General features: G+C 35.1%; 42 protein-coding genes and 3 long non-coding RNA genes across 101 annotated transcripts; 25 read left to right on the forward strand and 20 right to left on the reverse strand.

The window, feature by feature from the left end:
- Positions 1 to 15029: 15029 nt before the first annotated feature.
- LOC105214916 (gamma-glutamyl hydrolase) lies at positions 15030 to 20802 on the reverse strand. 2 transcript variants are annotated; one of them, XM_054228658.1, is made up of 7 exons: positions 17237 to 18913; positions 16597 to 16747; positions 16440 to 16490; positions 15928 to 16199; positions 15768 to 15874; positions 15542 to 15633; positions 15030 to 15457 (listed from the first exon to the last, which is right to left on the reverse strand). In XM_054228658.1, the coding sequence occupies exons 2-7, from the start codon at positions 16725 to 16727 to the stop codon at positions 15229 to 15231; spliced, it is 882 nt and encodes a 293-aa protein (XP_054084633.1). In that variant the 5' UTR covers positions 16728 to 16747; positions 17237 to 18913; the 3' UTR covers positions 15030 to 15228. The 2 variants fall into 2 exon arrangements, with proteins under 2 accessions (XP_054084633.1, XP_011186924.1); XM_011188622.3 differs by lacking the exon at positions 17237 to 18913 and adding an exon at positions 19470 to 20802 and having other exon boundaries at positions 15031 to 15457.
- Positions 20803 to 23036: 2234 nt separating this feature from the next.
- Ggh_1 (gamma-glutamyl hydrolase) lies at positions 23037 to 39014 on the reverse strand. The gene is made up of 6 exons (XM_011188623.3): positions 38730 to 39014; positions 35196 to 35859; positions 26761 to 26811; positions 26313 to 26649; positions 24880 to 24977; positions 23037 to 24044 (listed from the first exon to the last, which is right to left on the reverse strand). The coding sequence occupies exons 2-6, from the start codon at positions 35522 to 35524 to the stop codon at positions 23690 to 23692; spliced, it is 1170 nt and encodes a 389-aa protein (XP_011186925.1). The 5' UTR covers positions 35525 to 35859; positions 38730 to 39014; the 3' UTR covers positions 23037 to 23689.
- LOC128921347 (uncharacterized) lies at positions 34640 to 35301 on the forward strand. Its single transcript, XR_008470792.1, has 3 exons — positions 34640 to 34723; positions 34782 to 35097; positions 35164 to 35301. It is a non-coding gene; the product is annotated as an uncharacterized LOC128921347 (long non-coding RNA).
- On the forward strand, positions 35892 to 44062 carry Zcchc11_1 (terminal uridylyltransferase Tailor). 2 transcript variants are annotated; one of them, XM_054228657.1, is made up of 4 exons: positions 35892 to 36065; positions 41730 to 42180; positions 42245 to 42948; positions 43033 to 44062. In XM_054228657.1, exons 2-4 carry the CDS (start codon positions 41730 to 41732, stop codon positions 43879 to 43881), a joined length of 2004 nt encoding a protein of 667 aa, XP_054084632.1. In that variant the 5' UTR covers positions 35892 to 36065; the 3' UTR covers positions 43882 to 44062. The 2 variants fall into 2 exon arrangements, with proteins under 2 accessions (XP_054084632.1, XP_011186923.1); XM_011188621.3 differs by lacking the exon at positions 35892 to 36065 and adding an exon at positions 40762 to 40950.
- Positions 39299 to 40495, reverse strand: LOC105214913 (iron-sulfur cluster co-chaperone protein HscB). Its single transcript, XM_011188618.3, has 3 exons — positions 40025 to 40495; positions 39852 to 39964; positions 39299 to 39788 (listed from the first exon to the last, which is right to left on the reverse strand). Exons 1-3 carry the CDS (start codon positions 40340 to 40342, stop codon positions 39401 to 39403), a joined length of 819 nt encoding a protein of 272 aa, XP_011186920.1. The 5' UTR covers positions 40343 to 40495; the 3' UTR covers positions 39299 to 39400.
- Positions 40944 to 41841, forward strand: LOC105214914 (tRNA 2'-phosphotransferase 1). Its single transcript, XM_011188619.3, has one exon. The coding sequence runs from the start codon at positions 40989 to 40991 to the stop codon at positions 41619 to 41621; it is 633 nt and encodes a 210-aa protein (XP_011186921.1). The 5' UTR covers positions 40944 to 40988; the 3' UTR covers positions 41622 to 41841.
- Positions 44063 to 49548: 5486 nt separating the features above from the next.
- LOC105214934 (terminal uridylyltransferase Tailor-like) lies at positions 49549 to 51654 on the forward strand. Its single transcript, XM_054229794.1, has 4 exons — positions 49549 to 49938; positions 50051 to 50462; positions 50529 to 51208; positions 51281 to 51654. The coding sequence occupies exons 1-4, from the start codon at positions 49549 to 49551 to the stop codon at positions 51485 to 51487; spliced, it is 1689 nt and encodes a 562-aa protein (XP_054085769.1). The 3' UTR covers positions 51488 to 51654.
- A 9926-nt stretch (positions 51655 to 61580) lies between these two features.
- On the reverse strand, positions 61581 to 92919 carry LOC105214910 (uncharacterized). Of its 8 annotated transcripts, XR_008470831.1 has the most exons (7): positions 75606 to 76039; positions 71027 to 71214; positions 70652 to 70972; positions 66557 to 67070; positions 63385 to 63697; positions 61703 to 63021; positions 61581 to 61636 (listed from the first exon to the last, which is right to left on the reverse strand). XR_008470831.1 is itself a non-coding variant. In XM_029042071.2 (6 exons), the coding sequence occupies exons 2-6, from the start codon at positions 71151 to 71153 to the stop codon at positions 61786 to 61788; spliced, it is 2511 nt and encodes an 836-aa protein (XP_028897904.1). In that variant the 5' UTR covers positions 71154 to 71214; positions 92690 to 92919; the 3' UTR covers positions 61581 to 61785. The 8 variants fall into 8 exon arrangements, 7 of the variants coding, with proteins under 7 accessions (XP_028897904.1, XP_028897903.1, XP_011186918.1 ...); XM_029042071.2 differs by lacking the exon at positions 75606 to 76039 and adding an exon at positions 92690 to 92919 and having other exon boundaries at positions 61581 to 63021; XM_029042070.2 differs by lacking the exon at positions 75606 to 76039 and adding an exon at positions 91787 to 92006 and having other exon boundaries at positions 61581 to 63021.
- Positions 92920 to 97280: 4361 nt separating this feature from the next.
- On the reverse strand, positions 97281 to 140199 carry LOC105214909 (putative mediator of RNA polymerase II transcription subunit 26). The gene is made up of 8 exons (XM_054229221.1): positions 139801 to 140199; positions 129124 to 129576; positions 116152 to 116344; positions 113841 to 113972; positions 99545 to 104302; positions 99287 to 99483; positions 98679 to 99210; positions 97281 to 98607 (listed from the first exon to the last, which is right to left on the reverse strand). Exons 2-8 carry the CDS (start codon positions 129181 to 129183, stop codon positions 98537 to 98539), a joined length of 5943 nt encoding a protein of 1980 aa, XP_054085196.1. The 5' UTR covers positions 129184 to 129576; positions 139801 to 140199; the 3' UTR covers positions 97281 to 98536.
- A 30506-nt stretch (positions 140200 to 170705) lies between these two features.
- LOC105214908 (isocitrate dehydrogenase [NADP] cytoplasmic) lies at positions 170706 to 197828 on the forward strand. Of its 3 annotated transcripts, none has more exons than XM_029042049.2 (2): positions 170706 to 170818; positions 196403 to 197828. In XM_029042049.2, the coding sequence occupies exons 1-2, from the start codon at positions 170792 to 170794 to the stop codon at positions 197633 to 197635; spliced, it is 1260 nt and encodes a 419-aa protein (XP_028897882.2). In that variant the 5' UTR covers positions 170706 to 170791; the 3' UTR covers positions 197636 to 197828. The 3 variants fall into 3 exon arrangements, with proteins under 3 accessions (XP_028897882.2, XP_011186913.1, XP_011186912.1); XM_011188611.3 differs by lacking the exon at positions 170706 to 170818 and adding an exon at positions 191182 to 191452; XM_011188610.3 differs by lacking the exon at positions 170706 to 170818 and adding an exon at positions 194778 to 195034.
- A 153-nt stretch (positions 197829 to 197981) lies between these two features.
- Positions 197982 to 203965, forward strand: LOC105214907 (uncharacterized). Of its 2 annotated transcripts, XM_011188608.3 has the most exons (10): positions 197982 to 198675; positions 198748 to 199105; positions 199198 to 199599; positions 200999 to 201367; positions 201433 to 201786; positions 201850 to 202176; positions 202314 to 202461; positions 202545 to 202657; positions 202792 to 202996; positions 203063 to 203965. In XM_011188608.3, exons 1-10 carry the CDS (start codon positions 198460 to 198462, stop codon positions 203616 to 203618), a joined length of 3048 nt encoding a protein of 1015 aa, XP_011186910.1. In that variant the 5' UTR covers positions 197982 to 198459; the 3' UTR covers positions 203619 to 203965. The 2 variants fall into 2 exon arrangements, with proteins under 2 accessions (XP_011186910.1, XP_011186911.1); XM_011188609.3 differs by lacking the exon at positions 203063 to 203965 and having other exon boundaries at positions 202300 to 202461; positions 202792 to 202958.
- A 1838-nt stretch (positions 203966 to 205803) lies between these two features.
- On the reverse strand, positions 205804 to 213671 carry LOC105214905 (rab GTPase-activating protein 1-like). 9 transcript variants are annotated; one of them, XM_011188602.3, is made up of 11 exons: positions 213523 to 213671; positions 212546 to 213219; positions 211377 to 211709; positions 211001 to 211184; positions 210728 to 210915; positions 209514 to 210655; positions 209367 to 209451; positions 209202 to 209305; positions 208410 to 209129; positions 207879 to 208346; positions 205804 to 207267 (listed from the first exon to the last, which is right to left on the reverse strand). In XM_011188602.3, the coding sequence occupies exons 2-11, from the start codon at positions 212802 to 212804 to the stop codon at positions 207046 to 207048; spliced, it is 3705 nt and encodes a 1234-aa protein (XP_011186904.1). In that variant the 5' UTR covers positions 212805 to 213219; positions 213523 to 213671; the 3' UTR covers positions 205804 to 207045. The 9 variants fall into 9 exon arrangements, with proteins under 9 accessions (XP_011186904.1, XP_011186906.1, XP_011186905.1 ...); XM_011188604.3 differs by having other exon boundaries at positions 213511 to 213659; XM_011188603.3 differs by having other exon boundaries at positions 213494 to 213628.
- On the forward strand, positions 206795 to 207869 carry LOC128921392 (uncharacterized). Its single transcript, XR_008470853.1, has 2 exons — positions 206795 to 206913; positions 207073 to 207869. It is a non-coding gene; the product is annotated as an uncharacterized LOC128921392 (long non-coding RNA).
- A 365-nt stretch (positions 213672 to 214036) lies between the features above and the next one.
- Positions 214037 to 215845, forward strand: LOC105214904 (heat shock 70 kDa protein 14). The gene has a single exon (XM_011188599.3). The coding sequence runs from the start codon at positions 214197 to 214199 to the stop codon at positions 215736 to 215738; it is 1542 nt and encodes a 513-aa protein (XP_011186901.1). The 5' UTR covers positions 214037 to 214196; the 3' UTR covers positions 215739 to 215845.
- A 121-nt stretch (positions 215846 to 215966) lies between these two features.
- LOC105214903 (DNA primase small subunit) lies at positions 215967 to 221361 on the reverse strand. Of its 2 annotated transcripts, none has more exons than XM_011188598.3 (4): positions 221206 to 221361; positions 217351 to 217513; positions 217133 to 217289; positions 215967 to 217061 (listed from the first exon to the last, which is right to left on the reverse strand). In XM_011188598.3, the coding sequence occupies exons 2-4, from the start codon at positions 217481 to 217483 to the stop codon at positions 216041 to 216043; spliced, it is 1311 nt and encodes a 436-aa protein (XP_011186900.1). In that variant the 5' UTR covers positions 217484 to 217513; positions 221206 to 221361; the 3' UTR covers positions 215967 to 216040. The 2 variants fall into 2 exon arrangements, with proteins under 2 accessions (XP_011186900.1, XP_054084956.1); XM_054228981.1 differs by lacking the exon at positions 221206 to 221361 and adding an exon at positions 217602 to 218098.
- Positions 218315 to 221348, reverse strand: LOC105214902 (PHAF1 protein CG7083). 2 transcript variants are annotated; one of them, XM_011188597.3, is made up of 2 exons: positions 221206 to 221348; positions 218315 to 220153 (listed from the first exon to the last, which is right to left on the reverse strand). In XM_011188597.3, exon 2 carries the CDS (start codon positions 219892 to 219894, stop codon positions 218593 to 218595), a length of 1302 nt encoding a protein of 433 aa, XP_011186899.1. In that variant the 5' UTR covers positions 219895 to 220153; positions 221206 to 221348; the 3' UTR covers positions 218315 to 218592. The 2 variants fall into 2 exon arrangements, with proteins under 2 accessions (XP_011186899.1, XP_011186898.1); XM_011188596.3 differs by lacking the exon at positions 221206 to 221348 and adding an exon at positions 220227 to 220388.
- Positions 221362 to 221636: 275 nt separating the features above from the next.
- Positions 221637 to 224040, forward strand: LOC105214901 (trafficking protein particle complex subunit 3). Of its 2 annotated transcripts, XM_011188595.3 has the most exons (3): positions 221637 to 221824; positions 223144 to 223554; positions 223794 to 224040. In XM_011188595.3, exons 1-3 carry the CDS (start codon positions 221786 to 221788, stop codon positions 223878 to 223880), a joined length of 537 nt encoding a protein of 178 aa, XP_011186897.1. In that variant the 5' UTR covers positions 221637 to 221785; the 3' UTR covers positions 223881 to 224040. The 2 variants fall into 2 exon arrangements, with proteins under 2 accessions (XP_011186897.1, XP_011186896.1); XM_011188594.3 differs by lacking the exons at positions 223144 to 223554; positions 223794 to 224040 and adding an exon at positions 221912 to 223137 and having other exon boundaries at positions 221669 to 221824.
- Positions 224041 to 224315: 275 nt separating this feature from the next.
- LOC105214900 (metal regulatory transcription factor 1) lies at positions 224316 to 233555 on the reverse strand. 2 transcript variants are annotated; one of them, XM_011188591.3, is made up of 5 exons: positions 232135 to 233555; positions 229304 to 229412; positions 228658 to 228760; positions 228329 to 228479; positions 224316 to 227293 (listed from the first exon to the last, which is right to left on the reverse strand). In XM_011188591.3, the coding sequence occupies exons 1-5, from the start codon at positions 233364 to 233366 to the stop codon at positions 225250 to 225252; spliced, it is 3639 nt and encodes a 1212-aa protein (XP_011186893.2). In that variant the 5' UTR covers positions 233367 to 233555; the 3' UTR covers positions 224316 to 225249. The 2 variants fall into 2 exon arrangements, with proteins under 2 accessions (XP_011186893.2, XP_011186894.1); XM_011188592.3 differs by lacking the exon at positions 229304 to 229412 and having other exon boundaries at positions 233025 to 233546.
- On the forward strand, positions 228758 to 229661 carry LOC128921391 (uncharacterized). The gene is made up of 2 exons (XR_008470852.1): positions 228758 to 229486; positions 229553 to 229661. It is a non-coding gene; the product is annotated as an uncharacterized LOC128921391 (long non-coding RNA).
- A 254-nt stretch (positions 233556 to 233809) lies between the features above and the next one.
- LOC105214899 (thioredoxin-like protein 1) lies at positions 233810 to 235274 on the forward strand. The gene is made up of 5 exons (XM_011188590.3): positions 233810 to 234016; positions 234223 to 234379; positions 234439 to 234552; positions 234612 to 234895; positions 234959 to 235274. The coding sequence occupies exons 1-5, from the start codon at positions 233922 to 233924 to the stop codon at positions 235170 to 235172; spliced, it is 864 nt and encodes a 287-aa protein (XP_011186892.1). The 5' UTR covers positions 233810 to 233921; the 3' UTR covers positions 235173 to 235274.
- A 58-nt stretch (positions 235275 to 235332) lies between these two features.
- LOC105214897 (bifunctional coenzyme A synthase) lies at positions 235333 to 237456 on the reverse strand. The gene is made up of 3 exons (XM_011188589.3): positions 236645 to 237456; positions 236232 to 236581; positions 235333 to 236176 (listed from the first exon to the last, which is right to left on the reverse strand). The coding sequence occupies exons 1-3, from the start codon at positions 237183 to 237185 to the stop codon at positions 235493 to 235495; spliced, it is 1575 nt and encodes a 524-aa protein (XP_011186891.1). The 5' UTR covers positions 237186 to 237456; the 3' UTR covers positions 235333 to 235492.
- Positions 237457 to 238155: 699 nt separating this feature from the next.
- On the forward strand, positions 238156 to 239267 carry LOC105214895 (probable Golgi SNAP receptor complex member 2). The gene is made up of 2 exons (XM_011188587.3): positions 238156 to 238604; positions 238671 to 239267. The coding sequence occupies exons 1-2, from the start codon at positions 238468 to 238470 to the stop codon at positions 239182 to 239184; spliced, it is 651 nt and encodes a 216-aa protein (XP_011186889.1). The 5' UTR covers positions 238156 to 238467; the 3' UTR covers positions 239185 to 239267.
- Positions 239122 to 240350, reverse strand: LOC105214896 (chromatin modification-related protein MEAF6). Its single transcript, XM_011188588.3, has 4 exons — positions 240116 to 240350; positions 239829 to 240042; positions 239629 to 239763; positions 239122 to 239566 (listed from the first exon to the last, which is right to left on the reverse strand). Exons 1-4 carry the CDS (start codon positions 240260 to 240262, stop codon positions 239412 to 239414), a joined length of 651 nt encoding a protein of 216 aa, XP_011186890.1. The 5' UTR covers positions 240263 to 240350; the 3' UTR covers positions 239122 to 239411.
- A 443-nt stretch (positions 240351 to 240793) lies between these two features.
- On the forward strand, positions 240794 to 242159 carry Pex2_1 (peroxisome biogenesis factor 2). Its single transcript, XM_011188586.3, has 4 exons — positions 240794 to 240953; positions 241008 to 241085; positions 241160 to 241591; positions 241667 to 242159. Exons 1-4 carry the CDS (start codon positions 240906 to 240908, stop codon positions 241967 to 241969), a joined length of 861 nt encoding a protein of 286 aa, XP_011186888.1. The 5' UTR covers positions 240794 to 240905; the 3' UTR covers positions 241970 to 242159.
- Positions 242160 to 242281: 122 nt separating this feature from the next.
- Positions 242282 to 243540, reverse strand: LOC105214893 (uncharacterized). The gene is made up of 2 exons (XM_011188585.3): positions 243207 to 243540; positions 242282 to 243143 (listed from the first exon to the last, which is right to left on the reverse strand). Exons 1-2 carry the CDS (start codon positions 243363 to 243365, stop codon positions 242628 to 242630), a joined length of 675 nt encoding a protein of 224 aa, XP_011186887.1. The 5' UTR covers positions 243366 to 243540; the 3' UTR covers positions 242282 to 242627.
- A 266-nt stretch (positions 243541 to 243806) lies between these two features.
- Positions 243807 to 265266, forward strand: LOC105214892 (ribosomal protein S6 kinase beta-2). Of its 4 annotated transcripts, none has more exons than XM_011188584.3 (11): positions 243807 to 243955; positions 244955 to 245550; positions 246543 to 246586; positions 247986 to 248112; positions 248169 to 248300; positions 248377 to 248510; positions 248579 to 248770; positions 248845 to 248935; positions 249003 to 249251; positions 249814 to 249921; positions 260458 to 265266. In XM_011188584.3, the coding sequence occupies exons 2-11, from the start codon at positions 245452 to 245454 to the stop codon at positions 260689 to 260691; spliced, it is 1410 nt and encodes a 469-aa protein (XP_011186886.1). In that variant the 5' UTR covers positions 243807 to 243955; positions 244955 to 245451; the 3' UTR covers positions 260692 to 265266. The 4 variants fall into 4 exon arrangements, with proteins under 4 accessions (XP_011186886.1, XP_011186884.1, XP_028897916.1 ...); XM_011188582.3 differs by having other exon boundaries at positions 243814 to 244009; XM_029042083.2 differs by having other exon boundaries at positions 243814 to 244005.
- Positions 250686 to 256199, reverse strand: LOC105214891 (uncharacterized). Of its 3 annotated transcripts, none has more exons than XM_011188578.3 (7): positions 256014 to 256199; positions 253901 to 254750; positions 252633 to 252818; positions 251634 to 252403; positions 251252 to 251575; positions 251051 to 251189; positions 250686 to 250987 (listed from the first exon to the last, which is right to left on the reverse strand). In XM_011188578.3, the coding sequence occupies exons 2-7, from the start codon at positions 254313 to 254315 to the stop codon at positions 250824 to 250826; spliced, it is 1998 nt and encodes a 665-aa protein (XP_011186880.1). In that variant the 5' UTR covers positions 254316 to 254750; positions 256014 to 256199; the 3' UTR covers positions 250686 to 250823. The 3 variants fall into 3 exon arrangements, with proteins under 3 accessions (XP_011186880.1, XP_054084955.1, XP_011186882.1); XM_054228980.1 differs by lacking the exon at positions 256014 to 256199 and adding an exon at positions 255937 to 255961; XM_011188580.3 differs by lacking the exon at positions 256014 to 256199 and having other exon boundaries at positions 253905 to 254045.
- Positions 265267 to 268797: 3531 nt separating the features above from the next.
- LOC105214889 (tektin-1) lies at positions 268798 to 270698 on the forward strand. Its single transcript, XM_011188577.3, has 3 exons — positions 268798 to 269171; positions 269233 to 269745; positions 269993 to 270698. Exons 1-3 carry the CDS (start codon positions 268999 to 269001, stop codon positions 270570 to 270572), a joined length of 1266 nt encoding a protein of 421 aa, XP_011186879.1. The 5' UTR covers positions 268798 to 268998; the 3' UTR covers positions 270573 to 270698.
- Positions 270699 to 271170: 472 nt separating this feature from the next.
- On the forward strand, positions 271171 to 275268 carry Bre1 (E3 ubiquitin-protein ligase Bre1). Its single transcript, XM_011188563.3, has 6 exons — positions 271171 to 271330; positions 271520 to 272624; positions 272695 to 273126; positions 273277 to 273475; positions 273531 to 273798; positions 273959 to 275268. Exons 2-6 carry the CDS (start codon positions 271524 to 271526, stop codon positions 275049 to 275051), a joined length of 3093 nt encoding a protein of 1030 aa, XP_011186865.1. The 5' UTR covers positions 271171 to 271330; positions 271520 to 271523; the 3' UTR covers positions 275052 to 275268.
- A 2124-nt stretch (positions 275269 to 277392) lies between these two features.
- On the forward strand, positions 277393 to 314289 carry LOC105214888 (uncharacterized). Of its 14 annotated transcripts, none has more exons than XM_054228536.1 (11): positions 277393 to 277482; positions 278549 to 279023; positions 302431 to 303320; positions 303382 to 304894; positions 304948 to 305131; positions 306891 to 307266; positions 307336 to 307615; positions 307682 to 307882; positions 307951 to 308122; positions 312388 to 312666; positions 312724 to 314289. In XM_054228536.1, the coding sequence occupies exons 3-11, from the start codon at positions 302498 to 302500 to the stop codon at positions 313009 to 313011; spliced, it is 4116 nt and encodes a 1371-aa protein (XP_054084511.1). In that variant the 5' UTR covers positions 277393 to 277482; positions 278549 to 279023; positions 302431 to 302497; the 3' UTR covers positions 313012 to 314289. The 14 variants fall into 14 exon arrangements, with proteins under 14 accessions (XP_054084511.1, XP_011186875.1, XP_011186868.1 ...); XM_011188573.3 differs by having other exon boundaries at positions 278848 to 279023; XM_011188566.3 differs by having other exon boundaries at positions 277398 to 277585.
- A 2232-nt stretch (positions 314290 to 316521) lies between these two features.
- LOC105214933 (uncharacterized) lies at positions 316522 to 321848 on the reverse strand. The gene is made up of 7 exons (XM_029042074.2): positions 321613 to 321848; positions 321300 to 321532; positions 320600 to 321242; positions 319883 to 320110; positions 319151 to 319307; positions 318777 to 318916; positions 316522 to 316842 (listed from the first exon to the last, which is right to left on the reverse strand). The coding sequence occupies exons 1-7, from the start codon at positions 321715 to 321717 to the stop codon at positions 316597 to 316599; spliced, it is 1752 nt and encodes a 583-aa protein (XP_028897907.1). The 5' UTR covers positions 321718 to 321848; the 3' UTR covers positions 316522 to 316596.
- A 3572-nt stretch (positions 321849 to 325420) lies between these two features.
- LOC105214883 (uncharacterized) lies at positions 325421 to 334242 on the forward strand. Of its 3 annotated transcripts, XM_011188560.3 has the most exons (8): positions 325421 to 325941; positions 326009 to 326952; positions 327011 to 327216; positions 329211 to 329383; positions 329458 to 329520; positions 330577 to 330760; positions 330843 to 330990; positions 331056 to 334242. In XM_011188560.3, the coding sequence occupies exons 2-8, from the start codon at positions 326033 to 326035 to the stop codon at positions 333277 to 333279; spliced, it is 3918 nt and encodes a 1305-aa protein (XP_011186862.1). In that variant the 5' UTR covers positions 325421 to 325941; positions 326009 to 326032; the 3' UTR covers positions 333280 to 334242. The 3 variants fall into 3 exon arrangements, with proteins under 3 accessions (XP_011186862.1, XP_011186861.1, XP_011186863.1); XM_011188559.3 differs by having other exon boundaries at positions 325421 to 326952; XM_011188561.3 differs by having other exon boundaries at positions 325421 to 326952; positions 330846 to 330990.
- A 3056-nt stretch (positions 334243 to 337298) lies between these two features.
- Positions 337299 to 345934, reverse strand: Cht2 (probable chitinase 2). 2 transcript variants are annotated; one of them, XM_011188562.3, is made up of 5 exons: positions 345768 to 345934; positions 338981 to 339068; positions 338670 to 338834; positions 338095 to 338600; positions 337299 to 338021 (listed from the first exon to the last, which is right to left on the reverse strand). In XM_011188562.3, exons 2-5 carry the CDS (start codon positions 339066 to 339068, stop codon positions 337332 to 337334), a joined length of 1449 nt encoding a protein of 482 aa, XP_011186864.1. In that variant the 5' UTR covers positions 345768 to 345934; the 3' UTR covers positions 337299 to 337331. The 2 variants fall into 2 exon arrangements, with proteins under 2 accessions (XP_011186864.1, XP_054084904.1); XM_054228929.1 differs by lacking the exon at positions 345768 to 345934 and adding an exon at positions 339307 to 339357.
- Positions 345935 to 348298: 2364 nt separating this feature from the next.
- On the forward strand, positions 348299 to 351999 carry LOC105214881 (DDB1- and CUL4-associated factor 8). Its single transcript, XM_011188557.3, has 9 exons — positions 348299 to 348574; positions 348639 to 348816; positions 349143 to 349584; positions 349644 to 349730; positions 349792 to 350751; positions 350818 to 350960; positions 351028 to 351172; positions 351331 to 351423; positions 351492 to 351999. The coding sequence occupies exons 2-9, from the start codon at positions 348647 to 348649 to the stop codon at positions 351741 to 351743; spliced, it is 2292 nt and encodes a 763-aa protein (XP_011186859.3). The 5' UTR covers positions 348299 to 348574; positions 348639 to 348646; the 3' UTR covers positions 351744 to 351999.
- A 97-nt stretch (positions 352000 to 352096) lies between these two features.
- Positions 352097 to 366093, reverse strand: LOC105214882 (dynein axonemal heavy chain 12). The gene is made up of 14 exons (XM_011188558.3): positions 363927 to 366093; positions 363609 to 363789; positions 360880 to 363546; positions 360507 to 360821; positions 360191 to 360433; positions 359837 to 360061; positions 359367 to 359531; positions 354395 to 358871; positions 354176 to 354337; positions 353964 to 354121; positions 353146 to 353891; positions 352907 to 353056; positions 352710 to 352848; positions 352097 to 352291 (listed from the first exon to the last, which is right to left on the reverse strand). The coding sequence occupies exons 1-14, from the start codon at positions 365984 to 365986 to the stop codon at positions 352097 to 352099; spliced, it is 11883 nt and encodes a 3960-aa protein (XP_011186860.1). The 5' UTR covers positions 365987 to 366093.
- A 751-nt stretch (positions 366094 to 366844) lies between these two features.
- LOC105214880 (ankyrin-3) lies at positions 366845 to 370249 on the reverse strand. Its single transcript, XM_011188556.3, has 7 exons — positions 370090 to 370249; positions 369598 to 369954; positions 369103 to 369522; positions 368815 to 369049; positions 368555 to 368708; positions 368209 to 368491; positions 366845 to 368152 (listed from the first exon to the last, which is right to left on the reverse strand). The coding sequence occupies exons 2-7, from the start codon at positions 369760 to 369762 to the stop codon at positions 367310 to 367312; spliced, it is 2100 nt and encodes a 699-aa protein (XP_011186858.1). The 5' UTR covers positions 369763 to 369954; positions 370090 to 370249; the 3' UTR covers positions 366845 to 367309.
- A 239-nt stretch (positions 370250 to 370488) lies between these two features.
- Positions 370489 to 373006, reverse strand: LOC105214879 (uncharacterized). 3 transcript variants are annotated; one of them, XM_011188554.3, is made up of 7 exons: positions 372623 to 373006; positions 372438 to 372562; positions 372250 to 372381; positions 372042 to 372196; positions 371571 to 371930; positions 371427 to 371516; positions 370489 to 371358 (listed from the first exon to the last, which is right to left on the reverse strand). In XM_011188554.3, the coding sequence occupies exons 1-7, from the start codon at positions 372700 to 372702 to the stop codon at positions 370591 to 370593; spliced, it is 1710 nt and encodes a 569-aa protein (XP_011186856.1). In that variant the 5' UTR covers positions 372703 to 373006; the 3' UTR covers positions 370489 to 370590. The 3 variants fall into 3 exon arrangements, with proteins under 3 accessions (XP_011186856.1, XP_011186855.1, XP_054084483.1); XM_011188553.3 differs by having other exon boundaries at positions 370489 to 371361; XM_054228508.1 differs by having other exon boundaries at positions 371218 to 371371; positions 372623 to 373003.
- A 497-nt stretch (positions 373007 to 373503) lies between these two features.
- LOC105214878 (probable malonyl-CoA-acyl carrier protein transacylase, mitochondrial) lies at positions 373504 to 375691 on the forward strand. The gene is made up of 2 exons (XM_011188552.3): positions 373504 to 374653; positions 374715 to 375691. Exons 1-2 carry the CDS (start codon positions 373640 to 373642, stop codon positions 374880 to 374882), a joined length of 1182 nt encoding a protein of 393 aa, XP_011186854.1. The 5' UTR covers positions 373504 to 373639; the 3' UTR covers positions 374883 to 375691.
- Positions 375285 to 380950, reverse strand: LOC105214876 (calcium homeostasis endoplasmic reticulum protein). 2 transcript variants are annotated; one of them, XM_011188551.3, is made up of 13 exons: positions 380783 to 380950; positions 380465 to 380635; positions 380027 to 380373; positions 378942 to 379104; positions 378683 to 378755; positions 378156 to 378230; positions 377757 to 377833; positions 377488 to 377686; positions 376325 to 377398; positions 376074 to 376241; positions 375769 to 376002; positions 375520 to 375691; positions 375285 to 375463 (listed from the first exon to the last, which is right to left on the reverse strand). In XM_011188551.3, the coding sequence occupies exons 1-13, from the start codon at positions 380808 to 380810 to the stop codon at positions 375365 to 375367; spliced, it is 2880 nt and encodes a 959-aa protein (XP_011186853.1). In that variant the 5' UTR covers positions 380811 to 380950; the 3' UTR covers positions 375285 to 375364. The 2 variants fall into 2 exon arrangements, with proteins under 2 accessions (XP_011186853.1, XP_054084481.1); XM_054228506.1 differs by lacking the exon at positions 380465 to 380635.
- A 230-nt stretch (positions 380951 to 381180) lies between these two features.
- Positions 381181 to 393340, forward strand: LOC105214875 (glycerol kinase). Of its 4 annotated transcripts, none has more exons than XM_054228507.1 (3): positions 381181 to 381299; positions 391460 to 392152; positions 392224 to 393340. In XM_054228507.1, the coding sequence occupies exons 2-3, from the start codon at positions 391537 to 391539 to the stop codon at positions 393321 to 393323; spliced, it is 1716 nt and encodes a 571-aa protein (XP_054084482.1). In that variant the 5' UTR covers positions 381181 to 381299; positions 391460 to 391536; the 3' UTR covers positions 393324 to 393340. The 4 variants fall into 4 exon arrangements, with proteins under 4 accessions (XP_054084482.1, XP_011186852.1, XP_011186851.1 ...); XM_011188550.3 differs by lacking the exon at positions 381181 to 381299 and adding an exon at positions 381320 to 381445; XM_011188549.3 differs by lacking the exon at positions 381181 to 381299 and adding an exon at positions 381480 to 381766.
- Positions 393341 to 393868: 528 nt separating this feature from the next.
- Positions 393869 to 397859, forward strand: LOC105214932 (glycerol kinase-like). Its single transcript, XM_029042089.2, has 2 exons — positions 393869 to 395459; positions 395515 to 397859. Exons 1-2 carry the CDS (start codon positions 394814 to 394816, stop codon positions 396615 to 396617), a joined length of 1749 nt encoding a protein of 582 aa, XP_028897922.2. The 5' UTR covers positions 393869 to 394813; the 3' UTR covers positions 396618 to 397859.
- Positions 397860 to 403124: 5265 nt separating this feature from the next.
- LOC105214873 (kelch-like protein diablo) lies at positions 403125 to 406260 on the forward strand. Of its 2 annotated transcripts, XM_011188545.3 has the most exons (6): positions 403133 to 403236; positions 404081 to 404156; positions 405138 to 405451; positions 405512 to 405716; positions 405776 to 405877; positions 405940 to 406260. In XM_011188545.3, the coding sequence occupies exons 2-6, from the start codon at positions 404106 to 404108 to the stop codon at positions 406156 to 406158; spliced, it is 891 nt and encodes a 296-aa protein (XP_011186847.1). In that variant the 5' UTR covers positions 403133 to 403236; positions 404081 to 404105; the 3' UTR covers positions 406159 to 406260. The 2 variants fall into 2 exon arrangements, with proteins under 2 accessions (XP_054085518.1, XP_011186847.1); XM_054229543.1 differs by lacking the exon at positions 404081 to 404156 and having other exon boundaries at positions 403125 to 403236; positions 405940 to 406259.
- A 992-nt stretch (positions 406261 to 407252) lies between these two features.
- LOC128919734 (kelch-like protein 5) lies at positions 407253 to 408968 on the forward strand. Its single transcript, XM_011188546.3, has 6 exons — positions 407253 to 407340; positions 407614 to 407688; positions 407887 to 408200; positions 408259 to 408463; positions 408520 to 408621; positions 408692 to 408968. Exons 2-6 carry the CDS (start codon positions 407638 to 407640, stop codon positions 408914 to 408916), a joined length of 897 nt encoding a protein of 298 aa, XP_011186848.1. The 5' UTR covers positions 407253 to 407340; positions 407614 to 407637; the 3' UTR covers positions 408917 to 408968.
- A 495-nt stretch (positions 408969 to 409463) lies between these two features.
- On the forward strand, positions 409464 to 411589 carry LOC105214874 (kelch-like protein diablo). The gene is made up of 6 exons (XM_011188547.3): positions 409464 to 409606; positions 410030 to 410104; positions 410471 to 410784; positions 410849 to 411053; positions 411111 to 411212; positions 411283 to 411589. The coding sequence occupies exons 2-6, from the start codon at positions 410054 to 410056 to the stop codon at positions 411499 to 411501; spliced, it is 891 nt and encodes a 296-aa protein (XP_011186849.1). The 5' UTR covers positions 409464 to 409606; positions 410030 to 410053; the 3' UTR covers positions 411502 to 411589.
- Positions 411590 to 411822: 233 nt separating this feature from the next.
- On the reverse strand, positions 411823 to 429347 carry LOC105214871 (protein melted). 5 transcript variants are annotated; one of them, XM_011188544.3, is made up of 15 exons: positions 429186 to 429347; positions 418490 to 418888; positions 418143 to 418394; positions 417828 to 418002; positions 417588 to 417751; positions 417287 to 417496; positions 417053 to 417216; positions 416627 to 416991; positions 415940 to 416566; positions 415471 to 415583; positions 415129 to 415381; positions 414489 to 414640; positions 413007 to 413135; positions 412658 to 412939; positions 411823 to 412584 (listed from the first exon to the last, which is right to left on the reverse strand). In XM_011188544.3, exons 2-15 carry the CDS (start codon positions 418592 to 418594, stop codon positions 412327 to 412329), a joined length of 3249 nt encoding a protein of 1082 aa, XP_011186846.1. In that variant the 5' UTR covers positions 418595 to 418888; positions 429186 to 429347; the 3' UTR covers positions 411823 to 412326. The 5 variants fall into 5 exon arrangements, with proteins under 5 accessions (XP_011186846.1, XP_011186844.1, XP_028897899.1 ...); XM_011188542.3 differs by having other exon boundaries at positions 414489 to 414658; XM_029042066.2 differs by having other exon boundaries at positions 414489 to 414658; positions 428987 to 429330.
- Positions 429348 to 435872: the final 6525 nt, after the last annotated feature.

The raw sequence follows: 435872 nt of genomic DNA on the forward strand, positions 1-435872 counted from the left end.
ACTGTAGCAGTACTTCCATGCAGCCGCGTCGCCAGCCGGTAGAAATGGGATTATCCCGAATAGAAGAAGAGTGGCAGCCACTGTTTCAGCATTCCCGACCGAACTGACCGTATATTTCATGCTCAATAATTGTAATCATTTTCGGTTGCCGACATGTAAGAATCATAAATATACCAGGTGTACCGGTATGAAGTGACTTATATACACATGTATGTACTTATGGTATATAAACTCTACGTCATGGAAAGCAAGGAAAAAATTTCAATTTACTCGAATGACCTAAAAAGCCATTCCATTGGTTGTGCTCACATACATATATACTCTCTGCCACTATCACTGGCCTAATTGCACAAGTACTACTCACATATGCATATTTACGCATAACAGTGTATTTGGCACAAGTCCTTGCGGCCATTAACGTTGCACTTGGCGAGTTCAACGATCCCACACAACAAAAATTTGCAGAAACGAGAGCAGAAGCAAAAGTTTTGGTGCAAACGGGAGCAAGAGCTCGTATCTCTCTCGTTGCATTACAGAAATTGTTGGCTGTACAGTACACTTCTCTCCCGAATGCAAGTGCAATGCAATTTACTATACATATATGTATGTATATGTACAAGGCTTTCTAAGTATTTATACTCATACTGTGAGCTGAATGTGCTGTGTAAGTGTATGAGCACTTATAGGCATTGTCGAAAAGTTCGTCGAACGCTAACTGGGTCAACAGCGCTAGAGGTATTTAAAATTCAGCTGCAAACCATTATGACGTTTTTAACCTACACACACACACACAAATATAAGTTTATATAGGATTTTCAATGAGTATGTATTTTTAAGGCGTGTTCTAACTATTGACATGAATTCCTAACAAAGGCTCATAATAGTTTTCTAATTCTACTATATTGTGTATAGATGACTTTTTAATTATGTTCACTTATGCATATCAGATAAACCACTTGTAATACGCTTTGAAATAGAAATTGTTTAAATTCAGAAAATTAAGATGAAATCCGATAAATACAGTATAAACGGAAGGACAGTTGCAATATGGTGCATATAGGAACGCAGAACATAAAGGTCGCGACAAGTCTAAAAAAGGCCAAATTGTACACGATTTCAAGTTTTGTAGTTTCGTGGTATGATTCAACAACATGCCAAAATACTTACATATATACATATGTATATTAGACCTAAGCATAAATGAACTTAGTTTAACATTTAGACATACAGATATACGGAACTCAATTCGCCTCTTTAGCATCTTTAGCATCTTTTGCTTTTGCTTTAACTTTAGCTTTTGATACCTACCAATCTATTAATAAAACCGTCATCGATCACTTCACTACTTTCTTTCTCAAAGATATCATTAAAGTGCGGAAAAGTGAAAATGATCGTCCAACGTGGCGTATGAGTAACTGAAAATGGATTTGCTAAAATGTAAATCAATCTGTAAGGAATTTTCAAACTATATGCTCACATATGTACATATATTACAATTATGGCAAATATAAACGTGTTGCTAAGACCGTTGTACTCTCCAACCAAATGTAATTCGGCCTTTGTTTGACCAAACTTCGCATTATGTTCAACCCATTTCGCCATCTTTTTGATTCATGAAGTGAAAATGTGAAAATAGATCGCAGATTTGTCGCTGCTGCTTGCTGAAAAGCCACAAACACTTTTGCTTACACATTTCATTCATGCCAGTCATGCTCAAGCTTCTAATACACGCGCTACACTTTCCATGTGACTGGCATTTGCATACACATCGCCTTCAGTGACGTCATACGTTCATCAAAGCGAGCGTACGCATTTCCCATATGCAGTTGAATTTATTTTTAACTTCTATTTTTATGCGCTTTTCGCCGCGCTAGATTGTGGGAAAATGAGTACAAGGGCGTTAAAATGAATTGTGCTATGCGCAAATCTCACAAACTGCACGTGTGTGTGAGTATAGCGAGAGGAAAGGCTGACTGGCTGGTGCGCGTGAAATAGCGCATTTAAGCCCACATTGTTTAAACCGCATTTTAGTCGCGGCTAATCCGCCATTAAAGTAAATTTAGCGTATAGGAAGATAAAAGAGGTTTGAGATTAGCCAGTCTAGGTGGCAATGTGGCTTAATATCCTTATTATTTTCATTAGCAAATGAAATGTGATGCGGAATGATGTGAGCATATCACATCAGTCTTGAGAGATTTGAGTGGATTCTAAATTTAGACAACATAAGTATATGGCTTACGTAAAAACGGAAGTTATTAATTTACCGCATTTTAAGGTAATATTTAATTTATTTACTTGTGATTGAAATAAATGTGCACCCAATTTTTATTATCATGAGTCAAAATCCCCGACACTGTAAGCTCGTAACATAGGGAGTGGATGCGAACATCCGGCAAAGCTTTTTGATTAAATATTATACTCCAAATTTCATTCTTATTAAATTATATTATAGCTTCTTTATTCAATATCCCTTATTTTTGACAGATCTCAGGTAAATCGTGTCAAGCTGTCTTGCTATTTTTGTTCAGTGTTGTGTATTGTGTACGTTTACAAATTGTTCAACTATATTACGAAAATTCATGTTTCCGCACGCTTCGCTCAACTTATGGTCAACATTCACAACACCGTCACCCATTTCGAGAACCAGCATTCATTATTGGCATTCAGGTTTTCGAGTCAAATTCTATTCAGCGATGAGGCCCATTTCTGAATCAATTTGGGACGAAGAGCAATCTGAAGAGATTCATGAAAAACAACGGTTTGGTGTGGTTTGTGGGTCGGTGGAATTATCGGTCCATATTTCATCAAAAATGATGCCGGTGAAAACGTAACCGTTAATGTCGACAATATCGCGCCATGATAACCGACTATTTTATGACTGAAATTGAAGCTCGTGCATTGTTTTCAACAAGACGGCGCCACTTCCCACACATGAATTTATTGAGAGAACACTTCGGTGAGCGGATAAGTAAAGTCTAAAGTCTATGCGGGCAATCCCACTTCGATCAGGCCTTGGAGCAAAACATCGCGGGTGTCATTCGTTAGTTACCAGTCGAAATGCTCGAACGAGTAATCGAAAATTGGACACAACGGAGGGACTATCTAAGACGTTGCCGCGGCCAATTTGAAAGAGAAAATCTTTAAAAAATAAATGCCAAAGAATGTTCTTTCGAATGATAAAAAACATCCCTTTCCTATTAAACTTAAATGATTTGAATTCATATGGTTATTTCGGGAAACACGTAAGAATAAAAATATCTTTAATTGGAATAGCATTGTATACAAGTAACCTCCTTATTTCCTTAAAAAATCTAATAAAATTAACGAAAATCAAATATAAATGATAATATTACTAAACACTCATATAAAACAGCTAAAGGCGTGCACTCTTGATCCATGAAGGTTCCGGCCAATGTCATAAACGATGTTGGTAACTGTCTTTCATGTCTTAATGAAAATCGCAACTGTCAGGTGCTGGTTGTTGTCCAGCGTTTAGCGAGCTCACTCGCAGCTACACTACAATTTAAGTTATTTGCATTAGGATAGATTTATTCTATAAAAAATTATGATTAGGTGGCAACCCTTTTCAGAAAATTTTTCAATATATAATGTAATATAACGCTTACCGAAATATTTTTGAAATTTATAGCACTAACTCCGATATTTTCTGTAAAAACCACTGGCTCGTACCTCCTCATATTCGGCGTCGAAGTTCAAGCTCCTCAACCCCAATTTCGGACTTCGTCAAATTATAAGATAATAATTTCTAGATAAAGTTGTTCGTAAAATTTTATGCAAAATGGTCGTGTAGTTGCTGAGTTTCAATAAGTTTAATGGTTAATAATTTCAATATACATAAATTTATATAATTTAATATCATATGGTGGTTTCAAAAGGCTTAATTGATGCGTTAATGAAATTTTACAAGTTCATAGGAACCACAAAAAGGAAACATTTGCCAACTCGTGCTACTTACCAAAACGATTATCAGTTGTTTCATTCCTTTGCCGCATGATTTGAAGTGGAATTGTAAACACGCGTTAAACGCACACAAACCTACTAATTTACATAGAAAAACAAATGTCAATATCGAGAAGCTGTTTTTTCAGAAGCTCGCCGACACTTGCTACTTCGGTGTGGCACGTGCAACACAATTACTCGTTGCACATACTGATACCATTTACAAACACACCAAAGATGCTCAAACAAAAATCGGTACGAAATGCTCAAGTGGCAATAAAAGCGATTAAATTCTCTACGCACAATTACGAGAGTGCAGATTTGCCGCTCATTGATATTTATGGGCATGCCATTGAAAAAATTAGGCGCACAAATGCTTTGCAGCATTTGAGTGAGGTTGTGTCGTAATGCTTTTGTTCAAGGTATCGATAGGCATTACACCTTACGAATCTTCAGCTTAAGCTTCTGCACGCTTCACGTGCCACACGTGTGCGAACTACCGGCTCGAATGTTTGCCAGAGTTTTAGTTTTATATAATTCCTTAATGTGCATACTTTTCCGGTATTTTGTGCGACCTGATGTTTGAATGTATGTTGGTTCATGTATTTTCAAATCAATTGAGTGAATTGAGTGATGTGCTTTTGAACTTTCACCCTAATGGCCCAAAGATCGGCCGCATGATAACACATATCGTACATATGTAAATGTCATTGGCATGGAATATCGTCTCAACTGTTTCATTAGAGCCTAAATGTAACCCACATGTCTATATATATGTCTTCGGTTACACACCTCTTTTGACCGCTGTTATCCGTTCAGCATCTAGTGGCTTTTATTTATATTTCATTGAATGTGCACATGTGTGCCAAAGTGTCTACAAAGGAGTTCCTCATCCTATCACTTGTTGCAGGCTTAAATAAACTAAATGTTATCCCTTGATTTACTACTTATATAAATGCCCGAAATTAGGGCAACAACAATGTAATGCTGAATATTTATTGCTATCAGTGACTAAGGTTGGATAAGGCAACGGCACGAACAATGTGAAACAGTAATGATGGATATAAAAGCATGTGCAGAAGTGGCATGATTTGCCAAATATAATTTGCTCGAAGTCAAAGAAATTTCGACTTAGTACACCCGCAAAGGCACCGAACCAAAAGAAGTTTTCATTTTCCTAGAATGTATTTCCAGACGCTGAAAACCTCTCAAACGGATTGTCAATGACTCGAGAATATATCGCTGGAACTTTTAGGAAGAGTGGCGGAAACATAGTAAATCGTATGATTGTTTTTGTATAGCCAATTATTCTTCTAAAGATATAACCCATGAGCGAATATAAAGCTAGGATTTTAAGCTATATTACGTAGCGAGCTCAACAGAAAGCATTGTTTATAAAAAGAAAATAAAAGTCAAAGAACATTAGAAGAACTTGAGAATTATTTTAATTGTAGTAACCAGAAATAACGATAGTAGCAGAGAATTCCTAAACAATGTGAACCTCAGCCAACTATTACAAATAAAATATACTCAGAGGACAAATAATTTCTGTCATCGGTCATACTGAAGTTCACACAGAATGGAATATAATAAATACTTTGTAGGTCAGTGCAGAGAGCTTTCAAGTTTGTTAAAAACAATCGTAGTTCACAAACGGACTCCTCAAGTCGTATTACAAACAAATATAGCTAAAACTCATCATACTTTCATTTGTATATGTACCTCAACCTAAACAGCTGGTAAATTTATTCGGTTATTGTTACAATAATTTGTCACCTTCTATCTATTTATTTCTGTTTATGCGAGATATGTTTGACGGCAACGAATCCATATTAGTGTGACCTCTCGCATGACGATTTGTATGTACCAAAATATATGAGAACACATGTTGCTTCACACATGGATATGCCTAAGGTCCTTAACCAGACGCGCCGTTATTGTGTAGGCGCAGTAAAACATTTCACACCTTTTATTAGGTTTCTTAATTGACTGCTTGGTGTGATATTTCAAGAAGGGCGCTTGATATGATTATCCCAGCATACCATTCTATTCGAGTTAAATTTATTCCACACACACAGACATATTTATTATTTCGAAAATTAGTAACAAACACTTTGTTACTAAGAAAGCAGAAGCGCATACATAGGGTAAGGCGGGGTACATTTGACTTTTTCTTTTTTTCTGTGAAAACGGCCCTAAATTAAAAAAAAAGTTTTAATGGTGAACAGAACCTCATATGAGATAGCGAAACGTCATGTAGTTTGGCATTTGTATCATTACGCGCTATAAAGTAAGACTAAATTTGTACCGCTTATACCTGGCACATTTGACAATATGGAAAAAACTTTAACAAAAAAGTGTTATCTTCATTTTTCTAAGCTTAGCTTTTTATAAGTTAATCTTGAATATACATTTTATCAAAGTAATGCATTGTTTTAAAAAAATACATACATTTCTCTAATAAAATCGGGCTTTGAAAATTAAGTGTCAAATGTACCTTACCTTACCCTACTCATATTTCACATTGATGAATATCTGACTTTTAGTTTATTAAATACGATTAGTAAAACGAATACTTTACAAAAATCGACAAAAAGCTTCATACACGTATACGAATTTGATAAATGAAATCGTGACACATAAACACGCCACCGTTCTCAACTCGCCTGTAGTATTCTTTATCAAAAGTATAATTTCGTATGACCACACATATGGTACACTTGCGCTTTATCGCTCAATGACTAATATTTTAGTCTTTGTCGAAACAGCAATGAAATAATATCAGACACAAAATTCTTTGTTTCTTGAATGAGCTGTCGAACTTCACATTTTTTTTATAACGTTTGCCAATGCTATCGCTGGCAAAATATTTCACAAGCATTTCTTATACCCGAGACACACATCTAGTAACAATACTATTGTTCGTACCAATACCAGATGTGTGTCACCAAATACCAGCACTTTACCATGTGAGCAATGTAGTATTTTGCTGGTAACAATATCAGCATTTTTTTTGTGGTATTTCACTAAACACAGCTGAAAATAGGTAAGAAACCTAATTGAGAGCTTATATACAAAAGCTTTTTAAAATATTTTGTCAAAATGACTTTTCAAAAATAAATAAATAAAATGGAAAATAAAAAAAATGTTCAAAAGTTTTTTTTTTCAAAACGCCAGGGTCATGCATCGCCTTATTTTGATGTAAGCGACGGGCTTTTAAGATACATTTAAACTACTTCTGTTTTTTGTGCAGAAAATACATATTTTTGCCATTTTTTGTAATTCTAAAAATTGCTTTCTCCATTACACATATGTAAATATTTATTGTTTACATTTTTTTCAAATATCTGTTGTCTGTGACACAAAGTTGGTATTTCAGTTTATTACAAATCAATGTGTGTCAATGTACGTACGTTTAACTTGGTATTGTTACTACATGTGTGTCTCGGGTATTGAGCGGTTTGAAAATTTCAAAATCTTAAATTTTTTTGTCCTATTAAATATTCAACCCGAGAAAAAAATATAGAGATGTACCCTTTGGAAGTTCCGCCCATCAGGCCAAAACTTGAAAAAACCTTTATCTCAAAATTTATTTTCGAAATAACATTATCTAGTTAATGAACGAAAGATTTATTTTTATTTTTATTAAAACTATTTTTTTCGAGCCAATATACAGAGGTAGTCAAAATTATTTACACATCGGACGTTTTTTTACAAGTTTCACACAAAAAGCTATCGCTTGTTGTTGTTGTTGTCGCAGTTTAAAAAAAATGCTATGTTGTTGGAATCCTTGATCTATTCCTGAGAGAATGAAGTTAGTTTGGCAAGAATAGCTAGAAATATGGCTGAGATATAAGCAAATGAACTCAAGACTCGCAGAAGTCAAAAGTATTTACACACAACATAAACTCTATTATCCTGTTCTTATTTAATGATAACTTTAAAATTTTAATGTTCAGTATAAATTCCTATTCATTAAATTAAATTATTAAATTCATAATCGGTTACATTACCAGTGGCATCAATACCAGCCTGCTTTATGGTCCGAATTGATTTAACTCTATTGTGCGCTAAGTTAACTGTTAATTTAGACCAAATGTCAGTAATTTCGGCGTTTTCGGTTATTATATCAATTGTCCTCTGATATTTAACGAAAGACCAAACATTTTCACTAAAGTTTTGGTGAGGGCTGTGCGGAGGTCAATTTGAGTTGCTTCATTTAAAACTTTTGTAGGTCAAGATCCTTTATGAAATGGAGCATCATCCTGTTGTAAAATGTAGTCAATAGTTGGAAAAGGCCGACGGACCACTACAATGGCATGGTCATGTGAATTCTGATATATCCGAATGATTTAGGGTCCCTAAATTAGTACCAAATCTCCAAAACAGAAGTAAGTTTCCCCAAAAAATCATAATGTCACTCCCGACTCTATTTAGCGTCTAAGCTGCATTATTCTTCTTTTCACGTGGTAAATGCATAAAGCGTTTACTAAAGAAGTCCTGGAACAAAAAATCAGCCTTATCTGTCCACGACAGGCTTTAGGATGCATTTTAAGGCAAATGAGAGGCATATCGCTTTTTTGGTTTCGAAAGTGGTCTACTTTATGCACAACGTATGTATTTATGTTACTATTTTTAAATGTCCTTAGCAGTGTAGTATCATTGGCTGTTCATACAATATGCTGATTCGATGATGCTGCAATATTAAGAGGACTAATTGTGGGACTTTGTATGACAGTTCCTACTAATCTTCTGCATTCTCTTTGAGTTATCACAGGTTTCCGCCCAATTATCTTTAAATTGTCCTTGCAATACTTCGTTTCCTTCTTTTTAATAACATTATAAACAGTATTCCATCAAATTCTATAAATTTTAACTAACTCCGAAGCCTAAACCCGAGTCTTAAACTTAGTAACAGTCTCCAATCTAGTTATAATCGATAATTCCTTTGTTATCGACATTTTATTTACCAATTTTTATATTTTAAGGCTGAGTTAGGTTGTTATGAATGCAATATAATCCAATTAGCGTCATTTTGTATGTAACCTTATTTAAATAGTAACAAGCTCGACGTTTTCTTTTTCTGCTGACTTGTGTTTTCGCCTTTATCGAAGAAAAACTGTGAAATAAAGCATATTTTATCTTTACTGGTCTCCATCCAGCTCGAACAATACTGAGACAAGCAATCACAAAACTGTCTGAAAAGTACGAAATCCTTGCAACGCCATATGGCCTAAACTAATAGCACTTATCCAACGCAAGTTAGAGGTTACTAAAGATATCTATTTGAACAAGTAAGGAAGGGCTAAGTTCGGGTGTAACCGAACATTATATACTCTCGCAATTTATTTATTTAATTTTATTAATATAATACACAATTTGACCCACACATTCGGCATTAAAGTCCATTAAGAAACAAAAATCAGTATATATAGTATATGGGGCTGGGTAATTCATGGACAGATTCCAACTATTTTTGCCACCTAGCTACTTTCTATCCACTGCTCACTAAATTTATCTCACATATTAACCAATATATATGGTAAAAAGTCCAATGAAATTTTGAAACCCCAAATATTAGGTATATGGGAGTTAGGGAAGTTATGACCCAATTTCAATCATTTTGGCACGGAGACATATTATTAGAAGAAATATATTCACTCTCAATTTCTTCAACATATAGAAGCACTAAAGTCCTCATCTTCGATACATGGAGCCTTGAAAACGTTTGGTCCGATTTCAACGATTTTTAGAAGACCGTGGCGCACTGTTCCGATATCTTCACTAGTGCGCACTTTATGTAAAGTAAACCAATCAGATCGACTTAAAAGTTCTGGTATATGGAAAGTAGGCGAAGTTGAAAACCAATTTAGCAAATTTTCAAAACATATCATTGGGATGCCAGGAAAATGGTATGAACGGAATTTCATTTGTCAAATAATTCGAGACATTGTTTTTTGACCCATAAGTGGGCGGAACCACGCCCATTTAAAATTTTGTATACCCAATTGAGTGCAGCTCTTCTGTACCATCTTTACCATGAAATCTAAGGTTTCTGGTGTTTTTCTTTAATAGTTTTCAGAATAACTTCAGTATGGGAGGTGGGCGTGCTTTTAATCCGATTTCTTCCATTTTTGGACTGTATAAGAAAGTGGCCAAAAGACACGACTCTAGAGTTTGGTTGATATAGCTTTAGTAGTTTACGTGATATGAAACTTAAAAAAAATTTAATAGGTGGCGGGATCACGCCCACTTTCCCTTTACACTTTAACTTTATATTTATAACTTTATTTATAACTTAGTTATGACACTTTATAAGTTTTTGGTTTTCGTGGGCGTGGCAATTGTACGATTTCGCCCATCTTCAATACCAACCTTCTCAAGGTGTCAAGGAATATATACGTACCATATACCATACATTAAGATATTTCTATTTTTACTCAAGTTATCGCTTACACGGACGGACAGACATCCGTATTTCAACTCCGCTCACCATCCTTATCAGTTATGTATATACATATGTATATATGGGTTATATATCTATTTTTTATTTCTGGGCACAAACAACCTTTGAACAAAACTATTTTACTCTCTTAGCAACTTTGTTGCGAGAGTATAAAAATAGATTAAAACTTATATATATAATTATTTCTGATATCAGCTACTAAAATACATTTCTTTTAATAATAATAAATTTAAAAAAATTAGAAAGCGCAAAAGAACTTAATTCAGAATTTCAGAATGATAAACTTTCATCAAAATTTTAGTGTGCACTATACTTTGCTTTCGTGCTCACCTACACAGTTACAATTCCTCTCACGCGATCTCGGCGACTTCAAGAGACTTTCTGGATTCGTGATAAACACACAATTTTTAGACGTTTCTCCAACGTTGTTCGCTCATAACAGTATTTCACATGCTACGTTATAAAAGAGAGAATGGAAAGAGTCTGCCTTTAATTCAGCATTATTTTGATGAAATAACTATGCCGAGAAGTTTAAGAAAACAAAAGCAAATATGTATCTGCCAAAGAAGGCACCACTTTAAGCTCAACCAAGTTTATTTTAAAGTACTTAGCAGCGTCGGCAACAGTCTCAGCAGAGCAGCAAAAAATCAATTTCCACTCATGCCGACATCGTTGCCATGTGAATATCCGAGCTGGAAAAGTGGTGTGAGTGCAATGTCAAATTATACAAATGTATACTGTTATAAAGCATTTTTCATGCCAACAAGTTCGCACAATCTGAAAGACAAAAGACAATTTTTCGCACACACACACCCACTTTTGCTCTCAGTAATACGACATCTGTACTAACATGTAGACGTCAATATTTTGTAGCAACGTGCGTCGGTTTCTTGAACGTGAAAATTTCAACAAAACTCCTGCCTCATCGTCTTGATTTCCTTTGCCTTTGTGCTGTTGCCAACTTCTGACCTGTTGCCTTGCCGCATCCGCACCCTTCGCTTGAATTCCGGTTGCGGAGCTGCGTCTCGCATTACGTGCGGTATATTTACATTTTATTACAGCCATGTACGTACATACGTACGTATTTTTGGGTTTCCATTTAACGAGAGTCTGCATATGCGTGTGTGTATTTCACAAATTAATATCTACGGTTTCGTGCGAGCATGTTTAAATAGGTGTAACAGAGTAATTTAAATAAAGTACTTGCCATCATTATTAATGCATAAGTATGTGCTCATATAGAGTTACACAATTTATACCAAGTTACATAAGATAACAGTATAACGGTAAATAATTATGTAATTTAACGGTAAAATAATAACACAGTTATTTAGGAAATTTTGTAATTTAATTTATAATTTTTCGAACTTCGATTATACTAAGTATTTACATCCGCCACACTTGAGAAATAAAACACTTTACAGCCATTAAGCAAAGGAAATTTAATTAGATAAGAAAGTTCACAGAAGAAAGTGTAAATCAGCAAAAGCAACGGACGAAATCTATTAAAAGTAACACAAACCTCCGGACAAACGGCATACAGAAACACCTCTCCTAACGGACAGCTCTATTAGACGGACACCTTCCTTGAGCGGATATTTTTGCATATCCCAAGTTTTAAGTTAAATTTTGAGAAGAAATTACTCTCTCTTTAGCGGAGGCGGACAATTATTTTCTATGAAGTTGAACAAAGAACCTCCACTGACACCACTCGACGGACAAATGGATATTTTTTTTCATAACAAATCCAAAACAATGTCAGCCTGGAAATCCAACTTCGAATCACTTTTGCCAACAGGTGCTACTATGGACTGAGTAGGCAATTGAAAAGTAAAATCCTCTCTCGACGAACAAAAACTAAACTCTACAAGTCCCTCATCATTCCCGTCCTACTTTATGGTGCGGAATCGTGGACGATGAGACGGCACTAGGAGTTTTCGAAAGAAAGGTTTTGCGCAATATTTATGGTCCTCAAAACATTGGCAACGGCGAATACCGCAGATGATGGAATGATGAGCTGTATGTGTTATTCGACGACATAGACATAGTCCAGCGAAAAAAAAGAAAGCGGCTACGCTGGCCAGGTCATGTTGTTCGAATGGATGAAAATACTCCAGCTGTGAAAGTGTTCGATGCAGTACCCGCTGGTGGAAGCCGAGGAAGCCTTCACTCCGATGGAAGGACCAGGTGGAGAAGGAACTGTATTCACTTGGTATTACCAATTGGCGCCAAACTGCCAAAAGGAGAGATGAGTGGCGCGCTGTTGTGGACTCGGCTATAACATTGGCTCTAAAAAACGAGGTTTGTCGTAGCAGCACGCTTTTGAAACCAAGTCCTAAGATGATTTGCCGTTCGCAACATTGGTAACATTTTTTTTTTTCAAAAACCCTCGAAGAGCCTAGTTTGGATGACTTTATCGTAATAGATAATAACATATGTACATATATGCACCGAAAACGTAGACTTCGAATTGGATGTTGAATTCGAAAAAAAAAATTAGAAACTATTGATGAAGAAGATATTCAACAAAATGGTAATGAAATTTCCTCAACGAAACTGCTTTGATGGATGTTTCAATTTTTAAAAGATTTTGCAGCGAGTTAACGACATTACCTCACTCCAGGTCACACACACGAATTCACATACATCGTATCTGTTAATATACATCTTAAACATAGAGTAAAAACGTAAACAACATCAAAAGGATAGAACTTGTTTTGACATACACTATCATTACAACAAACAATTCGCAACGGACAAAAATTCGAACAATAGAAATGTACTAGTTCTACAATAACAACCCAAAATGTAAACAGTAAAAAAGTAAACAACCTGCATCTCAATAGATACTGCAAAAACAACCGATGCATCTTAATAGTATAAACAGCATTAAGATCCAAGTAATAAGTTAGTCTAAAATTAATATTATTATAATAAAAACCACGCACTTAGCGTGGCGAAATAAAAATATTTATTTTTTTACTAATATCGTGAAAACGATCTTATTGCGATCTGTTGCAAAAGTTGGAAATGCATTTGCAAAACGGATTCCTTAAAAAAGCGATTCTTTATTATTATTTGAAGTGGAATAATTATTTTCTCTTTTCGTTATTGTATAATATATATACATATGTATAAATGTACATACGTATATGCATTTAAATGGACCTTTGAAGAAATACATATTAATCATTATTTGAGCAGCATAATATGAATTTAATTTAAATGAGTATTAAAATAATTAGAATAATGTAATTCTAAAATAAGCTACATACTGCCTTAAGCGGACACCTCTCTTGGGCGGACGAAAATCGCTCGACGGTGAGTGTCCGTCCATAAACATTTTAGTCGATAATGCTACAAAAAAAACCACGAAAAACAAGTAAGGAAAGGCTAAGTTCAGGTGCAACCGAACATTTTATACTCTCGCAATTTATTTAGAGATTTACCTATATTTTCGGTGAAAAATTACTCTTAGGCACTGAGTTCTTCATGTTTGATATCAGGGGCCTTGAAAAGCCATGGTTCGATTTTGACAATTTTTCCACAAGTGATGTCACAGCTCAAATACAGTATTTGTAAATTTTATTTCGCTACCTTTATCGGTTCCTTATGTATACATTATAAAGTGAACGAATCAGAAGGATTCAAAATTGAGTTATATGGGAAGTAGGCGTAGTTGTGAACCGATTTTGCCCATATTCCACCAGTGTCACCAGGGTGTAAAGAAAATATTATATACCGAATTTCATTCAAATCTGTCGAGTAGTTCTTGAGATATGGTTTTAGACCCATAAGTGGGCGACGCCACGCCCATTTTCCATTTTGTAAAAAAAAATCAGTGCAGCTTCCTTCTGCCATTTCTTATGCAAAATTTGGTGTTTCTGACGTTCCTCGTTAGTGAGTTAACGCACTTTTAATCATTTTCAACCTAACCTTTGTATAGGAGGTGGGCGTGGTTATTATCCGATTTTTTCATTTTTGGACTGTATAAGGAAACGCCTAAAATAAACGGCTGCAGAGAGTTTGGTTTATATAGCTTTATTGCTTTGCAAAATATATACAAAAAACCTATTTGGGGGCGGGGTCACGCCCACTTTTCCAAAAAAATTACATCCAAATGTGCCCCTTCCTAAAGCGATCCTATGTTCCAAATTTAATTTTCATAACATTATTTATGGCTTAGTTATAGCTCTTTATGTGTTTTTGGTTATCGCCATTTTGTGGGCGTGGCAGTGGTCCGATTCCGCCCATCTTCGAACTTAGCCTTCTTATGGTGCCAAGGAACACGTGTTCCAAGTTTCATTAAGATATCTCAATTTTTACTCAAGTTACAGCTTGCACGGACGGACAGACGGACGGACGGACAGACAGACATCCGGATTTGAACTTTACTCGTCACCCTGATCACTTTGGTATATATAACCCTATATCTAACTCGTTTAGTTTTAGGACTTACAAACAACCGTTATGTGGACAAAACTATAATACTCTCTTTAGCAACTTTTGTTGCGAGAGTATAAAAAGTATCACAATTTCCTCCTACTGATCAACGGTTATGCTGTAGACCTTATAGTGGATATCTTAAAAATAAAAAGCAAGAATTCTTTATGTTTTATATCCTGTTTATGTTCAGTTTCTCTGTATATGAACTAACTTAATAAATTTAAGTAATTAATTTTTCATATTTTAAACTATTTCCAATAATTATTAATTCGAGTAATTTTTGAAAACGAGTCTTTTTAGTAGAAAATCACATACATATATTTAATATCACATGAACAAATGAAGCTCACTATAGTCTATACTTTTCGTGGATAATCTGCTGATTCGTCAAATAGTCGTAAACTGCCATTCACGGTAACAGGAAAATTTTGTATCAAATGGCGCTTCTGCTCTTCATCACTTTGAAATCGATTGCTATTTCGCCGACACTGATCCACAAAAAACTTGGATAAATACTCGATGATTTTACTGCATTCCTGCGAGCACTGCGATTCTGGATGAAATTGCGTTCCGAAAAATGGATATCTGTGAATTGCAAAGTTTTATATATGTAAGTCAATGAGTCGAGATGGATATGCATTGTAAAATTGCTAAATTATGGATATTCACTTGCGATGTTCGATAATGGAAGCAAATTCCAAGCCCTTCGCATCCTTGTTTTTCGCCAATATATGCCACACGTCAACGAAACTTTCTGCTGTCTTTATTTAAAAGTTTTAAATATACTATTAGTGGGAAAAAACTTATTCACTTGAGACTACTTTGAAAATTCGATAAATTATCATAAATTGAAATAAGTAGCCGAGAAACGCAGTTTATCTGCGTCTTTAATTACCTTAAGGCTCACACAATACTTATGGCGATGGTGACCGAACGGTTCCTGTTCCATACTTATTTTCACTTCATCAGGCAAATCGGCAAAAAATCGGGATTTTCGAAAATCTATAATATGTGATTAAGTTAGTATTGATACCGAAATTAATTTATGAAATTACCCGGTAAAAATTCCACTGGTAAATTGCAATCCATACTCTCGCATTTATCGCGTATATCAGTGCCGAAAGTTGCCTCCGCCATCTTGGTTGTGTAGACTACTAAAAGCTGAAAGCCCAGACATGTTCCCCAAATAGGTAGCTCAATATCTTTCTTATGCAATTTCTCGGCTACCCGTATAATATTCCTCGTGGCATTAACACAATAATTTGTTAAATCCAAGCGACCAGGATCGTGCTCATTCACATAGACAGCACCACCAGGCAATAAAACTCTGGGGAAGAAATTATTTTTATATATATTTACATCAACAGAGTTACTCTTTTACTGTCATATGGGTAATCTTGAAAATTACCACAAATGGTGTTGTCTAAGAATCGGTCTTCTGATTAAAAAGCATCAATAATATTCCTCGTGATATATAATTTTAAGACTACTCTTTTTTATATTTGTGCGGATAAATAGTTTAGCCGACAATGATATATGGATCTAGTTCCGTGGATTAGTAACTTACCCATTTACTTTGCTTAATATGTACTCATAATATTCAGGGTTTCTATTGATCCTTTATTTTAGTTCGAAAATGTGTATGTCAATTCATGCAAAGAGTAAAATGATAAACTAAACTATATAAACGGTTCATTCATCAAATAGTTTTAAATATAACATACCAAATAGGGACAACACCAGCTCCTGCATTCTCCAAATACTTGACGTATTTGTCATCAATATAACTGCAAACGTCCGGACTCATTCTATCCTTACGATCCATACACATCAGCCCAATAAGGGGTTTCTCCATAAAGATATTCTTATTTTTTCCTATAGAAAAATTAAGACATTTTATGACTCTACTTAATTTTTTCTGAAGTCAATATATGTACATATGTAGATATTTTCTTCAAAAGTAAAAAAAAGGCGGAAATAAATTTTGAGGAATTTTTTTTCCAAAAATTTGTTAGAATCAATTGTTAGCTTAAATATTACTATTGATCCATGAAGAGGTACTTTCTTCAGTAGCCTTTTTTTTGAGAAATCACGAATGGATCGTATCAAGCTGTCATGATATTTTTGTTCAGTATTGTTTGGCATTTCATCATAGAAAGACTTACACGCCTGAACAACGTTTACAAATTGTTCAACTTTAGTACGAAAATTCGCGTCCTGTTAAGAATATGAAAAAAATATAGCAGCCGTAGCTGAGAGAGTACACGAGGACCGTGGAGAGGCGATCCGAGCCGTTTGCTATTCGGACTGACGTATGGAACAACTTGGCGCATTTTACGTCGATATCTTAAATTGAAAGCGTACAAACACAACTTGTGCAAGAACTGAAGCCGCTCAACCTTCTCATGCGCCATCGCTTCGCTCTATGGGCTCTTGTTCCAAGAAGATCCGACGTTTTCGAGCCTAATCCTATTCAGCGATGAACTCCATTTCTGGATCAATGGATATGTAAACAATAAAAACTGCCGCATTTGGAACGAAGAACATCCTGAAAGAGATTCAAGAGCTGCCATTTCATCCATAAAAAACAACAGTTTGGTGTGGTTCCGCTTCGATTCAGGACTTGGAGTAAAACATCACGTGTGTCATTCGCCAGTTAACAGTTGAAATCTGAGACGTTGCCGCGGCCAACATTTGAAAGAGATAATCTTTAAAAAATTAATTTAAAATAATGTTCTTTTGAATTATAATAAACATTCCCCATTAAATTTCAATATTCTGTGTTTTTTCTATAAAAAGTAGGGTATCTCGAAATGGATCACCTATTATTATACTTAGCTATATTACGTTATATATATTCTATATTCTACAAGTCGCTTATCATTCCCGTCCTGCTTTATGGTGCAGAAGCTTGGACGATGTCAACATCAAATGAGACGACACTAGGAGTTTTAGAGAGGAAAATTTTGCACAAGATTTATGGTCCTCAGAACATTGGAAACGGCAATTGGAATACCGCAGACGATGGAACGATGAGCTGTACGAGTTATACGACGACATAGACATAGTTCAGCGAATAAGAAGACAGCAGCTACGCTGGATAGGTCATGTTGTCCGAATGGACGAAAAAACTCCAGCTCTGAAAGTGTTCGATGTGTTCCCGCCGGAGGAAGCCGAGGAAGGGAAGGCCTTCATTTCGTTGGAGGGACCAGGTCGAGAGCGACCTGGTTACCCTTGGAATCTCCAACTTGCGCCGAACTGCGAAGGAAAGGGAGTAGTGGCGCGCTCTCATCGATTCGGCTATAACCGGCTTAACGGTTCAACGCCAATCCCATACATTCATATACATATTACGTTATATAATGTGGATTGAGCCTGGCAACGCCAACTTTTCGAAGAATGCTTGACCAATTGCAAACACGTCTACTACGAACATATTATTTTTTCCATCAACGCTGTGCGGTTGTTAGAACAGACCTTTACTTTGTATGCCGTTAATATATCAACAAAAGTCAAATCTCGTTGCGCATATTCCAACAAAAAGATTGGGTATTTGACCAAACAATTTTGTCTGTGAAATTAAATCAAAAGTAAAAAACTTACAATATATTTTCTTATTTTCGAAATTAGTTTTCAAAATCGAAATATGTATCCACGAAGTTCGCATAAAACCATATTAAACAAAATATTATTAATTGCAGGTTATAGTTACAAAAAAATTCAAAATACTCTCAGGGGTCCAGAATTTTTCGAAATATAAAATTTTTATTTTTTTTTTTTGAACATCCAACTTTATCCAACATGCCTTTATAGCAGTGGTCGGCAAACTCATACACCCAAATAATTAATTTTGTGAGAATGTATGAGTGTTGAGTGGTACTCAATCGTTATTACTGCGTTGAAAAATGTATGCAAACGTTATATGTATATTGTGTAATTTATATTTTTTATATCAAACAAATTCGATAGTTCCTCTTCTAATTAAATTCTAACATTTAAAAAATTAAATGAAGTTGGAAAATTAATAGTTGCGTTTTTTTATGAACTGACTGACTAAAAACAATAATAAAATATATCAAAATGAAAATAAATAATATATATATATATATATATATATAATATATATATATATGCATTGTATTTTGTTTTGCGTATAATATTACCACACATCTTGCTCGCTGTGAAGTCAGTCAGCAACTGACCTGGCTTCGATTCCATGGTGTAATAACGATGGCAAGTGCGGTTCACACGTACACTGAGTGCACGCTTCACTACTTTATAGCATTGGAAGTATTAAGCTCTTCAAATCTCTAATCTCTGGGGAAAAATAGTTTGGTCCAATACCGAAAAAAATGTCTCTTTTACTATTTTTATTTTTTTATTGTATTTTCTCTACCGTTTCAGAATGAAAACCACAAAATTTGTGTAAAAGCAAAAAAAGTCAAGATAATAAAACCACATGTGTATACTATATGGATTAATTAAAAGAAAAAATGCGTTGAACCACCGCAAAGAACTTTCTCGAAGGTCAAGAATATGTAAACAAACAATTCGGTTTGCCAAAACATAAGCGAAGAATTTTCACGTCTACACCTACCGTTCATTAATTATATATGTATGTATAGATGAGTCAGCGACCTTAAAACACTGCAGTCGAATGTTGATCTTATTCACTTGTTCTTCGACACAATACTGGCAACGTGCAATGCTTTATGAACAGCTATAAGCTATATATAATGGGAAGAAATTCGCGCCAAATTTTAGTAAGTGCATATGCATGTGTATTTTTCGATAAACGTCTTAACGACAAAAGCAAGCGAAAAACTGTAGAAATGCAATCAATTTCATATTACGGTCACGCAACTAAGTTTTACGAAGTTTGACGATGCAATGCTATCGTTACGATTACGTTGACATTCGGCAAATCACCATAATACCGTTGAACATTCTCGACCATGTGCTTTTCCCCAACAGGAAACAGTGCTTTATAAAATCGAGAAATTCATTTTTTTTTTCAAACAAATAGCGAAGGTTTGGATGAAATGTGTCGGCCACAAGTTGACATTTCAAAATTGTAACATTATTTTGAGCATTATATTGAAAACAGAGTACGAGTACATGATGAGCGCCACATCAATTCGATCGACATTTAATTTCCGCTACATGATTGTAATAGCCGCAATCAATACGCCATTGCATGTGAAAACAACAACAAAGTTAGCTTTCTGCAGTGCTACCAAGTTTCTTTTGAACAATCGCTGCTATTGTGAATAGCTCAAATGCAATAACTGTCAAAAATGACAACGCGATACTTTTTAATGTAACAGTTACACTTGAATTAGAATTTATTTACTTTTCTTAGAAAATGTAAGGCCGGACTTTGCCCGAAGTCAAAGAGATAAGTAAAGTAGCGGGAAAATATGAATTTACACACCAAATGTCGAATATGCTCATGTGTTAGTACACATGTTACCGTTAACACGCTAACACTTAACGAATCGAAGACAACTAATAACTGCAATACATTTGACAAATATGTGTAAAGTTTGTATGGACATATTAAAGAATTAAAACTATAAGATAATAATACTAGCTAAATTTAAATGGCTTTATTAAAATATCATTTTCATTAATACACATTCAGTCGTAGATATCAATTGTAAAGTTACCCAGAAGTCAGTAAGAACCAATTTCTAGCACTTTTGAAAATTCTTTAAATTAAATTCAAGGGAATTTCTGCTTAATTTATTTTCAGCTTCTTTGATTACACTGGACAAAACTCGGCTTGGTATTGGACCAAACTAAACTTTCCCGAAAGAGGAAGAGTCATAAGTAAAAACATTGCGATGTTCGAAGTTAGCCTTCAAAATTGAAATGTTTGGATTTGAAGTTCGAAAAAATGACTTTTTAAAAAATATGAATATAATGCAAATTTTTAATTTTTTTCGAAGATCAAACTTCGACTCTTATAATTTAGTGATTTTGAAGAGACCTCTTTCGTAATAATATTATAAGATATACAATGGACCTAATCATTAAATCCGTTTCGATTGAAAAATGGTTCGATAGAATCGAAAAATTTTACGTTGAAATCATTGAAACCGTATCGAAAATAAATTGTTTGATGGAAGTGAACTCACTTACCGACTTGATAAAATATATTCCGCGGGTAATAGATGTCGCTACTTTCGCTAATTTAAAATAAATGTACTATTTGTAAGTTTTTATACTCTCGCAACAAAACTTGCTAAAGAGAGTATTATAGTTTTGTCCACATAACACATTTGTTGTTTGTAAGTCCTAAAAATAAACGAGTTAGATATAGGGTTATATATACCAAAGTGATCAGGGTGACGAGTAAAGTTCAAATCCGGATGTCTGACTGTCCGTCCGTCTGTCCGTCCGTGCAAGCTGTAACTTGATTAAAAATTGAGATATCTTAATGAATCTTGGAACACGTGTTCCTTGGCACCATAAGAAGGTTAAGTTCGAAGATGGAATCGGACCACTGCCACGGCCACAAAATGGCGATAACCAAAAATACATAAAGAGCTATAACTAAGCCATAAATAAAGTTATGAAAATAAAATTTGAAACATAGGATCGCATTAGGGAAGGGCACATTTGAATGTAATTTTTTTGGAAAAGTGGGCGTGACCCCGCCCCCAAATAGGTTTTTTGTATATATCTTGCTAACCAATAAAGCTATATAAACCAAACTTTCTGCAGTCGTTTCTTTTAGGCGTTTCCTTATACAGTCCAAAAATTAAAAAAATCGGATAATAACCACGCCCACCTCCCATACAAAGGTTAGGTTGAAAATGACTAAAAGTGCGTTCACTCACTAACGAGAATCGTCAGAAACACCAAATTTTACATAAGAAATGGCAGAAGGAAGCTGCACTGAGATTTTTTTACAAAATGGAAAATGGGCGTGGCGTCGCCCATTTATGGGTCAAAAACCATATCTCAAGAAATACTACACAGACTTCAAAGAAATTCGGTATATAATATTTTCTTGACATACTGATGACACTGGTGGAATATGGGCGAAATCGGTTCACAACTACGCCTACTTCCCATATAACTCATTTTTGAATCCTTCTGATTCGTTCACTTTATAATGTATACGTAAGGAACCGATAAAGGTAGCGAAATAAAACTTTACACAAATACTGTATTTGAGCTGTGACATCACTTGTGGAAAAATTGTCAAAATCGGACCATGACTTTTCAAGGCCCCTGATATCAAACATGAAGAACTCAGTGCCTAAGGGAAATTTTTCACCGAAAATATAGGTAAATATCTAAATAAATTGCGAGAGTATAAAATGTTCGGTTGCACCCGAACTTAGCCTTTCCTTACTTGTTATATAAACAATTACTGATGACGGACTAAATTGTGTAAATGGGTATATTAGAGACAAAAGCAGACTAACAAAAATTAATTTGAGGTGTTTAAAAAATATTATAAAGTTGATAAAGCATCAATGATAGCATGAAAATTTTCGAACGAAAATCCTTATCGTAACGAAATCGAATTCGCTGCAGAATATATTCTATATTCCCGTTACCAACCATACTTTTTCATGCTTAAACAGATACAGATTTATTATTGTTTGTAGTTGAATCCAAGCTAGACTTGTTTAATTGTCATAATTGCAAACCATTTCAGATTTTCTATGGTAACACTGAATCTGACAAGATTTTCGTCAACTAGGCCACTATTTAGTTATGATCCATCCCAATATTTAATAAAAACGAAAACTAAAGTTAAAAGCAGCTGTTATTCCGGCTTTTCTCTGGTTGAAGGAAGAAGTTACGGTTCAAGGGAAATATTAAGTGTTAATTTACTTTAAATTAAAATTTTAAATATTTAATAATCACATCTGACTTAATACGTTACAATATTTCCATTTTTTCTCTTACATTAATAATTATCTGTTTTGATCCTAATAATAGTTATCAAAGTGCTTTAATGGCAAATTTAAATATATTGAAACTCAATATTTCAAATATATCAGTCCTGAGTCACTTGTTAGATAGCAAAACCGATAAAAATTGTGAATCGAACATTAGATCAATAATTTTAGAATCCAGAACGTTTACTACAACCTTTGATCGATTTTGTTTTGTGGGCATGACAATGCTCCGATTACGGTCATTCACATGGTTATTCAATTATAAACTTTATTCATAACACTTCAACAAAGAGATATTATTTGATTATCTTTTCTGCTGCACAGTTTTTATTTTATATTTATGTATTTATTTTTTATTTTTTGTGCTCATAATATGGTATTGATTATTTCGCACTGAACATAGAAATCACAGAAGCCTCGTTTACAATAAATATTATTGAAATAAAGTTATTGTTGTGGAGTGCTTGAAGAGACCTTTTTGTTTGAAGGCAATTACTAGAGCAAGCATAGAACAATACTTTAAGCCTACATAATATGCATACTTATAGACGTTAAAATAAGAATCTATTAATATTTTCCGCTTATTTTTAGAAGTTGTGAAAATTAAAAATTAAATAATAAAATATTATTAAATTATTAAATTATCCCAGCAGTGAATTTGAGTCCATTAATGCCTCTTAGCTTTCATTGTTGTATTATTTGTTGTATGATCACACACACACACACTTGAAGCTGCTTTTATTGTTGTAGCTGTATTTATGTAGGAACTTTACGACACGTTTGACAGTAAAAATATTGAAGCTATAAAGTGAAAGAACGAGTAATATCCATAATAGCATCACGAATGTAGGCATGCATGGCCGAATAGCCTAAAAGCGCGATAGATGTAATGACGTCATACACGCCTCCAAGCGCCCAAAATAAATAACGTAATTAGCGCCAGCAAGCAATGTAGTTGTATCGCACCGGCCGTAGAAGCTGTGCCGGCATTGCGTGCCTCAAACAAATACTGCTGCACGAAAGCGGAGCCTTTAGCGCCCGTATACACCGGTTGGTAATTATAGATGAGTTCATTGGTTTCCTCCGTGCGATTGGCGAAGTGATTGCGATTCCTGCGCGCCTCATTCACAAAGAAGTCTGCGAAATACTGCGAAGCGATAACAGCTTGGGAGGTGTGCGTAATATTTCGATTCGGAATGAATTCGTAAAGAACTTTCTCAGGATGGAATTGCACGCCATAAAATGGATATCTGGAATAAATTAGATGATAAGAGTATGTCGGCGAATCACTGGACTATTTTATTAGCTTATTCAAATAGATGTTTTTGGTTCAGGCAGAAAATTACAGCATGGACTGAAAAGTCTTGAACCCTAGAACTACTAAGGTATAGAACTACTAACAAAAATGTATTCATTTCGACTGAGAACTAATCTTACAGTATCATGTCAAATTCTCGTGGCATTGCCTTCAAGTGTTCTGAATGTCTTTAAGATTCACATTATCGAAGCGGTATCGAAATGTTGGAGGACCGTTATAATGATTACATTGCTCTAGAAGGGGATTATGTTGAGTAATAAAGCCCTATTTTCATTTGAAAAACTTTCTTTCTTTATTAGATGGAAGACTTTTCTGTATATAGTAGTTCATAGTAGGTTTACCTAGGGCTCTTAAAATTATTCGAATAACATGAAAATCGTTTATTCGAATATCCGGTTTGTAGCCTTTCGTATGAATATTAATCGATTAATACTATACGGCTGCGAGTATATAAATAAATGAAAAGTATCTGAAATCCAAGCAGCCTTTGATTTTTGTTGTTTTAAATTTATGATGTGCGTATATCAAAATATGAAAATTAATGAACTCGTACTATTTGAATAGTCGACAACGGTTATCCGGAAAGTCGAAAATTAGTGATTACAAACCGAATATTGTTATACGAATAATGCCCCATCCGGTTAATTCGGTTACACGTCTACTCAACATGAACTAAATTTTGTAAAATATGTTCAAATTTTTGTAGATATGAGCCCATAATCTAAATAATAACAAACTTGTATTCAAAAAACCCATTCTGCCCTTACTTGACATGTTCCACTGTCGATATGAATTCCTCACCATACCAGTCATGATTTACGCTCAGCACATTCCAAGAGTTATTTAGACCGTAGTCCGCAAATGTCTAAAAATAAAGCGAATGAAATTTTACATAAGCATACATATACATTTAGCTAAAAATACATTTTCATATAGGCTTACAATTAAATTAGTCTAAGTATAAAATAGCAAATGATGCCCAAAAATATACGAAAATTTTGTATAAAATCCCTATGCTTACAGCCAATCGCACGTGTTACTGCACCATTCATTGACTAAATTTAAAAGATACTCAAATATAAAAAACTGGCTTTTGAAATTTCGAATGTATGTATGCTTGTATTTGAAGGTTAACGAGATGTTTGCCGTTAGGTTTCTCAGCTTTAGATGTATGAGAAATAATATAAGTTTTAGTAAAAAGACCGAAGCACATATTGTACGTTATAATTTAGTCGTATGATGTTCACGTTTCAAATTAGTCTAAGCAATAAAACGACAACAGTGCGTATACGTAATATTCAAAAATGTTTCGCTCGAAGCCATTGAAAATGTTATTAATTAACTACAATATGTGTAATTTGTAACCAACCTCCATTACAAGATCATTTCCAATAACAACAAAATGTACAAATATATTTATATATACATACTAGTAAACCCGGGCACGCTTTGCTGTGAATAATTTATATACATATATACATATATTTATATATATATTTTTTATTTTTTAATATATTTAAATTATTACCTAGGAATATAGTTATAAAATGTATAGTTTGTATTAAAATTCATATATTTATATGATATTCGTCCTGTCCTTGTCAAAATATTAGAGGATATTGAAGTGTGTCAAATGAGCGATGTAGATCTGAAATAATGCTGAGAGTATTGTCCTGCTGTGTGATTTTTATTGATCGATTTTCAACAGGATCGCCAACCATAATAACGAAACAAATTACGTCCAACCAACAAATGAGAAAATATACATACAATCGTAAATATATTCAAACACTTGCGGTAATGTAAAAATATACAAAGCCAACTACAGAAAAAGTATACACGTACTGACAAATTTTATCTACACACACAATCGAACATATATTGAAAATGAAATATTTTTATGAAAAAAGCACACATATGTACACACACGTATAAATGAATATACAAATGCATAAATATGTATCCAAAAGCGCTAAAAAACTAAGACAAACCACAAACTAACGTACAAATATTCAAATGAATGTACTTACATCCAAATCATATAAACTTCAAACAACGCATTTTCATTTAATGTTTTTAGCAAGTGACCACTTAGTTTGCTATATAATGATCAACGACACTAATTATGAGCCGTTAGTTAACACCAACATCTTTGGATCATACTTACAAGTATAAGTTGCGGACAAAATACAATACATACCTTCTGGGTAAAGCAAAATATGTGAAAATTCGCCGTGACATTGTATGTGCTGAATATGTGCACCACTTCATCGCTCGCTTTGGCGAAGAGTTTGCTGTCCTTGTAGCCCTTCTCAAACTCCAATGGCAGTGCCTGTGCGGACGACGAGCAATCGGTGCGTAAATCTGTGCCGTTGGCCGTCAAATAGACGAGCAACTCATATCCCAAGCAAGTTCCCCAAATTGGCATGTATGTGCCACGCTCGTTCATTTCGATGGCGATGTCGTATATGTGTTGGCCAGCATCGGCATAGCCGTGCGACTGGTTGAAGAATGTGGCACCGCCTGGCATAAGTACACTAAGCGCCAAAGGTGCACAACAGAAAGGGTTGGGTTAGCAAACGTACGTACATATATAACATTAACGAACTAATAGAAAAATTAGAGTATGAAAAACTGAATACACTTACCCATTTATTTTAGACATTATATCCTCGTAATATTCTCTTTCACGATCAATCCTGCGATGATAAAATAGAATTCAAATTCAATTTTCAACGAAATAAAATAATAAATTTCTATAATGGTATAAGGACAATCTCATAAGAGTGGATTACTGATTACAAAATGTAATTTTTGCCGAGGTGTAATAATAATTAGAGCAATTTTTCTTTGACCAAACCAAAACTTTTGGAATTGCCCGTTTAGATTAGTGAGTGGCCCCGTGTATGGCATGGAACCCTAAGTCTTCAATATCCATTTGTCTCTACAATTCCTTATACAAAACTTCTTTCCTTATTTTTAGATTTATCTGTGTTTAGTCAGAAAGTTGAGAAATCAGTGGTGTAAACTGACGTTGAGCAACACTGAAAGAACCGTCTGGATCGGGAAGGACCTCTCCGAGCCGTTCAATACCAAGCAAGGCTTCAGACAGGGTGACGACTCTCTATCGTGCGTTTTCTTCAACCTATTGCTGAAAAAAATAATACGAGCTGCAGAGCTAAATAGAGAAGGTACATTATTCTATAAGAGTGTACAGAGTACGCCGATGATATTGATACAACCGAGCCGTTAGTTCTGTTTTTTCCAGTTTGGATAAGGAAGCGAAGCGAATGGGACTGGTGGTGAATGTAGCCAAGAGCACTCACGACACTGTTGACAGTCATAACTTTGAAGTCGTAGATAATTACGTATACCGATAATTTCATCCGACACTAGAAGTTTTCAAGAGAAAGCTTTTGCACAAGATTTATGGTCCTCAAAACATTGGCAACGACGAATACCACAGACGATAGAACGATGAACTGTACGAGTTCTACGAAGACATACCAATAGTTCAGCGAATGAAAAGACAGCGGCTATGTTGCCTAGATCATGTTGTTCGAATGGACAAAAGCACTCCAGCTTTAAAAGTGTTCAATGCAGTACCCGCTGGTGGAAGCAGAGGATGAGGAAGAGCTCCACTCCATTGGAAAACCAGGTGGAAAACGACCTGGTTTCTCATGGTATTTTCAAATGGCGTCGAATAGCAAAAAGGAAGAGTGATTGGCGCGCTCTAGTAGATTCGGCTTTATCGCGAAATAGGTGCCGACGTCAAATATATACATATATGTTCATATACATATATATAAGATATGAAGTAATATTACTCATTTTAGAAAAAACCTGCACTGAGTTAGGACTAGTGCTGATAGAAGTAAAAAATCTTACAAACAGTTTATGGCTACGCTTGGACCGTGGTATTTTTTTGTTTTTGCAAAACGTTTTGGTTCAAGGTTAAAAGATTTTGATATTGTTATAGTTCGGGTAATATTTGTATTTTTAAGAGTAACAGAACAAAAATTATGCATATTTTTTACATGTATGTATATATTTCTGAAATCATCAAGGCATTTTCGAGCAATTCACTAGTGTCGATGTGAGTTTATTTTTAGCCTAAACACTTGACATTGATTAAATACTACGCCGCCGCCGTACAGACGGCGGTCATTAGTGAATTACAAAAAATTTGCCAACGCTGCTTTTGTTTTTGTAATGTTTAAAGTTGCATGCTAGAGAAAATTTTAATCATTTTGGCTTTATGCTAACGAAAACAGAGATAAAGTTGTATTGTAATAAAGTTGTTATGCGAAATTTTTATTTGGTGCGGAATATATTAAACAGATGCCAACTGCTTATGCATTTCTCTGCTCTTTGTACATTCGTTACAATACACATTTAATCAAAAGAGATAGCCGCTTAGTAATTTATGTAAATACAATAAATTAGCGCAACACCTTCTGTTTTGCGGTTCGAAAAATGCAAATGATGAATAATGAGTTAGGAAGCACTAGCTCTTATTTGCATATATTTGCATTTGTATGCACTTTTATACTCGTCGTAATATACAAGTCGTCTTCTTCATTAAACACAGGAATTTAAAATCAATTAGAAAGGGAATTTATGAATTGGCGTTTTGCTTTTTAAAAACAAACACTTTTTTGTGTATAAACACATGCGCATTCATACACTGGTACGCTAGTGCGGAAATAAAAAAAATATTCGTAAATAATTAGAATTCTTCAAACATTTTCTTTCGGCTAAAAATAACAACCACACTTCTACTGTTGGCATATCAAAATGCAATTTGTTTAATTCACACGTAATTAGTGCGGTAATAACCGCATTGTTCCAGTAAAATATTTACACATACGCCATACGCCCATATATTTGCCAAATTACTGGCATTTTTCATTCATTTAATTTGTACTGTTTGATTTTATAAACAATTGCTGGCACGTATGTACGTACTATAATTTAGAAGAGCCTCAGGTTACTTCATACATAGTATCCGGAGTAACACACTTATCGATAACTACTTATCGATTAACTACATTTTATGGTCACACAAAATATTTCGAGTTTTTTTCATAATTCTTTCCATAAAGGTCAGTTTTTTTCTCGTCAATTTTTTTTTCGAATATGAAAAGCCATCTGACGAGCTTACGATTTGATTCTTTATTCATCCGATGATGGTTTAGAATTGAGATCATGTGAGAAATGTCTTGCAATTTGGATTATTATATGTAAATGGCAGCACCTACGAATTTTAACATCCAAAGCTATTTTCTAAAATTGGTAATTGAAGATTTTAGATTTCATCACTTTAATAACCCTGCATTTTATTATATGTACATATTCGAATTTCGTGAAAGATATAAGGAACAAATATTTCAATCACAAAGAGTCTCTTGAGTGTGGGCTCACAATTGGATCGGTTGTAAGATGAAATACTCGTATAACTGAATCCATATCTATTTTTAAGCTGCTGACGAGCAAATCAAATATTTTTTTTATAATATCTGATAAAGCTGCATTTCCATAGCTGTACAACACTCCGCTGGGTATTGAAAAAACTTACTTTTTCAAGGAGATTGAGTCATAAGTAAAAATTCTTCGATTATCGAAGTTAGCCTCTAAATTTCAATAGAATAGAATAGAATAGGAATAGCTACAATTTTCAAATTTTATATTCGGCAAGATAAACGATAGCGATTTTGAATCCATCTTAAATTTTTGTTTAAAAAACATTTATAAAAATGTACGTATTTATAAAAAAAATAAAAATAATATCGTTATATAATACTAAGCATATATTAACAAATAGTTAAGCATGTGTTGCCAAGATTTGTGAAATTTTCCGCTGTCGTTGAGGGCATTTAAGATTTTATAAGTTAGTGAATCGGAAAAAGAACGTCCCAAGACAGGCAGCGAAGCTGTGGTTGGTGTTGTTGTTTTCGAAACTCAAGAAGGTGTTTAGAAACAAAATAAGAAATAGCATCGTGCATTTATGCTGAAAAAAAAACATTTTCTGTTAAAACAAGATGTTTGTTTACAAATCATTTCACCGTAGTTACATGAGTACCATGCATCCTATAAATCCTGGTATTCCAAAATTTTGGCCAAAACGACGTTGGCGTTGCGCTTTTTTGAAATCGACTTCAGACATTTGAAGCCTAATCTGTTTCGGAAAAAAAATATTTTCTTAAACATTAATCACTTCGGATAAAATTTTGGAAATTGTGCTTCAACCTATAGCAATATCAGTATACTTTCTAAGTGAACGGTGATATTAACCTTCAGCGAAAAACCAAAGACTTGCCACCAATTTCATTAAATTAACTATGGAGATTTTCTTCCCAAATGCATACTGGTAATGCTGTCACAAAGAAATCAGCTGTTTCGAATTGAAATTCGAAAATCAAATGAAATCGTACGATTTGCAGAACACCTAAAACAAACGTACGAATGTAATTTCGGATCCGAATCGAAATCGCGCGATTTCCAGAACATGCCTGTATGAAGGCAAATATTTCGATTTAGAAAGTTAACTTCGAAAAACGCAGAAGATATGTACTTCTTGTAATTATGGCTCAATCTCCCGCAAAATTTATATTTGGTCTCATACCCAGAAAAAAAGTCGATTTTGTGGTATGTTGTTAGAAATAAGAAAAACATTCTCATTGGCAAATATTATGTAAAATATCAACATCAGGTCAATGACATAAATATTGTTAGAAATCACATATATTCAATAAATATACATATGTATGTACATTAGGGTGGCCCTTATTTTCCAAAGTATTCCGATTCTCGATCGCACCCCCTAGAAATATGCGAATAGCCCAAAAGGGCCATTTTTATTTCTCAGACTTCCATATTTCAAAGCCACACTATCCCTTACTGGTTTTCCATACCGTAATAAGATAATAAGAATAACATTAGAACCGTTATAACGGTATATCACGAGCATGCGACGCTTGAGAATGCACGTGCAACACATTTAATTTACTTTCATATTTGTATTTCTGTAACTCTATCATCAATCGACCGATTTTTAAGATTGTGGTAATTTTGGAAAGGTAATAAAATGCAGATCTTATTCCGGTATGGAAACCAGATAGTGTGGCTTTGAAATTTGGAAGTCTGAGACATAAAAATGGCAAAAATTCTTAATTTTTCAGGATTTCAAGCTTCTTGCGCAACCTCTAAACCTTTTTTGATTGACCCAAAACTTTGTATATACTAGTTTTTGGGCTATTCGCATATTTCTAGGTGGTGCGATCGAGAATCCAGAAACTTTTCTTATCCTCCATACAACTAAGGGCCACCCTAATGCACATATATAAGCTATATATAGCAGATACATATACATATGTATAATTACACGTGTATGATTTTGTTCCAAAGACTTCCCCGAACATATTCAGTTTTTGTTTACATTTTATAATTAAATATGGTAATTATTATGTCTGTTTTAGAGAGTAAAAATGATTAATTAAAAATCATGATCAGAGAAATTTAATGGAACTCTGTTTTTACTACAACAGATGTTTTCATGCATTTGTATATATACATACATACATACAGGTTATAAAGGGGTATGCAATTTTCGCTCATTAACAATATAGTAAATATTGGAATTACAGTTACTTCGAGGAAAGTAACTTCACAAGCTGAGAAATCATGTCCAAATCTAAGGGCTCTTATAAGGTTTATATGTATCTATGTACGTACAAAGAAGAAAGACATTTCCCTATCCTATTCCGGGAGAGATTTCCTTAGTCGGTTTCTATTGGAGCGACTCAATATTTGATATGCTAGCACTAATAAATATCAGTTCACTTGAAACACCCTGTGTTTAACCAAAAGCACTTGTTTATTACAAATTTTTCAGCGGATGTAAACACATTTGCGGTACTTTTCTACTGAAAACGAGTCATATCGAACCAGGAACTAAATTATCATTTTAATTGAAGTCATATGGTTGAATGGAATTATATCACATTTATATTTGGAGCTCTTATAATCTTGATATGACGTAATATTGGTCAATGGATATGTTTAAAATCACACTCAGGTTCAAATGAAATTAGTAATTTTATACATACGCGCGCAGCAAGTTGCACTATGCTCAGAATGACGAAACTAATTGACTCCGATTGAAATACAATACTGGCATACTGTAGTCCGATATATGTACATAGATGCCAAATAAAAATGAAATAACTCTAGTCCTCAATATATTAATTTTCGATCATTATGTTGACTTCATATACACGGTATCCACCAATATGTGTAACATTTTAATGAAATTAAGTGAAATCATTCCAGAGCTTGGTCTATACCGATTTTAAAATTTCCCCCTATTAGGGTCGTCATTATCTGATCAGAACCAAAGAAATGTTTTGTTTATATCGGAGATTGTCAATACACAGCTAAAGGCAATAATAAGCATCATCCAATCAAGTCGGCGTAAAACTTCATATAGCCGAAGAAGCCTTAGTAACGCAGTAAATATACATCACTTGAAATGAGTTTTGTAAAAAAAACCTTTAAATATGCGAATACTTTTTCTATGACCGTCATCTGATAACGGGAGCTCACATATATATGTACGTATATACAGCTGTTGTCAGCTAATTAGCAACGACACTCAGAATAATATAAATAATCTTTTTATACTAAAACCCGTTTTTTTGTTAATTTTATTTAAACTTATGGACAATTGAAACACAATTCGAAAATAAATTATTCAAATTCTTGTTTCAATATTTATTTTTTACAAAAACCTATAAAGTCTACGATTTCAGTGGGACTTCTTATTAGAAACGAAGATATATTCTCAGTTAAAGTTAACGATAATGGAATAATGCATTTACTTTTGGTTAGCATTTGGTTGGATAACCTTTATGCCTAATGATTTGTTCCCTTTTGTTCTAGTCTGTTCAAGTAAGAAGCAAATGATGCCCAAGACTAAACAATGATGGAATTTCCATTGAAACATACCTTCGGCTATCAGGGCCTTTGTGGTTAATTGCACCAAATTATACGCTTCCATTGATTTGTAGTACAAGACCAATGGGACTTTGCAAAGAGTAAGCATCGTTTTTGGTGAATCATATATACAAGGGGTGACCTGCGTGTTTCTCTATCAAGAATTTGTACTAAGTAACGTTTGTACTATGTTCGAAAATATTAACAGTATTTCAATAGCTGACGTTGAGCAACACCAAAAGCTCCGTCAGAATCGGGAAGGACCTCTCCGAGCCGTTCGATACCAAACGAGGCTTCAGACAGGGTGACTCACTATTGTGTGACTTCTTCAATCTATTGCTGGAAAAAATAATACGAGCTGCAGAACTAAATAGAGAGGGTACAATCTTCTACAAGAGTGTACAGCTCCTGGCGTATGCCGATGATATTGATATCATCGGAAGCAACAACCGCGCCGTTTGTTCTGCGTTTTCCAGACTAGATAAAGAAGCGAAGCGTATGGGTCTGGTGGTGAATGAGGACAAGACGAAATATCTCCTGTCATCAAACAAACAGTCAGCGCACTCGCGTCTTGCCTCCCACGTCACTGTTGACAGTCATACCTTTGAAGTAGTAGATAGCTTCGTCTACTTGGGAACCAGCGTTAACAACACCAACAATGTCAGCCTTGAAATCCAACTTGCAATTGCAAAGTAAAGTCCTCTCTCGACGAACCAAAATCAAACTCTATAAGTCGCTCATTATTCCCGTCCTGATGTATGGCGCTGAAGCGTGGACGATGACAACATCCGATGAGACGACTCTTGGGGTTTTCGAGAGAAAGGTTTTGCGCAAGATTTATGGTTCCCTAAACATTGGCAATGGCGAATACCGCAGACGATGGAACGATTGCTGTACGATTTATACGACGACATTGACATAGTTCAGCGAATAAAAAGACAGCGGCTACGCTGGCTAGGTCATGTTGTACGGATGGAAGAAAACACTCCAGCTCTGAAAGTATTCGATGCAGTACCCGCTGGAGGAAGCCGCGGAAGAGGACGACCTCCCCTCCGGAGGAAATACCAAGTGCAAAGTGACCTGGCTTCACTTGGTGTTTCCAGTTGGCGCCAAAAAGCAAAAAGGAGGAATGAGTGGCGCGCTCTGGTGGATTCGGCTATAATCGCTTAAAGCGGTTCCTACGCCAAATATATATGTATATATATATATATATATTCAATTGCACAGCTACCAAATTGTCACACTAACTAGTAAATTTAGTAAGAGACTTAATGCAACAATTTAAGCAAAGAAAATAACGGTAAATGTAAGAATTATAATAGCTGCCATCGATTGGTCACTTTCTCTGCTCGCTATTTTTGGGCGCTGCTTGCCTGTCAAAAATTTTACATGTGAAAGCAACAACAAAGTTATCTAGTTGAATTCGTGCAGGAGAGTATGCGAATACCTCATTAAAAATTCTGTCGCCGCTTGCTGAGTGCTACCAAGTTTTGTTTTACACATTTTAGAACCATTTTACTAATGTGAACGGCTGAAAGGGCAAATTTCTGTCAAAATAAAAAAAAAATTGTTATACACAAATTTGAAATTGAAAATGGCAGGCGAAGATAAATCATAGTATTTTTGTATTGAATTTATTGAATAAAAACTTTAATAAAAATTAAATTTGTTGCAGAAAATGTAAGACATGGACGGTGGTGGTTCGATTTCAGTGCTGCCAGTTCTTATGCAAATTTGGAGAGTTTGTTCGATTGGCTTGTCTATAGCAGTTAGCCAATCGATGACAGCTATTATTATTCTCATCAAGCGGCTTTCAAAATTAAGTGTTGCTAATTACCTGACAACAGCTGTATATGTATGTATGTATATGTACACGTCTGTAAATAAGCATGCACTCGAAAACTAAATGCACCGTCATAAAGCGCAAACAGAGGAATTAAAACAAATAACACGCGCACAAATGATTATCAAAAAAACACCGTTACAATGTGGTAAATCACACAATTATCATTCCAGCATTATCAGTTGTCAATAAATATGAATTTTAATTTAAATAGTACTAATAAATTAACAGCGCTTATGTACTCACCAAATCGGCACCACACGCCCGCCGGCGCCCTCGACAAATTTCACATATGACGCGGCTATGTAGCTGGTGTAGTCCCTATCGGGGTAATGACGTAGCACAAAGTTGGACACTTCCTGCGTGAGGATACCGATGATCGGGCGCGTATACTCCGCATTGACATTAACCGTTATGTCATCGTTAACGTCGAAGTACCTGTTGACGAACTGACGACCGCCACTGCGTGCCGCCGAGCCATTAATCGTAGCTAAAATCGAAAGTGTGACCAAAACTGTTGCCGCCACGACGCTGGGCGACGAATTGGCGTCGCTAATGAGCGCACTTAAACGCATTGCTGAGCCGCCAAGTTAATTGCGCGGGCGTAAAATGGTGAATAGTGAGCGTTGGCTGTGTCGCACCTATGTTTGTGTGTACGGATGTATGGCGTGAAATTTTTAATTTCTAATCACTTTTCTGCACTTGCGAAAACGGCTTCTGTGGGAGCACACCTTCAGCGTACGACTGTGACAGCGAATAGCGGATTTTTGAATATTTACAGGTAAGCAGCGTTGACTAGCGCGCGATAGCGTATGTACATATGTATGTATGTACGTGTGTTGGTTGAAGTGGAGGTGCAGCGACGGAGCGGCTGGGCTAAGCACTTGAATTCATACACACTTCCAGCGCGCTGTGCCATACATGCCAATCAAGTTTTAATTTTTAATTGGGCGCAATGTTTTGATTAACGAATTGTGTGCGTTGTGTGCAAAGTGTGCATGTGTGTGTGTGTGGGCATATGGAGAAGAGCAAAAAATATTAAACTGATATAAACAATCAAAATCAAAATCAAATCAGAGAAATAATATCGATGGTGTTGAATGAAGTGTTTGTGTAGTACGCAAATATTTACGTACATATGTATGTGTATGTACATTTGTAAATAGCAGATAGCAAAAAAGGAGGGAAATATGAAACATAAATTACGGTTATAATAAACACATTACTGGATGTTTATTTGCCATCAGAAAATTTCACGCCGTTTAACTTTTGTGCACATACATACATATTTACGTTTTCTGTATACTTGTATTTAACTACTTATTGGCACATTGATTTGTTTTAGAAAATTTATGAAAATAATAAATCTATATTTCATAACTTAATTAATTAATTCGTATGTATGTATTTATTTGACACTATTCAAATACTAAGACTCATAATAATAAAGCTGATATAATTAATAAAACAAACTTAGCGCAGCCAGCTACAGTGTAGTGTGTTAAAGAACAAGTTATTAAATTATGCTTAGTTCACCTTTTCAGCAAACGGGGAAGTACGCGTCGCTGAAACGTTCTTTACACATTTTTATTTTAATAGCATAACTAAAGGTAACTTGTGAAGGAAAGTACAGTGAAACCTCTCTTTGACGGAAACTCACCGTCGAGCGGTGTTTGTCCGCCTGAGAGAGGAAAAAATGTTCACTCATGAGAGGTGTCCATTAGAAGAGGTTTCCGTGTATATCATTTGTGCGTTGTGAAGCTCGTTTCATATGCATGGATTCAAGTTACAACTTTGCTGAATACCGAACACCGACGTTCTGCTGTTTCTTTCTTCGGCTTTGAAATCATAATAATCACAAGAGCTTATTCACTGAAATTTTATTTTTATTGTAAATATTATTTACGAACGTTTTTATTTTTAATTTATGTTCTCTAATAACAAACAATAAATTTTTTTTTCTGTTTCTGCTATACAAAATCTTCTGATAACATCTGTCAGCCGTTCCGAACCGACTTAGAAACTTCTTCAATCTTTTATTTACACCAAAACGCCTAGGAAAAGTAGTTATATATGTATGTATGCAAAATTTCTTCGGAATAATTTCTGAAATGTCTTCCGTATTGTTGAACAAAATATTCGTAAATCTTACTGCACTTGCAAGATAATATAAGATTGATTTATAGAAGTATTTGGTCTGAGAAAGATATAATTATATACATACAGTATGTCAACTAATTGATCACACCTGGGTAACAGAAAAATATATTTGATTGCAACATTTTTATTTATAATGAGAATCCAATAATATTTCATATACAAAACTATTAAAGTTAATGAATTAAAACTGACACATTTTTTTCAAGCACTTGTTTCAATTCGAAGAATTGTTGAAAATGTCTCCGCTGGACATTTGATCACTTGGTTGGCATTAACGATTTGTTTACTAAATATTTACTATGACTCCCTTTTGGTTTGATTACTACCTCAATTCGTTTAGGTATAGACTCGACCACATTTATGAATAAATCTCCACTAATTTTTTCTAGGAATTTGGAGTCTTTTGCCATAAATCGTTAAGATTCTGACACTCACCCGGCTTATCAAAAATCGCACGCTTGACCTCAACCCAAACATCTTCAATTGGGGCGAGGTCTGGCTATTGACGGCGAGGTCTGGCTATACTCATACTAATACGTCTTTCTAATGTCACATACAAAATTGGCTTTCGTCCAGGAGTGTTTTTGTGCATAAAGTTCTCATTGATTGTCCTATTGAAATCACGCCCTCAGGAACACCAACGAGTCTTATAATTTCTCTATGCATTGTGTTTAAATCAATAAACCTTTAAATATTTTTCATTATTGTTGTATTTTGTTTTTTCATCTATAGTAAAGCCAAATTTAAGGAAATAACAAAGAACAAGAATAGAAAATACTCACATTTTACTAAAAACTTGAATCTTCCCATTCCGATTCAAAAGTTTATTTTAACAAAGAAAAAACAAAATATATTGAATTTTGAAAAGTATGTGATCAAATATATTTTTTTAGCTCATCTATTATATCATCATATTTATATAAAAAAAATTTACTGACTTAGAACCTCTTCCGGTGGTAGACGCTCAATAAGAAAAAACTTAAACGTATTATGGTAACTTCCTAAAAATTATTTAATCATAAGGTCTATATTCGTACACCCTTTAAATTAATATAGTAAACTCGAATCCAATTAAATTCTACATTCACGATTTTACACAACATACAACGTAGGTATGTACATATTCACATACATTAAAAAATGCACTAAACATCATTCACTTAAAATCGAATCCATATGGGTTTCTCTCCTCGTTCTTCACTAAATGTATAACGTTAAAGGTTCCCTAGAACCTACAACCTACAAGACCATCCGCCTTTTTAAACAAACTGTTTTCTGAAAATATTGTTAGATGACATGTAAAATTTCTTCGCTTTCTTACCAATAAAGAAAGTAGACTAGCCGCAGCAATAGTAACCAAGTTATGCTTCTTTTTAACACATCAAAAAACAGCTTTTCTATGAAAAATCTATTTCATACAGGAAGTATATCAGAAATTTAAAACGCCGGAAACAACATTTATACCCAACATTGTCTAAGTGCATATAATGTACACACTAAACGTAGGCACATATTATACATATATTAATCTATTCACGGCCAATTAAATAGTTTTACTACTAGTACTCATTATGAAGACCAAATAATAGTTAATTAATATAATTTAGTTTAGTTAAATACCGTTTTCTATAAATCTGCAAAATATGTTTTCCACACTTGATGGCAACTCTAATGGTATTATAGTAAATTCAATAACAAGTATGAATTTTCAAGTTTTATAAAACAATACACTTGTTTGAGAGCAGTATCTTTATTGTCCCTCCACTTTATTGGAAACGCGTTAGTTATCAGATTTTCCGATATTAAATTTAAAATAATAAAACACAAGATTATGCATTTATTTTCACCGAGTATGAAACACTTTCAAGCAATACGAATTCAGTCACGTCAATGCCTCTGTTGTTTTGCCAACTGATTTGAACAGCTGATGACAGCCATATAATTGTTTTTGTACATTATACTTTACGCTTTCTATCTTCACAGTTTGTGTTTACCTAATGCACATGTATTTAAATACAATAGCTGCCGACATCACAACTCAAAATATTTACAAGCAGATTTATTGATAACAATAAATGACAGCAGTTTAAATTAACACAACATCCCAGATAAGACAATGAATTCTGAAACAGAAGCACAGTACATGTCCATTACTGTTCCTTTTTTTTTGAATTAAAAACACTTTACCCTTTATAATATATAACGTGTATTTATTATTTGCGAATTAACGAAGAAAACAGCCAATAAGAATATTTAAAAGAACACCGGTTGATTAGTAAAACGCAAACGGCTTAACCACCCATCATTTTCTGGAGTTTATTCTTGATACTCCTCTGAACACTAAGCAAATACTTCATTTTGACTAGCAAAGACTTGGCTTCAGACAGCACATTTGACTCAAATTTAATGCTTAACTCTTTCACAGCTTCGTTTAGTTGTTGCACAATGCCTTCATTTAGACGCTGCAAATCTTCACTGGACTTCGCGTCAACTACTTCCTCGTTGATCTCCATCATTTCCATCAGAAATTCCTTATTTAATGCACTGTTATCCTGCGGCATTTGCTCGCCTTGCAACTTCAATAAATATTGACCGCGCTCTATTGGAGCAGACAGTGTTTTATAGGCTTTATTTATTAGAGCACTCCAGTCCGCGGAGTTATTCTGCTCTCTCGATGTTCTATATCAGACAAAGCAATTGTTAATATAATAAGAATATCAGGTTTATAGTCAATATATTCACCTGTTGCTGAATTTATCCGGATGCACCAGTGTTTGAAGTTGCCGGAATCGTCGCGTTAATTCTTGCTGTTCCAAGGAAAATTGGTTTGGCAAATTCAGCAAATGAAAGTAGTTCTGAAAAATTACAAATATAAAATTAGCAACGAAGGTTGCATAAAATAGATTTGTTATTACAATTTCCATGTCTACGTCTTGTAAAAAGCCACATGACAAGCACAACATATGATTTTTACGTCCTTTTCCTTTGCAGTTCCAGCAGACCTCTTCAGCCAATGTGCTAGATGTCGGGACATATTTACGGACTTGCTGTGTGCCAACGTACTTCGAAGTATTAAATGTGATAGATTTAGTAGATCTAATCAGAGCTTCCTTATTTTCCTCTATAGACTTTGGGACCACGCAAAAACTAGCTAAACTTGGAAAACGTGCGCCATCCACATTATTGTTCAGCTCCAAACGAATTGTATGCAAACATCTCGATAAACGCCGCATTTTTATTACCGGGCAGTTGCTCTTAAATATGAATATTGTATTTCCTTTTCAAAAGTGATCCGCAACTCATTTCTATTTACAATCCATACAAAAACTTCTTATCTAATTCACGTAATTAGCGCCACTATCGGGAAATAAAGAACTAGGAATCAAAACAAACCAAAATTAAATGACATTTCATCATTTAAACAACGCACGTTGCCACAGAGAAATAAATTCTTAATATACCTTTTCCCGACCCATTAGGACATTTAAAAGGCAACACCTTATTTCTCACCACACTGTAAGCTATGAATAAAATAAAAAAACAGATAAAAATTATTAACCAAACATAATCATTTTAAGACGTTTTGATGAACTCATACCAATTTCTGATGTAATTTTATATAAAAAATATCTATGAAGATACTTTGATTGTTTAGTAATAATAATATAATATCTTCATCTGGTTCCTCTATCGTGCATTTACAAACAGAAAAAATTATTCGTATGGTAACACAGATTGTCACGTTTTCGTTTATATTTTGCATAAACACAAACAAATCCTGTTATTTGCAAACAGTCGGGAAAAGTCTAACAAAGTTAAAAATATTGCATTGTTAATAATAGTAAGTGAAAATTTAATGCAAGTATTTCCAGTTTATATATGGCAAACGAAGTGCAATTAAGCAAACGACTATCATGGCTGTTGCGTCACGGAGCTGTACAGGAAGGAATTCCCATATGTTCTGATGGCTTTGTGCCTGTGAACTCCATAATCGAAAACCCAAAATATGCGTGCGATTATGATTTAAGAACTCTGCAAGAGATTGTAAGGAAAGATAAGAAGCAACGCTATACACTGAGACAAAATATGCATGGCTTGTGGGAAATACGTGCTAATCAAGGACACTCAATGGTCAATGTATTAGCATCGCACTGTCTTCAACGCATTTACAGTTCCGAAGAAGTTAATATAGCTGTCCACGGCACATACTACCGTCATTGGGAACGCATACTATTGGAAGGGCTTCGTACTATGGGACGTACACATGTACACTTTGCCATGTACGACGATAACCGTATATTTAACCAAAAAAATAACGCAATAAGTGGTTTTCGTAGTGATTGCGAGTTGCTCATCTACTTAGATGTACGAAAAGCTATGGAACTGGGCGAAATGGAAATATATCGCTCCACAAATAATGTTATACTGTGTGCCGGAATCAATGGTTGCATATCTAAAGACTACTTCAAACTAGTTGTAGACCGACGCACTATGAAAGCATTGTCGTTCTAGTTTCCGGCTTAATATTGGTTTTGTAGATACTTAATTTTAATTATGTATTACAATTTTCCCACAAAAAATTAACATCCAACATCGATATTATTTCATTCAACTTTACAGATGAGTCATTCACCGACTAAAACTAGTCCCGAATCCGTGAATATAAATTCTAATGACAACAAAGTCTCCACTAAAAAAACAGATTTTAAATGTACCATATGTTCTCAAAAATTCAGTAATATTCAAGAATGTTTGAAACATGAGCTTTTACAGCATGATATTAAACGAGCAAAGAGACCTCAAAAGACAATACGCACAAAAGTAAACGCTATCCTATCACATATAAAGACGGACGAACAACAAGCATTTCAAAAGGAATTACTGAATGCTCTTCATAAAAGTGAACCAGGTCAAGAGCTTTGCAGTATTTTTAAACATCACAGAATGAATAACGAAAACTTAGGTTTGGTTTACGAACGCATCGAAGCTTGTCTGTATAAAGAACTACAGCAGTTAAGAGGTCTACGGCTACATCCTTTCGGGTCAATTGCGAGTGGCTTAGCTTTACGAGGTGAGTGTGCACAACATTAATTCAGGTTTGTTTATATTAATATTATTATTTTAACTATTCGCAGATAGTGACATTGATTTATATATTGAGCATGTCGACACAAACTTGTCAACAGGAAATTACACTCATCGGACATTTAATCGTATCAACAACATTTTACAACGTAGTAAATGTTTCAGTGAAGTTATACCGATACGGCAAGCCCGGGTCCCCATCATTAAATGCAAGCACAATCCCACTGGGTTCAGTTTGGATATCAATTTATCTTGTCCCAGCAGTGTGAATAATACAAAATTCGTCCGAGATCTTCTGCAGTTTGATAACAGGATTCGTGAATTGATAACGTTCCTAAAAATTTGGGCTAAACAGCTACAATTAATTGGTCGAGGGAATATGACCAGCTATTGCCTAATTACACTGGTATTATTTTATTTACAACAACCCCAATCAAATCAACCGGCTGTGCTGCCATCGATAAAAGAACTGCAAGATAATGTTCCTGATAATTTGATAGTGGGTGTTAATTATGCATATCAACTGCAAGAAAAAATATCCCCGTTACCACGAGAACTGACAACTTCCAAGCTAATTGAGGGGTTTTTCAAGTTTTATCGCTGCTTTGAGTTCGAGAGTTTTCTAATATCTCCATATTTGGGAGAAGCGGTTCCGCTTGATGAGTTTAAAAAAGGTGAAATCAGTTTTCCAGCTTATAATAATCAGTTGCGTGCTGTAGCCATTGTGAATAACGAGCCCGAGCAACCACTTCAGGTTAGTGAGAAAATATTTAACGGTAATATTCAATTATCCGTCCGTTGGTAGAAATATAGATTTATATGATGCTTTCCTTTTTAGGTCGATCGTTGTGTTTGTGTACAAGATGCATTTGCGCTTAGCCATAATGTTGGCAAATCGATATCTCAACTCAATTTGGAATACTTTCGAAACTGTCTAAACCTTGCTTGTGATGTATATGATGATGTAAACATTTCCACAGAGGCTCAACGATATGAGACACTTCTTTACGGTATTATTGAACGGATGGCCCAAGCTGTGAATATAAATTTCGCTTTCACAAGCCAAAAAGCAGACAAAAATTCGACGCAAGATATTTCCAATAATAGTACCAGCAACGTACGCACTAACAATGTTCCCTACAAAATGAATTATAGTCTCACTCCCTCGCGTTCGGAACTACGAGCAATTGCAGCGCATATTAAAGATAATAATTCTAAGAGCATATACAAATTGTGGGCTGAGTATTACTTAGAAGCCATCTCCGAAATCATTACAGACATCTTCTGTTTGGATATGCAGTCTGCCACACCCACGCAGAGTGACAAGCAACAGCGGTTGGAAGAATGTAGCGGCACACACACATGGATATTGAGCGGCTCAGTTGACCAATGGTCTGGTCGTCTACATCAGCGATACCACAATAAAACCTTTATGGAACTTCAGCTGGAGCAAACCAAAAAATTTATTTCGGAACGACGACAAAATGCTGCATACGCTGTACATATAAACGCCATATTAACTCTAAACATATTAAACAATTCCACTGCCATTGAGTTGATAGTTACACCGCGTAACACAAAAAGCGTGGATCTAATAAAGAATGATCCTTTAAGGAAGTTCTTCGCCAGTTTTAAAGCGACCATGCAAAATTTCAATCTGAAGGAAAAACTCAAAACGAACGCATGAATTAAATTTTAGTAAATGATTTGGATGATTTATTTGTTTTGACGCCAATGAAATATAATATTTAAGTATTTATTTGTGAAACTGACATTAGCATTGTACATGGAATATGTATATTTTGGTTAAATAAAGTTGTATTTTATATTTAGTCGGACATAAGCAAAAATGAAAGTAAATTTTATATATGTCTATTGCTGGTCGCTGCTGAGCGGAAGGCACGAGAAGTATAATTGACTAGAAATCATACAAGAAGAAGTAGTGTGCAAGGTTCTTAACTAGAATTTAATTATATTTCCAAAGTTTTCTACTCGAGATATTTGTGTTTAACTTCTAAAACGAAATTACATTAGGAATGTTTCCAAGATACATATTGTATAAGAATCGCTATGGCAGAAACCGACCGGTTATAGCACAATCTTAGTAGAATAGGACGTTTCAAAAGCTTTCGACACGGTTATACCCTTGGCAGACGACGATGTTAATCGATTAACTGCTTTAATCAGGATTAGTTCGGGAGTTTTGTCATTTAAATCCGATCGTAAACTCACAACGTTACTAGATACTCCGCGATTCACTTGAATAGGTACATATTTTATTTTAAGCTACAAGCCTATATCTCTTCATCGCATCGCAAAAGCTTCATTTAAGCTTTGTTTTAAAGATCGGTCTATTTTGAACAAACCTTTTGGGGTAGATGTCCCGCAGTTGGATGTCAGGTAGTAAATTAGATTATCGAGAGTCCCTTATAGCAGCATTTTTCTCAACATTTATTCAAAATAGACCGATCTTTAAAACAGAGCTGGCGATGCATAAATGAAGAGATATAGGATCGTAATTTGAAAGTAAAATATGTACCTATTCAACTGAATCGGGGTGTATTTTTGAAAAACTCTTCATCCTTACCTATGAATTAAAACTTCAAAGTTAAAGCCTAATCATTGAATACGAAAACAATTGTATCAATTTCAATTATTTTCAGAAACGAAGAAAAAGCGCAGACAATTTAATTTATCAATGGGCCTAATCATTGAATCCGTTTCGATCGAAAAATTTTACGTCGGAATCATTGAATCCGTATCGAAAATAAAATTTACGTTCACATTGAACTCACTTAGCGACTCGAAAATTTGCTTTCCGCGGCTAATAGATGTCGCTAATTACGAAATCATTGAATCCGCAAAATCGAAAATTTTGGTCGCCATCTATCCGTTGGTGAATGAGTTGCGGAAATGTAAAAGAAATAAACAATTTGGAAGTTTTTATCTAAATAATTACTGATGACGGACTAAATCATGTTTTAAATGGGTATTTTAGAGACTAGAGACAAAAACGGACTAACAAAAATAAATTAAAGACGTTTAAAAGCGATATAAAGTTGCCCACTCGAAATAGCGAAAGAATTTTCTCAAAGAGCCTCAGGCGAATTAAATATTTTTATGGAAGAGATTTCACAATAGTTAATTGTCAGTTTTAATTTTTTTTAACAAAACAAATAGCACAGACACTTTCAAATTTGTCGCATTTGTCGATAAAGGTCGATAAAACAGTTTTATGCTCTCACTTTGTGGTAAAGCAGTTTATCGACGGATTCAATGATTGCATGTACATTTTCGATCGAAAATCTGTATCGAAATTAATCGAATTCGCTGCGGATTCAATGATTAGGCCCAAAATGATAAATGTCGATAAAACAGTTTTACAGTGGTAAAGCATATTGCGGTGGCGTAGAACCGAATGTTGTGGGAATTGTCTACGCCACGCCAGTATGATCATCAGAATGCAGCAGATGAAGATACAGACAAGGGCTCTTAAAATTATTCGAATAACCTGAAAATCGATTTTTCGAATATCCGGTTTGTAACCGTTCGTATGAATATCAACCGATTAATATTATTCGAATAGTTTTGCGGCTGCGAGTATATGAATAAATGAAATTTACTCGAAATATAAAGCCTTTTGATTTTTGTTGTTTTAAATTTATGAAAATGCATGTTTTGCTCTTTTATCAATATTATACCATTTGGTATTGTTCTTTGTATAATAAGCAACTTGTATTTCAGTCAGATTCTAAAAATTCTCAGAGGTCGGAAGATTCTAATAGACTTTGCTGCATAAATATAACACTTTCTTGTGGATTTAGTTTAAGTTGCCTTCTTGCCATCATTAAATATCTGTTCAAAGATAGATTTGTTCTCATGCTATTTAACTTTCATTTCATTCATTACCTGTAAGGGAACAGAGAATTTCTTCAAGTTCTTGGGTGGGTAAAATTTTTTGTGTATTTGTGTTTCTAATAATTTCATACCGCTTTTCTGCATTTTCTTGCACGTGTTGAAGAATTCATGATATCTCTCAGGTGTGTCACCATAACAGACCACAAGGTAGTTTTCTAGATAATATAGTTCTTCATCCAAATTAGGCAAATCATTTCATTGAATTTTATTATAAAGACAACGTGGTGTCACTATTTTTACGTCAGAGATTCATAAAACCAAGAAAATGCAATTTATAAAATTTTAAATAAAATTTTATTTTAATTTTTTATAACTTCCAATCTTCACAGATCCCACACAGTTTTTCCGATTGAAGCGCTCCACGGATTTCGCCACATTGAAAAGATGCGATTCATTACGATCAAATTAACACATTGTTTGATTTGCTTTGAAACCGATTAGACGGATTTTCGATTATCCGAAATACCCCAGGTTTTTTATATAATCCGGATGATCGGGATTCTACTGTACTTGAGTCCATCACAATCCTTGCAGAATATCAAGTAGAAACACATCAAAATAAAAATTTCGTCAACTGAGATCACTAAAAGCATTAACATGCCATTAGCGTGAAGACATAGTTTCAAACCGCCACCGCAAGCATACGGTACATGTTTGGTAGGTGGAAAGGGGAAATTCTGGTTACTAGTGTATTTCTCTTTATATTTTAGCTCTATTACTATTACTTGATGACCTTTTTTCCGTTCTCCTATGTCTGACCTCGCCAAACAGCTTACTTCATTAGTCTCCCGTCAGATGACATCAATTGCAAATATTGTACTCTTTTCCACCAACCATGAATCAGTTTATGGATCAAGAGTTAGTAAGGCGCAAGATATGGAGTAATTGGGGAAACATTCACCGATATTATAAAGGTAAAATCGAAATGCGACATTTGATAGACCATTCTAATCCCCTGTCTGCACCGGATTCCACGTAGGTTTTGCTAAAACGTTTCTACTTGTCGACTTGAGATGATTTATTTTTGTTTCCAGATGTCGTTTAAGTAGGCATGCATTTTCCGAAATACTTACCTTTGGGAAGAGAAACGTCCACACCTAATTTAATAAAATTGGTGACAAGTCTTAGGTTTTTCGCTGAAAATTCATATCAACGTTTAGTTGGAAATGATACGACATTGCTAGGGGTATCCGAATTGATTAATGTTTTAGAAAATATTTTGTGTCCGATGTGGATTCAGCTTCAAATGTCAGAAGTGGATTAAAAAAGATATAGAGGGTCTTGAAAACTTATGGACCGATTTCGACGATTTTTAGAAGGGACACTCTTAAAATACGGTATTTTTGCAAAGATCTGTTCTGATATATTCACTAGTACTAACTTTATCTTTATCTAACTTTAGAACTGGTCGAGTAGTTTCGGAGATATGGTTTTTGACCCATAAATTTTGTATACCACTTTGAGTGCAGCTCTTCTGTACCTTCTTTATAATGAAATTTAAGGTTTCTGTTGGTTTTCCTTACTGAATTAAAGCATTTTTAGTAGTTTTCCACATAATCTTTACATGGGAGGTGGGCGTGGACTGTATAAGGTAGTACCTAAAAGAAACGAATCTAGAAAGTTTCCTTGATATAGCTTTAGTAGTTTGCATTGCATTTAAAAAAATTAACTTTTAATTGAAGACCTGCAGATTTCCCACACGTTCGCACAATTTTGTTGTACTACCTGAATTTAAGCCACAGGTATTCTAGCAGCCTAATTTCCAAAAACTCTTTATTATCCTGATTCCCAGTAATTTCTTACATTTAATTTTAAATTACTTAAATAATACAACATCACATCTATGTTTTCAAAGCTTACCGTGAAATAATTTTACGGAAGGGTAGATAAACATTGATTGAAGAAAGGTGCAAACTAAAAGGAAGAACAGGTAAGGCACTTAAGGTGACCTTCGCGATATTATTTTCCCTTGACTATGACTATGTAAGGTCAATCTTAATTTATTCATAAAAGAACCATAACTATTATTGAATACTAAAGGGATAAAGGCTCCTTCAATTAACAAATGTTTCAGTCCCCATAATATGACCTCCCAGAACAAAAAGAACAAAAGTTGAATTTAAACACAAGCGCTATGTTGCGGTATTGCTCTCACTAATTGATCTCAGTTTACTATTTTTATAAAGTTTTAAGTAACAAATAACAAATCAAACCATTAAACATACTATATTACTAGATACATATATGTCTCTTAATATCTCCGATATGAATTAAAAAGTTAGAAAGAACTGAGTATATATATTATAGTAGTGAATGAAAATTTTGTTTTATATTAATTAAAGCAAAAATTATCTTAATTGATCCATCAGATGGCGCAGATGAATTCAATTTTAGTCAATGGATTATAATTATATTTGCTATCGAAATGATCACAGCGAAAGTCAATTGTTTGAATTTTTTTAATTAAAAAAATATTTCCCAATATATACGGTAAAAAATCAATCGAAAGTTTGCAATATCTTATATATGAATGATAAGGGAAGTATTGAACGGATTTAACCTTACATTTTTGGATTTCTCTTAAAAGTGAACAGTATCATACGTATTATTATAAAATTTTTAAATTGAGTCACATGCAAATGGAAATATATTGATTCTGACGTTTTGCTTTAGAGAGTTATTACAAAAAGTAGTTTTGAATATAACTTTTTATTAAGCATTGGGTGTGGTTGTTATCCTGTTTAACAAATTCGTACAGTGTATTATGATATTATGTGGATATTGAATTTATACTTTTCACAACATGCTTCTGTTGATGCTTCTCTCCACCATGATTCTCTGACCAAAATTAATTTTTTTTTTGGTTTGCGTCTAAATGTTATCCATCCGTTGTCATTTGACCAATGGCTTTCTTGTAACAGATATTATCTCTAATTTTACTAACTTGAAACAAGACTCTCACTCTTCTCTTTTAGAAAAATATGATACTTCTTCACGAAGCTTTCTATGCAATGTGAATATGTAATAATAATATTAGTTAAGACGGCTTATTCCACCGATAATATGGATAGCCTCAGTCCTTGGATTGTAGCGCAGCGTTACCTCAACCATTCTGTCTGATAATTAATTAATGTGAAGTTTGCCTCTTTCGGTCTGAATGCCTCATACGAGCGGTGTACACTAATGACACTGATGAACTGCAGAGTGCGGTTGAACTGCATTCAGGCACGAAGAAGATATTCCGAAACCTAAGGAACTTTCCGAAACGAATAAACTCAGGTAGTTAACTTTAGATTTGCCCAGTTTCGTTTGATTTTTGTATAAATACGAACAAATTCTGTTACTTGCCACCAGTCGTCAAGAGCAGCGCTTTAGAGAAAGTCAAAATCTGTTGCATTTGAAAAACCAGTACAAAGTGTAAAGTGGTTATTTAGTTATGTCGGACGAAGTGCAACTAAGTAAACGGCTCACATGGCTGTTGCGTCATGGAGCTGTACAGGAAAGAATACCTATAAGTTTCGAGGGATTTGTGCCAGTGAACTCCATAATTAATCATCCAAAATTTGCGAGAGACTTCAATTTTAAAAAACTGCAAGATATTGTAAAGAAAGATAAAAAGCAGCTGTATACCATGAGGCAAAATGGCTGCTGGGAGATACGTGCTAACAAAGGTCACACAATAGTTAATGTAGGATCGAATTGTTTTCGGCCTGACCTATACTATCATCATTTTGAGCAAATGTTTATGCAAGAACTTCGTGCTATAGAAAATTCACGCTTTGTCACATACAACCACAACAATAAATATAACCAAAGGAACAAATCGGTGAGTAGCAATTGCAATTCAATTAATTCAATTGAAGATAATAATTTAGCATTTCAATTGTCCCACAAAAAATTAACGTCCAACATCGATATAATTTTATTCAACTTTACAGATGAGTCATTCACCGACAAAAACTAGTCACGTATCCGCGAACGGTAACAAATGTATCGTATGTTCTCAGAAATTCAGTAATATTCAAGAATGTTTGAAACATGAGCTTTCACAACATGATATTAAAAGAACTAAGAGACCTCAAAGTGGATTACGCAGCAAAGTTAAAGCGATCCTAACAGATATAAAGACGGACGAACAACAAACATTGCAAAAAGAATTACTGAATGCTCTTCACAAAAGTGAACCAGGTCAAGAGCTTTGCTGTATTTTTAAACATCACAGAATGAATGACGAGAAATTAGATTCAGAATACGAACGCATCGAAACTTGTCTGTACAAAGAACTACCACCGTTAAGAGGATTAAGACTACATCCTTTCGGCTCATTTGCGAGTGGTTTAGCTTTACGAGGTGAGTGTGCTCAACATTAATTCAGGTATGTTTATATTAATTTATTATTATTCTAACCATTTCCAGGCAGTGACATCGACATATATATTGAGTTTGAGGATACAACCCGATTAAGAGAGAATTACAATCCACTGGCATTTAATCGTATTAACTGCTGTTTACACCGTAGTAAATGTTTCAGTGAAATTATACCGGTACGACAAGCCCGTGTGCCCATCATTAAATGCAAGCACATTCCCACTGGGTTCAGTTTGGACATAAATATATCTTGTCCCAGCAGTGTGAATAATACCAAATTCGTCCGAGATCTTCTGCAGTTTGATAACAGGATTCGTGAATTGATAACGTTCCTAAAAATTTGGGCTAAACAGCTACAATTAATTGGTCGAGGGAATATGACCAGCTATTGCCTAATTACACTGGTATTATTTTATTTACAACAGCCCCAATCAAATCAACCGGCTGTGCTGCCATCGATAAAAGAACTGCAAGATAATGTTCCTGATAATTTGATAGTGGGTGTTAATTATGCATATCAACTTCAAGAAAAAATATCCCCGTTACCACGAGAATTGACTACTTCCAAACTAATTGAGGGCTTTTTCAAGTTTTATCGCTGCTTTGAGTTCGAGAGTTTTCTTATATCGCCATATATGGGCGAGGCGATTCCCCTTGATAAGTTTAAAAGAGGTGAAATCAGTTTTCCAGGTTATATTGCCAACAACAAGACCAAGCAACCATTTCAGGTAATATTCGATTATTCGCTCGTTGTTAGAAAAGTATCCGAACATAAATTTGTATGCTGTTTTCTTTTTTAGGTCGATTGTTGTGTTTGTGTACAAGATCCGTTTGCCCTAAGCCATAATGTTGGCAAATCGATATCTCAACTCAATTTGGAATACTTTGTAACATGTATTAACCATGCTTGTGATGTTTTCGAAGATGTAAACATTTCAACAGATGCTCAACGATATGAGGCACTTCTTTACGGTATTATTGAACGGATGGCTGAAGAATTAATATAGAGGAATCGGGCGCATCAAATAGATTTGAGAAAATATCTTTATCTTTTATAAGTGACCCTATTGAAATATTTATTTCATTTTATTTTTGAAATCGACATTAACATACGTATTAAATATAATTTTAGGTATACATATATCATGTAAAGTTTTATTTAAATAAAGTTGTATTTATATACATTAGTCGGTAAAAGCTAAAGTATTTTTTATCTACTTTTATTGGAGGTCATTATTGGGTGAAAGGTCTGAGAAGCATAATGGTTGCTATAACCTTGGCGACGGAATTAATTATTTGGGTGTAGAGGGCCTTACACATTTTCTTATTTCTGGAACAAATGCAATAAACAGAGAATTTATTACTCTAAACTTGTTACCTTTTGTGTATTTAAATATAATATATAGTATAAAGTCTAAAGCTTTTGAAAATGTAGTAATTGAATTGACTTGGAAACAATGTTTTAATATAGAGTTAAAATCGTATACTCCCGCAGAATTATACTAATATAATCTCTTACATTTACACCTAAATAATTTAACACAAATATCATTCACATCTCTTGTGTCTTCTAAAGATCAACACGTATGTGAATATAGCTTAAACAATTCTGTATTAAGGGTTAAAAATAAACAGCGTTAAGAAAAGGGCTTGGGTTTCCAAATTATGCGAGATAATTAACATTGCATTTGGGGCACTATTCTGATTACGCAATTTTCGTTGGCAAATTTTTGTGGTATTGTGTCCTTTTATAGCTTATTTTGAGGCAAATTGTTTAAAGTATGTTAGAAAAAAGTTTTGTAACTCTAACCCAAATACTGTGTAAAATATTTGGTATATAAGTTAACACCAGAAATATTGCAAGTAAACCAATAACTGCCGACGTCAACTATCACCCAATAGGAAATATTCGAGACGTTTAGTCAGCAGAATCAAACAATTGGGAACAACATCCGCCATGCGCCGCATAAGCGAAAGTAACCAGAAACCAACATCCGCCATAACGTTAACCAAAATTGCTGCCGCAGGTAGATTTAGGCAATATTAAGAATATGTTTAATTGTAATTAGAGTTAGTTGTTAAGTTGATTTCAATCAATAAAGGTCACTCTTGACCATAAAATATTTATTTTTTTGACTTTGTAATTAATAAGTCATTAACTGGCGCCCGAGCCTAAAATATACGGCACGAGAAGTTTCGGTAAAAAAGCACCATATGCAGTGCTAAACGGGAAGCAACTCGAAATAGTTATCCGGTACGGGAAGTTTCGGTACCATAAGTAGTGCCAAAGAGAAAGCAGCTGAATTTAAATTCCTTACCCACGCTTGAGGAAGGAAGGTGAGCAACTTGGAGCAAGACGGTGATCCAGTAGTATCCAGAAGGAAAAAAGGACCAAATCATCATTGCCAGCCGCCATGAAGCTGATCATAATGTAAGAAATAGGTTAAGATTGTGAAAATTTGTAGAAACCAAAATATATTAAAAGAAATCAAAAGTTTAAAAGAGTGAATATATGTACATATATGTATTTCCATTTAATATCCTTCAAAACAAAAATTGTTTTAAAATTGTGAAAGTTTTTAAAAGAATCAAGTGAATTGTTATACAAGGAGGAAACATATTTTTCTCTTCCTCTCACGTAAATTAGTAAAAGTTAAATCTATATTAAGCAAATTTAACAATATACAAAATCGTTCATAATATAAACAAATCAAATAAAATGTCTAACCCAAATAATTTAATAAGACCACCAGTGCTAGGGAATACAACTCCCGTTGCACCAACAGGACCTTCCGGTTCTGGCACCCAAATTTCGCCAGAATTGGCACATTTAGTTAAAAACGCTGTAACTCAGATGTTACAGACGGACGGACAAAGCATAATACAAAGTATTTTGAATAATGGTACGAACCAAAACATTAGGGATCAAACTATAGACGAAAGATACAGAGACAACATGAACGAAATGAACAAAATTCCCGACGTAGTGCGAGCACTACGAGAATTTTCAGGAAACGCTTCGGAGTTTACCTCCTGGAAAAAGAGTGTCGAGCGGATTTTGAGGATATACGAACCCTCAAAAGGCACTCCACGCTATTTCGGTATTCTAAATGTAATTAGAAACAAAATTATAGGGTAAGCAGATATAGCACTGGAGTCGTATAACACGCCTTTAGATTGGACGGCAATATCTCGTTGTCTAACTACCCATTATGCAGACAAAAGAGACATTGGTACTTTAGAGTATCAAATGACTTGTCTCATACAGGGAAGACTAACGATTAATGAATTTTACCAAAAAGTGTATTCGCACCTATCATTAATCCTCAACAAAATTGGTTGTATGGAAGTAGGAGAGGAAGCAATACATCTTCTTACGGAAAACTACCGTGCTAAAGCCCTTGACACGTTTGTCAGAGGACTTTCGGGTGACCTTCCTAGGCTTCTCGGCATCAGAGAACCAAAAAGCCTACCAGAAGCTCTTCACCTTTGCCTGAAGTTAGAAAATCAAAACTTTAGAGCAAATCACGCTAACAATCAATTTCCTAGACAACAATTCCAACAACAGAATTTTTTTCCAAATCCTAATCGACAACCTCCTCAAACCAAATTCCATCCCGAGTTAGCTTTTATACCAAAACCAAATCAAATATTTAATCCTTATGGTCAACAACGGTATCCCCAAAATCCAGTAAACCAACAACATGGTTTTCATAATCAAAATCCATTTAATCAACCACCAAATAATCCCCCTCCAAGACCACCAAAACCACCTCAACCAATGGATGTAGACGTTAGCTTAAGAACAAATGCTATCAATTACGCCAATAGACCAAATCCCAAATTCACTGTCAAACGACCATCAAATTTTTCAAACAAAAATGATCTGCAACCAAAAGTTCAAAGGAATTTTCATGTAAACTCAAACTTTGAACCTTACAGCGAACAAAATTATCAATACAACAATGACTACCAAAACAACGAATACAACTATGACTTTTCCGATACAACACAAACCGACGAAAACGAACAATCACTAGACCTGACAGATGTACATTTTTTAGATTAAACAGCTCTTCGTTACCTTATTTCAACTGCAAAACGAAGAGTGGAGAAATTTTAAAAATCCTAGTCGATACAGGCTCCAATAAAAACTATATTCAATCAAATTTAGTACCAAATCCCAAAGAAAACAATAACCCTTTTTACGCAAATTCAATCGGTGGAAAAATACACATTACCCATCACACTTTTCTAAATCTTTTTAATATTGAAGAATGCAAATTAAAATTTTTTTTGTTACCCACTCTTACAACTTTTCACGCAATTCTTGGAAATGATAGTTTAAAGGAACTATCAGCAATTATCCATACTAAAGAAAATTTCATGATCGTAGCAAACAAACGTAAAATTCAACTCCATCAATATAGAGCCCAAGATGTTCATCCCATCCAAATCCTTGACGAACATATGAATATTTCAGAAAAAAATGAAATTAAACAACTTGTACAAAAACACCGAAACTTATTTTCAGAACCTAATGAAAAACTACCGTACACAACTAAAGTAGTAGCGGAAATTAGAACAAATTCAGATACACCTATCTACTCAAAATCATACCCATATCCTGCCAGTTTAAAACAAGAAGTAGAAAAACAAATAAATAAACTATTAGAGGACGGTATTATCAGAAAATCAAGGTCGCCATACAATTCACCAATATGGGTTGTACCCAAAAAGGACGATGCATCAGGCGAAAAAAAATTCAGATTAGTTATTGATTACAGGAAACTAAACACAGTTACAACTGCTGACAGATACCCAATACCAGAGAAAAATGAAGTACTATCACAATTAGGAGAAAATCGAATATTTTCAGTAATCGACTTAAAAAGCGGTTTCCATCAAATTCCTCTTAAGGAATCTGACGTGGAGAAAACAGCCTTTTCAGTGAACAACGGAAAGTATGAGTTCACAAGATTACCTTTTGGACTGAAGAACGCCCCATCCATATTCCAACGTACATTAGACGATATTTTGAGACAATATATAGGAAAAATATGTTATGTCTATATAGACGACATAATAATATTTAGCAAAGATGAAAAATCTCATTCAGAGCATATTGACAAAATTTTTGATACACTCCGCAAAGCTAATATGAAAGTACAAGCAGACAAATGCGAATTCTATAAAAACCAAGTAGAATTTTTAGGATTCATAATTTCTTCTGCTGGTATTTCCACAAATCCATCTAAAGTAAAAAGTATTGTAGATTTTCCATACCCCAAAACACTTAAAGACATCATTTCTAGGACTTTCAGGATACTATAGACGTTTCATAAAAGATTATGCAAAGTTAGTCAAACCCCTCACAACTCTACTTCGTGGTGAAGAAGGTAGAATGTCAAAAAATGTTTCCAAAAAAATCCAAATCCAATTAAACAATGACGCTAAAGCAGCATTTAATAAAATAAAATCCACATTGACATCGAAAGACGTCATTTTACATTATCCCGATTACAAAAAAGAGTTCGATTTAACAACAGATGCTTCCAAATATGCCATAGGCGCTGTCTTAGAACAGAATGGAAAACCCATAACCTTTATATATAGGACATTAAGTAAAACCGAAGAAAATTATGCAGTAAACGAAAAGGAAATGCTTGCCATAATTTGGGCACTAAATTCCTTTAGAAATTATCTGTATGGCACGGCAAAAGTCAACCTCTCACATACGCCTTAAGCAATAAAAACACTAATTCTAAATTAAAACGGTGGAAAGCCATACTCGAAGAATATAATTACGAATTAAGATATAAACCTGGTAAAGCCAACATAGTAGCAGATACACTTTCAAGACCATTCGAAATAAATTCTTTATCAGTAGCCACACATTCAGATGACAGCTCATCTCACAATCTAATTCCAGCCGTAGAAGTACCCATAAATGTTTTCAAAAACCAACTTTGGATCTCTTTAGGAGACGAAGATAGTTACCAATTTAAAATACCATTCCCTACATACCATAGACATGTAATAATTAAACAAACATTTTCCTCAGAAAACCTAATTTCACTTTTAAAACGTAAACCCTTCGGTGATAAATGGCATATTTACTTCCGAAGAAATAATGGGAATAATTCAGAAAATCCATTTTTCCAATTATAAAATTCGATATACTCAGATGAAAGTTGAGGACATTACGAACGAGGACATTCAAAACGAAACAATATTAAAAGAACATAAGCGCGCACACAGAAACCGAGACGAAAATTCAAAACAACTAATACAAAAATATTATTTTCCAAAAATGAAAGCAAAGATAGAAGCAATAATAAAGCAATGCAAAATTTGTAAAGAGAACAAATACGACCGCCATCCTAATAAACCACAACTACACGAAACCCCAATTCCCGAATATCCTGGTGAAATAGTCCATATAGATATATACAATACAGAAAAAAAACTGATACTCACTGCAGTGGATAAATTCTCGAAATATGCTCAAGTTAGGATAATAGAATCAAAAGCAATAGAAGATATCAGGGAACCATTGCGACAAATACTTTTCGCTTTCGGTGTACCCAAAACAATAGTCATAGACAACGAGAAATCTCTAAATTCATCTTCAATACAATTTATGGTCGAAGATCAACTTGGTATTAGAATTTTTAAAACACCCCCTTACGCGAGCAAAGTTAACGGACAGGTAGAAAGATTTCATTCTACCCTATCTGAAATTATGCGTTGTCTTCAAACTGAACATACCCATCGCTCCTTTCAGGAACTCCTAGACCGTTGCACATACGAGTATAACTATTCCATACACTCTGCTACAGGGAAACGACCAATAGAAACATTTTTTGGTAGACGCATTTCAATAGACCCAGAGCAATACGAGAAAGCAAGACAAGAAAATATCATAACTCTTCAGAATAGACAAGCAAAAGTTTTAGAATTTCACAATAAAACACGAAAGCCAACGAAAACCTACTCTCCTGGAGAAATAATATATGTTAGAATAAACAAACGATTAGGATCTAAGCTCACAGCTAGATATAAAAAAGAAGTTGTGAAAGAGGATAAATCCAGTGTAGTAATCACAGAGAAAGGACGAACGGTGCACAAAAGCAACATTAAAACCTAGTTTTATTACCCCTTCTTTTTTCTTCTCTTCCTCTTACAGATTTTTCGTAAATCTGGTGTACGCAGACTTTCAAATAATAGACTACACCAACTCGCAGTTAGCAACATTTAATACAGGACTAACTAAAATTCAAACAGGAACGTACAGAATAATTCATAAAGTCGACCTGGATGCATGCCAGAACACATTGAATGAAATAAGCAGGATCATTAAGATAAAGATCACTGAAGAAAATCCCCTCCTTCCCATTCTCATTAACGAAATAAACTTGACACAGACTTATTTAAACAGACTTAAACCAAGGCGATTTAAAAAATCAATAGATGCACTAGGGACAGTCTGGAAATGGATCGCTGGAAATCCCGACCATGACGACCTAGTAATTCTAGAAAATCAACTTAATAACATAATAGAAAATAACAATAAACAAGTAATAATTAACAAAGTAATTTTTGACAGAATTAACAATATCACCACAATATCAAATAAAATAATAAAAACCTTACAAACGAACGAAGAAATACAACACCATTTGGCTGTTGAAATAAAATATAAATTAAAAATTATTAAAGAGGAAATAATTAATATAGATTACGCAATGCATTGGGCAAAGGCCGGCATCGTAAATTCATATATTTTGTCAAATGACGAACTTAGATTAATAAAATCTGTATTTGAAAAAAATAATTTTACATTAAACAATATGGAAGACTCACTAGAACTAGCAAATGTAAAAGTCGCGTCAAACAATACAATGTTGCTTTATATAGTCGGAATACCCTTAACAAATGAGGATATTTGCGACTCAATTTTAATAAAACCAATAAAAATGAAGAAAAATATTAATAAAATCCCCTATGAGGATATAGTTACTTGTAATAATAACAAAATTTTTGGCGTTAAGAATAAATGTAAGGAATATAATAATATAAGAATTTGTAACCGTAAGAACTTAATAGATATTAGTAACACTACTTGCGTCCCTCGACTACTTCGAAGCGAACCAGCGGAATGCACTATTATAAACAATCAACACATCCCATCAGTAGAGAACATCTCACCTGGTATCATACTACTAAATCAGTACAATGGCACAATAGAGATCGACAACCAAAAGATAAATCTTACTGGATCGTACGCAGTACAATATCACAATTCTACAGTTAACATTGACGAACAAAAATATACCTTTAGCGAAACGTTAAGCACAAAACCACTACCCGCAATCCTGCAACCAAATCTTCCTTCAAATAGAGAAGAAGAAATCCTAAGTTTGGAAATGTTGAAAGAACTCCACATGAACAACATCAAACACCTAAAAGCACTACATATAACCCACAGAGCAGCTTCAATCACGAATTTATCGCTTTCAATCATCAGTCTGATATTCGTAGCGGTAATAGTCATCGCATTAGTTCTAAGGGAACTTTTCAAAAGCAAACTGGTAGAACGTTCAAGTTATAACGTAAACGTAAACGTGAGTGACCCTAAAGAGTTCACAACATCCGAAACACCACAGTTAACAGAGTCAATAACGCTAGTAAGCCAAATGCAGTAACCCAGTAGAACAAACGGGGACGTTTGTTTTTGGGGGTGGAGGAGTTAACACCAGAAATATTGCAAGTAAACCAATAACTGCCGACGTCAACTATCACCCAATAGGAAATATTCGAGACGTTTAGTCAGCAGAATCAAACAATTGGGAACAACATCCGCCATGCGCCGCATAAGCGAAAGTAACCAGAAACCAACATCCGCCATAACGTTAACCAAAGATTTAGGCAATATTAAGAATATGTTTAATTGTAAATTAGAGTTAGTTGTTAAGTTGATTTCAATCAATAAAGGTCACTCTTGACCATAAAATATTTATTTTTTTGACTTTGTAATTAATAAGTCATTAACTTATATCCTGATGACGCGCAGTGTATATAGCCATCAATTGCTCAGACTCGATAATTACTAAAAACAAAGGTAGTCCATAACAACTTAGGTAAGACCACTAGAACATGACTTTGATTATATATTGATAATGTCTTAATAAATTGATAAAATAGCAATATAAATATTGGAGGCTACAGGAATACAGGCTCTCTTTCAATTCCTTTAAGTAGTTGTGCTAAGCTTTCATAGTAACTTTTTAGTATGATAAATCAGATTTAGTATAATTCTCGAGTAAAACATATTGCATAGGGGCTCCTAGTTTTGCGATGTTTTTAAAAGATTCATACGTAGAAATCTATATAGAAGGTATGTATGATTGTTGCCTCAAGAGTTCTTCAAATGATCAGTTACACTTGCTTACGTGTTCGTATGTAATCGAACATAATTTGCAATGTTCAAAGGTGTGGAAACAGATTCAGGTATCTGTCAGGGTATGGGAACTAGACCAAGGTATAGACCGATACCATCTCTATATTGTATGTATTGAGGATCGTGGAAGGTCTATACATAAAAACCCGCTAACAAGAAATAGTATTACACACAATTTAACATAAAGTTCATTAGCATAACGAAAATCACTATACATATGTAATGCACTCATATGAGAACATTACTCCTGTCCCTGAATTGTTTTCGGTCATTTTAGCCACCAAGTTATACTTTATCTAAGATTATACGCTCTCTAAATTTTGCCAATATATCTCAAAAAGTAATATTTTGACCATGAAAATTGTTAGCCTAAAAAAACTAATTTTGAACATTGTTGTGGCTGTAAGAAAACGATGCAATGCAGATGTTTTCCCGAACGTAGGAGGATGTCCACGACTGTTTACAAGCGCAGATGCTAGGTAAATAGTGAGAAAACTCCCTAAAACGGATAATAAAACAACGAAGGAGACTTCAATCGATATAAAAACCATGTCAGTGAATGATAACGGCAAACAACCCGGAGAAGACTAGTGCAAAATAAGAAACCGCGTTCAGGACATATACTTTATGAAGAAATTCATAATATTTGCTGGTTAAGGAGTAGAAATGCAAAAATAGAAATGTAGATAACACCTCGCTAAGACCTAAAATAAATAAATCGATTTCGAGTAACACTTGGTCGATTATAGAAAATATGTACATATGTATTTATTCAGTATCACCTTACTATAAAGTATTGACTACAAATCACAGTATATTAGCATTTGTAAAAAGTTATACTTATTTAAGGATACTTAAGTGTAATCTTGTTGTATGCATAACGCTAAAGCCTTTCGATTAATATTTAATACTACTTAGTATATACTAAAATTATTTATTGTATATTGTTTCATTTAAAACATGTAGTTACATTTAGTTTTGGCAAGCGTATGCAATTATTGTTAAATTTTGTGTTTTAGCACTTATTTACACGCATTCATATATGTGCGGTCCATATGTACATGTATTTTTATCTGTATAAACTGATCAATAAGTCGGGCAATTTGTGGTGTGATCCGATCGTTGGATCAAATAGTTAATGAAAATAAACTCTGTCTCTAATTTTGATCGCTTCTTCCAAAAGATTTGACTTACCGTTAGATTTCTTGGTTAGAAAATTAATAGAATTCTATCAAACTGGTTTACTTTCAAACAATACAACACCACCACAAATTTCCAACGACTTATTGATGCATTATGCATAATTAAAAAATATAGAATAATTACAAAGATTCAGATTTATATTTATAACCTCTGATTTTGTTTGATGTACTAAAAATTATTTACAAATGGGAAAACATTGAGCCTATAGACATATTTTTTGAAACTTATAGCCTTTTCGCACAGCCAAATTAATTGATCAATTAAATATTAATTGAGAAACCAGTTTTCGCATTGCCGGCTACTCGATAATCCATCAGCTGTTGTAAATTTTTTTTTGGTTTTCATAAGAAGTTGATAAGTTTATACAGAGTTGCATTTCATTTTCAACTCGATTAAAAATTAGTGTAGAAATATGAGATTTTTATTTTATATGGTAAATCGATCTAAATCAGCGCTTTTATCGAGCAAAAGTTAATTGATCAATTAGCTCCTGTGCGAAAATGTTATATTCTTAATTAATGTACAAAATAAATTACATATTAAACGAGATATTTACCCTCCACGCTGGAAGGCGGTCCACATTGATCAGTGCGCTTTGTTCGTTGTGCTGTTTTTTGCCGTCGACGACGTCGTTTTGCGCTAGACACAGGAGCAATACTTCTTCACGAAGCTGTCCAATATGCAATGCGAATCTTTGTAATATGAGTCTAGGCGGCTTATTTCACCTGTGATGTGGATAGCTTCAGTATCTGGATTGTAGCGCAGCGTCACCTCAAAATCGGCACTATTCGGTTTTGTAACAAAGTGAAGACGATACACGTCCAATGCAGTGCCGTTGGCATCTTTCGGTCTAAAAGCGTCATAAGAGCGGTGTGCACTAACGACACTGCTGAGCTGCAGAGTGCGGCATTGAGATGCGAATGTGCCATTTCGAAAGTTACGAACTAGTTCGTTTATGTAATTAACCGTAGAATTGGCTAGTTTTTGTATGATGTTCAAGTTTTTATACACCTTATTATAGGGTATACAAGTGCACCAGTGTTCGGCGATCTCTGCATCGTTACACGAACGATCCAAAGGCACTGGTTCTAAAAGCGTTTGGCAATTCTGGCAGCCTTCTGCCAAAGTTAGAAACTTGGATTTATCTTCAACACGTTCAGACATGCTCAGCAAATGCTTGAGGGTCATATGCAAATCATACGGTGTGGTTAGACGATTCTTATTCGCACTTAAGGCATTTACAAAACTGGGGTACTTTTGTTTCAGATATTGTGGCAACCAAATAAAGATAAATGGCAGTCGTTCCTCCATATGTCCGGATGCGGTTGTGCGTGCAGGCCCGAAGCGCAGGCCGTGGTCACTAAAGAATACAACAACCATGCGTTCCAGTATGCCTAACTTCGTTAAGCGTTCCAAATAGTCGAGTATTACGACATCCATTGACGAGCAGTCACTTAAGTTGTTGTGACTGAAAGAATTGGCCCAAAATAAAGCGAATAGTGGGTCGTCTTTGAAACGTGTGGCAAATTCAATGGCGTAATCCAAAGTGAATTGTGCCGACTGCTGATAGCCAAGGCAAAAGGTGAGGCCAGATTTGTAGGTTTTATGCAAATGATGTTCCGCAGCCAGTTGGAATGGACGTAAGTAATAGTCTGCGGGCGGTTTCGTAAATCCCACTTTATAGTAGTTGAATGTACTAATTTCTGCTGCATCTTCGCCATAACCTGTCACATAGCCGTGTTCGCGAAATGTATTCCAGATCAAGCTGCAGTTATCTAAGGCACCCAAAACAGTTGGAGGGCATTTCGTAATGGTATTGTTTTTATTGTAACCAGCAAGTACAGCCATAAAATTCGGGAATGTATTGTCGTCTATCTAATGAGAGAGATAGATGGCAAATACACACCTTAATAACTTTTAATAAGCAAATTTTTGTTTTAATTAAAATTTCAAGATTCCAATTAAACGTTCCTAATAATTTTAATCGCCACGTTTCGTCCCTATTTGAAACAACGGCAAAAGTATTTGTGAGTGCAGAAAGAAATACGAAATTTCGTCTGAAAGACTTAGCATCAACCGGCCTCAAAGTGAAGAGGAAATTTATTAATTTATCACATATCTTTCTCTCAACATGACTGACACTAATATTCGGAAATATTTATTTTAGATCTCTTAACAATTCTTCAAATATTTAGATTATTATTGCTTATTAAACATATCTAAATTACATTTGTTTACCTTATTGTAGCCACTTAATTCGAACCAATCGTTGTCGTATAGGTGTTGGGCTGTCTTCGGCATGGCTCTTATTAAATTTACACGAGATATACTATCGATGCCGATCATTAGAATGCTGGGCGGTTTTTGTCGACCATGTTCAGCATCTTTCGTTTTCCAAGCTTTTAAACGCTCCCGCACTTTGGGCTTGTCGTTTATCAATGGATGCCCATTCTTATACACATTTCGCTTATTAGAATCACATTGTACTAAAATGCTTTCGATAGAAGGCGATAAAGAAACACTTTTCTTAAAAGGAACACATTTACTAAGTCTGAAAAATAACAACAAGTGATATAGGTTACACTTAAATTGGCGAGAGAAAATATTGGTTAAATAAAACAGTGCTTAACCTAGGTATGCTTATGTGTATTAGGTGTGTTAAAGAAATAACGGAATTTTTCCAATTGCTCAAAAGGCCAATTTTCATTTTTTTTTTATTTTTTATTTTTATTTTTATTATATAACTTATAAATGGTAACGATGACGTAAAAGATAGTCGAACCGTTTGGAAGATGTTCTTCCTTAACCTATAGAAACAGGATTCTTGTTGTTGTAAAAATATTCTGTTATTCGTCCAAGAACTAATATTATAACAGAAACTAAACTAAAAACCTGATTCTGATTTATTTCGCATGCTTCATAGTTTGACTGACTTAAGATATTTTCCACACAAAGGATGCTTTAGGATCTTTAAAGTTATGAACATATGTTTAAAACAATAATTCGGATGATCGCTGAAACAAGCGGATAAGCTAAGGAATAGAGTTTGAAAACAAAGTTCTAACAAGTAAGGAAGGGATAAGTTCCGTAGTGACCCAACATTTTATACTCTCGCAATTTAATTATTTAATTTTATTAATATAACACACAATTTGACCCATATATTCGTCATATATATGGTATAAAACCCATTGAAAGTTGGAAACACTAATATTAGGTATATGGGAGCGAGGTGAAGTTATGACCTGATTTCACCCATTTTTGGCAGGAAGACATATTATTAAAAGAAAAATATTCCCTACAAATTCCTTCAAAATATCTGAGAGACTTACCTATATTTTCGGTAAAAAAAATGATTAGAAACACTGAGGTCCTCATGTTCGATATATGGGGCCTTGAAAACCTATGGTCCGATTTCGGCGATTTTTAGAAAGGGGATGCCACACTATAAATGCAGTATTTATGCAAAGTTCTGTTCCGATATCTTCACTAGTGCTTAGTTTACATGTTGTAAAGTAAGCTATTCAGCTCGACTTCAAAGTTCTGGTATATAGGAAGTAGACGTGGTTGTGAACCGATTTGGCCTATTTTCACAACATATCATTGGGATCCAAGGAAAATATCACAAACCAAATTCCATTGATATATATTCGGAGATAGGGTTTCTTCCTTCTTTAAAGTGAAATTTAAGGTTCCTGGTGTTTTCCCTTACTGAATTAAAGCATTTTTAGTAGTTTTCAACATAACCTTTGTATGGGAGGTGAGCGTGGTTATAATTCGATTTCCTCCATTTTTGGACTGTATAAGGGACTGGAAAAACAACTCCTGAAAGTTTCGTTGATTTAACTTTAGTAGTTTACGAGATATGTGCAAAAAACTTAGTAGGGGGCGGGGCCACGCCTATTTTCCCAAAACAATTACATCCAAATACGCCCCTGCATAGTGCGATCCTTTGCTAGCTTTATTTATGGCTTAGTTATGGCACTTTATGTGTTTTCGGTTTTCGCCATTTTGTGGGCGTGGCAGTCATATTTTGTCCAATATAAATAAAAATTTGTTACAATATAAAATATAGGATAGTTTCTATTTAAAATTTTATTCACAATGTCCAATCGTCTGTCTATTCGGTCAAGCGACAATATGAAATTGAGACATTTGAAACAGATATTCGCATTACAGAAGGACATTAGGGTGAACACATTTTTAGCTACGTGGACGTGGTCACAGCTCAAAATTGACGTGTTGCATAGATGTACATACATATGTATATAGCAAATATATAAACATAAAGGAAAACATTAAAAATAAATATATTTATAGAAAGGATGGTAAAGAAGGGCTGAAAGCAGTATACAAATGATATAATTACGGATATAGACGGTTATCCAATGTATCGTCGTAGAAGTGTTGAGAATTGTGTCCACACATTTACAAGGCGACTGTTAAATTATAAAAAAGGAGAATTGGTTCTGTTACAGTCAGAAGCTACCATACCTTTCAGAAGGCTACAGATAAAGTAAATAAATAAGTGCCCAAGACAAACACTGTCCGCTTGCGGTTTGGATTTAGAGAAACCATGTTTTGTAGTGGAAAGAACACAAGTTAAAAAAAAATAATATTAATAACTTATGTGCGAGAACTAAAATCAGAAGGTGCAGAAAACTGCGTGCAGTAAGTAAAAACTGGCGAGCTAAATAGTTAACACGATCTAGAAGCAGTTCCCATACAAATAACTTATCCACTGAGCCTAGTACTATCGCTATAATATCTACCATCGAAGATGATGCGGCATGCATATGAAACCCCATCAGAGATTCCGGTATTTCAATCTTAAAAAGGAAGAGTTACGCAATTAAATTCTAAAATAATAGCTGCTGCTTTAGAAAACTCCACAAACATGTTGCAATCAGTTCCGGTAGAAAGCAATAATAAAAGAAAAAGTGAGGTTTTAAAAGAATCCTGTTAAAGAGGATGATGATTATCATTTCGTAATCAGTATCTTGCCGCATTTCTCATGATCTAAAACTGAAAACACGTGAAAATGATAAAGGTCGTAATTGTCGCGGCGCAAAGCGATAAAAACCAATTAGGATACATAATATTTATTACTCATAGTACTATTATTATTAAATACGTCTAGAAAGATAGATATTCAAATAAAATTCGCTGATTAAAAGTAATAGCAATTAAACTGATTTGAAGAGTTTTAAGTTATCGGAAATTAAATATATATAAATATTATTCCATCGGGACTTTTGTTTCAGACTTTAAAGTAAATATTTCGAATATTATGCAAGACAACGTGACAATTTTAAACTGGATTCAACCATGAAGTAATATACGAGTATGACCGTATGACGCATTTTGAAACTACAGAATATTAATGGATAAACGCTTTAAAAGTACTCACTTATAGTCTACATCCGCTTTGATGCCGGTTCCATTGCGCATTATGGACTGATAACAGCAATGGATGCGTCCAGATTTACTAAATGATTTGATTTCACTCTCTTCAATCTGCAGCACGTACTCCCGTGATGTTGCGTTGTAAACAACTGTCGTGAGCGGCTTTTTATTTGAACAGGGCTTGTATTTCTCACGTTTGAAATGTTGCATCATGTCCGGCGCATGCACATCCACGTCCGGTATTCGACAGGATTCACTCCAGACAAGATAACCTGTGGGTGGTCGCATTATTTTATATGTGTCATTAGTGAAAGGATTTTCAGAATTCGAATCGTTAAAAGATTCTGCGGTATGTGTTGTTTGGTCAAAGGTTGATGCCTCAATAAGTTCGGGAGTCGGTGTTGGGGTCGCTGGCAATGGTAGCTCAGTATCGGTCGGTGGTGTCTGCAAAGGCTTTGCATCAACACTTTTGTTAGACCGCAGCGTGCTGGCTGGATACAGTGTCGAGTTGGTGGAGACTATTTACGCGGATTTTTGTTTCACAGACATGTGGTGCATATACATTCATGGACGGTGGACGGTGAACATATCACAGTACATTACAGCAAGCATTATCACAACAAATCGATACAAGCAATTTTGCAAAAAGTTTAAATGTGCGAGCATCCAGAATTTTGTAGTTTTAGAGTTTTTTATAACAATAGCGCCACAAACATACAAAATAAGAAAGAACATAACACGTACATAACTAATGACGAACAAACAAAGGAGTAAAACGACACAAAATAAATGGCACAAATAAATGAGTATGCAAAATACTACTACAACAATAATACAAAATTATAAAATAATACAAAAGTATTGGCAATAGTTGGAATAATAAATTAATATAGCTTATTTATATATCTGATACTGTGAAATGTAAAAGCATTCAAAGCTATTATTGCAATTATAACGCGGAATCACAAGTAGTTTATGTATTCTGCGCAACATGTTGAGGGCATGTAGAGATTAAACTGGATATTTCATTACATAGAACAAAACTCACTTCATTCTTCCTTTAATTCTGGTTTAGGACCAAAGAACAATATGTCCCAAGATATTGTATATGAACGAAAACATCCTCTCCCTTAACCCCAACTGAACATTTTATACTCTCGCAATTTATTGATGCAATTTAACACACAATTTGCCCCCCGAATATATATTCGACATAAAGTCCAAATAGTAACGAAAATCATCATATATAGTATATAAGGGCTGAGGTAATTTCTGAACCAATTTCACTCATTTGCACCACCACAGTACATTATATACAAGACTGTACGCTCACTTAATTTTGCTAAGATATCTCACATATTAACCGTTAAATACGGAATAAAGCCCACTGTATTTTTGAAAAGCCTATAATTAGAGATATGGGAGGAAGGGGAAGTTATGACCCGAGTTTAACCATTTTTGGTACAGAGACACATTATTAGAAGAAAAATATTTCCCCTGAATTACATTAAAATATCTCAGAGATTTACTGATATTTTCGGTGAAAAATTACCCTTAGGCACTCAGTTCATCATGTTCGATATCCGCCTTTGAAAGTTATAGTCCGATTTCGACATCTTTTCTACAAGTGATGCCACATCTCAAATACCTTATGTGTATATTATAAAACTAGCTGGTCGCGCAGTCGTTGCCCTGTGTGAAATTATTTGTTTTTAAAAGAATATTAAGTTGAATATATATTGTATTGAAAAGCATTTATTTGCGATTTTTCTACATTCTTTCAATGTAACGCAGCTTGATAAACAACTTTTTGGTTTTTTTTCTACCGGTGCGTAAATGTGAAATGGTTTTCCAACTCGTGAACACTCCACGTATAGCAGGCCGTGTGCAAAATATTACATTTCCAGATTTATACCACACACTTCCAGCGACTGTCTTTGTCATCGCAAATGCAAGTCTCACTGGAAACTGAATACGTTTGAACTGAAATGGCAAATCGTTGAAATTCAAAGGAATTCGTGGAATCAAGCATTCTGTCCCTTTCAAAATTCTTGCAACTATTACATTATTCGATAACTGCGTCACAATCAGTAGGATTCAATTACACGGTTTCGGCACATTATAATGACAGATCCAACTTTAAGACGCAAAGGATGCGGTGACTTGTCAGGCAAATTCAGAGAATTTAGAAATTCCACTGAATTATTCACGGCTTCGTCTTCATTTTCAACACTTCATTTTCGATCGATTTGTACGAACACAAATCTCCCGGAATTTGACTTGTATAATTTAAGTCATCATTGAATCGTACAATTTAAGTCATTGACATCGGTATTTTTGGCAGCTAAAATTGCGCGTGCACTCAACCAATAGTAGTTACGATAATTTTGGCCAATGTTCGGATTGATATCAAATCATTAGAAGTATCCACAGGAATTTGCCCATTTCCAATTCCTTGAATATCTTCTGCGGTGCTATCTTGTTGCAGGAACACTCGCATATTCATGGTCAATCGTATGGTTTTCACGAGTCGCCACAAATACGATGAATTGAGAGATGCGTTCAATTCGTCCGCCACTGTTGATTTCGAAATAACAGGAAGTGTTTGTCAAAATTCGCCTGATAACAGGAGCACTATGCCACCAAAGCGACAGTTATTATCTGATCTGTCATAACTGATTGCTTCGAAATGACAAACAGGTTTTTCATTGATTTGCATGTTTGACGGAAGCTTCAGTACCGAATGTGCCTTTTTCCAACTTCTAGTAGCGTTGCAGCAAATCCAGTAGATGCGAGAGCCAACACAATTCCATTTTGAGATCGTATTTTTGCCAGTTCCGCCGAGCGCATCAAATAGTCCACTGTTTCCATCATTGACAGTCTTCATCAATTCATCATAGGCACTTTTTTGCTGCTCATTCAATTAAGGAAAATTTCTTGAAGTTGTTGTTCCAAAGTTATTCTGTCGTATGCACGCTCACATTCTAATGTACGATTCAGTACATTTCTGATTTGACGAATTGGCGCTGGCATATGAATTTCAGTCAAAAGTTTGCCACTCATAAGCAAACACAAATCTTCAATCAACACCAATGTTTCATTGTAGATGTCATCGTCCATTTGCAATTCTGAATTCTCTGTTACCACTTTCCCGAGTTTTCCAATTTTTTTGGATAGATAGATTAGAAAAATAAAAAAAAAATAAAAAAATTATTGAAATTTTAGAAATTTTAGAAATGATTAGTTATCTCAAAAACGGTACTCACGGATATATAGCCTATAGCCTTCCTCGATAAATGGACTATCCAATACAAAAAGAATTATAAAGGGACCACGCCCTTTTTAGTGCGATTCTTTATTCCAATTTTACTTTATTTATGGCTTAGTTATGACACTTTATAAGTTTTCGGTTTTGCGTCATTTTGTGGGCGTGGCTATGGTCCGATTTCGCACATTTTCAATAGCAACTCTACATTGGTCCCAAGGATCATATGTACCAAGTTTCGTCAAGTTTTAATTTTTACTCAAATTATCTGCTGCAGGGACGAATGGACGGACGGACAGACAGACATCCGGATTTCAACTCGACTCGTCACCCTGATCATTTTGATATGCATATATAACACTACATCTAACTCCTTTAGTTGTATGACTTACAAACAACCATTATGTGAACAAAACTTAGCAACTTTGTTGCGAGAGTATAAAAATAATTCCCTTTGATTAAGTTAGTTTAACCATTGTACGCCCTCAACTGATATTATTATTGAACATTGACTTTTCTTTATCGATCTCGAAACTTTTGCAATGACTTCAAATTAGCTCATAATTTTCAAAATTAGTAAATATATATGTGCAATTAATATTAGATATGAGAAGTTTATTTTACAAGTAATTTTAACTTGTTTTAAAATAAGTAAATGCAAAAATGTGTTAAGCATGCACTATAAAAAAAAAAAAAAAAAAACAAAATTGTATAAAAATACACACTTGCTTTTTTCTAACATATTACATATATTTGCTAAAAATACCTACGGGACAGCGTGTATATCTATTCAAATAATCAATAATTGCAAGAACCACCTCGGCGTATACGTACCCTTCATCCCAGGCACGTGAGAATAGTGCAGGACGGGAATGCGTTCATCGGCATAATCATTATTGCTCATCGAGCTACTCAAATAAACAATGAAGATCAACAGAGCGAGTAACAACAACAGTTGCTTTCGGCGTAGCATCCGATACGACCAATTGCAGTAATTGGCCGGCGGACTGCCTGCTTTGTTGGTGTTTGTGAGACGTTGCATTGACTTTTGCCAACAAGATGTTACCGCAGTTTTCAATATCTGCTGCCCCGCACATGATTGTGATTCTGTCTGTTTGTTTATCTTATGGTTCCCCAGTGATCTGATGATATCAGCTGTGAGAAATTATAAACTCAGTTTCAAGAGTTCTTAAATGTTCATAAATGTACCTTTTTGTGAAGTTTTCGATTGTGTTGTATCCATATTTGTGTTGCCCCAGGTTTTCGTACCATTTCCAAGTAAACATTCCGTTTCCTCAGCCGTTGACTCTGTTGAGCTCACTGATATCGTCGTCATAGTTCTTAATTTGCTTTGGCGCCCAGAGGAGGTAGCGCATATTAATTAATATTGAAATTACCTAAATGAAGAATTAATTCCTGATTAGTTAATTTACAAAAATATTAGAATTAATAAGGATAACTTCCACTATATTTACACTGGAGCTACTTTTACACGCTTCAAACAACCACAAGACATTTCTAAACCATTGTTGACATTTAGAAGAGATCAATGTCATATGTCATTTTTGTCGTAGAGAGAGAAATGACGATAACTGAAAGCCTAAAAAGTGCTTTAACTAAGCCATAAAAAAGTAATGAGAGCAAAATTTAGACAAAAGATCACACTAGGGATGGACATAGGAAGGTAGAGTGGATGTCGTACGACGCACTTAGGCCTTTAGGAGGCCCAGTGTGACTCCACCGGGGCCAGAATCAACTCACCATATCCTCTCTGAACCATCCTGTGGTTTTATAATGTTATTTTATAAGTTTCGATTTTCAGTTACAGATTATGATTTTCCAGAAAGTTGAGATTCTTGCAAAAATATAGCCTTGTTACTTGGGGTGAATGTATTTTTGTGAAAGGAATTTTTGAAATAGGCACAATAGTTTTTGAGTTTATTCATTACAAACATACATACTAATCTTTTCTCTTTATAATAGTAGTATAGATAAATTAAGCAACAGTAAAGATATCCAAACAAAACTTTGACAAATGTTATATTTCTAGTATGACACTGACATTATTAGACGAATCTCCGAAATCCGGTTATAAATTTTCAAGGCCCCAGATATCTAACATGAGGACCTCAGTGCTTTTGCCTAATTTTTGAACGAAAATATCGGTATATCTCTCAGATATACTAAAGGGATTTAAAGGAGAAGTGTTTCTTATAGTGGGCACACCATTCTCTGTGCCAAAATTGAGTAAACTCAATCTATAGCTCCTCTTGCACCCATATACCTCATATACGCATTTTCAAACTTCCGATAGACTTTATATCGTATACACATATAGGTTAATGGTGAGGGCTATGAGAATTATATTCCTACGAGTAGTAATTTGCCTTTGTTACTAATCATAAGCACACCCAGTACCAAATATATGGTTATCACGTTTTGATGCTATCGTACTCATCTTCATACAAAATTTAATGACTTGAAATTATTAAATCTGAAAATAATCTGTTGACCCTGAAGTTTTTCTCCTCAATTTATGTTTTTCAATTTTTAATAATGATATTTTTATGATTTTTTGTACGAAACTTATGCTTAATGACTAACGATTGTTAAATTGTGTGTTGGTTTTAGCTTACATACATATGTACGAGTATGTTGTGAGAATTGTGTTCATGTTGTGGCAGGCACAACAGTTAGATACGGGTTTTTTTGCGCAATAAAAAATTTGATTCAGGTAAGACAATGAATTGTTGAGTATAGTTTCCATCACGCTAACTGCTAATTACTATTAAAATTATTTATTTGGTAAATTCAACTGTATATAAATAGCGATGTGCAATCGATAACTCTTCATAAATATCCAAATGCATGTGAATAATTTGTTTAAATTCAGTTAAATCAATAAATAAAGTAGATAATGTTTATAATGGCTATGCCATTACGAATGTCTTTTTTAGGATGTCAATCATTTTTATTAAGAATGAACCAATGAAGGAAATCGTGACGTGACAAATGACTATGGAAAATTCTGAGTTATGTAATTATTCGTTTTCCATGTATGTATGTATGTATATGTATTCATAATTGGCTCAACATTTTAAGTTTGTTGTGAAATTAGATTTAATTCAGTACAACTCCTTATTTATAAAAAAATTAATAACATTTCGCCATAAACTGTATTAAGGCTCTAATATAGAGACAAAAAAAGAGAAAATTTAACTATTAAATGTGATGTGCTAGAATTATTCAAATAGTGCTTAGAGGACCATGATTTTATTATTAATACACTAAAGCTTGTCCAGGCATTTGAAGAAGTTAAACACCGGGGTCTTACATTTCATAAAGTATCAAATAACTATTTCATTAATAGCCACATTCAGTGGATTTTATATTACAATGTTTTATTATTTTTATATTCATAAGTTAGAAATCTCATCCGCAACAACAATAATATACTATACATATACGTATGTAGTTATCGTTCCGTATTTAGGTGAATAGCTGTGCAACGAAATTGATTAAAACTGCATAAAAACAAATATAATTGATATGATATGCACGAACACATTTAGCCCGCGAGTATGTATGTATTTACAATACGGCGCTGAAGAATTGCCTGCACACAGATCATAATTGCACACAATGGCTTTACAATAGCAAAAGGCACGATTGGACGTGACGCTCCTCAATGAGATTTAAAATAGCATGAAAAATTTACATAGCACATACATATATATATATATATATGTATATGTACAGAGACGGGCAGCTCGACATGATTTCTGAGTACCCGCCGCACAGACACTTTATGATAAATGTAAACAAAATGTATATTTTGGATTCCCACAGAGTTACTGCTTGATCAATAGAATACTTTAGTTAATAAGAACCTTCAATACCTTCTAGGTTTTGATAAGTAAGAAAATTCAATATTCCATTATTTGTTTTGATAATAAGAATAATTGGATATTCATTGCTATGACATTCGATCACTTAACGTAATGCGAAAGCATTCTCAATAATTAGCTTTCACATCCCGCGCAAGGGAAGTTAATTTGCATACCTTCGTAACATGTGTATGTGAACTTATGATATGTACTGTCTGACTCACAAGAGCGCGTCATTTCAAATACTTACATATGTACATTGTCTATTCTTTACTAATCAAATTCATTGCATTTTATTTAAATACTTTACTCACTATATGTACTTGTTATGTCAAGTCACATTTCTGTAATTATAATAACATTGACAGTTTTAAAAGAACTGTGAAATATTAATCTCGTCTTGAGTATATTAATCTTAAACTCTATTTAACCTCTTATAGTTTAGAAATGTTTATCAAAGCCCAAATATGATAAGAAATGGAATAACTCTCTCTTCGGAAACTAGGTTTCCTATGCTAAGGTTACGATCTGTTCTAAATTATTAATTACATACCATAATATTTATAAATTTTTTTATATTAATCGTAATGATTTTTACTACGTATCACTTTTCCCGATTCTTTTCTTATTCCAACAATCGATTTCACAAATACTAGTAAAGTGGAAAAATCTGTCGAATATTGTAATTTTACCTAAACGAGATATCTTGATGAAACTTGGTACTTGTGTTCATTGGCTCTATAAGAAGGTTGCTTTCGTAAATGGACGAAATCGAATCATTGCCACTAAGCTATAAACAAAGTTTTGAAAGTAAAATTTGGTACAAATGATTGTACTAGGAATAGGCATATTTGGATGTAAGTTTTTTGGAAAGTGGGCGTGGCCATGACCGTTAAAGTTCATGGTAAAGATGGTACAGAAGGGCTGCAATCGAATTGGTTTAATAGGCGTGGCTCCGCCCACTTATAGGTCAAAGACCATATCTCAGAAAATTCACTTTCATTGAAATTCGATTCATCACATTTTCCTGGCATTCCAGTGATATAAATTGAAAATGGCGCCAAATCGGTTCACAACCTACTTCGCATATACCACAACTTTGAAGACGATTTGAAGACGTTTCCTCTACAATATATAAAGTTAGCGCTAATGAAGATATCTGAAGAGAACTTTGCACAAATACTGCATTTATATTGTTGTACCGCCCTTCTAAAAATCGTCGAAATCGGACCATAAATTTTCAAACTTTCAATGGACCCATATATTTTAAAGAAATTCAGAGGGAATCTTTTTCTTCTAATAATATGTCTCCGTGCCAAAAATTAGTAAAGCGAGGAAATATAATTATTAAATAGGCGATATATTTTATTTCGGATTCAAATTACTTTACGAGAGTTAGGGTAAAGTATAATTCGAATTCGACAATTTTTTAAACGAAATTGCCTCATGTTAGGAGAGTTGTCCTTGCTAAATTCCCTTTTTATATACGAACTAGTTAATGTCCATAGCAGCAATTTTCAAAATTGCATATCTCAGTAGTATGGGGAGTGGAAATGTATGTAAAATATATAATTTTCATTTTCAAAACAACAACATATGTACATATATGGCGAGGCAACAAATATTTTTAATTTAGAAAACTCTTAAATGTAAAAATTTCATTTTCAATGTCCTCTTTTATATCACTCATTAATAGTACAACAACACATTAGTGTTTGTTGCCTATACCCACCCATAGAATGATTTATTTATTGCTTTGTATACTCAATATCTTTCCCTCAATTATTTCTGTTTGATATGTTTCTTATGTCTCTTAGTTGTCCACTTATTTATGCAAGTTTCTCAGCCACCGTATCATTTGAATTCATGCTGTTGTTTACTTTTATTTGCTTTTATTTTACCTTCACTTTGTTATTGTGATTTGCAATTACACGTGCAGTGGGCAGCGAAATTCATTGCGTTTTGCTTTTATTTATACTCTGTTAATTGTTAGGTTTTCACTTTGCTTAATTCTCACACGGCGTTCTAACAGAATATGCATTGGCGACGTGCCCTTCGTAGAATTATTTAAGCGCACAAATTGCAGTTTATTAGGAAATATTACAACGCTTATGATCTTATGCGTGAACACTTTATTTATAAATTGTCCGGTTACTTTTTAAACACAGCAGCGTTCATTTCTTAAAAACCATTTGAATTAACTTTGTCATTGTTTTTTAAATTTATAATTTTTATTATTTATATATATGTACATATGTGTATTTGTAGGCACCTACTGTCAGGCCACGAACACTTTGAACGCCACCCGCGGCCGCATCACAGACGAGACTGAATGTCGCAAAGTGGTAATCGCCATCGAATAGCTATGACGGCGGCTGCAGTCGCCAGTGGTACAGTGTCTTGCATAATTGCCAAATAATATTTTACAGAGAAAATTAATTATAATTATATTATAATAGATGCGTTGCTATTGAGCTAATTTCGAAAAAGTTCGAACTACGGGATATTACAAAATTGGCGTCAAAAGAGAGAATTCACCTCAAAATATAGAAAAGAACATTCAAAGCGGATTATGATCAGTACGATAATTTCTTATTCGAGTGTGATGCTGCTAATCTGTAGAATTCTGCCAAATGATAACTTCAAAACACATAAGATGACAAACCGATCGGTGTGCGACTAACATTGTGGTATACATATGCGACAAACAATTAAAATGTTTCGTTACGAAAAGAGAGGGCACACTAAAACACACATATGCAATATTTTTTGCGGGGTTTCATATATATGTATTTTATTTACCGCTCTTAAGCCTTGAAATATATCTAAACCTCTCTCTACAAAAACACGAATAATTAAAAAAGGAATAAAATCTCTTTGTCCAAATTGCAAAATTGCTCTACTGTACGTTTTCCGTATACAATTACACCAACTAAATTGTTGTTTCTACAGCCTCTGTTAAAAAATTTGTTTATACTCATTTATAAGTAACAACTGTATACATTGCAAGGAAAACTACAATTTCAAAAATAAAATAAAATGCAAAAAGTATTTGAAACTCCCATCAGATGCATCGCTTCTGCTTACGTATAAAATTACTTCGACCAATTTCGAGGCCTCAAGTGGCATAAAGGTGCTGTATGCACCTGTAGCAGTCTGGCATGGATAGCCAGTAGTTAAAAGAGTTAGATAAAGGTGTATATTTAATTACACATTTTGTAATTTTATAATTATTCCTACAATTTATAAGTCTTCTGTTAGTATTACATAATTGGCTACATAAATATATATACATATAAATATAGATAGATAGAAATATACATACATATATATATGCCTAAACATAATATGAATTTTGAGCTTAGACCTTGGGTTTGTTTATGGACGAATTTTAAATTACTACTTGTTTATCTTTTAAACCCTTTGAATAGAGAGCAACTAGTTTTTCTAGTTAAAAAATGGGTTTTCATTTTGAAGTTTTAATTTCATTCGCCGAGGGACAAGCAAACGTTTTTCATAATCTACCGATACAAGTCATGTTTGCGTTTGAGAACATATATTTTTTAGAATTAATCTATTTTATAGAGCAAAGGTTATAAAGAGATTATCATATTTAGTTCCTTTCAATAATAGTTATTGCTTAGAGTATAGTAGTTATAGATTATATATAGTTACTTTTTGTATTTAAAATCCGGTTCATTAAGACCAGAGTGATACAGTTCGGTATCCCCTTTTGATATAAAATGACTTCATTGGATAACACAGGTAAAGTTTTTGAAAATACTGCAGCGCTGATTATAATTATTGGAGACTTAACGCAACCTCAGATCCTCCATTCGTTAACTGTAATTAATCTTAGCAACTCTTATGGGAATGATTATTCTGGAATCTGGAACTACACGAAAAGGCACTCCACCGGAGAAACATACATACCTACCTATGCAACGCGTGTAGAGTTATAGATAAGCGTTAGCATAAGCATATATAAATAATTTATGTATGTATGTATGAGCATATCCGAGTGTACTATATTCATATAATGTCTACGCAGTCTATCAGTGGAATGTATTTTTGTGGCATTTAAATCAGCAACGTACTATATTCGCCGCTCGTTATCTCAACATAACATCCGGTACGGCGATAGTAACTAAGCGAATATTAATATGTATAAAATAGGCATTTTTAATTTGCTTCACAGCGAGCAATAAACCATAGCTCTTCAAAGAAAGGAAGCTAAAAGCTAAATATTATATGAGAATGTGATTACTACAGTATTGTTAGGAAAATACCTGTAGGAAAAAAATATTCCAGAGACCGATAGTTAAAAGTCGTAAATATCACATTTCCAGATGAAACTTATCCACATAAGTTCTGTTTCGAGAGATCACTGAAGCTTGATTTATCTATTGTAATGTAAAATAATCGGATGAAATATTGTCTTATGGGATGTGAACGCAATTGTAGTCTAATTTTCAAATTGCGACATAAGAATTTGAAGAGAAAGGTATGTTTAAAAAGGAAATGGTTGGTTCAATTTGGTCAAACTTGAAATCCAAATATACAGGATGTTAATCTTCTGCCACGGTATCAGTAAACCGCGTTTCCTGCAGGGGTTTTGTATTTTATCGCATGTACAAATATGAATGTATTTCAAAGAGCTTCAAACAAGCTGCTAACACCCCTTAATAATCACTAACTCTGATTACTGCATTGACTGGAGTGTCGATAATTTGTTTGATTGCCGTCATTGTTACTCTGTCTTTGTTAATGTGAATAAATACAGTGTATACAAAATACATATACATTCGGGTGAGTTCATGTTTGTATTTTTGTGTTTTTATTAGTTCATGAAAAATAAAAAACTTTGGTAGACCTTTGGAGACCCGCGGGGGGAGAGGTGTAGTTTTTCAAACAAAATTTTGCAATTAGGATTTATAACGACAAAAATTACGATTAACAACCGTTTTCCCATTTTCCTTATAACACAATTACATCTGAATCGTTTATTTTACAATCTGTAAATTATGCAGTTCATAGCAAAACTTTGCACAAATACATCATTATTAGTGTGACAATGCTCCCCCAAAAACCGAAATCGGACTATAACTTTTCAAGGTCCCAGATATCAACATGAGGACCTCGTGTTCGTGGCTAATTTTTTACTGAAAATATCGGTATATCTCTGAGATATTCAAAATAAATTCAAAAAATAAGTGTTTTTTTATGATATTGAGCATCCGTGCCAAATTTGTCAAGATCAGGTCAATATTTCCCCTAGCCCCCATATATTTATGAACCTCATATACGGATTTTCAGACTTCCGCTGGACTTTATACCGTATATATCGATTAATAAGTGAAAACAGGTGTTATCTCAGCCCTCATATACTATATACAATAATTTTCCTTATTCTAGTGGGCTTTATGCCGTATATGTGGAACAAATTCTGTGTTTTCTTAATAACATTAAATGCGCCCGAACTTAGCCCTTCCTTTCTTGCATACTTTGTTTCGTACACATGTAAAGTATAAAATGTTTTCTTGTTTGTTTGATGGTACTTCCTCCCACTTTTTTGTGGATAATTAATTAAATGGTTGGCCATTTTTTATTGTTCTTCCGTTGAGTATATTTTCATAGTGCAGTGTTCAGGGTATAAGTGGAGATGAGTACGTAATGAAAATATATTATGAATCAGAAGTGTTTCCATCCAACTGTACATTTTAGCTATATTGTATCGAGTATCGTATCTTGTTTGGAATTCTTATGTTTTTATCGGCATATTTTTAGAATGTGCATTTATATTTCAATAAGTGTGGTCGTTGTTTACAATATAATATTTAGATTATTACGATACAATTTTTTCTAATATTTTTGCCGAATTTGAAAAATTAAAAACTGAAAAATTCACAGAACATGCCATTTGAAAACGGAAATTCAGAAAATGATACCCGAAAACGATTTACGTACATAAAATTTCGAAATGCACTTCATTTCGTATCGATATCCACAAATTTTGATTTTAATCTATCAATTTACTTGAGAATCATTGCAAATAATTCTTCTTTTTCAAAGGGAGGGAATATTTTCAATAATATTTCCAACAAGCAGTTTCATAAATAGTTGTCAGCCGAACAAGAAAATGCTAACTAATCAGCATAAATTACAAGTATTGTCAGTCTAGGAAGTATTTAGCTCTAAAATTCTTAGAATTTACAATATTGGGACGGAAACCGAACTATTTTTATATTACATTACTCAGACTCAGATTAGATTACATGAAAAAGCATTTTGTATTTATTGATTTCATTACTAGTGAATATAGTTTTTATCAGCTTTATTTATTGCTCACCGCGTTTTATGATTTATATCTACCAGGTGACACCTGAAATTGCATTTCCCTATCACACGCTTTGCTATAACAAATGTAAGTGTAGTTCCACGACCACGAATACAATAAATGCGATTGTCATCTACATGGTTAAATATGCAAGCCTCCGATTTTAATTACAAGCACACAAATAACGCATTACACGAAGGTCGCAAACCGCGAAGTTGTAAAATTTTAAATTTCAAATGTCATGCTTCCCTAAACAAATTAAGCCAGGAAACACGCATTATACCGAAGGACATATGTTTGTGGACTTTTGAAAATTTTATTTGAAATATCAATAAAAATCAATTTATCGATCGAATAATTACTTATACATATGTAGTTTATATTTTTGATCGATATTCGTGATTGATAAGACCTTCGCGTTCCTTTGATATGTTGATACTGAATATTACTACTACTACTAGAATATTAGATACTTTGCATCAACTCGGATTTCCACCAAAAAACAAAGAAAACAGAATACCAAAGTAATTTTTTCTACGTAAACTAATAGAGGATGGAAAGCGTCACATTGAGACTAATTATTTGAGAATGATTGGATGAAATTATATGAAACTCTGAGTAGTATTCTAGTTAATTTTAGTACTCTCAAGAAAGGATAGGTATTTTGTGTTTGAGGTGTGATCTCTCGCTCAGGTTAAAAACTTCATTGTATTGGAAGTAATTTTGTAAGCAGAATGACGTGAGTGACTTTTATTTGGATAACACTTAGGATAAATTTCATATATTTTACCAATTTGAGCGATTATATTATCTATATTACTATTATAAAGAGAAAATATTTGTAAGTATGTTTGTAATGAATAAACTCAAAAACTACTGTGCCGATTTCAAAAATTCTTTTACCATTGGAAAGCAACATTCACCCTGAGTAACATAGACTACATTTATTGCTAGAATCTCAACTTTCTGGAAATAGTTCCCAGCTGTGGGTATCAAAAAGACTCCTTGATGGAGAATCTTAATCTGAAACTGAAAATCGCATTGCAATCGCGTGTCAGAGAGTCGAACGCTCGCAGCTGCTTGCTGAAAAAATTTCAAAACCTTCTAAGTACGCGCTTGAGAGTCGAGTACGTAGAGTATGCAACGGCTTAAAGAAAAAAAATTATAAATATACGAATACCAAACACCAAAACTAGATCAAGTTTTAGCTCATTGCAAATAAAAATAATTTAAGTGTGTAAAAACTTATAACTTTTGATATGTGTACTCGTGCGAAGCCGGAGCGGTCTGCTAGTATTATATAACTTGAAACAATTTGAATTTGAATATTTCGTTAATCGAATTTAACCTAAAACCTTATTTGATCGATTTTAGCTTCCCTTGATAATCCTAAAGCAATAAGTAAAGTAATCTTTTAAAATCACTTGGCAAAAGATAATCTGCTGTCAAATATACCGCAATTCCTTCATAATATTGAACACTGATTCTAAGTCCGCGAATTACGGGAGTATAATACATAACGTTTATTTTACTTTAGCATTTTTTCGAGTTTTTAGTACGCTCATTTGTAGGTGGTGATGGTTTTAAATTTGGTTGCCACTGAGTATATGTATGTATTGTATGTATATATATACTTATTTCACATTTAGTACTTGTTTATTATTTTGTATGATTTTCTACTTCTTTTATTTCGCGCTTTTACCCACAATTATTAATTTACTAATTGCAATATTATATGCGTAATACAATACATTATGTTTTTAGTATTTTTGCTAATATCCGCCAACATTACACCTGTAGAGTTAATTAATTATCTACTGCGGACAACGTGCTTGTTTTAACAAAGACAATATAAAAGCATTCACATGCATACATACATACTTATATCCGCGGGGAACAATACGATGGCATTAATTAGTTAAAATATGAAAACAAAACATGGTCACAATGTAAGTATATAATATACTTTGCGTGTAGGAGTGATATTGGATATAAATAAATATCAAATATTATTAGTAGTTTAAAAATGTTTCCACTCCCCAAACTAGAGAGAGTAGTGAATAGAACAAGGAACTCGCTTAGATTTAACAGAGGCTGTAGTATTATGTTACATACACCTACTGTGAACAGAATTACCAACTCCATACTGAAATACTAAACACTTGTACTCACACAATTAAGCCACTTCAACTATATAATATAAAAAATCATACATGTCGAATTTTAAAGCTAAATCAAAATAAAAAGTTTAACAATGGTAAAATAATATACTTAAATTTAATGCACTTAAAACAAAAATCTCCATTCTTCTTCATTGGTATGTGTTTTTCATCTATAATATAAAAATGAATCGCAAAATGTGTTGCTAAGCGCATAACTCGAGAACCGCTGAACCGATTTCGCAAATTCTTTGTTTAGAATGTTTTTAGAGGTACCGGGATGGTTAAAAAAATTGCTTGAAAAAGTCTTAAATATGTCGTTAGTCTCGAAAAAAGTCGAGAAGAGCCAAACCGATCTGGCTAATTTTAGTTTTGAAATATTTACGGAAGGCCAGGGAAGGATTAGAAAGTAAGTATATATCGAAAAATTGTGAGGAAGATAGGTTAGGTTAGGTTAGGTTATACTGGTAGGCCAATACGCCTCACATAGACCTATTTAGGTCCTTTGCGATACCAGATGGAGTGCCTCGTTGTCCACGAGGAGTAGTCATCCTTTAGGATGCCTGCGCTTGACGCGAATTTTAAAAGTTTTTGTGGCTTCACTTTTGATACCTCTTCCAGACTCTCATATTGAGAGGCCCCCAAGTAGCGAAGTCGTTGTCTTGACAATGCAGGCCAGGAGCACAGAAGATGCTTCATTGTTTCTATTGCACCTTGCTCTTGACATTTCCTGCAGTCTTCCCGATCCGTAAGTCCCATTTTGTAGGCATGTGCCGCCACCAGACAGTGTGAGTATTCCCACCAAGCTCCTGCAGTCCCTTCTATCGAGTGACAGAATGAGTTTGGTGTATTTCTGGTCTACGGCTTTACACATGGCTTTAGCGGTTTTACACCCCGGTATATTTGTCCACCGTGTTAGGATTCTCCTTTTCATGCCCCTGTCCAGATCATCGTACAGACAGTGCATGGGTTTGCCAATGTCGGTCGCGTTTCCGGACAGTTTTACGCCACTCTTGGCAATTTCGTCTACGATCTCGTTGCCTTCAATGCCTTTATACCCTGGCACCCAGTAGAAGTGAAGACACGTGTTCCTAGCAGCCCTCTCCACTGCCACCCTGGTATCCAAAACACTTTTGGCCGAAATGCAAACCGAGGTTGTTGCCTTGACTGTCTACGTAGATATTGACTTTGGAGTAGCCGGCTTCTGTGTTGAGGGCTAGCTCTGCGGCTTTCCAAATAGCAAACACCTCCGCCTGAAAGATACTGCAGTGGTTCGGAAGTTTTAAAGGCTGCCTTACACCTAACTCCTGACAGTATATTCCCGCACCTACTCCGTCCTCCATTTTCGAACCATCCGTGTAGATATTCAATGTGCTACGCGAGGTTATCATTCCCTTACGCCAGCCGTCTTTCTCCAGGTTCACTCGGAATCTTCTTTCCCAGTTCATGAGTGGGGTTAAGTAGTCGGTACTTGCCAAAACTCCCCTACCCACTGAGCTGTGCCCATAAGTTCTATACGTAAATTCTCCTGCCGCCAGTAGTCGTCCCGCAGATTTTGCCGCATAGGTTTCGGCAAAGAGATCTATCGGCGGCAGGTTAAGTATCCATTCAAGAGCTGCCGTAGGGGTGGTTCTTAGAGCTACCGTTATGCAGAGCGCTGCGAGTCGCTGAACCCTTTCCGTTGGCTTCCGGTAGGTTGATTTCTTTATGCCTGTCCACCACACAATAGCACCATAGAGCAGTATTTCTTACCCTTTCTTCCACATTGTGCTTCCATAGCAACTTACTGTCCAAGACGACTCCTAGGTACTTAGTGCGGTCCTTCGGTGATATTTCTGTTCCGTTTAGCGAGGGGAACCTCCATTGAGGGATTTTGTATTTCCTTGTAAAAACAAGCAGATCGGTTTTTTCCGCATTTAACCCTAGGCCTGCTTGTGTTGCCCAAGTTTGGACAGTATTGAGTGCGTTGGTCATAATGCTGCTAATAGTATGCAGACACTTTCCTGTTATTACTATGGCTATGTCGTCTGCATATGCTACTATCTTGGGGGCTTTACCTTCCAAGTTTTTCAATAGATTATTCACGACCAGTGTCCAAAGGAGCGGAGAGAGTACCCCGCCCAGCGGTGTGCCCCTACCAACTTCCTTGGTCGTTCTGGCATCGTTCCATTCCGCTGTTATCCTTCTAGACGTCAGGAGGCTTTTTACCCACCGTCGTATGACAGGTTCAACCCCTATAGACTCGATACCATTCAAAATGGATTCTATTGAAACGTTATTGAATGCACCGGAAATGTCCAGAAAAGCTCCTTATATTCCAGGGCTTTTTCGATGTTAAAAACTAGTGAATGGAGTGCAGTTTCTACAGATCTGCCTTTAGTATACGCACGTTGTGCTATGGACAGGCTGCCAGGGGGCGCCGTGTCCCTAATATGCACATCTATGATTTTGTGAGGAAGATAACAAGAAGATGATTTTATTTGAATTGACAACAAAATTATAAAAAAAAAAAATAATATTTTGAAAGTTGTCATTGTTGCTTTGTTCAAATATCTTTATCATTATTCAATTGTATAAGGCTGTGTCGATAGCCCAAAACAATTTGTAACAAGTAGGGAAAGGCAACCGACCATTTTATACTCTCGCAATTTATTGATGGAATTTTATTACACACAATTTGAAATAAAGTCCAATAGAATAACGAAAATCAGCATATATAGTACATGAGGGTTGAGGTAATTCCTGAACCGTTTTCACTCATTTTCAACGCCCAGTTATAATGGGAATAGGTGCAACTTGGCACCTGTTAGTAGGCAGACAAACGGTAATTCGGCCTTAAAATTACTCATAAATTGCAAATCAACGAAACACCAGTCTGCAAAATCGCCAAAAAATAGCTATAAAGAAGATTTTCCAGATATTCAAGTCGCTGGAGGTACTGCACAGGACTTTAAAAGATTTACGCGACAACGAAAATATTTTTGATGAAGCCATGATTTTGTTGACAGGTGATTTTCGACAGACTATTCCTGAATCAAGTGTTGCTGACAAACTAATCACATGCCTAAAATCATTTAATTTGTGGCGACACATAAAGAATCGCCAATTAACAAATAACATACGAGCGTTTTTCCACACAATATCATACTGCGATTGTAGAAATAGTTTAAAATGGTAGCGACGCAGTTGACACCTCGATGGATTAATAAAATTTTTAACGGGTTTCTGCCACTTCATGGCCTCGAAAAAGGAGCTTATTCATCGTGTTTTTCCTGACATGAAACCATAATATAATAAACATAAATGACTGATTGAATGACCTATTTTGGTGGTAAAAAACAAGGATCACTTTGATCTTAATGCAACAATTTAGAATTTCGTTAAAGGAGAGTTGACACAGCTACAAACCAGGATGACGTATTCAATTATCCCACAGACTATTTTAAATTGCTGGACTATCCCCACTCACTTTCAATTAAAAGTAGTATGAGTTGTCATCATGCTGCGTAACATCGACCTCGAGTAATCAATATCGTCGCCGAAGCCAAGATTGGACCAACTTAATTTTATGTATACCTTAGCCACAACAACGAGTGGCCGGGTCTGCTAGTACTCATATAAAAAGATAGGTGCAACAAAAAAATGTGAGATAAAAGAAATCGATGTTTTGTTTAAAAAACTTGCTTTATTAACTCTGGTATTTTGTTGTGGACATTTTTTGATGTAGTACATATGTGATTGGGTCTGTTCTTTGTACCTACCCGTGTGTTACATTGATCCGGAATAATTGCTCTATTAGACCTTTATAATATGCCATAATGTAGCTTTATTCGACGGGTTTTCTCGTCGAAACTGTTGCAGACAAGATACCAATTCCAACGAAATTCGGTTCATCCACTACTACAGTTTGTTAATTGGAGAAATCGGTTTACAACATTTACACCACAATTTTGAAGTCTATCTGATACAAATACTACATTTAGTGTGTGTAACCTTTCAAGGCCCCAGATATAGAACATGAGGGTCTCAGTGTTTTTGGCTAATTCGGTAATAGGAACCTTCCCTACTTGTTTCTAATTTTTTGTTAAATATCTGATTATAATGTCATATTAAGAATCTGTATATGTATATATGTAAAGAAGTGGGCGGGAGGGAATCACATCCTTTTTTCCCTCCATATATCTCTGTTATTACAATAAAATTAAAAAAGTTTAAAACCGAAAATAACAAAATTATTATATTTTTTCCCGATCGTTCCTAAGGGAGCTATAGGATATAGTAATATATTTAAACTATTTTTCTAGATTTTTGATGAAAATTTCATAACGATATCTCAATGGAAAGTATATATGGCCGCAGCTTCATACAAGCGGAACCACTGTGAAGTGGACCGTATAAGGTGTCGCCTGACATAGGGTCTACCATCATTGCCAGAGTCGTTAAACATGGATTCATCACTGTTTTACTGGAACACAATTGCAAACGTGTATTCTGGTTTATGACTTGATTCAGTTCAATTGAAGTTAAAGCAAAAGTTAAACGGAAAACGTCTTGTTGCAATCTTCTCTTTTGTCGTACTAGCACAGTGAAGTATAATAATACTGGATTGAGTTATTATTGATAAAACCGCATTTTAAAATTTAAACTGAAATGGAACTGAATTGTAAAACGTAGTCAACCGTCTTATCAATTATCTTACGATTCTTTAAATTCTTCGGATACTGACGAAACGATTGGAGTCAGTATACTAGATTATACTAGGCAAGAGATACTGAACTCACAATTTTGTATCAGACAAAATGATTTTTAAAACTTACAAAAGTATACATTTTCTGATTAACTATCCGTTCTTCCCGCTTTCGACATGTGGAATATTATGACATTAATAAATTCTAGTAAATTAACCCGACTTTTTTGGCATCTGATAAATGTAGGAAACCTTGACACGTCAAGCTAAATCGAGCAGAAATTATGCGTAATGGACATGGAGAGAGTTCTCACTTGTGTTAAGGCTGTAAATTAATCATCACTTTTATAAACATGTGCGTATTTAAGTGTAATAATAATATACATACTACTACTGTTGATTGTCAGGCAATGTAGGATAGTAATTACAAGCACATGTGGTTAGTCGATTTAAATAGTTTAAACTGTGGCATTGAGTTGTTTAAATGTATTTATGTACTTTCGTATATGTATATGTAGTACGCTTACATCGAGGCCAGTGGGACAATCGCGCCAAGAACAGCAACAGTAACACCAACAAAAACTCTCAATACTCATTTACTACGTCAGCCTTTTTACACACAAACAAACACACTAGCACTCACAACCCTTTTACTATGACTATTTTAGGAAAGCATGCACCGAAGTTAATGGCACATGCTTACTCATACTAGATACATTTAAAGGGTGTTTTTATGAGAAGAATAAAATAAATTTAGTTCATGATTCACTTTAAAAATATGCATCAACACTTCGGCGTGCAAACTACACCAGAAAACTATTTTGAGTGCAAGTTAGCCTAAAGAGTCTCTTCAGTATTACTCAAGCTTCAAGTACGAAAATTTATGTGTATTTAAATATCACTCAATATTATACACAAAACGCGAACTTTCCATAAAAAAGATTTATTTTTATTAAACCTTGTCCATAATCAATAACAACAACATATGTGTTTACTTTATCAGCTGGTTTGACATATATCCCTAGAAGCATTTCTTTAAAAAATACACCCTCTATATTCACAACCCTAACTGCATACCGCAGCTATATGGATCTCTTTATGGTGAATACTCTCAACACTCTCATCCGCCGCGTATGTATTTGTGCTTCCGCAATACGTCATTTACTTCCCTATAGTAAAAACCTTTGTCAAAGGACTACAAACAGGGTATGTATTTTTAGGAAAACAGTTATCACAAAAATTAGTAATAAAGCTGATACACCCTGTATCTATCAATGGTATTATTATCACATTTATTCTTCTTCTTCTTAACTGGCGAAGAAACCGCTTACGCGGTTATAGCCGAGTCCACAACAGTGCGCCACGCATCTCTCCTTTTGGCGGTTTGGCGCCAATTGGTAATACCAAGTGAAGACAGGTCCTTCTCCACCTGGTCCTTCCACCGGAGTGGAGGTCTCCCTCTTCCTCGGCTTCCACCAGCGGGTACTGCATCGAAAACTTTCAGAGCTGGGGCACTTTCATCCATTCGAACAACATGACCCAGCCAGCGTAGCCGCTGTCTTTTTATTCGCTGGACTATGTCTATGTCGTCGAACAACACATACAGCTCATCATTCCATCTTCTGCGGTATTCGCCGTTGCCAATGTTTAAGGGACCGTAAATCTTCCGCAAAACCTTTCTCTCGAAAACTCCTAGTGCCGTCTCATCGGATGTTGACACCGTCCACGCTTCTGCACCATAAAGTAGGACGGGAATAATGAGGGACTTGTAGAGTTTAGTTTTTGTTCGTCGAGAGAGGACTTTACTTTTCAATTGCCTACTCAGTCCATAGTAGCACCTGTTGGCAAGAGTGATTCTGCGTTGGATTTCAAGGCTGACATTATTATCGGTGTTAATGTTGGTTCCTAGGTATACGAAATTATCTACAACTTCAAAGTTATGACTGTCAACAGTGACGTGGGAGCCAAGACGCGAATGCGCTGACTGTTTGTTTGATGACAGGAGATATTTCGTCTTGTCCTCGTTCACCACCAGACCCATTCGCTTCGCTTCCTTATCCAGGCGGGAAAAAGCAGAACTAACGGCGCGGGTGTTGTTTCCGATGATATCAATATCATCGGCGTACGCCAGGAGCTGTACACTCTTGTAGAAGATTGTACCTTCTCTATTTAGCTCTGCAGCTCTTATAATTTTCTCCAGCATCAAGTTAAAGAAGTCGCACGATAGCGAGTCTTGTCTGAAACCTCGTTTGGTATCGAACGGCTCGGAGAGGTCCTTCCCGATCCTGACGGAGCTTTTGGTGTTGCTCAACGTCAACTTACACAGCCGTATTAGTTTTGCGGGGATACCAAATTCAGACATCGCGGCATAAAGGCAGCTCCTTTTCGTGCTGTCGAAAGCAGCTTTAAAGTCGACAAATAGATGGTGTGTGTCGATCCTTTTTTCACGGGTCTTCTCCAAGATTTGGCGCATGGTGAATATCTGGTCAGTTGTTGATTTTCCAGGTCTAAAGCCACACTGATAAGGTCCAATCAGTTTGTTGACGGTGGGCTTTAGTCTTTCACACAGTACGCTCGATAGAACCTTATAAGCGATGTTAAGGAGGCTTATCCCACGATAGTTGGCGCAGATTGTGGGGTCTCCCTTTTTGTGGATTGGGCAGAGTACACTGAGATTCCAATCGTCGGGCATGCTTTCTTCCGACCATATTTCGCAAAGAAGCTGATGCATGCACCTTATCAGCTCTTCGCCGCCGTATTTGAATAGCTCGGCCGGCAATCCATCGGCCCCCGCCGCCTTGTTGTTCTTCAAGCGGGTAATTGCTATTCTAATTTCTTCACGGTCGGGCAATGGAACATCTGTTCCATCGTCGTCGATTGGGGAATCGGGTTCGCCATCTCCTGGTGTTGTACTTTCACTGCCATTCAGCAGGCTGGAGAAATGTTCCCTCCACAAACACAGTATACTCTGGTCATCAACCACTAAATCACCGCTGGGGGTCCTACAGGAGTGTGCTCCGGTCTTGAAACCTTCAGTTAGTCGCCGGATCTTTTCGTAAAATTTTCGAGCATTACCCCTGTCGGCCAGCTTGTCAAGCTCTTCATACTCACGCATTTCTGCCTCTTTCTTTCTTTTTCTGCAAATGCGTCTCGCTTCCCTATTCAGCTCTCGGTATCTTTCCCATCCCGCTCGTGTTGCGGTCGATCGCAACATTGCGAGGTAGGCAGTCTGTTTTCTCTCCACTGCGAGACGACAATCCTCATCATACCAGCTGTTTTTTTGGCTTTTCCGAAAGCCAATGGTTTCGGTTGCAGCTGTACGTAAGGAGTTTGATATGCCGTCCCACAGCTCCCTTATACCGAGATGCTGATGAGTGCTCTCAGAGAGCAGGAGTGCAAGTCGAGTAGAAAATCGTTCGGCTGTCGGTTGTGATTGCAGCTTCTCGATGTCGAACCTTCCTTGTGTTTGTTGACGTGTGCGCTTTTCTACACAGAGGCGGGTGCGTATCTTAGCTGCTACAAGATAGTGGTCTGAGTCGATGTTGGGACCACGAAGCGAACGCACATCAAAAACACTGGAGACATGTCGTCCATCTATCACAACATGATCGATCTGGTTGCGAGTGATTCGATCCGGGGACAGCCAAGTAGCTTGATGGATTTTCTTATGCTGAAATCTAGTGCTACAGATGACCATATTTCGGGCTCCGGCGAAGTCGATCAGCCTCAGACCGTTTGGTGATGTTTCGTCATGGAACTGAATTTTCCGACTGTTGTGCCAAAGACACCTTCTTTACCCACCCTAGCGTTGAAATCGCCAAGCACGATTTTGACATCGTGGCGGGGGCAGCGCTCATAGGTACGTTCTAGGCGCTCATAGAAGGTATCTTTGGTCACTTCGTCCTTCTCTTCCGTCGGGGCGTGGGCGCAAATCAGCGATATGTTGAAGAACCTCGCTTTGATGCGGATTGTGGCTAGACGTTCATCCACCGGGGTGAATGCCAGGACTCGACGACGGAGTCTCTCTCCCACCACGAATCCCACACCGAATTTGCGCTCCTTTATATGGCCGCTGTAGTAGATGTCACAAGGACCCACCTTCTTCCGTCCTTGTCCCGTCCATCGCATTTCTTGGATTGCGGTGATGTCAGCCTTTACTCTTACGAGGACATCAACCAGCTGGGCAGAGGCACCTTCCCAATTAAGGGTCCGGACATTCCAGGTGCATGCCCTTAAATCATAGTCCTTTATACGTTTGCCGTGGTCGTCATCAAAAGGGGGGTTTCTCATCCGAGGCCTGTGTTTCTTATTCACTGGTTATTCGTTTTTATGTGGTGGGTCCCAAGCCCTACGCACAACCGCATAAGCGGGATTCGCCTTCTCACTTTAGCTCGCTTCCAGACGGATGTCTGTTGGCTACCCAGAGGATACTTGGTCTAAGACCGGAAGTTGTGAGCTGCTTGAGCCACATGTAAAAGAATCGTTCCTGGCCACTCCCAAGTGAATGGCAGTCAGAAACTTTCCTCACTTACGTGAACTTCTACATATGACTCCATCCTCCATCCTCACATTTATTGGTCACTTAAAAAGTCAAGGCCGAGCAAACCGGCTTTTCATTTACCTTTATCTATAGTAAAGAGATTGCACTTTTGCATTTTCATTTTCAGTCAGCTCAATTTTTCTCACAACAGGGTTGTCACCAATTCATTAGCACAAGGCAATAGCTGTGAATACGATGACGGTAACTGCAGTGACGGCCGCAACGATGACGACACATTTTGTACATATATACTATATAGTATGTAAATATACACACAAACCACTATCCACACCAACACCGATGCAATAACTTAATTTGAGCAATGATTTTCACGAGAGCACAGCAGCTTGACAACTTACCCACTTCTCGCTTTACCACCGCATCGGTTTATCCACTTTCCGACAAAATTTTGCAACAACTGAAATTTAATTTACTAATTTCAACACATTCGCCATTCATTTGCAATCACTTAGTTTTATTCACACATTATTTATGGGAATTTACCAAAAATTTACCAAGTATTTGATTCCGAACACACCGCGAGCAGTTGGCAGCCAAGCCTGTAAACCGTGAAATGTGTCAGCGTTAGTGAAAATTCGCGTTTACAACCGCCTGGTGCAGTGCGATTTTTCTAAATATTTGCTCATATCGCACAATCGTATCCTTGTTGTCCTCGCGGATGTCCGGTGTAGTGTGCTCAGAGCGTTTGCCACCCTGCACACAAGCTCAGTGTGTTGACAAGCAGAGCATAACGGTGAGTAATGTGAGTACTTGTTGGTGTGGTGAAACATTATGCGAAGGAAAGACCCCGTAAGACATTGAAAGTGTATTGCTAACTGCATAGGAATAGTTTTGATTTCATTTGATTGAAACTAAATCATCATTAGTAGGATAGGCGATTAGCTATAACACGATTTTAATCACAAAATTTAATTCTTCAAATCACAATGGAAGCGACTCATTTGTCAAGTTTTAAGGAAATGTAAATAACAATAAAATATTTTAAAATCAGTTCATTCTTAGTTAGGAAAACCATGTCAACTTCCTGCATATTCTTTAAATTATATTAAGTGACAACTCGAGTTGTTATAAAACTATCATTATTAGTTTAGTTTTAGTATTTTAAAGAACAATGAGACTAAGTTTCTGCCTGTATAAGAACTTTTATCATATTTGATATTTGAGAGTGATCATATGGGTCAATATAATTTTTTTTCACGAATACTTTTTCAAAACTTTAAAATCCCATGAAAAATGTTTACCTTCGTACTACCAGTGCAATTTGTTGCATACAATTCACTATCGCTCTTTTTATACATTATTATATTCACACTATAACACTCTGCTATTCTAATACACATCAACGTTGCTTTCACAGTTTTCAACAGATGAATATAGTATCACTAAAAGTAGCGCTTAATTCATAAAAGAATTTACCCAGATTTACAACTAATTATCAAAAGCATTTTTTTTTTGTGAATTTTAGTTCAACTTCTACGAAATCTACTCTTTAGTGCAGCCTGCCGATGAATGAATGACAGATTAACCACCCAAGGCAAAGCAACATGCTAAAAAGTCACTCTCCGTACTATGGACTCTCCAACTCAACAGGCTGTGGTGAGTTTGCGCTATATCGTGTTAATTGCGAAAATTGCAAAGCGCGCGGAATACGAAATGCATTCGCACTTGTTTGTTTTGGTTTGGCAATTGTTGTATTTTCTTTTAATTATTGCAGTAAACAAATATGCTACTGCTTGCTTTCTCTATTGCGCACGCAATAATCGAAATTCGTAATTTTCTCCTTTATACTTGTACATATGTATATAAACATTAAACTATACCGTTGATATAGTAATTATAGTTTATCTTTAACTGCCAAGAATACGATAAGTACCATGGCAAACACTTGTGTTTGATAATTTGAAAATGTAATCTGTAATCTGTAAATTATTTTACTTTTCTTTTCTAAGATTTATAAAATAACCATTATTGTCATAAAATTTTAATTATTTTTAATTTTAGTTGAACAAATTAAATAACACATTTGGGAAAGAAGTGCTCGAAAAATTTATTCTACAAATGTATGTAGATATGTATGTTGAAAGTTGGTTGATTAGCAAGAAAATATTATGTCGCAAATTTCATAGAAATTTGTCGAGTAGTTCTTGAGATTATGTTTTTGACCCAAAAGTGGGCGACGATTTCGATCAAATTCTGAGGGCCGCTGTGTTTAGAAGTTTTCAAAATAAACTTTTTTATGGGGGTTACTAACCCATTTCCATGGTGTACAATAGGATGCTAAAGGAAAATGTATCGAGTAAGGTTTGGTTTATATGTAGTTGGGGAGATATATACAAAAAACCAATTTCATTTTGAACTGTGTTGATTACTAACGTTAACAAGAATAAGTTTTCATTAACTTGAAATTTTTTACAATATTTAGTTCTTTATGTAGTACATGTCGCTCATTTACATATAATAAGAATACGTCGTTCTTTTCGAATGTAACTTTATTAATTATCGTAAATTACAATTCTTAAAACTAAGAGTATATGACAATGAGCTTAAAACTAGTGTGAGAGCAAAAATGTGTATTGTTGTTATTTACAGAGAAAGTTCTTATTGGAAAGATCAGTTTGCAAGTGAGTAAATAACGAAGTGGAATGAATATTCAGGAGAAGTGGAATGAATATATGTGAGAGGCTAAATATTAGATGTAAATAAAGACTGCAATTATAAATGTATGTTGTTAGTAGTGGGAGCATTGGTATATGACTATATATAGTAAAACTAAACAACTCTTAAAAGTCGATTATTCAGGAGAACGGTTTAAAGTTATTTAGCAAATATAGAAAACGCCATAAGTTTATTGAATAAACTATAATCATGCAATATATTAAATAAAAGTCTGAGCGAAAGTGGACTAAATAGGGTGTACTAAAGGCATAAACGAGACCCACATTGAAGTATGTCGTTATTTATGAAAAATATAAATCAACTTCGGTATCATAATAATGCAACATAACAAGTGGAACTTCGACAGTTTATTTTTCTTCCTTTCTTACTCAACTCAAAAATTTTGAATTTTGAGTTATGACACTATTCATGTAAATGAGCGATATGTATGCATTTTAATATTGTTTGTCATAGTTATCCGAATGTATAAGCAGTAGTAGATGTACAGTTGTCCACAAAATAATAGAAGTGCCAATATGAAAAATGTATTTGGGTTCAGAACTCTTTAGGATCTCAAAAAATTGATGGGATAAAAAACGGTTTATATAACGGGATACTGGCTTTATAATACCAATAATACCAATTTTTCATCTATTAACCGTTATTTTAATACAGTTTTGCAAGTTCTCAGAAGTACTTGGTTTTGCATTCCACAAAAAATAGGAGTGTTAGACATTTCCTTTAAAAAATGAACTATAACATAAAAAATATTAACAAAATTGGAAAAGTAAGTAGAGTTCCATAATTTAGAAGAAATTTTAATTAATTAAGGTTAATTTAATCAATGCGTTTTTCTTATCAGGGTATAGGATAGTACTAGACCGAAAAAATTCGAGAAGTTATCAAAAAAATTACGAAAATTACTGAAAACGTGTAAGGAGCTCTAGAAAATCTAAGAATAATCTGCTCAAATAGTAGCAAATACATTAAGTACAGTAATAATTATGAAATACGTGAACAAAATTGCTAAAAATGCAATACAGGTGATCACACTATAGGATATTACCGCGAAATGTATCCCTTGGCATTAGCTAGGAGCATCCAGGTCGAACCAAATTTGCCAATTATTACTTAAATTGTTCGTATTCTGTTGCCACGGAACAAAAAATCCGAGAAAAGCATCACTACTATATATAATAAACACACAGAAGCCCGTAAACAATTTTCAAAAAAACGACTCCCAGCCAGTGAGTAAATGGCGACACATTTTATATTAAAATGAATAAAAAAATGAATTATTTGTGCTGTAACCTGTACTAAGGTTCAAGAAACATTGTTAGAGGTCCATATAACACGAAATAACATGGTGGCCTCAAAATCATTAGTTTGTTTAATTCTCTTGATGGAGGCCATCATGGATCGCATGGAATATATCAAAATATTAGCAAAAATATTGCTACCATGTCCCTCATGGAATATACCATTGATGTGGGTACACCAACATTATTAATTAGCCTAAACATACCAGAGAGTGGGCAGATAAGTGGTTAGGTGGCCACGCAGTTCAGTTTACGGAAACCAATCAATTTGAGAGATTTGTCGCTGGTAGTGAAGGAGGTTTGGGAAGGAAGATCATTCAAACGTTGGCAGGATCTTATAGACTATATGCCCCAGAGGGGTTGACCTCTATTAAAAAATTTAAGCTATTCAATGAAATATTAATTATTTTATTATTCTATAAAGATATGAAAGTGTTTTACCTTAAAATTTCAAAATTATCTCGTATTAGTATGGAATACTCCTATTTTTTGTGGAACTAGTTTTTGAGTTTATTTAACAAAAGTCGCGATACAAATATTTTATTACGTTTAATTGCAACAAATGGATTGTGGAAATATTAGTACATCATTAGTGGTTATATTGTGTAAAAAATTTTAAACAAAAATCATTTTTATTATGGAAAATATAAAGATTTGAATTGTCCATGAGCGCACTCCTATTTTTTTGTGGACAACTGTATGTCCTTAAAATATGTAAGTGCTGCTTAACTTTTTTCTGGGTATTGAATCAAACTTAGAAACTGAAACTTCTTCAAAAATTAGCCTATTATTTTTCGAAATGTATAGAACGAACATCCAACTTTGACTACTTATAAAATCTCCCATATAAACTTCGAAAATCGATTAATATACGTTTCTTACTTAAGATTATTGTTATTGGACGATTTTAACTATTAAAACTTATCGGGTAATGTATAGGTTAGGTTAGTTTAGGTCAAGAGGTATATCCCCACAACTGAAGAGAAACTCACTTAGACTGTCCTTTATGACACACAAAATGAATAAAATTTATGAATAAAACTGTTATTTGTGGTACTTAAGAACATTTTGGAACGTTTGAAACGATATCAGGTAGTTTTAGTGAATATGAGACTTTGAGATGCACTTTTTGAAGTCGAAAATACCAAATTTGTATAATTTCCGGATTAAGGCCTCTATGCACGAGTTAGTGCTTCCAAAATTAATAGAAGTGCAAATGTCGACTTCAATTTTTTACAGCATCTGACGTCATATGAAAAAAATGATGAAACGAAGACGAAAAGGGCGACCGCGGAAATAAAATGCAGTATATATTAAAAAAAAAAAAAAACTTCCACTGTAAGAAGAGTAATAAAAAATGCATTTAAATGCTAAACGGAAGGACTCAAGGCTACAGTTTTGCTAGAATCACATGTATTGGAAAAGTAAACGGAAATAGATAATGTGTTCAGTGAAATTTTCGACGGTCCCGGCAACAATAAATATTAATTCCATTACCTTAGGTCAGAGGAACGATTTCTAGCCCGTCACCATAATCGCGGAGGGGCTCTGATGGTTTAGGCTGCGGTTGATTGGTATGTCATTATGAAACAATTATGCTACAGTTTCAAATATCAAAAATTATTGCATCTTGACACAAACAAAGGAAGGAAACAAAGGGGGAAGATGTCCCACAAGGTTTATGAGTCAGGCAGTCAATTTGATGATCGGAAGTCCCTTATAGCAGCGATAAATATAGCAAGGAGTGAAATATTCTTGGACTACTTAAAAATTGGTGTACTCCTGACATACTGTGAAGATATGAGCATGTGTATATACTGTAACATTAACGATGTGTAAAAATAATTAAACGAAGGAATTAAACTTTTTGAAGTTTTAATTTTTATTTAATTTTAATTATTAATAAATGCAATTCGTATTTATTATCTAACTTTCCATGTGTAACACTCTCCATTTTAAATACATAACTACATAAATTAATTTCACCAGTTTTGGCCGCTGCTTGGCAACTGTAAAATAACTCAGTTTACTAAATGCACGTTTCAAAAATTAAATATATTGTTTTTTTCATACTTAGATGTAACTATTACATGCGGCTACACATACATATGTATGTTAGTATATGCATGTATGTCTTCGTGTGTGTATTGTCAGCACTTTAACAGTTTTTTAGTGAATTTATATTTTTTACTTACAAGTGTATTTACAAATTAAGATTTTTATTTTAATAAGGGATTTTTAAACGTAAACAAGCTTCAAATGTAGTTAGAAGAGAATCGATAATATTGTGATTTAAAATGGTACATTAACCGTTATATTGTTGCGTTTGTTATTTTAGATGATGGCAATCCCTATTATATAAAAAAAAAATTATTTATACATGGTCGATATGAATTTGTTCAATTGGCGATATAAGGAGCTGTCTTACTAATACAATAATTCGTCTGGTTTTAATATTTTTAATTTCTAATAATTCCATTTAGTTTCATATTAATAAATTTAAAGTGATTACTTTGAATTTTTTATAATTGTTAAAATCTTCGAACTGCTTTATCATGATTTAACTTAATACTACATACTAAACATTATGCGGCCAATGAAAAAATTAAACAAATTAAATTATAGATGAGAATAAATAGTTTTAAATAAATAAAAGTGTCGTGAATGGTTATTCTTGTTGGGGTGGTGTTTGTTTGTGTGAGCAATTGCCAACATCACTGGGTCAAAGAATTTGCACGCGTGCTCATAATCATTTGCTTTCCTGTCATAAATAAAATATTACGTGCGAAATTACAAATCTATGGCTTGCCACTTTATAATCGTTGTCCCTCGCCAGCAAGGCGGCAATTGCTTCGAAGTATTTAGTTATAATGATAAGACATAGTTTTATGCATAGAATAAATAAACTTATCAACTAATTTCAGGCGCATGGAATATCAAAATAGCCTTTGATACATATGGATACATGCTTGTGGTAAAAGCGAAGGTAAAATTTGATGCCAAGCTCCATGCGGGTCAGCTCATACAATGAAAATGTGTCACATTTTCCCCAAACTAATTTAGGTTTCCAGTCACACATGCTATGGTAGAAGGCATGTCGATGGTGGCGCTAGCCTACCACAATGGCATTGGGCGATGTCGGGCAAGGTAGTTAGGCAAACTGTTGCTATTGGGCGCAGGACATCCTAAAAAAAAATATTTTTTTTTAATATTTTCATTATATCAGTTTTTTATAGAAAAAAACTTTTCAACTTACTGCAAACGGAGCAAGTCTGCTCATCGGTGCCATCACCACAACCATCGCGACCCGAACAAACGATCGCAGTCGAGCGGCAACGTCCATTGCTGCAACGATGCGGACAGTAGGCATCTTCGTTCTCCAGCAGACCACCGGCATTCATCAGACGCAGGAAGAAAGTCGGCATCGAACGCGAGCCACATAAATGAGGTGGCTCATCACTGCCATCGCGACAGGAGATAATCGCATTACAGTACTCATATTCGGGCAAACATTCACCGCTCTTGCAACGGAAGGTATGTGGCGGACATGCGCCAGCTTTCACAGCATTGCAACCCAACTCATCCTCGCCATGTGGGCATTGTTTGCGTCCATCACAGCGCGCGGCACGCGAAATGCAACGGCCACTACGCTCGCATTGGAACGCTTCCTGTGGGCAGGTTTGATTCAGACGCGCATTGAATGTGCACTCCTCATCCGAGTCGTCGTTGCAGTCTGGACGGCCGTCGCATACAAAGAACCATGAGATACAAACGCCGCTGGAACGGCACTGCGCAGTTGTGAAGAAAAGAGATCATTTAAGTCACTACTCTAAACGGTGGTTTGACATTTTTATTAATTGTTACCTGGAAGGTACCTGGGGCGCAACCAGTACGCTGTGCGCTGCATTGCGTTTCCGCTGTTGTTTCGCTCAATGCGCAGTCGCATACGCCACGCGTGTTACAAACCGTGTTGGGGTCAGCCAGTTGACATTGTCTGTCGTTCATGCAGCTCAGACCGAGCGAAACGGCTTCGGTGCCCAGTTCAACACGCTTACGAATTTCTGTGAAAGGAAATATTTTTGGTTAATAGTCCAAAATAAAGTACACATTCAACGCGCTAACCTGTATTTGGTTTAACACTCAAGATATTCTCTGTGCCTGGTAGTTCTTTTACTGGCTCTGGTGTTGCCTCACTCTCAGGTGTTACTTCTGCCATCAGTGGTTTGAGTGTTGTCACGATTGGCGCAGCTGGTTCCATTAGCGTTACCCGACTGGCCAAGCCCAACATAGTCTGTGTGGTAATTTCGACGATATCACCAGGTGTCGCGGTTGCTTCCTCATTGCGGATTTCTTGTGCACCGTCACCAGATGCTTCTTCTTCTTCCACGTTGGAAATCACTTTTGGAGCAATAGTAGTTTCCAATATTAAACTATCGGACTCCAATTCTTGCGGTTGTAAATCGTCAATGGAGGTTAAGTCGAATGGCAACTCTTCAGGTGATAATGTGTGGTCGATTTCCTCGATATTTTGTGCATTGGTGCTGCTTTCGGCGGGCAATTCAGTCAAATGTGTTGCGGATGCTGATTCTTGTGGCGCTTCAATATCATTGCTTGCTTGCACACTCAGGTCTTGCGCTTCGGGGTAGAATGCTATTAATTTTTCGTCTTGTGCCTCATGTGTCTCCGTCGTCTCAGTCTGAGGCGGCATTGCTGGCTTTTCTCCAACAATATTCGTGTCAGCTGCACTTACGTCGGATCCATGTACTACATTTCCGTCCGGCAGTGCGTTGGGGCTTTCGTTTGCATTACCGTTGGTATCTTCCTGAGATATTACACCTTCTACTTCTGTTACGGCTTCTAATGGCGTCGCTGTAGTTATGTCCTCTGCCATAAGATCACTTAGTATATCAGCAATCGATTCGTGTTCCTCAAATGATTCATTATAAACATCAGTATGTGTAATCGTTTGTGGTAGCGATTCATCTTGTTCATTAAAGTCGATCAAATTCGTTTCAGTTTGTTCATCAATGTGTTCCAACAGTTCACCAGTGTGCTCATTTTGGGCATTATTCAGCATTTCGAAGCTGTCAATTTGTGCATAGTCAACTTCGGGTAACGAAGTCACGATTTCCTTTTCAGCATTTTCATTCAGCGCTAATTCTAATGAGGTTTCTGAGAGATTTGCCGCTTCTTCAATTGAACCAATAGAATTGTCTGCTTCTATCGGGTTGATATGCTCAAAGGAAGTATGGCTGAGTTGTTCCAGTGGTATAGTTTCATCAGCATTTGTAATTTGATCAAATTTATTTGGTTCTTCAACAGCCTTATTGTCCTCAAAAGTGCTTTCTTGCATTACAGTAGCAGTGCTCTCTGGTGTCGTTTGCTCTGTGAATTGGGTTTGCTCAGTCAAATCTGCATTTTCTACAACACTTAAATGTTCATGTACATTATCAGCTTCTAAAGGAGCCTCGGGTACGTTTGCTGTGACTGTATTCTCTAAGTCTTGCTCAGCAGGCTTTACTTCAACTTTATTTATTCCTAATTCATTAGCATCTTCCAAAACGTAACGCTCCGTGTGAGTTTCGCTCTCAGCCATTTCGTTGTCTATGTTGAGTTCAGCGGACGGAACAATTTCATTATGTTCTTCAGCTTCAACAACGTTCTCTTGAATCAGCGGTAGTTGGGTCGTCGCTACAGCGTCATCTACATCTCCAATAATGTCCGCTTCCTCTATAATCAGCTTATCATTTTGATCATTAGCATTTGCCTCATTTTCGTTTTGCGCAACTGTCTCCTCTGCCGCAAGCGGTAAACTCGAAATTTCTTCATTGCCCGAAGTAAGTTGCTCGTCGGATAGTGGCGTTACAGCAGTTTGATGAGGGTAATATTTATGAGCATTAGTAATTTCCACATCGTCGGCAACTTGTTGGACTAATTCACTAGCAGCTCCTTCATGATCGAGTGAAATAATTTCCTCAGTTACAACACCATTTGAACCGATAACGTTCTCGTCATCTTCGTCCTCTTCTTGGTTCTTATTAGTTTGTTCTAAATTTTCTTCTGCAATAACATCACTTGATGGCAGTTGTGGTACCTTTACAATTTCCTCATCAGTGCTGGGTTCAGCTAATAAATCTTCCGGTATAAGTAGGTTCTCCGCTTGAATTTCTGGTGCAATTTGTTCCGTTATTGCGGCTGGTTGTTCCTCCAACTCATCATGATCAACGTTAGCGCTAAGCTCAGCATTGTTGTTGTTGTTATGTTCTTCTGCTGCAAGTGTCGACTCAGCGTCTATATTGATTGCGTTTAAGTCATTAGCGGCAGTAAAACTTTCAATTTCCACATTTTCGTTTTCCTCTGCTTCTATAGGTGAAGTAACGGCATCTGCCTGTGGTGGCTGTTGTGCTTCACTTTCAGTTTCATGTGCTTCGACAACTTTGTTTTCTTCTAAATGCTGTTGGCTGAATTCCTCTGTTTCGTGTTGGTTTTCATGCTCAGCAAGCAATGGCGCTTGAGGCTGCAAATCGAATTCCGATGTCATGGACGAAGCAGCAGGGGCTTTGTCAGATTCTTGAGCGCCATTTGGATAGTCAGTAGCTGCATAGGCTTCATCTACATTGCTAGCTTCAGTATTTTCCTGATTGAATTCATCCTGTGCTGTCTCATAATCGAATTTCATCGTATCGTCAGCAATATCTGCGGCATGCTCTTCTTCGTGCTCCACATCTTCGTACATCTCCATTTCAGGATGAAAATCAACATACTGCTGTTCCGATGACATTGAATTTGGCGCATCGGTGGCATCATGAGGCACAATTGTGGCGGGTGACAACTCATCAGCATAATATTGATTTTGTTGTTGTGCCTCAACGGAAGTTGTACTTTCCTCTTCGGCTTGCGGTACTAAGTTTGACTCTAGTTTTTGCTGATTTTTATTTTCTTCGGCGTCATTAGATGCTTCATTCTGTTGAAGTTCTTGTGGAAGGCTTTGCGGTTCTTCCTCAGCAACGTGTTCCGTTTCAATCAGATTGGTTGATTCAATATTTTGGTTTTCTTGTGGAATGCTATCTGGCACTTCGTCGGCATGGTGTGCCGTTTCAGCAACAGTATTATCAAGTTCCTGTGGAAGATTTGCTGTCACTTCCACAGGTTGGAGTTCCACCTCAGCGACATTAGATGCTTCATTGTTTTGGTGTTCCTGTGGAACATTTTCTGCGACTTCCTCGGCAAGCTGTTCTGCCTCAGCGATATTAGATGCTTCATTGTTTTTATGATCCTGTGGAACATATTCTGCGACTTCCTCGGCAAGCTGTTCCGGCTCTACAACATTAGACGATTCATTGTTTTGCTGGTCTTGTTGAGTACTTTCTGGTACTTCCTCGGCAATATGTTCCGTTTCATCCAAGTGGGTTTCTCCGGCAGCTTGTTCTATTTCTTGATCTTGCACCACAGGTATTGTATCAATGCTTGGCTGCTCTGTCTTTACATTCTGTACCGATTCGTCGTTGCTCTCTTCTGGTATGGCAGTTGTATGCTGTTCTATATCATATTCATGTTCGTTGAGGAATTGTGGAGTTTCGTTATTTTGTTTATTGTCTTCTACGACTTGTTCAGCTACATTCTCTTCTTCTTCTTCAATAATATGTTCCGTTTCCATATCTTGTTGTTGTTCATCTCTTGCAGGTTCTGTTTCCAACTGAAGTTCATTTGAAGGATGAGAAGTAATACCCACATTGTCAAAGGAAGTCTCAGCAACATATGGTTCTTCAGCAATATTAGTATCATCAGCAGCATTTGGAACTTCAGCCGCAGCATTCATTTCGTGTTGTTCCACATGTGGGGTTTCTTTAATTGGCTCTTCCTCTACGTATTCTGATTGTTTGTGATCTTCTTGTATGTGGTCTAACTGCTCTTCTTTTTCCAAGGTAGGCACTGTTTTGATTGGCTCAATTTCCACATAGTTTGATTCCTTATGATCTTCGCTCTCTAGTTGATCTTGTTCTTCAACAGGCGCAGCTTCTTCTAACTCATGCTCTTTATGGTCTTCTGCTACTTGATCCAGCAGCTCTTGCTCTGCAACTTGGGATGCTTCATCTACTGGCATTGTTTCTACGAAATCGGCTTCGATATGGGGTTCCGTTATATGATGATGCTGCTCTTGTTGTGTGGCTTGTGATGTTTCTTTAACAGTCTCTCCATCAATTTGTTCCATCACATGATCTGGGTGTTGTAAGTCCTCTTCCACATGTGCTTCGTCTACGGTGGGCTCATGATTAATTGGGAAATGCTCTTCTTGTTCTTCCTCAAGTTGGGGCTGTTGTTCGTTAGCTTCAACTTGTTGCAGCTGCTGTTCTGGATTTGCTACATCCTCACCATCATACTCATCATCGATCTTATAGGGATAATCATCTACGATCGGTGTGGTTTCTTGTGGCAATACTTCATCAGCCGCTATTCCATGTGATTGCTCTTCAGCTGCAGCAGGTGTTAATAACTGTTGTGCTGTAGTTGTGGCCAAATCCATATCGGCATCAGAATTAGCTGGAGATTCCGCAATATCATCGAAAGTTGATTGTTCCTCCACACTGTCGTACCGCACTGGTTCAGCCGCTGGCGCTGCAGTTGTTGTGGTTACTGGTGCAGCTGTGGTTGTTGTTGTGGTGGTAGTTGTAGTTGTGGTACTTGTTGACGTTGGAATAGGTGCTGCCGCTTCGGTTGGTACTGCAGCATTACCGTCCACACAAAATCCGCCAACAAGCTTGGCAGGTGAAGTGCATTGGCAACGACCGAAGAGATTTGGTATGAGGAAATCGCAATGGGAGCGAGAGTCGAACATTTGACAGTGGGCATGGCTGTAGCACACGGAACCGGGAAGAGCCGCTGAAAACAAAGGATACATTATATATTACGTTATCAAAAAATGGAACTAGTTATGGTCATTAAAATACAATGGGTTCTCTTATCAAAAACTATATTATATATTATTTCCAATTTTCGTGAAAAACTTGATATGTACATTAAAAACAGCAGAGCATAGTGAGAACTCAGCCAAAGGCAAGTCAGAAACAATGGTGGGTGTACCGAGCAATCTCGAGAAAATTGTATGTTATAAGGGACTTCTGTTGTAAAATAATTCTGATTACTAGTACGCAAAACTTACTTCAAACCAATATCTTACATCTTCACTCACGTTGTTAATAGACCTACAAAGGCGAAAATTTGAGAACCGAACTCTGTTATAGTTATATACTCAAATGTCGATCGGTAGAATTCTTTTACCTATTTTCTGAGTTGTTTCAAATGCTATGGAATTTTATAAAACTATATCTATGACCCGGAAGTAAGTTGTCTACATTTCTTATATCAGGCTGTGAGCTGTGCTGAGAGGAGGGTTATGATTTCGGAAATACCAAAACAGCTTTTCCTGGCACCTTATAAATAAGTGCCTATGTGTTACTTTTTGTGGCAAAAGAATTTGAAACCTACAAATGCGTGTTGCACCTGCATAGCAATTGCTATAATGCACTTACTGACGCAGAGTTGCATTACACATTCACATAGGCAGTATTGGTGTTTGTGGTTGGCGATGTGGTTTCTTATGGATGCTGCGTGAATGCAACAATGAGGCATCGCGGAATGCAGCACGGCATCACACCGTGGCAACAATATAAAAAGCGAAGAAAAACACACTTGCCATATGTGGCAAGTCGCCATATAAACTCGCTACAAAACCTATAAGCGTTTACATGTAGATGTACGTGATTGTGGTGACCCACTTTGCACCCGTACAACAAACCGCTCCAACGCCACGGACAGTCAACGACGAACAACCTGTTTTCACCGGCACCTCAAGTGCGTCGTTCAATAAATTTCCGCTTGTTGCTTTATTCTCTATTTCAATCGCTATTTTTTCTTGCAGTTTTGTTGCTGATTTTTATTAATATTATTATTGTTGTGGTTAATGTTATTGGTTCATTGTGGCAAGTTCAATTGCGGCGAGACAACGACAACCGCGGGCAGCAGCAACAACAACTGGCAAGACGGCGACAAAAGCGATTCAAGTGCAAAGTCAGAGACTAGGGCAAGCTGACTATTCGACTGACAGTTCGCATTTGAGCAACGAATGGCGAATAGCGAATGGCAAATGCTGCAGAGCTCGTCACACTTTTGTTTCAGCGACTTTATTTTGCTTTTGTTTTGTTGCTTTCGTGTCTGCTATTGTAGTCGCCTGCTGCCAATCTGTTGCCGTTTTTTACGTCAACCAACTTTACAGCGTCAACGACGCGTCGGCCGAAGCTAAACGAAGCCGAAATACAGACGTGCATCATTGGCACGTCCCAGCCGTTGGCTGCGTGTCTGATTGCTAGTTGTACGTATGGGGCATCGATTGCCATGGCATATTATCGGTGTCTTTAGCGCCATTTCGTATTGGCAAACTATTCAACATTAACGATGACTTAATGGGGGTAGTGGAAATGGTTGATTGCTTTTCTTCATGTTTTTGAAGGGATTAAAAAATAATGTAGGGATTACTGTATTAGTCGAATTATTGTAAAAAACAACAAGTCATTGTTCCTTATAGTTTAACTCTTTTGACGGCACGGCCTTTAAGTACAAGTACTAAAGGAAGTGTCTTAAATCGGTCGGAAATGAAATTAATATTTATGTACTCAGTCTGCACAATACCACTAGGCAAGACCTAGGTTCAACAGCTGATTAAATTAAAATTTAAAGGTTTCTACATAACATACATACATAACGAACGCCCTAGGGGAGGTAAAATTGAATTTCCAACAGAATTCATACTTTAAACAGTTATCATAAATTACAGTAGTCATTGCGAGGGGGTTTAAGGTAGTGATGAGCGATATTGCTATTTTTGAATCACTGTGATTTTATATTGCTATTGCGATCACAACAAAAAAAAAAAAAAAACAAATTTATGAGAATTTGTACCCCGACTTTTTTTTAATTTTTTTACATTCATATTTTTATTAATTTTAACAATATCCAAATTTTACCTGCTTTTGTAATCTGAATAATTAATAAATTTTGGGTACATTTAACTGCTTTTGTAATCACCGTACCCAAAATTATCGGAATCGCAACTAAAATTGCTACAGTGATCACTGAACAGTGATTGCTACTTTCGAACTGATAGTGGTACTGAACAGTGATTGCTCCTTTCGAACTGATATTGGTACTGAACAGTGATTGCTTCTTTTCGAACTGCTATTGCTACAATGATCGAATTAGAATTACTGAACTCCTATATGTACTGTGATCGAACAAAAGCACTTAACTTCTCTATAGCTACTGTGAGCGAACTCAATTTACTGAACTGCAATTGCGATTGTAAATCACTGATATTTACAAAAATTGATCACAGTTGCTATATGTGATTTTTCAATCACAGTGAAAAAATCACCGGTAGTGAAATATCGCTCATCACTAGTTTAAGGAGTAGAAGGATAGCTTCTTCCGACATCTAAAAGATTAATATAAAGAAAATAAACCCATTCACTATTTATATCATAAAAATTGCTGAGCTGACAACTATCTATGTTCAGTATATAATTAGTGTGAGTGATTTTAACAGAAGCGGCTGTAATCACTGTCTGCCGCAATATTTGCCATTTACTTTTAATGTCAAATAATAAAAAAACACAAGTATTCTCTTCCCGATCCAATCTTATCCAAGTTAATCTTAGAAGGTAAGACTAGTTTACCCATATATTCACAGCTCCCATCACACACACCTAGCTTCAATTTTGCACTCACAACAAATGCAATACTGATTACCATCGCCATTACGGCTTTTATTGCGTTCGCGATTATGATTGTGATTGCAGGCAATTCATGCAAATATGTTGCAACAATTTCCATTGTTGCGTTGGTATATGTACACAGTATAAGTGTGTAATGTAGCTGTTAAGCGAGTTACCGTCGAATATGGAGGTGAGCGTTTATCTGGTGGCTGATTAGGCAAACCTGTAGGAAAAATTTTAAATGAAAGTTGAAAGAGAGCAATGTTAGCTAATACATATATAATATATCCTACATCAAGAATCGTGAAAATCGCAGTATACATACATAATGAACCCGTCAAAACTTTCAGAGACCCAGGAATTATATTTGATATAGCACCGTGCAGGAATGCATACATAATATACCCTACATCAAGGGTAGTTTTATTCATATGGAGACTTAAAATTTGAGTTTTTGTATTGGTCTGAGCTATTTTATTCTCAAAGCTGGTAAAGTGATAATCGTTCTAAAATTTTTCCAATACTTTAGAGTCATAAATTGCAATATACATAATTAACCCTGCAAAATTTTTAGAGACTCAAGAATTATATTCGATATATTTACTCAAAAGTCGAACCACATGAGCCAAGCATCGTTGTCATCGTTTACTTCGCATCGAACCAATTGTGCCAGGAATCATCTATTAGCACCGATGTAGCTCGCCACTAACGAGTTTTCCTGCAGGGTGCTTACTCACATAAGCACTTAAAAGCACACACGTACCGCAATGAATGCATGCATTTGAACATAACTGCGCTGCTGCACGCACTCACGCACGCGCTACTTCTGACACAGATTCAATTTCGTTTTCCGGTCGCGTGCGCATGCGAGATCAATGTTAACCGAAATGTAAGATTTTTTTTTAATTTAAGCGATCAAAGAAAAAGCATAATGCAACAGCACAAAAAGAGTAAAATTGAAAAGCAACCACTTGCATTCACATACGATACCTATAATTTATTGCCAACCATTTTGGTGAGTATGAGTGGCTCTGCCACGCTGCCACATTAGGCGGCCGGAAAGGCTGGCGGTAAGTAATTCACACGCAATGTCGATAAGCGACAACACACAGCTGATCGACAAACATATGTATATAAAGATGCAGCCGAATGGGGACAGCGCTGACAACGGGCGCAACAACAAATAAATACAACACGCAGTGGTAGTAGCAGTAATATGGCTAGCTGTTAATGCAGATCAACTACAATTTACACAAGTGTCTATGCAGCTGTGGCAAGTGGCAAGTGGCATAGCATACATTTCCTAACTTGGCGTGGCGTCGCCGACCGTGCTGCACAAGAGCATGGCAATAAATGCAACAACTTGTTGCCGTCTGTGCGTGCCGCAATGCGGTCTTTGAAATGACAATGTGTTGCATGTTCGCGCTTCGGATTTTCAATGCCGCACTAACCGGCAGCAATGACGCTCAATAGCTGGGTATTAGTTCGATGCAATTGGATTGCCGTCAAGTTTGTCATTAAATGCATTTGCACGTGTTCATATGAGCGTTTGTATGTGTGTCGCTACGCCTCGAGTTAAGCGATTCCATTTCTGTGCATCTACGTTAAGCATTTTACACACTTTACAGTTGGAAGTCATTCCAAGTGCAAATATGTCATAGTGAATACATGCACACAGTGGAATCCAGGTGAACTGGTTCAAGTTCACTTTGCTACGTATTTCTTACTTGCCTGTAGTCGAGCTTAATGTAGATATAAGTACCAAGTGTATTACATTTATAGATATAATATATGTACTTATGAGTATATAGCTAGAGTTAAATTATTTTTATGCTTACTTGTCCTAACTACATTAACAACTTTATATATGAAATTCTTCCGCTTGTGTGTATGTCACTGAATTCCTCCTAAACGGCTGAACCGATTTGAAGGAACATTTTCGTGTGTCTTCAGTTGGATTTGAGAATGTTAATATATAGAATGTTGATATATAGAAACCCCCTAAAGGTATATAAAATGTTTTCAATGTTTCAATGTTTCAAATTTGTTTAATAAAAGGTTCACTAAAGGGTTTTTATTATCGATTAATCGACTATGAGAATCGATTTCAAGAATAAGAAATAATATATACTTATATATATGTTTATATTCGACACTTCGCTTTAATAAACTGATCTCCAGACCCAGTCATTCAGGGTTTCTAAACCGGCGAAAACTATATTGTTTTAGTAGCAGGACTATCAATTGTTCGAACTCAGTTTCAGTGTTTTTTCCTACATATAAAAGATAAAAATAAACTCTAGATTTTTCAATATTATGTATAAAATTTTTTTCACAAAGTATTTCATTACGCGCATAAAAAATAATCAATGATAATTTCTATTTCATCCGCAATACAAATCAAATGAATAAATCAGTCAGTAGTCACATCATTCACTGAGTTAATTAGTGGGAATTAAAAGCTCAAAAGCAGCAAGAGCAATTGTTACCACGAGTAACTGAGTAGCAACAACAGCGGCATCAACGACAGCAGCACAGCAACGGTAGAAAATGAAGAGAAAATGCAAAAACCGTAATTGCCACAAATAGAAAGTGGAAGTTGGTACGATTTGAGCCGTTGACTGTCATCCGATTGCAGCAACAATTGGCGTAGAAGAAATTACACGCTAAATTGAGATTGGAAAAGCAGGTACACACATATATACATATGTACACGGGAAAGCAGACATGAAATTCACACACGTGCATATTGTATGCGATATATATGTATTTTATATAAAATTATATATACTATAAGTTGCGAAATGGCAGACGGCGCATTAATGTAGTGTTGAAATCGCATTTAATGGAAACATTCAAACATTCTTTTTAGTGTAAGTCAACATGTGTCTATCTGTAGGAGTGGCACTTAAGTAAAATCTGCTGCAGCGAATGTCAGTATTTACAGTTGCAGTCAAATGACCAATATTAGAATGGTAAAATATACAGACATACATACAAGTATGTATATTTGCGATCAGTTGTCGCCAGTTCGGCCAAATTCTATAATTTCGCTTGAAACGAAATTTACAGGCTTTAATGCTGTCTTAGGTACATGAACATCCTAGAAATGAGCCAGCATTACCTTCGCGAATTGTTTTATTATCGATTGTCCGTTGTAAGACTCACAATGAAATATACATATGTATGTACATGCTGCTGCTGCACATGACAGCTAATGTTGTATTAAACTTTACTTCTTGGAGTTATGCATTTCTCTTTTTTAATTTGATAAACTTTCTCCATTTTGCAAGTGACAGCAGCAACCGCAACTGGTATGTATGGTATATAAACGCTATGTTAGCTGATATGGAATAGTGGCGCTTACGGTCAGCATCTTTCATGTCAAATGACGGTCGATAGTGTTTCAGTACAACCGCATAGATAACATATTAAATAATGTATACAAAAGGTGTTTCCGTTAAACCTAGTGACTTATGCATATATAGCATTTCCTTTTATGCTCTGACAAGCCATATGTTCATAATTATAACTTAACACTTAATCATTTACTTATCTTCAATGAAACTAACCCTTTACTTGAAGACAGTTTAGTTGTAGTAGTGGTCATTATCTCTAGATTCATATAAGAGTGTACACAAATGATTTAAACATCACACATTATCTCAGGTTCCTTGTCATCCCTGTACTGAAGTCTCAAATTGTCCAGACAGTTTCACAATTTTCAAACAGAAGTTTTAGTCTGATCTCCAACTTGATAGAAACACATCAGAATAATACCTATTATAGAAATAGTTTCTATTGGGCAATTGTATTACAACAAATTCGTAGTTCACCAACACAAAAAAATATCAGTTACCGTCCTTACATCGGTCATAACAATGACACTCAAGAATACTGAATTTAAACACTCATGATTTTTCAACATTTTGAAAATGAGTAGAATCTGAGACTTTATTTATATTAAGTTAATCTTATTTATTTAATATTATCAATATCTAGAGAATGAAAAATTTATTTTGATCAACGAAAATCTAAGATGTTATGAATGAAATTACTATTATTTTACTTCTGCCCACAACCTGTATTACGATTTGAGCTTTGAGATTGCAATCTTAGGACAACAACGTTAATGTATATAATGTAATTTAATTACGTTTAGCAGTCTCTGGCTGCTTCCAGAAGATGTAATCATTGAGAAATGAAAGCATTCGAATAAACGTGTGAAATTTGCTGATTTACGTGTAAGATATTGGCTTCACCTGACTTTCAAGAAACCGTTATTATCAAGATTTGTAATCCGATTAGTTCGTTGGGAGCAGTTGGTTGGCGCCGTGATCCACAAGTAGCTAGAGCGCTTGTGAAGATAGTAAAGTACATTGGCACGTAAGTGTCTACTGACACAGTAGGAAACGTTGTATTAGTGAAGATATATGTAAATATATATTTCTTAATATTACAAAAATAACTCATTAAATCAGTTATAAATATGGAAATTTACGTCTAAAAACTCTTTCAGGTGCATTGTCTAAACTAGAGCTCTTAATGTTCGATTAATTGACTAACTGAATTAACCGAATAGGGCATTATTCGAATAATAATATTCGGTTTGCACTATTTGGATAGTCGTCAGTCATCGACTATTCGATTAACCGCTCATTTCCGACTAACCGGTTAACCGTTCGTTGTCGACTATTCGAATAGTGTAACTTCATTAAATTTCTACTTTTATTGAAAAATGTGAAGCACAGGAAAAATGCGCACAATTGACATTTTCACAAGTAAAAATAAATAAATATCAAAGGCTGCTTGGATTTCAAACATTTTCATTTATTCGAATAGTGACAGTATAACTATTCGAAAAACCGCAGTAGAACGATGTACTAACCGGTTAATATTCGTAAGAGCGGTTACAAACCGGATGTTCGAATAGTCGGTTTTCAGGTTAATCGAATAATTTTAAGAGCCCTAGTCTAAACAGTTTAATAGCTGACGATTCGGTTGAAACGTGAATGAGAAGAATAATTAACTTTGGCATTTCAATAACCTTTAAATATACTCTGGAAATACATCATGTAGATCTACACCAACCAAAACTTAATTTATTTGAAACTAACCTAATAATGTCAAATAATTGAAATAAGAAAATTTCCTAGAGGGTTCTTATAATATTCTAGCCGAAACTGCTCATGCGCTAACAGCTTCTACTCTGTGTAGGCTGAGTATAAGTCAAACACCTCACAGTCCAGTTACTATTTTCTATAATTAAATCGCATTAGAATGACAAAGAAGAAGCCCCTGCTGACACTTACATTTCGTTAAGAAGAAAAAGAATGCATGCGTGCTCTCGGATCGTCACTATGAATAGCGATCTGTATTCATTTGAGAGTTAACACCTACTTCAGGTGAACGAATGTGTTACAGAGCATACATAGGCTTGTCGACTTAAGCCAATGTTAAGAAACAGTCCAAATATTTACATAAGTTGCAGTGTACTTTTAGATGATCTTGTCTGCGGTAACATTCGTGACTGGTATGTTAAAAATCAATGGTATACTAAGCGTGCTTCTATACTTCACACCAATTCTTGTAATACCCAGAGAATTTATCTGGAAACTAATTAACCTATTATTTAAATAATTACTGTAAATAAATCCTGTGTGAGTGTTTTATCTTTCGCTACCCAATCTACGGAAGGTTCGGCTCGTTCGTGAATGTACTTTATTAGCTCTGCCGAGACGCATGCGTGTGACACGCAACGAGTTTCCCTCTCCCCTTTTGATCGCACCTCGCAACACCAGCGAGATAATGCGTTTGTGTATGTGATTGAGACAGTTACAGAAATGTCGGAAATAGCTTTAAGCGTCTGCTATGCGATTTGTTGCCTTTCTAATTAAGAGATTCGCACTTATTAGTCATTCAATGCATGAAACTTTGGATTTTCTTACTTTTAGCATATTTCATAGATCAGGTATTTTTGTCTGTATATAATACTAATTTACTTTATTATATATAACAGTTAAATAAAGCCTAGTCTCATTGAAATCGGAGAGATACATTTAATAAAGATCAGTGACCGCACTTGAGCCTATTGTGACACTCTTCAAGAACTTAGAAGAGCAGTTCAGTTTTCTTTCAAAATATTTTGGAGAATGAGAAAATAGACCCGCTATCTTTCTACTATTCAACAAACAGGTATCGGTAATTGAAAAAGCGTCTCATAGCGTACACTGCTGGTAAATTTTTCTATACTGTTTAAAGGTCTGAACGGTACCTAGATTCAACCCCTTGTCCATTTCGTCGCTAACTAAGTACTTCAGTAGAACACATGAGATGACTCATACATATACATACGTAAATTTATATATAACGGTGTATTCTTAGTTTTCAACATGTTATTTATTGAAAATAAAAATTTCTAACAAAAAATATGTGAACAAGTCAAGTGAAATAGTTCGAAAACAACAAAGTTTAAAAATAAAATTTCTTCCAAACAAACACCCAATTGGGTGGTTTTAGTAAATAAATACAATAATCCATGTTAAGAAGTTCAGAGCAGTCAATATGCATGATTGCAAGTGCTGCATGAGTTCTATACTAGTGATACTGGTTGGATTTGGTATGATGCTTAGCAATTTCAGCGTACTTACGTCCAAGGCAGGTATGTTTGCGGAACTGCAGGAAACCCTCGACGCAACGACAAGCGCCATCCAAACAACTGCTGTTGGCCACCTTCATCGTGCACTGATCATTCAGCACGCAGTCACCACCCAGAAGTTGCGCTGCAAAGAAGAAGAAGAAAAATCACATATAATATATATATATATATTGTCGATATGTTTATACAAGTACAGCTAATGATGAATGAATGTTCTGTGTTACTTAGAAATGCAAATAACATAGAAGAGTAAATTAAATCAAAACGACAATGTGCGGAGAGTGCAGGGATGCAGGCCGACTTGACAGGTGAGGCAATTAAGAAGAATCACACAAATGCTAACACGCCGTCAAATAAACAAATATTTGGTATGACCATACTTACATACATACATACATATGTAAATATATTTAAATTCTCTTGTTGTATGTAAGCGCTACGTTTAAGTGTGTTGGAAGACATTTCGAATGCAAATAGAAAATTTGGTAGTGCATACAAAGGTGTGTTGTTGGACAAGCTTTTTGCTAAACGGTATAAGTATAATGTTCGTGTGTACGGCATGTGTTGTGGCATGTTGCACGCAAACTCAAGAATGCACACTCTTGGAGTGTTAAGAAAACGGCATCGGCTGTGCTGCAGCGAGCGGTCAGTCAGAAAGTCATATATGTACCGACGACAAATAGGGAAAGAATGCTGCATACCGAGGGCAGCGCTGTTGGAATAACCGAGCAAATAATAATAAAGCTCAACTACCGCTATTCCAACAATACGAGCAAATATTTGTACATTCTATACGCGGTGCAATACTTTATTTTAATGATTTTGTAGCTGAGAATTATGACATTATCATGCAAAAATTAGAAAAGTAACTGTGAATATTATTGACAGTTTAAGTGGTGTTACTTGCATGCAATGCTAATGCTTCCTACATACATTGTATATTCTAATAAATGTAAGTTAATTTGCTAAAAGCCAGAAGAGGGAATAAATTGTTGAGAAATAGACGGATTTTGCTTGGATAATACAAAATGAACTTCTAACTATAGCGTTGCAGTTTTGTATTTAGCAGGCATCTCAGAGTAAAATCTTTGGTTAATTCGTAAAGAGTCGCTGTAAGAGTCGTTTATGCCACTAACAGTCTCAAAAATAGTGGGTCTACCCATTTCTTATACAGAAAATTTTAAGGTACTATATTATATTTAATAAGCCAGGTATGCCACTCAATACAAAGGAGAAGCAGCTAGAGAATGCTTCACATTTTTATTGGCTTCCTCTTTTATTGCAATGACAACACTCCATTTCTCTAGCAGGCCACTATACCAATGTCATTGCTTAGTTTCCTACAAGGTGGCACCATCAATATCGAGTAGATAATGAATCCGAACATCGTTAGGCTCGCTGACAATCATCATTCATCGCAGCTGGCCGTGCAAAAAAGCGGGTCAAATATCCATGTTCAGACAAACAAAATACACCTTTTCTGGCATGCAGACAACAAAACAAACCGCATACAACCAGCAGATAACCAAAGCCACTCGAACGCCAGCAGATCAGGAATGTACCGACTGCCAAAGAGGCAACAATAAAGGACAACGAACAAACGAGTGAGTGCTGCAACACAATAATCGCAACACCGGCAATTGCAACGATCGACAACTGCAAATGCATAGCAATGTTAATGTAAACGATGTTGCTGCAACATATCAACATTGTTGCATGAAAATCGGGGACACACGCCATGTGTACATTGTATGCTCTTTGGATGTTTGTTTTAAGTAGACAAACATATGTGAACCTGGTATTGTATGAATGGAGAAAAGTGCCGAGCAAGCTCTTAAGTGTACACTATGTATGTATATGTTCAGAGATATCTGTATGATTTACGACGAATTCTCAATGATATGAGTAATAAATGTGCTGAATTAGACTTGGCAACAGCGGCTGCGCCTATGCATACAAAGCGACATAGCAGTATTGCAAGAGTACTTATATATGTTTGTATATGCATTTATGTTTGAAGTTGTACATTAGTTGGCTGATTGACTGTTCGTTGTCGGCTGTAAGTGCATCGGCTGCCGTATACACGGATAAAGTGCATGTTTGTAGTTGTGTGTGTTGTCGTTTGCTATTGGATGTTCAGCGATTTGTGTGTCTGTCTTTGATTGTGATTGACTGCTTGACTGATTTTTCAGTTACCTAGAGGTCAACTGTTGTTGGTCACTTTAAGTACTCGCGCCTATGTTAATATGCACACTCAAATGCAATACTTGTTTGAATAGTGAACCTGTTAACCTAATACTTACACGACAGACAGCTGGTGCCGTTGTATTGTACATAATATGGTGCGCACTCGCAATAGCCGTTCGCTGAGCAGGCACTGCCCTTGATGAAGTCCGTGCAATCCATGTCATGTTGACACTTGGAGCCCAAACGGGGTTCACGATGTTGTTGTGCTTCGGCGAGCAGCGCGCCATTTAGCGCCACACACAAGAATATCTGGAAATAAGCAAATAATAGAAACAATTATTAAATGAGTTATTACTAGAGAGTAGGACTTGGATTTTGAAATTTCTGAATGTGGGACTAATAACAGTTAACTCAACTAATAAAATATGAAGATATAAAATGTAAATGAAATTCATTTCTGTAGCATTAAAGTGGTATACTCTGGGAATATAAGGAAGTGCAGCCAATAAGATAGTCTGATAATATGTTAGTGAAATGATTGCTGAAACTGTGTTCTTCAGTAATATTATACCAAATTAATTTATACATAGATATTAGTCTATAAAATAAATGCAATATCCCCACAAATGAATACATTTTTGTGGTACAAGATGAACAATGATAAAACCATGTGAGTAAAAATTCACCACCAAGCGTTGAGCCGCTTAATTTGCTTCAGATTTGTTGCTTTCATTTATGTATCTTCATATCATTTCACTCCGAACATAAGTATCTTACTCTTTTGCCCATAGGCAAAAACTCACATATGTACATTTTTATATTTTCTGATCCCATCTCAGTTTTTCTCACGAAATACTTTTATCACTGTATAATTAAAATATGCCGTAATTAATTTTTGGGCGTTACAACTAACTGTATTATAGTTAATTATGTATATTGCACAGTTATTTCATGCTAGAATGAATATAATGATCGAGAACAGCAAAGTTCACTAACATTTAGTTCCCATACGGTTATGAAATCTTAGTCAGTTAAAGATGGGTGTGTTCATATGTATTATACTATGTACATCGGTATTTAAATGTTTTTTTTTAACAAATTGAGTAATTTTAATAAAATAATTTATGAAATACATATGAACATATATACATACGAACAAGTAAGCATGATATTTATATTGCAACTGTTGAGAAGCGCATAAGGTACATCTTCAGTCAAAAGATGAAGAAAGAACTTTGATCTACGTATAAATACATGTATTGCTATACAATAATATAAAGCCGTACCTACAGGCTTCTGACTGGATCATAATAGGACCTTATCAGCAGTTCTAAGTTCAACATTTGTCTCCCACGAATTGGTAGTGATTGTACTGTTGTTGTTGTTGTAGCGATTACCCAGACCTCCCTGAAACGACAAGCCCAGCCTAATTGTCATCGAAGTAATCTAACGGGATGCCCAGGAAACGAGCTGTTTCGATGGGTTCAGACCAAAGTTAGATGAGTGGGTTTTAGAGCGCATTCAAAGAGGTGGTTAGGGTCATGCGGGGACTCTTTACATGCAGGACATATGCTTAGTATGTCAGGGTCTAGTCTGGATAGGTAGGAGTTTAGTCTGCTACAATATCCAGAACGAAGTGATTGTACTCTTTGAGCTCGCCTGCGGAGTAACTCAATGCCGAGGCTCAGCCGAATTCAAAATAACGAACCTAAGATTACTCCTTGAGATATTTCGTAAATACTATATTAACCGTTGTGAAACAAAACATTGTAGACCCAAAAAACATCCACCGACTGCGGAAGAAGCCTTGAATGCAACTACCAGAACTTATTAATTTTATTTTTAAGACACATACATACATACATATCAATATAAGTATTTGGCCTGCGGCCAATATACTCGTATCTACGCTTACTTGTTGTTATTTCTCTCGCTGAGTTACTACACTTCGCCAGCCAGACGCTGGTTTGTGCCGCTCATTATATATGCATTGGCTTTCGATTTTATGAATGAAACGTTTTTTGCCTTGCGCTGTTTTAAAAAGCAAATTGCCATGTGTAAGCACACGATACGTGTGTATAAAGCACAATAACAGCGCAAATTAACGGTAATTGGACACGCCCGAAAGCGGCAATGGCCTCAACAATAACAATAAATTTTAAGAATAAAGTCTAGAATAAACTTAGCATCGCTGTGAGATTGGCGGCAACAACTGTGACGAAAATAACAGTCACGCTGCTGTTCTCTTCCGCTGTAGCTATATTCGTAACATACATACATACATATATATGAGTGAGTTTGTTATATGTGGTACCTCCTTGTGTGTCTCGATCGTTACTTCTTTTAGTTGCTGTTCTATATACATACATATGAATTTATTTATGTATGTATGTGTTACGCTATAATTACGTAAATTCAATCAACCCACCGACCGACCACTCAGTTAGTCAGACAAATACATAGTTTGCACGGCAACATGAAATCTTTAAATGTAGCAGTAATGAAACGAAAATCTCAAAGCTTGCGAAAAACGCCATCGGCCAATGAACTCTGCGGGGTATTACGAGTACTCATGCACTTGTGTGTCCATGCGTGCGTATTTACATACGGCTGTGTGCATGTGGTAGTCGGAACTCTATGCACGTACGGGAATTTTAATTTACTAATTCTAAGTCGTTTGTTCGCCCCATTCAAATTACCGCACCAAACTATTACAAAGTGGCAGCTAACCGGCCGCCACTTAGCCACACAAGCTGGTTTATTTCTGTGTATGTATGTACGTGCCGCGCATGTGCAACACCTTAAATCGCCCGGCGGCTGACCGTCGTAATATGCATATGTATGTATGTATGTGAATTGTGAACATAGTAAATATGTAAATGTTCATCTAGTTTAGTGTATACACGTACTGCCTGTATGCTTGTATCGCGGTTTCCCAGCGGCAAAAATCAGTTCGCTTCATAAATTCTCACGCTGTTCGCCGTCGCCCCGATTTTGTTGCTTGACCAGCAACCGGCGCAGTCAGTCAATCTGTTCAAGCTGTGTTCAAATTGCGTAACATTTTACCGTTTGCTTGCTATTAGCAACCTGATAATCTAATTAAAATCGGCTTAAAATGTTTGCCCACTAATTAAATTTGATTGATATAGTATCCGGTGCGAATTAGGCGTTATGCGATTTTTGAACTATTTTAATAATAAATATTTTGTAGTGGAAACAACTTATTTTATTTTATTTTCTAATCTTAGCCTAGATTTAGTAGTTGTTGTGAGTCTTTCGTGCATACATTTACACGTTAGATCATTGATTGATAAGAAAAGATAAGAACACTCAACAAAAATATGTAATCTTGAAACCAAAAATGTTATATGTAAATACATAACTAAGTTTATATGGTAATACCTGCCACTACATAATACAGGGTGACTCATGGAGTACGTGTGGATTACAGCCTTACTAATAACGCATATTTTGCTTATTAACGAAGCCATTCAGCCAGAAATGAGCCTCATCGATACGTAGGACATAGCGCTCTTGAAGTTGAGACGGTTGACTCCGAATTTGGGTAGTAAATTTTAATAATTTCGACTTGTTGTTGGATCGTATATCTTTCCATGATGAAACCAAACCAAACCTTACTGAAGAGAAATGTCAAAAGAGCGGGATAAAATATGGCGTCGTTTGGTGTCCCTATCGGTCTACTTTTGTAGCTACCCTATTGAAAACCCCTTTATTTAATAGTTTCCAAAATAAATGAATTATGACAATAACAATCCCCATAGCGGCATACTATTTCAACTCGATTTGTATTCGATTAAAAATTAGTGTAGTAAAATAAAGTCTTTCTTTTATATGGTAAATCGATCTAAATCAAAGCTTTGCCCGAACAAAGGTCTGTTGATTGATCAATTAACTCCTGTGTGAAAAGGCTATTACGGCCTATATAAAACGGAAACGGAAAGTTATTTCTTGCTCTCCTAATCACATTGCGAGTATCAACAAGTTCAAATTTACATATTTTTATGCTCCCACACTCCAAACTCAAGAACTTGTTAAGATCACACGATATTTCATATATTATGGCAACACAGTTATCATCATCATTATGTTCTTATGATGAATCTTTAACCAAATCGTTCTCTGTATTAATATGTGACTTTATTTCTCCTTAATATATGTAATAATAATAATTATTGAACAGTTTTGCAATTCTAGAATCAAAAAATCTGACAGCAATTTCACCAAGCTATATTATAACCGAAATTTACCAACAAATCACTCAGTAAAGTTAACTCTTTTGAAATGCGAAGAAAGTTTCGAACTCTAGTCCAATAACTCAAGTATATTTAAAGAGCTCTCTTTTTCAGCAAACACGTTGAGATCTTTTTGAATATCTAGTGAAGAAACAACTAAAAGGTGTTTTTTGAGACATGTGGTTTTCAAGAAGAAATGAAACGCATATAATTTAATATTATAGCTAAAAATTTAGATTTGCTATAAAGATAAGGGTTTGTCTTTATGTTTAAATAATAATTAATTATGCAATTGGGCCGTATGTCAACAACAAACGTTGTTCCGGAGTATGTCTGTCCATTATGAAGTGTCAAACCTAACAAATTTATACTCAAATCACGTAACAACTGTCAAAAAGACCAACTTCGACAAATTGAAAACCACACGTCTAAAAAACTCCCTTTAGTTCAAATAAAAATTAATCTACCTGTTCTCTATTTGGCAACTGAATCTTGAAGCATTCATGGAACTCACTAAATTAAAAGCTTGTTGTTAGTAATTTGGAATTCTAATTTATTCATCTTATATGCTACTTCACTTCGATCGCATCTTGCTTAAGCACCAACTATCGATTTCAACTAGCTACCGTTGAAAGCTTGGAGCGATCGTCTTATCTAACAAAGTTTGAAATAAATTAAAAACCAATGATTTGACAGGTTTGAATGGCTTTGTTGTTTCTAATTAGTCCACTTTTCAGCACATTTTATGGCGCTATTTTCTTGTCTAAATCGCTTAATCACCTTTCCTCTTTATGAGTATTTATGCCTAAGACACCGTGTATGTATGTATTAATGTGCTTATTCAGCAGAAAAAAACGAATGTGTGTGTGTGTTTCTTTCTTATGTGAATCATTCGTTTTTAATTAGGCTGTAAATGCTCTTGAAATTGGTTTCTAATTTATTTTATTTCTTTTTGAATGAAATAAACAAATTAGAAATAGGCAACACAAATTGTCTCTCCGTAAGAATGTCTGTGTGCAGCAATACTGTTAAAACGAACACCTCTCTGCAACAACTGAGGAAAGTAAAGTAACCGCATGCAACGTAATCTTGAAACGATGAAATTCTGTAGATATTTTGGAGTAGCTCGTACGTGTCGGCCATACCAATTGTTGCATTACTCTTTCGTGTATAATTTTGTTTGTATGTATGTAAACACAAATCCACTTGCACCTACCGAATTCTTGTCATTATTATTCATTTATTCCAACACATTTGAAAGCGGTCTACAGTGGACAGTTTGACCCAATAAAGTCTGTGGTGATGAGGTATTTTGTTTAGCCGCTCATTGGTGGCTTCTTTGTATTTCCCTTTTTTATTTCTTCTTATTTCAATTTTATTACACTTAGAAATTTCAATATCCCACCGATTCGTGGTTCTATTTAGACACTTAACTGTTAAAATAATTTACATTTCTTTTTTCAAAGTCGCGGTCGACGTCGTCAGCGTCGCTGGCGCCAAACTTGTTGGCGTTTTTGACGCGATCAAATTGTTTTGGTTTTCACTCTCTCATACGGCTCTCATGGAGCTGCGGAGTTTTTTTTAGAGAAATGGTAAAGTGTTTGGTTGGTAAAAAGGCGGTCGGATGTGTAGGTAGACGCAATATTTATGATCTAAGACAATAATAGCAGAATATACGAACTGTGAAGAAAGCTTTTGAGCTTGTAAGATCTTGTGTAGAGTGTTGGATACTTTTTAATTGTTTATTGAAATATTAAGTTTTTTAATCAATATTATATTCAGATAAGATTCAGATAAGCACAATATAACTGCTTTAAAAAGTATATTTACACACTATCTCTCCTAAAACCGCAATCGTTATTGATATCCGGCTTACAATCCGATACTCGCATAAAAACCTAAATGCATTAGAATAGTCATAAAGTTTAGAAATAAAATTGTTTACCACCCAAACGAGGCAAATAAAAATATAATTCAATTTACTTCTAGTCCCCGTAGGCACCTTTTAGCATACAGCGTAATGTAAAGAATAGTTGTTGTAGTATTTTAAATACAGCAAAGCAAACTGCAATCATGAGTACTCATATGTCGTAACTAAACATTCTTCCACAACAACATAAATATAAAGCAATCTGTCTGTCTAGTCGCCCATTAGTCGGCGCTTTCTGCGAGCTGTCCGCCCCCGTTACATGCATTTGACTGTAGAAAAAGTCTCGTTTCGTTTCGTCAAGTGCGGCCTTTAGCCAACTCCTAACAGGCGGTCGCGGCATTTCTACTGTCTACAGCGACGAGTCTTCGCACAGACATCACTCAACAAACAGAGTTTTTGCGCCATGCGGATTGAGGCTGCGGCAAATGCGAGCGAACACAGATTGGAATATGCAGATCAGTGGCTGCCATTGTTGCTGCTGTCTTCTAAGGTGTTGCAATTCTTTTTATAGGCAGCAATAAAAAATCAACTGGAAGGTACGATGCAGCTAAAAGAGTCAATGCAAATTGCCACAAACATTCAATAAAACCACTCAGCAGCGCACTAACAAGCGGCGCACATGATATTATGGGTCTGTGTGTGTGTGAGTATTTACCACTGGAAATGCTTTCGCATGCATGAAAAAAACGGAGAGATTCTAATAAAAAATGTATGTACGAGTATGCTGCGTTGCTGGGAACGTGCATATGCAGGAAATGCAAAAGCGAGTCTCACGATCGGCAGTAGAACAATAAAAGCCAGCCAACAAGGCGCAGCTAACTCACTTAAGTTTTTTACTTAGTTAGTTAGTTGGTTAGACAGTAAGCCAGCCTTCCAGCCTGACAGGCAGGTAGGGTGGTGCAGCAGACACAGCCGCTTTAGGTGGCTATTGGGAAGCTGGTGCGCTGTCAGCTAGTTAGCCATTGAGCTACATATGCAGCACACTTACACACACGCACCCATCCATCCAGTCAGACATAATTAAGGCACATAAAACATTTTTAAATTACATTCGTGTTTTATGGCGCTCTTGCCCCTGCTAACGGCTAACATATCACCAGCTTCCTATGGTGTTTTTGATCTTAACAACAACGGTTGTTGTTGTGTGTGTGCGTTTGAGTTTATGTTTGTTTATCATCCCAAAACATAGGCCACTAAATTGTTGCATTCAGCAGAATTGCAGAAACGCAAATTGAAAACAAATGCCACATACACACACACATACATATAGGCAGGAACTTAATATTGCTACCAAAAAAAAACACAAAAAAACGTTGTCTTGCATGTCTGCGTTCTAAATGACTTATAACGACTCTGGCTTGCATGCCATTTGCAGGCTGTGGCCAAATCACCAGTAACAATTCCATGTATTGTTGCAGCAACAACATCAACGCCATCGCAATCATCCGCCGAGACCGAGCAGGCCTTCTAATGCATTCTGTGCATGCAAGCTACCGCAATTTGTCGGAGGTTTAGCAATCTGCTCGCCATATCCGATTGCCTATCCTCATTGCTGATTACTCGCCATTGAGATTGCTCTTGCCTATGTTGTTGCCATTGCGCGTTGCCATTCGCATTCCAAATGGTACTTTGCTCATTACTGAAATCGTTTGCCACACGCGTACTTTCATATACTCGTACATACCAATAGGAGAGTGTAGTCCTTAAAGGTAGGGAATAAATGTTTTGAATAATTTTTCAAAATCTCAAACGACACGATAATTATTAACATAATTTTTTTAAAGATAATCCTAAAGTAAATATATCCCTTCAACGGGCTATCGACAACTCCTTTGTAACAGAGTTCTGTGTTAATGTATTTATGGAGAATTGCGCAATTCGCTAATGGGGTTAGACGTGTTTCAAAATTTTGGAAAAAATGGAAATGTATTCAGACCAGCTTGATATTATATGATATGAAGTTACTTCATTTCATTTCTATTTCCAATTACAAACTTTTCACACTACTGAAATATAGTATATTCACATTTAGGATCTTTAACGAAATATCAAATAACGAATTACCAAATTAACCGCTGAATACCTCTAATATATTTAAACTATTATCCAGAAAGATCAAATCAAAGTTGCTAAAGAGAGTATTATAGTTTTGTCTACATAACGGTTGTTTGTAACTCCTAAAACTAAAAGAGTTAGAAATAGGGTTATGTATATCAAAATCATCAGGGTGACGAGTAAAGTTCAAATCCGGATGTCTGTCTGTCCGTCCGTCCGTCTGTCCGTCCGTGCAAGCTGTAACTTGAGTAAAAATTGAGATATCTTAATGAAACTTGGAACACGTGTTCCTTGGCACCATAAGAAGTTTAAGTTCGAAGATGGGCGGAATCGGACCACTGGCACGCCCACAAAATGGCGTTAACCAAAAACACATAAAGAGCTATGACTAAGCCATAAATAAAGTTATGAAAATAAAATTTGGAACATGGGATCGCATTAGGGAGGGGCACATTTGAATATAATTTTTTATGGAAAAATGGGCGTGACCCCGCCCCCAAATATGTTTTTTGTATATATCTTGCAAACCAATAAAGCTATATAAACCAAACTTTCTGCAGTCGTTTCATTTAGCCGTTTCCTTATACAGTCCAAAAATGAAAAAAATCGAATAATAACCACGCCCACCTCCCATACAAAGGTTAGGTTGAAAATGACTAAAAGTACGTTAACTTACTAACGAGAAACGTCAGAATCACGAAATTTCACAGAAATGATAGCAGAAGGAAGCTGCACTCAGATCTTTTTACAAAATGGAAAATGGGCGTGGCATCGCCCACTTATGGGTCAAAAACCATATCTCAGGAACTAATCGACAGATTTCAATGAAATTCGATATATAATACTTTATTGACACCCTGATGACATGTGTGGAAAATGGATGAAATCGGTTCACAACCACGACTACTTTCCTTATAACTCAATTTTGAATTCCATCTTATTCCTTCACTTTATAATATATACATTAGGAACCAATGATGATAGCGAAATAAAACTTTACACAAATACAGTATATGATCTGTGGTATCACTTGTGAAAAAATTGTCGAAAACGGACTATAACTTTTCAATGCCCCAGATATGGAACATGTTGAACTCAGCGCCCAAGGTTAAATTTTAACCGAAAATATGGGTAAATCTCTCAGCTAATTTAATGTTATTCATAGGAAATTGTTTTCTTTCAATAGTGTGTCTCTGTTCCAAAAATTATTAAAATCGCGTCACAACATCTCCTAGCTCATATATACCTAATTATAGGTTTTTCAAAAATTCGTTGGGCTTTATTACGCATATATGTATTGGTTAATATGTGATATATCTTAGCAAAATTAAGTGAGCGTATAGGCTTGGATATAGTGTACCTTGCTGGTGAAATTGAATGAAATCGGTTCAGGAATTACCTCAGACCTCATATCTATATATGACGATTTTCGTTATTCTATTAAACTGTATGCTCTCTTCAATAAATTGCGAGAGTATAAAATGTTCGGTTACAACCGAACTTAGCCTTTCCTTACTTGTTTTGTTTTAGATTTATCCATGCACTATCAAAATATTTTTAGTTTATTGATTTTAGATCGATCAATAATGAGTTATGCTGTCCACGTCGAGAGCTTTTTTTGGACACATCATGGGAGATGAGGTACCAATGGCTGAGCTTTCAGAACTTGTCAATAAAAATTTTACAAAATACTATTTAAATAAGTAGCTTTGATACGCTGAATTGTTTATATGAAAAATATGGTCGTATATATTTAAAAAATGTACAAATACCTTTGTTTTCAACCTCTGAACACCACCTAGCCCTTTAAATGATATTCGGGAAACACGATCCAGAAAATTATGAAGTATTTTCTAGTAATAAAACCTATTTCTATATTCTTCAATAATTTCTAGGACCCGTAAACTATAACACCTGTATATAGTGGTAAGAAAAGCAGCCTTTTCAAAACCTTCTCTGTGCTTTGGCATTTTGACCATTTACAAGTTATTCAGACCGCCAAGGAAAAACGTAAAGTCGACGTATTGAAATATTTGAACCCACTAATAGTTACTAATACGACGACATTGGCATAGTTCAGCGAATAAAAAGACAGCGGCTACGCTGGCTAGGTCATGTTGTCCGAATGGACGAAAACACTCCAGCTCTGAAAGTGTTCGATGCAGTACACGCCGGAGGGAGCCGAGGCCTCCACTCCGTTGGAGGGACCAGGTGGAGAGCGACCTGGTTACACTTGGAATCTCCAACTGGCGCCGAACAGCGAAGGAAAGAGAGGAGTGGCGCGCTCTCATCAATTCAGCTATAACCGGCTAAACAGTTGAACGCCAATCACATACATACAATAGTTACTAATAGTTACTAAAAGGTTTTTTTTTTCAACGATACTGTTTATTTAAATAAATTGCTGATATTTAATTTAGTTTATCACTATCATTGTGAAAATGATTAAAATAATATAAATTCTCTGCAAGCATTGCTTTAACTATAGCAAAGGGCTTAACCTATAAACCCACCCAGCATTGTCGATCACAATTATTTCTAAAGTTTTAACCTACAAACTCTTCGCATTTGAGGTAAATCCGCTCGATACGCCAAATTAATTGGCTAATGAATTTTTAATTTTTGTTTGCTCTAAAAATTTGGTTCAATTGAAAAAGTTTTCGTCACAGTTTAAAGTGATTGGTCGCGGCACATTATAGACATAGCACACTATGCGAAAGTCAAATTGTTTTTTTTTTCGAGTATTGTTTGCGAAAATGTGCGTGAAATTTGGTGAATGTAGAATGTATAAGTTGGAAACTATAAACCATATATCAAATTCAAAATGTTACTAAAATGCTGAAATATTATATCACAAATATTGAGTGCTTATCGAATTACTAATTCACAAATTTATTCCATATACATGGATATTTCTGTAGTAAATATACCAAATTCTCAAAGCAAATTTTATTTATTATTTATTTATTTTCATTCCACATTTTTCGTTGTAATACTTTTTGAGGTCAACTATTTAGATTCCACTTTGATGCTTAAACGGATGATTTTCAACAATAAATTTATGTGAAAGAAAGCAAAGAATTGTTATTGTACCTACACACATTTATAATAGTATCTTTACGCGCAATCAGAGTAGGAAAAGTACACATGAATGGCTAATGTTGCGCAGTGAACAGCGTGTACTAGGAATTCTGCGTATTGAGAACGCTTGCTTGAATAGAAATTATGTCGGCATGTTGAATGAATGGGGGTTTGCCGGCCGGCAAATGAATGGCAGAAGCCAAATTGCGGCTAAGAGGTGTGCTCATGCAGTGAACTTTGCGCAAATCCATTTGCTACGCTTAAGTGGATTTAAAAGCGCGTTGGAAAACCACACAAAACAAAACAAAAGTTTGAATATGTGTAAGAGAGATTAAGAAAAGCGCGCGGAGAGAAAGATGCGCGAAAATAGGCGAAGAATCGGTAAATTACAACCGTGTAGAAATTTTAACAAACTAATGAGTCAAGTTAGCGTTAACATGCAATAAAAGCGCAATCAAATTTTGAGCACAAACCAGTGACAAAAGAACTAATGACAACACGAGCTTTTGGCAGTAGGTTAAACTTATTAAACATACACTTATCTGGTACAAAGTTTCGCAGAAATTCCACAAGTTCGAAATGTTTATATACACACGAGTATGTTTGTATGTCAAGATTTATTTGCGAACAAGAAGGGAATGTACGTTTGTGTTCATGTGTTCAAATATTGGTAGATATCTTCGCTGTTAAAAGTTTTTAAACCTGGATTGTTTATAATTTTTTTTTGAAATTAAATGGATTGGGGTAAATGTAGTCAATTAGAAATTAGTTTTAAATAATTTAGTTACAAAGGATTACAGCAAGGCCAGCAAAAGTAAGCTTATTTAGTTCTGATTAAGTTAAAAATTATGACTCTAAAGACCGCTAAATATAATGGCGGAAATATTATAAATTGGAGATCGTTTGCATACAACTCTCTAAGGGCGCTTATAAAGGATACCGATTATGTTGCGTTGATATGTATGTTGATATGTATATTATGTTGATATGATTCCCATATATTTGGATACAGTACTCTGAAGATGATATGGCACTTAGGTGGATATTTCATTAAGACACACGGCTACGTGTCTGAAAGAGTGGTTTGGGGTCAACCACTTCAATATACAAGTAGAGTGTCCCTTGCAATCTCCAGATCTAAGTTCCGCAGAAAAGGTACAATAAGCGGAAAGTGCTCAAGAAGCAATGATGAGCTTTGACAACTTTTCAAAATTCATGGAACGCATTTCCGGTTTCTGTCTGCCAAATTCTGGTTTATTCTATACCGAAGCTATATTGAACCAATTTAAACAAGCATGGATTTTGCAAAAACATATGGTGCAGCTAGAGAAGGTATAGGGTAATGATTCTTAGACTGGAGTTGTCGCATATAAGAGGCGATATGCTTGTTACATCTATTGAGCTGAAGAGTTCTACTGCTTATCTAAATTTCTATAGACATTATCTACTTTAATACAATTAAATTTTCTATACTCAACACAGCTTTGTTACATAAACACTTCAGTTTTAATTGTCTGAAATTTAACAGTTTTTCCGACTTTCTGCGTATTCCCGGAAAATTCGTTTTCCCAAAATAAATTTAAAGAACAACTTAAATTAACTTAACAAATAAGCAGCCAAAGAACGCACACATACACACGCACATCGAGTGCATTGCATGAGTGAGTATACATATTGGCTGCATACACAATATTAACCGGTAAACAAACTACATACATACATACATAAAAGTTTAATAGCAAGCAATAAAGCTGGAAAAATTCACTTACCACTAAGGCTCGCTTAACCGTAAAAGCATTTCGAGCAGGTTGTCGTCGTGTGTACGCCATATCGAGATGCGCACACTGCCACTACGGCCACGGTTGCTGCTTCTACTGCACCAAAGTAATGTCGCTTCGTGTGTGTTGTTTTTATTGTTTCACAAATCTTTGCACCTAGCGGTAATGCTACTTTGACTATTTCGGTGTTTCTTTTGGATTGTATGTCTTTAAAGCAGTCGGTTTGTTTGCGGTGATGTATGAGCTATCACTTCACACACACACATACACACACACGCTCACTCGCAGCACAGCTGTATGAGCACTGAGTGGTAGGACGCAGGGAGGTAGGGGCGTTTGGACGCGCACGTAAACCTCACTTTAGCACGTTATGTTGCGATCCGTATGCTTTACGGCGGCGTTGACAGCACACATAGGGGCGCGTCGCTGTGTTTGTCTCAGTATCTGTGCGAGTGTGAAAAGAATGAAAATAAGAAAATAAGACATTTTTGAGTATGAACAAATATGTGTTTAGCTTTTATAATACAGATGTACATAGATATTATTTAGTCAAACATCTGCACACTTTAGTGAATGAATGCGCATGTGTTAAAGCTGTATGCTGTGCATATGCATGCAGGTGTGTTTGCGTTCCAGCGTTGAGCACATGTAGACTTGTGTATCTTTATAAAAGAGACAATCGAGACAATCATATATGCAGCTGAGTGCTTTCACATGAACTTCACCTGAACTGAACTCAGCTGAACCGTAGCGGTACGTCGCCATTGTTGTTGTTTTATTTTTTAGCAAGTAAATAAAATAATTCACAAGAATAAACGATGTTAAATGCACTGAAGAGGCTGAGAAAAATATATACATCTGTATGTAACTACAAAAGTGCCGCGGCCATGTGCTCACCGCGTCAAGAAATTAGTTTTGTATTTAGGACAAAAGCAGCCAGTGCAAGTTGGAGAGCAATGCAAAAAACGCCAAATTGAAAATATAAATGAACTTTTTTTTTGCTTAATAGCCTAAAAACAGAAAGAGCACAAAGGCAAACTTTTGCATGAAAAAAGTTGTATGTCAAATGGCACACCCTTTGTATTGCCAATTATTTGCAGCCTTCATGAAGTCAATGAATCATCAATAAAGATCTAGAAGTCAAACAAGTTAATTAAATGTCATTCCAAATGCTTTTCCCGCTGTGCGATTTTAAAATAACTCCCAGAAGGTTACAATCGTGGCATACACTCGTATAGATGTACATATTGGACACTTTTATAGAGAATTATCAATTATGAAAGAAGTATTTAGAAGCTAAAGGCCATGAAAGTCAAAAAGTGTAAGCAACTTTCTTTTTGCATAGTTTAAAAAAATTAAAAATTATGGTTTCATCAAATACTGAATTTTGTTAATTTTAATTACAAGACTTGATCCTTTAGCAGCTTTCAATAGAACACTCAGTGACCTCAGTAAAAAAGTAATACTCAAATATATTCCCTACTGTTAGAAGCTAATTTTTGCGAACTATTATTTTAATAATTTGACACAGCATGCCTGTTCTCTCATTCATTTAGTCTGAGTGGAATGCACTAATAAAATTTTTGAACAAAAGACTTAAGAAACGAACTCGACCTGAGATTAAAATTACTATTCCAAGATTAAGAAATATGACAAAAGAGAAATATATGATTGATAAAAAATAATAAAAAAATTCTTATTTTCAGCCACTGAAACCCACCTACCCCCTTTATAACAAATATACGAACACCGCAAACAATTTTTTAGTTTCACTTATTCTATTATTTGCGATATTTACTACAAACCATATTGTAGGTTTATATATGTATTTATATGTATATGTTGTTGTCTACTTAAGAGCTTAGTCATCCCACCAAAGGATTTGAATATGTGAGGAGTCATCACTTATATTTCTCTATATACATAGGTATATGTTCGGTTATGTGTTTATGGGTGTTTAACCAACAGCTCACCTGACAACTCGTCTCGCTAGTATTTAATGTTATTATTATTCTCCGTTGACTTTCTCAACTCCTTTCCCATTTGTTCAACTTTTTTATGAATTACGGTTTTGTTTTCTATTTAAAAAATCATTTTACTTTTTACTTTTGTTTGTAGACCCATTGTTTAAGTCGCATAAAAACAACGACATTCAAACTTCTACTTCAACTTCAACTTCAAGCAAGATTTGATGGTGTCTTGTGACCATAACTTTTTATAGTTGCTGCGGTATTTGGAGCACACTAGTTTCGGTCAGAGTAATAAACTGAAATTGCGACTTTTATTACCCGCCCAAAGGTGAGAACAACAACCAAAGGCTAACATGTGCATGGCGAAGCATATACGTAAATACATATATATTTAGATACGGGTCCGAAAGTTATTAGACAAGTGACCGTATGCCCTGTACCAGCTAAGCAACCGCCACAGGCAACTACTTTATGGCTTAATTAAGTTTCGAGTAAATGTACTGGAAATTGCATTTTGCCACTAATATTCGAGATTTATTTACGCTACTCGCTTTTACATACCGTTACAGCGAGCTCTTATCATCTCAACTAACTAGTTGACACATTTCTTTCGATTAGCCCAACCCACGCCAGGTCAAAGCGATCACATAGCTGCACAGCTGCCATAGTCTTGCCACCAACTCACAGACATAAATGTTGGCGCATGCATACGAGTACATATGTAGTTCGGAATATAGTCAGTCGGTCAGTCAGTGCACAAAGCAATCAGCCAGTGCTGTGCTGCAGCTGGTTGTTAGTTACTCAATTAGGCAGTTAAACTGTAATAGTCACCCGAGCGAATGCGCCTGCGCTTGGTGGGCAATGTGGCACAGTGCTGGTCTGCATGTGAAAATTTCCACTTTCAAGTGAAAGGCGTACCGTATCGAAGTGCAGTGAGTGAAATGTCGGCTGCGCGCTCGCCGACTCTTTCAGCCATGCACTCTTATTTGCACTCCCAACTGCTGGCTGTGAACTTTGTGGAAACACAATTTGTGGAAGACAAGAGATAAAAGACTTTTTGTAAACAAATTTTTACAATATTCCTACACAACATGCATGCACATGTTTATCGGTGTGCCTGCAGTTATATTTGGCCGAAAGCTTTTAAATAATGTTTTATAGTTACAAGCCGTTCGATTTTAATTTGTTTCGTGCAGTGAAAATAAGTAAAAGAAGAAAAAAAAACATGTTTTAATTTAATTTGATTCTCTTTCTTTACTTTCTTGTTTTCTTTTGCTTTTCAACAACGAATTTAGTACTTCTTAGGCAATTTATTGGAAAACAAAAACATAAATTTTGTGATGGATTACACGACGTTACATACATACGTACACTTCATTTGATATTTACGTGTATATGTTTGTATGTATATTACCTATGTATGTGTATGTACATGTTGATGATACGTTTTGGCACACATTCTTTGCTTTTTATTACCCTTTAGCTTATAGGTTTCTCTGTGCAATTAAATGCGTGTTAAATTTGTAGTTAATCGAAAACATAAACAATTAGAAAATTATGAATTGCTTTTTATGTCATCTATGTATGTATATATATATATATGTATGTCTTACACCTTGAAGATTTTCTAGTGGCGCTTCTTACTTTACAGGCCTTTTTACATCACTCTTTAATTGCCCTCCCTTATTTGCTTTTTCGGATATTTTAGCTTTAGAAATTTTTCTCTCTCGTTTTTACATTCTTTATAGTTTACAACATTAAATTCTAAATAAATAAGAGAATGTACCAAAATAAGATTTAGGCATTTTAGAGTCTAATTATGGTATTTGCCTTCAATTGCAATTCTCGCTATTGATTTATTCAAAAAATACACTCCCAGGAATTAGACAAAACAGAAGACTAAAGCTAAGAAGCTGAAACGATTATTTTATTTTAGTTATTTTATTATTTTATTTTATTTTAATTTTTTATTTTTTTATTTTATTTCATTTTACATATGTATTTTATTTTATTTTATTTTATTTTATTTTATTTTATTTTATTTTATTTTATTTTATTTTATTTTATTTTATTTTATTTTATTTTATTTTATGTCTAAAATATATTTTTATAAAATAAAGATTAAATCAATGGACACCGTTAAATCGATATATAGTTATTCGTTAGTATATTAACACCACTCTAACGCTCCTTTGGGTGTCTTATAATAGCATATAATTTGGAAAGTACTCAATCTACAGCAATTTGTGACACTTATATAAACACAACTTTTAATGTTTAAAAATATATGTACATATGTATACTATTGGCAACAGCTGAACTAATTGAAGTCCAAAATAGCAGTGGCAAGAAAACGAAGTGCCACTAAAAAGTGAAAAAGTACTATTTTAATTATTTGCTTAAAATGTGTTGCAAGTTAGTCAATGAATCGCTGCAAGTCACTGACAAACTATTTTATTTTTTTTTAGTTTTTTGGTTCGGTAGAAAGAAAGCAGACGAAAATGCTGCGCTTGCGGTAACAGTAACAATAGCAGCAACAGTAGAAAGTTGGAAAGTGTATGCAGCTAATTTTTACCGAAAAAATACAATTAATAAATTATTGAAAATTGTTGTTGTTGTGTTCTACTTCAATAGTCAGCATCGTAGTGTTTACTTGCTATTAAGTTAAGCCCTTTGTCCATTTAGATGAATGTACAATAAGTATGCATATGAAGAACGGACAAGATACAACAACTGTACGATATGCTTTTGTAATATGTCATGTGTTGGCAGCTTAAATAAAATGTAAATAACGATAGATACATAATGATAACTTCGAAAATATTTTATATATATGTACATATAAGTGTATGCATATGTATATATTATATAAGTATTTATGTATTTATCATAAAAATTAGTCCAATTTATGTTTTTTCTTGTAATTTTTTATCAATCATTTTACTATAAATGAAATTATTATACAGTATGTCAAGAAACAGTTTACACATTGAAAATAAATACACTTTTTCACTTTCCGCAGCAAAATTTTTTACTTTTTACTTCAGTTCAACAAATTTTTTGAATCAGGGATGGTTACTTACAGTATGTCAAGAGATGTGATGCAAAAAAAGCTGCGAAAGCAATGAAAAAACCAACCAAGAACAACGAAAAACAAAAATCATTCAATTTTGTTAGTGTCAAGAAAAACTTTACACACTTCGATTATTTTACTTGTTAAGCACGTGTTATACAGTTAACCGTACTTCACCGTTAGATATTCTTCGCAAAGGCATTTACAATGAATTTGTCAATTAGTTGGTGATTAATTTTTGATTTTTTTCATACCTGAAGTACCTATTATTGTCTTTTTAATAATCCATGCAAAGGGTTTAGTTTGAAGAGGTCCAACTATTGCCCCATAATCCCCAATGCTGTAAAAACGTTTGAGATCTAACAGCAATGTCTTCTTTTACCCTCTAAATAGTGTATAATGGCTAAAATTGATCGGAAAATATGGAAATACAAGAACCAAAGCCAGAAAAAGGCCCTAAATTATAAATAAGTGGACATGTACAGTGCTTAATGTCTCGAAAACTTGAGCAAATTTCAAAAATTTCGATCAGTGTTCTTGCGAAAGAGTTCTAGGAAGAGTGCAATATTCAGATTTCTCATGAAATTGCGCGACAAAACATGCCACGTGCTTAACAAGTAAAATAATCGAAGTGTGTAAAGTTTTTCTTGACACTAACAAAATTGAATGATTTTTGTTTTTTGTTGTTCTTGGCTGGTTTTTTCATTGCTTTCGCAGCTTTTTTGCATCACATCTCTTGAAATACTGTAAGTAACCATCCCTGATTCAAAAAATATGTTGAACTGAAGTAAAAAGTAAAAAAATTTTGCTGCGGAAAGTGAAAAAGTGTATTTATTTTCAATGTGTAAACTATTTCTTGACATACTGTACATATTTGACAAAATTGCTGGTCGTTACCGTTACACCGTAGCATGCATTCCCAAGCCATTTTTGTTAAAGAATTTTAAAAATGTTGTTCTGATAATATTGTTCACGATTCAAGAAAGTAACGGTTTTAATTCCATTACTTAGTATGCTTCATACCAAAAACAAAAAAAATTATGCTGAAGCTTTATAAACAGTTTTGAAGAGCTTTCAGATGTACATCACAGTAATGTCGTTTTCGATAAATAGACGTTGTTCAAGTTATACCCAAAAGCTTTTAAGCAAGAATTTAATTTAAAAAATGAAAAAGTTTGTTAAAAGCTTTTTTGCAAAAAGCTCTCAAAAATTATTAACTACCCTTTAGGTCGTCAAATTGATGCTTTTTTGAGAAATAACCGTTGGTAGGGTAATACCTAGAAGCTTTCAAGTCTCGTGAATTCTTTCAGGTTAAAATGTTAACTGCCTTTTTAAAACGTTGATATAAAAAGTTCTCAGAAATTACTAAGATCAATAATAACACAACTGTGACAGGGAATTAATATTGGACGCATTCTCCACTCAAAAACGTTAATCAAGCTTCGTTGTTATCTAAGCTATTAGAAGTTATAAAGCGCGCTTAAAATCACTTATGTAGAAGTGACCTTAACTCAACCTCTGTCAAAAAACATATATTCAATTGCGAAATAATTTAAAAGAACTTTAAGAACTAAGATAATAGAAAAATATTATAAGTCAATTTCGCTGAAATTTTATTAGTGATATAAGCTAACTGTATTTATTAGAGTATTGCCACAAAGCTTCTTCTTTTTTCAAAAACTTTTATCCAACAGTATTCGAAACAAGTACGGGAAGGCAACATGTCATTGCCATTAAGGCATAAATATGAAGCGTTTAAATATTTCTTTTTTTTGCGTTTTCTTTTTCAAGCAGTGTCTTTTGTCTACAGGAAAACCACAGACAGCACAGACGCACAATCATTTGGTGGTTATTTTCTGGTTGTCGTGTTGCTGCTCGTGAGTCGGCTACAGAATATATTTTTAATGGAAGCTGTCAAAAAGCACAACTGCTGCCACAACGGCCTGGCTACACAAGTACCACAAATGCAAATCAACGGCGTAGAATGCGAGGAATGCCTTATGACCAAAGTAATGACCAGACGAACTGACAGATCGATGAATTGCAATGCAATGTAGCCACACATAGACACTCCAATCTATACATACGTAAACGTGCTAAAATGGACGCTGTACGACGCTGGAGTGGCAGTACGAGAGTGCGCTTTGCGCATGCGTGATCGGTGGCAGGAAGGGTGCCTTGGCCACAAATTGTAGAACAGCTAAGCAAACGAATATCCATACTGAGTAGGTAGGTGGACAGATCGAATGGAGTGCTGCCGTGTGTTATCGACTCACAAGCGGGATACGCTCACAGTTTAGCACTTAAACCGCATTTCGAATGTAAGGCAATTGCAGACGAAGACAAAGGTGAGCCAGCGAACCAATCTATGTTTGTGTGTATGTAAATGTGTGCTTGCATTTTGGCTGGCGAGTCCCCAGCAAGCAAAATGGCAAAGAGACAGACAAATCGTCGAGTGCAAAAGGTGTGTTGCACAAATAAGCTGATAGAAAAGGTGGATCTTAACTTGAGTTGATGGCCAGCGTGTAACTGGTTGGCGAAATGCTTATGTAGTCGATCGGCCGCTCGATTCCTTATATGATTGCTCGCTGCTTAGGAAACTCACTATTTGTTGAATTTAATGAATTGCCAGCATGTTCACCAGTCAGCCAGCCAGCCAACGATCCACACATACACCCGTGCATTCGAAGAGCTGGTGCATGGCTGACTAACTGACTGACCCGTCTGTCTTTACGGCTGACTAAATAAACAGCACAACATTAGAGCTGAATTTTCTAACTTACTCGCATGTGTTGCCAGCCGGTATTTTTAGTGTGGTATATGTGATTTGCCGACACCGTTAGGTGGCCAATATGGCAATGACGCTGGCTATGTGCAACATCCCAAGCGGTTACCTTGGCTTTGGCTTGCAGTGTGGTTAGTTATGGCATTCTCTCGCTGCTGGTGGCAATGTAATATATTTTTGATGCGTCTAAATTTGCTGCATAGAAGTGGCATTCCAGAGAGTTAGTATGTACAGAATGCCGTAAATATAGCACTTTAGATATAAAGCCAATATAGTTGGCTGTCAGTTTTCTAACTAATTTCTATAACAATAAAATAATCCACTAATTCTAGCGGTAAATTTATACCAAAAAATAAAAACAAAAACAAATTGTGGAAATATAAAATTACCGGACAGTCATTCAACAAGTCAGTCAACCAGTTGGCCAAGCATAGCCACCAGCACTTTCAACGAAACCTCAAGCGACACACATATTAGCGCTTTATTGGCGATAGTGGTGGTTGTGGCATCTGACCCTTAGCAAAGAACCGCAATACTCGAAAAACCAACTGACAAACATAGTGACAGGCGCACTGGCAGTTGCTTAGGCATGTATACACACACACTCATATATGTACGGATATATATATGAGTGTAGCTGGTCTAACCACTTTCCAAAAGTAGCTGTGGATTTTACTCAAACTACTCAAACATACTATTACCACAGCAACTACATATTTCAGCTGCACTATACATAAAGCTTTTACTAAATACAGTTTTGCATGTCTTGCATTGGCGCTGCGATGCAAGCAGCATTTTGCTTCGCCACAATGCCAACTCCACCGCTCCATTCGCATGCCATTCTAAGGAAATGTGCATATTTAGCTGGTAAGACACGAAAATTAAAACCGAAATCTGCGCATCGCAGTTATGGACCAAAACGTGTAAGGTGAAATGACGAGTGTGAACGATTCTTGAACTACGCCTATGTCTGCAGTCAAAGGTGCGCATGCGTACATACCAATTTTTGACTTGAAAAATATATATGCAAATTTATAAATATATGTGAGATAAACTTTTAATTAGCTGCATTTTACAGGAAGATCTAGAATAATATATACATATATACAGATACAAAAATATTTACTTCTATCCTGCGTCACAGTGAGATGCTGCAAATCTACTACCTGAGCTGTCAATATTACACCTTTTCCTAAGGGAACGCTCAAAAAATGCAGTTTTAGATAAAAATATCAAAAATGCCGTAAAATAATTTTGGCTGACAATCTAGAGATTTCTAATGAATATTTTGAGCATATTCATCATGAATATTTGGGTATGCGTAAGCTCTGTTAAATGAGGTTAGACTCGCGTGCAATCCACCGATTGGCAAATCAATGAACACGACCTTTGAATTGTTTCCGCATCCATCGCAATCTCCCTAAATGGTCTCAATGAGTTTTTCCTGCCCTGAAATTTCATAAAGATCTAACCGAGCCTAGGACCCATTTTAGGGCAATCAACAAACTGTAAAAATAGTTTCGAAAAGTTCAATTGACGGGCGGCAATATATAATTGATGAGTTTGCGGAGATGGCATTTTTTGGTTTTGCGTGTTCAGAAACAAACTCTTGGGATTTACAGGGTTTTTACATAAATTAAGAATTTCATATATTGAAATAATTAAATTAACGCTATTTTTTATAAGAAAATAAACTTTTTAAATCTTAATTCAAAAACATTTTATTTACTACATCAACTACTTATTACTTATTTTCCATTGAAGACAATTTGTTTCATGTAATAAATAGTTCATTTAATTTTTTCCTCATTTAAATAATTGGAATCAACTTTCAAAACCCTCTCAATGTAGAATTCAATCTTTATTTGTTATTTTGTTCTGTACTATATAAGTTAGTGTTACTAATGATAATATATATTATATTTTCAATTTCAGAATTAAAAAAATGGAGTTGATTAATTACATTATACGGCAAAATCGACATTTTCTAAGTAAAAAATTGCATTCTCCGATTTTCGAAATTAGCCTCCAAAAATGAAATATTGGGTTTCAAAGTTCGAAAAGGGGGGGAAAATATACATATTCTTCTTAATTCAATGGTGTATAATTTTTTCCGCCAAACTTATATGACAGATGCTAAGAGGTGTCCAGAATTTTTCAATACATACAATATTTATTTTTTTTCGAAAATCTAAGTTTTACCCTATATATATAAGTTTATATGTTATATAAGCTTGACCGAAAGTTTATACTCCATAAATTAAGAGGAAAATGGAGAATATATACCTATTTCGGATTTTTTATTGACTGCATCTTATATTTAATAATAATTATTTTAAAAAAGTATTCTTTCGAAGTTCGAAACCAAATATTTCGAGGTTTGGAACTAACTTCGGAAATTCGAGAAATCAATTTATACTGATGTCTCAATCTCCCGGTAAAATTAATTTGGTCCAATAATCAGAAAAAAGAGTAAATGTTTCCGTATGCATTTCAATTACTTTAATCCGTATTTATTACAATCGCCAACAATATTTTCCTCGTTTATGGGCGACAAAAAATTAGTCCTGTGATTTCAAAATTGCTGATGAACTCAAAACGTTTTCGAGTTTACATATATATGTATATATATTTGGTTTTCATTGTCCTTTATGTTTCTTTAAAATGGTTTTATAATAACTAAATAATGAAGGCTTTGAAAACGATTGAGACTTCTTTTTGAGCGGAATACACACAGTATTAGAGTCTGTTACTTTTTATGGTTCTGTGCTGATTCCATCATTATTTTTACTGAACACAGTTACTAAACACAATGATCCACAAAAATGCTAGAAACTTACGGCACGCAAAACTGCAATCGGTCTTTCTGCACACGAATTTCGTTAGCGTTTTCGTTGTAACTTTTTATATTGCGAATATCACTAACAAATTTCAAAACCGCGTTATCTCCATTCGCACCGAAAAATTCGCACTAAATTCACTGATCCAAGAAGTTTACTTTCAAACACAAATATATTTTTTTTTACTTTCGCAAGTGTACACGATCTTGCACCAAGGAAATATAAAGCTTCGATTGAGTCAAAATTTTTCCAAACGAAATTATTGCGAAATTTCAATAGAAATATTTGATTTTCTTATTTGTTTTTCAAATCATCTAGATGTGCGTGCACGTTACAACAAACATACTTGTAATGTATGTGAAAATGTCCCAATGCGTTAACACGTCCGATCGATATGATGGTCAGCAGCAAACTGAAGAAGAGCCAACCATCAACGGATTTAAGAACGGCTTTGTTGGAGCTGGAGACTGTCGGCTGGCTGGCTAGCTGGGTGGATGGCTATTTGGCTGAAGAAGATGCCACACCAAGGCAACGGCAAAGCAGCAGTCCACTAAGCCGTGCCGGTAGCGGCAGCGGCAGCGACAACAACAACAGCAAAACGAAATTCGACAAACCATTGAGCAAATAAAAGAAAACAAAACACAGGCGCTGAGTAACAATGAAGGGGGCAACAACAGCAACGCTGAGTACTGTAAAAGCCGCCTAGCGAACGGTGGCGCCAATCGACTTCAAATTCACAGTCACAGTCAAGAGACACAGCCGCAGCCAGAGTCAGATTCAGAGTCAGAGTCAAAGTCATGGTCGTAGCGGCCGTCAGCGCTGCACTCACCACTCACTCATGAGCGCGCGGCCAGCTAAAGTTCAAAGCGACGACGGCAGCGCCGCAAGCAGCAAAACAAAAGCGACGACCACAGCTGCGGCAGCAACAAGTCGATAGCACAGAAAGCGAAGAAAGAGGTGGAAGCGTGCGCAAAAAAGTAAGTCAAAAGCGAAGAGAAAGAAAGAAAAGCGGAGTGGGTACAAAGAAATACCAGCACTCACAGGTGCATACATACAAACACACACACATGCAAGAATACTGTTGTGAGATCCGAATGAGGTAGTGAAGGAAGCGGAATATCGATCAGCAAACGCTGTTGAGGATGAGGAAACAGCAGCGAGCCAACAGAGAGTGTTTTGAGTCGAATAGCAAGAAATATTCAGTTGTTGCCGCCGTTGTTGGTTTTGCTGTTAATAGTTGGTGCCGTCGTTTATGCTGTTGTTGCTGCTGGTGGCGCTGCTGCTGCTTTGGCCGTTGGTTAGTTGCTGGCTGTTAGCTGTTTGCGGTTGGCTTAGTTTGGTCGTCTTCGTTGGCTCGGAGCGTTGTGATGGCGGTTTGCTGCGCGTATGCTTAATTTGCCAAGCAAGTGCAGACGAACTGAGCAATGCACACAAGCGCGTGCATCTGCACATATGTTGGTTTGTATGAATATGGCAACTTACCTTTTGACGTACGTACACACACACGTATCATTTACATATGTGCGCATGCCGTTTTTAATGCATATGAACTCTCCACATACCGCTATGTTTTGCTTCTGCTGATCTAGACTTTATTGAAAGACGCTTTAAAATCAACAGCCGCGAAGATAAACAACTAATAGGTATGTCTGTTTGTGTGTATGTATGTATGTAAGTATGCTGGTAAATATGCAAAACATGTTTGAAATGTATTTTCGTTGCATCTTTAGCATCGCAGATTTGAAGTAATGAAAATTGCATGCTACAACAACAAATTGTGCACGGGCATATTCAAGTGGACATGCTGCATTCAGCACACATGATTGAGATTCGTAATTTCACGTCTTATACATATATAAGTACTACTATAAATATATAGGGCCGCCTTACATACACGTAATCGCGCATATACATACGTAGTATGTATGTACATATGTATAAAAGTGCGACTCCAGTTACTCTTTCGGCGGCAGCACTTCTCCACATCTTTAACTTCCTATTCTTTAACGCGACGCCGCCACTCAAGCAAATAAATCTCAAGTAGTTTTAAATCAAATCATATTAAGTTTGCCGAGTGTGGCACATAATTACATATATTTTGCGATTTGCATTTACAATCTACACACATACTTTAATGACAATATTCCCGGGAGCATCTATGTGAACATTCTTGAAAGAGCTCTAGCGAAGAAAATATTTTTTAAAAAGATTAAATTTTTTTTGTTTCAAATTTATATATGTATGTAACAGCAGACCTCTCCGGCTTCTCACGGGTTTAAACAAACTTTTCAAAAGTTATAAGTTTTTACACACTTATACACACTCTCCCATACATACATATGTATGTACTTTACCGTTTCTTGTGTGGGGTCATTAAATAAGAGCAAAATGAACAAAATTCAAACATGAAATTATATTTTTTAAATGAGCTAAAACTTGATTCTTGACTCTAGTCTTTGATGTCCGTTGTCCTCTTCCTCTGATTATGAAAGCGTTGGGAACGCTCAGAGTTCGACTTCCTAGTGCGAGCATGTATATTTCTAAGATTTTGTTCTTCAAGCACGTCCTTGGGAGGTTTTGAAATTTTGTTCAACAAGCAGCTGCGAGCGCTAGTTACTCGACTTTCTCGCACACGATTACGATTCGAAGAGAATGACTTGCAAGACGATTTTCGGTTCCAGATTAAGATTCTCCATCACGGAGTCTTTTTGATGCCCTCACCTGGGAACTATTTCCAGAAAGATGAAATTTTAGCTATAAATATAGCCTATGTTAGTCGGGGTGAATGTAGCTTTCCAATGGTGAAAGAATTTTTGAAATCGGCAAAGTAGTTTTTGACTTTATTCATTAAAAACATTCATACAAATATAACAGTAGTATAGATAACAATGAAGCGTTTTCCAGATTCTCCCGGGAACTATACAATAATATATGAATGAAAAAAAAAATAAAAATAAAAAATCCCTTATTCGTTAAGGAAATGTACTGAGGCAACCACTCGCCTTGTTTCTCTCACAGCAGTCGCCGTATTTGTGAACCTACAAATTCAGATCTTAAGATACTCCATCGTACTGATGAGAACCGGAGTAGAATCCTAATTTTTTTGATCGATTTTGAGGCTTTGGTACATAACGTTCGGCACTATGTAAAATGGGTTCGTTGGTCGAAGACAACTTTGAATACAAGTTAGTCAAAAAAAGCGATCACTTACATAATCCAAATCATTGGAATAGCAAATGGCATATGTCTTCGTTTTGGTTTAGCCCAATCTTATAGTAGTCTCACACACGTTACACAACATTTATGTGGAACCCACGATGTATCTTGATTCTTCACAGTAAATCCAAAATAGTCTAAATGGCACTGTTCAATTATTGACGTGAAATTTCGACGATGAGATTTAAGAGTTAATTCTCAACACACTTAACAAATTCTACCGGGGTCGTTAGAACATTTTCGTGGCATGTTTACGATGTAACCATCGTATGATGATGATAATTATACAGTCGATTATAGTTATCTTCTAATTTGTCGACGTAATTTTTGTAGTACGATTTGCCTTTTGTTCAAATTACGGACATATAAAGAAGTAAATATGCCTGAGGGCCATAATTAGAGAATATATTGGATGTAAAAGCAATTGAAGTGGGCTTCATGCAAAATTGCCATCGTTTTCATAGACCTGTATCAGTGTGAATCGGTGCCAAGATGTGTATTTTGTGGATTACTTTTAAAAACGAAACTTATGTATGAATTAAATTTTAATTTTTTAACTCAACTGAACAAAAAAGGAAAATCATACGGATTCTAATAGATTTTCACAAGAAATGAAATACGAAGTGTTTTCTTCTATTTTATTAAATATCCTATTAAAAAATGGGTATTTAAAATTATGTGATCCAAATTAAATTAATCGATTTCCAAACAAAAGAACAAACAAACTGAACAGCTATTTTTGAAGTACGTAAATTTCAAGATTGGTGAAGTTATAAGGGGGCTAATGGTGGCGGATGGGATCATATGTAGAAGAACCCCACCACACACCATGGAAATAGTTGAAATCAGATAATAACTACGCCCACCTCCCATTCAAGGGTTAGGTTGAAAGTTACTAAAAGTAGGTTAACTCACTAACGAAAAACATCAGAAACACTAACATTTTACAGAAGAAGTTGCAGAAAGAAGCTGCATTCAGATTGATTCAGGAAAATGGGCCTGGCATCGCCCACTTATGGGTCAAAATCCATATCTCAGGAACTACTCGACCGATTCAAATGAAATTCGGTATATAATATTTTCTTGATACCCTGATGACACGTGTGGATGAAATCGGTTCACAACCACGACAACTTCCCATATAACTCAATTTTGAACTCCATCTTATTCCTTCACTTTATAATATATACATAAGGAACCAATGAAGATAGCTAAATAAAACTTTACACAAATATTGTATATGATCTGTGGCATCACTTGTAAAAAAAATGTAGAAATCGGACTACAACTTTTCAAAGCCCCGAATATCGAATATGAAGAATTCAGTGGCCCATGGTAATTTTTCCACGAAAATATCGGTAAATCGCTCAGATATCATAATTTAATTCAGGGGAAATTTCTGTACCAGAAATGGTTAAAATCGGGCCATAACTTCCCCTAGCTCTCATATACCTAATTATAGGATTTTCAAATTGGGTCAAATTGTGTGTTATCTTTATAAGAATATATCAATAAATTGCGAGAGTATAAAATGTTCGGTTCCACCCGAACTTAGTCTTTCCTTACTTGTTCTAAATTATGTTTTCGATGTGTTAAATTTTGGTGAGTAGCGAATAGAACAAACAAATGGCATTAATAAAATACACGGAAACATTCAAATATTTATAAATATAATATCTAGCGATTATATAATTTTGAAGGTGGCTAAGATTTATCCATTGTAAAATTTGCAATAAATTGGTAATTCCTATCTATGTATTTAACGATCGCATTTCTCAGTTCTATAAGAAAACATAACTGGCACATTTCCACCACGACTATTGCTACCGCGTAATTGTTTATAAATCTTTCTTTGGAATGGAATGCAACAAATAATTTACAACTGCAGCAAGTAATTTTTAATAGCCAAAATCAACACGCGCACCAATACAAAGAAAACATGCGACAACGCGAAGGTTTATTGGAAACCACGGCCAATGTTTCCGCGGCGCATGAAAAAGAACACAAAAATTATTAAATTAAAGCAGAAAGTAAAACGCATCGACCCAAAAAGCCGCGAGCAAGCGAAGAAGGCACAGAAACACAGTAGGAGTACAGCTTCTAGACACTGTGAGGCGAAAGTGTGAAAAATCACAAAATAAAAGAAACCGTAATTTGAAATTTTTACTTTCAAACCTATGCTTTTTGTGCATGTGCGCATAGTTTCTACACACATACCCGTAGAATGTGGGAATAACATTGGTTTTGATAAAACAAAATTTTTAAATTATTTCAATTGATTAAAGATAAAAATATTTCATGATTTGATTTGATTCTGCATTCTTCAGAATTCAAAAAACTTAGTTTTTCTTTAATGTAAAAAAAAATAATGTAAAAACGTATGTCTAATTAATCACGATTTCTCATACCCGGACTATACAATATAGGCTCACAGAAATTTTCTGTTTATTCTAATGCAATTACTGATATTTTTTTAGACTTATATACGTATGTATATAGCCGACCAAGCAGCAGAAGATGCTACTTAATAAAGAACACAAACTTTAAAAGACTTCTAAGAAGGTCCTTTCATTTTTATAGAACCCATCATTTAGTCACTGTCGTGGGACACGGAGCTTATAACCCGTTTTCGAAAAACATTTTGTTTATCTTTTGGGGTTTTTGGCAAAATGTATATTAGCAGCAACGCTAAAACAAGCCACGAAACAATTACCAAGAATTGTACTTATGTATGTATGCTGTTGCCTTTGATGCTGCTCCCTTTTCCTATCGCATGCTGGCGCATGTGTACTCTCTTTTAAAATAACGGTAAATACTTAAAGATCCACTTGTTCGCTTTCGCATTCGCATTCACATTTACTTGATTAACATCGGCGTACCGTTCTCCACCCGTTCAAGCACTGTTCCAACTTTCCTTTTGCACCGACGAACGATCGCGCCGACCCGCAATGCCTTCAATGTCCCATCGCATAAAGTGCAGCTTTCTTCGCTGCGTTTGTACGAGTGTACAAGGTATGCTCACAGCCGCTCGGTGGCAAGTGGGCGTTCAACCACATGCCACGTTTGCTTTATTGTTTGCTCTTAGCAGAGGCTTTTTAATGTTCAAATATTCTCGTACAAGCATGCATATGGTTGCTTGTGAATTCGTGTGTACATATGCGCCTGCGTCAAATCGTATGACTCTGCAAGTAAACCGTCCTGTGTCCACTCAATTCAGCCCTTTCGCTTGGAGGTTGATTGCTTGCTGCTCCTCGCTTTGTAAAAAACGTTGTCTTTCATGTTTCAGATCCCAGGGAATCGCACAAAATGCATCAACATCATTAGCAAACAAGTAAGTACCGCAATTTTCTCATTAATGTTGTCTGCGTTGTAAGCACAGGCTGAAAAAAAAACAATAAAATGATAAATGCGACAGAGTATGAGCCTGCTCATGCAAGGTATGAATAAAAATATAATTTTGATTTTCGCTTAAAAAATTACTCCAAAACTCAAAATGGTGAGAATTACTATTTGCGATCTTTACGAAATATCTGCTTCACTTCAAAAGTTTGTAACTTGTATTCGAATCCGTTCTTAATACAGTAAACTTAGTACTCCTTACTTGTTTTGTATCCACAATATTTATTTACACCACTTACTGAATGTTCCGCTTAGTACTTCATTACACAAGGAATGTCAACCTTGTTCTCCTCCTCTGATACACATACTGATGCTTAAAGACGGACACTTTTTACACAATAATTGTCGGAAATAAGATTTGCGCATTAAAGTAGTACAATCAGTCAATTGATGGGCTGCAACAATGACTGCAATACAACTTAAATTTATAATCTGTCTGCAAAGTCCACACACACACGCAAAATATATTCAAACAAAATTATAAAATCCGTGAATTGTTCAATGTTGACACAAATGGTACTTAGGGTCAATGCACAACACTGTTATTGATATTCATGGAATGACCGAATTTTATAAATAGTGGTATCCCCTCTACTCAAAGTATACTTCAACTAAAGCATATAGAATTTTGATCTGTGAATTTGAATCGTTTTCGATATAAATTTTGTAAAATTTGTCATCCATTGAATTTCTTTTATTCTGGAAATATAGATATATACTCAACATATCAAACTGACGAGAAATTGGTTTGCCTGTCCATGAAATTACTCAAAGGGTAATATATAATTGTTTAAAGAATAACATCGGAGGGAAAGCATTTCCTGTTCAAAAGCAGTCTATGCTATCGGTCTGCTATATCGTATATGAGGATATTCACATGGAGGAAACATATATCTACTAAAATAATGTGAATTAAGCTACAAATTTAATTCGCTTTTAAATAAAAATTCCAAACTTAGTCTAGACAAGAAAGTTCTGTTATATAACGCGGTCATAAAGCCGAATTGGTATTCATTCATAATGAAAATATCAATAAAGATCTTGGTATCGCTATGGTAAAGAAATAAGTGGAAGACAGCAGCAAGAAATATGCATACGTATATCAAAAATCCGTTATCACCCAAACCCATTAGCTGCCTGTTTATGTCGATTAGCATAATATCGGTCCAGTTTTGGCGAGTTTTCTGAAGTGGCAACTTATTCTTCTATAAACATCAGGATTCCTCGTAATGGCCGATGTCCTGAACGCAGTGAAAAAAATATGTGATAAATTTGTGGTACGATATGGCCGACTATGGCTGGAAGCAAGAATATTTTATTTTTTTTATGTATACAATCATGTATTTAATTTAAACAATCAGTGTACCAAAGGTACATGTTTCAACAGTATTTTATGAAATTTTAATTTAAAAATTCCGAAAAGTCAGCCTCTGGCACCTCATCTCCCATGACGTTTAAAAAAAACTCCTGCCGTGGACCGCATAACTCATTATTGATTCATCTAAAATCAATAAACGAAAAATACTTCGATAGTACATGGTTAAATCTTGTTAATGAATGAAGGAAAAAAGAAAATATTAAAATTGGAATTTTCAACAGAATTTTAAGTGAAAAACTACGTGTTTGGTAAAATTTTTGGCAAAAAAAAATTGTTTTAATAAATATGAAAAAAATTTTTGATCGTTAACTAGATAATGCTATTTCAAGGGCGTGTGCAAAATTTCTACAAAATCGCTGCATATTTTCTAGATATCGTGTCTACCGACATGGCCTCATGGGCGGAACTTACAAAGGGTAACCCTCTTAGAATTTTACTCGCATTGAGTTGATAATTTTGGATAATATATATAAACATATTGTATTAATTAAATAAGATAAAATAATTTTTATACTCTCCCAACAAAGTTGCTAAAAAGAGTATTATATATGGGGTTATATATATATAAATGATCAGGATGACGAGTGGAGTTGAAATCCGGATGTCTGTCCGTCCATCCAAGCGATAAGTTGAGTAAAAATTGAGATATCTTAATGAAACTTGGAACACATATTCCTTGGCATCCTGAGGAGGTCCGAAAATGGGCGAAATCGAACTATTGCCACGCCAACAAAATGACGAAAACTGAAAACTTATAAAGTGCCATAATTAAGTCATAAATAAAGTTATAAAAGTAAAATTTGATACAAAAGTTCGCACTTGGAAGGGGCATATTTGGTTGTAATTTTTTTAAGGAAGTGGAAGTGGCCACGCTCCCTGCTAAGGTTTTTGTACATGTCTCGTAAACTGCTAAAGCTATATCAACTAAACTTTCTAGAGTCGTTTCTTTTAGGCTCTTCCTTATACAGTCAAAAAATTGATGAAATTGGACTATAACCACGCCCACTTCCCATACAAAGGTTATGTTTAAAACTACTAAAAATGTTTTAATTCAGTAAGGGAAAACACCAGAAACCTTAAATTTCATCACAAAGAAGGTACGGAAGAGCTGCATTCAAATTGGTATACAAAATTTTAAATGGGTCACAAACCATATCTCCGAAACTACTCGACCAATTTCAATGAAATTCGGTTCGTAATATTTTGCTGGAATCCAAATGATATGTTTTGAAAATAGGGCAAATCAGTTCATAACCACGCCCACTTCCTCTATACCAGAAGAAGTCAATCTAGAATCGTTTACTTTACAAAATATAAATAATATAGTAAATACTAGTGAAGATATTTTGAAGAAATTCAGAGGGAATATTTTTCTTCTAATAACATTTCTCCGTGCCAAAAATGGGCGAAATCGGGTTATAACTTCACCTAGATCCCATATACCTAATATTAGATTTCCAACTTCAATGGACATTATACCATCTGTATGACGAATATGTAGCTCAAATTGTGTGTTATATTAATAAAATTAAATAATTAAATAGCGAGAGTATAAAATGTTCGGTTACACTCGAACTTAGCCTTTCCTTTCTTGTTTTTTATACTCTTACAAAGTTGCTAAAGAGAGTATTATAGTTTTGTTCACATAACGGTTGTTTGTGACCGTGAGAGGTTTGCTTCGAAAATGGGCAAAATCGGACCATTGCCACACCCACAAAATGGCGAAAACCAAAGACATATAAAGTGTCATAACTAAGCCATAAATAAAGTTGTAACAGTAAAATTTGTAACAAAGCATCGCACTAGGAAGGGGCATATTTGAATGTAATTTGTTAAAGGTTAGGTTGAAAATTACTAAAAGTGCATTAACTCACTAACGAAAAACGTCAGAAACACTAAATTTTACAGAAGAAATAGCAGAAGGAAGCTGCACTCAGATCTTTTTACAAAATGGAAAATGGGAGTGGCCTCGGCCACTTATGGGTCAAAATCCATATCTCAGGAACTACTCGACAGATTTCTATGAAATTCGATATATAATATTTCCCTGACATCCTGATAACACGGAAAAAAATGGGAGAAATCTGTTCACAACCACGACTACTGTCCTTATAACTTAATTTTGAATTCCACCTTATTCCTTCACTTTATAATATATACATTAGGAACCAATGAAGATAGCGGAATACACAAATACTGCATATCATCGCTGGCTTCATTTGTGAAAAAAATTGTCGAAAACGGACTATAACTTTTCAAGGCCGCAGATATCGAACATGTTGAACTCATCGTCTAAGAGTAAATTTTAACCGAAAATTTGGGCAAATCTCTTAGATAATTTAATGTAATTCAGAGGAAATTGTTTTCTTCTAATAGTGTTCTGTTCCAAAAATTATTAAAATCGGATAATAACATCTCCTAGCTCCCATATACCTAATTATAGGTTTTTCAAAAATACGGTGGGCTTTATTCTGCATATACATATGTATTGGTTAATATGTGAGATATCTTAGCAAAATTGAGTGAGCGTATACATAGTTTTGGATATAGTGCACCTTGCTGGTGAAAATGAACGAAATCGGTTCAGGAATTACCTCAGCCCTCATATACTATATATGCTGATTTTCGTGTGTTATGTAAATAAAATTTCTTCAATAAATTGCGAGAGTATAAAATGTTCGGTTACATCCGAACTTAGCCCTTCCTTACTTCTTTTTTTCAAAATTTTGAAACCCACTTAGAGAATGAATCGTTTTAGTTAGGTCGTTTGAATTGTTTCGAATTAAATAACGCAATTATTCTTCCTGCTTGTAAATATTTACTTAAATTCGAATTGTATATATGTATATAGTTTAGCAGATAAGATAATGCTGCAATTGGAAATTTATATATGCGTACTACTTACATAGGTGTGTGTGTGTGGGTGAACATATTTACACGCATTTAACTTAGTCAGTCAAACAAAAGTTAGTAAGCACTTTGCATAGTAAATACAGTAGGAGACGCTACTCAAATATTTGAGCACCAAACAGAGCACCGAATACACTAAATAAGTGTTTTTTGATATTTTCTTTTGAAGCACCACTAAATAACGCTTTATTGTAGTAAGACATGTACATTTGTATATACACACTTACCTTATATATATATTTATGCATATGTGTGTGTGTTTGTTTTGTGTGTCAAAGAAATAAAAGTGTATCATTTAACGGATTTAATTGAACCACTGCTGAAATGTTCAATGAAAACGTCAACATGAATACCATACAGAAAAGAGAAAAAAGCACGAATGCTACAACAATAAATGCAATATACATAAGCTAATAACAACAATGAGTAACAGAAAGCTGAAATGAATGAAAACCGACCGAAATGAAATTAAATTGAAAAAATCAAAGTGTAATTGTAATTTGTTTTCTTATATGCTATAAATAAACAGACAACAGTCGCCGCCAACAATTGCAACAGCAAAAGCAACTACAATTGAAGCAACTAAAACTGACAACAGCAATTTGCAATTGCTGCCGTTAACGTGTCGAATGTAACACACAAAAAATGCCACATCTATGCAGACATACATACATACATTCTTTCATAGATGCATCTATACATACATACGTATATATATATCCGAATATACATTTGCTGCTATGAAGATGTAATGATCTTGCACTAGCATGTTTGTTGTTATTGTTTGTTAAAGTGAAAAGCAAAAGTAGGTATCAGAAGGTAATCAAAGCGTGCTACCAAAACACACATGTATGTATTTACTATAGATATGTGTGTGGGTATGTCTTCCAATCATACCGCCGACAGGGGGTACACGTGCCGCACTCACTCATCTATTGCGGTGGCTGCTGATGCTGCGCGTTCAATTGCTGATCTATTGTTGGTGGACGAAGAAGATCAACAACAGCGCGCAATTGCAACTGTTGCAATGATCATAGCGGCGGACCATACCTGTGTAGGCATTTACGCATTGGAAAAAGCACACACATGAACACACATGAACACCTGCAGCGATGTACGCATGCGCGGTCAGCATCACAGCGTTTCTGTTGAAAAATGAAAGAATTTTGAATACTTTCGTTCATTAGTTCGCTGGTTCAGTAGTTCATGCACAAACCTTTTCAATGGCATGTCTCCCACATCGCTCTGCACCTTGTCGAAGTAGACGACTACGTTTCAACTTCATTGGCGTATCGGTATTGGCTGGAAATGAAAGTGGAAGAAAATGCATTTTCTTTGGATATTAAATAATTTTACTTCGTTTTTGTGTGTTTTCGTTGCTTTTCGCATATTCATCTTAGCCCAACTTAACAGTAAATTTCAGTTTCCATTTTGGAGCGTCTTTTAACCATTTTTACCGTTTTTCTTCTTATCTCGGAATCGATAAAGTTCTATGTATTATACAGTTAAATGCGATTAATTAATTGATGTTATTATACAGTGGCATAAAAAGTATATACATATATGACCTCAATTTTTTTTCAAATGTATGCATGGTTGCAGTCTCAAATTAAATGTAAATTTATTGATGGAAACGGTAAATTTGTTTTAATCGAAAAAAGGAACACGATAATTTTTGAGAAAAGCTATTAAAAATTGATATTGTTTTGGAAGTCTTTAAATCAGACAAACTCAAATATACTTAGTTACCACTTGTACGTTCTTATTAAATATAAACCCTGTTAAAAAGATAAGTTACGAATATTGACACTAATGCAATTTTAACCAATATTGCTTTGCACGTTATCTTGTAAAATACTCAGGATATAACTGTCATTCTCATAAAGACCTTGGAGAGAATGTCATGCTATAGGTTATGTTAAGTTAGGTTGTCTGGTCCTGCAGGCCACGCATAGACCAGTTATGGTACTTAGCGATAACAGGTCGACTGCCATCACATATTCCCTCAGTAGTAGTCATCGTTTAGGATGCCTGCGCTGGTCGTGAATTTTAAGAGTTTATGAGGTCTCACTAAGGCTATCTCCTCCAACGTATCGTATTTTGAGCGCCTAAATACCTGAAAGGTTGTCTCGTTAACGCAGGACAAACGTACAAAAGACCCACCACTGTTGCCTTGGTGTCCAGCTCATCACACTTCCTGACAGCCCCATCTAATAGGCTGTGACCAGTAATAATGCAAACAATGATACTACACCTCTTTCTATCGAGTGCCAGTAGGAACCTTGAATATTTCTGATCTACCGCTTTGCACATGACCTTTGCGGTTTTACAACCCGACATATCCTTCCAGCACGCTTCGATACTTCTTATCATGCACCTGTCTATGTCTTCTTACAGACAGTGCAAGTTAATACCGCCAACAATATATTGTAGTTTTAACTAATATACAAATGTGTCCAATATGTCATTGCAACACTGACTATTAAGTCACATGTGTGGTCCGTTAAGTGGACACGATGAACATATTACACTTGGCACATATGGTCCACTTTAAATGGACACATGTTACACATTGTTGGTTTTTGCCTTTTGAATTTCGCGGCTATGTATAAAGCGCTACAGCGCTCATATCTGGCAATACTATAAAAGGTATAAAAGGTCATGATTAGTTTTGATATTGCGTTCAACAGTTATGTACGTGTAAACATGGAGTTTACTAACGCTGAAATTCGCGCTATTTTAAAGTTTTCGTTCGTTAAAGGCAAATCCGCTAGAGAAACGTTCCGTGAGATTAATGTTGTTTTGGGGGATGGTATTCCATCACTTCGAACTGTGGAGGAATGGTTTCGCCGATTCAGAACGGGTGAAAACGACACCATGGATAAGACAGCCGGCGGAAGACCTGTGATGACGCATACCGATCAAATCATGGAAAACATCGAGTTAGACCGGCATGTGGCATCTCGTGACATCGCCCAGGAGATGGGAGTTAGTCACCAAACCATTTTAAACCATCTCCAGAAGGCTGGATACACAAAAAAGCTGGATGTTTGGGTGCCGCATGATTATACGCAAAAAAAAACTTTCTGGACCAAATCAACGCCTGCGATATACTGCTGAGACGGAACGAACTCGACCCATTTTTGAAGCGGATGGTGACTGGCGACGAAAAATGGATCACATACGACAATATCAAGCAAAAACGGTCGCGTTCGAAGGCCGGTGAATCGTCCCAAACAGTGGTCAAGCCGGGATTGACGGACAGGAAAGTTTTGCTGCATGTTTGGTGGGAAGGGAATCATCCACTACGAGCTGCTCCCATATGGCCAGACGCTTTATTCTACCATCTACTGCGAACACCTGGACCGCATGAAGCAGGCGATCGACTATGCGAGCTCGGATGGGAGGTTTTATCGCATCCATCCTATAACCCAGAATTAGCGCCAAGTGATTACCACCTGTTCCTGCGAACGCCCTTGGTGGTGTAAAGTTGGCTTGTGAAAAGTGGCTGTCCGAATTCTTCGAAAATAAGGAGGGGGGGCTTCTACGAGGGGGTATTATAAAGTTATGTAAACAATATAGTTATACATAACAACATTCCGCGAAACGTCGGGAAGTTAATTTGGTATCCTGCACGCAGACTTCCCCCAGCAACGCAGAAATATTTAATTTACATGGGTTTACCAATGTCGATCACGTTTTCAGGTGACAGCTGCACACCACTATTGGCAATCCCATCTACGATTTCGTTACCCTCGATGCCTTTATGACCTGGCACCCATTAGAAGCCTAGACGCATTTACTGGCGAAACCTCGTTTCGCCTATACCAAAATTTTTTTATTTCACAAATGTTATACGAACAATCATCTCATGTTAGCCCAGTAAATTTAAGCTAACATTTACCAGTCGAGAGCTTTGAGATAAATGCAGCAAAGATTGATTATCATTCTTTATTTTCATTTAACAAAGTAAGTATGCTATAGTTAATACGTTTACCACGACATATTCCGTATTGGCATCACTTCTTCTTATACTTCGTTCTCTTTCCAAAACTACAACTCATGTTATTTGCCCGGTATCTTTGCTGCTGATGTTCGTGCTCGTTTTCGCAAAAAAGGAAAGATATTACGACAAATTAGTCCGTTATAATTCCACTTTCACGCGTTATTTGTGGTTGTTCCTTATACTTTGTACAAACTTGTAAAAAATATCAAAACAGAAGAAGGAAATTGTGAAGATTCGACAATAAAATCAGTCTCTACAGTTTCCACAACCTCGCCGCCATGTTACAATTGGATCACGAATCAAATCAGTAATGAAATTAAAACAAACAATTAATAATATAACAAGTAAGGAAAAACTAAGTTCGGTTGTGACCGATCATTTTATACTCTCGCAATTTATTTATTTAATATTATATAATAGACAATTTGACCCACATATTCGTCATATATATGGTATAAAGTCCATATATATGGTATGAAAGTTGGAAACCCTAATATTAGGTTAGAAGCACCGAGGTCCTCGTGTTCGATATATGGGGCCTTAAAAACCTATGGTCCGATTTCGGCAATTTTTAGAATGGGGCTGCCCACCATTAACATAGTATTTGTGCAAAGTTCTGCACCGTTATCTTCACTAGTACTTACTTTATATATTGTAAAGTAAACGATTCAGATCGACTTCAAAGTTCTGGTATATGGGAAGTAGGCGTGGTTGTGATCCGATTTGGCCTATTTTCACAACATATCATTGAGATGCAAGGAAAATATTACAAACCAAATTTCATTTATATGGGCGGAGCCACACCCACTTAAAATTTTGTATACCAAGTTGGGTGGATCCCTTCTGTACCTTCTTTATAATGAAATTTAAGGTTTCTGGTGTTTTCCCTTACTGAATTAAAGCATTTTTAGTCGTTTTCAAAATAACCTTTGTATGGGAGGTGGGCGTGGTTATATTCCGATATCCTCCATCTTTGGACTATATAAGGAAATGTCTATAAAAAACGACTCCTGAGAATTTCGTTAATATAGCTTTAGTCGTTTACGAGATATGTACAAAAAACTTAGTATGGGCGGGCCATGCCAATTACATCCAAATATGGCCCTTTCTAGAACAGTCCTTTGTAACAAATTTTATTTCCATAGCTTTATTTATGGCTTAGTTATGGCACTTTATGTGTTTTCGGTTTTCGCCATTTTGTGGGCGTGGTCTGATTTTGCTCATCTTCGAAAGCAACCTTCCTATTGTGCCAAGAAACAAGTGTTCCAAGTTTCATCAAGATATTTTAATTTTTACTCAAGTTAAGACAGATAGACATCCGGATTTGAACTCCACTCTTCACGCTGATCACTTTGGTATATATAACCCTATATCTAACTCGTTTAGTTTTGGGTGTTAGAAACAACCGTTATGTGAACAAAACTATAATACTCTCTTTATCAACTTTGTTGCGAGAGTATAAAAACACATGTATTATATTCTATAAAATGAGTGAAACTAACTCTTAAGAAACGAAAGATAAGATCGAAGAATATAAATCAAAAGATTTTCATAATTTTTCCCAAGTAAACGAATTATACTCTAACCAAAAAGAAGCGATCAAAATTAGTTCTGTCCTACGAAAAATTGCTTAATTACAGATTACTGTTAAAAATTAAAGTACTTCCCTAACTCAAATCACTATAATCCCTAAAAAAAACTTGGAGTCAGAGATACTTCCGAGTTATGGAAGGTAATCTGTATGAAATTTGACTTCTATTGCCAATTCAAGACTTCGAGTTTTAGAAGTTCGAGTTATGAAAGTTCAACTCTATATAGGAATACTAAAAGTTTTTTTTTGGAAAACAAATTTCTCCTCCAAAGGAAGAAGCACAACACAATAGCACTTTCGTCAGGAGATATATTAGCGCAAAGTTTCACCAAAACTAATATAGTTGGCACCTCACGAATCGACGATGACAAATGTATTTTCGAACCACCTGTTTTTTGGACTGACTCGGTTCTCAACGAAAAAAATTAAAAAGTTTAAATGCTTTAATCTTAAACGTTCTTCTTTCAATACTCATTAAGGAAGAACACTTAATGAGGGACCGTCCTCATAAGGTGACTAAGATATATATGTACATAAGTATATATGTATGTATATAAGTATAAAAACTGTTCAATGTTTACATGCCTGCCTAAGGGCTTTTAATTTGACTCGATGTTTTAACGTCAACTACTCGGAAAGTCAATTATATTTAATGAGCCAAGTTTTTAGCGAATTTTATTTTGCTGCGAACAAATTGGATCACACTTTTCCTACGAACTTTCTGCAGCAGAGATTGTATAACCTCTGACCATAAATTAATTGCAGATTTGCAGGTATTTACATATACCGGACTGTATGTGTAGATGTGTGTGCATATAATTACGGTACACGGTAGAAAGCAGTTCAGTTCATTGTTGTTAATAAAAAAAAAAAAACAAATTAAAGTGTGAAGTTGTTATTTAATTGTTATGAAACATAAATCAATTATATTCTTTGACCAGTTGTTGATAGATAACGAGCATGTGTGAGCGTATGTGTGCGCTTATGAAAGTGTGTGTATATGTGCGAGTATTAGTGGCGTGAAAACTAACTCATATTAAATGGGTAAAATTCGCCGAACAGGGCATTGACTTGTTCAACTCGTTGGGTTGAATGGAATTAAGCTGATTTTGTTGGTTGGAAATTTCGCACAACCTTTTGGCAAACTTATTCATCTGCTCTTTCAATTATAGCACGCCGTTTCCGTTGGCATTTCTCGTAGCCCAATAACAATGTAGCGCGGTTTCTTTTCGAACTGTTTCTCTTATTTATTGGCGGTGATTGAAGGTGGTTGCTGACGAAACAAAAAAATGTTTCGGTGCATTATAATGATGCGCACATGTTTCTAATTTATTTCCAATAAATATCCATAGCGTTGTAACGACTAAAATTTTAAAGTAGACAGGTGTTTGATGTTTAATGCAATTCAAAATGGTAACAGTATAGCAGAGAGTGTTTGCCCACATTTCTGCTGAATTTGTAAAAAGGAAGAGGTTATTTATGTTTGGCAGAGGTCTACTTAAACTCTAATGTCGAATACAAAGACCAAAGTTAAAATTAATTTAGTAATTTTTGTATAGGCTAGATACCGTTAGACTGAGTATTATTACTTTAACAAAACAAAATATTATTGTACGAGACTTATTTTTCCTTAGAAAATGTACATATTGACCGACATGATATGCGACATGAAGCCAACTGGAAATTTTTATAATAGTTACTTATGTATATGGTATCCAGGGGAAGTATTGACCCGTATCCATTTTGAGGTAGTGGCATATTAGTGCAATACTAAACAAGTATTATGTGAATCAAACATCGCTTCCTAATTTTCTTAATTCCTTTGTGATAAAGCCATAATTTTTTAAATATGTATCACTAAAATTCTCAAAAAATTTTATAAAATATTGTTTGAGTTCACTTTCGTATGTGAAAATCCAATCAAAGCACTGGTGGGAAAAGACAACATTATTAAACGATCCAATAATAGCCGTAAATAATCAACGAACTAAGACAAACCTTTGTTTACAGCGACAAGCGAATGTCAATAGCAGCTTTATGGAAAAAATAATATTCACAACAACATTCGTTTGAGATACTGTGCTGGCTCTAAAAGCATATACATATGTGTATACATATATCCAATTTATGATATATAGAATTAACTTAATAATAATGTATAGAGTATAAATAAAAGCAGCGATCGTTAAGATGTACACAAATTTTAAGGATTTATTTTATTTTATTTTATTAAATAAATATCGCTTTCAACAATTAAAACACAATCTTAAACATGCCCATACATACATGCATACATGCATATATGAAACTAATCACCTGTTGAACGAAATAAAATTCACTTTTCTACACTTCGATTTTCAACGTTCACAAAATCCATTTACTTTGTGGCACACCACTACAAACAAACACACGCACACACACATATGCTCATACCTATATTTTTGTGTCCAAATCGCGAACCACAAAAATTCATTAGCATTACAAGCAAGACGAGCAACACTTTCATCATCATTACAGTTATTTTTCAATATTGCTTCGAAATGGCTAAACAAAATGTTAAAAAATGCCAAATGAAAGTGCAAGTATTGTGTATTTTCCCTTTTTGGAGTTAATAGTTGCATTTTATGTTTTGTATTGTTATTGTTACTCCCATTTGTATGCCATTTACATGTGTCGATTTGTTGTATGCACACAAAAAATTGTAAGCTTGTTGATGCTATTGGTATTGGCTACGTATCTTATGGATACAAAATGACTAGCATAATGATAGTACGTGCCAAGAGATGCCTAACAACGCTAAGCCAAACTCACACACACACCCCATACATACCTACACCCCATACATACCAAGTAATGCAGGAATGGCGCTTTGCATACCAAAATCCCAATACTCTCATTACAAATAAACAACAGAAATTGCACTACAATGTTTGTTCGAAGATCATTAAAAATGCCACAAATCCAACAGACAACCATTAATTCTTTATGAACGATAGCAAAATTGTCAAATGACAGCGAACAGCGGCTGGTGTTTCGCCGCTGGCATTGAACCCAACTCAATGTGGCAGCAGCACACGGCAGCGGACGGTTGCTGGACACACACATACGTACGTGTATTTGTGCAAGCAGCAATGAGATAAAGGCCGCTTTCACATTGCCGTCAATGGATAATGTTTCGCGACCGCGCTGACATTCCTATGTACCTTATGCGCCGCCCCGCCAACGTTCACCGATATTGTACAGGTTGCTATGCGTGCTCGCAGCAGCAACAACGGCAGTAGAAGCAGCAGCAGCGGTAGTAATAGATCTTTGTTCGATTACCAACTTCTTTAGTTTCGGCAAATATGTATATAGGTATGCATGTATTTGAAATGTCTACAGCTAACACCGTCGCCTACGCCCATTCAATATTTATCTATGTAAATGTATTTAGCGCATGTCGCTGCCACTCCTACAAGCTACTGATGAATGAATGAGTTTGTTTGGGTCCTAACCACCTGCGTGTTCGGTACACACAATTGGCAGCGAGAGCGTTAGCAGCGCCTCTGGCATTTCCATTACATATTCCTTTTGAATTCGTCGCCAATGTGAGTAGAAAGCCTTATAGCCACGTAGATTTCCACACCAACATGCATGTGCGATATGTATAGCTATATAGCTAGCCACGCTAAAGGGAAATTTCCTTTAATCATCCGGCGACTGAAACGTTAGCAAATGCATGGTCGCCATGACCCATTTCTCTCGACACCAATATTAAGGTACAGAGTATCGCAGGCGATTTGAAACGATTGACTATATTAATTTTACACATATATATTCATAATAAAATAATTACTTTGTGTTTGGAAAAAGGAATTGGCGCCTAAACTCATGAACCGACTTTAATGAAATTTTGCACACGTCTGCAGTTTGTTCCAATTTAAGGATAGGATAGTTATTATTTGAATCGCAATGTCCATCCGTCTGTCCATTCCGCTATTCGGCCAAGCGATAATTTGAATTGAAATATAGATATCTTAACAAAAATTCATACACGTTACAATTAGCAATATGATATTGTATTTTGGATAGTCAAAATCGGACAAATGCCAAAAAAAAAGGTGTTAAGAAAAAAATAAGGATTTTGCAACAGTTGTCCACAGCACGGAAGGACATTAGGATTTAGACATTTTTAGGTAAGTGGACGTGGTCACAGCTCAACAACCGTCTGTCCGGTCGGCCATTTGGTCAAGCAATAATTTTACCTGGATATCCTAATATAACTTAGCACACAATTTGGAGGATGGGACCATGTGTAGAAGTTCACGCAAATGAGGAAAGTTTTTGATTGTCATTCACTTGGGAGTGGCCAGAAACGATTCTTCTCCACATGGTTCAAGCAGCTCACGACTTCCGGTTTTAGACCAAGTATCCTCTGGGTAGCCAACAGACATCCGTTTGAAGGCGAGCTAAAGTGAGAAGGCGAAGCCCGCTTATGCGGTTGTGCGTAGGGTTTGGGTCCCACCACATAAAAACACACCCCAATGAAAAATCTACGAAAGCCTCGGATGAGACACCCCCCTTTTGATGACGACCCCTGCAAACGTTTTAAGGATAATGATATAAGGGCATGCACCTGGAATGTCCGGACCCTTAATTGGGAAGGTGCCTCTGCCCAGCTGGTTGATGTCCTCATACGACTCAAGGCTGACATCACCGCCATCCAAGAAGTGCGATGGACGGGACAAGGACGGAAGAAGGTGGGTCCTTGTGACATCTACTACAGCGGCCATATAAAGGAGCGCAAATTTGGTGTTGGATTTGTGGTGGGAGAGAGACTCCGTCGCAGAGTCCTGGCATTCACCCCGGTGGATGAACGTCTTGCCACAATCCGCATCAAGGCGAGGTTCTTCAACATTTCGCTGATTTGCGCCCACGCCCCAACGGAAGAGAAGGACGATGTAAAAGTCGTGCTTGGCGATTTTAACGCCAGGGTGGGTAAAGAAGGTGTCTTTGGCACAACTGTCGGAAAATTCAGCCTCCATGACGAAACATCGCCAAACGGCCTGAGGCTGATCGACTTCGCTGGGGCCCGAAATATGGTCGTCTGTAGTACCAGATTCCAGCGTAAGAAAATACATCAAGCTACTTGGCTGTCTCCTGATCGAAACACGCGGAACCAAATCGATCACGTTGTGATAGACGGAAGACATGTCTCCTGTGTTTTAGACGTGCGTACGCTCCGAGGACCAAATATAGACTCGGACCATTATCTGGTCGCAGCGAAGATACGCACCGGCCTCTGTGCAGCAAAGAATGCCCGTCAACAAACACAAGGAAGGTTCGACGTCGAAAAGCTGCAATCGCAACAGACAGCCACGAAATACTCTATTCGACTTGCACTCCTGCTCTCTGAGAGCACTCATCAGCATCTCGGTATAAGGGAACTGTGGAACGGCATCTCAAACTCACTGCGTACCGCTGCAGCCGAAACAATTGGTTTTCGGCAACGACAAAAAACAAGCTGGTACGATGAGGAGTGCCGTCTCGCAGCGGAGAGAAAACAGACTGCCTACCTCGCAACGTTGCAAACGACCACAACACGTGCGGGATGGGATAGATACCGAGAGCTGAAGAGGGAAGCGAGACGCATCTGCAGACAAAAAAAGAAAGAGGCCGAAATGCGTGAGTACGAAGAGCTTGAGAAGCTGGCAGACAGAGGGAATGCTCGAAAATTTTATGAAAAAATGAAGCGACTTAACGAAGGTTTCAAGACCGGAGCATCCGCATGTAGAGACCAAGGTGGTAATCTGGTAACCGATGTCCAGGGCATACTGGGATTATGGAGGGAACACTTCTCCGACCTGCTGAATGGCAGTGAGAGTACAACACCAGGAGATGACGAACCCGATCCCCCAATCGATGACGATGGAACAGTTGTTCCATTACCCGACCATGAAGAAATTCGAATAGCAATTACCCGCTTGAAGAACAACAAAGCAGCGGGGGCCGATAGATTACCGGCAGAACTATTCAAATACGGCGGCGAAGAACTGATAAGGTGCATGCATCAGCTTCTTTGCAGAATATGGTTGGAAGAAAGCATGCCTGACGATTGGAATCTCAGTGTGCTCTGCCCAATCCATAAAAAGGGAGATCCCACAATCTGCGCCAATTACCGTGGGATCAGCCTCCTAAATATCGCATACAAGGTTCTATCGAGCGTATTGTGTGAAAGACTAAAGCCCACCGTCAACGAACTGATTGGACCTTATCAGTGTGGCTTTAGACCTGGAAAATCGACAACTGACCAGATATTCACCATGCGCCAAATCTTGGAGAAGACCCGTGGAAAGAGGATCGACACACACCACCTTTTTGTCGATTTTAAAGCTGCTTTCGACAGCACGAAAAGGAGTTGCCTTTACGCCGCGATGTCTGAATTTGGTATCCCCGCAAAACTAATACGGCTGTGTAAATTGACGTTGAGCAACACCAAAAGCTCCGTCATGATTGGGAAGGACCTCTCCGAGCCGTTCGATACCAAACGAGGTTTCAGACAAGGTGACTCACTATCGTGCGACTTCTTTAACCTGATGCTGGAAAAAATTATAAGAGCTGCAGAGCTAAACCAAGAAGGTACAATCTTCTACAAGAGTGTACAGCTCCTGGCGTACGCCGATGATATTGATATCATCGGAAGCAACAACCGCGCCGTTTGTTCTGCTTTTTCCCGCATGGATAAGGAGGCGAAGCGAATGAGTCTGGAGGTGAATGAGGACAAGACGAAATATCTCCTGTCATCAAACAAACAGTCGGCGCATTCGCGTCTTGGCTCCCACGTCACTGACAGTCATAACTTCGAGGTCGTAGATAATTTCGTATACCTGGGAACCAGCATCAACAATACGAACAATGTCAGCCTCGAAATCCAGCGCAGAATAACTTTTGCCAACAGGTGCTACTTTGGACTGAGTAGGCAATTGAACAGTAAAGTCCTCTCTCGACGAACCAAAATCAAGCTCTACAAGTCGCTTATCATTCCCGTCCTGCTCTACGGTGCAGAAGCTTGGACGATGTCAACATCAGATGAGACGACACTAGGAGTTTTCGAGAGGAAAATTTTGCGCAAGATTTATGGTCCAAAGAAGCAACGGCGAATACCGCAGACGATGGAACGATGAGCTGTACGAGTTATACGACGACATTGACATAGTTCAGCGAATAAAAAGACAGCGGCTACGCTGGCTAGGTCATGTTGTCCGAATGGACGAAAACACTCCAGCTCTGAAAGTGTTCGATGCAGTCCGCCGGAGGAAGCCGAGGAAGGGGAAGGCCTCCACTCCGTTGGAGGGACCAGGTGGAGAGCGACCTGGTTACACTTGGGATCTCCAACTGGCGCCGAACTGCGAAGGAGAGAGAGAGATGGCGCACTATCGTCGATTCGGCTATAACCGGCTAAACGGTTGCAACGCCAATCACATACATACACAATTAAACCTTGATACTATGAGATAATGAGATAATTGGTATTCTTGATGACTAAAATCGGAATTCTGACATACAAATTAAACTATAAAATTCGGAACACATGATCTAGGTACGGAAGGGCACCTCATGCGCTTAACAATATTCATCTCATAAATTTCATCTTTTTCGGTACTTCTAGCTCACATGAAAGACTTTAAAAATCTTGCGGATAACAGTTCTCTCGAATTCCCCAAGTACCTTCTCATCTAGGATTGTCATCGTACATGTTCCTGCGACGTATAATAGGACGGGAATGAGGCGAAACTTATAGAGCATAATTTTTGTTCGTCAACAGAGAGATCTGCTTTTAATTGCCTACCGATCCCAAAATAGCACCCGTCTACGCTTGATCTCTAGGTTTAGATTCTAGGTGGCATTTATTCTGGCCTTCACTTTTTCAAATGTATAGCTGCCAACAGAGCTGTAGTTTCTAAGGCCGCACAATGGGACAGAGTGCGTTTTTTTTGGCATAAACTGTAAAAACTTACTCAGTGCCTTGAAATTCGGTACAGATACTAAACAACGCATATAAATATGAAAAATAAAAAATAAACCCGATGTGGACCGGACGAATATTTGTGTGTGACCGCCACATATTATACTTTTCCTTGCCCTCGTCAAGCACAAAAGCAACCTTTATCGCTTATCTTTCTAGGCTGGAACGAAGTCGCACTCATAAGATCCAATCAGTTTATTTCCAATGTGAGTAAAACTTCCGAGAAGTGTTCCCTCCAAATTTCGAGTGTACTCTGGATGTCTGTTACGAGATTTCCATTCCTATCTTTGTAAAAGCCGACCAGGGGTTTGAAACCATTTGTTTTTTGTCCCAATTTCTGATAAAATTTTGGGGCAAAGCTACTGCTAGCCAACATCCTAAACTCTTTGTACTCACGTCTTTTTGTCTTGCTTTTTTTTCTTGAAGATACGTCTCTCTTCCCTCCTTACTCGCAGTATCGTTTTTTCACAGCCCGTGTCGCAATCGACTGCAGGTCGGGACGTTATTCATCATCATACCAGGTATTTCTGCGTGGGAGATAGGAGATTATCCTTGATACAACCATTTAAAGTATAAACGAACTGCCCTGCCTATATATAGAAAATAGAATTCTCTTATCAAAGTTTTTTAAGACACTGCAATTATTAAAGCGTTTCCTCTACTAGCTTATCTTCTATAACGAATTGATTTTATGATTTTATAAAATATAAACATTATAAAAATAACTGAAACGCTTATAGAAGGAACGGTTTGACGTGCTCACAGTGTCTCAAAATAATGAAAATTATGAAAAATTATTTCCCCAGATAGCACTTATAATCTATAATATATTCGAAGTTTTTTTCGCCGTAAGATTAACTAAAGTATCTGTAAGCTACCTTACTACTAGCACGATGTTATGATCATATGTAAGAACTAATTTATTAATAAATCGCTGTATAACTGATTTAAAACTGGTTCAAGTCTAGTCTTTTTCACACTAGTCATTTTCAATACACAAGGCGATATTACCATAAACAAAATTTGTAACCCCATTTCATATTTTTCGTCATCATGCCGCATCGTTTGCATATTCTTAAGTCATTTTGTTATTTTTGCAATATACAAGTGAATTGAGTTCAGTTTCTTAATTTCGTTACACTTTATTCGTAGTATTTGCCGAGAGAGAATAAGTAAAAAGCGTAGGCTAAATAACAGACTTGCAATGTTTACTCTACTGATTTGTGTGTGCGTGAGCGTTTGCTTTGCACATTAATAATAACAGTAATGAATATCAATTGTGAATTTGCGAAAACAATTGAATTTAAGACTTAATGATCAGTGGTATTAGCGAGGTGCGCACAGCACTGGGGGACTTGGTGGCTTGGTAACATTCCGCTATCTTTCTGATGTTATGCCTGCTGTTGAGTCTGTCCGATGCTGTGTATGAGTTATGTATTTGCACATGGATTTGTGTGCTTGTATATGCGGAGAAATTCAACGTGTTCCGCAATACTGTAATCAAGGAAATTTTTCTGCGAATAAAGGAAATTTTCACAATAGAAATTTCACATAAAAATTTCCAATTATGAACTTCAGACATAAACAGAATTATACACAAAATACATGCATATGTTCATGCACATATGAGTATTTACATATGAATATAGCATGGGGGATTTGGTACCGAACGGAAGAGAAAATTAAACTGAATTGTACTTTTCACATAAAAATTAAGCACAACAATACGTATGCATGTTAAGTCTCTTTGACCTAATTGAGCCGTAATTGACTATTTGTTTGCTGTAAATAGGCGCCATATCGATGGAAGGTCTTATACATATATCCTGCATTTGCTACCAGTGAGTACCCAAGCCAGTAATTAATTGTTTGCTTGAAAGGAGAAATCAATTCCCATCCGCCTAGCTTTGAACATTGATTGGGAGACATCCCATTGAACCGGCTAAAATTTTAGTATTCTCTGAGGTGTGAAATCTCAGGAGTATGTGACCTGATACCCTATCTTATTAATCAATTAATTGTTAAACGGTATTTATACTTTTCATGCTCAAATATGACTTTAAACAAGTAAGGAAGGGCTAAGTTCGGGTGTAACCGAACATTTTATACTCTCGCAATATAGCTATTTAAATTTATTAATATTATATAATACACAATTTGACCCACATATTCGTCATATATATTGTATAAAGTCCATTGAAAGTTGGAAACCGCAATATTAAAAAACCTATTCTTCAAAAAAATTACATCCAAATGTGCTCCTCCATAATGCGATCCTGTGTTCCAAATTTTCTTTTAATAACTTTATTTATGGCTTAGTTATGACACTATATAGGTTTTCAGTTTCCGCCATTTTGTGGGCGTGGCAGTGGACCGATTTTGCCCATTTTCGAAAGCAACCTCCTCAGGGTACCAAGGAATGTATGTTGCAAGTTTCATTAAGATATCTTAATTTTTACTCAAGTTATCGCTTGCACGGACAGACGGACGGACAGACATCCGGATTTCAAATCCACTCGTCAACCTGACCATTTATATATATATAACCCCTTATCTAACTCTTTTATTTCTTGGTGACACAAACAACCGTTATGTGAACAAAACTATGACACTCTGTGCAACATGTTGCGAGAGTATAAAAATGATCTGGAAATGAATTAAATAATAATTTTTTGATGTATTGTTGCGCCCAAAAATGTTTCAACCTATGCAAAATCGGTTTTTCTGGTTATTGGACCAAACTGATTTTTTCCGCGAGATTGAGACATAAGTAAAAAATTGCTCTTTTGGATTTTTTAGTTAGTTACTAATCCTGTGATGAATACAGTGGAACTTCCATAACTCGAACTTCTGAACCAAATATTTCGATTTTGGAGGCTAACTTCGAAAATAGGAGAATGTAATTTTTTTACTTATAATATTTTAAGAAGTTCCACTGTAGTTTTGTAGCCCACGAATTATAAATATTTTACCTCCCTTCTGTCTCCTCTAACAATGATTCATATAATTAATATAACAATCTAAGCAAGGTAAGCAATTCGAATCAATTCCGGCAACGAAGAACTGACTGGCATGGGAAGTGTATTCTCTATTACAACAATAAACATAACCCAATAACCCTATGTCCCAACACTACGAAACAACTAATGAAGCTTTGAAGATGTAGTGACAATTTAGATATAGTTTAGTAAAAACAAACTTCAAACCAAAGGATATTTAGTCTTCAACAACGTGTTCAACTAAATTAGGTAAAGGCTTTACTTACAATTATTATGAATGTTTGACAGTTCATTTCGTTTATGACATAGCGTGTCGCACTCTTGTCTATATCATTCATCATGGTGACGAACTGGCTAAGCCTCGATTTATTTCCTTCACTGAAAGTATTTCAACTTGTTACTTTTGATATGTGGCTATCGCTACCGACCCACTTTAGTCTATACATTAATATAATTAAAGCTTTAGAAATATGCAAGGTTTTTCAACAGAAGCGCTATCATTTTGTCTTGCACTTGCTATAGATATTCATGAAGCGCTTTATTTTATGAAGGAGCATTTATAGGATTAGTTATGCTGGTTTAATTCGATTCTCCACATTCTTTGGTATGGTGCCAATTTCAAATAGACTAAGATTTTTACCAAGAAGTCATCAAACAGTATTCGGAGACACATTTAAAGCACCAATTTGTTACCGGTATGTTTCTAATGAAAACCCCATTATGCTCAAGTGGTTCGTTCATTGTTGGTACAGTTTTATTGCAATTCGCCGACAAAACCAAATGGAATTTTTAATTTATACTTTGCCAGCTACATTATCAGAAGAAAGAAATTGAAATCTAGAAGAGAAGATGCGGTTATGGCAAAATATATGAAGTCAAGTGAAAGTTTTTATAAAACACAAGACAAATAGCCGTCAAACAAACATACATATACGAGTATACGTATGTATGTACATATGTGTGTGTTGGTATGTAATACAATGTTATGTGTTAGTCTCACGCTACGCATATTTCGCATGCGGATGTTGCATTGTTGGCGGCATATAAAGCCGCTGAAATAGAAGTCATTGTTGATGTGTGTCATTAGTTGTGAGTCGGTATGTTCAATGGTAAACACTTTCAATTAATTGAAAGTTTTCAATAAAACCGGCGCGCGGGCAAATACTAATTATTATGATTATTACCATTATTTATGTACCGAACATGTGGTCGGCATAGTTGCGACTTGACATACACAAATAGATATGTATGTGTGTATGTATGTACGTACATTGTGCGGCGGCATCTTGCCATCAGCACCGCATCATCATTAACATTCGCATCTTTGAAGAAATGTAGTGTGTGAATGTGACCGATGTTGGTGTGTTGGTGTTTAATGTGCGATTTTTCAAAAGCAAATAATGGATTTTTGCATAAAAGCCGTTGCGCGGCCACACATTTTTGCCACCTGTTGAGTGTTGAGATACATACATATGTGGTACACGCATGTGCATACCCATATAATTATATACATACGAGTATAGCGATACACATTGATATGCGTGTGCGTACAAAAGTTAAATTAAAGCTTTCGAGTTCACCAGCTTCGTATATATGGTATGTGCTTAGGCTTTAGGCCATTTCGTTGAATTTGTTATGCTTTCATCAAATAAATGTTTCTCAAATTTGAACTTCATGGACTGGTCGGTATTAATCAAAGAATTATGTACATTAAACAAAGAAGTATAGGATGAATAATTAACGTACATTTCACCATGGCTAAAAAAGTGTATGAAATCCCAAAAACTTAATGAGACCCATATTAGTTTAAAAGGACCAAACTCACGAAAACTTCACCCTTTAAATGGAAATTTATACTTTTACTTTTTATATTATATTTTTTTTTATATTTTTTATATTATCCAATGCAATACCTTTTGCCATCCTTCGGGTAAGATATTCATTCACCGTTCATAAAATTGTTTATTCTTGCTGGCAAAAAACTGGTCCAAGTTGTTTTTTTGCTATCGAATCCAAAAAATTTTGCAGAGACCGGAACAAGTAATAGTCCGTAGGTGCCATGTCTGGATAATATGATGGATGTGGTAGCATATTCCATTCAAGCTACAAAAGTTTTTGATGAGCCATAAAACTAGTATGAAGTCTATGGTGGAACACTAAACCTTCTGGCCTCTTCTTTTTGAGTGTAGCACTCAATTTGTACAGCTGATCACAATACACTTCGGAATTTTTCGATGATTTGGATGGCCAAACGACTTTATTTTATCCATATCGTCTTCAAGAGTCCTTCCAGGACGATGTGCATCTTCAGGATCGAATTTGCCGGAACGAAATTTTAAAAGTCAATGTTATAATTGGCGTTTGGTGAACACATCTTTTCCGTACACATCACATCATTTTCGTCTTGCATGAACTGCATTTTTACCCTTGTGATAGTAAATTGGTTAAATATGTCGAAAATGCTGTTTACGGTTTTCTATTTTCGATTTTCTATTTTCGATAGGGTACCAAACAGGAACTATTTCAAACAAGTAAGGAAGGTCTAAGTTCGGGTGTAATCGCAGATTTTATACTCTCGCAATTTATTTATTTAACTTTATTATTATTATATAATACACAATTTGACTGACATATTCGACATATATATGGACTTTATGAAAGTTTGAAAACGCTAATATTAGTATATGGGATTAGGTGAAGTTATGACCCGATTTCACGTATTTTAGGCACGGAGACATATTATTAAAAGAAAGATATTTACTCTAAATTTCTTCGAAATATCTGAGAGACTTACCTATATTTTCGGGTCCATGCCCTGATCACCCTGATCACCCTGATCACTTTGGTATATATAACTCGTTTAGTTTTGGGTGTTACAAATAACCGTTATGTTATTCTACTCTATTATACTGCTATTATACTCTCTTAGCAACTTTGTTGCGAGAGTATAAAAACATACGATAATCCAATTTTCAAAGAGAAATGCATTTGTTATTAATTTTGTACAATTTTTGAAATAGTCCATTGCATAAATCGTAGAATTGAAACCAGACCACCGCTATAGGTGCTCGTCTAATCTTTATTATAGATATACCTACCAATTTTTTTTACAGTTTCACATGAGCGATTGCTTGACAGAAACAATGACAAAAGCGACTTCTAAGACGAGAGAATCAATACCGTCTGTGCGAGGTCAAATTATCTAATTTTTGATCATACTATCGGTCAAATGGTCACCATTTCAACACAGAACATATGTAAACACTGCCAAGTGCAAAACCCTCTTACACAAACTAATTTATTTCAATTGCAATGACAATTCTACGTCCACTACATTACTTTACAATTATAACTTTTTTTGTTAGCAACTTCCTTATTTTATGTCAAAGTTTTTGATTTCTAATAAAATAATAATCTTTGAATTATGTGTTGTTGTGTTTGATACATTTTAAATATAAAACAATTGAAAAAGTAAATACAAATTTCAATGGATTATAGTGAATACCGGAATAATGTGAGCACACATTCACAAAATATACATAGAAGTTATAATACCTACAGCTCAAGACTCCATAGTGGATTTATTTAGAACTCTCTGATAGTGTGGAAATTTTCGCAAATTTTGTCATCAGAAAAACCTACTGACGACAACGGAAAAGGCCATTAATTTATAAACTATATTTATATAGAAATTACGGAAATAAGTTAGAATATCCGCAGTCACCCATCCAGATAGTTCATAAGTTAAAATATTGGATGAAAGAATAGCGCATATTAACTATATTATCCCAACGGATAGGACAATCTTTGCCTTCTTTAGAACCGAGTGAACACCATTATATCGACAGTTTTTTTTGCCTCAAGTGTATTCCACTGGAACCATATATCGTCGTAGGTCGCGAAATGACGCAGAAACTTCTACGAATAGTGCTTGCTGCACCAGAATGACTAAAACCGCCATCCACCGCAGCCACAGTGTTTTCATTCTCAATATTTCAATACATTTTTCTATAATGGTCGCTTCCACTTGTGTTAAAACTTCACGAATACGAAAATATACTACAATAAAATAAATGTCTCTTCCGATACCGGGGCCATGTATTAGTAAGTACTGAGACTAACAGCCCTATTCTGCGCACTTGACAAAATAACAAAAAAATTGAAATTTTTTTCAAATTTTTATCAAGTAAGAAATTTTTTGGTATTCTGTGACAATTTTGATAAAATAAAAAGCTTGAGTACGCATAGCTTTTCCCCATGATTCAATTATAAAAGATTTGGTAAGTAAACAGCTTTCTCACTCTTTTTTGACAACCCTTCCGCGTTAGCTAAACAATAATGTTTTTTTCGAAATTTATCCAGAAAATTGTTCAAAAAGATGAAAATAGTAGCAGATATTTATCAACGCAAGGGGTAGACAATATTGTTTCATTTTATATGTTTTTCTCGATTTTTTTATTGACATTTGAATTTTATATTATCAAAATTCAAAGAAATTGTTCGATTCAATTTTATTTTGAATATAAAAACTATCATAACCGTTTCGTTTATATACATATGTAGTTATGTATATCGAGAAGATAATTAATCGCGTTTTTTATTGTATCTGGGTATTGCGATTAAGACGATTAAAGAAAAACCAAAACAGTCGATTGCCAAAAAGGCGCAGATTGGTTTCGGGATTGGATACCGATATTTCGTCTCAAAAGAGAGTTCAAAACAGAAAGTAACAAGTAGAGATATAAGAAGATTAACTTGACTGCCACGATTGGAAGAACAAAAGAGTTAAAAGAAGTCCAGTTATCTTCAATTTTTGTTACGTAACAACTGTTTAATTCTAATTTTAAATAAAAAGCGTTCAGTGTACTTCGCTGTTTTGCTTGTTTCTCGCATAAAGAAATCAGGAATATTTTTCGAACTCTAGTTCTTCCATTGTCTTTTGCAATTCTCCCAATAAAAAGTTATGTAATCAATCACCCTTATAGTATTTTACTGATCATAATGTTCCTTCTCCTTGAAGCGGAACTGTAATATTTAGACATATGTACATGTGAGAACCAAGCGATTTTCAGGTGTCTAAGGATTTATTTCATAGGTTTCGTATACATTCCCGAAATTAACACTGTCAAGTCTAGTAGAAATATTCATACTAAATATTTGATCAAAGATAAAAGTATTGGATAAATATATAACATCTGAATAATACATTTTGAGATTTTTCTTAGAATTCTTCAGAGCAGTCGCACAATGAATCTAGAGTACTTCTATGTTTTTACCATTGTTTTATTTTCCACAGAAGGAATTTGAGACTACATCTTCAACTCTCTTTTTGTAACTCTCTCGTTGAATGATCATGTAATCAATCAACGTTATGTATCCATTGTTAGAATCTTTCTAGCGCTTCACTTGAAACGCAATCAAAATGTGTGGGTCAAATTCTGCCAGACTAATTTGTTAGTAGGTGTCTGATCAATTATTATATAATTTTAATACCAATTTCCGAAAATAAAATTAAATGTTTGTTTCATGGAGAAAAACTTTAAATATTCTATTCTTTATGACTACTAATATTAAATAGATATTAACTCTCTGCACTAGACAGCACTCACCTACATAAAAATTAAAAATTCAAACCATTATTAGAGAAAACAGGGCACATTTTCATGCTAATTATTAATTTTGGTTCGAGAATAGTAGTATATTTAATACTACTTGGAATATATTTTTTACTACGTTCACAAAAAAAGCTAATTAATTTTTCCCTTTTTTTAATTCCTTCGCAAATACAACCTTTTGTAACGCAGTGTCAAATCTTAGCTGTCACTACTTACCAAACCTTTTATAATTGAATCATGGCTTTTCCCCACACGTGTGGGAAACAAAATAATATAAACAGAAACAGCTGATTTCTGTCCAATTATATGGAATTGAATTGAAAAATTTATTTGAATTATTCTATAAAGTACGTTTTCACATTCATTTCAATTTTTGTTGCAAAATAGTTAGTAATTTAACTTCAATTTCAGAATAAATCATTTGCTCTTGATATAGACGTGAAGTCTCTGAGAGTGCGCGAATATTCCATGCTCCGAATCTGGCCCTATTTTTCATGCATAAAGTCATTATTTGTATGAGTGTTTGTTTTAACCGAGCCTTCTTCATTGTAGCTTCATTTATAAGTTTGGTTTACGATTGACCGGTTATCAGCCTATCTATCCGGTTCTGATGTCGAGATATCGACTGAAGCGTCCCGGACCTGATGCAAAGTATTTGGTTTGGTTTTACAACCCCATTTACTCTATATAGATGATAAGGTTATACCGCCTTTACTCGGTCGCCAGAGCCTCGTTAGCCTCACTAACCAAACAGGGAGTGTCACGCGTAAATGAGGTTAATAATAATCGGATGACAGAGGCTATTCGCTTTTCCATCCCATATCCCCCCTAATCTTTTGCTCCCCCGCAAAGCCACAGAATACTATATAATATAATACATATACATATGTACATATGTCCTTTATAATATACTAGCAGGCTAAGGTATACATTAAATTAAGTTGGTCCAATCTTGGCTTCGGCGACGATAAGGATTACTCGAGGTTGATTTACTTTACCCAGCATGATGACAACTCACACTACTTTTAATTGCAAAGTGAATGCTGATAGTACAGGCAATTTTATATAGTTTGGGATAATTGACTACGTCATCCTGGTTTGTAGCTGTGTCAACTCTCTTGGACCGAAATTCTAAATTGTCGCATTAAGATCATCGATATATATTTTTTTTACCACCAATATAGGTCATTCAATCAGTCATTTATGGTTATCATATTGAGGTTTCATGTCAGGAAAACTTCTCTTTCGAGTCAATGAAGTGAAAGAAATCTGTTGGAAATGCTATTAATCCATCGAGGTGTCAACTGCCAACTGCTTCTACAATCGCAATTTGTTATTGTTGCAAAAACACTCATATGTTAGTTTTTAATTGGCGATTCTTTATGTGTCGCCACAAATTAAATGATTTTAGGCATGCGATTAGCCCGTCAGTAACAGTTGATCTAGGAATAATTGGAAGAGTCTGGCGTAAATCACCTGCTAACAGAATCCTGGCTCCACCAAAAACATTCATCGACAATCAAGATCTTTTAAAGTCCTGTGCAGTACCTACAGCGACTTCTTGAATATTTGGAAAAATTTCGTTAAAGCGCTATTTTTGACGATTTCGCCGTTCATTTGCAATTTAGGAGTAATTTCAAGGCCGAATGTACCGTTTGTTTGCCTACTAACAGGTGTCAAGTTGCCCCTATACCCGTTAACCTTGGTGGTGAAAATGAGTGAAATTGGTTCTGGAATTACATCAGCCCTCATATAAAGGGTGATTTTTTAAGAGCTTGATAACTTTTTAAAAAAAAAAAACGCATAAAATTTGCAAAATCTCATCGGTTCTTTATTTGAAACGTTAGATTGGTTCATGACATTTACTTTTTGAAGATAATTTCATTTAAATGTTGACCGCGGCTGCGTCTTAGGTGGTCCATTCGGAAAGTCCAATTTTGGGCAACTTTTTCGAGCATTTCGGCCGGAATAGCCCGAATTTCTTCGGAAATGTTGTCTTCCAAAGCTGGAATAGTTGCTGGCTTATTTCTGTAGACTTTAGACTTGACGTAGCCCCACAAAAAATAGTCTAAAGGCGTTAAATCGCATGATCTTGGTGGCCAACTTACGGGTCCATTTCTTGAGATGAATTGTTCTCCGAAGTTTTCCCTCAAAATGGCCATAGAATCGCGAGCTGTGTGGCATGTAGCGCCATCTTGTTGAAACCACATGTCAACCAAGTTCAGTTCTTCCATTTTTGGCAACAAAAAGTTTGTTAGCATCGAACGATAGCGATCGCCATTCACCGTAACGTTGCGTCCAACAGCATCTTTGAAAAAATACGGTCCAATGATTCCACCAGCGTACAAACCACACCAAACAGTGCATTTTTCGGGATGCATGGGCAGTTCTTGAACGGCTTCTGGTTGCTCTTCACCCCAAATGCGGCAATTTTGCTTATTTACGTAGCCATTCAACCAGAAATGAGCCTCATCGCTGAACAAAATTTGTCGATAAACACATTTCGAACCGAACACTGATTTTGGTAATAAAATTCAATGATTTGCAAGCGTTGCTCGTTAGTAAGTCTATTCATGATGAAATGTCAAAGCATACTGAGCATCTTTCTCTTTGACACCATGTCTGAAATCCCACGTGATCTGTCAAATACTAATGCATGAAAATCCTAACCTCAAAAAAATCACCCGTTACTATATATGATGATTTTCTATTGGACTTTATGCCGAATATATAGGTCAAATTGTGTGATATCTTAATAAAATTACATCAATAAATTGCGAGAGTATAAAATGTTCGGTTGGACCCGAACTTAGCCTTTCCTTATTTGTTAAAAATTGTTTTGAGCTATCGACACAACCTTATACAATTGAACAATAACAAAAATATTTTAACAAAGCAACAATGACTACCTTCAAAATATTATTATTTTTTTGTTTTCTATTTTTTTTTTATTTTGCTGTCAACTCATATAAAGTTCTGTTATTGCAATCTTCCGCGCAATTTTTCTATATTTACTTTCTTTGTTCTAATCTTTTTCTGGCCTTCCACGAATATTTCAAGACTAAAATTAGCCAGATCGGTTTGGCCGTTCTCCTTTTTTTGCGGCACAAACGAACAGCAATTCATTTTTATATTATATTATTATCAAACGACAATTTTTTTTTTTAATTCCGCACACGGCCATTCAGTAGGGATCCGACCGCGCGAATGATCTTAACTCCCCTCCCGTACCTTCGTGCCCGAGTGACGCCTACAACTCTACAACGCATAGTTAACCGCCGAGCGGCTTTTCAAAATTGTTAACTCGTGATATCTTTTGAATGAAATGTCAGAATCTTATAATTCAAAAAGTTATATAAAGGTTTTGAAGCGATCTTAAATAATAAATCATTTATTTCGATAAGGATTAATACTAAGGTACAAATAAAGAGCCTTTTCAAGTAGTGGCATTTTAATTAATTTTTTATATAAAATCGCTTATTGTGACAAAACTATAATAGTTAGAGATATGATGTCACGACGTTTTTTGTAGATAATGATAAGTTCTACAAAATTGTAGTACATCACTTTGTTATATCTTTAATCGTTTTCGCAGCATTCGCGATTAAAGAAAGTTTTTTGGTATTTTTTTTTTTACATTATCGGAGTTTTGGTAAGGAACCCTATTATTTTTTTAAACTAAATATAGCCTATGTCACTCAGGGATAGTATAGCTTTCCAACGGTGAAAGAATTTTTCAAATCGGTTCAGTAGTTTCGGAGCCTATTCGAGACAAACAAACAAAAAAACAAACCTTTCCTCTTTATAATATTAGTATAGATTTAAAACTATTTGGAATGCAATTTTGATTTAGTTGGTAGTTATTTTTAGCTTCAGAAAAGTTTTTTGGGGACTTCGAAATCTTTGTTCATTATTGGCAAAAAGCTGCAGCTGTAATCGTATGTAATACAGAGAAAACAATGTCCTCAAAGTTACCCTCATTATCTTAATATTTTATATAAAAAAGGGAAAAATAAACTTCTTAATATAAAAACGGCTCAATACCGCGAGCCATCAACATGTTCATATGTTTCCTCTTTGTATAGTTTAGTATGTTTCCTCTATGTATTTGTAATAACGACAAAAGTAAAATATCTCCACAACTAGATATTTTATTTGTCAAGAGCATTTTACTTCTTAACAACTTAGAAAGAAAAAAGCTTTTTATTTTAGACACAGAATACGAAATGCTTGATAAATTTCAATTTTTTACAAATTAGAAATTTGTTGAATTTGTAAAGTGTACAGAATAGGGCTGTAAGTACTTATCTGACCGCCGTCTTACAAAGTTGGGGCCGCAGTCTTGATTGAACTTATTTGTTGATGTTAACAATATCTGTTTTCTTTTAATTATCTGAAGTGATAAAGTCAGTTATAACAGAAAGTTAGATATTTTTTATTTATAATAACAATAAATATTCCACTCCACTTATATTAAAAATGCAAACTGTACAAAAATACTCTATTAATATAAAAAGACGCTTAATCGCCTAAACTATTTTTATCGATTTCTTTGCAATTTGTATCAGACACAACGGAAGTGTATTCGCTTGTATGCAAACCAATTTATGCAAATCGATTGTTGATTGAACAAAAGAACCAAATTTATGCCAAGCAATAATGTCGAAATAGTTTTCACTTGTTACACAGTTGATTAAAGCCACTTGAATTGATAAGCGAACGGAAGATCGGAAACAAAATAAGAGCAGCAGATATTTAAAAAATAGGTTAAGTATGTCTTCGCGAATTCCTCAATCGTTTGCCTTCAGCTTTACTACATGATGCACATTTATTCATACATATGTATGTAAAATATAGTTATAACAGTAATCAATGACACGCGACGAAGCGAATCTCTATCGATTCGAAAGTGTTTTGGGTGCGAATTACGCTTACTTGGTTCACAGATGAATTCTTGATCTATAAATGAGACAACAAAATTAATTTTGGATTTCCTCAAAATGTTACACTTTGATAAACATTTAAGAGATTCGAATACCTTCTATTGAAAAACATTTGCAAAACTCTTGAAAATACAGTAGAACTTTTCTAACTCGAATCACCATAATCCACAAAAAAACTTCGAGTTAGAGTGACTTCGAGTTGTAGAATTTTCATTAAAACTTACAATTATTCACAAAGCTGAATTCACAAAGCAAATATAGATTTTTACACAGTTTTATTTATTTACTTCGCCCAAAGTTTTATGTACATATATAACCTTAAAATATAAATTCTGTAAGTTTGATTGTTGCATTTTGTTATGGTTTGGCTCTTGGCGTCTATATCCCATGCCTTTGTTATATGATTTATACAATCCATAAGTGTAATATCATATTTTTTGTTCGCCTCCTTACAAAATAGAGAGGCTCCTTTAAATTCTGCCTCAATAGTAAAATTTTATATTTTTTATTATGCCCTGGTCGAAAAGCTCAATTTATTGAAGGAAATTTGTATGAAATTTGACTTCTTTTGCCCATTCAAAAGTTCGAGTTATGGAGATCTACGAGTGTTTTTTTTTATATACAATTTTGACTAAACAAGCTATCACAAGATAGTAATTCGCTCTTAAATTTGAGCGTAGTGCGGTACCTAGTTAGAACTAACAAATTGGTGGCCCCCTAGTAAGCAATAATACTTAAAATATTAATGCTTTCTTCCTACATCTTTCCTAAATTTATTATAACATTGTCGTCCAGTCGTAGAAACTAAAAAAAAACACTAATTTATGTGAGAAAATAACGTGTCAAAAATGTTGCTTCCGCTTGGGAACTCTCTAGCGTCATCAACAAACTTGCCTTGACCTGATGCAAATATTTAAGACTGCTTAGCACCAAATACAGTATTCTCATCGTATTCTGTTGCCAAGTAAATGCGTGGGGGCGCATTATATGTATGTATTACAACGCTCATTACTGCGGCCTCCATCACACCCATATTGAAAAGAGTAACTGCTATCCAAGCCTTCGCTTTTGGTTTTTTGTGCCGTCTGTTAAGTGTCAATAAACGCTAGCACTTTCAAATTTCTAAGCAATTTTTGGTTTTGTTATATCTGTAGTGGTTTTCATAATACAAGTTTCTCTTCGCTTTGGCCACCGTTTCAGCTCGGAGATAGTTTTATGAGATGACAATATATGAAGTTTGAAATCGTGTTTTCGCGCATTTTTTGTTACGGTTAATACTCCTAAACATTACTATATTGTTTTTGTTGTTGTTATAGGATTATAAACTTTATAGTTATGATTGTTGTTTACATTTCTACATTTTTAAGTATACATATATAGTATTAACAAACAATAACTGGTATACGCTTCTCTTTATGTCATTTCACCGTTAATTATTCACCTTCTCGCATATAAACTATTCGTACGACCTTTCCTTTCGCAAATAATTTCTTCATTTCTTTCTTTCTTTCTTTTTAATGCAAATATGTACATACTAGATATATATCTACAACTGGTTCTACTGTACGCTTCTATTCATTCAGCTTTTTAGTCATCACCTTCTGCTAGATATCTTTTGTATAAATCGGGCATTTCTTTTGGTCGCCGCCCAAAGGAATTAAATCTTTTCTTTTGACCGCTTTGTGTTTCAACGAAACTAAAAGTTTATTTGCATAATAAAAAAACCACAATGAAAAAATACATAAATGAAATGGAGCAGTAAAAGTAGACAACGAGAAATCGTCGTGGAAAATAAACAACCTATAGCTGTAGCACTCTTAGGGGTTTCCGACAGAGTCACTTTTGACTTTTTGAATATAATGGCATTATTCGGCGGAAGAGACATTAAAATTCTAATTGGAAAACATTTAGTAGCTGCGCTGGGAAGAAACTGAATAGAAATAGTAATACGAAAGCGAAAGTTGTGGTTTCATCAACATTGTGTTATCTGCATTGTCTGCTGAAACTTGCTTCGGCCAGAGCGAAAACTCTTTAAAAGTTGAGTATGTGTGGACACTGTTGCTTTATGCGGCCAAAAAATCCCACGTATGGATCGAGATACCCTCAATTATTGACGAAGCGCTACGACCCTATATAATTCACATGGTTTTTAACCTCTTCACATATAGAGCTTACCAATTGAACAGTGTCTAGAGTTCTTAGACTCTGTAAATGGAACGAGATGAACCAAGTAGTAGTGAGATGAAAGCAAGAAGTTCCATTACACAAACCACCGAGTATATGTACATATGTTAAACGATAAGAGATATCCAGGAGTTATAAGATTCAGTGCCTCCAAATGTCATTCGGGGTTGCCAACCAGGCAGTGTTATATGAATAAAACAAAGAAAGATATAATTAACTCCAGTCCAGCCTAAACTGTTGTTGCCTTCATGCAAAAACTTTTTATTGTGTCTTTAATTTTAGACTGAGTAATTTTCTCAGTTATTAAATCTTAGCGGCTTTATTTTCACTTCCTTCCGTAGTAATACACACATTCATATATAGTAGTACATCTTTATTAGCTTCAACTTCAGTCCGGAATCTGTAGATTTGTCGTTGTAACATGTTTCTCTCTCTCTCTTCAAAACTCCAGCAATTTGCTTATGCAAATAATAAGCTTGTATTCACATTAATCTCGGTTTTATAAAGTACTCTCGATTACCAAATCGTATAATTTAAATGCAACACTGTGCATTCGGCTACATAATGTCCAAAATTTCACGTTCATTGACATTTCGAAAAACCAGTGCGGATCGTGGCGCCAAATAACAAAAAAATAAAAACAAAATGCAATTAAAAGGCAAAACTGTCACCGGTGAATTGTAATGCGTGTTGAGGAAATAAAAATGAAATAAAAACTCTCGCAAACGCATAATAAATAAAAACATACAAATACTTTTACTTTTTTCCTATTTTCCTATTTTTCTATTATTAGCGTTGTACGTTTTGTTGTTATGCCAAAAAAGCTTACACGCATGGATACCATAGCGCGTGCGTGCGCACAGAACTAAGTGGACTGTGTTGTGCAAAAACAATGCAGCATTAATGAATATATTTCTAAAAATTTTAATTCAATTGTTTAACAATTAATTTGTTAAGGGGTTGGTGTGTTTCAAAATATCAAAATTTGAAAAAAAAAATTGTCTCATTAAATACTGCAATATGTTTAAAATGTTATCCAAAAAATATCGAATCAATCCGAGTAATATTCTAAGAGATATACTTTTTGGAAGTTCCGCCCATCAGGCCATGTCAGTTTGAAATTCAAACTTTGAATGTAAAACTTTAAACGCGTTTATCTCAAAACTAAATTTTTTAAGTCGGTGGACACCATATCTCGAAAAATTATGACGCGATTTTGTTCAAATTTTAAACATATCTTTGAATAACATTATCTAGTTAATGAAAAGATTTTTTTCATTTTCATTACAACTATTTTTTTAGCCAATATATGGCGAAAATTTGATCAAAATTGGCTCAGCCAATAGCCAATATAACGAATTATTGGTTCACATGTCAATCCACGGCAAGAGCTTTTTTTGGAACCGTCATGAGAGATAATGTGCCAACGGCTGAGATTTCGGAATTTTTAAATAAAAATGTCCTTCTTAACCGACAAGGAGACATGTTCAATCAAAAATAAACATATTTATGTGCTTCGAATGATTCTATCTATGAAAATATCTTTACTAACATCTTGCAATTATGTGTAATTTTGCTATAAAGTGTCACTAGTTGAAATAAGACCAAGGGTAGAAATTTCTTTAGGTTAACATGAACGTTTTTTTACTAAATGGATTTATTTATGGAATTATTTCTCCATCTAAAATAAGGAATTTTTTCGATTGTGGGAAGATTCGAACTCACTGTTTCTTCTGACCTTCCTAAACCACTGCTTATATTTAGTACACCTCTGTACTCATGCTTCAATGTGTGATACAGATAGTGTAAAGTATTGTACGTGGGAAAATTGTGAATTACTCGCAATATGTCAACGCTCCGCCAATTCATACGCACTGCTCAAGTTAATCACTTATCTATATGTACTTACATATTATGTATCTATGCGCATGCGCTACTGCCTACTGATTTTATGGCAGAGGGCTATGCATTCGCTTGCCAGTTGGATGAAACATCTTCGGTTTGGCATGGCTATTATTTCCTCAATATCTATATTCATTTGTCTACATATGTCTATATGTATGTATGTATGCATGCACTTTTTATTAAATTCGAAATTTCTTTATTTGCTTAGCTATGAATATGTGTGCAACATTATACTGTATTACATTCGACGATTAATGCAGTCGTGCTTGTATAATGGGTAATTACATAAATGGTGAAAATAGCGACGCATCGGCTGCATAGAATTTAAATGAAATTGTTACTCTAGACAGGCCATACAATGTCAAAAGCATGTTATATGTATGAACATACATACCTACAAATATTTGTAAGCAATATTCAATGCGCAATAAAGTTACAACATTTCTACGTTGCATTGAAAATTATGCAACATTTATTGGCTTTGTAAATGCATAATGTATCATCGTCGTATAATGATATGTATCTATATGTATAATTAATGATAGCATGGAAAGTGAAAGGTAAAAGAAAGCTTTGAGAACTACAGATGGGTTCTTGGAATTTATTGATATTTATAAATGTCAAGCCACAATTAAAGGACACTGAATTAAGAACAGACAATGCTTAATGCTTCACACAGCTAATGAATTGCTACAATTTTATATAGCAATGAAAAACTGTGCTCATTTTGATAAATATAACGAAATACATCTTCGGTCAATTTGTTCTCCGTCCCTTTGGTTGACTTCATAGAGTTTAATATGCGTATACATTAAGTCCGACCGATTAATCGGCCAGTATCGGCCAACAAATTCAACATCATGTCTGTCCGTCCGTCCGTCTGTCCGTCTGTCCGTCTGTGCAAGCTGTAACTTGAGTAAAAATTAAGATATCTTGACGAAACACAAATACTCCTTGTGACCGTGAGAGGTTTGCTTATGCGCCACGCCCACAAAATGGCGAACGCCGAAAACACATAAAGTGTCATAACTAAAAAAAAAATTAAATTTGGAATAAAGGATCGCACTAGGAAGGGGCATATTTGGATGTAATTTTTTTGGGGAAATGGGGTGGCCCCGCCCACAAATCGGTTATTTGTATTTAACTCGCAAACCAATAAAGCTATATAAACCAAACTTTCTGCAGTCGGTGCGCTTACGTACACACCATGAAAATAGTTGAAATCGGATAATAACCACCTCCACCTCCCATACAAAGGTTAGGTTGAAAATTACTAAAAGTGGATTAACTCACTAATGAAAAAAGTCAGAAACACTAAATTTTGCAGAAGAAATAGCAGAAGGAAGCTGCACTCAGATTTTTTTACAAAATGGAAAATGGGCGTAGCATCGCCCACTTATGAGTCAAAAACCATACCACAGGAACTACTCGACCGATTCGAATGAAATTCGGTATATAATATTTTCTTGACACACTGATAACACGGGTGGGCGAAATCGGTTCACAACCACGACTACTTTCCTTATAACTCAATTTTGAATTCCATCTTATTCCTTCATTTTATAATGTAAGGAACCAATGAAGTTAACGGAATAAAACTTTGGCTTCACTTGTGAAAAAATTATCGAAAACGGACTACAACTTTTCAAGGCCCCAGATATCGAACATGTTGAACTCAGCGCCTAAGGATAAATTTTAACCGAAAATATTGGTAAATCTCTCAGATAATTTAATGTAATTCAGAGGAAATTGTTTTCTTTTAATAGTGTGTCTCTGTTCCAAAAATTATTAAAATCGGGTCATAACATCTCCATATATCTAATTATACATATAATGCGGCTTTATTCCGCATATATGTATTGGTAAATATGTGAGATATATTTAGCAAAATTAAGTGAGCGTATAGTCTTGGATATAGTGTACCTTGCTGGTGAAAATAAATGAAATCGGTTCAGGAATTACCTCAGCCCTCATATACTATAAAGAACGATTTTATTTTTCTATTAAAATTTATTCCGAATTTATGGGTTAATTTGTATGTTAAAATTTCTTCAATAAATTGCGAAAGTATAAAATGTTCGGTTATAAAACACAGTTTTATTAATATTTGACCGAACCAATAATTCCATAAAATTAAGTCTAATATAAAGAAATTCATTATTTTTATATTAAAATGAAGCTTTAATTTAGCGGAAATATAAACCGTTTTGTTCAACAACTTATTGAGATTTTGAAGATAATGACTTATAGCCACTCTTATAGAAGCCCTCTTTGCTATAGGTAAAAAAACTGGGAGAGTCTATTTTAAAAGTTTCAATATCATTCGCCGCAGACGGGAACAGGTAATACTAACTTGGTGCTGGTCTGTACTATTATAAAGAACCTCCCAAACAATCTTCCGAAGTTTCTACCGAGTGACTATAAATATGTGAGGCCAGTCGTTGTCCTGATGAAACACAAATCTTCTTTTATTGTCCCAAATTGGCCGCTGCTGGGCAATTGTTTCCTTCAGCCGGTTCGAATTAAGTTTGTCAGTAGGGGAGTAGCTCAAAATTAATTTTTCTCTGCCAAGCCCATCAAACATATAGACAAATCTTTATGACCGCCAATTCTTGCTTGATACAAATAAAACAAGTAAGGAAAGGCTAAGTTCGGGTGCAACCGAACATTTTATACTCTCGCAATTTATTGAAGAAATTTTATTAAGATAACATACAAATTAACCAATAAATTCGGCATAAAGTTTAATAGAATAACGAAAATCGTCATATATAGTATATGAGGACTGATTTAATTCCTGAACCAATTTCATTCATTTTCACCAGCAAGGTACACTATATTCAATACTATACGCTCACTTAATTTTGCTAAGATATATCACATATTAACCAATACATATATGCGGAATAAAACCCACCGTATTTTTGAAAAACCTTTAATTAGGTATAGGTTAGGTTAGGTTACTCTGGCAGGCTACAACGCCACACATAGACCAGTTTTGGTACTTTGTGAAACCAGATGGAGTGTCGTCACTTGGTTAATGAGGAGTAGTCATCCTTTAGGATGCCAGGGCTTGTTGCGAATTTCAAAAGGCTTTGTGGCTTTACCAACGAAATCTCCTCCAGTTATCGTACTGTGCAGCCCCCAAATGTTGCAGCCGTTGTCTTGATAATGCAGGACATTCACAGAGGAGGTGCTCCATTGTTTCTCTGGTGCCTTGCTCTTGACATTTCCTGCAGCCTTCACGATCTATCAGCCCCATCTTATAGGCGTACGCCGCCACAAGACAATGACCAGTGAGTATGCCGATCATATTCCTACATTTGCTTCTATCGAGCGCCAATAGAAATTTCGTGTACTTCTTATCTACCGCCTTGCACATAACTTTTGCAGTTTTGCATCCCGGCGCGTTTGATATGCTGAAGGATGATATTGCCTTGATTGCCGCCTGACTGTCTACGTATATGTTTACTTTAGAATATCTTGTTGGTGCGCTTAAGGATAGCTCAGCGGCTTTTCCAATTGCAAACACCTCCGCTTGAAATATACTGCAGTGGTCCGGTAGTTTGAATGGTTGCCTTATACCTAACTCTGGGCAGTATATCCCCGCGCCTACTCCGTGCTCAATTTTCGAGCCATCCGTAAATATGTTTAAATTTCTGCGTGAGGGTGCTATGCCCTTACGCCAGCCATCTCTTTCTAGGTTCACTTTGAACCTTCTTTCCCATTTGAAAGATGGGGTCAGGTAGTCGGTGTCCGCCAAACTGCCATTACCCACTGAGCTATGCCCAAAGGTTCTATACTTAAATTCTCCTGCTGCCATAAGACGCCCCGCCGATTTTGCCGCGCTGTTTTCAGCGAAGAAATCTATAGGCGGCAAGTTTAGTATTATTTCAAGAGCCGCCGTTGGGGTGGTTCTTAGTGCTCCCGTTATGCAAATAGCCGCAAGCCGCTGAACCCTTTCCAATGGCTTTCGATACGTTGATTTCCGTGCGCCTGTCCACCACACTAGAGCACCGTAGAGCAGAATCGGTCTAACCACTGCTGTGTAGCACCAGTGCATAAGAGAGGGAGAAAGCCCCCAGGTTGTACCCAGCATTTGCTTGCACGCATATAAGGCATTGCTGGCCTTTCTTACTCTCTCCTCTACATTGTACTTCCACAGCAGTTTGCTGTCCAAGACTACCCCCAGGTACTTGGTACAGTCCTTGAGAGGGAGTTCTATCCCATTTAGCGAGGGGTGTCTGCATGAGGGAATTTTGTACTTCCTCGTAAAAACAAGCAAGTCAGTTTTCTCCGCATTCAACCCCAAGCCTGCGTGAGTTGCCCAGTTCAGTACAGTACTGAGAGTGGTTGTCATGATATTGCTAATAGTGTGTAGACACTTGCCCGTTATTAAGATGGCAATGTCGTCCGCATATGCTACTATCTTAGGGGCTTTGCTGTCCAACTTCCTTAATAGTTTATTCAGGACTAATGTCCATAGGAGCGGAGATAGCACCCCACCTTGTGGGGTACCTCTGCGGACCTCCTTGGTCATTCTGGCATCATTCCATTCTGCTATTATCCTTCTTGAAGTCAAGAGGCTTTTGACCCACCGTTGTATTGCAATCTCAACGCCTATTGACTCGATACTGTTCAGAATGGCTTCCGTTGACACGTTGTTAAAAGCTCCAGAGATGTCCAGGAAAGCTCCGAGGGCATATTCCTTATATTCCAAGGCTTTTTCGATGCTGAGTACCAGCGAATGGAGTGCAGTCTCTACGGATCTGCCTTTTGTGTAAGCATGTTGCGCTTTAGACAAACTGCCGGGAGGCGCTGCATCTCTGATATGTGCATCTAGTATTTTCTCTAGCGTTTTCAAGAGGAAGGAAGTTAAGCTTATGGGTCTGAATTCCAATGGGCTTCCAATAGCTTCATTTCCACTATTTTCCACCGCTCCTGTGACATCTGCCCCAGCGGGTTACTACGGTCAATGAGCGCCACGATCAGATGTCGTTTCGCAATCTCACTGGCCGCCGCCGCTGCTTTTGATGTCGTTGGTCTTTCATCCAAGTGCCTGACTTGCTGCTTTTCAGCAGCGTCTTTGCACTTCCTCTTTTTCGCTGGTGCCTTTGGTTCGCTTTCCGTCGAACGCTGCCTCTTTTCAGCTATTTGCTCCTCAATCCGATTAGCAAATGCTGGATCCGAGGCATTGCACCAGTTCCGTGTTGCGAAATGAGCACGGCCGGTCTTCACCTCCTCCCTGGCCCAAGCCAACCGTTGCACCTCATCTTCCTTCAGGTTGGACTTGCCCTCGAGTCGGTTACATATTCCGACCGCCGCCTTGTATCTGGCATTAGCTTTCATCCCCTCTTTGTTAGGCTTCTTCCGGGGCCCTCTCTTGTTACCAGAGTTGGTACCCACGGTCGACAGCTCAGGAGAACGAAGAAGCTCTTCTCCCTTTTCCGCGTTGATGCTTACAGCGCTTTCTTGGTCCGAGTCTTCGAGGACTGTGGCACCAGTGCGCTGTAAAGTTGGTTTGGCAGTAGTACTACAACCACTGCAACCTGCTCCCGTTGCAGTGGAGGTGTGGCCGCTGGCGACACAGCTCTCGCTGTGCCCGCCGGTGGTAGCAGCCTCATCTCCCACCGACGTTTGGGCTGATATCCCAGCCCGCTTCTCATCCTTTATTTCGCTCTCCATTGTGAGTTTTTTGAGTTCGGGGTCCTCTACCCCTAGCGTTTTATACCTACCGCCAAGCACCTCAATAGCAATGGCCGACATCTTCCCCCATCCATCCCCCTCCGGGGAAGCGTTAAAAGCAGTCCACCTCAGGGAAATAAATGGAGAATTATGCCAGCCTTCGCTGGATGACGCCTGCCACCACTGTCATGCCTTAGCCAACCAAGTGGCAGCTTGAGTCCACGACAGTGCAAACAGCGCCACCCATTGCCCAGTCGACACCCGCGCGGAGGATATAGCTAAGAGGATTTTTGTCGACCTAATTGGGTATAAGGGAGCTAGGATATGTTATGAACCGATTTTAATAATTTTTGGAACAGAGACACACTTTTAGTAGAAAACATTTTCATCTGAATTACATTAAATTATCTGAGAGATTTACCCATATTTTCGGTTAAAATTTACCCTTAGGCACTGAGTTCAACATATTCGATATCTGGGGGCCTTGAATCGTTATAGTTCGTTTTCGACATTTTTTTCACAAGTGAAGCCAGAGATGATATGCGCTATTTGTGTAAAGTTTTATTCCGCTATCTTCATTGGTTCCTTATGTTTACATTATAAAGTGAAGGAATAAGATGGAATTCAAAATTGGGTTATAAGGAATGTAGTCGTGGTTGTGAACCGATTTCATCCATTTTCCACACATATCATCAGGGTGTCAATAAAATATTATATACCGAATTTCATTGAAATCTGTCGAGTAGTTCCTAAGATATGGTTTTTGACCCATAAGTGGGCGATGCCACGCCCATTTTCCATTTTGTAAAAAGATCTGAGTGCTGCTTCCTTCTGCTATCATTTCTGTGAAATTTTGTGTTTCTGACGTTTCTCGTTAGTGAGTTAACGCACTTTTAGTCATTTTCAACCTAACCTTTGTATGGGAGGTGGGCGTGGTTATTATCCGATTTCTTTAATTTTTGGACTGTATAAGGAAACGGCTAAAATAAACGACTGCAGAAAGTTTGGTTTATATAGCTTTATTGGTTTGCAAGATATATACAAAAAACATATTTGGAGGCGGGGTCACGCCCACTTTTCCAAAAAAATTACATTCAAATGTGCCCCTTCCTAATGCGATCCTATGTTCCAAATTTTATTTTCATAACTTTATTTATGGCTTAGTTATAGCTCTTTATGTGTTTTTGCTTATCGCCATTTTGTGGGCGTGGCAGTGGTCCGATTCCGCCCATCTTCAGACAGACAGACATCCGGATTTGAACTTTATTCGTCACCCTGATCACTTTGGTATATATAACCCTATATCTAACTCGTTTAGTTTTAGGACTTACAAACAACCGTTATGTGGACAAAACTATAATACTCTCTTTAGCAACTTTTGTTGCGAGAGTATAAAAACGGATTTCTTTTTAGTAAACCACGCAGCAATTTGCTTTGAGAAAACGCTAATAACGTTTGCTAACTCTCTTTTAATCCTCAAAGTTTTAGACAGTTAGTCGGAGTTGGTGGCACATTCATTGGCAACATTGTTAAACATGGTCGCTTTTGACCCATTGTAAATGAAAATGTGCAATACTGGCAGCTGTAATTAGTAAATTTGTACTAATTCTGCGGCTAACAACTGTAATATTTGCTTTTTATCCAATTTTATTTTACCAAACTGAAAATATTTTCAGATGTTCTTTTCATATGCTTTTCTGCCGTCTGTCACCTACATATTTGCAACTGATTAAAAGCGCAGTTAATCGGAGTTAACTCTGCCGTCTGTCTAGGCTATAATATACTTATCTCATTTTACGAGATCGAATTGCTATTGCTTCATGTATGCATGGAAAAGTCCAGGCCACTTGACTACTGGGACCAGAACCCTTCTTCGCAGATGGAGCCTATAGCATAAATGTAAAATTCAGAAAGAAGAACGGGAAAATACTGGATGTATACTCGTACTTCTGTCCTCCGCCAAACTAAACTTTTATTGAGAGGATATAACCTCAAACTAAACCAATTAACAATCGATCAAAGAACAAAGTTAGGTTACTGAAGCACTCAATAGACAACTGTACAACTTGAGAATTTTTTTTCAACATGGAAGCGGAATTCTTAAGGGCATGCTTATCAAATGAATGCACTTTACTGAAAAAGGAGTAAAATCATCGGTCTAACATATCAGTTCGTAGTGCATATCTCTTTGACCGACAGTGTTGACCTGCTAAAAGTCCTCTCAATTAAATAATATGTAATTAAAAGTGCTCAGGCTCAGGACTACAGGACAGGTCTCATTTTTATAAAAAAATCAAAATAATTGCTTTATTTCTGTTAATACTTGTTATTCTGCTTTATTTTCTGTGAATACTTCTACCAAAGAATGTATAATAATAAGAAGGAGCAAATGTTAACTCGCAACTTTTTGTGTGCTAAAATATAAGGGAACATCGAAAACTCGTCACTTCGAAAGAAAAAAGTACACCACAGCATCAGGGAATTGGGAACAATTATTATACATTCTTTGCTTCTACTGAGAATCATTCGCCTGCATGCACCCACACTGTTACAGATTTCATTAAAATGCAAGCGGCCCACAGAAGAAAATTGCATTGCATAATTTTAGGCTCCTCATATAATTTAGCATTTAATGGTCTTAATGTTACATTATTTGCTGAATACATTCGTTTGTATATAAATTAAGAACATCCAGCTTAATATAATGCTTTTTTAATATTCATAACAAAAACGTATTTTGCTATTTGTTTGGATTATTTAATGGTTTGAAGTTCTATTGTTTATTTCAGAAATGTGTAATGATTATATTCTCACTATTTGTTGCGCAGAGTTTACTAGAATTATTCATTGTTGTTGTTGTTTAGAACATATAAAACTAATCGAAATTGGGGGTCATACAGTCCAATTTTTTGGAAAGAAATTGGACGATTACAACTACTGTATTTGATCTAGCAAAAATATATTTTTGTTTTAACTAATTTGGTACTATAAATGAGCAGATGCTTCACCATTACGCCTAAAAAGAAACGTCTTATTTATACGAATAATGTTTTATTTAAAAAAAATAAAACAGACACCTCGAAAAATAATTTTTCATCCTTTTAATTCCTAAAAATTATAATTTTTTCAGTTGCAATCGCACATAGTCCCTCTCTACTTGTGTTCAGTTTTGCAGCCACTGGAAGTTGTTAAACAATGGAAATATTTAACCTTTTGAGTACCACTGCAAGGTATAGATTTACTAAATCCGTTCAATTTAAAAATAATGGAAGTTAGCCTACCTAAACCAGTAAACGAAACCAACATAATCGTCTAAATAGAATTTATTATTGTTAATCTTATTTTCAATAATTTCGAGGAATACAAAGTTTTGGGAACATTAGAGAACATTGAGTTTTTTCTTAAAATCTTGCAAAAAGCTCAAGCTTTCGTACTTTCCAAATACAACCCTGACGTACATACGTGCATCCGTACATGAACATATACGGGACAATTGTGTGTAGACAATTTTATCACAGACATTGTTAGTTTTGTTGCTTTCAGTTCTCAATCCATTCAGGTTTTTGTTTGTGTTTTTCATTTTCTTCAGGCATCGGCTGATTTCTACCCAGCACGCAGTTTAGAATTTGAGTACAATTTGCAGTTGTTCAGTGTTTTTATATCAATTGTCGCGAGTGGTTGAGTCAGTTTGAGAGCTTTGCCATATTGACAAACAGTGCAAACAGATATATTTCAGCCGGTGTCCACAGAGTTAACCAACACAAAAATATCCTAGTGATTTCGCTTATTAGATTAAACCAAAGTAAATAAAGCAAGGTGAGTGTTGACATTATCTAATATAGGTATGTATCTAATTGGCGTGTGCAAGAGTGTTTTATCGTCAGTTTATATCGAAATATTATTTGCTAATTCATTATTTGCGCATAGAAAAGTAAACACTTATACATTTACATATTTATATACGCACACACATACATGCATGCTTATCTTATTGGAATAGTGCAATAGAAGAAGGAGGCGTTGTGGGCCGGCCCTAATTACGTACATACATATGCATAGAAATGCGAAAAATACACTTGTACATAAATATAATTACATAAAAACACACACACGCGAACATATTATATGCAGTTTTGACCTCAATGCAATTTTAAGAGTTTCTTAACAATTTAATCAATTTGAAATTCATAGGCTTGATTTTTGACCCTAGGAGTATTTGTTACTGCGCTGGCAGGTGGGATCAATGTTCAACTGCCACGTCTCTCGAAACTTAATGCATGCATTAATACATTTGTACATAGTACGATGTATGCAAATATGTACATACATACATATAGATATAAAGACGCATTGTCTCCATATATGTAGACATTCCATTCGAGTTTAACAAGTTTCACTCTTAAGTTAAGGGACTCAAGGTGCTTCAAAAAAAAACAGGAATTAGCATATTTAAAATTTTCGCTTTTTAGTAAATAAAAATAAAATTTAAAACACCCGAATTTTTAACTTAATGCATTTATTATTTTGTTTGTTGCTTTCTATTCGTACACACCCTCATTTCTAGAAATTTATTTGTTTCAAAGTGCGAAATTTGCATAATGCATTTTAAATATAAAATATACCGGTACATTTGTATTATCACAAATTTATACCAAATAAATACAATGGTGCTCTCTACCAAACAAGTTATCACAATATCAAATGAAATTTAGCATCCACAAATTCTCTCGGAAAGAAAACTTACTCTCCCACTTATTAAGACATCAGGAGATGTTAAGGTAACCAGAGCGAAAAGAGTTTTGGACAAAGAAGTAAAAGATTTTCATTAAATTATATTCACTTATTTTGATCCAAATCCAAAATGTATGTATATGCAATGTATTAATGAAACATATTCCATGCAATTTTCCAGCAGCATATAATATTACCGTCAAGCCCCCGGAGGCCTGATAATATTGTATATACATATACATATATACTATATTGCAGTCTTATATGTACATATGTACATACAAAGTTAAATATTAAAAAGCATAACGGTTTCTCTCGTCATTTCTATAAACGATTCGTCACTAATCATTAATCGCAAATGTTATGAAACAATCCACACGCTTTGATTTTTTCAAATCAAACAGTTTAATTGCTCAGTCATTGCAGACACTTCCTGTGAATATGCGACAATCACTGATAAGATGAAGATTTCATATTTAAATAAACTTGCAAATAATAAAAATAATAAATTTGACACATGCATTATACATACATATACATATGTATGTACAGTTGTAGCATTCTCATTTTTTTCCAATCGAAATCCATTGAAATTAATATTTCTCTTTCATTTTAGTTGTTGTATTATTTGATATACAAAAACAATTTATTATTGATTAAATTAAAATAGTTTAAATTATCACTAAGTTTTAAATAACTGATATCTAATTTTTAATATATACTTTGAATACCCAATACCTTCCACATTGTGGATTTCTTATGCTTAGAATCACCATCCAGAGTTTCCATTTTCTGATAAATATAGCAAAAGTGTTACATTTTTAAACAAATATGTTTTGTAAGATTTTAGCATATAATAAAAATAAACCACAACTAGTAAATATATAAGATAAAGCCTTTGGTTCTTCCTTGACAACAAAGAAACCTAAAAAGTATAATAATGACTATATAATTTAGTTCTATAACAGTACAAATAGCGAAGAAAACACATTAATAATGTACAAATTTATTTAATTTTATAATATCAGGTGCAGAACAAATAGTTGTTATCAGTTAATGATAGGCACATCAACAGACGTGCACTTGCAGCAATGAAATCCTCAAAAACTATAATTCACTTTCGGTATTTTCGTTAGTGCAAGATTTTGCGATCTAGCGACAACACTGCAGTTCATTTTCACATTGAAATGTATGTGTGTGTTGGACTAGTTCTCAATTGTAGCAGAATGACAAGTCAGAGAAGATAATGTGAGGTTGGAACGTAATCAGTATATATAGTAAATCGCATATAATAGCCGGCAAGTGGTGTGATAGTGCTCGCTATCTCATAAATTTAATGTACTTAAGAGGTGTTGTGGTGTGATTTTGTGATATTTTTTTTGCGAAACCAATCTTTGATAAAGGGAAAATAATCAAACCACTTAATGCTTGTTTTATGCTGTTGCCTTGTTCCAACAAGAACTTTGTACCAATATATTTGTATATATGTACAAATGTCTGTATGTAGATAGAATATGTTTGTGTGTGAATAAGTGTGTTCACAGTGGCATGTATGCTAATAAGATACTTTGGAGTCAACAATTGAGTACTTGAAATGCTAATTGAACTAATTTAAGTAAATGAAAATATTATTTTGGTACACTTTTTAAATTAAAGTCTTAAATCGGTTTAAACTTTATTTTCTCGCATCAAGCCAACATCATATACCAACTATAACTATATAGTCACGGAAAATAATAGTTTCCAACTAGAAATCCCTAACTGAATGCAGACTAATCAGAAAAGTTTGCAACTAGAATTAGAATAAAAATTTTCAATATACATACATATCTTCAAATGATTTTTGAATCGATAATAATGAAATACAGAATACTTAAACCCTAATGTAAGATTATTAGAACAATAAAGTGTATATACTAACATATACTTTTACGATTGGGCTTAGGTAATATAGAGCTGTTATTGAATATAAACAAATTTATGTATTTACATTTCTATATTTCTTATCAGTTTAAAATATATGTTAACAGTGCAGTATTTGAGTGCTTAAAAAAGTTAGGCCCAACTTTGTGCGCGGTATTGGGGCCCTCGCATTTGTTCTTTGGCCTGATCATCAGTGTTTTGTTAAAAAGTATATTAGATAGAAGGGCAGGGAGCCTTTTGTCATCATGTCTTGGTACCATCGACTTATCGCATGCACATACAAACAAACATACAACATACATTTGATTACATCGAACTGTTGAACCGTAGTCACGCACAAGCATACACTGTCATAACGGGCTTATCAGTTCCCGTCTAGTAAGAATAAAAACAAACAGTGACCATCTGAAGCACTCAGCCCATTGCATAATGCTTCAATAGCCACTTACAAAGAGCGAACAATAATAATTCTCGTATTACTAATTCATTGTGTAAAAAGTCCATGTTAAGAACATTACAATTTTCCGTTAAATGTTTTGTAATTTTTCTGTCAATTGAATAAAAAAAAACATTTGATTCAATAAAATAAAGGACAAATAATTGGAATAATATAAATTAGTATTCGGCACAAAAGCTACATATATTTCTAAATATTCAACCAAAATGCATTCTTTACGCTACGCTCGTTCGTACACTCCAACATTTCTGCGAGCTTTCACCGCTGCCATGATGAACAACGCTGGGGTAAGGCAAGTTTTCAATGAAAAACTAAAAAAGAAACAAATAGTATCAGTATGGGTCATAATAATATTATGATCACGAAATAGAATTATTATTTAATACTAATTGTATGTAAAAAAAAAAATCTGAATATATATGTATGTATGTAGGTTTATGCGCATACAATTGTGAAATAGTAAACAATTTTAACCGGCCAGCTTCATACAAAGATACTTTTGAATATTAAACACAGCATATTATAGGAACCAAATTAAGGTCATATTCTTTATAAAATTATGAGCGAATTGAAAAAAAAATAAGTTAGTTGATTTTTTGAGGATTATGTGTATTCTTTAATTTATTTAATCATAATAGTTTTTTGTACAATAATTACAATCATACTTTGATTCTGCAACACTATTTTCCGTTTCGTTAATTTCAATAAATTATATGAATTTGTATGAAGGTTATTAATATGTCAGCGCCTCCTAATATGAATATTATATTGCGACCAAAGTGTATTCAACAAAGTGAACTAAGTATATGACATTTAATTTTTCTTTACACGATTTTGAAATGTATGTTGCCATTGATTTAACCCTAACATTTATTCAAATTTTGAAATTCAAAAGTAAACAAATTTCAAACCAAAACAAAAATATTTTTTAAATAAATAAAAGAAAATGCCGAATACTTTCTGCTTGTGCAAAACAACTCATGGAAGCAATTTACCAATGTTTTGTGCTCCAACTGACAAATTGCAAAAAATTTTATCAATATATGTATATTAAATTGTTCAAGATAAAAAAGACGGGTTAATGTAAATAAATACATGAATTGTTTACTATTTTATTGTCAAACAAAGGTTTGTCAATTACTTGGTTCATTTTGTTGAATACACTTTGATTTTATTTGATTTTTATACTTACACAACAAGTTTGTTAAACAAATTTCAAACCAAAACAAAAATATTTTTTAAATAAATAAAAGAAAATGCCGAATACTTTCTGCTTGTGCAAAACAACGCATGGAAGCAATTTACCAATGTTTTGTGCTCCAACTGACAAATTGCAAAAAATTTTATCAATATATGTATATTAAATTGTTCAAGATAAAAAAGACGGGTTAATGTAAATAAATACATGAATTGTTTACTATTTTGTTGTCAAACAAAGGTTTGTCAATTACTTGGTTCATTTTGTTGAATACACTTTGATTTTATTTGATTTTTATACTTACACAACAAGTTTGCAAAGAGCTAATTTACTGTGGTTTTTTGAGCTATATTCTTGTATGAGGTATTATATTTCATATCGGATGCCAATATGGAATGATTCTAAATTGTTTTCTTCGATGCAGAAACTATAATCAATTGTATTTTTCATATTTCAGATGGCCACTAAAATTCGCGCTGGTCCCGTTGTGGATATTCTCGGTGATGAAATGACACGCATTATTTGGTCTTCGATTAAGGACAAATTAATTTTGCCTTTCCTAGACATCGAGTTGCATACCTACGATCTCGGCATGGAACATCGTGACAAAACTGAAGATCAAGTCACAATCGATTGCGCTGAAGCGATTAAGAAATACAATGTTGGTATTAAGTGTGCCACCATCACTCCCGACGAGAAACGTGTGGAAGAGTTCAACCTGAAGAAAATGTGGAAATCACCCAACGGTACCATACGTAACATTCTCGGCGGCACTGTCTTCCGTGAAGCTATCGTCTGTAAGAATATTCCACGTTTGGTTTCTGGTTGGGAGAAACCTATTGTGATTGGCCGTCACGCGCATGGTGATCAATACAAGGCCACAGATTTTGTAGTCCCTGGTCCTGGAACATTAACTCTCACTTTCAAGCCAAGCGATGGCAGTGAAGCCATTTCACATGAAGTATATCAATACAAAGGTTCTGGCGTCGCCATGGGTATGTTCAATACAGACGAATCTATCATTGATTTCGCTCATGCTTCTATGAAGTACGCGTTATCACGAAAACTCCCACTATACTTGAGCACCAAAAATACTATTTTGAAGAAGTACGATGGACGTTTTAAGGATATCTTCCAAGAAATCTACGACAAGGAGTACAAGAAGGAATTCGAAGCGCAAGGTGTATGGTATGAACATCGTTTGATCGACGATATGGTTGCATATTGCATGAAATCAGAGGGAGGTTTCGTGTGGGCCTGCAAGAACTACGACGGTGATGTACAATCCGACTCAGTTGCACAAGGTTTCGGCTCACTCGGTTTAATGACATCGGTATTAATTTGCCCAGATGGTAAGACAGTCGAGTCGGAGGCGGCACATGGTACAGTGACACGTCACTATCGTATGTACCAACAAGGCAAAGAAACCTCAACCAATCCCATTGCATCGATCTTTGCTTGGACAAGAGGCTTATTACATCGCGCACATTTGGACAACAATGAAAGCCTGAAACAATTTGCCGAAACTCTGGAGAAGGTGTGCGTGGATACCATCGAGGCGGGCAGCATGACCAAAGATTTGGCTATCTGTATCAAGGGCATGAATAAAGTGCAACGTAGTGATTACATGGAAACATTCGAATTTATGGATAAGTTAGCAGAAAATCTGCAAAAAGCACTTTCGAAATGACTTTCTGAAACAGATATGCCTATTGCAAGTGGAGAGCGTCGTTCGCATCTATAAGATGCAAGTGATGGTATTGCGGAATTTAAATGTGAAACATGATAACATTCATAGCCAGTGTGTAATCTTTTTGTTTACAACCTCAAAAGATCAATAAATGCTTTTATATTCAATATACATATGTATGTAGTACTTTAAACATGTGGTTTTATTTTTTAATAACGGTTAACTTATGTGGATAATAAACCACTTGAACATCGGTATCTCATCGAAAAGCGATAGACGGTCTATATATTTTCAACTTGTAGCTAGATATTAATATATATAGAGAGTATGTGTGATAGCATTCTATGTCTCGGATTTGGAATTCTGTGTAATAGCGTTGCAGTGCTGATTTTCAACAAATACAGGTATACATTCCGAAAGGTCTTTAACCCATAAGAAAGCAAATACAGATGTGCAATCGTTTCCACGATGTTAATATCCCACTACTAAGCGACATTTTCATTTTATTTTCCACAACTTTGTACTGACCGGTGTGCGCTGCCAGACACTTATAGGGCTTCAATTGAGCTGTGGAAAAACTAAAACTTATTAAATTTGTCGAGGTACTATGTTTAGTCTTTCGGTAATATTCAAACGTGCAAGATGCTTGCACCAAGAAGCGTGTGGAAAATTAAAAACAAAAGACACTAATTTAATAAACCTCTCGCAAGGACCCGCATTAATTTCCGAATTCGTTACACAACCGCGAAAAGCACTTATTTATATTATTTATTGCAACTTTAAGTACCTGTATAAGTATCTCTACGCTAACATTCAATTCGGATATGCAAACAAGCAAAAGTCTATTAGCAAAATGTGTGAAATTAACATTTACAATGCTGCTACTGGTGGCATATAACGCGGTGCCGGTCAACGGGTATCCTGCAAACACCTTCCGGGATCTCGATATCTGTAATCACTGGAATGGACGTCGGCATTTTCTGGAATTGGGCGAACGTGGAGATTTGCATGCGCGCAACGTGACAACATCGGCCTTCCGAGTGTGTAACCACCTCGTATCCTCCGTTATTTTGTCTATGGATAATTTAAAGTATTTCTTTTCAATATCGTAGAGTACCCTCTTCTCGCCCACAAATCCCAGCCAAATGAAGAATCGCAGTAGCACCGATATTTGGTACCAATGCAATTTGGAGCTCGTAACCTGTGCTGAATGTGTCATCCGTATAACGTTCGTTCACGTCAATTTCTCCAAGACATGCGAACGCATTGCTAACTCCGGTATAGGAAAGTCATCACTTTGTCCTTGCGAACACATACAATTTTCAGAACCTCCATATGACACAACTCTTTCGGGGCAGGAATTCTGCGGTGATGGCAAAGTCTTTCGCAGCAAGACTCGTACATTATTGCTAAAATTCTTTTATCGCGCCACCAACAGTCATGTATTTTCGCTACAATATTTCTCAGAAAGTATGTGGATCCTTAATACTTTCCTATATTATCTTTTGTGCATAACCCTAACCATAACATATAAGTAAACATGAATTTGTATTCTAACTCAGGAAATGTTAAGATCGTCAGCGGCTCGCCTCGACAAGCCATAGTCAGCAACTACTCTAAAAATGAACCGCATGTCATATCAACACCTTATTTCCCAATGCCATATCCGCGAGATTATGGCATCGAGCATATACTAACGTGTGAATCGGAAAACTGTCAAGTTCGACTGGATTTTACCGACTTCCAATTGGGGCTCACTTCAACACTGGAAATATTCGATTCAAACGGTCAAATGTTGGACTCATATACCGGTGAGCATTTTCGCCCGCCCATCACTATTAGCAATGGTAAATCACTTTTACTTCAATTTCGTGGTAACGGCAATACCGGTGTTGGGTTTCGCGGAGAAATAACTTTTGTCTCATCCAAGCAATTGAAAGAAGACAGATTAGTACCATATACAGGTAAGTCATGATGATTATGAAATCACAAATTAAATGATTTTAATGTGTGTGACAGTTACTTAAGTACACTATTCTAGATTTATAACCCAGATATTTTAATATGTACACATTCGAACTGTGTCCTAGGCAAAAACGTCCTATATTACTAGGATTTTGTTTATTCTGCTCGCATTTAGTTACTAATGTAAAGAGAACACCTTGGGATCATGGTTTTAAATACCAAGCTGAATCCAAATCTATATCAAATATCCGATTGCTAAAATCTGTTACTAAAATCTGTTAATCGTCTCAAGTCGACGTAAAAATTATAGAAACCGCTTTGCTTTTAAGAGTTTCACACTTTAATCAATTGATTATATATATTAGTATATTTTCTACTAAAATACATATAAACAATTTCCTAGCCAATTAAACTTTTGATATTTAACAGTCGAAAGTGTAAACTTCAAGTTGATTTTTTTAATTTTGTAAATATCTTGTAGCCCTAGTCGTATTGAACCAATTGATACGAACACATAGTACAAACATATACTGCACGCTTTCAAATTATGAAAGTGCTAATACCTCAGGACAAGAAGGTTTCTTATTTTTAAAACTTTGTATGTAAAGAATTAAGCCCAACGTAAGACACGAGACGATTGCAGATCATAATAAAAAACATTTGAAGGTCTTCCAATTATTCAACATGGACAATAACATTTTCGTATTGATTATAGTATTTCTTTATTGTCTTATTTACCATTTTCGCTATGATTGGTAAACAAACGTGAGGACTAACAACCGTGGAAAAGAACATAACACATCTATGGGGAGGTTAGTAGTTGACGTAAAATGGAATGAACTTAATTTCCGTGCAAGAAACCAAATGTACCATGTTTTTTTTTACCTTTCTTTACATGTACTTTTTTATTTATGTGTATGCATGTACACCTTCCTCGTTTGCTTTGTCGGCAGTTCGGCCTTGTGTCAATGGCTTAAGTCTTACATGACCGGTGTGATCAGTTTTGTACTGAACAATTAGTGGTCAGTATTAACAAACATAGGAATAATCGTAAACAAATACGAATGGACTAGGTTCGAGCAGAGCCGAACACCAGATAATATCACAATTTTTATGATATAAGACGTGAGAAATATTTCGAAATTTATTATAAACAAATTTAAGTTCGCTATTATGATAAACTTCAAATCCCTAAATGTGGATAGTACCATGGCTATAGCAAACATTTTTTAAGTAAAGGTTTACGACAGTGGCTTAAATTTTATCAAGATCGGTTGAGTAGTTCTCGAGAAGTCTTAACAAGCTTTTCAGACGGTATCTTCAAAACTATATCTCGGATTTTATGACAATATTCTAGAGATCGCTGACCGATTTTATTTATATGTGGTGTATTTTTAGATTGTGGCGGCATGGTGTCTGGACCAGGTGGAGCGATTACTATGATGAATATGATTGAAAATAGCACCGATGTTAGATTCTACGACTGTATATGGATAATTAAACCCGGCAACAATTACATGATGATGAAGACACATATATCATTAAGAGTCGAGGAATTCCACGGAATGGCTTCACGCTCAGATCTTACCATACGGCAAGGCACCACATCCGACGCAGCTGAAATAGAAAGCGTTGTTTGGCCCAATAATGGTATGAGTAAAGAAAGTCACATTGTACCGGTATTAACGGGCTACTACATACGTTTACGTGGTGTCTTCGGTATGTCGTCTAAATTGGCAATTTCGTACAGTGTGTTTAACTATTTAAGTGAGTATGATTAATAATATGAAATGTTATTTCTGTTGGTAAATATTTGACTGCCTCTCACCTAGATTGCTATATTGGATCTGAATTCCTTTGCGGTAATAATCATTGCATCTCCATTAGATTACACTGCGATGGTTTCGATCACTGTGGCGACGGCTCAGACGAACCAGAGTCATGCGAAGAGGATTGGGCTCATTTACAAAATGATCGCCGATGGTATTCACATAAACCAAATTATTATTTTCCAAAAATTGAGCAGTATCCTGACTTGAAAACGGCAACTGGTATTTTCATAATAAGCACACTTGGCATATTTGCCGTATTAACAGGTTGGATGGTCATATTATATCGGATGGGAGTTAGAGCCCGCCATCAGCGCGAACTGCAAAGTCATCTGCAAACCATCAGTGAACTATTGGGTACAGAAATAGTTTCGAAAATACTTGCATAAGTTAAAATCATATTGAACTTTCCATCAACAGATCGTCAAGAAGAGATGACCCCAGATGAACCACCGAGCTATGAAGCACCTCCTGACTATGAAGAGGTTATTAAAGTGGGCATGGAACAGGAGATACGTGATGCTCGTCAACGACAGCGTCGTCGTCACCATCACCATCCTAGTTGTGGACATGCAACATGCGTAGTTCCACATACTCATGCATGTGAGCGTCCAACTACATCGGCAGCCGCTGCAGCTCTTGTCGTCGGAGGTCCCGGCGGCACAGATGGAGCTGGAACAGCAATACCGGATACGGAAATATGCAATGAATTGGCCAATCGTGTACTGATGGTCACTGCAGCTTGCGGTAATAATTCATGTTATGTTTCGAATATGCACATGTATACATAAAATCATGTACGCCTTTTCACTACGCACATGCCCAAAGAGCTCTTCAAAAGCTAATATTTTTCTATTAATTTAATCTAAGAATCACGTTTACAGGCGCTGCAGGCGCGTCAGAGCCGAGCTCAACTACACAGGGATGCTGTTGCTGTCAATCCATGGGGATTCCGACGTGCCCGACATCGCTTCCCATTGGGTGTGAATTATCCCCTACCATTGGCGAGCAACCGGAGGCTACAGCCAGCTCGTAAGTATTCTCAATCTAAGTTACATTAATAGAATACATAATACGTCAACGTATGGTATTATTGTTGTGTATTATGTATATAGTGCCGGAACGCCGAGTCAACTTGAGGAACGAAGTGACGAATTTCGAGATGACTCACTCAATATATCGCTCACTCTAGGCATCCCACAAACAACAATGGCGCTCAGCGAAAACGGTAAATGTTTTGAGTAACTTTTGCATAAGGGTTATTTAAACCCCACTATGGCTATAGTTGAATTAAATTCGTCGTGAAATATTTCTTTTTTTTTTTATTTTTCTAATTCTTGTCTAAAAATTATTTATCTCAAGATTCTAATGCTTCATCTCGACCGAAGAGCACCACTAATTACAGCGAGCAAACTTACTTGAAACGTTCCTGGATTGTCGTAAATAATGGTACACATAACTACAAGGTTCAACGTTTGCGTCATACATTCTCGGTACCCGAGTCATTTCCTATAGATGCTTATTACCCCGATGTACTAACCTACGGTACCAATCTACCACATGAACGGTAAGTAGATCAGACCCCTCTGTATTAGTTTGTATATGTTGATAACTCATCTATTCTGCTTTGCAGACACCTTTTCCTCAGCAATGCTAGCAACTTTGGGTCGGAGTTATCGCGAGACCCTTCTGCGCACTGCATCAGTACACGCCGACACCATCAACAACCATATCAACCGCAATCAGGTCAGCAACAGCGTAACACTATGTTGCCAATTTGCAATGATGATTTGTTTAACCCCACCTTCACTGATCTTTGCGTCGCACCCACAACTCACAAAAATCCCACCACCGATGCAGGGTATAGGCGAGATCTACCGCTTCACAACGAAACGGATAGCGACTGTGAGCGAAATGTATCTTGCTTTGGAGCGGTGAGCCATCGTAAACATGGTCGACGTGGTCACGGCAGACGTCATGTTCGCAGCAAATCATTTACGAACTCTACCAGCAGCCAACAGCGTCATCATCAACGGGTCGGTGGAGGTAGTGGTGTAATGAGAAGAAGCTCGTCGGCCGATTTGTTGTTGCGCTTAAGCCCAGTCACAACACCTAAGCAGGAATGTACCAGTTCGACTGGAAATAGACAACCACATCCAAAGCATGAAGAATTGATCTTTTTGATTTGAGGTGCGATCTAGATTATTTGAAAGTGAAAAGGTGACTAATGTGGGGTTTTAGTTCAGCATTTGGATCTCTTTTAGTTTTTGGATGTGATTTAGCTAATAGTTTTATATATTATCAAATTGTTATACTCATAAATATTTATTTATGTACATACAATATTTTCCTTGTTATAACTATTCTGTATCCTCATAATCAACGCTAACGGTTACAGATATACTATTATCCTTTGACACTTACTTATAAAGCAACACTGAAATTATTGTTATCCATATACATATGTATGTATGTATGTACCTTAAAATAGTTATGGAGAAAGAATAATACACATAATTTCATAAATCAAATATAACTTTAATTTATTTTCTTGCACGATATATTTAGAGGGATAGTAAAGGGGTAATATTAAATCATTGAACGGGATTGAATATTCTTTCTCTTGGCAATTTTATGTAAATCCGTCATGGAACGCTAACCTCATTTTAATATAGAAAAAATCACAAGTAAGGGATAAGTACTCTGAGATAACACACAATTTGACTAATATATTCGGCATGATACTTTTCGTGGACAACCTAACTCATGATTGATTCATCCAAAATCAATAAAACAAAAAAAAATCGTAATAAGCTTAACATTATGAAATTTTGTAACAGAAATTAAGGAATCGGAATATGACGATTAGTTGTATCCTTTCTAAATGAACAAAAATGTTGTCAATATCAACACATACAAGTTGCTGTTTATAACTATCGCTCCTCCAGATTTGTAAAACAATATCGAAATCTCAAAAGCTACACAAAGTGGAACTGCTAGTCTATCTTGATAAGCTGGTATATTCGGTACTCCATATTGAATGAATATTACTATTAAATAGTCCATTGGTTTGAAAATTAAAATTTACTGAAATTTATATGTATGTATTTATATGCGTTTTCGAATTTTATTCATCTTAAAATACTAAATGTACGAATACATATTATATATGTTTGGTTTGTGTATGAATTCAAGTTGCAGCATAGTGTACATATACATATATAAACAAATAGATATAGTGTGAAACATAAATGGCTTCTGCATTACATATATTTGAAAATACGCCCTAAAATGGACAATTGAATATTTTACTTTATTTTTGTAACACACTGTATGTGTGTATTTACATACTGATACACAACTTCGAATAAGAACCATCTCCTTTAATACAAAATCATCAAAAGTTATAAGCAGTGTGGTGTAAATATTTTGGGGTCACCACAGTCATCCAAGAGATGCAATAACTGAGGCGGGAAATTAGCTTCAGTAACTAAAATACTTCTATTCTAGGATATCATGGCAACAAATATAATTACAAGACGATATGAAAGTGTTCTTTCTATATTTTATTTTATGTTGCAGTTGTCGCCAGATAAATAAATGCGTCCAAAGCCATATGTTACACTGAAGCAAGATATCTTACATTACTTTTTTCGCAGTGCATATGTATGTGCTATAAGTATGTATATTGTATATGTTGCAAAAAGGGTGTCTGCAATTTTATACTGAAAAGTAATACATACATACATATGTAAACATTAATATGCATATGTATATATATGTATAAAGTATGTAAGTACAGTGGAACTTCTCTAACTCGAATCACCATAATCCACAAAAAAATTAGAACATATAAATTTTCAAAAAGCTGTAAAATATAGATTTACTAGCAGACCACTCCGGCTTCGCACGGGTTTAAACAAACATTTCAAAAGTTATAAGATTTTACACACTTATACAAACTTTCCAATACATATGTATGTACTTCCCGTTTCTTGCGTGGGTTCTTTTTAAAGAAGTAAAATAAGGAAAATTCGAACATGAAATTATATTTTATTTGCAATGAGCTAAAACTTGATTACGACCTCCAGTCTTTTGTGTCCGTTGTCTTCCTCTCTGATTATGAAGGCATCGACTCCCTAGTGCGAGCTTGTATATTTCTAATATTTTGTTCTTCAAGCCGCTGCCGACATTTTCAGTTTCAGATTAAGATTCTCCATCACGGAGTCTTTTTGATACTCTCACCTGGGAACTAGGTGAATGTAGCTTTCCAATGGTGAAAGATTTTTTGAAATCGGCAAAGTAGTTTTAGAGTTTATTCATTACAAACATACATACAAATTGTTCCTCTTTATAATAGTAGTATAGATACACTGTTTTATTTATTGGCTTTGCATAAAGTTTTATGTACATACGTTAAAACATGTATTCTGTAATTTTGTATGTTGCAGTTTGCTATTATTGGCTCTTGACGTCTATATCTCATGCCTTTGATAGATGATTTATGCAATCCATAACTTTAATATAATATTTTTGTTCGCCTCCGTACTGTATAGATGGACTCTTTTAAAATTCTGCCTCGATAGTAACATTTTAAATTTGGTATTATGTCCTGACCAAAAAGTTCGATTTATGGAAGGAAATATGTATGAAAAATGTGTATGTCTTCTATTGCCTCTTCAAAAGTTCGAGTTATGGAGAACTTCCGCGTTATAGAAATTCGAGTTAAGGAAGGAAATTTGTATGAAATTTGGCCTCTAAACGCTATTGCCAATTCAAGTGTTCGAGTTATGGAGATCTTCGAGTTATAGAAGTTCCACTGTATGTGAATCGCTATATATAATTTAATTCTTCCCACACTTTTTTCGCTGTTGTAATTATGTAACAGTTTCCCCTCTCTTTCAAATATATGTTGGTATATTTATTACAGTGTATATTATTCATATGTGAGAAATACATCTATACATACATATGTGTACGTTGCATTGTGTAAATACTAATGCAAATAAAAATTAATGCATAAAAGCTCAAGTCTAAAACGAAGTGTTTAAAAAAATATGTTGATGAGAAATGCACTTTTTGAGCAGTTATAAAAGCAAATGATTGCCACATTATCAATGTATACATATATAATAGTCTGGGGAATCAAATATCTACTAAGAAAAATAGCAAACTAATAAAAAAAGAACTCGTTTGCTGAATACCCCGTTAGTCTCGAACAATTTTGAATTTTATTTACAAATAAAATATTTAGTTCGTTTCGCTTTCACTCAAATAAATAAATTATTATTAATAAATTAATAAATTATATTAAATTTTCTTATAAAAAAATCGACTATCATAAAGAAATATTATTAAACAAAGCATAAAATCGAAATACTTTTGTTGAAAATTTCTCTAACTTTTGCATACGAAATATTGAAAGTCAGTGTACAAAGCAACAACATTTAATTTTTTCAATATTTTACACATTTATATGTATATGTAAGTATATGTAGCATTGTGTGAGTAATGGATGCATGCATGCACTTAAGCAACAGTTACACATCTCTCAAGAAACGTCTTTAATTAAATCTATTAATGTATGCATGTTTTCTTTTTTAATTATGTCGACATTTAAATAAGCGATGACTGTGGTTGCAGGTGCTGTCGGAAATGATCAGCTGCACCCACACCTACGTCAACACCGGTTCCAGCGCCAATGCCAACAATACGCCCAGCACTACTCTCCAAGGGCACTACAATGTTGCGTAAACTGTCGATGCTATTGCGTAGTTTAACGGTCTGGAATTTAGCTGGCAATTTCGGCGAACCTCCCACTGAAAATGCTTTAAACTCCTATGAAGCGGGCAGCGTTCAAGAAATAAGACAATTCATATACAAACCAAATTAGTATGTATAATTCTTTTGGTGCATTATTCTTTTAATTGAACCAAAAATCAAATTTTGTGTACAAGAATAAAGTATCGAACAAAATGCTTAAAAAATATTTGTAAACATATATGCATGTAATATCTACAAACTAATAAATATAAAGTACTTCAAAGTGACGAATTTCATGTGAAAATAAATTGGTATAATTCATTTGACCACGATATTAAATATATGTATATCGAACTGAATACAAAAAAAAACAATAAGAAAAAAGCATTTAAGATAAATTCGAAGTTAACTTACAAATGATATTGTATTGTGAATTAAAATGAATTTGGAAATTTGGAAAACAGTTGTTGATTTTACTTGAAAATTATCCAAGTTAAATTTTATGAAATGAAGCTTTATTATATAAATTAAATGTTGTAATGTGAATGAAACTTTTCAAAAAGTCAAATGATGGCGTTTTAAAACTATAACTAAGTGTATATTAAATTAAACTGGCATCTTCATGCGAAGCTTTTGGAAATCAATATTGAAAATTGCAGTGTTGCCATATGTAAACTTCAAGATACCTGGTTACTGCTGGGTGAATTAGTTTCGCTACCTGCCGCTGATGCACTAGCAGATGCATGTTGAGTGTACGATTGGAATGTTGGCAAAATAGGGTCACGACTGCCACGTGTAGTTACCTTCTCTTGCAATGAGTTGAGTGTCTTTGAAAGCCACGGTTGCCAACTGTTCCGATTGGAATGCATTTCAGTAATAGTGGCGCTCAACTGATGGTTTAAATCTTGATTGCGACACTCAGCTTCGACGTGTGCTAACTTAGCTTGTGCCAGTTCCAGTTCTAGTTCACGGATACGTTGAGTTGCGATATTTATTGGATCAAGTGGTCCTAATGGTGCTTCTATGCCCTGCTGAATGCTATTCTGCTGCGTTGACTTAATACCACTATTTCTGCTTACCTGGGCAGGTAGTCTGACACTATGATCGGTATTTTCCATTTGTTGTACACAATTGCTGCACTTTGATACTATATTCTGATGATCGAAATTTTGTCAATGAGTATTTTGGAAATCGCATTGGACTTTGCAATCACTTACCATTACATTTCCCAGCGTCTCATTCAAATTTGTATTGTCATTTTCCAAGCGCTGCATTATTAATTTATAATCCTGTATGATGCCTGTGTGTTTCCTTTCCTTTTCTATTGCTCTTTCATTAGCCTCGATCAATTTTTTCTTGAGTTCATCGATCTCCGCTTGCAATTTGCGTCGCTCTTCCCCAAAGCGATTTTCATAAATTTGTGCCTCCTTTTCCAGACGCTCTTTGTGCTGCTTCTTCAGTTGAAATTCCTCTTCATACTGTTTTAATTTCTTAATTTTTCGTTCACAAGCCATTTTCATAACACGACGTGCCTGACTAGGGCTGCGGCATTTCTTCGGTAGCGTTACACGGAAATATTTTAGTATGCCTTCGAAGTCGAGTTGACGCAAGTCAGCCTCGCAAATAGAAAGCAATGTCACAGCAACTTGAAAAAGCAATGGTACACCGTCTAGAAGAAACACGTCTAGTACATGAAATACGAAACACAGTGGAAAACGAGCTGTGAAGAGTGTGAGAAACCACTGCGAGGCGTACATATGTGTCTCAATACCGCATGCTGCAAAATGCTCATGCAATTTGGGCAATTGATCCTTGATCAAGCGGTCCAGTTGATAGAGTCGTAAATAAAGTACTTCAAATCCTTGCTTGTACAAATCACGAAGGCCGTAATCATACATAAGTGCCACCAGTACACAGAATGCATCTTCTTCGGGCATCTACATAAACGGAGCATATTTATTAAAATAATCTACAAATTAATACATCCGTATGCATAGCATACAACTTACATGCAATAATAGGCTTGCCGCAATAAAACTTAAGCCTTGGCAATAGCCGACTTCACTGTCATAAACGGCATATGCCTTGGATACCTTGAAGAGTGCGTCTTGTCCTAAATCAAAGAAATATGCAGTGTAAAAGAAGAAATTGGAATGATAAAAAGAAATAATTACCAGAACCACCAGTTTCTTTGAAGCATTTATGTGCCGGAAATGTCCTATGTATATCCCGTTGTATTACAGTTTCGCATTTGGTTTCCTACAGAAATGTTAGAATACATATATTTTTTGTATTACCAATAATTATTACTTATTACTTACTTTGGTAATTAAAATCTTATACATGTCAAGCATTTCGGTTTTTCCCTCAACATTTGCCAGTTTCTGCCATATCTTTTCACGTAAAGCTTCCGGTATGCCCAAACGTACCAAAGGAGCCAAATTTTTTGGTCGTTTTTCACTATCCCATTCCTTTAGTATTGGATCCCACTCATCCAGTTTGTCCTGTGAGCAATCTTTGGAAACCTCCCCTGTACCACTCAATAAGGGTTCATCACCATCTGAACTGTAGTCGGTTGGACAATCATCCTCTATCGATGCAATCGATGATGAACGCACAATGCGTGATAAGTTATTCATTCCAAATTTCAACAATGAAGTTTGCGGTTGTGGTTCATTTATTTCTTCAGACGGATCAATAGAGTTCACCTTCCAACTGAATTCATCGGTTGTACGCTCTAGTTGTAGATAGAAGCGCAATGTCATTGGGCGTTTGGATATAAAATGATCCATAATGCGTAGCTCACTAGCCGACTGGATTACAACGGGTGTCTCAATAACAAAACGTACAGGATCGCGTATGCCACGCACCACTATATCAACAGCCACAGTGAGAAAATTCTTTGAGGCTTCAACATTGAGCTGTTCGAATGCAGCTTCATTTGCCTTCCATTCGGCGCGTATAACATAAGGTTGCAGACAAAGCGGCATGGCACCGGAACCACTAGCATTGTCCCCCGCAACGACACTAGTAGACGGTGCGCCATTACCATTGCCACCGCCAGCAGTGGAGGTGGGCAACTGATAGTTCATGTTCACCATATCAATCAATTGCATATCGCCCTGACGCACCAACTTGCCTGGGCTCAGTAGTACACCAAAACAGCGTTCTATAAACAAAGGTTGCAGTATATTCGAAGGGGTTTGTTTGACGGTAATAATGACTTCTTTGTCAGTGTTTGCACGTAACTTGAAACAATTGCGATCACGAGGCACTGCCGAGTATGAGTTCTTAGCGACCTTTTCACGGATCTCCAACGATACAGTAAATTCATAGCCGGCTGTATTTAGTGGATTTCCACTAACATCGGATGTTACTGAGTTCATCATATTACTGTCGATGGCAGATGTCAAGCTGCAAGTCATGCTTGGCGGATATGTACGAAAAGCCTTTTGGAAACAAGCTTTAAAATCAAGCACACAGTGTTAATTAATATAAGAAAGTTTAGCAAGAGTAATCGCATTTTCCCACTTACCACTGACTTGGTTAACCGCTTCTGGTATATGACAACGGAACACATGGCATTGAAAAAGCGAATCGCCATGCAACCAAGTAAAGGCAAAGCAACCATTTTCAGGAGTTTCTACAGGTCCTCGAAAATATAAAATAATGCTTTGTATCTCGTAGGTAGCAATGACGGAGTTGGTTTCAGCGTCATGCAAACTGTAGAGCACATACATATAAGAAACATTTATTTCTGTTATATACTGTCTTCGTAAACAAATTTTAATTTATTTAATTTACTTACACAACTAGGCCATCGGAGCAATTCGGTATGCTAACGGATATTTTCAGACCAACTGATTCTGAATTACTGTTCAACTCATTCATAATTCGATATATGTCGATTTCGGATTTGGGAGCATTTATGTTTGCAGCTCCAAGATATGTGACACCGGAAAATATAGTGCAACCTTGATCGATATCAGAAACTAAAATATAAATTACAAATACAATAAAATAAATGGAATACATATTTGTATGTAAGTTTAATCTTTAGTAAAACACACATGCACAATACTTCGTAGCAATACACCGAACAAAAGTTTAAAATTGAAAACAAAAAAATCGTAAATTGAAAAATCGTTATACCGAATTTAAAAATAAGCGGCCGCTAGGCTCACCTTCTTCGTCGGTATCATTCTTCTCCGGCTTCATGAGGTCTTGTTTCTCTTCGACACCACCACCACCAACCCCGCCTGGACTTGCATCGATGCAGTCATAAAATACCGAATGGCCAACGCGATTATGCTCAGAAGTTGACGCGTCATCGCTTTTCGGTGTCATAGCATAATCTGTGTGGTGACGATTTAATGTTTGTGACTTCATTGCGGTCTTCGGTGGAACTAACTGTTGCTGTTCGCAGTCGTTGTCTGGCACTAGCAGTGCAGGGCTTGAAGTACCAGCCAATGGTAATGTCAGTGATTTTTGTTTACTCAACGCTACCGCTTTGCTAGCTGCAATATATTGAAAATGTATGTACACTTCTAAATAGCAAAGTACTAATGCCGTGTGGTTTAAAGATATTTCTCATTATTTATGGAGAGATGTGAGGCGTTGTTGTTATCGTGTTGTTGATGACGTTGCTATGAAACACAATGTTCTGTTTTGTGAGCAGCTGTTAGCGTTTATTTTTTACGCCGATATCCCTACAACCGGCCATTAGTGAATAGTGAGAAAATATCGAAGTAATACCTTAAAATAATTCACAACTTGTACAACATTTTGTTGGTTGCTGATTTTGAAAACTTAAAGTGGCCGCTATTGGGAAAGTGGAACTTCGTGTTACTAATTTCAAAATATATTGCTTATATATCTGTTATTTTAATTATTATTATTTTTATTTTTTGTTTTTAACTACTTGTTTCAAATAAGACTGTTCAAATGTTTAAATTCGACAATTTACAGACTACTTTATATTTTACACCAACAAAGTGTTGCAACTACAATTACTACAATAACAAATACAATAGTTTTTTAGTTTAAAATTACTTTTCACTACAGACATATTTTTTTACTACATAGTGTTACAATTTGTTTGGCGGGTGAGAAAGAGAAAATTACAAGAACAGTTTAAGAAAATCGCAATAAAAATTAAGAATTGTGAGCAATTCCAAATTGACAATATATCACAATGCACTACACCAAAGTCAAAATATCCACCAGCTCACATTCTTATAAACTCCACATGATATGAGATTCTAAGGATCAAATTATGAGTTTGCAGAAATATTTATTGTATAGTTTCTTAGTATGCTAACTACAAACTGATAATAAATAAATCCGTTCTTACCTATTGAAGAGGTGTCTGAATTTAAATCAATTTCACGCAAAGCGTCCGTCATGGCATGTTGCAAATCAGTAATATTACGATTATTCGCCAAATTTAGCGTTGGTGATTTGTTGTTCATCGGTATTACTAAAAGTGTACCATTTTCCGTTAAATGCTGCTGATCTATTGGTGTTGTGATATTGCTGTCGGAAACAATTTCATACTCTCCACTTGTGGTTAACGAGGATTCCGATGATTTCGTGCTAAGATTATCATCCATGTCTCTATTTCGGCTATATGTCTACCCGTCAATATTTCCAAATTCAATGTCTCTTTTTACGCCTTTAAAATATGATTTAATGTGTTTAAAATTCTGTATATGCGAGTACTAGCCGTGTAGTCCGTTTATAGTTGTTTCTATACTTTCAAATGGCTAAATGTAAGTGGTGTATGAAAGTGCACACATGTGTATGTGTGCAAGAAAACTACTCCAGGTAGATATGTAGGTGCGTAATATAAGGGACGGCAGCGTTTCGTATTGAACAATACCCAAGTTATCCAGTAGGTACAACAATGAAATTTGAAACTACAATGTAACACTTAGCTGTTCTCCATGGGTTGATCGAATATTGTTTTATTTACATGTTTCTGATGTTAAATGTTTGTTAGAGTATTTAGATATAAGAAATATTGAGCTGAAAATATGATATAGAAAAAAATTAATATTATTCAGATTCAATCACTCTATTTTTCTGATCGATGATGACGAATCGTAATAACTATTACAGTTGTGGTGTTAGTCTATACGAATATTGGAGGTAAATTGCGATGGGTGGGAGGTGGACCCAGTTCCAGAACTAATAACACAACCAACCGATCCTATTATCGAATTTTGACAATAAGAAAATACATGAAATCATTCCGCACCATATATTTGCGGTTTCTGGCAAAATCAAACTTTTTAATTACTCATTTATTACACTAACTGAATACTTCACTTTATATTTTTGTTTTGTTATTGATTTTCACAATTTTTATGTTGATAATTAAATGTGCAACTATTTTCCGTCTTCTGAAAATCTCTACTTTGCCTTTTGACATCATTTTCCTTCATTCCTTTTTGTTATTACTCGATGTATACAAAGTGCTACCACCTAGAAATTATAAATACTCTTATGACAAAAATCCAAAATCCAAAAAACTAAAATATATAGTTTACTCTAACGGTTTTTTTTATAAAATTTACAAGTTTATTAAATTATAATAAATGTTAACAGGAAATAAAGATATCTGTTGTATTAAGTTTTGTTTTACTATACATATTATGTATGTGAAAATAATAAAGATTCAATTATTATGAAGAACTTTTTTACAATTTTTAAATTAAAGTTAAAAATGTATAGTTTTACTGGAAATGAAAACAGCGAAGATAATTATTTAGCCATTAATTATTTTCATTAAAAAAACTTTTATTTCAGATTTATCAAGACGTTATCTCCGGTCATATATAAAACAAAGATTTGAGTCGGCAACTCTGGCAACTGTCAGAAATATCGCATGCAACCGCTAACCGCTAAGAAATTTTGGTGAACACGCGCACGTTGAGTAGTGGACAAATTTTTTCATAAAATTTCTCTAGGATTCAATAAAGTGCTTTGGTAGTTGCAGTAGAATGTGGCCAAGATTCGGTATTAAAATTGGAAATAGCACGCTATGCATTGCTCATGTAAAAAACGACGGTAAACCAGAAGTTATTGCGAACAAACAAGGTGATCGTAACTCTCAAGCATGTCTACTCTGGGATGGCGAACAGGAAATTGAGTGTGGATTGACAGCAAAACAAAAAATGGCAACACGTCCTAAACAGGCTGTAGCTAATAGTTTTCAGCTGCTTATGCCACAAGAGTTAGATGAGGAAAGACTAAGAACAGCTATAAAGGAGCTCCCCTGCGACTATGATGCACTTACTCATACTTTCCAGCTGAAATGTCAAATTCAAGATGATAAAAGTGACGAAATGAAAGAAAATATTCGTGAATTGACTCCCTTTGATGTACAGGTCAAGCTTTTCCGCGCAGAATTGGAATTAGCACGTCAATATCACATTTCATCGGAAGCAGATCCCGTTGTTGTGCTCTCCATACCGAGTTATTACCCAAAGTCAGCTTGGCCAGAATTAGCACGTGCCGCAAATGAAGCTGGATTTCATGTTGGTCAGATTATAACCGAACCGACTGCTGCAATACTTGCATATGGTATTGGAGAACAAGAAGCAGCTGAGGTAAACTCCAACAACGAGACTAAATACGTTTTAACTATAAAGTGCGGAGGTTTGAACAGCCATTTTGCATTATACGAAATTAGAGATGGATTATATACACAATTGGATGCATATGGACCATATGCAATTGGTGGTAAACATTTCACTGACGCCCTAGTTCAGTTCATCTGCGAAGAATTCAAGAGAAAATATAAATTAGATCCGCATGAGAGTCGTCGATCATTGTCAAAAATACGAAATGCAGCAACCAATTGCAAACACATATTGACCACACTTCCCTCAACTCAAATATATATTGACTCACTTATGGATGGAGTTGATTTCAATGCTCAAATGTCGCGTGCACGATTTGAAAGCCTTATTCAACCTGTTATTAACAATTTTATGCAAACATTAAACGAATGCGTTGAACGTGCCTCATTGGAGCACAGTGAGGTTAAAGGCATTAACTCAATTGTTTTGCTGGGAGCCACCATGCGTATACCAAAACTACAATCAGCCATTGCAGCACGATTCCCCGACGCCCAATTACATTCAACAATCTCCGCTGATGAAGTTGTAGCTATAGGATGTGCTCGACAAACAACATTCCTCCATGCTCCAACGGAACAAAGCCTGCAGGCTACAGATGAGCGCATATACGTCGAAGAGGACCTTTTCATTTGGCACGGCAACGATGAAACAAACGCGCAAATACTAATAGGGAAAGGAACGTCATTGCCTCGAAAAGTACTACTTGAATTGAAACAAACAGAAAGTGCCGAAACTGATAGTGTTATCCGCGTACGAACTGGTGATAAGGTCAATGAAATATCTTTGGAAGGTTTAACGCCAACAGACAACGGCACATATCGCATTGAGGCAGATATTGATTGCAAACAAGTAGGCGCCGATGCTGTTCGAAAACCACATCTACGAATACGTGTAGTCTAAATTTATTTGGGATAATTTAGAAATTTCTCATATAAATTTTTGATTAGTAAAAATATTTCTAAACCTCTATTTGGTTAATGTTAATAAACTTATACATTTTACACAAAGTTTTGATTATTTTTACTTCGTACATAATGTAATGTGTTTTATGTGTCCGTGATCTTGAAATGCGTTTTGTTAATGCTTACCTGAAGGAGGTCCGGTATTGCATTTGTCAAAACCAAAATATGTATTTAATAACGATATAAATATTTATTTTAAAGTTTATGTTATGAGCTAATAAACCTACAAGTCATGATAAACTAAAATTCCATTGTTTGGTCACTAACATCTATTGCTTTAGCTTTTAAACTATTCTCCAGTTTTCGCAAGAACTCTTCGAATACTACAACACCTTTGAACATACCAGTCTTTTTGTAATCTTTAATGCGACTTTTGTCTTCTGGGCCATTCTCTTGACCTTTTGACTTGTCGTCAAAGGCGTTAATCTCTTGCAATAACTGTAATATATTGGGTACTGTGGTGGGGTCGAACTTTGCAGCTGCATTACAATTGAATGGAACACATACCTTCCCGGTTCCTGGGTGTATACAAAAAGGCGATTTGAGTAAATGATTCATACCTTTAGTGACATTGATGTCTAAACGAGGGTAAAGTATACCCAACTGTATCTCCTCAACGATATTTTTTAGTTTGCGTGTCCAAACGTTGGCAGCGCCGGTTCGCATAGAGTTTGTATAGCGTACAAAAGAAGCCCATACGGTGCGGGAATGTGCACCATCATCATGCGTTTTCTTTAAATACGCTTCAACATCTTTGCGAGCTGTATCGTCCGGAATCATGTTTAATAGTTTATTAACCCCTTTAACGTCTCCAAATAAATTCTGATCCTCCAATACAATCTCATCGAATAGTGGTTCGATAAATTTAAGCGCACGTCGAATACTGTGATGCATACGCTCCCCAATTTGAACACGCGCTATAACCACACCGTTGATAGTTACATTAGTAGTAATTTGTAAATACTCGGCAAGTGCCGAGCGTCCTCTCGAATCCAAGTGACGGGCGTCATAATCACACACCCAGCCGTGCACACCACGACGACCTGAAAACACCCATAATATATGCTCGAAACCGAAATCTTCACGTAGCGCAGCATCAAGCAGTCGGGCTGCTAAAGCCATGAATTTCCAGCATTTCAAACATACCGTTGCGCCAGTGCAACAGGTGCGCACATCGTTATAATCGTCCATGTCAATATCGAAAACCAGCTCACGTTGTACGGGCTGCATTGCCGTTGATGTGATACGAAAGTTTTTCGGTCTATATAGTTAAAGTAATTAATCATAGTTTATGAGCATATATACATAAAATAAATATTTAAAAAAACTCACTTAGTATTCATAACTGCGCCAATGTCGATTTTGTGTGGACACGTTGAGCAGATGTCGTTTTCCAATTCACTTTGTGTATCATAACAGCGATAGCGAATATATATATCGTCGTGCAGGGTGTATGAGAATTCACGGTTTGCAAAAATATTGCTTTCGGCTAAAAAGTTGTAATTAAAATATATATAAATTGTTACGATTATTGTTGAGATTTTACTTACAAAGCCCATACGATAACCAACGATAAAATGGTTTATGCGGAAATAATCTTTTGTAGTAAACAGGCAGCATGTCTGGAAGAATGTTGGGATCATACTTCGCAATCAATTGGGTATGTGATTCTTCTTCTGGCATTTTGTTGTTTCTTTATTTATACATTAATTGCTGAAATTATAAAAATACGAATATTATTTATAACCTCGTACATATACATTATTAACAAACCAAATTAAACATTGAATTGATAGCATACATAGTACAAATACTTTGTCCATGCACCAAACCAAAGATAAACCAGTTTTAATTGTCGTTATCGCTATTTATTTTATATTTTTTACTTATTTCAATAGATTCAAATTTTTATTACATTTTATTACATTTTGTTGTTTTTTTTTTTACATTATATACTTTTGATCTAACGGAATAAAAATGTGCACGTACAATTAATATAATATAGTAGAACTTTAGAAACTCAATGCAATTATTTAAAAAAGTAAACACTTCTAGTTCTAGCTTCAGTGGCTACCCAACCAAATAACACTAAGATTAAGTCAGTGTTCACATGTAGTCAAAATGTTGTTAATATACACTTTTATCTGTATGTATGTAAACTTATACTCTACTTTCTCAAACAGTGATTAATTTAAACCTTATTATCTTGTTATGTAAACATGTACTTACATATGTATTATATATGTATAAGCTTAATTTACATACATGTTAAAGAATGTATTAATATTTATATACATTCTATACCTTTGAAAGTTTGGTATATTTTAGGCGTTAAGAGTTCACTATATATATAAAATATAATTGTATGATACAACAAACTCCCCAATGTGTACAATGTAGTTACACACTCCTCGGACCACAATCGATTTACTTACATATTAAACCGGCATTAAGAAAATAAAACTGTATATAGCTGCAATAACTGACTTTTGTGTTTATATGTATGTATGTATATTGTAATTAGATGTCATGTTAGTAGAAAATTGGACTACATAAATTATTTGTGAATTTATTGGAGGATTATAGTGTTGGGTTTATTGCATTTCTCTTTCGCCTTAATGTCGCCTTTATATGTAATGCAAATAGAGTCATGGTTCAATTTTCATTAACTTAAGCTTCTACTTTTCTTTTATAATCTTAGTATTAAAAAAATATTTTAATTAAAAATATTCACGAGTCGGTTGAACTTTTACTGCATTACACATCAGTTTGTCTGTGTTTTTTGTGTCTTTTCACGCAACTGATAAACTTATATCCTGCAATTTGTGCTCCTGGTAAGACTGCTCAGTTTGTTTTAATGGTGGAATCGTACTGTACAATGTTATTGAGGCGATGTGATTATTTGTCATAACCTCGAATATTATATCCTGATAACCGTAGCAAAATGTTGCACCGAAGGGATTGGCAGTGTTTGTTGAGCTAGCGCGATGGAGAACCACAGGACGAGCTGACGGCACTACCGCACTAATCTCGTCCCACTTAGCATATGCAGTAATTTCAATGTCCTCGGAGATCTTTTTTTCATAATTACAATCATGCTCATTTTCACTTTTCAAATTGAATTTAAATTCACATCGATGGTACATATTGAAGTTGAAATGACCTGGGTAATTTGTGTGCAAGACAAACTTTTTGCAAGTTTGTGTACGAGCATCAAACAACACATCTATGCCAAGTGTGAAATAATTGAAGAAAGTATCACTCCGTTTACTCTGCGCCTGGCGGTTTACACTTGACGAGTGTATTTTCATTTTATCTTCACTTTTAAAAAATATACGATTCGGTGCACCAAGTTTCATAGATACATCCTGACAGCTGTCTCCAAAGAGTACTTCTCTTGTGAAACATTGACGACGATGTTCCAATGCGCGACTAGATCCCTCCGTATACAATTTTAATTTCAGACCTTTAGTATAACCATTTGTAGAACGTAAGACTTTAGCTGAATCCAAATATATCTGTCGATGGTAACAGGAGAGTGGAAGCGCTGGAGCGCGTGTCTCCGAAACATTACTACCAGAGTAGAGCGACATTTTTGATACAACTGGCGATGCTCCACTTAAGAAAATCAATGATCCCAAGCCATGTGCGTATCCCTCTTGCAATTTACTGTCAACTGGAAAAAAGAAACTCAATCCACGAAAGTGTAGAGCAAACAATTGTTTTGCCGCGTCGTATACACCAGGATGGGTAGCCCCAAAAGAATGTTCAATTTGTTCAATTGAAGGCAAAACTTCGGGGGAATTGAAGTGTACCCCACCATACTTCAGCTTTACCAACTTCATATTAAATACTTCAATGGTTTTCAAACGTTGAACTATTGGATCAAAAATCAAACGAACACCATCTTGAGGTAAGTTTATTATAATATCCACACCCAATGGATTTGTATCGGAGTAAAGTACTTGTACGCCTTTAATAATTCCCACTTGCGATTGTATTATTGCTATGGCTTGCGAAAAATGCATTCCCAAAACGAACTCCCAAGCATCACATCCCAGTGATAACTCAGGAACAATTTCCAAGTCCAACATTTTATGACCGCAAGGGTTTGAACGTTCAGTACGGAATATTAGTGATGTCTTATTTCTTTGGGCCGAGTAGCGACAACACAAAAGAAATTTAAAGACTAATCACTAGTTTTTAAGGATCTCAATAATGACAAACTTCAAATTGTACTCTGACAATGTTTCCAAAATAGGCTTGTGTGCCCCTGAACTTCGTTTCTTCTATTCAATTTCTTGTTTTTTCTTTGTGCGTTTGTATATTGTTTCTAATGTCTGGCGTCGCAAACTGAAACGCAAAAATTTACAAATTAAAAAAAATGCAATCCGAGGAATTTAAAAGTCAAAAGTTCAAATCTTACTTGCAGGTTGTTATCAGTAACTTTGTTTGAGTACGAAAATAAAACTCTTTGAATCAAGGTAAATAAAAGTAAAAATAAATTCAGTTTCTCAATTCGACGTAATACACACAAATCCACACAAAGCACCCACAAAAAAAATATTGCGATTACTGTGAAAACAAAGACAACAGCTGAGTAGAAAATGAAAAACGCAGAGTTGCATTTCACTTACTACTTTTAGAATAAACCGAAAATAATTTTAGAATAATAACTAATTAACACAATAACCACTAGAACATAAATGTCTAACTATAGGTCTAAAATTGATCGCGACGGTTATAAAACATATATGTCAAACATTCACAAACAACTTATTTATTTGGACAAGTAAAACAAAATTAAAAATAAATTTTAATAAAATTATTTGTAAACTGTCAAACGCTTATTATATATAATTCCTAATTATGTAAGATTATGGATGTAAGAATTTTACAAATTTTAAAAATAAAAACAAAAAAATATTAGCATAAACCTAAATTATTATTATAAAATGCATTCTTTTTATATTAAGATATTACAATGAAAATGCTAATTTTAGAACCCGGACTTAAAAACCCGAGTTTTCTTGAGTTTTTTTTGTGAAGTCTGAAAATTCTGCGGTTTTCAACTTTCAACGCAGAAAGCAAACGTTTCTTCATAGTTCTTTTGTATGAGTATTTTTGGACTTTTAAAACAAAATGTAGTACACTGTACTAGACTATACAGATATCATCTGCCTCAATCTTGTTTTAGAATAATTATTTTTCATTGTCCGAGCTCTTTAATAATTTCCACTATCTGTTAATTTATTCTATGTATTATTAATAACTAATTGAGCCCCTACATCGCACAAAATATTTTATTTCCATTCCAGAATTAATTGACAGACTGTATGTATAAAAATACTACTAGGCAGCACCTTTTTCTAATGGCGGGAATGACCACCTTTTTGTTAGCTTACCCTTTAAGATTAAAAGATTTCACAGTTTTCAGAACTCCAAACACTGATTTTGTACGATTTGCTGGTAATAATCTATTCTTTTGAACTTTTCCGTTTATTGATTAAATTTTATATCGCCAAATACCAGTTGAACAAATAATTTTATTTCCATTTACAACTGCACCACGCGAACTATTTGTTAAAGCATAAACAAACAGAGTTGTATCATATAATGCACTCTCCAGTGTTTCCAGTGATTCGACATGTTCAAAATTTTGATATATTTCAAAATTATTCGAAAATAAAATATTAATACATAATTAAATAACTTTCCATACGGTTTTTACTTTATTTTAGATAATAACATTTATATCTTAGTTAAAAATAAAATGTACACATCACAGTAGAACACAAGGTTGCTCAAAACGAATTATTTCTTATAAAATTCACCATTTTAATTACTGAACACCCCCCACATATTTATTTCTCAACACATTTTATTTTGTTAAAAGTAAAAGCCAAAATTTGACTCGAAAAAGTTTTCAAGAATATTATATAGAGTTTTTCTGTAATCCCTAATTGGAATAGCCATATATCTATAATGTCTCGACAAGCTTCCCGTTTCGACACTAAAAAAGTGGTAAGTTCATTATAACTTATTATTGTGTTATTTTGATAGCGGGTAGTCACTATCGAAGGTTCGCTTATATTCCATTCGATTTTGCAGTAATTGTATGAGAAACCAAATTTGATTTCACGTCTCAGTTTTACAATATACATCTCGAAAAGGTGCATGGATAATAACAATCATAAGGCAAACATTAAATACAAACAGAACAAGGCTGCAGGAACCATCACTGTTGTAGGACAAAATAATCGGAATTTGCAAAATCAGAAGCAGATACAATTCATCCCCATGATGACTGCTGGTGGTGCCCAAATTATTATTGGCCAAGTCCCCCAACAACAATCTCAAACCTCGAATGCAGCGGGTACACCTGCAACCGGACTTATCCCTCTCCAGACGAACCAAATAATGTTGCAACAACCACAGCAAGCAGCACAGCCTATGCAGCTACTCCAATTACCAGATGGTCAAACAATATTTTACCAGCCACCTTCAGCTTCATTAACACTCGACCCGAATACAACTACTGCTCAAGCAACACCACAACCACAGCTCATTAATATTAACGGTCAATTAATGCAAATAGCTACTGCACCTACACACCCACAAGGTACGACAAATGCAGCTCCGGCAGTGGGACAACAAATTATTATGATGCCTCAAGCAGGAACAACCACGACAGTTGCAGTACCTCAAGCTGCTGCTACAGTATCATCACAACAAACGACGTCTGCCACAATCTCAAATAGTGCTGCAAATGATGTCAGCTCAGCTGGAGTACAAGCGGAAGACGACTCAAGTAAAGGTGAATCAGAAGAAGAACCCCTTTATGTGAATGCCAAACAATATAAACGAATACTAATAAGACGACAAGCCCGTGCAAAACTTGAATCTCGTATACCTAAGGAACGTTCCAAGTATTTGCACGAATCTCGACATCGTCACGCAATGAATAGAGTACGTGGAGAAGGCGGCCGATTCCACTCCGCGCAAATTAAGGGTGAACTAGGTGCATCTGGGCTTAGTAACTGCGAAACGCAAATACAACCGATACAAACACGAGCATCTGTGCGCACTGCGCCAAAATTAATCGCTCCACATCAAGTGCCAATCCCAGCGCCAACGCCAAACATTACAATCACACCGATTAAATAAATAATATGAAAAAATGAAAAAAAAAAACAATACCAGTTTTAGTTTTAAGACAATTGCGGTTATATAAGTTTGCTTTTGTTTATTCTGCAATTATTTTCCACTTCTTAGATAATGACTAACCGCTATCAATGTAATGATAAGGTAATTTGCTCTAATAAATAATCTATAATCTCCAGAATGCAGAGTTCTTAACGCTCACTTATGGTGCGCTTGTAACTCAAATGTTACGTGATTTCGAAAACATCGAAGATGTAAATAAACAACTAGAACGCATAGGCTATAATATGGGTATGAGATTAATTGAAGATTTCCTAGCACGAACCTCTGCTCCACGCTGCTTGGAAATGCGCGAAACGGCGGATCGCATACAACAGGCCTTTCGCATATATCTTAATGTGCAACCGACAATTTCAAACTGGTCAGCTTCTTCAGACGAATTTTCGTTAGTTTTTGAAACAAATCCGTTAACGGAATTCGTCGAACTACCTCAGGATTTGACCAATTTGCGCTACAGTTCTATACTTAGTGGTTGTATACGCGGCGCTCTCGAAATGGTGCAATTGGACGTCCAATGCTGGTTTGTGCAGGTAATATCAATCTACAGGAATATGCTTTTTCGAAAAGTTGAAAATTTAGAATTTAGAAATTTAGTTCGAATTCTATTTGAATGTATTAAATATTATTTTGTTCTTTAGTTGATTGCAATTTGATTTGTCTCATGATAACAAAAGTTTACATTTTTTTGTTTAAGTAAATTAACTATAAATTATTTTATGAGTATCTGGAATAACATTTTTCTCACATTTATTCCTTCTCCACAATTCAGGACCAACTCAAAGGTGACAATGTTACGGAGCTTCGAATTAAATTTGTGCGCCGCCTGGAAGACGCTATACCTGCAGGCGAGGATTAGAAGTCAGTTTGTACTAATAACTGAAGTATTTTTGAATAAGATAGATTAAAAGGGGTATTAGTAGCATTCCTGCATTACTAGCTGCATACAATGTTGAACTGCACTTACACTACATACATAAATTTATTGGAAGGGGATTATGACAAAATAATGTCCACAATATTAGCTGATTAATTTTATAATCTATAATATTAGTAAGAGCCGATATTCCTCACTACCCAGATGCTGAATTATATTTGATATATTTTTTATTACATAAGTTTGACCAATAAATCTTGGTAGTCACTTTTAAGGATAAAATCGCTCGCACTTCAATTGAAAATAAACTCTAATCAGCGATTAATTATTTATATAATTATGTATATATTAAAACAACTTTTAATTAATTTACGATATTTTTAATAAAGGCAAACATTATAACAAAATACAAAGCGATTCATAATTGAATATATTTATTAATACATAATACAGGCACTTTGGTTAACATGAACATTAAAAACAAATAAAATATAAACAAGTACTTTGGCTTATTAGGTACAATTATACCGATTACTCACACTATAAATAATAACTAAAAATGTTTCATTTTTATTTTGTAATCCCAAATGGCAAAAGGCCGCATATGCATATGTGCATATACTATATATGTATATGTATGTATGTATACAGAGAAAAGTAAACTCCTTCGCTTTTCTTTTTGTTGTTTTCTATAAATCACAATATAAAAACAATTTTTTTCTTATTTTCAACCGATCATATTGCATTTAGGTATTAATGTACATAAAATATTCACGATTATATGAATTATAAAAAATATGTGAAGAGCATCAAAATTCAAATTTAAGACAAATCCAAAAATGTAGTTTTCCATCTTGTAATGACGAATATCGAAAATCTTTCGATCAATACAAATACATTAATAAAGTGTTGAACTAAAAATCTCAAGCTTACTAACGAAATTAATATATCATTATGTTTTCAATTACTAAAGCACCTATATTTGGCCATCCTTCTACCTCTATTATTCTTTGTATGTTCAAAATCGAAATTTAACATAAACAAGTTATAAGGATTTGTAATTATCAAAATTATTATTTTTTAAAAGTTAACAACAACATCCTAATCTCTATATACAATTTTAAATACATTGAACTATTTTCTAGTATTTAATTAATTTTTTTTATTAAACTATATATAATCATTCAGATATGCAAGGGTTTAATTGTAAAAATCTTAGTGTTAATAATGATAATTGGGATTTTAAAGCAAATCTTTGGTGTTGCAAATTTAAAAACTATGGTTAGAAACTTATTGAAGTTTTTCATGTCACTGACTTGGTAAATAGATAAATTTATTGTATTAAGGCATTTCAATTTTGACTCTGTGGGCAAACCATAAGATTTAGATTTTTTCGTGTGAGTACACGTCGCAAGGCCTGCAGAGTTTTAGTACAGATAATAACGCAACAGCCATTAGCAACACCTTCAGCAGGGCTCTTACACGTGCAAGAAGAACTTTTCAGTGACTTCGGAGGTGGTGCACTTGGCGCGCTTACCATAGACGAAGGCGTATTTGGCATAGTAGGCGACTTGGTTGCACAGCAACTGCTACTACCGCCGGCTGAGCTCATTTTACTTATTCCTTTGGACATATCCGATGTACCGCAACCTCCTGGCGTATTCTTATCGCCACCACAGCAACCGCCACCAGTACTACCACCCATAGAAGCTAAGTTTTGCAGCAATAATGCCACGTCTTCAATATTTTGATTGATGTCAGCGTCGCGTTTCGCCGACGCTCGTTCTTTTTTACTCTGACAGCAGTCCTTACCGCGATTAATCGTTTTTGGCTTAGTTGTTATGGTTCTTTCCAAATTTTGGTTATGCGTGTTTTGAGGCTGGGACTGTATTTGGGATTTATGGTTATGGCAGCATTTGTGCTTACTATTGCCTTTCTTTCTACAAGGCGTATCATTGGTGCAGCCACCTTGACAATCTTGAGTTTGATCGCATTTACAATTAGTACAACCGCAAATTCCAGCATCTGCCGTTATTTGTTTCAGAGTTGGTCTATCGCTTCGGAGATCCACTTCAATTAAACCTGAGGCGTCTTCTGGCACTTGCTTTGCCTGCTGTAATGTCTCCTGTAGTAGATGTGTATTATTATCGATGGTCATTAAAATTTCGTTTAACAGCGACTCGGTTTCCATGTCCTCTGCATCATTATTGTACTGCAAATCCTCCTTCAATAGTTGTTCAATGCTCTCCTCGGTTGGAATCATATCCATGGATTGATCTACGTTTATTGAGGAATTAACGACCGGCCCAACAATTTTATTTGCTGGTTCTGGTATTATATTAATACTATTACTACCATCGATATCCATTTGTATGTTTGGCATTACTTGCATTGTAGTCGACGTTTCTATCGGTAAATCTGATGTCGTTGCTTTATATGTGCTACCGTTACTGCTATGACCCAAATAGTCGCATGGATCTGTTGATTCTGGTAGAATTGGCGCACTAGTATCCAATATAGAACCCGTATTGCTTATGATTGCCACTTCTGCCTTACCAAAACTAGCGTAATTCTGTTGTAAATCTACAAAACTCGGCACCACTGTTGGGAGTGCGACACAAGCATTGGTAACTGGCGCCATCGGCATAATTGGTTTCGAAATAAGCACACCTGCATCTACCCAAGGAGCGGGTATTTCCTCTTCTGCGGCGTATGCAAGCTGCAGTGCCTGTGATGTTTCCGGAAATGCATTACTTTCAATTTTCGGCGTCAAAATTGGCAAAGCTGTATTTCTCACTTCTGGCATTTGTACAGCAAACAAATCAGTCCTATTGTAATCAGCCGATTCTGCTTTGATGAAACTAACTGGGCTTAACGACGACAAGCTGCAATCATCAACGATGCTTTGAATACACGAATTTTCCTCTCTTTCGTCTTCTCCATTCGAAGTGTGTTCCTCATTGTAACCGCTACTATCACTTTCTACTTTAATAGATATATTACAATCTGAATTGTCAGCTACTGAGAACAGCTTCGGATCTTTTTTCACTTTCAAACGCCGTTCCTTGTTATTGCTCGAGTTATTTTGCCTCCTGTTGCGTTGTTTCTGATGTGTTTTCTTGTGTGATTTCAAGCTATGCGATGTGCTGAAGGACTTCTGACAACTTATCTCCTCACATGGATAAGGTCTTTCACCGGTGTGTGTGCGTATATGAGTTTTAAGATGGTGTGAGGCGGTGAAGGCTTTTCCACAGGTATCCTCGGGACATTTATATGGACGCTCTTGTGTATGTGTACGCATATGCTTCTTTAGATCACTCAGGGTAGTAAAGCATTTTTGACATATCTCACAATTGAATGTTTCCCCGTTGTGCAAACGTAAATGGGCCTGTAATCTGTAAAAGAGCAACATTTCTTAGCTTCATTATTAAATCATTGTTTATAAGTCCGATTATTAAAATCAACACAACTCAGAGAAATCGCTTTACATATATGTACATATGTACAAAAGTATACGCACATATTGGCTGATATTTAGACTTAAAGTTCACTAGAGTTACGATGATCATATTAATTCTGGGGGAAAACAAAGGGATTGTAAAGATTTTATTCATCTGCAAAACCAGAAAAAAACTTACTCTAATTCCAAGAGATAAACCCGAACCATCAGGCCACGTAAAGTATGAATGTAAAACTTTATACGCGTTTATCTCAAAATTAATTTTTTCTAAGCCGGTCGACACGATTTCTCGAAAATTTATGAAGCGAATTGGAATTTTGTATTAACGATCATTACAACTATTTTTTTCGAGCCAAAATATGACGAAAAAGTTACCAAGAACGTGAGTTTTTTTGGTTAAAATTCAATCAAAAATTCAAATTTCAATATTTTCTTTTTTCCTTCGTTCATTAACTAGATTTATCCATTTACTATCGAAATATGTTTAGTTTATTGACTTTGGATACACCAATCAAGAGTTATGATATCCACCCCAAGACTTCTTTTTGGGACACGTCATGAGAGATAACGTACCAACGGCTCAGTTTTTGGGAATTTGTAAATAAAAATTTCAGAAAATACTGTTCAAATATGTATATTTGAAATACTAAATTGTTTAAGTGAAATATATAATTGCAAGTATTAAAAGAAAATTGTAAAAATATCCTTGTTTTTAGTCTCTGAAACCCACCTAACCCCTTAAGTGAGCGTCTAATATTGGTGGCTAAAATTATTGAAATTACCGCAGCCCTCATACACTACACTATGTATATTTAATGATTATCGATATTTTAGTGGATTTTGTGCCGAAATTATGAGTAAATTGCTATCTTAGTACATTGTACATTTATTGTATATATAAATAGCGAGAGTATAAAATGTTCGGTTACACTCGAGCTTAGCCATTTCTTAATTGTTAATTTTACAATACCTGTAACGTGTGTTAAAAGCCTTTTCACATCCTGTTACTTCGCATTCATAGGGTTTCACTTTAGTATGTACTCTGATGTGAATTTTCAAGCTGTAGGACGTAAGAAAAGCCTTGCCACAACTTTCTTCTGTACATTTAAACCGATATTCACCTGAAAGTAATCCAATATATAGAAAATGGAACAATTTGCTAATGGTTACTAAAAAACTGTTAGATAATTAAATAGAATTGAAATGAAGTTTAGAATATAACATATTCAATTTGTACTCCTATATTAAATGAGTTAGGTACAAATATACTTTTAAATAAAGAAAAAGCATGCAGCTCACCTTTGTGTGTCTTTAAATGCGTACGTAGATTTCCAATGGTGCTGTAGCTACGATTGCAGTTTTCATAGTTACAATTATAACGTCCAAGCGCTTCCTCTGAGTTCTAGGTAAACAAAAACAAGGGGATAAGGGAATAAGAGAAATTTCAAGATTGAGCTCTTTTTATAGTCAATACGTTATTTGTAGCAGTAAAATAATTGTCCTCAGTTTGACATTTGTTTTTATTATCATCGTAATATTGCCACAGATATAACAAACGTGCATACTTTATAAGCGTTAGGTAAGAAATACATCTAAAAATAATTAAAAGTAAAACGGAAATCGATACTATAATAGCACATTTCATAATCGCATTAAGATATTAGTGAAAGTTTCAAGATAAATGTGTTAAATGGCGTTGATATTAAAAAGCAGTTTAGAGAAATGTTTAAAAGGATTGTTAGATATTGTAAAAACTCATTGATTAGAGATATGCTGTACTACAAACGCGATTTCGGTAATTATATCATTAAGGGCATTTGATTGCTGTTAAGTTCAACGCGTTCATTTTATATATACGTATATGTAGAATGATTCATAATTAATAATTTATTGCAATATTAGAAGTTAATGGCAAAAGAAAATGTGGGATATTTGAAATGTATACCTCGAAAGTAGTAATTGTCGCATGAGTTGGCTCTCCTTTCTGTTTGTGCAAGGCACCGGGGCGTACACATAATGAAAGTTCATCAGGCTGATTATTTACTTCCATGTAACTACAAACCACCGCAATTCGAAATTACATAGATTGCGAGAAACAAGAACATCGAATATTTTAATTCAAAATAATGTAAGTATGTTTTGTTTATTGCAAACATATCGTTGCCTAGTTTCGTTTGTTTAAATATTCTTTAAGCTGCAGCGGATCTGTCAGTAAGGAAAGCAAAATCGGCGATTGTAATTTTATTTGTTTTTAATAAAAAGCCACAAAATTGTATTTTACATTGAAAAAAAAATAAACAAAATGTCAGCAGAAACAATTTATACAACATCTATAAAGTAATTAGCGTTTATTTGTTTTTTTTTTTCCTCTGGAAATAATGTGATACAAATTAATTAATATGAGCCGGCACAAGTTAGGAGAGGCAATTCGCTTCAATAATACTGCTTGGTAAATTAATACAAAACAAATTAACGTTTTTGTCTGTGTTTTACAGTACTGAATATGCAAATATTATCAAAAAAAGAACATAACAATAGCTGCGGTCCGATTCATTATTTTATTATTAATAGAGCTTATACACACTTATGTATGTACATTTATATACATACTATAATAAAATTTATATACATACACACGCAATAATACATATGTATGGTAAAACATAAAAACAAACATTTGCAGCGTACGCCAAATAAAAAAATCATTAACTGAAGTTTATTTTTCTTCACATCACATATCTATATATATATATATGTATTTTGTGACAGAATAGTGACTAAATGGTTTGTTGTTTCAAACTCGACTAACCCTTAATCCATAATTGCAGAATTTTTTTCTAAAATCATACTACTAAATCATTTCGTTTCTGAGACCTCCTGTTGCATTACATATTTTATTGCTGTCACGAGAAATTTTGAAAGCTGAAATACATGCATATAAATGTTTGTAAAAATGAATTTAGTTTAAACATGAAATGTATTTAGATCCATTGATTCGCATTGTATAAGTATGTACTTAATAATATGATTCCTACGTTAAATACATATTTGGAACTGTGACTACAGAAATAAATTTCACATAATTGTGAAGATGTATGTTAATTTGTATATATAATTATGTTTTGTAAAAGTTCATTAAAATGAAAGTTCCGCAAATGCGCTCATCATATTAATTGGCTATTTATAGTGTTGGCCAAGGCGGCATCACTCCAACGACCTCACCTTAACACCGCTCATCATGCTCTACGTCGCCCACTCAATAGAAACATATATAATATATATATGTATGTGTGCAGACATTGTGTGTATATAAGAGTGTGCAAACTTGGTATTTAAAATTTTTGTTATTTTAGGTATTTACAAATAAAATACGTATATTTATTCTGGCAGGTGTTTACAGAAATAAAGGCGACGGTCGCCACGAATGACTACCTTTTAAGTTTCGTACTTAGGCCAAAATTATTATGCACTTATGAAAACTAGACGTACATATGTATGTATACAATATGTGTACAAAGGATTGGAAATAGCAATGACAATAATATTGTATATGTATCGAAATATACAAACGATTATACACATACGTGGGTACGGTACATCAATTTAAATATATTTACATATCTGTATGTATGTCTGGCTATGAAAAACTGAAATATTTTCACCAATTAGCAACAAAATGCTTTGAATACAGAAAATGATTTTAATCCAATTTTTGAACGAAAGCGATGATAGGAATAAAATTTTGATTTCAGTCCCCCGACATTTAATTCTACAAATTGAATCAAATGTGCATAAGATGAACAAATATATTACAATCCATTAAATCAGTCTAAAATTATGTCGTATTTAACGAGGAATGGAGTAGAGAAAATACATATATAATACATAAGTCAATCAATAAAATCATTATATGCAATAATTATAGCAATATATTCGCAAAATAGTTTTTTCACATAAGACTTTTGAAAGCGCACAAATATATGTAACGGCTCGTCTATTAAACTACATCTTAAATTTTTTGCTATTGTCCTCAGAATTGTTTGAGGATATGTTCACTTTAACGGTTCACAGTCATTAATAATTTCAGTTGTGTGCCTTTTAATTAACATTTATCATATTATTTATCAAAAATTTAACTATTTAATAACTATTCGAATCAATCAAATTGATCATATATTACTCATATTTACCTACTAACACAATTATTTACTAACATATTTTAAAAACTTCCTTCAATGATTCCCGTAAAATGGGTGTTTTTATTATATATTTATTGAACCGAATTTCCTTGAAAAAAACATAATATGTATTAATAAAAACTCAATCAATACCTAAATATTTGCAATTTGTAAAACCAATGTAATAAAAATCTGCTATTTTTTGTGGTAGCTATAAGGGGACAACGACAAAAAATTATCGAAAAGCGCATTACAATTAAATGGAAATTAGAATTTAGAAGCATATCAAAATAATAAAAAAACATCGTTTGAATAGAGGCACTACTGAAATTAAAAAAAAAAATAATAAACAATTTTTAGTTTTAGTTATTATTAAAAAAATAGCACACAAACATCTATTATTTTCATCTATAATATAATTCCATATATTTATGTATTTATTCGCAAAGTGTTATTTTAGCATTTTTTTGTAGCAGCTAAAAAGATAGAATAAAGAAAAACTGTTTCATGCATCAAGCAAGACTGGCAAAATAGTATATTATACAGCAATCTACTAAAGCCATTCTAAAAAGTGGGTCATACGGGCAATGGAAACTACCTTTCATTAAAGTTATTATCTCTTGAGTTGTGTTGCTGTTGATCTATAAACACTGGCGCAATGGACGTCGACGACGGTGGAGATAATAAATGGTTATTACCGGTATCCATTTCTGACCTGTCCATATATGTGCTGTTTTGCATTAATATTTGATCATAGCAAATTAATGGTGCACTTTGTATCGGTGTCGGACAATTTAATGCTACCACAGTAGGAGGCCGTACTTGTACAAGTTGTTGGTCTTGAAACGTGTATTCTAGTTTTAAACAAATGTCATCTTGTTTACTATTATTTACAGATTTTGTATACAAGACAGTGTCCCCATTAACGGTATTCATGAAATCATCATTCGTAGAAGGGAAGTCTGAAACATCTTCTAAATCAAAATTTGATGTATTTTGCATAGTTTCTTTTTGCTGCATTTGCATTATTATCGGCGATTGTGTTACTTCATATGATTCATTAGACATAAAAGAGCATGATGGAGATAATAATGGATATTGCGTATTTGGTAACATTTTTGTTTTACATAAAATACTTTTTGTATGTGATTTTTCCAAGTCAGAAATATTAGGAATACACGTACTGGACGGAATTTGAAATGACTGATCGTCGGATAGTAATAGGTCTTGTGTATCTAAGGAAGCATTTAAAAAGCTCATTAAATTATCGCCAGTTTCTTCATTATTATCGTCACAGTCGTCGACAGGATTGCTAACGTATGTGTTAACCGAAGAAGACAAAGAGGCATATGATAACGACAAATCACTACATATGTTATCCCCTCTCATACTTCCATCACTCTCATGAGCCATTATCGCACTGTATATTGGATAAACCATATCTGTAGTGTCTTCTAGAGCTAAGCTTAATCCTAAATGATGGAGCACCTGTTGATGTAAATGCTGTTCTATATCGTTGTCCACTTGAACGGTATTATCAATTAAGTTTATTTGCTGCGTAATATCATCAGTTTTACACGATTTAACCGAAAAGTCTGTCGGATATTCGTCCAAACTATCCAATAGTTCCAATTGTAATTTTGGCGACATTGTTGTGGATGACGTAGACGTTGATGGAATAGAACTATATGCAGAAGATTGATCATCAACTATAAATGTATCACTATTAGCGCTATCAATTTCTGCGCTCATTGTTCTCATTGATATTATTTGTTCTTTTGGATGCACATTTTCAGCAGTGTTTAATGTAGCCGACCGAATAAAATCCATTGCGTCACACTATGTGAAAAGCACACTATTATTACTTCTCTATTTTTGGAATTCTTTTTTCACTAATTCCTTTATCAATTAAGCTATTTTATATTATTGGAAAATAAAAATAAATAAATTGTAATAACTGCACCCGATCTTTGTCATTATCGTGATAAAAGTCGAGAGAAATACGATCAGAGAAATTAGTAGAATAAAAAGTGAAACAATGTGGTAATCAAAATATACTGACTGACACAAAATTTTAAAAATTTAGTTGTTTTTGTTAATATAGTAATTCGGAAAAGAGATATATATCCATTACGAACTAATGCAAATTTAACACAAATTTGGTAATTTTATTAATTAAAACTTTCTTTCAAAATATACGATTATCAATTTATATGTGCAAAGATTTAACTGTTTGTATCAGAAAAAATGCAACCTTGCCAATTGGGGATTTTAGTGAACTGCCAGTCATCGTGATTGTCAGCATTTGTCAATTGGTTCAATAAGGAAATCTAAATAGTAATTTTGTATTGTGAAAAGTATAATTTTCAAGTAAAATACCTAAATATGAGTGTACGTGTTATTAATGATGATGCTCATTTTCAAACTGAGCTTAGTTCAGCCGGAATACGTCTTGTGGTCGTAGATTTTACTGCCAGTTGGTAAGAATCTGAAGTGTATGAACATATACATTTACCCGCAAAAATTACATATGTACTTGCTCAAACTGGGGTATATCTAACGTGCCGGTTTTATACCTGGTGTGGAATGTCAATTCCGTAGTATTCCACATAATATTTCAAAATTTTATTTTCTTCTACAACAGTCGTATTAAGTACTAAATATGTTTTTTCCCTACCTATCACAGGTGTGGACCATGTCAACGTATAGCGCCCCATTTCGAGATTCTTCCAACCAAATATCCAAAAGCAATTTTTCTCAAAGTGGACGTTGATAAATGTCAAGACACTGCAGCGAGCCAAGGAGTTTCAGCTATGCCCACATTTATCTTTTACCGCAATAGGGTAATAATATTTCAATTGTGATTATGTATTTTCAATTAAATTTCATTTGTGATTCATAGACGAAAATTGATCGCGTCCAAGGTGCAGATATAACGGTATTAGAAAATAAAATTCAAGAGCACATCGGTTCTAGTGGTGGAGATGAAGCTGGTGAAGACTATGGTCAAGGACTTGTAGGTACACTTAAATATAAAAATTAAGAACAGATACTAGAATAAACTTTTCGTTTCAGATGGAGTTAAATACATTCATTTCAAAGCAAGAATGTGAATGTTTGAATGAGGCCGATGACCATTGCATGAATCATTGCCTTACATCGAATGGTGGTTATCTTCAATCGGATTGTGATGAGCAATTAATATTGTCAGTAACATTTAATCAGCTTGTAAAAATCCACTCATTGAAGTTCAAAGCACCACCACACTTGGGACCAAAAGAAATTAAGCTTTTTATAAACCAACCAAGGACAATCGATTTTGACATGGCCGAGTCTATGACCAGCGTGCAAGATTTAACGTAAGGATTTTCAATTTGTATATTTAATGTTTGAAATTTATTCTTGATTGTTTATTGATTTAGATTGGATCCCAAAGAGCTTGAAAATGGCCAGCCAATCAATCTTCGTTACGTGAAATTTCAAAACGTTCAAAATTTACAGATTTACGTTCGTAATAATCAATCAGGGGGAGAAGTTACACAAATAGATTACATTGGATTCATAGGATCGCCCATTATGACAACAAAAATGACCGATTTCAAACGTGTGGCTGGAAAAAAAGGAGAAAGTCATTAAAACAAATCATTGCAATGATCGAAATCAAATTTGTTGTGAATTATATTAAGAGAATTTAAAATATCTTTAATTGCAAATATAATTCCGACTACATATACAGAATACACTTATATAATAATACCTGCCTATATCCTTCCTGATGTCATTAAAATACTTCAAATCTATTCTACTAACAACCGGTTTCACCAGCAATTTAATCTAAAAATTATCTGATATAAATTGCTCTCGTGAATCCGGTTGTTGAGAGAGTTTTATATTTTCGCAATTCCAATCACCTTTATTTTACAAATTTCATTATTTCACAATTTTAAACGTTCTGGTCAAAGTCTGCTGTTCTTGACATTCTCGTCAGTAGATATTTCATTTAGTTTTCGCTTTTCTATATCTTCAATCAGTATGGACCAGGCCTTATCCGCTTGTTGTTGTGTAAACTCATCTGTCCACTGCGAACTAAACACAATGTGTGATTTGGATACCACCTCACTATTTGCCATCTGACTATCAACTCGTTTTTGGGCTTCATCTTCGCTTAAACCGTTGCGTTGCATAATGCGCTGCACAGCAAGCTCAGGTCTAACTATTGTTGACCATACTTCGTGACATTCTTTTTCCCAACCTGCTTTCAATAGTATAGCAGCTTCTATTACAACAACATCGCACTGATGCTGATCGTGGAGAGCGTGTATACGTCTCTTAACCTCTACTAATAATTCGGGCCAAACAATATTATTCAACGTTTCTAACTGCTTAGGATCATTAAAAACAATTACACCAAGTTTTTTGCGATCTATCCGTCCATCTTTGTTGACAATGTCTTTTCCAAAGTGATTAATTATTTTTTGATAGCAAACTTGATCAGGCTCGTATATCTGGTGTGCAATCTTGTCACAATCCAAAATTTGTGCACCCTTTTTAAGCAATCGATCGCACATAATGCTTTTTCCAGATGCTATACCACCTGTTAGACCTATTATATATGGCTTATCGCAGAGGTTAGGGCGCGCCTATATTTGAAAGAAACAATGATTACATTATTATCAAAAATCTCCATTAACTAACCTCTGGTTGCCGTAATCGAGTTCCTAATAAGTCAATACGTGTATTACTAGAACTCATTTTCTTTTCTTTTGGACCGCCACCCAAGTCTGAGGATTCAACAAGTTCTATGCAATATATTTCAAGCGGTCGCAAATTCTTTTTGGCCCGAATCTCGTTTACTTTATGACCACCTTTTAGTGTTTCGGCGCTAACTACTATCAAGTCCATGTTAGGATCGGTCTGTGTTGGTCCAAAGGGATCATTGATTGGAACGACTTCATATTGTAAACTTGCATCAATTTCCGTAAGAAAATCACGTATCTCCGATATTCGCGTTTCAACGGGTAAAATTAATTCCGGAAGAATTTTAGCTGTAGATTATATAAATATATATTATATAATACAAATATTTGGATTGCGAAAGCCAAACTTACACTTGTTCATTTGATTTGTTGTTACTCCGACCACTAAACGCCGACAACAACGAAGAACAGCCTGGGTAAGGAATATCTTGTGACCAACATGTATGCGGTCAAAGGTACCACCCACTACTACAGTATCATACATTTTAGTAGACTCGTTCAAATTTTGATGATCAAAACCAACAATCGTATTATTTTCTTCTTCAAGGTAAATAGGTTGTCCAGGAATTTTAAAACGTTGTAACATGCTATCACAGAGTTCAGGGTAGTGACTATCACAGAACAACATATCAACAGGCTTTATTTGCAATGCATTGATACCTTGTTCTCTCAACGCGCCCACCAAAATGCTCAAACTTATATTTTTACTGCTTAATTGATTATGGTCGACATACAACTGAGATATCAAGTGCCCCCAAATAGGCAATGGTTGACATTTTTCCGCGGGGATGTTTAAGTGTATGTATAGTTTACCTACATATTTCTCTATAGCACGTAATGACTTCCCCACTTGTTTTATATTGGAAACAATCAAAAGCCCAGTAGAAGTCATTTTTTTTTTGCACTATGACACAGTACGACTTTGACAGGAACAAATTAATAAACGTACATGGAATTAAGTTGCGCGACAAAAAATATACTTCGACCGTCACTTTGACTTTGATAACGATAAGAAAATCAGCTGATTACAACAATGACGCCAGATCGAACAATAACATACATATTTACATTATCACAACTATCTCTCGTATTATGGGGAAACAATTCTTTGTGGTGTAACAATTATTTATATCATGCAGTGAATTCGTGTTCTCCATGAAAATGAAAAATACAATTTTCATATGTTAAAATTTAGCATTCAATTAGTATGTATTTCAAGTTAATTTATATGGACATAAACATTTAAATGATATGCAAGTTCATATATATATATCTATATCTAAATATATATATATATAAGCTGTCATCGATTGGCTAACTGCTATCAGAGAATGTAAAATATATATATATACATATATATACCCATATATATATATATATATTTTACATTCTCTGCTGCTATAGACAACCCAATCGAACAAACTTTCCAAATTTCCATACAAACTGGCAGCACTGAAATCGAATTGACTATACTTGGTCGCACTGACCTCTTCTACCACCGTCAGTGTCTTACGTTTTCTGCAACAAATTTAATTTTTATTAAAGTTTTTCTTTCAATAAATTCAATACAAAAATACCTACGATTTATCTTCGCCTGCCATTTTAAATTTCAAATTTGTGTATAACAATTTTTATTATTTTGACAGTAATTTGTCCTTTGAGCCGTTCACAATAGGAAAATGGTTCTAAAATGTGTAAAACAAAACTTGGTAGCACTCAGCAAGCGGCGATAGAATTTTTAATGAGGTATTCGCATACTCTCCTGCACGAATTCAACTAGATAACTTTGTTGTTGCTTTCACATGTAAAATTTTTGACAAGCGAGCAGCGACCAAAGATAGCGAGCAAAGAAGTGACCAATCGATGGCAGCTATAGATATCTTTATAGTAAGATTACTCGATAATTTCTACTACATGTTTTCAATAGTATCTAACACTAACACTAGTCTAGTATTACCTGTCAAAAGTGCTAAAGATGGAACACTGGCAATAATGCCTGAACATACATATCTACACATAACGAAGGCAACACGTCATAACAAATAATTCCTTCACGTACATTTGTAGAGGGCGGTTTAAAACTTATATTTATCTAAAAAACTTGGCTTAAAAATATATCATAGCTATAAGTTTTAACTTTCTGTTTATATTGAGTAATTGGCCAAAAGCGAAAAATGGAGGCACTTTATCACCAAACAAATCGTATGATACAGGAGATCGAGCAGAGTTTTCAGAAATTAGCCCAAATAAGTGGCTTGGACACTCCAGATGTAGAAAATGAGATCCAAATGAAAATAACAGCCGTAAATTCGTAAGATATATAAATAAAAACGGGTAAACATAGTATTATTTTTCAATTTATTTTTATCATATCTAGAAACTGCGACCGTCTTGATGTGTTACTTTACAAAGTACCGGCTTCCCAACGTCCTAGTGCTAAAATGCGTATTGATCAATTAAAATATGATACCAGACATTTACAGAGTTCACTTCAAATTTACCGAGAAAAAAGGCAGCGCCGTTTAATAGAACGCTCTGAACGAGAACAGCTACTAAGCCACCGCTTTGCTGCAAATAACACCGGTGCGACAGAAACTTGCCTTGATATGGATTATTCGTTGCAACATCATACTCAACTAAACAGTGCTCATCAAGGTGTTGATGAAATGATTGCCTCTGGAGGAGACATACTTAGCAGTTTAATAAATCAACGTGAAAGATTAAAGGGCGCACATCGTCGGATTCATGCGATTGGGAGCACACTTGGGCTGTCTAATCATACCATGAAATTAATAGAACGTCGCTTCGTTGAAGATAAATACGTAATGTTAGGAGGAATGTGTATTACACTACTTATTATTGGATTGGTAATTTATTTCGTAGTATTTTGAGTTATATTATTATTGTATTTATTTGACATTGTAATTTATAACTTATAAATGTAGAATATATATTTCTAATATAATGAATTGGATGAATAGTGTCTCCTGTCCAAAATGTGGAATTTATGTTATAGTAGCTGAATAAATTACGTAAATTATGGATTTTCAAAAGCAATTTGCTGACATACGATGTTATTGAATTAAGTATTTCGAAAATATCGTGGTTTTCCCGTAAATCATCGGTGTCTAATTTTTTTATTAATATGACCACTTTTTTTAGCCGATATACTAGAATTGTTGGATAGTTTATTTTTTGAACTAGTGTTTGCACTGGGAGTGTTGGGATCTTTCATAATATCGCGCTGCGGAGTAGGTGTTCCTGCTCGATCCACTACAAATTAGTAAATATTACAATTATTATAATTATTCTTTTTAATATAACAAAAATCATACCGGGTTTCTCCTCTTTACCGGCTGTTTTTATCGAGGAGGTACCGTCGTGCGCTGTAGTGGTATTTTGGTTCATTGTTATTTGATTATCGCTGGAGTCTTCATTAGTTATGGAATCTGATTCACTAGCACGTTCAGCTAATTTGGTGTATTGTTAGTAAATAGTATACAAAAACATAGTTTAATATAAATCTGGTACTTACGGTTACATATTGCCATAGATGTAATGCTTGATTTCGAAAATAGTCGCTCCGCTTCCTTGAATTTTCTATTTCTTTTGTCCGCTTTGGAATTTGTAGCTTTGTTTGACGTGAGATATCGTTCCCATCCACGAATTATATTGCCACAAAGCTGTGTATCTTCGAGGTATGATCCTTCAAATGCATATATTTGTCGTTCTAAATTTGCTAGTTGATCCTATAGTTAATTTTTTTAGATACTTATACTTAATTTGTATTTATAAAAACTTGTAAGAATCATATACAATTACCGATGTTTCTGCCTTTTTCTTAATAAGATCGGCTAATTCTGCGCGCGTATCCAAGCTTGTAGACTTAGTATTTGAACTCGTTTTAGACGATTTCCGTTGTTTTGCTGCACTCACATCGTTATTACTTTTGCTAGTAGGCGAACTCATTTTTAAAGCAATTAAATATTCACACAAGTTTAATTGAAATGTTTTCTCACAAAAATATGTTTATAAATGAAATTTACATTTGTCAATCATATGTCACATAATAAATTACGTTGCCACATTATTTATTTGGTACAAATATAATAAAAATAATTAAATTTATATTTGAATAGTTTTATTACGAAAATGTATATGTTTACAAAAACAATACCTGAGTATTAACCCCATCGCAGCAAACATATAATAGTTAGGGAGTTAATACATAAGTAACTAACCATTACAACTAATAATTTACCACCAAAGTTAAAAAATATTGTATTATGGGTCTTTTAATTTTAAAATTTAGCTCATTTGAAAGGTGGAAATCTGTATTTCCTATATTATTTTAAATATTTATTAACCATTTATTTATTTTAATATATATATCCAGTGTCCAGAATCTATATTGGATATACCTGTAATTTTTAATATGTGAATTTTATTTTCATTATATGGCAGCGTAAAAATAATATTCTTCTTTCATTTGTTTTGCTTATCGGTTTTGTTTTCATCACATTGTTCATATTCGTATTTTCCTTTTGAAAGGTGCAGAGTACAAGTTAAATTTTAAATTAATTTTAGATATAACTATTACATTTATATTCTTATGGTTGAAATGGTTGAAAGAAACGTTTACGTTCCTCGAGTTAATCAGGTAATTGTTTTAAAGAAAAGTCTTAAAAATAATTAACACATTTTATTTGCATAGATTGATGCCATTCATTTAAATAAGGATATCACACGATTAATACGTGATAATTTACTTGAAAACTTACAAGCTATTTCAGTAAGACGAATTGCAATAGCACAATAAATTTACAACAGAAACCATAACATAATATAATATTTATAATTCTGCAGCCCGCATTGTTTGCGAAGATACAACCGGAATTGGACTTATTTGTACAGTCGGCAATTTGGTTCGGATCGATTGGTAAGCAAGGCTCAACGTTTGGTCAACAATTGCTTGTCCTTTCCTATGATTCAGAACGTCTAACTTTATCCCGATTGTGTCTTCATTTTGCATTAACGATAATTCCAAGATATTTAAAGAATTTGGACGAACGTCGTTTGACTATACATTCTGAATGGTTACACAAAGCAATCGAGTGGGGAGAAAATACGGCTCTTTTATTGTCGGTCTTAAATTTCTTTCGCTTCTTAAAAACAGGTCGCAAACCGACTGTAGTAGACTTTTTACTTGGTTTAGATTATATAAGTTTGCGACACAACCAAAGGCGGGATATAGGCTACAAGTATCTCACACGTGAATTACTGTGGGGAGGTTTCATGGTAAAAAAAATACTTTTTTTTATAATTCATTATGTTTGTGTTATAATTTCATGCTTACTACATATACCCCTTTAGGAAATATTGGGACTTCTGCTGCCAGTAATTAATTTTAGAAAAATTATGCGGTTTCTAAACCGTACTTTGAAGAGTGTTAATGTCAATACAACAGAGAACAGACGTAAGGCTAGTGATGATAAAGTCATTTTACATTCGAATACTATATGCGCCTACTGTGAAGAAAGACCAACGATACCACATCACATGAGTTGTGGTCATATCTACTGCTATTATTGTTTGTCAGCCAACATTTCTACTGATGCTAGTTTCAATTGTACGAAATGTGGCGCAAGTTCTACGAATGATATACAAGCACTTTAGCCGAATTTATTTTAAATACAATAAATGTATAACGTAAAGTAATCACATTACTGATATCAGACAAAATGTTAAAATTGTATATAGATTTATACGGGTAACGTTGATTAGAAATATTTATTAAGTTAAACTCTTGAGAGCCTATTTCGTTTTTGTCATCTAGAAGCAATAAAAAATTACACTCTTAATTAAATTGTTTTTCAATGCATTTAAAAACTCTCGAATATTTAATTTATTCATGTCCATATATCCAATACCTTGGGGGAACTATTTGAAAATTTGTGTATTTTGTTTTTACCATTCAAAAGCAATTAATGATTCAACATTTATAACCTTTGTTTATTAATCGATTATTGGAATGACATACATATATTCATAAACATAACAGTTGAGAGCCGTTGCATCTAATACATATTTATAAAGTAGGGCATGTATGTATATATGTACATATGTATGTTATATTTCTACTCACAGATACCATAAATCATTGGGAATATTTAACTACCAAAGTTTACTTATACAATTACACTGGATTAATTTATTATTGTTACTTAAAATTTGTATGTTTGTCACATTTTACATAAAATCGTTTTGGAGGTACATATGTACATTCATTTTGTCGGTACGTGGATATTACCTTTTTGTAAAATTGTATTGCTGATTACATATCAGTTGGTAAAATGTCTGGTATTAAATATTTGCACAAATCAATCTCGTTATCCACAATAATTACTTTCTTTGCTGTATTTTCATCGAGCCATTGTCTAATTACTGGCCATATGGTAGAAAATATACCCGGTGCGTTTATAATCAAGCATACACCTAAACGTTCAGGGTAATGTTTACTTAACAGCCAAATCAAATTTTTCACCAGCTGGTAATCCATACAAGCCGTACTGAACCCAGCTAAATCGAAAACAATGCACAAACTATCCACTACTTCTTCAAAACATTTTTTACAAGCCTCCTCCAGGCAGTATACTATGAATTTGGTCAACTCATCTATATCACGGTCGTTGGAATTGTGATTTTTTGCAGGTATATAAATGACTGGACGTCCAATGCAGTCACGGTGGCGTAAAACTCGCGCTTTATTTCCATGTATTTTAATAGCATCTGAATCTCCAAGCGTGCTTACTCCATATTGTTCACGCCATTTGTTCGTTTTTAAGATAGCCTGCTCAATTGTAACTCATATCGTTTCAATAAACTAATTTATTGATTTAGATCAAAAACTTACTTGAAAAGCGGCATCTACATTTTTGAAAGCTCTCATGTATCTCTTTAAGGAAAAATCGTTGTGATATTGTTTGGGATCTGCTTCAACTATAAGTTTCATGCGATCCTTAAGATCTTTTAAATCATTCGCATTGACATTACTTAACTCATCCTGCGACATATTGGAAACTGATAATAGCAACTACGTTAATGTCGTTATCTGATAAGATTAAAAATTTTCAGTTAAACTTATTCAAACAATATGTCTTTTATTTAATCAGCCTTAATTACTGCCGTTGCACCGTAGTAGTGGATAGTATTTTTGCAGTTAATGTTTAAAAGAAATTAGACGATTTTATGAATGGTGATAGGAAAGGGCATTAAAGTAAGAGCTTTGTTTAGTAGGCAAAATATTTATTTTGAATTTTGAACTTATACAATAGTTGTATGGTTATATCTATAATATAAGCGTTACTGACATTTATTATTCTAAAGTATTATCACGCATTTTCATATTAATTGTTAAAAGTTTTTTAAGTTTGTGATATCAAAAATATATACAGCTTTGATCTCCATTGTATTAAGCAAAGGTTTTAAAGAGCTGGCAACTCTAGATTGCATGTATATGCTAACAAAAACAACAACACGTTAAGTATGGTCTTCATACATAGTTCAAAACAAATTTTCTATAATATCCGCTTTGAATGTGCTAAAAATAAAAAAAAAAATCGTCAATCAACATTTACGAAAATTGTATAACTTACTATAAAAGTGAGTTAAAGAAAAAGTTATTGGTAAATAACCTAAAACATAACAACAAAGTAGGTAAATATAATTTTCGACATTTCGCAAATAATACATATGTATATGTACAGAGATAACCAAATACAAAAGTGTTAATCACGACGGACGGTAGATGAAAGAAAATTTAAACATAAATGTAAAATAAAACCAGAATACAATTAACCAGTAATATAATAATACTTCCTAAAAGTGAAACAAATTTATGCACATACATACATGTATATCATGGACGACGTGCATATGTATAGCGAATGTACCTTACTGATAAAACTCTTTTCTGAAGTGGAATGATAACACTCGGGGATGGAAATGATATGTATTAAATCAATTAACAAGCAAACACAAAGTGTTGGGGCATAAGTATTCACGCTAAAAATAATAAATAATACATATATAGAGTTTTTCATCAGTACGCATTCATCATATTTGTCTCTAAGAATCACTTTAGTGATTTAGATCTTTTCATGCGGAACAATACTTTAAGGAAATATTCCAAACATACTTTCAAGGTGAAAAATTGAATACAACTACTTAATCATGGTACATCAATGTGTATGTATATAACAGCCTTCGAAGAAATATGGACATACCATTCATGCTTATTTCGAGATATTTTGTTGTTTGTGGAATTTCCTTTCTTTTTGTTGCGTTTCGCTATTATGAAAACTTACCATTCCATTAGACGAGTGTGGAATGCTTTTACGATTGAATGGTGAGTTTTTCGTGGTCAGAGTTGCCTTTTCACAGGTAAGCGGGTATCAGTTATGAAAAACAGGTAGAAAATATTAAACATATATAATTCAATGGTTAATAGAAGTGAAGTAATTTTTGGTCAGGTTTAGTTAATTTAGTTAATAGCTTTACTTCTACTTGAGCAGACACTTTAGGCAAAGTAAAATTTGATAGTAATGTTTTATTTTTTGCGATAATAATATAAGCAAATGCAACCCTGTTTTTCATTTGCAGCTCCATTTGAACGCCTCGTGTTCGTCATCGGAGTAACATTTTTGGTATTTTATATCAGAAAAAGAATCACAATTGAAAACAAATTAAAAACAAGTCATAAAGTGAATATAAGTTATCCTACTGAATGCTAAAATTGTGTGAATATTGTGTTTAAAACGTAAAAATTGAAATATTGTCGATTGCAGACAGAAACGCAGAACTGAAAATTTTAACAACTATATTATCAAGAGAACGAAGAAATTATAACAGCCATAACACATCGTGATATCTGATCTGTGGAATTAAAGTAAAATATTTATTTTATATTGCCTTCCGACGTCCAGACTGTCAGTGCTAATTCATCCGATAATAAAGAATAATAATTTTCACATATTTCGCTTCACTAAACGTTGGTCAAGGATAACTCTTGAATCAGGCTTTGTGTATTATTTGTATTTATCGTTAAAATTTTAGCAGCAATATTGCTGCAGTGACAAATTCTTGCAAAATTGTTTACTATGGCAGACGTTACTGACGCCAGTGGTGTTTTCGACCTTGAGCTGCACGAGGAGGAGAACCCAAGAGATTCTGATGATGACAGGATAGAGTTGGATGATGTAAGTATTTTTTAATTTAAATTATATTAATATTTGAATTCAGATTAAATATAATTATTTAAATAATATACAAGTTTTCATATTTATACTCTACCATTATCGTAAGCATAAAAAATCAAAATTAAATATAACTTCACGTCAAGCATTATAAGGGACATAATAATCTGATAAAAACTAGGTTAACACATATGACAAATAAACAATTATTTGAGGAATGAAGCCTACAACTTTTTACAACATGAAATTTTTGTCATAAACAAATTAGTAAATTATTTCCAAACATATGTATATTTTTGCTAAACAGATTTAACAAAAATAATATGTTATAGTTGCGCGCCGATTACTTTGAAATTGGGCTAACGATTAAAATTTTTTTTGTAGTGAAAACAAAGAGTGTAATTGACATAATTAAACTATTTCTTATCAACTTCTTCATAAGATAACAACTCGAAATATATAACTATTCAGACTACAGAAAAACTTTATTAATTCCATATACCCCAGCTGCGTACTCGTTTTAATCTGCCTTTTTTCATGGAAAAGAAAATACGAATTTAAGTACTTGTTGAATGCTACAATAAGATTTGAGTTATAACTAGCTCTGTTAGTACCATAAAATAAATCGCAGTATATATTTAAACAAAATTAAAAGCACATTAATATTAGCGCACTAGAAGAAAATAATACTTATATTAATGTACCCAAATGATCACCTCATGTCCAAAAATGAGTGTATATTATAAAAAAAATTACAATCAACTATTATACTTTAAAATGTATAAACTTCAAAAATATATTTAAAAAAGTGATTTCCTTTAATTGCCACTTTAAATGTACAAATGCCATAAGGAATTTGTTCTTGGTTATTTTTTGGAACAATATTTTAGCTATAAATATATCTTTTTATATATTGTAGTCTTTTGTTACATAATTAAAATATTTAAATAAATGCTTTATGTATCATTTTACAGAATAATATTTTCTTATTTCAGGTGGATTTAGAACCCGAATTAAGTATAAACAATATTCAAGAAGAGTAAGTATCAAAAGTAATATGCTTCATATGAAAACTTCTCAGTATTGTGTTTTGGTATCAGGGACCGGAAATAAGAGTTATTTTACAATTTTTAATACAAAAAATCATACATAAAGGAACATCGTAGAAAAGTTTTGATTACACCATCATGATTTTTAGGTGAACTATATGCGAAATATTGTATGATTTTTAAATTTTGATTTTTATATATTTAGATCAAAAATAAAAGTTATTTTTGATTTTTATTTTTTTAGATCAAAAATAAAAGTTATTTTTGATTTTTATTTTTTTAGATCAAAAAATAAGAATTATTTTTGATTTTTATATTTTTAAATCAATAATAAAAATCAATTAAAAATTTTTGACATATAAAAATTGGAATGTTGCCGCATATTGTAATACATACGGCATAAATAGATAAATAAAAATTTTTAATTGATTTTTTTTATTGATTTAAAAATATAAAAATCAAAAATAATTCTTATTTTTTGATATAAAAAAATAAAAATCAAAAATAACTTTTATTTTTGATCTAATAAAATAAAAATCAAAAATAACTTTTATTTTTAATCTAAATATATAAAAATCAAAAATAACTTATTTTTTGATTTTTTTGATAAAAGTCATAAGAGTTACGGTCCCTGTTTGGTATATATTTTTTTCCGAAAAATCTTCATATACTTCGTATTATATATAAATGGTATTTTTATTCATAATGATTCCATTATCCTTTATAATGAGTTCATATTGTTAAATTTGTTTATTTATTTATTCATCTAAATTGGATATTTTTAATATAATATTATATCTGGAATTTCGGACTGACTATTTAATAGAATTATTTGATCAAATTTATTTGGGTTTTATGCTGCTACAACAACAACAATACTCACAAATGAACACAACAAGCCGAATATTAATTAATTCATAATTAAATCAAATTTGACAGCACTAAAGATTCGATTGGTTGTCGCGTTGTGTTCCTAAATGTTAATCTCCGTGTGAATGTAACAGTTTGTGCCATATAATTTTGTTGTTTTTGCTAGTATTGTAAACATTTAGTACAAAATCAAAAACTCAAGTACATCCTAATACATTTGTAATTTTTGTTTTTACCGATGATAATATTCCTAATAATGTTGTTAAAACAGCACTTATCTGTCATATCATATCAACAACACTACGATAAAAACTTTCGCAGTTAAGCAACAGCTGCACAAGTGTTGACGCCACACCGAACCACGTTAACAACAGTTCTTGCTGTTTACCTTGTTATGAAGGAAATATATTGATTGGGGAGGTTTTATCCTCTTAGTAAGGTTTTAATTTATTATTTATTTTTTTATCTGAAACAATAAAAAATATTAATAAAATGTTCGTATGTTTTAACAATTTACAGAGTTGAAGGACAGGAAACTATACAGTTGTCAGAGGAAACCGTAAATCCTGGTAAAATAAAACTGGGTCCCAAAGATTTCGAGCTGAAGAAGGTACTAGGTAAAGGTGGTTACGGCAAAGTTTTTCAGGTTGGTTAAACGCATATTCAAGTATGAACTTTTCTGATAATTTCTATTTAATTTAGGTGCGTAAAACTGCGGGCAGAGACGCAAATAAATACTTCGCCATGAAAGTTCTTAAAAAAGCATCGATAGTCACAAATCAAAAGGATACAGCACATACTAGAGCTGAGAGGAATATATTAGAGGCTGTAAAGGTATTTTGTCTTTTACATATTTTCTAAACTGAAATAAACCTAATTTTTTTGGAAATTTGTCTTTTTTCCATTCCAGCATCCATTCATAGTTGAGCTTGTATATGCGTTCCAAACTGATGGGAAATTATATTTAATTTTGGAGTATTTAAGTGGCGGTGAATTATTTATGCATTTAGAACGTGAAGGCATATTCTTAGAGGATACAACTTGGTAAATGTTTACATACATACATATATGAATAATATAATTGGTAAATAATTTCTCTTCCATTTTTATAGCTTTTATCTAAGTGAAATCATACTAGCTTTGGGCCATTTACACACATTGGGCATTATTTATCGCGATTTGAAGCCAGAAAATATCCTTTTAGACGCACAAGGACATGTGAAATTAACTGATTTCGGTTTGTGCAAAGAGCACATCCAAGAAGGTATCGTTACGCACACGTTTTGCGGCACAATAGAGTACATGTAAGTGAAAATGCTGCTTTAATATTGTTTCTTCAATTTCCATAGTAATAAAAATAACTTTATTTTATATCAAGGGCGCCTGAAATTCTCACACGCAATGGTCATGGCAAAGCAGTTGATTGGTGGTCGTTGGGTGCATTAATGTTTGATATGTTAACAGGCATGGTATGCTTTTTGAATACTACTAACTGTAAACAAAAATTAATTTTGAATTCGCTTTGTACATTTTTAGCCACCATTTACTGCGGAAAACAGAAAGAAAACTATCGAAACGATTTTAAAAGCTAAATTAGTTCTACCTGCCTACCTCACACCGGAAGCTAGAGATTTAGTACGTCGTTTAATGAAACGCCAAGTGCCACAAAGACTGGGAAGTGGTCCAGAAGATGCGGTCGCCGTACAGACACATCCCTTCTTTAAACATGTCAATTGGGATGATGTATTGGCCCGGCGACTGGAGCCACCAATCAAACCCATTTTGGTAAATATATATTTATAGAATTAAATAATTTGAACTTAATGCAAAGAGTTAAACGATTTATAAAACCCACTTGAAAAAATCATTTTTTTGGAAAAATTTTAGCCATACATATATTGGCTCGAAAAAATATTTAAATAAAATAAAAATAAATCCTTCGTTCATTAATTATATAATGTTATTCCAAAGATGTGTGAAAAATTTGTACAAAATCGCTTCATAACTTTTCGAGATATCGTGTCCACCGACTTAAAATATTGATTTTTGAGATAAACGCGTTTAAAGTTTTACATTCAAACTGACGTGGCCTGATGGTTGGAACTCCCATATGGCCTTAGAATGGTCTCTTTTAATTTTTCTCGGATCGATTTGATATTGTGATATAATAACATATTTTACTTAAATAATTAAATTAAATTACTTTAATAATTAAATTTTGAAACCCCCCCTAACCCCTTAGTACAGTTCCGCTATTTATAAACAATATTGAATTAACAATTAGTTTACAATTAAAATGTTATACATGTTACAAAGTTACTAAATCTTTGTTTAATTTTTTTTACAGCGAAGTGAGGATGATGTGTCTCAATTTGATACAAGATTTACAAGACAAATACCGGTTGACTCTCCAGACGATACAACGCTTAGCGAGAGTGCCAACTTAATATTTCAAGTAAGTGCATATTTGTTTTATTATTCTTGTTGGAACGGCAACCCTCCCAATCTTAGGCGGGTTTACTTATAGATACATAAATTAATGCATACCCCTAATTTGTCGAAAGGCCGTCATAAACCTCAACCATTATGCATGCATGTGCATAGGAAACATTCTTAATAAATTAGGAAACATTCTTAATTAATTTTTAAACATGAGAAAAATAGCGCTAAAACAGAAATAAATCGTGGTCTGAAAGCAGCCTCGCCAGTAGTTGAAATTATATGAGATAGCATCCTCATTTCTACATACTTCAATCTTTTGCAAAACATTAACGGTGTATTGGTATCGCAACTAACAGCTCTTGGTATTCGAGTAATCGACTAACCGAATTACCGGATAGCGCTTTATTCGAATAATAATATTCGGTTTGCAGTATTCGGATAGTCGTGAGTCGTCGACTATTCGATTAACTGCTCATTTCCGACTATTCGATTAAACGTTCGTTGTCGACTATTCGAATAGTACAAGTTTATTCATTTTCTTTTAACAAGAATCAAAGGATGCTCGGATTTCAAACAATTTTCATTTATTCAAATACTAGCAGCAGAGCTACTATTCGAATAATCGCAATAGAACGGCTATTCGAATAGTGTTAATCGGCTAATATTAATACGAACGGTTAGAAACCGAATATTCGAATAAACGGGTTTTAGGTTATTCGAATAATGTTAAAAGCCCTAATCTCGACATTTTTGAAGTTATAAAAAAATATGGGTATTTTTTTTTATGCTATCATACAAAAAGTATATTCAAACAATATTTTTTCAGTGCACAGTTTTTATAATTATAATACATTTTTGTAATAAATATTAAAATTAACTAGTCTAAACTTAGAGCATACAACATCCTACATATCATTAAGTTGCATCACATTGGAAGTGCGGCTCTTTTAGTGGTATGCCAGTGGGTCCATCGGTATATTCGCAAAAATTTAGACCAATTCGTCGAAATGGGTGGCATTTGCTTTTGGGATTTCCCCATTTACCTTTAAATGAGAGCCAAGATGGTACCAGAGCGCGTCCTTGAAAGTATGATTTCAATAGAATTTAATATAATGTGAAATCTTATGATATAATTTAGTTACCGTAGGATTTTAAGTTTTCATATGAAATTTCAACCGATTTCCATGTATTCCACGGTGTTCCGAATCCATTTATATCATAAAGTCTCGCTACTTTGACAAAACGATGTTTTCCTGGTGCAGTCCACAGCCCGTGGGAACCCTAAATCCAGGAATGAAAAGGTTTAAAGTAATGTCGTGAAAATTCAAAACTATGCTTGTTACTTTTGCCGCAAACAGTACTGGATGATTATTAAATGTTGTGACCGTTTTCGGAAAATTAGGCCGCTGTAATATGCCCTTACGAGTTTCCTGTTTCTTAAACTCAAATGATCCGGTTAGTCGATTATATGAGTAATACGCGCCTGCGTCATGAGCCGATACATACATTGCCTCCGGTTCAGCGTCGCCAGTGAAATATAAACTCATGTGTTCCCAGTCGCCAATGTGACTGCCAATATCTTTGCGACGTCCTAAACAGAATCCATAGACTGCTGGAAATGGTATGCTGCCCAGCGGTCCAAGGCTGAGAGTACACACTGTTTTGCCCTAAAGAAACATCAGGGATAATATAAAAACCGTTGATTGCTTGTATTTCACTACTTACTTGACTATATGGATAAAACATCCAATATGTGACATGAAAGCTGGGCATCTTTTTACGCAACTTTCGCCTCTCACCATCATTATTTGTCACAAGATGATCAAAACTGCTGTCTATATCTATGCTGTTATCCTCCAACATGTCATCGATAGGCATACTGAATTTCACATTGTCCACCAAATTAGCAATGAAATTGTTAACTTGTCCGCTATTATTGTCTGCTTGTGTTGGAGAATCTGTGGTTAACACGTCCGCTGCGCCTGTGGACTGCTCCACAGCCACGGGACTGCTCTCACCCAAGACAAGATCGCTATAGGGCTCTACAACTAGATCTTTTGGCGGTAAATTGAGCATGATCGGCGGTGATAATGGTAAATTATATTTGTTTTCGACCGGACGTAAACTATTGCGTCGCACACGTTTGAATACAGGATACAGTCGTGATGAACGGCGCACTGTGTCATTGCGCACATCCAATGGATCGATTGAAACGGGAATGTAAGGTCCACGTGTGCTGCTTATTGGGACTGTGGATGCCAAGGTAGACGTTGCGCTGGGCATGAATTTTGGACTTGCGGAGAGCAGCAGCTTGTTTTGTTGCAAACCATTCACTTGAGTTTGGGAGGCTGCTGTTGGTGGAGCTGCTGGCGTTAGCTTTACAGTTGTTTTCTGCATGGGTTCATTACAAAGCGTAACTACTGCGTAAATTGGCACGGGCGATTCGTTTGGATTTCGGCCGTAGATAAAAGACTTTTCATTTTCGAGTAGTTCGTCTGCAAAGATTACAATTGCATGATACTTTTGTTTAGTTTTTGTCGATTAAACTATGAAAAATTGGGAATTTTTTCAAACCTAAAATTTAGCTTAGATCTCACAAATTTATGAGTTATTTATTGTGTGAATTGCTTGCTTTTGCAAAATTAAAACACTTTAAATTTAGAGAATTGTACTACATACCGTATACCTTTTAGTACATTTCTCTTCATTTGCTTTATTTCTTACCTATCTCTGCATTGGTCACCAAATATGCCTTCTTCGAATCATCGCCAATTGGCATGCCTGGTATGAAGGTTTTGCCTTTATCCATGGGATGTACATGGTTCAGAAATTCATCTACACCGAGTGGCATAAATTTTTCCTCTGGTGCCAACCACACAATCGGTGCCCATTGTTTAATTAAACGATCAACTGTGAATATAATGACATTAGTTATAAGTGGCATAACACTGATTGTTTGGCATAGCTCCCTGTTTGAAAATTTTCGGTTCCAATTTAAAATGAAAAATAATATATTTCTCACTAAATTAAGTGTTTATTAATATTACTGAGGTTCATTTAAACTTATTAAGTCAGAGATATAGTACTCATCGGATTTTTACAGAAAGTCGATTTCCACTTTCTACTTTGCACTTCTAATTTACAAGTATAAAAATGGTGATACTATTTATTTAAATTATTGCATTAATGCGAGAGACATGTGATTTTTTATTTCTGTATTAAAAATGTAATTGGCCAAGCAAACAAATCGTTGCTTGAACAGGCAAACGACAAGTCGATCAAACGATCGTTGCATGGTGATCCACTTAACCGCAAATTGGTGACTGAACAGCGGCGTAAATCACAAATAACTCGTTCTTTTCACTGCAAAAGCGCGAACCAACCTATGTTGTTAGTAATAACAGAAATTTCACCCTTGTTTATTTTATGCAGTTTAAAAATGAGTACACCACAATGGAGCATCAGTCGCGCATGACATTAGAAAAATTCTTCAAAGCCGATTTCAAAAACGATATGCGTTTTATGACTTATGACGATCGTTAACGGAGAGAACTTATTCTATATTTTTGGTTTAAATTTGCGAAAATTTGACGCGACAATATTTTATAAAGAAGAACTTCCTACTGATCAACCACAACAAATAATAATAATATCAAAATTAAAAAGTAAGCAATATTCAATATCTTTGCATGTTAGGTTACATATAAATCGCTCTTGGGGGAATAGAGAAAAAATCAAGCGATCGGATAGGTTCATAGTGCAAGTATGTTTCAACACAAGCTCTTCTGATTTGCTATAACATACAAAGTCTGTAATCATGACGTAGAAGTGCAAGCAAGAGGTGTACATAAAGTAACCATCGTACGAGACCAAAGTGAGCAAACTGTTAATTTGACTTTGTTTAAGCACGGAAATTAAGTAATATTTTCATTTAAATAGTAAGAGTAAGATTTCGGTTCAGCTCAATTCAATACTTTGATACAAAACCATACCTACTTCTTTATCTACTGAAGAAAATTTTGTATGGAATCCATTGCGATATTGTGTACCGGTGTTCCCGTCGCTCACGGAACCAGCGTCCAAGTTATTTTTGCCCACAATTTCGCCGATTATATTATGGTGCAGGTTGCTGGAAACTCCGGCATTATCACCCTGAATATCGCCGATGATCGTATCACTAGAAAACGATGTAACCCCATCAGCTAATGCGGCGTTGGATGTTATTATTTCAAACAAAATAATCGCAATCAAAACAACCAGCTGATTCCGAGCGCCATCATTACGTTTGACATATTTGGCCGACACTAAGTGCTGATGAGCGTGTACTTCTCGCAGTTGTTGAGATTGCTGGCAATTTCGATGATACCTGATTTTCGGCTGCTGTAAGCACAGCCGACTGTTTGGCATTTTGTGGGACCTTCTGGTTGTTTATTTACTTTTATCAATACTGATGCAGTGTAACTATTAACAAAGCCAAAACAATCACGAAGAGCAGAGAGGCACGGAAACGGAATGTTGTTTTGTTTTCTTTGTCTATCGGCTTTCAATATCATTCATCTACTATGAGTTAGTTGACTTGAATTCGGTGTTGTTGGTTGGTTTGCTCTTGATTTCGTTAATGAAGCAGCATATTTACTTACAGACTGCGAGTATAGGCAGCGATGAGCATTTTGTTGGTATGGATTTATGTGTGCCAATTAGATTATTATAGACTTCAATTCCAAGGCTGTTTCTTAAGTTATGTAATGCTGCTATGTATTACGTTATGAGTTTTTATTTGTTGTTTGTTGAAGAGGGAAATGCTAACGTTATTTCTTTTTGATTCACGTTTTTTTTAATGAGCTGAAAATATTAATATAGATATATTTTACTATGTTTTAATTTAAATTTAGGTGCGCATTTGTTTGAGTTGGATGTTCTATTTCTACTTATTTCAAAAATTAAATATAGTACAAGACTATTTGCCTAAATATTAAATATTTGATAAGTGAGTCAGTCAGCCTTTCATCTATCTACGCATATACAAGTTTTAATTTCATGGATAATTTTGTTAAAATGTGATTTAAATTATGTAAAAGCGTTTTCGGCCATATTACTTGTTGGTACTGCTTCGTTTCGAAAATATAATTATTTTTCATTCCACAACTGTAACGGTATTTGTACACAGATTCACTATAAATATTGAAAATGCAAACACTTCACTTGTCGCTTTTGATTTCACATTTCACGTCCTGCAACTTCATGAAACGAGATTGTTTTCGGAAATCGATTAAGTGAGCTTTCCAGCTCTTTCACTTCAACATTTTTACTGAATACGCGCGTGCGCTTGTGTAAAAAGGTATGCTGTTGTCCTAATTTTGGCCGCCATAGCGAGAAAGTGTCCAATTTTGCTGACTTTTTAGTCCATTCTTTATTTTGTTGCACATTATACTTATGCGTGTATGAGTGGACTGTTGCAATGTGCAAAGTTAATTCGTTGAATCCGTGACAACCACTTTTGAGTGCGTTTTTTGTGTTTTTGTTAAATTTTTTTTTTATCTTTTATTCACTGTATGGTTGCGTTCCAATTCTTTTTTTTGGTGTTTTGTACTAAAAAGCCGGAAATCTGTAACCACATTAATTTGTATGTTGTCTTGTTTTTGGCAAGCCCCTTTCTCTGACTTTCCCCTTTTATTTACTTTACTGATTGTGCGGTGCTGTCGTCGCTTTAGCCAACTGCAGTGGGTAAATGGCTTTACTGGATTCCAATTTTAGGCCATAAACGCTCAGTGCACATGTCGATATGGCTGACGAACAGCTTGAACGGCATTTTGCGCATGCGTGTTATGATTTTCATTTGATTGTATGTTTAATTATTTATGAATTTATTTCAATTTCATTTCGTTTTTATTTAGTTTTTAATCTATACAATGGTTTATGAAGATTTAAATAGATACAAGTTCGTATTATGAATTGGTCAATGAATTTTTGTTTACTTTTTCAATCACAACATATGCGTGCGCACCCACACACACACCCACATACATACATAGACTCTGCGTGACTTTCTTTTTTCCAAGCGCAAAATAATAAAACAAAATCAATAAAATTTACACTAAAACACACCACAAATTTGGATAACCATTTGCCTTTAAGCTAAACAGCAATTTTTAACCGATCCGTTTAGCTCGTTGCGGAAACTCTTTTGTGTCGAATCTTTTCTCCGGTTGTTGTCGTGCCAAACCGCAAGCGTTGAGTAGCGTTCGCTGACTGTTGTTTCGCTCCTACGGCAGTTGGTTATTGCTCCAAGTGGTCGGTTGGTGGCGAGTTGGCTCGTCTTGTTGTTAACACAAATAAAAAGCTTAACAACACAACAGGTATTTGCGCGTATTTTCTTGATTTGCTTTGCTGTTATTTTTGTTTGATAACATAGTTGTGAATCAGTGGAGAGAGTTAAAAGAACGTCACGACATTCTCCATGGCCCATGGTTTTGTTTGCTGCATTGTCTGACTTTTGATGTGGTAATGGCAATTGAGATCTCTTTCTTATTGAATTTGCTCATTTTATGTCAATTTAACCGCTAAGTCAATTTGAATATGTAAAAATGCGAGCTAATCATAAATGCCACAAGCAAGTAAAATACTGATTGACACAGATCATTAGTATTTTATATACTAAGTCAAACCCTATTAGATGTTTAGCTAACGCCGTTTGAATTAATTTCTTTATAAATAGCTAATTCATGTTTTCATTTTAAAAAGAAAATATATAATTATAAAATATCCTATTATTGAAAATAATATTAATATTGAAATTTTTTTTGAAGCAATACAGTCTAAACTATAATATTTTATTGGTAAATGTATTTTCGTTTCTTATTTCTAATCTCTTTGAATATATACTACATATGATCATAGTCCTATCAGTTCGGTTATAAGTTCACAATATATATATGCATACATACAACAATTTTATTCGAAACGATAAATTTTGTATTATTGTAAGCCCTCAAACGATTCGGAACATCTCGAATAAGTCTTGAGTAATAAGATTGATAACACTATACGACAAAATCGACTTTTTTCTGGGTATTTGACCAAACTCTTTTCTCAGGGAGATTGAATCATAAGTAAAAAAATAGTATTCTTCGATTTTCGAGTTTCGCATCCAAAATCGAAATATTTGTATTCGAAGTTCGAAACAATTAAAAAAACATAAATTTCCAAAATATGAATTTAATCTAAATGTTCCTCTTATTTTCGGCCAAGCTTATATGATAGACGCTATGAAGGTTTTATCATCGAAAAAAAAATATATATTGAAAAATACTGGATCTCTTATAGTATCTGTCATCTAATCATAGCGGCCATATCTTGTAATTAATATTTTTTTTTAAATACTTCTTTCGAACTTCGCAAGTAAATAATGAATTGCTTATTATACATATATTTACGAAATACAATTTATATATATGTATTATAAAAATACACTGCACTTGTTTTCGAATTCGCCATTGCGAATTTCTCAAAATTTCAGCATCCATATTCGAATTTAAATTCGAATTCACCCCTATTTTCAGGAAGCGGAATAAAAATAAGCCCTTTAATGCTAAATGCTCTTCAAATGTTAATATTTGGTGCACTAAATGATTAATTTTAATGATTATTTTTTTAAAATACGTAATTTCCTTAAAAAAATATAATTATTTTGTATATGGACGATAAGCAATGAAATCAATAGTGTACATTTACGATTTCAAGTCTCAGGGTATCGGTCAAGCCCTCCATAACGGGGTGGAGGTCAATATACTGGTTTGTATTAGCTGTGAACGTGAAACATTATCATTTCATTTTTACAAGTATTCGCTTTTGCAAACACTTTGTAAGGTAAGACCCTGACCTCGTTCATTTTTTGGAGCTCTGAACTCTGCGACAGGCCAATTAAGTATCCACTTTTCATATGTAAATATTATATACACATACAAGTGTGGGAGTAGGTGTGTGTGCTTAACACAATGCTTATTTAAATACTTTTCTACATTTACGATTAATTATATTATCCAATCTCATGTTTAAATGGACGTGTACCTAATGTATCTAATATCACGCTACCCATATAATATAGTACAAAGAGAAAAACAGTCGTATTAGTGCGTGCGCATGCGTTTTTGCATTAATAAACGTTTGTGGGGCAATTCATTAGTGTGTTGTACTTTATGGCATTTTCAGTCTTGGTGGCTACCCGTGTTACGTGATAACTGTGAGTGAGTGATATCATGTAAATTTACTTGCATACACTCATACACATCTACACATACATATGTATATGCATATACGAGTGTGTGCGATATGAATGTATGCAGTGTAAGCATACGTGTGCACATGAAAATAATTCGCAAGTGCAATCTAATTACATGTGCCAACAAACTCAACATATTTTCGCGACGCTTTTTTAGAGCATAACGCAGCGTGAATATGACCACAAGTATATTTGAAAAATAAAGCATAATAATTATGTAATCCTGGGTAGTTGTTCGAACCCGGTTTTAACAAGCCTTAGCTAATGCATTGCGTTTGGCTTTACTTGTGCAATTGTTTTTGTTGTTTCATAAACTTATTGAAATCAAAATCATATAATATATATAAAAGTAAGGTATTACTACATTCTGTCGTAGACGAACTTTACATATGTTCGCAATTTAAATAAATTAAATGTGGATAACGGGCCAAAAAAAAAGCGTTTTTGAAGATTTTTTTTGAGAAAACTACTGAATATTTTTGAATAGTTTTATAATCATATTATTCAGTGACATTTCAAATATGTTTTACAAAAAATCAGTTTTACAAAATGTCGAAAATCAACGAAGTTGCAGCCACTTGAAGTAGGCACTCAACGGAATTCCGCACATTGCGGTGTCCCGGATATAAGATCTCAGAATCATCTGAAACACATGGGCTACAAAAAAATTACTTCTTTAGAAGTATATCTCCCAGCCAACGGTGCCCGTTTAAAAGAAAATTTTTTTTTTTTCATTTTTTCAACGGTCGGTGAAGGTAAAAAGTACGTTTTTAGCCCTAAAAATGCGCCATTTTGTAAAATCGAATAGAAGCAAAAAATAAATAAAATGGGACCGTTGGCTGGGAGTCAATTCTATGTTGCACAAGTGTGCAAAATTTCAATACGATCGGTGCATAACTTTTTGAGTTATCGTAGACACCGACTTCAAAAAAGGCGGCATTCGTTTGCTCACTACTAAAATATCGACTGTGCTTTAATCTAACACCAAAACTGCTAACTCCGGTGAGTTCAACGAAATTATTTTGTCTAGTTTGAAGATTTATTTTGATTTTTGTACAAATAATCTTTGATATACATATGTATTTTACAGTACCACTCGCATAGTATATTAAAAACCCCAGCAAATTTCAGACTCCTAATATAAAGGAATATATGGACAGTTCTCGCATTAAAATATTTCATAAATTAATCTCGAATTCGTGCAATGCTGCAAATTAATATAATTTTAATGAAACATTAATTAACAACAATTGTATTTCCTTTGTCAAAAATTGAAACGCCTTAGTATACCAGTTTATATATGCAATTGAGTTTGTTTTGAATTTTAATGAAACACTCACGAAATACTTGCTTGCATTGTATGCCATAAGACTTGTTAATTGACTGTTTTGTTTGTTTGAAAGGGCACAGACACAGCCATGTTTATGTTTGGGAGACCAGTAGTCATGCGCAAACAATCCGCGCTCTTTTAGTTAGTAATAACTTTGCTTTAAGTAGGCTTTAACAAAGAAAACGCATGTGAGTTTCCACTTCCATACATATGACATACAAAAATGGGCCAAATCATACGTTATCTGCCTCGAGTAGCCGTACGCGCATGCGTGCTCCTGCACTCGTCACGCTACCGCAAATGCTATTATTTTATTGCAGTAGAGCAACTGACTCGACGTCAGTTTGAGAAATGCTACGTACGATATATTTTTTGTTTTTATTTTTTATATAACGTATAACTCAGTGTTAGTATTGAGGTATGCTATCGCAAAAAGCTTGCAAGACATTGAACTACACATATAACGATCCAACAAGCAATTGGATCATTGAACTAGACTCACAAAATTAGCATGGAACTTCATGAAAGCTTTAGCAAAACAAAATGTGCAATAATATATTCTAATAGCCAGCCATATTTGTGTAAGTGCACATGCTTGTTTGTATATATTTGAGTGTACATTTTTTTCCGAACCTAAACTATTAATTTGTCGTTCAATTTCAAAAATACGTTTGTTAATGTGCGAGAAACTTATTTGATTGACTAAATATGCGTCTACCGTTTGGTCGAAGACTCATGTAGATGATTGGTATATTGCATTGATTCGTCTTGAAATAAAATAGTGTTCTAAATTTGAAAAAAAATATTGATTTCAAAATCTTTTGGTAATATCGCTGTTATTGTATTTATTAGTGATCTTACATACATATGTATACTTACCTATTGTATAATATTCTGACACTGACCAATAATTTCTATTTTCACTTTTTTCGATTTTATAGGGTTTCACATACGTAGCACCTTCAATTCTAGAGGACATGCATCGCGCGAATCGCATGCCAGCACGATCACCAAGACGTACGCCAAGACAACATCATGAAGGATCATACCGCATGCAGTTTCCGCCACAACGTGGCATGTATCCACGAGCCACACCACCACATTTGCAGGCTTTCCCGCCGCGTCCATCGCCCCAGGACGAGATGATGGATGTACAGGGTGTGCCTATTGTGTAGTTAAAGGCGGACGGCAACGGCAAATCCACATTGGCCACAGCCAATGCAAGAGCAAACACAAACACGCGGCCGAGGAATATTAATGATGGTGGTAGTAGTGCGAAGGAGAATTAAATGAATCACTATAAGCAGAGAAAATAGAAACTGATTATAAAACAACAAACAAACAAACAAATAGCAGCAAACAATTTTTTATAAAACTATAGAAATGTTGCTTATGATTATTTATACAAAACACAACTGCAAACGTTGATGAAACTTAAAAGCAACAATGTATAATAATGAGATATAACGAAGATCTTTTGGAATCAAAATCAATTGAGACCCAAAAACGTAAACACATGAAAACGAGTAAAACAATGAAAACAATGAAAACCAATACCAACACGTAAACTGAACTAGAGATGCCAGCGAGAGTCGACAAGGCAGTATTGTCGGCTGAGCAATTGGAATTCATTTGCGCGCGTATACAACAAATAGTGAATAGATTTAGTTAAAAAAACCAGAAAACAAGATAAAAGTGTGAACAACAGCGATTAAGGCTAATATTATGAAAACTAATTATTAAATACATATATAAATAGATATAACTCAATTGCAACAGAAACGAAAATATTCAAGTGATTGAAAAAATATAGATCTTAATATAAAAGAATGATTGTAACGAATAAGAACAACAACATACATAGTCAAACTTTCGTGCATTGCCTAATTTGTCGCCGCATCGCTCGTTGTTGCCTACCGGCAGCGGTTTTGCGCTTTTTAGCAACTCCGCCCACATCATCATGAACCGCTTTTTATTATTGCATATTATTAAGACATGTAAATACATAGATATTGAAAACAAAATGAAGGAGCCAACTCCACTGTCAACTCCATCACTATCAGTTATACAGTTACTGATATCAGAGGACATAAACTACATACATATACTATACATTAGGGACAACAACCAACAAGTATAGTGGTTGTTGTTGTATTGGTGAAAATAAGCGTAACATTTATGTTCAGTCCCCTTACTTAGTTCAATTTAGTTTATATAAATGTATATTGAAAAGGAATGTAAACCGTTAGTCAACATAATAAACTATTGTTTAATAATGAAAAAAATCTATGTGGGGATTTAAGCTTGCAATATGTGCACATGCTTCTAAATCAGTTATGAAAGTGCCACAAATGTATAAAATAATAATAATAAAAACTAAATATTTTTAAGTAAATAATTGAACACTATTGAATTGGTCACGCTATTGCGATTGCCGACATGGGAACATATTAACAAGTAATGAAAAAACAAAATATGCACTTATTGCATATATGATCACTGTAAACGAAGGGGACCGTTATTTAATTTAGAGTTTAGCAGAACTGCACATATTATCGTAAGTCATTTTCTTTTTAAAGTTTTGTAGGTAAACATTGTTTTTATTGAAAATTTATATGAGTTCTATATTTTCAAATAATGGAAGAATCAAACTACTTTGTTTTTGCAAATGATTCGTGTAGTTCAGTCTCAGTAATAATTTTTTTAAAATACATAAACGATGCTTATTCTCGTTTAAATTGTTTGGTAAATAGACAATTTAATTTATGCACACCTTTTAAAGTGTCATAACTCAAAATCGTTCTTATTTTAAGTTACACTTTATATATATACTTATAATTCCTCGCAACAACAAATTGAAAATATACAAAATGCTAGCTACACTTTTAAACACTAAATATTTTCACATTGAATCTAATGGATTTTGAGTTATGCCGCCTTATAACCGTTTCCTTACTGTCAAAAGCACACTACATTTACATTGCCTAAATGTTTGTGTCTTTTGAGTATTTAAATTGAAATATACATACGATAATTATATTTATATATGTATATGTAAATCGGTGTTTCAGTTGAACAAAAGAAAACTTTTTTCTATTTTGTGAAATTGGAAATGTTTAAAATGCTGTAGACCATTGGGCAACTTACATACTTTTTATCATATCGTGTTTTTATAATACCTGTAGATACTGACAGACGCACATATGTATGTATGTATATAAAAAAATGAGACCATCTGAAAATAAGTCCACCAATTGCAAATCTAAAATAAACGATTTTTTGTAAAATATTTTTATTCGTCTTAATCGATTTCTCACAACTGTTGTCTATGCTACTCAGATGATCAAATCATCAGTACCAAGAGAAAAACAAAACTTTTAGAATGACAACATTTTTGGAATTTATTTGAACACACATCGAATGACATAAAAAAAAAATACGATCTAAAATGCAGCCCCATGCATAAAATGTTAAAATTTAAATCGTCATAAAAATTAAAATGAAATATTTGAAAAATTGATTATTCCTCAGAATTTTTGTAACTTTTTCTTTTGACATTTTTTGTGATTATTTTATTTTCATTTGATAAAATGTATAATAACACGATATCTATAATAATTATAATAAAATACTATAGAAGAGTAGCGCGTTTAAGAGATAAAAATATGTTTTTTGGAAAAAACTGAAAATGCCCTTCCATCATAAATTTTTTTTAAAGGAAGGCAAAATATTTGAATAATTATTAGATAAGGATGAAAAAAAAATAAATAGATTTCGATTGAACTTTATAAACAAATACGTAAATTCTTTAATGTCACAAAATAAGACATTTCTTATCATCCAAGACACCACAAAAGGAATTTAATAGAGCGCTGGATTCAAAATCTGCATACACTGGTCCTTCCTCTGGTTCATATACTAACTAATGAATATTAAGATAATTTTTTATTTCTGAAGAACAAAAAAATGTTTATTATATAATTTACAGAACATAGACCAACAACCTAAAAACAGAAGAAAATTAATACAAACGTTAATTAAAGAAATTGTTTATACATATGCGACAAAACTGTTTCATATTTAATATACATTTTTATACAACAATAGTAGCAAATTAAAGTTTAGAGTAAAAGTAAATTGCATAGCACACTAATGTATGAACTAACATTAAAAGAAAAAGATACAAATTAAAAAAAAATTAAAGAAATATTAAATTGATCTGACATAATTAGTAATTAAAAAAATAATGCGAAATCACTTGCCAAATGCAAAAATATATTCAAAAACATAAAATAATTTAAATAAGTCACATTGCGAATTTGTTTTTGAAAAGTCGGTACATTTGAGTAATTTTAAATTTTGTTGTCTTTTCTCAAACACTGAGAAGGAATCTGCGCAATTTGGATTTTTATATTCAAATAATTGAATTTCATTAGTATATTAGATTCTGTAATTAGCAACATATTCAATTTCATAACTATCTTAATAAGATATTTGAAGTTTGGACTTGATTTATATTTTTAGTTGAAGACACGGCGTATATTTTTTTTTAAATTTGTATTCAACTTATATTCTTTATAAATACTTTATTAATATCTACATATACACATATATACGCATATATAATTATTTTTTGATGAAATCAAAAGGTGCTAAACTTATTTAAGCGTAAAGCTAAAACAAATAAAAACGAAAACAAAATAAAATAAAATAAAATAAATTATCTCGATAAAAATATGTATATTGAACCAAATATGTATGCAATAAAATTCCTAAATTTGCAAATAAAAAGTGAGCAACAACAGCGTTACAGAAAATACCTCAAGAGCAATTATTTTTGTTACACAAAACGTTTAATGTACATACATAACATAAATAGGAATGAATACTAAAAAATGCAAAAGCAACCGAAAGAACCACAACAAAAGTAGTTTGAAAAAAATATTACTTAAGCAAATATAATAAATTGTATATTTTTATAGTTACAATTTATATCGTTTATATGATATTTTACAGTTAATCCTGTTTCTTTTATATGTTTTATATTATTTTTTTTTTATAAGCGAACTGTTCAAAAATGAATGTACAGCAGAAAAGTATGGCGCTAAACTAAACATGTACATACACTTAAACATAAACATTGCTGAATAGTTACACAAGCATACACAAACACATGCACACTACGCATATAAGAAATGTCTTATTTTTATTGTAGATAAATTATAGACAAGAATCAATGCTGAAATAATAAAATTATACGAAATTTATAATGTTTACAGAGAATTAAATAAAAAACGAGAAAATGTATAAAAAACGTCAAACTGTTTAACATTTATATAACTGAACTAATTATACTATTTGTGAAGCAAAAGAGTGACAATTTTCACGTTGGCTCTTTCTGCAAATATTTTCTTTTTAATTGTAAGTCATTAGTAAATTTGCTTTTTCCTTAACTCAGGATTCCTGTTATATTTTTGGATTTTGTTTATTTCGAATTATATATTTTTTTCATAAAGTCTTCCCCATAATAATTCATGCGATTTCTGCTTAGAATATTTCATTGATGAAGAGCTTATAAAACCTGATCAAAACTTTCCTGAGAATAAACAAATAAAACAAGGAACAGCTCGCTGTTTGAAAGAAACGTGCAACACTGCCTTTTGTTCTCAACAGTCAATACGAATTACATAATTAACAACTATGTAAGTGACATAACATTTACATTCATACACAACATATACATAAATACATATATATTATGTATGGTATGTATGTATATGCAAATGTAATAATTAGAATGGCATTGAACAAAAATATTTATAATAAAACATAAATGTACATAGGCACTCGTATGTAGACTTAAACATGTATTGTATATATACCATGTCTGCATACTATATGTACATATACATATAATTCGTTAAAGATCGTTTCGATAATGTGAAAAATATTCCTATTTGCAGAAAAGAGAAGACTATAAAAAATATGTATTAAATAAAAAACGGAATAAAATAAAATAATTAGATGCGTAATATATTGGATAGTGGTGTTTTTTTTTAACTAAAAATAGTAAACAAAAATCGTAATGTAAGTAACTGTCAGCTGTTAACCGAAAATATTGAAAGTCCTGTAACTAAGCCACAAATTAAGTTATAAAAGTGAAGGTCACAGCAATTGGAGGTATCTATGGATAAAAGTTTTGTGGTAAAGATGGCATGTTCGCGCCTCCTAATCTGTTTTTTGTGAATATTTCGTAAACTACTGCATTTATATCAACCAATGTATACAGGCATTTATCTTTATCACCTCATTATACAGTATGAAAATGGGTGAAATCGGATTTTAATAGCGGCCACTCCCCATACAAAAATTATGTGGAAATCTACTAAAAGGGCGTTAACTCACTATGGCAAAACGTCAGAAAGAATTAAATTTATAAACAAAGATGGTACCGAAAGGTTTCACTCGGATTTTTATAAAGAATGAACAATAGGCGTGGCATAACCAGGAATTACCGGTTTTACTTGAGTCAGATTTAGTACGTGACATTTTCTGGATATCCTACAATTTGAAAATGGGAAAAATAAAATCTTACATTAAATATAGTAAATATTTTAGGAGAACAAATACGAAAAATTGTTAGTTTTCTTTAGCGTAGCCTTTATTAACTAATCACATGCATATCTTCTAGGAATAGACTGAATTAGGCTACGGCTAACAGGTCTTATTTTTTTTTAGAGAAAACAGACTGCCTACCTCGCAATGTTGCGATCGACCGCAACACGAGCGGGATCGGAAAGATACCGAGAGCTGAAGAGGGAAGCGAGACGTATTTGTAGACAAAAAAAGAAAGAGGCCGAAATGCGTGAGTATGAAGAGCTTGACAAGATTCGGTCACTAATTGAAGATTTCAAGACCAGAGCACACTTCTGTAGGACACCCAGAGGTGATCTAGTGGTAGATGCCCAGAGTACACTGAGTTTGTGGAGGGAACACTTCCCCGACCTGCTGAATGGCAGTGAAAGTACAACACCAGGAGATGGAGAACCCGATTCCCCAAGCGATGACAATGGAACTGATGTTCCACTACCCGACCATGAAGAAATTCGAGTAGGAATTACCCGCTTAAAGAACAACAGCGGCGGGGATCGAAGAACTGATAAGGTGCAACCGATGGATCGAAGAACTGATAAGGTGCATGCATAAGCTTCTTTTCGAAATATGGTCGGAAGAAAGCATGCCCGACGATTGGAATCTAAGTGTACTCTGCCCAATCCTCAAAAAAGGAGACCCCACAATATGCGCCAACTACCGTGGTATAAGCCTCCTTAACATCGCACAGGGTTCTATCGAGCGTACTGTGTGAAAGACTAAACCCCACAATCAATAGATATTCACCATGCGCTAAAACTTGGAGAAGACCCGGTGTTACCAATTGGCGCCAAATATTAATTTGGAATTTATCAGATCATAGGCCATTTTTTTATTATTATTATTTTAAGCTAAAAATATTGTGTAGACCATGAGTTACAGCGTTCTCAACAGCCCCACCTAGAAAAATGGGCTCGTACTCCCACCTCGATTCCGGCTGATTGGCTTACCGGAAACAAAAAAGGTAACGAATAGACATTTGAAAAGAAAAATGTGCTGAGTATACCCAAAAAAATTCATTCGGGCAAGCCGGTTTTGAGATACGATGGATGAAAATTTGAAAAAAAGGTTTCCAGCTGCCAACTGAGCGCTTCGAACAGCTCATTTTTCTAACTGCTCTATTGACTTCGAATTTGTAAATACCGAATATTTGCTTTAAAGAAATCATGGTAAAAAACAGAATTAAAAATATAACTTGAAAAAATTTAAAAGAAATGTGCAAATTGAAAAAAATAGAACATGAAACATATTTAGGGTATTCACAAGGTGTCATATTGTGTCATATCGTCATATTGTCATATTTTTTATGACTGTCATACCAACACTGTTGTTGTTTCACATGCAAAATTAAAATATGACTCATACAACACTGCGTGGTATGTTTCTTGAGTTTCATTATTCTATATATGGCCAAAACCAGATATATGTCCGTATTTTCCAGATATATGCAATGTGCGGTATAAATCGGTTGAGAAGAGTTCGGGCAGAAGGGCACGAGCAAAACCGACCACTGGCCGACCCAAAAAAACCAGCTCTTCACAGAAAACCGACTACCCACTCGTCGAAGTTTTGCCCCAAAACTTTTAGTTTTATAAACAACCGTATGTGAACAAAACTATTATACTCTTTGTACAACATTTTGCGAGAGTATAATAAATCAACTCTAAGATTATGGCCAGAACAATTTTCATTATAATGTATGTACATAAGAAGTCTTACTCATTATTCTGCATATTTACATTATTTATTACTTGGATAACGTATGCAATGGATGTAATTAATACTATGAAATCAAATTATATTAAATATTTCGATAAATACATACTCCTTGAACATATACAAATTTTTTTCAGTGAGTCCTTTTATCTTTATTAAATATTCGCAAGCATATGAGGTGTGTCCAAAAAATAACGATAATTTTCGTTTTATGAATAAAAAAAATTAATTCGTCTACTTTAATGAATGTTGTCGCTTTTTCTCTCGATTCTTGATCAATCGAATCGCTGGGGCATCGTTACAATATTGTTTTTAAAAAACGAAAATCGCCAAGCTCATTGAAACCTCTAGCCAGCTCCAACAGTGAAAGTGAGCAATGAATACAGCTGACAATTTTATTGTACTCAGGAGCATGTATGTATATCAACATTATAAAAAAATCGACAACTGGACTCCATAATCCCGTGAGATTTTCCCGTTAGTTTTTGAACACACCACGTATTTACTTTATAAATGTGTGTATGGATAAACATTAAATGACCCTGTCGAGAACACGATTAGTACTTACTGTGACTTAATGGCTAAAATTATTGAAATGCCATTTAAGTTTCAAACTTGGTTACCTCAAACAATGTTTTCGTTGATTTATTTTACTTTCTGAATTTTAAGCTCATATTTATTGTTTGCCGTAAACAAATGGCACATTCATACTTATGTATTATGATTACTAATTTATTGTTATTAAGGCAAGACTACTCTACAGGGTAATTACTACATTAAAGAAGGTCCACATTACCAGTTCATTCATTGGAATATATAAAAAATATAAATAAATTATAATAATCCTCTAGGCAACCACGCACGAACTCTCGTATAATCGATATTATTTTATGTGCTCGTATAAATTTCTCCACACAATGTCTGTTCCAGTTGATTCGTTGTGTATTGAGCAGTTAACTTTCAAATAAATTTGTTGTTCATATTGAAGTTTGCAATTTATAAAAATAATATAGTATTCGATTTTCTAGATATATCTGCATACGTACAAATATTTGCATATATTTTTTAAAGATCTTTCATTGAATAGGAACAACAATATAACGTATAATCTGAAAATGCTGCCGAATATGCGTACACGACGAGTTGTTGGTCTACATTTGACTGGCAAAGGGTATGGTCCTCAAGCGAAAATACCACCGAAGTATACGGAAGAAGACTGGGACTTCAATAATCAAGTGAAATTTCGCATAACCTGCGATCAGGAACGTTTAGCTGAGCGAATTGTGGAGTAAGGCCAATGCTGTATTAAAAGAAAATACATGAATTGGAAATAATTAATCATTATGTAGGGAATCACAACGGATTGTGGACGAAACCAAAGACACTACTAAAAGCTGGCAGCGTGAAGTTGAGCATCATATGCGCGAGCGTACCAGTGAAATTCGTTTCTTATTGGATGAATTGAATAGGCAAAAGAAAACGGCCATGCTGGAGGATGAAGCGCTCAATACATATCGTAATCGCGTACTCAACGCTATTGAATTTCTGAAAGAGAAATCGTTGGCGATAAATCAGCGTTGTCAGATCCTACGAGAGGGCCGTATTGGTGTAGACTTGTGTGATGACGAGGTGGATCGATGTTTGCGGCGCGAGTTGAAGGTCATTAAAGGTTGTCAGTGTTTAATGGATCGAGCACTGAAGGAGGCGACCGAACAGATACGTAGTCTACGCGCTACAATGTATCTGCTAGATAAGGATTTGGCGCAGAAGGATAAATCTCTTTTAATCGATGAAAATAATTTAACACTACGAGAGACTCAACGCAATTTGGGTCAAGGAAAGGATCTATCAAATCTAGAATGGTAATTTAATTTCACCGACTAAAATAACTATTTTTACTCATAAGTTGGGGCATGTTTAATAGTTACAAAAACTATTAACGAAATAAGGTATTTAAATCCGGGCGATCAATAAGAAAATAAAGAGGTAAAATCATGGAGAAATTATCCTCTTTGGGTTAATTTTTGGTATTTATATTTTATTATTATTCTTATAATGTTGAGTTGATTGATATTAATTTGTTTGACTATTTGTTTTAAACTTTTCCAGTCGTTACTCACTGGGCGAGTGGCAACATACAACATACAAGAACATTGAAGACAACGCCAAAGAGTTGAATTCAGCCTCACAGTTGCGCGCTTATATTGATTTGCTGTTGAAGCAGGTGTGCGAGGACATGCAGAATCAAACAGATCGCACCAACGAGGCTTTCGAACGGCGCATTGCCGAAATGAAGCATGTTAAGAAATGTTTGGAGGACAAACATAACGATTGTATGACTCATATACATGAGATGCAACGCAACATACAGCAGCTGGAAAAAGAGCTCGCCGATAAGCAGCGTTCTTTGACTCTCTGTCAGACGCGCTTGAGCAATCGAGCACGTCGTCCTGGCCTTGAGTTGACCTGTGACAGTGTGCAGGATGCGCTCTATCATGAAATGGAGGCCTTGCAGGCGTCAATATGCAAACTCAATCTGAAGATCAATGAAAATAAAGCTTCGTTACGCTATTTGTTACATGTACAGATAATGCAGGAGGAGGAGATCAACATTAAAGCTAACAGTATCAAAATTGACGAAGTTGACTGCATGACCATTAGGCAAGCACTTAAATACCAATCATTCTAAATTACAAAGCGGTCGAATGCAGTCGAAAATAATTATATAATTGTAGTTTTCATGTTTACATGAGCCACATAGAAACACTGCCATTTACTAATCGTACTATTTCAAATAAATTAGCCGCGTTCACGACCTGTTTCTCTATTATTATTATTAACCTCGGCTCGATTAAAGTTTTGGAAATTGGAAATGTTCTATCGGCCAAAGATTTCATAACGATTTCTATCCGGATATCCTTCACAGGAATATGGATGACAGACAAATTATAAGAGTCTTAATATCATATTCTAAAATATTGGATTATTTAACCAAAAGTGAAAAAGTACACTAGAAAATGGTATCAAAATAAATAGCTTAATGCATTTTTAATAAACAAATATTATTTCGGAAGGTAAGGAGCAAACTTACATATATATATTGTATATTCATTTGAAATTCAATTTGCCCAGTCTTTTGCTGTTACTTGTCTCCTTAAATTAGAGAAAACTTACTTACACAAATCCTTAAATACATTTGTTTGTATTTCCACTTTCTTAAATTTTCGAACGAATCAACTTCCGTAATAATTCGAACTCAAATTCAGACCGTTTTTCCGTATTTTACTTTTATGGCCAGTGGTACACGCTGTGTTTCTATTTCAATAATTCCTCGTTCCGGCATTTTAAGAAGTTTTGTATTCCGACGCAGAATAGAAATGCTTACAAATTTTTTAGGTCATTTTCATTTTGCTTGCAAATATTTTCATATATAATCTGTTAAAAAAGGTAAGTTTTCTTTAAAAAGTTGCTAGTTCAACACGCTATAATTATAGATTTGTTATAAGGAAAATTTTTGAGAAAGCTTGTGATCACGACTGGCTATAGAACCCGGCACTCATTTGCTTGTGGCTTTGTTGTATTGCTTTATTTTCCAACTTTTTTTTTTAATAATTTTGTAAAATGTGTATTTTCTAGCAACATGTCGAAACGTGCTGCAGAGGAGTCTGGGGGTGGTGGTAGCACCGCGGGTGCGACAAATCTCGGGCAACCACCTATAAAAAAGGTTCATTTTGAACCGCACCTCATTGGGCCCGTGTCGACACTCGAAGAAATGGATATTAAAGTCCTTGAGTTTCAAAATAAAAAGCTAGCACAGCGGATCGAACAACGTATGCGTACTGAAGCAGAGTTGAGGCATCGGATTGAACAATTGGAAAAGCGGCAAATGCAAGATGATGCTGTATTGAATGTTGTAAATCGATATTGGAATCAACTAAATGAAGATATACGCGTGCTCTTGCAACGTTTCGATGCTGAAACTGCTGATGAGTCTGAAAATCGCAATGAAAATGAAGTAACCACATCTTTCCTTATACAGCTATCCACATGGGATAAGGAGGAACTTGATGATAAACTTGCTAATCGTGTACAAGTTTCAAAGAGAGCTGTGGCTAAAATTGTACAAGTAATTGATCGCATTATGCAGCGTAATGAGAAGATAACATTAGCTCTAAAAGAAGGAAATGGTGTTGGTAGTGGTGGTAATGCCAATGCGAACGCAGAAGGAGAAGATGGCTCAGATAATATCACGAATAATATTTTGCCAAACATTGATGAGACTTTAAAACAAACTCACATTGAAATTATGACAGAAAACCGAAATCTGCAAAGTTTAAATACTTCATTGCATGAGAAATATCATACAATTTCCTTAAAAATGAAAGAGTGTCAAGATGCTTTGACTGCTAAAGAGACGGAAAACGCAGAGCTTAAGAATCAGATCGATGAGCTACAATATGATTTGGAAAAAGTGCATTGCCGCAACGACAAGTTGGAAAATCATTTGGCTGAAGCCATAGAGAAATTGAAGGCTTATCATCAAATGCATGGAGATCCGAATAAAAGTTCGTCTTCTGGTAAAGGAACTGCCACTGCTAATGTAAACAGTCAACACTACGAAGATTTACAAAAAGATTTAGAAGAATATCGAGAACTTGCAAACAATCGCCTACAGGAATTAGATAAATTGCATGCTACACATCGGGAGACGTTAAAGGAGGTAGAGAAATTAAAAATGGATGTAAGTATATATCAATTAATATATCACATTTAGGATATAACTAAAATATTCTCCCTTCTACTCACAATAGATACGTCAATTGCCAGAGTCAGTGATTGTAGAAACCACAGAATACAAATGCTTGCAGTCACAATTCTCAGTTCTATATAATGAATCTATGCAAATAAAAACTATGTTAGATGAAACTCGTAATCAATTGCAAACAAGTAAGAATCAACATTTGCGTCAAATTGAAGTTATGGAAAGCGAGGAGTTGATTGCTCAAAAAAAGGTTCGCAGTGAAATGATACAAATGGAGGATGTGCTGGCTCAGATCCGTAAGGAATACGAAACATTGCGCATTGAATTTGAGCAAAATATGGCTGCTAACGAGCAAACAGCGCCAATCAATAGAGAAATGCGACATTTGATTACTTCCTTACAAAACCATAATTTACAGTTAAAAGGTGAAGTGCAGCGATATAAACGTAAATACAAGGATGCCTCGGCCGATAATGTAAAGGTAAGTTTACGGTATTAGTTAAGTCATAAAAAAAGAATTGGGTTAATGCAATTGGAACTTATAGAGAACCAGAAGGAACAGAGAATTAAATCGATATTTGAATGCAGTTTATGTATTTATGATAATTTTTACAATTATTATATATTTTAGCTTCGCAAAGAAATAGAAGACACCTTAGCCAAGCTGGAAGGTACAAAACAGCAACCGCTCTCAGCAGAAGAAGTCAAACAGGAGGGTGGAAATTCAGTGAAAGAGGAGAGTGCAGCAGGTGGCGCTACTGGAGCTACTGGTACCGGTTCCAACGAGTCATCAACAGCAGTCAAAGATGAAGCAGGTGTCAACGTAAAAGGTTAGCTAATATATATATTAGATAAAATGTAGTGAGATTAAACTGTTTGTTGCAGGGGATGATGGCGATGAGGAAATGAAGGAGCAGAAAGAGGGAATAAAGCAAGAAAAAAGCTCGACAGGAGCCAGTGCAATTTCTGGGGAGAAGAAAGATGCGCAAGCTGCTGGCAATACAAATAGTAATACAGCGAGCGGAGCAACAGTAGCAGGAACGCCATGCACAGCTACTATCAAGATAGAAAAGGACGCTAAAGATGTGCCGAAGGCAAAAGATATAAAAGTAGTTGAATCTGAAATTGTGCGTGATTTAAAGGCACAGCTAAAGTAAGTTTTCGACCAATAATTATTTAAATACAGCTAAGATTTTATATAGTGTGCAAATAGATACAGTTTACTTTGTCTTGTCTTATTGATTCTAAACTTAAAATTGCTATTTTGAACCAAAAATTCATCAATATTAAATCGAATACTTTTTACATTGCAGAAAAGCATTAAATGATCAAAAGGAAATGAAGCTTCTCCTCGATATGTATAAAGGTGTTTCCAAGGATCAACGTGATAAAGTGCAGCTTATGGCAACAGAAAAAAAACTTCGCTCAGAGATCGAGGAATTACGCCAACAATTAAAGAAAATACAAGAAAGTAAGAGGGAGGAGCGTAAAAAGTTGGCAGATGAAGAAGCAATACGTAAAATTAAACAACTCGAAGAGCAGAAGTATGAACTGCAAAAACAAGTGGCAAGTCAAAAGCCCGTCGAGAATGCGTGGGGTGCGACTGGTGGAACTAATTATACCCGTCCATTTGTGGGTTCTCACGAAGAGGAAGCTCTATTAAATGAAATGGAAGTAACTGGTCAAGCATTTGAAGATATGCAGGAACAGAACTCTCGTCTAATACAACAACTACGGGAAAAGGATGATGCTAACTTTAAGCTTATGTCGGAACGCATTAAAGCCAACCAGATGCACAATTTATTACGAGAGGAAAAACAAATATTAGTAGATCAAATGTCCACTAGAGATACTCAAATCGAGGCAATGCATATTGTATTACGAAAGTTGGAAGAAAAGGAGCGCAGTCTCCAAGCAACTGTAGCCACTATCGAGAAGGAGTTGATGTTGCGTCAGCAAGCAATGGAAATGCATAAGCGGAAGGCTATTGAGTCCGCCCAGTCAGCAGCAGATTTGAAATTGCATTTAGAAAAGTATCATTCACAAATGAAAGAAGCGCAGCAAGTTGTAGCGGAGAAAACCAGCTCACTTGAGGCAGAGGCTTATAAAACAAAGCGCTTACAGGAAGAACTAGCGCAGTTCAAGCGAAAGGCAGAGCGTATGAAAAAGATTGAAATGGCTGGTAGTACTATTGATGAAGTAGTATTAGAAGAGATCCGTGAATACAAAGAGACTCTCACCTGTCCTTCGTGTAAGGTTAAGCGCAAAGATGCGGTACTGTCGAAATGTTTCCATGTCTTCTGCTATGACTGCTTGCGCACTCGTTACGAAACTAGACAGCGGAAATGCCCTAAATGCAATTGCGCTTTTGGCGCTAACGATTACCATCGCCTCTATTTAACCTAAAAACTGTAGTGCGCGATTATAGATTTCACTGAGAAATATTTAAGTAATATTAATTGGCGTTTACTGTCGAATGCTCAGAAGAGCTCAGTGAAGGTCAAATGAGGTCGTTTAGTGCCCTCACATCTACTACATACAATCCATACACTATGATTTACTGTTAGATATATACTAAATATGCATTAATAATAATTGCAATAAATTTACATGTATATCTTTACATTTTGTGCTTTATTTCCTTCTAACAGACTGTGGTAACTTCGGTTGTAGAGAAATATATGTTAAGTTCACAGTTGAATATTCCTTCAAAGGTTAGTACGACGTCTACATTATTTCCATAATTAATTTTTTAATGCAAGGTAATTTATTCCTCAATTCATGGATTTGTGACGGGAACAATCTTGCTCCGCGGTCTTCTTATTTTTTAAATACACTTCCTTCCATATAGGGGGGTGAGAACAACTCAGTTGTCGTTTGTTGAAGATCTGTGCGAACGAACCCTCTTTTTAGGTCAATATTCATAATATACAGGACCGTGCAAAACAAAAACAAGAAATTTATTTCAACTGAAACTGTGGAAATATTTACTTAAAAAAATTTTACAAAAATTTGTTGATTCAATATTTTATTTTTGTATGCTCACAAACTAAAAAATATTCAATTTATTAGCTCTTAATAAATAATCACTATATTTAGCTTAAACAGCAAAATATTCTACATAACCAATAAGGAATTGTGCAAAACGAATGGAAGAAGTTAATACAGTAGAGCTTCCATAACTCGAACTGTTGAATTTGTAATATAAGTTAAATTTCATACGAATTACCTTCCATAAGACGAAGTCTCTCTGACTCGATGTTTTTTTATGGATTATAGTGATTGCAGTTAGGGAATTTCAACTGTATTTTGTATAAGAACACTTAGCTTGTATAACCTCAATAAATATACGGAACATTGACGATGGAAATTGTGGTTTGCGGAATGTTTCTCCATACCTCAATACCGCTAATTATTCATATTTTAAAAATTCTTCTTGGTTGCGGTACTGTCTTTTTTTTAAATACCGAACAGGTATGCGAACCTAAACTGAACGTTTTCTAAGATAATCTTTTACGAAGTTATGTCGTTATCGTATTGAAAGACCCAACGAGGAGGAATATTCCATTCAGCATATGGTATCAATTTCGATTCATAATTGTATTTTTTTTTCTAAAAGGATCAAAACTTCTGCTGGAAAACTTAATCATACCATCACCACGTTTGAAATGCATCTTATAAGTTCTTGGATCAAGACTTATACTGGGGACTGTACAAATTCCATCAGTATTAATCATATTACATGTAAATTCATCGCTAAATAAAACTGTCTTCCATTTATTTATGATCCAATTGCGATGTGTGGTGACATAAAACCAATATTGGAAACTCTTTTACTATACTAAAACTCGAATCACTATATTACAATTTATCCAGTAGCACCTTTTTATGCTCTCGCAACATTTTGCAAAGAGAGTATAATTGGTTTGTGCATCTAACGATTGTTTGTAACAGTCACAACTAAACGAATTATATAGGATTATATATACAAAAGAGATCACAGAGACGAGAGTTGGAATTACCCCAACCCTATGTACTATATTTAATGATTTTCGTTGTTCTAGCGGACTTTATGCCAAATATATATGGTCAAATTGTGTGTTATCTTAATTAATTTAAATAAATAAATTCTCGTTTCCACTTTTACGCGGTCGTAACAGACTTTGTTGTAAATTTAAACTCTAATAGTCTAATAAGTATGCAAACGATAGATCTGGTAATTTTATACTTTATACCAATTTTGCATTATGATTCATTACGATTCATTATGATTATCCTTTATGGACATCATCTATCGTCTTTATCTAGTTGAAAGCCTTAAAAAGTGCTAGCACTCAAGGAACGCGAGAATTTTTTCTCGTATCTACATATTCGTATTAACTATCATATAATATGTTATTTTTAAATAATTCCAAAATTAAAAACAAAATTTTGTCGCAAACGGAAGTTGCCATTTAGGCGCAACAGGAAAACAAAATAACATCTCTGCTTGCAGAGTACTGAGTTGCATGTCAACTAAATACTATTGTACGGCATTTATATCACTATTTTATTGTTTATTATTATTTATTTTTAGCGATTATAAATTTATTGTTTTCATTGCATAAAAATATGTAAACTGTCTTTGCAACAATTTACGTTAACAACTATAAATATTACATATGGTGGAGAAGCAGTATAATGGAATGCAACCCTGAAATGGAGTGTTAGTACTACTATTTTATCCTCCGTTTTTCAGTATTTTGCAGTGCTAACATCAGTTCTGTTCGGCGTTGCATTTCTGTTTGATCTGAAATCGAGTTCGGTCGTTACTGATTGGTACTGATGGCACGTTATTGTTAGTTGTCGTTGGGATTAATTTTCGGTGTTTTTAACAATAGCTTGAGTAGTTCGCTTCAAATCGAAATTGTGTTGTGCAAAAGTGAATAACAAAATTGATGGTTAGTTTTGTGTTACAATACGCAGAAGTTAATAAATATGTCTGCAAAGAATTGTTAGAAGAAATGTGTTGCTAAAGTGAAGAAAGAGCGAGTTCGCAAGGAAGTTCATGACTTCCGCAAAAGCAAAGATTTAATTGATTTTTCGCCCATGGTGATTGTGAGCGTGTATATGTGTGTGAAATACAGCTGCTGCAAATTCGCAGGCTGCACAATACAGAAAATTAGAAAGTAAATGTTTGATTGCAAATTTTAAATAGTTGAAGAAATTGATAAATAACATTAATAATATGTATAACGTGGAATGGCAAAGCGTTGCGGTTTAATTGGATCTCTTTTTTTATATTTCGCAAAATATATATGTATGTACGTTAATTAATAGTAAACCACACTTGTCCCTGTTGTTCTGGATTATCTCTGTACATAAGTAAATTTATCCATATGTGCTCGCATGTATGCACATATGTATGTACAATTGGGATCGTGAAACTGGAATAACAACAATCCTGTTAGTTCTATTGTATTATTAGGTAAATGTGCGAGAGCAGCTGCTTTGAAGTAATGCATAGTAGGCATTTGCGCTAGCAGCTGTCTTCAAATGTGTCCTTGTCCTTGATAATAAAAACACAGTTCATGAGGCACTTTGGCACGTTGTGTCTTTGTCTTTATTTATAATCCGTTGTCGGCGCTGTTGATAGTTGTTGCTGATAGTAGTGCAATTTTATACAAACGTTCAGCACAACAACAAACATAGCGTGTTACGAATATTGATTACTAAATTGCGAAATTCTTAACAAATTATTTAACATAATTTCAATAGATGTATTTATGTATGTATACATACGTAACTTTATATATAACTGAATAAATATTATTTTTCAAATTTTTTTTATCGGTAAAAATTAAATTAATTAAATATTAAAAAATCAAACCTAAACTTTTGCACTTGCTCTTACACATATATAGACAGAGCTATATGCATACATAATGTAACGGACGAAACTAATAAAAAACAAAAATCAAACCACGTCTCGTCTATCAAATCAAACGAACTATCTACACACACTCATACATACCATTCGTTTGTCATACAGCGGCATTAACCAATTGAAGCAAAACGGCACCAGAGCCTAAACACAGTATACTATAAACAGCAAAAGCGGCCATCACAACATCACCAGTGCCAACAGACTTAGAGACCCCCTGACATTTAAATTTTTTCCTACACTTTTGTGGTACATTGCTTTGGATTTTTTTTCGTGCAGCAAACGCGCGCATCAATAATATTATCTCTAGCAGCAACAGTGTCGTCTACGGTAGCTGCATTTACAGTCTAAACTACAGCTCAAAAATCACAGTGCCGACATCGAGGAAACTATAGGAGCGAAACCACAACGCGCCGTGACGAAGTCGTCATATAGTCTTTTTGCTGAATTTGTGGGTAAGTTACACACATATAGACTCATCTAGACATATTGATATATTATACGTAACAAATGTCACATTGTTTGTTTATACATATCATACATATACACATATCCATATGAGTGTACATATGAGTATGGTGCAAGTGGTGTTAAATTATCTACGATTTTTAAATATTATTTACCCGCCATCAACATCAATGAATGCTCAGTGCCACATTAATATCCGTACTTACGCTTGGAATGGTTGGCAATTTGTTGTTTTGAATCTTTTCGAACGGGGTTTAAAATTGGTGCTTCAATTTACAGTAGGTACTCACATACATATCTACATTAATATACATACATATATAGCGTGTACAAAAATATAGTTACTTTTATGCTCGCGAATCTGAAACTGCGGTTTGATATAAATACCATACCAATTTATATATATATACATATATACGTAGTTATGTATGTATGTGTAATATCCATATACGTATAACGAAAACGTTTTCGCTTTCTGTTTATTGGATTTCATATAATTTTTGCAACTTGCCCCCAACCATATTTATTTCCGTTCTGTGAATAGCTAGCTGCACGTGCTTATCGCAATGATTTCGTATTTATGCTGAAGTTCTTAAGACTACGAGGCATGTTATTGCTCTTTGTTATTTAAAATAAATTTTAAATGAAATTTAAAATTTTAGTAGTGGGGTAGGGATGTAAGTCCATGATTCCAAATATTAATCAAATAAACAGTTATTTGCAGTGGCGCACGCAGGAAAAAAATTGGGGGGGGGGGGGGGGGGGGGGTTTAGGTAAAAAGACAATGTTTCATTATTTTATTCAGAAATTTAAGTCTAATCTTCTTTTAATTTCTGCCATAACATTTAAAATCTCTACCTTCGTCACGTCCTCCGTTCAGGCGCGCTTCTCCAGTTTTATTTCTTAAATATGTTTTAAGCCTGCGAAGTGAGGAAAACGAGCGTTCACTTGAAGCGACAGATATAGGGATTATTGCTCCAATCTTTAAAAAACGATGCACTGTTTTGAAAATTTTTGCATCGCAACAATTCAACGCGTCTAAAAAAGTTTTGGATCTCTTTGTTTGATCTAACCATATTGAAAATATATTCAAAATTTTAGTTAGAAAATATAATCTGAAGAAAAGATTTTTAACCTTTTCCACATTCTAAATTCAGCAACGAAATCATCGGGATCTTCTACATCAGCGGCTAAGTTAAGACACTCAAGTATTTTTTTGCAAATAGCATAATTTTTTTAAATTTAAATTTATTTCACAACAGTTTGCTCATGGTTTCAAAATTTCAAAAATTTTTCAAAAAAAAAAAATTTTTTCAAATTTTTCCTGTATTATGATTAACAATAAACTGTAAAAAAATAATAGAAACCTTATTGACTTTTCAGTTCAGAACTAATTTTCAAAAGAAGTCCATTTTCAACTCACAATTCCCCTTAAATCTAAAAAAATCCAGTTCAGCAGCCACAGAGTTATAAGGCAAACTCATTACTTTGAAGCAAATATGTACAAATATAGTCATTTGTACACAAAGTAATAATGCATTGTATTTACCGCGCTTTAGTATTTGTATAACTTGCTCGCTAATTTAGAGATAAAAAAAAGTTATCTTATCAGGTGATGAATCAATAAATTGTTTTAGCGAATTCGCTTTGTGCTGACGCTTGCGTCCCTTTCTCCTTATTCACTTTCTGATATTTTCAACTAGACTTTTACTTATTTATACCCATTTTGCATTTTCTTCTCCCTTTTAATTTCAAATGTTGGCTTGGTTTACAGTGAGTTTGTTTGATTTCACTTGTTCTCTTTAACGGCACGTTCAGCTTTGAAGTTATTACTGACTTGTGAGAAGTAAATTAAAATGTTTTACATATGTATGAATTCATAGATGTGTGTGCATGTTAGTTTATAATATATAATTGTATGACTCAAATTCGATTTGTACTCCATTTATCTATCTTTCGATTGTTTGATTTTTCGTGATTTCATATGCGCAAATTTGCTTTGCCCATAAACTTAGTACATGTCTTTAAAATAAATAATTATATTTATATGTAGACAAACATACATATTTACATACGTAAAAATCGTGAACCGTCGTAAGATGCCCATACATTTTGAGCTGAGATAAATTTAAAATTACTTAATATTCCAAATAAATATTGAGAAAGGAAGTCGTCATGTTATTAAAAGTTGCTTATTAATTTTCAAGGTTTGCCTTAAATGTTCGCTTGAAGCTTAAGTTAGTAATTATCATTTAAACTTTCATTGTATAGAGTATGAATTTGCATTATAATCTGGTAAATTTGATCTTGAGAGACGGCATAACTACTTTAAATATAATTTTTTTATGCATTTAAATATTTATGTATATTTACGAACAGAACATATTATAATGGGTATAATTTGTTGGATAAAGGGCAGGCTTCGCAGGTTCGTAGGTTAGGTTAGGTTAATCTGGTAGGCCAATGAGTCACTCATAGCCACAAACGCAGAAGCCGTTGCCTTGACTCTGCAGGACAAGCACACAAGAGATGCTCCATTATTTCCCTGAAACCTTGTTCTTTACCTTTCCTGCATTCTTCGCTTTCTGTCAGCCTTACCTTGTAGGCGTGCGCCGCCACCCGACTATGACCAGTGTTTCTACATTTCTCTCCATCTAGTGTCAGTAAGAACTTCATGTATTTCTGATCTACCGCATTAAACAAAACGTTTCCAGCGCTCTTTGAACTTTCTAAACAAGTCCTGTCTAGATCATCATTTAGGCCCCATGCACTGCCTACATTGAGGTTGGTAAATAATGAGCGGAATGAATATTTATACAGAGGGCATAATATAATATTAACATATTTAAACATTAAGCCTCTCAAAAGTAGCTCATCTTTATTTACCGATCTTAAATTTGTTAGATTTCATCAAATCTAACATTGTTTCAAATTGTTACTGACGAAATATAATATGTTATTGTTTTAATGAATTTAATTGTTTATTTCGAAATTCAGTACACATTGTATTATGGACCAATGAATTATCTAAAGTTAGATCACGATAAACATATCCGAATTATTTCATTATCCAATATATGAAAAATGTGTTTTAACTCTGTAGTCAAATCAAGTAGTTAAAAAAGACTTTAAAACTAGTATGGATGGATGACAAACCTAACTAGTCATCAGCCTCTTATTTCCATACAAATTACGTGTTGATATTCTAGGAGATAACTTTTATTAGATTTCGTGTATAATAAAGCTGTTCTAACTTTTTTGATCGACATATATTTTCTAACTAGTTTGATGCTTCAGTGCCGCTGAAATTCATATAGGGTTTTATGCGTATGTACATACAAACATACATATATACATAGATGTAAACTAATTTGTGAATGTCCCCTTTTTATGGCGAAATAATAAAAAATTGCGTGGGACTTGATTTCTAATGAGTGAAAAATGAAAGCAGCGACAGCGTTTTTTAAATAAATTTATACGACCAAATAAGAAATTTTGTAAGAAATTAGATATCAATACCACATGAGTATGAGTAAATATGTATATATGCACAGAAATATAACAAGCTAAGAAATTGAGAACGCCATGTATTTTATGGTCAGATTTTTCGCCATAACAGGAATTTGTTTACAAAGCTAAATTGCAGCGGGAGGCTTAATGACAACTTTCACCTTGCTTTTGCATTCGTCCATTTGTAGACTTCATTAAAATAAAAATCTAATTCTATTTAAATATATACGTATGTACTTTTAATATTTTTTGTAATATAATTTACTTTTTCTGTTCATATGTTCAGGTACTAAGTTTTTAGCCAAGGCTTGTAATTTTACATTGATAAATGTGTGATATTAGATTGGTACTCATGCAAACGGTGTGATTGTTGTGCAAGTCCACCTTATAGACCGCTTGTGTGATGGTCGACTCACGAAATGAGGTTTGGTTATGGTTTTAGCAATATTAAGCTAGTTCTACTAATCCTATTTACTGTCGTGAGATTACTGTAGCGCGATCATTTATACTCATATTTATACATACATATATGTATATATATAAAAATAATTATCTTAAAGAACATATGTATGTATATACATATATTTGAAGCAATATAATAATTTACACAAGCTTGTGGATTTTTATCAATAAACAATAAAAGCTGTGCTATTAGTCACAAATAGTCTAAGAAATAAACGTCATTCCGCTCTCAAGTCATCACATTCATCAATATACAATATATGCATAATTTATAAAGCCAATCTAAAGAACGATGGTGTTCTGTATTGGATTTAATGTATAAAAGCTCCCACTTAATTTCAGTAATATCCTATATTCATCCCTTCTTCGTTACATACGACATAAATTCAAGCGCAAAGAGGCATCCATTTTCAGTATACCTGGTTTGATTTTGAGAACTTGTTTCTCACTGATTTGGTATTTACAAATTTAATTTTAGTTTCGTCCCAAAATTGATGCTATTGTTGGACAATATCTACCATGAATTTTATTTTCGAAGCTCAACACAAGTGTATAATTGTTTAGCATATAATTAAAGCATTTAATGGCCCCTAAAATAGGTGTTTTTGTCATTGTTGCATTTGTATTTTTAACGCTATATATGCAAATATATGTAAAAATATCATATTGATTAAATTAATATTAGTGGCTATGATGGGTGGAGTTCCATTATTACCACATGAATATTATAATATAGTATTTATATTAATATATGTAATCGGTTCTTGTGTTTTGTTTATGAATGCTTTGCGATTTCAAAAAGTGTAAAACAAAAAAAGTTTTTGCTTACTAAAGCAAGAAGCGAATTTGCACATCAAAAATGAGTTAACGCAAACCGAAAAAGGGAAATAACAAATGGAAGTGTCGCTAACAGCAGAAGGTCACAAATGTTAAAATACAAATAAAACTGAGTAACTCTGTGGCCATGGTGTCAGAGAAAGTATAATTAAAAGGGCAGTGTATAATAACTTTTTAACTTTTTGAAAGTAACAGTGTGGAGTTTAAATGGTCTTACTGTGAAATTGCATACGCTGGTGATCATATCCATTAGCCGATTGCCCATTACTAGTTGTTTAAACAATTTTATAGAAACAATCAATTAACGATGAAACTAGCCGAAACTATCAGCTAATAGGTGTTTAGGGGAATGTGTTTTCATATCCCATGCATTTTTGGGTGATTTTTGATCAGCATTCTTGATTACGATTCCATGACTGACTGGGTTTGATACCGTCTTCCGACAAGCAAAAACAAAAAATTGTACAATCTTTCATTTATATTCAGATATCTTATCTGGTTTTTATACAGATTGAGTTACTTACATTAAAATCGACTTCATGAAAATTACATTTACTATTATTGGTAGTTATTTATAGGGATAGGCTAATTATCTAACAATTTGTCGCCCTTACTAAGATACTGAAATCCCTGCACAGTTGACAACAGTTATATGAGCCGTAATTTTTTTTGGTTTTTGAGATTTTCGATAGACATTTTTTTCGGACAGTAGCATAGGCAATTTTTCTGATGCTCATGCCTTATTCGACTAATCCACGCAAGTGTTACAAAGTACGTCAATGGCAAATAAGCGGATTTTAACACAATGAGATTATGTTTCATAGTTTCATGGCTGGTGGTCGGTTGTTGTATACGAATTTCAAACCCTAAAATACCGTAAAAAATGAAAAGAATAAAATCGAAATAAACATTAACAACACTTAAACCTGGTTAAAGCTTAGCTTTAAATAGATTATTACACATACATACTTTCAAACATACATCTGAAGAAAGTATCAGTTCGCGAGGCGTGATTATAACCAGATGTTTTTGTTTGTGAATAAGCTCATAAAAAATTTGCAATATTTGTGTTTGAGAATCTCTGCAACATTTGGCAACAGGTTTTATAGATGTTCGCGGAGCTTAACTTTATGTGATAGAAATACGTTACAATGGAGGTACGAGGTGTGTTCAAAAAATTACGGGAATTTTAGTCTGTTTTGAAAAAAGATTAATTCATTCTACAGTCTACATTAATGCTATCGTCGCCTTCAACATAGTCTTTATTCGATATTATCCACTTATGCCAGCGCTTCTTCCGATCGTGGAAATACTTCTCAAACTCGATTTTTGGGATAGCATTTCTTATAAAACGACGACCGTTTAGAGGTTCTCTTTATTTTCGGAACTAGGAAAAAGTCATACGGAGCCAGGTCTGGCGAAAATTGAGGCTGGGACATCGTTACAGTATTGTTTTTGGCCAAGAATTCACGAACAAACAACGAAGTGTGAGCTTTGAACAAACGACACTTTGTAAAAATTCGCGTTTGATATGGTCCATTAGAGATACCAATGATGATAAATAACTACTTCAATTTCTTTTTGCGATCTCTCAACAAAATTTCATTAATTTTTGCGTCCAACTTTAACTGTATATATGTACATATGTATATTACAATGTAAACGATTGTTATTTATACGAAATACCGGCTACATGTGATACATGAACGAAGCAATCAAAATATTGATTTTAAATTTTTCTAACTCTCTAAAGGTTGAAGGGATATACTCTAGATATACACATATTTCTCTACATGCATATATGTATTTGTATGGTATTTACTGAAAAGGTGACAATGAATTTGAGATGTGATTTTGTCGCTGGCTCCGTGACGGCGTGCTTTTCAGTCACGCTGTTATTTATTATTATTTTGTTGTTGCTTATATGTATACATACATACGTGTGTACATAAAAATTAACGTATTTTTCGCTGTCAGCACTTTTAGAGTAGCATCTTAACTTGAATCTCATGCTCATAGCCAGTTATTAATACAACCAAATTTACATACTACAAAAGACCAGTTAAATGTACATAAGTATGTATATTTGCGAGTATGAATTTTGCACGTATATATATTTGTAAAATTTGCTATCTCTTGTATGTGTAGAAAGAAAGGAAAACAAATTAAATAAATAAAAATAAAAATAAAAGAAAAAGTGTAAGTTAGTACAATTAATGCGCCAAGGCGAATACGACGCTTTGGAGCGTGAAGAAGAATAGACAAGCATTATAACGACTTTTATAATATATAGTATACACAAGTACGAGTATAGTGTATAAGACGTAGATGTGAGTTTTGCCATCATGCTTTTATGGTTATTAATGTGGTGTATAGCAATTGTTCCAGTTACGAGATTATACATATTTTTAAATTGACAAGTGTAACCAAGTGCGATGGTGAGTAGGCTATTAACTTGTACTCTGAAGGACGATGTATTTAAAGTGACATTAGATTGAATTATAACTACACAGCCATCATAGACATGTTAGATTATTAGATTTTCTTTTCTTTTTTTTTTTGCATATTCAAAATATCAGCCAAAATTACAGATAATTAAAAATAAAAACACGAAGCTTGCGATGATTTTGTATCATGATTCAATTATAAAAGGTTTGGTAAGTAGTGACAGCAAAGTTTTGACACTGCGTTACAAAAGGTTGTATTTCCGAGAGTTAATATCTATTAGTCATAAAGAATATAATATTTAACATTTTTCACATGAAACAAACATTTAATTTTATTTTCGGAAATTAGCATTAAAATTATATAATAATTGATCAGACACCTACTATACTAATTAGTCTGGCAGAATTTGACCCACAAATTATGCTTTCGTTTGAAGTGAAGCTCTTGAAAGATTCTAACAATGGATAAATAACGTTGATTGATTACTTGATCTTTCAAAGAGTGAATTACAAAAAGAGACAGAGTTAAAGATATAAACTAAATTTCCTTCTGTGGAAAATAAAACAATTTTAAAAACACAAAAGTACTCTAGATTCATTGTGCGACTGCTCTGAAGATTCTAAGAAAAATCTCAAAATGTATTATTCAGATGTTATAATAGTTAGTATGTATATTTCTACTAGACTTGACAGTGTTAATTTCGGGAATGTATATGAATATTTATTTCATAGGTATAAATCCTTAGACACCTGAAAATCACCTGTTCTCACATACATACATGTACATGTCTCTAAATATTACGGTTCCGCTTCAAGGAGAAGGAACATTTAGATCAGTAAAACAATATAAGGGCGATTGATTACATAACCTTTTATTGGGAGAATTGCAAAAGACAATGGAACAACTAGAGTCCGTAAAATATTCCTGATTTCCTTATGCGAGAAACAAGTAAAACAGAAAAAAAGCGAAGTACAATGAACACTTTTTATTTAAAATTAGGTTTAAACAGTAGTTACGTAACAAAAATTGAAGATAACTGGACTTCTTTCAACTCCTTTGTTCTTCCAACCGGGACAGTTAAAATAATCTTCTCATATCTTTAGTTGTTACTTTCTGTTTTGAACTCTCTTTTGAGTCGAAATATCGGTATCTAATCTGCAATCCTTGTAACTGCGCCTTTTTGGCAATCGCCTGTTTTGGTTTTTCCTTAATCGCTTTATTCGCAATATCCAGAGTCAATAAAAAACGCGGTTAGTTATCTTCTCGATATACATAATGTATATAAATGAAATGTATATGTATATAAATGAAACGGTTATGATAGTTTTTATATTAAAAATATAATTGAATCGAACAATTTATTTGAATTTTGATAATATAAAATTCGAATGTCAATAAAAAAATCGAGAAAAACATATACAAATGAAACAATATTGTCTACCTCTTGCGTTGATAAATATCTGCTACTATTTACAACTTTTTGAACAATTTTCTGGATAAATTTCGAAAAAAGCATTATTGTTTTGCTAACGCAGAAGAGTTGTCAAAAAAAAGTGAGAAAGCTTTACTGTTTACTTATCAAACCTTTTATAATTGAATCATGATTTTGTATATGGATGCAAATAAAATTAGACTGTTGGAGTTTATGTGTCATATTACCTACACTTAAACCTTGCTAGAATTTGTTTATTAAAAAGTTTGATTTATTCAAACGTGTTTAGCTTGATTTTATACCCCAGTATAGGTTTTAACGAGACCTATATCTTGAAATGAAGAAAATTACCAAATTTGGACATAAAATTGCATTTGGAAAACCCCAATTCAGCTTTCCAAAAAATAAATTATTTTATTCAATAAAATCTCATCGTACAAAAGAAGGTGGTTAAGGCTTGAATAGAGATTTATGAAATTCCTATACTATTCAATATTATTTCAATTAGTATGTATTTATTTTTTTTATTTTATAATTGCATTGATGAAATGTGTCTTTCTCAATTACTATTGTTTTTACTTAAATTAAATGTCTGAACTTAAAAGAACTTATGAGCTCACGTTACTCATCGTCGGAGTTATTTAGGGTAAGTTCATTGCTCTATCTCTGCTTTATGGCATATTTGGTATTCACTTTTTGAATCGACCTTTGGAATTGTTTACTCAAATCCATTTTGCGCACTTTTCATACTAGCAGATTTTGTATTTTTTTGTACTCATCCAACTGTAAAGTTGTAATACTTACTTGCCGCTCTGTTTTTAAATTTTTTATTCCTACAGCTTTCCTAATACATACATATGTATATACTAAGTTCGCACTAAGTTAATTCGGAGCTTATTCAGAATTTCTTAATAAACTATGAATATGGTGCTTTATCATTTATCAAAAATCAAGAACGGACTAAGAACAAATGTGCCAGTTCTTGTTTTTTAGATAACAATCTAGATATTTTCTTATTTGTTAGCGATATCTCTTGATTACACAATTCATAAGGTATCAAAACATAATTATAAGAACGCATTTAGTCATGTACCATTTTACATTGTAATTGTTAGATAACTGTATTAAGGGGTTACATGGGTTTCGTGGGTTCAAAAATCGATTTTTTGTTTTTTGGCTTATTAATTTTTACAACATCTCAAGAATATTATCTTAAATTTTCAAGTCGATCCGAATAATAGTTTCGGAGATACAGTCTTTGGAAGGTGTGCGCTCCAAGTCAGGTAATATTGTTACTTAAAACTTTAAACGCGTTTTTCTCGGAACCGTTTTTTCACAGTCGGTTGTCAAATATTCTCGAAAACTACTCAACCGATATTGATGGAATTTTGCACAGTGGTTCAAGATACAATTTACTCGTGCTTGAACGTAGAATTTTTTTTTCAGTTACAACTGCGTTTAAAAAAAAAAAACAAAATGTCAATCAAATTTGGCCGAAATTTTTATTTTTTTGGAATAATATCTGCCAAAATTCCAATTTTTACTTTTTTTGTCTTTCCTTCGTTCAAGCACGAGTTTATGGTCTTGCCCAAAACACTTATTTGTGTTTTTTCATTTTGGATGATCCTGTCAGGAGTTATGCTGACGACGCGGACGCACCTTTTTTCCGAGGGGTCACCGGAAATGACGTCTAAATGGAGGAGTTTTAATTTTTTTTTGAAAATTTCAGAAATTATTCTTTAAATATGTATCTATAAGAAAAAAAATTGAAAATAAGCAATTTTTTACGCGACAAACCCCATGTAACCCCTTAATTTAAAAGGCATAATTTGGAAAGGCTAATCATTTCAGGAGAAAAACTATAGAAAACTGCAGTCCACCTTTTTCTTGTAACTTTTAAAATATGTGACCCCAACGAATTATTGTGAAAATGGTAGAGCGAGAGTAATCAACTATATCTTTCCAGATTCCCATCAATGATATCTGTATATATCACTATCTTGTAATATAGTTGCTATACGAATATTATTGTTTTGAATCCAAATTAGTACACATTGTGTTTGTCACTTCATTTCTGTGATATATTCGGTTTTTTTATATTTACTTGTAGCGTATATTTACAAGAAGCGTAAAAAGTCTTGTACTCAAGGTGTTGGCACCTATGTATATTCATACCTACATAGACATTTGTATTTCAATGTTCCACAACATATTCAACAGTTCAGTTCCCACCACAATAAGGTTGATGAGATGCAATACAATAAAATGCGAAAACGCGAAAACGCGAACAAAAGTAGTTCATGCATAAATTTTTGCCTAATACATGCATAATTGTTATTGTTGACATTATCAGCAAAGAGTATTTCGTTGTCATACAAATTCACAATTCATTGCGAAAACCACAAACATTATTCAAGTGCTGATACTTGTATTTTTAGTTGTCGCCTGACGCATAAATCACAGCTGAGAACAGCGCACAAGTGAAATATTTGCTTTAAGTAGTTCGATCCTACTTCTACCACAGTCGCATTTGCAACTTTGCAACTAACTTGACCGCAAAATATTCAAAAATATCAGAATTAGAATGCAAAAAAAGCGAATAAAACGGGAAACGAAAAAATTGAGACCGTGTGCGAACACTTCAAAGTCGAAAAACATTTTGGTTGTAAAAAGAGAGATGTGCTTTTTGCAATCTCAATTTTAAATTTAATAAATACAATACAATTATAACAAAAACTAAATTATTTTGCAGCTTAGCAATCGCAAGAAGAAGTATATCAAGATATGTGTAGATAGTAAAAAGTCAATCGGAAGTTAGATAAACAAAACTATTAAACTTGTGCAGCACTTGGTGGGAACAATAATGAACAGCCAACCATACTGCTTGGATATATTCAAGTGTTTCATTACAGTCCTAAGTGTATTCATTGACAGGTCCAATAAAATTATAAAGATTGTATACATGACCGCTTGTTAAAGTTGGTTATTCGTTTGAAAGGGTTATGGGAATCTTACATTTTTTGGTATATCGTATTTGTTCAAAGAGTTAGTTTATAACTTTAAATCGTTTGCAATCGAGCTAAAAAGGGATCTCGCTTAAGTTGAAATTTACTATCACCGGATTTTCGATTTTCTTGATTTAATCAGGATGACGAGTCGAGTTGTAACTGTCTGTGAACATTTCAACATTTTTCTTTATCAACTGGTCGTATGAAATGAAATCCTGTTAATTTGCTAAAAGTTCTTTATCTCACTAACGAAAAAGGTCAGGCACACTAAATATAGAATCGGATGAATAGTGGGCATGGCACCGTCCAGTTCTGGATCAAAAACTAACTACTCGTCTAATCAACCGAATTTGATGCATAGTGCAGTTTTAAAATTGGTTCAAATGGTTCGCATCCATGTCTACTTCCCATATAATAAAATTATATAATCCGATTGATTCTTGACTTTAGAAACTTGAAATCAATAATCAATGAAGATATACTACATTGATAGTGTTAGTCACGTCCAAAATTTATACTCGGACAATAACTTTTCCAGACTCCATATACCGTACTTGAGGACCTTAGTTTTAATGCTGCCTATTTTCCGAAAATATCGACAAATCTCTAAGATTTTTAGTGACATTACGAGGGCGCATTTTTCATATAATGCTGTTCCTTTGAGCCAAAAATAGGTAAAATTGGGAAAATACTTCCTCTTCCAATACTAGGCTTTTGAAATATCCACTGCCCTGTATATAAATAGTATATACATATTAATCGATGCAAGATATCTTAGCAAAATTAAGTGGATGTATATTCTTGAATATACTGTGGTGAATATGGGTGAAATCGGTTAAGGAAATACATCATACTCATATATTATTTATAATTTTCTTCGTTATACTAGTGAACTCTAAATCGAATATTTGATGTCGGATGTTCATCACAGAGATGTTGGCATACATGCTTAATTAAAAATTATACAGTAGATTCCGGTTATAACGACTTTCAAGGGACCGACGATTTTACGTCGTTATACCCGGAGGACGCAATAACCAGAAGGAGCAAACATTTTTTTTGTTTATTTTATGTTGCCATGTTCGTAATAGGCTTTTAAAATAAAACAAATTAATTTTTTAAATCAAAACAAAAAATTTAATTCAATAACCTTAGTTTTTCAAAATAGGTCGTGTAATGACTCCCTTATTGCGCATTTGCGCATTAACTCACATTTGGCGAATTTACGCATTCAAAAAAATGGAAAATTGGAAAAAAGCAGAAAAAAAACTTGAAATATAACGGGACATCCTATCGAATAGGCTATGTGGTCTGCACACGCACGCTGTAAACATTTGTGTGACGTCAGCATTGCACTTCGACTATCTCTCTCTAGCAGCGTTGCTAAGGCGACGGCTAACTACGCTACTACGCACACAAGCAAGGGTGCCGATCACTAATAAATATGTAAATATATCTAATTACGTCGTTTGATGCTTAAATTTGTTGGCATTATTTCGCTGAATTTTTTTTTCGTCGCTATATCCGGTTGTATTCTGAAAAATTTCGCCGGTATAAGCGGTTAGTCGCTAAAAGCGGAGACGTACTAAGCGGAGGCCCTTTCATATAAGTTTGTATGGGGACCAACCAAGCCATCGAGTTTTCGTCGCAATAACCGGACGGACACTATAAGCGGAGTCGTTATAACCGGATTCTACTGTATATAATTTGCTATTTTCTATCCAAAAACGCCCTAATGTAGGCAAAGATATTTTAGTTGACAAACAAATTCTGAATTTGCCGCCATTTGAATTCATTGCACAGTGTGAATCTTCTTTTTGTGATAATAAAAAAAAGCAAACTTTACAAAAAATTGAATAGTTGCCCTAAACATTCGCGCTTTAAGTATTGAAGTAATTTGGTATATGTACATGTATATATATTTTATTTATAGTGCGAGTAGATTCACTGAATACATTTTTACTTCCTTGTTCTTGGAATATCGAGTGCATTGAGATTTTCAAAAACGAATTTTTTACTTCTTTTACAATCTGAGTGCAAAAGAAAGACAAATCCTATTTTGAATTTGAAGTGACAATTTCTAATAATAGCTTTATATATGTACATATGTAAGATACTCTGTATAATTGTAGGGTTTAATTACTTCAGACTTCCCTTCACTTTTCTTTCCATACATTTTTAATATTGGTATAAAAAAAAAAAATGTGCCACATAGCCTTCGGGTCTTAGAGAAAGCACAACCGTTTAAGAGTTTAAATTCCCATCTAGATTTACAAAGTAAATCTACAATATGTATATTTTTCTAGCCGTAGAGCAGTCTACACATACTGCACATTGTTGTGGTGTGATTGCCGTTAGAACCTAGTAAACATTGGACATACAATAAAACGGTAGTGGGTGTCTTCAAGAAGTCTAATAGCAATGAATTCAATTAAGTGAATCAATTACGAGATGCAGTTGTGGCATTTGATTCAATTAAAGATTTTACTGAGCTAAAATAAAAAAAAATTTAAAATGCAGTTAGTGTAGTTGATATGTACAAAAGCAATATACAGGGTTTAAATAGTAAGGCATTAGATAACGTTAGTGTTCTTCAATGTTTTGAGAATAGATGTGACAGAAAGAATATTCATTATACAACCTTAAAAATAATATTCGTCAAAAATAATGTCCCTCCGCTAAACGGACTAAGACCTCTGGAATTTAATGCTTACATTTATTGTAAGTTCTCCGGTTGCATGAGATATATTGAAATTAATAGAATTCTTAACTAAGGTTTGCCCGCATCTGACCCGAGTTGTAAAGCACGGAAACGACAAAAAAAGACAAATAACAACAGTCCTACACACATAACAACATATGTATATACAAGCGTACCAATGCGTATATATAGTTTTAGGAAATACTAGAAACTGAGAAATAATGCAAATCACACCGTAGTTCACGCCTAACAAATTCATCCAATAAAGCATAAAACACAACAAAACTGAGAACAAACACAAACACAAACATTGAAAACAGACGTACAGCAATCTGCAGGTTAATTACAGCAATAAAATGCATAGGCAAATGCATGAGCGTACCTATGTACAGTATTGTGAAAAATAATGGAATTATTACTATTAATGAATACTATTAATAAAGCTAAATATGGTAAAAATGTATTTGTATATTGTTATTACTTTAAATAGTGTAAGGTACATGATAATCTATTGATTCGACATTCATATCCATAAACTGTTTTAATTATTTTAACAATTTTGAAAATATAAATGTTTTACCAAATCGAACTATTATTAAAAAGTGTTTTCTTAATCACTTCAGGTTCAAGTTGAAAAATTCTACATTCTGTGTGTGTTTCTTAGGTGAGATAATGAGAGAGATGATGTTAATTCTAATGTTTGTACTTCCGAAGAATAGAAATTATCAGAAATGAACGACTGTTAGAAAGAGCGACTGAATAAAAGATGTCCTCATACGGGTGAACTTTGGAGTGTGGTGAATAGAACAAACAACTGATATAAGGGACTGAGATATATATTTTTCCAAAATTCCTAGGTGGAACACCTCTCTCTATTGCCTCTATTGTGTTACAGGACTGATATAATGGTAATAGTAAAATATTTAGAAAAACACAGGCTGTCATAATAAAATGTAGGGATAGCGAGACTGTCACTAGTACTGAATTCACTTAGATGACTTTGTTATAATTTATTTAACAAGATACACTATATTTACATATATTATTATATATGTATGCTATCACACATCGCAATACTGTAAATGTGCAGTAAAAGTTTATAGCAACTTGAAAGAATCAAATGGTGTGCCTACGTTGCGCGAACAGGCAGTCAGTCACTAGTTCAAACTGTAAGTTCGTTGACTATCTGCTGCACCACAGATATCTATACTTCTTATTCATTTGTATGTGTGCATATGCGAATGTGCATTTTGCACTTCTCGCAGCAAAGCCAACTTAACTAATCAAGCAGCCAGTCTGCGCATACGAGTGCTGCAACGAATTGAGGAACTAAAACGCGTTGGTTGTGGCAACATATGCTCCGCTCGGCTGTGTACTGTGTATGCATTTCACTGATTGTGCGCTCTGCAACGAATGTGTGCCCACCGCCTGCTCACTCAGCCGGCTGACTGGTTGTACGGGCTTGTCAGCAGCGCAATTGCGGATTGCCACCAGCGTTGGCTTGCTTCGCTTAAACTTATGCCAGCAACAAATACTCCCACGTTTTTTTAATATAAAATACTATAATACTTTCGCCGCGCAATACGAATCTGTCGGTTTGTATGTGCAACATGTGCACATTCGACACTTGCAACGTGGCAAGCGGTAAGCAACATCCGCAGCATATTAAATTAATATTTTCTATTATTTTTCCAGTTTTACGATTGAATATCGGTTACGTTCCGGTTGCGGTGCAGTAATTCTATAGAAACTCTGACACATTTAACCGACCTCCGGGTGTTCAGAAGTTTGGTGCGTGATGATTATTCATGGATATTAAATTTGCAGTTTCTTAAATGTGGACAAATGTAACGAGACAACTTTTAATTACATATGTATTAGTACTAGAAGGCGATGTGGGATTATCAAAAATTATCTGAAAAGATGAAGATGAATAAAAAATAAGAATAATTTGTTTGTTCCTTTGTTGACCGACAAATTGGGGCATGGTTGATGGAACTGTGCCTACAGGTTCGTCTGCCCTTTTAATGTTAACACCATTTGATATTCCATCCGATTCGTTCAATTTTCAATATGCATATATTAAATTTATTCGGTAAATCTAGAATAGAATAGAAATTCGCAGGAAACTTTTTTTTCTAATAATGTGACAAAAATGGTGGCCTTTATACCGGATATATCGATTAATAGGAGAGATAAGTGAATTTTTAGATATTGTAGGAATGTAAGGAAATCGTGAAATTGTGTGTTATTGTGAGAGTATAATAGGGCTATTTGATAAATATCTATTTGTTCTAATATTTTAGTTTGTAGATACTAAATAATTATATTGAACAAGATCTAATTGTTGATTCAGGTTGCTCATTACAAAAATTGTGTGGGTAAAATTTCAGAATACCTTACCCTAATGTTACCCACTCCTCATATTTTTTTACATTCTTGCATTGTATATTAAATGTCGTATGAAAGCTTTATGAAAAAGAGGTAGTGTATATGGTTTTCAGGAGGCCCTCAGTTTTGATGTTGAACATATGTATACCTTTTGTACGTAAACATTTGTTTACAAAATTATCTAAATAATGAACGTACTTAGGGTGATCCGTTTTTGTCATTCGATTTATAATATACAGTAGCGGACAAAAAAAAGGGCACCCTGAAAATGTGTGATTTTTTGATTTTCTTTAAAAGCAAAGAGTTATATCATAAAATTTGTTTTGCAACTAGATTTATATAAGTATTTCCAACATAAATAAAATTTTGAGTTAAAAATAAATCTTTTCATTTTCGATTATAAGCCAAAATAAAATATTTCTGATATTTGAATTTCAAATATGGTATTTATTAAAATTATTCTTAAAACTAAACGCGATACAATAGAAACTTGATTTTTTTTGTCTTCATTTAATATTTCGATTTGGCTCGATGGCATGGTGCAGAATCATCCTGAAATATTACGATGTCCATATAGGAAAAGTGCTATTCAATTGAAGGGCAACCATGATAAGAAAAACACTCCCAGGTCATTAGGATCCCCCTGCCTAACGGTACTTCTGACACATGCAGTATAGAAACGTTCACCAACTTTTCTGCGAACGTGCGACATATCGTATGAACCGAAGTGGTTAATTTTGGATTTATCTGAAAATATGACTTTTCTCCAATACTTCTTGGTCCAAATTTTATGCAATTTAGCCCACTAGAGGCGTTTTTGTCCCATTCTTAACGAAAAAAGGGGTTTTTGGATGGCCAACGGCCAGTTAGTCCGGCTTTTTGTAGGCGCCGTAGTACAGTCCGTGTAATGATTTCGATTCCATTCAGTTTCCGTACTTCGATTCTAATGCCTTCAACGGTTTTGAATTTGTTCTGAATTCTAATCCGCTTAATATGGTGGTCATCCCTCTTTGGGCGTCCGGAGCTAGCTTTGAGTTTTATAGACACAGTCTTTGGATATTTTTGAAGCCAAACACTGATAGTAGTCTAACTAAACTTTATTTGTACACAAATTTAGCATTTACTCAAGTTCTGAGATCGCAAAGCTCACTCAATTTTAGCATTTTGGACTTGGATAAAAGCGTTTTCTTGTATCTGAATAATGTACTTAGTATAATAAATTCTTTCTTGTATAAGAGAGTTTGATTTGTTAATACTAACTACATCGATTTAAAGTCACTGCAAGTAAGTGACCCGTTTTTTTGTCCGCTACTGTACATATATATGCAAAATGGGTGGAGGAATAATTTATAATTATAATTAATGATTTACTTAGTACTTAATTTTCTCATTTGCAATGCATTTTAGTTTATTTAATCATTATTTATAATAGGAGTAAAGAATTCAATTTTTTGATACCAAAAATATTTCAAATCAATGCTAAGGTTGGATGTGATAATTTATTTGTGAATTGATTTCATTTTTATAAATATTTGAAGTCAAAAATTTCGTATGAGTTAATTAGCATTCGATACATTAAAAAATAAATTTCTAAAATCTATTTTATTATGGATCTCATTAATGCCTAATAAGCATATGCAATGCATGTATGTATGTATGTATTTGGAATGAATTTTTTGTACATGCAACAGCGGACACGCAGAGTAAATCGATTTTCGTTTTGCTGCAAAAGCAAGAGGGACGGCAAACACAAAATTTTTGAAAAAGAAAACAATAAAGTAAATAGCACACGTCTGATGGGACACAATGCTGACGGCGAAGGTGGAGGATCTGTCCATAAAACACAACAACAAAACAACAAAACAACACTTTAGATTGCATATTTTGGGTTGTTGTTAATTTGGTATTTTGTGTTTACCAGGCTCAACCCTCAGTATTTACCCAAACAAAAAGCGATTGGAAGTTCGTGACAGCGAGTTTTGTGGTTGATTTATTTTAGCGATGAGATTATTTTAGTGTTTTTTTTTCAAAATACCCTTCAAATATTATATTGGATGTATGTATGTAGTAAAAATAAAATATTAATAATGATATGGCACGAAAAGGGATTATCGAACATTTATTAATAATTGATAAAAATAGAAAATTTGCTTTCGCAGAGTAATAGTCAGTACTCCTAAATTTGTTAAAAATAAATTTAATTCCATAAGGCTTTTGAAGTTTTGAGTGTAAAGTTTTTATAAGCCTAAAAACCATACACAAAATATTTAATAAATAATAATAATAAATTTGATTAATCATTCGGGTTTCAAACCGAAACTGAATCAGAAAAACCATAACGTGACATTAGGAATGTAATTGAGAGATCAATTTTTGTTAGCAAAAAATAAAATACTACTCTCAAACAGAAATTCGAAGGAAGCCGTGATAAACAATAAAATTATTAATCGATATCATCAGAAATGATTTTAATTTATTTATAATATTTATTATTAATAATTCCGATCAAATATATTACGTATGTTATTAACTTATCTTGCGGATAGGAGATAGGATAGGAAATAGGAGCTAAAGGAATGAAAAAGTAGAAAAACATTTTATGGAACAACGAAACAAAAGAATTGTAAACGATAATATAGTACCTCTAGCTGACTCCTAAATTGTGTCGTCTACAGAAATTATTCACTGTATACTTTTATTTTTTCCAAGTGCAAATAATGGTGTATATTTTATTACGAGTTCCTTGGTAACATTTATGAAAATTGGTGAGATGAAACCCTGCTCAAGTTCAATGCGACATTTTAAAAGTTTATTGTTTGGTCCATGAAACTATGATTTAAGCTGCCGTACTCCTTTATTTACAGTTGAATTCATTTTCAGACATTCTCACGGTAATTAAATTACTGTACTATTTGCAGCTCCTTTATATAGAATAATTTTAGAACTTCAGACGTTAAGCGGCACTCATATAACTGATAAACTTTACACATACATATGTATGTACAATGCTTATGTACAACTACGAGTATGAATGCATGTGCGTACAAATGTGCAGTTTAACGAGGGCTAATAAAATAAGATCATTAAAAATCTACAGCATCTGTGAAGTTGTTATTCGTGCCTACAAACATACATATGAGTTTGTAGCAGGAAGTGAACGACCGACTTAAACTTATGCTCCCAATCCGTGGAGAATAGAGTGTACTAAATAATCAAGCCATAACTGAATGTCTACGTGTGTGAACGTTTGTATGAATGCACTAGCTTATGCACAAAACTTCATATATGTACATATGTATGTATGTATATACCTATGCATATAAACAGACATAAATATATATAATATTGCAGCGTAACCTATGCGAGCATCTTAGGTGAAATCGACAGTGCATAAGTGAAGCAATCAATTTAATATTTGAAAATCATGTCATTGCGTATTTATGCACCATACACATATGCATGTATGTATATAAATATATGTATGATATTTATGTAAGATTATTAGTTGATATTCCATTTTTATTATAGACAATCATAATGATATTATTGTTGCTAGTAATTGTTGTAGTTGTACGTCATTACGGTAAATTGCCATAACTGCTTACTATGTATAAGCGTTAAGCGTATAATTTGACAATATTTTTAGCGGGCAAAATTTGTCCCTGCACTGACAGTATGAACGAATCATGATAAATTCAATAATATTGTAAATGGAAACATTGAAATTGTTTTACCTTATTTTGTTGATTTTTACAAAATTATATGATTCACTACATACAAATGTATGTACATATGTATATAAATGCAAACATTTTAGTATATTAAACGTATTTCAGATAGCAGCTTTAATATAAAACAAGTAAGGAAGGGCTAAGTTCGGGTGTAACCGAACATTTTATACTCTCGCAATTTATTTATTTAACTTTATTTATATTATACTAGCTTTTTACCGCGACTTCGTCCGGAACATGATAGAGCAAAACCACCAGCAAAAACCATAAAAAAATCACTAACTCAATTAAATTTTCTGCCTACTTTCTACCCCCTAAGTACGATGACGTGATCATTGAAAGTTGGAAACCATAATATTAGGTTAGAAGCACCGAGGTCCTCGTGTTCGATATATGGGGTCTTAAAAACCTATGGTCCGATTTCGGCGATTTTTAGAACTACTATAAACATAGTATTTGTGCATAGTTCTGCACCGATATCTTCACTAGTGCTTACTTTATATATTGTAAAGTAAACGATTCAGATCGTCTTCACAGTTCTGGTATATAGGAATTAGGCGCGGTTGTGAAGCGATTTGGCCTATTTTCACAACTTATCATTGGGGTGTAAGGAAACTATTACAAACCAAGTTTCATTGAAATCGGTCGAGTAGTTCCTGAGATATGGTTTTTGACCCATAAGTGGGCGACGCCACGCCCATTTTCCATTTTGTAAAAAAAATCTGAGTGCAGCTTCCATCTGCCATTTCTTATGTGAAATTTAGTGTTTCTGACGTTTTTCGTTAGTGAGTTAACCCACTTTTAGTAATTTTCAACCTAACCTTTGTATGGGAGGTGGATTCGGTTTTCGCCATTTTGTGGGCGTGGCAGTGGTCCGATTTTGCTCATTTTCGAAAGCAACCTTCCTATGGTGCCAAGAAATAAGTGTGCCAAGTTTCATCAAGATATCTTAATTTTTACTAAAGTTACAGCTTGAACAGACGGACGGACAGACAGACATTCGGATTTTAACTCCATTCTTCACCCTGATCACTTTGGTATAAAAAACCCTATATCTAACTCGTTTAGTTTTGGGTGTTACAAACAACCGTTATATGAACAAAACTATAATACTCTCTTTAGCAACATTTGTTGCGAGAGTATAAATATACTCAGAGAGATCACCGACTTATTCTTCCCTTGTGACCACGGTTTCCGTTTTGATGCATTTGAACCATTTATTTTCTCTTGTCTAATTGGTCTATGACTTTGTGAAATGGTCCATTTTAAATGCAACATTTTATCCAATAAATGAACAGGTGTTTTTTTCATTATCTCTACAATAAGATTTCAATTTAATCGAAAATCCGAAGTATCAATTTTGCCTTAATTGGTACTTGATTCGAAAGTAATCGAATCTCAATTTAATGTAGAACTTTTTTGGGAAAGAGTAGGTTTCATAAATAATAGATTAGGACAAGCAGCTTTCGGAGACTTGTGCAACTTTGTTTATACTGTATTCAGCCTTCCACACAGTTCAGCCCCTGCCGAGAGAAAATTATTTGAATTAAGTCCAAAAAAACCAAATTAAGTAATCGTGGCACTCTCATTGCATTTGTCGGCAAAAGTTTTTTTTTTAATTTTTCTTAAAAAGATTTTCTTTAAAAGGCACCTTTTTTCATGTAATGAAATGTATTGGAAAATGAAAATTTTAATTTGAAAATTTAAACAAAAAAATGAAATCCTTCAAGGACACGTGAATTAAATCATGCACAACTTGAAAAAAAGAAATATGGAATCGGTTGAAAACTCTTTCGGCAAAAACATGATTTCGAGATAAATGCGTTTAAAGTTTTAAGTACAATTTTGTCTAGAGTAGCGGAGTGAGATCTTTTTTTGTGGAAAAATATATTTCTCTTTTGTTGCTTACAAACTCCTCCGTCTCTTCGGTTTCGAATTAGGTTTGGTCCATTTTACTCTATTTGGTCCACTTTTTGGTCCATAAATAAAAAGTCGTGTTTGTGACTATTTCGGTTTTTTCTTGAATTAGTTTTAACATTAGCTGAAATTTGAACTCTGAGGAAATAAAATGTCATAGAAGAAACTAGAACGGGAAATATAAAAATGGCAATACAGCCATGTGTTAAATTAAAAGTGTTTAGTTTTGCGGATATTAATTGTTCAAGGGGGTCATGCATACCTAAGTACAGAATAAACATATTTTTCGGAACTTGGATCTTGTGTAAGACATATATATATATATATAATAATGCTTGCAAAAGGGGAAGTCGAAGAAATTACAGTTTCAAGATTTCCGCTTAGCTCTTTCCATTTAAGCTCAGATTTTGTTTGAGCCTTTACTAATTGCTTACAATAAAGAATTTCTCAAATTCGGTCATAAATATTTGAAGAAACCTTTAAGGATATGCGTGAGATACCTAGGCATTTTATTACATCTCTCTTCTATTCTGTCCAAAAATATTTATTGTGTATATCGGGTGATCCAAGATGTTGTATTCTTTAATAGTAATTTTTGTTCAGAATTGTTTGGATTTCAGCATGGAAAGACTTTCGCGTGAACAACGTTAAAGTTGAACAATTTGACATTATTACGAAAATTCACGTTTTGTAAAGAATGTGTTTCGCGCGCTCCGCTCAACTTATGGTCAACATAATACGCCTTCTGAGCGTACTATTCGCAACACCATCACGCATCTTGAGACCCACCATTCATTATTGGATAATATTCCACTGATTAAATTAGAATTTTCTGTGTTTTTTCTTTAAAAAATTAGGGGACCTCGAAATGGATCCCCCTTTACATACTATAGTACATATTAAATATATATTTTTTATTTTTATTTAATTCAAAAATTTGTGTACATTATATTGCAGATAAAATGCATCAGTAATTGATAAGCTTTGCTTAATTGCAAAACTCAGTAGCCATAAAAGGAGGAACATGTCCGCCATATTATTATCTCAGGATTCTGAACAACAAAACCAACAAGCAGATGAATTGCAATTGGATAAGCTCGCATTTATTGAGGACTCGTGTAACGGTTTTAGTGAGAAAATAAGCAATGAACCAGAAATCATCCCGCAATTACCACCAAGCTCTCCAAGTATTCCAAGTACCGATAGAAAAGTTGCCGATTCCATCAATATTGAAACCGCCGACCCACAATTTGAGAGCGATTGCAATGACCTCTTGAGTAGCAAAATGGCGTCTCTAGCGTTGAATGAGGGCGACTATCAATGCGATGGCGGCAGTGATAGTGGCCTTGACACAGCGACCACAAAGCTGGCGGTTGGAACAATGGTTGGCAGTAACGACAACATTGACAGCAATTGCAATGAAAAAGGTAGTGTCGCCACAAAAAATAGTACATTACAACGTGCGTTGAGTAGTACAAGTGGTGGCTACGCCAGCTGTACTGGCGGTGTAGACGATGTCAATAATCATGCAACGATGCAAGTGCCGTTGCCACCGACTAATGTGAGTAACGCCAGCATGCACGGCCTAAATACATCGGGAAACTCTAGTTTGCTTAGTTGTGGCTCAGAGTTGGCGACCAGCACCACCAACGGTGCAGTGTCCTCAGCAACGCAAAGTTTTGAGTGTTATAGTGAGAATGGCAGCGAGAGTTCTTCAATGCTGGGCGGTGGCACTGTATCAACAACACCAGCGCGACGTTCGAACAGTACTAAATCTAAAATGAGAGTTTATGAGGCTGGTCGTGGTGCTTTTGCCACTCCAATGTCCCGCAGTATGCGCGAACGTGGTAAATCTGTTTTGAACTATTTATATATTCCCTAAAATAACAATCGATTTTAATTTTGCAGATTGCAGCAGTACACCAATTTCTGGAAACTCAACTGCTGCTGGTAGTACCCAAGTTGGTAGCGCAACAACACCACGTACGCGTCCTGTTGGTGTAAAACGTACTTCATCTTTGTCGCGTCATGTACCTGCAGTAGTTTCGACAATAGCACAACGTCAAGCTGACAAACCACAGTCGATTAATGCTACTAATACGACTTTAATGGCGGCAGCAACTTCATCCTTCCGCTCCGCTACGACGACACGTGCCACAAAACCACAAAAGCCGGATTCCTTGCCGAACACTTTGAGTCGCACGCAATCGATGAGCATGCAACGTCTGGTACAACGTACACCCTCATTGAGCCGAGCGCGTACGCCTTGCACACCACAAGAGGATGGCCGTTGGCCCGGTAATTCCCGCACCCCAAACACTACTACCGGAGCATCGAAGCGCGGAGTGTCCGCGACTCCAGATTTGATGTCACTAAAGATGCGCTCCTCAAATATGATGGCATCAATAGAGCTCAAGTCTACCAGCAATAATTCCAGCTCAAATCCATACAGTACCCTGCCGCGGCGGCGCAAACAAAAGTCCGTCGAAGACTTGACGGCGACACCGGACTCGCGCAGCAGTTCAATAACACGTGACACTCGTATGACCACGTCAGTAATGGTAAGCACGCGCAGAAGTCTAGTAAGCGCCTTTGGTGCATCGCCTCAAAACAATCAACCGCGTTCACTGATACATACGCGAAAAACACCAGCGCAGCCACCTAAAACGCGCATTTACCATGAGACCAGCGTTCAGACGGCGCTGACTGGTGAAGATCTGGAGAATGTGTTTGCTGGGCGGACACCCGCAACGCGTGCCGTAGATGCAGTGGAACAGCATGAACAGACCACACAGACTGATATACGTGATGCCGAATTGGAGCGATTACGGGATGAAGTGCGTCAATTAGCGCAGCGTGAACATGAACTGAGCGCTAAGCTTCAACACGAACGTGAAGAGAAGTTGGCCACACAACGTGAATTGAATTTGAATACAGAACGTGTGATGAGCATGTTGGAAAAGGCACGATTAGCGGGAGGAAAATACGGACTTTCTGGCGGCAGCGTGAGTGGCATTAGTTTGGACGGTGACGCTACAACGCCAACTTCAGACGAGGGTAGCGGAAGCGGGCACGACAGTTTACTAATGTTGGAATCGCAAATACAAATGAGCGGGCATGAGTTAATCGAGCGCCAGCATGAAATTGGTCAGCTGCGTCAGTTATGCCGGACCCTGCAGCTGGAAATGAATCGTTCACTAGCAGCGCAGGAATGCTTACTGCAAGAGAAAGCCGCCATCGAGCAGGAGTCGAGTGAATTACAAGACTTTTTGCAACATGAAAAATCAGCATTATGTGATGCATTAAAAGAATTGGAGAGCGAGCATCAAGTCTGCAAGCAACAGTTGTCGGGGCGTGAAGAAGAGGTGAAGGTGTTGCGCGACGAATGTCGTCACTTGGTGCGGCTCAATGAACAGCGAAGGTGAGTAAAGAGCACAACAAGTTGAAATAAAATATTTATGTAATTAATCGCAGACAGGAGAACCGTATGCTGCAATCCAAATATGCAGCGCTTGAAAGTAAATCAAAAGAAATGATGATGCAACAAAACTACTCGGTATCTGGCGCATCTGCTGCATTGTCAGGCTTGCATTCGCGTTTGGACAGCCTAGTTGAACAACTGGTCTCTACTTATAATATAACTGAACACGACTTGGAGGTATGTCATGACATTTTTCATTCTCGCTGTTTTCTTTTGAGTTTTTTTCCAGTTATGTGAAAGAATTAAATTCATGATTAAGTTTAGTAAAAATTGAACAAAATAGAGCTAGTGTATTTAGAAGCATAGTACATATGTATATGAATAGATCTTTTATAAAAGTACTTAGGAGAAATTATTCTGCCTTTCTTAAATGCTCACTTTCTGTTAATGAGAAGATGGCCAGCGATGTTCTTCAAGATGACCAATGACAATTAATGGTAGGGGTGGGTGTTGTTTTCAGTATTAATGTTTTAGTTATAGATTTTTCGATCCTACTAATATAGTTATATCAGTAAATACAGCGCATACATTCATTTTGTGCATGTAATAACATTTGCTCTTTTAGATGTGCATCATTCTACGCATTTATATTATTAGGACATATCCATTTTATGGAATAAACAATTTTCCATATATTTTATGGGTATTGTTATAATGCAGCACATATAGTTCTGGGGAATGCTTTGCTGTTGATACTCCTTGGATAGCTATAAAATCGGATCCGAATATTTAGTGATAATTAGATGTTATTGATATTTTTAAACTAGTAGAAAGTTTTGGTGATATTATATTATATATATCTGTTTCCTATACATTAGAAATTAATATTTTTTACCAATGACGCACCTAGGCCTTTAGGAGGCCCATTGTAAGTCCTGGAAACCCCTTACACTACAATGTACACTACTTTGTTCTGGCTTTTATTCCAATTAGACTACGTCTGCCTGCTAGTTGAGCAAGTCATAGAACCCAACTTGCTTATCAATTAAGTATTTAAAAGGGCTAACGGCGTACATATATCCCCTTTACTGTGACCCATTGTAAGGTTGTGCCTAATCTGGCTAGTTCATCTGATAAACAGTTACCTAGAATATCACCTTGTCCAGAAACTCATTGCAGGTTTATCGTGTAGTAAGAAGTCAGTTCCATTAATATTTCATGGCATTCTTTTACTATTTTAGGGGAAATCCATATGGCCTTAAGTGATTTTAAAACCGCTTGGCTTATACATATTTCGTCGTAAGCACCATCTTTGCCAGCAAGGTTTAATTGTTATTGTTGTAGAATTTGTTTAACACTGTTTGATGGCAAATGAGTTAAGTATTGTTATCGACGTCCTCAAACAGGACGTCCAAGAAACAGAACCGACGAAGTTGCATTGTAGAGAAAGAATTGTAAGACATGCTGTCTTGCTGAGATTTAGTGAGTTATGAAATTCAACTAATGTTGAGTATTGTTTGAGAAATATTGTAGTATATGCCTATAACACATGCGGTTACATCTTTGCTGACTGAGCTGACTTTCTTGAGATTTGCTCCTTAATGCTTCATACGTTTTAAATTGAATTTGAACTGCTGGTAAATTATATGTCATGGTATTTCATTAGTTTAGCAAATACTTATGTGAGTCTGCCTAAACTTTTGGTCTAGTAAACGTCATCTGGAAGGTTATAATAACGTTTTTTGCAAGTAAATTGGAATCACGACAACCACTGTATTAAATAATTATCATCACAAGTTGGCTCGCATCTTTTTATAATCGCTACATATGCTTTCAAAATATTACTTGAAAAGTCAGTTTAAATTTGAGCTGATTTCGATGAAGTAACATTGTATCACATATGCTTGCTAGTAAACTGAACTGCTAAAAATTACGCAACATACTTAAAATATTTAAATATAATTTTTAAAATTAATTATTTGGACATCATCTTTAGGACATTGGATTCCAGCCAGAAGTGCAACAACAAAATCACAGTAACGTGTTAGAGACGCGATCAACACAAAGTGTCGAAGATTATCTAGGTCGTTTACCTTCGAACATCAATGCAAACGGGCTGGACTTCTGCACACACTCCCAACAGTTCTTACCACAGTCGAGTGATGGATCTTTGTCGCCACAAAGAAATCAATCATTTATCGCGGCCGTAATAAGTGCCATACGAAATGCAACTACTCCGTCTAGCAAGAAACTATTGGCGCGAAATGGAAAACGCATTAGTATTGAGAACGCGCCTGCGAGCGATTTAAACGGCCAGGTTACGTCAAAAAATAATAACAACTACAATGGGGATACAAAGAATGGAGGTGGTGGTGAGTTCACTTTACATTTCACGACATTTTCTCAATAAAACATAAATTTCTTTCATCTCCCATCTACAGATGATTCCGATTCCACCGAGATGCTCGATTCGGAAACAGAACCATGTTTAATGATGGATAACGTATTGGAAGATGTGACCATGCCCGATTCTCATTCACACAATATGGTCTCATCATGCACGGGCATCGTTGCTCAATTGGAAGTACCATCCGAACTGGTCAATCCCGCGTCTGGCGATGAATCATTGCATAACTTGTCGCAAGCTATTGTGAATCGTCAACAGATGGAATTGCAGATCAGCAACATGCAAAGTGTACAAAAAGCGTCGTTGCAGTTGAAGTGAGTGTTATATAATATTAAGCGTAATGAATTGGTTGCATTTATTAACTCTGTAAATTTGTGTAGTCAATGCGAGCTCGATAACTCGGATGATGCTAGTTGCCATGATTCGGTGGCTGAAATGCCCTCTCTAATGGAGTATTGCACAGCCCAAGCAGTGGTGGACCAGGTCATCGAAGTGGACAGCCTGGTAACTAAATTGCTCAAGGTCCTGCGTCTCATACAAATGGACAACGATAATTGCATACAGCAACTTATTGTCGATAAGTGAGTCAAATGCTGCGAACAAGATCCACAATATATATATATTGATTCTAAATTGCCTTTTTTTACAGGAATAAGTTACAAGAAAATAAAGAGGATATGTTGGAGAAAATAAAAGATTTGCAGGATGTGAATATAAAGTTGCAAGATGAGCTAATGGATGCCACACAAGAGCTAATGCTTAAGAACAACGATTTGTCCAACACGAAAGCTGAAATGCAGCGACACCGCAATGAAATCGATGTAAGATTTTAAAGCAAAGTTAAAATACAATCATCGATTGATCAATAATTTTTTTGCATTAGAATTGAGTTGCTTTTGCACAAGCATTTATTTTGGTTGTAGAACTCACCGATACATGGATACTTCTACACATACACTTAAACACATACCGAACTTAGTCGCATGAACGCAACTAATTAACACACTATTATTATTACGATTATCGTTTGTTTATTATTTTTATTTTGTTTGTTCAAACACACTTTGGTCTCAATATGAATTTTATGATTCGAGTATTAATTTCCCTAAACGATAGCCGAAAGCGGAACGAAAGATAAACGACAAGAAAATACGACACACTTTTGAAAAGTTAGAGATAGCTGCGAAACAAAAATTTTTACAATTAAAATACACGAATATCTCTGTGGTCGAAAGCAATAAACGTTACATTTGTTCGGTTAATAAAAATTTTAATTTCGATTAAACACCTTTGAATGTTCAAAATAAAATTGCATTCAATGGTTTACAATAATGTTGATGCATTTCAAATGTCACTTCACTTATTAATTTGTTTGTTTGCAAGGGAATGAGGAGTATTGCAACGCTTGTATACTTTAATGTTTACTATTTTCGACCACAGATTTATATGCACATTGTAGATATACTTTTTATATTTATTTTCGAAACCATGAAACAGAAACAAAATTTGATTGCAATTAAATTAGCAGACAGTCTTATGGTCTTATGGACATTTGCCAAATAATGATTTATGTATTTTTAAATATTATTTGCACTTTATAACGGTTATTATTATTTTATATTTTGGACGATTATTTGTATGATTATTATTTTGTCGCAAATTTGTTTCCTATTTACATATTAAAATTTTCTACATTGATGTATGTATGTATGTTTACTTTATTGATAACAGCAGAAATAAAATCATTATTAGCTGATGCCAGTTTTATATTACTTTCATTTCTAATTTATTATACATATTACGTAAAACATATGGTATGTATGTGTGTGTGCATGTTCGCGTTTTTCACTATTTCACTTTTGTTTTGCACTTTTATTTTCTCAATTTTACCAGGTCAATTTAATTTCGTATTATTTCAACTTTATCTAGCTACAATTATGTAAAAGTTGTAAAACAATAAAAAAAAACTAGTTTTTATTAGGAATTTTTAGACAGGAATTAAGCCCTAAGTTTGTAAATGTTTATACTCCAACCACTTCCTATAGTAGACGACCATTGTTAATATATACACAGACGGTCTTTATCGGCGCCCCCTATTCAAGATTTATCTATAATGAAGCTTTAAGACACTGTCTTTTGTAACAAACTTTTTAATGAGCAATCGCTGTCCGTAAGAAATTAATTTGAAGTCGGGAATATTTATTAAAAAATAATATTTTTTTCGTTGAAGCCGTTAATTGTGATTTGTAATGAAATAAGAATGCTCTATTTGTCAGAATTGCGCTAAAAACTCCAATGAAGAAGTCTCTATCTCCCAACAAACAAATATATGAATTTTTATTAAAAAGTACAATGGAACTTCCATAACTCGAACTTCTATAAGTCGAAAATCTCCATAACTCGAACTCTTGATTTGGCAATAGAAGTCAAATTTCATATAAAATTCTTTTCATAAATGGAATTCTTCGACAAGGTCATAATACAAAATTTAAAATTTTGCTATCAAGCAACACTTTTAAAGGAGTCCCTATGTTCGTATGGAGGCGAACAAAAAATACGATATTACACTTATAGATTTGATAAATCGTGTAACAAAGGCATGAGATACAGACGTCAAGAGCCAAACAATAGCAAAGTGTAACAAACCAAATTACAGAATACATGTTTTAATGTATTTAAAAAAAATTTTGTTGAAGTAAATAAATAAAAATATGTATAAAGCTATATTTTACAGCTTTTTGAAAAATGTATGTGTTAATGAAAATTTCTATAACTCGACATCTCTCTAACTCGAAGTTTTTTTGTGGATTATGGTGATTCGAGTTAGAGAAGTTCCACAGTATGTACATGTAATCTATGTACATAAAATTATTGTGTTCTCAAAATATTATATATACAGTTGTCGACACAAAAATAGGAGTGAGTACATGAACAAAATGAATTGTTAAATTTTCAATAATAAATAAGTTTTTTGTTTCAAAATTTTTACCAAATATAATCACTAATGATGTATTATTTTGTAATTAAACGAAAACAAAATTTTTTGTTGCGGGATATGTTAAATAAACTGAAAAACTAGTTCCACAACTAAATAGTAGTGTTCCATGTAGTACGAGATAATTAAAAAAAAATTAAATTAAAATACTTTCAAAGCTTTATAAAAAAAAAATAATTATTATTTCATTGAATAGCTTCGATTTTTTAATAGAGCTCAACCCCCTCCGGGTCATATAGTCTATGAGATCCGGGCAACGTTTAAATGATCGTCCTTCTTAAATCTCTTTCACTACCAGCGACAAAACTCTAAAATGGGTTGGTTTCCGTTATATCGGTTCTAATGTTTTCAATGAAGTTGAGGTCAGAACACTGAATATTCCAGAATATAACCTCAACTGCTTTACGCAATTGCTGGTATGTTTCTTATGATGTCCATATTAATTTTTGGAGCTACTATGTTTGACAGGTTTTGTTGATAATCAGGGAGACAAATAATCAAATTTTGCATTCATTTAAACACAATATGTGTCGCCATTTAGCCACGGGCTTGGAGACATACTCTTTTTGCACAATGTATACGGGCTTCTACGTGTTTATTTTTTGTTAGCGGTGCTTTTCTAGGATTTTTTGTTCTGTGCCAAAATAATGCGAACAATTTAAGTAATAATTAACAAATTTAGTTCTTTGTGGATGCGCCTGGCTGATGCAAAGGGATGCTTTTCGCTGTAATACGAATTGCCTGCTGTGCATTTTTTGCACTTTTGTCCAAGTGTTTCATTACGTTTACTATAATTTAAAATTTTTGTTCCCACTTAAGCAGATCATTATTTGATTTTTTTGAGCTTCTTATATATTTTTCCAGTTTTTGTTTAATTTTTTTGATATTTTCCGCATTTCCCTCTATATAATGTTTTTCTCTACCCAAAGGAGAAAAACACATTGATTAAATTAACCTTAATTAATTAAAATTTAAATTCGAGATTATGGAACTCTACTTACTTTTCTAATTTTGTTAATATTTTTTAGGTTATAGTTTATTTTTTAAAGGAAATGTCTAGCACTCCTACTCTTTTGTGGAGATCAAAAAAATATCTGAGAACAAAACTGTACTAAAATAACGATCAATACAATAAAAGTTTATTTGGTATATTTATGTCAGTATCCCGTCATTTTATCCCATCATTTTCGTGTTATCCTGAAAAATTATGTAGGCAATTACATTTTTCATATTGGCACTCCTATTATTTTTTGTATGTGCAAGACACATTTCTATGTAAAATCCCGTGTAGATATACGCAATATTTCTAACTCACTCCATTAACTATAAATATACCAACAATCCATTTAGACAAAATGTTGAATAGATAGAATAGATCATCAAAACATGAAGAAACATGAAATGAAGAATATGGGTTCAAAAGGAAGGTTCGAAATCTTAAATCTTACAAAAATATGTCCTTTCGGTCCCAAATGTATTTACTTAATTAATTTTTTTTCATTCGTATTATTAATATTCTCCTTCTTCACAAGAAGTCCGCATGTAACCGTTTTAAACCGCCTATTTAATTTAGTGCTTTCGTTTATTTAGTTGTTTGCGTGATTTGCATTTGTGTTTTTTAATTTAAAATTAAAGATTTTAGTTTTTATTGCCACAATATCAAAACCTCGATTCATTTCATGAAATTCATTAATGTGATTTTATTTTTTTCACTTATTCCTAACATGATGTTTCAACTCACATCCTCTCATCAATCGCCATCATCAATGTCTATTATTGTTCTTAAAAAAATATAAAAAAATCTACAAAAAATAAACATTGAAAATAATATTATATAAAAAACCAAAATGAATTCCAATGTACAATAACGATAACTATAAAAGCGAAAAATGTCGAAATTTTTCTAACATCATAACCGCATAAGCCTCCACACACATATCATAATATCAACCTAAATTCATTTCCATCAAGTTTACATACATATATACATACAGTCATACTTACATGTAATATATAATCAAATGCACTCTCGAATTGGCTAATTGAAAATTCAAATCGAATTCCCTAAAAAAACATAATGCCAACCAACAGCGTCTAACGCAGGACATTTGCAATTTGAGCACGCTCTGCAGCAATTACAAAAAGCTCTCACCAACGGTGGAGTTTTCGCCTTTGCAACAGCAATTACTCTGCCCAAACCAAACATTATTGCAGAACATAACACCCGATGAGGAGGGCGAAATCATTGACAATGGTGTCGAAAATGATGCTGAAAGCATTTTGAATTTATTGAAAATGTGGCAGACAGAGGGTCAATTCCAGCAGCTCAAGATTCGAGATTTCCTCAGCGCGTTTGCTAAGTGCCAGCGGGTATGTATTTGCTGGATAACTATTTGATCAGATTTGTAATATTTTATGTGTATGCAGTGTGCGCCTGAGCAAAAGCAGGAGAACAGCAGCAGCAATGAGCGCTTGCGTGTGTACGCCAACCAATTGGAGAATGTGTTGTCAGTGCTGCAAACATGCGAACAATCAACGCTCAATTATGCGGATCTGCAGAAGCTGCGCTGCGACATTGAGATAGTTAAGGCGAACGCCAATTGGTCAAGTATAATCGTTGACCGAGCGGCGGAAATGAATTGCAACAATGCCAGTAATAACAGTAAGGAGGATGTAAATGCGAATGCTGCAAACGGGGAGAAGGAAGTCAATTGATAAATGAATTATTTAAATAGTGGGTTTCCTATAAATAGCATATGACGAAAGTTATTCAGGATATTTAGATGAGACATCAGAATAATTCGCTCCAGACGCCATCCACAAATGTCCATTTATGTATATTTATTAACTAATTAGCATTATTTATTGCATAATAGAACTTACGTTTAAGGGCCTAAAATGACAAAGAAATTAATAGTTTTGTAAAGCATGCATAGCGTTTGACGTCAATAATCCGTTGCTTGGCTTCGTTGGGCAAATAAATTGATTGAAATAAAAACTAGCTTATATGTATGTATGCGTTAAGAAGAGACTTATTTAAATATCGTTACTGAAATATGTGAAAGCTTGACACACATGTTTGAATATTTATGCTCCTATTACTCACAACTGCCAGTTCAGTTGCAATTTGGTATTTTCGACAATTCAACCAGTCAAAAATTTTAAGTTGAACTGTCCTTCAACTTTTTGGGATATTACCGTTTACAATCACCACATCAACAACTGAAAACTTTTTAGAAGTAGTTCCTTATAATTCGAAAAATAAATCAGTTCCACTTTTCTAAACTTATTTTTAATCAGCACCTTTGTATAAATAAAGAAATATGACACATATTATTTTTTTCCGGAGAAAAAACTTTGACCTTTCATAGTATCTGTCATATGTTTAAGCTTGAAGAAAAAGTTTTACATACCATTGAATTTAGAAGCAAAATAAGATTTTACCTATGTTTTGGTATTTTTAGTAACTAAAACCTGCAATTTATTATAACTTTTCTAAAAAGTCCTTTTTTTCGAACTTCGAATTCAAATATTTCGATTTTGGAGGCTATCTTCGAAAATTGTAGAATGCACTTCTTTTTCTTACGACTCAATCTGTTGAAAAAATTTAGTTTGGTCCAACACCCAGAAAAAAAGTATATTTTGCCGTATAATTTTATTTTAGGATTAACGCGGTAAATTCATTAAAAAGTTTTAATTTTCAATCAAAAAAATGTAAAAATTTTCAAGGTTTTCGCTCTATTTCAGTAACGATTACAAGAAACGTAAAGATAGTATAGCTAATATACAATATAAGAGAGAATTAAGTAAAATGGTTTACAGCGGATTGTCTGTTATTGTGTTTTCGAAATTGCCATTGTATGTACAGTTATGCGCAAACTAATAACTATAAGTTCAATAATATCTATGGCGGTTCAAAAATACAATTCGTCTTTCAATTGAATTACATAAAATAAATTATCCTATTTTAGAATCTTATTATAAACTAACTCTCATAGCTTTGCTCAATAGATTTGATCTATTTGCTTTATTTAAAGTTATATTCGAATATATTTTCGCATACATTTATTCAGATGTATGATTAGATATTCTAATGGATATATTTTCCTTAGTGATAGCTGCTTAAATAAGCCGAAACGTAGCCAATTCATCTTAGTATTATTCTGCCAACTGATTTTCAAAATTATATTTAACTTCTTAAGTGTAAACTTAATTATACAACTATTATACTTAATCAATGGCCAAACATTTCCAAATTCCAAAATTGTTGATAATTAATTATTATTCGATAATACATATATAAGGCGCGTAGTTATGTATGTTACAGTGTTAAATGTTGATTATACTCGAATTTAATAAACACTACAAATAAAAAATGAAAAACGAAAATGATGTTTTAATTAATTTCTGGGAGAAGAAAAACTCGTTTTCTTTATGTTAAATTTTTGTGCCCATTGTAGTAACATGGTAGCATGGAACTCTACTGTCGTGGGAACGGAGAGCAATTTTTTATATGAACAATACACGAAAAGTACATATGGGCATTTCCGCCAGAATACCTACCACAGACAAAATATTAAACATTATTAGAATTACAAAGTTTTTGCATATTTTCATAGGAAAATATCTAAATTTATTTATATTAAATTATTTTTAAATTAATTCATAACCAATTACGAGATATATCAAAGCCAAGTCCAATAGGAGCTACTGTTCTCATTTCGATTTTTCTACTACATTTGTTTTTTCGTCAAAATTGTTAAAGAAACATATCATGTATAATTTTTTGCTTTGTGTAAAACCTTTATAACGGTACAAAGAGCAAAATAAAATGCATAAGAAAGCATGCGATTGCAAACAACTGTAAGTTTTTGCTCTCTTATTATCCTATATTTTAATGTCCCGTGCTACATCAAAAAACAACACTATTCCCACTGCATCGCAAATAAAAGCAGCAAGCTCGCCAAATTTTGGGTATAAACAGAAACTTGTATACAATTAAAATAAAAAAAAAACCTTGTTCAAAAATCAGAAGATTTGTGGTTTTGGTAACTACTTAAAATTGGTCAGGTGCGACATCGTAGGTGTGGAATTTAAAAATTGAAATTTATTTTTTGTCTTATAAAATTGACTTAAGTATGTAAATAAATACATTTACATTAATTATTTACATATGAGCAAAAACCGCACTTTAAATTCCACTGAAATAGCTATTCAAATAGATTTTGGCGAAAATTATAGGCTTCATTTTAACAAGGTTGTAAGGGAAAATCGTTTGCTTTTAAAAGTGACAAGTTAACGCATGAAATATTATTTTTTTGATAAATATCTTAACTAAAATTAAGAAATCCTTTAGTTGCTTTTCTAAAATAATTAAAATACTCTTCATTAGAATAGAATTTTTTTGCAAGGAGCCGTCGATGGAGTGGGAGCAGTTATCAAAAAGAAAGACTGGCAGATAACGAAATCCAAAAATTGTATACCCGAAGATACCATTTTCTGAAAAAAATGTACATATTTCACATTCATAATACCATTTTCATTTCATACTATAGAATTTTTGTTGTGTTTCTCGTTGGGTATTAGTTAAAATAAATAAATAAATAAATACATTTACTACTTTTTTAAGCCATTTTATTGGACTTGTTGTTAAATAATTCCGTATTATAAAACAAAATCAACATAAATATTATGATGGAAACAAATGTCCGTGAGACATGTCCCGTGCGAATGTGGTTAATAATTAATTTAAATAAAAATTATAAATTATTTTTGGATGAAATTCATACTATCTTTATAGGCCATCAATGGGCAACATTTTACAATCAAAAACATTTGAATATTGCCTCACAATTGGATGAAATCGCCGTTTGAATCGTTGTTCCCAAAAACGACTTCCATTTTTTGTCCCGTGCGAATGCCTTGGTTTTATGCAATTATCTTGTAAACGAAAACCGTTCCAAAATCAACCTTAACACTAAATGTAGAGCTAATGAAGGGCTATTAAAAAATCCTACTGTCAAAATTAAAAAAACATTTTTGTTCATACTTTTTTTAGTTGAAAGGTGTACGATTGTCCCGTTCGACATGGCGGAAATGCCATATATTAGTAAAAGTGAAATAAGTAAAAAATCAATTCGTTTCACAAGTGTCTTCCTGTTTTTATATAGCCCGCTATATTACGAAACTTTATTGGCTTTACCAAGAACAAACCAAATATTTGAATCTTGTGATTTTAACAATATTTTATTAACTTAGTTTTACAACTTTTCTCTATATATTATACGAAAATTTAAATGTTTAAGACCAATTCGAATGTGTGAATGAATTATAAAGAACTGTAGGAGAATGTTGAGACCCATACGAATGTACAACTTCATAGGCCGTTAATATTATATACAAAATGAACAGTGAACAGAATATCACCAAAAACATTCCAAAGGTACGACGTAATTGAAAATTAGAAATGCATAATGCAGTAAATGTGTATCCGATCATAAGAAACATGAACACATATATGGTGCAATTATTGCTAGTGATGAATAGCTGCAAATAAACATAAAAATAATGATCGTATTAAACATGTATGAAAAGCAAGTAAAATGTGCTAATTTCAGGTGCAACCGAACACTATACTTTAAACACTTGCAATTTGTAGAAATTTAAAACCGATGAATTCAACAATCGCTATTGCTTGAAATTCTGAAAGGACTGCACTTGTCGATTTCATACAATATACTACTGTAGATGCTGTTTCACATTATCCTAAGCGCAATTTGTTTTATTAAGTTAACTCCCATAATGACCAATGTATTAGGTCTACAACTTTGCTTCCGCTGTCTTCCAATAGATGTCTCTAGGCAAGAACTGGTCGATTAAATCGTTTTATATCGATCTTGGACATTTGCGTCAATATTAACCCAACAAAATATTTGTAGAGATCTGTTTGCATCCCAAACTTATTCTCAACTGAAAATGTCACTTTTTGAGCCGAATTCTCGACATTTACACGGAATAAGCATGCTACCAGAAAGAATGGTCAAAAGTAGTAGCTAGCGACGGCCAATATTTTGAATAACATTTTTGTAACCGTTTTTATACAAAAAAATCTTAAATTTAGATCTTTAAAAATAGGAAGCAGAGTTGTAGACTTAATACTTAGTCATATAATTAGTTAATGGTTATAGAGGTCCTCTTCAATATATTTTTAGCACTGATATATTTTTATGCTAGTATAAAATTTCCGGCAAAGATCCCGCTGGCCGATTGCCACCTTTTGTGGAACAGAGTTGCCTCATGCAATGACTCACAAAATTGATCACGCTTCCGTCTCACATATTCAGTGAAAAGTTCAACTTAATACTTTTGTTGATTGATGTTTAAGGTCGTGTAATCGTACGAGACAAAAATAAATCGTTTGAGATCGGATGGATCCGAATTGACTTGGAGAGGGAAGGGTGCGAAATTACAGGCACACCACGTTAAGCCAACGTTGAAGTTTGGAGGAAGCTCCATTATGGTGTGGAGATGCCAAACGACCAATGGTGTTGGTAGTTTGGCGAAAAGTAAAAGACGAACGAAGGCAGAGTCTTATATTGAGATTCTGCGCAGTAATTTGCTTGGCACTGTAGGTGACTTAACAGAAAATGTGTCAGACATATCTTCCAACAGGACAATGATCCGAAACCCACAGCAACAATATATTACCTCCACAATATCCGGGGTATGGGGTATATTAAAAATATCGGTCGCAAACGAAATCAGGGCATTGATTGAATTATGGGCTAATGCGTGAGATTGTATTTCATCAGAAACATGCGCAAATTTGTGTAGTAGTCTGTCAATAAGAATCTGTTTATAGAATTGACTGAACTGAATTATTTTACATTTAGTTTCGTTATTTCTTTTATTTATTGTTATTTAATGAAATATTACTTGTGTCTAATTCCTTTTTATTATACCTTTATAACAAAAAAAAAATTGAACTTTTTATCATCGATTGGGTACCTATTGATACAGTGATCAATTTTGTGAGTCACTGTATATGACATGCAATCGTGTCCATACATTCCTTAATACTTGAATAGCAACTAGCATTTTACAGAAAGAGGATTTGGAAATTTATCTTAAAAGTGGGCGAAGTCACGTCCATTACATGTACAAATACACAAGAATCATCCCTATAGTTGAATTTGTAGTCTGTCAGACAGATATATAATTTATATCAAATTATACAGTAGATACAGTGAAACCTCTCTTGGGCGGACACTCACCAAGTGATTTTTGTCCGCCTATGAGGGCCGTTTGTTCTAAAAATTTAACTTGGTGTGTGAAAAATGGTCGCTCAAGCGAGGTGTCCATCTAATAGGAGAGATTTCTTTGAATAAAGCTACTACACTATACTCTGTACCACATGTTGCGGAGGTATAATAATATTTACTAAGCAAGATATGTAATACAGAAATACAGTGCCCACTTACAAAAGAAGATGTATCGAAACATGGCTGGAGCACCGTAGCAGGAAAGCTTCCTATTGTATTGTATACAGCCAAGCCGGTGACGAGACCAAATGCAATATCCATTTCTTCGTACTTAATTAATTCATAAATAAAAATCATTTCTAAAATAAAAAAACGATATTAGAAATATGCATAAAGCGGTTATATTGATTTTCTGGTAAAATAAATTATATCAAACAGTATTATCAATTATATTTTATAACACTGCGCTAGGTATTAGTTAGGTCAGAAAAATCGTATATTCCGATTTTTCAGTCTCGAAAAGAATTATTTGGCGCAATACCCAATTGTACCAATTGTATTGTTAAATTGTATGTTAAAATATTTGTGTTTACCTGTAACACTGCTGGAAAATGAAGAACTTGCAACTACAACAGCATCGAGATCCCAATGAATTACATACTGAAGACTTTGATGGATTAAAGTATCAGCTTCCATGGTAAGTAAATGCCAAATCATAAACGCAGTAAATAATCCAAATACACTAAAGACCTTGAAGATCGCCAAATATACATACATATATAAATTATTATTAAACAATTTACATGAGAAAGTTGTGTTTTAAAAAAATCGACAGAAACTGAACTAGAATCAACAATAATATTTATTTATGTAAACCTTTTTGAAAGGCTATAACTAATCTCCTAAATTTAAAATTATTATTGTATTAAATTTGAGAATATACAGGATTTATGTAGCATGTTTCATAGTCAATATCGATTCGGCATTTTTTTCTTAATCGGAGTTAACTTATCGACTTCAAAAGTGAATTAAAATTCTTTAACCTTGTCGACATTAAAACCGGGGAGTTTATGCATTTCTATGAAAACTGTGATATGTAATTGAGTTAAATGTGGTATTTTCTAACACAAAGAGTTTTAAAAGTGGTATATAGAGTTTTAAGGAGTTCAAAGACATGGGCTTACAAAAATAAATAATAAGTGCAAGAAGTGAAAGAAACTATTATGGACTACTGTTGACGTAAATAGTGGTATTTTCTTATATATTTTAGTTCTTTGGTCGTCAATTGACAATAATATATGTATTTGTGACAGTTAGATACTTACTTTATAAAATCTCGGCGGCTCCGTAGCGCTTGTTTTGTAGAGTATAACACCGGCTGCTAGAAATCCAATAGCGACAAGCGCGAAGCAAATTTCTATTTTTATATATCCCATTAGCGGTAGCGATATGAAAATAAGATTCGTACTAAGCAAATACTTATTCCAACCATGAAAGTGCAAATTTTCATTTATAACCGGAATCAATAAGGTCAGTATGATCCACAGTGGTGCCTACAAATGATTATTAAAATATGTTAATATTAAAAAATCATTTGTTGAATTTGAGAATTTTCAGTAGCTTCCTTCCCAATATTTGGTTAAATATTCAAACGTGTGTTATCATAAATCCATTGGCCAAAACTCTTAATATAAATATTAAAAAATTTTGTTCTAATTAATTGCTTAAAAATTAACATTAACATTAAATTTTAAAAGGGCGGAGAACACATTTAATTAAAATAAATTGCACTTAACTTGGAGAACAAATTTTAAAAAGCAAGAGCACGCTTTTTAGAAATTAATATCGGAATTAGTGGATTCTGGACAGCATTTAGCCCTCCAATTTAACTGTATTAACAAGCTTTTAAAAACATAATACATAATTATTCACGTTAATTGCATATGCACCATGCGTGGTGTTTGATATTCCTTAATAGTATTAGTTGTGAGCTTATTGTTAAGTTTTTTACATATTAATAATATGTGTTTATTCATACTTACACACAAAATATTAAATATTATGTATTTCCTTCCAAAAATATCTCCATAAAATTTTCGAAAATTCACTTTAAAAGGGGAATTAGTGGTTTCGGTATGTTCAGTCGATGTAGTAGTAACCACTCCTTCCAACACATCTTCAATAACATTTTCACTTTCGATTTGCTCTGGTGTACGAATAACTTCAACAATCGTATTACTTCTAAAAAGCATGGATTTAAATGGATCGTAAAGTTGAGCAAAAAGATAAACCAAATAAACGATGATTAAAAATTTCGCATGCCCTTCTAACTTTAAATCTCCTTGCTCCCCTTTAGGAAGAGTATCGTTCTTAGTTTTATAACTTAGCAAGATATACACGTAAATATTTCCCAACACGATCACCAACAAGCTGACGATACAATGAAATGGTGGGGCATGCAATGTCTTATTAATTGAGATCAAGGCCAAACCCAGGCCGTACATGCTAAATGCCCTGCTCCCCGATTCCGTGAGGAAAAGCGAGTAGAGCTCTTTCGGAGAGTTACAAATAATTGAACTTTTAAATAAATTCGGCAAGATGAACAGTGTTGAGACGATAAGGATGCCACAGTGGTAGGCCCTAATTGTAGTCCAGTTAAACAAGGTAAGCACATTTGGTAAAATACTGAAAACATTATTTAGGACATATCACGAAGAAATTCGTAGACACATGGGTACTTACAACCACCTAGTCATTACGAATACGGAGAATATGAGAAACAGGAGTACAACTAGTGAGCAGACGATATAGCCGACCTCGCCAAACCAAGAAAAATCATCGATCCTTATAGTGCAAACGGCGAACTCCAAATAGTTGATGAGTTTCGTGTCGAAATTGCAGTGATAATTGTGGCGAACGAAATGACAGTTGGCGTCGGGATCTAAATTTAAGCCTGTAGGTCGAAAGCAGCTGATCTGTAGAAGTGCAGGAGTTTATACATATGTGAGTAAAATGTATGAATGAGCATGTGTGTGTGTACTATATTTGAGCTTACCTCAATTTCGCTCGTGACGTACTGCTTGTGTCTGCGCGTTCGTGCGTGCAATTTGAAATTTGATGCATTTTTTGCTGTTAGCAAACCATTGGAAGAATTGCTCATAGTTTCTATGTTTAAATTAATGTTTTAGCACAATTGATATAACAGTAAGTTTCAATAATTTAAAACAAATGAAAATAAATGAATTATTGTCTTGATATGAAGTCGTAGCAAATCAAACAAAATGACTTTCAAAGTCATCGTATGGGAATGAGGGAAGTAAGAAAATTCAAATTTAAATTTCCCACAATATGTTGCCAACTACTTAATTTTATTTAACTCGAAGAATCTGACATACATCTTCTTCTTGACTGGCGTAGACACCGCTTACGCGGTTATAGCCGAGTCCAAAACAGCGCGCCACGCATCTCTCCTTCCGGCAGTTTGGCGCCAATTGGTTATTCCAAGCGAAGCCAGGTCCCTCTCCACCTGGTCCTTCCATCGGAGTGGAGGTCTCCCTCTTCCTCTGCTTCCACCAGCGGGTACTGCATCGAATACTTTCAGAGCTGGAGCACCTTCATCCATTCGAACAACATGTCCTAGCCAGCGTAGCCGCTGTTTTTTTATTCGCTGGACTATGTCTATGTCGTCGAATAACACATACAGCTCATCGTTCCATCGTCTGCGGTATTCGCCATTGCCAATTCTTAAGGGACCATAAATCTTCCGCAAAACCTTTCTCTCGAAAACTCCTAGTGCCGTCTCATCGGATGTTGACATCGTCCACGCTTCTGCACCGTAAAGTAGGACGGGAATGATGAGAGACTTGTAGAGTTTGGTTTTTGTTCGTCGAGAGAGGACTTTACTTTTCAATTGCCTACTTAGTCCATGGTAGCACCTGTTGGCAAGAGTGATTCTGCGTTGGATTTCCAGGCTGACATTGTTATTGCTGTTAATGCTGGTTCCCAGGTAGACGAAATTATCTACAACTTCAAAGTTATGACTGTCAACAGTGACGTGGGAGCCAAGACGCGAATGCGCTGACTGTTTGTTTGACGACAGGAGATATTTCGTCTTGTCCTCGTTCACCACCAGACCCATACGTTTCGCTTCCTTATCCAGTCTGGAGAAAGCAGAACTAACGGCGCGGGTGTTGTTTCCAATGATATCGATATCATCGGCGTACGCCAGTAGCTGTACACTCTTATAGATTGTACCTTCTCTGTTTAGCTCTGCAGCTCGTATTATTTTCTTCAGCATCAGGTTAAAGAAATCACACGAGAGTGAGTCACCTTGTCTGAAACCTCGTCTGGTATCGAACGGCTCGGAGAGGTCCTTCCCGATCCTGACGGAGCTTTTGGTGTTGCTCAACGTCAGCTTACACAGCCGTATTAGTTTTGCGGGGATACCAAATTCAGACATCGCGGCATAAAGGCAGCTCCTTTTCGTGCTGTCGAAAGCAGCTTTAAAGTCGACAAAGAGATGGTGTGTGTCGATCCTATTTTCACGGGTCTTCTCCAAAATTTGGCGCATGGTGAATATCTGGTCCGTTGTTGATTTTCCAGGTCTAAAGCCACACTGATAAGGTCCAATCAGTTTGTTGACGGTGGGCTTTAGTCTTTCACACAATACGTTCGACAAAACCTTATACGCGATGTTGAGGAGGCTTATCCCACGGTAATTGGCGCAAATTGTGGGGTCTCCCTTTTTGTGTATTGGGCAGAGTACACTGAGATTCCAATCGTCAGGCATGCTTTCTTCCGACCATATTCTGCAAAGAAGCTGATGCAAGCACCTTATCAGCTATTCGGCCGGTAATCCATCGGCACCCGCCGCCTTATTGTTCTTCAAGCGGGTAATTGCTATCCGAATTTCTTCACGGTCGGGCAATGGAACATCTGCTCCATCGTCGTCGATTGGGGAATCGGGTTCGCCATCTCCTGGTGTTGTACTTTCACTGCCATTCAGCAGGCTGGAGAAGTGTTCCCTCCACAAACTCAGTATAGCCCGAATTGCGAGAAGTTTTTAAGTTATTTGGTGAACGGAGACAAAAAATGTACCAACACATCAGAGATCAAGAAATGGTCGAACAGTAGACTTCACCCTCTCATCCACGGTCACAGCTACGAATTTTTGGAAACGCATAATTCCCGTAAATACGGTCCCATATTGGCGACTAAAAGTGCTGCTTAGATGAAAACACATCAGTTTTCCTCGGTATTCATTTAGGGAAAGCTGGTTTAAAATTAGAAACTCAAAATCGTGGTTATACCAACTAGTGGTTACACCAACTAGAAGTTTAGACCAGTAAACACTTATATATTTTTGCCCATATTCGCGGAATTAAATTTGTCGAACATTTGAAGAGCCCAGTTCATCAAATTATCCTTCTTCTGCCCACATGCATGTTACAATAGACTCGATGAGAGTATATAAAGTATTTACTAAGAGGACCTAACTTTTCGCCTAGTCCTCATTTACCACAAGACCCAGACGAGGAATGATGAGCTGTACGAGTTATACGACGACATTGACATTCCTGGTTCAGCGAATAAAAAGATAGTGATTGCGCTGGCAAGGAAATGTTGTCCGAATGGACGAAAGCACTCCAGCCTTAAAACTGTTCGAAGCAGTACCCACTGGTGGAAGCAGAGGAAGAGGAAGACCTCCTTTCCGTCGGAAAGATCAAAAGCAACTTGCATATATGTATATGTATGTATGGCTGGAGTGGACAAACAATGCAGTCTTCGCGCTAGGAGTTATTTATGTAGGAAATGTCACCACACAATCTTCTGAGAAGACCTGTTCCGGCAATCGCAGCTCTAATCTCGAGACTCTGAAATTTTCTTCTTCTACTAACTTAGAACGACATTCCAGAAAATGAATCTGAACTCATGTTGTAAACTATTCTAAATAAATGAAATACATCATAGAGTGGATTCCAAGTGATATGCATGATATGCGATCCAGTATCTTATAGGAGACGTATTATAGATAGAGAAATTCAAAATCTTATTTACTATTAAACAAAGATAGTGTTTGAAAGATTGATACTAACCACTTGTTGACGATATTTAGAAAATATTGGCGAACCCAGGTGCTGATTTGCTGAAGTGCGCACCTAGGTAAAATGTTACTGCTTCAGAATCTCTTAAATAGATGAAGGGGGAATTATAAGCCTTTCACGGAGATTAGATTAGTGACTGTACGCGATTAAAATTTTAAAAATATTGAACAGATATGATTGACAAAACGAATTTAATTACAAGTACATATGTTGGTATGTATGTATGTGAACATCTAAATGTTGAATGTGGCCAGCGATGAAAGTAGTAATAGTCTATGCAGTAACTAAAACATTAGTTCATAGCCAGTAGGTTTTTCCGTTTCTATAATCAACTTGGTTTGCTTTCACGTTTCTACCGAAAGATCATATTGAAAAGTCCAAACATTATTGTTATTATGCATGCTCATTCATACCTGCATACCTCCGATGCATTCATTGTTGCACAGTAAGCATTTCTGCATTTCTGAGCTAACTCTCTCATTGTCCAGGTACCTGTAGGTTCTCATTAAAAGAAGAAAAATCACTGCCGTCGCAATGATGCTAAGCAGCCAGCGAGCAAATTAAACGCACAATGTATTTGAAGACTTTGAAGTCAAACAATTGGTTTCTTTAACACAACGAAGAGATGGCAAAGAGAAGCGAGAGTAAGAGTTGTATGAAGAAGTCAATGGAAACGTTGTTACTTCTTATTATGCTCCCTACAGACTATACGCATATGTATGACGAGCATGAACAAGATCTATTGAGTGGCCAGTCTACTTTGAGTCGTCGGTGAGCAAGGCTCAGAACGCGTTGATGTGACGGTCGTTGGTGGAAAAATTACAGCTCAAGTGGAAGTTGCGCATTTCTTTGTTAATATTTATCATAATTGGAGTAGAATTTCATTAATTTATTTACTTAAGTTGTGCAATTGGGTAATGTGTGAGTGCTTGCACAGTTGCACCTGGTATATTCGTGGAATTTTTCGCAAGAGTTCAACTTCAGTAATACTTGCGCGTGCCTGGTTCGTTACGACTGCTCCCAAAGAGTCATTGTGTTACGACTTGGGAACACGTTCAAAAGCCAGTAAAATAAATTGTTGTGTGGTTTTAATGAAAGGGTCAAACCGGTTTAATGCCACAATGGACGCAAACAGCCGTGTGGGAGCATGTTAGTAGCAGAGCAACATAAGATCAACAAACATTTTAGAATTGGAGTATCGAGTGCAGGAGTGCAATGAAATTATATTTACGTGTATATATACATGAATTGTGAATTTGTGTTCTTATGAAGCTGCTGTGGTGAATACATAAATGTGCCTCATTTAGGTTTATCAATTGAATCAACGCATTTTTTCGTCACTTATAGTGTACGAGTGTGATCACCAAAGACATGGCCTCTAATAATTTAAATACCAACTCAGCAAACCAACAACACCGTTCAGGCGATGAATTGGATTTAGAGTTGCGTCAACATGCCTCCACCAGTCATTCTTACCCGTCGAATTTCGTAAGCGCCTCCAATCGTCACCTCTCTTCCGGAAGCTTGGCGGAAAATAGCGCCTCCTCAGTGGGCACGCAACAGCATCAATACCATTACATACAGTATCCGCCATACTATTATCACATAGGTGGGCATGCGCACCCATCGCAACAGCAACAACAACAGGCACCATTTTTGCATGTGCAACAACTAACTGGAACGCCGGAAGTCACCTGCCATTGTCACTGCTCGTGTGGTGCCCAGCAGCAGCAACAACAATTGTGGAACCAAAGACAATATCAACAGCAAAACATTTCGGCTTCCACTGCTGCGAACAGCCAGCGGCAAAATGAGGAGGACTCCAGTAAAATTGTGGTGCAAGTGCATTGTCAATCAAATGATGACGCGGATTGCGAACGCAACACGCAGCCACCACCCACCAAAGCGCAATCGGAGCAATCGTTGCTGAATCACTCTTACCAAACGTTGCAATTGCAAGCGGGTACGGAGGAGAAACCGTTGAACGTGCTGCATAATTCACAGTTAAATATCAGCTGTGATTGTGATTTGGAGTGCACTTGTGGTGCGGAAAGGCTGCGGGGCACCGCCGTCGAAGCTGCCGCTATGCACACCAAAACGGCTGCAAGCGATGACAATTTGGACACAGATGTTTTGAATAATCCATCGCCGTTGAAAAACCAAAAACAATGCCAGCTGGAAGCCATGCTAGGTGCTGATGAGATTACAGTCAGTGAATCGGACAACAATAGTACGATGATTAAGAAGAAGAAGAAAACGGGTGGTGCTTGCAAGCACACCAACAACGAGATGTAATATTATACGTAAATTGAAGTAAAGAAATCTTTTTTCACGCATGATTTATTTCAGGAACTCTTGGTGCCATATGCAAGACCAGAATTTAGCACTGGCGGCTGATAAGAGCTGTGATTGCCATTACAATTCTAGCCATATAGAAATTTACAGCGATGGCGACAGCAAAGGTGGTCACGACTCTATGGATGATCAACGACCACCTCTGCCTCCACGCCCTCCACCGCCTCCTCGATTGCGTAATGCAACAACAACAGGAAATGGTGAGTGAAAAAAATAATTTTTACATCGATATAGCCTGATGTTCTGCTGATGGAACACAATTCCAAATCTGACCGCTTCTGAGCAATTCTTTCTTTGGCGTCTCACCACTATTTGAAAATGGCTGCCTTTATCGAAGAAAAACTGTAAAATATGGTGCATTTCATCTTTGCTGGTGACCTTTTCTGGGGCATGCTCAAACAGTACTGAGTGATGCCATCACAAAACTGTTTGAGAAGTTTTTTTCGCCATTTATTGCACGCCGATTGATATATATTACTACAGATATCTATTGGGAAAATAATGGATTTCTATATATGAAAGTCCGTTGTTGTCTAGTCTATGTCCTATAACTCACACTAAACTCTTTACTAAATTAATGTCTAGACTCGCTGGATGAATTCTGAACGGCATATCCCCCTTTATTATCTATTGCATATACGCATATTGGATGCCATTGGATAATTCATAAATAAAGAAGATGTTTAATAAGTATGATAACATATTTAGACCAATTAAGAAGCTTGTATCCAAAATCTGCTGAGCAAAAGTGTTGAAGATGCCCATTTGTTGCAATTCCTGTAGGCAGTTTGCTTAATTAGCTTTCTGTATACATATGTACATATATCTGTGAATGTGTCTATATGTCAACGCAATGCATTGACACTGCTTGCAGTTCGACAAGCCTACACATTTATGATCTGCACATGCGCATAAAACATCTTCATACACCAAGCAGGAAAAATGCGATTAAAATGAGTGGTCTATAAGAAGCAGTATAAGAAAAGGAGAAAAACATTTTTGAAAATAATAGTTTTTACAGCTCTCAAAGAGTGAGGTAAAAGAGTAAAGGAAAATGTATTCAAAATTCTTAAGAGTTTTAATTGACTTTCTCCAATACCGCATACTTTTATGTTAATTTTGGAATTTTACTGAGTTTACAAAGTTATCCAAAGTATTCTATTATATTTGTATATATTCTATTATATATATATTTCAGATATTTTTACTCGCTCATTTTATTATCCTTATTTACACATATTTTAAATTAGTTGCGTCTTTTTATTCGCCTCTTCCTTAAACCCATTACTAGATGCATGCTCGATTTCCAACCAGGCACCTGTGTTCTTGGGCAGACAACGTAAACATATTTGTTTATGAATATTATCGAAGGCGTTGAGAGAAAATTCCTCAAGTGTACATGTTAAGGAAGGATGTGACGCGTGGTCCAAAGCACAGGACACAACGAACAAGTGTCTGACAGAGAAAAGCTTTTTGTTTTGCTAACGAAGAAAGCTTTCGCTGTATTTGCGCCAACTCGCTTAGGTTTAGACATTCAGTATGTGGGCAGAACATTGAAGAAAAGTATGGCAGCGGATAGTTGAAAGTGCGAAAGGATATTCGCTACGATACTCATTAAAATTGTGTATAGATACTGAAAATTGGAGCCAAATTACACAAACATTTTTTCTTAATCTTAACTTTCTAAATATTGAAATAATCCTTGTTTCGTTTACATCACATTAAAAATGAGAATGCCGTGTTCGTTTTGTGCCAAAAATATGTACGAAATAGTTAATTCTTAGTTAGTGAAAATTCTCGATACTGACCAAGTCGACCATCTATTCATGTGCATTAAATTGACGTGAATAAATGTGAATTTGCAAAGGTGCTTCCAGCTGCGTTCCCTGCTTGTTATGGCAGCAGCCAACAAAAAGTAGAGAAACAAAATAATTTTTTTAAGTTGCAAAAATTCCTTAAGTGTTCATCGTGCATCGAGTCAATATGCACGGTTATCCTGTAATGCAGTTTGTGCAGTATAGTGTGCCGCCGCCTTGTGGCTGGATTCCACAGCCTGATCCACTACGCAGCGTTGCCCCCGCGCCCACGTTGGGTTAGATCAAATTTACTTATTTATTATTCATTATTTAGCCTGTACTTATTTATGTTTTGGAAACTTTGTTACATTAATCATGTTGTTGTTGTTTTTAAATAGGTTCTCATCGTCATGGTCCGGGTATTAAGAAATACGTTGTTTGGTGCCTCATTTGCGGTGGCTTTTCGTGCCTGCTGGGCATTTTATTCCTGGGTGTTTACTTCCTATTGCACTCATACACTATTACTGTTGGAAATTTCGAAACGGTACCCACTTTTGTGCCAGCTACAATGGTAAGTAATTAAATACTTCAATGTATTACAATTTACAAAAACAAACTAATTCACAAATTTCTATCTTATTGTAGTTGATCCTAACTGGAATCTGCATAATGAGTTTGGCGCGTCGGCGAAATCGTTACAGTTATTTGGTAAGATGTTTAACCCTTTATATACCCAGTAAAGAAGTCTTACATTCAAAACAGGAAAAGAAATATTAGACTTATTAACATGACGAAATTTCACAATGAAATATTCATTTGGGAGTTTAAAGAGTGATCTATTTCCAGGTTCCCTTAATGGCGAATGTTTATTATCATTGGAATGAAAATTATTTGCTATTTATTTTTAAAAGATTATCTCTTATTATCCCAAATTTTGGCCGCGGCTACGTCTCAAATGGTCCATCCGTTGAATCCAATTTTCGTAAACTCGTTCGAGCATTTCGTCTGGTAACTGGCGAATGACACGAGTGATGTTTCACTCCAAGGTCTGAATCTAAGCGGGGTTATCCGAATAGGCTTTAGACTTTACATATCCCCACAGGCATATACTAAAGGTGTGATATTTCATGATCGTGATGGCCAACCGACCGTTCCAAAACGTGAAAAATCTGCTCACCGATGTGTTCTCTCAATAAGTCCATTGATTGATAGGTTTAGGATAATTAGGCTTCAGTTCTTCGCTTTCAATTTACGATGCGCCAAGTCGTTTCATAAGTAACTGACATAAGTCAGTTCTTAGCATGAATGTTCATTAGATTCCTTTCGAAAGTTAACATCGAAACGGATAATACCATTATATTTTCCTGTATGAACGCTTATTATGAATGAGACCATTTGTTAGTAATGTTCAAACAAAATACTCGAAAGAATGTAAGATAACTACTAGTCTTTTCAGGCTTCTTATACGAAAACACTTCGACGAATTTGATTATGTACTCTGTATCCCCTCCCTATAAGTTATTATTTTGCTCATATAAAGTAAGGTAATATTTAAATCTCAAAGAAATATTTTTTTGCAAATATCGTACTGTCAAAGCCATAGACATAGACTGGATTACTTTTACTAAAATATAACTTTAGAACTTCTGTACTTCCACAAACCTACTAATATTATGAATTTAATCCACACATATGCATAGATATAATAAATGTCAACAGTTTACGTTTTTTAACTAACCGCTATTTACAAATATTTCTCTGTAGATTAAACTTTCCGGTGTTTGTGGCCTAATATCCGCCTTGACATGCGCGCTTGTGACCGTCACAACAACCGTGCTGCACATGAGCCGTTTGCAGGCTTTGCGGGAGTGCGAATATGCGCAAAAGACACGAACTTGTACTTGTTATTCGGATATGATCGAGTCGCAAGTAGACCGTGTGGACAAAGGTAATGCATCAATAGCACTCTTTAAAGTGTGAATTTGAATTATCTCAATTTTAATTCAATTGATTGTCCCTCTTATCACTAGAAGGTGTTCGCCTCGTGTTTGATTCGTTATCCGATTGTGGGGTCGTACACGGATCGCTCTATTCCTGTCTACGCGCTATATTTGGACTTTCTGTGGCAGGTGTATTAGTCGCCGTATTTAGCTGTATGCTCGTTTATCAACTGCTCAGGTTAGTGTTTTCAAAACTTAATGAATTTGTTTTACTTTTATAATATAACTGAATTTTATATGCAGTCATGAGCGCAAAAAGATGTATTGGGAGCAGTTAGAGTTGCGTTGTCGTTCATTGTATACCAGCCAACAAGGTCCGCCACCAAATATGGCGGGGATGGGTGGTGGTCGTGGCCCTGTTTGTCGCTGTTGTGAACAATGTCATCTGCATCGTCAAGTGCCGATACCTGCAACGTCATATCCTTGGGATGACAATGGTGAACCACGTTTCTGGACAGGACAACCGCCTGGCAACTTTTACTCACCAAATCCGGGTAGCGATGATCTGCATATGGGGAACGTAGGAACGACGTGTCGTGGTCATGGCGGTGCTTCGGGCGCACGTAGCCGTATGACTGGTTGGAGTTGGCCACGTATGCCTTGGCAAAGAAATTCTCCCGTGCCTAATACAAGACAATTTCGCCAAACACCATCAAGCCCGGATTCACAATATGGTTTCACAAATAATGCACCCGCGTCCGCGGAGAATATGATGACTGAATCAGATGCTGCTACAGGCGTGGTACATAACTCAACTGCGCCTGCCTTTAATGTTGTAGGTGGTGCACTGCCTTATGGGGTTTGGGGGCCACCACCTCCATACAGTGATCCCAATAGTCCCGCACGTCGTGGCTACTATCAATATATACAACCTAATCCTTGTGCCAATAATATAGCAATCGCCAACAATATTAACCACAGTAATAGCAATATGTCCGCTGAAAACAACGTTGGTGAGCCGACTGAACAACGTATGCCTTGTCTAAACCATCGTTCAGTTTTTTTGGAACAACAACCGCTTCAACATAATAATGGAAACAATTGCTGCCCGAGCGCCAGTATGCGTCGTAATTTGGCAAAACGTCGCACGACCGGAGGGGCAGGTGGCGGTAGTGGCAGCGGCGGTGAAGATGCCATGAAGTCGAAGACTGGTGCTGGCGATTACGAGAATACTCCCTCAGAAAGTGATGGTTGCAATATGCGAGATCGCTTTTCTAATACTTTGCCCACACGAAAAGTGAAGAAACGGAACGACAACAATACAAAGGTCAACATGATTGGTAATGTAAATCCGCAGCCAGCGCCACGACTTTCCATGCAACAGGCCATCTCCAGCAACGATACAAGTTGCGCCAATGAAGCGTCGGAGTCAACTCTTGACGGTAGTGACTGCATAGAGGAAATCAATGCTACTTTGTGCAATGAAGAGATCAATGTGGCTACGCCAGCTGGTCGCACATCTACGCGCGTCAGCACTAGAACAACTCTGCGTCGTAATTGTGGTATTGAAAACAATGGTTTCCAGTCGAATAGTGACGTAGGCGCTGGAACCCAACCCATTGCTGCAGGTGAATCTGATGCCCTTGTGATAGCTGCTGATATGCATGCTGCCGGTGATCCAGCCGAGTCAGAAGTGTATTTTGCGGATGTTAGCAGTTGTTGTAATATGTCGCTGAAAAACGACAACTACTACGACGAGGCTCATCAGACTACGCATCACCATCAACATCAGAACAGCAATTGTAGTCAAAATAGTAGCAGTACTAATGAGGATTATCTAGCGCAACGTTTCGGTCAGCGCGAAAATTCAATACGTAGTCGTCTTCCATTTCCACAGACGCGTAACAACGACTACGAGGAAAATTTGAATACAATCAATACGAACGACATTAGCGGCAATGTGACACCAGTTAACCAAATGCAAAAGGAAATTTCACGCCAAAGCATGTGTTCCGTTGAGTCCGAAGCTCAGACTGAATGTACCGACTTATCGCCAGCCACACCGTGTAGCAATAAGTTTGGTCAAACTAATTTTGATGGTAAAATAAAATCGATTAATGATGGCAGTGAAAATGCTCTGTCGCAACGTACAACTACTGGCCCGCTTCCCAACTTCGTAGCTAAGTTTCCATACTCTTCGGAATCACAAAGTTTGGAAGCACATCGGCGTTCTACAAAAGACATACATGATCTGATACTCTCTTCAGAGGCACACTACGAGGTGATTAACGACAATCCACAACCGACGCTGCCGTGTCAATTCACCGCACAACAACAAAATACACGCATCAACAAACCACAACCACAGCGTCCAACAAATCTCTCGGCTGGCAAAACAAAAACGAAACATGGCATCAAAACACGTGAACGCATAGAAGGGAATGTGCTGCCGAACGAGCGAGACTGGAGTAAGGGACCAGGCTTAGGTGGCGGTGGATGCGGCAATAACGAACGGAAATGCTTGTGAGAAGAAGTTTTCGTATAGAACTGTGTTTTGGACGAGTGTATGAAATACTGAATCTGAAAGCTGGAAAAGTTAGCACGAATTTGTGAAAGCAAAAGGTGCAAGCCATGTAAATTCAATATTATCGTATTTTAATATGAATCTAAAATTCATTGCATTTCGTTTCACTCTTTTTTCGGTAAAGTTCCGTTAGCACAAAACTCGAGTTTATGTTACCAATATGTGTTTTAAACTGGTGTATACGGTTTCCGAACAACGAATAACAAAATCGAAAATTTCAACAAACTTCAATAAGTGGATTTTAAAAGTACATAAAAATTTTCTCATTCCACAATGTAAAAAGTGATTTAGTGATTTGATATTATGGAAAGTATAGTTACATATAACGAACTTTAAATATTTTAATAAAATACTAGCACATCCAGGCAAAGCATCAATTTTGTATAAGTCTCCCGTTCGTTATTGGCGTCCAACTCATGATCACATCAGCCGTCCATCAGCTCCCAACGTTTCAGTGCTAAACTTGCCATATGATGAAGTTAATTGTTTAAAGGTCTCAAATGCTCATATCTAACATTGTTTATATGTGTAGAATACATACATACATATATACAATATACTATACAAAATAATTATATAATAGCTACAAAACATATTCAATTAATTTTATTTCTGATTTTCGAAACATCTATACTCGCATACACACACATACATATATTTAAAGCTAACTCACTATATATTATACAATACTTGTACATAACTGTCTGCATAAGTTCTTATATAAATTAGTAAAACCACATATACAGTAATACATACATTTTTAATTTATCACATAAACAAATTACGCAATCCACTAGATTTATGTTTATTTTTATGATTTTTCTATCGAATCTCTCCGTTGTCTACATACATACATATATTAAATTAATAAAACTTACAGAACTGATTTTACACATACTAAGTATATTGTATAAAGATGCATATGTCTGTCTGTTTGTTTAGAGTTAAGTATGTATCGTAGATAATTGATAATTATTTAGTGTTATGTAAAGACAATACATACAGTTATATTATGTGCGTATTAGTTGAGAACAGAAGTTTTACTGAATTAGAAAATATACATTCTTGCACACAAAAACACATACATACATATATATATATATATTTATATTTATAATATATACATATATAATGTTGAAAATGGTATTCATTAAATATAAATAAATAAATAAATAAATAAATAAATAAGTGCAAACATGTATATGTTAAGGTGTTGGATCGGTTTTGCTTAAGTAAATGAAAATAAATTCCTTTTATATATTTATATAAATTAATTGTTAATTTAATAGCCATTTGTTAATTTGCTTAAGGTGATCCTTACATTTAAGTTTTACTACAAGAAGCTGTATTCATAATAATAAAAATAAATGCCGGTGCATATATACAAATTATACTTATATACAATAAATTAATATATGATAAATACAATATAACGAATTAAAAAAAGATGATTACAATTATTAATTGTTATTTGCAATAAATTACAATTATCTTACTCTATGTATGTAAGTATGTAGTTAAAGGCATATAAATGTTTGTATGTACATATGTAGACTGTTAGCATTTGAATTTGTTATACATACATATTATATCTACTATAGCTAAAGCAAAATTTACTCCTAAGAGTATGTCTAAAAAGTATATTAACTACAAATAAAAATTCAAATAAATCAATACGAAAATATGAAATTGTATTTGAAATTGTGTACTGAAATGATAATTAAATAGAGACAGCTCTAAACATCAAAATACATAGTTCATAGAATATTGGATGTAATTATCGACGATATCAGCTGAATATTCCCTTTTCCTCTATGAACAATTAAGGGGTTAAGTGGGTTTCATGGCGAAATCGGTTTACAAGCACGCCTACTTTCCATATAACTCAATTTTGAATTCCATCTGCTTCGTTCACTTTATAATATATACATTAGGAACCGAACAAGATCGCGGAATAAAACTTTACACAAATACTTTATATGATCTGTAGCATCACTTGTGAAAAAATTGTCGAAATTGTCGGTTCATAACTTCCCCCAGTTCCCATATACCTAATTATAGATTTTTCAAAAATACAATGGGCTTAATACCTTATAAATCGGTTAATATGTGAAAGTGAGCATATAATCGCAGATATATTGTATGTTGGTGGTAAAATTGAGTGAAATCGGTTCAGAAACTTTCTCAGCCTATATATTATATATGAGGATTTTCGTTATTCTATTGGACTTTATGGCGAATATATGGGTCAAATTGTGTGTTATCTTAATAAATATACACCCGAACTTAGACTTTCCTTACATGTTTTAATATACATATACAATCATATATTTCATTTAAACAATTCAAATCAATAAATATTATTAAATATCAAAGATACATATTTAAACAATATTATGTGAAATTTTATAGTAGTATTGTAAATAGTTTCGTCTATCTTCAAAGACCAACAACAGGTGCTACTTTGATTGAGTAGATCGACAAACCAAAATCAAACTCTACAAGTCCGTCATCATTCCCGTCCTGCTTTATGTTGCAGAAGCGTGGACGATGTCAACATCCGATGAGACGGCACTAGGAGTTTTCGAGAGAAAGGTTTTGGTTCATGAATACATCTAGTTAATGACCGAAGGAAAAAAGAAAATATTTAAATTTGAGTTTTTGACGGAATTTTAACTAAAAAACTCACTTTTATGGTCAAATCTTTGCCCTATATTGGCTTGAAAAAATAGTTGTAATAAAAATGTGAAAAAATACTTCGTTCTCCTGCTTTCTTCGATAAATGAAGAAGTAATATTTTTGCTTTCTTCCATTGTTCACAAATAGATACACATTTATAATCTGCAACGCGCATCAATATTTCTTAGTTGAGACTTTATCCTTGATGTTACATATTAAGGTATAGTTAAAATGAAGAGGCGATTTAATTGGTTTTATAGATCTTTCTCCTACATAGGGTTATATAGTACTTATACGTTTAATTGGAGCAATTTATTTGATCTGTGTTTAGCCGACTTCGTCCCTGATAACGGTCTAAAAACGACATATGTACAATGTACATATATGGCGCAACAACACTAATTTAATACCAAAAAGTGTATGGACTGTCATCGAAGCACTGCCTCAGACGAAAAAACAATTCCTAAGTGGTATGTTTAATTTCAAGCAATGTGAGCAGAGGAGGATGACTATAAAAATACATTGATCAAAGGCAAAATCACATTAATTGATAATCCACTCCAGTTTCAGAATCCGGCTCTGTGTGACGTTTTCCTGTATTCACACCTTAAAAGAATGTTCATTGATGGAAATTTTGCAAATTTGCGATTTATACTATAGCAATACAAAAGCCTATTTGAAGCAAAGGGTACTCTAATAAAAATAGAATATCTCGGTGTAACGAGCGCAAAAAATATCTTCCTGATTAAATTTAAAAAAATCGACTATATATTTTTAAATTATAAGAATATAAATATTAAACATTTATAATATTGTATATCGGGCTACATTTTTTGCAGTCCTGCACTTTCTGCACTATCGATCAATATATGTATGTCTGTCTACCAAATAGATATCATATTGATAATTTCATGGTTTTATCAACCAACCACCCAGACCATTATTGATCTACACAGATTTTAGTATAGGTGTAGTAGACCTTCAAACACTTTGTTAAATAGCTTAAGCCATGAAACGAAGTCTTAGTTCTTCAAAACCAATATTTTGTGTTTTTTTATTTTATTAAATGTATATATGTGATTAATTAACTACTTCTAGCGACTTTTTACATTTATTGCACAACTAAAACTAATTATCAAATTTTAAGTATAACTTAAGTACTTCAGAGATTTTGAAAGTACATCTTACATGTAGATCGGTTTAATAAGCCATGACATAATACGAGACATACAGAAAAAGACTAAATTAATTATCCAAAATTAGAACAAATTCGCAGTGCTTAGTAAGTACAATAGAAAATCTTTTCAATCAAAACTCTAAAACACTAACTGATATGTGAAAATAATAAATACAGTGAGAGCAAGAAGACTACGCTGCAGCAAAACATTTTCAGATGCGTTGCTGTTCTTTCGATCTTCTATGCTGCCATGTGGAATCTCATTATCTTCAATAGTTTTCTCGACCTCATCCAATGCCAGTGTAGTAGCTTCATTGATGGTACGCAATAACGGGTAGTTGGAATTAATACGTTTCGGCATAATTGGATGTCCATTGCTTTGCAAATACTTATAATCCGCGTAGATGTCTTCCTCTGGTGAACAGTTGCCACGGAAGTCATCGGTATCTATGGACCATATCATTGTACCAGCAAGTTTCTTCTCGACAGCAAACTTGACCTTATTTGCAATTGAACGTGCGCTATCGAATGTAACAACTTGAATTAAACCGCTGAAGACATCACGTTCGGAGCGCGCGAGCATTTGGGAAGTTTTCGCATCCCACGTTGTGGTCCAGCCTGCTGTTTTGTTGCTTAGAATGTTGCAGATTTCATTATAACCGAGGAAACCATCCTCACGAGTAAAGGGACCTTGGAAAGGGGTGGCGTCCGTAACATCGCCTGCATTGCCGTTTTCTGGTGTCCTAAAGGTACGACCATAAAAGGGTAAGCCTACCACTATTTTATTAGGGGGCGCACCCAATTTCAGCAGATAATCAATTGTAAACTCCTGCAATTGAGACATTTTCCGTGAATACATATATAGGTAGAAAATTTAGTGAAAAAACTGAAATCTTACTCACCACACTGAGTACATCACCTTCGGGCGCTCTGAGTGGTGCATTATAGCCTATTTGCTTGTCCCAGCTGCCATGATAATCATAGCACATAATATGCAAGTAATCGAGATATCGTGAAATTTGGCGCACATCATACGCTTGATCAATAACATTCTTGGCCGCGCCGATTGCTGATGTTAACAATAAACCATAATTGTCAAACTCGTCTCTCAACTCCTTTGTAAATTGTACAAAATTTTCGCGATCTTGTGGACGGCCACCACGCTGTGTTGGGTATTCCCAATCTAGATCGAGACCATCAAAATTATATTTACGTATGAACGTGCTGACTTGTTTCACGAAGCGACGACGTTGTTCCGGATCGGCCACCAGCAATGAGTAATTCTTCGAACCCTCATTCCAGCCACCAATAGCCAAGCTGACCTTCAAATGTGGGTGTGTGATTTTGAAACCCGTCAAGTGTTCAAAACCACCCTTACCGTAATCTTCCTTTAAGTCTTGCCATGGATCTGCAACGAAATTGGTATTGTTGTGGCAATTAAATATGTTTAGCTAATGTTACAACAAATCATATTTACCCAATGACTTAATGGCCGATTGTGTGATATCAAGGCCGGCGAAAGCATAAATTACGTGTGTGCATAGGTTTGGATCGAAATTGTCGATCGCATATGCGCCATTACCTGGCCGGTAAACAGCCCACGTCGAAATGTAACACACCACCAATTTGCCATGAGTTGGTCCTTCATTCAGTTTCGGTTAGCAAAAAAAAAAAAAAAAAAAAAAAAAAAAAAAAAAAAAAAAAAAAAAAACTCGTATTAAATTTCAATTTTGGTAAAAAAAGGCTTGCAAATGCAAAATGTACAGATATTTAATTACAAAGTATTACCTGTCTTCGCTGACGCCGATGACACAATAGCAGCGATTGCTACGAGTGTAAATATCACCTTGTTTCCGGTGCTTATGTAAGAAGCCATCTGCAAATAAAAGTGTCCAATAAATCAATTAAAAGTATGTGATATCGCAAAATAAATATAATTAGAGTAGAAATATACTATTAGAAGTTAATAGTGGTTTTTGATTTATGCCCCAATATATACAATATATACTACGGAGAGCCAATCACCTTTCTCCGCAGAACTTTAAAACGTGTTTAAACTCTCATATAAATGATTCATTAATGTAGTAAATGAATGGTGCATAGAGCGAAAATACCATATAAGTATCCGTTCCAACGAAAGCCAGTTCCATGTAGATAGAACCACGACGGATATAGCTTTATATTCCTGCCAAGGGCTGACATTTCAATCAAATCACAAAAATCACTTCCATGATCTCACCGATTATTATTTTAAAAATTTATATACGTATACTACATCAAGTTCAAATAAAGTGGTAAATATTAATGCTCTGAAAATGAATATTTCTGAAACCAAATAAACAGTAAATACTCGATTTATTTTTCAACACTATTTTTTAATAATATGAGAAATATAATTAAATAATTAAATAATAAGTGATAATTGATTTATTTTACGTTTAAAAAGTAATTTATTGGGATGTATGTATATATACAAGATTTGCAATAATTTCTGCCGATAAAATTCCGACTTGAATTGTATAAACTTCATTGACTCATTATGTGCGCAGAGACCGTTTGCCATCAGTTTATCAGGAAAGATATTTATATACATATAGATATATAGATATGTATATACTACATAACTCCAAGTGAAATGCAAAAGTGCAATTCATATTTTTGTGTATGTACAATGTGTGTGAATGCATACATTACAAAGAGTTTATCGGTGCAGAGTTTAGTTATCTTATTTCCGCATCTTGAGTACATTGAAAATTTTGAAATTAATAATTTAATAAGAACATATCACTCATTTACATGAATAGTGTCACAACTCAAAAAAGTCGATTTTTCAGGAGAGCGGTTTAAAGTTTTCAATAGTCTCTTATTTAGTAAATATAGAAAAGCGCCATAAGTGTATAGAAAAAACTAAAACCAGTGGCTTGTAATATACAGTGGAACTTCTATAACTCGAACTCTTAAATTGGCAATAGAAGTCAAATTTCATACAAATTTCGAACTTTTCGACCAGGGCATAATACTAAATTTAAAATTTTACTATCAAGGATAGATAGATAGATAGATTTCATAAATCGTCTAACAAAGGCATGAGATACAGTCGTCAAGAGCCAAACAGTAGCAAAGTACAACAAAGAAAATTACAGGATACATGTTATAATGTATTTCAATAAAACTTTTTGCGAAGTAAATAACTAAAACTGTGGTTAAATCTATATTTTACAGCTTTTTGAAAAATTTATGTTTTTTATATGGTGATTCGAGTTAGAGAAGTTCCACTATATTTAATAAAACGATGAGCATAAGTAGACTAAAAAGAGTGTACTGAAGCTTTGCCGTAGGCATAATCGTGACCCCTTTTGATTATGTCGTTATTTGTGAAAAATATAAATCAATTTCGCTGTCGCAACACGAAAAATTTAATTCCCTTTTCACAAATATCGTTCTAACACAAAATAAGTCATTCTTTATGAAAAGAAAACCAAATTAATCCTATGACAATATGTGTTGTATCACAAAATATGTCTTTCTTTCTGGAAAAAAACATTCCTAATTCTGACACAACAGAGATGTGTCGTTATTGTGGTTAAAAAGTGATGCAACATAACAAGTTTAATAATCTCACATTCTTATTTCACGGTTTATTTTTCTACGCATCAGAAAGAAATTTTTATACAATATGGACGATGATTCATGTAAATGAGCTATATGACTTAAACTTTTTCTGAAAAATGCATTATTATGTCTAACTCCTACTTCCTTTCCCACAATGCACTTAACTTCATCGGAACATACATTACTTTTATGCGCCTAGCTTACGCAATGTGAAAGGATATCCGCAGTAACTCTCTAAATTTATCTACAAAATGTAAACCATATGTATATGTATGTGTATATATATGTATATACCCTTACTTATATAAATGTCGATGGAACTAATTTAGAAAAAGCCAATATTGAAATGCTTGGGAAATAATGAAAGCATGTATTCGGTATTAATATAAAATATTTAAACGTAAATAATATAAATATATATACGGCGGTATATTCGACATTGATCTATGATCGAAGTAGATCGAAAATATTTTTTTGCAAACTAATTTTCTTCCAAAAGCTGCGAAACTGACTGGGTAGGTTCTGAATATTTTATTAGTAGTAAACGGATTAAATAAGAAATGGTTTGGGTAATAATAAACGCTCTTCCAGAGACAATATCCATCAGGCTGTTTACACTTCACATAAGAAAAAATTTACATTAAATTCATTGGCCATCCTGATGAGACTTCAAAATTGTACGATCAACGATTGGATAGACAAACTCAAGACGCTTTCAAACAATAGCACAATCGTATAAAAAATCTATCCGATGTGTAATCGCATATGCATATGTTAATCTCGGAACAACAAATATATTAAAGCTGATCTTTGACTAATTTTTCTTCTACAACAACCAAAATTTGTGTATTTTATGCGGTTTCCATTTCTTTATCTAACATCTATGTAGATATACTGCAATGATTTTGACTCAAATGTTAAATGATTTTTATGAAACCTCGAGGCTTCATACTGTAGAACCGTATCGAAATATTGGAGGACTGTTATAACAAATTCATTACTATAGATGGAGATTATGTCGAAAATAAAAGATATATTTACATAAAAGATAAAATTATAAAAAAAGACTATTCAGACCTAGACCTAGTCCATTTCAATGAAATATTGATTGTTGCAGCTTTCCTATATTTACATAGAATCATAAAGGATAGTACCATATACAATAATGTGTGTATATATCTCCTAAGCGATCTTTATGGAAGTGTAACACCCACTGTTGTCGTGTTGACCAAGAAAGTCTGTAATAAGTGCTTAAAACAATTTCGATTTTCGATTCAAAACAATCGCAAATTTTACATTTTAGTCCTACCATTTTCAAGTTTTTGAATAATAAAATTATAAATAGATGGGATAAATTTCCTTTAGTTAGGCCTCTATAATATATGTGCATCTACACCAGTTTTCCGAAATAACGAATACTCGTTTAACGAAAACCGCTTATAACGAACAATCACATTTTTTACTTTGAGTACCTTAAATAACGAATTCGTGGATTTGTAAGTACTCGATTTAACGAACAACATGAAGAAGACATACGTAGAATGAGTTAAAAATCACATAAAATCGTGATAAAAACAGACATAAACATATAACTTGATATAAATTAAACGAAATGTCCAATTTGAAAATATGAGTACCAGAGAAATATTGAATTTGATAGAAAAGCTTAAAATTATAGATCAGCACCAAAAATGTCGGAATTTTGTAAAAAGATTCATTCATAAGTGTTCACCGTTTCGACTATATTGAAAAATATGATGAACCTTTCCAGACCACTTTCCACTTATTGTATTGATTGAATTTCAGAAAGAAGCCATCAAATACAATCTTCGTATTCCAATGAACGACTATTAATCATGTTTTGAAATAGCTATAAAAATTTACGACTACTGTATACTCTCGAAAAGTAAATTCTCAGAAAGTAAGTAATCTCGGAAAAGTTAATCACCTTTAAGATTACACATGCACCTCGAAAAAGTAAATTTTTTAATTTTTTAATTTACTTTTCAGAGAGTGTGATAAAAAATTCGAAACGAAGCAAGTAGCGTTTTTTACGATGTTGCAAAAACACTTACTCTCTTGTTTATCGCGTCTTTTTAGTAAATAAACTCTCCTACTTGATCCACTTTTTTTAAAATGAAAACGATGCAAATCAGGTGTCAGACTTTTTGAATTGTCGTACAAAAATGGTCAGAAAATATATTGCAAAAGAAAAAAAACAAAAGAATATTCAAGATTTTTTCTCTTCATAGTAAATACATATGTATGTATGCAAATGTAAATATGTTTTCAATGTAAATCCATATGTTTTATTGAAGCAAATAAATGAATGAATTTTTTAAGTTTAAAAATGCATTTAATATTATAAAAACAGATAATTTATGTATATATTTGGAAAAGTAAATTATTCGAAAAAGTAAATTACCCAAAATACCAATCGATTAACTTTTCGAGAGTATACTGTATTACTAATGAAAAAATGTTTTGAACTCGTATTACTTCTTTTGAGGCAACATGTGAATGGTTCTGTTATGGTTTTTCTGTTTTTTACAAATAATTTAATAAAACAATTTGTTAAACTGCAATTTACTGATATTTGACTAATTTTTATTGAAAAACATACCTCTAAGTGAGTACTCGAATTTAAGAAAAATTCGATGTAACAAACAGGCCTGAAAATTAATGTTTTCGTTATTTCGGAAAACTAATGTAATTCAAGAATTATTGTAAATACCATGTGTAGTTTATTTGCCTTGACTTTTGTCTTTTGAGAACATTGAACCAACCTAATGTTTAATCGTGTGTACATATGTATATGGCAAAACTGGTTCAAAAAGCGTTTGTAGTCGGTCAAGCTGTTACTAAATAAATTGAAATTAATTGTGATATTCTTGATTGTCTCTTGAGTTCTGCGTGTATTTGTAGCAATAAAAGAAACAAAGACCCACACACTGCATACAGATTATGCGATGAATAATCAATTGAATAGAAAGTGAAAGAGGTTCTTTAATATAAATGTAAGTATGTAAGTATGACAAAACTACACAAGACAACGCATACTAGATTCAAAGAATTATTTTATTTGTTGTAAATAAAGTGCAAAAACACAAACCGCGAGGAACTCGTTACAAGATAATTGAATGCAACTCTCGTCGTTCCTAGAAGAATACGGTTTCGTTTTAATTTAGTTCAAAAACAGTAATTAATATTATTCTATTTTGTTTGAATTCGCATATTATACATGCAGGTTTTATTTAATTTTTTAATTCAGAATCAACTTCAGATATATCAGGTTATATACAGCATGCTTTGTGAGTAAATGTACGTATGTATACATAATTTATCGGTACCTAGGAGACGAATAGTACTCAATAATATGATAATCAAATATACCGTCAATAAAGTCAACTCTAATGACTTTGTTTTCCGATTAACAAGTATTGATCTACACTATATTTGTGGTATTTATCACCTAGATCATAATAAAGAATCTTCTTTGTAATTTTTTGTAGTATTAATTTCCTCTAATCTGCATAATCCTCTTTGTTAGATCTTGTTAGGCCATATTCTAAGGGAATTGCAGTAATGTTTAAGGAATTACATGGGTTTCACGGCCTCAATACCTCTAGAATGTTGTTAAGTCGATCCGAGTAATAGTTTTGAAGATTCAGTCTGAAGAAGTTGCGCGCTCCAGGGTAGCCGGTAGTAGTAGTCATTTCAATCTTTAAACGCGTTTTCTCAAAACAATGTTTTCAGAATGGGTCTCCAGAACTACTCAACCGATCTTAATGAAATTTAGACAAGCTTTCGAGATACAATTTACAAGTACTTGGACAAAGGACTTTTTCAATTAAAACAACTTTAAAAAATTCCGTCAAACTTTGCCATTCTTTATTACAACAATTTGTATTTTTTCCTTCGTCCAAGTTCAATGAAGTATCTTAAAGACAATAAAAAGTTTGAACCAAATATTTTATTTTTTATTAAAAAAAAAAAATAGTGGTTGAAAATAGGTCGTTTTTTCCGGACTTAACTATGACTGAAATTATTACGGCTTCTAAATTCAATAGCTATTACTAAGCAAATAAAGTACAAAATTATTACCGGAGAGTGGAAAAACGTGATCGACGTTGTAAAAAATTCATATGTTAACATGAATCATGCAAAGGCCATATTACATATCATATTTAGTTGTATTTGGAGTAGAAAAATCTATTGAAAACGAAGACGAGACATTTTCAACTATGCAAATTTGCATGTTAATGAACTATATTTCTTATTTTAGAGCAGTTATAAAAAAACAAAGCACATTTATAGTTATAAAACCGGAATGACAATTTCTTGATTGGTAGCGCGTTGGTCACACTGAATGACGCGACCAAACATATTGAAAACAAATAATGAAATGTATTATACTGGTAGACAAAAAATCTCGTGCAAAATACAGCGGAAATTTTCGGTGCTAATAAACGTTTTTTAGCTCACATCAAGTGGTCAAAAAGCAATCAACTGCAATCAGGAAGTTTAATAAACCAAGAAAAACTTCAATATTGTGGCTAGCTATGTATAAGCCCGACTCAAGTGAAGCGTTGCGCATGCGCCTCCGCTAGCAGGTGATTGCGTGGCGCAGTGGCTAAAATAACAAACACAGCATATCACGAAAAGTACTTATGTTAGTACTTGCGCATACAAAAGAGCGCAGCACTTAAGTTATGTATTTATTTACATACATATTCATATGCATATATGTATATATGTATATATGTATATATGCATGTATATAATGTATATTATATATATCCACACGAAATACATGCCCATCTGCACGCATTTACAAAAATACCAATTTGTAGCTCTATGCACTATTCTTTTGAGAATTGTTTTAACCGCATTATTTTCAAATAAATAAATTACTCGAAAGTAACAACACAAAACAGTAATATTGCTAGCGTATATCTAATACCTTAAGGTGTATATTTGTTATTATTGTTATTATTGTTTTTTTTTTTTTTTTTGTGAGTTAGACTTTAACGCCAATCAATTGTGATAAAAACACCGCAACAAAGCCGAGCACCGCCACGATTTCTACCGCTTTTGTCGCGCTCGTATCGAAAACTGACTGCCCGCAAGATTGGGTGATGGGTTTGGTTGTCGCTTATTAACTTTGACTCAATCTTGCTTGCTTGTACAATGGAATTGGTTTAAAAGAAAACGAAATACCCTCTCTCTAGTCACAGCCGAAGACAGGTTGACTTTGTGCCATAAATATGAATATATTTATGTGTGTGTATGTATATGCAAGTACCATGTCTAAAAAATAACAGTGGAGAGCTTTGCTTGTGAGACGTTCCATGCCGGTATGTCCACAAACCCATAAATATCTGTTTAAGTGCTCAAAAGTTTAATTCGCCTGATTTGCTCTCCTTATGATGATGACCTAACTTATACTTTTACGTAGTATAATTGAAATTTTGGTGAAATTTATTTGTACTTTCAAACTTCTACCAAATTTTGTATGACCCCAATTATTTGAAGAGAATGTAATGGTATATAGTGCATTAGTCGTAATGCAGAGAGTATTGGATTAGATCAATGATGTAGGATACCCGAGATAAAACCTAACTAACAATGTAAAAAAAAAATATTATTAGTTTAAAGAATTGAGAATTAAATTAGAATTTAATAAGTTGTTAGTTTCTAGTTCATATCATGCACAACTCAAAAAGGCAATTACTGAATAAATTAAATAATAAAATCTATCCTTCTTACTATAGTTTAGTTACATCGAGTCATCTTATTAAACCGTAGGCTGATATAATATATATTCAGATTGTGACCACGGATGCAGTTTGATTTTTTATTTATGGACCAAATAGAGTAAAATGGACCAAACCTAATTCGAAACCTATGATGAGTGTGTAAGCAACAAAAGAGAAATATATTTTTCCACAAAAAAAAAAGAAATATACATTCACTTTATTAATTGAATTTTAATTTTCTTTATTTTTCATTTTATTTAATTTTTTCATCCTACAGGAACACCAGTACATGTACAGTACAGTACATACAGTACATACAGTACAGTACAGTACATACAGTATACATACATACAGTACATACAGTACAGTACAGTACAGTACATGTACAGTACCAGTACTAGTACATGTATTAAGATATTATTCATTAAATTTAAACATTTAACAAATATTGGATATTCTTCAGGTTTATATGTTTATATAATAATGTGAACGCTTGATAATTATTTTAAGGGGTTATATATATTGAAGTCGGTCAACAAATTTCTAAAATTTTTATAGAGATTTAAGCAGTAGAAGCGAAGTTATGGCGTTTTTCATCTTGCTCCGCTACACTAGACAAAATTGTACTTAAAACTGTGAGATTATCTCGAAATCATGTTTTCCCGAACACTTTGTTGCGGTGACTTGGTTTACGAAAGAGTTTTCAACCGATTTATTTATTTTATTTTTTTTGTTTTCAAATTGATTGTAATTTATTTGTCGTATCCTTGAACGATTTCATTTTTTCGTTTAAATTTTCATATCAAAATTTTTCATTTTCAATACATTTCATCAGATGAAAATCGTCTCCATTAGTAGAATTTTTTCTCATTTCAATAAATGAAAAAGTCCCCATACTAACGAAATTTGTTTGTTTTTATGCTTTCAGTTGTGTTAATGGACTGAAATCATAGTCACGGCAAGCCTTTTTGAAAAAAAACCAGGCATTTTGTATGTTATTGAGCTGATTTTACAGATTAGACATTTTACTACGAAAGACGTATACCAGTATTTAATAAAAATATGGCTTCATACTTCTACTGAAATAAAAATTTTCCCGCACATCAACATATATTTATAACCTAAAATAAGAGATCTTAAGAATATGTAAAAAAATCCTTTCCCCACCAAATGCAATGAGAGTGCACCGGTTTCTTAATTTGAGTTTTGTTAGACTTAATTCAAAGAATTTTTGTTGGTCAAGTCGTGACAAAATTGATCCTTCGGACTACACAGACTTTACTTTTGATGGTGTGATCAGGTTCATAAATTTCAATTTTTTTCGATTAAATTGAAATCTTATTGAAGCGATAAAGGAAAATCCCTGTTCACTTATTGGATAAAATGTGGTATTCAAAATGGACCATTTCACAAAGTCATGAACAAATGGATCAAGAGAAAAAAATTTACCAAATTTGGTCCAAATGGATCAAAACGGCAACCGTGATTGTGACTATAAGCGATATTTTAGGTATAACTGTAGTAGTGTTGTAAAGCGCTATCATATTATCTAATTATTAAATTATTTACAAATCATTTTTAAAAATCTTAAATCTTTACATACGCAGATTTGTATTTTGCCATTATTTTTGATATAACCGATTGGGAACTTAAATTAATACAGACTTTCTGTTAATTATCTTTTGTTTTTGGTTCCGCAGCGTTGCACAATTGCGACGGCGTTTAATATTAAAATATCGGCGTATTTCTCTTTATTAAGAATTTGATCAATTTCGTCGCGGATATTAAAATATTTGTTTGCGAATGATATTTTGTTAAATTGTTATACTGGTACGAATCCCTAATAATATTTGATATTCCCATAATTGGAACAATAATTGGAAAAATTATCAAGACATTTACCTTGTAAAAATACTTCTACGCAAGCGAAAGTAAGCGATAAAAGCAAAACATAACAATAACGTACATATAGGGGTGCCAACGGCAGTAGCTCATCAAACTAATGTGAAAAGTAAGAAATATAACTGTCAAGAATTTTCATTTTAATTGTAATTATGAAAAACATTGGTACCTAGATTAAATCATGGACAATATCAAGCAATCGTCTTGTGACAAAACATTGTCTAATAATAAATTGATATCAGCTGAGAGCTGTTCAGACGACGATGAAGGAAAGGAAATAGCAATGGAAACTGTGGAGGCACTTCTACAGGCAGCAGTCACAGAACAAGCCGATGATAATTATAGTGAAAGGTTAGTGGGGCTCCGAAAGAAAAATGCTATTATTACAGCCGCTTAAATGAGGTCTTAATGAGTTTTGTAAAATAATAAGAAACTTCTAAAAATTTTAGAACACGGACTCGTATTAAATTTTCCGATTAAAAACATCCGACTGTTGTATAAAGAGTAGACTTTATTCTTTTAACGCCTATATATTTTTGTAAATATTAAATATTTGCAATTTTCTTTAATATTTTCTAACAACAAATTAACTATCTCTGCGATCCAATTTACGTTGGGAGGCATTGCTACTTTATTATGCGGTAGACGATTTATAGAAAAATATTTGTTGTTTTTAGTGATTCCCGTTCAACGCCAACAAAAGCAGATAAAAGCAGCAGTGACAGCGGAGTTTGTATCAACATGGAAGAGCAATCAACTACTAATGCGGATGTTAATCCAGATATAGAAGATATGAATTCTGTCGATGTAAGCAGTTCCGACAATCCGAATATGTCTCCCAACCATTCAGGAAACAATATAGTACTTAGCTCTACCTTCAATGACGAATCCTTAACTAAAGTAAACAATGACCCATCTGAAGGACAAACTGTCAGCAATGATATAGAGGTGGAAAATCATTGTGGTAATGGAAAAGTAAATGAATTACCCGTTTGGCCGCGTCGTACCCGCCGTGGTGCACGGAACTACCGACATAGTACCCAAGAAGACGGTCAAGACGTTGAAGAGGGAGCTGAAGACGAAGAAGTCGTCGTAAATGCCACTGAAGAAGAGCAAATGGTAGGTTCTTATTAAACAATACCTAAAAAAGTGTATTTAAAACGAATACACACTCTTAGCCCTTGCTGTCGGAAACAACAAGTCAATCTACAAATGCGGAAGCGGTTAATAACATTGATACATCAATGCCAAGTGAAGCAGAGAATGTGAGTTATCAAAAAAATATAAAGTGAATGTTTTTAAATTTTTTTATGGCACTACTTTCAGTCACCAGCAATTTCCGACGGTGTAAACATACGGCATGTAAGCACCAGTCCGGTTTTCAGCGACGACTATGATGACATTCATGACGACGATGATGATGACGACGATGATGATGATGATGACGATGATGACGACGATGATGACGACGAGGACGACACTGATGATGAAGATGCTGAAGCTGAAACCACTGAGCATGCTAGCAATTTAACTGATATTATGAATAAACCGAAACCAACATATACCTGGTGTTCGACGTATGAGTTAATGCGCCGCGAACACGGACTGAGTGGCGATGGCCGCAGATCCTTGAGTAATGGTCTATCTCCAGGTTTCAATGCACGATTTTATGCAGCACGACACGTTGTCGAACGTATGAAGATCTCCCATTGTCTAATGAAGCACAGTGGCTGCGTAAATTGTTTGAATTTTAATCGCACCGGCGACTTACTCTGTTCTGGTTCAGATGACACACGCATAATAGTATGGAATTGGGCTCAAAATAAGCCAAAATGCGTTTTCAAATCTGGACATACTGAGAATATATTTCAGACCAAATTTATAAATAGTGCAGGTGTTTTAGATATCGTATCAGCTGGTCGTGATGGTCAAGTACGCCGTTCCATTTTGCCATCATCCGGTGGTAAACCACAAACATCATTGTTATATCGTCATAATAGTTCCGTTCATAAACTTGTGATGAGTCCAAATAATCCCTTTGAAATTATAAGTGCTGGCGAAGATGCTCACATTCGTCGTAAAGATCTGCGCAGCGACGAGAGCTCAACAAGCCTTTGTAAAGTGCAAAGCAGCAGGAAGAAACGAAAAATACGTCTTTTTAGCATTGCTCATCACCCCTACGCACCGGAAATATGCGTGTGCGGCTGTGATAACTTCGTACGTGTCTTCGATAAGCGCAATATGGCCAAGCCAGTGCATGAAATGTGTCCTGAACATTTAACTAAAGTAAGTAATATATGGTCAAAATGGAATATTTGTGAATATGTATTTATGTATAACATCGGTTTTCAGGATGCCATGCCTCAAGTTACTTGCGCAGTATACAATAGTACAGGTAGCGAAGTGCTTGCATCTTACAGCGATGATTTCATCTACTTATTTAATAACAACAAGTACAAAACAGGCGAATATCTGCATCGTTACCGTGGTCATTAGTAAGTTCAAAAAACTTAATATCCATGCAATTATTGATATTTTTTCGCTATTTGTAATTACCAATAGCAATCACAAAACTATTAAAGGTGTCAACTTTTTTGGCCCTAATTCCGAGTATGTCATCAGTGGTAGTGATTGTGGTAACATCTTTTTCTGGGATAAAAATACTGAAGCAATTTTAAATTTTATGCCCGGCGATACCATGGGTGTGGTGAGTACAATATACTTTTGATTTTTTTTTATCACGGCAATCTGTTAATTGCCGTCTTCTAAAGTGTGTAGAAATAAAATAGTATTCAATGCCATAGTTATATATGTACATGTGTTCATTTTCTAAATGTTCAATCTGTTTTATATATTCATTTATAGGTGAACTGTTTAGAGCCGCATCCGTCAATTCCAGTGCTGGCTACATCTGGACTAGATAGCAGCATAAAAATATGGACACCAAGCAGCGAAATGGTAATTCTTCTATACACCTTCAAACTGAGTTTTATTACTAAAAATTTTCGACACAATTTTAAATACAGTATCCTCCCGATTTGTCTAAACTCGAGGCATGTGTTAAACGGAATCTCAGACATTCTGTATTGGGTGAAGGTCGTAAGTTTGATGATCGCGAGTTTCACAATTTTATACGTCAGTTTCTACGTACGCCTCCACGTCGTGGTACGTATCTATCAGGTGATGACGAACAGAATAGCAGCAGCAGCAGCAGTGACGGTGATAGTGATGGCTTTGATTGTCCCCAAATGGAAGGAATACAATGCCAAACCCAATAAATTTCAACTCTTAACACCAATGTACTATGTTTACGAAAAGTGGCGGAATAGTCAATACGTTCTTTATGTTCAATACTATGAGTTTTTCTTTCTCCTATTAAATTGTTGCCAACCGTTTTACACCATTTTTTGTAATATATATATGTACGATGATCTAATGCGTCAAAGAGTTTATTGCTCGTAAAACCAAATTGGAATCATCGTGCCAAAAATTGTTTGTTGGTTATCAAAATATACATATATATATTTCGTGTAATGTTTGAATTAAATATTGAAACCATTGAATACAAAAAATATTAATAAAAAATATGCTTATAGGCATGAAAAGTAAAAAATAATAAAAATAAAAATAATTAATCCGTTTTTTGGCATAGTAAAGCAGCGCTGCGTTTAACCCAATGCGTGGCCTTTACTTTCGTTTTGAGCAGTATCGGAATTACATAATTTGTTGAATGACCGGTAGTTGAGAGTACACCCTTGCGTTCAGATGTTTTATATAGAGGACATTTATAGCGGGTACCTTCAATGAGTTTTAAAATCTCCACCGGCTATGAAAAGAAAAATGCATAAAACAGATAATTAGCCGCTAAGCAACATCACTAATTGTCTAAGGATTAGGTATTAAAATATACATACATACAGTTGAACTTCCATAACTCGAACTCTTGAATTGGCGATAAAATCAAATTTCATACAGATTACCTTACATAAATCAGAGTCTCTCGTAACTCGAAGTTTTTTGTGGATAATGGTGATTCGAGTTAGGGAAGTTCAAATGTATGTATACTACACAACAACAGATTCGTGATAACGGGGATAATGACACAATTTGTTTCAGCAAAGCTTTGTTTATGCGTCCATCAACCGAGACAATTAAAAATTTCATCAGATGCAATTACGACCGAACCCAGCTGCTGTTGGAGTTGCTGCGTAACAACTACTTTCCAAAACTTCATATGCACTTACTTTGAAATATATGGCAGGGACGGTGTAAATCAGTACTTTCGGTAGTTGTTCGTCTACGACATTCTCTTTCAAATTCCAACGAGCACCTTCCAGAAAGAGTCCGTTTATGTAAACACCGTCCACAGGTGCAGTTTTCATGCTAAAAATTGTAAATAGATTTTCATTTTGTAAGAGCTAAGATGTACGTCTGACTCTACCTCTCCTCATATAAGACCTCAAAGTCGAATGTTAAAGTATCGATTGGAATTTTGTATTTTCGAGCAAAGTTTTGCATGGCGCCAGTTAGAAAGGCTTGTGTGAAGAAGAACCCTGACAACCAAAAAGTAGGTGGTTTTCCATGTGCATACCTGTGGACATGAGAATAACATTAAATAAAATGTCTTCAAATGACGGGTTGTTGTTGTAGCGATTTCAATGACAGGTCATTGACACCTACCAGTGTTGCAGCCAATCGAGGCGTCTATATAAATCTTGAATGTAGGAACCTAAAGTTTTTAGACTAGGATATGATTTTGACAGCCATTTGACAGGTATTCGATTTAGTTTAATGGCATTCAAGACATTCTCCAAATCCGGAGTCATGACAACGATGCCTTTTATAGCCATATCAAGATCACGACACGAGGCGCGTATCTCTTTCTGCAACTTCAAGAAACGCTCCATTTCCTGCACCAACACAGTGTTCATAGATTCATTGTAATTAACTGGATACTTAGTTTTGGCGTTATCAATGTCCATATCGGCTGGCATAGTTTTAACTATGTGGGCAACGGTATGTAATAAAGTTTCGTCAAGACTCTGTGTACCGGCTCCAGTCGAAGCCATTTCGCTTCCAACAATCGCAATCATAGAGTCAAGTAGGGTTTTGGTAGTTTGCAGATCTCGTGTGATGCCTGAGTTGCCGTGCAGACCGTAAACTTCCGGTGCTGCTAATGATGGATAGTTTTCGTCAACATAACGTAATATTTCACGGTGTTCCGTCTTGCGTGGCAATATGAAACGATCATCAGTTGCGAATCGGTAGCGGTTATCATTAACAGCGTCTGGATTTAGATAATCCGCAAGTATTGTGACAATGGCTCGACGATCCCAGTAGTCTGTGACACGGCCACCATAATTACACTCGGCCGTCAGATAAGAAAGCGCATCATAGGGCACATGGTCATACTGATTGAGTAACATCTACAAGTATAAATATTTTATTGAAACAATAAATCGGACTAAACGTTTTTGAAGCAGATCGCATTTACTTACATTCAATTGCAAAACAGATATTTGAAGATCGGATTCATTGAAACCGTATGCGATATTCCAACCCAATGGTCCATATTTGCGACGCTCCTGTACGACTGCATGGAAAAAACAAATACCGAAGAGCAGACGAGTAAAAGCTCGATCTTGTTTGGCGCAGCCTTTAAATGAAAATAAATGTAATTACTCGTCTATTTGAACTAGATGAAACTCACCTAAATAGAAGGTCGGATCGTTGATTGGTTCCGAGTTGTAAGACCGCATGATATTCTCCTTGAGGCCGGTAGGTGGTTCATTAGTCATCTTAACTCCATTCTGTAGTAAGGCTACTGGAAATCTTGGTGTGGGGTAGCTTGTGAGCCATAATCGGAAGTTAGCTGCAATAATATGATTCAAATGTGCATTATGTACGAACGTTAAAGTTGTTCACTTACGTGACGTGTTAAAGGTGTCCATATTTTCCCAGACGTACTCTAATGTTGGCATCCATGAAGCAGCCAAATGACAGTTTTGCAAGCAAACCCAGTAACCCAGATCTTGTGCATCCTTAATAAGTCCCAGAGCAATAGGACCTTGACCTTGACCAAGCGATATGCTTTGGAAAGTGTCCATGAAGCCTGCTTTCTCAGCATAGGCCAGCAGTGAACCAAGTGGGTCAGCACCAGGTGATAGTATAAAAATGAGTGGCGTCAATGCATTGGACTCTTTATATGACATACCAATGTCGAATTCAGGCGGCGTCACAAACTGAGTGCCCATTTCGGCAGCAATATAATTACTTATGGCTATAAATACCTTATCCGGACGTAAAGCTCTCAATACAAGTATTTTTTCGAATCGTGATAACTTGTCATTCCAAGGTGATGGTAATGTCTGGTTTTCGGGCTCAATATGATCGTAGATACGCTTCCAATCATGTAAACCTTTAGCAAAGCTCGCAGCAAAACCACGTAGTTCAGGTAGATCTTCTAAACGTACGATATTCATCCATATTATATCCGTAATCCAAGAGGGATCGGGATTGGGTACGTTTTTATCATTAACTTTAGCGTCTGTGAGTAAATGTGACAGTTGCACCATCTTCAGTTGGCCGGTACCCAACAATATTCTACATGTTAGAATGAAAGAGAAGAGTAACTTATCCTTCTCAAAAATGGAACGACAAACATTGTTGTATAGATTTTTTGTCACACCATCCACCAAGAACTTTATGCGACGCGGCAGATCTTTAGATTTGTTTGCAGACTCAATGGAATACTCATAGAGATTGATATACCAATTCAACGAAAATTGATACATCGGATCTATGTTTGGCAAATCGGTGATGGAATAATAAAGCACAGACGAATGCACAGCTACAGGCTTATAATTCAATCTGAATGCTTCAATTTTAATTTCAGTCTCACGTGACGCAGCCTGCTTTGCAACGATATCCAATGAGAGCTCCTTAGATTCGTTTAGGATTTGTATGGCACTCTCATTTTCCAAAATATCACCTTCGGCGGCGGATAAAGTTTTTAAAATCATATTTTCAGCGTCACGCAAAGCGGCTTTATTTTTAGCTGCTTCATTTATCAACATCATACGGAGTTCTTGTAAATCCGGTCGTTCCTTTGCAACCACAATGCTCAAAAGTTGATCTTCGAGAGCGTTCTGTGTTAGCGCAAAGTTAATAATAGTCACTTTGTTGAAGGTTTCTGGTAGAAAATGTGGATTTCTCAAGTTACATGTCATGTAGAGTCGAAAATTATCATGCAAAGGTACTATGTTATCGCCTAAACTTATGAAATTCTGTCCGCCCTGTTTGAATATTTTCCGCATCAATATCGGATCTAGAGGAACCTCCAATTCTTCAAGCACATTTTCTATAATCACTGGTGAGCCATATTCCATACACTCGGCAATCACTTTCATATAATTAGCCTGATTGAATTTGACGCTGCTCAGTCGATTTTTTCTTTCCATATTTTTTATCCAACTATTTGCCTGACCCTGCGGATCTATAAATAAACTATAGCGACTGGAACTATCGGCTATGATGGCATTTTCAGTGGAAAATACATCTTTTGGCAGACCATTAATGTTCCAATTTTGTATGGTGATCTCCAAACCAAGCGTTATAGTGATATTATATTCTTTCGATGTGGGAATGCCAGCCTGCACACAACGTTTAAACCAGTCCAAGGTACATTGTGTTCTATAAAAGAGATTCACGGCAGACAGATATGCAATGATACCACATGAGAGAAGAATATCTCCAGGTAAATTATCGTATATACTTTGTAAGTTATTAGCTGCTTGAGTCCAGCGAGATTTTTCACCGCCTAAACCATCAATAAGCGCTGTGGCACGTTCTAATTTACTTTGACAGAAGTCTGCTTCATCTTGAGTACGTTTCATTTCGGCATTGGCCTTGTCCAACTCCTCATTAAGTTTGGCGACTTTGGCTTCTAATGCCGCCGCCAGTTCTCGTTTTTCTGTTAAAAATTTCATTGTGTCCGAGTATTCTTTTTCTGCAGCAGCTAATTTTGCCTTTTTGGGCGCCACCACTTTCGCTACATTGTCGTACAGATCCATTGCTATTATCCATTTGCATAAACCTTCGGCTGCGCTAGATGCTTTAGCAACAATACGTGGTTGGAAGTCTTTATTCGGTATGAACTCTTTGCGTATGCGTGTCATAATTTCCGGTTTTATATTATCCTTGTCGAAGTCTTTAAGCTGTTGTAGAAAATTCATCTCACCCAATATACGTTTGCTGGGACCCCAATAGTCGTTTACCATTTTTCCAGTACTGGGGTCAGGTATTCTTTCAGCCGGCACACCCTTTATAACACAAACCGCGGCCATAACCAATTTAATCACAGGGGGTGGATTTTTCATTGACTTAACCAAGGTAATATCAGCAGGTTTCAAAGTGTTCAGCGCTTGTATGGCTTCCTCAAGTACCGGTATAGCTTGTGCTAAGTCCTTTTCACATTCATCTTTTAGTGCCTGCGCGGCTTCGGCCTGCACTGCAGCCACCTCTTCGTCTTTCTTCACTTGCTCAGCAGCCGCACTGGCAGCTATGGTTTCTTTATTGATTTCAATTAACATTTGTCTTGACTTTTCAGCAAGTGCTACAAGCTGAGGCTGTAAGGCATTCAACTCTTTCTGCATTAGTGCAATGGCTGCGGCAGCATTCGCTAATGTATCCAAGCCTCCGATATAGCGCATTTTGGCCTCCATAATTTCAGTTTGTTTGCGTCCAATCAGATTTTGAAAGGACTTGATTAGCTCCAGAAATGATGCATTTGTCTGGTAAATGTGTCGTCCTGTAAGCTCGCAGAATTCTCTACAAACTCTTGCCGCACTTATATGAAAATACTGACAAATTTGTACAATTGAATCTTTAATACTTGTCGAGGGCACATTAACGCCTTCTAACGATATTTTTGCAATCATGGTCAGAGCTTCCTCTGGCCAACTCTGATACCAGTCGATTGTGCAGCAGTTCACTAGTGATGGATATAAACGTACGCGAGTACGGAGCGCATCGCCGATCGGTGAAAGACATAGTACAATATGCAACTTTTGTTTACAGCGATTGACGAAGAAAGAGAATACTTGTAGCGGAGAAATATCTATATTCCGGTTACCACCCTGAGCCGCTAACCGCACCAATTCCAATATCTCTTGCTTCTCATCAATAGCGTAAACATTGGGTACTTCACCCTGATTCAATAAACAGTCGATATCTTGGAGGAACAACTCCATTTTTATCTGATTCTCGGTCATAAGAAATACCGTATGTTTATTTAAGCCACCGGATTCCTTCATTATATTCTTTATGTCATCATGCCAATCATTTGGTCCGTAATTCTTGGTGATCTCTGGTTGAAAGAAAGATGTCTGCACCATGTTGGAGGCCAGCTTGGTAAGTGATTGTCTACCTGATCCACCCATACCGATCAAAAGAGCGCTGGCACCATTAATGGCAATAATGCGACAAATACGATTAAGATGTTCTAACGCGAATGTAAATAGTGTAATGTCCATCTTGGAACGTCGCGTAGAATTGTAGTCCTCTAAACTAGTTGAGGCGAATTTGAAAAATACTTCCATGGACGGTAGCTCTTCGTAACGTCGTTCATCCGGTATATTGTCCTCGTCCATGTAAGCGCCGAAGAATATACGATGAGCGCCCTCGATTGTGAACGTTAGTTCGCCACCCACATTTGTGCAGTAATTCTCAAATACCGATTCCAACTTCTCCCTAAAATTATTCTTGACACAGTCATTCAGCTTCTGAAACATCCATTGGCGATCAGACTCATCGACAAGACGATCGTAAAACACTCGCATCGCTTCGTGATACCATAAGCGTGGGAACATTTTTTTATCATTAGCCGATTCCTTTTTGAATAGCGCACAAGCGGAGACAACTCGCGCAATGTCACGTAAATTGAAAATATAATGGGACTTCGCAGGTGTCGCACGCAATTCAGCCTGTACACTTTTATAAATCTGTTGTGTGGCACTAACGATCTGGTTTGTGGGCACAAAAACGTCATTACCATGGCCAGAACGTTTGAATCCATTCATCAATACATTCACAAATATACGATTCATAGTATCATCGCCGAATGTGTTGATCGAGAAAACATTAAAATGATTGAGGAAACGAGCATACACATCCTGCCGGCTGCCACCAGGCAAACCACAGGCGGTTATGACCAATAGATCATTTATGAAAATCTTCGAGGTATCCTTCAAATCATACACATGACCGTAATCAAAATATTGCCGTAGTAATTCTAACGGTGGCTGTGCGCCATATATCTCTTTCACCGGCATATTCATATCGTCAACGAAGAGTACAGTTTTCATACCCTTTGGTGGGCCATAAATGCCGCGTTTCCACTTGACAAGCTGGGAATAGTTGAAAATTTATAAATTAATTAAATCGATCCATTAGTAAATATGTGTGTGAAAGTATTTATACCGATTTATTATTCTCCGTTCTAAAGTATTATTATACAAATCAATGCGAGTAACTTCGTTCAGTTTCTAATTTGTAAAACTTTTCTCTAATTTTATTAAAAATCGAAAATAGACCCTTAATAAGCCGGATGTGGTTTTCGTTGACACTGTCAAAATCTAAAATTCAACTTAGTTAAAGCACTTATTCGGAATGGTAATCAACAGAAGTTAGTCAATTGGTTAATAATCAAATTATATCTAAGTAATAGAGTCTATATAGCTTTGAATACTATTTAACTGTGGAACTATATTTCAAAATATTTTGTACGAATAATGAATGAAACAACCCTACAAGGGAAATAAGAGAGAAATCTAAAGTGTCAAGCTATTTTTCAGAGGTATATCTGTATGGATGTATGTGTATAAGTTAATTTCTATGCAAACCTTTGAGATAAGGAGTTCTTGTGTTTGATTGGCTGTAATCATAACGGTAAATGTTATAAATGCCGATTCGATAGTTTCTCGATCAATTTTATTCATAAGGTAATTTTGAATATAAGCGCTCTTGCCGGTTCCCGTTGGTCCCACAAGTAGCATTTTGCGTTGATTCTGAAAAACGAGCGATTAAATATTTATTAAATTATAAAGTCAAGAGTATGCTCTATAAATAAGACGTTACGAATCCGTTCGATAAGCCTTTATCATATAATAAATGAAAAATAAATATTTCTAAAATATTTTTGTATATATTAGCTTTCTGATTTTTTATATACTCGTATCTTGGTTTTAAATATCCTTACCGAAATACGGCATAAATACATCTGCAAAATGTTCGATCACTTAATTCAATTTTACTGAAATATGAAACATTCTTCCGCAGTGAGTTCTTTTGAAACCCGGATTTTGTTACTCACTTTAATATGCATTTCCAGCAGATGTATATATCTAGCAGAATCTAATGTTGGCACTTGTACACTCATTGAATTTTCCTCGACCTCCATACGCTTTGCCAATTCTGTCCATGACTTCCACGCGCCACGCTGCTTAAACACGTACACATAATCAACAAGCAGGCCTTCCACTGGCACAGAAATCTCCAATTTCCCAATGCTGGCTGGTATTTCCTCGCCTAGCCACATCTTAATAATTTCGTATAGAAAATATTAGAATATTTTTCAAAACTGTTACTGAACAGAATACAAATTGCACTTCCTAATGTCTTGCTTCAATTTACGAGCATATTTCTCAGTTCTACAAGTGGTACTTACACTTTTTAGAAAACTATCAAACTTCTCCCTAGATGCTGTGTCCAGTACACCCGCTATACCCCAAACAAATGAATAAAGTATGGAAGCTTGTACGTAAATCTGCATGTGTCTCTGATATTCATCGGGGTTCTCCTCAACTGCATCATCTAGCAACATTTCAATTATGTCGAATGTTGTAGTTAAGCAATTGAATTCGCCCGGCTTTATGTGCTCCTTACAATTTCTGCGTATAAATGCTTGACACTAAACCAAATTGGAAGGTTATAAACGTTTAATTAATAGAAAGGTTTAATTAATAGATGTGAAATTTTAGTACCGGTTCCAACAACCATCTTAAAAATTCCAATATATATTCTTTGGTTTCATCATCTGCCCAAATTGGGTTACATTTCTTCAGCCAACAATTTGCAAAGGAACGCCAGCCCAAAGAAGCGGTCTCCATATATATCATACCGCAACGTGACACTGTAGCTGGGGATGCCTGAGCCAGATCCATCACTTCGAAGATCATAGACATTTCATTGCTCATGGTTACAACTTCGCCAGAATTGAGGCACAGCTTTTTGTTATCGTCCAATACTGTATTCATATTTTCTATCCAAACTGCATCTACAGGACCATCAAAGATAACCTAAAAGCATGCAGAATTGAAATTGTATCTCATTCAAATGGGAACACAAGCACTGTACCCATTTCCTGTCTGGTGTGGGTGTCATAGCAAACTCGCGAAATATTTTCGCTATTATACCGTCATTCCACTCATACGAGACGGGATCGAATGAACCGTATAGCTGATTCATTGTGATTGATTTTGGATTCATTATACCCATTAGCACATGTTGGAAGTATGAACTTTTGCTTGGAGCTTTGATTTTAAGGGCGGACAACACTTTTGCGAGTACTTCAAGTGTTTTACTTTTACCAGCTAGCGGCTCTCCTACCATCATAAAGCCATGTCGGACGATAATCATTTCGTAAGTTTGTATGACTTTGATAAGAAAACTTTCAGTCGGCTCCAGCACCATTTCAGCACAAATTCGTTTAAATTCGAACTCAATCAAGGAATAGTCGGTTTCGGGTAACACTACACCTGGAAATATATCCGAAATAATGCCCTCGAACAGTGGTATGTCAAAAGACATAAATTTGGGTAGATTAACATCGAGCAGTGAACGTAACAGTAATATGTCCTCCACTTCATACGGAAATTTCTTCTTCAGATTACCACACGCCGATAGTACGGTCTTGACAGCGCGCATTCCATAATCATAGTGGTTTTGCATGGACAACTGCTCCGAGCATAGACGATATGTGGTGACGATTTTCACCGACAGTTTTCGCGCATCTACAAAGCCGTAGGAATACAATGATATTTCGCCAATCATTGCATAGTCGGGCACCATCATTGCAACCGAACGGAAGAGTACTTTTAAGTTGTCAGGCAACTCAGATCGTCCTGCGTAACCTGGGTTCATGGTTATGCAAACATAACAAGCCGGATTTAGTGTTAATTCTGTGCCTTCGAAGTTAAATTTAACAGCTTTGGCGCGGACTGCTTGTATGATAAGCAAAATCTGTTGAGCCACCACGGAGAGTACCTCCAACTCAATGCGATTGAATTCATCGAAACAAGCCCAAGCGCCACAAGAGGCGAGTCCTTTGAAAAACTTTCCCATAGCTTTGTAGTCCAAACCGTCCGAACAATTGAATACTTTACATTGCACGGCCAGTGCTTTGGCCAAATCTTTGGTCGTTTCGGTTTTTCCCGTACCAGCTGGACCTTCTGGTGCACCATTCAGATGAAGTTGATAGGCACCAACCAAAGTGCGATAACAACGATCAGTTAAAGGCGTGATTACTAAACGATCTGAATTGCCTAAATACTCATTAGCATACGGCACAGTTGCATTTATAATGCGCACAAGACTGTCACCATTCTCCCAGTAATAACGCAATTGAGCCATCCATTGGAAATCAAACTCACTGCTAATCTTCATGCGTATCAGATCTTCAACGACGTCCTTGGCATGTACATCAATTACGATTAACGACTTGATAGCTATGCGGTTTAGGTTATTTATATGCGTGGATCGTATTAAGGCGACAATATCATTCAAATCCCTGTTAAGACTGCCGAAAAAATCAGTCATGGCAATTTGATTCAAAGCAGACCGACGTAAATTCATGTGCACCATGGATGCCCAGTACACCTGAGAAATACATAGTACGACCATTTGCGGCCAGTGTAATACCCAATCAAAGCGTTGTACTGTGGAATAGTGTCCGTAGGATCGATCCATCTCATTGCGCACAGCTTTCAGCATTTCTGCTTCAACACCAACCAACCACTTTTCCACGCTGCCACCTGCGGCAGCGGTAGATACTTGCTCGACAAAATTAACCTTCTCCTCATCACTACTTATCATTGCAAGCACATTCTTTTCGGAATCGAATTCAAGCAGATTTATACCTTCGAAACATTTGCTCAAATGCGGTTGCACACGGAGTGGATCTTTCGTTTCGGACAATATTTCTAACATTTCGTCATTGGATAAAAAGAAGAAACGCGGAAAGTACAATCGTTTCTTTTCCAAATAATTACTCACACCGGTGGTGATGTCGTCGAGCAGTTCATTTGCTTTTATCAACGATTCGAGGAGTCCAGCTTGTGGCGCAGTTTCCATTACAAGTGGTTGGCGCAGCACCATAGCCATATTGCGCGTAAATGTCTGCTCTACAACTTGAAAAAGACGACCTTCTTCTGGCATTTGCGCCACGATATCTTTTGAGGAGAATATCGGCAGTAGGTATAAGAAATTCGATTGAACTTTACCCCACTGGTCGAGAGTAGCATTTACACGCATTATTTTATCGTACCACGCCAATACTTCATCTTCACACGGCTTCATAAAAGCCGATCCGCGCATTGTAAGAGTTTTGAGTATATGATCATCCAACAGTGCCTGAATATCGTCCAAATTCGAAAGTATCATAACGCCAGTGTCTTTATATGGACCCGTGGGAAAGAATCTTGAATCCCATTCTCGTATCATTGCATGTAAGTTATTCTGGAGTTGCAGTTCTTTGTTAGCACCGACACTGATAATTTCAAATTGATCCAATTTGGTGTCAAGATTCATATCTATAATTTTCTTTAATGTGGTGCCGGCATCCGGTGTTATATCGAAACCGGCAATCTCAGACATTTCCTTCCAATGACGTTTACGTAATGCTGGATTACACATTATATTAACAATAAAGACGCCCGTAGTGAAATCTTTTATTGTTTTAATCATTTTGGTGCAAAGTCTAATGGGGACGGGATGTTTTTCCGGATCGGGATCTTCAGTTTGTCCCTTTAAAGGAATGTAAATATCTTTAATAAAATTATCTTAACGATTGTGTTATTTGTACCCACCCGAAACATGCAAATTGGTGTTTCAATTTGGTCTTGTCTGATTTTGACGCGATAATACTTTTGGTTTTTCTGAAATTCTTTTAAAAAGTTATCGGTTGTTTCCTCCACAAATTTCGGTTCGAGGTACTCAAAAGGTCCATACATCCAGACATTCAAGTAACGCATCCATTCAATGCAAGACCTATAATTAAATTAAATATCATCAAATCAAAGTGATGAAATTAAATAGCTGGACAGACGGACGGAAAGAATCTACTTTTCAATTTCAGCTGTTACAAATAGTCATAGTGCAAGCTACACTCATGTATTTGAACTTACTTCATTAGGTCTGCAAATGGAATAATGAAACCTTTCATAACTTCCAATTTTGGATATGATGTTTGCGCCATCTTAAATAGTTTCTCCTCCTTATTGATCCATGCAACGTAGTCGTCGAACGTCTTCAGTTGGCCCATGAAATTTCGTAACAGTATATAGTTGTGCCGAAACTGTTCGGGTTCACTCATATCATCAATGATCGCTAAGTTTGGCAGCATAGCATCGATGTCCTCATTGAGTTTCTTAATGACATCCTGCAGATGCTCCTCAAAAAGAAATTTGTAATGCTCTTGTTGCGAAGCATTGTAATCACAGATTTCGTTAATGTCTTGTAGCCAATTAATGGTGCGTATGGTAAGATCGAAATGGTATGGTGACATTTCGGTCAACTCAACCAGATTCGTGCCAACTTGAAGGCAATATTGTATGCGATCTCGTAATGCGAATATAAGTTCCCTTTTCACGAGTATCATATAATCGGCGCTCGCGAGTAGTTCTTCTGTTGATCTAGGTACTGTCAATGCCTTGGTTTTGATATCCTCGAATGCAGCACAGATCTCCTCTTCGGCTTTTATATGCTCCTTAACCATTTGTTCAGTTATGCGTGCAATTAAATCGTCGGCAATGCGTCTCAGTGCCACAATCGCTGCTTTATTGCAGATAACACACATCTCAAAAAAATCGTTTTCCGGTTCCCCTTGTAACATGCGTATAAACTCAAAGTAAGTCGCGATACGCTTGAAGTACTCGTCAAACTCCCGAGACTCGCTCAAGAACTCGTCAAGATCACGACGCACATCGTCCGCATAAAGATTGTAATATTTACTTTTATAGCCAATAATGTAGTCCTTTATCGGCTCATATGTGCGTCTCAATACATTTCTCAACTTAACTTTATATTCATTTAGCCAATATTCGTTCATGGATATGCGCAGATATGCAGATGCATTATTAACCAGTGTGGAATCGATTTGCGGCTCTAAGGGCTCTATATCAGTGGCCACAAGTGCCGTCTGATTTACGAGATGCACATACATGTCGTAAATGGTTTCCAAACTCGGATCTAGATCTACAGTATTCTCATCTTCCTGATAGATCATATTAATTTTCAACGTCGGAATTTTCCTTTCCGAAGATCCGACACGCAAAAACTCATCCAGTGTATTTATTTTGAGCATATTTATTTGTCTATTCATCAGCGCCTCCACACATTTGAACATATGCAACTTGAGCCAATTAGGCATTATGCGTCTACGGAATTGACGACGTATAAGGGAGACCATTTTCGGGTACCATGTCCATCGTATAAAATTGCTTACATCTCCCAAATTGGTTTCCACATATTTTATAAATGTTTTGTAAAACAACGCTTCTCGACCGCCGAGTCCCATTGTCGCTTGTACGTGACTCGAACCGAGCGTTATCGGATCTAACACCACCATTGTTTTGGGAAATTCCAATTCGGAAGTATTTAAAATCATACGCACTTGTGGATACACAATAAGTAGCTTTCTGTTGATCTTACGCTTATTCTCCAGAAATTTCGGATAATTTGCTGTGCGGCCGGGTAACTTGAAGTGAAAATCTTTGCGTGGCAGTACAAATTGTGCCGGATCCTCATCGGCGAATTCTGGATGCACTAGTATGCAATTCATGCTGTAAATCTTCATGAGACGATCGAATTCCTCGTGCACATCTTTCATATAGTTGTCGACCAGCTCAGGATACTTGGATTTTAAACGTGTTGGTGCGTAGCTAAGAATCTTCTTTTCGGTTTTTCGCAACATTTTTGGCACTTCTATTTTGCGTACTTCGCGACGCAAATTATCAATGTAATCGTTTTCGGGTAAGAGCCGCATATCAGGTTCAGGTGGTAGCGGTTTGCGACACAAATTGACCTTCTCGACGGCAGCGCGGTATTTGAGAAAACGCGAATGTCGCTGACGCTGGATATCGGCAAGCCGGAATTTGAGCAATGGATTTTGCATGTATCCTTCATTATCATATCTCTTCAGGTCCGAGGGGGGTTGATACATCCGTTCCAGTCTTTTCGTAAACATTTTGTTAAAAGCTCTCTGAATACGATGTGAATGCGTTGAAATCTAGTGAAAAAATGAAAAAATTTCGGAAGCAAACAGCCCAGTATTTTCAGTTTGATAGACGTTGGTTGTTGGGTTCGAATGTTTGCTTAGAAACGATAAACGTTCAAATGCCTGTACTTGTACATCGATTTCTTTGCGAGGAAAGCTACACAGTGGAAGCCAAAATGAGAAAATGCTTCCATAAATTGTTTATAATAAGTTTTCTGTATTTAATAAAAACAGTTATCCGAATATATGTATATATGTATATAGAATGTTCTTAGAGTTTTTTCTGCATTATGTAAGAGATTATAACTTCAATTGCGGTAATCTAAACCTACTTTGGAGAGAAGGTAAATTAATTATTGTTGTTGTGGCGGTAGAAAATATGCTTAACATAATTTTATGTTGGCAGACTCTTGGCCATTGTCAAGGTAACGGCTTCAGCATTTGCGGGCTTCACAGTACGATAATCTGGAAGAGATATCGTTAGTGAAACCACATAACCTTTTGAAAGTCTCGTCAAGCGCAGCCATCCTAAAGGATGACTACTCCTCATGGACTACGTAACGGCACTCCATCTGGTATCGCAAACAACTAAATCTGGTCTTTGTTTGGCTTTTTGTTTATAATATTGTCCACAATTTGTATATGAAAGAACATCGTTCCGTTTGACTTTGAGCAACTTCTGATTAACTCATTTCCAATTGAACTTCTTCCCTTAAATATATTAGTCAGCAAGTCTTTAACCAATTTTAATGTTTAATGGAATTGGCAGCTTTATTTTTATTTAACGGTGCTAATATTTATTAAATAAACTTTATATAATTTCATATATGAACAATAGTTTTATTAAATTGAATTTATTCGATACCTCCAAAAACATATGCATATGCACATATGTATGTTTATATATTTATTTATATACTCGCACATATGCATTATGAAATAATAATAAAACTTATCACAACTTTTTAGAACAGGTTCGATATCTCAACTTATGTGTATATATGTATGTATGTGTGTATATTTTTGAACATTTGCTGATTATTCTTTTTAATACGTAACCCTCGAAAAAATCTACATTTCACGCTCACTTCAAGTATTAGGTACATTAAGCCTTAAATTATTACATTTGTTTTCTAACAACTAATATTTAGTCAATTGATTTGTGTAGATCGTTGCTGGATTAAATGATTGTTTGTTTGTAATGAAATGGGAAGTTGGGGTATAAAGTGGGAATAGGGGAGTTGTATCGACTACTGATGCATTTCTGCACGACTTCATTGCGAACTGCACTTGTTATCTCTCGAACTGCAGCACGTATTCCTTCAGTGGACCTGGTAAATTGAGGCGAATGACATTCTGAGCCAATTTGCGATTGACCGCCTCGTAGATGGCAATACGCGCCATTTGTTTGAGACTACGCGGCTTACGATACAATGACGTGATTAGAGTTATCAGTTGTTCGGTCTTTTTATTTGGCACTTGCGCCACGTAGAAATTGTGCAACGATTTAAGGCAATTATATAATGGTCCATGTTGCATTGTTAGGAAAAACAAGTGTATGATTCGCGTAAATGTCAGCGCTGGATCATTCAGTATGAATTCCTTTTTGGTAATCAAAATTATATAATAAAACAGCAGGTAACGGGAGTGTGTACGAAACGAGTTGCGAAATGTGCCTTCACCACCGTTGCTTGAGCCGGCGCCAGCGCCATTATTACTGCCACCACTGCAAAGCGCCTCACCAAAGCTGGCAATTTCGTTGGAGAATATAGCGCTGCCTGTTGTCGCTTGACTACTCAATACAATGTTAGGATCAGCGCCGTACTGTATCAGTGTAAGTGATAATTCGTAGATGCACTGCATATCAGAACAGTTGCGCACATTTTGCACCATATCGCACACTGCTTGCAGTATATGTGGATACGTTTGATTGCAGTCAAGTCCATGTTGTAATAATAATAACAATATATTCTTAATAAAGTCGAAGTTTGTTCGTTTTTGTGCATCACAATTAAGCGTAAAGTTTTCACTAACAGTAAATACCAATACATGAAGCGGTGTCAAGTTTGAGCGATACGAGCAATTGGGATTGGCACCATATTGCAGTAAAATGCGAATGCAGTTCAAATAGCATACCTGAAAATAGAGGTGTTAAATATATAACGGCATATTGCTGAAGTTAATTAACATACCTTCATAGAATGCGTAAAATGATGCAATTGATCCTTATTGATCAACGGCACAAGCAACACCATTATTGGTACTGAACCATCACGTCCCACAATATTCGGGTCACCATCTTCTTTGATTAGCATGTTAAGTAATTCAAAACACACTTCCCAATCACGCACATGCCGGAATACACACGCCAATGCACTATTGCCGGTTTGGTTAATTGAACTCTTAGCACCGTTTTGTAATAGAAAACGTACCAGATGTAACACATCCCATTTACTCCACTTATCGTAGCCATATCTTTGTCATAAACGTACAAGGTTTATATACATGTACAACTATTTATACGAATGTAATAGTTACCGTGCTTCCTCTAAAGCATAACGTACTATAAGGGCATGAAGTGGCGTATTGCCTAGAGAATCCGGTTCATTGATAAGTTCCTTGCAACCACGCTCTAATAAAATTCTTAAGGTACTTAAGGTATCTTCAGCGGATTTTCGCGCCGCAAAAATAACTGCAAAGAAAATATTATTTATCAGAAATCACATAAATTTATAATAAAAATCTAGCTACGCCATTGATATTGGCAATGCATTTCAAAAATAATTTCGATTACTTACCAACATGCAGGAGTGTCATTTGTTGTGTACACGTCCGTACAGTTGTTACGGCACCATGCTGTATCAGAAGCTCTAAAAATCGTCCCTCATGCAACACAGCCTGATGAATAGGATAGTATTCATCTTTAATTAAATTAATCTCTTCTGAACGTGTAATAACCAATTGCTGTACACAATTCCAAGCACCACGTTCACAGGCCAAATGTAAAAGTGGTTTTTTAACACGAAAGGGTACCTGCAACGAAACCACTCAGTTAAGTTTTTGAAAAGAAAAAGTGAAAGCTTTACCCAAGGATCTTCCATTTTTTGCGCTAATATATTTAACACATTTATTTGATCACCATCAATAGCATAGCAAACGGCGTTCTGTAACTTTGTATTTGCGCGTTCGCATACGTTTGGAGCAGCACCCACATCATCATAATTGCCATGGTACTTGCCGCTTTCCTCACAATTGTGCGAATGTACACCAGGAAAGCACATACGTGAATCTGTGTCGATTCGAGCACCATGCTTTAAAAGCAATTCGACGCACTCTTCATAACCCTTCAAGCAGGCTATATGCAATGGCAGTGAACAAGGACTACGATTAACGTCGGGCCTGTGTCGGTGTAGCAACCACTTGGTGAGGTCGATGTGATTCAGACCCACACTGCGTTGAAGTATGTTATAACCGCAATCATCATGTATTACAAGAATATTTTCGTTCTAAGCAGTATGAATAAAAATATACACAAAATTAAATATTTTAAGATCTTATAAAAAAATTCACTATCTCCTCACCTTAGGAATTTGCAACAGAAGACTTTCCAAGGTCTGGATGGATACCTTTGGATTGGCCCGTAAAATTTCAAAAAGCGTTTGAATACGTGCCTCTGTGGCCTTGGATACTTTATGGCCATCACGATGTGAAAGCAATGCTGACCCTGATCGAAACACCTGACCCATCTTTTTTCAATACAAACCAAGCAAGTACACAAATGTTAAAGCAAGGCCAGCTTACGTTTTATATACAACAAAAAAGGCCCAAATGAGAGGACGCTTAAGTATGTTGGGAAAGTTTAACTAGCATACATGAGTGCCAACTATTTCATTGTTACCAATAATAACGTCAAGCAATTCGAGAAAATCAGCTGGATCCTGAAAATATTTAACGAAATTGTATTTATTGTGAGTTGTTACGCCTCTGCTATTATGAATTGATGTAAGGAAGACAAATTTCAGTAGTTATTATTTGGTTGTTTTATAAAGCATTTACACTATTCTGTTTACTACCTTTTAATTGGTATTTTAACGAGTTCTATCAAAATCGCTTTATTTCATGTTATTTAATTTTCTTATTAGAGTCGAAACATTTTGCACCGAAGCAAACACTTTTTCACGCAATACACACTTTTGACGCAAATGAACAGTGTTGCCAAATTACATGAAATAGAATGCAAGTGGAAAACAAACTATAAAATGCGAAAATATCAACAAAAAAAACCTATGAAAAGAAACAACAAAATAAAAACATTAACATTAAGGAATAGCAAAAAGTAAGCAAATGATATTAAAATCAGTGCGTCATTTACGATGAAAATTGACTTGATTCCTTTTTAATTCCAAAATTATTTAGTATTTATTATCAAACAATTATTTTTTTTTATTTTTCTTTATTTAAAAACAATATCATTTTTCATTAAACAAATATTTTATTAGTATTTATTATAAAACATTTCATTTTTTTATTTTTTAAAAACAATATTCGTAGACAATACAATAAAAAAAAATCATTTATAGAGCACATTCATAATAATAGCCCTTACAAATTTTGCAACTTATGGATTTATTACTGTCATCAATTGGATTCAAAGAATAAAAGTATCTTTCAAGTTCATCGAGTATCTCAGTTTGCTTATTTTCGAGGAAGTCATATGTAAGATTAGAATATTTTCTGACGCACAACATAAATAACTCGTATAGCACCTTCTCTGTAGGTATTAATGTGCGAAGGACATCATTAATGGTATCACCGAATTCGTCCATAAAAGTTCTCGTTAAATTCATCAACAAGTAAAAGCTTTTCTCACACATAAAATTCGCCATCGTATTTAATAGATCAATAAAACTATTTGAATCTAATATGTTGCGCACAAATTTGAACCCAGCTGCCGCCAGGAGTTGTATGGGATTTAATTCACCGTCCAAAGTATAGTTAATTAAATGTGGTAGCTCGCTAACAGCATTACCAACGACCGTGCCAGCGGTAGCTTGAGCTAATAACGTTCCGACTTGTTGTATAAAAGCCTCTTTAGATGGAATATTGTTTACAACCCGAATAAGATCCATCTTGGTAAAGTTTTTACCCATTCTCATACATTCACTCGAAATTTTATCGTACGAATTTCTGGTCTGTTTTCGAATTGCCCTCCGAAGCGATGCACTGCCGCCTCGAGTTGGAATTTTTGTAACAAGTGCCAAATTATTAATTGAATGTGTAAAAACCAACAAGGAAGATGCCAACTGTAAAATATCTAAACTGCTTGGTCCCTCGTCATAGCTCTGCTACAAATAACTTAAATTGTGTTAATTAAAATTATACTATTAAAATATATTACTGAAGTACATACCAAATACAAATCATAAACGGTATTTACAATGTCAGAGCCAGACAGTACAAGCGATGTTACATTTACGCCGCCTACTGCAACTTTTGCCATCTAATTTTAATACAATTTTTATATATTTTTTTAGAATATTATATGTATACCTACCAAAGGAACACCTTTGCCAGCTGAATTGGCATAAGCGAGAGCATTCATAGCACCAGATGCTCCCAAGCCTGCGACGCCTCCAGCTACTCCTAGCCATTTACTTCTAGCCTCCCGATCGGTTAGCGATGTGGTCTGACCGTGCTTATAGCGATCTGTCAAAAATGTTGCAGATCGCAAAGCAGTGTAAGCGCTTGTTGCTAAAGACACTACTGTTGCTGTTAACATGACAGGTGCCGCAATTGGCATGACCATTGAAAGAGCAAGTGGGGCCGTTCCTGAGATTATACCACCCACACCTATTGCAGTCTCAATTTTTTTCCTAGAATTCGAATTAGGTGTTGCGCAAATTTCTAAATCGATCTAAGAGATAAATGACATATAATTTGTTTTTAGAACTAATCTTTCCTCAGCATTTAACTTTTATGAATATGTCTGTATTTATGCACAAATTCGTTAAACATATGTAATTACCTCATCATTTTCGTTTAATGTATAAATTCCATTTGCTGGAGCTATCATAGTACCACTAGGAAGTATATTGTTTTTCAAATACTGCTGCCAATTCTGATAAATGCGAGAGTGCTCATCAATAAATATCATGCAGCAACCAGAACTGTTATTTAAGGCTAGAAATAAACATTCAATTAATTATTTTCCCCGGAAATAATTAGGCAATTACATAAGCATTTGCGAGTGCGTATGACCGGATGAAAGGAGAAGTTGGTCGACTGTTTAGCGGCTTCATAATCCTTCTCTTCGGTAACCATTACATAAATAATAGATGAGAGCAGGACACGATTAGTATGCTTTCCTAAAAACCACAAAAGAATAAATCATATTTTATGAAAACCAATCTATTATGATTACGTTGCGCCCAAACATTTTGGAACATATTATTTCGCGCCTTTTCTATTTCATTTTGACGTTGATCATCATCAGGTAAAATGTTTTTGATTTTCTCCTTTAAAATTTCCGCTTGATCCCCAGATAGGCTACAAATACGGATTTTTATTATGTATTATGTAAAAGTGTTCAAAATGTATAGTACTTACGAATCCCAAACAATTTCCATACCATGACCACAGCTTCGTGCCAAGTCATTTTGTACTTCAAATACTGTGCGATGTAGCATTTTTAGTAAATGAACCAAATATTTTATATTTTTAAATTATACATTTAATGGACACAAAACAAAAACCTCAAATGCCGCAAAATATGCAAAACAGACAATTCACAAAATATCGAATAACTAACTTTTTATTTCTATAGCAACCACACAGTTATTATAATGACAAAACCAGGGATAAAACACAAATTTACACAGAAATTCTTAATAAATTTTCTATACGATCCGTTAATCAAGAATTCGCAAGAAATACTCAAATTGTATATATTTCAAAATAAATTTGTATTTCCCCTTCGAATAGAGATCATGGATCCCACTAATTAGGGTTGCATTCGAACAGATCATAAGTTGGTAGTGCAATCGATATCATCTATTTTCGATCACTTCATCAAATCTTTATTGTTTTATTGTCTCAACAATTTGCTGACTCTTCATACAGAAAAGATCCGAAAACATATAAAATGGTTTAAGTTAAGTTATTATTTGGAAGCAACACTTAATTAGAAAATGATGTATTTTGTTTTCTTTCATAGTTACTTAACTAACGATTAAATAATATAAATAAATAAATAAATTAATATATTTAAAAGCTAGTACACAGTTTATGTGGAAATCGTCTATCTCAAGATTTGTCTTTGTCGTGATATTGTGAAAGCTTGGAAATAAGAAATTAGCTATCGCATGCAAAATATGGCCTGCCTCGTTAAAAGAGATGAAGACGCCTAGTTATGGATATTTTTATCTTAAGTTTAAACTATTTAAAAAAAATAATTGTAAATAAATTAAATTAAATCTACTAACCTAAATATATAAAAAAATGATATTGTCATGAGTCTTCTGAAAATTAAAACCATTTGACTGATTACAACACTGGATCTGTGCTATCACATGCATCAGCTGTTTATTGGCCGGTGCCTTATCATAATAAAGTTCTGTGAAAGAAATGCTACTTCAAAGGTATATTTTATCAAAATGGGCTTTAAAAGCACCAATCAGAAGTTTTCTTGGGGGAGTCCAAGTACGCCTTATAAGCAAAAATGCAGAGGATACGAATCCCGACACAAATCAGCCGACAACCACACAGGATTCGGCAACATCTAATGTACAAAAGCGCTCACAAATGCATTTGGTAAATGCGTTGGAAAATGATGTAAACGAACGGCGTGCTATCGATCCAAAAGAAACATCTATTATGTTATTTCCTGGTCAAGGATCACAGTATGTTGGAATGGCGGCGCAACTAATGCGATTTCCTTCAGCGCGATCTATATTTGAATTAGCAAATGAAGTGTTGGGTTATGATTTGCTGAAAGTTTGTCTTGAAGGTCCACGCGAGAAACTTAATCGCACTGAACATGCTCAACTAGCTGTGATGGTTTCCTCTTTGGCCGCATTGGAACAATTACGCGAGGAAAGACCTCGTGCTATTGAGAATTGTGTAGCAGCAGCAGGGTTTAGTTTAGGCGAGATTACGGCATTAGTGTTTGCCGGAGCATTGCCATTCGACAAAGCGTTACGTTTAGTACAGGTTCGTGCTAACGCAATGCAAGCGGCATGCGATGCTGTGCCCAGTGGAATGGCGCTAATTTTATACGGTCCTGATACACAAGTTGGAACTATTTGCGCACAAGCGCAACAGTGGTGTTTGGAACGTGGTGTAGAAGCTCCATATTGCGGCATAGCAAATTATATGTATCCACATTGCAAGGTACTGGCTGGACATCTGGATGCTTTGCAATACATAGAGGTAAATGCGAAGGCTCTAAAAATTAGACGAATGAAACGTTTACAAGTAAACGGAGCTTTCCATACGCCTATTATGCAATCTGCCGTTGAACCCTTTGCCAAGGCACTAAAAAATATTCTAATAAAGGATCCACTTATTCGAGTATTTTCAAATGTAGACGGCAAACCGTACCGAAATGGGACGCATATATTAAAACAGCTACCAAAACAAGTGAGTAGTGAAATGTACCGAAAACAGTTTTGTAAAATTGAAAAAAATTTTGCATTTTTAGATTGTCAAACCAGTGAAATGGGAACAAACGATGCATTTAATGTATGAACGTCGGCAAGGAGTTGATTTTCCACGAACATTTGAGTGCGGCCCTGGTAAGGGATTGAAACAAATACTCGACAAAGTGAATGCTAAAGCCGCTAATACAGCATTCAATGTTGAAGCGTAGTATTTAAAAAAAAATTGTTAAAATATGAGTGAAATGTTACTTTATGACAGTTGTTTCTAGTAAAGTGATTTGTTTGAAAATAATATATTTTCTTTTCTTAATTGACTCTGTAAACAAGTGTTCTGCTTTCTATCACATATCATTTAAATCATAACAATTGCTAAAGCACAATTACAATGATTTCATACTTGTTTTTTTAAGAAAAGTACGAAGTGAATCTATTTGGAAAACCCGTAGCCAATGCTCAATTTAAAATGTCAGTTCTTTAAATTACTTAACTCTACAAAAGAAAATCGCATTTTTTCTACAAAATGTCTATTTTCTAGTTTTCAAACCACAAACAATATCATTTTATAGCAAAAAACTGTTATAATTAATTGGTTTATTGGAAAACAGCGACACTGTTACAATAATTGAACTTTATTTATATTTTAAGCCTTTTAATTTATATAAATATTTAATGAATATAGAAAACAATTCATTTAACTTTTGTCATCTCGTGCACGCATTCTATGCACGAAAGCGGCACCCTTATTTTTGCGGAAATTCTCAAAGGGGTCATTCATATTAATTCCAACACCCTAAAAATATAAACATGAATAATTTCTAAATAAGTTGCCAAAAAATATTTGAATACCTTAAACATGTCTTTTCGATCGCGCACTTCGCCTCCTGAGATGGGTTGTTCAATGCCCTGTTGTTTTGAGCCGAGACCAGTACCTGAGCCAGCCCAACCCATTTTCTTTAGCATTTGATGACCCTTATTTGTTTCTTCGATAAATTCATTGGGTTTCGGGAAATTACCACCACTAAGCAAATGATAATTGGCAATAATGTCACATGTGCGTTAGTATTTATTGGAAGTATTGTATAAACCTTTACTTACAAGAAACTAGGCGGAGTGACGGATCGCTCACGTCGTGGATTGGCACGTTCTGGCCTATTTTCCCGACTACTACTAGATGAATCGCGTTCGCGCTCACTTCGTTCTCTCGGTGGCGAACGTCTAGGTGAACGACTACGTTGGCTATAGCGATTATTGCGACGTGCGGAAGATGAACGAGCAGGAGGTGGTGAACGGTATGGTGAGCGTGATTTGGATCGACTGCGACTCTTGGAACTGGATAAATGAATAAGTATTTATCAATTATAGCTCTAAGGCAGCATTATAAATTTAGCAAATCTACTTACCGATAGCATCGTTTATTAAGTTTTTTCGTTTTTGGTTTTTCCAAAACAATCGGCGAGGGTGAACGTGTTTTCTCGCGTTCACCTTTTTGTATTTCCTCCTCCTTTTGCTTTCGCGCCACATTTTTCACCTTATAGTATTCATAAAGTCCGAGCTTTTCCCAGCCTTCACTGTTTGGATAAACAAAAGTTTATATGGTATACAAGTTAATCAAAATATACGTATATGCGTTATAATAAGTATGGATGCATACGTATCACGTGGCCGATCATGTGTAGGTGGCGCGTAAAATGCCGCCAATGCATTAGTCAGACGCTCACTTTGCGGCGCGGGTGGTGGCAAACGGATTTCCGAGGGATCGAGCGGCTTGTATGTGTAGTCATCTAGCCGTATCAATGGCACCATCAATCCTGCTGGCAAATCATAATAAGGCGCTGATGGCTTCTGTTCCTCCGTTTCAGTCTGTGGCGTCACAACGCCCAGTTGCGCAGCTGGAAGCTCTTCATTGTCTAACATGTGGTGTGGCGGCATTGGAGCTTGTGACAGTGCTGGCATTTTGGTCGCCATGTCTGTATGCGTCAGATGTTGCCCGGCGCCTTCGACATTTTGTTGAGAATTTTGCAATTGTTGGTTCTGCTGTTTCAAAACCAGTTGTATGGCTGCATTGAGTGCCACCACGTCTATGTTGGACCCAGCGGCTTTAAGATTAGCTCCGTCAATGTTACCAGCGCCTACACCGCTATTGTTGTTGTTGGCATGCGGAATGTTGTTCATTGGAGCAAATGGTTGTTGTAAACCGATCGGCATTTGGCTGACGGGCGCATTAGCACCGCTAGCAAAACCTGGAGGTGGCTTTGACATATCAGGTATGAAGAAATTCCCTGCACTGCTTGTTGGAGCCATATTATCCAGCGCGAAATTAGTTTGTTGTGGACCGCTTGTTTGTCCATAATTGATGCTATTATCATAGTTTTGCTTTTGCGGTTGTTGTTGCTGTTGATAGTGATGATTTCTGTTGTTATTGCCGAAATCAACAGCGCCTCCACCACCAGTGCCACCATAATTTCCATCGTCAACACCCGGTGGTTTCATAATTTCATCGTCGTCATCTGGCATTGAAACCTTTTGCGCCATCAGTGATGGAATTTTGGGAACAGCTGGCTGTTGTTGTTGTGGTGTAGGTAATGATGCGGCTGGGGGCAAAATCGCCGCTGCATTTGGCAGCACAGAAGCCAGCATTTGTTGTTCCAACTGCTGTTTTTGCTGCTCCAATTGTGTGATTTGCTGCGTTGCATGCTGAATGAAAATTTGATGCTGTTTCTGATAACTACATGTTTGTAGAGACGAGAGCCGACAAAAATTAAAAATATTTATATGGATTATTGTTATTTTTATTTATCATATATCATTGCATACTTCTCTAGTGTGGACTTTGTGCTTTGCGCGAATTTAGTGACGATATCTTGATGCATATTCTGCAAATTCGTTTTGTATTCCTGCATCGATGAGTCGGGCGACTGCAACTTAGATATAACGCATGCATCGAAAAATTTCGCTTTTGACTCCCAAAGTGATAGAAGCTTTGTGAGTTTGCTGCGCTGATCTGTCGTGGCAACTTTAATAAAAAATATAGACATTAACTTTAGACCATCGTCAACCATTATGAAATGTTAGCTACAACTCACTTAAATCTGCGCTGCAAAACATAGGTATGACCACATTTTCCAAATTATTCTTCAGATCATGAGAGTTCTTGCGCACACTGCAAAAACGGAATCATTATTTTATAGGCAATTATTCGAAAATGTTTATAAAAAGAAAATTTTCCTTTTAAAATATGTTTTTAATCTTTGCTTGATATTTTCTTAATAAATTTATTTTTATAGGCTTAATTTAGAATAATTTTGTTGACAGATTTTTATAATTTTTTGTTGTAACTGTTTGTGAATTGTTAGAAAAATAAAATTAAACAATTGTTTTATATTATTTAACCAATTTTAATGTTTTACATAAATTTTTAGTTTAATTTCAATATATAATTCCAATTAAAATTATTAAATAAAAAATTCGTTGGCACAACTTACCAGTGATGGAGTATATCATTTACTAAATATATAAGATGCAATTTTTGTTGAAACGTTGAACCATTGACCAAAGCCCTAAAAATAAATTCACAAAGATATTTTCCGTGTCTCTTGCCCACTGAAAATTGATTGTACTCTACATAGCCTATTTTTCGCGAAACAATCGTTCGTTCTACTTCAATTTGCAAATTTGTTTATTTTAAATTAGGAAGAAGGTATATGTTTTTTTAAGTGTACACAAAAGTAACAGTATTTCAGAGTGTACATTTCAATCGAAAAATGCATTCCCTGAAATACTGACTATTGAAATAAAGTTCAAGTATCTACATTTTTCGCTTTTTCATATTATATTAAACGAGTGAGGGAGCAAGAAATTAAATAAATAAATTTGTATTCGAATGTAAGTTAATATGGGTAAGACAAAATGACGCTCCTATTGCACATCTTGGTCACCACGAGTGGAAGAGAAATTTTGTTTATGAGTTAATAAATTAGTTAAATAAAGTAATTGATTAACTGACGCATACTTTTTTAAAAGATATTGTAAAACAACATTGCTTTTTGCGCTGTCGGATGAATGCTGTAATATCCAGTTTTTGCCTAAAATTGCAATACCAAAAATGTTACTTTATATTGTTAACATTTTTGCAAATTTAAAGAGTATTACATATAAAATATGGAATAAATAGTTTTAAAAATAACTATGTTTAACAAAAAAAGTCTCATAAGAGAAATTGTACAATTTTACAAACTATTAAATGTTTTTATAGGTTTGCTCATATTTACCTGCTGAAATGCTATCCTTGGTACAAGACTCAATTATTGGCTGCAGTATACCGTCAAATTCTCGCAACACTATGCTATTCTCTTCGGCCTGTTTTTCCAAATGAGTATTTTGTGCCGTTTCAATGGCCTCTTCGACTTGCTTCGATTGTTGTGCCATCATTGCCTAAAGTTTTTAGTATTTTTTGGACGTAGTGCAAAGACGAAGGATTGAGCGAATTCGAACCACAAATATTTCAAGGCGAAATAGGTTTTGTTTGTTTTTTGTTTTGAGGTTTGTTTGTGTCATATGGAGGTTTTAAAAATATATAAGTAAAGCAAACATTTAAATATAGGCTTGAAGGCGTAATATATGTATGAGCATTGACATATTAAATAATTACATACAATATATATAGTATGCAAAAAATAACTTAATATCTACTACGTTTAGAAGAAACACGTTTTCAGTTTTTTTCAGCACATATTAGAGTATAGCGGATATACACGTATGAGACATTAAAATTGATGCCGAAAGAACTACTTGAAATCCCATGCAATTGAGTAAAAATCGAAACGACATTCCCAAGAGGTTAAACTTTGAGTAGTTGCAATAGTTTACGTTGTAATATACATAATTATTTACGTATATATAAATAAGCGGCCCATAGAGAAGCAAACACTTTTGGTAAAATCATCACACTTTACTTATTGAAATTTCACTATAAACACAAAATACCCGCATATAAACTTGATGCTTGCTTTACTTAGGCTGGCAATGTTCCTCAAAAAGTGTAGCGACTGTTCAACTCGATAGTTGAAAGTTGCAAATATTTTTTGTATATTAGGTTTAACCGATTTAAAACGTATTGTACTCACTTTTCCTTAATATTTAAATCATTATTCACTTTTATAGTAACAATACGATGTCAAGCACACAAAGCCCGATGAAATATACAATTGAGTCTCAAATAACGTTAACTTTTGTTAAGCACACGTGAAAATAAAAAATATCTCAAATTTCGTACCTTCTAAATAGTTTATCGCTTAGCTTACACAGATTTTTCCCCAACAAACAAAATATAAAAGTATAATTAAATATAAATTACCGAATGTTGTGCGGAGAGATTCGATTCGGACTGATGAATTTGTTCCCGTAAAGCGTTTTGTTGCATGTTAATAGCTTCTATTTGACCAGTTATATTTATTGCTATGTTTGCAGTGTTAGTGGAAGATGGTGGAGGTTGCTGTAAATTCATACTGAAATTATTTCCGCCATGTGAGTTTTGTGCTAATCCTGTTGTTTGTGATATGTGCATCTGATTCGGCGGACCTTGTGTGAAAAGATGAGGCACAGCTGGTGATAAAGCTTGTGGATTTTGATTATGCGGCATATGATGAACTGATGTTGAATGATGTGGAGAGGTTTGCGGCATACCCCCTTGTTGTTTCAAAACTGTAAGTAAGTTGAATTTAAGAATTTTAATTCGATTCAGCTAATAGTTATTAATATTATAAGAACTGAAATAAAAATTGAAATGGCTTACACGCTTGCTCTGCGACCACTCTATATTGATAATAACCAGCGAATTCGCCTCCATAAAGAAAATCAAATTTTGGATTGCCTTGCTGCTTTTGTTTGGTGATCATTTCAAATTCGGGCCCATTTCGTGCAACAAATTCTGCCAATTTGTCAATTATATTTCGCAGACTGGAATCTGTATAAACAAAATTTGCTTGTAAAACAACTTGCTCATTCCGACAAATTTTAGTTTGTAAAGAACCAATAGGCGGTTTAAATGGGGTTATGCTGTGGTCACGAACTCGCGGTGCACAGAAGTTTCTTTAATCACCAATTTACGTACCTCTTGGTGGAGGCGGAACATCCATCATTTCGATTTCTTAATTATATATTTAAACTTTATAGTAGTTATAATTCACTTTGATTGTAGAACTTTTTTAGATTTCATGTCCACTAAAAATTTTCATTTGACGCCATGTTCGGAAACACTTGCATCAATTTCTTAGCGAACCGGACCAAAATGATAATGGAACAAGTGAAATAGAAAAAAGGGTGTTCGAACTGAAAAAATTTCAAATACAATCTTCCTGTATTTTCGATAATGTATATTTCTAAAATAAATCAAATTAAATCGTTATCATTCGATCAAAAACTTACAATAAAAATTAAGTATAAATGTGGAAAGATGTTATCTTGAAAACTATTGAGTGCACAAACGTATCCGAGAAGAAATATATATATATTTTTTGGCGAGATCTCGCAGGCTATGTTACGTGAGTGATACTTTCTATCAGATGAGAACGACCTGTAACAAAAGGCATGTATTCAGCTGGAAAAGATCAAATTGTAATTTGTAAAAGGTGGGCTCGTCATGTGTTTAATTAATAATATTTAGCAAAAAACAAATTCAAAATCAATTGTGTCAAACATGGAAATGAAATAATTATGGTTTTGTAATTAAAATTGTAACAAGCTAATATTTATACTCGTGTTCAATGTTTTGACGGTGAGCCAGTAGTGCATAAAGCAATTGCGTAAATGACAGATTCTAAAGTAGGCAAAAAGATAATAAATACCATTCATCACAATGGAATGATGTTAGGAATATAGTAAAAATAGTGTTAGAACTCATAGTTATCTAGAGGAACAAGTGTATTTACTATAATACATATGTATTTACATGCGTATGTATGTATGTTGAAATCAATTCGAAAGCAAACCAATCAGGTTTTAGCACCAGGTGGGCTCGTCAAGGGCTCGTCCCGTCTAATAAAGTGGTAGAACGGAAATAAGATGATAGCGATGATACCACTGTGACGTCAAATGAGTGAGTACATATGTATATGTATTTAATAATTGGAATTATATAATGCTTGAAAACAATTTTTTTTTTATAAATTCATGAATACGGTGATTTGTGTATGAAAACTATGTGTAGTTGAATTTCTCATGCAAATGATAAACGATAACTCGGCCTTTATCTTTTGAGAAGATAATTTTACTGAAATTGTTTACAACTATTATAAGGAGTCAAACATAATCTTCGTATTCCATCGAAGCGAATAGCGATCAATTATGTTTTTAAATAGCTATAGAAATTTACGAGTATTACTAATGAAAAAATATTTTGATCTCGTAGAACATGAATTTGCTGTTTAATCACATTACTTCTCTTAAGGCAACATTTGAATTGTTCCGTTATGGGTTTTCCTTTTAAACTAATAATTTAATAAACAATTTATTAAACTAAAACTTACGGATATTTAAAATTTTTTTTTGGAAAAACATGCCGCTAAGTGAATACTCGAAATAACGAAATAAGATTTAACGAACAGGCCTGACAATTAATGTGTTCATTATTTCGGAAAACTACTGTATTTGTTTACATATATCTCAGGATACGGAACAAAGTCTATCAGATATTAGTTTAATTAGTATATTATTATGTTAGTTAATTCTTAAATATTTGTTGTTTGAATTAATTCAACATACTTTATCACTTCTTCGTGATTTTGACTTTTTTTTTGACGGAAATAAGTTAATTTAAATTACCATATATTCAACCTATTTATGAAAGCTGCTTTTATTATGAAGACAACTGATGGTAGAACAAAAAGAATCTTTCAGAAAAATTAAGATTTTTTGATCTTGGTAGACAATAGAAAACTGTCTTGCCCAAATACTCAGCTACCAAATTATAAACATCCGGATCCCTGTCTTCATAGAGGAATTATATGTACGTTTATAGTACAATAAAATGATTCTTATTGTTTTTTTAAGCTAATCAATAAATGTTCAACAAATTTCTCTCCAATTCTGTAGAATGGGCATTTACTATCTAAAACTCAAATTTGAACAAATTAATAAATATGCGGTTCTAAAAATATTTCTGATAAGCGATTTGTCATAAATATATCATTGATAACAGCACCTCACATAGAAAATTCACACATACGTACATATGTGATGTGATATATGTATGTACAGTAGCGGACAGTGAAATCCGGACAACTAAAAATGTTTAAACTTTTTTCTTTAAAACAATAATATAGAGAGAATAATTGACTATTTATCTGAGTCTTCATTATAAAACAAAGGTTCTCAATTTGATTAAGATCCGGATTATTACCAGAACACTCTAAAGATGAAACCCCGATTTTTGATAAATAATTCTTCACCTCAAAGAAAAATGAAAGGACAAGTATACAATTTGTGATTAAAATTATAGCAATAACCTCTAGATGTGCAAAAAAAATCATACTTACTATTTTGGCACGCTGACATGACAACAGAGGCATTCTGAAAAATAAGGACATCCGTTCATGAAAAATGGTCCTCTATTGAAGGTATTAAATTCATCTCAAGTATCTTCTGGTACTTAAACCCGTTGACGCTTCCATCTATTAGGGCTAGTTGTCCAAGGCCATGGTAAGAAAAGCATCCCCATACTATTCGGCTGCCTCTCTGCTTAACGGTTCTTTGAAGTCATTCGTCCTTGAACTACTCACAAGTTCTCCGCCTTACGCGGGCCAACGAGTGGTCAAATCAACATCTTGTAGCCTTCAACGAACGGTTCTTGCGCAAATTTCTATACCGACATCTTGAAATAACTTCACTTTAATGTCCTTAGCAGTTTTGAAACGATCCCTCAAGCAAATACATTACATCAACCGATTTTCCTTTGATTTGTCTTCTTCTTTGCTCCAGAGCCAGTTTTTTCCTTAAGAGACCTTGTTCTATCGAAATTTTTTAGGAATTCTCCGACGGAGGACTTGCTGAAGCCAACTCGATTACTTATTTCCCGAATAGTCAGTTTTTCTTTTCCCAAAAACAAAATATTATTTTTTTCCATTTCGGACATTTTTTTTAATACGGCATATTTAAGCTATACTATAAAACGTATACCGGACACGTATTTATGTGAAAGAATAAGCTTATCGGCAGTAAATTACACTGGTCGGTCACAATCGCCCTTTAAATACAAATCGACGGGTTGTCCGGATTTCACTGTCTGCTACTGTATGTATGTACCAGCTCGTGCCTGAAGAATTATTTATTTGTAGTATGCAAATTTAATATATACGGGTTTGGTTCGATTTCCTTCGTGTGTATATATTTGCTTATAAATATATAAATTAGTACTTAATATTTATGTATGCACATCCGATATATCACACTAGATCCATTCATTAGTCAGTTGATTATTATGTGTATCTAGGATAACTTCAATGAGCAATCAATGGCTAGTGTGTAAGCATCAAGTACCTGTTCTGATAACATGTTTATTTACACCATGTTAGACAAAATTTGTAATATGTTTTTTTATCGCTTTCTCGCAAAATTGTGCTAAAATAATTAGTCATTTGTTTGAAAGCTTTATCGTTCGTTATACATATTTGTCTGTCAGTTCAGTTAATTTTGTTGGGTTTCCAGTATATCAACAGTTATTTTTTTCAGGCAAAATGTATGTGATATATGGAACTAGGGAAAGGTATTTAACCGATATAATTGGACGTGATAAAAGGTTAAAAACTTAATTTGGTCAGAAATGAAATGAAATGACTGCGACTCAAAACCACGATTTTGTAGGCCTGGGAAATAATTTTCGAAAAAAGTTGTAGCATTATTAAAAGCTGTATTAAAATGATGAACTCGACGTTGCCTCTAGGAATGGTGTAAGGCTCAAGTTATTTATATAATTGTATCTATGTATGTATCTACACTTCTGCGCGCCAGATTCTGAACATTTCGTAAATGAGCTTTATTCTGTTGTATCATTGAACTTGCTTTGTTTCTAGGTGAATAATTAATTGTATACTATGCTTGATCCTGTATTTTTGGCAACTGAATTTCGTATAAAAATTGCATTGAAACGCATTTACCATATTGTTGTTCACATTGTACTAAAGCCTTGCATGTGTGCATGTTTGTATTTAATGACAAAAAAACATTCTGTTGTGCATTTAATTTTGATCTCACCTTATAAAAGTATGCATTCACATTTGTATTAAATATATGTACGTATGTATGTATGCAGGTAAATAAAACGTCGAAACGTGAATTCTCCTAGCCTCGTGAAAAATCTCAACGTTTTCGTAGAAATTTCTCATTTATATTTGTAAATATAATTAAGAAAGTGTCGTTGGTGTTAATAAAAGGGGTGTGTATGCATGATATTCTTAGCAGAAGTGGTGGCAGTGGGGTGTCTACTTTACGCCAAAACTCAATATATTTTAATGCTAAACCTGTGAGCAACAAAATATTTGCGATTTAATGTAAAACCGGCTTATTAAAACTGAGAATTTCTATTTTAAGACAGTATTTAATAAGCTAGCGTGAAAAAAGTTGTCGTGATTTTATAATTTTTAAATGGGAAAATAACTTTATGATCTCATTTTAAAATCGTTACCAACTTTTGTTTTGAACCACAAAAATATTTTTTGAAAGGAATGGATACAGGATAGTAATCTACGTAATGAATAGATGTTTGAAAGTATTGATATTCCCATATTCTTTAAAATAACTTCTATCTAGAAGTTTGAAAGTTTTGATATTCCCATATTCTTTAAAATAATCTCTATCTAGAGCAATGAATTTGTTGTAACGGTACACATCTTGGCCTCCTCATTTGATAGTAATGTTGTTGTTGTAGCGGTTACCCAAACCTGCCTGAACCGGTAAACCTAATTCAATTGTCATCCAAGTCATCCAACGGGAGGGCCAGGAAACGAACTGCTCCGCCATGGTGGAACGAAAGGGAAATAGGTGTTAGATGAGGGGAGTTTAGGGCTATTTTCGATTTGAATGGAATCTTTTTTGTTTCTGGAAAAGAGGACATTGCCTATGCTGATTCAATCTGCCACACATGGTGGATATGTGACTAATGAATAGGGTAATTCCTTCAATTTACCGGTATCACAAGCTGAATGAGAGAATATATTCAAAATAATTCCTTTTCAGTTGTAAAAACTCCTTTGAGAACTATAGATTAAGAAAAGTTGTGAAACTTTGATATTTTTTAGTTCAGATTAGTACTCAAAGACAATAATAGAAATGTTTTGTGTGAAATATGAAATAAACGCTTTCGTTTGTAGCTGAGCTAACTAAATTTTGATTATGCTTAAAACTAAATCTATATCAGCTGACATTCATTGTTGTTAGTGTATTATTTCATCCATATGACTCAGCAACTCCTCCACATTTTATGTGCTATGATGCAATGGATCAGCGGGCAAAATAAAATATATTGATAATAATCTTTTTCTTTATAGCACTTCACGTACCTTGTAATACATATTGTATATTTCGCAGAAATGTGTGTATGTACATAGCATTTAGGTACTTGATACTAGCAAAATCAAAGTAGCACTTATTCGCACTGCATTCGCAATTTGCACTTAAGTATTCACGAAACAAGTGTTTTACGATATGATTATTTGCCCTTTCAATTGCTTACTCGTAAATCTTTATTGATACAATGTATGAGTACTTGAAATGCCAATACTTCTAACTGTATTTTATCGGCACGGGCGAGCCCCAAAATAATATGCAATATATCTATCAAATACTAACATATTTATATGAGTATATTTGAAACACACCGCTCGTCGTTATCATTACCGCCCACTATTACACACACACGTGGCATCCTGCAAAGCTTCCAACAAGCTGTTAAGGAGACACGCTTGCCTATATTTTTTGCTGTCGAACGATCGTATGTTCCCACGTTGCTTTGTGGGATCGCTTGGGTGCACAGCTCAGCTTTTCCCCACTTGTCATTGACATTGTCATCGCTGCCGTCATTGCCACCCTTGGCCTCCACCAAGGCAATTAGAATCGATTTTTCTTATCACACCTCTCGTAAAAATGTTTATAAACATATATGTATGTGTGTATATATGTACATTTATACGTACTATACTATTGTCGTTATCGCCTGAACACAAAAATTCCATCGTTTTGCTCTTACTACTACGTTCGGCGATCATTTGGTTAATCGCCAATGCTTTCGATTTGGCTCTATCCACGTTTGTCGCTTAAATGTGGCCGGCAGTTTGCATTGCTCATAGCTGGTGGACAGACGTGTTTCGCGATTCATAGCACAGTGTATTTGTATAATAAATATTCGTCTCGTGTGTGTCTAAACTTACACACATACTAAATTTCTACATAAATAACGCATAACAATTTGGAGTTATTGTTGTTGGTTTATTATCTTTGAACACTGCATATCAACGAACGATCGCCTGCTATCGTCGACTTTAGCAGTTCTAGAGTTGCATGTAATTAGACAGAATTTGTACTTTACCCTCTGGCGTGGACACAGTCGAGCTGGATTAGTGAGTGTAAGTGCAAGTGTTTTGTATTGTTGTTGTGTTTATACGTATTTGGCAATGTGAATGTTTATAGCAGCTATTAGAGAATAAAAGTAATAATCGTAAATATTTGTAGATTAAATATGCCGACTTATAAGAAAAAAACATAGGTTACTACAAACCTTATGAATTGAACGTGGCAGTCGAATGTTTCATAATTTGGTTATTGTTAAAGGAAGTTATGATAAATAAGTTCGTAGAAAATTTCAAGTTAAACGCAAGGTCTCATGACATCTAATTATTTAACATTACCTATTCTAACGTTTCACTAAATCGAGAGCAAAGTTCATACGTAAGGCGTCTACCATCTCTATTGCAATGAATTCAAAATATCCATTAGATATCTATTGAGCTTATTTTTGGTACAAAGGGAACCCATAATATTGAGCATGTAGACGATAAGTTTCGATGGGTAGACCGTGGTCCACTTGCCCTAGAGCGCTGGACACACTGACTTCGAGTGAACTTGCCAAACACTGGGCAACAACCAGCACCTGTGCAGTAGCGGGGTCTTTCTGGCACCTTCGGCGAACCCAACGAAGTGACTGGAATTGACATTAGCCGTCTTAGGAACTTAATAATAGAGTCCAAGCGCTTTGGCGCATCAAAAGGGTCTTGGCGATATGTCAGAAGTATTTGGGTGTCGCAAAGGACGGTGGAAGCTGTCTTGTTGTCATGGTAGCTGGGCATTATATTCAATTATCTCCCTTGTCGATCTTATCTCTATATAAGACATTCATACTTTGGCTTTACATAGACTGAATAACAGAATATGAAGGGGTTTCACTACTTTATCAGATCGTGTAGAAAATCTTTATACTTTTATAACTTGTTATAAAATTACAAATATAATTTTATGAGCTATTTCCACGAAATAATAATCTCACTGAGAAATCGTTGTCCAATGAGGAACCAAGAAATTTGTTTTGTAATATTTTTTTTGCATAATTAACCACTCATTCATTTCCGTTTAAATTTAAAAATATTAAATACATATTGTAACAAAAACAAAAAAATATTTAAAATATGTGCCACTTGCTGTTGAACACGAAAAATGTCATGTACTTATACTATGAGATTGTTTTAATGCCTTGTAAACAAAATATTTGTATACACATACATACATACATATATATGATATACAGAATCAGTAAGGCAGTGGCATGGTCGCACGCGTCAGAGATTTCCATGATGGGAAGGCGCTAAAGGATAATCTAGACTGATCTATTATTGGATAAGATATATAGTATAAATCAGGCAGAGATTCGCAGTTATCACGAATATGTTTTAGGGCTAAAAGTGGTATTCATCGATTTGAACCACTTTTAAAAAAGAATTGTCGCAGTCCATGGTTACAAACTGTGATTTTTATAATTCATTCTGCTTTTTATTATGTATGTAGTAGGCGTAGTAGGTACTATCTAACCCATAACCTGACACCTAAAAATGAGTGGTTGACCGCAATAGTCCAAATTTGGTTTCTGGTAGTGGTGTTCAGAGATTTCTTGCTTTCTTAACTTTTAAGCAATACCTTTATCTATGGGAATTATATATCTAAATTATGTAATTAGATATCTATCTCGCCTACTTTTAAGTGTTATCAAAAATATTTAAATGAATAAACCATTTTATTTTACTCTTGTGAAATATGCGCTTGGAGTATAAAAATAGGTTTATATAAAAATAGTATATAGTATAAAAACGGACTGTATAACCAAATAAACTTGAATAAATAATTTGTTTTCGTTCGAACGAAAAACATGCCGGTTTATTTACTCGTAGCGCTGCATACAAACAATCGTACGAGAACCAGATATAACCTAATGCTCCAACTGTTAACAGTAAAATGGTTGAAATATGATATGTAAATATCGGTTGCGACTTTAGTAATGTTATATTATAATTAGGTAGTCAGTAGCGGACTGTAGCGCACGTAGTCCAAAAACCAGTTCTGACTATATGTTTACACCACTCTTTATACATGCAGAATCTACATAGATACATACATATGTATATAAAAAATGCAAAATATTTTGTTTATTCGCTCGTATGACGTCCATACTGGTTTCCGCTCTCAACATTAGGGGCTCGACCGAGTCACTCCCATTGATGGCTTATCAATGCTCGAAGAACGTACACAAATATGCTTATATGTATAGCTATATACATACGTATATGCAGTCCAAATTCGATAAGTGTGTTCTATGAAAGGGCAATAAGGTGGTAAGTTATGCAAGTTGCGCGTTTTATGGTCTTGTATATCAAATTATATGACTTTATGGTTCACATTTGAGGAAGAAGTATTATAAATCTTGCGATTTTGAAGGATTGCTGAGAATCCGGATTAAACTACTTAGAAGAATACTTTCATATATTTTATTTTATTATATCCGATAACCATTTTAAAAGAACATTGTATTTCCATTGTTCTTTCATATTAAAAAATGAAAATTAGGAAATAGGAAGGGTCCATTAAAAATTTTCGTAGAAATTGAAAAGAAATCTAAGAACCCGCGCCATAATTTTAGAAATAGTGGATGGGAAAACGATATTCATCTTATTAGAGTTTCCATTATCTTAAAATAAAACAAGTAAGGAAGGGCTAAGTTCGGGTGTAACCGAACATTTTATACTCTCGCAATTTATTTATTTAACTTTATTAATATTATTTAATACACAATTTGACCCACATATTCGTCATATATATTGTATAAAGTCCATTGAAAGTTGGAAACCCTAATATTAGGTTAGAAGTACCAAGGTCCTCATGTGCGATATATGGGGCCTTGAAGACCTATGGTCCGATTTCGGCGATTTTTAGAATGGGGCTTCCACACTATAAAGGTAGTATTTGTGCAAAGTTCTGCATCGATATCTTCACTAGTGCTTCCTTTATATATTGTAAAGTTAACGATTCAGATCGTCTTCAAAGTTCTGGTATATAGGAAGTTGGCGTGGTTGTAAAGCGATTTGGCCTATTTTCACAACATATCATTGGGATGTAAAGAAACTATTACAAACCAAGTTTCATTGAAATCGGTCGAGTTATTCCTGAGATATGGTTTTTAACCCATAAGTAGGCGATACCACGCCCATTTGTAAAAAAATCTGAGTGCAGCTTCTATCTGTCATTTCTTATATGAAATTTAGTGTTTCTGGCGTTTTTCTTTATTGAGTTAACCCACTTTTAGTAGTTTTCAACATAACCTTTGTATGGGCGGTGGGCGTGGTTACAATCCGATTTCCTCCATTTTTGGACTGTATAAGGTAGTACCTAAAAGAAACGACTCTAGAAAGTTTCCTTGATATACCTTTAGTAGTTTGATATCTATATAAAGCTATATAAACCAAACTTTCTGCAGTCAGTTCTCTTACGTACCCCACCACACACCATGAAAATAGTTGAAATCGGATAATAACCACGGCCAGCTCCCATACAAAGGTTAGGTTGAAAATTACTAAAAGTGAGTTAACTCAGTAACGAAAAACGCCAGAAACACTTAATTTCACATAAGAAATGGCAGATAGAAGCTGCACTCAGATTTTTTTACAAAATGGAAAATGGGCGTGGCATCGCCCACTTATGGGTCAAAAACCATATCTCAGGAACTACTCGACCGATTTCAATGAAACTTGGTTTGTAATAGTTTCCTTACATCTCAATGATATGTCGTGAAAATAGGCCAAATCGCTTCACATCCTCGCCAACTTCCTATATACCAGAACTTTGAAGACGATCTGAATCGTTAACTTTACAATATATAAAGGAAGCACTAGTGAAGATATCGATGCAGAACTTTGCACAAATACTACCTTTATAGTGTGGAAGCCCCATTCTAAAAATCGCCGAAATCGGACCATAGGTTTTCAAGGCCCCATATATCGCACATGAGGACCTTGGTACTTCTAACCTAATATTAGGGTTTCCAACTTTCAATGGACTTTATACAATATATATGTCGAATATGTGGGTCAAATTGTGTATTATATAATATTAATAAAGTTAAATAAATAAATTGCGATAGTATAAAATGTTCGGTAACACCCGAACTTAGCCCTTCCTTACTTGTTTTTATTTACATTCTTTATATCTTATATCATAAAAGCTATATATGTATATGTAATGAAATCATTTTCGATTTCAGCTGCTACATTGTGACTGGACATTTTCTTGTGGTATTACAAGGCAGCTAAACCATTAGTCACTGGGACTACCATAAACATGACGGAAGGCAAAAGATTGATGAATGGCGCTAAGCGCCGTATAATTACATCTCAGAATCCAACTACCACAAGCAAGAGTCTCGTAGGCGTTATCGATGAGGGTACCAGCAGCGTGCAGTTCTCTCTATATTCGGTGCCTCACTTTAAAGAAGTGGCAAATTATCAAATTGATTTGAAAATGATAACACCACAGGATGGTTGGTTTGAACAGAATCCATTGGAACTGATGGACGCAGTATATGAGTGCTGCGAGAAGGCATGTGCACAACTACCCGCGCTTGGTTACAGCGTCGCTGATATTAGCTGTATTGGTGTTACGAACCAGCGGGAAACGACTGTTGTGTGGGATTCACGTACTGGCCAACCGCTGTACAATGCGCTCGTTTGGAAGGATATACGAAGTGAGCAGTGTGTCGATCGTGTACTCTCCAAATTGGATAATCAAGATAAAAACCATTTTAAACACATTTCCGGTTTGCCCGTTTCACCTTATTTTACCGCCTTGAAGTTGCGCTGGCTCTTCGATAATGTCGCCGAGGTGCGAAAGGTGTATCGTGAGGGATATTGTAAGGTTGGCACAATCGATACTTGGATTGTGTGGAATCTCACAAAAGGTAAATATGCGTTGACATATCATGCAATTCTTATTCGTTAGTCCTAATTCGTTCTTAATATATTAATGTAGGCGCATTGCACATCACTGATGTCACAAATGCCTCGCGCACACTCCTCATGGACATCGAAACCTTGCATTGGCATCCACAGTTGTTGCGCACATTCAAAATAGACCGGAGTATATTGCCTGAAATACGCAGTAGTTCAGAAATCTACGGACCCATCACCAGTGAACGCTGTGTACTCACCGATGTGCCAATTAGTGGCATTCTTGGCAATCAGCACGCCTCACTGTTGGGACAAATGTGTGTCAAGCCCGGTCAAGCGAAAAACACTTACCGTTCGGGCTGCTTTCTGCTCTGTAATATTGGCGAGCGAGCAGTTATTTCAGCGCATGGTCTTATCACTACGGTCGCTTATAAGCTGGGACCGAATAAACCAGCCATTTATGCACTGGAGGGTTCTGTGGCTGTAGGTGGTCACGCTTTACGTTGGCTAGAGAATCGTTTGCGGCTATTGAAAGACTTCTCACAGGCGGAAAAATGTGCCGAGGAGGTGGCGACAACGGGCGATGTATATTTTGTGCCTGCCTTTACGGGTCTCTATGCACCCTATTGGCGTAAAGAAGCGCGTGGCTTAATCATTGGCCTGACACAATATTCCACTAAGCATCACATAGTGCGTGCCGCCTTGGAGGCGATCTGTTTCCAAACACGCGACATCCTGGAGTGCATGCATCAGGAGAGCGGATTCCAGCTGAATAAATTGCATGCCGACGGCTCGATTAGTATGAATAATTTACTAATGCAACTGCAGGCCGACACTGCCGGATTAACGGTTTTCCGTTCGCAATTGACTGACACTACTACCTTTGGAGCAGCGCTGTGTGCAGCTCAGGCGGAGGGTATAGATTTGTTCAACTTTAATCCGGATGAGTTACAGTACGAGGTTGTGGACTATGACACTTTCCTACCCACGAGCACGGACGTCGAACGTCATCATCGCTACGGCAAGTGGAAACGCGCAGTGGAGCGCAGCATGGGTTGGGCAATTAAGAAGCCTGCGCGCAAAATAACCGATGAGACGTACAAGTTGCTGTCATCCATACCGCCGGCTATATTTGTTATGACCACCTTTGCTATGATGATACACGCGACAGCAAGTAAATAGTTGCTACAGCGAACTAATTTATATACATATTATACAGAATACTGGAGAAGCTAAAAGTTTTACTTAATCTATCTTAAATGCTATGAAGGTCGCAAGTTTTATAAAACATTTGTTGTTGAATATTTTGTAAGTTGTTTCATAATTAATGATTTATCTGAGATATTTAAGTATACAGAAGTACTTAAAGTACTTAATTAATTTGCCATCTTCGAATTATGTTCAACGAAAACCTCTTAGTCCGCTCCGACTTATCCTTAAGTACTTATTAAGTTTTGGTTGTGATAAAATGCTTAAATGACAAAATATTTTATAGATTGTAAATCTTACTACACGGCTACATTTGTCAAGAGTGCTATCTAATTGTATATATATATTACCCTAACTATATTTTTATACACCATTGTGTACATAACCTAGTACTTATTAAGGTATTTACTGTATCTTACATTTTAAATGTTACGAAGCGTATACGTGATGAATTTAATAAACAGTTAAACAAGTTTTAACTCGGACTTTATCGGAAAAAATTTGCGTAGTTTTTATCACACTCTCGCAATATGTTTCACAGAGGGTCGCACTAGGACTTTAGAATTTATTTAATTTTTTTGGGGAAAGAACTCTCTAGGGTTATCTTCATTAGCCATTTCCTTATACAGTCTAAAAATAGAGGAAATCGGATTACAACCACGCCTATCTCCCATACAAAAGTTATGTGGAAAACTACTAAAAATGTTTGAGTTCAGTAAGGAAAAACATCAGAAACCCTAAATGTTTCTGCACTCAAAATGGTATACACAATTTTAAGTGGATGTGGCTTCGCCCATTTATGAGACAAAAATCATATCTTCGAAACTACTCGATCAATTTCAATGAAATTCGGTTCATAATATTTTTCTGCCATTATTTCTCATTGCTATGTTATGTATAGAAAATTGGTTCACTACCACGCCTACTTACCATATACCAGAACTTTGAAATTGATCTGAATCGTTTACAGAACTTTGCACAAATACTGCATTTATATTGTGGAATCGCCCTTCTAAATATCGGACCATAAGTTTTCACAGCCCTCATATATCGAACAAGATCTCCGTGCTTCTAATAAATTTTTTACCGAAAATATAGCAAAGTCTCTCACATATTTTGAAGAAATTCGTGGGGAATATTATTCTTCGAATAATCTGTCTCCGTACCAAAAATTAGTGAAATCTGGTCATAACTTCATCTATCTCCCACATACCTAATAACTTTCAATGGACTTTATACCATTGAAAAATCTCTTAATAAAATTAAATAAATAAATTGCGAGAGAGAGAGAGAAAATGTTCGGTTACACCCGAAGGGTTGGGCTAATCTTCCTTACTTGTTATATTAGTTATTGTTAATTTATAATATAATATTTGAGTAGATAGAACCAATACTGGATACTACAATTTTTAATTTACTCAAATGCATACGGATGTAAGTTCGAAAAAATAAATAAATGAAGAATGTCATGTCAATGTTTACATATATTTATTGATCAAATTCCATTTACTGTTGCGGAACAAATATTCGTTTTTTCCATTAAAATACCTGGGAAAATGGCAAAGCACAACAATTTAATTGGTGTCATTAAATGTGATACTCTCTATGTTTCCTTTACCGTACATCAGCCACCCGATTTCAAAGAAATTGCAAGAGTACAAAAAAATATTAATGTGTTGCAGCCACAAGCGGGCTGGTTCGAACAGGATCCAATGGATATTATTTCGGCAGTTTATACATGTTGTAATGAGGTAAATACGCTGCTGACGAAGAAAGGCTCTTCGGTCGACAACATTGTAGCGGTTGGCATTACCAATCAACGTGAGACCACAATTTTGTGGGATCCACGTACGGGTAAACCGCTTTATAATGCAATTATGTGGAAGGATATACGCACTGATCAGATGGTGGATCGACTTGTAGCGGAGGTAGATTCACAACATATCAACCATTTTAAGTTAACATCGGGCTTACCGATATCACCATACTTTTCGGCGCTGAAAATACGTTGGTTGAAGAATTATGTGCCTAAAGTACGTACCGCATGCTTGGAAGGACATTGTAAATTTGGTACAATTGATAGTTGGATTGTATGGAACCTTACTAACGGTAAAAATATACATACATTCTAATATTCATTGAACTAGATATGTAATTTTTTCAGGTGAACTGCATGTGACCGATGCGACAAATGCTTCGCGCACTTTTCTCATGAATATTCAAACATTACAATGGGATCCACTATTATTGCGAACATTTCATGTGGATCGGAAAATGTTACCCGACATACGAAGTTCATCTGAAATATTTGGCCGCATCAAAAATGATCGTTGCAATGGATTGGTTGGCAAGCCGATAACTGGCATTATTGGCAATCATCAAGCGGGTTTGCTTGGCCAGTACTGCGTTAAGCCAGGTCAAGCGAAAAATAGTTATCGGTATGGATTGTTTTTGCTCTGCAATACCGGCGAACGTTGTGTTATTACAGATCGTGGTCTAATCACAACAGTGGCATACAAATTTGGGCCCCGGAAAAAGGCAATATATGCGCTAGAAGGTTCGGTTCCTGTTGGAGGAGCTTGTTTGACATGGCTGGAGACACGCTTACGTTTCATACGTAATGAAGATGAGGCACACGCTATTGCCGAGGCTGTGGATACTACTGGCGATGTTTACTTTGTACCCGCTTTTACTGGTCTCTATGCGCCGCACTGGGAACAATCTGCTCGTGGTCTAATCATCGGTCTGACGCAGTTCTCAACGAAGAAACACGTAATACGTGCTGCACTCGAAGCGATTTGCTTTCAAACTCGTGACATCATTGAGTGCATGTACGAGACGTGTGGTAGTCAGATAAACAAAGTCTATGTCGATGGACCGTTCTCTGAAAATAATATGTTGATGCAACTGCAGGCTGACACTTCAGGGTTGGCAGTGTATCGCGTTGATCTGGATACAATTTCTTTAGGTGCAGCTCTATGCGCAGCCCAGGCGGACGGTATCGATTTGTTTACTTTGGATCTAAATAGGTCTTATGAAGATGATTTAAAACGGGATCTATTTTTACCAACAAATACCGAAAATGATCGCATGCAACGATATGGCAAATGGAAACGTGCGGTTGAGCGTAGTAAAGGTTGGGTCTCGAAGAGACCGGGAAGTGATCTCACTGATTCAACATATAGAATGCTGGCTTGTATACCAGCTGCTGGCTTCATTTTTGGTACTTTATGCATGGTTTTACTTGCAGGTTGGGGGAAGAAATAATAAAGAAAAGGAGTGATAACAGAGAAACATATGTATTTATGCTTTCTATTACGATTGACAGATATGAATTGGAAGTCAAAATCCAGCACTCGCATTTAATGTATTACATATAGTATATATGCAGATAGTATTCTCTCGTTTGTGGCAAAGTTAACTTGTTTTCGGTAAAACAGTTTTCTCAAATATATATGGATATTTGTATACATTATCGAGGAAACAATTACTTATATCAGGTTTCAGGGAGGATAGTTCAACTATTTGTATTTCGTTCTCTGTTTAACTTCTATTCAACAATTCTATTAATTGGGTTGCCGAAAGGGGAACTAGTACAAAGAACTGCGAGAAAGGCCAAGAGCAAAAAATATCTTCAAGGCCTTTCAGACGGTCAGTCGAAGGGAGATTATTTAGACTAAAAGCTCTATCGTTGGTAAATTTATAATTATAATACGCAATTGAATATAATATATTTACATATTATATACATACATATGTACATATGTATTGTATGTTCCAAAAAAAAAACTGATTTCTGATTAAACTGATTTCTTTTTTACCTAGATTAAGTTAACAGAATAGTTCAAAGTCTGGTTGAGAGGAATTTGTATTTAAATAACGTCAAATATATACTCATATTCTCTTCTGCGTTATCTATAAGTACGGCAGGAGCACTTAAATAGTCAAAAATAAACACACATTCCGATGCATCATGCCGCTCTTATTATCTTCAATTCGATAATAAATATTACTGAATAATTAGTTTTATTATCGCAAGTGTTTCTTTGTAAAACTTTAAAATAATAAAACTGTATATAGGAGGATGGGATCATGTGTAGAAGTTCACGCAAGTGAGGAAAGTTTTTGATTGTCATTCACTTGGGAGTGGTCAGAAACGATTCTTCTCCACGTGGTTCAAGCAGCTCACGACTTCCGGTTTTAGACCAAGTATCCTCTGGGTAGCCAACAGACATCCGTTTGAAGGCGAGCTAAAGTGAGAAGGCGAAGCCCGCTTATGCGGTTGTGCGTAGGGCTTGGGACCCACCACATAAAAACGAAGTACCAATGAAAAATCTACGAAAGCCTCGGATGAGACACCCCCCTTTTGATGACGACCCCTGCAAACGTTTTAAGGATAATGATATAAGGGCATGCACCTGGAATGTCCGGACCCTTAATTGGGAAGGTGCCTCTGCCCAGCTGGTTGATGTCCTCATACGACTCAAGGCTGACATCACCGCCATCCAAGAAGTGCGATGGACGGGACAAGGACGGAAGAAGGTGGGTCCTTGTGACATCTACTACAGCGGCCATATAAAGGAGCTCAAATTTGGTGTTGGATTTGTGGTGGGAGAGAGACTCCGTCGCAGAGTCCTGGCATTCACCCCGGTGGATGAACGTCTAGCCACAATCCGCATCGAGGTTCTTCAACATTTCGCTGATTTGCGCCCACGCCCCAACGGAAGAGAAGGACGATGTGACCAAAGATGCTTTCAATGAGCGCCTAGAACCTATGAGCGCTGCCCCCGCCACGATGTAAAAGTCGTGCTTGGCGATTTTAACGCCAGGGTGGGTAAAGAAGGTGTCTTTGGCACAACAGTCGGAAAATTCAGCCTCCATGACGAAACATCGCCAAACGGCCTGAGGCTGATCGACTTCGCTAGGGCCCGAAATATGGTCGTCTGTAGTACCAGATTCCAGCATAAGAAAATACATCAAGCTACTTGGCTGTCTCCTGATCGAAACACGCGGAACCAAATCGATCACGTTATGATAGACGGAAGACATGTCTCCTGTGTTTTAGACGTGCGTACGCTCCGAGGACCAAATATAGACTCGGACCATTATCTGGTCGCAGCGAAGATACGCACCCGCCTCTGTGCAGCAAAGAATGCCCGTCAACAAACACAAGGAAGGTTCGACGTCGAAAAGCTGCAATCGCAACAGACAGCCACGAAATACTCTATTCGACTTGCACTCCTGCTCTCTGAGAGCACTCATCAGCATCTCGGTATAAGGGAACTGTGGAACGGCATCTCAAACTCACTGCGTACCGCTGCAGCCGAAACAATTGGTTTTCGGCAACGACAAAAAACAAGCTGGTACGATGAGGAGTGCCGTCTCGCAGCGGAGAGAAAACAGACTGCAACGTTGCAAACGATGGGATAGATACCGAGAGCTGAAGAGGGAAGCAAGACGCATCTGCAGACAAAAAAAGAAAGAGGCCGAAATGCGTGAGTACGAAGAGCTTGAGAAGCTGGCAGACAGAGGGAATGCTCGAAAATTTTATGAAAAAATGAAGCGACTTAACGAAGGTTTCAAGACCGGAGCATCCTCATGTAGAGACCAAGGTGGTAATCTGGTAACCGATGTCCAGGGCATACTGGGATTATGGAGGGAACACTTCTCCGACCTGCTGAATGGCAGTGAGAGTACAACACCAGGAGATGGCGAACCCGATCCCCCAATCGTTGACGATGGAACAGATGTTCCATTACCCGACCATGAAGAAATTCGAATAGCAATTACCAGCTTGAAGAACAACAAAGCAGCGGGGGCCGATAGATTACCGGCAGAACTATTCAAATACGGCGGCGAAGAACTGATAAGGTGCATGCATCAGCTTCTTTGCAGAATATGGTCGGAAGAAAGCATGCCTGACGATTGGAATCTCAGTGTGCTCTGCCCAATCCATAAAAAGGGAGATCCCACAATCTGCGCCAATTACCGTGGGATCAGCCTCCTAAATATCGCATACAAGGTTCTATCGAGCGTATTGTGTGAAAGACTAAAGCCCACCGTCAACAAACTGATTGGACCTTATCAGTGTGGCTTTAGACCTGGAAAATCAACAACAGACCAGATATTCACCATGCGCCAAATTTTGGAGAAGACCCGTGAAAAGAGGATCGACACACACCACCTTTTTCTCGATTTTAAAGCTGCTTTCGACAGCACGAAAAGGAGTTGCCTTTACGCCGCGATGTTTGAATTTGGTATCCTCGCAAAACTAATACGGCTGTGTAAATTGATGTTGAGCAATACCAAAAGCTCCGTCATGATTGGGAAGGACCTCTCCGAGCCGTTCGATACCAAACGAGGTTTCAGACAAGGTGACTCACTATCGTGCGACTTCTTTAACCTGATGCTGGAAAAAATTATAAGAGCTGCAGAGCTAAACCGAGAAGGTACAATCTTCTACAAGAGTGTACAGCTCCTGGCGTATGCCGATGATATTGATATCATCGGAAGCAACAACCGCGCCGTTTGTTCTGCTTTTTCCCGCATGGATAAGGAGGCGAAGCGAATGGGTCTGGAGGTGAATGAGGACAAGACGAAATATCTCCTGTCATCAAACAAACAGTCGGCGCATTCGCGTCTTGGCTCCCACGTCACTGTTGACAGTCATAACTTCGAGGTCGTAGAGAATTTCGTATACCTGGGAACCAGCATCAACAACACGAACAATGTCAGCCTCGAAATCCAGCGCAGAATAACTCTTGCCAACAGGTGCTACTTTGGACTGAGTAGGCAATTGAACAGTAAAGTCCTCTCTCGACGAACCAAAATCAAGCTCTACAAGTCGCTTATCATTCCCGTCCTGCTTTACGGTGCAGAAGCTTGGACGATGTCAACATCAGATGAGACGACACTAAGAGTTTTCGAGAGGAAAATTTTGCGCAAGATTTATGGTCCTCAGAACATTGGCAACGGCGAATACCGCAGATGATGGAACGATGAGCTGTACGAGTTATACGACGACATTGACATAGTTCAGCGAATAAAAAGACAGCGGCTACGCTGGCTAGGTCATGTTGTCCGAATGGACGAAAACACTCCAGCCCTGAAAGTGTTCGATGCAGTACCCGCCGGAGGAAGCCGAGGAAGGGGAAGGCCTCCACTCCGTTGGAGGGACCAGGTGGAGAGCGACCTGGTTACACTTGGGATCTCCAACTGGCGCCGAACTGCGAAGGAGAGACCTCTAGTCTTTGGTGTCCGTTGTCTTTCTCTCTGATTATGAAGGCGTTGGGAACGTTCAGAGTTCGACGTCCTAGTGCGAACTTTTCCCTCCGTACTCGACTCTCAAGCGCGTACTTGGGAGGTTTTGGAATTTTGCTTGCTGAAACCTGTGAGTGCTCGTTACTCGACTCTCTGGCATGCGATTGCGATGCGAAGGGAATGTCTTTCAAGACGATTCGGATTAAGATTCTCCATCATTGAGTCTTTTTGATACCCTCACCTGGGAACTATTTGAAGAAAGTTGAGATTCTAGCAATAAATATAGCCTATGTTACTCGGGGTAAATGTAGCTTTCCAATGGTGAAAGAATTTTTGAAATCGGCACAGTAGTTTTTGAGTTTATTCCTTACAAACATACCTACAAATCTTTCCTCTTTATAATAGTAGTATAGATGATGATCCATATTTATACAGTATATATATATAGGTATATGTATATGTATATGTATGGTGGTTTTTACCTTCTTGGTTATCCCCGTGTGTCAGCTACAATCTAACCTGTTAACGAATATCATATGCATGTACATATGTATGTGAATAAATATATTTTTTGGCAATATATAAGCACACAAATATATGTTTGAAGTCGAATTAGCTCTATATATGTATGCTTATCAATACTTGTATGACTTTTTGGATTGCATATACAGGGTGGCAAATATGTTTGCTTAGCAAAATAGTTGTTACACTTAGGTACTCAGTTCTTCATGTTCGATATCCGGGACATTGAAAAGTTATAGTCCGATTTCGATTTCGACAATTTTTCCACAAGTGATGCCACAGCTCAAATACAATATTTATGCAAAGTTTTATTACGCTATCTTAATTAGTTCTAATGTATATATTATTAAAGTGAAGGAATGTGAACCGATTTCGCCCATTTTTCGTCTGTGTTATCAGAGTGTCACCACAGACAAAATATTAAACATTATCAGCATTACAAGGTATTCCCCAGCTGTATTTCTTTTGTTGCGATGGTCAAGAAGTAAAAGTTGCTTCATATTCATAATAATATTTTCATTTCATACTATTAAACATTTTTGTTGTATTTCTCATTTAATGTTATTTAAAAATAAATACATTTACTACTTTTTAAATGGTTTTACTGGCCTCGTTGTTAAATATTATAAAACAAAATCAATATAAATATTATGATGGAAAAAATTGTCCCGTGCGACATGTCCTGTGCGAATGTGGTTAATATTTAATTAAAAAAATCGAATTATTTTTGGGAGAAATTCATACCAATTTCAAAGGCATACATGCACAACGTTCTACAATTAAAAATATTTGAATATTGCCTCACAATTTACTGAAATCGGCGTTTAAATCGTTGTCTGGGAAAACGACTTCCATTTTTTGACCTATAAGTGGGCGACGCAACGCCCATTTTCCATTTTTTAAAGAAGGCTGAGTGCAGCTTCCTTCGGCCATTTCTTCTGTAAAGTTTGGTGTTTGTGATGTTTTTCGTTAGTGAGTTAACGCACTTTTAGTAATTTTCAACATAATCTTTGTATGGGAGGTGGGAGTGGTTATTATTCACTTTCAACTATTTTCATGATACAGACTGCAGACAGGTGAAAATGAGTGAAATTGGTTCTGGAATCACATCAGCCCTTATATACTATATGTTATGATTTTCTATGGGACTTTATGCCGAATATATAGGTCATATTATTTATTATTCTTATGTTATCTTAATAAAATTACATCAATAAATTGCGAGAGTGTAAAATGTTCGGTTGGAAGTGAACTTAGCCTTTCCTTATTTTTTACAAATTGTTTTGGGCTATCGACACAACCTTATACAATTGAACAATAACAAAAATATTTTAACAAAGTAACAATGACAACCTTCAAAATATTATTTTTTTGTTTTCTCTTTTTATATTTTTCTTGTCAACTCGAATAAAATTCTCTTATTGATATCTTCCTCGCAATTTTTCCATTTTTACTCACTTTCTAATCTTTTTCTGGCCTTCCACGAATATTTCAAGACTAAAATTAGCTGAGTGATAATTTACTACACCATCGTTAAGTTTAGTTAATATATGTATTTCAACTGTAATATTTTGTCCAAAAAAACTGTAAATGCAATTTACAAATCCCAAGATTATCTGTATTTGATTTCTTCCAAATCCTTGGTACTGGTGGAACATCATTGGCTAAATACTTTATGTATTCGATGCCTTTCCCGAATTTAATCGTGTAAATAGTACCGAAAGTATGAACATACTTAATACTTAAATTAGAATAAAATTGATCCACCATTGTCATTGAAAGGATACAGCAAGAGATATAGTTTCTACATTAAGCCAGTAAGTTAACTTAGCTAGGCGACCGTTATGATTACAGTTATTTAGTCGTATTAACAAGAGTTCATTAAAAACAATAAATGCCGCTCTTAAAAGTTTTTCCTCTTAAGTACGCATTTGCTCTCTTGAAGTGATTACCTCCAGCCGTCAAAACAGAGAGCGACGTTATGCTCAACAATATTAATGAAATAACTATAAACATTTGGGTTCACTTCAGTGCCTCGCTAGTAGCAAAATAAATCAGTTGGTTTATAGTAGTGTGACGTTTTTGTTTTCAATATCTGTTTGAAGTGAGTAAACAACTAAGGATTAGTCATAGCATAATGAATTTCATAACAAACATAAATTTAATAATAATATAACAGTAACATTAAAACATTTGTATTAATTTAATCGATGATAATAGTATACGCACAACATACATTCATGTGTATTATTAGATGTGTTTGCCGCTTTTAGTCATTGCTATAGTAAATACTCATGAAATCATGAACCAATACAATTTGGCGGCAAAATTCTCTTGCGGCAAACCAAAAAACGACTGGCGTCTGTGATACTATCTGAATTACATAGGCTATTATATGCAAACTATACAACTACAAGTGTATTTAAATGACGCGAGTGTTCTGTTCTGTATATTTGGGGCTCTTGGATGATCTCATCAGAAAAATAGAAAGCCTAAAAAGTGAAATGGTCGGCTGGTTGTACAAGTAATAGTGCTGTTAGAAATGTATCGTCTTCTCTCTAGGTTTCTATTTCTCTTTAGATTTTTCATCAATATGAATCTAGTAAACATAATGCGCAAAATAAAAGTGGTTGTTTTGAACCAGACTTTTAGTAATTTCAAGGTGACATAAAGAGCTTCTATACTCAACTCAAATTGATAAGGATATGAAATGACAATCAAATTAAGTAGGGAAATAACGAAATTCGAAGTTGGTTATGTTAATGAGAATTAGAATTAGGAATTACATTCTGACAAGAAAGTAGTCCATATGATTAAGGACTGAGAACGACTCAGAATATGATTAAGGTCGTTACTAACTAAATTTTAAGAGTCAAGTAGACAAACTGAAGAATTTATTGGCAATGGATAAACATGAGCGGAAACTTATTATTTATTTACATTTTTAGACGCCATAAACCAATTCAGAGTGCAATGACGAATGAAGAGCAGAAAACACTAATAGCTGTGCCCACTCGAATTTTTGTAAGTTCAAGTTCATGATTCATGACCGATTATCAATTTTCTTGTTTCTAAAAGAAATCTAAAGAACCGTTGTACCTATATACATACATATGTTACGTATAACCAAAGTGTATTCAACAAAGTGAACCAGGTATATGACATATCACAATTTTTTACCCGAATGTGACATGTTTGTTGCCATTGATTTAACCCAAAGTGTATTCAACAAAGTGAACTAAGTATTTGACATACCCGCTTTTGACAATAAAATAGTAACCAATTCATGTATTTGTTTACATTAACCCGTCTTTTTTAACTTTAACAATATAATATATATTGATAAAATTGTTTGCAATTTGTCAGTTGGAGCACAAAACCTTAGTAAATTGCTTCCATGAGTTGTTTTGCCTAAGCAGAAAGTATTCGGCATTTTCTTTTATTCATTTAAAAAATATTTTTTTTGGTTTGAAATTTGTTTATTTTTGAATTTCAAAATTTGAATTTTTGAATAAATGTATGGGTTAAATCAATGGCAACAAACATGTCAAATTCGGGTAAAAAAAATGAAATGTCATATACCTGGTTCACTTTGTTGAATACACTTTGCGTAAAACCATATCAAATATGTATGTATATTTAAAAATATTTCATCGCTGATAGGTTATCAACCTAATTACTTATAGGTGTTGAAAAATACTTAAGAACGATGTTGAGTTCTTACCATTAGAGAAATAGTTACCATATATGATTGTCAACTCAAAAAAATATAAATTATAAAAAAATATTTGCATGAGCCTAAATTTAATATAATATTTAATAAGCCTTCCTTCATTATGAATCCTATAACTGAATAATTTTTCGAATTCAAAGATTTTGACGTTCGAGTACCTAACTTACGTCCTATGTATTGTATAATTGGGTGCTTTATTGTGTTATAAAATGTTTTAAAAAACGTATGTTTTCATTAAAAGTGTGTTTTTCTTTTTGATTGCATCTTTCTAGAAAGTCGGTTACATTCTAAAGTTCGATCGGACTCTTCAAGAATGGCAGAAATGCGCGGAAATCAAAGAACGAGAAACCTTTGCTTATAAAGTGGCGGTTTTGGGAAACAGTCTCATATTTATTGCTGGCTGCTACGACAGTCTCGATGGTGGAAGCGACGTGGTATATAGCTACAATTTGGAAACAAAGGAATGGTCCAACATGGCAAGGCTACTGGACACGCGCGAAGGTCTCTGTGTTGCGCAGTTAGATGATGTAATATATGCCATTGGTGGAGTTTCGCAAAGATATGAAAAGCTAAAGTCGGTTGAGCGGTAAGTTGTTTACTGCCACATTGACAATGTATTGATTCTAAATGAAAGGTACTTCTTTAGATACGACCCCTCTATTGGCAAATGGGAGGATGTGCCTCCTATGCGGACTCCCCGTGTTGGGGCAACTGCAGTTGCCTTGCATGGTAAAATCTATGTAATAGGAGGCTCTTTTAAGTCGTACCAAAATTCTATGGAATGTTACGATCCACAAATAAATAGGTGGCGACGATGTGCGGATATGGCTGAAACTCGTACATGGCTTAGTGTGAGTATACAAGAAAATAATAAAATTTAGAATGGTTAGATCATAAAAAAAAATTCTAGGCGACTGCACATAAGGGTTACATATATGTTTTGGGTGGTATGAATATTAAGTATCTTGACACCGTTGAACGTTATGATCCCGTATACGATAGATGGGCCAAGGTGAGGCAATTCATTGGCATATTAACAACGAGCATATGTTAGTAAAATTAAATTATTTACAGATTTGCCCATTAAGCGTTGCCAGAAAGAATATTTGTACCTTTTCGCTTGATAATCGATTGTGGGCTGTTGGAGGTCAGAATAATGGCGAAAGCAATGTTGTGGAGTTATATGACGAAGAAAATGACAAATGGATCGAACAAAAAGCGCTGCCATTCGGTGGTGTATATGAACATCTTTGGGTACGGACAAATTTAGCAAATCAGCTCACGGATATTTGACGGTTGTTTCTGTGTTCATAAAATGTTAATATTAGTTTAAATTTTTTTATAATTATAAAACTGAATATAATTTAATATATAAAATACATCAAAACTCTGAACTGTGTTTTGTTGAATTTTGGAGTTAAAAGACAACGTGTACAACACATTTTGAAAGGAGACTTAAATCTTAAATATGATTCCAAAGTGTCTAAATCGCGCTATAAGATCGCCATAAAAACGTATGCACCCTTTTTCGAAAAATACAAATTCTAAAAAGTAGAGTTTCATAATTTGAAATTTAGTGATGAGAAAATATTAAATTAAGATAGATCGTAAGTACTACATAAATCCCTCTAGTATGGCACCCTTGCAATACTTCCTATAAGCGCAAACATGGCAGTAGATCTCTAATGATGTGGGCTGCTCTTAGCGCCAAAGAGAAGTTTCCCATTTGCCTTGTCCCGAGTCGTATGAAAGCAAAATATATATAGAATTGCTGGACAGTGAACTTATCACGTCTGCTAAGGAATATGGCAACAACAGGGTGTTTCAGCAGGATAATGCGTTTATTCACACCTCAGGGTATACCAAAGCATTTTTTGAGTCGCGTAATATTCCCTAACTTCGGTGTCCGTCATTAAGTCCTCATCTGAATTCAATCGAGGATTTATGGGACATACTTTCTGCAACATTTTTTAGCTGAACAAGGCAGTGTGACAGCTAAAACAAGCCATTGAGGAGGAACGGGCGAAGATAAAAGTTTCGGTACTGTAAAAGTTGGCCAATTCTAAGACAAATCGTCTAAACTTTAAATACTACTTACTAACAACTAACAAAAAATATCGAACATGAAGAAAACATGCAAAGGTTGAATACAAATTGAGATAAATAACAGTGCACACATATCAATTTTAATGAGGTAAAGTCACAGTTGTCCTTTAAAATATGAAGAACAGTCTTAAGAGTGTTTTCTATTTAAAATTGATTTTCTCTCTTTAAATTAAAGTTTATTAGCTCCAATTTGTTTATAGCCGGCAACCAATCGGTAAACGTTTAGCAAATGGAATTGATACGGTGAGTGTCACTATCTCTGCAATATTTTGGAAATACATTTGGGTTCACTTCAGTATCTCGCGAGTAGTAAACGAAATCAGTTGATTCATAGAAGTGTGACGTTTTTGTTTTCAATATCTGTTTGAAGTGAGTAAACTAGTAGGGGTTAGATAATAATAACATGTTTTTTAATATAATTGCTAGTAAATTTAGTAGTAGGAAAGTAACATTAGAATTTTTTATTCAATCGAACTATAATACCACCGATGAACTTAAAATATATGCTTTGAATCATGCTTCCAATGAAATTTGGTAAAATAAGATTATAATTTCGTATCAACAAACGAACTGTTGTGATTAACAGAAATAATATATATACATATGTAGTATAACAATTGTAAAATTTTTTTTTCATTTTAGTTGCATTAAAAAATCCCCGAGACGATGGAGAATGAAGAACAAAAAACACTATTGGCTGTCCCAGCTAGAATATATGTAAGTTTCAGTTAAAGACAAGAAGAGGGATTCAGAGTGGTTTTTTATGTTATATTTTAAATTTTTTTTGTTGTCGGAGTCTCTATTTTTTCATGAAACATGTAATTCAGGAATATGTTTCTCTATTATGTCATCAAACTACTTTAGAAAGTTGTATTTCCATTTCGGATAATATATTTTTTACAATTGCATTGTTAGGAAGTTGGTTCAATTTTAAGCTTCAATAAAGCTCTTCAAGAATGGCAAAAATTTGCTGAGATCAAAGAACGAGAAACTACTGAGTATAAAGTGGTATTTGTGGGAAACCTTCTTATATTTGTTGGTGGTTGGTACGAAAGTACAGATGGCGGAAGCGATGAAGTATACTGCTACAATTTGGAAACTAAGGAATGGTCGGATATGCCAAGGCTACTGGATTCACGTGAAGGTCTCTGTGTGGCGCAGTTAGATGATGTAATATATGCCATTGGTGGAGTTTCTCAAAGTTATGAAATTCTAAAGTCGGTTGAGCGGTAAGTTCTTGCTGTCACATTGACTTTATTTAGTTGTGATTAAAAATTATGTCTTTAGATACAATCCGTCTATTGGCAAATGGGAGCCAGTCGCTAATATGCAGACTCCCCGCGTAGGGGCAGCTGCAGTCGCATTGAATGGAGAAATCTATGTAATAGGAGGTTCTTTTGAAGACTACCTAAATTCGATGGAATGTTACGATCCAAAAACAAATGAGTGGCAACAATGCGCAGATATGGCCGAAACTCGTAAATGGCTTAGTGTGAGTATACAAGGAAATATAACACATAAATGGTTAGATGATAAATTCTTTTCTAGGCGACTGTGCATAAGGGTTATATATATGTTTTGGGTGGTATGAATGTCGAATATCTTGACACCGTTGAGCGTTATGATCCCGTAAGCGATGTATGGACTAAGGTTAGTACACATCTTTGAAATATGAGCAGATTTTAAAGAACGTGTGTTTATGAAACTGAATCAATTACAGATTAGCTCTTTAAGCGTTGGCAGAAAGAATATTTGTACTTTTTCGCTTGATAATACATTGTGGTCCGTTGGAGGTCAGAATGACGACGAAAGCAATGTTGTGGAGTTATATGATGAAGAAAATGACAAATGGCTCGAACAAAAAGCGCTGCCAGTCGGTGGTGTGTATGAACATCTTTGGGTACCGACAAATTTAGCAAATCAGCTCACGGATATGTGTTCATAAAATGTTAATAATTGTGTAAACTTACAATACTTGTAAAACTGATTTTTTTCATAATATTTTAATATAAGATAATATATAAAATACATAAAAACTCTAAACTGTGTTTTGTTAAATTTTGGGCAAAAAAAAGAACTAGAAGAAGCGCTTTATTTTATAGTGGTGGATACTTAGTATGCAATGCTAAACATTCGAGACCGTTTCCAATACCTTGAGTGTATTCGCTTACTTCTGAAGACTTATATACTTATCCTTAAGCTAATTTTAATTTTATAGAATGCATAATTATCAATCACTCAGAAAGTATTGGTGGGTCATAAAACCGAAAATTCGTTGTTGCAAAAATTGGCCTCGCTACACGACCTTTATATATACCGTTAATTAGTATTTGTGTACCTATATTATTATAATATTAAATATACAAAGTCAGAGTTACCCATTAAACAATGAAAGAGTCTTAAGAGTCTCTTAATAATTCATTTGCTCTCTTTAAATTACAATTGGTTAGCTCCAACTTGTTTATAACCGGCAGCCAGTCGCTAAACGTTGAGCAAATGGAAATGATACGGCGAGTGCTTTACCTCAGCCATATTTTGGAAATACATTTGGTTTCACTTCAGTATCTCGCGAGTAGTAAACGAAATCGGTTGATTCATAGAAGTGTGACGTTTTTGTTTTCAATATCTGATTGAAGTGAGTAAACTGGAAGGGGTTAGTCATAGCACATCGAGTTTTATAGTATCAAACATTATTTGAATACAATAGTTAGTTAATTTAGTAGTAAGAACTTTATATTTTTATCGACATAGATTTAGACTAAATATGTAGATGTTAATCGAGTAACTTATTTCGTGTATTTCAATGTGTCAAAAAAGCCATTTAAATTCAGCATAGTGAAATTGATAAGACTATACAATGATAATAATAACAATAATAATGCGAGGGAGGAGGTATATGAAATACGAAGTAGGTTATGCCAATATATACTACCCTACTAATATCTATGAAAGTGATTCCCAATAATTGCCAACAAAACCGAGAACGCCTAAGATTTATTGTGATATCGTTTTCGACAATTGAATGAGTAAAATTTCAAAGCTTTTTATTAAATTTCAGTCGCACTAAAAAATCCCGTAAACGATGGAGAATGAAGAGCAAAAAACACTATTGGCTGTCCCAACTAGAATATATGTAAGTTTCAGTTAAAGACCGTTTACACAATTCATGTTGCGCTAAGAAAACGAAAAGCGATTTATAGTGGTTTTTGAGGTTATGATAGAATATTTATATTGAAATTATTTTGTTGTATGTTGTTGAAAGAAAACAGTCTGAGATAAGTTTAACATAGTTTATTCCGAGCTGCACACTCAGGGAAAACATTATTTCCTTTATTGTGGAGCTTAAACACGAGCTACTTTTTTTATTCAGCAAACTGAGACTCTGTTTTTTTCATGAAACGCCTAATTCAGAAATATTTTCATTTGTTGTGTCATAAAACTACTCTGCAAAAGTTTATTTTAATTTGGTAATATTCTTTTTATAATTCCATCATCTTAGAAAGTTGGTTCAATTTTAAGCTTCAATAAAGCCCTTCAAGAATGGCAAAAATTTGCAGAGATCAAAGAACAAGAAACCATTGATTATAAAGTGGTGTTTGTGGGAAATCTTCTCATATTTGTTGGCGGTTGGTACGACAGTACAGATGCCGGAAGTGATGAAGTTTACTGCTATAATTTGGAAACAAAGGAATGGTCAGATATGCCAAGGCTACTGGATTCGCGCGAAGGTCTGTGTATGACGCAGTTAGATAATGTAATATATGCCATTGGTGGAGTTTCTGATAGATATGAAAAGCTAAAGTCAGTTGAGCGGTAAGTTCTTTGCTCTCACATTGGCAATAGATATATTGGTTGTGATTGAAAAGTATGTCTTTAGATACAACCCCTCTATTGACGAATGGGAGAGAGTAGCTAATATGCGGACTCGCCGTGTAGGGGCAGCTGCAGTCGCATTGAATGGAAAAATCTATGTAATAGGAGGTTCTTCTCAAAACTATCTAAATTCTATGGAATGTTACGACCCACAAACAAATGAGTGGCAACAATGTGCGAATATGACTGAAATTCGTCAATGGTGTGGTGTGAGTATACAAGAAAAGAATACACAGAAATTGATTAGATGATAAATTCTTTTCTAGGCGGCTGTGCATAAGGGTTACATATATGTTTTGGGTGGTATGAATATTAAGTATCTTGACACCGTTGAACGTTATGATCCTGTATACGATGTATGGACCAAGGTGAGTACACATCTTAGAAATATGAGCAGATTTTAAAGAACGTGTGTTCAAAAAACTTAATCAATTACAGATTAGCTCTTTAAGTGTAGCCAGAAGAAGTATTTGCAGTTTTTCGCTTGATAATCAATTATGGGCCATTGGTGGTCAGAATGACGGCGAAAGCAATGTTGTGGAGTTATATGACGAAGAAAATGACAAATGGATCGAACAAAAAGCGCTGCCAGTCGGTGGTGTATATGATCATCTTTGGGTACCGACAAATTTAGCAAATCAGCTGACGAGTATTTGACGGTTGTTTCTGTGTACATAAAATGTTAATAATTGTGTAAATTTTGTAATATTTGAATAAATAAATGTGACCTAATATTCAACTCAAATGCAGTGTTGGTAATCTTAAACTTCCGGCGGAGTATTTTTATGAAATTATTTAAGAAGTTGTGTTGAATTATGCAAATACTAAAACGTCAAACTATTACTTAATTTGATAGCGCTGTATTCTTTGTTTGTAATTAATACCTTCGAATTCATCTTCGAACGATTTTCTACACATCAACACGCAGGTTACAAGAGGGAGAGAAAACGCTCGATCCATCAATTAGTAGTATATAGATACAATATGTATTAACTTTGAATTTATTTTGTATAAAAATATCAAATATGTATATCAACATTTATTCGATTAATTATTTTATAATAAATATTTTAGTTACTTAATATATTATCTAAAATAAACAAGAACGTTTTAAGTAGTTGCCATATAATTATTCAAAAATTAAGTACTCATACACAGGTCTATGTATATAGCGATAACGGTAAAATATAAAACCTGTAATTTATATTGTGTAATTTATTGGAGACGAATTACGTACGTATGTATGTATGTATATATATAAGTGTTAAACATTTGTAGTCCTTAAATTCTTTTTTGAGCGTCTTTTGTCTTTTCATAAATTTTTGTATTTTTTGTAACAACTTATTGTAAATATGTATATATATATATATATATATATGTATTTATAAAGATAATGTCTTTTGTCTTTTGAAGCTTACTTTTGTATTTAAATAAGAAAAATCTCTATAAATTAAATTATATATACTATTAATATATGTTTTACTAAAACGATGGCTTGCTGCTGCCCATGCCACGTGCGGGCAGACTATTTGTTTTCACAGTGGGATTATCACGGGCCTGCGAATGCGCCACCACAATGCTTAGGCATTGCACCCATTCCTCGGCATTTTTGCCGTCCTTGGGTTTGAGTATTAATGTCTGATCGGCGGTGAATATTTCGAATGCTTTTGGTATGTTGCGAGCACCGCGCGATACCTTAACGGAGCGTATTTGATTAACGTCAATGCTTTCGCCACCACTCTGTGAGGATTAGATTTTAGAGACAAATTGTATTTGTAAAGAAATCCCTTTGGTAATAATAATTTTAGCTTACCGATCCTTTACATGATAAATGTGCGCCAGAGAGCGTAAAATATCTTGTGCGCCAACGGCGAAATAGACGCCATTTGCCTTTCTTCTCTTTCAGTTGCCCCTCGATCATTGGCTGATTGCTGCCGTTGAGAAACCCAACTGCCTTATCGGGATGATTACATAACAGACAGCCCCATTGATATTCCAATTCGTTACAATTCGGGTTGGAGGTGTCCGTTTTGGACACTTCGAAAACATCCAAAAAGCCAGAGTGACGCAATTCATTGACGAGAATCTCACGATCCTGTAGAAATAAGAAAAATAATAATATACAATCTTTAACATATGTATAATAGACGATAACTACAAACCTTTGCGTTGGGAAACTGACTGGTGACCAATTCGGTGAAGCTGCGGTTTTCGCACTTAAGTATTTGCCAAATGTTCTTCAAATTGCTTATGCCGGGCTCACGTGTACTTAAAACGGTTTTCTCTTTAACCTAGAGAAAGAGTTTGAGAGAGAGAGATAATAAAATATATTTAATATAGACGATATCTTTAAGGAAGGTGGTATACCGATTAATTACATGTTAGAGTCTGTGATAGATTTCAAAACATAATAAGATGCTAGCTTGAGATTACTGTGTGTGGTTTATGTGTATGAAAATTATCAACAGTCCGTCTTTTTATCATTAGCCTCTTATTTTATATTTCTTACTAGTGGTCGGGCCACGCATCGCTGTGGATAAGGTATATATAAATTAACTTGTAGTTAACTATCTGATAAAGTGAAATTATTTAGGGAGTAACTAATTATTTAAAAATACAGACAAAATTTTGTAGCTATTGCTTTATCTTGAAGTTAATGTTGTCAACAGCCAAAGTATCGGGATTACTAAATTAGATTAATGATATTTGTGCTGATAATGATATTTGTGCTGAGGAATCAATTTGAAGTTGTATCATGCGTTATTATCATTGTCAAAAGTACATAAGGTTGTCAAAATAATATACATCCAATTTGGATCAAAGCTGTCAAAGAAGTAGTGGGAAGTGTTACGTCCTAGTCTATTTTGTAGTGAAGCATTTCTCTACTATCTTGAGAAGAGACTACAACTTTCACTACTTTACAAGTTTTCCATCAGTTTTAGTTGTTTACCAAACAATTAACCACATATGCCCTTCCGTACCTAGATCATTTGTTCCGAATTTTATAGCTTAAATTGTAGCTTTGTTATATCACTTTTTATTTAACGATTGACCGAATGGGCAGACGAATGGACATTGCGACTAAAATTTTTAATATAAATCCTATCTTTTAAGTTGGACAAAACTGCAGGCGCGTGCAAAATTTCATTAAAATCGGTTCAGTAGTTTAGGCGCTAATGCCGGACAAACAACGTGACATGAAATTTATATATACATATGTAGATTTTAAACCCCTACTTATCCAGACTAGACCCTTACTCTTGTCATGCGTGAAAATACTCCGGATATTACTAACGAACTCTTCACATACCCACTAATTCCTACTAACCCGCAACTAAAATCCTTCCTCTACGGTCGAACCTCAACGAAACAGCTAATTCTTTCGGCCTACCCCTCTATGACTTTGATGACATTTTTTTACTTTTCCTTCAAATAGGGTTTTAGATATCCATTATGCATACCTTCTTAATTCGAATTGATTAAAAAAGACAATTCTAAAGAAGCCAGTCTCAAAAATGTTGCGGCTATAACCGGTATGGTTAGAATTAACTCAAAAGACGAGCAATTAGTATTTGGCTCATTATTATTAAAAATGTTCTCTAAATTTAATATATTTAAGGATATTACTTAAATTTATTACTTACATAATGTCGCACTTGAAAATCTAAGAACATCAAATGTATCCAGGTCTTGGGGTTGCGCGTGCGCATTGTAAAGCAGGTCTTCGAGTACATACAGTGTGGACCGCGTATCTGGCAGGCGAAGTGAAGTTTGGCCACCTTTTTGGTGCGACGCTCTGCAAATTCATTCGAAACTTTTTGACGTAAGTAACAGAGGTGGCGAAAAGTGGAAATAAACAGCGATAGTTTGATGGTAGACGGCGACAGACGAAGTACACAAACAAACATATATATAGAAATACATATGCAGTACAGACATAACAGCGGTGCAGCAAGAACGAGACGAGAATGAGAAAATAAAAATTAAATTATTTCAGGAATAACGGAAATCGATTAAAAGCAAATGATGGGATGGCGTAAAAAGGAATAAATGATCATTGTGCAGTGAGGGAAGGAGTGGGTCAAAATTGAGGAAAATATAATTAATTTAACGCATGCTTTTGTGAATTATTTTCTTGTTATAATTTAGTACTGAGACAACATCAACACACAGAGAAAATCGGGATAATTTTCTAAAAATAGTATTTTTTTTTTCATATACTCCGTACTCTGTTCTGATGTACTTTCTCTTATGTTATTCATATATGAATTGTTGCAAGCTAACCTTCAATGCTGCAGCGCGTCGGCGGCGGCAACGACTGCGATACATCATCCATATACGATTTAATAGAACCGAAATGTTTTTCACAAAACTGTTGCACCGGATCGCGCATGATCTGATAGGGCTCAAAGGTGCTTGTACGTTGATCCAAAATGCAGCTATTATTTGCATTGAGTAGCGTACGACTGGTGTTGTTGTTGTTTCGTCGTGGTGTCATATTGGTTGTGGGACCGGAGACGATCACCTCATGTGTGCTCTATTTGAAAGAAGTTATATTAGAATTTCTTAGTCGCATGTGTAACATGTACTCATACGCTATGGCGCACAAATATTTGCAGTGCTTACATTTCCATTCACCGGTAATTTCATTACAGACTTCTGATTTCCATTGTTCTGTTGAGGCAGTGCCGGCGATGCGTGATGCACTGAAACTGGATTCTGTGGTATGGATATTGAACCTGCGGTGGAGATATATGTAAATAAAATTTTGGTTCGGTGACTGGTATACAAATATTTATAATAGTTTATTACAAATGAGATCGTTCAAACATCACTACTATTGCTATATCATTCTTTAATGACTTTCATTCGGTTACTGAGCCCAATTTCAGATTTACAGTATAACATTAATTTAATATTGGATATTGCTAGTCTATCCTAATTGACCTTCTGATTCTATATTTGAGATATTTCGTAAGGACGGTCCTCAATATAAAGACCATTTGAGTTGGTCTATGCCCATCTTTATATGATGCAATGATTATACTTAATTGTATTTGATATAATAATGAAATACTGTTGATTTTGAACTCACCAATTGATTGATTTAATGCATCCGTACTATATTTTAGCAATGCAGTGCTCGAGTTGAGTAGCGTAGTGGGGCCCTGTGAGTGTGGTCTGACTTTAGTTGGAGATGTGGTCACCGTGACACCACCTGATGTCACCTGTGTTGAGGGAATACCCCATTTATTGTGGCCCGTAATAATGACATTGTTGCTCAGCGGCGGTACAGGTGTCACATATCCTGGACTGCTAGGGCTAGTCGGCGTTTTGGGCAAAGCACCCGCGCCCACTGTTGTTGTGCTGGCACCTGTAGGCGTCTGTACCACCACATTGCCGCTAGATTGCGAATTGTTTGCATTGTTTGAACTTGAACCACCATTTTGGTTGATATGTTGTGATGAGCTTAGACGCGTCATGCTTTTGTGTAGCCCACCCACTGATCCGCCTGCCACATTGAGACGTGTCATGCTGCGATGTGTATTGCCGGTCGGGTGCAGTCGACCTGTGCTGCGTGAGTCGCCGAGCTTGACGCGACGCGTATAGCCGGTATGTGGTGGGGTGGGCGGCACAAGCGCCGGTGCACCTGTCACAGCTGCGTTATGACTCTGATGTATAACCATTGTGTTTGTGTTGATGGCAGTTGGTTGTGCTGTTGCTAAAATAGTGGTTGTGCTGTTGTAAGTCAAAATCTTACTTGGACTTTGTTTTCACTTACAAATTTTTAAATGTGCGCTTAGTAGCGCCTTGCGACTACCATCCTTTGGACTGCTGGGGCTGCTGCGGCTCTTATTTTTGCTCTTGTGCATGCGACCTGTAGTGGCATGGGCTGTGGCTATCGAGACGGTTGTTGGGCTGGTAATTGGTTCGGCAGTGATTGGTATCGATGTGGCTGAGGTGTTGGGCACATTGCTATGATTGGCTGTTGCTGCTGTATTCAGCACTGTGGCCACCACTGCAGCTGCGGCAGTGGGTGTAGGCGGTGGAGGCTCTGTCGGGCTATTCAAATTCACGATCGTCACGCCACCTGAAGTCTTATTGCTAACATCCATATTAACGTCGGATGTGGATAGTTTCTGTTGACTGTAAAAATAGTTGTATTTATGTATTTCTTTGTATATGTAATTCAACTCGTTTAGATTACCTTAGTGCGTTCTTTTGACGTACACAAGCGAGCACTTTATCGGTGAACAAAATGGGGAACGATGAGCATAACTTGGTGGCTTCTTGTAGTAAATTCGTCTGTGATGTGCGATCTGCATGTGGCAAGTGTTCTAAAACAAAATCCAGTGCATACTGTGCATGTTCCTTAAGGCATAAAAAAAGGTAGAGAAATCGTTAACTACCATATAAATGGTATTCACTTCTTAATTCTCACCTTGTTTGTGCGTCCGGCCGAAGCGAGTATTTGCGCTGCCAATGAAACCGTATTCGGATGCGCCTTGCTGGCCGCTTTGATTTTTTCCCAGTGCTCAACAATCAAAAGTGGACGATGCTCGGAAATTTTCAGTAAAATCTGCATTGTTATTGTCGCCGTTTCATTGTCGTACAATAATTCACATAGACGTGGCACACAGCTTTCTAGTACCTAATTAGAATTATGCGAGCATATACAATATTAATTAATTAAAATCTTTGATACAATTTCCCGCTGAGTAATGGGGTTCTCTCTCACTCACCGCAGGTGTCTTTTGCGCAATAAGCAAATAGAGTTGTAAAACAGCTAGTTTTTCCTGTGAGTCACATTGTGGCAGCAGCCCTACCAGAACGGGTGCGTGTGGCGATACCTCATCCGGCGAAACCTCGTAAATTTGTGAGAGCACGCGCAATAATCCGAAATTACCTGTAAATATTGCGTATATACGATACATGTATATTTCTTTATGTAGTCTATTCATTCAGCATATGATAGAGCTTACCAGCCATAATGGAGTCCATTATTGAAGTAACATGTGGGCTTAGCAAGTAGGCGTAGTCGATGGCTGCCAATGAGAGATAACTTGCCAAGTTTCGGGACAATTCACGATTGCCTTTCGGCAGAAACTGCACTGCAACCGGCAGAGAGATCTTCATCAGCTCCTTTTTGTCATAGTTCTGCAAGTAGATAAATCGATATATTAATAGTAGCGTTACTAACATTAAGGGAATTTTTGATTTAACTGATTCTGATCGCGAAACTATTCAGAATACCGCTTACAATGGCAAACTATATTGTGGTAGTGTCAAGATCTTACCAAAAATATACTCGAAATAATGTCAGCGGCAATTTTGGCATGTGGTGGTTCCTCTTTGGCCGTGCCAGCCGGCTGTAGGTTCCACAACAAGCATGTCTTCAATAAATCCACCAATGCAGCACAATAACGTTCTGCAGTCTTTGTCTCGCGTATGCAAGAGAGCACGCGAGTAACGCAAATCTCCACCACCGACTGATCATTATTGTTTTTGAGATAGTCCGGGTGTGAAATGATCGGACTGATGTCGGAAAGCTTTCAAAGAAAATAAAAAATAAAGTTGCGTTTTTATATAAGATTCCACTAAATACTATATAAAGTCAGCTAAAATAATATTACTTAGAGCTTACCACTTCGCTGATGTCGTTGACGATTTCCGAATCTGGTACCGAGAATAGATCGCCAGCACGGGATAGATCACGTTTGGACAGTACTTTCGTGAAGAGCTCGTGCATTTTTCTGTCGTATTCTTGTTTTTTGTTTTTTGTTTTTTGTGTTGTCTTATTTCTTTTAAGTCTGCGTATTTTGAAAATGTCTTTTATGTTTTTTGAACTGATCACAATGCTTATGAAAATAGTAATGGTTTGCTCTCATGTGCACAACTTATAAAAGTCCTATTTATGTGCTTTTGTGTGAATGTAAGTAAGTGTGTGGTTGCCTTAGTTAGTTCAGTCTATACATTATTAGGCAGGGATCACCGAAACGGCGACGAGCACATTTAGCACTCTTTAATCGCCTCTGCGATGGGACTGCAATGGGAAAGAAATAAAAAAAATAATTGAATTAGCAAAAACACTTACGCAAATCTTTTTATGTCCTCGAACGCATTTTAAATAGATTTCGTCCGAAAATAGTTTTTGAAAGAGTCTTCTTGCTTTCGCGTAAAATATCTTTTAATGTGTGTTTTCTTTTCTTGAAATTTCATGAACGCTTTACTACTTCACTGATTTCAAACGCTTATAATCAGTTGTACCATTACTTTTCTTTCAGTTCTGAGACTCTGAAAGGTCCACAATTAAACGGTTCTTCTGCAAACCAACAGCAAAGTTTGAATGTGCCGTTAGAACAGTGTGCAATCCATCTAACTTCTTTCTCACATTCACTAATGCGGTGTAAGGCACACTGCACTAGCCGCCAACTTCCGACACTCACCCGCCTGGCGTACTTGGTGCACAAACTTCGATTAATTAGATGCGCAGTAGGTGCTCATGAATGAGCATATTCGCGGAATGTTTTCTTCCCAACAACACAATTGTTGCTGTTACTTTCATTCATTTTCTATTCGCCACACTTTGCTGTTATTTGTAACACTTGCCATTTTTTTCGCTGAGGTAATGAAATTCTTGTGTAAAGAATGTTTTCTGCAACTAGTGTTGGGGGTTCCCCACAGCTGGTACATGTTAAAAAGTTAATTGATTTAAACAAAAGTTATATTTGCACTGGCATTCCACTTGGTCTAGTGGTTTTGAAGTTTAGATAAGATGCACTTACCGCGAAATATCAAATATTTTACTATCCGCGTGGTTAGAGGGAAAGTTGTATAAATCGATTTAACGTGAGTTAATGCATATAGACTGACCTATATTAATAACACTGTCATAGTCAAAAAAAAGACAAGACCAAATTCGACGGTTTCCCCCTATTTCGGGTCCTACGAATCGAACTGCATCATTACTTTTTTGAGTTACAATCATGGTTTCATACAAAATTTCTTTTTGAAGTTTTTCATCAAAGTGGCCCATTGTAAAAGAAAGGCACTCTTTTCTTCGGTCTCTAACTTTTTTAATGTTGACTTTTTTGGTAAACTTTCTTCGGCAAAGCTTCTCAGAATAAGTCCGTCTTTAAGTTCTTAGATGACTGGAAACCCCAAAATCAATGTTTGTTGTGTCCTTATAGCCAATATGTAAAAAAAACTGAAATTTAATCCATTTTTTTAATGTTTTTGCCCTCAGGTTTCGTCAATATTTTAATTTACCCTTTGATACTTATACATTAAGTGACACCCCATCACATTATAAACCATTGCTTAGGAATGCACCGGTCTGAAGATTGGAAAAAATATGTATATGACATGGTATACGCTTTTGAAGAAATAGGTGTGAATATGTCCTTAAAAATTTATTTCTTTCACCATCACAAGGACCATTTTGAGCAGCAAGTTCCGACTGAATCCGATGAGCATGGAGAAAGATTTCATCAAGTCGCCGCCCCCTTGAGCATTGGTACAGCGGAAAAAAGCTTGACTCGTTGCTTGCTGATTTGTGTGGACATTGATAGATGTCTTATTAAATTTAATTTAAATATTGTGTACAAATTTATGATACTTATTGATAACAGTTATAAGATACAAAAAGAATAAAATAGCATACAAACATAGTTAGTGTAGCTTTTTTAAAAAATACAAATTTTGTTAAGTTTTTTTTTTCTAATGGTTAGTTTTCTCAGAACGTTGTCTTTGCTTAAGTTTCTTACTATTACAAGATGTCACTTAATGTATAAGTATCAAAGGGTAAATTAAAATATTGACGAAGCCTGAGGGCAAAATCATTAAAAAAATGGATTAAATTTCAGTTTTTTCGACATATTGGCTCTAAGGACACAAAAAACATTGATTTTGGGGTTTACAGTCCTCTAAGAACTTAAAGACAGACTTATTCTGAGAAGCTTTGCCAAAGAAAGTTTACCAAAAAAGTCAACATTAAAAAAGTTAGAGACCGAAGAAAAAAGTGCCTTTCTCTTACAATGGGCCACTTTGATGAAAAACTTCAAAAAAAAATTTTGTATGAAACCATGATTGTAACTCAAAAAAGTAATGATGCAGTTCGATTCGTAGGACCCGAAATAGGGGGAAACCGTAGAATTTGGTCTTGTCTTTTTTTTTTTGGAAAAAAGCTATCACAGTGTAATTGTCAGTTCGATGTCGCAAAGTCGAAGATGAGCAATAATTGGAATTTTCGCTTTATTATATATGTATATAGTTCGAATAGTAATCGGGTGACTAAAGTGTTAAAAATGTCAATAAATACCTTTGTGAATTCATATCGGTTGAACTATTCAAATATGTCCATGATGAACATATAAAGTATATCTGTTGATGTGAAATTTTTACGATCCGGTTAGAGTGTATTGTAAGTGTAATAAATGCGACTTTAATTCCTGCTCTGTCTGTCTTGGATATATGTAAATCATATCGAAAAAAATGATTACAATAAAGATATTTCCCGATTTTAAAACAGCTTTTCATAGAATAGAATCAATATTCGTCGTAAATAAATTAGACAACATAGGATTACACTCAAATCTCTACACTCACCGTGAGCGATTTTTAACCGCCTAAGAGAGCGTCATTTGTTCTAAAAATTTAACTAGGTGCACGAAAAAATGTTCGCTCAATGGAGGTGTCCTTAAGTAGAGGTTTCCATGTATATCATTAGCTCGTTAGAATTCAGGAATTAGATTAATAATTTCGACTAATACATTATTAAACTTAATTAAATAATATAGTATCTCGTTATTGAAGGCCACTTGTTAAAGTGCCAAAATCACGTAATCTTGAAAAGGGAATGAGTTGTACGACCATAGGTAGGAAAAGATAAAAGGTCGGAAAGCAAAATTAAACCTTCGAAAAACATCTCATTATGGGGAGTGGGCAAATTCATATTATCCGGTAAATAGAAGATGTTTTAAGTTTATGGTTAAAATACTCGCCTTCTGCAAGAGTATCAAAGCTCTGAGTGTAAAATGCAATAAGCTCTGACATAGCCAACCGCTGAATTCACAAACCTCCACACTACCAATGATGCTAACGGGTTATAAAATGTTTGAATACACTCAGATATTTTTCTCAGTGTTGACAACTAAGCTTAGATTTGCAAAATACTTTGTGGGATTAGCACATAGTCGAAGTGGATTTAAATGCTTTCTTTTTGTTAGTGCGTACATTACATAAATGGGGTGACTGTGACAATGAGAATCTTAGTACTTATGTACGTGTAGTTGTAAGATGTTTAGGTGATTACGGAGGCTATACTCGTATGTAAGTTAGAAAAGGGTTATTATGGATTATCTATTTAGGTAACCTATCAACCTTGTACATCAGGAGTTTGAAGAACATTGTTTGGAATCTATTTTTTCTCTCTCTCTTTAAAATGTTGGGCGCGACAACGTCTCAGATGGTCCATCCGTTGAGTACAATTTTCGATGAGTCGTTCGTACATTTCGACTGATAACTGCCGAATGATACGTGTGATGTTTTGCTCCAAGGGATTGTCCGCATAGACTTTAGATTTAACATATCCCCACAGGAAAAAGTCTAACGGTATGATATCACACGATCTTAGTGGCAAATGGACAGACCCAAAACGTGAAATTATCTGTTCACCGAAGTGTTCTCTCAATAAGTCCATTGATTGTTGCGATGTGTGGGAAGTAGCGTCGTCTTGATGAAACCAAATGTCGTCGAGATCACGATCACAGACCCTGAATTTTCGCAATAAAGTTGAACAATTTGTAAACGTTGTTCATGATATGCCAAACAACACTGAAACCTTTAATTAGATCACCCGTTATTAATAGTGAAGAAACTCTCAAACTTTCTATGGAGTGGAATCATATACTGGAAGTAATATCTGAATTTCTCTAAATCTAGCCTAATCTTGTTTGATCTCATGTACTTCTACTGCAGACGATGAGTCGCGAGATAGTTTTCCGCTCTCCGCTCATAGGCACTACTTGGGTGGGTCATTGCATCTTGTTTTTGGTCTGCTTCCATATGTCTGTGTTTTATAAAATGTTGATCTTTATTGCAGATTTTCAGAGAGAGATTGTGGTTATTTAATTTCTGAAGGTTAGACTAGACTAAGGAAACTCGAAATTTTCTAGCTCTAACAAAACAAATCTTTTTGACGAAGCTAATTTAAATCGTATAGGGTTAGGAAGGAGTAAATATTTTATTCAAGAGCCCAATCCTAAAAACAACTTGTAAATTGGGTCTGCATGTGTGTTGGTAAATTAAAATTGCATAATATTGGCGATGCCAGTACCGGTCGATGTACATATGAGCTCGTCGATCAACGTTTCATGAACAAAACGCAATTTATTAGTCGACGTAATACGATACAAAAGGAGTTAAACATGAAACATACATACATACACACATACACCTATGTATGTGGCTTTTCATAGAGTTATAATGCGGATATACGATCATGCAGTGAATAAAAATCGAACGACCATGGTTTCGCGTTGGAGAAATAACCGGATCGATTGAGAGTCAGTCAGGCTGGTAATGGTAATCGGACAGGCGGTAAAACCAGCTTCGAAACCAGACGAAGAGACGCAACATGCTTCCTGCTTGGTGGCATGCCATTCGGACGTCTTGTTGCACATTTGTTGCGTAGCTGTTGATGTTAATGTGCTACACACATGCACACCCTTGCTGCAAGTAATAAATAGTTGGCTTTACTGCTGACCAACAGCTGCATAAAAATCTATTATATAAACGACAATTTCAGTTATTAACTCAAATAACAACTCAAACAGAGTTGTAATTGCAAAATTAAAACCGTTTTTCTTCAATTACATTTTCAGCTTGGAAAATTTTGTATTAAGATTTAAGAATAATAATTGAAAATGTGGCTGCCGAAGATCAAGAATTATGCTTTGCTGTTTAGTGCTAGTATTAGCATAAAGTCTCAGATGTCAAAGTTGTATCATTGGATTATTCAGTTCATATTGTAGTAAAAGGTTATTGTTCAAGGTCAATATAGAAGGGGAAATATTGTAAAAATAGTCTCAAATAAAAATAGTGAAGAGGTTTTCAACAATTTATTTTATCGAGTTTCAAGTCCCTTTCACATTGTTCTTTTACTCTAGATGCCTACCTTAGCTAAATTGTGCTTAATATATATATATTTTAAAACTATTTTTATAAACCAAAACTCTTTGGCCGACCATTTTACATTTTCAGGATAGTCAAGTTTACCTCAATTACAATCTCCATTTTATGTCCACCAAAGTGGTTCATAATCTATAAGTGAATACAAAAACGAATCGTCAAAACTTCATAGTAAATGCATATTAAGTCTCACGAAGTGACTAACAAGACGAAATTGTATTTTTAGTCTCTATATTTATCATTTCTTTTAGTACTCTATAGAGTTTCTTAATTAGAAATTAATGTACTGTACAAATAGCTCTAAGTATTAACGTTGGCTTCATCCTGGTACTTGTGGTCCTGGTTTCTTTGTTTACAAATTGTTCAACTTTATTACCAAAATTCACATTCTGTAAAGAATATGTGTTTGGGACGACGAGCAACGCGAGGAGATTCAAGAGCTGCCATTTCATCAAGAAAACACAACGGTTTGGTGTGGTTTGTGGGCCGGTGGAATCCTCGTTCCACATTTGTTCAAAAATGTTGCCGGTGAGAACGTCAATGGCAATGATATCACGCAATGATAGCCGATTGATGCCTAGGGGGATATGTAAAGTCTAAAGTCTATGCGGACAATACAAATTGGACTCAACGGATGGACCATCTGAGACGTAGCCGCGGCCAAGATTTTGAAGAGATAATCTTTAAAAAATAAATGTCAATGAATATTCCTTCGAATGATAATAAACATTCCCCATTACATTTGAATTTTCTGTGTTTTTTCTTAAAAAAAAGTAGGGAACCTTGAAGTGGTTCACCCTTTATAAGTCTTGAAAAATGAATGTGAGTTTACTTTAAAACAAACTATCACCTCGGTGGGGGTAACAAAATTCCCACACCTGGTTTTTCATTTGAACATTCATAGGTTTCTACAGTAAATACAAATCTTCTACAGAATTGCTAATCTTTAAAGCTTGAAAATGGATTTTCCCATAACTCACCTTGTTAATCATTAAACGTAATTTGAATGAAAAACCGAAGAAACTCTATGCACAGTTAAGTACGTTTTAATTAACATTGATTTACACGCGACGAATTGGTGAGAACACTGTTAATATTCAAATTTAACGCAGAATTTAAAGAAGATGAATGAGTTTGTGAAACAAAAGGCTTTAAAACGAATACCGGTATTGAACGGAGCGTAATTTATGAATAGAAGTATAGAAAAAACCAGTAACTAAATGAAATTAACTCTAGAAGATAGCAGAGGCGGCAAAAAAGAACAGTTTAACTAAGAAATGAACTTCGATAAAAAAAACAATAATAATGAGTGCATTGTGAAAATATGGCAATAACAACAAATGCAAAGCAAGTGATTGTCGCAGAGAGGCTATAAACCAGTCACTCCACACATACATTCATATACTTAGATCTACAATTGCGCTCTTTTTTGTATATATGTATAAATACAAGCTGATTCCAGACAAAACGGCAGGTAAATATGAGGCTCACTTTATGTGTGTTCAGTGAAAAATCAAAACAACACCAGAAATAAACAATTATAATTAATTTCATCGAGCACAGATAGATTGCAAGAAGAGAGTAACAAGAGTTGTCAAAGAACATTTTATTTGAAAAGTCACGCTCAAGAGCAAGTAAGGCGAGAGCGATCGTGCTCGTAATGTCTGGTACATTTAAGAATTTCGTAGTGCACACATATATTGTACATATATTTACTCTTTTCAGTGTAGAGTCAGTAGGAAAATCGACTTGTTCTGAAGAAATTTATTATATAGAAATTGAAAGAATATATCGGGTTTCATTACTGAATGTTCTTATATTAATATAATAATAAATAACAAAGCAGTTTGGGGAAAAATAGTTTGTTAACTGTTATCTTAACTGTGGCTATGTATACATATTCACTAGTTCTTGCTACTCCTGAAAGGAGCATATGACCACAGTGAAAGAGTTCCAACTATTTCTGTCACATCCCACGCCTCAACTTTTTCCTATTGGTCTGAGGTCAGCGTCCAACGGCCTTCTCCAGGTTTGAGCAGCTTTGCCATCGCCCACCTGTTCAGACGGGTTCCAATCAATATCATTTGTATTGTAGATAGATAGTACGAGTCTGCATGGAATGGAGATGTTCCTCGGAACCAAACTTGAAATGGTCTTTTTGAGTTCATTTGCCCTACCGTTTAGTATATCAGTAATGAAAGGTGACGAATTCTTTTAAAATTAATCATTGACTCAAGCTCTTAAAATTCAATTGAATTTGTTGAAAGTTTTCCTACGGGGTCTGCAGACTTTGGAAACACTTCTCACCAATACTAACACAACTTTCGGCAGTTAGTATATTCAGTGGCAATGCAGACACCTGAAGGAATTTGCTTACCTGTCACCTCACGTACTGTATATGAGAGTATGCGTGTGACAGCTAAATTAGTGTGAGTGAGTGGGATGACAGAAGCCTTTAAAACTAGTATTTGAGATACCAAACTTGTACACGATATACAGATGTACATCTCTATGTATATATTGGATGAAGAAGATACTGTTTGAATCGACAAATTTGTATACCTTCGAAGACATCGATTAGTAAAACTCCAATTAAACTGATTATGTGAAGATGCAAGCGTGATAAGTAGCAAATTAGCTTGATTTATAAATGTGGAGAAATATCGAAATTATATAACTTCTGCACGAAAAAATAGAGTTTCCAACTGTTTATGCAATTATTGATTGCATTTAAGGTGAATTTGTAGCACAAAAAACAAAAACAAAAAAAAAAAACAAATTATTGCACATTAACAATGTGTACACGCGTGCATTTGTTTGTGTGTGCTGCAATGCAACAGTGCATAACGGTAATTGTTACTTACCACATATGCAAGCACCAGCACATAAGCTATTGCCTACATGCTGGCAACTGAAGCATGTTGGTGGTGGTGGTGGTAGTTGCCACAAAAAGGCCAACAGCTGTTTGGACCGTCAGACGCTCGAGGCGCTGTGCGATCAGTGAACCGGTGGTGGTCAGTGCTAAGTGCTGTGAGGGGAACGCTGATTTGTAGCGGTTAGGGAAGTTGGCAGTTGGACTGGCTGGTTAGTTGGTTGCGATGGTGATTGAATGGAACGAGTTAAGATTTGATGCGTTGGACTGTGCTCTACGGACCGGTTGGCTGGCTTTTGACGGACAACGTAGTGGCGCGCTGGTGTGGCAAGTGTTTGTAAGGTAGAAATTAATATATGTGAACGCTGGTATTACGTGCATGTGCGCAAGTGCTCTACTTGTTTTCGTTGCCTTTTCTGTAGTTGAATTTGGTTTATTTGGGTTTTTTTACGCTTGCACTGTAAATGCAGCGTGTCGATAATATTGTGGTTATACCTATATATGTATATTTTATAAATATTTATGTACTTTTATATGTATTTGTATATAAGAAGTGCATATTTCACGCTTTGAAACAGTCTCTACAAACTTACTTGGATTTCTTTATATTTATGCTATATATATTATATTTCCATATATATACTTTTTTGTACATAAAACCGCGATCGTGAAATTGGTCAGCGTATCGACAATTGACTGTTAACAACTGAATTTTTTCATTGTTTTGCTTTAAAATATTTACGTTTTTTAGCAAAATCTGCTATCAATACACGAATATATAATATATGTACACAGACATATACAAACGTGTTATATGGAAATAATCACACAAACACACTCTGGCATTTAGCACTCAACACATGCAACGATGCCTACATATACATATATACAAATGTACATATACACACACCGGGAAGCGGCGATTTATATCTTGAGCATGACGACTTTGTTGTTGTAGCTGTTGTGCGCGGTTGATGACGACGATAAATTTTGTTTTATTTACCATTGCCGTTTCTGCAGGTAAACTTACATGTCGCATGGAGTTGCACACGTATTTATATACTTAAACACATATATGTATATGTACCTGTTTAAGGCTACTTTTTTAATATTTGCACAATTCTATTAAAATATAAATATTATTATTTTTTTATTTATTTGTTGTTACTTAATTTATTTTATTTTAATATTTATTTACAACTGTTATCATATGTGTTTTATTCCATCCATATCACTCACACGTGTTTTCGCAAATTTCGCTACAAATATGCAGAAATTTCTGCTCAGCGCATTTATCTGTAGCTCAAATATCATTTCGTAAACAATTTTATTTTAACCAAAACACACACACACACAGCGAATGCAACGATAACTGCAATTGCACTTGCAATTCGCTTTGCTGCAGCGGCAACTTTGTCATTTTCGCTGATATTGCGATTTTTTTTGTTATTGTTTGTGTAACAAATCAGCAGCTAGATAGGCGTGAATAAATAGCACTACTGAAAACAACAACAACAACAAACGCGTTCTTAAAATTGCACAAAAATGTCACAATTCTATATATATGCACAACAACAATAAAGGATAAAAGCCATAAATTGTAATAAGGAAATGATTAAAATATACGCGTAGTGACTCTTTTGCAATTTTTTTTTCACGGCACCACCCAGTCCGGTTAGCGCGGTTGTACCAGTTTCTACTTGTTTTTTTTTTTTTGTGTTTGTGTTGTTTTACTTTCTGGTTTAGTACCTAGTGCCATAAAATTTAATGCCTTCACTCACTCAGTCACTCACTCACTTGTTTTTTTTTTTGTTTTTTTTTTTCTTTGTCACATTTTTGTGTCGGCACTTAAGCGTATTTTTTATTTAAACTTAAGATTCTTTCATGTTTGCAACTTTTGTGGTAGTACATACATATATATATATTGTATGTATGCATGTATGTTTTTTTCACATTTGCTACGCATTTATCTGCGGACTTTGATGATGGTGGCCAAAATACTTCAACAAGAACAAACCAGCCATCGCTGGCAATGGTAACGCATCAGCAATACAAACAAGTTCATTATTCGTTTCTTACTTGTTGTTTTGCGTTTTGTTTCACTTCACTTTTGTTGTTGTTGCTGTTGTTTTATACATTCTTCTCCCCACTTGTTTTATTCCACCTTTGTCTGCTGGCTGGCTGGCTGGCTAGCTAGCTGGTTCTGGCCCGGCGGCGACAACTTATTCACTTACTCACTCACTCATTTGTGCGGTCACTAACAACAACAACAACTTACTTGTGTTCACTGCCTGCCAGTTGTTTGCAGACATCCGCTTATCGCCCGACGATCGAACAAACGCGAATAAGCCAAATTGTAGACTGATTTGAAGCGCCGCATCGTAAATGGCAGAAACCGCTCAGCGCAGATCGCACCTCACTAACTTGTTCATTTGTCGTCGTCAACACTCTGCTCAACCACCACTGCCTCGGCAATTGTCAAGTTCTCAGCTCGTCGAGCAAGCAGTGGACTCTTATGGTAGCATAAATGCGAGTGTGTGTAGTGGTGGGAGCAGATAAATGGAGATCAGGGCCAAGCGTTTACCAACAGTTGGTTTTGTACCTCTCACTTCTATAAACACTCATATATATTATGGGCATTTAGTGAAACGAGCACCCTGTTGGAAATTTTATTCATTATACTTGTATTAAAACCCGGGTATTTTAAGCAACAATTATTTAAAGTCAGATAGTTGGAGCGGTAGACCTTGCATCCGTATAGGCTATGAATATAAAAATTTTATATAAATTTAAAATTATAATTTTCATGTGATTGTGGCTCTAATTTCTAAATATATTCGAACTTTACTATAAATTTTCAAACTATCCTCAATCATTTTTATTGTGCCGACGTTGATCCAACTTATGAACTATAAAATGACAGATTTCCTTCTTGATTGAACTTATGATCCCTGGCTACTAGATACTCTTAGTCAGTTTCCATCATTATTATTATCTAAATGAAGAAAGTCGGTGAAACTTGTGAATTTGTTTGTTTTTTAAAGAATATTTTAAGAATCTTTCTCACTGATCAAACATATCCCATTGTCACCTCTTCAACTGGTCATTCAGAAATTTCCAACGCGACTTTGTATACTCATATATGTAAATATATGAGAAAAGTTAGTATCTGATAAGTTAACACAACATTCACTCACATGCGATCTCTCCCGCTCTCACTGAATCGTGTGCAAAGAGCATGCTGCAGTTGAGTTCTTCCATACAATATTGTGTTAGTACCAATAAGCGCCGCTGGCAATTGGATATATCATTCATTATACCTGTTATCTCTTAGTACCAACAAACGCAGTCCTCTGCCTGTGCGAATGTGAGTGCACTCTCATTCATCTGTGAGTGTTTATGGCATTGCACCTACATTCAACTAATGCTGACCGTCTGTCGTTCATTCATGAAAACTCTGCAATATTTGTGTATGAGAAGGGGTAAACACTTTGTGTACCTTGAAATATGCCGGCTGCTGGTTTTATTGTCGTCTCTTAGCGTTGAACTTTGTAGTTTCGAGCAAAATGTGTTGGCCGGAGAGCGATAATGCTTCACGCAATTCTTGATTTTTCGACTCACCTGTTGCGTTGTTTAGCAACATTTGTTGACAAGCAAGCGAGCTGTTGATGTATAGTTTTGAAAGCACCGTATTAATGCGTTTACTAATTGGAAGTGAGTATATGTATATATGTATGTATTATTGTAGTCATGTTAGTTTTTTTTTCAATATTTCCTTATTTATTGAATCTGCTTATTTTTAAGCCTAACAACAAGTTATAAAATCTTAAATCTATTTAAAAACTAGACAAGCTCAACCAAGTGATTGAGCTGTATTGGTGAAACGTTGCTCTTTAGTACGCAGGCATATCCCTTCTTTTTAGGCGTGTTTGATCGCAGGAATGTACTAAAGCATTAGCCAATGGGTTTGGGTGATCACGGAGTTTAGATAAATATTTCAATCTGCTGTCCTCTACTTCTTTCTTTACCATAGGGATACCAAGATCTTTATGGATATTTTCATTGCGCATGTACAATGGTGAGCACGTGATTGATCTAAGCATTTTCGATTGGAACCTTTGTATTATATCAATATTAGTTGCACAGGTCGTACCCCACAGTTGAATGTCATACATCCAAATCGGCTTTATGACCGCATTGTATAAAATCACTTTGTTGTCTAAGCTAAGTTTAGAGTTTTTATTTAAAAGCCAATTTAAATTTGCAGCTCTTATCTTCATGCACGTTATTTTACTAGATATATGTCATGTTAGTTACACAGTTATAGAATAGCAACGACTGGACCCATATTAATGATCTCTAATTTATCGAATTCGAATCCGCACATAATAGAAGAATAGATTGCTTTTTGCTTCGGGGTTGAGTAAGCATGGATTTTTAGAGATACTCAATAAAATCATACCTTTAGTCAGAGAAATATCCATACGTATTTAACAAAATTGTTAAAAAGGCTTATGTTTTTAGCTGAAGCTTCGTTTCAACATTTAGTTAGAAAAGCTACAGATATTGTTCTGAGTAGTAGCACATTATCACAATTTTTATCCCCAACAAATATGCTTATTGATATACAGCTGTGGACACATAAATAGCACACATGGTCTACAATAACAAAATCGTTTAATTTATTCATTAAGTTCATGAAGTGTTATTTAAAGAAACATTCTTTTTATTTCGCAAATTATTCACTATCATATTATGAAACACACAATAATAAAAGTAAACGAAAATATCAATATCACATGAAAAAGCTGGGACACATAAATAGTACAATTTTAAATGAGCTGAGAAAAATGTGAATAAGTGATGAACAAATGGCATAAAATTGTCGAATTGGTTAGTATTTTGTACTATATCCACCAAATTTAGTTATTTGTGCACGTCTTCGATGCATACTTTACACAAATCTTTGAAAGTACTCTTTTGAGATTTCATTTTCAAATCCAGTCCATAAGTCAACCAAAAACTTCACGTCAATCCATGCATTTTCTATTGGAATGAGATCCGATCTTTGCACAGGCCAATCCTAATTCCTAACTTTTTCCTTGCTGAATAATTGCTTTACAACCTTTGTTGGTGTGCTTTGGATCATATTACTGCATAAATATCCAGTTTATGGAGATGGACTCAATTAATTTTTATTTGATTTCAATTTTATTTTCTATTATATCCAAATACTTATACCGATCCATTTTTCTATTTATGTGAACAATTCGCATAACGCCATACCAAGAAAACGCCAATCATGTCATCATACTTCCACCACCATAGTATACCTTTAAGGGATTTTTTGGTTCACCTGGGGTTAACTCATTAAACGCTAGTGTTACGTATATGTAACGCTCCGATCTTTCACATAAATCTACGACTTTTTCGAAAAGCAATTTTAAATGTTCCAAATTATAAATTAGATTTGAAGTGAACAAATCAAAGGATAAGTGTGCGCTATATTTTGCCTTTTCCGTTTAGTGTAGCAAAATTAGTAGCGCAGTGAACACGAAGCCGATTTCATACACCTAAAAAAACTATCGAAATGGGAACACGTTGTCGGTAAGTACGATTTTTAATAAAGTGTCACCGATTTATGTGAAAAGAGTATTTTGTATATTTTGATAGTGTTTGAAATTTTATGCTAATAAAAAAAATTTAAATGACTGTATTTGTAGTTTTTTTTTTCGTCTTGTGTAGCTGTGACATATATGCCACGTTCGCGGGTTCACCTTATGAATTGTATAACTATATATAATATACATATTTATGTGCGTGTTCTTCCGTTATTAGGGCAAAACTAACTGTTGAAGAAGTTTGCGCAGTTTTGGACGAATTGACAAATAATGAAGAAGAAGAGGTGGAAGCTATATATATAGAGGCTTCTGACGCGGGTGCTCTTTCAGGTGATGATTCGGCAGATGAAGACGGCGGTACTTTGGAAAACTTGTCACATACACAGCTTGTCGAGGATTGTGAAATTGTTACAAGAAATAATACCGACTTTGATATGGACGCTGAAATTTTAGACTGCTTGAATCATTCTATCTCAGAGTTAGAAGTAAACATTTTGGAGGAATCATTTGCTTCTGTGCAAGCATCCGAAAAGCCGAGTACATCGCGTTCAACTCAAAAGCCTAGGGAACAAACCAATTCTCGTCGTCGTAAGATAACTGCAGGTCAGTCACATAGTAAGACTAAGAGAGCCAAACCATTCTTTACGTGGGTCGATTTTAATATCGAACCTAGATCTCCAATTTTCCCTGAGGGTAATTACAGTGACTGCAGCAAAAGCAGCAGTAATTCCAAAAGTTTTTTGATGATGAATTATTGCAAATGCTGTGTGACGAGTCAAACAGATATTCGCTCTTAAATAAAAACGGAAAGACAGATTTATCGGATAAAATATGGAAATTGAGACCCCTGACTGATGCTTTGAAAGCGAATTTTGCTAAAAATTTTCATCCAGAGCGGAATTTGTCCTACGATGAATCAATGGTGGAATACTACGGCAGGCACGGTTGTAAACAATTTATTAGAGGCAAACCGTTGAGATTTGGTTATAAAATGTGGTGTCTAAATACGCCTTCCGGTTATCTTCTAAACTTCGAGATGTATCAGGGAAAAAACCCTAGGACGAACGAAGAGTACGCTGCAAACTATGGAAAGAACGCTGCTCCGTTGTTTTCAATGATCGATGAATTCGATGAAACGTGGAAGCCACTTCCATTTAAATTATTTTTCGATAATCTCTTCACTTCAATACCTGTTTTGGTTGGATTAAAAAAAATGGGATATGAGGGAACTGGAACAAATCGGCAAAATTCAATACCAATCTCTTGCCCTTTGCCACTGAAGGATAAATTTAAAAAAAGGAACGTGGTTATATGGTTAGTTCCCGGATTTCTGAATGCGATATTACAGTCACGAAATGGGTAGACAATGCAGTAGTTTCCGTTGCATCAACTTTATTTGGGAAGGAACCGGTAGGGACAGCTGGGAGATACTCTAGGGCAGAACATGCTCGAATACAGGTTCAAGTCCCCAATGCTATTGTAATGTATAATAAGAATATGGGCGGAATAGACCGTATGGACCAAAACGTTAACGCTTACAGGATTGGAGCTAGAGGGAAGAAGTGGTGGTTCTCAATTTTTACCTGGTTGGTTGATGTCTCCATTCAAAATGCTTGGCTCTTACTGGCGGACACGGGCTAACCCAGCTACAGTTAGAAGAACCATTGCTAATCACTTTTGTCGTACTTATGGACAAGTCCGAGGACCATGGGGATTTAGTCGTCCGTATTCGCAAATTGAGCTTGATGCTAGATATGACCTAATTGGCCATTTCATAGTTAGAAATCCTACCAGGAGACGCTGTGCCAACTGCCAGCGATCAATAAACACCAAATGTGTAAAGTGTGACGTAGGTTTGTGTGTGGATTGTTTCTACAACTTTCACTTTAGACCAGTTTGAGTTTTCTTTCTCAACCAAAAATTGATGAATTTTCATACGTTTGTACTTGTTTCATTTTCTTTTTGTAAACTTTATAATTAAAATAATAAAATTGATGAATTAAATCCAATGGAAGTGTTTATTTACATGTTAGTATCAAACATTGTATTACATAACAGAAACCCGCGAGCGTTATATATATGTCACGGGTCGTGCAGACCCCCCCGGATAGGGGTCGAAACTTTTGTTTGTAGTTTTGTGTACATATCAACCCTTCTAGTATCCACACAAAGTTTGGTTCCTCTATCTTTGCTATTTAGCTTTCGCGTTTAATGGGTTAAGAGCTATAACTTCTATAACTTAGGGATGATAACTTGTTTTTCTATCTGTTCGATAGAAAATCATTATTTCAGGAATTTCGGCATTATATTTTTTTGCTAATCAGAGAAATTATAATTAATTTGTAAAATAAAATTAATAACGCGGCAGAACATAACGCAAAGACAAAAAAATGAACATTAAAAATGTGCTACAGTGGGACTTCTCTAACTCGAATCACTATAATCCACAAAACAACTTCGAGTTAGAGAGACTTCGAGTTATGAAATTTTCATTAAAACATAACATTTTTCAAAAAGCTGTAAAATATAGATTTATGCTCAGTTTTATTTATTTACTTCGCATTGTGTTTTATGCTCATACGTCAAAAGATGTATTCTGTAATTTCGTTTGTTACAGTTTGCTATTGTTAGGCTCTTGTCGTCTATATTCCATGCCTTTGTTACACGATTTATGCATTTCACAAGTGTAATCTCATATTTTTTGTTCGTTTCAATACGACGGGTTTCCGTATCATTCTTGAGCAGTCTAACATCCACGCATGCTTCGTAGATTTCAGCGCAGCGTTTGATAGCATTGAACGGAATTGTATTTGGAACTCTTTGCGATCAAGAGGCATTCCAGAAAAGCTTATTAATACCATTAAAGCCCACTATGTAGGTTTTGAATGCAAAGTCTTGCACAAAAAACAACTATCGGAACCGATCTACCCGAAAACTGGTGTAAAACAGGGCTGTCTTATGTCGCCATTGCTGTTCCTCGTAGTTCTTGCCGATGTGCTGATCAAAGCACTAATGGGCAATCGGTATGTACACTGGAATTTCTACAAACATCTAGAAGAACTAGCTTACGCGGATGATATCGCTCTGCTGTCTGTCAAAAGGTCGGATTTGCAGTCGAACTTAGACCAACTTAATGCCGTTGCAAGTAAAGTTGGTCTGAAAATAAATGTGAGCAAATCCGAATTCATATCAGGTAGCACGAATAGTGACTCCCCTCATTTCACTATCTATGGCAAGGAGATCGAACAAAAACGGAATTCTGCTATCGTGGTAGTAAAATTACCCCAATAGCCGGAACAAACGAAGATATCGCAAGCCCTATAAATAAAGCACGTGCAGCATTT

The sequence above is a fragment of the Zeugodacus cucurbitae genome, chromosome 4 (assembly GCF_028554725.1).
Source record: "Zeugodacus cucurbitae isolate PBARC_wt_2022May chromosome 4, idZeuCucr1.2, whole genome shotgun sequence".
Lineage (NCBI taxonomy): Eukaryota > Metazoa > Arthropoda > Insecta > Diptera > Tephritidae > Zeugodacus > Zeugodacus cucurbitae.

What these genes read in the sequence shown, in the direction of transcription:
- LOC105214916 (XM_011188622.3), bottom strand. An exon ending in ATATTAAGCAAAGTAAATGG is followed by an intron (nt 16,200 to 16,439) that starts GTAAGTTACTAA and finishes TTTCTTCCCCAG; the next exon opens with AGTTTTATTGCCTGGTGGTG. An exon ending in AGTATTGTGTGAGCCTTAAG is followed by an intron (nt 15,634 to 15,767) that starts GTAATTAAAGAC and finishes TTTTAAATAAAG; the next exon opens with ACAGCAGAAAGTTTCGTTGA.
- Ggh_1 (XM_011188623.3), bottom strand. Translation starts at nt 35,524, where the DNA reads ATGCGTTTAAGTGCGCTCATTAGCGACGCCAATTCGTCGCCCAGCGTC. An exon ending in TATTTTGCTTTACCCAGAAG is followed by an intron (nt 24,978 to 26,312) that starts GTATGTATTGTA and finishes CTTTATTTTTAG; the next exon opens with ACATTTGCGGACTACGGTCT. An exon ending in TCGACAGTGGAACATGTCAA is followed by an intron (nt 24,045 to 24,879) that starts GTAAGGGCAGAA and finishes AATTTATTCCAG; the next exon opens with ATATCCATTTTATGGCGTGC.
- LOC105214913 (XM_011188618.3), bottom strand. Translation starts at nt 40,342, where the DNA reads ATGCGGCGTTTATCGAGATGTTTGCATACAATTCGTTTGGAGCTGAAC. An exon ending in AAGACGTAGACATGGAAATT is followed by an intron (nt 39,965 to 40,024) that starts GTAATAACAAAT and finishes GTAATTTTTCAG; the next exon opens with AACTACTTTCATTTGCTGAA. An exon ending in CCGGATAAATTCAGCAACAG is followed by an intron (nt 39,789 to 39,851) that starts GTGAATATATTG and finishes TGTCTGATATAG; the next exon opens with AACATCGAGAGAGCAGAATA.
- LOC105214914 (XM_011188619.3), top strand. Translation starts at nt 40,989, where the DNA reads ATGGCAAACGAAGTGCAATTAAGCAAACGACTATCATGGCTGTTGCGT.
- Zcchc11_1 (XM_054228657.1), top strand. Translation starts at nt 41,730, where the DNA reads ATGAGTCATTCACCGACTAAAACTAGTCCCGAATCCGTGAATATAAAT. An exon ending in GAGTGGCTTAGCTTTACGAG is followed by an intron (nt 42,181 to 42,244) that starts GTGAGTGTGCAC and finishes AACTATTCGCAG; the next exon opens with ATAGTGACATTGATTTATAT. An exon ending in AGCCCGAGCAACCACTTCAG is followed by an intron (nt 42,949 to 43,032) that starts GTTAGTGAGAAA and finishes TTTCCTTTTTAG; the next exon opens with GTCGATCGTTGTGTTTGTGT.
- LOC105214934 (XM_054229794.1), top strand. Translation starts at nt 49,549, where the DNA reads ATGTCGGACGAAGTGCAACTAAGTAAACGGCTCACATGGCTGTTGCGT. An exon ending in GAGTGGTTTAGCTTTACGAG is followed by an intron (nt 50,463 to 50,528) that starts GTGAGTGTGCTC and finishes AACCATTTCCAG; the next exon opens with GCAGTGACATCGACATATAT. An exon ending in AGACCAAGCAACCATTTCAG is followed by an intron (nt 51,209 to 51,280) that starts GTAATATTCGAT and finishes TTTCTTTTTTAG; the next exon opens with GTCGATTGTTGTGTTTGTGT.
- LOC105214910 (XM_029042071.2), bottom strand. Translation starts at nt 71,153, where the DNA reads ATGACGACGATATCAGTGAGCTCAACAGAGTCAACGGCTGAGGAAACG. An exon ending in ATCGAAAACTTCACAAAAAG is followed by an intron (nt 70,973 to 71,026) that starts GTACATTTATGA and finishes AATTTCTCACAG; the next exon opens with CTGATATCATCAGATCACTG. An exon ending in AATTAAGTGGCTACAATAAG is followed by an intron (nt 63,022 to 63,384) that starts GTAAACAAATGT and finishes CTCTCTCATTAG; the next exon opens with ATAGACGACAATACATTCCC.
- LOC105214909 (XM_054229221.1), bottom strand. Translation starts at nt 129,183, where the DNA reads ATGGCGTACACACGACGACAACCTGCTCGAAATGCTTTTACGGTTAAG. An exon ending in GAGTGTTAAACCAAATACAG is followed by an intron (nt 99,484 to 99,544) that starts GTTAGCGCGTTG and finishes TTCCTTTCACAG; the next exon opens with AAATTCGTAAGCGTGTTGAA. An exon ending in GCAGACTTGCTCCGTTTGCA is followed by an intron (nt 98,608 to 98,678) that starts GTAAGTTGAAAA and finishes ATTTTTTTTTAG; the next exon opens with GATGTCCTGCGCCCAATAGC.
- LOC105214908 (XM_011188610.3), top strand. Translation starts at nt 194,954, where the DNA reads ATGCATTCTTTACGCTACGCTCGTTCGTACACTCCAACATTTCTGCGA. An exon ending in CCATGATGAACAACGCTGGG is followed by an intron (nt 195,035 to 196,402) that starts GTAAGGCAAGTT and finishes TTCATATTTCAG; the next exon opens with ATGGCCACTAAAATTCGCGC.
- LOC105214907 (XM_011188608.3), top strand. Translation starts at nt 198,460, where the DNA reads ATGCAAACAAGCAAAAGTCTATTAGCAAAATGTGTGAAATTAACATTT. An exon ending in GCTACAATATTTCTCAGAAA is followed by an intron (nt 199,106 to 199,197) that starts GTATGTGGATCC and finishes ATTCTAACTCAG; the next exon opens with GAAATGTTAAGATCGTCAGC. An exon ending in AACCATCAGTGAACTATTGG is followed by an intron (nt 201,787 to 201,849) that starts GTACAGAAATAG and finishes TTCCATCAACAG; the next exon opens with ATCGTCAAGAAGAGATGACC.
- LOC105214905 (XM_011188602.3), bottom strand. Translation starts at nt 212,804, where the DNA reads ATGGATGATAATCTTAGCACGAAATCATCGGAATCCTCGTTAACCACA. An exon ending in GAATGATACCGACGAAGAAG is followed by an intron (nt 211,185 to 211,376) that starts GTGAGCCTAGCG and finishes TTTATATTTTAG; the next exon opens with TTTCTGATATCGATCAAGGT. An exon ending in AGCGGTTAACCAAGTCAGTG is followed by an intron (nt 210,656 to 210,727) that starts GTAAGTGGGAAA and finishes TTGATTTTAAAG; the next exon opens with CTTGTTTCCAAAAGGCTTTT.
- LOC105214904 (XM_011188599.3), top strand. Translation starts at nt 214,197, where the DNA reads ATGTGGCCAAGATTCGGTATTAAAATTGGAAATAGCACGCTATGCATT.
- LOC105214903 (XM_011188598.3), bottom strand. Translation starts at nt 217,483, where the DNA reads ATGCCAGAAGAAGAATCACATACCCAATTGATTGCGAAGTATGATCCC. An exon ending in TTGGTTATCGTATGGGCTTT is followed by an intron (nt 217,290 to 217,350) that starts GTAAGTAAAATC and finishes ACAACTTTTTAG; the next exon opens with CCGAAAGCAATATTTTTGCA. An exon ending in GGCGCAGTTATGAATACTAA is followed by an intron (nt 217,062 to 217,132) that starts GTGAGTTTTTTT and finishes TTAACTATATAG; the next exon opens with ACCGAAAAACTTTCGTATCA.
- LOC105214902 (XM_011188597.3), bottom strand. Translation starts at nt 219,894, where the DNA reads ATGTTGGACTTGGAAATTGTTCCTGAGTTATCACTGGGATGTGATGCT.
- LOC105214901 (XM_011188594.3), top strand. Translation starts at nt 221,978, where the DNA reads ATGGATAATAACAATCATAAGGCAAACATTAAATACAAACAGAACAAG.
- LOC105214900 (XM_011188591.3), bottom strand. Translation starts at nt 233,366, where the DNA reads ATGGATTTTATTCGGTCGGCTACATTAAACACTGCTGAAAATGTGCAT. An exon ending in CGACAATTACTACTTTCGAG is followed by an intron (nt 228,761 to 229,303) that starts GTATACATTTCA and finishes TTGTTTACCTAG; the next exon opens with AACTCAGAGGAAGCGCTTGG. An exon ending in GCTTTTAACACACGTTACAG is followed by an intron (nt 227,294 to 228,328) that starts GTATTGTAAAAT and finishes GCTCTTTTACAG; the next exon opens with ATTACAGGCCCATTTACGTT.
- LOC105214899 (XM_011188590.3), top strand. Translation starts at nt 233,922, where the DNA reads ATGAGTGTACGTGTTATTAATGATGATGCTCATTTTCAAACTGAGCTT. An exon ending in GTAGATTTTACTGCCAGTTG is followed by an intron (nt 234,017 to 234,222) that starts GTAAGAATCTGA and finishes TACCTATCACAG; the next exon opens with GTGTGGACCATGTCAACGTA. An exon ending in TTATCTTTTACCGCAATAGG is followed by an intron (nt 234,380 to 234,438) that starts GTAATAATATTT and finishes TGTGATTCATAG; the next exon opens with ACGAAAATTGATCGCGTCCA.
- LOC105214897 (XM_011188589.3), bottom strand. Translation starts at nt 237,185, where the DNA reads ATGACTTCTACTGGGCTTTTGATTGTTTCCAATATAAAACAAGTGGGG. An exon ending in AACAAATCAAATGAACAAGT is followed by an intron (nt 236,582 to 236,644) that starts GTAAGTTTGGCT and finishes TATAATCTACAG; the next exon opens with CTAAAATTCTTCCGGAATTA. An exon ending in CTCGATTACGGCAACCAGAG is followed by an intron (nt 236,177 to 236,231) that starts GTTAGTTAATGG and finishes TTTCAAATATAG; the next exon opens with GCGCGCCCTAACCTCTGCGA.
- LOC105214895 (XM_011188587.3), top strand. Translation starts at nt 238,468, where the DNA reads ATGGAGGCACTTTATCACCAAACAAATCGTATGATACAGGAGATCGAG. An exon ending in AAAATAACAGCCGTAAATTC is followed by an intron (nt 238,605 to 238,670) that starts GTAAGATATATA and finishes TATCATATCTAG; the next exon opens with AAACTGCGACCGTCTTGATG.
- LOC105214896 (XM_011188588.3), bottom strand. Translation starts at nt 240,262, where the DNA reads ATGAGTTCGCCTACTAGCAAAAGTAATAACGATGTGAGTGCAGCAAAA. An exon ending in ATCTATGGCAATATGTAACC is followed by an intron (nt 239,764 to 239,828) that starts GTAAGTACCAGA and finishes ACACCAAATTAG; the next exon opens with CTGAACGTGCTAGTGAATCA. An exon ending in CGGTAAAGAGGAGAAACCCG is followed by an intron (nt 239,567 to 239,628) that starts GTATGATTTTTG and finishes ACTAATTTGTAG; the next exon opens with TGGATCGAGCAGGAACACCT.
- Pex2_1 (XM_011188586.3), top strand. Translation starts at nt 240,906, where the DNA reads ATGGTTGAAATGGTTGAAAGAAACGTTTACGTTCCTCGAGTTAATCAG. An exon ending in ACGTTCCTCGAGTTAATCAG is followed by an intron (nt 240,954 to 241,007) that starts GTAATTGTTTTA and finishes TTATTTGCATAG; the next exon opens with ATTGATGCCATTCATTTAAA. An exon ending in AAAACTTACAAGCTATTTCA is followed by an intron (nt 241,086 to 241,159) that starts GTAAGACGAATT and finishes ATAATTCTGCAG; the next exon opens with CCCGCATTGTTTGCGAAGAT.
- LOC105214893 (XM_011188585.3), bottom strand. Translation starts at nt 243,365, where the DNA reads ATGTCGCAGGATGAGTTAAGTAATGTCAATGCGAATGATTTAAAAGAT. An exon ending in ATGTAGATGCCGCTTTTCAA is followed by an intron (nt 243,144 to 243,206) that starts GTAAGTTTTTGA and finishes ACAATTGAGCAG; the next exon opens with GCTATCTTAAAAACGAACAA.
- LOC105214892 (XM_011188584.3), top strand. Translation starts at nt 245,452, where the DNA reads ATGGCAGACGTTACTGACGCCAGTGGTGTTTTCGACCTTGAGCTGCAC. An exon ending in ATAAACAATATTCAAGAAGA is followed by an intron (nt 246,587 to 247,985) that starts GTAAGTATCAAA and finishes AACAATTTACAG; the next exon opens with AGTTGAAGGACAGGAAACTA. An exon ending in TGCGGCACAATAGAGTACAT is followed by an intron (nt 248,771 to 248,844) that starts GTAAGTGAAAAT and finishes TTTTATATCAAG; the next exon opens with GGCGCCTGAAATTCTCACAC.
- LOC105214891 (XM_011188578.3), bottom strand. Translation starts at nt 254,315, where the DNA reads ATGCCAAACAGTCGGCTGTGCTTACAGCAGCCGAAAATCAGGTATCAT. An exon ending in TTCAGTAGATAAAGAAGTAG is followed by an intron (nt 252,819 to 253,900) that starts GTATGGTTTTGT and finishes TTATATTCACAG; the next exon opens with TTGATCGTTTAATTAAACAA. An exon ending in TGAAAACTTAAAATCCTACG is followed by an intron (nt 250,988 to 251,050) that starts GTAACTAAATTA and finishes CATACTTTCAAG; the next exon opens with GACGCGCTCTGGTACCATCT.
- LOC105214889 (XM_011188577.3), top strand. Translation starts at nt 268,999, where the DNA reads ATGCTGCCGAATATGCGTACACGACGAGTTGTTGGTCTACATTTGACT. An exon ending in TTAGCTGAGCGAATTGTGGA is followed by an intron (nt 269,172 to 269,232) that starts GTAAGGCCAATG and finishes ATCATTATGTAG; the next exon opens with GGAATCACAACGGATTGTGG. An exon ending in GATCTATCAAATCTAGAATG is followed by an intron (nt 269,746 to 269,992) that starts GTAATTTAATTT and finishes AAACTTTTCCAG; the next exon opens with TCGTTACTCACTGGGCGAGT.
- Bre1 (XM_011188563.3), top strand. Translation starts at nt 271,524, where the DNA reads ATGTCGAAACGTGCTGCAGAGGAGTCTGGGGGTGGTGGTAGCACCGCG. An exon ending in TAGAGAAATTAAAAATGGAT is followed by an intron (nt 272,625 to 272,694) that starts GTAAGTATATAT and finishes TACTCACAATAG; the next exon opens with ATACGTCAATTGCCAGAGTC. An exon ending in AGCAGGTGTCAACGTAAAAG is followed by an intron (nt 273,476 to 273,530) that starts GTTAGCTAATAT and finishes TGTTTGTTGCAG; the next exon opens with GGGATGATGGCGATGAGGAA.
- LOC105214888 (XM_054228536.1), top strand. Translation starts at nt 302,498, where the DNA reads ATGTCCGCCATATTATTATCTCAGGATTCTGAACAACAAAACCAACAA. An exon ending in CGGCTCAATGAACAGCGAAG is followed by an intron (nt 304,895 to 304,947) that starts GTGAGTAAAGAG and finishes AATTAATCGCAG; the next exon opens with ACAGGAGAACCGTATGCTGC. An exon ending in GACACCGCAATGAAATCGAT is followed by an intron (nt 308,123 to 312,387) that starts GTAAGATTTTAA and finishes GCCAACCAACAG; the next exon opens with CGTCTAACGCAGGACATTTG.
- LOC105214933 (XM_029042074.2), bottom strand. Translation starts at nt 321,717, where the DNA reads ATGAGCAATTCTTCCAATGGTTTGCTAACAGCAAAAAATGCATCAAAT. An exon ending in TTCGTAATGACTAGGTGGTT is followed by an intron (nt 321,243 to 321,299) that starts GTAAGTACCCAT and finishes TAATGTTTTCAG; the next exon opens with TATTTTACCAAATGTGCTTA. An exon ending in GTTTCGATACATCTTCTTTT is followed by an intron (nt 316,843 to 318,776) that starts GTAAGTGGGCAC and finishes GTTTATTTGCAG; the next exon opens with CTATTCATCACTAGCAATAA.
- LOC105214883 (XM_011188559.3), top strand. Translation starts at nt 326,033, where the DNA reads ATGGCCTCTAATAATTTAAATACCAACTCAGCAAACCAACAACACCGT. An exon ending in TGCAACAACAACAGGAAATG is followed by an intron (nt 327,217 to 329,210) that starts GTGAGTGAAAAA and finishes GTTTTTAAATAG; the next exon opens with GTTCTCATCGTCATGGTCCG. An exon ending in GAAATCGTTACAGTTATTTG is followed by an intron (nt 329,521 to 330,576) that starts GTAAGATGTTTA and finishes ATTTCTCTGTAG; the next exon opens with ATTAAACTTTCCGGTGTTTG.
- Cht2 (XM_054228929.1), bottom strand. Translation starts at nt 339,342, where the DNA reads ATGGAACTGGCTTTCGTTGGAACGGATACTTATATG. An exon ending in TTGGAACGGATACTTATATG is followed by an intron (nt 339,069 to 339,306) that starts GTATTTTCGCTC and finishes TTTTATTTGCAG; the next exon opens with ATGGCTTCTTACATAAGCAC. An exon ending in ATCGGCGTCAGCGAAGACAG is followed by an intron (nt 338,835 to 338,980) that starts GTAATACTTTGT and finishes AACTGAATGAAG; the next exon opens with GACCAACTCATGGCAAATTG.
- LOC105214881 (XM_011188557.3), top strand. Translation starts at nt 348,647, where the DNA reads ATGGACAATATCAAGCAATCGTCTTGTGACAAAACATTGTCTAATAAT. An exon ending in CCACTGAAGAAGAGCAAATG is followed by an intron (nt 349,585 to 349,643) that starts GTAGGTTCTTAT and finishes ACACACTCTTAG; the next exon opens with CCCTTGCTGTCGGAAACAAC. An exon ending in CATCGTTACCGTGGTCATTA is followed by an intron (nt 350,961 to 351,027) that starts GTAAGTTCAAAA and finishes AATTACCAATAG; the next exon opens with CAATCACAAAACTATTAAAG.
- LOC105214882 (XM_011188558.3), bottom strand. Translation starts at nt 365,986, where the DNA reads ATGTTTACGAAAAGACTGGAACGGATGTATCAACCCCCCTCGGACCTG. An exon ending in CGATCCGACCTTCTATTTAG is followed by an intron (nt 354,122 to 354,175) that starts GTGAGTTTCATC and finishes TTTCATTTAAAG; the next exon opens with GCTGCGCCAAACAAGATCGA. An exon ending in CTCGATTGGCTGCAACACTG is followed by an intron (nt 353,057 to 353,145) that starts GTAGGTGTCAAT and finishes TCATGTCCACAG; the next exon opens with GTATGCACATGGAAAACCAC.
- LOC105214880 (XM_011188556.3), bottom strand. Translation starts at nt 369,762, where the DNA reads ATGGGTCAGGTGTTTCGATCAGGGTCAGCATTGCTTTCACATCGTGAT. An exon ending in TTCTGTTGCAAATTCCTAAG is followed by an intron (nt 369,523 to 369,597) that starts GTGAGGAGATAG and finishes CATACTGCTTAG; the next exon opens with AACGAAAATATTCTTGTAAT. An exon ending in ATTTTACGCATTCTATGAAG is followed by an intron (nt 368,153 to 368,208) that starts GTATGTTAATTA and finishes CTCTATTTTCAG; the next exon opens with GTATGCTATTTGAACTGCAT.
- LOC105214879 (XM_011188553.3), bottom strand. Translation starts at nt 372,702, where the DNA reads ATGCTACATCGCACAGTATTTGAAGTACAAAATGACTTGGCACGAAGC. An exon ending in CCAAAATGTTTGGGCGCAAC is followed by an intron (nt 372,382 to 372,437) that starts GTAATCATAATA and finishes TGTGGTTTTTAG; the next exon opens with GAAAGCATACTAATCGTGTC. An exon ending in CATTAAACGAAAATGATGAG is followed by an intron (nt 371,931 to 372,041) that starts GTAATTACATAT and finishes TTTATCTCTTAG; the next exon opens with ATCGATTTAGAAATTTGCGC.
- LOC105214878 (XM_011188552.3), top strand. Translation starts at nt 373,640, where the DNA reads ATGCTACTTCAAAGGTATATTTTATCAAAATGGGCTTTAAAAGCACCA. An exon ending in TAAAACAGCTACCAAAACAA is followed by an intron (nt 374,654 to 374,714) that starts GTGAGTAGTGAA and finishes TTGCATTTTTAG; the next exon opens with ATTGTCAAACCAGTGAAATG.
- LOC105214876 (XM_011188551.3), bottom strand. Translation starts at nt 380,810, where the DNA reads ATGATGGATGTTCCGCCTCCACCAAGAG. An exon ending in ACAAAGTCCACACTAGAGAA is followed by an intron (nt 377,399 to 377,487) that starts GTATGCAATGAT and finishes ACAAACATGTAG; the next exon opens with TTATCAGAAACAGCATCAAA. An exon ending in CTTAATAAACGATGCTATCG is followed by an intron (nt 376,003 to 376,073) that starts GTAAGTAGATTT and finishes TCATTTATCCAG; the next exon opens with TTCCAAGAGTCGCAGTCGAT.
- LOC105214875 (XM_054228507.1), top strand. Translation starts at nt 391,537, where the DNA reads ATGACGGAAGGCAAAAGATTGATGAATGGCGCTAAGCGCCGTATAATT. An exon ending in TGTGTGGAATCTCACAAAAG is followed by an intron (nt 392,153 to 392,223) that starts GTAAATATGCGT and finishes ATATTAATGTAG; the next exon opens with GCGCATTGCACATCACTGAT.
- LOC105214932 (XM_029042089.2), top strand. Translation starts at nt 394,814, where the DNA reads ATGTCATGTCAATGTTTACATATATTTATTGATCAAATTCCATTTACT. An exon ending in TGTATGGAACCTTACTAACG is followed by an intron (nt 395,460 to 395,514) that starts GTAAAAATATAC and finishes TAATTTTTTCAG; the next exon opens with GTGAACTGCATGTGACCGAT.
- LOC105214873 (XM_011188545.3), top strand. Translation starts at nt 404,106, where the DNA reads ATGACGAATGAAGAGCAGAAAACACTAATAGCTGTGCCCACTCGAATT. An exon ending in CTGTGCCCACTCGAATTTTT is followed by an intron (nt 404,157 to 405,137) that starts GTAAGTTCAAGT and finishes GCATCTTTCTAG; the next exon opens with AAAGTCGGTTACATTCTAAA. An exon ending in AAACTCGTACATGGCTTAGT is followed by an intron (nt 405,717 to 405,775) that starts GTGAGTATACAA and finishes AAAAAATTCTAG; the next exon opens with GCGACTGCACATAAGGGTTA.
- LOC128919734 (XM_011188546.3), top strand. Translation starts at nt 407,638, where the DNA reads ATGGAGAATGAAGAACAAAAAACACTATTGGCTGTCCCAGCTAGAATA. An exon ending in CTGTCCCAGCTAGAATATAT is followed by an intron (nt 407,689 to 407,886) that starts GTAAGTTTCAGT and finishes TTGCATTGTTAG; the next exon opens with GAAGTTGGTTCAATTTTAAG. An exon ending in TAAGCGATGTATGGACTAAG is followed by an intron (nt 408,622 to 408,691) that starts GTTAGTACACAT and finishes AATCAATTACAG; the next exon opens with ATTAGCTCTTTAAGCGTTGG.
- LOC105214874 (XM_011188547.3), top strand. Translation starts at nt 410,054, where the DNA reads ATGGAGAATGAAGAGCAAAAAACACTATTGGCTGTCCCAACTAGAATA. An exon ending in CTGTCCCAACTAGAATATAT is followed by an intron (nt 410,105 to 410,470) that starts GTAAGTTTCAGT and finishes CCATCATCTTAG; the next exon opens with AAAGTTGGTTCAATTTTAAG. An exon ending in AAGCTAAAGTCAGTTGAGCG is followed by an intron (nt 410,785 to 410,848) that starts GTAAGTTCTTTG and finishes GTATGTCTTTAG; the next exon opens with ATACAACCCCTCTATTGACG.
- LOC105214871 (XM_011188542.3), bottom strand. Translation starts at nt 418,594, where the DNA reads ATGCACGAGCTCTTCACGAAAGTACTGTCCAAACGTGATCTATCCCGT. An exon ending in TTATTTCGAGTATATTTTTG is followed by an intron (nt 418,003 to 418,142) that starts GTAAGATCTTGA and finishes ATCTACTTGCAG; the next exon opens with AACTATGACAAAAAGGAGCT. An exon ending in AATTACCGGTGAATGGAAAT is followed by an intron (nt 415,382 to 415,470) that starts GTAAGCACTGCA and finishes TCTTTCAAATAG; the next exon opens with AGCACACATGAGGTGATCGT.